Source organism: Canis lupus, chromosome 38 (assembly GCF_048164855.1).
Source record: "Canis lupus baileyi chromosome 38, mCanLup2.hap1, whole genome shotgun sequence".
In the NCBI taxonomy this organism is placed as follows: Eukaryota; Metazoa; Chordata; class Mammalia; order Carnivora; family Canidae; genus Canis; species Canis lupus.
In genome coordinates, this window is record NC_132875.1 from 15,378,751 (window position 1) to 15,955,466 (window position 576,716).

The 576,716-nt window shown below is 33.6% G+C and overlaps 1 protein-coding gene, 2 long non-coding RNA genes and 1 pseudogene across 6 annotated transcripts; 1 reads left to right on the forward strand and 3 right to left on the reverse strand.

Annotated features, from left to right (window-relative positions):
* Positions 1–28,122: 28,122 nt before the first annotated feature.
* BRINP3 (BMP/retinoic acid inducible neural specific 3) lies at positions 28,123–406,668 on the reverse strand. 4 transcript variants are annotated; one of them, XM_072814342.1, is made up of 9 exons: positions 402,737–403,230; positions 401,995–402,069; positions 381,216–381,501; positions 214,011–214,201; positions 200,384–200,574; positions 149,460–149,565; positions 144,419–144,655; positions 93,133–93,355; positions 28,123–29,502 (listed from the first exon to the last, which is right to left on the reverse strand). In XM_072814342.1, the coding sequence occupies exons 3-9, from the start codon at positions 381,449–381,451 to the stop codon at positions 28,386–28,388; spliced, it is 2,301 nt and encodes a 766-aa protein (XP_072670443.1). In that variant the 5' UTR covers positions 381,452–381,501; positions 401,995–402,069; positions 402,737–403,230; the 3' UTR covers positions 28,123–28,385. The 4 variants fall into 4 exon arrangements, with proteins under 4 accessions (XP_072670443.1, XP_072670442.1, XP_072670441.1 ...); XM_072814341.1 differs by lacking the exons at positions 401,995–402,069; positions 402,737–403,230 and adding an exon at positions 406,024–406,668; XM_072814340.1 differs by lacking the exons at positions 401,995–402,069; positions 402,737–403,230 and adding an exon at positions 404,255–404,640.
* Positions 406,669–406,776: 108 nt separating this feature from the next.
* On the forward strand, positions 406,777–409,312 carry LOC140626610 (uncharacterized). Its single transcript, XR_012025677.1, has 3 exons — positions 406,777–407,194; positions 407,637–407,726; positions 408,938–409,312. It is a non-coding gene; the product is annotated as an uncharacterized lncRNA (long non-coding RNA).
* Positions 409,313–411,197: 1,885 nt separating this feature from the next.
* LOC140626611 (uncharacterized) lies at positions 411,198–434,618 on the reverse strand. Its single transcript, XR_012025678.1, has 4 exons — positions 434,488–434,618; positions 433,616–433,685; positions 416,945–416,995; positions 411,198–411,506 (listed from the first exon to the last, which is right to left on the reverse strand). It is a non-coding gene; the product is annotated as an uncharacterized lncRNA (long non-coding RNA).
* An 8,830-nt stretch (positions 434,619–443,448) lies between these two features.
* LOC140626770 (glyceraldehyde-3-phosphate dehydrogenase-like) lies at positions 443,449–450,249 on the reverse strand (annotated as a pseudogene).
* Between the last annotated feature and the right edge of the window lie 126,467 nt (positions 450,250–576,716).

Sequence of the window (576,716 nt, forward strand, 5' to 3'; positions counted from 1 at the left end):
CTGTACTGATACTTCAAATTTGCTGAGAGTCGATCTCCAGTGTTCTAACCACCAAGAAAAAAAAGTAACTATGAGAACTGATGGACATGTTAATTAGCTTAATTGTGGTAATCATTTCATGATGTATACATAGATCAAACTTCATGTTCTACACCTTAAATACATACAGTGTTTAGTTGTTACATATGGCTCAATAAATCTGGATTAAAAAAAAGGACAGTCCTTAAAGTCTACACTAGCACTCTAATTTCTAAATGAGTCAGAAAGTTGACTTAATATTTAAAACTGTTACTTGTATCTAGGATGACACTAACGAATGTAGCAGGACAATATAATTTCCAGAAATTAAAAATGACTTTAATATTTCAAAAATATTATTCCTGTTTTAAGCATAAACTTCTATATGAGAGTGAACACAAACTTGGGAACTAACGTAATCTTTCAGTTCTTTCTCAAAATATAATCTTCTATTTCATGTTTATCAGAATGAACTTATTATGGGACAAATGCTTGGGTTGCATTTTTTTCTTTTCTTTCTTTTTTTTTTTCTGTTGGTTCTGTTCTTTTATGAGTATTCTAAGAATTAAATACAATACTTGTAAAGTAGTTAGGATACTGTGTGCCATGTAGTATGGACTCATTAAATATTGGCTATTTTTGTCTTTATTAAGATGAAAAGATGCTAATTTTTAAGATTGTCATTAAAGTAGGTAATTATTAAAACCTATTTTTATAAAGAAGTTACATGGACCCACCAACAAATTTGTGCAATTTGTGCAAATTTGAGAAAAACTAATATTCAGAAAGTTACCTTGTTCCAGAAATAGCTGACTAGCAAGAGTTGCTCCCTTTTCTATTGTGTACAGTCTTTTCTGGGAATTGGCTGCCCAGCCAAGGATTCCATATTCCAACTGCCCTATAGATTGAATGGCATTTTGTGACTATTTCTCACAAAACAACCAAAAAACAAAACATTAGTAGAAGTGATGTTACTACACATGTAAATGTGTAGTAAAGCATTTAATCTTGTTCTGGGTCACTGGGTGTCTCAGACAGTTAAGCATCTCACTCTTGATTTTGGCTCAGGTCATGATCTCAAGGTTGTAAGATCAAACCCTGAAAAAATCTCCCCACTGTTTGCTTCTCTCCCTCTTCCTCTGCCCTCTCTCTCACACTCATTTTCCCCTCTTTCTCTCTAAAATAAATAAATAAATCTTTACAAAATAAAATAATTTAACTTTGTTCAAAGAAAGATCTAGTCTTTGTACTTGCCTCCTGGGAGACCATCTCTAAACTCTTGGAATGTCATGCCTGATAATTGTTCTTTTGTTTACCTGAGTGCTTTGGGCTATAGCAGATAGTTTAGCGATGTGATTTAGGGTGGGTTAATTGGGTCATACTGTGTGAACTTGACCTCTGGAGTCGGGAAGCAGGTAGGGACTAGGTCAGCCATATAGGCAGTCAACCAAGTCTATGTAATAAGCCCGAATAAAGAGTCTAGACTCTAAGGTTTAGGTGAGCTACCCTGTTGGCAAAATACTCCATGCATATTGTCAACTTTCTTGCTGGGGAATTTAGCATTCTTCATGACTCTGTTGTTGGAAAAGGACAAGAAGCTAAGTACATAGAACTTGCCTAGATTCTACTTCATAGTGTCTTCCCTTAACTGTATTTAATCTTACCTTTTTCTTGTAATAATTATAACTTTGAATATCAAAGCTTTCCATTAGTTCTATAAATTTTTCTAGTGAGTTATCGAATCTGAGGGTGATCTGGTGGTCACCAAATTCTTCAGGTGTCCTCAGAAGTGAGACTGTACTATTTCCTAATTTCTAAATCAATTTCTGACTTTAGAATTCAAGAAGTGTGTGTACTTTCTCTAAGCTTAAAGAATATTTACAAACTTGATCCAAAATATTTTGAGCTCTTAGGTGCTAATGAGCTCTCAAAGAATCTGGTCCATGAACCAAGCTTGTGGCAACTTGTAGAAATGCTGTTCACTAACCAGGAACATCCACATGCCACTGATTCATGAACAAAAAGTAAATTTCTATTTATTTAAGTAACTGAAATTATAGTCAATATTATAACAGTGTTGCTATACCTAATATATTCCTTAGGAAAGTTTTAATCTTTCTTCTGTTGAGGCACATTCTTTGAAAAAATGACTTGTAAGTATAAACAAAAAATAAACAAGCTTGTTGTAGACACATCAAATAGTGTTTGTCACTATAATAAGCTGAATTTTGAACTCACATTTTCTGGACTATTTATATCTGCAGTTCTGGTAGATGCTATTAGGGCTACTTTGAGTATCAAAAATATTTTACTGGTAATGACTATTCCCACTCAAGTAAAAAATTATACCCTTTTTATCACTTATTTTTTCAATTATAAATGTGCTTCCACATTATAATATGAATGAGCAAAAGTTACTATGTCTAAATCCTCTACAAATTATTTCAAAATAATGTAATATTTTGAAATGTGTTTAAAGAAACCAAATCATCTATCTAAAAATAATTTAAGAATTTAGTTCTACTCAATTGTGTCATTCATTATTTCAACCAATATCATTTGCCATTTAATTTACCCTAGCTCTATTCTACTCTTATTCTTATTAGAATCCCCTTTGAAATTTCCTGGCCATTGAGACACAGCCTCAGGATTCCCTAACCAATAGTAATTCAGATGTCAATACTACAGACTTTGAAACATCAGTTTCATTAGCCTGAGAAATGTGATTTATTTAGTTTGCTTTCTAGCAACTTTAAACATTCAGTATGTGCTAAAAATCTGCAAACAACATAGTATACTTCTCTATGCTGACCTTTCAAATATTTTTTAACTGAATAAGGTTAAAAAGTAGCTTTCTCACACCATATTTCAAGCTTGTATAGGAAGTATCGGCTATTAGAAGACGATTAAAAAAAAGCAACAACAGAAGGAATTCTTTTCTATCTGTAGAGTTACGAATATGCTTTGATCATATGGCTTTATGTAAAAATCAGCTTAACGTTTTCAACAGATGTCCATCTATTTGATGGTATAACATTTTGCTTGGTTAAAAAAAAATAAACAATGAGTATCAATGAAAGTGAGCAATCTACTTTCTGTGGTTCCTTTTACAGTCGAGTTATTTAATAGAAAATTTAGAAACAAGTGAACTTAGGAAACAAAACTTTTGAAGTGAGTAACAAAAACATTTTTCATTTCCATATTTATTTGAACAGGACATACAACCCACACTGGGAATTTGGCGTTGGTTTTATGAAGACAAAATTTGTATTATGCCTCTGGGAAAACAAATGCAATCATTTTGTCCCAAACAGAATACTTTTGGAAATATACTATCATGAAATTTTTATTCATTAGGAAAGTCTTGTGCATTTTCATATTTTACCAAATCATTGATGAGTATCATATCAAAGATTGTGTAGGGCTTAAATCTGATTCAAGCTCTTCATTAATTCTTTTTGTTGCCTTGTAACTTTTCTCTCTTGCACCCAATCTGTTCATTTCAATGAGAAAAGATTTCCTTAGGATGGCCTGAAGCTTGTTGCATTCACAATCAAGTTAAGAATCACCTGAAATATGCTTTAATCACACACACACACACACACAAAAAGATTCTCCCAAATCCAACCCAGGCTTTTAACAATATTAATTCTGGATCAACACTTTTGTTCTCAGGATCATTCAGAATATTGCTCTATGTGTCCACTTACATTTTAATGATTTCCTTCATTCCTAATTTTATTATCTTGCACTTCAAAATTATGTTGCTGTCTTGTAATTAAACTGGCAATGTTTATATTTGCAATCTTAATTCCACCAAACTCTTAGTTTCCCTTTTCTTCATAGTATTCTCTCATTCTTGGTTCCTTATTTTAGCATATGCACATGACCGTGGGCTTTCCAGTCTAAACTACAACTGTGCAATAGCAGTTTTACCATGATCCTTCTCCTACTTATGGAACATTCCAATTCCTTCCTAAGGAGTCCTTGAGAATGAAATTTTCCCCTTATTCTGTGTTTTCAGTGTTTTCACAAAAGGCTGGAAAATAGGGAGACTGTGCCAGCAAAGCCAAAGACCAGGAAAGCATTATCATTGGTACAGAGTTAGGGTAATGGGTAACATGAATTAACTTATATTCGAAGATGTGTAGACAGTACATGTTTTATTTTGTGTCTTGCTCCAATTCTGCATTTATCAGGAATGTATTTCAAAGCATTTGCAGACTGTATTGAACACCTCTGACAACTCATGTGAAGACATTAGGAGGCTGGTATAGACTGCCAGTCCAGATAACAGGGCCACACTTCTTTAAGAAGAAATTAACAACACCTTCTAACCTTTACTTTCTCATTTCCCATCCCATTTGCAAATAAGAGCAACCTTCCATCAGATTATGCCTTGGAATTCCTCTAGTTAAGGTCATTAAGTATGGCAATCTTTGTTCTAGCAACTATCCATGGCCTATGACTCGATTGAGTATCTTCTTTTATTTGTTGATTTGTAGGAAGAAACCATGTTTTCCCATTTGTTACTACTTCTTTGTTCCCTCTACCAGCTTCTTTTCTTCTATGTATTTGTTGAGAGTTTCCACCTATGACACGTTTAAGACAATGCATATTCATCTTGTAATAGTTTGCGCTCCTTAGATAATTTCAACTGAAATTTCATAAGAATTTTAATATCAGTATGCCTAAACCAAATTCCTTTGCCTTTTTGCCGAACTTGCTTCTACAGCTAGATTGCCTATCTTATTGATACACATCCCTTTGATGAGACTAAGATAAACTGTTGGAATTAAATCTAAACTTTCAGTTTCTCATCACTAATTCAAAAGAGATTGCCCAATTCCACCAACTCTTATGCTTTTAACCTCTCCTTTGCTTCCTTGTTGATCTTTCTAAATCTGATCTCTTGGCTACTAATTATTTAATCATTTTATTTCTCTGCTTAAAATTTAACCACCTTTATAGATCCAAACTAATTTTGCTCCGCTTACTCACATGAATTACTTCTTTTTAAATGTCAACTGTAACTTGATGCTCATGATTATTTTCATATAGTAGGTCTTATATTATTTACTACTCACACAACTAGAAAATTTCTGTTGAGACTTCAAATCACAGGTCACAGGTTGGATATCTTCTTTTCTGAGACGCCTTGCTATTTAACCCTCCATTTTTTACTTATGATGCCACTATTCATCAAGTCTTTGTATCTATCATCACAGGTTACACTGTGTTACGGTTTGAGTTTATATTCATTTCTTTATTAGTTTTGGGGCCATGTGAGAGATAGAATTATGCCATTTCACCCTTGTGTCACTAATTTTAATCACAGGGTTTGACATACATAGACCTTTAAAAAAATTTGGGTAGTGACAGCATGATAGAATAGGTAACCCGACACCTTCCTTCTCCGTGGAGCCAAGGGCTTAACAACACATGGACCAACTGACTGGTGAAAAATCCAGAAAGCAGTTAATTTACCACGCCTCAAGTGAGGCACAGCCAAGAAGGTCTGCACTGAACCTAGTAGGAAACTTTGTGTTTACAGGCCACGTCCCTTTCTCCAGCACAGTAATGCACAATCAAGAGAAAACAATCAATTTCTGATTTCTCTCTGAAGAAAGAGAGGAATGGAACAGATATCTGATGTTCTTGTTTTTGTTTTTGTTTTTTTTTTTTTTTTTTGGCGGGGGGGGCTGCATGAGGGTTGGTTTCTGTCTTGCCTCAATCTAAATGCTGACAGGAATGGGCACCAGTTTGGAGGTCCCTACTAAGAAAGGATATTACCATGGCTTGGTCTAGCACCAGAGTGTTTGCAGAGAGTTACTACAGAGAGACACTAGAGGAAGTTCTAGGACCATGACTTGTTATAACACCGGAAATGCTTCAGTACTCTAGTACCCCAGGGAGTGGAAGGAGACACACCCGAGCAACTAGGAGATTACATGCCCAAGCCCAGAGAAAATGTGTCACTAGAATAGGCTTGAGAAGTCTCCAGAATTTCTAGCCAGGCTGATTGGTGATGACACACAGAGAAAACAATGTGGAATCAAAGACAGAGATTGGAGGGATGTTTCTAGGACCAAAAAATCACTGGCAACCACTATATGTTGGAAGAGATGAGGAATGGATTCTCCCCAAGAGTCTCCTCAGGGAGTATGGCCACACTAGCACCTTGATTTCAGCCCAGTAATACTGATTTCTTCTGGGCTTCAGAAATATAAGAAAATAAAGTTAAATTGTTTTAAGCCAAGCTGTTTGTGCGGTAATTTGTTACAGCAGCCACAGGAAAATAATACAATTACTAACTTCATATGGATATCAGTTGTGCTTTGAATGAAAACACACAAATAAAAGCCATGGAATGAATGAAGCCTACTGAGTTAAAAAAAAAAAAAAAAAGAACTGGGAAAGAAAGAAATTAAGAATTAAGGACTCAAGAGATATGGTTAGCATCTGAGAAAGTAATTTGGTTATAGTTTTAAGTGTACAGTAATTTGCATATGGCTAAAGGAAAATTAATTTCCAGGGTTTTTATACTGTCATGCGTAAACACTCAATTATTAAAAAAAAATCCATAAGTACAACACATGAAGTAATTGAAGTGAATGGATAATTAATACACTTTAAAAATTTACTAAAATTATTGTTATGTACCTAACAACATGAGTCATTTATGGTCTCTGAAGGTTTAATTTAATTAATTAATTAACTTGTTTGCTTATATTTGTTTTTGAAATGAAGAGACAGTATGAATGAAGTTGCTAAAAGGATGTCTATAAATACATATTACATATAATATTGCAATTTTTAAAAGAGATTAAAGTATAATACTTGAGAGCATAGGGTTTGGGACTAAAATGCCACTGTTTAAATCCTGGTTCCATTATTTATCAGTTAGGTGACCTTGGGTATATTATTTTACCTTTCTGTGTCATGATTATTCAGTCTGTAAACTAGTGACTCAAATAGTCTTCACTGGGTTGCTCTGTGAATTAAATGGATTGATATTTATGTATTATTTAGAACTGTGCCAGGCATTTAGTTCTTTTAAAATGCTTGATAATATGAGATGCCTGGTTAGCTCAGTCAGTAGAGCATGTAACTTTTGATCTTGGGGCTGCAAGTTCAAATCCCATGTAGGGTGCAGAGTTATTTTAAAAAATAAAATCTTCAAAAGTACTGATTTGAAGTACTCATCACTCTGGGCATAAGCTAAATTTATGATCCTTAAGATGTTGGTAATTTTAAGAAGTTTTGCCAATCTTATAATTGGCAGTCTGCTCAGACTATTACGACAAAAATACCATAGACTAGGTGGCTTAAACAATAAACATTTATTTCTCACAGATGTGGAAGCTAGGAAGTCAAAGATTGAGGTGCTAGAAGATTCAATGTCCTAGGAGAGTCTGTGTATTGGTGCCCTAGGCAACTATCTTCTTCTGTGTCCTCACATAGTAGAAGGGGTGAAGGAGCTCTTTAGAGTCTCACTTATAAGAGCACTAATCCCACTCATGGGTTTAGCTGTGAGTGGATAAGGTGCTCCACCCTCATGATCTAATTACCTAAAAGCAACATCTCCAAATACCGTCACATTGGCAATTAGGTTTCAACACACGAATTTTGAGGGACACAAACCTTTAGTCTATAGTAATAAAAAACTGCTAATTCTGGAAAACTAAAAGAAAAATAGGTACTACCATGTTAACAATTCCTATTGGGAGTGAGATGTTTCAAATGCATTAACATAGAAAACAAATATTTAAAAGAGGAAGGAGGAGTACCTGGCTGGCTCAGTCAGTAGAGCATACGAGACGATCTTGGGTCATAAGTTTGAGCTCCATTTTGGGAGTAGAAACCACTTAGAAATAAAATCTTTAAAAAATAATAAAAGAGGGGCATCCTGTGTGGCTCAGTGGTTCAGCGCCACCTTCAGCCCAGGGTCTGATCCTGGAGACCCAGGATAGAGTCCCACGTTGGGCTCCCTGCATGGAGCCTGCTTCTCCCTTCTGCCTATCTCTCTCTCTCTCTCTCTCTCTCTGTGTCTCTCATGAATAAATAAATAAAATCTTAACAAAATTTAAAAAAATAAAAAAATAATAAAAGAAACAGACATCAGGTTATGTATGCCTCTGAATGGTGTTGGAGAACAATGGCTGAATTATTCTGGAGGTCTCCTTTCTTTGAACTTCATAGACAGGGGCATCTGCGTGGCTCAGTCAGTTAAGCATCTGCCTTCAGCTCAGGCCATGATCTATTCTGGGATCAAGCCTTATGTAGGGCTCCTTGTTTAGCAGGGAGCCTACTTTTCCCTCTGCCCCTCTCTGTCTTTCTTCTGCCCCTCTTTTTGCTCCTGCATGTGCTATCTTTCAAATAAAATCTTTAGAATGTATATGGTCAACTTTACTTTTCTTGAGACATGTTATCTTTGTAAATGGCAAGGCACTGGAAGAGCTTACAGCTTTCTTTTACATCAGTCTATTTAGATGACTTTTTTTTACAACAAACATTTCTGAATAGACCATGGAATCTGTTATTTATTCATTTTAACAATTCTTCTTTTTGAAAAGTATCTTATCTCTAAATTTTATGTATACTTTTCTGTAATCCCTGTAATCAATATGACTAACAGAAATTTTCAAGAATTTGATTTATTGTACAAAGCGAATTAGTCTGATGAATCATTCATTGTATATTCTTTTTATTCCATCTCATCCTTTAGTCATCATTAAATGATAGACATTATGGTTTTAGCAACTGCTATATTGGCTAACTTAACTGTGGCTTTGTTACTGCAAATGCCAGATATGCCTGATTATGCACAGAAACTCTTGCCAATGAAAAGTGGCATTAATTTTTCAATCTCTGAACAACTAAGTAAATCACTGTGTTCAGTAATTAAAAAAAAAATGTTTACTCTTCCAAAATCAAAGGGTTTGGATCAAAAGTGAAAACTAAACATTCAAGTGATGAGAAACACATATATTCCTTGTTACCAGGACATGTATTTGCATTCCCAAATTAAATGCTATTTGCTTTATGTGGATTGTCCTCTCTCATTGCCTTAATTTACTAAGATCCTCCCTATATTTCAGGACTCAGCTAGCAGCCATCATCACCATCAATATTTTCCAATCACTTTCACTCAAAAGGAGCTTTATTATCTGAATCACTTGCACATGACATCACAGGAATTTTGAAGCTAAAACAGAACTTAAAAGCACATAGATATAACTTTATATGAGAAGAACCCAGGTCCCAGAGGGGGTAAGTAACCTCTCCATTACAACAATATGCTTAGCACACACACAAAAAAGTAAAATACCTGACTGTAATCTATTATTAAAATAGTAGTTTCTTCTTCAGAGCCCATGGAAATCAATCAGTTGCCACCACAGAGGTCAATGGTGTTTTTGAATGATCAGGGCCTAACCCTTCACCCCCACATGATACTTCAATCTAATTTCAACCAGTAGAGGGATCATTTTAAATTGTATTATATACATTTCTTTCATTTAGAAGAAATTTGTTTAAAAATAAACTGCAACATTAAAACTTTGCTCTTTCCATATATTTTTACATTGTTTTGCTATCTATTCATCTATCATCTCCATATCTATCCATCCATCCATATGAGTAGATCCTTGTTAACACAACTTTGATTTTATTGTCCTTGAAGGGGATAATTATACCTTATATAATCCCTGATCCCCCAGTTTATTCACAACTGCCTAAACTATGTATTCAGTATGATTTCTGATACTAATGATAATGAGAGTAATAAAGTCAGTTGAAGTGGAAATAGTATGTAATTTTATATGTATCAACAGTTTGACATAACTGACATCAACATTAATTAATGAAATTAATGATTCATTAAATGAAATAAAATATCAGAGAAACATGTTTTTATCCAGCAGGGTACAATGAACATACGCACAACCATATTAAAGCAGTTTAGGATCACATAAATAAATAACTTTCCAACAGTTTACCTATCCTGCTTTAATTTATATCTCTAGAAATTAAACATAATGATAATGAAAATTCAAATCTATGGGTATTGAAATAAAAGCAAATTTATAAGATAGCCTTTTAAAAAAAATGGAATATTTGGTATCTGACAATGTGCTATAGCAAAGGGACTAACAGTTGCAATAGCTTATACAAGATCTATGTGTTTATCTCATATGATAATGAAGAAATAGGTTATTAGTTCAGTGATAATGGGTAGCAGTTTCATTCTCCTCACATGACTTTTATCTCTGTATCCATGGCTCTTCCAGGTCCTGACATAATTTTTGTACCCCAGCAAGTGCAGAAGGGATAGCACAAGGCCTATTTAACCACGTTCCTCTAAGAGCATGTAGAATCAGATTCCAAAGCCTAGTCAGATTCCAAGGACCCCTTACTTAGAAGGCTCTCATGCTTGGTTTAATGCATTACTATCACCATCTTGAAACTCTTAATAATTTTTAGCAAGATCCCCGCATGTTCACTCTTCATTGAACCCTGCAAATTATGTAGCTGACCCTGAGAGAATGACCCAAACATACATTCCTTCTTTTCACCTTTTATTTGCCAGAATTTGGCTATATGACCATAACTTGTTATAAGAATACTAAGGAATGTAATATTTTGCTGGTAGCCAATGCCGGCTAAAACTCAGGAGTTCTAATATTAAAAGAAGGAAGTAAAGAGGGCATTTTGGTGGCTCAGTGGTTGAGCATCTTCCTTTGGCTCAGGTCATGATACTGGGGCCCTGGAATTGAGTCCCTCATGAGGTTCCCTGCAAGGAGCCTGCTTCTCCTTCTGCCTATATCTCTGCCTCTCTCTGTGTCTCTAATGAATAAATAAATAAAATCTTAAAAAAAAATGTAAAGAATATAAACTTAGGCACAATTTCCATGTTTTCCATTGTTTTATTCCCAGAACCTAGCAATACTATAGGCACATGGTGGATGCTTGGTATATTTTGTCGTGGTTGTTGTCAGCTAAATGAATATATATTTTAATAACTGAGTAAACAGAACTGAACAAACTAAAATCTTTCCATTTTAGGTAGATGTATGTCCCCAAAGCCATTAGGAAAATAAGACTGCACCAAACTGGTAATATTCAATATTAGGTAAGCATTTCCAAAGATTAGAAAACATTTAAAAAATCTTAGATACATGGGATGCCTGGGTGGCTCAACAGTTGAGCATCAGCCTTTGGCTCAGGGCATGACCCTGTAATCCCAGGATCGAGTTCTACATCAGGCTTCCTGCGTGGAGCCTGCTTCTCCCTCTGCCTTTGTCTCTGCCTCTCTCTCTCTCTCTCTCTGTCTCTCATAAATAAATAAATAAAATCTTTTAAAAAAGGTCCTTGATACACAATAGGCAAAATTAGGTTGGTAGTAGTCCTGCAGAATTCTATTTTCATGAATATAAATCATATTTGATCAAACCACACATTACAGAGGTACAAAATCTCATATTCTCCAATCACTGAGTGTATCAAATCACCCTTGGAAAACAGTCTTATTCAGGCACAGTTTGATGTCATAATTTACTTTCTGTAACCACTTTAACTAAGAGTAATATATTTTTTTTAAAAAACAGTGTTAGAACAGTTCCATGTAATACTATGTACCTGAATGATAGGCCAATTCTTGTGAAAGTAACATAAACACAAAATTATAGCAATATTGAATCCTTTAGTAGAGAGCAAAACAAGTTTACTGCCAAAATAATCACTATGTTTTATGTTATTACAACAGCATAAGGTAACTGATGGTCATTTTGATTACTCACCATACTTTTATAAGGAATTTTGAAAAAGCTCAATGAAAAGAATTACGGCAAAATAGTTTGAGGCCATAAAAGAGGTGGAAGGTTTGCATTTCTGGAAAATATTCTTGTAAATTCTAAAAGCATTTCTTATATTTTGTAAATTGTAAATTTTGTGCCATTACTATAAAAACACATTAGATATTCAACTGGAGGATCCATTGGAGAAAAAGTAATGCACAGACAGCATTATTGTAGTAAGATGAAGGCTGAGCAATAATTTTTAAAAGGCCTAAAATGGAATAACTCAAACAAGAGAGTAATTTATTTTTCTCTTCCATAATATATAGGATGGGTATATAGGACCTCATGGATATCATGGGTAAACATGGGATCTACTCAGAGTACTCATTTTAGGAATAGTGAGAGGCTTTGCTATCCTTGAAACATGATTTTCTAGGCAGCATCATTCATGGCCATTCATAGGCAGGGAGCAAAATAAGAATGAGCCCAGGCCAACTTTCTTTTAAGCAAGTGAGATAGGAGTTGCTGATATGATTTCCATTCACATTTCACCAGTTGAAAATTTAGATACATAGCTAGCCAGACTTTAAAAAAAAAAAAAAAAAGGAAAGAAAAGAAAGAAAGAAAAAAGAAAAGCAATCTAGCTAGGAAGATTTGTATTTAGGGAAAAAAAATATTAATTTGGGGTAATAAATAAGTATTGTAGCAACACTTCCTAGGAAATGTTATTTAAGAGTTGAGATTGTTGTTTGAAAATTATTTGTACTTATGAAATTTTGAGTAATACACTGAATGTCTTATGGGCTTATTTCTTAAACAGCTTTTACTTAAACAGATTTAGACTTATGGAATAATTATGAAGATAGTGTTCCTATATACTTCACTCCGTTTCCTGTATTATTAACACTTTGTACTAGTGTGGTACTTTGTTACAATTAATAAATATTATAACATTATTATTAACTAAAGTTTGTATTTTTTTTAAATAATAAATTTACTTTTTATTGGTATTTGCCAACATAAAGAATAACACCCAGTGCTCATCCCGTCAAGTGCCCCCCTCAGTGCCCATCACCCAGTCACCCCCAACCCCGCCCACCTCCCCTTCCACCAACCTTCGTTCGTTTCCCAGAGTTAGGAGTCTCTCATGTTCTGTCTCCCTTTCTGATATTTCCCACTCATTTTTCCTCCTTTCCCCTTTATTCCCTTTCACTATTTTTTATATTCCCCAAATGAATGAGACCATATAATGTTTGTCCTTCGATTGACTTACTTCACTCAGCATAATACCCTCCAGTTCCATCCACGTTGAAGCAAATGGTGGGTATTTGTCGATTCTAATGGCTGAGGAATATTCCATTGTATACATAGACCACAGCTTCTTTATCCATTCATCTTTCGATGGACACCGAGGCTCCTTCCACAGTTTGGCTATTGTGGACATTGCTGCTAGAAACATCGGGGTGCAGGTGTCCTGAAGTTTCATTGCATCTGAATCTTTGGGGTAAATCCCCAGCAGTGCAATTGCTGGGTCGTAGGGCAGATCTATTTTTAACTCTTTGAGGAACCTCCACACAGTTTTCCAGAGTGGCTGCCCCAGTTCACACTCCCACCAACATGTAAGAGGGTTCCCTTTTCTCCGCATCCTCTCCAACATTTGTGGTTTCCTGCCTTGTTAATTTTCCCCATTCTCACTGGTGTGAGGTGGTATCTCATTGTGGTTTTGATTTGTATTTCCCTGATGGCCAGTGATGCGGAGCATATTGCAGTCAGATTTCCTTAACGTCTACCAACCTTTGTTCATTGCTGGTAGATAAGAAAGAATTGACTGTTTTATAATAACCTTGTATGCTTGCTTTCTAAGTTGGTAAGACCTAGCCACAAGGACAACTCTGGGCCAATGAGCCCACCTTAGTACCTAGATCTTGATTGCCCATGCTATTCTCCAATAAAAGGAACTAGAGCTGCTTGGAGAAATAGCTAACTCTAGCACCAAGATAGGAAATATATGTGAGCTGGAAGCATCTTGTTAGTTACAGAATTAAAAGGTGCTCAAAAACCAAAACCACCATAATACTGACAGGTGAAAGACACACAGAGATCACCTTAAAGGACTTTTCATAATAAAACCTGAGGACACAAGAAGTAGTATCAGGCTGTAACCCAAAGTATAAAATAAATATCCATGATTCCATACTGATATGAACAGACAAGAGAGAGGAGACATTTCTCCCATGCAGAATTTCAATTAAATTTTGTAGCTCCTATGCTCTCAAGGAGGTTGAGCATGACTACACAGTCCTTAAGTGTGGGGCAAATAATAACTTTCTTCCAAAGGGTATAATATGGAAAGGGGAAAATAGGTTTACAGTGCACAACTGTTAATAGCACTATTTCAGCTAGGTCATCAAGGCCAACATCAACAGCAATAATTTGGGGCACCTGGGTGGCACAGTCAGTTAAGCATCCAACTCCGGCTTTCAGTGCAGGTCTTGATCTCAGGGTCCTGGGATGGATCCCTGAATCAGGCTCTGTGCCAGATGTAAGGTAGGATTGGCATTCTCTCTCTCCCTTTGCTCCTCCAGCTTATGCTCTGTCTCTCTCCCTTTTTCTTAAATAAATAAATAAAATAATTTTAAAAAGCAAAAAAATAATTTATGTGGATAGTTTGTACCTATTATATGATGTAACAAATTGCACTTTGTGGCCTTTTCTCAAAAATACAGAGACCAGTCTCATCGTGTTAAGAACGCGTATTCTGGTATTCTGGGCAGCCCCAGGGGCAAGGCGGTTTAACACCACCTGCGCCCCCGGGGCCTGATCCTGGAGACCCAGGATTGATCTATGTGGTGCTCCCTGCATGGGGCCTGCTTCTCCTTCTGCCTGTGTCTCTGCCTCTCTCTCTCTCTCTACCTCTATGAATAGATAAATAAAAAATAAAAATAATAATAATAAAAAAGAATTCATATTCCACTGTAGTTGAAGTGGAGTCCTCTATCTGTGTTGATTAGAACAATTGGATTGATAGTCCTACTTACGTCAGCTGCATTTTTATTAATTTTCTGTCTGCTCGATCTATTAAATACTGGAAGAGGAATGTTGAAGTCTCAAACTATAGCAGTAGATTGGTCTAGTTCTTTAAGTTCTATCAAGTGTTGCTCTATGTATTTTGATACTTTGTTCTCAGGTACATATATGCTGAGTCCTATTATATCTCCTTGGACAACTGACCACTTTTTTATTACGCAGTGCCCATGTGATCTGATAATTTTCCCTTTTCCAAAATTTGTTTCATCAGCAATTATAGCTACTCCAGCTTTCTTTTGACTGGTGTTAGCACGGTATAATTTTTTTTTATAACTTTTAAGCTATCTTAATTATTATATTTAAAATGGCTTCTTTTCAATAACATATTGTCTAATTGATTATGACAATCTGACATTTAATTGGTGTATTAAGACTATTCACTCTTAAATTGTTGTTACTGTATTTGTATTGAGGTCTATTATGTTTCTAATCATTTTATATTTAGATTCAGATTCATTTATTATTTAGAACATATCTATATTTAGATTCAGATTCATTTATCATTTAGAGCAAATAATTATATTCTTACTTGTTTCTGTTTTCTTGTATTGTTTCTGTCCTTTCTGGTTTTACCAGAATTTTGTTATTTGCTTTTATCTCCTTTCTTACTGTATCATATTTATACAATTTTTAAAATTTATATTTTGAGTGGTTGTTCTAAAGTGAGTAATATATATTTTCAACTTTTATTTCACACTTTAAACAACACTATACACTATCATGTTAATTAATTTGTGACAGAATATTTCCTTTGATCTCTTCTGATATTGCTGTCATTTATTTCACATATATATGCTCTAATTGCCTAACATATTGTTGCTTTTAATACTTTAAACAGTTGTTTTTTGGATCAACCAATAGGAAGAAAAAAAATTATTTACCTACATTTATTATTTTATCAATACTTTCTTTTCTTTACGTAGATCAAATTTCTGATCCATACAATTTTCCTTCTCTCTGAAGAACTTTTTTAAAACTTTTTTTTGTAGAAAAATGTCAAATTTGCTAGTAATTAATTCTCTCATTTTTTGTTGTTGTTGGGTGAAGGGGTTATTTTGTTATATGAGAATATTTCCCCTCTTAGATTTTTCCCTCATCATTTTTTAGGTGATAATGTAACTGGGAGTAAAATTTTCAGTTTTCTTCTTTTTTTTTTTTTTTTCAGAACTTAAATATTTTACTCCTCTTTCCTCTTGCTTAGATAGTTTCACACTGGAAGTCTAATTAATTCTTATCCTTGCTCCTCTTTCGTTAAAGTGATTATTTCCCCCTCTGTCTGCTTTTAAGATTTATCTTTCTCTTTGATTCTGCAGCTCAAATATGATTTGTCTAGGTTTAGAATTTTTTATATTTATCCCATTTGGTATTTTCTGAAGTGCATGGATCTGTGGTTTGTTGTTTATTGTTGATTTGGTGAGTTCTTTGCCATTACTGCTTCAAATAGTTTGTTGTTGTTTTGTGTTCTTCTGTTACTCTGATTATCTGTATGTTACTGCTTTTGGAATTGTTCCATAGTTGTGTTAGTTTGAGAGGGCTGCCAAAATAAAGTGTGATGGACTGGATGGCTTCAAGAACAGAAATTTCTTTTCTCACTACTCTGGAAGCTAGAAGTCTAAAATTAAGGTAACTGTATGAAAGGTTTCTTCTGAGGCCTTTCTCCTTGGCTGGGAGACTGCTTCAGCTCCCTGTGTCTTCACAAAGTCTTCATGCTGTGGGTGTTTGTGTTTTATTTAATTTTTTAATTTATTTTATTTATTTTATTTTTTGTGTGTGTTTTAATCTCTTATAAGAACATCAGTCATATTGGATTAGGTCTCATACTAATGATCCTCATTTTAGCTTAATTACTTCCTTAAAAATCCTGTCTCCAAAGACCATCACATTGTAAGATACTGCTGGTTAGGGCATCAAACCTATAAATTTTGAGGGTATACAATTCAGTTATTGGATGTTCAGTTGTGTTTTTATTTTATTTTATTTTTTCATTATTTTTTTTTCTCTTTGCTTTTCAGTTTGAGAAACTTCTATTGATATATCTTTGAACTCATGGATTCTTTGATTCTTTCAAGTGAGTACAATCTAATGATGAAATCACCAAACATTTTTTTCTTTCTGTTAGGATGTTTCTGTTTTCAACCATTTATATTTGATACTTTATTAGAATTTCTATCTCTCTGCTTACATTACCAATATGTTCTTGCATATTGTCTATTTTTTCCATTAGAGCTTTTAACATGTCTTTTAAATTCCCTGTTAGAAAGTTCCCATACCTTTTTTTTTTTTTTTCCTCTTTGGCATGCCTTGTAATTTTGTTGTTGTTGTTGTTGTTGTTGAAATGTAGACATGCTGTATTGGGTAACTAGAACTGAAATAAATGTCCCTCAGTGAGAAGTGGTGATGTTAATCTGGATGGTAGTTGGGCTGTTTTTAATGTCTTCTGTAGTTGTAGGTGCCAAAAGTTTTAAATTCTTTTAGTTATCTTGTTTTTGTCTCCCACATTCACTTTGTTCTCTTAGTATTCCCTCTCAGAGAGAATCTGCTGTTGCAGCTGTGATCCACACTATATTGGAACCCTTTGCTACAATAGTAAGATACGGGGACATGAGGGAAAGTATTTTATAATCTTTTTATTAAATAGTAGTCTTTTAGTAGCTCTCAGCCTCTGGCTGTGACCAAGTATTTTTCTCTCCTGATATTCCTTCCTTGTCACCCTTTTCTCAAGGTAAGAAGGCTAGTGGGAGTTAAAATAAGCAGAATGCCCTTATATCATGTGGGATAAACTCTAGAAAAGCTTTTTCTCTGGAAAGTAATCCTTTGTTATAGAGAAATCTCTGGGCATCTTTCACAATGGTTTTTCTCCCCTTCCCTCTGTTAGATCTGTGTGGTCATTCTTTTTGATCTTCACCCTGAAAATTAATTGGTGGTTCTAAAGGTAAAATTCACAAAGGAGATGGGGCGTGGGGCAGCTAAGAATGCCCCCAGGGGATTCTTAACTTTGTGCTGGACCAAAACCAACTTTCAGCAATTCATAAAAGTCACCATTTAGGTGTTCCCAGCTGCTTCTGTTACAAAGAAGCATATCTTGGCCTTCGTACTCTAGATTCACTTATTTCTCCAGACTCTGGGGTTGTGGTTTGATGGCAAACTCCATTCTCTAGTTCTCTAATCAGTTCAATAAAAGTCATTGATTTTCAGGACGTTTAGTTTTTCTTATATGGAGACAAGTGATGACTTGTCTTTCCATGTCACCATTGATATTGAAGTTAAATTATGATGTCTTATTTAGTATATTTAACACATTATATTTTATTGTATATAATTTTGCTATTAACAATGTATAAAATTTAATTACGAGCATATTTAATTGAAAGGATATTGCATGATTTTGTTTTTTTTAAATTTTTTTTTAAATTTTTATTTATTTATGATAGTAACAAGAGAGAGAGAGAGAGAGGCAGAGACACAGGCAGAGGGAGAAGCAGGCTCCATGCACCGGGAGCCCGACGTGGGATTTGATCCCGGGTCTCCAGGATCGCGCCCTGGGCCAAAGGCAGGCGCCAAACCGCTGCACCACCCAGGGATCCCTGATTTTGTTTTTAAATTTAGAAAATTCCATGAGCTTTCTGCATGAAATATTTATTATAGTCAAGTTCAATTATATAAACAGGATGAAAGCAAAATCAAAAATTAAATTTCTGAATTATTATCAATTTTATTAGTATATTTCCACTAACCCTTTCATTACAGATACACAAGTGAAAGAATAAAAGCCCTCTCTACCTCACCCTTTTTCTTATTTATTTAATTTCATTTTTTTGTTTATCATATTGAGGGCCTTAAGTGCAGTGATCACATTAAAAATCTTTGTAAGAGCAACACTCAGCATAGTCTATGATACATATTAGTGTTTATTTGATAAATGAATAAGTAATTGAGTAAATACTGATAGAAATGGAATGACTTGATTGAAAGGAAAAGTAAATAGTAAGCAATAATCTCGCATGTGATTGATCATGAGGGTCTGGCAGCTCTATATTAAACTAAATTAATTTTAAATAATTCAATTAAATTTTGAATAAGGAAGACATGTTAGAATTTTTTAAATTAAAAGCAAGCAACTAGTTTACAACTTGAAACTAAGTTAATGCTCTTAAAATTTGTTACAGAATCTTTCCAGAAAAAAATCACAGATGGTACTGAGGCAAACTGGAGAGTAGAAATGTGTTCTATCTATGTGTTCTATGTTTTCGCCCCCTTATTTTCTTTTTTCAACCCAGTTCAATATTAAATAGTAATAATGAGAACACAAAACCATACTTAAATTCATTTACTGGGACATCATTCTATAATCCACTTCTAGATCCTTCTGTCTCTTATATATTTCATTTCCTGGTGAAACCAGATATATTTGTGATTAGTACACATAATCTAAATTTTTGCTGTTTCAAAAGAAAATAATGATTAGATCTAATGCAAAATGTTGATGAGAACATTTTTATTAGAAAGGGAAATTTTTTGAACTGTGATTTTAACATAGAAGAAACAGACTTTCTGATAAGGTTGTTTTGGGGGGTCAGAGAACAATAAATTATTATATAATAGACATTATATAATGTATAGGTATTTTATAAATTATCTTTTTTCTTACTTAAATTTTCCTGGCCAAATGAAATAAGATAAAATGACACACTATTATAGCATTCTTCTAATCAAGAAGATTGTGATAGTTTTCATAAATATAACCGAAACAAGACATTTAATATACTCAATACTTCCTTATAAGTAATAAGTAGTAATTTTAATGAATTAATTTATCTCACATATTTACAACTATAATCTGCATTTAATTGGCTTAAGTATAATATTTTTCACTAGTTTTAATATTCAAAGAATATTATATATTATATTTATTGAAGCTATAATAATTATACAAATATTAGAGAGCATGAAAATCTAGAAAATTATTTGGCATGGCTAAATTTTACTTTTAAAAAATACAGAAGTGCAAAAGAAAATACAAAAGTGCTATTATGTTTTTTGAAGTATTGATCCTATTGCCCAGTCTTTTACCGTAGCAGCCTCAAAGTGGAGGATAGTTGTCATCTACAGGAAATAGTAAATATCAAACACTTAAGAGATTTATAAAATAATAATAATAAAAGAACTTAAGATAATTCTGATTTTCCACCAAATATGTTTTGTTTAAAGTAAGTAATTTTATTAGCTCTGTTGTATGAAAATCAACGATGTGAATTTTCTTGAGGGAGTTACTCTTTTTCCATGCTCTTCCTTTTTGTGTTGGTACTATAGATGGCTTGTTTGAAGAAAGACATCTAAATTTGTATTTGAAATAAATGTTTTAATCATCAATCTTTATTACATATTAAAAGATGATGTGTCTCAGGCAAATGATACCAAGCTCTGGCCGTGTAATCAGTCATATTTTGTTGATAAAATGATTGATGTTTAATTCTAGAAGAAAAAAAATAAAACTACTCATTTTATGCTGTTGAATCTTAGCTGTGATGATTTCAAATTTGGTATAATATAAGGGATGCACAAGGTTGAAATAGTTACTAATAACAATCTTCCAAGGAATCTTTATGGGATCATTCCATTCAGAAACCACCTTTCCATATTATTTATTCATGGATCCACCAGTTACTGGACTTACAAAGTGTGCTAGATACTAGAAACTTCGATTTCAGAATTATAAATAACTGTAAATATTAAATACTTTGAAAATATGAGTGTGCATAGTTTTTGCCTTCTAAAAATCTATGACTGAATGGGTCTATAAAAATTAATACTATAAAATACCAAAAAAAGTTAAAATATTTTACCTTGCTACAATTGGGATATAAAAGGGAATGATCCATCTTACTAATGGAAAGATGAAGAATAAATTCAAATATGAGAACATTTTTTCTCTGACCCATGAATGAGAATTATTATTATTATCTTGCTTTTTAGAAAGTAATCCGTGGTAGAGGTTAGAAGATGGAAGGCAGGATGCTGCATAAGAAAAAGTCTGGAAGCATGAATGAGTATGTGACTTTTGCATTGAAGGCATAATTTGATATGAAATAAATACTGTGAAAGAAGAGGATAGGGAAATAGCCAGGATCTAGAATAAGAAAGAAATTATATGCCAGCTAAAGAGTTAGATCTTTATTCTGCAGACAGATGTGTAACATTACCATTTTAAAAGGTTTGTAATATAAAAGTTCATGCTGGTGATGAGGCAGAGGATAGATTGGAAAAATACCAAAGGGAATTAGAATAAGAAGATGAATTGTGGATTTCCATCAATACAGCAGACTCAGCAATTTGAGGAGGGGGAAAAAAAAAAAAAGCTCCTTAACAAACATTTAAAATTGACCAATTAAAGAAACAACTCTTCAACTGTCCTTTTAAGCAGAGCTAACAGGTAAGAAAGCAAGAGAAATTGTCAAAATCCAAAAATTCAATGTAAGTTGAAAAACAGAGGCGATTATCAATCCTGGGATAAAGGAGGAAGTGTAGCTAGGGTAATGAGGAGCAACTAACTGGTGAGCAACTGGAGTCATGTTAATCAATTAGTTCCAATTTTAACCACTGTGTAAGAACATAGGAAAAGTCTTAAAAATATTTAAATAAGGATGCCTGGATGGCTCAGTGGTTGACCATCTGCCTTTGGTTCAGAGCATGATCCCAGGGTCCTGGGATCGAGTTCTGATTGGGCTCCCTGGGAGGGGCCTGCTTCTCCCTCTGCCTATGTTTCTGCCTCTCTCTCTGTGTCTCTCATAAACAAATAGATAAAACCTTAAAAAATTTAAAATAAAAAAATAAATGAATATAATGAATATATGTAAATAAAAACTTATAAAATTCAGAATCAACATGTCAGTATACTCTTCTACCTAGAAAAAGTCACTTCATAGATGAGGCTTCTTGGGCAAAAGAAGATGAATGAGGGTCATGTCCTGGAGCTGCACTGTCAAAACCGTATCCATTGACCACTTATGACTATTGAGCCCTAGAAATGTGGCTAGTCCAAACTGAGATATAAGGTAAAACATATACCAAATTTCTAAGAGAGTACCAAAACATAATACAAATATCCCACTGATAAAGTTTCTTGTTAATTACATTTGAAATTATGATATCTTAGATATACTGGCTTAATTAAAATATCTTAAAATTTATTTTTCTTTTCTTCTGCTTTTTAAAAAATATGGTTGTAAGAAAATTTTAAATTACATTCATAGATTGCATTTGGGGTTAAATTATCTTTCTATTGGACAGCTCTGTCCTAGGGAAGGACCTTTTAATATTAAGATCTCCCAGTGAGTAACTGCATTATTACTTGTTGATAGTGTTAACTCCCTAAGACACTAGAATTTAATGTGTCTTTTGCTTTTGCTTTAAGATATACATTTGATTAATGAATCCTCTTTTTAAATAGAAAATAAGATGTGGTTTATGTATACAATGGAATATTACTCAGCCATTAGAAACAACAAATACCCACCATGTGCTTCAACGTGGATGGAACTGGAGGGTATTATCCTGAGGGAAGTAAGTCAGTTGGAGAAGAACAAACATTATATGGTCTCATTCATTTGGGGAATATAAATAATAGTGAAAGGGAATATAAGGGAAAGGAGAAGAAATGTGTGGGAAATATCAGAAAGGGAGACAGAACATAAAGACTCCTAACTCTGGGAAACGAACTAGGGGTGGTGGAAGGGGAGGAGAGTGGGGGGTGGGGGTGAATGGGTGACGGGCACTGAGGGGGGCAATTGACGGGATGAGCAGTGTTATTCTGGATGTTGGTAAATTGAACACCAATAAAAAATAAATTTATTAAAAAAAAAAAGAAAAAAAAGAAAACCAAATGCCCTAGCCAGTATCAACCACCTTCCCCTTAACTATTGAAAATGACAATTTTGTCCACCTGGGAGGTTCAGTCTGTTGAATGTCCAACTCTTGATTTCCTCTTATTTCATGATCTCAGGGTCCTGAGATCGAGCTTTGAATCTGGCTCCATGCTTAGCATGGAGTCCGCTTAAAATTATCTCTCTCTCCCTCTGCCCTCCTCCCTTCTCTCTCTCCCTCTCTCTCAAATGAATAAACAAAATCTTTAAAAAATAAAATAAAATGACAATTTTCTCATAAATGCATTATGAGAAAATAATCTGCATCTGTTAAAATAACACCATTTCTTCACTACATTTTCCTACCACTTATACATTTTAATGTCTTTTGATGGAAGTTCCCATTGATTGATCTTCTTTTCATAATGATTTGTTTGCTCACAAACATTTCTTTCTCCAAACATATTTTTCAAATTATTGTTATGTATATAATAATAAAAAATTCCATTAAATCATGTTTAACTGGAAGTAAACTTAAACATTACTTTGGGATGCTGTTGACATCTCTTACACCAAGTTTAGTATAATTTTCTGATAGAATTATATGTCTTTCCCAAACTATCAGTTTCATTTTGTGTTTTTCTTTGGAATAACTTTTTAAGTTTATTTTTTATATTTATCTAGTTAAGCTTCTGTCCTTTACATTATAGTTTTTTCTTATGCTTTAAGACTTATCCAATTTATATTGAGAAATATTCAACTATATATTAGGAATAAGGGTCTAATTGCTTATTTTTGCTATAAAAAATAATTTTTGTTCTCATTACAAACTCATTGGTGGTTTAGTTAAAAGCATTCCAAAAATTTCTTATTCTTCTTTTCATAATAATTTTTGTGTTAATTGTCCTAGATCTCTTAAAGACTAAGTATAGAATCCACATAAATGTAGAGAGTATTCACTCCACAGAGGAGTTTTTACTTATTTTTTACCCTTATTTTCATGATTTGGACTTTGTATATTTTTAAAAATTTGCCCACATTACTATAAATGAAAAAAAACCTATATTTTTGATTTAAAAATCAAGAACGTATGGGATGCTTTTTCAAATACTTTTGTGTAAAATCTTGAAATTTATTTCAGTTTTCTGTTGTATATAATTAATTTTTAAACATGTTACTGTTGACAATTTGAGTTTCCTGTTCTGTATTATTGCTACAAATCCTTTTTATGGGCCAGTTTTTTCCCCATCCATTCATTATTGCACTTTTTTTTTTTTTCCATCTTTTGAAGATCCTTTCAGGACTTTTATATGCCCATAACAATGCTGGCTGGTGGGAGAGGCAGGTTAGATATCTGTGGTCAGGTCATTACCTTACCTCGAAATCCTTGTATTCACTCTACCCTCAGAGCAGTGCTTTTACTCATGGGTAGGTACTACATTGGTATTTAATTAATCCATTTTTATATAGGATAGTTATGTGATAGTTATACTATATAATCACATAATGAAATAGTACTTCAGTCATTAAATGGTTAGTCTGACCACCAGCACACGAGATAACTCTAAGTGTGGAATGTTTGTCTCAGATTGAATCTCATTTATGTGAACTAATTTACAACACTTGGCTGCATGTCCTCATATCAAATGATTTGACATGGATATTCCAATTCTTGAGTCACTTACGGTTCATTAAAATAGCTAATGTTACCTTCACGTTAAAGAAATGGAGATGTGTAAAAATCTCCAGTTAAGATATATTTAACAAATATTGGAATATTATGGAGTGGTTGAGTTATACTTCAGATTTCTATCTTTAGGAAACCTTGAAGGTAGAATTATAACTCTGATCATGTTGGTGGAGGAGAGGAAAGTGGAGTGTCAGTAGCAGTAGTATTGTAGTGAGTGTACATGGCAAAATATAAACTCTCAGATATTAAAAATTCAGTTGACTGCACAATTATGGACTATAAATACCACGTGTTTAACAAGTGTGATTTTGTAGTTGCGAATGATAAATACGATACTTATGACCCGAGGGAAAAATGGAATTTTGCTCAAGGATTATTCGAATCAAGTAATCTAGGCACCAAATAAGAATGAGATTGCGATCACAGTTTCTCTGAGCTACATATATTTAAGTTTCTTTTTTTCTTTCAACTATCACATTGATTTGAGAGGCTTTTATGAAGCTTTTTAAATTCTTGAGCACAATTTATTATTTAAAATTAAGTTATGTTTTCTACTAGGTTTCCAAAACATCTTAGCTTCTCTTTCAGTTGAATTTATTTATTAAATAATTTCCACTTTAGTAAATATACAGTTTTATTTTGTGCTTAAATTGTTTCAAATGCTTTATTTTCCTCAAATCAATAAATTTTAGGTCTGTTCAAACTGAAGAGGTCATTAATATCCTTCACAACAAAAAGAAAGAAGGCTCATTCACACACACAAAAAGACATACATGATTAGAAAGCAGTACTAGATCCTAGTTCTTTCCGAAACATTTCCTCCTATCTTGATAAGAATCAGATGAAGAAAGAGAGAGACAGTTAATTTTCCTGCATTATTTAAATGAATTTAGAGAAGGCCATCAGCTGTTTTAGCTTTTTTTGTGTGTGTGCTGACAGTGATCCTTCAAATATTGATTTAACTTGCTAAAAATCGATTTGAGATTCCAGGGATAGAGAGGCAAGTCAAAGTAGGATAGTCATCAAAAAAGCTAAAGCAATAGGAGACATTTCTGGTGAAGATGTATTTTTAGTGAGTTTCTGATTTTCAGAATTTCAAGCTTCATCACATGTATTAAATTCAATTAATCCCTAATTTAGAGACCTGAAGTAGAAATACTGCAAAAGAAAGCAAATACCTCACCTTTTAAAATATACTTTTGCAGACATACCTCTCGATCTTTTGCTCTAGATAAGATTTTGACAGTAAAGCTATTTTTATTACAATATTTCAAGTTTCTGAAGTAATAATGAGCAAAAAATGCTTGCATATAAGTCAGTTCAGGAAAAATGAAATGCTTGTGGGCTGCATTTTCCCACATACATTGGCAAGCACATGTTGTATTAAACTAGATTATACTGTCTGTTGCTTTCCTGGACACTATTTAATAGCTGGTAATATATCAGAAATATAAAAATGTATGTTATTTATCGTTTAACTCTATATAGCCCTCTAGAATTTGCTTGGTGTGTTCACTTATAGTGTATTTGTGTTATCTTAGACACAAGATTCAGAGAAAGGCATTCATATCACTTTTCCACTTTGACAGGGAACACTGACTCAAGATATAAAGAATTCAGTGTTACCATTTTAAAAGGAACTAAGATGATTTGATCATATCTGATGGGGCTTTTGTGTCAACACATACCAGGCACACGAACTCTCAGGACAAGGGCCTAGTTATGTGCTTTCTTACCTGTGACTGTAGAATCTTCTCTCTCCTAAATCAGCCAGGTCAGAGCAAGCTGAGCCATAAAAGAAGTAGCCTTACTGATAATTTCCTTAAGTTCCAGGGAGTGATTGCTGTTCAAGAGTCCTTTGGCATGTTGCTTGGTGGTTTGTAGGTCTCAGGGGCTCTGGACATCTGGACCTCCAAGACTCTTCTGGAAAAAGTCCTAGTGGCAATCCCAACTTTTACAGGGAATGTCTTTTGAAACATATTGTTTATATTTGATAAGCTTGGTCATACTGTGGATGATTGAGTTTGGATGATAAATTCCTGTTTTATTTAATTGTTCAAGTGTACTATGAATGTATGTGTTTTATAAAGATTTAGACCTCAATTTTGTAGGTGAGTCTTGTTTTGCCATAAGTCTTTGCATATGATGAAATTAAATACAGAAATAGGATGGTTCATTTAAAACTCAGTGATACAGTGGAAAGAGGACAGATCCATTCCAGAAAAGTCTGTGTTGGAATCTTGGTCTTTCAACTTCTTGGTTTGAGAACTTGGGGAATTTCACAAATAAGGCTGAGCCTGTTTTTTTATTTTTTTGTTTTTTTCCACCAAGAAAATGGGTATAATAATCTATAACCTAGTGTTGTTGTCAGAACTAAATGAAGAGGATATCTGTTATGATACCAGAAATATGGTATTTAATAATTGTATATATTTCTCTATTGAATGATCTACAATAGCAAAAAAAAATGAATGAAAAAAGAAAGAAAATCAGCTATTCAGATACTGGGTGGAAAAAAATGCCTTGCCTATGGTAAATTGAATAAGTATTTGTTGTTTGAACTACTTATTCTAAAACGCTTTTGGAATTGAAAACAAGCATCCCAAGAATCCAGAATGTCTGTGTAACGTTTTTGTCATCGGTCTTATTCTTTTAGTTCATGTCATGGGTTCCTTTCTCAGTGTCCTGAAAAATGACTCCATGACCTCAACAAGAAAGCTGGGCTGAAGAGTGCATTCGTTTCAATTACAAGAAAGGTTTATGAACTATTTAGACAAGAGTTGAGTGATAGATATCATAACCACACTTTACAGATACATTCACATATCTAAACAGAAATGGATTCTAAATTCCTAGAAAAAAAGAGTATAATTTATGTGTCTAATATTATGCCATGGGTAATGGAACTCACATTTCAAGCCAAAAATCTGAACTAAAATCAAGTTTTTGTTGAATGAATTTGGTCTTCAAACAATATTTTAGTAATAGCTTCTCTGAGAGAAAAAAAAAGTCTATTTACACTTGAATTACTTTGATTAATTATTTTATACTAACACATTACAACTTGTGAATTCTAGAAATGCTATTTTACTGACTTTGGCAAAGTGCCAAAATGACTAGGTTTTCAGTACTTGAAATGAAAATGATCGTGCAGAGTATGCTGATTATTGGTTATTAGAATTTAGAAAGAAAAGCGAGACAAAGCCAGTTGCTAAGGAAATAACGGGTTTACTTTCTCCATCATGGGCTTATAATCACAGTGGTTTTTCTGTATGTTTGCCAGAATGTTCTGATATTTAGTCGGGAAAATTTACCTGTTTACTTTAATAATGACAGTGTTTCTAGGAATGATTTATAAGCAGAGGTAATGAAGGTACCACTGCTTTTGTGCTGTTGACCGTAAAAATACAACTGAATACTAAAGATTCTAGCGAGTTGGGTTTTCTCTAAAGGCTATTGAAGGGGACCTTCAAATGTTTCCATTAAAAAACTCTTGGTGAATTTTCCCCAGGTTCTAACAAGCTATATCAAAATAAAACTCGTTTCATGGAAAAAAGGAATCCCACAGCACTTCTTTTTAATAACTGTTCAGCTACAAAATTTTATTGGTATCTTTTTATGTTCCCTCTAGAGGATGTAATGCACAAAAGCATTGCCACGGAACATATAAAATTACAAATGAAATTTATTGTAAAAAGTAGAATGTCTTCTAGACTGGTGTCAGTATTTATTTCATTCATAAACCAAAACTGCAGTATAATATATTCATTGTCAGCAAGTTCATGTGTGTAAATTGCCATCCAATGTTATTGACTGATATAAGACAGATATTGAAAAGACAATTTAAATGTACTCTTCCAAACATAAACTGTTCCACAAAAGCACTGTAAAAACTCCTTCAAGATTTTGGGTTGTGCTTGACATTTATGGTTAACTACATAATTTGGTCGTGTCATAATCCACTGTGTTTGGCAATTTGGCATTAAACGCCTGCAGAGCAGATTGGATCCTCACCACCTCACTAGTAGACAGCTTGAGTCTATGACGAAGCAAGCAAGAGAAAAGATCTAGACGACGCTGACCGGGTGGGGAGAGTTTATTTACACGGTCTCTGATCTCTAGAAGCTGCAAAAGTGCTGAGTCCTGGGATCCCTGAGTATAGGGGTAGTCCAGCTGCAAAATCAAGTCCCGGATTGCTTCAGGGTCAAAGTGCATGCTGTAACCAAACACTTGAATGTTATTGATTTTCATATAACCCAGGTTCCGGGAAGGGTCAATAAATTCGAGAGGTTCGTAGTAAATGCTCTCGTTGCCATTGGGGCCATTTGACTTGATGCGACTCCTCAGGTAGATGTGCACTGTCTCAAAAAACGTCTTCCACTTGTTGCCCAGAGTCAGCGACCAGTTGTAACACTGCAGCGGGAGGTCCAGCTTAGTCCGCTCCCAGTCTGGAAAGCTGTTTTCATTCACAGGCATGAACCAGCTCTCGGAGTGGCTGCCTCCGAAGGGATTGACGTAGACGGCCAACACTGGCTCCAACGTGCTGTTTTTAGTTAAGCAAATCTGCAAAGAGAGACCCAAGATCATGTGGACCAGACTCGACTTGTACTTGTTGCTCTTCAAGGTGAGGAGCATCCGCTTGCGCCAGGAGGGGTCAAACCAGCTGTTGAGGCGCATGTCGTTGCTGATGAAGATGGCATGGACTTCTATTCGCCTGTCCGTCTTCTGCAACAGGTATTTCATCTCGAGGTCTTGCAGGTCAGTCTCAAAGCCGATGTAGTGGTCCGTGGACTCGGCAACCTCGGGCTTGCAGAGCCCCTGGCTGAGCATGTAGCCGGTGTTGCAGGTGCCGCAGCGGGTGCGGTTGTCGGGGGCACAGGTCAGGCAGGCCGCGGCGTCGCCCACGGTGCAGGGCAGGAACGAGGTGCAGACCACCTGGTCATTCGGACACGTGCACGAGTGTGTCTCCTCCGAAAAGCTGCCCAGGAGGCCATTCTCATTGCAGTAGAGAAAAGACTGGATGCGAGTGAGCCAGTAGGTTGAGGTTCTAGAAACACAAAACAACACGAATCTGCATAAATACAAAGGCATTTTGGGTGTGTGTGTGTGTGTGTGTGTGTGTGTGTGTGTGAACCGTGAGGTCAACCTTAGCTGTGAAACCTTCACTATCATTTCTTAGCTTAGCTCCAGATATTTCACTGAGATAAATGATCCATATAGTTTATAATTGAAAACAGAGGCCTGTGTATATGATATTTATACACGTATTATGTGATTTTTGTTATTGGGTCTTTTTTTTTTTTTTTTTTTCATTTTCATTCTTCCTTGCACAAGGTTAGGTGTGGGTATATTGGATTCAAACTGGAATATTGCGGGGATTGCTTTCTGAAGAGATTGCATGTCATTTCGCTAGTGTACTCGGAAGCTGATTGTGAACATAATTGGGTCAGTTATTGTCTTGAAATGCTCTCCAGCAACGGGAAATAGATGTGGCATTATCATTAAATACCTAGAGTAGAATTAGAGCATATAAAGGGTGACTGCTCATTCATTCACTCTTAGCTGCATAAAGTACTAACGCTGCAGGAAGCTAAATAGAAAGTAAAATAAGAATGAAAGAAAAATAAACAACTCTAAGATGTCAATCAATGTATTTAAATTCTAGGGTTTTATCAATATTGACAGAACAAGTACCCACCGAGGAGGAAAATATTATTAAAACATGTTTGACTTTATTCTTAACAGGCTGCTCCAGAAAATTGTTGAAAATATCTCGTTAAAATCATCTACAAGTTGTTTTAATAAGGGTTAAGTGTGTCAGTTTAATGTGTTTGATTTGAATCATTACCATTTTTCCTTATTTATACCCAGAAATCAGGCTAATCATGATGCAAATGCAAGATTTTACTTTTCATGTTTTCCCCACATTATTCAAACTCCTTTGGTGTGTTTAAAACCTCAGTAAAATAATGAAGGAAAATTGTGTGGCCTGGAAATCAGATAATTCTTTTGTTTTCATCATAGCTGTGGGATCATGGAAGAATTGAACTGCGTCGATATCCTGCCATTCTCTCATGTGAAAAATGGGAATAGAGATATCTTCCATATTGAGTTCTTGTGAGAAATTCTTAGGCTCAGGTGGTATGCATGTGTTTAGAATATCACACAATGTATGTATTTTTTACATTCTTATGCCTTTCTGCTGGTCATTATTTAGTACCTATGAGATTTTCTGCAAAATAAATCTATTATACTCCATTCTTTAGACTTGTACACTGCTGCTGTTTCAAAGACTTTGTATATGCTGAATACTGGTAAAACACAGGTATTAATCTGTGTAAATAATTGATAAAGACAATGTCTTAGATATCCATAACAATATTTGAGCTATTTATATGACATGTTCATTCTTGTTCCCTGCCCACCCTCCCCTTGCAATGCAAAACATATATATTTTTTATTTTTTTATTTTCTTCCTTCTTTTCCCAAATAAATCAAATAACTCCTCTCATGGCACTTACTTATTTTTCCATGGTACCTTTTTCTCACTTAAAACTCTATATCACTGTGTACCTACTTGTTGGTACTCCATTTATCCTATTAAATATATTATTCAGCCTGCCAGAGGCATGGGTGACTGTTCAGTGCTGTATATCCAGTGTCAAGTGGAATATCAGGAGATCACAGCCCTTTTTTACTGAATCTTGAGTCAAATGCACTGATGAATTAGAAGACATTTTCTCAAAAAATGTAATTTTGAGTGAAATTTAAAGCCCTAAAATATAATATTTAATACAATGGTAAAGACCCAGCTCTCGAGTTGCAGGAAGTGGAGTTCCACAACATACACTTTGACATTTGCACAATTAAACATATAAAAAGCTTTTCTCTTCTACCTTCCCTAAATGTAACTTTTTGGTTTAGACCCAGAAGAAAAGAAAAACAAAAAAAACTAGATGAAACCCAACCAAAGCCTAAAACATCTTCCTCTTAATTATTTCTCACACTGAAAAACTCTGACTGGAAACCCAAACCTATTAAATTCAGTTCTTTCTCCAGATTCTTTAAAAGTTCTCAGATAAACTCTCCCAAGAGTACACCCAAAGGTGGCAAAATAGCAATGATGTGAGGCTCTTTGGCACTTTGTGAGCCCTGCATCTACATGAGGATCACTTGTTTTCTAGTCTGGTTCTTGTTTTCTCCTGCAGAATAAATGTGAAAAAAGCCTCCTTCTGTGGTGTTGTGAAAACACTTGCTTATTTCTGTATTCAGTCTAGATATATAGAAATGATTACTGATTTTTAATCTGCAGTTACTGATATATTTATTCCATCAGTTTTCTCTTTCACAGGCCATTAGCATCTGGCTTGGCTTCTTTCTCTTTTCTGTCCTTATTCCTTCCTCCTTCTCTCCCTCCCTTCTTTCTTTCCCTTCTTTCTTATTTTCTTCCTTTCTTCCCTTCTTTTCTATGTTCCCTTCTCCCCCCCCCTTTCTGTAATTCTATTTGAGTCTTTCTAATATAAAGAATATATAATATATAACCTATATGGATTGAAAATTATATTTTCTTCCCTGAAACCAAAGCATAAATTCCCTGAGCCAAATCATCTTTCACTGTAAGCTCTAATCATGTTTCCAAATCATAAGGACAAACAAAAAATGAAATAAATAGACCTAAGGCTAAAGACAGAGCTCACAAAACTAGGGCACTGAGAAAGAAGCATTTGGACACTTTAGAAAAGCAATGGCTTTTTCAGCTTTCAATCTCTTCCAATCCTTTTCACGTCCCTGCAGATGCATTACTGAAGGAATGTGTTTTGGCTTCGTGGGTTTCAGCTTGTCATGTATGAATATTGATAACTTGGCACACTGTCAAAGCTCCCGTATCCTGGGACGGAAAAGCTAGCGTGTGGATTTTCTTCTTTTCGGCTTCTTGTTCCTTTCTCGCCTACTACCTACCTTTTGGCATTTTTACTGTATTTCACAAGCAGAGAATAGATTTTTAAAGGAAAATATTTAATTTTCCTGAATAATCAGTCTTTTCTTTACTCCTTTTAAAATCTTGGCTAAAGCAGTAGTCAAAAATAGAGAAGGGAGCCACTTTGGGGTTTTCATTTACCCAAATAATCATGTAATTTTATTTTTCCCAACAAAGTAAAATTTAACTGCTTTTTTCTTTATTTTAAAGCATTTTAAACTTATCGTAGATAAGCTTAATTGCTAAGTAGCTTTAAAAATTAATTTAATGAAAACATAAACCAAAAGTAGGCTGTAGCAAGTATCTTCTTAACACTATTTCCTTTTCAATTTAAATATTTAAAGAAAGTAGTACTACATTTTTTTTTAATTCATCTATAGCTTTTATTTCCTCAAATTATTTGGTGTCTCCTGAGGCTAAGGCTAAAGGATGTAATGTCAAAAGATGCATTCCTGGCAGACAGATCTTCTGTTATTTGTTATCAATATGTGATGTGGTTTGTGACATGTATTTATTGTACTTCAATAAATATTTACTAAATAAAGGAAAGGGGAAAGGAGTAAGGAAGGAGGGAGAGACAGAAATTAGAGTGAAGGAACTATGGGTTATGGAGAACAGAAGACAGAAGACTGAAATTAAAATTTAATTTTAGGGGCAGCCTGGCTGGCTCAGCGGTTTAGCACTGCCTTCAGCTCAGGGCCTGATCCTGGAGACCCAGGATCAAGTCAAACGTCGGGCTCCCTGCATGGAGCCTGCTTCTCCCTCTGCCTGTGTCTCTGCCTCTCTGTCTCTCTCATGAATAAATAAATAATAATTAATTAATTAATTAATTATAAATAAAATAAAAATTTAATTAAATTAGAATTTAAAAAGCCATTGGCATGTGATAGTTACTATGATGTGGAACATTTTAGGAAGAGGAGGAGCTCCTTATCTATCAGGAATAGATCTTGCATTTTGGAAATAATTTCTACAATCGTAAGGCTCATATGGGATAGTACTAAAAAGAGAAAAATGCCTTCCAAAGTTAAGTTAAAATTTAAGTTAAAATTTAAGCTGAAAGCCTATAGCATGTTTATGTTTGAGGAATCACATGGCCTACTAATTTGAGAACTTTAGACAACTGTTTAACTTGTCTTGGTTCAATCTGTAATATTCTCCATGTATTTAAGATATTCTCTCCACCGGATAAGTGTCACATGAGCATCAGAAGAGCATTAGACTAGTAGATGAATACCTGATTTCTGGACTGTACTTTACCCAGTGACCTGGGACAGGTCACTTAGCTTCCTTAACCTTAACCAGAGCTCAAAAAAATATTGTTTCAAAGTTTGGTTCTGCATGACCCTGGGGAATAGAGAGAGCTTTCTGACCTGTGACTTGTTCCTGTAGACTTTGCTTGCCTATCTTTCGTCAGTGAAATAATGTAACATATAAACCCCATCATCACCATCTCACATGTGGTGGCTGCTCCTAATGCAACAATGTGAATGAAATGCTTATCCCTAAAATGTTCCTGTTATTAAGAATATCCACTAAGAAAAAAAAAAGAAGAATATCCACTAAGATATAGTATTATTCTTGCAGTTTTGAATGATGTTAAGTGTGATTGGTGAAACAGATTCCTGGGCCTCACTCCAGAGATCTTGGGTGAATTTCTAAGAGTAGGGCCCAGAAAGATGCAATCCCGGAGGACATTATGTACCCACTGGGGACAAGGTTCCTATGTAAGAAAATTAACAAACCAAATAGAGGCTAGGGGCTTTTTAAATACCATCTAGCCATTGGCATGAAAAAATATGTTCAAAGAGAGTAGAGAAAAGTTACGATTTCTGTGAAGAAGAGTCAGCATTAGATGGCTGTGAATTAGCATGTGGGTCTCTGCCACCACTGTGTACTCTACAGTGTGCAAACCCGACACTAGGAAATTTGTCACGTGCATTCACTGAAGAACAAAGCAAACACGAAAGCCTACCTTAATAAATGAATTCTCGTTTGTTATATTAATTATTTAGTGAATACCTCTCATGTCAAGGACCAGTTACTTTGTATTCATTATTAAAAATTCTTCACAGTAGCTTCCAAAGGTTAACCTCATTTTAAAATTTTAAAAATACCGAGGTTCATGGTTTTAATGATTTTCTGTTACATATCTTTTAAGTATGACAATGAAGACAGACTCAGAAGCAAATTTAATTTTTTAAAAAATATGGTTGAAAGTGTCTCATCCTTATTCTCACAGGATATGAGAAAAAGTACTTAACAAATGATCTCAGGAAAAATATCCATGTATTGGCTATAGCTGGACAGCATTGAAGATAAAATGACTTTTAAAGCATTTTTTAAAAATTTTTATTTATTTATGATAGTCACACACACAGAGAGAGAGAGGCAGAGACACAAGCAGAGGGAGAAGCAGGCTCCATGCACCGGGAGCCCAATGTGGGACTCGATCCTGGGTCTCCAGGATCCCGCCCTGGGCCAAAGGCAGGCGTCAAACCGCTGCGCCACCCAGGGATCCCATAAAATGACTTTTAACTTGATAAAATGACTGTTAATTATGATGAAAGTTTAATTTTTGAGTGACAGTAAACTCTATTGGCTTCAATCACATTTGGGGAGCCAAACTATCAACTTTGAATTTATTTTCATTTACGCCATATATAAATTGGGAATAAAGTAGAGGTTGTTGTTAAAAATGAAAGCACAATTTCAGGAAAAGCACTTAAAAGAGTGCTTATGCACAGATTAAATGGGAAATAAATGTAAATGCTTATTTTTATTATTACTGTTGTTACTACTCTTATCTTTTAAAGAAGTATCATTGTATGTACTTCCTTTAATGCAAATGCTTTTTTCTCCAGAAAATTGAAAATTTTATTGTATCTACAACAATTCTTGCATTGCATGCATAATATTACACTTATTTCTGCTATTTTCTATTTTTATCAAAATAGACACAGTTATTGATAACATGGTCAAGATTATATTTAAAAGTACATGTATAGCCTCTTTGCTATAGTTTTGAAGCTAAAATGTGTAAAGACAATATTGCTCAAATTCAGGACATATATTCTGATGTGTAATGGTTTGCACTGAGGTATTAGAACATATGTTGATACAAAAACAATTACCTCCTCTCACAGTTAAATCCTCTCTGAGCACTAATAATCTTATTTCAAAGGTCCCTTATTTCAACCTTCTAATCTTTTATTGCTCTCCAAATCTGTGCAATGTGGATCCAAATCTTAAAACCTAAACAATATAATTTCAGTTTCTTTTTGAAGTTAAATATCGCTCCTTTGAGTAGAGCATTTCATTTCAGCCTTCATAGATTTGTGTTTCTCATCTAATACTTTAAACTAAATATGAATTTGGGATTAAGTGCCCACAGCTATTTAAACAATCATAAGCTGATTATTAGCTCAGTCACAGAATGGATAATACCAAATAATATTCCATCACTTGCCCTCTTCCAATTCTGCTGCTCTGACCATCTCAGCCTTGGCAATGTGGCCTGGGGCTCATGTTGACTTTCCCAACACTTAATAGTCTCAGTCTTAGAAACAGTTTTACACCCCAAGAAAAAGAATGTCATTGTCAAAGGTCCCTCAGCCATGGTCTCCCAAGGAAGCATCTACATACCACATATGTATATGGGTACACATCTATAGACACATATATATACACATTTTAATTCAAGTATCTACTAATCAGTTTGGCTTGCAGAAAGACAATGAAAAAGAGAATGAAACAGTTGAAGATGTAGGTTTTATTTTAAGGAAATTATTACCTGGCCGTGACATCCATTGAGGTTTTACCAGGAGCACAGTACTTTAACAGGCATTATTTATTTACTCCGCCCAGTGCTCACTACTCCCTGGGTAAAGATGCTTGTTACCCCTACCTAAAGGCATGCCTTTTTTTTTTTTTTAATTTTTTAAATTTATTTATGATAGTCACACACAGAGAGAATGAGAGAGAGAGAGGCAGAGACACAGCCAGAGGGAGAAGCAGGCCCCATGCACCGGGAGCCCGACGTGGGATTCGATCCCGGGTCTCCAGGATCGCACCCTGGGCCAAAGGCAGGCGCCAAACCGCTGCGCCACCCAGGGATCCCAAGGCATGCCTTTTAAAGCTTAAGCGACTAGATCTTGTCCAAACTCCTACAGCTACTAAGTGGTAAAACTGAATGTACATCTCTGGTCTTTATTACTCCCAGTTATTTTTTTGGATATGACATCAAAAGCTCAAGCAACTGGGACGCCTGCGTGGCTCAGCGGTTGATCATCAGCCTTTGGCTCAGGGCATGATCCCAGAGTTTTGGGATCCAGTCCCACGGGGGGCCTGCTTCTCCCTCTGCCTATGTCTCTGCCTTCTCTCTGTATCTTTCTGAATAAATAAAAAATCTTAAAAAAAAAACAGCTCAAGGAACAAAAGCAGAAATTAATAAGTAAGACAACAATAAACAAAGGTTTCAGTCCAACTAATTTGTAACACATTTGGTTGAGCGGTATTCACAGATGAATCTGCTTACTTTTTAGAGAGCTACTGAAACATTTTGTCCCCAGAGATGCTATAAGATACTATAGTTCAAAAAAATCAAGAGACATGTTTGCTTCTACTTGTGGCAATAAAATATGAAAAGAAACAGGTCAACATTCAGGCTGTGAAATATGAGTCACACAAAAATGAACACAGTCATGTTACTGTAAGTAAAGAGAAGATATTATCAAAAGAACACCAGCATTTTCCTAATTTGAGTCCTATTTAATTTTCTTCCAAAGATTATCAAAAATTGAACTAAGTTGTCCCCAAGTACATTAGATATTAAGTTAAAAGTACTTAAAAAGTATTTGTTATATGTAACAAATGTAAATTCTTTACATATAACAAATTCTTTTCTAAAAAAGAAACAAATTTGTTAGTGTAATTGATGAATATTTTGCAACTGTTTTGCAAAATAGGTAAATCCGGTCTGTCCTAAGTACATGCATAACATCCTGGCTTTCATCCAACATTAATGTTCATTTCACCAAGTCATTATTACCAAATCATCTGTATTTCTCATTGTATTATATTTTCTGTGAAGAAAAATATATATTTTTTACTTCACTATTTTACTTTGACAACATACTTAATGTACAATGTTTATGCTTAAATTCCCCCCATTACAACCTTTTAAACTTTTATTAGTCTTAAATTTTGTGCATTATGGATCAAATTAAAAAAATCTAAATAATATTACTCAGGAATTTAAAATAAAATACTTATAATGAGGCCATTCCATTTCATCTTACATAGCCATATTCATTTCTGATCCTAATACTTCAAATTTAATATAAGTGAATAAATTAATGAACAAGAGTAGTTGAAAAAGCAAATTTAAGGCTAAATTGGAAATGTCCTTCATTGTTTTGTTGCTGTAGTTGTTAATATTTCATATGGCTTTCTTGATTTCCAGTAAGTGATGAATATTTTTAAAAATTGTCTTATTTTCACCAAATCTGTTTTTCAAAGTATGTTTCATGACCAATTTCTTATCAACTTAGAGAAGATCAATAAACTATTCTTAACACCATCATTTAAATAATTTAATCAATTTTAACCTTTTTCTAAAACTAGAAACTAATACTATTTACATTTAAAGGATATTTTCCAATTAAATAAAAAATATAACTTGCCTAAATCCAATGTCCATCTACTCATATACCTATGAACACAATTATGTCACAAACTGTCTATGATATCCCCAAGTTTGTCAGAGAAATATCCCTTCAAATAAATGTCTCCAAACTTACCATTTTCTTCTCTCATAATACAATCATCATTGTTTCCTATAACAGTGGATATCAACTTGTCCCTCTGTGCCTCATATAAAGCAAGAACGTACTAAACAGTCTTTTTTTGACAACCTCACTTACAAAAACTAAATTCCTTGAATGGGTGTATCAGTTAACTATATCATTATATTTGTAATTAAGCCATTTATAACCATGTATTACAGTTTAAGAGATTCTTATCTCATTGTTTCAACTGAAGTATACTATTCATGATAATATCTGTAATTTCCTACATGTTAGTTTACTTCATTGGAGTATAAGCTCCTTGGAAAAAAAGAAACTGACTGTAATTTCATTGGAATTCCTAGAGACCGGGACTCCCAGGTGACTCTGCAGTTAAGCATCTGTCTTCAGCCCACAGGGTGATCCTGGAGTCCTGGGATCGAGTCCCACATCGGGCTCCCTGCATGGAGCCTGCTTCTCCCTCTGCCTGTGTCTCTGCCTTTCTCTTTCTGTGTCTCTCATGAATGAATAAATAAAATCTTAAAAAAGAAAAAAAAGGAATTCCTAGAGACCAACAAAATGCCTTCCTGATCCCTCCAAACAAAACTGCTAAGTCAAAATTGAATTATGGACTTACGTTTGAGGGAAAATGTCAGAGAGAATACTCTTTAAAACTCCTCAATGCAAAATGCCTAATAATTCTGGCAATAACTATTTTAATGCATCATAATATGGAAAAAAAGATGTAGTAAACTTCACAGGCTAAAATTGAAGTAAAAGAACAGTATGAGGGAAGATGTACATGTGCTTGATCCTAAAGGATGGGATGGTTGTCTTAGGTATCAGAGACAAAGTAGGGTACACTTGACAAGCAGGAAGTTGAATTGTAGATCCACTATATTTGGGAAGACAGAAACTATGAAATTAAAGAAAGAGTCAACCTAAAAAAAAAACAACAGCAAAAGCTACCAACATTTAGCAAAGAAAGAGAGCAAAATGAGTGCCTGCCTTGGCATCATTGTTAGTGGAAAGAAAAAATACATAATCTATAAATTCAAAACCAGGAATGAAAATAATTATTTTAAAGTGCTCCCAAATTGTTGTAGTGTGGTAAAATTAAACATATACATTTTCTAGAGGCCTGTACATCCTGCAAAGGATTTGAAAAGTCAATATAGATAAAATTATTTTGACCATGAGCTCACAATCACAAAAAAACAAATGCACATGAGGATGTGGTATTTTTGTGATTGTTTTCACCCTTACACATTATTATTATTATCTTTTAAAGATTCATTTATTTATTCATGAGAAACACAGAGAGAGAGAGAGAGAGAGAAAGAGGCAGAGACATAGGCAGAGGGAGAAGCAGGCTCCTTGCAGGGGGCCCGAAGCGGGACTCAATCCCAGATCCTGGGATCATGACCTGGCCGAAGGCAGGCGTCCAACCACTGAGCCACCCAGGCATCCCACCCTTACACATTATTTTTACCCTTTTCCATGTTGGATGGAAAGGCCTATATTTTTAGACATATTTTCAACTCTCTGCTTCCATGTGGCAAGAACTTCACCCTGATGATCTTGATAATAAATGATAAAAAGCTGGAAAATCACATTTGTATGTATCACACAAGAAAATGTGAAAATCTGAAAGCACTACAATTTTAACTTGCAAGACATCAGTATTATGTATATTGTTTATACTTTTCAAATTAATGAACAACTGTGGGTAGTGTAAGAATAATTTTTATTCTGTAAGTGTGAACACCAGCGCTGTAGTCTGACCATAAATTTGCAAAGGTTTCATTGAATTTACTGCAGATTATAAATGTGATATTGCACAGGATTATTTTCAGACTGCTAATTTTATTATTATTAATTTATATATATATATATATATATAGACAGAGAGAGGAGTGGGTAGTGAGACAGAGAGAGAGAATATTAAGCAGGATCCATCTTCAGTGCAGAGCCCTACATGGTACTCCATCTCATGACCTGAGCTGAAATCAAGATTTGGATGCCTAACTGACTGAGAAATCCAAAAACTACTAATTTAATTATTAATCTGTACTATATAGATACTATAGATATGAAGTAATTTTGAAAAAAGAACAATAGATTATCTCCTTTTCAAAAAAAAAGATTTATTTATTTATTTATTTATTTATTTATTTATGAAAGACACACAGAGAGAGAGAGAAAGAGACATGATAGAGGGAGAAGCAGGCTCCTCACAGAGAGCCCAATGTGGGACTCTATGGTGGGATCTGGGATCATGCCCTGAGCTGAAGGTAGATGCTTCACCACTGAGCCACCCAGGCACCCCTCAGTAGAGTATCTCCTAAACCAGAAACTGGAACAAAAGAATGTAACTTCAGACTAATCAATGGCATTTATGTATTTATTTATCTAAATAAAGAGGATGGAAACTCAGAACAAAGAAAGCTGGGGATTCAGTATAGTGATATTTAGCAATGTTTATTTAGCATCCTATGGGCATGAGGTTGCCCTAACAAAATGGTGAGTGGTTTCTGACCTCTTAGCGAGATATTATTTGTGACCACGAATGTATCCATACTTGATCTTAGCCAAAAGTCCGAGAAGCGATCCACAAATGTAACCAGATATTAAAATGTAATGCTGTTTGGAAGAAAGTCAATCAACTAAAACACTTGCTCTTATTCCATGATCACTAAGAAGTTTTATGATAATAATTTGGATTCCCATTTAAGTTTCTTACAGGAACAAATCTGATTAACCAAATTAGGAGTTATGTGACAGCTAGTTCACTAAATAACAATATGGCATTCTGGATAATTTATTTTTTAAGAATTTGGTTGACTGGGCTATAGTCCCCAAACTGGTCATCTTCAAGGTGTTTATGTAAATGAAAATTCAGGAGTTTTATAGTTGACAGAAAGTTTACCATTGAAAGAAAAAAACACCAAAAAAACCCCCTCACCTTTCAGAGTTCCTTCATGTATCAAAAATGTCTTAAAGTCACATGCTCAGAGCAATGGCTTTATATGAATATTGCCAAGTGTTGAGGATAAAGTACTACTATACTCTGAACCATAAAGATGGTTAATGACTATGCCACAATCTCACCAGAAAAAAAAAATGGTGCTTATGGCCCTAAAAATGTCACCCTTTATAGGAATAAGGAAATGTTATGGTTTGTGTGCACATGTGTTAAATGTTGCAAAATTTGTACTATGATTAAAGGAATGACAATTTTAAAAGTTTGGCCTGCTTGGCTTGCTAATATAACAAAAACCTGCATCCCTATATCCCATAATTTTGTTCATCAGAAAGAAAGGTATGCAGGTATTATAATCGACTGAATGTTTATATCCACTCAATTTTATATGTTGAAATCCTTTTTCTTAATATAATATTTGGAGTTAGGGTCTTTGGGAGTAATTAGGTAATGAGCATGGAGCCATCATCAATGGAATTAGTGCCCTTAAAAAAGGGACCTGAGACAGCTATTTTTCCCTGTTTCCGCCATGTGAAGGCACAGTGAGAAGATGGCTATCTATAAAGGGGGAAGTGACCTCACACTAGACATCATCTTTCAATGCCTTGATCTTGGTCCTCCAACCTCCAGAATTGTAAGAAATACACATTTGTTATTCAAGTCGCCCAGTCTATGGTATTTTTGTGATAGCCACCCAAACTGACTAAGACAGGCATTATCTCTTAAATTTTCTGCCAACTTAATATTACATTTAAGTCTGTAGAAAATAAAAGTGAATCAAATGACCGTTTAGAAAAGAGAAGCAATTCAGTATGTCTAGCCTTCTCTGGCCTCATTATTTTTCAAAGGAGACTACAGGAAATGATGGATTACCTTAAATGACCATTCAACATCCATTCAGAAAACAAATAGTAAAGCAATCACTTTAATCCTTGGGTTCTCAAGCAGACTTACATTATGTAGAACATTCTCTTTCCTCAGTGCACAAGATGTTCCATTAACCAAAATATGATCTGATAGGGAAAAAAATGAGTCACTCTGGATGATATCAGCAGTGACACAAATCAAATCGGTATTCAAAATGTACCATACTCTCACTTGCAGGGTAAACCACAAAACAAATGGAAGCTTCTTATCAATTGGCAGAAAGATAGAAACTTGTGTCATTTCAAGAGCTTAATCTATTCTGTTGGCACGGGGGGAAATCCACAAATTTATTCCTTAGTGTTGCAGGTTTAGCCTTAATTTAATTTTTGAACAGTAAGTCCATTTTGAAATTATTTGAAAATTAGGTATTATTAGTTTGTTGCTTACAAATTAATTTTAATTTATCTTTGCTTTTCTTTTCATTTATTACTCTTGCCACTTACTATCTTTCAGTAATCAAACAATCCTTTGGAAGAAAGAACAAAAAAGATATTATATGCGAATGACTGCTGAAACCATGATGTAAAAAAATCAGAAAATTCCTTTTACATATTTATATGAGATGTATAATAAATGCCTATTGTAACACAAATAGTTGGACCTTATAAAATGATTTGTAATTTGCAAATCAACAGTTAACAAGGGCCATTCTAGAGATAGTTCACCACATCCATTGAATATATATATGAGAAGTCAAAACTATCTTCTCTCCAAACCTCAGAGTCACCAAAGTAATCACACACTCCTCAAGTGCGCCATTAAATAATAATCACAAATACATAAAGAGCACTTACTACGTGCCAGGGACTAGTTAAACATTTTACATATACACATATATATGTAAAATAAATATATATTATAAATATATAAATATATATATATATAATATATATTTAGCCCTTGCACAACTCTATGAAGTACTACCATTTTTCCACAAGGTGCCCCTTACGTGACAGCACAGACTGTCTATAAAAATGAGCCAGTGTCCATGCTCTTCAGAGTCCACTATATTATCTATGGTGTTACTGGCCCAATAAAGGCATATATGAGCAAATGTTGAGATAAGATATTTTTCTAGATAATTATGTTTTCAGCCCACCTCCCCAGGTGACAATTGTCTGAAATGCTTTGACAGCCCATATAAGCTTTGAACCAAATGTGAACTACTATACTGTATCTGGATTAACCAACACAAAGTGAGATGAAAATATAATTCACACCAACATCCTAATATCATCAGGGTGTTTAATAATCTAAAATCCCATATTGTATAGATTATGTTAAAGTCATATGACAGTGAAAAAGAATCATGTGGTACAAAGGCGATTCTAAAATAGCTCGGATCAGCGTGTCTCCAAGCCATCCTATCCCCTTAACTGAAAAAAGAGGAGGTCTACCTCAGTTTCTTTTTGGATCAATAATAAATAGATTTTTATGTCACATGTACCTTGCTTGAAAGTAAAACAACAGCACCTAAGTGGACACAGGGCTAAAACCAACTTGTCTTTGATTCTGGAAGTTTAATTATTATTATGTAAACATTTTTAGTCATGTTTCCTTATCCTTCTAGCATAGAATAAACCTGCTGGAAAATAATCATGAATTGTTTTCATTGAATGTTTCTTGTAGGGAAGGGGATTAGTTTGAACTTTATGATAATCACGTCCCTATGTAAACACAGGCAAGATTTCTTCTCATTCTGTTTTGACTTATGAAGTCATCCTAATATATATTAGTTGTTATAGTATCTGGTTGTATAAGAGGCAAAGGCAAGCTGAGATATGTGAGAAACAGCAATAGGGTTTGTAAATTAAGAATGAGTTTCATTTGTTATTAATTGCCTATCCAATATCCACAGGACCCTCATTCCTACAAACAGAAGCTTGATTTTGTTCAACACAATGTGCCAAACCAAACCAAACCAAACCAAACCAAACCAAACTACTTTCTCAGTTTTCCTTTAAGTTAGCACTAGATACAGTTCTGATAAAACAGAAGTCTGATGAGCAATGGTCTGGGATAGTCTCTTTTTTTCCTGAAAGAAGCTTGCTACATCTCTTCCTGTTACTTATCCTGAAAATGGTTCTGATTTCTGAAGCAAGAAGAGCCATCTCCTGAACTCAAGACAACAAACATGCAAGAAGAATTAAGGGAAAGGCAAGAAAAACAAAACCAACCAAACAAAAGCAGGCAAACTGTAGTTAAGAACCAACATCTAAATCAAGTTGCAGAGCCATTTGCCAAGTTACGTTCTACAGAACTCCTGTTACTTAAAAAAGAAAAATCCGTTTTTAGGGAGTCAATTCATCAAGTTTTCTTTACTTGTAGCAGAATATTGATTACTGGGAACAAGATAAAAGTTTCTGAGAAGCAGTCAAACTTTGAAACAAAATAGTCCCTTGATCTTGTGGTGGGTGGGGAGCAACCCACAGTGCTTGGGGATTGAGAGAAATCTCAGGGTGGACCAAATTGAGTTAATCTGCATACTAACTGTAACAAGGTTTCAGAAGGAAATTCTACAGAAAGTCACTTGTGTTTTTTTTGCAACTCAAATAAAAGCCAAGCAAGCCAAATTCTTGGAACTTTCTTGGAATTAAAATATATAAAGACTGACAATCTGAAACAGAAAATTACATCTATTGGCTTAATGGACAAGCGATTTTATGTCACTGAACAAAGAGGAAAAACACTTGACAATAAACAAAAGTATTAACAACTTAGGCAAGAATGTGGATTCTTCAGGCATTACTGAACACACTGGAAAGATTTTCAATGCTTGTTTAAAATAAAACCTGGAGGTGGAGGTATGTTTTAAAAAATAACAACTTAAAAAATTAAGAATATGTTTTTAGCCTCAGTTAGACATTTTCCTATAATGCAGTTATTTTTGAAACAATATCAAATTGATGTTGAGAATGAATTTCTTTTCTTGGTTCATGAGAATTTAGTAGAATTTCAAAAAGTAGATCATTAACTGAAATTATTGAAATCATTGGGTATTTCTATGTATTAGTATATTATGACTTCATTTATTATGCTGCCACATAAGCCAAGTTGAATGTTCTGTATATTTCAGAATGCCTTTTGTTTTTGCAATGAAAAGCTTAGAAAATCCATTTGCAGCTTCAGATTGGGAAACAAAGTCAGTAAACCAATAAATACATACTGATTTTTAAAAATCCAAGGTATACTTTTCCTCTTCCACTGAATCAAAAGTCTCTTTTTGGTGTCTTCCTAACAGTAAGTATTTGGACTCTTCCAAAAAATGTTTGACTTCTCACTTCAGTTTATTCCCACATATATCACTCCTATAAAAGATCTGAAGTACAACCTCTTCCTATTCCTCTAAATTGAAAGAAGCGTGTCACCATATATCACTGCCAGACTTGTTTTGTTGAGACTGTACTGAAGCACCACATTCCCCAGGAAAAAGACAGGATTAAACCAAACCTACAACTTTCATTTCAGTATTCAAGGCATAGTTTTTCAAATGAAAAGAAAATAACATAGTATGTTCTCTTCCTAAAGGTATTAAAAACAATTGTGTCAAATTCTTCCACTCCTCCTGCCACTGGTAAGTGCCTTACATTATATTATTTTTATCTAGAAAGCAGACAGGTTGAGGTGGCATCAACTCTGCCTATTAACATTAGGTTTTGCAATTCTTCTGTTCCCTTCTGATCACATTGTGATTCCAATACCTACACAGGATCATATCACTTCTCAGATAAAAACCTTCCAATCATTTCATTTAGCATAAAAGTCTTTAGAGTGACCTCTAAGATCCTTCATAACCACAGCGCCTATCATCGTCTAACCTCACAGGGATTTCTTTCCCACTCTCTCACTCCACACCAGCCTCATGGCCTCCTCCCTCCTCCAGAACATTCCTTTGCTCCTGCTTCTGGGCATTTACATTTGCTCTTTTGCCATCCTGGAACTCCCTTGGTCATTCATCTGTATGTTCTCCTACTTCATCTCCTTCAGATATTTAATCTTATATTTTCTTAGTTGAGGATGTCCATAGATATACTGTTTAAAATTGTTGGTCACTCCAGCCCCTTCCTAACTCTTCTCTGCTTTATTTTTCTTATAGCATTATGTTTTTTTTTCCCCATGTTGTTTTAAATGCCTCTCTTGGGGCTCTGGGATGGCAGAGTCAGTTGAAGATGGGGCTATTTTTTTATTAAAGATTTATTTATTTATTCATGAGAAACACACAGAAAGAGAGGCAGAGACATAGGCAGAGGGAGAAGCAGGCTCCATGCGGGGAGCCTGATGTGGGATTTGATCCTGGATCCCAGGATCAGGGATCACTCACTGAGCCAAGAGCAGATGCCCAACCGCTGAGCCACCCAGGCATCCCAACATGGGACTATTGATTTCAGCCCAAGTCATGATCTTGGGGTCATGAGATCAAGCCCCTTATGGGGCTCAGTGCTCAGCATGGAGTCTACTTGAGTTTCTCTCCCTCTGTCCCTCCCTCCATAGACACTCTCTTTCTTTCAAATAAATAAATGTTTTAAAAAAATAATAAATAAATATCTCTCTTCACCAGAATGTTAGCTTCAGTGAAGGTAGGAATTTTTATCTCACCTATTTACAGTTACATTCCCAGAAACATGTTCTGGCTCATAATATGCATTCAATAAATTATGTTGAAGAATAAACTAATTCATTAGAAAATTTATAAAGTGAGAGGCATATTTAGTATATACAAATAAGTATAGCTTGTTCAATTTGCCTATCTTCAATTTACAGAAGGTTCTCTTAGACATGGTACAAATGCTTCTCAGCAAAGTAGAAACACCTTGACTTGAAAATCAGTTACCCATTCCTTTTTCTTTTGCTTCCAACCCTGTTCTATGTTTCAACAATCAGACTCTCCTCCATTCAGTTTTCTTTTATCAAGCAGTGGGGTATTTGGAATAAAAATTCCACTTGGGGGAAGTTTTAGAATAAAGCAAAATTGAAGAGAGCAAAGAGAAAGGTCAATCCTCAAATCTATCTCTCATTTATAATTTGACAAATATTTCTAGATCCCAGCTTCTTATCCCATGCTCTAGAAAGCATCTGTCTACCTTTCCCCTAAATAGCAAATGAATGTTACTTCCATCCACATTAAAAAAAATCTCTTGTTCTACCATCAATATCTGAGTTTATTATTTTTCACAGTTTCTTAAAGAAGAACATGGGAAAGACATTTCTATGTTTTTATATATCAGCAATAGAGATCAAGGTGGAACAATTAAATCAATAATAGCTTAGGATGACTTAATAATCCCCTATGCTCAGTGCTTTCTGGACACAGAGAGATATGGAGATGTTCAGACTGAGAGAGAAGCCCTGTGTCAGTCACCAGTAGCGGTAGAAAAGAAAAGGTGGCAGATAATTATTTATTGTAATTTTAATATTGATTTAAGAATATTTTGCTTAATGCCTCTGATACACACAAAACACAGTAGATGAAATTGATTTTCTGAACGCGTTCTATTGCAGCTTTCTATCTGGCTTCCTTACACATTAACAGTGAAATGAGATTTGAAGTACATGTATATGTTTCTCTGAGGAATCCTCTGAGAAACAAAGCAACTGTATTGCCCCCAAAAGCTGACAGCCATTGGGGGAGTTTTTAATGCATGTTGACTTTGCTAATCCATTCCCTCTATTTCTATTCTTTTCATTTCATTCCACTAAGAGTAATCAACTTTCATTGCTTCCTGTGTAGTGTAAAATTAAAGGAAAATGAAGTTGCTTCTTAAAGCTGTGTACAGTACTGCCTAAACTTGCTAATGTTGATCTACATGAGTCTACATTAAAATGTAGACTTTCTCCTCAGAATAAACATCATGTTGCTCCTGAAAAATACTAATTGAAAGTATCTGCCTCTCACAAATGTAGGTAAAAGCTACCGTTAATAGCTGAAAATTGATTGAAGTGGACAACATCTGCTTTTAGAACCAAAGGCTCCAACAAATAACGTGTTATTCTGCCAAGTGGGAATACACACATTTCAGATATGCTATGGCATGTCCCATACACGAGCAAATTAGCTTTCAAAGTGGTATGTCAACATTAATTTTCATAGTTTTGTAATATCTCTAATCATAACCAATGGGGTTAGACAAAAACACCTGCTGTCCTTTCTGTTATTTGTTTGACAAATTAAATTTAAAGTAGCATGACTACCATATAACTGGATATCCACCCTGGGGTAAGTGTCGTCAAATGTTCTTGCAATGTCAGCAGTTGGTGTAAACATAACATTCTAAAGAGACTAAACACAATTTCAAATGAACATATTTCCATTACCGTTCTAAATAGATTTTCTGATTCAAAAATGGAATGAGATAAATATGAGTTTTTATTCACAGAGTAGTTACCTGAAGAGAATTGAAGGGATCAGTTGAAGCTATACTTAGCTATTTGCATATGAAATACTCAATGATAATTTTGTGCTCTTGTTTTGCTCAATGGATTTAAGGGCCTTATGTTTCTTGAAATTTCTGTACACAAGGACAGATTCCAGTTTTTCTGTATAATTGTAAAAAAAAAAAGATCCAGTGCTTTGAGTATAGGGACACCATAATCCTCACAGTTATTCTCCAACTTAAAAAGATTATTACCCCTTTAAATCAAGTTATAGTTGGTTAAAAGGGAACAATTACCACTACTTTGGGTATTTAAGTTCATACGCTATGCAAAATATACTTGACCTTCTCAATAGAATGCCTTTCCAAATATGGAAGTAATGCGTCTAAATCCTTTTGTAATCTTATTGTTCTATGTTAGAGCTAACTATCTCATTGTTATTCAGAGTAAATTAAGAAGAAACATCTTGTAAAAGGTTTTAAAATTGTAATACCAACCTTTAAACATTTATGTTTAACAAATTTCTACAAAAATTCTTGTGTTAGTATAAACTAAAATGTGCACATAACAATACATACAATTTAATAGCTATTTATTAAGCTCCTTACTCTATACATAATTTCTTAAAGCCTGGAAAGACATAATGGCTAATCTGAAAGAGACTACAATCAATTATTTTTATTAACTGTAAACAATTTGTTGGTCTGAAATTTTGAAAGACATACTACCAGTAGAAATTCCACCTGAGTTCCAGGTAGGTATTCATTAGCCAGCCTCAATCACTACCAACATTTTGTGTTTGTTTTATATGTTTTATATATTTTATCCACCTTTTCTCCTTTTCTGGAGGAGAGGTTGGGGTAGTTTAGAAAGTTTTAAAGCAAATTTCAGATCTTACATCATTTCACTCTTAAATATTCTGTATGCAATTCTATATGCATCTCAAAAATTAAAATGTTAGAAGAACATTAACTTGCATAATCACAATTACCATTATCACATAACAAAAATTAACCATAATTTATTGACAGTGACTAATATCCAGGCCATATTCAAATTTCTCTGAAAGACTGAAAATATATATTTTTTAGTTATTAAAAATCAGGATTCAAAGAGATTCTATTCATTTCACTGGGCAGTATGTCCCTTGAGTCTTTTCAGTCTTGCTTTCTTTGTTTCTCTTCATGCCACTGATTTTTGAGGAAATGAGATCAATTTTGTAAAATATTCCACTCTCTGGATTTGAATAATAGATTCCTCAGTGTCATTGAATAATAGATTCCTCGGTGTCATTTAATGGTGTCACTTTATCCCTAATCAGTAACCTGATTAGATGTTGGCATCCAATGTATGATTAGACTCAAGTACATTGTGTTTTGGGGCACAGGGTACAAAGAAATCTCAAAGTGATTCTTAATATTTACTACTTTTTATGTTTAAATTAATATTCTTCCCTCAATCATAAACACACACACACACAAACTCAGAGAGTATAAACAACTCAGATTTCAAACCAAGCTCTGTGACAATGTAAAAAATTTTGTTAAAAAATAGCCTGTAGAATGTAATTAAGCCAAATGCCAGACCATTCTAACCCTATACTTCTTCCCATGCAAATAAGAAATAAAATGTTGTATAGTAAAAATTACAACTGGAATTAGATGAAGAAATGGGTTTGTAATAGACACAGCTCTTCACAAAGGGCTTTCACATGGGATCTAAGAGAGAAGAGAAAGATATATAACTTTATTAAGTGGTTATGTTAGGCACTTTACCTAACATATTTATATAATTCTCACTACTCTGAGGTAAATGTTATTAACATTATTTTTTTTACAGCGCTGATTACAGAATGAGAGGTTGAATAATTTTCCTAAGGTTGTATAGATAATGAAGAAATGGGAGATCAGGGATTCGAGCAAAGATCTTCCTATTACCTAGCACAACCTTAGAAGTACATAGGTGAGTACAAGCATAGATATCCCTCTACTTTTGATGGAGTTATATCCTGATAAACTGCTGGTAAGTTGAAAATATCATAAGTCGAAAAAGTAGTTAACGCATCTGAGGTACCAAACATCATAGCTTAGCCTGGCCTACCTTACCATGCTCAGAACAATTAAATTAGCCTACAATTGGGCAAAATCATCTAACACAAAGCCTATTTTATAATAAGGTGTTGAATATCTCTATTAATTTTTTTGAATACTGTACTGATAGTGAAAAACAGAATGGTTATATGGATACAGAATGGTTGTAGTGGAAAAAAGATTAATCGTATGAGTACAAGATGGTTGTAAGTATATTGGTTGTTGACCCTCATGATCACATGGCTGACTGGGAGCTGCCCAGCATCCTGAGAGAATATCATACTTCATATGGCTGCTTGGGAAAAGATATCAATTCAAAATCTGAAGTATGATTTTTACTGAATGCTTATTGCTTTTGTGCCATCATAAAGTCAAAAAATCCTAAGTTGAACCTAAGTTGAACCATCATAAATCAGGATAACCTGCCCCAAATAAATTGCTTTATTGCTTGCAATTCTTTCATTATAAAATATATTCCCTTGCATCAAGAAAGAAGAAAGAAAAGAAAGAAAGAAAGAAAGAAAGAAAGAAAGAAAGAAAGAAAGAAAAAGAAAGAAAGAAAGGAAAGAAAGAGAGAGAGAGAGAGAGAGAGAGAGAGAGAAAAGAACTAGTAACTCAAAGTAATTAGGAAAATATAGTACCAAGGCTGCCTATTATAATAAAAAGTACTTGGTCATATACTCAGCTTAACTGCAAACTACTATTAAGTTTTCCTTCAGTGTTCACCTTAGAATAATTACTTTGGATATAAACAAAGATGTTGATTTATGAACTGATATTTATATTCTAATTTTGAAAGAGGTGAGTATTTTTATAAGTTTTTAATTTTACCATAGTGGCTAATATGCACTGCCTACTATGTTCCAGATACTTTTCTAAACATCTTACCTTTATTAACTCATTTAGACTCAACAGGAATACCTAAGATAGGTATTGAGATTTCCATTTTGCAGATGAGGAAAGTGAATTACAGTGAAGAGTGAAGTAATTTTGAACATGAACACTGAAATGGCTGAGCTGGGATTTAAACAGGTAATATGATACTCTCATGCACTACTTAATACTGCATTTCCATAAAACTAGCTTCTTTTTAAAGGCACAATAAAAGGTAATGGTATTTCCTTCAGGTAATTAAAACCTCAATCAATTCTAAGAGACTCATTGATACATGAAAGAAGTAAGAATGTATGCCAGTCCTGGAAGAGGAGATGGAGAGGAACATTTTTAAATAGAGAAATAGAGAAAAGCTAAATTATTCATTTATTTATTCATCCATGAATCACTTACTGAGCTGAGATTTTTTTTGTTTCTGGCATATTCATCAATTCAAAGCATCTTCCAACAGGTTATCTCATGTCCTTTCTGGTTTGCTTATCTGTGACAAAAGCCATGTTTCTACATTAATAATAAAGGTTAAAATCTGAACTTTTAAAATCTATTGAAATAGTATTTGAAATAAGAAGAGAAACAAAAGATAATTGCTGTTTAAACTTTTCTGATTTTTTTGGTGTGTAAACAAACAACAAAAATTCAACTAGATTCATTGCTATAGTATCATTATCAGAATATAAAGTTTACATCTTTTACACATCAGTTATTCCTGATAGTTTCTAAATTTTAAGATATTGCATTAGACTATTTTAGAAATCTTCTATTTTTTTTAGCCATTTATTACCCACAAAGTTCATTTATACTGCCTGGAGATGTCTATATCAGGTAACTTTCTTGTGCTTTGTTAAGGCATGTTATTGGGCTTAAATTTATGTGAGGGGCAGGGACAAGATTGAAGGTACCTTATTCTATTGATTAATGTCTTACATGCATCTTCTTATGCTATCAAATCTTCTAAATGGAAGCCCCATGATCTGGAATCAAATCAGTAGCACTGATGATGAACAACTCTTAGGCTGCCTATGGGCCATTTAGCTGGGGGCTCTCTGAGGGTCACTCTTCAGTTCTGGTGTCATCAGGACCAGCACCAGCCAGTATACTCAGGCTATTGAGTCTTAGAGAGCAGCCCTTTGTTTGCCCTATTACTTTGCAATAAACTAATGAGTCAATTTATGACTCCATCAAATCTATCAAGTAAATATTTCATTGCTGCATTTCCTTAACTTTTTCCTTCCGACTGTTAGATCTGTTGTTTTTATTTTATTTCATTTTCTTTACTTATTTTATCTTTGAAGGAAAAAGAGGTTAGTTAACTGCTTTCTCGGGCCATTATGAAAGGTGTATTTGAAAAAGCCTGAAGGCTAGTGATAAGAAGGTAGTGATTCTGAATTCTAACAATAGAAGATTCAGAAAAACCCAGTTCTCCCTCATCCTTCTTCAGCATTATTTTTTCTCTACTGAAACCTTATTTCACTGTAGTCAATGCACGATGAAGTATTTAATAATAAATTCTTACCACTTCATGAAAATAATGGGTTGCAGGGGATTTGTGTATTAGAAAATGCAACACATAACAAAAAAAAAAAAACACTTAGAAGGTTCTTCCCCTAGGACATATAAATACTGTCATTATAATTAATGTTGCTTATAATGACAAGCATTTAAATACATTTTTAAAACTCACCTTTTATTAAGTACAGAATTTTCCTAAAACTGGTTGTATACACAAGATAATTACCTTTTAAAAATAATACTTGAATGAGGTACATACAGTAGCCACAGATAACGCATCCCTAGGTCTGTAGACCAAAAATTGAACTATGGTATATAATGCAGAATTGAAATTAAACTAAGGAAAATGCAAACAAGAGGCCATTTATAGTATACTACACATTGTCAACTAAGATGAAAATGCCAGGAAATCAGATTAAATATGGAATGATAAATAGATCAGGCAAATTTGCAAAGCTGAAAAAAAGGCTTACAAGTAACCTCCTACTGAATCAGACATACAGTGTGCTGGGCTGGAACTCTAGTTTGCTTTGATTGTGGCACACTGTTACTAGTATAATCTCCAATAACATATAAAATGTGTTTTATTATGTGAGGATATGAAGATAATGAAAATGACATATTAATATTACAGATAAAACAAAAATGTTAAAAGTCAAAGCTGGATAAATATCAAATGCTGCTTAAAAACAATCTGCACAGAGAATGTTACTGAAATGTTCCCATATACATTTTTTACAACAAATAATATTTCTATAAATAAATGCTACAACTTGGTTAGTAAGCACTTACTAAGTTCTATTATGTGTCTAGCATCAATTTTAGATAATATCATGTGAGGAAAATGGGAATTAAAAATGTTTTTTGCATGTGAATTCCAAGTGCCTATTACACTAGAAATGCATACACATGTATAATAAATAAATAATCTAAATAAAAAGCAATTCATGTTGTGCTAATAAGTGTAGAAGTTATAAAAATACAACTCATGTGGATAAAAATAATCAAAGAAGAGATGGTCCCTGAATTGAGTTTTATAGAATGAATATGGTATGGATTAGTGAAGGGAAGACCAGGGGGATATTATTGTGGAGGATCATATATTACATGGGTTGTAAATTGTGGAGTGACAACACCCATGTTTTTTCCCACTAACAGTGGGTCTTCTCTACTGTAAGTCCCATTAATCAAGTTAAATCAGCATGTCTAGTATTGAATCCTCCTGTGTTATAATACTTTTATTTTCTTTACAGTTGGATCCATGTTCATCCAATTACATGGTCTTAAATTCATTTATTGTATTGATTCATATATATGTGTATATATACACATATGTATGCACTAGCTAGATATATAGATATTACACTGGTTGTATTAGTGTCCCTTAAAAATCATGTCCACCTGGGCCTGAGAATGAGACTATTGGAAATAAGGTCTTTACAATGTAATTAGTTAAACGCAGATGAGTCTACACTGGATTAGGGTAGGTTGAGCCTCAGAATGTGACTTTGGAAATAGGATCTTTAAATGTAATTAGTTAAACTCAGATGACTCTCTGTTGGATTCCAGTAGGCTCTAAATCCAAACACAAATGACCATTGTTGTTCAATGTTGTTCAACATGGGGGTTGAAGTGTTGATCCCCTACTTATTCAAAAACCTGCATATAACTCCCCAAAACATAACTACTAACAGCTGGTTAGCTGTTGATCAGAAACTTACTCATTACATAAACAGTCTATTAAAACATATTGTGTATATGAATTATATACTTTTTTCTTATAATAAAGTAAGCTAGAGAAAAGAAAATGTTATTAAGAACTCATAAAGAAGAGAAAATAAATTTATGGTACTGTACTGTATTTATTGAAAAAGTCCACATCTAAGTGGATCCACAGATTTCAAACTCACGTTGTTTGAGGGTCAACTGCACTAGTATCCTTATGGAAAGAGATGACATAGAGACACAGATACATAGAGGGAAGAAGGCCAGGTGACAATGGAGGCAGAGATTGGAGTGATATAATTCCAAGTCAAGGGTTGCCAATATGTTGGCGGAAGCTAGCAAGTGTCAAGGAAGGGTTCTTCAGAGCCAGAGAGATCATGGCCTGTGAACAACTTGATTTCAAATTTCTGACCTACAGAATGTTGAGAGAATAAATGTCCTTTTATTTTCCATTCACCCCATTTGTGGCAATGTTAAAGCAGCCCTATGGAATATATAGAGATAGAGCTATAGAGATAGGTACTAGATGATAAACAGATAGCTAACTAGCTAGCTACAGAGACAGATAGATACTGCTTGGTCTGGTGCCAGCCCCTGAGATTTATAAAATGAGTAAGTCTGAGGTCATCCTCTTCTGAAGCTAAAAGTCTAGGAGATTAGGGAATCAGTTTTGAAGTCTCCTTCTGTTCAAACTTAGTCACCCTGGGCCATGAACTTCCAAGCCCATTCATGTTAAGTGTGCCAGGCTACAAAGGTTAGCTGTCTGTCAGGAGACACTAAGCATTTCTGTAATGAGTCACAGAGGCAGCTAAGTAGATCCAGAAAACTACAGATGGTGACAATTTGTAACTGCCCCGTGGAAGGGGGCTAGCTTGCTTACCAATTATTATAATGCTTATTTGTTGCTCAAAAGGTTTTAAACCCTTGGTGCTGCATTTCTCAGCTGTGATGAAATCCCACCACACATAAAGCATCCATCTGGATCCATCACATCCTCTCTGTGTGAATTTCAGGCAAGGGGAACTGGTGCAATCATGCTGATGTTTACACTACTTTACTTTGCCATGAGTCATAAAGACTGATATAGGAGTCTTGCATCTTTTGCCAGCATCCATGAAAGATAACAGGCTAACAGAATAGCTTGCAAGCTTCATATGTAACTTCAGAATCTGGCACATTTCTTGACACTTCCTCTCTATTCACTTACTTACAAAATTGTATTGTTTCATCATTGTCACTGTCTCGTAGCCCTACTCATCATGTCACCAAATCTATTAATTGGATTCTAATTGCAAAGCTCTCAGTGCAGCAGTCTAGGTCCTTACAATCTGATCTCATTTAGTGCCTGGAATTTGTATTCACTCTTCATCTCTAAGCACTCTTTTTAAATATGCTCACTTCTACATCTTTGTTTAAATCGTCTCCCTGGTTTAGGTAGCTGCATCGAGACTTTGCTTCAAGTCTTGCTCTTATATTAATGGACAACACAGTAGAGTCTCCAAATTGTCTTCAGCTCCTCTACCCCTTGCTGATTCTGAAGTCACTTAAAGTATCTTTGTACTTATAGAGTGTACATCCTTATTAAGTCATCTAAATGGTGCTAAGCATTTGAGGGCTGATGGTAATACTTAGGTTTTTATCCTTGGACCTCACAAAAATGTACAATATTTGGAGCTGCTCAGTCAATATTTATTTACAACAAAAATAACAACATCACATATAAAAATGATGCATTATGATATTTAAACAAATCACTCTGATTTAAACAGTTTGAGTACTATTTTAGAAAGCTCATTTGTTTATGCTATGTATTTGAGAAATAGCTTTAAACACAAAGCATTGCATGTAACTGTGGGTATAAAAATTAATTTGACACCATTTCATAGCTTATCAGAAGAAGTAGAGATGTGCAAAATTGATGTAAGAAGACCTAAGAAAGGAGAGTAGTTGTCCTATGCAATTAGTGTGCATTATCATAAACTCAACTCTTTGCCAAAATTAGTGTTTGTATTTAACTGAAATCTTTACATATATACAAATCAACCTTTTGCACATCGTGAGAAAATATATTCCATTGAGTGTCATGAAGGTGACTAAGAAAATTAATTAGATCAGCATTCACAATGTACCATGAGTCAGAGAATCATGGAAATTAGAGCAGGATAGGACCTTGGAGATCACCTTGTCCAACACCTTCATTTGGCAGATGAGGAAATTGAAACTAGATTGGTAAGGATAATTTCCCAAGGTCGCACAGATAATTAGTAGCAGAACAAGGCTTCAAACATAAGTATTCAAGCTCCTAACTAGGGTCCTTTCAACTGAATAAAGGTCATGCTGTTCCAAAGCACTAAAAAATAAAATAGAACAAAGGGCTCCACTATCAAGCACCTTCTAAAGAAATAAAAGTTGAACAGATAAAAATATTCACATACGATACATTTTAGAAAGATACGTAGATAGGTACGTTCATTTTTGTTCTCTTTTAAAAAGTCTTTAAAATGCATCTTTGCTCTTCTTAAAGAATATGATGCACATTTTATTTTAACAATTATTAACATGAGGGCTTTGTTGATAATGATGAAAGCATAAGCAGTGAGAATGAGATAGCTATTCAGAATATGTAATTGATTTTCTGCACAGCTCATTTGATTATATCTTAAGGAATTTGCTGCATTTCCAGAAGTGAATCTAACACTTGAAAATTAAAATCACGATGGGATAATATGGCAGAGACTACAACTTGTTTCTTAATATTCATTCTTCCTTTCTTTGTGCAGTAATAAAATTTTTAGCGGACAACATGGCCACTCAGCCAAAGACCACATGTTCCAAATTTCCTACAGCTAAAGTGACCTAAGAATAAGTTCTGGCCTCTGGGTACTAACAAGGATGATATATAGAACTTTTGGGTCACTTCTTTCAAAGGAAAGAAGTCACGAAGTGTCTTATAGAGATGGCTAAAAGCTATCTTAAACCCTAAGATTAAAGCTGTATTTGTGGGTGATGGCAGGAGAAGAGCTAGAAAGTCCCTGGTTCCCTGATATTGCGAAGCCATTAGACCAGTCCTAAATGTCCTACACAGATACTTACAAAAGAAAGTAAGATCCTTGTAGACTTTGTCAACGACCATTTGGGTATTCCCTCTCACAGTTGCCTAGCAGATACTCCATTTGATACAAATGGAATTGATTTGACTGGGGAACTTAAGAGTTGGCATTAATAGAGAATGTTAGGATTCATTTTGATAGCAATTCTTTTTTTTTTTTTTAAGATTTTTACTTATTTATTTATGAGAGAGACAAAAAGAGAGGCAGAGATATAGGCAGAGGGAGAAGCAGGTTCCATGCAGGGAGCCCAATGTGGGACTCGATCCCAGGACCCTGGGATCACACCCTGAGCTGAAGGCAGATGCTCAACTGCTGAGCCACCCAGATTCTTACAACCTAAGAAGAATTTTAAAATATTATACATTTAATGATTTATTGCCCAGAAACATCATAGAAAAAAATAATTTTATTAAATTGTACTTCTGCATTTTCCATATATTAACCTTGGATTGAGAGGACTGGCTGCCTATTTTACAGAGAAGTCAATTCTACAATCCCATGTTGACTGCCTTTCCTCTTGCTTTTCTGGATATCCCAGAGGTATAGCCTGTTACTGTATCCATACCATAAAGTTTATCAACTGATATTATAATTGTTTACTTATCTGTGCTTTCCGTTGAAAGCAGGATACCACAGTGTTAGATCTTTAAAGTCCCAGCTTACAGACAATGCTGCATATCTTTGCATTTACTTCCTTGTCTCAGAACTGTATGGCTAAGCTCCTACTCCTTCCTTCTCGTCTTTGCTCAAACCTTACTTTGCAGAGACTCTACTATAGAAAATAATCCTTTCCTCCCTAGTCAATCATTATGACATCCACTTGTTTATTTCCTTCATAGATTTCAATCTTATCTGAAATTGTCTCATGTATTTATTTGTTTTTTGTTTATTACCTGTCTTTCCCTTGCCATCTAGTAGAATGTATATTACATAAGAAAAGAAGTGCTGAGATTCAGCGATCTCAAACGTGCACATTTTCTACCTTCATTGGATTTATAGGACAGTGGAGAAAATAAACTTTTAACAAATACTTACTAAGGTAATCACTAAGAAGACAGTGCTCTTATACGAACAAAGTATTAAATTTAATCAGAATCAGAATCCATTTGTTTCTTAAAAACATGAATCATAAGCTCACTGAATCTCAGCATTGTACACAGTATCACATAAAACTGCAAATGTACATAAATCAGTAACCAGCAGTATTATGAGTCTTTTCTAATAAGCTGCAATGTAAATTGATGCATTTTATATCTTTTGACAAATGAATTTATTTTTGTTCTTCAGCTGAAGGACTTCTAATATATTTGAATAACTACTCCAAGTTTAACCCTTGAAATTGGAATAACATTAATTATTTCTACGCTCACTTGCCTAAATAGAGAATATCTAATGAAAATATGTATGTGGTCAATAGTTTAATCTGAAATGTTAAAGTATTTAAAAATATTTTTAGTTTTTCATTCATATAAAATATAAATGATCAGGCTATTTAAAATATTTTGTAAAGTAAAGGATCAGTCTGTTCCTAAGTTATATAACCAAATGTCAGTACTACATGCATTTGGCTTTCATCCTGCCTTCTGCTTTTTACAACTCTGAACACACAGATTCTCTAAAAATTACACGATTTTGTTTTTGTGTACCACAAAATAGTGATTGAGTGACCAAGTATTTTAGCTAAGCCAACTGACACATAAAAGTAACCACCACAGTGGCCAAGTTAATTTCTTTACAAATGAAACGAGAATAAAAGTGATGTAAATGTCACTCCCAAAAGGAAGACCTAAACATGAGTGTATAGCTCAGTGTTGTATATCCTGGCTCAGCAATCAAGAAAGCTTGTGCCCAGATGGACTACCCATCAACCTGGGTACCTCAATAAGTACAACGAGCAGAGAGCCTGCTAACTCTTTTTGTACAGGTAGAGTGAATAAGAAACAATCTTTTGTTGTGTTACATCATCACTAATATTTAGAGTTTGCATGTAATGGCAGCATAACCTAGTCACCATGTCAACATGACGTCTCCAAGATCAGTAGAGTAGAAGAAAGCTGGAGGGTTATTCATTGACTTAAATTCTTTGGTTCAGAAGTGACACACACCATTGCTTCTCTCAATCCATTAGCTATAATTAGTCTTATGGTCTTATCTAACTACAATGGAGTCTGAAGAAGCAGATGGGGGCACAGGGATCCTTGGTAGTTAGTAAATGTTTCTATCTCATACTTCATCCTTAATAGTCATGTTAATTTTATATTTTACTTCTTTGAACTTTGTTTACAAAAATGGAGAAATAACTACTTTAAGTTACTATGGTAAGGATTTGAGTAGATGATAATTATATGGTAAATCCCCAGAAAGTATTAACTGCTTTTCTTTTAAGACTTGAGACTATAAAATGGCTTTTAACCATATTATTTTATAATTCAATAATTTAATTTGTTTATTCTACAAATATTTAGCAAGCAACTATTATGTGTTACATAACTGATGATTCAATTTTATCAGCCACAAACTGTTGAAGCTTCTCATTGAAAAACTGTTTTTTTTTCTATATCAATGGATAATAATTGATTTGTAGATAAAGGTAATCACTGTCTACTGATTTCTTAAAACTTAAATATCAATTTGGTCCTGAACTAAATGTCTTAGAAGATAAATCTGTCTCATATCTGCCTAAACAGAAAGAATAACTACAAGCATATATTGTTTGTTAATAAAGTAGTTTTCCAAAATTCTCTCATTTGATATTTGCCGTGGCTTACCAGTTTAGTAAATAAATACTGGAATACTTTTGCCAATGCCTTAAATATTAGATAATAGGGAGACAGACTAACTGACACAAACCAATTGTCTGACCTATATGGGTGAGGAGGATATTGGATAAACCATGAACATACTGCTAGTGTATGGAAAATCCTTGCTAAATCTGCTTAAATGTCAAGGCTTGACTTACACTAGATTTAAAAAAAAGGCTTTATGTCATTTCCAATTCTACAATAGAAAGTACAAGATGAAAAATAATTTAAACATTTTAAAAATGTGTCTGATTATCATTTCATTAGAATAAATACTTGAAAGTTCTGATCTGATTGGGTAAGTCTATTGTGTTTATAAATGGAAATAAGAATAGAATTTTTGCTATGCTTTCATTTATACATAGCTCAATTTCCTTCAAAATGTTAAAAAAAGTTAGATTCATTTTTATATGGTGATCTTACTTACTTACTTACTTACTTAACTGTCCTTTAAATAAGGGTCAAGACATGCGACAAAAGTGTTAGGTTAGTGACAAGCTCTTCTCTTTCATTCTTTTCTTTCTTACTTACTGATAGTTTTCCTCTATATAAATGAATTCTAAAATGTATCCAGCTCAGCCAATAATTAAAAGCAGAAGCATCTTTTAGAAGTGAAGTGCTAGTAATTTTATTGTCTAGCACATGAAGAACATGCAGAGAGACATATTTTTGGTCATCTACATGCAAAGAAGCATTGAACTATAATTTTAGTTTGTAGTGTTATATTATTTACCAGTGCTGGGGATACTTGTAATTCATGCAGTAGATAATTACAGCATTATGTTCTTTAAATACCATTAAAAAGAACAGGTGCAGTTTCTGAACACTAAGGATAATAAGCCAATCTGTGTTTCGAGCAGCATGCCTAATGCGAAGAATGAGAATGCTGTTGACATCACCAAGACTTTTAAACTGTAGATGACGTTAGCAAAGATTGTTCTTAGCTGCCTAGTTAGTAGTCTTTCTTATCCCTCTAGCATTTTCTTCCAAAAGCGACAGCAGAGGATATATAGAGAAATGGTTACATCAATTTCTTACACTGTAATGAATAATACAGCGAAGGCTATCCTTCTAAAATCAAGATTGAATAAGAGGTAAATAATGATGGCAAGCATATGAATAAGGCAGCCAGTCCTAAATTTAAAACGACATAGCAAACAAAATTTTGTTCTTTCGAGAAAAATCCTTTAAGATTTAGGCATCTATTTTGGAGGCGTGATTTTATCTTATGGACTTCTGAATACAAACCTCTGAATGGTTGGCTTCACAAATAGGAGTTGCCAAGCAAGGGAAAATGGTGCAGTAGCAAAGTATATCTTCAGGAAAGAATTCTGAAAGGCTGTCCAGATACCAGTTCTGCTTCTGCCATAAAGATTTTTGTCAGATTTTAGACATGTTACTTTATCTCTCTCTTTTTCAGGTGTGCCTGAGCAAATAAAAGAGTTGACTGACATCTTTGAGCTATTTGACTATATGTATGACTTTCTCCTTAAAAACAAAATCTTCCTTCAGTCTTTCCAGCCTTGTTGCATTGTCTTCCTGCTATCCTTTGAGCAATCAGGGTTCTAAACCAGCTAAACTCTTTGCTCTCTTTTTGGTTTGTTGGTTTGTTTTATTGAACTTGTCTTTCATCAAAACATTCTTGACTCTTTCTGATGAGGTAAGTAGTTGATTATCCATATTTAGTAGCTTCAAACCATCTTAACTGCTTTTATTTACCTTAAGCCTCATTTTAATCATCTCCTGAGACGAAAACCGTGCTGTGAAGATCCTGAGTATTGTTGCTCATAATATTTCCCTTCAACCTAATATTTGTTGAGCACTTACTGTATTTGAACACTTACTGTTCTTTTTTTTTTTTACAATTTGTTTTTTTAAGATTTATTTATTTATGGAGACACAGAGAGAGAGAGAGAGAGGCAGAGACACAGGCAGAGAGAGAAGCAGACTCCACGCAGGGAGCCTGATGCGGGACTCGATCCCGGGTCTCCAGGATCTGGCCCTGGACCGAAGGCGGTGCTAAACCCCTGAGCCACCCCGGCTGCCTGAACACTTACTATTCTAAGAGCACTATGCATATAATCTTAGTTAGCTTTCACAACAAAGTTGGTATGGTATTTTTGATGCATCACTAGGAAGTGGCTGCACAGCCAGGGATTATATTTCCCACTTGGCTTTGTATCCACATATGACCAAGTGACAAATTCTTGACAGGAAATAGGGATTGAAGAGATAACTGTTGAACTAAGCCCTTCAGAAGCAGGTGGTGCGTGCTTCTGCACACATTTCTGTCCCTTTTATTGGCCGGATGTTAATATCTGAGGTAAGTTTGGAAACTATTCATTGATAATGCAAAGCCTCCATAACTTGGTATCCCTGAATGAAGTACAGTAAACAAGTTCCCACAACAATACTGTTCCCCATTCTCTACCAACTTAGAACCATTTGGGATTCTTTTGATGAGGAAAACAAACTCCTGTTGTATTTATTCATTATACCTTATGGCTCTATGTATTCTATTAGGTAGCCTGACCTACCATTATTATCTCCTTTATGGGTGATGAAACTGAGACCAAAGGAGGCTAGGTTACTTGCCTCAAGTTGCACAGTAAAAGTGAGGAAGTTCTCTAACTCCAAAAGTTTGCTTCCAAAAACTGTGCAAAAACTTTCACTTACAGTGAAGTGAGTATGGGATATGACGATTCTACCCCTCACTGGAGATTTATGAAATAAAATGTTGACATTAGCTAAAAATGTATAATTTTCTCATTGAAGACCCCGAAATAGTAACAATAAAACAGAACACGCCATCAATTGCAACTACTATGACCATCCTAACTTGGTAAATAATATCTCTGTCAACTCAGATGCAGAGTTAGATGCTCATATCTTCCTAATAGCTTCTGACTCTCACATCCCTGCAAAACCTCAATCACCAAGGTCTTTCTATTCTATTCCTTTAATGTATCATATTTATCCTGTTATTCTGTGAAATTTTTGTCAATTTTTGCCTGGATGTCCCCTGACTTTCTTTCTTTCTTTCTTTCTTTCTTTCTTTCTTTCTTTCTTTCTTTCTTTCTTTCTTTCTTTTTTTCTTTCTTTCTTTCTCTTTCTTTCTTTCTTTCTTTCTTTCTTTCTTTCTTTCTTTCTTTCTTTCTTCTTTTTTTTAAAGATTTATTTATTTATTTTAGAGGGGGAGGAGGATGGAGACAGAGGGGGAAGGAGAGAGGATCCAAAGAAGACTCCATGCTCAGCACAGAGCCCAATGTGGGGTTAGATCCTACCATCCCAAGACCACAACCTAAGTGGGACCAAGAGTGAGACACCCAACAGACTGTGCCACCAAGGTGCCTCTCCCCTGACTTTGTTTCAACCTCTCTTACTGATTTTTATACTATCACCAAAGTGAATTATCTAATAAATAAGTCTGGTGGAATCATCCCCTTGTTCAAATAATCCACAGCTCTTTATATTATGGGGTAATAAAGCTTTGATCTTTCTCCTACCTGCAAGTTCATTTTCATTTACCCTGATTATTCATCTTGAATTTTATGGACTAGAAACTAAACTATTGTATATCTAGGGCATTATTGTATTTGGTTTGGTGTTTGGTGTAGTGGTCATTTACCATTGATCTTGGAGATGTATGACCTATTAGTCATTTGTAATAGAGATAGTAGTAACTGCAACACAGTGTTGCATGATGACTAAGAAAATGCATGCAAAATGTACAACAAAGGTCGAACTCTTAATCCTGGCTAATGTATAGAAGAAAACTTCCTGCCTAAAAAGAAAGCCTGTCAACTTTCTATATCAATTTGTGACATTATCTAATGAGAAAGTCATCAAGCACTTAGGACCTACAAGTTAAATTTGCCAATGGCTTATACTCATGGATTTCTGAACATACTTGTAGTGTTTGTGTTTCTGTATGTTGCATATGATGCCCTTTCTGCCTAGAACCTCCTAAAAATGGCAGGTGCCTACTCAATCACTCTTTAAATCTTAACCAAAATTATAATTTCACTGTGAAACTTTTATTTTATTACTTCAGTGAATTTTGCCTATGTTATGTGTTGTGCTATCACAAATTTTGTAATGTATCATATGGTGCCATGTAGGACTGTATTATCCCAGATAATTTGAATTATATTATGTTGGGTTGTAGTGGAATGTGTTTCAATGGACCTGTATTGAAATATATTTTAAGTTTTTTGCATCATATTTTCTTTTATCTGGTTTTAAGACTTTTCATGGTATCAATCCTGACTATTCATCTTACTCTCACCATTACTTAACAAAATGTTTAGCACACCATAGGTATTTAATGTTATTTACTGAATCAAAACCAAAAATAAGAAACATGCATTCATTTTGAGTTTACAAGATATAGCACTCTATTATAACCTATCAGTTTTGTGGTGATTTTGAAAAATGCCTACAATTCCTTGACACTCCTTTTATTAAAAAGTGGAATTTAATTCTCTTCTCCTTGAATGAGAGTTAGGTTGTATATAATAGATAGAAATGATGAAAAGGTAACTTCTGAGAATATGTCATAAAAAGCTATGTGTCTCCTTCTTACTCTTTCTTGGATCACTAACTCTGGGAGAAGCAAGCTAACATATCAAGAGGACATTCAACAAGAATTTTGACAGGTGCACCTGAGAACTTCTCCCAATGAACATGTCAGTAATCCAGCTTAGAAGTATAACTTCCAGCCCCAGTCAAGTCTGCAGATGACTGCAGATTACCCTTCAATGTCATGAGAGACTAAGAAAACCACATCCAACTAAGACACTCACCAAATCCTGACTCACAGAAATTAAGGTGGAATAAGCATTTGTTGTTTTAAGCTGTTAAATTTTAGAGTAACTTTTATGCAGCCATAGATAACTAATATTTTATAGTTTAAAAAAAGACTATAAACTTATTCTCTAAGAATCTGTGATATTTTTATGTGGGGTGTATATTATCCACATGACAAAAATGTAATTTAAGATAGTTTGTTACACAATACTAAAATAATTAATTCTATAAATATTTACTACGCAACTACTATGCCTTACTTTTTAAAGAAATATATATGTGTGTGCTATGGCTTACAATCTCACTCCCGAGTATACACCACAGAGAAATTTTCCTCAGATTAGAGGCAAAACATGGAACTGCATGTTCACTGTGGTATAGTGTATGGTGATGCGGGTTAGAGATAATTTGGGAATAAATCACTAAAAAAAATGTATGGAAAGTATAGTGGATGTCAATTTTCAAATATTATGCAACAATTAGAAGCCAAAAAATCTAAGTACAGAAAATCCATGGGTCTTTAACACATGTTGTGGGGGAAAAAAGTAACAAGATGCAAAATACAATAAGACAAAGTAAATATTCATATTTTTAATTATTATTACACACTTTAATGTGATACACTAACATTTCCAGACATATTTCAAGCCCAGTAGAGTGAGTATCCATTGGAATCGTAGTAGGGAAATAGAACAAATAAGTGCATAAACATATATACATAAAATGAGACAGGGTCCTAGCATAAAAAGAAAAATATGACTATGATATATACATATGATTAACTCAAATATCTGTACCTAAATTCAATAGAAACCCAACCAAACAGATAAAGCAAACAGACAAAAGAAACAGAAAACACCTATATTTCTTGTATCTGGGGATTAAGAATATAATAAAAAAAAAGAGACAGTCCCATTGTGGGTTTAATCTTCAGTAAATAAGTAAAACAATAAACAAGATAAGTGCTATGGAAAGATTTAAAGTGTAATGTATGTGATAGAGAATAATGCACAAGGGCTACTGTGGGAAGGGATCCTTGGGAAAACTTCCCTGTGGAGATGATATTTAAGGTGAGAGCTAAATGATCAGAATTCATTATCTTTGCAAAGCTGAGCAAAGGCTATGTATTCCAGGCAGAGTGCAGATGCTTTGACTTGGCATGAAAGGGATAACAAAGATCAGCGTGGCTTCAGCATCATGACTGAGTGGAGAGTGATAAAACGGGGGCCAGATCAAGTAGGATTACGATAGTTTTAGGAAGCAGACCTGAATTACAGCTTTAGAATAAAACGAAAAGAAAAAAGGACAAAAATTTTTGTTTTACAGAAACAGTATCCTGACTTCTGTGTGGAGGAGGAATTAAGAGGGGAGTACAGAAGTGGAACGAGGCCGACCCATTAGGGTGCCACAACCATAGTATAATGTCAGGAAGATATACTGGTAGCTCGGGCAATGGTGGAAGTAGTGGAACTAGAAAGACCTAGAGTACTGGAGTATAGACCTTTAGAAGTGAAAATAGCAGGACTGGTTGCTGGATGGCATAAACAGCACGAGGAGAGAAAAACCAGGGATGATGCCTGTGTGTTTTATTGGAGCAACGAGATGGAGGGGGACACTGCAGTACGAATAGGTAATAATATGGAAAGCTTGGTTTCCAAAAAATCTTTTCAGTGTTCAATCACTTATCTTAAATGAGACCTTGAAACCTGTATGTAATAGAGAGTTAACTGTAATAAACAAACAAACAAACAAACCCTGGAATTTCCTTTGTTAACCTGAATAGAGTCCTCAGTAAATTTACAATTGTTAAATATCAACCTCCCCCACCATCCACATCCGCCAGAGTTATAATACATAGTGTATGAGAACCCGAGCTGGAATGTTGCAGGGTTCTCACCAGCTCTGTCTTTTACTAGCTCTTGGATATTGGATAAGACACTTAACTTCTCCTTGACTTTCCTTTCTCAACTGCCAATGGAGATAATACATAACCCATGCAGATTATACAAGCTAAGGCGTGAAAAGAACTTTGCACAAGTGCTTGATGCATAGAAATTCCTCAGTAATGTGCCTCTCAGAAACAAAGTATAAAATCAAATAGGGTAATTTTCTCTTTCCCAAACAGTATAATTTCCTGGGTGAAATTGGCCTCATGTGCATGTCTGTTCCAGAAAGCATGCTAAACTTTGATGACCATGTTTATTGAGCCAAAAATATTGAGCCAAATAATAAATGGTCCTCACACGATTTCGAGACTACCATCTAATAGGGGGAAAAGATGCTAGTCAAATAGCCATATAAATCAGCTTACAATTACGATTGTGAAAAATGTAAAAAAGTACAGGGAGGCCATGTTGTGAGAGCTGAAAAAACAGCATTGGGGTCAATGTGCCAGGCTTAAGGAAAGACTTGGTGCTGTGCAAGCATGTGAAAGGAAGGCTGTAGCTAATGTGGGGGTGCAACAGTGTGGCCAAGGGGAAGCTTGCAACACAGGCAGGGTCAGAAAAACCAAAGGGCCTACATGAGGGGCTTCAATTTTATCCTGGAGCAAATGAGTGGGAATGGAATTACCTGATTTGATTTATAAAATTATAGCCTATATTCTAACCTATGCTTGTTGGGAGAAGTATTTAGTTTTCATAATGCTCATATATTAAATATATGAGTAAGGATGAAATGCCAATATTAAGACAACTGGACCTAGAGAGCTGGAGAATGAGCCTATAGGATTGAACAATCTTCTGGAGGGGGCTAGGAAAAGATCAGACCTTGAGTGTATCCCAGGTCTCCTTTACCACAAGTCTAGGGACATGGATCATATGCTTGAATCCACATGGAATCCAGGGAAGCTCTGACATCCAGAGTAGTAAATGTATATACTTCAATTAGCATCAGAAGTGGTTGCCAATGCCCAGGTTGATAAGACTCTGGCCTTGGTTAGAATGAAATCTTTCTAAGAAACAGGGATGGCCTCTCTTGAATGGATCTCCACAAAGCATTATATATAGCCTTTGCCATTAGAAATGCATAGAAAGAACTACCATGAAAAATTATTAATTGAAACTGAGAATTGGTAATGACACCATTATGGAATTTTTAAATGAAATGTTGTTAATGGTATATATTAAAAGCACTTTTATGAGAATGCTTCTAGGAATGTTCCCTGTTTAAATTATGCTCTGATGCTTTTTCATGTTTTGATTGAATTTAGAGTTCATTAGTTTTAATATTGTGAAGATACTTTCAAAGACACTTTCAAAGTTTTTGTTAATTTTAAATGCATGGCTATACTTAATTGTAGAGTGCATGCATATAAACGAGCAACAGAAACTACTTTTGGAAAACTAAGGTAACTAAGGTAACATGATAGGAATAACCAGAAATCATAATTATGTATACTTCATATTTCATGGAGATAGAAAATATCATGCCTATTACAAATATGTTTGCATTTAATAAAGTGACCAAAGATATTAGCATCTGACTCTTTGATTTTAGATTATAGCCCTAAGATAAACAAGAACATCAACGTATTCATCTCAAAACATGATTTTTGGAAAGGAAATAAACAAATAAACAATTGCTTCTGCTTTAGTTTTTATTATTCTTTTAATTTGAATATTTACATTGTTTATAATATAAGTGGAAACCCAGGATGTAATAGGCGTATGCCCTTATATCCTATTTTGTTAAAATGTCTGTATATTTCTCTAACTCCATTATCACTGAAATCAGTGTACAAATATTTTGAATAATATATATATGACTATATATCACTATTGCTATATATACTATAATAATACTCTATAGTATACTACTTAGTATACTATATACTGTCTATATTCAATAGTGTAGTAAATGCTACAGTGTACTAAATACTCTATTGTTATAGTACTATAGTAGCTACCTTCTTGCAGAACAAAATTACCATAAAATGTTATAAAAGTTAAGTCTAGAAACAAATATGCATGCACATGTGTGTGTGCTGTGTGTGCACGTATATGTGTAGAGGACATCTTCTATACAGTTACAAGAAGAGGCACGTGCCCTAGGTTCTTGTATTTTTTTAATAATGAGAAAATATTCTGCAATCACACTAAAATATAGTGTAGTATTATCCCAGATTGCCAGAATATTATATTACTATATTTCATTTTTTTAGCTCTTGTTTGAATAAAAATGCTACACAATTGATCTGACCTAAAGAAAGTTTTGAAATTGTTGACTTCATTAGCAATATCCTCAAAGGTCCAACAAGCATTGCTTAACAAAATCACCATTTTTTTGGATCTATATTCAGCCCCTATAACTTGTCATCTGAGTCCCTGTGAAGCAATTTTCTTTTTCCTTTCTTTTATTTTTTTAAGACTGTATTTATTTATTCATGAGAGACACAGAGAAAGAGGAAGAGACATTGTCAGAGGGAGAAGAAAGTTTCCTGCAGTGAGCCTGGTGAGGTACTCGATCCCAGGACCCCAGGATCATCGTGCGAGCCAAAGGCTGACACTCAACCATTGAGACACCCAGGCATCTCTCTCCCTTCTTTAATTTCAGACACCACTGAAGGAAGTCTGGGGGGAAAAATAGGCAAAAAGGGATAGTGAAAGCTTTTATCAATATGAGTTTTTCTTATAGCATTTGGGTGGTTCAGTAGGTGAAGCATCAAATTCTTAATTTCAGCTCAGGTCATGATCTTAGGGTTGTGGATTAGTGTGAAGTCTACTGGAGATTCTTTCTCTCTCCCTCTGTCCCTCCCTAATGTTCATGTGTGCTCTCTCTCTAAATAAATAAATAAAATCTTTAAAAACATACATGAGTTTTTCTTAATAAGCAATGAGGAATTACCAATGGGAAGGGAATAAATAAGGATGCCACATAATCAGTCTCATTTTTAAAAGAAAAATTACTTTGTTATGTTAAGGACATATTAAAGTGATCTGAGACTGGAAGTAGGGAGATATATCATAACTGGATTTGTGGATATTCACTTGATTGAGAACTATAGACTTGGAACCATGGGAAAATGAAGGCCTCACATGTTTAAACTGAGGAAGAAAAATCAAAAGAGGGGAAGAAGACGGAAAGACGGACTGAAAACCATTTTATAATGTGTAGAAGACTGGATGACAGGGAAGCAGATGGAAACTACTGGAAAGGGAAGAAAGGAAGTGAATGTTTATTGCATTTATTAATGATTTTTTGTGTGCTAGGTACTTAATATGTGTTATTTCTTACAACCTTCACATCTCTCTTGTTATCTTCTGATAGATGGTATAACCTTTCTTTATAGAAATAAAGAAAACACTTCACAGTTATGGATGGTAGATCCTATGCAACCCCAAACTACTCTCTTTATTAATATTCTGAGATCCCGTCTCTCAATGAAGTCCGCTAAATGGACTAAGGAGCAATGAGGCAAAGAAGAAGTTACTGCATAAGTTAAGAACCAAAGCATTAAATTATTGAAATCTCACTTTGAAACTCAAACAAGAAATATGGAGATGCAGGTGTGAATCAGAAAACAATTTGGTAGCCCATCCCAGAGAAGAAAATAGGAGTAAAACCCAGAGAGTTGATATGTTGGCCAGTTTTCATGCTTTGTGTTGAGCCTGAGTGTAAGTGGTATAGGCAAGAGAACTGTAATGGCACCCCTGTTAAGCTTAGGGATCGATGCGAAGGGAGTCAGCAAGCCACCTGCACACTTGCAGAAATCTGGCAGTGTGTAACCAGCAACAGAGAGAAAGATGTGCCTCTGAAGGATTGCAGAACATCCAATTCCTTCATTGGGTCCAGTGGTCAAAGGAAGGACAAAAAGATCTGAATGACTTGTATATAAAAAAGAGGAAGATAAAAAAAAAAAAAGAGGAAGATACAGGGGGCTGCGTAGATTTGTCAACCAGAACCTAAGTCAGAATCATATACGTTTCAAAGGAAATAAACAGGGGCAAGTAAACAGTTTGGAGTTCCACCAAAAGGCCATTCATATCTTAATGAGGCATAGGAAACCCATGTTAGGTTTAGAATCAATCCAAAGGTTAAAGAAGATTTTATAACTTTTTTTTTTAAGATTTTATAACTTAATGCAATGAAAATACACACAAGAGTTGACTGTTAGAAAGAATATACCTTAGTATGCTTAGATTAAATTTCTGCATTAGACATAATGCTAGATGGCTTGCTGTCAAAAGATTGCATCATATGGAACAAAAAGACACCTTTTTTTCACATCGGAAAATGTGACTCAAAATCACGCTATGTCTTATTTTGTTTATATTTGAAATATAAGGAAAAACATAGCAAATCTTCTGATGGTAAAGTATTATCAGGAAAGATGAGTAGGGTGGCTTGAGGGAAATGGTAAACATTTTGAGTCACTGGACACAGTGAGAGTGCTAATGGACTGCTGAGTGATACTTAGAGTCCGCTAATCTAGGCTGCAGCAATATAGCATATGAAATAAGTTCACACAATTAAGGTTTTCTCCAGGCAATGTGTAATGTTATCTATCTCTTTTTTTATACTTGATAGTGTATCTATATAATAAATGTGTACTTAGTGTTCATTATGTTAAACAAAAGGGCTTCATAATCAGTAAAACAATTCTTGTCTCTGAGGGGCTCCCTATCTGTTGGAAAAGACAGACTCATAGCAAATAAATATGATAAAAATGTGGTAAGTCCTAATTGATGGAGCACAATAAATTGATGGAGCAATTCCTAACTTGTTGGAGAGAAAGGTGGTTAAGAAAACTTTTCAAGAAAGGACGTAATATTTTAACAGAGTTTTGAAAAATATGTAGAAATTTACCAAGCAAATAGGGAAAAGAAATAGGGTAAAGCATAGGAAAAGAACATTTAAGTTGGGCTAACTTGAGTATTTTTTATTTTGTTCTTTGTGGCCATAAGTATTTCTCTACTTAAACTTTATTTCATTCAAATATTGTTGTATTTATATTGCCCTGTAGAGAGATTTTCACTAATATTCAAAACCATATTGATTTGTACTTTAAAATGTACTTGTATTAATCTAAAATCAAAATTCTTCTATAGATAAAAAGGTACAAAATCTACCCTTATATGTGATACTATCATCAATATTATATACCTATTTTTGGCATTGGGGTCATCTGCCATGAAAAAGTAATTTTTCTGTTTTCTTAATCACATCATAGAAAAATGTTCCAGACACAGGACTATATTTGTGTATATTATTAACTACTATTAACCACTGATCCCACCGCAGAGGTAAGAGTTAATTCTAGATTAAATAATGGGTTAATGTTATTTACTAAAACCAGAAATTTTAGGGCCAGATATAACCTAGTTTTGATATTTTCTCAACATCATAACAAACCTTTTACAAAATAAAATGCTGAAATTAAAGCTGAAGGATGTGTTTTCAAACTTGGTGAGATGAAGTGAACCGTATTTCAAAACAACACTTAAGCGTTGAGTTAGTCACACAATTCAGGGATAACAAAATTAGCATTCCAGGATTCATTTGCCAGAAAGTACTGGTTGCCTCTTTACCCACATACTGTAAAGCTATTCATACCAACAGCTTAAGACACTTAAGTCTGCCAACTTTCCCAGGTGCCTCCAGCAGAGAATGCCCCTACAGTCTGCCACTCCTCTCTTGCAGAAGAAAAATCTCTATTCACAAGAGAGAAAAACTTACAAACAGAGAAGCTATTTTTCAAAATCTTTGAAGCCAATTCAATTTGGAACTTGAGCAGTTGTACCTCCTCTTAACAACAGGTGCAGAATGATACACTGGCTCTCTTATAAATATTCTTGAAAGGCTCTCTTCGCTTTAGCATTTTAATTCTCTGTCTCTTTAAATGAGGCCTGCTTTTCATAAGTCTTTTAATTTAAATGCACCAACTCTTCATACTGTACCTAATTTATTTTACTAATAAAAAATATACCAAATGCCAATGGGTTTGTGTCTCTTGTGAAAATTTTGCCATTAAGACATTAACATATTTTTATAGATTTGATTATTCTTACATTAAAAAATCCCATTTCTTTGTCTATACTAAATTGCTATACCTCTTGGCTATTTTCCAGTAATGGAGATGATTTTTATATCTGGCATTTCAATCCACACTCTCTTGATTGAGACTCTAGTATTTGGAGATGTTTATCAGCAATGTGGAGAAAATTGCACCAGATGAGGGCTATTTTGGGCTTATCATTGCCATTTACTTAGAGTATACTCCTTTGAATGTCATTTAATATTTTAATCTTCATTTTTCTTATCAGTAAAATGGAATAATAAAGCCTTCTTTGTACATCTCAATGAGTTAATGGGAAGATCAGATGTGATATCAGTTGTGAAAAATATGTATTTAAGTAAAAAAAATGTAAGGAATGAATATAGAAAAGGTAAATTGAATATAAAATATGAATTCTTTTCTGAGAAAAAAAATTGAAAAAAATACTCTCAATCTTTTGATTGGCAAGGATTGCTGATGACTCAAAAGTGTTAATGACAACAGTGAATAATTGATAAGTGAGATTCCAAAAAAAATATTTTTAATCTATTCTTTGAAGGCCATGACTAAGAAAATGAATTGGTAACACATGTGTGGGGTGATTATATTTGTAATTCATCTATCTGAAAAAATCTTGGTATCAGAATATACAAAGTACTAATTTAATTCAATAAGAAAAATACAGTTCAATAAAAATGAACAAAATATTTGAATAGTCATGTCACAGAACATGATATATGAATAGCTAATAAGCATCTGAAATGATACTTAACACCATTAGTGTTGGGGAAAGCAAAGTTCAGTAACACTTCAGTCAGAAAAGAGAAAAGTGAGAATTTTTTTTGAAGTTTTGAGGGAGAGAGAGAGAGAACTTACAGTGGGGAGAGAGAGAGAGGGAGAGGTAGAGAGAGAATCCTCAAGCTGACTTACTGCTGAGCATGGAGACTAAGGTAGGGCTCAATCCCAGGACCCCAACATCATGACCTGAGCTGAAACCAAGGGTCAGACACCATCCCACTGAGCCACCCAGGCACTCCAGAAAAGTGAGAATTAAGATGCAGCTAAACTAAAAACAGAACTAATATTGAAAAAAAACTAATATTTTAATTTTTATTACTTGCTTTCAAAAAGAAATGATGAAATTTATACTACTGTTTTTCTTAGATTCTTTTTTTTTTCTTAGATTCTATTTTAACATTTATCTGTTGGTTTTTGTTTTCACAGATTTTATCTCACAAAGTACAGTGAACTTGGATGTTAATTTGAGTGAGTGTTTTTTGTATTAGTAGTGTTTAACAGTTTAATAGTTTTTGAGAGCATAGCTTCTTAAAAATACTTTTATGCTTAGGAAAATATAACTTCCAAATGGAAATTTTAAAATATGGAATCAAAATACTCTTGAGACGATTACATCTATCAAAATGCTCACTTTTTGTGTCAGAAATAAACTTTATTAGAGAAAAAAAAAGAAGAAGAAGAAAAAATGACCTTGGGACCCAAGAAAAAGGAAAGACTAGAAGTACATGTGAATGCCTGTTATCATAAAAGTTTTCCTCAAATCCTGGAAATAATTTTCTTTTTCTTTTTGAGACTTTAGAATTTTGGCTTGAAGATCTATGTTTTCTTTTTTTTTTTTTTTTAAGATCTATGTTTTCTAAGCAAAAAAATATACAGGAAGAGAGACTAGATACCCATTTCCTTGCTTAAAATAAAGGCAAGTTGCAAGAAGCTTTCAATAAACAATAAAATATTTTCAAATCTGTAAAGATTTCATGGAATTATGCTTTATCGTGGTATGGAGGAAGTAAAAGACTAGAAGCCTATGGATTATAACAGCTGGTTATATTTATAAAAGTTTTCAGCTCCTGGAGCACAGCCAGACTCAGTCCCATATCAGACTAAGATTGCCGAGTGAAATGAGATTGTCATCCCTCCAGGCCATGCGTCCACTCAGTGCAATGTAATTAAACCACAACAGATAATAAGACAGAGGGAAAGACAGAACCAGATTGAGACAATGAGATGCTTCCCAACACTTGAAAAAAAGAAAAACTGGCTTACCAATGGAATACTTAAAGTCTTTCAGCTGCCACCCATGTGATGGGCCCCTAAACCACCTAATTTTGAAAGGCAACGGGTTTGCTTCACGATTCTACAGGACTAGAGCAAATGATAAGCAGCTGTTAATGGTTGTACAAGCACTCATTTCAGTTATACTCCAGGGTTCAATGCAGAGGGAACAGGCCAAGAGTACCCACCTCCCAGTCTTTCCCTGGAAGAAGTCTGTGTGTTTTACAGCTGCTGCCTCACTGCCCAACTTCTAAATTGTGTTCATCTAAGTGCTTGCTGATTGCTATCCTCCCAAAATGGAGGATGGTGGTGGAAACAAGGTTCAGTATATACTAATCAATCCACTTGATTCACCATATTAACAAAAATGAAGGCTAAAAATCATGTGATCATTCTAGCTGATTGAAAAAAAAAAGCATTAGAGAAAATTCAACATCCTTTCATGATAAAAATACTCAACACATTGAGTATAGGAAGGAATGTACTTCAACATAATAAAGACCCTCTATGACAAATCCATAGCTAGCACCACACTCAACTCTGCAAAGCTAAAAGCTTTTCCTCTGAGGTCAAGAACAGAGCAAGAACCTCCACTCTCACCATTTTTATTCAACACAGTACTGGAAGTCTTAACTAGATCAATTAGTTGATAAAAACAAATAAAAAGCATCCAAATTCAAAAGGAAGAAGTAATATTATCTTTGTTTTCAAATGACACAATATCATATCTGGAAAAATCTGAAGATTTCACCCCCAAAAAATGTTAAAATGAATAAAGTACAGCTGCAGAATGCAAAATCAAGATATAATACCAGTTATATACTTATATACTAAAAATGAACTGTTAACGATATTAAGAACACGCACAAATACATACACACATCCTCCAATCCTTAAAACGTTCTAACTTCCATTCATTTATCTCCAGAGCACTCATCATCTTCTAAAGCAATATAATTTCCCTATTTATTTTCTTTCTCACTTGAACTAAAACATTAATTCTAAAGTTCCAGGACATATATATAATGAATATAGTATTTACATAGTGTTTAAATATATATAGTGTTAATATATAGTATTTACATACATAGTGTTAATATATATACGGTATTTATATATTATATATGTAATATTTATATACATTATATATTATGTATTATAATATATACAAATATAAAAATGTTTTTTAAAATTTTAGAGGCTGTGTACCTCCTGTGCCTATAAATGGCATTAAATATTTATTCACTGAATGAAAAAAATAAATGATTACAGGTCTAAGTAACATCAATTTTTAATTTTTTCTTCTTTAATATTTAAGGCATTTGCAACTCTAAATTTTACTTTGAGTCCAGAATTGTTATGTTCTAATAGATATTGCTATGAAGTCTTCTTTCTTTTATTACTGTCTTTAGAGTTAGATTTTTTTTCCTCCAAGGATTATCAGGGGTATATTTCTTAATTTCCAGTCAGGTAAGAATGTCATTTAAAACATTGCATTACAAAAATTTCACTTAAAATATTTAACCCTGTTAGATTATGAAAAAAATGACCTCATAAGTCTCTTCAAACAAATTTTTTTTTTTAAGATTTTGTTTATTTATTCATAGAGACACACACACACACAGAGGCAGAGACACAGGCAGAGGAGAAGCAAGCTCCATACAGGAAGCCCGATGTGGGACTCGATCCTGGGTCTCCAGGATCAACCCCAGGCTGCAGGCGGCGCTAAACCACTGCGCCACCGGGGCTGCCCCAAACAAATTTTAAGATCAGGAAATTAATTTAACATTACAGTAGGTTATGTTTGTATGTTCTGTCCTTACTAGGTCCACTTGGTTGACATAATGATTAACCAAATTGTTTTATAACTTGAATCTAATTTTGGACTTTGTAGACAGTCCATTACTGTAGAATCATCAAAATTACCATCACTAACATTATCAAAGAGATATTTTAATATTTAATAAATGCTGGGACTTTAAATATATAAGTCAGGTAATTCTCATACTTCTATAAGGTAGATACTGTTATTAATCACACATTATAATCAGGAAACTGAAAGAGAGAATTAATTTCCAGTTGCTACTCATCAGTGTACACAGAAAACCTCTAAAACACCATCCTACATTTTTTTTAGAATAGATTTTAACATTGCCTGATGTTGGGGTATTCTTATTATTTTCCTTTAAAATATTATTTACTACTTTTTCTAGCATTTTTTTCAGATAGATTTTGACTGATGCCACATTAAATTACATAATATTAATTTGAGGAAAATGATATCTTTATAAGGTTTCTTTCATTCAGAAATATGAACAAGTTCTTCATTTATTAAAAATTTCCCTTAATATCCTAAAGTTTTGTTTTAGTTTATTTCCTTAGTTATATTATGTATTTTGACATTTTTGTGAAGTCCAATATGTCACTTTTTGAATGTGAATCTCTTACTTGTTTTTGTTCATTTATCTGTAGATTATTGTCTATTTATTTTGTAACTAACAACTTCACTCAATTTTTATGTACATTGTTTAGATTTGATTTTGTTTTGTTTTAAAAAATATTTTTATTTATTTATTTTACAGAGAGAGAGAGCACAAGCAGAGAGAGTGGCAGGCAGGGGAAAACAGGCTGCCCACTGAGCAGGGAGCCAGACATGGGGTTTGATCCCAGGACTGAGATCATGACCTGAGCCAAAGGCAAATGCTTAACTGACTGAGCTACCTAGGTGCCCCTGGTTTTGTTTTCTATTCCAGCTGAATCTCTGGGGACTTATCAGATGAATAAGTATGTCATCTACAACTAATAATCATATCTTCTTTTAAATATTAATATGTCTATATTTGCTAATTCCATATTCAAGTTTTATTTTACTAGCAGAAGTTCCTAAGCAAGAGTAAATAATAAAAACAATAACAGACACTGTTTTCTTGGTCCTAGATCTAGTAATATAATACTAGTATTTCAGGAAAAAGCTCATATACCTTCTTGAATTGATTATTCTATTAATCTCTTGATTCAATAAATCCTAGTTTCAGAAGGAATAGTTGTAGATTATAATATGTCCGAGGCACTGCATATGTAAGAATGTCCTTTCGTCTTCCTCTTTTTTTTTAATTTTATTTAATTTTTTAAATTTTTAAATTTTTTTTGTCTTCCTCTTGATGTGGGGAAACAAAGGCAAAAGAAATGTAACTTAAATTAAAATCTCCTTACTGCTCGCAGCCCACTGATAGATTCCTGAAACATGCAGATTTTGACCTTCCTCCAAGAACTCGTGGCTGCATTCGTACCTTTATGTTGAAAAGTAACTTTATCTTGGCAGCAGCTGGCCCCTCGAGGTCCTGAAAACCTTGCTTCCATATTCCTTGGAGACTTGCACTATCCCTAACCTCCGCTAATTAAAAAGTATATAGCCACTCCTCACAATCCTAGTATAGCTCCTTCCACCTAGGAGTCCTGTCCCATGAAAAAGGGAAGGGAGGGGGTCAAGTATACGCAGGAGAGAGAGATAGGAGACCCCTGACTCCCGTCCCTGGGCTCTGAAACTCTTCCTGGCAGGTGAAGATGCTGAAATAGAGCACAAGAAGAAATAAAGGAACAAAGGAAGATGGCACAAGAATCTCAAAGCAACAAGCTACCCAGTCAGTTCTCAATAAAAAACTGCCAATTAAAGCCTTCTGTGGCAACCCATTCGGGACTTCTCACACTCTAGAGAGCTTTTTTTCTTTCCTTTCTGCTGTATTATTCACTTAATAAACTTTCACTTCACCCTTTTGCATCCCCCGATTCATTCTTTGACTCCATGAGACAAGAACCCTGCAATCGTGCAACACTCTTACATAGGAAATTACTTGACTCAGCATAAAATCATGGAGTCACTGTTTTTCCTCACATAACACCATTGAGTGACCTCACATACTCCAGTACTTAGTGCTATATATTAAAAAAAAAAATTGTTTGCATGTTCACTTGGTTATACACAACCTAGGAGTCAACTTCTTTCTTTGGGTTACAGATTGAACTGCTGTGTTTGGCTTTCATGTAGCTACTTGGTACCCTGCCAAGCTGCTCTGTTTCTCCAGTACTCCCTAGGGGAAGAAAGATACGAACGCAAACCGTCAGCCTGGAATCCAGGATGAGCCACTAGTTGTGTCTGCTTTAATCACTCCTGTCCAGAGAAGAAGTAGCCTGCATCGATGACAGACAAATGCCATAGTTGTTGAACGACCTCGGAGTCAGGCATGAGATGAAGGTGCTGGAATGCACACTTTTTGTATTTTCTTTTGTGTTCATGCACACAATAACTTGGCTTTAAAAATGTGCCAAATCTTTAAAATCCATGGTGAACTAGAGAAAACTGAAATGGGGTAGCTGAAAATGATGCACGTTAACTCAGAAACCACTTCACAATACAAACCATCGTTATAAATTTTGCTTGGTACTCTCGGACTTTTTTCATTCATATGGACTCAAGTTTTAAAAGAAAAGCTCTCTCTGTCTCCGTGTCTCTCATTCTTACTGATTCTTCTCAATCAGATATTGGTTTTTCTCCTTTTTGTATCTACTATTTATGTACTCCATGCCCTTCATGCGTTTTTCATTTTTTTAAATCAATTACATCTTTCCATTCTTCATTGATAGTACTGGATTAGTTTCTCAATATCTTATTCTAATAAACCAATTGTTTCCTCTAATAGTCCACTATTTTTATTTTTATTTTATATGTAAAGAAAATTTTTTTTATTTTCTTAAAACTTTCTTGTTTTCTGATTATTCCATTTCATGACTTCATGCTTTTGCATGAATTCAATATCCTCCAAAATACCTTAGCACGGAGGGGTTAGCAGGAGATGGGAACCCCATTGCTAACATAGCATGGGGCGGGGGGTTGCTTAGCAGGAGATGGGAGCCCCACTACTTACAACACTGCAAACCTGGGAAGCACTGTGGCATAGTGACTAAGAAACCAAGCTCTACAGCCAGACTGCATGCGTTGGATCCTAGCTCTGCCACCACTAGTTGAGTAATCTTCAGCAAATTTAGATTACATAAACTTAAATTTCCTTGATTGTGATCTTAGGGTAATAACACTATCTTGTAACATTGTATTAAATGAGCAACAACAGGTAATGCACTTGGAAGAGTTTGACAATAGTCTGTACTTAATACCTGTTAGTTAATAACTAGCTAATTATGATGGCTCTCATTAGCAAGTCAACCTCAGAACTGTCACCCTTTATCATAAAGTGTCTGTGGCTCTGTATTAAAGAGTATTGGTGGCTTCCTGTGAGCGTCTGCTTCTTAGGTTGCTATTTCACTTGGACGCGGTAATTTGCAAACTGATCAGCTTTGCCCTCATTCCTGTTTGTTTCCTGTAGTATATCTCGAAAATCTCTCCACATTCCTGCATATGAATTGTAAGATTCCGTAACTCAGATTGTGATTTTGTTCATTGTCAATGGTAATTTGGATGAGGTTATGAAACAAAAATCATGCATTTGATCATAATCATGTATTATCTTTTTGTTTTTAATTGAAGATGTGTGTGTGTGTGGGGGGGTGTTTGTGTGTGCACGTGCACGTGTGTGTGTTTAAGGCAATGTTAGGGATGATATGAGTATATATATATGTGTGTGTGTGTGTGTGTGTGTGTGTGTGTGTATATATATCCTTTAAATTAGCAGACTTTCATTATATTCTTACTACATTGTGTTTAGATTTGTCTCTAGCTAACTTTCCCTGCTTGTATGAAGTAATTTTACTTCAGCTCAATGCAAGGTACTACCTCAGACTTGATCTTTTTTGTTTCCTTTGAGAAACCTACATGAAGTCTTCCTGCTGGGTTTAATAGAACAAAGAACAACCACAACAAAATGACCTTCCTTTTCTCCTGTATTCTTTGTCACATCAATGTTCTTTTGTGTTGTTCTATTTGTTGCTGTGTGAAGTGTATCTGGGTTGTGAGATAGGGGATTTTGATTGCAATTGGCATTGATTTTTGAAATTTATTCACTCACTTTATAACTTGTAGTGGCTGCCTCAAATGAAGTGCTTCAAAGTTTTTTTGTTTTGTTTTTTCAGTTTTTTTTTCGGTGTTAGGGATTTAAGCTGGTTTATATCTTGGTAATATTTAGCTTTATTGAATCATAACACCATTTGCTTTTAGAAAATAGTATCCTACTTTAATGCTCAAAGAAAAGCACTCTAAAAAAAAAGCACTCTGTGTTTCAGTCATACACTATTTTAATAACTTGGTATATATGTGCATACTTGAATGTTTGTGTGTGTATGTGTGTATATGCCTACACATGTACATACATATGCATGCAAGGAATACGTGTAATGAAATAATAATGAAAGGATGTGAAGAAGGATATTTTTGTATTTAACATGAAGATTAGAAAACATAAATGAAGATTAAAGATTGCACACTGTCTCTACATGGAGCTACCAAATTAAGCATTAGATAAAATTTATAGTTAAAATGGTCCAAATGAGATTTTCCTTTGCCAAATTGAGCAAGTTTGATTGGAAAAAGACAATATTTGTAAGATGTACTTGATCTTTAGTCTTTAGTAAATAGTTTAGTATTTAGTTTAGTCTAATAAGCATCAAATTATTTTCTATGAGGTCCCTCATGTAAAGTAGAAAATAGTGTAAGACAAATACTATCTTAACCTACATATTTACAAGCGACAGTTTTAACATAACCAATTCTGTCTACACACATTGAAGCTTCTAATGTCATTTGTATGAAAACTGACATAAGACTTTCATGTAATATGAAAAAAAGCCGCTTTGAGTTATTCCTCTTTTATGTATATACTGTATTATTCTTTATAAAAAAAAGAGATTTGAAAATTCTGTGCTACTCTAAGTTAGATCACCCATACATCACGGTGTTTACCTCTGGTTCCAACATTTTAAAGGCGTAATATTCAGGGAGAAAGGCTCATGGATAACATAATAATTCTGATTTATAAGACAGGTTTCTGCTTTGAGATAATAAAACCACCACACTGTCCCAAAGGTGGATGATGTTCAGCTTCCTATTTATTTTGGTAAGTAAACATGTAAGTATCCATTTTTCCATAATAAGTAAAATTGCTTAGAAGTGACTCAAATAGAAATGAGACTGATTTTCAGCCCTGATTTAAATATATTTAAAAACTGAAAGTACATCCATTCTAAGTTTGATTGTCAATAACATTATAAGATTTATAAAAATATTAGTGTCTTGGGATCTGTATTCTCAGTTTGTGGCTCATGTACAAACCACTGACGGTTAATATGATATCAACAAATAATCAGCTTATTTTCTCATTTTCCATTACATTTTTCTCTCTGAGATATAATTTATATAACAATTCACCACCACAGGAAAGGTTGCATTTAATGGCACTCTCCACTTCATGCAAAATATTGGGATGAAAATCTCAGAGCTCTTTTTATTTTAAAAAAGAAATGTGACAAAAGTGTTTTAGTAAATGAATTAGCATTTAACTTGTAGGGCCATTTCAAATTATACCTGTATAGAGTTGACATAGTATAACTTCTAAGTCTTTCTGAGAAAGTATTTAAAATGATTATTTGCCAGAAACTGGCACCTGGTACCCAGAATACATCTGAGAAGTTGAGAAAACAAAAATCTAAAATCATTTTAAGTTCAAGGTAATTGTCAAATATTTAATGGTGATTGAAGTAAGTAAATAGCAATTGAAGGCAACTCTAGAATCTGTAAGAATTGTATTAAAAATGATGGCACAGTTTTTTCCAATTATATACTTTGAGGCTTTAGCAAGTATTTTAGGAGGTAAAAAAATTTTGTTCTGAGAAATCTTTGTTTAAACAAACCTATTTTGGGGCTTCTGCATGGCTCAGTTGGTCAAATGCCCAACCCTTGTTTATGGCTCAGGTCAGGATCTCATGGTCCTGCGATCAAGCATGAGCTCCATGTTCAGCAGGGAGTCAGCTCATCTCTCCCTCCTCCCCTGCTCCTCCCCACGCTCTTTCTTTCCCTCTCAAATAAATAAATAAATAATATCTTTAAAAAAGATCTATTTTAATTGTAGGACATTTTAGAGTATTTGACAGGCATATAGACATTGTAGATTTCCAAGTAGAATTTAAAATGATTACAGTCTCCAAATTTGCATAGCAGTGACTTCTTTTAAAAAAGTGTTTATGTATTTATTTAAGAAAACAAACAATAATGTCTCAAAAGATGCAAGCTTTTTGGTGAAACCCATGAAGGACTATTACCAACTCCTTAGTGAAGAGAAAATGAGGACTGATAGAAAAGCTCTTCAACCCCTCTTTGTGGCATTAACCGGTGGTTGGTGTCGAATAAGAAACTGATTCTGTTTGAACAAAGTGGTACTACTGCAAGTGGTGCTAGCAAAAGGGGCTTCTTCATCTTGGATATTACAGATCTTGCGACTTTATTTCCAAGATTTTCCTGATAGGACTCTTTCTTTCAAAGAAGTTAGTGTTAAGTGTTAAAAGTTCTCTGTCAATATAGCTGTCTACATTGTTACTGTTCAAAAATCTGATTATTTTAGCCAGCAATTCCACTGAGCTTCCAGGGGGGAAATGTGTTTGGGAATGACATTCTTAATCTTTCTTAGAAAGTGTTGTAATGTCAAGAAAATAGAGTAGGAGGTACTGAAATGGCATTTGCGAGGTGAACACCATGAAAAACAGAGAGGAATAAATCTTCTTTGGAATATATGTCATACTCAAGACGCTGTCCTTTGTTTCTTGGCTTCCTTTTCAGATGAGAATAAACTAACTTAAAGTCAACATGAGACAACAGTAGAAGATTTTTACTTAAAATGTAATGAACTGTCGACCTGTCATTTTGCACTATTCTCACACAAGTACTAATGCACACATTCACTTATGTCCACAGAATTTCCAAGAGCCAAGACCCTTGTTATTTTTAATTTTGTTAATATTTTCAAAAGCAGCTATGTAGAAAAACTGCCTCTTTGTCTTGAATTTGGACCTCATTCCAAAATTGTGGGTTGTAGGCAGTATATTCTCAACAAAATGTCAAGGTGACAAGATCTTTGATTGTTCCACATAACCTTTTATACATGAAAGACAGAAAAAGAGAAAGCCCAGCACTGTCATCTCACAGATATTCATTTTAATAATTGTTTTAACTCTACTTAAAGTGGTTCACCTGGGGTACTGTTATGGCTAGCAAATGACTGATTCGAAAAGTACAAATAATCTTTATATCTAAATATAACTTTGTTTTAAAATAATTATTTTCAGCTAGTATTTGTCCATATCTAATGAATTGAAAGATCATGAAATGATTTCTGAGCTGAAGGTCAAAGTAGGGGTGTTAAAGTGAAAATATAAGTACATTTTAGAGCCATGAGATCTGAAGTTTAAGCTACATCAAGAATTAAGTAAAAGGAAGTGGTTTGACTTGCAATGATGTGGGTGGAACGAGAGTGTTTTGTGCTTAACAAAATAAGCTAGTCAGAGAAAGACAAATACCATATGATTTCATTCATATGTGGAATTTAAGAAAACAGATGAACATAGAGGAAGAGGAAAAAAAAGATGAGGCAAATCATAAGAGGCTGTAGAGAAAAGCTGAGGGTTGCTGGAGGGGAAGGGGGCGGTGGTGGGCTAAATGAGGGATGGGCATTAAGGAGGGCACTCCTTGTGATCAGCACTGGGTATTAAACGAAAGTGACGAATCACTAGATTCTACACCTGAAACTAGAATTATACTGTATGTTAACTAACTGGAATTTAAACAAAAACTGGAAACAATTTTAAGGAAAGGGAGTGGCATGAGAGAAAACACAAATTTGCCAATTTTAAAATTGTGTAGAAGTGGCCCTCTACCAAGAAGGTGGAGCTTTCTCTCTCTCTTTTTCCCCACTTTTAATTCCCTCCTTGAAAACTAATATCCTTGGATTCCTTGAATCAGAATCCAGGCTACTTTGTGTTATTCTATACAAGTAACAATAAATGTGTTTCTTAGAGCATTTATATTATTATCTTTATGATGAATTTTATTTTGACTATGAAACACATGAAAGCACATTTTGAAGAAAAGTCATTAATATATTATAAACACCTACACCAAAGAAATAGTGTTTTCTGTTTGGGGAAAGTTAAATAATAATTATTTAAGCACTTTCCATGTGCTGAGTAATTTATAATTGTTATTTATATCTTTTACATTTCTCAGTCACACATTGAAGATATCCAAATATTGACTATTTAAATATACCTTCAAATATTGACTATTTAAATATACTACTTCATTATTACTTAGCATGTGCTTGTGAGTCATCATTTGGTGGCTGAAACACACCCAAAAAATACAAAATTCTTTTGTAACAGAAATGTAAGGAAAATTAATATCCTGACTTTCCCCTACAGTTTTATATAAAATTGTTCACAGCAAAAGTCTCTTGTATTAATCATATAAATGCCATTTTTAATTAAATCACAGATTCTGCAATATTGAAGGACTTGGAGGCCATTCAGTAAAGTCCTTTTATTATTAGAATGCAAGTTTGGCTGCAGTAGCATAAGCCAGATAATATTGGCTCAGAAAAAATGCAATTTTATTCCTTTCTCAATACCAGTACAAACATAAACAATCCATGACTGATTTGGTAGCTTCAGAAAAATTGGATTTTACTATCCTTAACACGTTTCTTTAAGTCATGATTTTTCATTCCAAGCCATCACATTTTAATTTTAGCCAGGGGAAGAAGAGAAGGTAGATAGCACATATTCCTCTTACTTTAAGGATCCAATTCAGAAGCTTCATGAATTGTGGAAGCTTCTTTCATGAATTGTGGAAGCTTCCTTCCACTTACATCTGTTTGACTAGAATTACCCATTCTAGGTTCAAAACCCATGAGGTGTGGTATAGCAAGAGTTTTGCTAAAATCAGGGGTTGTGTTAGTAGGTAAAGAGAAGTAAAGGAAGAAGACAAATAATCTCTATCAAAGGACCCACAATTTGTCTTCCAGGTCCTTAGGAGGAGTTGAAATTGATCTAGGGCAGCATTATAGGAGTGGTCCCCAGAGCTCTTGGTGTGGGTGAGTGGGCAGTGGGTAATTGGAAGCAAGATTCTATCAGCGGGTATACAAGGTGATAACATGTTCATAGATATACTAAGACATTATCTTTCTTTTGCATTATGCTGACATTTGCATTGATGCCAAAAGCAGTGGTGGGTAAACTACCGCTGGAGACTTAGCACAAAGCAAAGACTTGGAACCAAACTGCTGTACTAGTAGGCATATATTATTTTCTGCCACATACTTGTAGAACAAAAAGAAAGTAAGTTTCAGTTAAAAATGTTCTTGGTGAAGCTGTAAAAAAAAGTTTATTGTGTCTCAATTTTCAGTACAAATCCACATGTCAGAACAAAATGGGAATATGAATAAAGCATTTGTGTTACACACTGAACTATAATGGTTGCCTCGAGGCAAAACACCTGTGCAATTGTTTCCATTGCAAGCTGAGGTAAGCACTTTTTTCATGGCAAATCATTTTTACTTGAAAGAATAATTGACAGACAAACTAGTTTATTCAGACTTGGATACTTGGCAGATCTGTTATCAAAACTGAAAGAAACAAACCTATCACTTCTAGACAAACCACTGGCATATTTAATATCAATGTTAAAAGTACAGTTTTCAAGGGAAAATTAGAAATTTGGAAAAACTGTAACCACAATGAGATTAACAGCTCCCAATAAAGGTTTTCCTCACGAACCCAGTGATGATAGTAAGGAATGATTTGTTGTTGTTGTTATTTTATAATGCTACGTTGTCAGCATTTGGAAGATCTTCAAAACTAAGTGCATCGATATTTTCCAAATGACTGGCACATGATTTCATATGCATGATTAAAGATCCATTTTAAAGTTCAAGACAGACAAAATAATTTAATGTAAGATGTCAAAATGTTAATCACATGGTTTTAGATTCTACATTACATATAACTTTTTAAAATCTATCACTTGCTGAATTTTTGGTGCAGTACAAAAAAGTAATATACACAATTATTTGAAAAGGCCATTACAATAGTCACTTCTCTAATAAATCTATGTGAGATTACAAAATTACAATTTGTAACTGATGCATACACAGTCATGAAAATTCAGCTATTTTCTCTTAAGCCAAATATTAAGCAATTCTGCAGAAATCTTTCAAACTTAAGTGTTATATATATTAATCTGCAGTGATCATACTTACTGTTCCTTCTAATTGTATTAATAAATACATTTTAAATTTTGTTTTAAATTTTTTTGTTTTAATTTTTAATTAATAATTTCATTTTACTGTAGTAAGTACATATATATATATATATACATACATACATATATATATCTCATACAAAAAAGCTCTTTGTATTTTCCCATAATTTTTAAGACTGGAAAGGAGTCCTGGGACCAAATAGTTTGACATCTGGTGGTCAAAGTCATTATAGAAGATTTCAGCTAGAGGATTTTCCACTAAGATAACAGAAAAGCTACACTGAAGGCATATAAAGCAGAAGAATGTTTTATGTACATGTCACCTGAATATCATACCATACTTGGAAGTAAGAATACTTTGTCTCTCAATTTTGCTTTTCAGGGCACCTGAGTGGCTTGGTGGTTGAACATCTGCCTTTGGATCAGGTCCTGATTCTAGGGTCCTGGGATTGAGTCTCACATCAGGCTCCCTGCAGGGAGCCTGCTTCTTCCCATGCTTATGTCTCTGCCTCTTCCTGTGCCTCTCATGAGTAAATAAATAAAATCTTATTTTTTTGTTGTTGTTGTTGTTTTTCTTCTCTTGAGGATAAAGGTGGAACGGTGATAGGATAAAACATGTAAATAAAAGTGAAAATTGCCCTTGGAAAATTATAAAGACTTTTAATTCTGATTCTCCTCCTATTTTAAGCATTGTTAACCTGGGAGGGGTGTGGTCCAAATCAGTACATTGGTATACTATGAATAATGTAATTGAAATAATGAATTTGGATAAAATGTGTTCTTACATCATTGTTACTTTCTTTCTCCAAAGGCCAGTGCAAAGATGGCAAGGACATGGGGTGTTTCTCTTAACATACTAGCCATGGATTTTTATCTCAAGAAGTAGTGCATCACTAAATTTTCTATTTTTAATTTTTATAATGATATGGTTGATATTCCTACAGTCACAGTTTTGTAGTCCAAAATCAACTACAAACAATTGGCCAATTTAAGGATTTACATTACAGATCCATTCCTTATATATTACAGAATTATTGATAATTTGAAACCAACCAATTTTCTAAATTCTGTACCACCATTACCAATGCCTAGTTTAAAATCATAGTTTTCATTACACATTTGAAGTCATCAAGATAACACTTGAAAATATACATATACAAAAACTTAGTTCAAATTATTTATTGAATTTGATAACAAAATCCAAAAAAAATAGTAACCAGAAAAAGTAAATGGTTATGAAATAGATTTTAAGATAAATATCATGCAAAACTACATAGAGAAAAGAATTACTTGATTAAATAACATTTTAAAACAGAATTTTGTTTGTCTACTATAAAGTAATTAAATCTTACTTTTTTAGTAAATGTAGGCTTTTGGGAATAGTATTCACACTGTTGTGCATATAGCACAGTTAAAAAGAAACTATGAATCAGGTTCTCAGCTGGGGAGTAGGAGATGAGGGTAGAGTAGTGCATCGCTGGAATTTGAGCTCAAATAGCCACAAGTATGGCAGAAAGTAAATGGGAGGAGTCTTGAGAACTCAACTCTATATCTTCCAAACAAGAGAGGATTTTCTTAACTCATCCAATACTATGACTTTTCAAGATTGAAATAAAGGTCATTAAAGTGACCTAGATGAAATACACTTCCACCCCAGCCCTTCCTTTTTTAGTCAGGGTGTAGTACCTATAATCCTAGAATTATTCTTGTCCAAGCTGGCAGTAGTCTAAAAAATGCTTCTTATGTATAAATGTCTTTTCTAAGCATGTTTAATCTATTCTGTCTAGGAATAAATACTGTAACATCTTATATAAAATTATTTTACCTAACCAAAGTTTGCCTCTCTTCATTATTAAAGAAACATATTTTAATGAAAGATTACATTTTAACAAAGATTACATATTTTAATACAAGATAAGGATTGTAATATCTGATTGCTTTTATTGAATGCATGAAAATTACTTATAAAAATTTCCTGTAATGACTTAAAATTATTTTTGTTTCTATAATTCTACTGTTCACAAATCAGGAAGTTACAATTTATCTTCACATATTTCCATTTGGTTCCTGTGCCCAGTAAAATGTGATTTTTCCTCAATGTTTAATGGCTATATTACCTTATTCTTTTGCTTTTAATGTTATATATTTATTACTTTCTTTATTAGTTTTGTAGTGCACCATGAAGACTTGGAAACAACTTCCGCTTTTCCGTTGTCCCCATCCCTGAGCCAATATTCTTTTAAAATGCCTTTCTTAACATTGTGCAACAATAGTGCATTGGAAAATACCATAATAACACATGAGCTTTGACAAAATTAACTATCAAAACAACCAAAATCAAATACATTTATAGTACTAGCCTTTGAAGGTACTTCTCTATCTTGAATAAGCTTTATGGCAAGCAGAAGATATTTATTACCACAGGCAAATCACATTTTTATACTTCATTTTTACTGCCTTCAGGACATATTCAAAATGGATCCAGGTTTTTATTTGCTTTTATATCCACTAAAAATGTCCCCTATTATTATAAGTGAAAGAAACCAATTTGAATTAGTTGATGGTATAAGAGAAAATTACTGGAAGGATAAATCAGATATCTCATATGTTTGAAAGTATGAAAAAATAAAAAAAGAAAAAATCTGTTATATGTAATCCTCTAATGCATTAGAAAAGAAAGTTGGTCAAAGGTGCAGACGCATCATTTTGTAGATTAGCAAGAAGTCGTAAATTGATTTTCTAAGAGCACCAAATCACTCTGCATAACAAAAATATAGACAGATTTCAGTAAAAAAAGGGTTATATGAAGAAATGAGGGTCAATAAAGAGAGAGGATTAAAAGAAAAATATCTAGATATTCAGCAAAGGAGAAAGGGAAGTAGGGTGAAAAGAAAAGAAACTGAAGAGAAAACAAATATGAGGTAAAATATTTTTACACATTATTCTTGCATGTCAGTTATAAGTACCATTCTCATTTTCACTTTGAAAATATTAAAATTTATGTTTTTCTTGCCTGTGTTACAGAGTTGTAAATACTTGGTGACACATAAGGGACAGAAAAAATCATCTTTCAGTTAGAAATAAAAAAAAGATGGATAACAAAGCTTCAGAGAGAGAAATGCACTGGATGTAGGGGTCAAGAGAAAATAAGGGTTTGAATGATCGTGAATTCTCTGTCCCAGACTGGGTCTACAGCCAGCTTCATTGTCATCTACCGTAGACAGGATGTATGCAAAAGAGATGGTTAGCTACCCTTCTCACCCTCACATCTTAAGGTCTTACTGATAGGTAGAGACTGGCCCTTGACAGGTGTGGTCTAAATGCTGTGTTCCCTCAAAATTCACATGTTGGAATCTTAACCCCCAAAGATGATGGTATTAAGAGGTGGGCCCTTTGAAGGTGCTCAGTTCATGAGGATGGAGCCTTTGTGAATGGGATTAGTATTCTTAAAATCAAAACTCCAAGGAGATCTCTCACCCCTCCCACGGTATAAGGACATAGTAAGAGGTCAGCAGTTTGCTACATGACACAGTTCTTAGATAAGAATAACATAGACCTAAACTTATTCTTCCCTGTGACATGAGAGAAGGGATTTTATCATCTCACCTTTCATTATTAATGAAAAAGAGATAACTTCATAAAAATATTTTAATCAATTTTTAGTGGTTTGCTGCTGCCTGTATATACTGGCTCAGAAGAACCAATTTTGCATATCACAAGAATTGGAAAATGCTATAAATTAGGGTCCCCACCCAGGAAAGCTGGTTGTTAAACTTTTACCAACATACCTTAAATGTGAATAAAATATAATAGCACAAAATAGTGTAGCTGAGTTATTTTGTAGAAATTATGTATGAATATTTTAAAATAATTACTATAATTTTTGTCCTTTAATGAAATGAATATGTCATTGTTACTGACCTCAAAAGTTTTAGAATAGCAAAAAAGTTCACTACCTCAAAGAAGCCAGATTGTCACAGGCCTCACAATTTACTCAAGTCAGAATGAGGATTTTAACTCCGTATGAATTCATGAGCGCAACAGTGGTGACAATGTAAATTTGGTGAGATTACTCTGAGTATCCTGCTTTATCTCAAGGATGAGTTACACTATGTATTACAAGGAAAAACTTCAACCTATATGTCATTATATGAAAGTGTCAAGAAATCATCTTACTTGTCAGGGTTCATTTTGTCAATCTCATTTTGTTTGGTTTTGCTTATTTTTTTCACATTTTAGAGTAATAGACCAATACTAAGTGTAGGAAAAAAAAAAAAAAGCTGAGAAAAAAATTCCATAGAGGCAAGACAAAAAAATAAAATCTCAAATGGAAGTGAGTCACAGGTATTGCTTATCTACTTCTTCTTTCAGAAAATTTTGAAAACATACTTCACATACATACAACCTCTTTTTTTCACTATATCCTATAAAAAGATTGTAGTACATAGTTTGTTGTCATTTTTCCCTAATATCATTTTATTCTATTAAAATTGAAAAAAGCAAAACAAATAAATCTCATATTCCTTGTAAAAAATAGAGATGGAAAAAAATTCAAATTCAATAAAATTGTTTATGTAGCAAGCAGTCTGTGTGTGTGTGTCTGTGTGTGTGTGTGTGTGTGTGTGATGACTAATAACCAACTTGAGAATTATGCTAAATTTAAAAAGAAAGTCAAGAAAACCTCTGGTGATCTTTGATTTATTTAGTTTAAAAATTTAGAATGCAAATATTTATTTCTATAATTTATTAAATTTAGTTCCATGTATTTTCCATTAAATTTAGTTCCAAATAATACATCTTTACTTTATTCTTTTTAATCTTTATCATGCTTATTTATTCTGTACACATCCAATTGAATTGTGTCATATTTTCATACTTTTCTTACAAATCTTGTACCTTTATGACATATTTGTATGTTTAAATTTTATTTATTTTTACTAGAAATTAATGTAGCTCTCATGATATATTGGACCCCACTACCTGCTCATTTCCAGTTTTCATTTCTCCACTCACCCCTTAAATATATCTTTAGATTCTGTCTAAACACTTTCCTTTTTTTTTTAAGGTTTATTTATATATTTGAGAGAAAGAGAGAAAGAGTGAATGAGAGGAGGGGCTGAGAGAGAGGGAGAGAGAGAATCCCAAGCAAACTCTGGATTGAGCAAGGAGCCTAATGCAGGGCTCTCATTTGGATTACTATTTTGGAGAATGCAATTTATTATTTTTGAGACCTAAGAGAAAACGTTTTCAAATTATCTCTAATAATATAAATTATAACATAATGCTATGTATATTATCACATCCGCATTCAGAAAATAGATAGAGCTCACTATCAAAACAATGTCCTTAGTTGTCTATATTAGCATAAATGTCTTACCTTTGTCTTGGCAAACTGATGAGGGGTTGTTTATGACACCTCTTGCTAAGGCTAAAGAGCTTGTGTACAATTTTCTGCGCCTTCAGGAATAGCTGCTTCATGCTGTTCTCCAGTTGTTCGTAGCGGCGCTGAAAATTAGAATCCATTGTCCACAAATGCATTATGGTAGATGTGTTGAGGAAATAATTCATGGGTAGCCTTTTCATAAAGAACTTGAATTCATCTGGAAAAATGTTAAAATTCAATACTTTAATAAACCAACTATTTTCCCCTTTTCCAAAATAAATTTAATATGTTAATATTAAAAACAAATACTATTTATTATTTTATGTACAACAAATTAAAAGCAAATTGGAAATTTTTTTTGATGCTTTAGAATTGTTTTCTTTTTTGTTCCCCTTAAAGTAGAACTTTCATGGTAGAAGATAATGAAAATAATTTGTACTAAAACAAGTATTTGGCCAGAAAGTTTAAGCTGAATTTAATTTTTCAATGTTCTCCTTTGGAGGGTTTTTGAATGAACTTTCTCCCACAAGTAGTAGTCATTAATTCAGCTTTCATTTTTGGCATTAGTACTAATAATCCTTTCCAAATGTTTCATACGAAAGAAATAATTTCATTAACTCAGCATAGAAATACATATAATTATTATTAAATGAATATATTAATGCTCAAAGAAAAAGAGAAGACTTTTAAAATAGAAGATTATAATATTCAACTATGCATTCTGGTTATTCCCTTTAACTAACCATATTCTAACTTGTAGAGACAATGTAGTTTAAAACAAAGTGTATGCCAAAGAGAAAAATTTAAAAAGAATTTAAAGCTCTAATTCTGGCTTTTGTTTTTGTGCTGATCATTACCGTATCTGAAATTGTTTTCTTTTTAAATGTCTGATTAACCAACAGTAGAAACAAAACTTGATGCTATACTAAAATAAGCAATCACCGAAAGGTCTGTTAATGATCTTAACACAAAAGAGAGTTGAGACAATAGCCAAAAGATGGAAACAAACCAACTATCCATCCACAAATGAATATATATCTTAATTATGGTGTACATAGATATATATGAATATTATTGACCCATAAAAATATAATGAAGTTCTGACATATGTGGCAGCATGAATAAACTTTGAAAATATGTAAATGAAATAAGCCAGACTAAAACAAAAAGACAAATATTGTATGAGTCCACTTATATGAAATATCTAAAATAATCAAGTTCATTGGGATAGAAAATAGATTAGAATTTACCAAAGGGTGAGGGAAGAGGGAATGGAACATTATTGGATTATAGCTACAGAATTTCTGTTTGTGGTGATGAAAACTTTTTCAAAAAAAGATAGCAGTGATGGTTGTACATCATTAATGTAATTAATGTCACTGAATTGTATAGATAAAATGGGAAATTTTATGTTGTATGGTTTTATCACAGTAAAAACCAATAAAAAGAGATAGTATAGCCTTTCCTCCCATCTCTCCTTTTCTTCTAAAGTAAATATTATGAACTAGGAGTAAAAAAGAAACCCACAAAAAAAAAAAAACCTCTTTGTATCATTTTGCTATTTCTTTAAAATATCAGTGTTAAGAATATCATATTGCACCCATTTCACTGTAGTAGATGGCTGATTGCTCCTCCCCACAAACACAGGAACTCACCACAAGATGTTTTCAGTGGCTGAAGATGTAGTATTTGGCAAGTGAGGCAAATGATATTTTAGTTACTATAAATATAATATAATATAAATATAAATATAAATTTTAGTTATCCATCAAAAAGTACATGGTATGCATTAAACCTCAGCTTCTCTGTGCCTTCATTTCCTCCTTTGAAAATGAAATAGAACATTGTGGATGATCATAACCTTATTTCACTTTAAAATTCTATGATGTTATAAGCATTTCTTTAAATTACCTTTTAGCTAGTTATCCAATTCAAAAACAGTTGTTTTTCTAATGTTCAGTTGCAGCTATTTTTATTTAACTGGATTTGGACAAGGTGTGTCAATAGCCATTTCTTGATGTGGGCAGTGTGTCTAATGCACTATTTTAAAACCTCCAAATTATCATTTCTTAAATGATGCCATTCACTTGGGAAAAGTGTATTACATTAACACACACACACACACACACATACATATATATATTTAGAGCAATTAATTTATATTTATTTTATTAGTAGGGTTATTTTGATATTCCGACCCAAAGTCTTTCATCAATGCTGACAAATAAAACTTTTTGGCAATTAATAGAAAATTATATTCTGAATATTAGAGTTGTCATTTCTTCTGGAGCAAATGAACACAGAGTCCTGGTGTCTTTTGGACATTTATGGTCTAGACATTTACCACAAGAAGAAGGAAAAATAAAACAAAAGGAAAAATGATTTATGAAGGGAGATTTTGGAGAATGTATCCACTTGATATGCTTCAAATCATTTTTTAAGTAAGCGGGGTATAAATAAGAGATGCATTTTAAAATTCCAATTTCACAGTACCCTACATTTCATGTGGTCCCATATGTCTCTTTTGAGAAATTCCCTCTTTTGAATAAAGGAGTTGATGCATGGAAATTGGAAAGCATTTCTTGGATTATTCACAGAACAGATGCCACCTCTTTGAAAACTAATCATTCATTTCATTGTCATCTTTTACTTGAACACTTTTGATAAGACTTTATTGTTTCATGGCTTTGCATATTTTCATTGTTTGCTATAATACTCTTCTGAGAGTTTCTAAATTAGTAAATTTTATTCAAGATAAATAATATTTTAAAACAGGATGTATTTTGTATTACCAAAGTGTATGTAATAGTGTATGTCAGCTGAAAACTGTCACTATACTATTTCTAAGAAACATAGTTTTAACATGGCACTTGAATAATCACTTCATTATGAAGTCATTAAGAGTCAACACTGACAGTCACTCAAAACATTTATTGGACACCTGCTGTGCACAGAGCATACAGATGTTTCAGTCAGTCGATGAGAGCGACTATGGATAAACTTTCATCTTATTTTTTTCAATGGCAAATGACATGAGATAACTTCTAGTATTAAAATAACAACCTCAGTTTCTGAAATTCATTCTACTTAGAAGTCAAGAGAATCTCCAGAAATATTCCCATGGATAGCTTTTCCTTTGTGCTCGGCAATTAGTAAAATCCATATTTATAGAATGTGAACATGAAATTTGAATGATACAGTAGACTTATTATATAAATCCAAGGATTTATGTAACTACAAAGAGATAATACAATGATTAGGGGAGGCCAGATAACATTTTATCCTACAGTAGTTGCTAGAAGCCATGTTGAAAATAAAGCACTATTGCTTTTCAAATGACAAGTAAACAATGACTAGCCATATATTTGGGGGTGAATAAATTTGTAAAAGAAAACAAATTAATGTTGCATAAAAATAATCCAGAAAAACTAAATTTAGTATCTAGATTCCTAGACAGATATTAATCTGGAAACACCAGTTAAGTATGTACCAACTAAGTACTTTTGCTCGGTATGGAGGACAATAGAGAAACAAAATCATACAACAACAATGATAATGGTAATAAACATCCTCTTGCTCACAGGAATTTATAGTCAATCAGTCTTCTTAATAAAACTATTTCACATGAAGCAAAGAATAACACAGAGAAATGCATGATGTTAATTCTGTGGGGGCAAGGAGAATTAGGTTAAGTGACAACTTTCCAATAACTATAGAAGACTAGCAAGGCACCATGTTAACTTCCTATACTGTTACTACTTCTCCATTAAAAATGAAGTGTTTTTTAAAAAAATAGTTGAACAAAGTTTGTTCCTTTTTTCCCCCTTTCCCCTGATAGTAACTCTAGTTAATACTTGATATTTAATTAGCCAATTCTGGAACTAATTCATTCTCCCCCTCACCCCAACTCTGTGTCTCTCTCATTAGCTCTTACTTTGACAAGAACTGTTTTAAGTGCTTTAAATGCTAATATAATCCCTCCAATAATCCTTCATGTAAATTTTATTGGCATTTCTATGTGTGTAGAATACAGATAATCTTTACTTTCATAACTCTAATGTTAACAAAAATTTTTATTGACATTCCTGCATTTGCATATTGATCTAATGTATTTATATGCACTCTATTCTCATGCTTCACAATTGAATCAAATAGGTAAGAGTAGAAAAATGAAAAATTTTAGGGTGTAAAATAGCCAGTCATATGTAACCCTGATTTCTGTTTCTGACTATACTAATGAACATGATAATCACTGACCAGTATATCTTTGATTATGTATTTTTAAATATTCAGAATCTCTATTCAGAACTGATTTAGAATATATTTTCAAAGGTGCTCTAAAGCATTCTTCTTTCTCTTCTTCTTCTTCTTCTTCTTCTTCTTCTTCTTCTTCTTCTTCTTCTTCTCCTTCTTCTTCTTCTTTCTCTTCTTCTTCCTCTTTTTAAAGCAAGCCCAATACCCAGCATGGAGCTCAATACAGAGCTGAATTCATCACCCTGAGCTCAGATTGGGAGTCCTATGCTCAACCAACTGAGGCACCCAGGCACCCCCTAAGGCATGCTAAATTTTTTAGAGCTTTGAGAAAATATAATTTACTTCCTCAAAAGTGTAGAAGACTAATAAGGTATTTTTCATTATTATTCAGAAATTATTTCTTAAGTTCTAAATCCATGAGAATAATCCAAAACAGAAGCTGCTTACCATTAGAAAGTAAGACTATGGTTAGGAAGAACTGAGGGAGGAAACTGGTGCTTTTATGGTTTCTATGAATTCAGATGAACTTGCTTTTGGCTAAAATTTAAATAAATATTGTGAATCAATATAAAAAGACAGCCAAGGGACACCTGGGTGGCTCAGTGGTTGGACGTCTGCCCTTTGGCTCAGGGCGTGATCCCAGGATCTGGGATCGAGTCCCACATCCGGCTCCCTGCATGGAGCCTGCTTCTCCCTCTGCCTGTGTCTCTGCCTCTTTCTGTGTCTCTCATGAATAAGTAAATAAAATCTTTTAAAAAATCAATTTTTTAAAAATGACACATGAGATATACACATAGTATATTGACAATTCAATAGTATATTTTGGCTGTCTTGGTTTTTAAGATTTTATTTATTTGTTCATGAGAGACACAGAAAGAGGTAGATACACAGGCAGAGGGAGAAGCAAGCTTCCCACAGAGAATCTAATATGGGACTCGATCCCAGGACCCCAGGATCATGCCCAATCGCTGGGGCATGGGCATGATGCTCAATCGCTAAGCCACCTAGGCATCCCTTAAAAAGCGATCTTAATTAACTGCTTGTTAATATGAAAGTAAAAGTCTACTGGTTCACATTTCATGCATTTTTTTCTTAACATATTGAGACAATCAAAGTATCTTTTCAGTAGGATGATGAAAATTTTCAGTAGGATGATGAAAAATTTTAGGGTGTAAAATAGCCAGTCATATGTAACCCTGATTTCTGTTTCTGACTATACTAATGAACATGATAATCACTGACCAGTATATCTTTGATTATGTATTTTTAAATATTCAGAATCTTATTATTTATATTATTAATATAATTACCTATATATATATATATAATTACCTATATATATATAATTATTATATAATTATTATATAATTAATATAATTACCAATTAATATTACCTATATTAATTGCAAACCTTCACAGCACAGAAACTATGACCTTAAGTAGTAACATATAAGACTGAGACATAAGTGGATCCGGATGTGAGTAGGAAGAGGTCTGATGTGAAAATATGCTGAGAGAGAGAAAATTCAGGCAATCAGCGTCCTGAGTGGCAGAAAGTTACCAAGGACTGAAATGAAAATTTGACCCCTGAGAGAATGCAAGGAATACACAAATTTTGACCCACTTCATAATTCTGACTATAATTACTCAAGCTTTACTTTAAAAATTAAAAAAAAAATTCCTAGGGACTATTTGAATGATTTGTATCCGTTTAGTACTTTCCCAACTTCTACAGTAAATCACTGGCATGACTTTGAGTAGGTACATATTGGCACAAGCCTATTCATACCGTTCTATAAGTCACGGCTATAGAGTTTACACTGAAAATGACAAAATACTATAATGCTGCATAAAGTACATGGCAAGTCTGTTCCATAGCTTGTGAACTGGCCAATTTTATGAGGCTACAAAGTGATGGGTCGACAAAGGCATAAATCTAAAACTGATCCTAATTCCCCAGAAGCTGCCTAGAAATAAGCCATGTTTTTCCTGTTTTCTTTTTCTCTGAAAAATACAGCATACTTTTATATTAAAATGTTTATTACCATGAGCCAATTAATCTGTCCTTCATTGGATTGTCCAGTTTATGAACTCTTTATCAAATGTTTGAGAAGTTACCTAGACCTTTAAGGACAAAACCTGCAAGGCTCAGATCTTGACATTTCCAGTTCCCTTGTAGATACAGAGTGGGTGCATCATATAAGCTATAGGAATCTGGTGTACCCACCCAGCGTTTGAATCTTAAGCTGTTGATGCAATAGCAAAGAAGATGCCCAGAGCAATTCACTCTGGAAATGGTGTTTACAGCAGGAATGGTAGTGTTTAGGAGCAGTCTTGTATTTATTGCAGTTAGCAGCAATGACCTCAATAAATAAGTCTTAGGCAAGATTTTTAACTTTATGTTGACTATGCAGCACAAGCATACTTCTCTAGATTACCTGATTATTCCAAATGCTATACAATATCCTTTAATGAGTTCCTTATCAGATTAAGTTAGCTAGAGCCTGTTTTTCTTACTTCCAGCAAAGAATCTGGGCTAATCAAGTACTGGTACCCAAAGTGGTTTGGCAATAGCTCTTGTGGGCAATAGAGAAAACATATGCTTGGTGTCCAAGATTGATTGAGACAGAGGGTTTTTAAAACCATATGGTATTATGGGTGGAAATTTGACAATAGAAACACCACCTGTGCTCATCTAGAATGTACAGAAAGAATATTTGGGACTATGTGCCTGCATAGAACTGAATGAAGAACATGAAAAATTCAAAGACTGAGGGTGAGTTGGTTACTACAAATAGAGATGGCTTGCTTAAAGAGCTCAAATTCCTACACTTTCTTCTCAAAGAATAGAATGAATATTGGAGACTTTCAAAGACTGTGCTAAAGGACTCTTTTATCTCTTGCAGCTGTAGGGCTTCAAAACAAACTTTGATCCCAAGATTGAATTTAAATTTCCTGCCAGATCTGTTAAATTAAAGTTAGAAACAACACTAAGAAAGCATGGGAACATAGGAACTGGAAGGTAGATATACCAGAGGACTGAAATTAACTCAGAATAATTCAAAGCATTAATCATTAATACTTGTTTCCTTGATCCCAAGAAACAGCACCTTCTTTGTCTGATAGACTAATGCTGTCTTGCTTTCAGCCATTGTAATAATCTTGATCAAAACAGTGACCTGCACTGGAAAGCCGATGTTCTTCGTGACCCACTTCCATCACCCATCATTTTGTTGAAACTATTATAAGATTAATTTTCCAATAGGCTATCAAGAATTTGCTAATTTATATTGGAGCAAAAAAAAAAAAAACATTACATGCATTGGTATTGGTGCGTGGTGAAAAAGAATGCTTCATTGGTGAAAAGAATGCTTCATTGGTGAAAAGAATGCTGACATCTCTGATGAATACTGTGGCTGTTTTCTGTAGGCTGGCATGCCAGTTAGTGTGAAATTCTGTGTGAAATCAGAAAAATTTTTATTTCAATGAGGATATAATTAATACTCTCTGATTGAGGCCTAGTAGCAGCTATTAGTCATTAGAGGTATGATGAACATGGGTATTGTAACCTACAACAGGTTCAGGGTACTACTTAGAGAGGTCTAACTAGTAGGAATTATATAGTTTATTAATCAGCTCATCATGCCAAAGGATTTAAATATAGGACCAGTGCCCTGAGGTCCTTTTTGATTTGTATAATTGAAAAAAAAATTAAATCTGATGACTAAGTCCTGACTTGAGTCATCATGAGAGAGAAGAATGAGGCCCTATTGAATTCCCAACCCTGAATCATTTCAAAGACTTGGAACTGCTATAACATAGTTTAAGTAGGGCAAATCTTTCCTTTATGTTGTGAATTAATTCTTAGGTCTCCTGAATACCAGAATATTCCAGGAATCAGTGTGTAGTCTTATAGAATTAAGATAGTGTATTGGGTTTTCCCTAAATTCCCTTCAAATTAGGCCCAGTGGGACCTTACCTCATGCCATTTTTTATTTTCCCAGTCCCTAACTAAAGAATTAGAATAGGAGAATATTGGCTCCCTGATGTATTATGAAATAAGTCTATTAAGGTAAGAAGGATAAAATGAAGCTTCCCTTTCCTACCAAAAGACTAAATCCAAAATGATATTGCTCGTTTTCTAAGCTTGACACGATTGCAGGAATTAGAAATCCATTCAGTACTGAAAATTGTGAGGATAGTATTCATATTCCATCTCCAATTAACTCACCATGTTGGCTACAGCTTAATCATAGAGCAACTCTAATTAAAACTGCTATTCCAGATGTGGTAGCTTACTGGTGGCATGACTCCTGGCACTAGGGATAAAGCTTCTTCTTGGTACAAACTGTTTTCTCTATCATTGTAAACAGAGATATACCAGAAGCAGTTTCCTTTCATATGTCAGGTACAAGAGCTAAACATTCTCATTTTATTCTGGGGTTCAATCATTTCACAGCCTCTGTAGCACAATTTATTTCATAGGAACATAGATCATCTCATCATGCCATAGGACATATTTTGTTAATGACATCATACTGAAGAGACATGAAAAACACAAGTAGCAGGTATCCTGGCTGCTGGCCCATACCTTAGCTGTGTACAAGGACTGCAAATAAATCTTATGAAAACTGAAGCCCTCAACGCCTGGGTGAGATTTCTAAGTCAGTGGTCCTGGCATATTTCGATAGTATCTCCAAAATGAAGAACAGGTAACTGCTCCTTTAACGACCTTCATAACAAAGATGCACAAATATTGGAAGTTCATCAAATGAATTATCTAGCAACATTACTGATAATGATGAATTCAATCATCTGTATTGGGGTATTGGATGTGCCAGTTGCAGATTCTTTTGCTCCTTTATGTCCTCAAGTCTTCAAGGAATTGCTCTTTCTATGTGATTTAGGGAGTGTTCCTGGCATAGCCTCTGACCCAGAATCTCTAAGTCTTCCTGCTGATTCTGTGAACTAACCAATCCATATCTTTAAATAAATTCCTTTCCTGCTGTGGTCAGATTCTATTCTTGAAAGAATGTTGACTGATAGAGCTATTTGAGGCCTTAAAGGTAATTATAATGCAGAGTTTAACAAAAGTTCACAAGTATTTATTATCTACTGTGTGCCTATCACTGTGCTAGTTAAGTGGTAAAACTATAATAATAATCACTGTAGCTATAACAATTGTACTTTCTTCATGGGAGTTCTGTGTAAGTTAAATGATATAATTACCATGAAAACTTAATAAAATGTCTTTTACGTAATTAGTGATAAATGCTAGCCATTATTTTTCTTCTTATATTCAGTGTTTCTATGTGTGCTGTGCTGAGCACTTTACATGGATTATCTCATTTAATTCTTACAACAATCCTTAGAGATGGGTGCTATTATATTCTGCATTTTGCTGTTGAGGAAATGTACCTTAGCAAGGCTCAGCAAATTGTTCAAAGTGGCACAGTTATTAATTAGAGTTCAGAATAAACCAAGTCTGAAAAAAGCATGACTCCTACCTTAAGAAAAAACACAAGAGAGAGTTAACAGGGGAAAATGATACTATTCTCTATATTTAAAAAGTATTTTGTTTGGCAGATTTTACAAATGTTATTACATCCAACCTCATAACAGCACAGTAGGACAGGCCAGCTTTATTAAGATAAGATGTGAAACTAATTTGAATTATGGAATTATCATATAAAGCCAACTATGAGGGAAAAATTAGAACAATAATAGAGTCAAAAAACGTAAAAGGAGAGCTCATTTTATATTTCTCTGAGAGTTGGGGCAATATTTTACTTTTCTTTGTATTTTCCCTTTCTAAAAGCCTAAGAGTACATTATATATAGTATGAATTAAGTCTGTATTTCTTAAGTGGCTAAACCAATTGACAAGATCCAGAGAAATGCTTGAAGCTAAATATAAACATATACAGAATAATTCTTTTGGAAAAGTAGAGTTTGAGTTTAGTCATATAAAATATGAAGCTACAAGTTATTCATGTGGGAAAACAGAATTAAAAAAAAAATTGCATATTATAGTTCTAAGCCTGAATACTACTGTGGAAAAAGGGAATTCAGGTTGAAAGCAACAATGCAAAAACAAAAAATAGATGAATTTCTTAATTTACAGTTGAGAAACTGACAAATGAATTTCAGGTAGCGAAATGACAGACTAAGTATGTTTCAGAATATTGATAAATATTTGAAATATCTTCCAAAATTGTAACCATTGCTTAAAAGCAAAACTGAAAGTACATATTCTTGGTTGGGTAAGTAAAATGTACATTCAGTATCTTTTAAATATCAAGTGCTCCTCTAGGCACCTAATTCTCTTAATTCTACACTGTAATTACTGCTGTGTCCATGGTATATTTTTGAAAACCGTGATTTAGAGATGTTGAATTATACTCATCCAGCTATGAAGGCTTGTAAGTAATAGCTAGAGAGAAATTGTGGAACACACAAGCAATGAGATCGAGTTCATGAAAAATCATGTGCCTACTATTAGGCAGACAATCCCAGGTGAGGGTAACGGTGGTGAGAAGTAAGAGACTCTATATCATATGCCTTCAATAGCCAGCAATACACAAACGATACACGCCTTGTCTTGAAGTGGGAAAAGTGTGTCTGGTTCCACCCTCCCCTGTCCTTTTTTTGCAGCAGTTTTTATCCCTTTTCAAAAATGAGAGTAGAATCGAAAGAAGTTTAGTGCTTTCTCTATGAACATAGTTCTACAGAAATGTTGAGTTAGTACTTTAAGAACTTTCACCCAAAACTTGTATTTTATATACTATGTTCTTATGTTACATGTTATTAAAATATGTGAAAATATAATAATTATTGAAATAACATTAATTCGCATATTTATTATAAAGTGTCTTCAGGCAAGGTAATTTTAAAACTCTATAACAAAAATCATCATTTTTTAATAATGTTCAAGTTGGCAAATTTATAATTAAGTTACCAATAAGCTTAAAGAATATTAAGATATTCTTGGAGCCCCTAGGTGGTTCAGTGGTTGAGTGTCTGCCTTCTGCTCAGGTCCCGATCCTGGGGTGCTAGGGTCGAGTCTCACACTGGGCTCCTCACAGGGAGCCTGCTTCTCCCTCTGCCTATGTCTCTGCCTCTCTCTGTGTGTCTCTCCTGAATAAATAAATAAAATCTTTAAAAAAATAATATTAAGCTATTCTGATATAGTTTATTTCTAGCATAGTTTCAACAATAGGTAGGACTCCCAATACCCTATTGGAGAAATTATCTGAGTCCCTGGCTATTTGATAGAAGCTTAATACATTGTTTTAGAGCTTCAGAAAACCAAACTTCAACAAAGAGTAAACACACCTTTCAAATAGCGAAGTTTCTGAGAAAAAAAACAACAACCCAGATCTTGCACAGAAGCAGCAAGGAAACTATCAAGACAAGGAGGTTGTCTCCAGCAGATACATTGAATGTCTCTACATACAACTAAGAAGGATGGAGAAGGCAGGCTGTTATGTGGCTGTATGATATACACTTGAAATCTGCTTTTATTTTTCTTCCTTTCTTACAAAAGTCTTACATGTAATCGAGGTATCTACTAGCATAAAAGTATGATAAAATGTTCAGTAAGACAGAGTCATTGCCTGTGGTGACAAATAAATGCCTAAACATGTTTATAGGCATATGCATGTATAGAATTAATATATATAGGAATTATAATTGGTAATATAGTAACTCCTTCCTGAAATATTTATATATTCGTTTTTATGTAAAATTAAGAGATGTTATATTCTCTACTTTCATTAGGCATGAATTGAAAGTATTTCCTCATATGTTTTAATTTTTTAAGGCTTTTTTATCCAGATCCAATTAACCAAATATATTTTGTACTGTGTCCCTCCAATACATTTTCCATAATATTGTGTTTGTTAGGAACTTGAGATTTTTTTAAAAATTAAAACAATATGTGACTCTGCTAATTGTTCATGCTTATTCTATTTATTCCCAATTAAGGCATCTCAGACGTATTTACATGACACAAATTGTTGGCAGCTGTACTCAATTGTTACTCATCATCATCAGTCTGAAGCTGAGAAATCTTTCCCGAAATCCCCTTCCTTGAACACTTCCAGGTTAGTTTGTCAATCAGAGAGACTTGTGGAATGTGGAAGGCAGATAGGAAATGGTAACCATGATTTTCAGAAGTTTATTACAAGAAACTCATGACAGAAGCAGTCCTTCCCAAGATTCAGTAATATGGTGGCTTCTACAGATTTAGCAGTTGCCACAGAAATGGCAGCTTGCCCAGAAGCAGCAAGTTCCAAACACCTCTGCACAAGCTCCACCTTTCCAGTGGTTAGATGCATGCAGCCTCTTGGACCTGTCCATAGTTTTTCCATCTATTCCAGGGCTTCAAGACTAAGTAGATTTAGATGTTTTCCTAATTCTCTGTCCATCCCTTTGATTCTCTTCCCTTCCAAGTTCCTTCCTCATGGAAGTATTATCTCCCATTTCAAGCCCCTTGTTCCCATATGCCTTTCATAGCTTAATTTTACCAACTTCAGATGAAGAAAGAAGGTGAAGAGTTGTGGCTGGTTTCCTACCATATTCATTGCCTCTTACTGAACATTGATTTTATTGTTGACAGCAATGGGACAAATATAAAACAACTTGTAGCCTCTGGTGGATATATAACAACATTCCGACCAGTGTAACAAAAGCAGCAGTCTGTGGTAGGGGAATAGGGCAGGGGTATGAATAAAGTTTTGCTTTTCATATTTAGGTATTGCTCTTTTTCCTTTCAGGCCTTTCCTGAAGTGAAATGCAGACCTGAAGGTGGAGCAGGCATATTTTAAATATGAGAGAAAACCCAATGGCAAGGAGAGACTTTATTCTACATCTCCTCAATTCCATGAAGCAGTACAAACATTACTACCTCACTTCTGTAACACACAGATTTTTGCAACTGAGGATGGGCAAGAAAAAGTGTGGAATAATACTTTTGAAATTTCTTATCTTATGAGCTTCTTATATTCTTAGAAATTATTGAGAAGCCTACAGACTTTTGTTTATGTGGGACATTTTATAGGTATCTACCAAATTGAATTAAATATCTATTTAGTTGCTCATGTACAATAAGAGTAATTAACACTTTGCATATAATCAACATATTTTGAAAAATAACTGTATTTTGAAGACAAAATGTATTTTATAAAAGATTGGCATTATTTCACATTTTTGCAAATGTCTCTAATATCTTACTTAAGAGAAAATATCTGCATCTCATACCTGTTTCTGCATTCAATTTATTGCAATATCACACACCAGGAAGTTTCTAGACATCTCCACTATGCCTCATAAGACAATGGAAGTAAAAAAAGAAGCGATAATGTTTCAATAACATTATAATAAGAGGCTTGATCTTGTGGACCTCCTGACACTATCACAGGGACCACCAGGTTTCCCCTGACTATACTTTGAGATATGTTGCTCTGGAGAATAATATACATATAAACTGTCATAATCAAAGTTTATATATTATATAGTTATTGCATAGCTACATAAGTTTTTTTTAAAGATTTTAAAAATTTATTTATTCATGAGAGACAGAGAGAGAGAGAGAATGAAAGAGAGGCAGAGACATAGGCAGAGGAAGAAGCAGACTCCATGCAGGGAGTCTGACGTGGGACTCCATCCCGGGTCTCCAGGATCACTCCCTGGGCTGAAGGTGGTGCTAAACTGCTGATCCATCAGGGCTGCCCTTATATGTAATACATTAATAATATGTATTATATGTAATAACATTAATATAATAATAATGATAACAAATGGGACCAATTTCATAGTATGAAGCAATATCATATGTTATGCATTTATCAACAGAAGATAGTTATACTACTAATTTGAGGTAAAGGGGATTTATGATATTAATTTCCCAAGAATGGAACACAAAATGTTTCATTTTTCAAATAATCTAAGCATAATAATAAAAAGTAAAAATCATATGTCAGTTTAAATTTAACAGCTGCTTCATACTATTGATAATCTTGCCTTTTTTTTTTTTTTTAAATTGTAGATTATCTTGGAATTACCTGGGGCAGAAAAACAAAACTGACACAGCCATCATTTGATTTTTTTTCCCCCAAAAATGTACTGCCAAGTTTCAAAACTGGAGTATAATACTTGATATGATGTGGTGGTGACTTTCTATGATCATAGCTCTGAAAATCACCATTACTATTCTTTGTGGAGAAGAACCCTGAGAGCCAGTCATAAAAGATATAAATGATACCATATGGTTTGAGAGCCTGATGCTTTTGTAGAATCCTGGCATTGTGTATAAGAAAAGTGGTCTAATAATAAAATCATGGCAATATTACTTCTTCCTCACAACAATATTTTCAGTAGTAATCTAAGCAATAAAAGTAATAGCAGGTCTAACACCACTGGCAATATTAAATTGAAATAGCAAATTGCAAAGCTAGTAAAATTGTTATCAGAGGGATTGATCTACAATAGAACTGATATTTCAAGCTCCCAAATAAATGTTCAATAAAGTGATGCCTCACTATTGTGCAAACATTATGGTAGTAATTGACCAAAGATATATTACTTAAAAATATCTTGCCATCTTTCATATACTGGGTCAAAACACAAAGAACTAAAATGAAAATACATTTATTTTTATGTTCAAATGGATTTTAGTTGCTCACAACGTCTTACTTAATTTCACAGGATGTTTTTTGTATTGGAACCCATGGAAACATTAGACCTTGGCCAGAAATGTTTCTTCTTTGTACAAATAAATGCAGTCAATGTGATTATTCAAGAAAGGTTTGGAAACAACCGTTATATTTTGCAAATAAATTACACTTTCCTTTTTTTCTATTGTGTATTAAGTAAACAAAAAGTATAATTTTTACTTTTAATAGGACACTAAAAACATTAACAGAAATATATGTATTTATTCAGTATCAGCTATCTATCTTCACTTACATGTCTTTTGTCAGGAAAGGCTACATTTTACTTCTATAAAAATTTATCCCCCAAAACCTACATACTTAAAACTACAACAGTGCTTCTTTTTTGTTCATATTACAGGCCCAGTGGATCAGGAGTGGGGTTCTACTGGATCCTGGTCTCATCCATGGAGGCTCTACCTTCTAAATGCATACCCTGGAACATAAGGCCTTCTTGGTCTTCACAGTAGGAGAAAAGAAAGTAGTGTGTGTTTTGTTTTTACTGCCTTAGTCCATAAATTACACACTTTACTTGCACTGATACTGTTTGTTAAGACTTGTCACTTGTCCCATGTAACTGTAAGAGGACGAGGAAAAATAAGGGAGAAAATCGAGTATCAGCTAAGCATTACTATCTTGGTAGTCTACCCTGCTGTTCATCAAATATCCCTTCCTCTCTTCCTCCTACATATAGAATGTACTCTACTCTCCCCAGGGAAGATGACCCAAATATCTCATCACTGTTTCAAGTGCATAGGTCAAGTTATTTGAGAGATGTGGACTAATTTGTGAATCAATTTCAGATATGGATCCCAATGGTCTACAAGTTAAGCTAAAAAAGATGTGTTATTTATTTGCTTCTCATACCTACTATAAAAGGTATAAGCTACTATAAGCGGGACAAAATAAACACAATAAACACTACCATTTGTAAGGGGTGTGAATAGAAGACACAAAGGAGTCCCTGTTCATAGCCATCTTGAAACCTTCCAACATGCTCTATGGACTCTTTACCCTGGAGGTTGAAAGTGTTCCTTGATTAGGCCCTGGTTTTACTTTCTGGGAAGTTCTTCCTTCTATGATTCTTCTTTAGCAGTAACTGAACTCACAGTTCTTTTCCAGAGATCGTTCTTAGATCTGCTTCATCTCTTTACATTTTTGCCTTTCTGCCTGCCTTAGATTTAAAGGGGACTGACTACCTTGGAGGTATTAAGATTTTAACAGAAGACCACATCCTTATTCTGATCTTTACTGAACATGTGTCCCTTAGGCTTTCTCTTTCTTCACTTTGTAATTCTTGGACACTGGAAGCAGTTAGCTCTTTTAAGTTTGAAAGACTTAGAATTTCTGGACTTTGTCCCTTTCATGTTCCAAAAAAGAGCTTATTCTTTCCTGTCCTGAAGAGAGTTCATTTGTTTCTTTAACATATGGCCAAACACAGCCATTTGCAATCAACACATAACATGAAGTCTTTGTTTTTTAACTCCTTTCCCTAGAGCTATAATTGCATGAGACAGGAGGCCTCCACTGTAAATAGTTGCAGATGACAGCATTACTAAAAGATAACATGGGTGACATCTTTCCTTACTATCCATCCATTGACCACTAGACCAGTATCATCTTCATTTGTTTGTGATTTGTCATGGAAGTGGACCTCTCCCAATACACAACTTCTGTGGTAGTCAGGGCAGACAAGTTTGCCCATTGACAACAAACCCACACATAACTTAATAATATATGTGTCTTTGTAATTATTTTGGTACTCAATGTCAAGCTATTTGTTAGGGGAAAAAAATTCATGGTGTGCCTGGGTGGCTCAGGTGGTTAAGTTTCTGCCTTTGGCTCAGGTCATGATCCCAGGGTCCTGGGATCAAGCCCCGTATCAGGCTCCCTACTCAGCAGAGTCTGTTTCTCTTTTTCCCTCTGCTGGTCTGCCCTCTCCCCTGCTTGTGCTCTCTCTCTCAAATAAATAAATAAAATCTTAAATATATATATATATATATATATATATATATATATATATAATGTCAATGCATAATTCTAATAAAAATAAAATTACCAAATAACAGAAAAATAATATTTTGGCAATAATTCCCAGAAGCCCACGTTTATCATATTGAAACCCAAGAAGCTCTAAACATCAAACAAGAATTTGTAATTAATTTGATAACCAAGCCTGATCTTACTTACCTAAGTTCTTTTAGAAACAAATCTTTCCTGAAACAACATGAATCTATTCCACAGTCCCAAGCAAATGTTATGTAATAAGCAATTTTTAAAAATCATATTATTATTCTCAGGCACCGGGATGGTTCACTCGTTAAGTGTCTGTCTTAGGCTCAGGTCTTTATCCCCAGGTCCTGGGATGGAGCCCAGAATTATCTTCCCTGCCCATCCTGGAGTCTGCTTTTCCCTCTTCCTCAATCACTCTCCCAGCTCATGCCCTTTCTCTCTTTCAAATAAATAAAATCTTAAAAAAATTTGTGTTGTTATTCTAAAAGCTGAAATATCATAAATTCTGTAACACATATTCTCCGAAGGTTTTGTATGTAGTACTATGAACCTGTAATTTCTAAGTCATGTAGAACAGTGGGATATCACGTACTGCTTCTTGGACATAATAATCTGGTACACATTATGTTTCCCCATTTTTATTATATTTAGATTTGTGAATTTTCCTAAATTCAATTTGTGTACATTTTTCTTTCTGAAAATTATTGTGTATGCTGTCAGTACTGTTAGTGTTATAACCATATGAATTATACAGATATTCATTCAGAGTAATTGCATTTCATAAAAAACTAGTTGCAATATCAAACTTTTAAGAATGCCTTTTATCAATTAAGACTAATACTTTATTATTAAAAATCTCATATTTTATTATGATTTATGGCATTTAAGAAAGGGAGGAAAAGATATCTAAGGGATTAGGTTAAAATATTGATGGCAAAAATCTGAACACTGATTCTGTCTCTTTCTTGCTCGCTGATGAAGATTAATCACATCTCAGAACACCTCAGAGTGTTTTGCCAGCACGGTGACAGAGATTGAGTTTCATCTTCCTTACAGCCCTTACCTGTTACTCACATAGTGTCTATACAAGCACAGAAAACCACTACAGAGATGAAAGAAAAAAAGATTTGCTTCAAAGAAAAGGAATATTAAACAAATTGGGTGAATTAAATGATAAAACAATGCTTGAGTAATAAAAAAAAAGTCAAAGAAACTTGAAGAATTATAAGGAAGGTAATATATTTAAATTTAGTACGTTTTACTTCATACAAAATTGTTTGAAATAGTTCCATGATTGAAATTTGGTTATCAACTTTGCAGGAATAACAGTATCTGCCAAACCGAGCAGACATCAGTAAAATTAGATCATGCCTACCTTTCTTCTTTCTTTTATTACAATGTCAGCATAATATTTAAAATGTCTCAGCAAAGTCTTCCCTTCATGACTTTAATAAGTAGATTTGCCAGGTGCAGCACTGGCAGGAGGCTCATAATGTATTTAAGTTTGAAAATGAGGCAATTATAATTCAAAGTTCTGATTGGCTACATTTTAATTTCAGAACCACGAGATGAACGAGATGAACGGATTTAGCTGGTGGCTTTCTGGAGTAACCTCGCACATTTGCACCTGTGCATTTTATTAAAACAGAAACACCTTGCCAGGGTTGAGAAGAGGATGCTGGTCACACAAGCCATGACAGCTTGGTCCCTCTGCTCTTACTATTGATTACATTTCTTGACAGTCACATGGGAAGTTAATTACTAGTAGGCAATTAACACCCTTGCAAAATAATAAAGAAAACATAATTATATTGAAAACTCCCAGAGACTGTTTGTAATCTTAAATGTGATATTCCCAGGTCTCTGAATAGCTATGACAACCCAGGTCTTGACATTCCTTTTTGTCTACACTCCTAACCCAGTCCCTGTTCTTGACAAAAAGTGGGAATTACTAATACTCTTTTGCCCTATTTTAAATTATTAAAAAGAATCCAGAATTTTCATCAATCTAATTAAAGATTCCCCAAGGAATTGCTCAATGAAAACAAGATAACATTTGCTTTGCGTACAAAGTGAATCATCATTCTAGCAAAATAAGTCTACTGTGAGAAAGACGCAGGGCATCCTACCTAATATTAGTTTGTAATCATATTAAATAGCATTGTTGCTTTCTCCATCAGAAAAGCGGCTCAGTGAACACACTCTGGAAGAGTCTATTTAGGCTTTTGCTCCCTCACTGTCCTCTAGAGACCAGATGACCTTGGGGAAGGTTATTTAACATATCTGTGACACAGTTTTGTATTCTGTAAAGTGGAGGAATGTTGGGTTTGCAATATTCATTGCTGTTCATTTTATCCTGAGTGAGCACATGAGATGTTCTGGGTCAGAGACAGATTTCTTATGAAATACCCCATAGTAAATAATGATGTGTCTGCCCCCTTCATCCTAGTCCTTACCTCTGGAGTGGCATGATGAGGTGATAATGAAATTTTTTTCTTCACAAGTAGCCTGGCCAAGGTAAGGAAAATTTATCTTTTCTGTTCACATAGAGAAGGAGGCAGCTGTCCACTTCCCCACCTGAAAACATCTTGGAAGCGAACATGGCTGAATCTGAACTTCAACACTGGTGTGTAAGTAAAATCTCCCCATGAACCAGACAGCTCCACGTGTTTCAAATTTTACAGTATTGTCTGCAAATCTGGAATGTTCAGATGTAGGGAGATAGTCTCTTCTGGAACTTTGGGATGCAAGAAACCCAGTGTGGTTTATAACTAGTCAACCTTCTTGGGATGATAAAAGTTTATTAACTGTCCAGATCAGAGCAATTAGCTTCTGAAACAGGGAAACAGGTCTTAATTTTTATAGTATGTGAACATGTTTTTAAGAGACTAAGAATTTTTGTAGAACCAGGCAAGAAATCCAGGGAAGTTATGTATTCTCACAAGTAATAATAGTAGCACCCTATGAGGATTTGTGAGGTTTAAATGAGTTAGTGCAAGGAATTACTTAATAAATCACTTATAATTAGCTTGAAATTACCAAAGAGAGTCTAATTCTGACTGATTTTCCAAAGACTTTAGAAGTTAAGATATTAGCTAGCTGTGTTTTTAAAAGAGAAGGTAAACTTTACTTAACACACCATTATTTAGTGCTAAGCACCTTTTATTTAACTTTTTATCTCAAAATGAAAATTTGCAGGAGCTACAATAAATGGAGACAGAATCAGGGGTAGATTTGATTCCATTTCTCTTAATGAATATATTTTATACTAATACAGGGCAATATAAAAACTGAGAAATCAACAGTGGTACATTGCACATGTGTAGTTCTATGCTATTTTATCTTAAGAGTAGATGATTAATTCCCACAAAAATCAAGATACAGAACTTTATTCTCTTACTGCAAAGATATTCCTGCTTCTACTTCTTTGTAGTCAAACAATTCCTCTTCCTCTGACCATCCCTAACTCCTGGCAAACAGTAACCAATTTTGAACCTCCATAATTTTTCTATTTTAAAACTGTTATACAAATGGAGTTAGATAATATACGATCTACTGAGAGTGTTTGTCTTTTATTCATTCAATATAACGCCCTTGAGATTTATCCAATTTATTGTATTTACCAATACAATTGCTCATTCCTTGTTTATTGCTGAGTAGAATTGCATGGTAAAAGTACACTACAGTTTATTTAACCATTTACCTAATGGGAGACATTATGGTTGTTTACGTTTTTTTGCCAAATACAAGTAGGGTCAATCCTTTACATTTCATGAAACTATTGATGATATGTGAAGGCTACACCCGTCCATTGTACTTTTTCCTTTTTTGTTCCCTGTTCTTACTTTTCTTTCTTCTTCTACCTTTCTGTGCATTGCATGAACACTTCTTAGAATTTTTTTTAAGATTTTATTTATTTGTTCATGAGAGACACACAGAGAGAGAGGCAGAGACACAGGCAGAGGGAGAAGCAGGCTCCACACAGGGAGCTCGATGCAGGACTTCATCCTGGAAACCCTGGATCATGCCACAAGCCAAAGGCAGATGCCCAACCACTGAGCCACCCAGGCATCCAACTTCTTAGAATTTTATATATAGTATTTGAATTCATCCCTCTGTATAGGTCTGTTTTAAATGGTGGTGGTAGGCATACATCAACCACACATAACTTATCACAGTATACTAGTGCAGAGGTCTTGCCAGTTTGAATAAAGTACAGAAACACTATCCTATCTCCTCAAGTCCTTTTATTCTTCTCTTTTTGTCATAAAATTGCCTTAAATATTTTTCCGCATACATAGAGAACCACATCAGATGGTGGTATAGCTCCTCCCCCTCCTCTTTGGCTATAAAACATAGTTTAGAAAACTTGAGAGGCAAGTCTACTGAATCTGTATTTATCTGCATGTTTACTTGTTGCTCTTTCTTCCTTCTTGATATTCTGCTTCTTTATTATGCCCTTTCTGTTTAGAAAACTTCTTTAGTCATCACTTTAGGGTAGGTCTGTTGGTGAAAATGTATCTACATTTTTCTTCATCTGAGAATGTCTTAACATTTCCTTAATTCCTGAAAGATAGTATTCATGGATGTTGATTCCTGCTTAATATTTCCTTTCTATCAACACTAAAAAATATTGTGTCATTTCCTGTAGTCTCCATACTTATTAATAGAAGTCATGTATCCCTATAGGTAAAGTGTTATTTTGCATTATTTTCATACTTTTTATTTATCTGCATTTTTCAGAAACTTGACAATGATGTGTCTTTTCTCTATAGATTTCTTTGTGTCTCTTCTGTGTGAGGTTCTTTCATCTTCTTAAACTTGTAGGTTTTATGTGGTTTTGCCAAATTTAATTTTCAGCTATATGTCTTTGAAAAATTTTTGCCCTCTCCTTAGTCCTCTTCTTGCAAGATTCTGATGACAAGAAAGTTTGATCTTTTGTTAGAGTTCCACACACAGTTTCCCAGAGCTCTAGGGGTTTTGTTTGTTCATGCATTTGTTTGTGTTGTTTTATTTTTAGGTTTATTTGTCTCTGTTGTCCAGATTTGGTAATTTACATTGTTCTAGCTTCCAGTTCATTGATTCTGTTATTGAACCCGTCCACTGAGTGTTTTGTTTTAGTTATCATATTTTTCACATCCAAAATTTCCTTATGGAGCCCCTGGATGGCTCAGTAGGTGAAGCATCTGCCTTAGGTTAGATCCTGGAGTCCTGGGATAGAGCTCCACATCGAGCTCCCTGCTCAGCTGAGAATCTGCTTCTCCCTCGTCCTCTGCCTGCCTCTTCCTTGCTTATGTTGTCTCTCTCATCAAATAAATAAATAAAATCTTTAGTTTTTTTTTTAAATAAAAAAATAAAATTTCCATATGGTCTTCTCTATTACTTTTTTTGAAGAGTTTATAACAAAACATTTATCTTTGCTCTTTGCTCTCAGCTACTGGGAGGAAATCTTTGTTGTGCCTGATGGCAATGTCTTTCTTTGCCTTGGGGTCTTGAGTTATGTCACACAGTCTAGGTGTCATTTAGGGAGAGTGCTGGCCACACCAGATAATATTTAGGATGAGAGCTGACTATACCAGAATGACTGACAATGTGATGAAGTGTTGAAGCTTTGGGTCACACAGTATCAGGTGACCTGGGGACTGAGATCAATACATGTGCAATGAAACAATTATGCCTTTAAGATAAACCCCCAATAAGAACTATGGACACAGAGGCTTAGCTGAATTTCTCTCACTAGTAACAAACTACACGTATTGTCACAAATCAATGCCAGGAAACTAATGCATAATAACCCCATGTGGAGAAGAAAACAGAAATTCCAAGTCAAGTAATACCTTTGGACTCTGCCCTATTCACTTTTCTTCTGGCTGACTAATCTATATCATCTTCTTGTAATAAAGCATAACTATGAGTATAATAGCCTTCAGTGTTATCTGTGAGTCTTTCCAGCGAATTATCAAAACAGAGGGTGTTTTGGGAAAACTCCCAGCCTTGCAGTTGGTGTCAAAAATGAGGGCAGTCTTTTGAGAACTTATACCTCTATGTTAGCAGCTGGACTAACTTCACACTGAGATATTGTATTTTTTCATTTGTTGCAAGCATGCTCATAACTTCTCAGTGAAATATTTTTGCGTTAGTTTCTTTAAAATCCTTGTCAGGTAAATCTGTATCATCTTGCTGTTGCTATCTATTAATGGTCTCTTCTCATTCAAGTTGTGATTTTCCTGATCCTTCATATGATAAGTAGTTTCAATGGAAATGTGAATCTTTGGGGTATTATGTTAGAGACCACTGGGTCTCATTTAAATGTGTTTTAGCAGATCGCTTCTGACATTGCTCAAGCAGGGAAGAAGGGCATCACTTTGTTAATGCCAAATCAGGGGAAAAGTCCAAATTCCACTCTTGTCCATGAACCTCCTGGAGAGAAGGGCTTCTCATTACTGTAGAAGATCAGTTTTCTCATGGTTTCTCTGCTAATAGAATCCTGCTAGGAGGGATAGGTGTCTCATTACTGTTCTGCACATATTCTCCTCTGACACTGAGGGGTTTGGCTTATTGCTCCCTTGGTTGTGAAAGTCCCTTATGCCCCCTCTGATACCACAGGAAAGAGGGCAATCATTACCACCCAGCAGGATGAAAGTCTGTGCTTGTCGCTTGGTCTATTATGATGCCGCCATAGGGGGGGTTGGAAGAAGCTCATTATATAGCCTGGCAAGGTCAGAAATCTAGATTCCCAACTTAGCCTTTGTTGGCAGCGGTAGATTAGGGCTTCAGATTTTTCTGGGGTGTTCGGCTGGTGTAGGGAAGTTAGTGTCTAAAAATTTTCTCTTTCTAGGTGCCCCCCTTTCCTGGTCTTTTACCTACACAGAGCAGTCTTTCTTGGGATTGTTTTTGTCTGCTCACATTAATGTTTTTATATTTCTAGAGAGTTCATCATCTAGTTTTTGATATATAAGGTCATAAAAAAGAAAAAGAAAAACAGTGACAAAAACAAAATTATAAAACTCATGTCTGCATTATTCTCCATTCTCTGTGGTCCCTAGCCTGTCTGCTATCCCCCATACGTTTTTTTTTTTTTTTAGAGTCATATGTTTGTTTTATATACAATGTCCAGAGTTTTAGGTAAACTCTGAGATTTAGCAGGAGAAACAGAAAAAAGTACTTCTAAGCCCTTTTATATGTTCATTAATTATGACATAAAATCACCTTTCTGTTTAATATGGTTTGATCCCTGTACTTATAAAATAATTTGATCATCATCTAATTACAGTAAAACTACACTTTGCTCTCCACAAAGTTGTTGTCTTTAATAAAAAGAAAGAAGATCGAATGCCACAATTTTTCAAGTATTATCTTCAGTGGAAGATAATTTCTAAATGCAAATAGGAAATAGTTTAGGCATTATAAGCTAGTGATCTGTAAGCAAAGAGAAGATGTAGCTACTTTTAAGTTCAGCTGGGGAAATCAGAGCTAAAACATTTAAATGCATATACAAAACGGCATGCCGATTTCTAGAATTTAATCTCCCTGACTTGACAGTGAGAACTTATCAATCGTCAATCATTCAGGGCCAACAAGAACACATATTCCCCTAAGGTAGTGATTCTCTTCCCAAATTTTGCTACACATTAAGCATCACCAGGATCTTATAAAAACCCAATATCCAGTTGCATCTCATAATAATTAAAATATCTAGAGATGTAATACAGACATTCATATTTTATGTGATCTTCATAAGTTGTGAATGAAGCAAAGTTTGGGATCCAGTGTTTCTTTGTGTGAAGCGAATATTTAAGGGAAAAAATACATTTACAGATGAAGAATGTGTAGTATTTTAGTTAAATTAAATGGCCCAGTTAATATTTATCAAATTTCAGGATTTCTTTCTTTTTAGAGTTGTTATTGGTCAAATTGACTTCATTTTTCACTGCTTTACCACAAATTATTGTTACAAACTTCTCCTGAAACTGAGTTACAGAAATATGATCTCCAAGTGCTCTTATTATCTGATCTGCTATTCAAAACTTCACAGGAAATATTTATAAACATGGTGTAACACAACAGAGAGGCATTTTTTCTCTATGATTAAAAAAAAAGCATCAGCATGTTAAGACATTTTAAAGTGTAAATGAAAATAATCCTTAAACTGTTTTGTGTTTGATTTCAAATAACAGTTTTAGAACACCAGACTTTTGCTCTTTAAAAAAATCCATAGTGTTAAGTGTATTGAATCACTAAAGAACATTAAAAATGCTGAAATTTAAACAAGAAACAATGTTTCTAAAACAAAATTTAGTTGAAAAAAGTAAACATTTTATTTGGTGTGTGTGTGGTTTTTGTTTGTTTGTTTTTTTGTTTTGTTTTGTTTTTGCATCAACATTTACCAAAGTATTCCATTTGATATCAATTGCAGACAAGTTTCCTTTTCAGGAAGGGGTGTTATATGAGAGCCTGCTCCTAAAGATTCCAATTAGCATCAGCATAGCTTCCCAAAGGAGGGGAAGGCTTTCGGTAAGGGGAACTGTCAATTTCATTGGAGGTTGCCCAGAACCCTCCAAAACACTGACTTAATGGAGAAGAACTGATGAAATAGAATCAGTAGTGAATTTTCTGCAGGAAAATTAAAAAAAAAAAAGAACAATAAATAAATATTGGTTTCTAGAACCCCATTTGAGTAAGAGTAAATCAGAAGGATTTTGGCTTAGATGAGAAAGAACTGAAGCAAGATCATGACAACAGCCAAGAGCCAAGATTTTCAATGTTCTTCCGTTGTAACAATTCTGTGCTTAATTTGTTGTTTTATGCCTTACTTTAATTTCTAAAACTTTATTTTCATTTGGTAATTGGTAAAGTGACCTTTGTGCTCCTCAAAAAATATCTGCTTTATTCTGTAGTCAATATCATGACGTTTGTACAGAACGTAAAAATGAATGAAACCGTGAAAGCCCGAATGTTCTCATTGTTAATGTGCTTTACTGTTAAATTGTTTTAAATCTGGGAATCCCTTTACCTTTCTCGGAAACCTGAGTGAGCTGCCTTATGACTGACATGAAATGACTTAATGGACTTTCCTTGAAGAAAACTATCAGAAAGCAGGGAAAAGGGAGAGGCTCTAATATGATATAATGGAAAAATATAAAAACAATTTGAAAAAGAGTAAAAGGATGTTTGGGAAGAGACCAGAAGTAATGTGTGAGGCCTCAGCAGGAACTTCTACATATTAGTCCTGTGAGTGAGTGTTTCAAAGGGTGTTAGGACAATTTACTTGTTGCTTTCACTTCCAGATATATGAGTTCCCAAGAGTTTTAAAGAACCCTAACTATAAAAAGAGTTATCAATCCTACTCAGGGGCACCTGGGGTGGGGGACTCAGTGGTTAGGCATCTACCTTTGGCTCAGGTTGTGATCCTAGGGTCCTGGGATTGAGTCCCACATCAGGCTCCCTGCAGGGAGCCTGCTTCTCCCTCTGCCTATGTCTCTGGCTCTCTCTGTGTGTCTCAAGAAAAAACAAACAAACAAAAAATATCTTAAAAAAAAATCTTATTCATTGCTTCAGGGACTGTGGTAGAAAAATGAGCCCTTCAAAGATATCCATGTAGAAAAGATACCCAATTTCTGGAACCTGTAAATATTTTTTTTAGGTGGAAAAAGTATATATGCAAATATGATTAAGTAAAGAATCTTGACATTGACCAAGACAACCTTAAGGTTCCCCTCAGCCTCCTCAACTTCATACAGGTTTTATCCTGGATGCAGGCCCCTGATATGGTCTGAAAATTTGTGTTCTATATGAAATCCTAGCCCGCAAGTTCATTGTATTAGAAGTGGGGTTCCTACCATGACAAATACCTAAAAATGAGGAAGCGGGCCCTCACCAGGTGCCAAATACACTGGCACCTTGGTCTTAGACTTTTCAGCTTCCAGAACTGTGAGAAATAAACTTCTGCTGTGTACAGGTCACACAGTTTATGATATTTTTGCTATAGCAGTCCAAATAGACTAAGGCAGCCCCTGTCCTCTCTTTGTTTAGGTTTGCCATTATAAATTCTTCCTCTGTCTCTTTGAGATATAGATCTTATCATAGTCTTCAGATAGTTTTATGACCTAGGAATATCTTTCTCAGGAACCTGGGAGCCGTCCCTTTGAAATATAATCATTGGAAAAATAGGCACCTCTTTCTCATTCTCTGTGGGAGAGTAGGAGCCTAACTATAAGCAAGCACAGATGGCCCATTAACGTTGATTAACGTCCCCCCTGATTTGTTCTAGTACGTTTCCACCAGTTCACCCAGTATTTAAAAATTCTCCTACCCTTTATTAAAGGAGAATTGAGGTCCATCTCTCTCTTTCCTATTGTAGTATCTTTTTAAAATTTTTCTTGCTTTTTTCACTTGTCTGGTGTCACTTTTTCCTTTGATAACATGAGGTGATTAATCTGGATTTCTGACCTGGGTTCATATCATCTGTCATATCAAAGCAATAATATAATAGAGAGGCAGAGGGATATTGTATATACAGAAGAAGAGGAGTAAGAATGCTACCACAGAGATGGAGATTGGAGTGATGCAGCCACAAGTCTTTAAGAGAGGTGGCAGGAACCAAAACTGGGAATAAGCAAGGAAGTATTCTCCTCTAGATCATCCAGGGCATCTGACCCTCAGAATTAATTTATACCATTTTAAGCCAACAGTTTGTGGTACTTCGTTACAGTAACTCCAGAACATTAATAGAGTGATCAGAAAATATTCTTATTTAAATATATCTTTTAAAAATTAAACTATTGTAAAAACGTTCATTCCTCTTGAAACATTTTAGATTGATACCACTCTGATTAAGGCAATGCCATAAGAGTACCATATGTTGACAACTGTGTACTGTTTTTTATAACAAAAAGTAGTAGTAAATGAAAGCTATATTATTTTGTTTTCATGGAAAATGTGAATTTTTTTCCCCTAAGTACAATTGTTAAAATGATAGAATTGGGATAAGCCACTTAAGCACCTGGTTTTAAGGAGAATGTTGTTTAAATAGATTAATTCAGCTGGAGCCCTGGAGATACTAATGAAATTCACCAATTTAGGATAAACAGCTTCAGTACGGATTTTTGATAAGAAAACAGCTGCTCATCTAGAAGTAGTAGTAGCTAAAGTCTGAAGGCCATGAGATTTGTCTGTTCTGGAAGATATGATATGCAGAGAACAGATGGTTAGCATAAATAATTCAAAATAGCTCTCCAGTCACTTCTTTGGGTAAAAACAATATGTTGAACTATGTTTACAAGGTTACTCGGAACTCTGTATGTACAAACTATTTCTATTTCTTTTCCATGATTGCTTTCAGTTTAAAAAGAAGATAGGAATTTTCATTATTTAAGTGGTACTCTTCACACAGTCAAGGACATCGCATACATCATAGAAAAGCATTATATGTACATTGAATAGCCAATCCTGATTAAATACACCTAGGTGTCCAAAAGAACTTTTGTTGAGGCTGCAATGTTCATTAACCTCACATATAGATTCAATTACACCCTGAAACTAATATCAATATTTATAACTATCAAAAATAAATAAATAAAACTGCCTTTTGCATAGCGTTTTATAGTGTAAATTTTTCTTCATACTTTATCTAATTTTATTGTTTTATATATAAAATCTGAAGTCATTCCATAAGTTAAGAAAATATACTATTAGCACCATAGTTTTACAATCTTACTGGATACTTACATTTTATTGTAAAATTTTTATGTATCCCTTATTAATTATTGAAATTCCCATTCCTCTTCTTGAAAAAAAAGAATTAAAAATTAAATCATTTCTTTCCTTTGTACTTCAATTTTTCCTGTGTATTACAGATACGAAGAATTCTTTTTCTCTTGTCTCACAGGAAAAATAGTATATATTTTATATATTTTATATGTTTTAAATATATATTATATATTTGTATATATGTCATTATATATATATGTGTGTATGTGTATATATATATATATATATATATATATATATATATTCCTATGTCTTTCCATGGTCACAAGCAATCAAGTAAAACATGATTCATAATCCTCTTTCTCTTGGTTAATTACCATTCTTCTCTTCATCATTTCAGTCCTTTTAGGTGTGAGAACAGAACTCGTGACTCTTCTAATCAAATAATGTTAACCAACCTATTTATTTTCCTCAGTGCTTCACGCTAAGTTTTTCTCTTTTTTCATAATTAAAGTTCTTGGAAGAATGCATTTTCTGTGTCCACTTGTTTTCTACCCAATTATTCTTTCTTTATTTATTTTATTTATTTATTTTTTACCCAATTATTCTTAAGACCATGTTCTGTTACACATTACTAATAACTGTGTATTTGGCATACTTTCTCAGTTGGAAACATTTCATGTCAAATAACTATTGTTGACAGTTTCCAGAAAGATGGAAGCATGAGTTTTCTACTCTAGATCCTATGCAAGCTCTCATATCTCCTCTGGCATCTCTACTGTCTCTTCCTCTAACCAAGATTTATAAGTGCTAACAGTTCCTAACTCTAGAGAGCAGACATCACCATCAGTCACTAATGTATCATTCCAAGCCTGGTCTCCAAATTTCAGTCGTGCTTCGTTAAACAGTAGATTTCATTTGTTCAAGACTACTACATTTTCACTCACCCACCAATAGCACCCTGTCCTCGCCTATCAGCATGCTGTCATCAGGTAGGTATGTTACCAGCTGAAGCATATAAATTTAGCCCTATGTGCTATAAATCAAATAGTAGAATTGCTTTCCTAATACCAGAGAGCCATTAGCCATTGTGAGATTTAGTAACTTTTTGGAAATTCCATATGAGCCTTGAGAGGGCCTTGGAACTATAGCATACATCTTTTCCTCCCCATATTTTACACATGCATTTGCATTCCATAGACAACAGTAATAATAAAAGTTCCCTGAATCAGAAACCCAACAGAGAAGCACATACCTACATATTGATATTTAGACATTAAAAGGAAGCTACGGATATACGTCATTGGAACTGAGGTACTTCAGTTATTCTCTCTCCATGGCTCCACAATAGTTGGCACATTAAATGCTAGATTTATTTGTTTGTTTGTTTCTTTTCTGGAAATGTCTCACCTTTAGGAGAATTTTCAGGAAAAATTTACACTTTGTATTTCAGGACTAATTTAGTTTTTAGTCAACAGTCTTTCTAGAGACATACTTGACTCATTTAAAGAGGTTATTCTGTGAAAGGAATCTAATCACTGGGAAATTACCACGGGTATGCTTAACTTTGCAATTTCTCTTTTAAACAAATGCAAACAGGGTTAGGCCAAAAAAATCCCACTGTTGGAATAAACAGAACTATAAATTGTATGCTATCAAAAAAGCATCTCAATGCCTCATTATAGATCCATTTTCTTCTTTTTGTATTCCACTTTTCCTGGGGATGCAAAGGACTTGAGAAGAATCCTGATGGTATTTTACCCACCACAAAGCCTGAGGTCAAGGAAGAGGAGAAACACATGCTCTAGGTTTGGTAAAAACGCAACATTTCCCCCTAACTTCAAAACCTTTTCTGCAATGATAATTTCAGCATTATGCTTATGGCCCAAATCAGAATTGTAAGGCTCCAGTCCATTATCTTTTCTGGAACTTTTGGAAAAAATTCTTTCTCTCCTAGGGTAAGCTGGTAGGATAAAATTCTGATGATGCTGGTAGCCATTTTTGTCAATAGTTGGGGGAAAACTGACCAAGATGAATGTCAAAACAAAGAAAAGAAGATAATTAAAGTGACAGATTCCTGATAAATCCAATCTGCTCCTCTGCTCAAAACACATTCTAAGTGAAATTCTAGCCCTATTTCTCCTTCTCCTCCTCCATCTTCTTCTTCTCCTCCTCCGTCTTCTTCTTTTTCTTTTCTTCTTCTTCTTCTTTTCTTCTTCTTCTTCTTCTTCTTCTTCTTCTTCTTCTTCTTCTTCTTCTTTCTTCTTCTTCTTTCTTCTTCTTCTTCTCCTTCTCCTTCTCCTCCTCCTCCTCCTCCTCCTTCTCCTCCTCCTCCTCCTCCTCCTCCTCCTCCTTCTTCTTCTCCTCCTCCTCCTCCTCCTTCTAATTCTATTTCATTAATAATCAATGCAACATTTTTAGTACGGAAAAGAAAATATTTTTACCATGTGACAAATGGGTAAATTGCCTTGTTTTCTATCATTTTGTCTTTTAAATTATGAATGTGTATCCCTTGATCATCACAGAAGTTAGCCTGGCAAATAGCTACTTACTCTTTGAGGGGTAGCTAAAGTGTTCACTTCCCCAGAAGCTCACTTCACTTCATCTTCTCATCACACCAACCTTTATTTTTCTTCCTTGTACAAATATCACCTAGAGTATACCCGTGTCTCATTTATATTAGCATCAGCTATTAAAATCTATCTCCCCAAATAGATTTTGAATTCTTTGAGGACACAATCTTCATAATTTTCTCTCTTCTGCCTACTCAGTACCTATTCCTCATTCTGCATGGTTCCAAACACTATTCATTTCATCTTGAGACAATTTTAGACTTGGAATGAATTTAGAATTTAACTGGAATGGAATATACAGAACATGAACTCAGACATAACATGGTTCATATTTTTGTCTCTACCCAGAGAAAGCATACTGTGCAAATGGAGCACAGGTGTTGAATCACCTTCCTACGCATGTAGATTGCAGGAAACATTTACTTTTATACTTAGGTCTTAGCAAATTAGATACTTCTCTGAGACATTGACATGGTTCTGAAATCTTAAATTTTGATTAGTTAGTCATCTGAAAATGGTAGAAAAGTGTTATTAACTGTGAGAACAATCTGCTCACAAATAGTACCACTTATAAAATGCATAAGGAGGCCCACTACACTCAGGTACTATGATGGTAAATATGGCATAAACAACTACAATTTTTACAACCTTCCCAGGGGATTAGTGATTTCTGACATATGTGTTACCATATTGACTTGCACTTACTCCTCTTTGTGTACCAGGGTGATCTCTGTAAAATATAATTCTATTTGAATTATATATAATTCAAATTTATATATCATTATCTCTCAACAACAGTATTATTAGACTGGGCCAGGACTTTATTGCTGGTGTGAGATGAAGTTATCACTGCTATGTTATAGAAATAAATAGTACTTTTCAATGCTGTATAGCTCATTAAAGAAAATATATATTTATTCGACAATGTTTTGTTTAAAAAAACTGCATTGGATTTTCCAAAGAAATATTCATGGGGTGGTGTTAAGATAAAAAGAGAACAAAGAACATTTTTAAAAGATACATATTACAAATGTATTTCTCTTTTAAAAATCTATTTCTTAGAACTTCAACTAACTAGATTCCTCTACAGCTTTCCACCCTCCTGGGAAGGATTTTCACATCCTAGAATGTTATCATCAAAGTTGGCTTGGAATTTAAAAACGTTAAGAAGTTCAAGCATTGTCTTAAAAATTGTTGAACAGATGTAGTTTCTCCTTGGAGACCTTATTGATGGTAAATACCTTGTATTTCATCTGAGCACTTCAAAATACAAGTATGCATTTTTAGCAGAAAGTAAGATATCAGGAAGGAAAAAAATATCAAGGATGGAATCTAAGGACTTGTTGGTTTCTTACCTGTTCCTGCTCTTATTGCACAATTAGAAATACATTTCAAACTGAAACATTGGTGAATGTTTTTCACAGAAATAAGACTATCCAATCATAAGTAGCATAATATAATGTAAATTGGCATTTATAATAAATACTGGGCTTGAGGGCATTTAAATGCAATTGCTAATTACATTATATGAAAGTAATCTCTTTTTTTAATTAAACTGCTAAAATGCTTTGGTATACAGACATCATTTCAAATTTGGTATTAATTTGAAATAAAATGTGAATTAATTAAAGCAAATTGATATTGAGTAAAAGCTATTTGAATTTTGCCTTGATGAAAGAGACCTCATCAGGACTTACACTATCAGAAAAAAAAAAAAAAAAAAAAGACAAACTATCAGGAAACACTCTCTAGATAAGATCCCAGTTGATTTTTCCCATTCTGTGCAAAGTAGGTTATGCCTAAAGTGTATATAAAACAAACTTTAGGAGGAAAATTAAAAATTTAAAAAAATAGATATTGGAGTGCCTAGGTGGCTTAGTCAGTTAGGTGTCCAACTCTTGATGTCACTCAGGTCATGATCCCTGTGGTCAAGCCCTGTCAAGGGCTCCACCCCGGGAGTCGGCTTGAGATTCTCTCCCTCTTCCCCACCCACTGTTTCTGATCTCTTTCTCTCTCTCTCTCTCTAAAATAAGTAAATAAATCTTTAAAAAAATTATTAAGCAGTATAATGCAGAAATTTGAGGCTGCCATATAATGGAAAGAAATGCAGGGTAATAAATATTTAGCCTGTGAAAATAAGACTCAATGGTAATAAATCATTTTACTTCAAATAGTTCAAAATCTAAATGGAAAAGATACCAAGATTCATTAAGTGTAGCTCTGGAGGACAGAACTCATGTGAGTGGCTAGAAATGAAGGAGATATATACCGGTGGAATTTAATGAAAAAAAAAATGTAATGCTATCTAAAAGTTTAAATGGATATTTTCAAAGAGCATGAGTAATCTGATCACCTTAAGAAGCTCACCCATCAATGCCCAGATCTTATGTAGGAGGAATTCAAATACTGAATGTGTAGGACATACTATTTGATCTCTCATATATTTATCCACATTGAAAGATTGTGAAACTATGAGGAGATTTTAGAGTCTGTTTGCGAAATAACCCAACCTACCATCTATCTCACAGTTTGTGCTTTTCCTTGCATTAATTTATACAATCCACAATCTTAGTGCTTAGAGACTCTTTGAAATAAGTCGCCTCTCTTAAAAATGAAAAGAATTCTGGTAACACTTCAGAACTGTCAGTTATTAGACATTAAGCCTGGGTTGGTTAAGGTCAGTTGTCTTCCCTCTTGAACACTGATGCCAGCTGAATTTGATGCTGGTACTGTTCCTCTCTTTTTTTGACTGCCAGGACCAAGGGAAAAGTTTCCCTGTTCAAATGAGACTGTTTTGTCAGCTTGGGTCTCTGATGAAGCAGGAACAGAGGATAGCTGACTTTGAGCACACATGTAGTGCAAAGGATAAATAAATGCATGTTGTCGTAGAGGTCTGAGATTCTAATATCACTTGTTACTGTGCCTGTTCTTACTGATGTGAACTGGAGTTGGGTAAAAGAGTATTCTGGCCTTTATGCATTCAGAAGCAGACTATGTCCTTTGGTGGGGAGAAGAAATGATGAGTTTGAAGTTGGAGTATTGGTTATATAGATATTAACTTAAAAATATTATTTAAAAAGTCAGGTGTATGTTAACCATACTTAGAACAAGGCTTGCAAAGCTAAGAAAAGGATACATCCTTTCCCTCCAACTTCCATATATTTTGCTTCTTGACCGTTTGCTTCCAAACCTAGAACAGAATTTAATACTACAGTGACACCATGTACCTTTATCATGAGCCTTAAGGATTTATAGAAAGAATGGAATGCTAAGATCATATTTTTCTGTGGGAAAGTTTGCATTAAGGCAAATTATAATTAGATAACCACTGAGTGCAGAACAAGAGGGTAAGGAATGGCATCAGGCTAAAAAAATATCCTAAAATATTTGTTTATGTGGTTAAGTTTAACCATTGCTGAGAGCAGACCAGCCATAGCTTAAAATAATTTTGCAAGTGAGCCGTTTCCAAATTAGGGCTAAATTAGGGCACATTATTTTACTAAATGGGTTATATTTAAAAACACAGAAATCATGGAATGTTATTTTAGGCATATCAAGAACGAAGTATAAAAGGGCAATTCAAATTACAAAAATTAATATGGAACTATTCTCAAATTCCAGGGAAATCCTAGTGTGGTTTATGACAGGGTTCTGTATTTGACCTGTTGTGTTAAAACAAATGAACAATAGCCAATGATTAATAAGAAATCTTAAAAGACAATTTTAGTCCATGATGCAATCAAAATCCATTAGAGAACTCAAGGAGCACAACAATGACAGAAATGCTAAAACAAAGTGAAGTCCATCATTTATTTAAAAACAAAACAAAACAAACCTCTCCCTTTCTATGTATGTGTTCAAACAAAGAGAGGGGATCTGACTTATTAGAAGATTATTTGAAAAACACTTAGAAATTTTGTTCACTACTCAATGTGTGTGCTAAGTATGATATAGATGCCAAAAAGTTAACAGACTCTTAGTCTGCATATGTCCAGAATAAAAGAGGTAATTTTTTTTATTTATTTTATTTTACATTAATGAAACCACATTTATAGCACTGTGTTCAGTTCTGATTTCTACTGACGAACTGAAATAATCCCAAAAGGATTATGAGGATTGTTAATGATTTAGAAATAAAGAGTCATCTAAGAGATTTGGAATATTGATTTTGCGAGAACAGCTAACAAAGAGGATGTGATAGTTGTATGCAAACATCCAAAAGCAGTGACCTATGGAAGAGGGGGTGGACATTTGTACTACTACATGGAGGAGGACTAAGGCTTTTAGACAGAAGTAGAGTAACGTACATTTTGGCACACAGCAACATCATGCTATTTTTGCAGAAAACTGGGGAATAACTAAAACTTCAAAATAAATAAGTAATCTTATAATTAGAGCCGTTCAAACTCATGCTCTTCAGCTTTGGGATACATGAGCTCCCCATTACTGGACATAGAAGTTAAATAATCAACATTAAATTGTATGAGGCAGAGGATTTTTCATTAGGTAGAAGGTTTGACAAACTGGCCACTAAAGTACCTGTCAGTTTTAAGAGTTGAGGCATGTCTTTATGCTTCAAGTGTTGTTTGGGGAAATTTATCTTGTTATTCTCTGTGTGTTATCTTGCATAGCCAGTGCGACAAATTTGGTCAACCTTCCTAAGATGATACCTGCTCAGGGTTCACACAACACAGCTACCTGACAATCTGACATAACACCACACATTTGTTTTGCTGCCAATTAACTTCAAGATCTTTCCACTAACACTTTGTCAACTCCTTAAATGAAGCACTGACTTTTGCCAACAGAGGGTTATTTCTTCTTCACAGTTAGCTGTTAAGATCATACTAGCAAGATAACAAAATTAAATGAGACTCTCAGTGACAGGCCATTTAGCTGTGTGGCAGATGCTATGTGCACACTATAGGTGTCACTCTAAGAGAACAGAGAAGGTTGAAGGAACTACTGTTAATCCACAGGAGATATATCTCTTGCACACACATTTAATACTTGTTATGAGTAACCTGGCTATGCTCCACAAGTTTGCAATTATCAATGTATATAAAATCTTGAATTATCATAACAGTAATGAAAGAATTGATTTTTTTAGAAAAAGAGATACAAAACTACTCTCATAATAACTAGTGTTACAGCCTAGATTGCCACCTTTAAAAATAATTAGAGCCTTGCTGACATGTAGTTAGCAAATATTAACTTTGATTTCCATGGAATTCAACTCACTCTAAATAAAAATAGTATCTCTTCTGGCTCTAGAGTTTTCCATCATTCCATAGTGAAATAAGCAGATGATGACATATAAAATTCACTGTGAGCATTTAGGTGAATTTAAGACATGTGGACTTAGTTATCAACATCATATTTCATATATGCATATAAAACACAGTGACAATGCCATTTCCTGTGTCTATCTTAGGTATTGCCTATGTGTATTCAGTTTTGATTACAGGGGGCTTATTGCAACCTCTAGTTCATAGCTTGAATTCTTACTTTACCACGTATGAGATGTGTTGAACAAATGACAGCATGCGTTAGCCCTAGCTTTCTTATCTGGAAAGTGAAAGTGAAAGTAAAAATACAAGCATAATATTAGTACTTTGCAGGGTTATTTTAAAGAATAAAAGGCATAAAGTCTAAAGTGTGTCTAAACGGTCTATATACTTTCTATGAAACCCATTAAGTTATAAATTTGGAAAGTATAAGAAATGGTTATAATGATTTCTTAGAGGGAGCAATCAAACCGAAAATCTCATAATGTTACTTTTTAAAATTATGTAAATAAATCATAATACCAATCTCTATGTTTCTTTCACTAACAGTGAAATGCCAAGTATAGCCTATTCCTATATGTAAGTCAGCATAAGCTACGTTTTTCCAACATAACAAGCATACCAAAATATTGCTGGATTTCACAGAAAAGATACATTTCTTGCTCAGATCACATATCCACTACACGGTGGCTGGGTTTATATTGCCCACTGTCCCTTCAGTGACACAAACTGTCAGACTCTTTATCATCTGAAATATCATCAATTACTTTGGCAGAGGAAGCAAACCTAACAAATTGTGTCTGGCTTTGAAAGCTTCCTCTAGAGAATGACATTGTTTCCTCTTACATTTCCTTTATCAAAACAAGTTACCTGGCCACATCTAACTTCAAGGGTGATGCAAGGTCAATTTTTTTAGGTACCCATAAGGATGAGAGCCAGAAATAAGTTGCTGAAGAAGATGAACCACAGTTATATGCTACATATCAATTTCACTTGGCAATTTGGAAATTTTGCTATATACTTTAAATATCTAATTTTAAAGACTTGATGACCAAATAAAATTTTTATGGGATATACCTTGACTTTGTGTTGATTTCTGCTGTTCTACCATTGGATTATGAGCATGTATATAAAAATCCAGATTAAAATTCCATATACTGCTGTCTTCATTTATCAGTGAGGTAACTGATAAAGCATTTCATGTAAAAAACAATATTAACTCTCTACCTATATAGAGAGCTGATTCATTTGCTTTACCAAAATAATGAAATTTAAAAAAACATAGGGCAATATCTGAAAATGGATGAACAGAATTACTTGTTAGTTTGTCATATTAAGGGAATAATATCTAGACATATGTACACAATGAAATAGTTAATATGCAAAGTACTGTGTATACTACATTAGAGAGTTTAACAAAGTCTGTGTGACCATTATGTGGTCACTGTAGAAGGCATGAATGCACTGAGTGCTCAAAGCCTTTGTCCTGGTTTCCTAAAGTTTATAGGTGAAATGAATAACCATTTTTATCAAAATGATCCAAAAAGTAGCATTAAGTGCATGCAACCTTGGAAGGTCATCACTTATATTTTTATAAAACCAACCATACAGTAGCAATAAAAATTATCTGAACATAGAGTCTTATTTATTAATCTCTCTTTGCCACAGTCTATGTCTATATGAGAAAACAAACAATAAAACACTTAATGAAGTCACCACTTATTTTGCTTTTATGATATTGAATCCAAGCCTTGAATGATTTGTTTCAGGCTAAACCAGATAGATGACCAAATTATGAGTTCTAATAAATAATGACTATGATAGCTTTAGAACAAACACATGCATATCTTGAGAGATAATTCTTCATAACAAATAAATTCAAACTGATAGAAAAAGCATTACATCTTTGTGTTCTGGTGCATCTATATCATCTCTCATCTTATTATGAGGAGAAATACATGGCAGTTCATGCTCTTATTCAGATTTGAGTGAGAGAAAATAAGAAAAAAAATCCCTCAAAATACCTACATAAAAATATGAGGTAAAGTATTTTTGTTTTTTAGAATTTTTTTTTAGAGTGTACCTATTGAAAAGATGAATGATGTTATAGTCACTGTGACAGTCCAAGAGGCAGTGAATGAGGTAGATCGAAATTAATTCCTGGGCAGTGTCTGGCCACACATATTTTTGTTATCTCATTCATCAATCAATCAACATATACTGTGATGTACAGTGTGTCTACTAAATATAGCACATTTTACTAGTTTTTTGTGAAATGACAAAAAGAGATATGATGTTCTCTGCCCTCAAGAAACATTGAACTCTTTTTAGATAGTTGGGATGATGACACTGATCTAGGTATGGAAATACATCAGGCCAACTAGAACAGGTAGATTGTGTTTGGCAGAAAGCCTTGTGGGATCTAAATCAGGAATCGTTACATAAAACACCTGCTTGGCACTCTATAGCCATCTTATTTCAGATGATGTTAAAAAATTAATTGAAGTACAGAATAAAATTTGGTAATGGCAAAGGTGATATTCATAATATATTAAATATGATACAATCAGTCATTGATGAATCAGAGCAGAAATGCTGACCAATCAGGACAGCAGTGAAAACCAAATTGATTTTGCTATATCAGTATTGAAGCTGAATACTTTCTCTAGTGCTGAGGATATCTATAAGTTACAGTGTATCCAATAAAAGATTATCACAACAAATTAAAACATACATAGATATTATGAGAATCATAACTAAGACTTCATGTTATAAAAAACTTTTCTTTCCCTTACTCTTGTACTTCAATTACCAATATCTTGAAAACAAGTACATTATACATAAGCATATAATTGCCAAAAAGCTACCCATTAGAAGGCAATATTATTTGTGATAGTTAATTTAGAATTTTATATCTAGTTCCTTTCATCTAAATAAGGTAACTGAATGACAAACGAGGTAACCAAAATTTTAAGAGATTAAATGATTTGCTAATGATCATGCAACTTGTTACTGAAAAAGCTTGTTTGTTTATCTGATGTTGAGGTATTTAGTTTGGACAAAATGGCTGGTAAACAGTGGACTGAATGTGTCAAAGTTCACTTAATATCTCCTAATCCCTGACAAATACAAGAACTATAAAATTTCAGAAAGGAGCAAAACATATATTCCCACCTAAGATTATACAGTTAGGTGATATAGAATATGATTTTTTAGTTGTATCTGAAAAATCAACAGTGGCTGACATTTTGGGTATTCACAACTATTCTGGATCATTTTCTTATGTAGGCATATGGTAAAATGGCATTTCTTTGTTAGGCTTGGCTATGAAATGCGATCATAGGTAATGCGAATTTCTTCCCAGCAAATTCACATTAATTCCCAGCAAATTCACATTAATTCCCAGCAATTCACATAAGAGACAGTGACAATGTACTGTACTCCTTTCACCACCTGCATAAGCAAACGATTCCAGGTGGTCGCATGGCCTTTAGCCTCAATCTAGGAGTGAGGACAGTGCAGTGCAAAGACCAGCCAGCCTGGGTGGGCATGCAGGATAAGCGAGAGGTGAACTTTGTTTGTGGCTGACATTTCAGAGGTGTTTCTTATTGCAGTCTTCCCAAGCTGATGTTGACTTATACAGAAATGGGAACCGGAAATGGAACGCAGAGGCTGTGCTGGACAAAGCAAAAGCCTACAGTTGTGACACTGACTTAATGGATCATGAATGTGTCAAGAACACTTTATCAGAGCTGGACTAATGACAATCTCAGTTAAGCAGTGGGGAAATGCTAGTAAAACTGTTGCCTCTGGTAAGTGAGGATGAAGATCATGTACCTAATAAACTCAAAGTACCAGGGAAAATGTCAGAAAATAGAATGTTAGTTCTGTTGCCAATGACTGCTTCTGGTAAGGTATGGCAGGGTATTATCCCTTGTCACAGTGACACATTGCTCCAGGTGGAGGTTGTGGTGTCAGCCTAAGTCCTGGAGTAAAGAGACATAAAGAAGAATCTGTAAACCAACTTACACTGAACAAGTGGAGTGAGGAAAAAAATAAACTGGAATGTCATATTCAAAGCAAATTTTTGGTTGTGCATTTTTATTGCATTACCTAGGCTTTCTGTCTGGTGTACTATCTAAAACTTAGAAAAGAATAAGTGAGTTTGAAAGCAGAAATAAAAGGGACTAAAAGAGAAGTAATGAATGAGGTAGACTTGAAAGAGGCAACTGCTTCTCAATTCCCAATATTAAAACAATTGATTTAGTCACAGTGGCCAATTAGAAGTCAATCCCATAGCAATTACAAAATTTAGTGTGTGGCCTCCATGTTTTCATCATGATCACAAAATTGACTAATGAATCTTAGGGTGTAAATCCAAGTTTTAATACTCAGTAAATATTCTTAATTAGACAAGGCATAAATAAAGAAGTCTAATAAAATCCCTTGACTCAAATGAGAGATGTAGGTAGGGAAATAGGATGCAAAAGAAAAGAAATATAGCAAATATGGAAAACACCTTTAGGGAAAATTGTGAGTGTGACTATTGGCCCAATGAATTGATTGAACTCAAATGGATAAATGGTCAATAAATTTTTACATAAGTTGTACTTCTAAATAAACCCTGACTCCAGGTTTAAAAAACAAAACAAAACAAAACAAAACAAAACAAAACATGTTAAGTTTAAGGTTTAAAATGACCTTCGATTCTCCATGTTTGGGCAGAGAGCAGACTGAGAAAGCTGTTCCTTAGTCACATTTCCAATTCTCACCTCACATATGGCCAAGGGGGAAGTGGAATAGAAAGATCACACATATATTGAAAGTTGGAAATAGTAGATAAGAGAGCCACTCCCAGAGAGAAAAATTGAGAACAAATCAAGGAATAATCTCCACCCCCAGGTTAGAGGCCCTCAAAATGTCTTCCGAATAGAATTTCATAATTGCTACCAGCAAGTTTGCTTTGTGTTCTCTATTTTTCCGCTTTCTGGGTAGAAGAGCTTACTATAATTATCCCGGTTGATTCCACCCTGGTGTATGGCATGTCTAGGATACATAACTTGCTTTTTGGTTCATGTCTTTATAAAAAAAGGAAACCACATCTAGATTGGATTAAGACACTGCCGAGTTTCACCCATTGAGCTGGACCTAGTAATAGATAGGACTTATGTTCTGTCTTTCATGGGGATGGGGGAATGTTCTGCATCTGAGAAGAAGAGGAAATGCAATATCTAATGATCAAAATAGTGGAGTCATTACAGCTCTTATTTATTTTTAAATTTATTTTTTTTAGGATTTTATTTACTTATTCATGAAAGATACAGAGAGAGATCTGGACACTGGCAGAGGGAGAAACAGGCTCACTTTGGGAAGCCTGAGGGGGGACTCGATCCGAGGATACTGGGATCACAACTTGAGCCAAAGGCAGATGCTCAACCACTGAGCCACCCAGGTGCCCTCAGCTTTTTAAATAAATATTAAGGATTTCTTTTTAGAGAAAGGCCTTTTTTTGAGACAAGCCAGGATAACTCATTTTAGTCAATGAAATTTAGCATTTGTGTTTTATATCACTTTCTGGCTAAGCATTTCGACTTAGTATACACATAGCCTACCATATATTTTTTTTCCTTGTCCTTGGTGATCACTTTTCCACATGAGGCCTGGCTGGTCTGTCAGCCTGAGTCTTAGAATGAGGGGAGAGAGCAAAGTCCTTAGCAAACTTGCAATGGTTAAGTGAGGAGGAAATAAATTTTAATGTTAGAATCCAAAGATATTGTGGGCTTCTTTATTACTGCTTTATTATTAGCCTGTCCTATATGGCAGATCAACTATAATTGGCTGCAAAATGGAGGAAATTTATTGATTCATGTAACTGAAACTAAAGAAAATGTGAGCTTGTAGCAGGAGTGATTAAGCAGCAAAAAATGTAACCAAATAATTTTTTTTTTTTTTACCTTGCATGGCTCAAGCAACTCCTATCATTGCAAGATGGCTCTCTACTGTTCTTATGATTATGTTCTTCTTTCATATCTAAGAAGAAAAATTAATAGAATTCCCCATAGCTATGTGGAAAAATTAAGAATCTTTCATCTTCAAATGCTCTTAGGAAATATATTTCTGGGTCTCATTGACCCAATTATTCATGTGTCTTAAACTGACCTATGTACCTAGGGGAAATGGATTCTTGTGATTTGCTTGCATTAACCAGAGAGCAGTTCTGGATCTCACTATGAGCTAAGTACCACACACTGCAATTCTAAGAATGGAAATGGGGGTTCCTCAAAGGAAATTTGGGATACTTTAGTATCAGGGTGCAGGAATGATTACAGAGCAGCAAACAGTAAGATTTTATTAAAGATTATAACATGTAAACTGGACAGCTAGTTAAAATTCAAATTTTTTATTAAGATACTTATTTTCTCTGGAAAATATTCTTTTTCTATAAACTGATATTTAACTATCATCTGAGGGAGAAACTGTTTTGGGGAAAAATTAATAATTGTCTACATTTTTAAAAAGCCAAGAGGAAATAGATATTTATATTTTAACATTTCTAAATAGAGTTAACCTAACTTTTATAGTACATACATTTTGCCATGATAGCATTAGAAAGTTTATTCATTTTTCAGATGACGTGTCAAATGGGCAGTGTTTTCTAGAAGTAGACCTAGACAATATCTATTACAAGGTGGCCTCCAGCTGCTATTTTTTGGTTTATAAAATGAATATATTACATTTAATAGGACATGATTTTGATAAAAATTTATGTTGACAGCATACAATACACCTTAGATTGCCCACATACCAGGTGATAACAATATTTCCAAAGAGTAAAGATGCTATGTCAAAAAGATTCTATAAGATTTGTGCTCTATGCAAACCAAGCACTTTATTTTTTGTCAAGATTAATTATTACTTTAAAAAATTAGTTATTGGGCAGCCCGGGTGGCTCAGTGGCTTAGCACCACATTCAGCCCAGGGCATGATCCTGGAGACCCAATATAGTCTCCCACATCAGGCTCCCTGCATGGAGCCTGCTTCTCCTTCTGCCTGTGTCTGTCTCTCTCTCTCTCTCTCTCTCTGTCTCTCTCTCTGTCTCAAACAAATAAATAAATAAAATCTTTAAAAAAACTAGTTATTACTTGTAACATCATATTTCATAGTTATAGCTTAAATAATTAAGGTTTTTATTCATCCAAAGAAGAATTAAGGAAAATGTAGAATATTATATGGAAATGATTCTATATTTATATTTAGTTCTTTATTTTTCTAGCAACTTTAGTAAACAGTTGCATAATCCAAGTCAAAATAAATTTGACGTTTATTTATTTCAATCTCTCTGTAAAAATTTAAGGATTTCCAGTTTCTTTATTCCTGGATAGAACTGGTCTCTAAGTAATTGGCTACAAAGTTGTTTTTATCTAATTAAACAAAACACATAAATCAGTTTTGTTACTCTTCCTGTGTGTGTGTTTCATTTTTTTGTCGGCATCTAGATTTCCCTATATCTTTAACCTATATCCTTTCTTTCACTATAATCATTACATATATGCCACCATTATTTTTATTAAACAATGTTGATTTATTTCTGAAAACGTAAAGGTAGAGATTGAAAAGTTTTATTTGAATATAGTTCTTACAACCAAAATTCCCTCAGGTCACAAGATAAGAAAAAACAATAGATTCTATTTTGAAATTTTCTGACACTTTTTTGGCAAGCTGTAAGAAGTTTATTTTTCAGGACTTGTATTACAGAGCAAAATGAATCATATAATCAAATATAAAAATGGCTTAGCATTCTACACTTATCTGGCCTAATGATTTATTTTTATACTTAGTGATAATAGAAAATGTACAACAGATTGACCCAATAAAATCTGAAATTTATTTTCTTCCTTTTTGTGTGGTGATTGGTATTAGCATTCTATGTTGTTACTATATACTCTAATATACAGATTTTCACACTTCATGCTATATGTGTTTTGAAATTCAGATGCACATTCTAATCTGATAAAATAAATACAAACTGATTTTTTCTTCAGCTTTAATAAAAACATATTTTAGGTATAGTAATAGTTCGCATTAAAAAAGGTCAATTTCAGTTAAATTAAATATTTAAAAGTAACATAATCATCTTTCTTAATCATCAGGAAAGTTTAATAAATTGATGCATTTCCTTACAGACAAAGTAACCTAGAATAAAGTCTACCAACTTATAGAAGCCTGTGGGTGGTGAGAATATTTGAAAACTTTTCCCAATACAAAATCTGCCTCATGGCTACTACTTAAATGTGTTTATTTCTATGAGGCAAAAATAGAGGAAGTTTTATTTTTCAATAAAAGCTCTTCTCAAAGCTATCAAATGTGCCTTTGATACATTTTACAAGTGTTAAAAAGAGTTCAATAAAAACAATATTTTACCTGTTATTTAGTTCCAAGTGTGAGTAAGTGAATGTGGTTTTACTAAAGATGTAAATTAAGTGTGAATCAGCTAAATACACTACATACCAATTGTAACAGATAAATAGAAACAAAAAATTAAATAGAAATTTTTTCAATATTAGAAATTAGAAAAACCACATATAAGTACAATCAAACATTGTCACTCTCTGAAGAATAATAATTATTAATTTTCCTATAGTTAAGAGTCTCATGGTTTGTGTCACTCTCTGATTTCATCTTATTTTATTTTTCCCTCCCTTCCCCTACGTTTATCTGCTCTGTTTCTTAAATTTCACATATGAATGCAATCATATGATGTAGAAATTTTAAATTTCAGGATTTTTTCTTTATTTTACAGTCAGTATTTGAGATTCTATTCACAGCATTGTTTTTAGCTTGACTAAATTTTAAACAGGTTTCTTCTTGACTATAGGCACTTGATCTCCCTTTTCATCTGAAAACTTGCAGTTGCAAAATCTTTCTGTGTTCCTTTTAAGATGTAAATCTTTTATAAACCATAATGTCTTTCCCAAGGATCTGAGAGTCATCATTTTGAAATGTAATCATCTGAGAAAAAAGAGCTAGCACATCTATCTCCCAGTCTCTGTGGGAAAGTAGAAGACAAGCTTAACTAAGGGGCAATTAGCAAACACAGCTAGCCTGATCATGTTGACCAGTCTTCCTGCTCCTGTTGTCCAGTACTTTTCCATGAGCTAATCCTAGTGTTTTGAAAAGCCTTCTGCCTTTAGTTTCAGAGGATTTGAGTTAAATATCTTCCCTACTGTCTCTCTCCTTTATTGCAATAGTCTTAAATAAAGTCTACCTTGACCATTTAACTGGTAGGGTACAATTTTATTTTGTAGTTATATAAATTAATAATTATATATTCCTGTTGGATTGTCTATGTTATTGTCATAAAATATTTTTATTTCAACTAATATATCTTGCATAATAATTTAGTATTTTTTGACTAATGTTTACTTTACATATTTTTCTATCTTTGACCTCAATTTATCTATGGCCTTGGTATATCCTAGTAAGTAGCAGATAATATTTTATTGCTACTATTATTAGTTATTTTAATCATCCTGTGGTCTTTTATTTAGAATATTCGATGTAATTAAAAATAGAATGTCTAATATAATAACCATTGTAGTGTGTTCATATCTGAACCAACACAATTTATTGATAAGACAATCTAAATGTTTCCTTGTACACTGTATTTATCTATTTGTTCCTGAATATTTCTCTCCTGTTCTCTACTTTATTGTCCTTTTTGGGGGTAATCAAATAATTTTTATTTGATTTTCTTATTCTAGATTTCAATTAAACATTTTTTCTTATTTTAGAGTTATTCTAGAGATTATAATTGTATCCATTATGTTTTTGAATATTGTTTATGCCATTTTCCTATCTACTCCTCCTGTGTCTCAGATTCAAAAATATGTTAGACCTTTTATTAGTATATCATCTATGTACTTATCCAATATTTTGTTGTTGCTTTCTTTACTGCTTCCATTTTGTGTATTCTATTAACCTGTCTTCACATTCACTAGTTTCATCAATTGTGCGTAACTCTTATTAAAACAATATTTTGAGTTATTGATTTCAGGTATTGTATTTTTATGTTTTAGAATGTCCATTAGTCTACTTTCATATATTTCAAATCTCTGATGAACTTTCCAATGTCTTTATCCATATGATCATTTTTTTCCTTTAGTTTTTGAACATTTTAATAATAATTATCCCAAAATCTTTCCTATTAATTTCAATACCGGGATCTTCTTACATCTCTTGTCTAGTTTCTTTTCCCTTTGAAATTAGCTACATGGTCTTGTGTGCTCGTTGTAAATTGGGGTTTCAGGTCCATCAGGTATAAAAAGAACTGCAGAGGCTTTAGAAAACGTTTTCATCCTCAAGAGGTCACCCTCTTCATATTTAACAGACACTGTAGGGAGTTGATGCTGATAAGATTAACTCCTAAGATCAGGATTTAAACTATATTAGTGCTGGGTTATAATTGTATAGGAATCAATATACCTCTTATTCTCCCCTGTTGTTAAAGTGTGGTCTTTCCAAACTTTCAAGTATCCCCTTTTTGAGCATTTGCTTCCTCAGGTCTATAATATGGCAAAGATCTAATTTTATCACCCAGAGGTTTTAGTTTATCTCTTTAGTCATCTGCCACAGGTAGATTCAAAATAAGGCAAATGTCCTTAAAGAGGAGACTAGCCATGAATTTAAATACCTTCAAATAAGTCTCCAATATTCTCAATTTGATCTACTGTAACTGCCATATTTTCTTCTGGCTTCTCTTGTTCTGGAAGAGCAGCATTTTCCAGGAGCTAATCCTAGGTTCTCAGCTTCTAAATCTGCCTTGAACTGATAAATGTGCCCCAGGGAAAAGCAGTTGTAGAAACTGTGTCAATTAATCATTTTCTGTAGGGTTTTCCGTCCTTGCCAGTTTTATTTTCGAGCTCCTCCCTCTAGAGAGTTTTTGTCTAAGCTCTTGAAAGTCTGTGATAAACTTCATTCTGCTTTCAGAGACTTTTGAATAGTTCTGTAGCATCCACCACTATCTAAATTCAGTAAAGACTTTATATTAAAACTGAACTTCTTTAGACCCATCAAATCTAAATTTTGTCAGTCCAATCTCCACAACCACTAGAAGTTTTGCTGGTTTTTCTTTCTTCCTTCAGCTACTTTTTGTGTGGGGGAACACACAGTTCCTCAGCTTCTACTCTAAATCAAGAAATGTCAAATGTTTACAGAATTAAGCAAATGTTCACAAGAAGAAAGAAGAAAGAAAAAAGAAAGAAAGAAAAAAGAAAGAAAGAAAGAAAGAAAGAAAGAAAGAAAGAAAGAAAGAAAGAAAAGAAAAAAGAAAAGAAAGAAAAGAAAGAAGAGAAGAGAAGAGAAGAGAAGAGAAGAGAAGAGAAGAGAAGAGAAGAAAAGAAGAAAAGAAAAGAAGAAAAGAAAAAAGAAAAGAAGAAGGAAGGAAGGGAGGGAGGGAGGAAGGGAGACATAAAGGAGGGAAAGAAAAATGTGAATCCTCAGCTTACATCTCCTGTTAGGGATTTTATTCCATTTAGTTTGGTTGCTTCTGTGATCTATTATGTCTTTGAAAAACATAATTAAAAAAATTATCCATCTTTCTAGTTACTACCAATGAAAGTGCTGTCCTACTTCAATATACTACATTCTACCTGGAAACAAAATAAAGGCAAAGCAAAAGGGTAGCATTCTTGTATGATTCCACAAATATAGACAGGCTCTGAGAATTTTCTGGTCTACCTATCTATCATACACTGTGATATGAAATGGAAGTTGTTTTTTATTTTTAAATTTTTTTTAGAGATTATTTATTTGAGAGAGAGAGAGAGAGAGAGAGAGAGAGAGAAGGCACAGAAGGAGAAGATCTTTAAGTAGACTCCCCACAGAGAGCAGCGTTGGAAACAGGGCTCTATCCCAGGAACCTGAAATCAACACCTGAGCTGAAATCAAGAGTCAAATACTTAACTGAATAAGCTACTCAGACACCTCAGTTTGTTTTTTAAAATTTAACCTTAGGGAGACTACTGCATATTATAATTTATCTAAAAGTGTTGTATTCCATAATTATTTTTAAACATCAGGTAGTTTACAGGACTAAAACATGACAGATGTCTCATACGTGGCATCTTAGCATTCTTCTGGGAAAACTAGAAAGAAAAATTCACAATTAGAAATTCTTTAGGCTTATTCCTAGATATGTTATTGATTTTGCTGTAATTATAAATGGTATTGACTCCTTAATTTCTCTTTCTCCTGCTTCATTAGGGATGTATAGAAATGCAATCAATTTCTGTACATTGATTTTGTATTCTGTTGACTCTACTGAATTTATCAATTCTAGCAGTTTTTTGGTGGAATATTTTAGATTTGCTATGTAAAGTATCATGTCATCTGCAAATAGTGAAAGTCTTACTTCTTTCTTGCTGATTTGGATGTCCTTTGCACTGTTGGTGGGAATGAAAACTGGTACAGCCACTCCGAAAAACAGTATGGAGTTTCCTCAGAAAGTTAAAATAGAACTATCCTATGATCCAGCAAATTGTGCCATGAGGTATTTATCCAAAGAATAAAAAAATACTAATTCAAAAAGATATATGCATCCTAATGCTTGTAGCAGCATTACCCACAATAGCCAAGATATGAAAACAGCCCAAGTATCCATCAACTGATGACTGGATAGATTTGGAATATTATTCAGCCATAAAAAGAATGGAATCTTGCCATTTCAAATGACATGGATGTGCTAGAGAGCATTATGCAAGCAAAATAAGTCAGTTATAGACAGACAAATGCCATATGATTTCACTCATATGTGGAAGTTAAGTAGCAAAACAAAGGGGAAAAAAAGAGAAGGAGGAAAGCCAAGAAACAGACTCTTAACTGTCAAGAACAAACTGGGGATGCCTGGGTGACTCAGTTGGTTAATTGTCTGCCTTTGACTCAGGTCATGATCCAAGGGTCCTGGGATCCTGCCCTGTGTTGGACTCTCTGCTCATCCACGAACCTATTTCTCCCTTTCCCTTTGCCTGCTGTTCCCCTATCCTGAGCTCTCTCTCTCTCTGTTAAATAAATAAATAAAATCTTTAAATATAAAAAAAGAAGAAACTGATGGTTACCAGAGATGGAGTGATGGGTTAAATAGATGATGAGAATTAAATAGTGTACTTGTAATGAGCAGTGGGTGTTGTATGGAAATGTTGAATCACATATTGTACACATGAAACTAATACACTGTATGTTAACTGAGTGGAATTTAAGTAAAAACTTTAAAACTTAAAAAAAAATCCAATAATTCAAGGGGATAAGGATTTTTTATTCTAGACAGTTTTTCCTGTTTATATAAAATAGAAATATTACTAAAACTGAAAAGAATTATTTATTATGCACTATTTTTATCAAAATATGTTAAGAAATCATAAACTCATTGATCCTTCCTATATTATTTATCTACCCTTTTAGTTTATAATGTGGTAGTTCTACTCCACAAAAAGATGATGCTCTTTTTTAACAATCAATTGCATTATTTCTTATCAGATATTAGCTGTGGACTTGTCATATATGGTCTTTATTATGTTGAGATACGTGCCTTCCATGTCTAAATTGTTAAAGGAGTTTTTATCATGAATGAAGGTTGAATATTGTTGTCACTTTTAAGTGTGTTTGGTTAAATTAATCACCAGAAGAATTTTGATAATCGAGTGTTTAAGTCTGACCTTTTGGCAGTTAAAACCTCTTTTGCCCATTTGAAATTCACTCCAAAATTTTTGGCTAAATACTATATAATTATACTTACCACACTCTAAGGATTTTAGTTATTCTTTAATCATGTATTATTATATATATATTTATAATATTGTAGATTTCATGTTGAAATAGCTTTAATCTTTTATTAAAATTCAATGTTTTATGAAATGAAAGCTATTAACAGGTTATGTAATCAATAAGAAACAATATTGAAAATACATATATATATATACTCATAAAAATTCAGAAATAACAAAAACCTACACCCACCAACAAAATCATAACTGATCTAAATTTGATTAAAATATCAGTAGTTAAGTGAAAGTGTACTTTACTGAGACTCATGTTAATGTAAAGAAGGTATAGAACAAATGCTCTCTGCATTTTGCCTCACAAGTGAAACTCAAGGACAACTAGAAAAGTCTAGAAAGATATCAGAGAAATCAGATGATAAATTATTGTATTGAGAAAGGCAAAGACTTTCTTAAATGACTAATAATACATCAACTGAAGAGCAGTCTGGGTTCTAGTGATGATAATTCATAGCAATACACAAAGCACCATATATGCTTTCAGGAAAATACTGAAATCACTGGTAATAGAAGTAATGCAGATGTCTATTTGAAAGAATAATAATAAATAATAAATTAAATAGAGCCACTTGGGTGGCTCAGTCGGTTAAGAGGCTGCCTTTGGCTCAAATCATGATCCCAGAATCCTGGGATCCAACCCTGCTCAGCAGCATGTTTTCTTCTCCCATTCTTCTTTCTCCCTCTTCCCTCACCCAATCCCATGCTCTTTTTCTCTCTCTCAAATCAATAAATAAAATATTTTAAATTAAATAATTAAATTAAATTAAATTAAATTAAAAATAAATAAATAAAAGTCTTCCCAGTTATGTAATAATAGTTTCTTCCAAAAGAATTAACTAGTCATTTCAATATAGTATTTGTTTTGGCAAAGTTTAACTGCTACATTTAAATTTGTCCTACCTGATTCCTCAAAGTCACTGTTGTAGGCTTTCCAGGTTTCAGTTATTCGAAGAAGATTCTCTTCCATGGCTTGAATGTCCATGGAGGGGCAGTTGCATTCTGGAAATTTGGGACCACACTGACACCAGCAATCATTGTCCTTGCAGATAAACTCTCCCTCTGAATTGCAAGCAATGTAGCTCAAAGCTGCTTGTACAAAACGCTCCTGAAGATAATCTGGAAGGAGGACTTGTAGCCCTTAAAGAACAAAAAAAGCACATACTTTTTTTGAAAAAGAAAAAATATATATAACACAGTTTTAAAATATTCAGAAAGGCCAAAAATTTAATATACAAGTCATGGATTTAAAACTATCATTAGAAAATTATTTAAGCCAAAAGAAAAAAGAAAAAAAAGAAAATTATCTAAGCCAACAAAATTTCAACATAGGAGGGCTCTCCGCACTGTTCAAGAATCCTGGAAATTATAGATTATCTGATTTTTAATAATTTTTTTAATTGTTTTTTTCTTTATTTTTAAAAAATTACTTAAAGTTTCCCAGTTAATATACAGTATTATATTAGTTTCAAGTGTATGATATAGTAAATACAATTAGTAAAACATAGTAGAACAATTCCATACATCACCCAATACTTATCAGGGCAAGTGCACTCTTTAATTGCCATCAACTATTTAACCCAGCCCCCTCTGGTAAACATCCCTTTGTTCCCTATGATTAAGAATCTGTTTCTTCCTTTGTTTCTCTCTCTCTCTGTTTTTCCCCCTTTGCTCATTTGTTTTGTCTTTTCAATTCCACATATAAGTGAAATCATATGGTATCTGTCTTTCTTTTTGGTTGGCTCTTTCACTTAACTGTTTAGAATATTTGGATACTTTTACCAAGGAGATAGATCCTAAATTGTTTAGAATATTTGGATAAATCTAAATTGTTTAGAATATTTGGCTATTTTTACTATGGAGATTGATCCTATACCTTTAAAAAGAGGCAGGTATTTATTGCCACCATTTGATTTCAAATAGTTTTCAATACTTTCATTTTACTTTCAGATTATCAGCCCATATTTACACAGATATTGACGAGAGAACTGAAGGCAAGCTGAGGACAAAACAGAAGCTGAAGCCTTGTAACCCTCTGCCCCCAGGTGGGATTTGTGTGACATTCTTCCAGGAAGCTCCCAGCTATCTTAATGTTAGTACCTTGCTAGAGGGAAAAACAACCTTAACTTGACAATGACTAGGCCTCCAGTATCCTGTAGGTCCTCTTTAGCATGTGAAAATCCTTTTGAAATATCCCTTTTCCTTACTTCTCCTAACTCCCAAATATATAATCAGTCACCCCTCACAAGCCTGGAGCAGCTTCTTTTCCTGCCCACCCATCCTGTCCCCGTGCTTTAACAAAACCACCATGTTACAACAAAGACAGCTCAAAAATTCTTTCTTGGTCATAGGCTCCAGATCTCATCCAAGCAAACCCCACCTATATTCCAAAATTACATCAGATATTATGATACAATAAACTGTGGCATTGGTAAACCAGTTACAAAATATTGATGATAATGCTTACGTCATGTCATTAACAAAACATAACTTAAAGGACTCTATTGTTCAGGAATGATCTCTAAGACTGACTACAGGGAAGCAAATGGATTGCTTTCAGTTGTTTCACAGGTCATGTCCTTACCATTTATTAAGACAACCCCCGTTGATATGTTTCATTACTTTTCTACATGGAAGTTTAGTAAAGTTAATATCTCTTCAGAAAAAATTTAAAAATGAAGATAAGGCTACATGATTAATATTTAGGGTTCCCTAATGGTTTCATATTTATTCTGATATTTCAAGAAAATATAGTTTCAATCTCAGCATTTTTTTCTACATAGGAAAAATAAAAAAGCTAAATATTCAAAGTGATCAGTACCAAAAGTAAACAAAAAAGGAAAAATTTGGCCAATATCTAATTGCTATTTACTACAAAATTGGATATTTACAATTGTGTTTATCTCTGTATCTATCTCTAAAAGAAGAAAACTTACAATCTATAAAACCGCACTAAAAATAACTAAGGTTTTTTCGGGGGTGGGGGGAGAAGTCTAAAGACCAACCGCCCAAAACTTTGGTAATTTTTAACCAGACCAGTAACATAAACAATAATTGATACCTAGGGAGATAACTTCCATTGCCTTGATAGATAAGTCAGAATAATTGGAGGCTTTTCAAGGGATTTTTTTTTAATGTATAGAAACAATAGAGTAAAAATACCAATAAGATTGTTATTACAGGGGGCCCCTGGGTGGCTCAGTCAGTTAAGTGGCTGCCTTTGGTGTAAGTCATGATCTCAGTTCAGGGTCTAAGGTCCTAGACTCATCTTGATCCTCCCAGCTCCCTGCTTGTTTACTATAAGGCTATACATAATCCTTTGACTTCCTTGTGGCCTGTGAAACTAGTTTCTAATAAACTATTAAAAATATCAAAAGAAGAGAAAAGAAAAGAAAATTTATTCCATCAATGGATAAAATAGGACACAAAATTCTTTCATAAAGCAATATCATTTTATTTTTATTATAAGCAAAAAAAAAAACCAACAAAAACATAGTGAACTGTCATTAACAATTACTGTAAATCTTCTATTTGATAATAAACCAGCCCTTTGTCAATTTTGTTGAAATAAAACATTAGGAAGGAACTAATCTAGAAAAATATTTGTTGCTCAATCATATGAATCATTCACATCTCAGCTTCTGGGAATTTTACCAAAAAGTTATTATCAAGACTCAATAAATGACTTTTCATTATACCTTTACTCTTTCACTCAGAAGAACCTTGTTTCATATGTTAAATTCATAAGGGGTTGAAAACATTGGAATATTATTAACCTCAATACATATTTTCTAATACTTCCTTAAGGGTTACTTTTTGTCATATACCTTGCATATATAGTAACCAATATTCTGGAGTTGTAGATACAGCTTTTTCAATTTTTGAACTGTCATGTCTGTAATCTAGTTGGCTAAGCAGATCTCAGGGTCAAACAAACGTAAATCCCGCTTACTCACTGCCAAAAAACATTTGATTTCATTTTTTAAAGTCAGAATTAATGTACAATGTGCATCTTTTTGATATCTCACTTCTGAATGTTAATTCTAACATAGTTAAATCATGGAATTTTGTTCTGTTATTTGTTGCCTAATGCTTTCACCTTTAATAAATCTTATTGATGTTTTCCTTGCTCTGATGAAAGTCTACTTTGAGACTCCAGTGTTTCCAATTGCCACAGAATGACCTAAAATCTTTTATATCCTTCATGTGTCATGGTACCATCGATCGAGAATCTAATGCTTGGCATTTTTTTTAAGTGGAAAAGGGCTACTATTAAAAGAGTGGTTGAAAATTGAATCAACATAAATGTTTAGACCATAAATATAGATGAAGTTTGAGAAAGAACGCAAGGGAAGTTAAAGTCTCTAATACTGATTTCCTGAGATTATCTTTGGAGAAGTCTTTGAGCTACAGAGCAACAAATAAAGTTGTGATAGACCATTGAAAATATAGGCCTAGGAAACAGAGACAAAAAATAGAGATGCAGATCTCTGTGCTCCTCACATAAACTGGAAAAAAAAAAAAAACAGCTATTTAAAAGAGGAATGTTGCTTCACTTATTCCTGTGTTAATTTTTTTCAAGATACATAGGAAGTTGAGCTTTGCCTTTATAATATAATATTCTGAAAACTAAGCACAGTATTTCACACAAACAGCAAAAATTTAAAAATCAGGTTAATAAATATTAATGGGTCAATTAAATAAACATATTGGATATATATATATATTCCTTATTCTTTTTGATGAAACTTAATATTCTGCAGGCAAATTGATCCGTACATTTAAAAAGGAGTAAACAGAATTACAAGTAATATTGGTCGATTGTATTTGTTTAAATTAAAAAAATGTTTCAATAACTTAAAATCTAGGATTGATAATGAGAAATTCGATGGCATTTAAAGCTCAAATTTTTAAGTACCTTCTTTGCAATTTGTATACAATTCAAAATAGATGAGATTCATTTATTATTTACCATATATTGAAATAATGCAAAGCTGCTACATTTTCCAAAATTGAAAAGTTGAGGAAAAATGTCAGATTTTCTGGAACTTGTAAGCACTCTTATGTAAAACTGAATAATGTAAATGCAACTCTAACTTTTGTCATTAAAAAAAAAGTAGACGAGGGAAAAGGTAGACAAGGGAAGAATAACTCAAAATTATCCCTTTGATCAGTCAACTTAATTTAGACAATGTGTCATCAAAGACTTTTCTGAACTTCTTCAACTAGTATATATTTAAATATGTTTAAACATGAGTATTCATAGCTTTCCCTACGTATATGAATAAGTCCACACATCAATAGCCTATTTGGGAGAAGTATATATATCTGCTACAAGTTGTTTAATAATCCTCTATTAAACTATCTCACAAAATACAAGAATAGAAAAAAAGGTAAATTATTACCATTATCACATTATCCATCATTATAATGGAAATATAAATATTTTGTTAATATATTCCCAAATATGTTTCTATCTGTCAGAGGATAAATGCAGTTCTAGCTAGCATATTAGGTTATATTTAAAATATCAACAGTTCATGCTACTGTGTGCATAAATATTGTTACACCTTTTACTAGAATTTATGAGGAAAAGGTCAAAACACAGACAGACCTATGAAAGAATTACTGCATATAAAAACAAAAATTACTGTATGGAAGTAATATACTATCACAATGAATTCTCAATTATTATATATAGATTACCTAACTTAAGAAGCAAAGTGAATTTTTAACATTTTCTCCATTTGGTCTAGAATGTTAGTATCGGTTAGAAATTAGGAAATTAGCATTTTATGAAATTTTAACAGCCTATTTCTGCATATCCAGCTAGTATAAAAGAACAACAACAATGATAGCAACAGCAAAAAGAAGAAGAATGAAAACACAACTGGATAATTATTATCCAGACTGATAGAGAATTAATGAAATTTTAGCCACATACCTTGCAACTGAATCTTATTCTCAGGACTTTGAACCAGAACAGAACTGACTGAATCTAGGTTGTCATAGTTACTGCAGCCAAGAGGACCAGTCCGTGTTTCTGTTACCTGACAAACAAAACATCAACTTTATTATATAAATCAGAGTTTACCATGTTCTTCTGGCCCAATGTAGTTGTCACGCACTGATATTATACTCTGCTGGCAAACATCACTGAAAGGCCTAGGATCTGATACATACCAACAATACACACACCTAAGCACAGAGAAGACAAATAACTCCCTTTGTCTTCAATTCCATTTTCTTCCCTTTGGCCAGGCATAAATCTTCTAGGAGAATAACAGAAGCCCTCTTTGGTCAAAAGCATCACTCACCTCAGGTCATTGATTTTACCCAAGATATGACAAGGGCATGCTCCTTTAGATAGAGAGCAAGTTTTGACTCATATGAGGATTGTTTTTTGTTTGTTCATTTTTCCTCAATAAATCAGATCTATCTGTCAGGCTACTGTCTAAAAGCTTATTTTATTATTTTATTCTACTTAAAAATCTATAATTTTCCTGTCTTATATGGTGCCATCAAAGTCCAGACTCTTCTGCTTGGTTTCCATGTGTCCCATTTCCCCCCAACAGGCATAAATTGCTCTCCAGCAGGACATTCTTAAATCTGTCTTTGCTTATCCAATATCCTCCACCCTCACCCCTCTTGTCTCCTCTTTGACTAATTGAGTTTATCTATCCTCATGATTAAGTACATTTTCAAACACCCACACAAAGTATTCGTTAATGACTTCCACTTGTGTTTTTCCTCCTGTTTCTATTAAGTTGTGGTTTGCAGTGCTCAGCCTTGGGAATAATTATGGAATCACATATTGCCGACTGATTTTTCCATGGATGTCTCAGGATTTATTGCATCAGAAGATGAGGAGGAGTTTAGTCAATTATGGAAGACAAGAAGCGTATTCTCAGTATGATTAAAAAACCCCATATTTTAAAGCAGGGGAATACTGTAATGATCTTAGTATTTTAAAAAGATACTCTCCACTCGACAACAAGAATGGTTTGTAAAAAAATAATTCAGGTAATTTCATTTCACCATTCACAACTCCACAGCGTCTTCCATCTCACTGAGAGTAAAAACCAGAGCCCTTCCTAGAACTACAATATGTCATATTATTCTGTTATTCCTGTTATCTCTGTGAACTCATCCCTTCTCCTGTTTTCCTCATTTACTCTGCCCCAACTACACTGGCTCTTTGCTGTTGCTTGAACATATTCTTTATCTTCCTGCCTCAGACCTTCTTTCTCTTTCTTCTTTTTTAAAAAAAGATTTTATTTAATTATTTGACAGAGAGAGTGCGAGAGAGAGCAAGCAGAGAGACAGGCAGAGGGAGAGAGCATAAGCAAGAGGAGAGGCAGGCAGAGGGAGAGGGAGAAGCAGGTTCCCCACTGAGCAAGGAGCCCCACCCCAGGACCCTGGAATCATGACCTGAGCAGAAGGCAGATGCTTAATCAACTGAGCCACCCAGCGCCCCAACTTCAGGATTTCTGACATGCTATTCCTGTATCTGGAATGCTAGTCCTCAAAATATTTTTTAAGCTCACTGTTTCACTTCTTTCAAGTTTTGTTCAAATGTCACTCTCTCAGGACTATTTGGACTAACCTATTTTAAATGAATACACCTCCCGATGCTTCACTCTTTCAACCATTATTTCCTTTCTTCACCTTGTTCTACCTTTTCCACAGTAGTAATCAGCTTCTAACATGCTGTATAATTTGCTCATTTATTATGATTACTGCTGACACTTTTCATTGGAATGCAAGCTCCACAAGTACAGGAAATACTGCCTATTTTGTTCAGCATAGTGTCTACATCACATATTAGGTTGTAGTGTAAGCCCATGGACATTGATTAAGAGAAAGAGAAGGGGACAGTTTGAGGGGAAAATCATAACAAGGAAGACATTAAGACCATTATCTAGATGACAAAGACCTGAATGAAGCAGTGGCAAGAAGACTTATCTGAAGAAGATGGATTATGAAAAAGGTAGATCTGGCAAGATTATGAAATATTGAAAATATACACAATGGAGAGAGGGAAAGGCAACTGAGATTTCTAGCCTAAGCGATAACATTTAGATATGTTGCAAATAGTCTCCACTGTAGAGAACATGTAAGAGAGCATGGCTTGGAGCATTCTGACTCTGAAAGGCGTAACATTCTCCATTGGAAACATCCAATAAGAGTGACAGTGCAGATCTATTTTTTAGACATTTTGTCAAAGATAGGATTACTAACTGAGGAGTTCAAAACTTACAGGTAATAATCAAAGACAAAAGGATAGATATGTCAACTGAGATTCACTGAGTGAATGTACAATTTGTATCATGACAACTCTATATCATATTTTGTAAAGAACAAGTTCTTAAAAATAACAAATATTGACTATGAGTACATTGCAACAGTTGAGAATGCAGTTTATCATGGGGAAGATAATACTTTTTCCCCGAACATTGCACCAATTTTGGATACTCTCTACCACTGTTCTCTCATGGTGATACTGACCATCACTTATTTTGTTCAGGGTAATCATTTCTAACGTTGACATGTATAACATACATGTAAGTGTGTGTATATATAAATGATATTTAAATATAAATGATTATCAACAAAAGGGTAATAAGGGGATTAAAAGTACTAAAGGAAATACTTCGGGTTTAAGGTAATTTAAATCTTCATGTTGTCCTATCATGTAATTTTATTGTCCCTCAATACATGCAAACACACATACCCACCACAGTAATATAAACAAATTCCAATGCTTGTAATTTTAAGGAAATTTTTAAAATAAAATTGGCTTCAGGCACACATTGAAACATATGACATTGAATATGACATCTTGGAAGTTGGAAGACAATCTTGTAAACACTTAACTCCTGAAAGAGGATAAGTAGTATCACTCCATCTCTTTACAGACCATTCAGTTATATCAAGTTACTGTGTTCTTGAGAAAAATGCAGGAAATTTAAATAATGGTCTTATAAATTTGGGGGTTTGAATATATCTATGGATCTATAGATTGCTTTAATCTGTAACCTTTCATGATATACAATAATATATACAATAATAAAAATCTAGCATATCCTACATATAATTTTATTTTGTTCTTTATCATTCACCACTGAAATTACTGATAATTATCTGATTTAATATAAAAATCTACAAACCCTGGCACAGTCAATAATGCAAACTCCTTGTTTTCAATTGTTTTATATTTAAAACGCCTACATGTCTTACTAGTGTCAGCACTAATAAATGCATCCATGCTTATTTTGTTTTTTCAATACTAATGAAATAAATAAAAATGAAAAGAAAATTGTAAAAGCCCATTTTTTTTGTATAAACTCTTCAATAGACATATTAACTCTACCAAATTAAATTATGCAGTTGTGCCACAGACAGCTTGAACTTTTGTCATCAGCTAATAGATGAATATCTGATAGAGAGGTCTTCCTACATAATGTAAGAAATGAAGAATGACTTGACAGAGAAGCATAAAAATGAATAAGACTGACAGGATTCAGTATTTTAAGATTGATGTATCAAATGAGAAAACAATTTTTAGTTATTTATTTTATTCATCTGTTGAAAGGAAGATGTTGAAAGCAAGGGGATGTAGTCTTTCGGATCCAAAAATGATGCCTTTTCTGAGGTGTTACTGTAGTTTGTGGTTGTGACTGAGAACCATGAAGAAAGTTACATGTGCTTTGAGGGGCCTGGAAGGCTGAGAGACTGGTGTGGAGGACACAAACATTGAAGATATAACTCAACCAGCTGTAGAAAGTAAAATCGAATCTTCAAGATCAATTAAGGACAAGTTTGTCTTCAAAATATAAGAGATATGTCCTTTCCTTCTATAACTGACTTATGTAAATTGTGTTTTAAGTATATTGTTAAAATCAAGAAGATACAAGAGATCCTTTCAACTTTTCCTGTATTGTTTTTATATTGTTTCATTAAACTACTGCATGATATTTTCACAGTTGGAGAATTTTACAGGGTGCAAAACAAAAATACATAACCTTCCTAATGCAAAGAGATGCCTTGCAAGTAACTATATTAACAAATAGTATTGGTTCAAGTTTATTTGGATTAAAAGAAAATGATACAAATAATTCACTTGGAAATAAAAACCAATCCTTATGATTTTCTATCAAATTTACCTATAGTCTTACATATTCTAAAGATGATAATGCCCCAGTGATGCACTGGAATTATGAAATTAATTCAGTGAAAACTAGTTGAAGAAAAGCTCTCTGAAGCAAAAACAAGTTTTCATATATTAAAAAAGTGAAGAAAGAGGGACAAAGAAGAGTAAACAAACAGAAAAACATACTACTTTCTAAATGAAAATAGTACTATTAAAGAGTTCATAATCTTCAAACTCAGATATATATTTAAAATATTTGCAGTCAAAATCATAGTAATATTAACTAATTAGAGGAAAATACACTTTTTTTTTGAGGAAAATACACTTAAATGAACATTTTGGGGTCAACTATCCTAACTCCACCGCTTACTAAAGAGGAACCTATTCAAGTTTCAGGTTCTTTTGGGTGGAATAGCTAAAGTTTTCTTAACAGTTTCATGTGGTTGGGAAACAAAAATGAGGTAATCCATAAAAAGTGCTTACCAAGGGCCTGTCCTACAGTTATTATTTCAAGGTAAATGTAAAGAAAGTGTAAATGTTTACTATTAAAAAAGCAAAAGCACAATAATATCTCAACTCTTGGAAAGTTATTGGAATTATCTATACCCAACCTCTCAATCAAGATTATAAGATCCTAATACTTTTCCTGACTCCAGTGTGCTGAATGTTAATGCTTTTCTCTATAAGATAGTGTAAAGGGGCCCAAATTTTACAATACCTTAAATCAAACTCACCCATGAATGAGAGTATGTAGAAGTTTTGTACAAGATCATATGAATATGCAATTAGAGCATAATATTGTAAGAATAATCATGACAAGACTAAACTAGAAATATTGGCATGGGGAAAAAATAAGAAATTCAATTACAAAGAAAAGAATAACAGCAGCTACAGTGAAAATAGGGTAAGTTTTCTCATCTGAAGTATAGAAGACAAGGAGTCTCATATGATTATGAGAGAAAATTTTCGTCTATGTTAAGTGAAAAAAGTAAACCTTTTTTCATTCAGTTTCAGAATGAAACTGTATTTCATTCTGAAAAATGTAGAGCAACATCAGGTTCACAAAGCTATATATAGTGGATGTATATATACTTTGTAAAATTATACATATACATCCACTATATATAGCTTTGTGAATTTGATGTTGCTTTACATTTTTCAGAATGAAATAGAGTATTAGTTTATCATTTTGACTAAACTGATTACTGTTTATCAGCAAGTCGATAACATGCATGATCATATGAATAGTATATCCCTACTGAAAAAATCTATAAATGTAGTTTTTTTTTTTTTTTTTTTTTTTTTTTTTTTTAAAGACTGTAACCTTCCTGGAAACTTTTTTTTTTTTTTTCTTTCCTGGAAACTTTATCTGAAATCAATAGGAAGTCTGTCTCTCTGTCTTTCTTTTTTTCCTTCTTCCTTTCTTCCTTTCTTTTTTCTCTCTCTCTTAAGCTACAAAAAAAAAAAAAAAAAGGACAAGAATGTGTTTATTCTCCATTACAATGACTTCTCATCTGTGAAGTATTTATTGATCCTATGATAAGAAAAAAATATGGAATGGCAGTATCCTGTCCTAATGTGTCATTTTTAATGACAAAATTAATAAATGTTTATATTTGAAATTCAAGCAATGAAATAAAAACTGCTTTTCTCTGCTATCACATATTTACCCACTTCTGTTTACTAAACATGAAAAGTTGAAATGAGGAGCAACTGCTGTTCAAGACTATTTTTTTATTCATAGACCAAATTTTCATATACTTTACATTTTTATAGTTCTTTCCTCTTAACTTTTTAAAAGAATTAATTTGCTTCAAAGTTATATAAGAATATATTGAAATAGTTTATGAATAATTTTATATTACCATTGATTATGCATATGAAATAATAGAATATTGATAAGTACAGTGTAGCTCATTTATGAAGTTATGCCCAGAGTTATTTAAAAATCAAATTCAATCAATTTTTAACGATCTTAAAAGGTTGTATTTATTTTGTTTTCTTTCAAGGCTACAGTTATGACCATTCTATAATCTAAAAGGTAAACACATGATAAATCAATCTTCCACTAGGAACTAACTTAAGCATTCTTATTTTTATTTTGTTGAGTACTCAACATTCAAAAAACACATTAATTTCACACTTATTTATAAAAAGCAATTAGTCATTTCCTTATAAACTCATATATATGAGTAGCAAAAAAGAAAAGTGCTATTTCCCAAGGGTAGGAAATTATTTGAGGGAAAATATATACTAAGAATTAAATTATCTCCCTCAAGATATTTTAATATCTAATACTTTATCTTACCACAAAGTTTTCTTTATGTTGTATTATGGCATTTATAAAATCACACTCCTCTGTTTACATTACTTACTTACTAAACTATAAACTCCCTATTCATAATCATACACAGTACTTGATACAGGGTAGGGAATTCAATAATTGTGAACTAAGTTGGTGGTTAAATATTTTATTTTTTTGTTAGAAATAACAAAAGAATGCTTACGTTGATTTATTAAACTTTTCTGTGAACCTCTTGAAGAATATGCATCAGGGCCAACATATATAAAGTTTTAGAGCTATTGGGAGTCTTAGAAATCATCCAGCTGCAGCATCTCATTACACAAATGAGGTATCTGGAGCCCGGGGAGGTTATGGAGCTTGCTCACTATCATGTAAGTAAAATTAGAGCTGGAACTGGGTCTGAAACCTTCTGACTCATCAATCAAATACCCATTCTGAGCATTATACTGGCTTTCCAAGTTCTATACGTAAGTTTTTTAAGCTATGCTTACTTTGGTCAATCTAATTCCTTCCTCCTCTCCCTTTCTATCTCTCCCTCCCTCTCTCTAACAATAGTTTTACAATAAATAACTATTTAACTGGTCTAGATTGATGTGTAGGTCAATTAGAATGGTGTAGTATCTTGGGTCATTCTCATGAACAATAAATATTGCCATGAATGCGGTTAATGTAACTTTGATCTAAGGCCAAAGGAATTACCTTTTATTCTAAGTATTAATTTATTAATGACTTGAAATACAACTTCCAACATATGCTTATTCTACTCTACATTAGACTTTTGAATAGTAAAATACAAGTGTTGATTAATTTTTATTATGTTCTAATGTAGGATCTCTTATAGATGTATAGGGTTTAAGCTATCAAACTAATGAAAACCTTTAGAAAATGCTGATACTGAATGTGTGTGTGTGTGTATGTGTGTGTATATGAATATATGGTTGTAACCAATAATATATGATAATTATATCATGATAGGATACTAAAACATATATAATTTAATATTTGTAACTATATAAGTTTTGGGGTATTATTTGTTATGATTAAATATATATAATAATTTATCATGATACTAATAATTTATGGTATATAATTGTATGACATATATGATATTTGATTATAAATTATACATAAGAGTTAGCAATTACACGTATCATTTCTATTTTCTCAAAGGTGAATATTGAGTTTAAAGATATTTTTTTTTTTAATTTTTATTTATTTATGATAGTCACACAGAGAGAGAGAGGCAGAGACATAGGCAGAAGGAGAAGCAGGCTCCATGCACCGGGAGCCCGACGTGGGATTCGATCCCGGGTCTCCAGGATCGCGCCCTGGGCCAAAGGCAGGCGCCAAACCGCTGCGCCACCCAGGGATCCCGAGTTTAAAGATATTTTTACCATTTATTTTTTCCTTTGCAGTCATTGATTCTTATTTCTTCCTTTCACTGAACACTTAACATCAAACTGCCATTCAGTGAAGTCTTAGTTCTTTATCATGCTGCAATATTTGTGGGGCTTAATATTTAATTAGGAAATGAATTTTCAAACATATTGTTAATCACAAACAAGCATATGAAAATGTTCATATTTGAATAAAGATATTCTAGTAACGAGGACCTCCTTTATTTTTAAAATTGCTTTATTTTATACTAAGTTATTATTATTGCTTTATTTATACTAAGTTTTGTGGGAAAGTATAACTTCATATACAAAATACTATATGCCTTCAAGTGAAAAATACATGAGTATATCGATACTAAATTTCATCTTCTACAATAAAACCCATTACACTAAGTCCATGACACACAATTAATATCATTATTTAAAATACATTTGACATTGTCAATTTCATGAACGTGCTCTAACCATATAATAGAAGTTTAAAATAGTACATGATATATAACCAATGACTAGATGACTTATATCTTTACATTAAAAGCACAAACACGAATCCAATACAAATTAAATGTAAAGGAGCAAAAACTATTGTTGAATTATTTATCTATGCAAATGACTTTATGCTGAAAACTATTTATTTTAATTCTATTCCCCAGAATTTCAATAAATAACACACTTTTAAATATTAGAAGCATCCATTTTAGGGTTGCATTTTTAAAAGCTATCTAGAATTCATTCCCCAGGAGATATTTGAAACACAAAGATAAAATGTATGATTATAAACAATATTAGGTTACATATATTCATAAAGCATGTACAAGATAGACAATAAAACTATGAATTATAAAATGTAAGGAATGAGACATAATGTATATCAAATCATAGCATGAGAAATAAACTATTAAGGTGTGAAGAGAATAATATAAAAGACAGGGCACACATTTTATTTGGGGACAAAGCAGAGTATGTCTTCTTGGAGAGCAATTGCTTTAGTGCAGTGTTCGCTTATACTTGCCACCATGAGTCCAGGCAGTGCTATAATGACTGACCTATTTTTTTCATAGCCTATAAATTACCCTCCATCATAATACACAAGCGCCCACATATAAGCCTGTTGAGAGAGACTGTGTATGTCCTTTCAGTCCCCATTAAAATATAAAATTACACAGGAGGCTAGAAAAAAGAAATGTTCTCAGGTTCTAAAAGTATCTATTCAGTTTGATGTGGAATAAGGTAAACTGGGTACAATTTAGTCACAACAAGGTTGCCAAATAGCATCAGGACTCCTTTATGTTCAAACCATGGTTACCATGGAATTTCAATGTGTGGCACTTGATTGGTCTTGGAGAGGCCAAATCTATAAGCTCACTCCTACAGATGCTGTTTTGATTTATTTCTTAAACAATGCAGAGCTTAAAATCACAGCAATTGGAAGAAACTATATAGCAAAAAAATGTTTCATTGGGTTACTAACTACATATATATATATATGTGTGTGTGTATATATATATAATTTCTATATATACACACACACACACACTTAGAAAATTGACACTTTCTAAAAGAGTCTAAAAATGGACACTTTCCTAAAAGCTACATTTGTGGTAGCTATAACAATGATGTTACATAAATGGTAAATTTGTACTTCGTTATATGAAGTCTGAAGGAATATTATTACACTAGAGTTGGTTTACAGTTTGCTGAATTATTCAATATTAATACCAAAAAAAAAAAAAAAACCCAAAACAAATAAAGTTTCACTGCCACAGGGCAGTTACAAACAACAAACCAATTGTAACCTGGTCAGGGCCGTGGAATGCCGCCTGTGTTCCAGCAAGTGGCATTAGACTGGCAATGCAGGTGTTGATGCCACCCTGGACCTGACCACCACTCCCCCCAGAGCAGAGATATTACATCTGAGGGAACTCAGGAGGCAGAAATTCTTTTCTATTCCTTCACATAAGAATATATATATAATCCAAGGAAGCATTCTTTACATGTATTTTAGAAATGAAAGCTAACAAAAGTAAAATATTTCAAAATGATTTCATTTTGTTTATTCTATGAATTGCAATTTCATTGCCTTTTAGTTATTGAATCTATTTCAAATGACTACCAACTTTGAAACACAATACCAAACAACAACAACAACAATTTCTTAACCCAAGTTCAGAATACAAATATTTGGGGGGGGGGCGGCTAATGCAAATAAATAATCGTATAAAATGAACAGTGTTTTAGAATCATTTTCAACAACAATGTTATCAGTTATCCTTTTTAAAGTAAAAACACAAAACCAGGAGTTGCTACATTCAATATGACAAAGACATGGGATTAGGATAGGGTCCTCAGCCCATATTTCTTTTCCCTTGGAGATAGTCATCTTTAATTGCAAAAGAACATGCATGGGCTATTTCTTATGGCTTTTCTTATCCCGTTTCCAAATCCCTTCTGTATCTCTAGATTCAACCACTCCAAGATATGCCTCTATGTGTTCTCTCTTTGATGAAATAAGAAAAGAAACAGACAATATACTGAAGATGTTATCCACTCTAACCTACAATTGAGCAAATGCCACCAAGTTCACAATACCTGTTGCCATGATGAGTGAGCAAGGAATTAAACCAAACAGAGTCTTTCACTTAGTTTCTGTTTATAATTTTTAAAAAGATTTTATTTATTTATTCACGAGAGACACAGAGAGAGAGGCAGCGACATAGGCAGAGGGAGAAGCAGGCTCCTGGTAGGGAGCCCAACGCAGGACTCAATCCCAGGACCCTGGATGACGACCTGAGCTGAAGGCAGAAGCTCAACCACTGAGCCACCCAGGTGCCCATGTTTTACAATTTATTTTATCTGTCTATTTCTAATCTACCCATTCTGCCCATTTGGTATGCACCAAGCAGTTAATTATGAGCGGATGCTCCAGATATAAAAATTTATCAATTGAATGATCTATTTTGCTTCCCTTTGACAAAATAACTAAAACATGTGCAGATGCAAATGTCAAGTATCGGAATAAAAAACCCTAACACCACATTGGAGAATGACGGCAGGAGAATCAAGGGCACTGCCAATCCATCATGGCTAGTAGTGCACACAAAGCACAGCCTGGGACAATCTGTCACTGTCGAAATGCCAACCGCAAAATGCTCTGCCATTCTGGGATACTGAAGCAAGGCACCTTGTTAGACATAGCTTTCTTTTGTGTTTAAACATAATCAAACCATTTCATTATTTTTATTTTTTATGTTCTGTTTTACATCAGGAGTCAGTAGAATGCATGGTACCATTTCCCACAGCTCCTGCTGTTTTATTTCAAAAAATACCTTAGCAAATTTTTTTGTATTACTCTTCTAAAATTCCATGTTTAATATTACTTTTCTGAACTACTTATTAAAACATTTCTTATTGCTTATGATTAAAAATATAAAACTTTTTATTATAGCCTTTTGAAGTTTCAGCAGTATTGAATATTTCTGAATTCCTTAAGCATATCAAAAGCTCTGACTTCAGTTATCTTTTTTATGGTAGGACAACGAATGCCTGTGCACAGACTAGCTAAACTTTCATACTGAAACTGTCATATTCTTCCATTTGTCACCCAATTAAACAAGCGCCCGAGAGAACAGATAAGCGCAACACGCTAAAACTCAACAGTCTCAGGAGTAATTAGAAAGACAGAAGTGGATTTCTTGTTTCAACTGGCCATTACAGAAACAGTTCTGCTGTCATTTCTTTCTTTTTTTTTTCCCCCAAAAATAATTGGCTTTGCTCACACAGAAAAACTTTGGATAAACTCAAATTCTTTAACCACTGATTATCACTAAAAGTCAGCACTAGAATGACTTCAAACAAACAAAAATTATAAGAGAAAGAGGAATCTTATAATCCACATGAATTATATCCATATTATTAAAATTCTAAAAGCCGGGGGGGGGAACTACAATAAATTGGACAAATCTCTCAGCAATTTGCAAACACACTCTACAGTGCTGCCCTCCTCTACCTTTTTTTTTTAGGTTGAAACACAGCCTGGGGATTATAACTGATACAATTATTTATCACAAGAAGACAGTAAAAATGGAAAGGACAAAAAGTTTAATCATTTTTTAGAGTGTATATTTGTATATTTTTGGGATTAATTTAGAAATAAAATAAAAATCCAATGTGAACTCTCACTGCAATTTTTGCTTTCCTTTTCTATCTCCTTTTCTCCAAATCATAATCCTTATTATGTTATTTCTTCCTATTTATTACCTTCAGAGATCAGAATTCCAAAGGGATTTCTGTATCTCCATGGTACCTCTGGGACTTCATGGAGCTTTGTTGGCAGTAAGCATTTCCCAAAGTATAGTCCAAAGAACACATGCACCCATGGTTATAAAACACCAAGACTATTAACTTTGAATCTCTGGAGTTGCTCTTTAGCCAAACAACCAGGTGATTCTTAGCCAGAGTAAACACAGAAATCCAGCAAGCTAGTAAAGATAAATCTTAAAAGGAAGAAAAAAGATTCCTCAGTGGGAATATAATTTCAAATTATGTGTTTTCCTTTTTCCTTATGAAAGATTACAAGCGAAAATCCCTATTCGTTCATATCTCATTCATTTAACGTTGTTAGGGAAGAACTTTTATTTTATTTTATTTTATTTTATTTTATTTTATTTTTAGGGAAGAACTTTTAAAGGGATTCTTTCTGAACAATCCGCTAGACTACTTTATTTCCTTTATTTTTGAAGACTACTTTTTTCTATTAAAGGTTTTTTGTTTTACTAATTTCCTATGGAATATTTTTAAAATAAAAAATAAGCTACTCTGCCCTTTAAAATAATTAAAATTTCACCTTTTCTTGGTCTAGTTCATGTACAAATAACCTTTATAATATATTGAGTGTAAAGATATTTTCCCATGCATTACATGGGACCTGCTGGGAATGACTGAGCTATTATTTCAGATATATTTTATTGAGGTGTCACTTCAGCTGTTTAGGTTGGTTGCCCCCTCCCCTTATCTCACTGTAACCTTATCTATTGATATAACTACTATAATTTTGACTACCAGTCCTTCTTGCCAAGCTGAAAGTCTATTACTAAGACTTATCAGTGAGGAAATCAAATAAGCAAGCTGGGTAGATATGTTTCTGAATAGTTTCTAAGTGAAAACCTGGATTTAATATGATGACCTAATATAAAAAAAAAATGGACTTTAGGAATGAAAATTATAAAAGCTTTTCAGATTACTTAGGTATTTTCTCTACTTGCCTTTAAGTTTTCTGATGTATTATAGTTTAGGCTATTGAAAAATGACATTAAAATTTTCAGAGTTAGGGATGCCTGGGTGGCTCAGCAGTTTAGGCTGCCTTCAGCTCAGGGCGTGATCCCAGATCCCGGGATCGAGTCCCGCATTGGGTTCCCTGCATGGAGCCTGCTTCTTTGTCTGTGTCTCTGCCTTTTTCTGTGTGTGTGTCCCACATGAATAAATAAATAAAATCTTAAAAAAAAAATTAAAGGTAAAAAAATAAAAAAAATAAAAAAATAAAAATTTGAAAGGTGATATATTTCAAATTACAAATACCCATATTATGTTTAATTATATTGTGAGACTAGATTTTTCAAGCATAGAGAATGAAATAATTAGGTTACCGGAAAGAAAGACAAATTGTGGTTAGGAAATTGGTTTCTATTTCCAGTTTTGTCACTTGCTTACTGTGTAAATATCTCCATATTATATAAAAATAAAAATACCTGCATTACTTAGGGAAAAGATAGATAATAGATAGATATAGAAAAATTAGATCATAAATATACATATATGTGTATCTTAGTCAAGCTCTGATGCTCTGTTTTGATCACTATAGCTTTGTAGTATTTGAGACCAGGAAGCTTGACATCTCCAACTCTGTTCTTCTATCTCAAGATTGCTCTTTAGGATCTTTTGTGGTTCTATACAAATTTTAAAATTCTTTGTTCTAGTTCTGTGAAATATATCATTGGTATTTTGACGAGGATTGCATTGAATCTGTAGCTGGCTTTTGGAAGTACTGACATTTTAACAATATTAGTTCTTCTAACTCATAAGCACAGAATACTTTTTTTAAATTTATTCTTTTCATCAATGTCTTACAGCTTTCAGAGCACAGGACTTCAACCTCCTGGATTACAATTATTCTTAGATATATATTTTTTTATTCCTAGATAATTTTATGCAGTTTTAAATAGTATTAGTTTCTTGATTTCTCTTTCTGATAGTTCATTAATAGCATACCAAACTGCTATAAAATTATTTTATGTTACTTTTGCAGTCTGCAACTGTATTGAATTCATTATTAGTTCTAACAGTTTTTGGTGAATTCTTGAGGTTTCCATATATAATATCATGTCATCCACAAATAATAACAATTTAACTTCTTTTCCAATTTTGATGCTTTTTATTATTTTATCTTACCTAAGTACTGTGTCTAAGACTTCCAATACTATGTTGAATAAAAATAGTGAGAGTGGGCAACCTTGTCCTATTCTGGATCTTAAAAAAAAAAAAAAACTTTAAACTTCTCACATTAATTATGATATTAGCTATGCATTTGTCATATATAGTCATTAGTATGTTTAGGTTCATTCCTTCTATACCCACTTGGTTGAGACTTTTTATCATAAATATCTGTTAAATTTTGTCAAATCTTTTTTCTGCATATGATTTTTATCCCTGTTTTGTGAATGTGGTTATCATGTTGATTGATTTGCTGATGCTAAACCACCCTTAAATCTCTAAAATAAATCCCACTCAATTTTGGTATATGACCTTTTTAATATATTGTTAAAATCAATTTGCTAATATTTTGTTGAAAATTTTTATATCCATGTTCACCAGAGATATTGGCCAGTAATTTTCTTTGTGTCTGTGTGTGTGCACATGTGCTGTCAATGTCTCGTTTCAGTACCAGGGTAATTCTGGCCTTAAAAAATGATTTTGGAGACATTTTTGCTCTTCAATTTTGGGGAGTAGTTTGAAAAAGATCAGTCCTAACTTTTCTTTAAATGTTTGATTAAGGGGATTCCTGGGTGGCTCAGCGGTTTAGCGTCTGCCTTTGGCCGGGGGCACGATCCCGGGGTACCGGGATCGAGTCCCACATCGGGCTCCCGGCATTGGCCTGCTTCTCCCTCCTCCTGTGTCTCTGCCTCTCTCTGTCTCTATGTCTATCATTAATAAATAAATGTTTGATTAAATTCACTTGTGAATCTTATGGTCCTGGATGTTAATTTTGGGGGAGTTTTTAAATTATTGAATCAATTTCAATATTTGTAATCAATCTATTCAAATTTTCAATCTTGTGTTTAGTCTTGGAAAGTTGTGTGTTTCTAGTAATTTATCCATTTCTTCTAGGTTATCCAATATGTTGACATATAATTGTTCATATTCATCTCTTATCATCCTTTGTATTTCTGTGGTCAGTTGTAACTTCTCCTTTTGAAATAGGCCTGTATTAGCATGAACTTCCCACTTAGAACTATTTGAAAACTATAGGTTCTGAAAGTTGTGTTTCTATTTTCATTTATCTCTAGGTAATTTAATTTGCTCTCTTTGTTGTCCGAAAACTGGAAAGCCAAAAAAAAAAAAAAAAAGAAAAAAAAATTGGAAAGCCTCATGCAAAAGAATGAAAATGGACCACTACCTTACTCCATATGTGAAAATAAATTCAAAACTCATTAAAGACTTATATATTAGACCAGAAATTATAAAAAGCCTGAGAAAACATAGGCAGTAATAAGTTCTTTGATATTGGTCATAGCAATTTTTTTGAACCCAGACAAGGGCAATAAGAGCTAAAATAAACCAATGGGATTCTATTAAACTAAGAAGCCTCCACACAAGAAAGGAAACCATCAAGAAAAAAAAAACAAAAAGAAAAGCAACTGATTAAATAGGAGAAGACTCTGGCAAATCATATATCCAATCAAGAATTAATTAGAAAAAAGAAATTACACAAACTTAATGTAAAAAAAATGAGCAGATAAATTAAATAGACATTTTTTTTCCCAAAGAAAGCATACAGATAGTTAACAGGCACATTAAAAGATGCTCAACATCACTATCACAGAAATGCAACAAGCTCACAATGAGATATCATCTCAAACATGTCAGATTGGCTATTATCAAAAATAAAAAATGTTCACGAGGATATGGAGAATTCCTATGTCTATGGGAATGTACATTGATTTGGCCACCATGGAGAAGAGTATAGATATTCCTCAAAAAATAAAAATAGAAGTACACTACAATTCAGAGTTTCACTTTTGTGTAATTATCTGAAGAAAATGAAAGTAACAATTAAAAATTATATATACACCTCTATATTTACTGTAGCACTGTTTGTACTAGCTCAGTTATGGAAGCAATATAAATATCCAACCATAGATGAATGGAATGGAGAAAGATTAGACAGATAGATGATAGATAGATAGATAGATAGATAGAATGGAATATTACTCAACTATAAACAAGAATGAAATCTTGCCATTTGTGACAACATGCATGGACTTAGAGGGCATTATTTTAAAGGAAATAAATCAGACACAGAAAGAGAAATACTTCTCTTTCACTTGTATGTAAAATCTAAAAAAAAAATGGAAATAGACTCATAGATACAGGAAACAAACTGTTATCACAGGTGGGAGGGGGTTTTAGGGTGGGTGAAATAGATAAAAGAGATTAAGGAATACAAATTTTCAGTTATAAAAATAAATATCATCACAATGTAATGTACAGCATAGGAAATATAGTCAATAATATTGTAATAACTTTTTATGGTGACAGATGGTAACTAGACTTATCATGGGCATCATTTTGTAATGTATAAAAATATTGAATTATTATAATTTATACCTGAATAATAGGACATTGTATGTCAATTTTACTTCAATAAAAATAGTTAAATCTTATACAAATATGTTTTTGTTACAGAAAAGGGAACCACAGATTACAAAATGCCATTCTCCTATTAGTCCAGTTTTTATTAATGATGTGGCAAAGTTCCTAGTTATCAAAAATGATTCATTTTATCCATGCTGACAGATCTGGGATGAAGAACTGCACATAGGAACTACATAGGATATATGTGAGTACTTAATAAATAAGATTTTCTAAGAAGGACAAGCTATAGAGTTATAGATACATAGATGTATATAACTGAGTAGCCTCTTGAAATATAAATCAAATTAATAGATAATATTTACTTTTAAAGTGATATAGATTGAATTTAAAGTAAGCAAACACTAAAAAGATGAGTTATATGGAAATATCTGAGTAATATCTTATGATATAATTTTAAGACCTAATATGAACAGAAAGATATATGTTATTTTAAAGCATACATTTCTTTAATCCTGTAGACTTAAGTGACTTAAAATAAAAATGGTAATTAGTCCTGACTAATGTTTTCTTCCATCAATATTCCTTCAGCTTTAGAATCTAAAGAAAGAAAACTGAGTTTTAGTCCTAAATCTAGTTCTTCTCTTTTCTAGAAAAAATCATCCAAATGATTGGTCTTAACTTTCTTATGTATAGAAGGACATAATTTAAAGAAATGATCTCTAACTCCCTTTGATTATCTCTTCATCATGTTTTAAATGGTGATGGAGGAGGATGAAGAAACAAGTTGCACTTTTCTCCTTTTGGCTTTCTTTTTTCCTTAGTATAGTCCATTTTCTTTTTTTGCCCCCCATTGTGCCTCTCTACGAAACATTTTAAAAATCTATTTATGTGTATAAATTTTTGAGATAAAAATACATATATGTTAATACCTTTAATTTTTAAAAAATTGTTTTTTAGCTTAGCCATCCTTCAAGGAGTTAGTTACCTCCATATAGTTAGTGTTGGTAAATTCTTGATTTTGTATATTTATCTTCATCTAGACACTTTACTAAATTTTATTTATTTTATTCTCTCTCTCTCTGCTTATGTCATCAACAAAAATTTTAGATATGTATCCCTGCCCAGATTTCAATTTAATTAAATTTAGTTATATAATTTCTTTATTTAGAATATGGACTTCAACTTCTACTACACATTCAAATCACCTGAGTTGCTTTAATACTACCTTTAGAAATTTTGACACACTCTAATTGGAGCCTAGGCACTGGTGCTTTTTGAAAGCTATGTGGAGAATTTTATTTTTTTCTTACTTTTTAAAGTTTTTATTTAAGTTATCTGGAGAATTTTAATGTGCTGCTGCTGGTGTTGAGAACCACTTGTTTCAAAATACACTTGATGTTATTATTAGTCAAATGATTTTAATCAAATCGAGTTGGTTTTTTGTTTGGCTGCATTTTAGGTTTTAGTAGCATTGGCTACTAAACTTTATTGTATGCATACAGGTTTGAATTTTTCTTTATACTAGTCACTTTCTTATTTTCCTTTATTTTTTTCACCGTTTTTGCCTCATTCTTATTTGGCTAAGTTTTTATTTTTTTCCTCTTCTGGTTTAGAATATCTTGTTGCATCTCTGCCTTCTGTTAGTGTTTATCTTCTCTTTGTCAAAACTTATGACAACAAATATATAAAAGAGGAGGAGGAAAATGATAAAAGTTGCATGGGCAAAAAAGATTAGTTGCTCCCACTGACAGAAAGGGACTATTTAATTTATGAAATGTTTTACACAAACTTCATGGTAATCACAAGACAAAAATCTAGTGAAAAAACATAAAACATAACAAAAGGAGAAAATGAGCAAATCATTGTAGAAAACCACCAATTGTAAAAGGTACTAACAATAAGGAAAAGAAAAATGGAGATACAAACCGATTAGAAAAAAAAAAAAGATGACATGACAGCATTAAAATCCTCATATATCAACAATCACCTTAAATGTAAATGGATTGAGCACATCAATTAAAAAGCAGAGTGGGTGTACAGATTAAAAAACAAAACCCAACTAAATGTTACTTTTAGAAGACTCATTTCCACTCCAAAGAAAAACAGGCTCAGAGTGAAAGGGTGGAAGATGATACTTTAAGCAAAGAAAGCAAGTATAGTCATGCTTTTATCAGACAAAGAAGACTTCAAGTCAAAAATGGTAATAAGAAACAAAGAAAGTGATTATATAATGGTAAAGGGGTCAATACATTAAGAAGATATAACAATTATATATGGTTCCCAAATTTAGGCACCAAAATATATGAAACAAAAACTAACAGATCTTAAAAGAGAAAGAAACAATACAATAATAGGGGCTTCAGTACCCCATTGTCAGTAATAGATTATTCAGAAAGAAAATCATCACAGAAAGAAAATCATCACAGCACCTCTGGAATTGAGCTACACTTTATAACAAATGGATCTAATAGACATATATAGAACACTCCATCCACCAGCAGCAAAATACACGTTCTTGAGTGCATTTGAAACATTCTCCATGATAGACCATATGATAAAACATAAAAGTAACCTTGGCAAATTTTTTTAAAGATTTTATTTATTTATTCATGAGATACACACACACACACACACACACACACACACACACACACAGATGCAGAGACACAGGCAGAGTGAGAAGCAGGCTCCATACAGAGAGCCCGATGTGAGGCTCCATCCTGGGACACCAGGATCACACCCTCAGGCAAAGGCAGGTGCCAAACTGCTGAGCCACCAAGGGATCCCCTAATCTTGGCAAATTTAAGAAGACTGAAATCATACCAACCACCTTCTCTGACCACAATGGTGTAAAATTAGAAACTAACAACAAGAGGACAGTAAGTGGATCTTCAAATACATGGAAACTAAACAACACACTTCTAAATAACTAATGGATCAAAAAAGAATTTTAAAGGGAAATAAGAAAACATCTTGAAACAAATGAAAATGGAAATACAGCATATAGATTTTTGCAGGATGATGCAAAAATAGTTCTGAAGTTTACAGAAAAATATCCATATATTAAGAAATTATAAAGACCTCAAAAAATAACCTAAATTTACACCTTAACTGGAAAAAAGGAACAAATTAAAACCAAATATAGCGGAAGGAAATAATAAAAATCAGAGCAGAAATAAACAAACTAAAGATCAGACAAAAAATGGAAAAGATCAACAAAAATAAAAGCTGGTTCTCTGAAAATATTAACAAAGTTGACAAACCTTTAGCTAGAGTAAAGAGAAAAGAGAGAAAATTCAAATAAATAAAATTAGAAATGAAGAAGACATTACAACTGATACTACAGAAATATGGATAATTATGAGACTACAAAGAACAATTACATGCCAATAAATTATATACCTAGGAAAAATGGGTACATTACCAGAAATATACAATCTTCTGAAACTGAAACAGAAAAACCCCCCAAAATCTGACTAGATCAACAAGTCAAGAGATTGAGTCAGTAATCAAAATTTTCCAAAAAAGAAAACTTCAGTACCAGAGAGTTTCACTAGTGAATTATACCAAACATTTAAAGAATTAATATAAATCCTCTTTAAATCTTTTCCAAAATATTGATGAAGGGGGGAACACTTCCAAACAGTCTATGAAGCTAGTATTACCTTGCAACCAAAGCCAGAAAAAGGTATCACAAGAAAAAAACCAAAACAACAGCACTACAGACCAACACTCCTAATGAACATAGATGCAAAATTAAAAAAAAAATTGTTTATTCATGAAAGACAGAGAGAAAATGGCAGAGACACAGGGAAGGGGAAAGTAGGATCCTCACAGGAGCCCGATGGGGCACTCAATTCCCAGACCCAGGATTACAGCCTGAGCAGAAGGCAGACGCTCAATCACTGAGCCACCCAGGAGTCCCAGATGCAAACATTCTTAACAAAATATTAGCAAACCAACTTCAAGAACACATCAAAAGAATCATACAAATAGGATTTATCATGCAAGTAGGATTTATCCCTGGCATTTAACGATGATTCAACATACACACACAAATCAATAAATGTAATTCATCACATCACTAAAATAAAATAAAATCACATGATTATATCAATAAACATGCACAAAAGTCTTTGACAAAATACAATATCCTTTCATGATAAAAACTCTTAACAGATCAGTATAGAGGGAGCATACCTCAGTATGATAAAGGCAATATACAATAAAACCACTTCTGATATTATATGTAATTGAGAAAAATTGAAAAGATTTCCTCTGAGAACAGGTTGAAGATAAGGGTTGCATATTCTAGTCATTCCTATTCAATGTAGCATAGGAAGTCCTGGCTAGAGCAATTGGGCAAGTCAAAGAAATAGAAGGCATCTAAGTCGGGAAGGAAGGAATAAAATTTCCACGATTTGCTGAAAATATGATCTTATATATAGATAAAAGTCCCAAAGAATCAAGCAAAAATTATTGGGGAGTGCCTGGGTGGCTTAGTCGGTTAAGTGATCTTGATTTGCACTCTGGTCATGATCTTAGGGTTGTAGTATCAAACTCCCTGTTGGGCATGGAGCCTAACTGGGATTCCATCTTATCCTCTTCCTCTGCCCCTCTCCACCCTGCTCATGCTCTCTATCTCTCCCCGTCTCTCTCAAAAATAAACAAGATGAAACTGTTGGGATTAATGATTTCAGTGAAGAGCAGGTTATGAAATCAACTTATAGAAATCAGTGGGATTCCTTTACACTAATAAAACTTTGGAAAAGGAAATTAAAAAAAAAAAAAACTATCCCATTCACAATAGCATGAAAGGCAATGAAATACATAGGAATGAATGTAATCAAGGAAGTGAACTATACCTACAAGGAAAACTATAAAACTTTACTGGAAGAAATTGAAGAAGACACAAAGTAATGGAAAGACATCCTGTGTTCATGGGTCGAAGAATAAATGTTACCAAAGCCATGAAAGAACCATAAAATGGGCATAATCCCCAAAGCCATCTACAGATTCAATGGACTCCCCATCCAACCACCAAAACATTCTTCATAGGTACAAAAGAAACAATTAGGAAAATTTGTGTAAAAACACAAAAGACCCTAGATAACCAAAACAATCCTGAGAAAAAAGAACAAAGTTGGAGGTATCACATTCTGATTTCAAAAATGCTATAATATTGGCACAAAAATAGATACATACAATAAAAACAAAAAAAAAAAACAGAAAAAAATAGATACATACACCAATAAAACAGAATAGAGGGCACAGAAAAACACCAGAACCTTGAAAATGGACCCCTATCTTACAGCATTCACAAAAATTAACTCAAAATGGATCAAAGACTTATACAAAAGACTTGATATCACAAAACTACTAGAACAAAATGTAGGGAGGAAACTGATTGACACGACTCTTGACACTAATTCTTTTGGATATGATTCCAAAAGCACAAAAGCAAAAAATCAACGAGTGGGACTGTATCCAACTCAAAAGCTTCTGCACAGCAAAAGAAACAATCAACAAAATGAAACAGGGAGATGAATTTTGCAAGCCATACATTGGATAAGGGGTTAATATCCAAAATATATAAAGGACTAACAAAATTTATTTATTTATTTATTTAATGTGATAAATATTTTTTCGATGGCAATCATATCACAATGTGTAAATGTATTAAAGTATCATGCTGGGTACCTTTAATTTACAAATTGTGACATGTCGAATGTATCAAATAAAAAAAAGAACTGGGAAAGGCTAAAGACATGGTACAGAATTAGGAAAAAAATTTATGTATTTATGGCTTTGGTAAACAATGCTTTTCATAAATCAGTTGCAAAGTTCTACAGATAGACTGAAATTCTTCACTTCTCATTTTTACTTTTTAGCATGCCTCATTCTTTCACATTTCAAAGCATTTGTTTCTGTCTGGAATTTTCTTTCTATGTTACTACCCTACTATTTACCCTTCAAGACCCTGATTAGATTTTTCTGAGCATTCTTACCAGCTCCCCCAGGTAAGAATTAATGAGTGTCCTTGAAGTAAATTTATTTTTGCCATATTGCTTTTTATCTGTTTAGATATCTGCCTCTCCAGATTAAATATCTCAAGGCTAAAAATCCCATCATTTTCATTTATGTAGACCAAATACATAGCAGTGCTGAGTACATCACAGGTACTACATAAACACGCACTAAATAAGCACATTAATTGGGTTATTTGTAAACTTCCAGACAAAATTACTCTAAAGTAGGGCATTAAACATTGAATTATATCCAGCAATTAAGGGCCACATATTTTGTATTTATTTTGTTTTAATTCCCAATTTTACTAATTCAATGAAAAGTACTTAAATGTTTTTACTAATATTATTAAAGTCAAAATTTAACTTATCTGTAAGATGTTACAGATTTAAAAACTAGCAATTGATTTTCATCAAAATAAGCAGCAAGAAAAGTGAATTTGTTTTAATTTGGTAAAGATTGTATATCACACTTTTTTTTTTTTTTTAAAGAATGATCTTTAAATTTTTGTCTCCTTTCTAGGTCATAATTTTCTCTGGGCGTGATTCCATTTTAGATGAGATTTTTCAAACTTTAACTTGGACCAAAGGTGAACTTGTTTGAGAGTTTGAACTAAATTGCTTTAGCCATTCTTGAGTTATGTGAAGGTGAGAGTACATTTTTCATGCACCTAACTAAAATAGGCTCCAACCTTTTCTACTTGCGTAAGTCACAAATGACTAATGCTATATATTTTAAGCTTGACAGTATTATTATATTTCTCGAAGAAACCTCTAAATTTAAAAGAAAATATCTAATCATTTTTAAGATGACAAAATTTTCCATTTATGATCCAAAAAATTGCTAATAGACGACTGTAGTTTAAAAGTAAAGATAATACAATTAAGGTCAACTCAGATTTCTAGCTAGATTAGATAGAAAAAGGGATATAGGACAAATATCAAATTAGTGTACTGTTTCAGGGCAGAAATGTTAGGAAGCTAATGCACTTTAAAGTGCACTTTAAAATGTAAAAGTAATTTAACCTCAACCTTTTACAATCCAGCTGGAGGGAAAAGCAGCAATCTGAAATATGAATTCAATGCCCAGCACATCCTCTAGTGAGTTTTGATCACTTAAACTTTTAGCTCCTCTTTAAGCAGTACGATGGGAAAAATATCCATTATCAAGTGGCATAAAATAAATTTGGTATAATATATCATGTCATAAATTACTTTTTAAACTTAGCTGATTCTTAATTAATTCCCTGGGCAAAAGTGTTCAACTTTTAAGATGGAAGAATATAATATAATATATTATGTTATAATATGTTATTATATATTGACTGTTCAGAATGTTAAGAAAGATGCAGTATTGTTTTGTAACTTTACATTTATATCAATGTCATATTTTGCGTCCATTTAGATTCCAGCTAACTTGGATGGTTTTGGATCTCCATTCACTTCCTTTGCACTATCCATCAATTGATAACCCTGTCCTTTACATATCAATGTACACAAGTCAGTGATTAAATGGTTGCATAGGGAAGGGACAAGCATTGCATCATTCAATTTCAGAGATTATTTTCTGTGGACCATTATATGTAATAGGCAATAAGAAGCACTCTAAGTGTTAAGCAACTCTGTAGAAGAAGTTATTGTAGAGGGTTCATCTTGAGGTAGCATGCAGACTTCACTAGAAAGGTCATAAATGAAATAGGGGGAAGTAACTGGAAAGCTTTACAATGGGAAGTGTCTGATTTAGTTTCCTTTCAGGAATGGAAAACAGAAGGGATGGGGGCCAGAGACATCTGCAGAACCTGATTAGGGGAACATGAGAGAAAAACAAGTTTGAGGAGGAGGATGCAAGTGCATTTTTAGGAGTTGCCAACATAATGTTGACTTTTGATAAAATGGGTAGGAAATATCAGAAAGGGAGACAGAACATAAAGACTCCTAACTCTGGGAAACAAACTAGGGGTGGTGGAAGGGGAAGAGGGGGGGAGGTTAATGGGTGACGGGCACTGAGGGGGGCACTTGATGGGATGAGCACTGGGTGTTATTCTGTATGTTGGCAAATTGAACACCAATAACAAACAAATTTATTATTAAAAATATGAAATGCATAGAACAGATGTTCTTCTTTGACATAATTTCTTATATCTCAATAGTTACATTAATAAAAACTTATTTCAAAGGGACAGTTGTTTATTAGCAATGCCCTTCCTGTATGGAAATAAACTGAGAGTAACTAGTACAGGTATTTATTCCCTTATACCAAACTTTGTACCATATACTTTAACTTACAAATACATGTCAATAAAATTTTTATTTTGCAGATGAACTTTCCTAGAATTTTGCTTATTTTCTCAGTTAGAAATCGCTATTATTTAAGAGAGGTATATCAAGCTTTCTTCTGTCTCCTTTAGTCATGAAAAGCATGTGCTTTGTTGAAAAGATAAAAGGCAAGTCAAGAACATCTAGACCTAATAATACCATTATCCATAATTCATGATAACAACCAGGGCAAAATGGAATCTGACCATTCATAAAAAATAAGGTTGTTTAAATTTAGGATCCCTAAAATTCTTTTTAATCCCTGCAATTTGTAAAAGAAAATTTTGTAATGTTCTGAAACCTCTTTCCCCAACAGTCTTCTAGTGATCATGGGTGAAAATATGTAAATTCACCAGAACCTAGCCTCCATCTCAGGTTCCATAAGTTTTCTTAAATTTCAATAAATGGATTATTGTATCGTACCTTAGTTCTAATAAGTAATCTGCCCTTTTTAGTTTGGTTCCCTCTTTAATAACCAACTTCTTTTGTAAAGGGTAAAGAGATTATGGCTTATTTATCTCCTTTTACAAATTATTTTTTTCTGTACTAGAGCTTGTTTCTGAGCGCTTTGTTTATCTGTTTCATAAGCATAATTAATAAAGTTAACATTTAGGTAGCACTTAATATGTGCGAGACAATGTTCTAAGCACCTAAGTATATTAACTCTTTTAATCTTCATGACAACCATATAACATAAGTTCTATTATTATCTCCTTTTTAAAGATGATTAAACTGATAGAAAAAATAGTTAACTGGAGCAAGATCACTCAATCAATCAGTAGTGGAATTGGGACAACAGTCTATGGGCACGTGACTCCGGAATCAAAGCTTGTCACTGCTCTGCTCTCTTAGCTCTTTCTGACATTATGTGACATGTTGAAACAGGGGATATGTACAAATAAGGGAAATGAAAGTATTAAATCCTATCTCCAGAAATGCAGTAGAAGAATTTGAGAAAAACGTGCAATGTCTTACAATGGCTAGTTATAATCTGTTGACAAAAGATAAATCAATTTCAGAACGACAAGGGAGAGGAAGAAAGTAAAATTGTTTTTTTCTTTCATTTATATTGATATGCTATTTAGCAGTATCTTTTAAAAAATTATGGAGATTAAAAATATCTCATAAAATATCACTAAAAATGTCTAAAAATATCACTGGTTGCCAGTGGTCATGGGGAGCAGGAGAGAAGAGGTGAAGAGGCAAAACACATAGAATTTTGAAGGCAGTAAAAATTCTATGATACTATAAAAATGGGTAGATATTTTTGCACACTTATCGAACTCATAGAATGTGTAATACAAGAGCAAACTAAAATGTATTCTATATGCTTTGGTCCTTATGATGTGTCAGTGTATGTTCATCAACTCTAATAAAAGTACCACTCTGGTGGGGTTGCTAATAATGAGGGAGGCTATGCATGTGTGATTGCAGGGAGTATATGAGAAATTTCTGATTTTCTCCTTAATTGTATAGTAAATTTATAATTTCTATAAAAAATAAGTTCCTTATGAAACTCAAAACAAAGCACCCAACCCCCAAGTAACTCATGAACCATGCACATACATTCTGACAATTTCTTACTTTACTTTCCAGAGCTGTTATAAAAAGAAAGATAATCTAGTTTTTCTTTGCATTTAGACACTAATGATTAAAAAGACTAAAAGATAATTAACAAAAGAAATTGAATTTTTATTCACCCAATAAATGAGAGAACACAACTCTCTCAACTGAAGGGTTGTCAGATTTACTGTGAAACAAATTCAACAGATAGTCAATCTGTACAGAGTTTAAGAAGACATTTTTCCTTTCTAAGCACCTTTATTACAAGCAGCTGGTATTTCGCAAATTCAACAAAATACATTCAACAAATATCTGTTGAGTGTCATCGTGTACAATGCTGCATGTGTTCCATGCTTAGTGTGGCAGGAGTTTCTGCCAAAGAGTTTTACAGTTAGTTACACTGATGAGATTTCATAGTTGAGCTGTGCTGTGATCTTGATGATTTGGAGAACAGGAAGTGGAATACACAGAATTATTATAAAAGAGCAATTGTGTGTTCTTATTAAAAATAAGCACTTCCAAAAGATGGTTTTAAGTTCTCTTCCTGCCTATTAGAAAAGCTGTTACTCTGCTACTCAGAGGCAGGAGAAATATGAGGAGGTTGAAAGATAAAGGCCTATTGGGGATTCCTGTAAAACTTTTCAAAGCTGTCTCAGCATCCATACTATAGTTGCAACCACTCACCTAATTTTAGCAACGTGGAACTCTGGGGTTGCTGCAGTTTCTGATTGCTACAACATCATCAATTCTGCTCATGCTGAGTTGGGTTCATTTAATTCCAATTAGCATTTATTGAGCTCCTATCTTGTACTGAGCTCCGGGTGGAGAGATCAGAAGATAAATAAGCTACTCTGGGAATATAATAAGTGCTCAATAACTATATGTTAAATACTTATAGCTAACATTTTATAGCACTTTTTACATGCTAGGTATTGTTTTAAGAGCTTTTCAAATATTAACTCATTCAGTCCTCACAACAATTCTATACAATTCCTATTCTAGAGATGGTGAACCTAAGGGAAAAGTTGACTATTTTCATTTGTCCAGGTGTCACGACTAATGATCAACTGGGATTTGCATGCAGATAGATACTGTGATTCTAGAATTCATATGTTAAGTATTCAAATTAAGGAGTGAGTGGTTTAATGGATGAAGTATACATTTATTTTTAAAGATTTATTATTTATTCTTAGAAAGAAAGAGTGTGTGTGTGTGGTCGGCGGGGAGCAGAGGGAGAGGAAGAGAGAGAATCTCCAGGAGAGTCTCTGCTGAGGGGCAGAGCCCTCAGGGGCTCAGATTCATGGGGCTGGATCTCACAACCCCTGAGATCAGGACCTGAGTCAAAAAGCAAGAGTCAGAAACATAATTGACAGAGCCACCCAGGCACTGTGAATGTATACATATTTTAAATGACTAAATGAAAGATTTTGAATAGGGAGACCTTTGGGACATAGGTAAAATGTAAACAGTTTTAGATAGTATGGGAGAAGATCCCAGTAAGAAATAAAGTATGAATAGTGAAATTGGTTCTTTAGCCCTAGGTATTTACTAATAGAAATCTTGGTGGGTCATGAGAAAAAGAGACTGACAAACCAACAAAGATTATTTCTGACCACAAAGTTAAAAATAGAACTACCTTGGAGCACCTGGGTGGCTCAGTCAGTTAAGCATCTGCCTGCCATCAAGCACCATGTCAGGCTCCCTGCTCATTGGGGAGCCTGAGTCTCCCTCTCCCTCTGCCTCTCCACCTCCTCCAACCCCATTCACACTTGCTCACTCTCTCTCTCTCACTTGCTCTCTCTCTCAAATAAATAAATCAAATCTTAAAAAAAATAGAACTACCCAGCAATTGCACAACTAGGTATTTACCCAAAGGATGCAAAATACTGATTTGAAGGGATACATGCACTCTGATGTTTATAACAGCAGTATCAGTAATGGCCAAATTATGAAAAGAGCTCAAATGCCCATTGACTAATGAATGGAAAAAAGATGTGGTATATATCTATATCTCTCTATATATACATATCTTTCCATAATATATATATGTATATATACATATATGTGTGTGTATATACATATGCTTCGATTTTGGGATTCTTTGACGTTCCCAGTATTTGGAATGTGTCATTTTTTTAGTTCAACCTCTGGAATTGCATCAACAATAAAGTGGGGACAAATACGTAAAGAGACAAAATGCTGAATGTGAAAGGCATGAGGCCAGGTGAAAATAATGAGCGAATGGAATAAGGGCAGGCAGGATATATATATATATATATATATATATATATATATATATATATATATATATATAGAAGCACTAAGTTCTGAAAATAATATTATACTGTATGTTGACTAATTAGAATTCAAATAAAAACTTGACACTACAAAAAGAAAAATCTTGATCAGGTTTTTCCCTACTTTTCTAGACCAATATGCTTCTGAAGAGTCTGAAATTGGGGGTTGTCAAAATCAAAAAAGCTTCTAATGGTTGGTATGTTACATTCTTCCACAAATTATGATCTCACTGACTCTACTCTCCCATTCTGATTTCATCATTATTTTTACCCTGATATTTGGCATCTACTCTTATATAATTATAACAAATGGGATGTGTAAGTCTATTAAATTATAATTGTGTTCTAATATGGAAAACATCCCGCCTATTTTTTTATTTTTCCGCATACTATGAATAAAATTGAAAGTTCAGTTAATATAATGTAAATTTCCATTTGTTTCTAATTGCTAATAAAAGCCATTATATTCATGATGGGCATATTTTATAAAGACATCAATATGTTTTGTTCTTTCTTTCCTTTCTTCTTTCTTACTTTTCTAAAAGTTGCTTTACTAGTGTTTGAAAAGTTATTAAGGTGATGAATGGTATCTAAGTTCTTTCCTCTGTAGTGGCTCATATCTCTGGAATAGATGTTTTGTATCTTACTTTTAGCAAATCTATTTCATGTGGAATTACGTGAATATAAATGGATTTAGAAAGCCTCAGCCTGCAGTAGGAAACTATTTTTTTAAATTATCCAGGAATTTTCTGGAAATCTGTTTCCCAATCTATGTCTTAAATTCTATCACTTTAATATTTCTGGAAGCTAAAATGGTATCAAATGTTGGATTTGGTCATCAGAGGGAAAGAGGAGATCTTGAAAAAGTCTGTTTTTATGTATTATAAAATAATAAACTTAAAATATATTTTGCAGATCCTATTCTTAAGGTATTAGAATTTTTCACCAGTTCTTATAATAATTATTGAATAATTTTATAATTGTTATTAATTATAAAACTGGTAAATTTTAAAAATGTTTAGATTATTGAGGAATAGCACCTAGAGTTGCCATATATATTATTTAAAATGTTCACTTGCCAACAAAAATTGTGACATGCATAAAAATAAGAAGGAATGATGATATGTGGATATCTATATCTATCTATCTATCTATCTATCTATCTATCCTGGAAAAGAAGCAGGAAACAAATTGCTTGTGAGGGAAATCAGATATCAGATTCATCAGAAAAAGACTTCAAAATAGCCATTCTTAACCTTATAGAACTAAAAAAAATGACAACAAAAGTAAAGATAATATCATGTCAGACAATATAAATTTAAACGATGAAAGTTATAAATCAACCGATTGGAAATCCTAGAAATAAAAAGTATAATAAGTGAAATTTGAAAAAAGTTACTGGAAGGGCTCAACTATAGATTTGAACTGACAGACATAAGAAATAGCAAACTTGAAGACTGATCAAAAAAGATTATGCAAGCTGAGAAAAAAAATTAATATGAAAATCCTCAGAGAAATGTGGAACATTTAAAGTGTATCAAAATACGCATCTGGGAATACCAGAAGGGAGGAGAGAAAACAGCAAGAAGAAGAAAAAAAATATTGTAGAAATAATGGCAATAACTTCTGAGTAAAATAAACTCTGAGTAAAATAAACACAGAGATCCACATATTGATACATCATAATAAAAATACTTAAAGCAAAAGACAAGGAGAAATCTATAATTGTAAGTGCTTATATTAAGAAAGAAAACGGCACCTGGATAGTGGAGTCGGTTAAGTGCTCCACTATTAATTTCGGTTCAGGTCTTAATTCAGGGTCATTCAGTCAAACTCCCATTGGGCTCTGAGCTCAGCACAAGTCTGCTTGAGATTCTTTTTGTCCCTCTGCCCCCCATCTGTCTCTAAAGTGAATAAATCTTTAAGAAAAAAAAAAAGAAAGAAAGAAAACACAGAAAAAAGGAAGAACTAAACCTAAATGAAGCAGAGGAAAGGAAATAATAAATATTGGAATGAAGATGAATGAAATAGAAATTTTGAAAACCAACAAAGAAAATTAGTAAAGTCAAAAGCTTGTACTTTGAAAAAAAAATCAACAAAATTGACAAACATTTAGTTGGATTGAACAAGATAAAAAGAAAGAAGACTAATTGGAATCAAAACTAAACAAAGGAAATTACTATTGACATTACAGAAATGAAAAAATAAAAATTGTAAAGGATCACTATGAACAATTAAATACCAAGTTAGATAATTTAGAGGAAATGAAAACATTCTTACAAAAATACAAACTACCAAAACTGACTCAAAAATAGACACTCTGAATAAAACTTTAATAAGTGAAGAAAATAAAATAAAAATCAGAAAACTACCCACACGGAAAAGCCCCAACCTAAATGCCTCCACCACTGAATTCTACCAAACATTTAAAGAATAATCCATACCAATTTTTTTCAAATTCTTTCACAAAATAGAAGAGAAAGAGAACTTTCCTGGGACACCTGGGTGGCTCAGCTGTTGAGCATCTGCCTTTGGCTCAGGGCATGATCCCGGAGTCCCAGGATCAAGTCCCACATTGGGCTTCCTGCATGGATCCTGCTTTTCCCTCTGCCTATGTCTCTGCCTCTCTCTCTCTCTGTGTGTGTGTGTGTGTCTCTCATAAATAAATAAATAAAATCTTAAAAAAAAAAGAATACTTTCCAACTCCTTTTATAAGGCCAGTATTAGCCTGATATCAAAACTAAAGATATCACAAGAATACTATGGACTAATATTTCCTATAAATATGGGTGTAAGAATCCTCAACAAAATCCTAGCACCTCAAAACCAGCAGTAAAAAGAAACATCCATCACGACAAGTGGAATTTATGCCAAGAAAATGTTAGTTTGATTTAATATCTGAAAAATCAATTAATTTAATATATAATATAAATAGAATAAAAAAAATTAAGGAACATATGCTATCTCAATAAACACTGAAAAACATGTGAAAAAATCAACACCTTTGAATTATAAAAACACTCCTCAAACAAAATTGAAAGGAACTTTTTCCACATGTCAAGAACATCTATGGTAAAGTCACTGCTAACATCATACTTAATGGTGAAAGAAAGGATGATTTCTTGTTTAAATTAGGAATAAAACTCTATCCATCACTTTAAGACAGGTCCTAGCAAGGGTGATTAGGCAAGAAAAATAAATGCAAATCATGTTAATTGGATAGGAAGAAGTAAAATTCTTTCTGCAATGATGTGATCTTTTGTATAAAAAATACTAGAGAATCCACCAGCAAGTGAACTAATTAACAAATTCAGCCAAGTTTCAGCATGCAAAATCCATCGAAAATTCTACATTTGCTATACATTTGCTGTAATGTTAATTTTATGTGTCTCTTTGACTGTGATGTGTGGTGCACATATATTTGCCTGAACATTATTTCTGAATTTGTCTGTTTAGAGTGTTTTCAGATAAGATCATCATCTGCGTGAGTAAACTGGGTAGAAAACATAGCTGTCCCCATACCCAATGAATGTGTGCATCATTCAATCCATTGTGGGCCTGAATGGCCGGTGGGGAGGGGACAGAGAAAGGAAGAATTTGCTCTCTGCTTGACTGCTGAGCTGGAATACAGTCTTCTGCGCTTAGACTGGGATTTATATCATCAGCTTCTTTCCTTCGTTCATGGGCCTTTGAACTAAGACTGCAGCTTATGTCATTGAATCGCTGGGTCTCAGGCATTTGCGTTTTGCCTGGAACTGCTGGGTAGCAGCTAGACATAAGCAGTGGAAGGAATGCAGGGAGGAATGCCCCTGTGGTTAACAAAACCAGCCAGCTCTTCCACTGAAGGATGTCATATAGCCTACAGGGACTCTAAGGATACAAGTGCACAATCCAGAGAGAAGTTGTCCTCAGCTTGAGGACAACTATTGACATCTATTAACATAAATTAGCATTGCGGTTATAGCCACACCTGGCATGAGAAAAGGCTGCCAAGAGTTGTTCCAGTACAGATATGTGGAGTCAAAAACTCTCCTTCTCAATCTGTGGGAGGAGTCCTCAAATGATTAGAAGTAGCCTCCATTAGATACCACCCTGTCCATGACACAAGCTGGGTTCACAGTTCAGGACAGCTGCCACTTCCCGGCTTGCCCTCTCCCACCTCCAGTGTAATATTGCTTTAACAAAATTGTCTTCTGCTTTCACTTCGGGCACTGATCTCTAATTCTTTATTGCGTTGGTTCAGAGAGCCCAGACACAACACTTTTTGTGCTAACATACTACACCAGCAGTGGTCAGATAGTCTCAGTCTCCATATTCCACCAATTTCTTATAATCTCTTTCTCTCTCTTTCCATTCCCTCCCTCTGTCTCTCTAAAATCTCTTATTGGTTCTATTTCTCTGGAGAGCCTGGACTAATATACTTGTTATGAACAATCCAAAAATGAAATTAGAAAAAATTTCCAATTACAGTAGGATCAAAAAGAAAAAAAAAACAAATCTTAGAAATAAATATAATAGAAGAAGAATACAAAAATTTTATGTTGAAAATTACAAAATGTTGAAATAAATTGAGGGTCCACATAAATGAAAAATCATGCCTATGTACATTATGTCGACAGGAAGACTTAACATTGGTAACATGGTATTAGCCCCAAATTGATCTACAGAGTCAAAGAAATCCCTATCAGGATCCCAGGTTACTTTTTTGTAGAAATTGATAAGTCTAATTTAAAATTCATATGAGGGACATCTCAGTGGCTCAGGGGTTGAGTGTCTGCTTGCAGCTCAGGGCCTGATCCCAGTGTCCTGGGATCAAGTTCTACATCGGGCTCCCTGGGGAGTCTGCTTCTCCCTCTGCCTATGTCTCTGCCTCTCTCTGTCTCCCATAAATAAATAAGATCTTTAAAAATAAAAATAAAATAAATAAAATAAAATAAAATAAATAAGATTGATATGAAATAGTAAGAGACCCAGAAGAATGAAATCAATTCCAAAGAAGAACTAAGTAGGGGCACTCCTGTTTCTTTATATCAAAAATTATCACAAAGCAGTGGTAATCGAGACCCTGTGATATTAACACAAGGACAAACATAAGGATTAATGTAATAGAATTGAGAGTCTTAAAATAAATCCATACATCCATAGTCAACTAATTTTTGACAAGGATGCCAAAAACATTCAACAGGAAAAGAATAGTCTTTTCAAACAAAGATGCTGGGATGACTGGAAAGCCACATGCAAAAGAATGAAGTTGTACTCTTACTTCAGAAAAGAGGAGTAAATTTTTAAGGCTTTGCATTTGGCAGGGTAATTTTAGATATAATATCAGAAGCTTAAGCAACAAGAGAAAACAAAATAGATAAATTGGACTTCCTCAAAATTAAAACTTTTATTCTTCATCAAGAAAGTGAAAATGCCACCCAGAGAAAGGGAGAAAACATTTGCAAATTACATATCTCATGAGGGAATTCTCTAGAATACAAAGAGAACTCTTACAACTCAATGATAAAAAAGACGAAATCTCAGTTAAGAAATGAGCAAAGGCTCTGATTAGACATTTTTAAAGGAAAATATACAAGTGACCAACAGACACATGAAAAATGCTCAGTGATGTCATTAGGAAAATGCAAAGCAAAACCACAATGAGATACCATGTCATACCCACCAGCATGTGTAGAATCAAAGTCAGATCATACCAATTATTGGCAAGGTCATAGAGAAATCAGAGTCCTTGGATGTTTTAGTGTTAATGTAAAATTGTGCAGTAGTTTTGGAAACTATGAAAGTTCTTCAAATAGTTAAACAGAATTACCACATGACCTTAACAATTACACTCCAAGAGAGATAAAAACATATGCCCACACAAAAACTTATACACAAATGCGGATAGCAGCATTATTCATAGAAGACAAAAAGTAGAAAAAACTAAAATGTCAATCAACATATGAATAAATAAACCATGTGTTATGTCCATAGACTGGAATATTCTTCAGCCATGAAAAGGGAAAATGTTTATTCATGCAACATTTGGGGTGAACCTTGAAAACATTATGACATGTGAAGGAGGGTAGACATAAAAGTCCACATTTGTATGATGCTATTCAGATGAAAACCCAGAATAGGGAAATCTATAGAAACAGAAAATAGAATAATGTTTAGATAGAGCTCGGTTTGTGTGGGTAGGGCAGAGGGGGATAATAGCTATAGGCTCTTTTTCTTGTAAGGTGATAAAAATGTTTTACATTTCACTGTAGTGATGATTGTACATATCTACGAACATACTAAAAACACTGAAATGGACACTTTAAATATGTATGTTAAATGGCATAAAATTATATGTCAGTAAGACTTTTTTTAAAAATGAAGATTACATTCATATAAGATAGCACCTAGTATTATAATGTATATCATGTTGTTTTAGTGTAATGCACTAAATCAGGAAAAATTTCAAGGAACAGTTATAGCCTCTATTTGTTGAATGTGACCATGTTTTACTATCATTCACTTCCTCCTTTAAGAACAAAAACACATAAGAAATAAAATGACAGCTTGCTTTATGCAATCAACAAAATATTTGAGCTTGCTTAAGGCAAGTAAAACTTTTAAGAAGTTTTTTTCTTTTATACTTATTTTTAAAATGTTAATTTTTGGAGGAATATTCATATGTGCACTGTTTTTTTTTATTTTTATTTTTTAAAGATTTTATTTACTTATTCATGAGAGACACAGAGAGATAGGCAGAGACACAGGGAGGAGGAGGAACATGGTCCATGCAGGGAGCCCAATGTGGAACTCGATCCTGGGACTCTGGGATCAAGCCCTGAGCCAAAGGCAGACACTCAACTGTTGAGCCACCCAGGTGTCCCACACACTGATGTTTATTTCAGTATTCTAGGGCAGTTGGGGTTTTGCAGATCAGGTTAGTTTGACTGGTTGCAGGGAAACTGGAATCTGGGACAGCATTACTTAAGATTTAAGAGCTCTCTTAATAAATATCACGAAACACCACACACATTCAAATGGGAGAACACACATACACATACAAACAGAGTTAAGGCAAGATACAGGGAAAGGAGGGAACTCAAATAAATGCAGCATCCAAGTGATTTTTCGACCTATCTTTAGTTCCTTGTGATATTTGTCAGTGACCAGACTACACAAGAATCGTGGGCAGCCAAAACGGGCTTAGTGAAATAGAAGAACCCTTTACTTGTGGTATCACTTGACATTTGCTCTTTTGATATTCCTTTGGAAACTGTAAGTTGAATTTACATGTGAGAAGAAATAGAGTTCAAGAGTTTATTGATTTAAAGTATTGCTTGTGATAGTCTTTGTTCCAGATCATTGTTTCTAATAAACGAGTTCAGAGGTCTACTAGAAAGATATGACCCCTGACATAATGCTATTGACTTTTGCCTCCAATCTCTAAATAAAGGTTAAATGACAAACAAGATTTGCATAAATTTAGTGACCTAATATTGATAGCTATATTGAAACAAAACAAAAGAAAGCAAAATCAAAACAGCCTTGTTGGATGAAGCCAAGGTGATTGTGACCAGCATTTATTATGTTTCTAAAAATGTCACCTAATTGCTTTTCATGGAGGAAATAATGTACTATGTAATAATATAGACTTATTCACATGACAATATAGTAATACGAGAAGCGGTCACATGGTATATAGAGGACTACTTTGAGAACTTTGAAGCACTGGTCATAGTCAATCTGAGGAAGATATTTTAGAAGTTATTAGAGGAGAAAGTATACTTTATCGAATGTTTCCTTGACAAGAATTTTGTTAGGGTAGCAGCAAAATTCCCTCTTATAGCCCATCTTCCTCCGATACTCAGTATCTTCTGTCAGAGATAAAGAACACTTGATTAATAATAATGAAAAATGGGATTGCATGTGCTCAATTCTGCTCTTTCTGAAATACCACTTGGGTAGATCCATCAGAGAAAGTATACAATTTTTTCACAGATTATACTGATGGGAGCAGGTTCTGCCTTAAGGGAAAGTGATAGTTATTTAACTTTAATTGGATGACAACTGTTTGGAAGCTTGCTGCTGCTTCTTTTACATAATGACATGAAATAAAGCTTATATTTTAACTTCAATTTTGGTGATTTCTATACTTACTTCTTAATTGGTTCTAAAATTTCTAAGGGGGAAGAAAGGTGTACGACACTGGAGCCCATGCACTTCACCAGGAATTATGCTAGAAAGGTAATGGAGGACATAATAAAAAACTGAAGTGCCTTAGTATCTCCAGGAAGTCTCTTTGATTTCATATGAGTAAGAAGCTAACATAATAAAAAATAGTGTTTTGAAAAAAAAATATATGCTTATATATAATATGTTGTATATATACTTATTTATCATGGGATATAGGGAAATAGGAATAAAATAGCAAAAGCTAAAAGGAAGGACTTGCAATTTTATTTAAAATGTAGAAAGCCACAAGAGACTATCATTCTTAACCTAACAGTGAAAATAAGTCAGGTAAACTCAAATTCAAAGTTTTTATTTAAGTGTAGGAGAACACTGGATACTATAAAGGAACCGAAATTCAGAAAATCATTAACTCTTTCTGGAAGGAAAAGGAGACATGGCTGCTCTCATCACCAGGTGCAGTAGAGAAAGAAGAAGGTAAATTTACAGTTGATATGATAAAGGGAAGCTGGGAAAATGTTTAATTCTGTGTTTGTGATATGATGCATTATGGGGCACCTGGGTAGCTCAGTCGGTTATGTGTCCACCTTCAGCTCAGATCATGATCTCAGGGTCCTAGGATCCAGTCCCTGCTGGAAAAAATGTTTTAAAAAAAACATTTTTAAAAAAATTAAATGTTTAAAAAATTAAATAAAATATCAGAAAGCCCCAAAATGAGTGTACATACACACCCAGTAAAATGGCCATGAGCCCCCACTGAGTACATGGGGATGGTACATAGGTGATTCAATGCAAAGCAGCAGAACTGAGAAATATTCTTTGAAGCATACAGGCTTTCCCCAAGGATAAGTCCTCCCCGGTACTTTCAGTTTTCACCAAGTTCAGGGCCCAAAATGGGAAGAACTGATAATGATGCTTCCGAGGCCATTCCAGACTTTGACCAAGTACCAGGCATTGAACTTCTAAAATGGGGACAGGAGAGCAATAAGGAAAACCATCTTCCAGTAGGTATAAAGCCAAGACAAGCCTGGAGTGCAAAGATAATTTTGCAGAATCACAAGAGATTGGTAGTTAAATCTTAAAGCAAAAAAGTGACTCCCTATGATTCAGAAAGCTGGTAGATGAGTTGAAAAGAATCTCACTCTTGGGCAGATCCTAAGCTCTTCTAAATGTAAAGAACTGATGCTGCCTTCAGACTATGTTAAGCCAGGTGTCAGTAGATCAAGTTAAATTTTCAAGAAAACACAGGTCTACCCCAATTCCAAATTAGTCTGACTCAGCCACACATATTAGAAGCCTAATAGAAAAAGGGGTATGCTTATTTTCAGAGGAAATATTTACTTTAATTTTTTCTGTATTTGTGTGGGTTCTTTCTTGTTTTACAGACAATGGTAAATAACAATAATATGTGAAACGGCAAAAAAACATGAACTCAATGGGCAAGACAGGAAATAGTCAATGGAAGAAACTCAGATATGAATGAGAAGTAGAAATCCCCAGACAGGAACTTTAAAATAATGATAATGACTATGCTAACATAGCTAGTAGAAAAATTATACCCAATATGCAAAAGCAAGTAGACAAGTACAGCAGAGAGAGACTATAAAATAATAAACAAATATAAATGGTCAAAATGAAAAATATTACATCTTAAATGAAAAATTTAGGGGCAGCCCAGGTGGCTCAGCCTCTCTCTCTCTCTCTCTCTCTCTCTCTGTGTCTCTCATGAATAAATAAATAAAATCTTTAAACAAATTTTATTTGATTGGTTTTACATTAGACTAAGCAACTAAGGAGAAAAATGAATAAACTAGAGATAAGCCATTATAATTTAATCAAATTGGAAAACAAACAGAAAAAAGAATGGTAATATAAAACAGTACAAGATTGTAAGGACAATATCGAACAACCTACTCTCAAAGCCCCAGAGGAAAAGTCCTGGAAGGACAAATAGGAAAAAACAAAACAAAACAAACAAACAAACAAGGCATATTATAGTCAATCTTTTAAAAGTCCAAAATAAAAAGAAAATCTTAAAATCTGTCAGAGAGAGTGAAGCATTGCATTCACAATAAAAATTATAGTAATGATGACTAATTACTCATCAGGAAAAAATGGAGGGCGAAAGACAAGTATGACTGAGAACAAGAGACACACAAAGAGAAAGGACACTCTGAGGGATGGATATACCCCTATATGTATGGGTATACACACCTGTATGTGTGTGTGTTTGAAGTAGAATAGTGAAAATACTAAAATAATCATAACTAACTTTTAAGTATTTTTTTGGTTTTAGTATATAGGACTTTTAAATCTTTTATCAATTTTAATTTCAACTTCTGATTATATGTTGCTAGTAAATAGAAATACATGTGATTTATAATCACAAATTTGTTCACCCTCAATCCTTGTTAACATTTATAACTGTATTTTATAGTGATATATAGTTACTTCTCATTCCAGATATTGATAATTCGTCTATTCACTATTCTAATTCCTGATAATTCTGGCTAAATGTAAATCAGTTTTATTGATACACTCTTAAAAAAACAGTATTTGGTTTCATTTTTTTCTCTGTCATTTTTCTGTTTTCTACTTCATTGCTTTCAATTTTTTTTTTCATTCTTCTGATTACTTTGCATTTAATTGCTCATCTTTATATTCTTATGGAATGTTTGGTCATTATTTTATCACTTTTTTTTCCTGATAAAAATATTGCTTCTGGAAATATCCCCCATAGTACTACTTTACCAATATTTGATTGATTTTGATATGTTATATTTTCATTATTTTATTCAGTACAAAATAATTTCTCATATCCTTTTTGATTTTTTTCTGAGTCATGGGTTATTCAGAAATGTGTTATTTTAAAAAAAAAAGAAATGTGTTATTTAGCTTTTCAATATTTGAGTATTTTCCAGATAATTGTCTATTATTAATACATACTTTGCATTGCTTGAATGATAGTATTGTTTAAATTTACTATACCCTTACTGATTTTCTCTCTACTTGTTCTGTCAAAGATTGAAAGAAGGCTGTTAAAATCTCTGACTGTAATTATGGATTTCTTTACTACTTTTTTCTCTCCTATAATTTATTGTTTCTTGTGTTTTGAAGCTATGCTACTAGGGACTTAAATGTTTAGTATTATAATTTCCTCTGGATGACTGACTAGTTAGTTTATCACTATGAAATGATTTTGTCCCTAGTAATATTATTTTCTAAAACATATTTTTCTTATATTAAAATAGTCACTCCAGTGTTAACATCATTTTAGTTTTAACCTATTTTTAAATTACAGTGATTTTCTTATAGGTGTCATAAAATAGGATCTTCCTTTTTTTTTAATGCAATGTGATGATCTGTACCTTTTAACAGAAGAGTTTAGGCTGTTTTATGAGTTAAATCATATCAATATATAGTTAAAGTTTGTCTACTTGATATTTGTTTTCTATTTTTTTTTCCATCTGTTCTTTCTTACCTATTTCTTAATTTTCTGACTTCTTTTGAATTAATTTTTAAATAATTCAATTATGTCATTTCCTTGTCATATCAGCTCTATTGATTGTGATTTTAGTGGCTGCTTTAAGATTCCTAGTATACATTCTTATCATCAACCTTCAAATCATACTATACCATCCAACTGATAATACAAGAACCTCACAGTCATATACTTTCATTTTCCTCTACTGATCTTTATGGTACTGTTATCCTACTGTTTATTTCTACATATACTATAAACTTCAAAATACATTGTAATTTTCTTTGAAGTCTCTTTTAAAGAGACTTAAATAATAATAATAATAAAAGCATTACCCATGTTGTTGCTTCTACCACTTTTCTTCATTCCTCTGTGCAGATCCATTTTTTTTCTGACTGGCATCATTTTCCTTCTTAACTATATCATTTCCTTAGTTCAGGTCTGATGGCAAAATTCTTATAGACTTTCTAAAAGATTTCATTTATGTGTGTATTTTAGAGAGAGAGATTGAGAGCACAAGCAGGAGGAGCAGTGGGAGAGAGAGAGAATCTCAAGCAGACTAAGAACTGTGCACGGAGCCCATGTGGTCTGGAGATCATGATCTGAGCCAAAACCAAGAATCAGACCCTTAATCGACTACGACAGCTAGGTGCCCCAGAATTCTTAGAGATTTTATACATCCACAAATATATTTTCCTTTGTTTTTGAAACATTTTTGCTAGAAAATGAAATCTAAGTTGACAGGATTTTTAAAACATTTTAAAGATTGCACCTCCACTGTTTTCTCACTTGCATTGTTTCCAAGAAATTTGCTGTCATCCTCAGCATTGTTCCTCTGTACCTGATCCCCATACCTCATTAACTTACATCTAAGCACTTACAGTCTTAATAAGCTTTATATCTGAGTAGAGATGTCTTTATCCATGCAGGAACTCTTCAGATAACTCATGAAAATTAAGATATTCTCTTTAGTATTAGTTCTGTGTAACTTGAATAAGAAGTGCTTTGATTGTCATTTTCTTGAGGATTCTCACGTTTGGTGTTTCTTGAGTTTCTTGGATCTGAAGGATTAAATTCTGATCAACTTTGGAAATTGACCCTTAACTTTTCAATTTTTTTTTTTTCATTTTGTCTGTGGCTGACAGACTCTAAGGTGGCTCCCAAAACTCCTTCCGCCTAGTTTGCAGATTCTTCTGTAATCCTCTCCTACTGAGTATAGGTGGGAAATGTGACTTGTTTCTGAATAGAATATGGCAAAGGTGATAGAATATATGTGATTATGTAACTATATATCCATATTTACACAACATAACATTGTAATTCTGTATACTGACTCTCTTCCTTGCTGAAACTGAGTGAACAAATTAAGTTGTTGTGAGCTGGCATATAATATGAGTTCCTTGGCAAATAACTGAATGTCATCTCCCACCAAGAGCCAACAAGAAACTGAGACCCTCACACCTTGACCAGTAACTGAATGGTGTCAACAACCATATAAGCTTGAAAATGAATCCTCATCAAGTTGAGAATAAGGTGAAAATGTAGCTCTGGTGGACACCTTGGTTGGAGAAACTAGCTAATTCATTCCTGGGCCACTGAAAACCCCCACCTCCAACCCCACCCCTCAAAAATCAGAAAGATTCATTTCAGAAACATTTTAATATTCATATCTTCTAATTTTAATGTCCTTGTTCATTGTGAGTCTGCTTTAGTTGTCTGAATCCTATTCATTATTTGTGTTTTCCTGCTTCTTCATTGCCTGGAACTTTTGACTGATGAACATTATGAATCTCACTGTGTTGCATGTTGGGCGTATTTGTTTATATTCCTATAAGTGTTCTTGAGCTGTGTTCTGGAATGCAGTTCTTGAAGACAGTTTGATTGTTTTTGGCCTTATAATTTGTTAGTTAGGGCCCAGCGAATAATTCAGTCTAAGTGAAATTGCAGGTATACTTCATTTTATTGTGCTTCACAGATATTGTAGTTTTTATAAATTTAAAGTTTGTGGCAACACTTGTTGAGAGCAGGTGTTTGGCTGCCATTTTACCAACAGCATTTTTTCACTTTCTTTAAAGATTTTATTTATTTATTCATGTGAGACACAGACAGAGAGAGAGAGAGGCAGAGACACAGGCTGAGGGAGAAGCAGGCTCCATGCAGGGAGCCTGACGTGGGACTTGATCCCAGGTCTCCAGGATCAGGCCCTGGGCTGAAGGCGGCGCTAAACCACTGAGCCACCTGGGCTGCCCAGTTTTCTCACTTTGTGTCTCTGAGCCACATTCTGTTGATTCTCACAATATTTCATACTTTGTCATTATTATTATATTTGTTATGGTGATCTGTGATCAGTGATCTTTGATGTGGCTACTGTAATTGTTTTGGGGGGACCACAAACTGCACTCATGTAAGACGATGACCCTAATCGATAAGTGTGTATGTCCTGACTGCTCCACCAGCTGGCCGTTCCCCTGTCTCTTTCCCTCTCCTCAGTCCTCCTTATTTCCAGAAATACAACAAAATTGAAACTAGGCCAATTAATAACCCTGCAAGTGAAAGAAAGAATTACATGTCTTTCACTTGAAATAAAAAAGCAGAAATGATTAAGCTTAGTGAGAAAGGCATGCCAAAAACAAGATAAGCTGAAATCTAGTCTCTTACACTAAACAGCCAAGTTGGGAAGGCAAAGGAAAGGTTCTCAAAGGAAATTTACAGCAGTACTCAAATAAAGACACAAATACTTAAAGAAAAATAGCCTTATTGCTGATATGGAGAAAGTTTGAGTGGTTTGGATGGAAAGTCAAATCAGTGGCAACATTTCCTCAAGCCAAAGCCTAATCCAGAGCAAGGTCCTAACTCTCTTCAAATCTATGAAGGCTGAGAGAGTTGAGAACATTGCACAAGAAAAGTTAAAAGTTAGCAGAGATTGGTTCGTGAAGTTTAAGGAAACAAGTATCTGTATAAGGACAAGGTGAAGCAGCAAGTGCTGATGTCGAAGTTGCAAAAGCTATGCTGAAGATCTAGTTAAGGTACCTAATGAAGGTGACTACATTAAACGTCAGATTTTCTTTTTTTTTAAGATTTTTAAAAATTTATTCATGAGAGACAGAGAGAGAGAGAGAGAGAGAGAGAGAGAGAGGCAGAGACACAGGCTGAGGGAGAAGCAGGCTCCAAGCAGGGAACCTGATGTGGGACTCGATCCCTAGACTCCAGGATCACGCCTTGGGCTGAAGGCAGGTGCTAAACCGCTGAGCCACCCAGGTGCCCCAAAACATCAGATTTTCAATGCAGGTGAAACAGCCTTGAATCAGAAGATTTTATCTAGGACTTTCATAGCTAGGGAGGCAAATGGCCTGGCTTCACAGCTTCAAAAGACAGCTGACTCTCTTGTTAGGGGCTGAGGCAACTGGTGACTTTAAGTTGAAGCCAATGCTCATTTACTATTCTGAAAATCCTAGGGACCTTAAGGATTATGCTAAATCTGCTCTGCCTATGTTCTATAAATGGAACAACAAATCCTGGACAATAGTACATCTATTTGCAACATGGTTTACTGAATATTTTAAACCCACTGTTGACCTCATGCTCAGAAAAAAAAAAATTCCCTTTAAAATATTGCTCATTGACTATGCACCTGGCCACCCATGAACTTTGATGGAGATGTACAAGATTAATGGTTTCTTCCCAGATGTCAGGCAATTTCCTCATACGTATACACTCAAAAATATTCTGTTAAATACCCAAGGGCAGCTCTCTGCAGTTCTCTGGGCTTCTCTCTCTTCATTGCTTCCCCCTCTTTGGCATTCTATCCAAACAAACTAGAAAACACCTAGATCTCATCACACTCTGAGGTTTTCCCTCAACCTATGGAAACTTTTGGTCTGTTCTTGGATTTTCTTTCCCTGTACCACATCCTGGAAACTCAAGACAATAAGCTGGGGTGATCATAAAGCTCACATTAGTTTGATTTTCTCTCTCATGGATTACTGTACTTCTTTGCCTATTGTTCAGTGCCTTAAAATCCAGTATTTTTATATTTTTTATTTATTTTTTGGTATTGTAGTAACATGGATTCTGTCCCCCTGTTATTCCATCTTGGCTAGAAGCATATTTATTTAGAGATTTTAATTTTATTTAAGATTAAATTCATTTATTGATTTTATTTGTTCAGGCTTTTTCACTTTACATATTTTCTGTAAAAATGACAGAGATAATTTAGTCAGCACTCAGTTATAACATAAAGTATATAATTATAAATGATTTATGACAATAAATATAAACACAAGGTGGGTTTTGAGTGAAGATAATATGACAACTGAGATGTGAGGGAGCAGAAAACAAAAACAATATGTTGGGCTTAAGGAAAGTAGGTTCTTGCACAGGAAACAAAGCTTATATGAGGAACACGGCTGGAAAAGTGGAGCAGAATGAAACAGATGCAGAAAAATAGCACAAATAGAAGTTTTAAATTTTTCCCTGATTTATATAATTAAGATTTAATCTATGCTGAGTAATGTATAGAAATATTGAGTCATATATTGTACACCTGAAACTGCTATAACACTGTATGTTAATTATACTGTGATTAAGTCTTAAAAAATTTTTAAAAAGATTTAATCTAAATAGTCAAGTTTAATTTTCTTTTTCTAATTTACCTATAGCCAACATATATAAGCTATTTTGATTAGAAATAAAACAAAAATGTAAACATATTCTGCTTTTGCTCTCTAGCAAATTAGGACTTTGTTGAAAATAAAGAAAGCTCAACACAAAGAATAAAGGCTTATAAAAAAAGTAGAAAATTATTCTCAAGAATATGAAAGTTCTGAATATGTAAAAATATGAATATTATTCTGAAAAATTTGTTTTTTAATAAATTTAATCATGACATTAAATTTATATTAATTATTCTGGAATAATAATATATTATTCCTTTAGGCTTAAAAATATTACAGGTAAGTAAATATGTATACACAAAAAATATAGATACACTTTTTTGTGAATTTGAAAAAAGATGTCAAACTTGTTAAATGTACTAAGTTAAATGTACGACTTGTAACAAGATGTCTATGTTTGTGTGTAAATTAAAACTTTCTTTTAAAACCCTAAAAGAGTTTGCCAAGAGAATTCTTTCTGAAAATGAAACTAATACATTAAATCAACCTTTTATTGTTATGAATGGTTTACATGTAAATTTTCTTGTGTCTTCATAAAGTAAGCTTTTTGAACATGTAGAAATAAATTTAAATATTAGTTGTGAAGTTTTCTGATTTTATTCTCAAAGAGAAAATAAGTTACATATCAAAAATGCTTCTTAGAAATTCCTTTCAGGCTCAATTTTATAAAGGGCTTTATACATTTAAATTTAATGGATTTTATAATTTCAGAAATGTAGATCTAAAGTTATGGAGCTCCTTCTCAATATTACCTGCAACACTCTTAAGGAAACTAAGTGGCACTAAAACATGATTTGGATGTGGATTTTTGAAGTTGAGATGTTGAACTTCAAGGTAATTTTAATATATTATTTTGTTATTCCTAAATTTCTTGGAAAAAAATTGTAAACACTATAATTTTAAAAATCTATCTGATTTTTTTCTTGTACAGGAAATATGCCAGAAATACAATGAATTCATCAGTACTTATTTTGAGAAAATAATAACTTAGTTCTTTTAAAAGATTTAAGTGATAAAACATTTAATTTTACCTACTGCCTGTTACCTGATTTATAAAATTTAGATTATTAAGGAAGTTTTGGAAAACGCACATGCCACATCAAGTGATAGATTACATTTTCTCAAAATATATATTTTCATTGTCAATCGCATAAGATTAATTTATTAGACTACTTCATAATAAGCATAAAGAACATGTTAATGTGATCTTTTAGATAACTTGGGTCAATTGAATCGAATCTTCTGAAAATAATGGCCAATTCTAGAAATTATATTTGATATGTTATTCCATTAAAATAATATTGAGAGGGATGCCTGGGTAGCTCAGCAGTTTAGCGCCTGCCTTCAGCCCAGGGCGTGATCCTGGAGTCTCAGGATCGAGTCCCACATCAGGCTCCCTGCATGGAGCCTGCTTCTCCCTCTGCCTATGTCTCTGTGTCTCTCCCTCTGTCTTTCCTGAATAAATAAATAAAATCTTTAAATAATAATAATATTGAGCAATAATACTTGATATAAATGCTGTTAATTGGAATAATACGGCAGTTAAGCCACATAGGTGTTTGAGTCTCTTTTTTTATTTCCAGCTGTGCTAGTAAACTGCAGCCTACATTTATAAGATATAAAAACAACAAATTGTTGTATCCCATTTTCTAGAAATTGGCTCATAGTTAACACTATTTGTCCAACTGTTTTGCAAGAATTAGCATGATAAAAACAGAACTGATTTTGCAGATTTAATTATATTTTTGCTGTTATCTTATAATAATCTTTCTTGACTTTATTTTTTAACAATACTTTGTTTCCTAAATTCTGTAAATCAAGAGACAACTTCATATATTTGTTCAAGAGATTAAATGCCTACTTCATGGCACTTCAAACACAAAACATTTTGGCTTATCAAAGAAACTACAGATCTTGCTACCCTTCATTGAAAATTTTAAATATACAAACAATGCAATAAATCCCTTTAGGGATTTGGTAAAGGAGCTAAGATCTTGAGTTCAAATGAACTACAAAAACCCTTTGCATTGAACAGTGTATTCAAGTATGAAGGATTTCAGTAGTTGAATGCCCTTAGATTCCCCCTATACACCCCCACCCCATCCCCAACCTCAGTTCTTATTCTGTTAAATGACATCGAAGCAATTATAATCTTATAATTGAGGAGAGACACTTTTCATCTGTGTAGGGACATACTTGATAACTAATGAAAGTAAGATACTCTCCCCAGAAAAATGCACAGGCACATACAGTTGTGCATGGTATAAAGGAGCCTGTAGACCTCCTCAAGAGCTTTCCCTTAGGGCTTTTGCAGTAACCCAGACAGCAGCTGACCCTGCACCAGAAAATCACCAGTCACTTAAAACTACCAACTGCCTCAGAAGAGAACTCCATCCAGACCTAATTAAATCCTGCCTGCAAAGACTGATTGTCCTCCCCTCTGTCCCATGTAATTCTGAGACTCACCCTCATACTCCCAATGTAATTCTGTGACTATGTTCTTACTCCTATTGTTGCCACTGGAGTGACAATATCTCATTTCCATTTTTCCCTCAGTTACAGCACAAGATCTGTTTACTTCCCTTTACTATCGATTCCTGTATCATCCCCATAGTGTTCTCTGCTCCCTCTCCCTGATCTAAAGCCCCACTTCTCTTTTCCATCTGCAGCCACTCTATACACATTTTAAAATATGTCCATTGTGTGCTCTGGAGGACCTTTCCATGGTTAATGGATAATGAACATTCCCTGTAGCTCTAAAGGTGAGGTTGTTCACTCTTCCAAATTCCAGCTTACTCCTTCCTCTTGCTCTTAGATAACTTACTTATAAAAGTCACTTCTTAAGACATCTGGGTAGCTCAGTTGCTGAGGGTCTGCCTTTGGCTCAGGTCATGTTTCCAGGATCCTAGGATGTAGTCTCCCATCAGGCTTCCCGCAGGGAGCCTGCTTCTTCTTCTGCCTCTGTCTCTGCTTCTCTCTGTGTCTCTCATGAATAAATAAATAGAATCTTAAAAAGTAAAGTCATTTCTTTAAAGCTCATTTCTGGGATGCCTGGGTAGTTCAGCAGTTTAGCACCTGCCTTTGGCTCAGGCTGTGATCCTGGAGACCCAGAATCGAGTCCCATGTCAGGCTCCCTGCATGGAGCCTGCTTCTCCATGCTTCTCTATGTCTCTGCCTCTCTCTCTCTCTCTCTCTTTCTCTCTGTCTTTCATGAATAAACAAATAAAATCTTTAAAAAACATAAAGCTCATTTCTACCACACAGTTGTATCAGCAGAGTTGAATCACCACATTTGAAGAACAATATTGTGTGCAATACTTTACATCATTAAAACGTTGATTTTTCTGATACATACTTTGCTCGTGGGAGACCAGAATTACCTACAAAAATCCATTAAGTTTTCTTTTTCTTTTTTTTCCCAATCCCTAGGCACCCTGAACTGTTTCACACGTGGCTGGCATATACACCTCTTTATCCTGCCTGGGGCTGCCAGGCCTTCCAAATCTGTGAAGCTGGGGCCCAGCACCAAGCACCTGCATAGTCTTCAGTGAGGAGGGGGCCCACCCACCAAAAACCACCCTGAGGCTGCAGCTAAAGATTGGCAACAGTCTGTCCCAATTTGGACTTGCTGCTTGATGAAGACCAGGACATCTTCAGCAGTGAGAGGTCCCTCATGTCTCTTTAGATGCAACTCCATGCAGCCAGCAAGGCCCCATTCAATCCCAGCAGACCAGTATCCCCCAGCTCAGCCTTCAAGGGGATATGCACATTTGTGTAGCTAAGTGCTTAGAGATAAGCAGATGCCTTTGATCCCTAAGATCTTGTTCCTGTGACCAGACCTCTCCAGATCCAAGTCCTGCTCCAAGTCCTCAGTGACCCTGAATTAAGTTTCTACATAAACTGTGAATGAATATTTGTTACTGAGTGAAGTACAAACTCTATTGCATAATTCTACTTGAGGCTGAGAAAAAAAATCAATAGCCATATAATAAACATACTCACAATAATGATGTTTTCTATTAGAAAATACACTTTAGGTTACTGTTTATGTCATTGAAATTGAGTTCTGAAAAAGTCTATTTGTCCTCAGCAACCTCAAGCTAAATATTTCTAACAGTGTCCTATCTTACAATATTTTTGAATTAACTACAATATCTGCATTCAACCTGGCCACATTTTTATCTATACAACATAGATAGTGTTTATATATTTGATTATCCAATATAACAGAAGTCTTACAGTCAGAAGTAGACTAACTACAAATGTGTAATTTATATCTACGGAGATCTTTTCCACACTTTATCTATGAGCAATATTGAAGACAGCTGGTATTATTTGTGTAACCTATAAGCTAGAGATATTTCTGTACCACCTTTTATTCTTTCCTGTACATCTTGTACAGAATATATATTTTGGGCTAATTTTTCTTAGAATTCCCCAAATACTGAAGTATTACCCTTTGATTAACTTATAAAACACACATATTAATTTTAAAATCATAAAGCAATACAATAATACATTTAATGACTGCTTTTTACATGGATTATGAAATCTTACAGATAAAACACTAAGAAATGCTCTTTATATTTTAGTTTGCTCCTGCTAACTTTGTCCTGGATCACCCTATCACATGGTAATGACTCTTTATTTGGCAATGTCCATTGACTAAACACAATAACATATTGATTTAAACTGCCAGAGAGGGATCCCTGAGTGGCGCAGCGGTTTGGCGCCTGCCTTTGGCCCAGGGCGCGATCCTGGAGACCCGGGATCGAGTCCCACATCGGGCTCCCGGTGCATGGAGCCTGCTTCTCCCTCTGCCTGTGTCTCTGCCTCTCTCTCTCTCTGTGACTATCATAAATAAAAAAAAAAATTAAAAAAAAAAAAATAAAAAATAAACTGCCAGAGAAATGTGCCAAGAAGTCTAATGTTTTGGAAGCCACTGTCTGTCTCTTTCTCCCTCTATTTCTCTCTCCTCTATTTTTTTTTAATTAAAGGGACCTTATTCTTCCTTTGTCCCAGTTTTGGTAAAGCCAACCTTAGTATAGGCAGAGGGAAAGGATTCTAGTGAACACATGGAGTTTACACAGAAATCTAGACTATGCTGTGTCTTGACTGCCAGAAACTTATACCCAAATGCTTTTACTTCTTAATTATATTTTTAAAGTAATGGGAGAAAATATTCCTTCAATCAGGACTTCTCAATGACTCTTGTGTCACTGACCATTTTGAGGGTAACACTGCACCTTCTCAGCATGCTTTTAAATACATACTATAAAATATGAATATTCATAAAATAAATTAATGTTATTAAAATAAAGTTTTGTCCACCTACATGTCATGAGGGAGTCTGTCTACCTCTGTCTACTTACACAAGTCAAATGTATTTCAATTAACATTAGGGTATGAGATGCCTTGACCCAATTATTAAGCCACAAAGTTACATCAAGATACATACCATTTCACTGAAATCTATCACATAACTTACAAAAACTGGAAATGTTTAACCATTTTGTAGAATGTAGAATCAGTGGTACATGCAAATATATAGAGATGAGTTTTAGAACTAGGAAAAAAATAATGGTATGATATCATTTTAGGGTAAACCCATTCATACCTTAATGGCAGTGGATGCAATTTGAATGTGGTGAAGTCTCCGAAGAGTGCTGTCCCTGTCAATGAAATAGGAAGCAGCTAGTTGATGTAGCGTCTCCAGAGTGACCAAAGAGCTATTGGTGCTGGAATCACTTCCTTCAGATCTTTTGCTCAGCTTCCGCTTGTCCACAAAAATTGTGAGTGACTCCTCTCCTGCATTAACAATATTTATAATTATTCCATTTTCCACTTAAAACCAATTTTTCAAATTATCTGCAGGCGAGGAAGTATAGACTACAGACATAATGAAACAAAAGAGTGATAAGCAACAAAAGGACAAGTAACTTTTGTGTTGTTCATGATATTTCTCCTGTACTTAGAAAGATACTTGAGATATTGAAGGCTGTAAATGCTTATTTAGTAAATTTCGAATAGCTAGCATTTGTGGAACAATTTCTCTAAATTTTACTGACTTTCTGGGACACCTGGGTGGCTCAGCAGTTGAGCGTCTGTCTTTAGCTCAGGGCATGATCCTGGAGACCCGGGATTGAGTCCTGCATCAGGCTCCCTGCGTGAAGCTTCCCTCCCCCTCTGCCTATGTCTCTGCCTCTCTATCTCTCTTGTGTCTCTCATGAATAAATAAATAAAATCTTAAAAAAAAGATTTTATTGATTTCCTCATATACTTTACCTAACATCTTATGGCACAAAAGCAAATTAAGAAAGGAAAATATGTAAAATGAAGTTAAGTAGTGTTCATGATATAAGATTGCATTTACTCAGAAATGATTATTGCAGATCAGCATGTCTAATGGAAACATGACCGAACATATTACTAAACACTAGCCATTTTTTAAAAGATTTTATTTTTTAGTAATCTGTACACCCAACGTGGGGTTCAAACTTACAACCCTAAGATAAAGAGTAACAGGTTCTGCAGACTGAGCCAGCCAGGTGCCCCTAGCCATTTTTAATTAAATCTTGAAAATGCAGAGAAAACATACATATGCATATATAGTTACGTAAATATATGTGAATTAAATTCAGAGGTTTCCTACATGTGGCATTACATAAAAATATTATGTGTTAAATAAGCTCTACAGAAATCACTAACCTCCATGGAGACTTAGGTTTGATAATAGATTTTCAAAGATGAAATTTAAAGTATAATTAAACTGAAATTTTCAGTGTTCAGCTGTTGACAAAAAATATCGATGCTATTTAAATTTAATATTAAGAACTTGCCATCTTCAGATTTCCATATTCTTGGATATTTATCTAGTACAAAATTGTCAGACTTGTCATTCTTTCAGAAACACTCTGTTCTGGCTGCATTATGCCCACTTATGAACTGGCAAGCCAGTTTTGTAAAATACCAAGTAAATAAAATAATACTAATTTTTAAATGACATATCCTAGGTTATTATCCAATCATAAGTAACAGCTCGTAACAGTAGATAAAGCAAGAGATCGGGTCAACTGATTCCAGAAGTAACGTGTTAACAATGTTATTTCTGAAAGGTCACATTCTCAATTTGTATTTGGATCCCGATATGCATACTGGAAGTCAAACAGCCTAACTGGAACAGGTGAAAAAAAAAATCCCTCCAAAAATATGAGTAAGTGGGTTAAATTATCAAAAGCATTAGGTTATGTGATGATAAATAGCTTTCAGGTGGGAACATCTGAAAGAGAAAAGGGAAAACATATGTAAATTACTATAGCAACAAACAAAAAAAATCCCCAATGATTATTCATCCTCCAGGAAAAAAGGATAACTAGTATGGAGGTTTGAGTAACTATTATCTCAGAAAGACCAATTCCTCTGAGGAAAAAAAAATCCCCTATGAACCAACTTGTGAGGGAGTACCCAAACAAGCATCCTGTACACGGATGTACAAAGAACAGTTCTGTGGTAGTCTAAGAACTCCCGGGAGGATCTATCACCTATTCAAGTGCTATGCTCTGAATGTGTAGGTCCCCTCAAAACTTGTATGTGAAATCTTAACCCCCAAAGATAAAAGTATTAAGAAGTAGGGCTTTTGGGAAGTGCTTAGGGCATGATATCAGAGCTCACAAAAATGGAATTAGTGTCTTTATTAAAGAGACTCCAAGAGAGATCCCTTGCCCCTTTGCCATATGAAAATACAAAAAGTCTGCAACCCTAAAAAGGGCCCTAGCCCAACCCTGCTGGCACCTTGGTCTTGGATTTCTAGCTTCCAGAACAGTGAGCAATAAATTTCTGGTGTTTATAAGCTACCCCGTCTGTGGTGTTTTGTTAGCAGCCCAAATGGACGAATACAACAACAGACATGTCTTATTAAGCAAGGTTAAAAACCAAATGGCAAAGATCTTAGTAAATGTAAATAAAAAGGAAGCAAAGTTAACAGTCTTGATATGAGATATTGTACAATTTGGGCCAAAAATTATTAAATGGGAAAAAGAAGAACTTTGTATAATGAGTGCTAAAGACTCAAACTTGCCAAGTTGCTTTAATGGCAACACTTTTCATAAAGCAGAAAATACAGGAAATAAAGGTAAAAATAGTACAAGAAATGCAAATTAAAATATATTGATATATCACTTTGCAATTACAGAATTTGCCAAAATCCAAAAGTTTAACAACTTTGCCAAAGCTGTTGGCAAACTGGAAGGAAAGAGGCCCTCTGATGTATTGCTAGTAGTCATGCAAAATGATTTAACTATAGAGAAGAAATTTGGCAATAGTTAGCAATAATTGACTCAGCAATCTTACTTTTAAGAACCTATCCCCAAAAATACTGGCTAAATTATACAAAAGGCTTCTTACTGTGGCTTGCTTTGTAATATTGGTAGCAACACAGATACCTAATCATTAAGAATAAACTATTTTGCTTCTGTACAGTAGAATACAGTGCAGCCATAAGAAAGGAGTGAGAATGATTTAAAACATTTATTCACTGTGAAAGTTTAAAGTAATTAGTAAGTTAATAATTTTAATATTATGACTAAAATGTAATTCTGGATGACTTGGCAGTCTTCAGGTGATTCTATTTAGAAAATACATCCAAATATCCAAGTTTAGCCTCCTTGTATCCACAATGTTTTCTACAGATTTCTGTAGATAGAAGGAAGCTTACTTCTTTATTCTTTAAAACAATATCTAATCTCTTCTTCAATTCAGTAATATATGAAATTCAAAATATTAGTTCAATTGATTTATTGGAAATGAGTTTTGCCTTCTGAAGATTCAAGAAAGTCATTTAAATATGTGAAGAGTAATCTTCACTATGTCTCTTTTTGTATAGTAGTGAATTTACTTATCACTGGAGGTGCCCAACATGAATTGAAAAGCTATACATCATTGACAAGTGGAGATAATTAGACCACTACAATGGACTCTTTTACCAAAAATGAGTGGCTGGAAGAAGGACAAATATAGAATGACTTATTATAGTTTAGAGGTAAGTGTGCCAACTGCTAGTGCCAGATAGATTTGGGTTTTGATGCTTGTACTTGGTAACTGAATACTCTTGAATTGTATAACTTGACTCAGTTTCCTCTAGTATAAAATGAACATAGTATTCCTTCCTCAAAGAGTAGCCAGAAGCATGAAACATCTAATATCTGTAAAGGATTTAGAATACAACTAGACTACAGGAAGAATTCAAAAGTTGTTGGCATAGTATTATTCTCTTTTATTCACCACAATTCCTTAAAATTTAGGATAAAACAACTCATTTCATATATACACATTTCTACTAATTTTAGCTATTTTATTTGTGATGAACAGAAGCCTCCTTTTCTACTTCTTTTACAAATCCGTGAACCCTTGTCCTATAATCTATACCTATACATGATGAGTAAATAGTCCTCAAAACAATCCTTTAAATACTGTACCCCTCTATACATCTTCACTCTTCAGGTGAAAAGTCCTTAGTGGGACCTCAGTTGAGTCATCCATCACACAAAAAGAGAGGAGTAGCATAAACTTGTTTTAAAAGGCAAATTAAAATATTTGATTTAAGAATACTTTGCGAATGTTAGGCTGGCTTGTGATAATTTGGAAAATAACACATAACGAGAGCGAGGGGATTAAAATTTCAGAGTTGTCCTATGTTACAATTGAATGATAAATGCTAATATAGGTTTAAGTAATCAAAGCTGTACATAGAGAAACGATGGCCCATCATCATCATCATGAGTAATAATAACTTCCACTTTCTATCTACTGGAGAGTTAAAGAATATTTCCTTTGTTTTTCAGAGGCCACATTTGTTTGTAAGGTACAGATAAATGTGTTTTCCTCCTTTTATCCTGAGAGCAAAAAAATATATTATAGACAACAGAGAAAAATCAAAGGAGAAAAATATTGTAAATCTTTATACACTTTTATTATTAGTTTTACAGTACATGCTTCCTTGTTACTGTTTCAATTTGAAGGAAATATGAGGGATCCCTGGGTGGCGCAGCGGTTTAGCGCCTGCCTTTGGCCCAGGGCGCGATCCTGGAGACCCGGGATCGAATCCCACATCGGGCTCCCGGTGCATGGAGCCTGCTTCTCCTTCTGCTTATGTCTCTGCCTCTCTCTCTCTCTCTCTGTGACTATCATAAATAAATAAAAATTTAAAAAATGTTTAAAAAAATAAGCATTAAAAAATGAAGGAAATATGATATAATAAGAAAAAGGAAAATGTGAGTTTGGGAGTCAGGTGTATGTGAAGGTAAATCCTAACAGTTCATTGTCCTCTAGCAATGACTGCGTGGCTTTGGTAAAGTTGCACATGCCCTTAGCATCCCTGTCTCTAGAACAGAAGCAATATCTTACTCTCATCTGTTTGAAAAAACTAAGCAATGTAATTTCTCCATAGAACTTGGCAGAACACATATAATATGTACAATAAACGTTGGTTTCCTCTCTTTTTCCTTTTTTAATTAGGGCCTAACTGTAAATAAGGAGGTTTTAAATTTTTACAAGTTAACATTTCAGAGAGATTGAATTTCACCACGGGAACCTGGACTTAGTCAAACTTGTTTTCTAGTAGATCTTATAATCAAGATACATGGGATGATTAAAGATAGCAGTTGGTCATTCTTTCCAATAACCTGATAAAGAGAAACCACTCAAATTGCTGGCAGTTCTTCTCTACAGTAGGACATTAATCCATGTATATAGTAGCTTTCCCTGCAGTGAAGCATGTGAGGCAGTTAAAATTACCCTAATTGTTCTTATGAATACCATATTTTAAATCCTCATTTACAACAAACTAGACAACTATGTGATGTAAACTAGGTAGTTTATGCTAAATTTCAAGTGTTATAAATCATGGATTGTTAAATATCTAAGATATTTTGACAAGGCTACTCAATCTACATCACAAACAAGCCTATTAATTTCCTCTAAGAGATCTTTTTGTGTTTTTAAAATTATATATAACTACCATGTTTTTGTGATGTTTACGATCATAGTTTTAGAAACACTTAGGGTTTTAAGAGAAAAAGAATGCAAAACGAAAGAAGAATACATTCTTAACTTTAATTGTAACTCTTTCTCAACTATTCAATTATAAAAGTTCATCAGAATTCTACGTAACACACAATATTCACAATTGAAAACTGAGATATTATTCAATCAACTAAAATTCGTGTTGAAATTTCATTTTTATTCCTATTTTTTAAACCAGCTGTTGCCCATAAGCATGACATGAGTACCAAAGGACATCCACACATTTTGCAAAAACTAAATGTGATTCTGAAAACGATTCAACATTCTGAGTTTGTTAGAAAGTAAAAAGGATTAATGACTGTGGATATAAAAAGACGTGATTATTTCACACAGAAATCACGCAGCTGTGTCTTTTACTACTAAAAAACTCTGGTAGTTTATGGACATTAAAAGCACATATTGAAGGATGCTTTCGGAGAGAATGCAAAACAGAAGACAATAAAACAACATCAAAAAAATCATGACTTTAATGTTATGATCAGTTCATAAGAGGAGATTATGTACATTTGATATGCTATGGACCTCATAGTAATGTAGTTTTCGGTCCTGATTTTCAAATCACTTATGTCCACGAGGAAGAGAAATTTTAAAGAAATTTTGTGCTATTATATTTTCCTTGGATTTTATCAATTTGCATTCTCATATATACAGTTATCAAGGACTAATGTAATGCTCTCAAAAAGTTAGAAAAAGTCAAAAAACAATGGATAATAGAATGAGTAAAAGAATCCTAGGGATAAATCGTAATGAAGATGTGTCAAATTGCAATATTTTTTTAATTACTTTCTGCACTACTGTGGATCCAAATATGGATACATGGATTAATGGTCCATTATAGAGAAGAAGTATAAACAGTTTATGAGGGATTCCTTATAACCTGGCATTGGAAAGGAAAACATTTGGGTCATTGGAATACATGAAAGCCAGTATGCTATGATCTAGTACGAATTTTGAGAAGTACTGCAAAGTTACACAAATTATTTAGCCTTTTCCCTCTGCCAGGAGGTCTGCATGTTCAAAAGAGAAACTTCTTCAACTTGATTCTTGGAACAAAGTGACACCAGAGCAGACCACAGAGGATCCACACTCATAGCATACTAGATAGGCACAGCCACTGCAGTTAAAATCCACTTGAGGGGTTTTGTTTAGTTTTGTTTTTTATTTCTTTACTGTGATGAAAATAATGTTTATAGGTTGGCTGTATTTTATGTTATCATTACTCTGCCCTTGGGTTAGTCTACCGACCTATAATGTATACCATTTCATCCAGACGAAAGCAAAACAAAACAACTATACATTTATGGTACATTTATGGTAGATGTCCTCCTGGTCATTCAATTTCCTGACACTGGAAAATCTTATTGTGAATGTCGGTTTTGCTTTTGTGTGAGTTTTACTTGTAAAGAAATGCTATTTAGTAGAAATCTTTCCCATAGGAATGCCAATGCAAACATAGATTAAATGTAATTGCTCGTAGGTTTTACTTTGGATGTGTCATCTTAATCCAAAAATGTTATCTTACTTTTTGGTAATAAGAGATCATGCTATGTCTTGTGCTAAAGTCTTATAATATTTTGAGTATAGCTCTTCTTTTGAAATTATATTTCAGTTTTTACAGTGTACTTTGCGCTCACCACTGATGATCATCCTTTCTTAGCTTAACATGTTAAAAGGAAAACATACTGATGAAATACATCTTTCCACTATTATAGTGTTGCAGAAAAAAAGTGTTTTAGAAACAAGCAGACATAAAAAAAAAATCAATCTAAGGAAAATAGGCTTCTGACAAGAAGCAGAGCCAAATATCTAAACAGTAAAAACAGACATGTTGGCTTAACACCAATTGGCATCTGCAAGATATTATGGGAAGGAAATAACTAGTCTTATAGAGCTTTGACAAAGAAACATAATATGTTTTGCAAAATACTCCAAATGAAAGCATCTGACTTTATGATTATTAACAATTATCCCTCAAAAAGTCTGTAAATACCTTAAACAAAATTTCCCAGCTACCATAATGTTCTCTATAGAACAATGACATGAAAGAGGAGGAACTGGAAATAAAGAGTTTCCATGTCAGATGAAAGTGAATCTATCCTGAGTGAAACACAGTTAAGTCACCTCTCTTTTGAGTTGTTTACAGTGTTATAATGAACATTTTTGTTCCTTATATTATAGACTCCTGCTACTATTTTGGTAAGATTAATTTTCAGAAGTGAGATTTCTAGAATAGTTAAGAACACTCTAAATTTATATAGATACTCTAAACAGTTCAACCTTAATGTGCACATAAATCACCCAGAGATCTTGTTAACATGTAGATTCTAATTCATTAATCTGAGATGAAATCTGAGATTCTGCAGTTCTAACAAGCTCCAAGGTAATGCTGGTGCTGTTGGACCATGAACTACACTTGAGTAATGAGGCTCTAAACCACAGTAAAACTTATTATCAATTTAAATGTCTCTATTTGTCAGTCACCTATGTGTTCCCTTAAGGAAGGCGTTGGGTCTTTGCACTGTTACAGGTTAACTCAGTACATGCTTGTCAAACAATGGACAGATGATTTATCTACCTTGTCAAAGTGCTATAAGGTAAGGAGGAAAAAGAAAACATAATCAAATTTATAAAATACTAAAACAATATTTATCTTTTGACTTAGTTGCCAGGAATGTCATTATTAAAATCCATTGACATAGCAATTTTAATCCTAATTTCTTTTGTTTTATATTTATGACATTTATGTAAATAGTTTCAAATCCTTTTAGTAGATAACTGCCTTATAAAACATTAAAATTTAATTTACATTTCTGTTTTAAATTCTGTTTTTAAAAAATTTTATCAGAGAAACATGAGAGATCAGGAGAGAGGGAAAGAGATGAGAGACAGATGGAGACAGAAACGGAGAGGAATAGGTACAACTGACTAATCTTAAGGATTATATCTTTACTTTTAAAAAAGTGTGGCAATTTTTTTCCCTCTTCAATATCATTATTTTAATGATTCCCCGGGAAGAAGCATCAGAAAAATATTTCTTTGCTTTCAGTTCTTTTACTTAAACCAGCATATGCAATCTAATAGAGGAAATAATTCCATGCATTTTTAGTGAGTATTTCTATTTGCATATGTTTTTAGTAGATTTGCTTCTTTAATTATGTTACAGTTAAACTAAAGCAAAAGGAATTGGTATTTGCTAAGAAGAGATCAAATGAAAATGAGAAACACAGTCATTAATTAATTTTGAAAGAAGGTAGTGTTTGATATAGAATTTAAAACTATCTGTGGACACTTCATACAGAATGTAATTTACATAGACAAAGGTGAGAATTTAGTATTTCTGAAATTAGATAAGGATATTTGGAATCTTACACTCATGGGGACGCAAGACAATTTTTGAAAATTCAATTGTTATTCTATCTATAGTGTATCATACTGCCTGACTCCTGACCTCTGTTCTTTTTTTTTTTTTTTATTCATGAGAGACACATAGAGAGAGGCAGAGACATAGAAAGAGGGAGAAGCAGGCTCCATGCGGGGAGCCTGATGTGCGACTCGACCCCAGGACCAGGATCATGCCCTGAACTGAAGGCAGAGGCTCATCCACTGAGCCACCCAGGCGTCCCAGGCCTCTGTTCTTCTTGAAAGAGATACATATGCAAACAGTATATGGTAAAATTTGCAAGCTATTAAACTACTTTGCATCCATAGTGACTTATACACTATGTGGTTATTGAGGTAGTATTTATTATTTTAAATAACTATGCTGGTAAGGTAATGCTACTGAAGACTTCAATCATGTATTTTTACATTCTAATAGTAAATAAAATATTTTCTTTATATAAACAAAATTATATATCTGATAAAATTCTTAAGTTGAACAATATGCTAATAACAAGGTACATTCTCATAAGGAGCACTTTGAGGAAAAAATTTTAAAAAACTTACATATTAAAAAAAGTAACTATTTCCACCAAAAATTAAATTATCACTTTTAAAACTCTGTGCATTCAAAACCAGTAGTCAAACAGCATTTGTTTTTATGTTGCAGAGGGTGAAAAATATTTTCTAGAGATGCAAATAAACAAATCTTAAGGTATTATCTATTTGCTCCTAGAATGAATTTTTATTTCTTAAAAATATCTCTATCAAGAAAAGACTACTTTTTCCTATACTCCTTTCTGAGGGAAGGTATTTTGTCCAAACAAACCTTGTCCCTGCATTCCTGACTCTTCCCACAGAAGTGCAGTGAGTTAACAGAAAGGCTGGTGTAGGAAAAGGACTGACATGAGTAACCCTGCCTCTTCTTCTTCAAGATGTGCCTGTTTGGAGAGAGCACAATCTTTGGTTTGTTCTTCACTGTGTTAGGCTTTAGAGAACCTAGGTTGATATGGGAGCCACCCATATGCTCCTGTGACCATGGGTGGCTCAGGGCTATAATGATCGCTTAGACGAGTCTGTGTATTACTGGTCCCTAATCTAAAATTATTATAAATATTTTGCTACAACATCTTACAAAATTTTAAGTAAAGTATTGGTCTGAATCTTCCGTAGTCTTTTTGCCTTTTTCAATTGATCCAGAACCTGGGTTTGGTGCTTTATGCTGGGCACCCTCCCTCTCCCCAGTCAACCCAGTAGTTTTAAGGTCTTTGTATTTTTTTTCCTATTCAATCATTTTGTTGTTGTTGTTCTATATTCAGTACACAGACACTTTTTTTTTCAGTATTTGTCATATATTGTATTATAATGAAATATATTACAAAAACAGTCATGAAATATATTCCATAGCTAGAAATCAATATATCCCACTAGTGCAATCTTTTTCAAGATTGATTCTTCATATTGAGTAGCTTATTTTAGATATTTAAACAGTGATGGAGTTTAGATATCATTATCCAAATAGAAGCAAGCTGAATTACTATATTGATAAATAGTCTAGAAGCCATAAGATGAAATAAATGTGGAAAATGATATATATTGAAGAAAGTTTTTTATAATTTATTTTTCCCTATAGGGAGATAATTCAATCACTGGCTTTATATATCATAAAATATTCCATTAAAGGCTTCAAGTATGCTATCCAAAGTTTTATGTCTAAGTCAATAATATGATGTACTAAATAACTCAGGGAAAAAAGACACTTTTTATTTATTTATTTTCATCACTTTAATACTGAGAGCGTTTTACACAGCTCATTTTTTAAAATGTTTAAATTTAGTTGAAGATCATTACTTAGGAAACAAAAAATAACTGGCTTCTTAAGATGTTTGCTTATATACATGACATCCTCAGTGTGTTAGTATTAGAGTTATTACTTAGTTGATTAAGAAGAGAGCAAGAGAGAGAATTAACTCCAGTTATATACCACAAATCTTATTTTTTTAATGCAATGATACAATTTCATGTTCAGCCAGGTAAAACATATAAAGCTAAAGTATATTATAGCAACAAAAAATGATTTAGTATAATTACAACAGCAATATTTTTAAAATTGCCTGAGATCAACCTGATGTATATTTTAATTGGAAATAGTTTATATCCTTAAGCTACTTAATAATTTCAGGCATTTTAGTTAACTTATTAACATCACACAGCAGAGACTACTGAAAGAAACTATACGTAACATTTAGAGGGTAAAAAAAAAAAAAAAAAAAAGAATTTCAATAGAAAATACCAGGAATACTAGATGCGAGGAATATTCAGAAGTGAGGCGGCCAGGAAGCCTGGCAATTCCATTTCTTCGCCTCCCTTACCCAACTCCATGATGTGCCTTTAAGAAAATGTTTGAATAAGACTTTTAAATAATTGAAGTAAAATAATTCTGGGAGAGCATATTACTATCATTGACTAATCAACCTGAAGAAATGATTTAATTCCACAAAGGATTTTTAGACCATGCTTATACAAACAAAAGACATACACAACAAAAACTAATCTGAAGGCCAGAATGTTGCATCTACAATGCCAAAACAATCAAAAAGTCATTGTAATTTTAGTATAAGGAAAAATATATCCATGAAAATCATCTGTATTTTTTAATCTCTTTTGTCTTTTCTCTGTCACTTGCTTCCTTTCTTACTTGGAGAATGTATTTTATGTTCTGAGATTCTTCTGGGTATCAGACATTGTCGACACAAACATGATGAAGTACAAGACCACTGAACTTTTCAAAGGAAGTTAAGGTAATAATTTAATTTTCACTTTTACTTCAGATTTTTTTGCATTAATAATCATTGGCCTTACTAATCCATATAGACATAACTCACAGAATGAGTTTTTATAATTACTGGGATATTTTATAATTTTTCTATCCATAGTACTGTAATAACAATAACAATAACATAAATGCATTGCATATTTAATATTTTTTAAAGATTTTATTTATTTATTTATGAGAGGCACAGAGAGAGAGAGAGAGAAGGAGGCAGAGACACAGGCAGAGGGACAAGCAGGCTCCATGCAGGGAGCCTGATGTGGGACTCGATCCGGGGACTACAGGATCACACCCTGAGCTGAAAGCAGACGCTTAACTGCTCAGCCACTCAGGTGTCCCGCATTGCATATTTAAATGATGCCATACATTGTGCCAAAAACTATCTTCCTACATCAATTCCTAAATTGAGGACAAAGATAGGAAAAGTTCCTGTTTTTATGAAAACATGCAGAAATAACAAATAATAAGCCAAGAAACTAATAAATAAAATATTTCACATAAAAATTAATACTATGAAGAATCCAAAGACAATAATGAGGTAGTAGAGACTACTGGTGGACCACTGGGCACTATTCCTGGTAGAATGGACAGGAAAGCCCTCCATGGAAAGTAATATTTGAGCAGAAAAATTGACCTGAATCATTTGAAGGTCATTGTGGCTGAAAAATAAAGTATTCTTTATTTTCAAAAGTTGAGATCTGTGGCAAAAGCCAGTATCAAACCATTCATATAGTGCATTATAAACTATAGCAAGACATTTGGATTTTAAGTGGCTAGTTACAGGTTTTAATTGACACACAGAGTAATTTGACTTGATCCAAGTTTTTAAAAGATTTGTGTGGAGCATGGACCTGAGGCGTATTCTAGGAGAAACGATGATGACTTGGTCTAGGGATGTCTGGGTGGAAGTCAGAAAGCTTTGACATGGGATATATTTGGAAAAAAAAAATACTGGCATGACTTACTGACAGACTGGACTGGCAGGTAAAGGAGAGAAAAGAGCCATCTTCTAAGATAGGAAAAATGAAAGACTAGTGGCCTTTTATACCACCTCATCATTGGTATGACTCAGTGGCCTGTATTCAGTAAACTTACTGAGCAACTCACAAGGAAGCAAGTAGTCACTGTTTTCATGGTTTTCCTACCCAATTATATAATTTCGTATCCAATTATATTCAGTGCTCCTCATTATAAGAGTAACACCCATTTCTAAATAAAATAGCTGAACATTATTAAAAGTCCTACACAAAACTAAATATATGGAATTCTGGGATATTTATAGTTTAGGAAAATCCTATTTTTTTCTATTACTTTTCCTTCTCAAATATCATCTAAATGTATCCAAAATACTGAATTATATATCACCATGATAAAACATAATATTTAAAAATATTAAAACCACAGATTTATTTTTTACAAATTCATAAATTAAAGAAGTACATTATTAATCTCTACTTTTACATTATGGATCATAATTGATATTTATTGATCATTCTCTCTATATTATATATCAACCACAATCAGAAATACTAAAATAGTGCTAAAAAATGTAATTTTAGATCTTTCATGTTTACTCCAGGAAACTTTTCCTGCTCTCTGTAACCAGAAGTGATGACTTCCACCTGTGACATGACTGTTTATTATTCATTTTTTGGAACAAATTTTGGTACGTCACCTCACACTACAGAGTGCAATAGCTATGACTGTATTTAATGCATGCTATTATATTATAAATTGCCTTTAGGCAGGAACTAAGTAATAAACATTTACTTTACCATTGTGAACACCATAGAAGGTGTCTAGTAATAACTCAATAAATGTATTGAATATATTAGTGAAAAAATTCTAGACCTACACAAACTGAAGTCACCTGGATTAATCAACACGTTTTTACCTGATTTTTACATTTTATGCACAAGCACACATAGACACAAATATTTTCAAAGAATCGTACCTCCCAGAGTTGCAGATAGCAAGAAATGGGTCCCATATTTCTTGATAAGATTTTCTGTGATTTGCTGAAGAGTAGGTCGACGTCCCAGAAGTCTTATGTTGCGGAAGAATTCAGGAGCAAGAGGCAGAGGGGAGCCAAGGAAATTTCTTCTCTCAACTGCAAGATTATTTACTTTCCAGCGGCCAAACTCTCTGAAAAGCAAATTTATTTTTATTCATAAACACATAATCTATCTGAATATTTTCATTTGAAAAGTTCACTCGGTAGTTTTGCTGGGGTCACCACATTACGATGAGTCTGGCCTGTAATAATACATCATGTACTATGAGTAGGAGAAGAAACATTTATAATTTATGTAACTGGAGTGAATATTCTGAAACCAAATCATATAAAGGAAAAAATAAGCCACTTAAAAGAAATAGCTTCCACTGATTTTTTTCCCAATGAAAGATACACTCATAAACATGATTTTGTTATGCATAGAATATGAATGTAGAGCTATTTTTAAAAATCACTAAGGTAATACTTTGTTTTTTAAGGAAATTGAAAAAAAGAATCAATTTATTTTCATAACTCTAATGATTTTTTTCTCTATTCATTTTAGAGTGGGACCCTGTAAAACTTCAAGAATATCATGGAGCTGTAGAAGAATTAAAAAAAAAAAAAACATGATCAAAAGAGAAACACTTTTTTATAAGAGTAATTGTTTACAATCTATTTTGAAGCCTAAATTCAACTTGATTAGCAATTTCTCAAGATGCAAAATGACTTTTCAGATGGATTTGGCCAAATTGAAATGGAATATATAGTAATAAATGATTTATACATTTAAACAAAGATTTACCAACTTATATTGAGTTAAAATCAACTTAATAATACTTTAGCAAAGAACTATGGTGAACTGTATCCCCTGATTAACTGTTTAGATTTTTTTCTGATGAGTGGTTTGATAAAAACCTCAAATACCTTCTTTCTGAGGGAAGAATTCCCTCCACCAGGTCTAATACTCCCAGGTGTGTTATTTTACTCAATTACTCTCTAGCAAATAAAACATTGAATAAATATTGTATAAATATGTCCATATTTATTTATATTTTTCCTCCAAAAAAATGCCTGCAGTGTACCAATGAACAGTGAATGATAAGGATACATCAGTGGAGCTCACATTCTAGAGAAAGTTTTAAAAGTAAATACAACAAAGATATTAACTTAAATTTTAAACAAATGTCAGAGTATTTTAAGTGCTGAGAGCTACCCAGACAGCCTGCTTTGGTAAGCTATAGAGCTGTAGGCAGTGGGCCCTATGTTACTTTAAGTGGCCAGAGGAGGCAACTCTAGAGAGGTGATATTTAATATTTAAGCAGTCACTGAACGAAAGAAAAAAGTTGCTGAAGGAGGGAAGGCAGGGTAAAGATTTACACAGGATAATGAAGAACAATAAATAGTGGCAGGACAAAGACCCCTACCCTTGACAGAGTCTAAACTATGAATAGATTTCATTCATGTGACACACATTTGGCAGCCAAACAATCCACTCGGTCTTTTAGATATTAATTATGAGGTAAGGTTCATTCAAGAATCTAGGGAAGACTTCAGCGTGAGAATAAGTCAACCTAGTGTTTTGTTTCATTGAGAAGCTATTGCTGTATCCTCTATAAATCAGCTAATCTAAATGGTTTGGTTCTACCAATGGCTCTCAAACTTCAGCACCTATTAGAGTCACTTGGAAACTCCACCCCAGATTTTGTTTGCTTGTTTTTAAGATCTTATTTATTTATTTATTTATTTGAGAGACAGAGAGCAAGAGAGAAAGGGAGAGAGAGAGAGAACAAGCAGGGGAGAGGGAGAAGCAGGCCTCCCACCAAGGATACATGACAGGGAGCCAGATGTGGGGCTGGATCTCAGGACTCTGAGATCATGACCTGAGCAGAACTGCTTAACTGCTTAATGTACTGAGCCGTCCAGGCACCCCCACCCCAGAGTTTTCTGATTCATTAGGTTCGAAGTGGGTGCACTTTTAAACAGCAATGCTAATGTTGCTATTTGGAAAATAATCTGTTAATTAGATAATTTGATGTATTGTCTTTAGCATTTTCTCAAAGTGCTCTTTTTTCAATATATGAAGGGTTTTTGGAGATACATTGCTGGATTTATTAATTCATGCTTCCTCAGAAAAGGGTACAGATGTCTTTCATCTTTCAAAACCTGGGTTTATATTAATCATTTTTATGTCTCCTTTTATAAAAAAATTACATGAACTGATTATATATGATTATATATATGTATAATATATAACATTATACTATATATGCATTGTAATAATATATAACATTATATTATAAATATATAAAATATAATATATTTTGAAAGATACTAAACATACATGATATATGTATGTTACATATTACATATGTGTCAATTATATATTTATATACATATACATTTAATTACATACATAATGTATTATAATCATAATTAATTACCTATTACATATGATGTATGTAAGTATAATATACTTATATATCTCATTTATGTAAGTATATATTCAAAATTGTGAAGAAGGGCATTTAAATAAAACACTTAAGTTTTAATATTTTGTGATAGATCTAAAGGTACATAATCATATAATGCTTGTAAGAAATTATTTATTAAACCATGATCTAAATAATAGTTGCCCAATTCCAAACTTTGTAGGCTTACCCTCAAATATGTACTTTTTTTAATTGCTGAAAAAAGTTTATAATTTTGTCAAGGGAGTGACATAACTTGAACCTAAAATTAGAGTGTATCTTTTTCAATGGTTTAAAGTTCTAAATTTATAAACTCTTATGCATGTATCATAGACTAACATGTGGACTACTAAGAGAATAAACTAGACTTGGAATAACCAAGAAAACTGACTCAATTGTGATATTTTACATACCATATAAACTCTTTTTAAATCACGAAGTATTTCATGCTAGATGACTGTGAGTAATTACATATTTAAAGAGTGCAATTCTAGTTTTTCTTGTCTTTTTAACAATTTGTAAATATACAAATAAAAACCCATGATCTATTCTGACCTAATTTACTTTCTTTAGTTTGGTCCTCTTAAATTTGGCCAAAAAAATAGATAAAATATGAAAAAGCTATAGTAAATTTGTGTCATTTTCTGAAATCAGTTTTTAACACTAATTTAAGAAAATGTATTAATTGTTCACTATTATCACCATTATCAGAAATGTGTAAGTCTTGTAGATGAATGTAAGAAAAACCCTGAGCTCAAGGGCTTAAAGATTATATTAAGCAAGATAAACTATAAATGAATGCATTTTATTGAAGGACTTTAAAATATTTTTGGGGCAAAAATGCAACTGTGCAGTAGGTTATTTAGCATAATTGCTCTACCTTATTTATCACTATTCTTTAACATAAGTAATCTTACTTATTTTGAATATGTTTTCTCTTCCCCTAGGTTTTCAGACCATGTCAAGCTACGCAGAGCCTAAAACTGTGAACAACTTTCCAGGAAGCTCTTTTCAGCTATTAGGCGCTTTTTATTACCTTAATCTGTAAACCCCGATTAAGTTTATAATTTCAATTTACCTTCTAACATTTCAGTTGGACAAAACACTTTGCCATCCTATCTGATTACTCTGTCTGTCACACAACAACCAAAAGTAGAGGACAACTTTTTGAGAGTATTGCTACAGTAAGACTAATATTAATAGAAATTAACCAGACAACTAATTTAATTAATTAATTAATATTTAAAACCCCCATTGTTGTTAATAAATATAATGAATTATTTTCTTTTCTTGAGAGCTCTATCTGAAATTCTCCTACTTCCTCTGCCTGTGTCTCTGCCTCTCATGAATAAATAAATAAAATAAATGAAATTCTTCTCCTAGTTTTTCTGTTATATTTTATATGAAAAATGGAATAATATATTACACTTATATTGTGTATATCCAAAAAGTATAAATTTGTGTATGTAAAAAATATAAATGTTGATCTGAGATCACTCATTTCCACTCTCCACATTATTGGTTTGTATTATAATGATACATGATCACTATGATCGTCTCTACTGATTTTTGGTGAAAACCCAAAGAGAAAGAGAAATAATTCTGAGACGTGGTGGTAAGAAGCACTTTAAGTAAAGGATGTCAACTCTGGACAGTTAAGTACCACACTGTGAGTTATAAACATGTAGGTATGAATACAGATACTCAGTGTCTCTTCATCCTGGGCACAGGATAAGACTGCAGTTACAGGTCTCCTTTAAAATCAGTGTGGCCATGTGGCTTACTTTGACTTCTAAAGCATGCATGTGCATGGTTATGCTGGTCCATCAGCCTGGGATCCTAGTAAACGATGATGATTCAAATCCCCATCCCCCAATCCCAGTCCTGCAGCTTATTGGGATGAGCAAGCTCATGAACTAAAAAATATTTTTATGCAAAGATATCAAGATCATGGAGTTATTAGTTGGTTTACTTGCTTGTTTTCCAGTCATGTAATCTAGTACATCATAAGCAACATAGAGTATCTTGACTTCGGTATAGCTTGAGAAGGCAATAAGGAACTGGTTGTATATAAATTGGAAACTTATAGGTGCAGTCTTTGTTTTCCTTCCTGAAGATAAAATTCACCTCAGTTGCAACTAGACCAAGCATTCATTAAATTTTGGAAAAACAAAGCAATGGAATGCTGAATTAAAAACATGCTGTCGGGTATGATTATCATAATGAGAGCATTTTACCTAAAGGATCTAAGAATTCCATCCAGATTCATTATGTTTACATTAAATAAGAACACTGCTGCATCTAACTGAAGGCTCCATTCTACCTGAAGCCTTCACAGTACATAAATATCTTCCCATCATAACCTTTGGAAGTCTTTAAATGAAATAGGCACAATCATTAGAGCTTAATGTAACTCAGCCCCTTTAGAAGCAGCACTATTTTGTAGAACACACAAATGGGCTATAAACAGTTCAGCCAGAACATTACTTTGAAAATGTTTTTGTTGGCTCTAAGAAGCTATTAGTTGATTAAGTTGTATGTTTGCCTGCTAAAAATTCTGACTTGCAGGCATCTATTATTATGTATGTCTATGTAATGCTTACTTTTCTACAACAATATTTATTATAATTTTATCTGTACCCATCTCATATAAAAGGTTGGAAAACAAGAATGACATCAACAAATTCCATTTAAATAATGATTACATCATTGCCATATTGCTATAGGCCTTTCTTATTAGTATTTAAATTCTATGTGAATACATAAATGTACTCAGGTATTTAAAATATATTAACTACCGTAATTTCTTTTAAATTACACATAGATATATATCCAGTTCCTGAAAAATATAGAATCCACCACTGTTGATAATTCAATATCAGAGGAAAATCAGTATTAAAAACATTGACAAGGGTAGCCTGGGTAACTCAGCAGTTTAGTGCCGCCTTCAGCCCAGGGCGTGATCCTGGGAGACCTGGGATCGACTCCCATGTCACGCTCCCTGCATGGAGCCTGCTTCTCCCTCTGCCTGTGTCTCTGCCTCTCTCTCTCTCTCTCTGCGTGTCTCTATGAGTAAATAAATAAAATCTTAAAAAAATAAAAAATAAATAAAAACCTTGACAAAATCAGAAGATGCACCTGCTGAAAAGATTCACCCTTAACTACTAATTTACAATAAATAAAGTTGCTTCTCTAAGTCATAAGAGGCTATTATTATATTATTTTTCACAATACTATATTTGTTGGCTTGTAATTTTAATTCTTTCAATATTAATTAAATTTGTGTACACAACACAATATTAAACCAAAATATATTACCCAAGCACTAATCTATGGCAAATTCAGCATAAGAATCATAAATTGATTTGCCAATTTTTAGTAGCAATAACTTTCTAATTGCATCTGTAAGATCATACTGATCCTTAAAAATGCCACTAATAATCAATACTGGCTCTCCATAATTCTATTATGTATAACTGATACATATAAAAATGGTTCTTTGAACGTTCTTTCTTTTTTGCATCTCACAGAGATGCTGTTTTCCATTTGGCCAGTAAAAGGGAAATGTTCCTAATGGCCTGGATGACTGTAGCTCTGAAGCTAGTGTTTCTAAGGCAGCTGAATGCTAAGCAGTTGGCAGGGTAAAGAATCCACTTTCTTTAGTCCTCCTGCCCCTTGATACAAAACAACTTTAAAAAAAAAATTAGCAGTAGCGAGTTTTTAAAGCTTGCGTAGTATTTTTGGATGAGGCTACGGATTTAGCACAATGAACCTAAGCAAATAAAATACCGAAAGAAAAAGACCAATGAAAAATATGACTTATGTACAATAGGTACATGCAAGATTTTTTTTTCTCTTAGATTCCATTTACTTATCCACGAGAGACACAAAGAGAGAGGCAGAGACACAGGCAGAGGGAGAAGCAGGCTCCCTCTGGAAAGCGTGATGTGGAACCCGATCCCAGGACCCCAGGATTATGACCTGAGCCAAAGGCAGATGCCAAACCACTGAGCCACCCAGGTGCCCCTACATGCAGGATTTTAGGAAGCACCATTAATGAGGGTAGTATTTTGAAAGAGCTGACAACACATAGTAGATTAGAAAAGTCAAATCAGCAAGATTGAAACTAAATATTACCCCGACCCCTATAAAGCCACAAGGATTAATCGTAGGTATAGCTGCTTCTCTCTATCATTGAATTGAATAAAATGGAAGTGGGGTTATAGAAAATGTTGTAAAGAATGGTTGGTCGCTTATAATATATATTTCTAATTATTTTAAAAAATGCTAAATTTTCAGAGCTTTGAAATAACTGAAAATTAATTTTATCTTATATAGCTTTAAGCTATTTTCTGCAATTTAATAGATATGGTTGTATTAAATTTTTTTAAGATTTTATTTATTTATTTGAGAGAAAGAGAGAGCACGAGCAGGGGCATAAGGGAGAAACAGCCCCCCCCCCTTGTCCTGGGAGCCTGATGAGGGCCTTGATCCCAGGACCTCAATTCCTGAACCCTGGGATCATGACCTGAGCCAAGGCAGACACTTAACTGACTGAGCCACCCAGGCACCCGGTTTTATTAAAATTTTAAGGGAAATGCCACAAATTCAATTACTATAATAAACACCATTATTCCCAAAGGTAACTCATTTCATAGAAATATAAGGCTGCTACATGCTGTGCTTACACAGATATATACATAATATAGTAATTTATTATTTACATCTAAATTAAGCTACTCTTTTGAGCAGATTTTTTTCTGATATAAAACATATACATACATGCTGTCAATGAAGGACTTTCTAAGTTGAAGAAAAGGAATTAAGTAAAAGAAAAAGCTTTTCTAAATTTTGGGACTATAGTTGTAACAGTAACATCTGTTACAACTTATCACAATTCTTTATCAATCACATTAGAGAGATTTGGTAATTATTAAGCAGTGTAGACAAGCCAAGGGCAGATACAACTGAGCTAAAATAAAATACACTGACCCTCTCTGAAACAAGAAATAAACAAATATGAATGTCCCTTGTATTTATAATTTAAAAGGTGTTTATCTTGACTAATTAATGAAAATATTTGCATTTCACACGTTAATTAATATTTTAGGGAGGCCATGTTTTAATTTTTCAAAAGAGAATAGATTTAGGAGTCACCGGAAGTTTCAATTCCCACCCTCACCAATTCAATTCACAAATTTCTAAGTCCTGTGAATTTTGGCAAATTCTTAACCTTATTGACATAAAGTCATTTCACATAGGAGCATACATTTAATAGTACTGACTCTGTAGAGCTTTAAAGAAGCAGAATGTAACACTTAATCAAAATGGTACAGGGGACATAGTTTACCTCTTAAGCAAATTTTGATGTATGCTTGTGAAGTCATGAATTTTTATCCTAGGATGTCAATTTTTTAAATATTATAAACCTTGATCAAGGTAATAAGCCTTAGTGGAATTAATTAATCAGTAAAATTAACAAAATAATTTATAAATGAAGCCATACTCAAAGAATTTATTTTAAATTTTAAGGGATAGTAAAACGCCTAAGTGGCTCAGTTGGTTAAGTGCCTGACTTGATTGCAGCTCAGGTCATGATCTCAGGTTTGTGAGATGGAGCCTGGAGTCAGGCTCCTTGCTCAGTCCAGAGTCTGCTTGAGATTCTTTTTCTCCCTCTCCCTTTGCTCCTCCCCTTTCTCAGATACTTTCTCTCTCTCTTCTTTCTCAAATAAGTAAATAAAATCTTTTTTTTAAAAGAATCTACAAATTGCTTTCCTTTGTCCAGAAAAATCATTGCCAAAATAATAGTTACATGCTAATGAAAAATTAATCTGTTTTGTGGTAATGTCTTTAAACATTTAAGCAAAAACCTCATTAAGATTTCTTTATGGTGGTCCAGTCTCTACCTTAAATATTGGATCAAACATTCACAAACCATGGATTATGACAAGTAGCTAATCAATTAAATATTTGAACTTACAATAAGTTATAAATTCATATTCTGTTTCATTTCAAGTAACTCGAGGTAAAAACGTAAAATTAAAGGTCATTCTCTTTAGAGTAATTGCAATTTTTAGAGATAGTGAATATAAATTGTTAATCTATTTAATGAAATTTTTCAATAATAAAAATTAGTTTTAAATAGTAACTCAATTTAATAGAATATATATTTTTCCTGAAAAAAAAATTTAAAATGGGTTAAAGAAAACTCTTCTTAAAATGTTATGATTTTTCTTACATAGGTAAGGGAACTAAACTTGCTATTAATTTTATGTCTCATGCATCAACATGTGGAAGAGAGTCTGGATATGGCCTTTTATGACAAATTTTCACAACAAAACTGCACACTCTTAAATTTACAAGGTGTAAATTATTATTCCCCAAATTAAAACCTTTCAGCCTGAATTAGGCTTGAGTTGTCTGTCAAATATCATTTTATACAAAATAAAAAATAAAAACAACTTGTGAAACATAAACTGGCAATGTCACATTTCTCTGGATATTACCCTTAGAATTTATGGATTACAAAATGAAACCTATTATCTAACAAGCACTTAGTCTTTCTGTCTTTTAAGCCTGAGATTTCTATAAAATAAATTTGTTAACTATCACCCACTATACAGACTTCAAAGACACCAATATTAATCACACGGGGAAACTGCAGTCATATTTACCACACCAATCCAATCCTCAACTAGGGTTATATATACTTATAGTTGAATATTCTTTCCTTCCTAGAAATTAGTGTATTTATGGAGTTACTTGATTAATAGCTCCCTCTTTCTTTATGCAATAGGCTCAACATAGATGCTTTATTTTTATGGATATGTATTCCTAAGACTCAGATACATGACCCATAGTAATCACTCAATAAATCCACACTGAATCAACAAATGAGTAATGTTCTCTTTGAGCTAAAATGAAATGACTATATACGTAAGATAGAGGTGGAGTTTGTGACTTGCAAGCATACACCATGGCTACAATTCACAGAAAACCAAATCTACTGTAACAATGTGTTCCTCAATCATGCTTTTTGAATGTTCAAATGACTGAGGGAAGGTAGGAGTTAACTGCTCCTGCTAAATGGAGAATCATTAATGACTACGGAACAACTTACTTCTGCTAAATCTAATATATACAAACATTGAGTGGTGTCCCAGTGGCTCAGTGGGTTAAGTGTCTGCTTTCAGCTCAGGTCATGATCCCAGGGTCCTGGGGTAGAGCTCCCAGTCAGAGTCCCTGCTCAGTGCGAAGTCTGCTTCTCCCTCTCCCTCTGTGTGTGTGCAGTCTCTCTCTCACTCTCTCTTGGTCTCTTGCTGTCTTTCTCAAATAAATAAATTAAATCTTAAAAAATAAATATTGAGAAGAGTGTTACGATTGTCTGTGAGTGCAGTAAAATATATAGTGGGAGTGTTCATAGCCTCAGTTAGTTAATGCACTTTGAGGAGAGTAGTCCTGCTATTTCCACTATTAGAAGATGTTTAATTTTTCACATCTGTGTCACTGATATGGTAAGGGAAGAAGACTAATTTATATAAATTCAATTCCCATCTCACCAGGGAATAAATAAATACAGAATTACAGAATGTATAAGGTGATTAGCTTTCTCTTAACACCATTAAATACATATATATATATATATGTATATATATATATATGTATATATATATTTATATTTACCCATTAACAGGCAATAAGTTTAAAGTTAAAGTTTGGCAGGCAAAAAGCAAAATTTTCATACTAATGACAATTTAAATTTTTTTTTATTTTTTCAAAACTATCTTTCTTTTTATAAATTAATTTTTTATTGGTGTCAACTTTCCAACATATAGAATAACACCCAGTGCTCATCCCATCAAGTGCCCCCCCTCAGTGCCCATCACCCAGTCACCCCCAACCCCACCCACCTCCCCTTCCACCAACCCTAGTTCATTTCCCAGACTTAGGAGTCTCTCATGTTCTGTCTCCCTTTCTGATTATTTCCCACTCATTTTTCCTCCTTTCCCCTTTATTCCCTTTCACTATTTTTTTATATTCCCCAAATGAGTGAGACCATAAAATGTTTGTCCTTCTCTGACTGACTTTTTTCACTCAGCATAATACCCTCCAGTTCCATCCACTTGGAAGCAAATGGTGGGTATTTGTCGTTTCTAATGGCTGAGTAATATTCCAACAATTTAAAATTTTGACTGGCAAAGAACCTTTACCTTAATAAAACATTTGGAAAGATAATCTTGTGTTTAAAGCAAATACTCTGTGAGGTTTAAGCTATTGCACTGTGAAGTACATGCTCTTCTCACCTGCTTTCAGTGAGTGAGCAAACTTTGGTGGTAGTTATTCCCCCAACCTAACAAAAGGCTGAATGCAAGGGAATTTGACCCCAAAATCGATGCCCTTAACTTCTTTGTAGATTAACACCAACTGGAATTGAAAAGTGGATATTAACAGTAATGTATGATCTGTGTGTGTTTGTGTGTGTGTGTGTGTGTGTGTGTGTGTGTGTGTGTATGAGGGTGGGGGTCTGTGGAGAATATATGATGAAAGAAGGAAATAGAGATAAAAATATAGAAAGGAGGGGTAGGGGAAAAGTGAGGAGGAGTTTAGCAATCATATGGGGCATAATGTGAAAAATATTATTATAATGTTAACATAAATTAATATAAATATAATGGAAGGAACATGTCAATTATAGATTAATCCTGTATTATCCTAGCAGTTATCTGAGAAACACAGAGCTTAAATATCTGCTTGGTAGAAGGGGAGCTAAATAAACCTAGGGAGTAATTCATATTTCTTGGAAGAGGATGGTAAACTTGTAAGAACTGAGTAGTTAGAGAGTTTTATGATCAATTCCTTTTACAGGAGACACAGTAAATAGTACATAGTCCAAACTCCATATTCAAGAGCATAGAGAATGAAAGCTTCAGAGAGAGAAACACAGATGGTAAGAGGAGAAATACATTCTTAGATGGAATCATCAAGCAGTGTTGAGGATACTCAAGGATGAAATTGGGAAGCTGATGGGAAAATCTGTTATATCCAACAAGCACCAAGCTGAAGGATGCCAATAAGACTTGAGCCCATGAGAAGGGTCCTGGAGATGCATAATGTTCTGTAAATCCATAGGGAAACTTGAATTCTTTTTTTTTTAATGTTTATTTATTTATGATAGTCACAGAGAGAGAGAGAGAGAGAGAGAGAGAGGCAGAGACATAGGCAGAGGGAGAAGCAGGCTCCATGCACCAGGAGCCCAACATAGGACTTGATCCCGGGTCTCCAGGATCGCGCCCTGGGCCAAAGGCAGGCGCTAAACCGCTGCGCCACCCAGGGATCCCGGAAAGTTAAATTCTACAGTCAAAATTTAACTCTTCATAAAAGTAAACAGCGCACTATAAGAAAAAAAAAATCATGATTTCTACAAAGGGATAATATACCTGATCACTTTACTGTAATTAGTTTCAATGAAAAATAAGCATATAAAATTAATATAATCGATTGATTCTTTAAAAAAGTCTCCTTCTTAAAATTTGTTTTAAAAAAACAGGTGGCTAAAGTGTTTCATAGTTCAAAACACTTACATTTGGAAAAAAAATCCATCCAAATAATGGAGATATCTGGAAAGAAAGATTAACCACAACAACAAAAAAAATCAATCAGGTGTGCTACTTAATTAATATGCATTGTAAAGAGATAAGCTATATTCAACGAAAATGTGTTGTTGTACCTAGAAAAGGAAGAATAGTTCAGCTGGATACAAGGGGCAGACTTCTAAAAGAAAAAAAAAAAAAAAAAAAAAAGGATACCCCTGGAACCTCAGAAAGTTAAAACTGAGCATGCATAATATTTGGTTAAAAGAGAAGAAAGAAAAAAAAAAAAAAGAGAAGAAAGAGACTAATAAAGGATGTATCTGTGATGATAGTGGGAGACAGCACATTGATAAATATAGGAATCACTAAACACAGCTTTAGAGGTCTTTATTACTTCATTGTTGACCCTGAGAAGGAAATGGATCCATAAAATTAAAATACTGATGAACCTGAAAAAATGTATCACAGAAAGTCACTCTATGTGACAAAGGAAAATGGAAAATAAAATTATGAAATAATAATCAAAGAAGTATCCAAGGAAATTTTCCCAGAATGAAGGGAGATGGAGAAAGAGTGGGAAAGGGGTCAACCTTAGGACACTATGGGGAAAAAAGAGAGGAAACAAAAGGGAAAATAAAAAGAGATTTATACTATCTTAAAGGAAGTCAAAGTATTTTCTATACATTGTATTTATTTATTCATGAGAGATACAGAGAGAGAGAGGCAGAGACACAGGCAGAGGGATAAGCAGGCTCCATGCAAGGAGCTCGATGTGGGACTCCATCCTGGAACTCTGGGATCATGCCCTGAGCCAAAGGCAGACACTCAACTGCTGAGACACCCAGGTGGTCCCAAGAAGTCAAAGTATCCTCTAGATCCCACTTGAACATTACAGGATTGATAAAAACAAATGAAACTGCATATATAAAACTGATAGTTTCCAATTTCCATTGTTTGCCCAATCAAACCATTAGTTTGAGTTGTTTTGTTTTGTTTTTAGAGGGAGGGAGAGAGAGAGAGAGAGAGAGAGACCAGAGGCAGAGAGAGGCAGAGAGAATTTTAAGTAGCCTCCACACTCAGTGTGAAACCCAACACAGAGCTCTATCCTGTGACCCTGAGATCATGATCTGAGGTGAAATCAAGAGTTGGTCACTCAACTGATTGAGCCACCTAGGCTCCTGACTTTTCTTTTTATAGATTATTTCAAAATATCAATGACTTTAAAAAATAGTCAATATTCTGAATCACAAGTATAACGAAAATAGGAAAAGAATAAATTACTGATGAACATCACAAATAAAGGCAAGAAATTCATGATATTTCAATATATAGTTAACATTATATTTATATTCATGGACACTTTAGGTCCAATAGTGATTTCTATGATGAAAGATAAGAAGAAAAATAGCAGACATTTACTGAGAAATTTTTATATGATAAATGTTAAGTGCTGTTCTCTTACTTTCATATACAATCTTAGTATAAGTGTCAACTAAAAAGTCAAATGCCATACTGACACATGAAAATTTGGGGTAGGAAGATTTAGGGAAGAACACTTGCATGAACATAGAACTCTACTTTTCAATTGATTTGTTTTTCACCTAATCTCTGGTTACAGAGGGTCTCCACCTCCTGCAGAATAAATTCAGTTGCTAAACTTCAATTTGAGTAGTTGATGGTTTTGAAATGGGCAGCAGTTTCACTTCCAGGGTGATAGCTTTCCCAGAGCTCTTTCCTGTAAGTCCATAGACACAGCTCAATTGTCTAAGATTGTCTCCTGTCTTTAAGATAAATGGCTGCATTGGAAAGTTGATACCTAGAAAATTGGAGCACTTTTCATCTTGGCATGAGTTAATTCATTGATTAGATATTTATTGAACATCTATCATATTCCAGAACTGACTGTTGCTAGATACTACTGATGCACTTCTTACTAACAGAACAAAGAGGTGAGAAATTTTCAGTACTCTGGCATAGTGCTTATTTGATCTGGGTATTCTATGTACACCTAAGGTTTAAAAAAGAAAAAAAAAAAAGATTAATTATATACTTCAATTTCATACAATAATAGTAATCATCTGGTATAAATCACCTGGTATTCAATAAATACAACTTGTATGAATGAATGAATGAATGAATGAGTATTTGAACACAATTATTTTTTTTTATTTTTTTAAGATTTATTCATTTATTTGAGAGAGATAGAGAAAGCAAGCAGGGGGAGGGGGAAAGGGAGAGGGAGGGAAGCAGAATCCCAGCTGAGTGGGGAGCCCAACGCAGGGCTTGATTGCACAACCCTGAGATCATGACTTGAGCTGAAATTAAGAATCTGACTCTTAACCAACTGAGCCACCCAGGTGCCCTTAAGTAAAATTCTTAATATGATTAAGGTAACTGATATAACAATTTCTTATTAAATGTTTAATTATGTGATAATGGTAAGGTTCCAATTCACATGTAAAAAATAATAGAGAAATCATAGATTCTTTTCCAGTTTCCTCCAAAGGTTACATCTTACAACACTATTGTATAACATCACAACTAGGGTGTTGGCATTGGCATGGTCAAGATACAGTACATTCCCTTCTCCACAAGGATCCTTCATGTTGCCCTCTTTTAGATGCATACACTTTCCTCTTGACCCCCAAATTCCTTTCAAACACTAATCTCTTCTTGACTTCAATAATTCTATCATTCTAACAATGCTATATAAATGGAATCATACAGTGTGTAACCTACTGACATTGGCTTTTTATTACTCAGAATAATGCCCTGGAGATTAATTGAAGTTGTGGCTGGTATCAAAATTTGTTTGTTTTTGTTGCTGAGTAGTATTGCATGGTATAACTGCATCAATTTGTTTCACCATTCATCTATTGAGGGACCTCTAGGTTGTTTCCAGGTTTTGGCTACTACAAATAAAAATGTCATAAACATTTGTGTACAGGGTTTTGCATACCCTAAGTCTTAATTTCTTTGGGATAAATGCTCAGAAGTGAAATTGCTGGATTATATGATGACTATAGCATTTTACATTATCAGGGCCAATGTCTAAGTGAAGCTGTTTCTCCATGTCCTTTCTAGCATTTGTTGTATTTTCTTTTTATTTTAGCTGTTTTGATTGATATGTAGTTACATCGCATTGGAATCAATTGATTTTAATTTGCATCTTTTTAATAGCTAATGATAGATAGAACCCATGTGTTCATGGGTTCGTTTGCCATGTGTGTAATCCCCCTCACTAAATATCTAGTTATATACTTTGCAAATATTCTATCTGGATTTTTAATGATTAATTTTGATACAAATAGATAAATTGGTTAGATAGAAGACAGATGATAGATAATTATCTATTTATTAAATATGTGAGTTGCAAATATGTTATTCAGATATTGGTACATATGTAGTTTGTATTTTCATCATCTTAACAGGATCTGTCAAGTAGCAAACATTTTTAATATCGATGAGATAAAATTTATCATATTTTCCTTATATGAATCATGCTTTTGGTGTCAAATCTAAGAACTTTTTTTTTTTAAAGATTTTATTTATTTATTCATGAGAGACACAGAAAGAAAGAGAGGCAGAGACACAGGCAGATGGAGAAGCAAGCTCCATGCAGGGAGCCTGATGTGGGACTCGATCCCAGGTTTCCAGGATCATGTCCCAGGCTGAAGGCGGCGCTAAACCGCTGAGCCACCTGGACTGCCCAGAACTTTTTTTCTAACCCTAGATCTCAAAGATTTTTTCCTATGTCTTATTGTTATCTTTCCTTTTCCTGACATTGTCTTGCAGAGAAGAAGTTTTTGAGCTAAATGAAGCCCAGCTTATCAATTATTGCATTCACTAATTTTGTCTTTGGATGTTGTATCTAAAAAGTCATCACCACACCCAAGAACATCTAGGTTTTCTCCTTGTTGTCCTCTAGAAGTTTTAGAGTTTTGTGTTTAAAGTTAGGCCGTGATCCGTTTTGAGCTAATTTTTTTAAAGGTGTGAGGTCTCTGTCTGCATTCACTTTTTTTGCAGGTAAATGTCAAGTTATTCCAGCACAATTTGTTGGGAAAATTATCTGTGCTCCTTTGGATTGCTTTTGCTTCTTTGTCACTGATTGAGTTTCCCTTGCCTGTCTAGCCTCTTCTCCACAACTTTCAAAGTCTTCTTAGGTTTGTTTTATATATAATATCCAGGTTTTTTAGTTGTTCTTCGTAAGAAAAATCAAGAAAAGTATATTTAATTTAGTTTCCCAGAAGAAGATACTACTATAACAATGCTAATATTTTAAAATTGCTTTCATTTATTTAATAATGCATAGTAAATATGTAACTGCATTTTGAAATATGAAACACTGCTAAGAGGGTAATAATTCTATTAAATCATAAGAAATTACTAAACTTAACACTGGTGACTGAAAAACATTGAGTTAAAAATCTTTTTACCAATTTTATACATCTTTCTGAAGACATACAGAAAAAATAAAAAGTGTTAAAAAATCTTTTGGAGGGGCAGCCCAGGTGGCTCATTGGCTTAGCGCCGCCTTCAGCCCAGGGCCTGATCCTGGAGACCTGGGATCGAGTCCCACATCGGGCTCCCTGCATAGAGCCTGCTTCTCCCTCTGCCTGTGTCTCTGCCTCTCTCTCTCTCTCTTTCTCTGTGTCTCTCATGAATAAATAAAAAAATATTAAAAAAAAAACCTTTTGGAATTTTTGGAGACTATATGAGAGGTCGGTGAAAAAATGAAGTCAGGTAGAGAAACAGCCCTTTTGTAATTACATAGATAATTTAATTTAGGGGCACCTGAGTGGCTCAGTGGTTGAGCATCTGCTTTTGGCTCAGGTCGTGATCCCAGAGTCCTGGGTACCAGTCCTGCATTGGGCTCCCCAGAGGAAGCCTGCTTCTCCCTCTCCATCTGCCTATGTCTCTGTCTCTCTCTGTGTCTCTCATGTATAAATAAATAAAATCTTTAAAAATGATAACTTAGTAAAAGTATAATTGGAGTAATCTGAGGGACAATTTTATGTTTATTTAAGAACAAGAATTTGTAAGAATTTATTGACAGATCATGTGATTATAGAAAGCACTATTTGTTGATGTTAAAAATGGAACAGAAAACCAAGCATTTCCAAAAACATTTGTATGTAATTATGTATAATATAGATATTGATACATTAATATAGAACTCCATTTTTCTCCTATATACTTTTATATATACTATCTATATTTTTCTGTAAATATATTTCTATATGAAATTGCTTTTGCTGATATATGTATATAGGTGAAGTTTTTTTGGTGTTGTTTCTTATAATGAAAAGTTGTGGGGCATCTGAGTGGTTCAGTGGTTGAGTGTCTGCCTTTGGCTCAGGTCGTGATCCCTGGGTCCCAGGTCGAGTTGTGCATCAGGATCCCCCCACAGGGAGCCTGCTTCTCCTTATGCCTATATCTTTGCCTCTATCTCTGTGTCTCTCATGAGTAAATAAATAAAATATTTTTTTAAAAAATGTTGTGGTAGAGATCATCAAACACACTTTATAAAGGAAAAAAAAAATCACCCTGTAAATCTAAAAATGAAATCTGTAACAAAAACACAAACCAAAATCTATTACAACAACATCAAATTTTTGTATGATATATTATACCATAGTTTAGTTACTTAATTCTCACATTTTTAAAAACTTTTTTTAAAGATTTATTTATTTATCTGAGAGAAAGAGAGAGAAGCTCATAGAGGGTGAGGGAGAGAGAAAAGCAAAAGTGGACTTCCTGCTGAGTAGGGAGCCCAAGGAGGGGCTCCTTGCGGGGCTTGATCCCAGGACCCTAAGATCATGACCCAAGCCTCAAGACCCTAGCTGAAGGTAGACACTTGATCAACTGAGCCAGCCAGACTTCCCTACCTCTCACATTTTAAATATTCTTCATTCTTCTAATAGATTAGACTTACTCTTGCTGGTTTCTCAGGCCATAATTGTGAAAAGCAGGCAAGAATCACAGGACTATAAAGTTCCTCTAAATAAAAATATTTTTGAATAGTGAAATGTTGTATATCTTCAAATACAATGCATTTTTTTCTCAGACTGCAGGAAATATTCAGCTCTTCTCTGTTGAATATTATTATATGCCTAATAGAAAACAAAATTAACAATGACCATAAACTTTTGAATGTATAGATTTAGAATGGTGGTTTTTAATGCATCAACTTGAAGGAAATATAAATTTTAATTTTAACTGTTAATAAAAAATAACCAATTAATATCAAAATGGTATGGGGAAAATCTGAGGGATTATTTCTTTGTGGAAGACATAAAGATAACACAATTAGATAACATATTTTAATTTTCCAAGTTTGAGCATTAGCAGCAAATGGAAATTAGTTTTTTGTTAAATTTAATGGGAAGATTCATGGCAAGATGATTCCCAAGGAATAATTAAAAATAAATTTTGTAGAAACTTTAATATTTTGATGTTCCTAATAAACATAAGTTAAATGGTATAATGACTCTTCTGGTGGTAATTTAACTACAATATTGTATTTTTATTTTATTATTTTTTTAAAGATTTTATTTATTTATTCATGAGAGACACACACAGGGAGAGAGGCAGAGACACAGGCAGAGGGAGAAGCAGGCTCCATGTGGGGAGCCCGATGCAGGACTCGATCCTGGACTCCAGGGTCATGCCCAGGGCCCAGGGCTAAACCACTGAGCCACCCATGGATCCCTTAACTACAATATTTTAAAGGAAAGAAATATTTCAGATGGGATTAGGGTAGCTGTGAAGTTGAAGGTGACCATGCTTTTTATGAAGTAGATACACTGTAATCAGGTCTCCAACTAAGTGATACAGGAAAAAAAAAATTGTCAATAAAGACTGAAAAGGGGGAGATAAGAAAATTGGAATCAAATATGAGTAAATTAGGCTACATTGTTATGGAATTGCAAACTGACACAGAAAATAAACGAGTTTTTACTCCAAAGTCAGCAATTTATTTTGTTTATTCAATTTCGACTAAAATTGTAATTAATATTCTAGCAAGTGATCTTACTCTAGTTTGAGCTTGAATAACTATTTTATCAGTTAGGTATTAGGATTCTCCTGAAAGAACTAAATCAATTAAAAGTTAGTAAAGCCAGAAGTCCAGATGGTGCTGAATCTACTCAACTGAAGTTAACTACCATGGTTTGGCTCATATTTGAAAATATGGCAAATCAGAAAATTGCCGGTAATATGCCCCCATCAATGGAATATGACTCATTTCTCCTAATTACAGAGGTAGACCCAGTAAGTATCTTCTCTTTCCCACTAGGTATTTTAAAAAGTGACTGACTCTATTAGAAAAATTAACAATCAAAAGAAAATCACACATAATTTATTTTTCCCCATCAGTTAATAAATCAAGTAACCATTCATACAAAAGTTAGCAAATAGTCATCTAATAAAGAATACTCTGTATTAACTAAATTAATAAAGAGAAGGTTTAATAAAGACTTTATTGGTATAAAGAATAAAGATTAATAAAGAAACTTGAAAAGAGGAAGAATTCTATACTCCTATATTTTTGCACTAAATTGTTTTATGACCTTGAATAAATCACGTATCACTTAGATTCTTAATTTTCTATGCTAGAAATTAACCATATGGACTTAAAAAATTCAAGTGCCCTTTTACTAGATTTCTGATTTACTGCTTTAAGTTTATATGATTGTATGGACATTTTCACATTTAAACTTCTCAAGATAAAGCATATCTCTAAATAACTAGTATATGATTCACATTATTTTAAATGGATCATTATATCATACGTATATACTTTAGCAATAAAATGTTGCTCATTTGCTTGTTTTTTTTTTGTTTTTGTTTTTGTTTTGAGAATAACAGATCATCTGTGAAAGCAATGACAACTACAATCAACCATAACTTTCTGTTTCCTCTCTGAAGACTCATAGTAATCAGGAATGTATCATTATTATCACTACTTTATAAATGATGAAAATGAGACAAAGTCAAGTTAAAATACTTGCCCTATCTGAAACAGCTTATACATCAACAATGCCCAATCAACATATTTTGTGAGCCACAGACACTATTGATAGCATCTGAGCAGAAGTGACATAATCATAAGGGAAGTGAAAAGAAGGCTATTGTGCTGGGGCTGGAAAGGGATATCTGAATGTAAATGAGCCATTCTGAAGGTCACTGAAACATCCTGGTTCTGAAAAAAGTCTGGTCAAGGATCATGATGACAAGAATGACAAGAAAAGATAGAATTTGAGAAAAAACAAAAAGATACTATTTTAGCTTTTATTTGTAATATAATCCAGTGAAAAAGAGTATTACCTCTTCAAAATGATAAAATTCTTTTTGGATTAAAGCCAAAGCTGGATGGAAGAAGGTGTACTATTTTAGAAAAAAAATGGCTATGACCTTGGTCTAGTGGATCAAATCTGCAACATAGCAGACTCCTTAGTAATCTGTCTGGATAGGTGAATTGTGTTAATTTTTTATGCTAGAGCTCATTTATCTTGGCACAGATAATCAAGATTCATATTACAACAGTTATGGTTACAGTTAGACATAAGAATGAGACAAAGAAATCAGGTCAGGATAAATGGCTTCCATAAATGTTGCATCTCAAAGGCAGATGAGGTAATTCCTATGCATAAAATATAGAAAATATTTTAGGTTATTTAAATAAAAGATACTATTGTAAATAATATATTGTCTTCATATTTATGATTGCTCAAATTTTATAGATTCACTTAACAGTAAAAATTACAATTGGCTACTAATTTCCTAAATGATAAATCATTTCCATGAAATCATATGGCACTGAGGAGCACAGATTCTTTGAATCCTTGAGTATCTACTGAGTGCAAAATACTCTGTGTCTTATATAGCACATTTTGTCACTTTACAGTTTTGTAAACCAAGCTCTGAGTAAGCTTAAATGACTGGGAAACCTAAAGAGAAATAGTTCAGTAAAGAACTAAAAATTAAAACATAATTTATATTGAAAGTTTGAGGTTTTTTGTTTGTTTTAGATGCACTGTGATGAACTGAACTTCCTATTAATATCATTTTTAAGTACTCCCTACTAATGAGAAAAATTAGTTGAATTTAGGACAAATCTGAGTTATACACCAAAGAAAATGTTTTTTCAAGTGTGGACTTTACTCATCAATAATGCCAAGCATGGCTCATTTCTAAAAAAAGAAAAGAAAAAAAGAAAGAAAGAAAGAAAGAAAGAAAGAAAGAAAGAAAGAAAGAAAGAAAGAAAAAAGAAAGAAAGAAAGAAAGAAAGAAAGAAAGAAAGAAAGAAAGAAAGAAAGAAAGAAAAAGAAAGAAAGAAAGAAAGAAAGAAAGAAAGAAAGAAAGAAAGAAAGAAAGAAGAAAGAAAACAAAAAAAGGAGAAGCTTTTGTATTTAGAAATAGCCCCCCTTCTTATATCTATGCTTTGAAATATTAACAAAAATTTTAAAAATAATGAACAAGTTTTCATTTGTATGAGGATGGTTGATTATATCTATCTTGAAAACAATTAATAGACTAAAATAAATATTCTAAAATATGTTCAAGTGGCAAGAAAATTAGGATTATTCAGAATCAAAAATCTGAAAAGGCAAAAACATAGAAATGTATGAAAATAGAAATAAAAAGTATTTAGAACTTGACAACGTTGTGTTTTGACAACTGTTGTATATGGGTAGTTACAATCATGAAATTTATAATCTCAAATTCTTACATTGGAAACTCAAAAAGTCATAGAATTAGTTAGCTATATACCTGTAAAGAAAAAATAATGATAACAAACTAAAAGCGAGAAAGAAGAAAGAAAGGGACAAAATAGAGAAGAAAAAATAATATAGAGAAAGAGACAATAAATAGAATGAAAAGTTACAAAAGGTTGACATAGGCGACAAGAGTAAAAATAGCTAAACTTGATTAAGTCAAAATGAAAAACTTTTGTTCATCAAAGAACACAATCATCAGAGTGAAAGAGCAACTTCTAAAATGGGAGATAATTATCATGTATCTAATAAGTGGTTAATATCCAGCATATAAAGAATTCCTATAGCTTAACATTAAATCAGAAGGGAATTGAATAGACATTTCTCTTTAGAAGATATGCAAATGACCAACATACATATGAAAAGATGCTTATCCTCACTAATCACTAGAAAACTGCAAATTAAATCCACAAGATAGCACCTCCTACCTATTAGGATGGTTACTCTCAGAAAAAGAAAAGGAGGAAAGAAGTAAAAAAGGAAAGAAGAAATAAAGAAAAGGGAAAATGACAAGTGTTGGTGAGGATGGGGAAGAAGTTAGAAACTTTGTGCACTGTCAGTGGAGATGTGCAGCTAACAGCCATTGTGGAAATCAAGATTGTGGTTCCTCAAAAAATTGTAAAGAGAATTACAATATGGTCCAGCAATTCTACTTTTGGGTATGCACACAGAAGAATTAAAAGGAAGATCTGAAAGAAATGTAGGTTACACTCAAGTTTGCAGCAGCATTAGTTACAGTAGCTATAAGTGGAACTAAGCCAAAGGCCCATCAGACAGATGACTGGAAAGCAAAATGAGGTGTGAACAAACAATGGAGCATTATTTAAGCTTATAATGGAAGGAAATTTTTAAATATGCTTCAACATGAATAAACTTTGACATTATGCTAAGTATAATAAGCCAATATCACACACACAAAAATCCCATATACTATATGATTTTACTTATTTGAGGTACCTAAAGTAGTGGCACTGATAGAGATAGAAAGCAAAATAGTGCTTCCCATGGGCTGAGGAGAAGGGACAATGGAGAGTTATCATTTAATGAATACAAAGTTTCAGTGCCACAAGGTGGTGGATAGAGTTGTACGGTGGTGATGGAATCACAAAAATATGAATGTACTTAATCCACTGAACTGCACTTTTAAGAAAGGTCAAGATGGCAAATTTTATGTCATGTGTATTTCACAACAGTTTTTAAAAATCATTTTTTTTTAAAGTATGATCCAGGTGCATATCTTCAGGGAAGTGGGATATATTTTTCTTACAGTTAAAAAATAATTTTAGGAGACAATTTCAAATGATTGGCACGGCTGGTATTAAATTCATTGTTTGCGATTTTTATTGTACAAATCTTATTCTGATAGGATACTGAGGATACTGTAAATGGGATAAGAAAATTTTCTTGGGGATCCCTGGGTGGCTCAGTGGTTTGGCGCCTGCCTTCGGCCTGGGGCGTGATCCTGGAGTCCCGGAATCCAGTCCCACGTTGGGATCCTTGCATGGAGCCTGCTTCTCCCTCTGCCTGTGACTCTGCCTCTCCCTCTCTCTGTGAATAATAAATAAAATCTTAAAAAAAAAGAAGAAGAATTTTTTTTTTGCTTAAAATGGGATCTTATTGCTAAAGAATCATTTGAAGGGAAATCCATTTTCATTTTCCAGTTTTTTTTAATAATTCTTAGGTTGCTTCTATAAAGGTAAGTTACCCCATGTTCCTTAAAAAATTATTCCTGTGATAAGATCTATTCTCTTTATGATTTGCTAATCTGAAAATATTACTGTTAGTTAATCCTAGTTATGAATATAAAATTTAAATCTCAAAACAAGTCTTTAGAATAAAAATGAGATGCACACCTGAAGTTAATCTACTGTATTTTATGTTAATGTTCTAGTATAGTGAGTGTGAAACTCTGCCCAGTGTTATAGAAGCCCCTCCAGGAGCTGCAGCTAAACGACATGGAGTAGGCAATGGAACTGGTCTCTAGTTGTCTGCACATTTCTCATTATTTGTTGCTTTTGTTTGTTAGTATTTTGGGACTGGGACTCCATTTTGTTGTTGCTGCTGCTGCTGTTGTTGTTAAAACTATTCTTCTGACTGAATTGGTCCCTATTTTTTTTTTTTTAAGATTTTTTTTTCTATTTACTCATTTGTGAGAGACACAGAGAGGCAGAGACAGGCTCCTGCGGGGAGCCCTATGGGGCACCCCAGCCCAGAACTCTGGAATCATGCCCTGAGCTAAAGGCAGACGCTCACTCCACCGCTGAACCGCTGACCCCCCTACCCAGGGGTCTCAAATTGGTTCCTTATTTAAATTAACAGGAAGTAAAAAGCCCATAATGAAAAAGATTTATAAGGAAGAGAATGCTATATTGAACACGGAGCATTAGCAGTTGATTGCCCAGGAAGTTTTTTATTGTCTTTTGACCTTTGGTGCACCAATAAAAACTCTAATGTTTCATATTCATGTTTAGGTAAAGCATACAGGCTTTCTGAAAACGTTAACTTGTGATTAAGATAGTGATTCAAAGGCTAGTCAACTAAATGAATTTAGACACATTGTGTATTTTCAAAGCTGATATATTTTTATATGACTAAAAATAATTACAATATAATTCTGACATGTATTATCAAGCAAAATTCATTTTTGGAAGAAATATCATAGGGTCTGTAAAATGCCTAGCACTGAGCCTTGCATTGTGTAAATTGTGTAAATGAGCTCCTCTAAATGCCAAAATTATCTGTTACTGCCATTTAAAGCAGTGTCCTGAGCTTGTTATATGTAATCATCCTAACTTTTTCCCTTTCTTACTGTTTCTTCAGCCTTCTTTCCTTCCATAGCTTCTCTAACTCATTAATGGTACCATCACAGAACATCCTTCCTGAAAATATCTAAAGCCCCCACCTTCTCCCCCAGGACTACTTCTCGTTCATCTTCTCTCATTATTTATCCTATGCTTTTTCCCTTTCCAGGTCATCCAAAATGCACAGGGTGAGAATAAATTAAATTAATAGATTAGCCTATTATGCACTGTTAAATAGCTATTTAAATCTTTCAACACAAACAAATAATTCAAGTCAATAAACATTGAATAAATACTGGCTAATATATGAATTCCTTATCCTTGGTGGAAGATTCCAGTTTATAGGAGAGATACGGAGAGAACTACCCATTCTCCATGTCCCTCACATCTCTTTATCCACTTGGTGAATGCTTTTAATGCTAGAGCGGATCTAAAATCCTTACATCTTTCACTTCAAAATCTAAGCATTTTCTTTTTTTTTTAAAGTAAATATATCATCTGAATGCATTTGCATTCACAACATGGCATAGGATTTACGTGTATTGCCTGGCGTTTCAGTTACTGATTTTTACTTAGAGTTTCCACTTTATATTAACAAATAAGAGAATATCATTTTGAATGAGTATTACCTCAACAAAAGCTAGAGGCATCGGATAATAACATCGTATCGGTAATGTTAAATCTTTTAAAAATCACCTTTGCTTATTCAACTGTAAAATTTTCTGAATGCTTCCATACGTTTTGATATTTACCAATGAACATAAGCAAGCATTTTCTTTTATCCTGTATTTTTCTTCTTCATTCTAGGCTGGAATCTGAATTTTAGTGAGTTTCAATGAACTAAATCAATAAGTGCTAAGTCATAAATTTTTTTTTGGTTTGAAAATGTGGCACACTTATTTTAATGACGATAATCAGGGAAGGCTTCATGGAAGACACAGGATTTAAACTTTGCCTCGGAAACTGACAAGGATTTTCATATGTGAGAAATGAGAGAAAAGCATTCAAGGCTAGGAGAAAGACCTGAGAAGAAACATGGATAAACCAAAGTGCATTGAATATTGATGGAACAAAGGTTAATCCTAGGTGACTGAAAGGCAGACTGTGAAGAGGTATATAATGAAATCTGAAGCTAGTTTACAAAAAACAACTGTCAGCAAAGTGTGGTGATTAGGAGTGTGAGATTTAGAACCAAAAATAATAGGAATAAAATAGAAATAACAATGGTTTGTTTGCGGGGGGGGGGGGGGGGGGTTCAAAGCATAATGTTAATAATGACATCATTAGGTTTACCTGGGTGGTCCAGTCAGTTAAAGCTCTGCCTTCTGCTCGGGTCATGATCCCTGGGTCCTAGGATGAAGCCCCTTGTCTCCCTGCTCAGTGGGGAGTCTACTTCTCCCTCTGCTTCTATTCCTTCCTCCTGCTCTAGGTTTCTCAATCTCTCTCAACTAAATAAGTAAAATCTTAAAAAAAAAAAACAAAAAAAAAAAAAACCTCAGTCTTTAAATAATGATATCATCACAGGTCTAGAAAACGGTATTAACCAAATGCCACAATTAATTTTACTGTTGTCTTGAATAGATATAATATTGTTTTACTCTGTAAGAAAGCTTAAATTGTCCTACCTTTATTTAAAAAAAAAACCCATCTTATGCAAAAAGAAGTTGATTTGATCTATTAGGTAAAATAAGAACACTAAAAGTCAGTGACACTGAATATGTAGGTAGAAAAAGAGCTAAAGGAAGAGCTAGAGATATAGAGAAGCTGGAACTTAAGAGAGGGAAAGAAAAAAAAAAAAAAGAAATGTTAAGTCTATTTCCACAGATCCAAAACTGGTTATAGAGATTGAAAACAGAATGCCTGAGGAAAACAGTATAGCACCTGCCTTCCACTCAGGTCATGATCCAGGAGTCCTGGGATCAAGCCTTGCATCAGGCTCTGGGTTCAGCAGGGCATCTGCTTTTCCCTCAGTCCCTCCCCTCTGTGCACCACTGTATGCTCTCTCTCTCCTTCTTTCTCTCTCTAATAAATACATAAATCTAAAAAAAAAAAAAAAGAGTGAAAACCATAGAACTCACAAGTATGGTGTCAGTTGAATGAACAATCGTATGTGCCTAGAGGCCATGTTGATCATATTTCCTGACAGAAATTCAAGCATATGGTCTCTTAATTGGACAGAATATTTAAAATCAAGACTGTCCAGAAAAATCCAGGATGTATGTTAATTATGTCTAAGGTCACTTCGTTGATGAAAACACTTAATAATGGAAGCAGTTTTATGTTTAAGTAACTAACCACATTTGAAGTGGTGCCAAAACTTAATAGAAAATTATGATCTTTTATAAATTGTGTTATTGCAAATTTGAATATAATAGTCCAAAGAATTCCTGCATAGTTGAAAATGAGCTATAATTTAGAGATATCGTAAAAGGAAATGCTTATGTATTTCAAAAAGCTAAAATAAATCTTGAAATGGCTTAAAAACAAACACGAAGAGAAGTAAAAATATAGAATTTATAATAGTACATATATACATACTCCAGAGGTGTTTGGGGGGCTGGAAATGTTTCTCAGTGATATCCCAAATATATCTACTATACCACAGAGTCTGGAAATGAATACAGCAGGCTTTCCTATGGGTTCAAAATGCCTTAGTTGTGGGTCCACTCATAGCATAAGTTGCCATTATGTCTCCAAATAGGAAATGAAATAGACCTTAAAATGTGTTTTCAATATTCTCAGGCTTTCCTCTGAAAGGATTTTTTCAGAAGTAACAGAGAGCTTTCAAATGTGAGAGGTACAAAGGTTTAAAAGCAGAGCAAGATAAAATTTCTTAAATGAAAGCTCTGAAATACTGACCTCAAATCTTAAATTAAATCTCATTTTGTATCATCAGATAATAAAAGATAGCTAAGGATATGGGTGATATTTTGTGGGAAATGTCACATTCTGTGTGATGGATTATTTCTTTCATAGTCTCTAACATTTAATTGGAAATCTTTGCCAACTTGTAGATATAATAACCTATCCTTGGAATATTCGGCTTATTGCTTGAATAAGATTGGCATTGTATTTAATTTGAATTAAAATTTTCATTTCAAATTCACCAATATATTCTTGGAGTAATTACTATTGTTATCAACTACAAGCTTGTATTCTATGAGGATTTTTAATTTGCAAATTACTTTTAATGCGTATATTGTCAGGGTTAAGATGGGGGGGACATAGATTATAAGTAATTTGCAGCAATTTGAAAAAAAAAGTACAAATATAATTGGTTGGACCTATTTGGGTGCAGTGTAACTAAATCTGTTGATAAATTTATTATCTAGTCAATTAAGTACAGAAGATGGGTACTTCCAGAGGTTTTTTTGTTTTTGTTTTTTGAGTCTTCCTCAACAGAGGCTGTTGAGATGCTTTATAAATCAGAGGAACAACAAAAAAAAATTAAAAAAAAATCAGAGCAACAAATTTGGTAATGTCTTACACCTATGCATTTATATCAAGTCAATAGGTAAGATGAACATAAGAGCAAAGGTAAGACAGATGAATCAGAAACAAAAGCAGAAGTCAGGCTTGGGGCCTGGTGAAGAGGGAAACATGAGAGTAATAATAGTGGTAAAACAACAATAGGAACAATTTTTATTAAGTAGGGAAGGCTCTCTATGTAGGGAGAACTACAAAGAAAAATTCTGCCAAATATGTAATATATTTGAATAGTAACCATGTATAAAATATTCCTATTTGGTTTGACATGTGCAACTTTCTTAGTCTTACAATAACATCCTCAATAATATTATTGAGACCTAAATATGTTCCAAGCACTCTGATAAGTCCCATGTTTTACTTTATTCTCATAAAATGATTCAGGTAGATTGACCTCTTCCTATATGACAATGAGAAAACTGCGATTTAAGGAAGTAAATAACACAGACCCACACAAAGGCAGGAATCTAGTCCAGATTCAATTGACCTTGATGTCCTCTTAATGTTTGAGTTTTGTTCTTTGGTTATGCAGATACTTTGGAAATTAAATATATAAAATACTTTTCAACTCATATTATAAATTCAGAAAAAATATAGCTAAATACCTAAATGTCTTGGCTACCTTTTCCTCTGTCACACGCAATTTTATGACATTTTGATATTTAAAAAGAATATTTTAAACCTTGATTTCATCGGGGATCAAACTGCATCAAAAAGTATACTTTTTAATGGAGAATAAAAAGGCTTGGAAATGCATGCACAAAAGTATGCTGTGGAAATGTAGAGAAAGGTATAATTAATGGTAACGGAGGAAGTTAAATCTTAAGAAAGTAGGTTGTATTTCAATGTGTTAAAGGATTGTTAACATTTCAGGAAATAAAAAAATGGGAAAAGAGAATAAAGTTAAAAAATAAAGAACTTATAAAGTTTAACATTCAAAAAACAAATAATCCAATTAAAAATGGGCAAAAGGCATGAATAGACATTTTTCTGAAGAAGACATACAGATGGCAAATAGAAAATGAAAAGAAGCTCAACATCACTCATTATCAGGGCAATATAAATCGAAACTATAATGAGATATCACCTCAAATCTGTCAGGATGGCTAAAATCAACAACACAAGAAACAACAGGTGTTGGTGAGGATGTGGAGAAAGGAGAATATTCCTGCACTCCTGGTGGGAATGCAAACTGATAAACCACTATGGACAACACTATGGAGGTTCCTCACAAAGTTAAAAATAGAACTACCCTATGACCCAGCAATTTCACTACTAGATCTTTACCCATATCTAGTATTAGATATTACGATATCTAGTATTAGAATACAAAAAAATGCTATTCGAAGGACTACATGCACACTAATATTCATAGCAGCTTTATCAACAATAGCCAAATTATAGAGTCAGCCCCAGTATCCATGGACTGATGAATGAATAAAGAATATGTGATATATATGTATATACGTATATAATATTCCTTTATACGTATATGTGTGTGTGTATACATATATATATATATATATATAATATTATTCAGCCATAAAAAGAGTGAAATCTTACCATTTCCAATGATGTGGATGTAGCTATAGAGAGAAAGTCTTCATAGGTTTGGGCATCTGAGAAGAGGCTCAGTCTACAGTTTGTAAATATGGTAAGGAAAAATGGCAAGGCACAGGAATCCTCTTACTGTCAGATTTTTGTGGTGATATAATAATGGTCTGTATCCTATGTTAAAACAGGTAAGCTTAAAAGTTCTCCACAGGAATCAGAATGTTTCTTTCATGCTAGAACAACATGAATGTGTCTGTGTAAGCAGACAAGACCTAATGAAAGGGGAATGCCTTTCTCCTGGCTGAGAAAGGGAATATCATAGACTGAACTCTATCAATCAAGACAGATAAGGGGTGGTAAAGATATCTCAGATATCTAAATAGATATCTAAATAGATGGTGATCCTGACAACCAGAGTTAGTCCTCCCCATCATCAGCCACCAGGTGCCATGTTAATCTTCCCAATAGTCCCACGTCAAAGAAAGGAAGAAAGAACCCTGAACAGATTAAGTTTAAATTTCTGCCATCCAAGCTAATTGGAAACTCATATTAAATTTTGAGAATCTTCTAATAAAAATAAAGTTACACTTTTTAAACTTCTGTAAATGTGTGATTGTTAGCTGTAGTCATCAATCACCATCATCATCACCATGTCCTGAGTGCTCATGGTCATTAATTTTTCAAGCAGTAATGCTTCACATTAATCATTTTATTTAATCTGATGAACCCCTTTAAAGAATAGGTGACATAACTCACATTTGTCATATATATATATATCTATATATATTTTATATATAGATATACATATATATGTATATATCTCAGAAGAATTGAGTAACTTGACCAAATCATTATTTGAGGATCCAAGATCTTAACTAGGATTGTATTAATTTAAAGCATTAATAATGAATTAATAGTTTTTTATTTAAAATATTAATTAGTTCTTGGTGTCTAGATCAGCTACCAATTGAAGTACATAGATAGCATACCGTATGATAATTAAATCCTTTTACATACCTGTCCTATTCAGTGAGAATTCAATAAGGAGCAAAAGTAATGACAAAGCTATTTTCTGCCACAAATTTTACCTTCAGTTGGATTTTTAAAAATTTTTATCATTTTTTCTGTTAAGCATAACAACTAGATAAGTAATTGAAAGATATTAGGTCCCTTTTTTAGTCTCAAATGATGTTGGTTATTGAAATGATGGCTTAATTTTAAAATATAGTTGACATATTTAGTGCCCAAATGGGAGCAATGGAGATACTCATTAAGAACTATAACATTTACAAAAGGAAAAAAAAAAAAAAAAACCTCTAACTACTGCAAACCTTCTCTTGAGGAATGGAGTATGTTGTAGTAGTTTAATTTTTTTATTCTGATGAGATTTACCCAACTGAGTGAATAAAATAATAATAAATGATTTAATATTTAACAGATAACAAATTGTTTGTACTTCAGAGACATGCTTACAGGAATATGGAAAGTTTACACAAGAATTTTTTTTTTCTCATCTGCACGAAGACTGGTTATTCAACTATTCTGTGGAGCTGAATATTATAACTGATGTCACTGAGATTATACAAGAAAGCAAGGCAAACATGACAAGCATGACAGAATCATGAGACAGCTGCATAATTACCACAAATGAAAAGCTTTCCGTTACACACAAGAAATTGTAATAGGAAATCCCTTTGCAGCTTCACAGTTTAAGAGCATAAAAGTGTCAAGTAATAAATTCTTATCCTTTTTTTAAAGAAATATCTACAGTTACACAACCTGAGTCCTAGATAGATACATAGATAGATACGTAAATAAATGGATAGAGATAGATAGATAGATGATAGATGATAGATAGATAGATAGATAGATAGATAGATAGATAGATAGATGATAGATAGATTAAAATGTTAAATGAAGACAAATAGATTACTGGAAGAGCATGCTTCTGGCATTAAAAGGTAGCAACTTTCAATAAACAGTAAATAAATACAAATGATTATTTCATGACCTTCACTGGGTAAGAGCAATTAAAATTGTTTTAAGCATGTTTCACTAAGTTAAAAGTGGAAGGAACATATGGAAGACATTGCTACATCTAGTCAAACCATGTTTTCATTTTAATACAAGCTACTCTTAAAAGGTAATTTTCTAAGATCTTGGTGATAGACTTTGTGTGATGTATCACAACTAGAAGGCAGAATGAGAAAAATGACTTAAAAGAGGAGTTAAACAGGAACAGAGTGAAAAGTGATATGGCAGTTTCCAAAATTATGTTTTATGACAACTTTTGGAGATTGAAACTACACGTCTGTCTCCAACACATAATGAAGTTATATTCTAAAGCCAGTAACTTCACCACAACCCACCTAACACATTTTTTCCCCTAAGAGATTCTTGAATGTTATCTCTAATAAACAATAAGTTATTTGAGGAGGGGGATCTGGCTTTGATAAATAACTGAAAAGTGTTGTACTGCATTCTATTTCCATAATATGATAACAAATATTGCCTTGAAACATTTGTCAAAGTTTGATAAGCATTCTTCTTGATTTATTGTTTTGGGGGAAAAAAAGTGTTTAAATTGTTTCACCAATAATGTTTATTTTCACTAATTATCAAATTTCTAAAATATCATTTATAATACTTTAAAAATAGATATCAATGTTTATATAATTAGCTATACAAAAGACTTTGTAACCTCAAAGCAATTATTATCTTGATGATATTTTCTGTCATAAGTTTAGTGAAATAAATTACTTCTAACTAATTGGGGCTAGAAGAGAATCAAGGAAGCAGAAAAAAAATACCATTATTGATGGCTTTTTAATCATTGCAGTATCTTGGGTAATCCTAGAGGGAATAATCATTGGGTTTCCTAGAGGGAATAAGATTCAGAAATATGTGGAGCTCAATATACAAAAATATGATAACAAACTTTTTATAGAAGATGAAAACAATGTTATTACATTATGTTTTCTTCAGTGTGTTTGTATTTTAAAATAAAATGATTAAAATTAAGTACAAGGAACCTAAACAGAACAAATACAAGAAACTAAAAAATATCTAGCATTAATGTATGGAGGACTGATACCCAGGAAAAAGTTCATGTAAAATGTCAAAAGGAACAAAAATAAATTTTATAGCCCTCGTAAATTTGTAAATCAGAATGTAAACCAGTGGTTTAATTGTAAGAAAGGACCATTTACTAGGAACTGACATGAAATCTAGCCTACTCCAGAAAGCATTTCTGAGTTACTTGATAATACTCAAATAATTAAGCATTTATCTATTCATAAGCCAATTATATTCATGCTTTTGTAATGGGTAGACTCAAAAAGATAAGTCCTTCTGTGGATCTGACATTTTAAAAAATTTATTACACTTACATCCAAAAAGAATTGTATCATTTCTGCATATACACAAAAATTGTAATGAAATCAAATAAAAACTAAACTGTTTTATAAAACTCGACCCTGTGTGAGTTCCCTGAAGGTCGAAGAACTCATTACAAATAATGAGCTCTTCTTAATTGAATGATGTACGATCCCACGGACTTTTCTTACCTATTCATTATAACCACTTGAAAACATCTTAATTTAGCTATAAAAGCTTACTTCATCTAAATTTTATAAACTAAAGTTTGTTAGGATAATAGTTTACTGAGGACTCTTCATTATGCTTTTATAAGAAGTCTGATTATTATGTAGGTTATGGTAGACTGTTAAGTAGTCACACTAACACACACACACACACACACACACACACACACACACACACAACTATTTTCTGTTCCTTTTGGACATGTGCATAGCCTACCTGGCAGTTAGGGGTGGCTATGTGACTGACTTCTGCCATCAATTGTAAGCAGACATGATGTGTGGCCCCTTTCAGGCCTGGCCTGTGAAAACCTATCACTTGAATTTCCACATGCTGTTTTCCTTTTCATGCTAGCTGTAATGGCGTTAACCCCCAGGGCAAACATGGAAGCCATATATTGAAGATAGCAGATCACCCAGTAGTCCTATTATTTGCATGAAAAAATAAACCCTAATTATATTTGAATTATGAATTTGAGGCCTATTTGTTGCAGCAGTGAGGATATCATAGCTAACACACAAAGTTTAACAATGTCTAAACTGCTTCCATTATGTAGACAGGTTAATAACTTGAATTCCCATAATTCTAAGGAAAATCCTTTGTTATCAGTGCATCATTGATTTGATTATGACTATTAATTCTATTCTTACTCTTTGATAATAATTTTCTTTCCATGATCAGCATTTTTTAATAATTTGGTTAACTCAACTATTTATAATAACATCTTTACATCAACCCTATTTTGAACTATAATATACCAATTAACTAGATTTTATTTTATTTTTTATTTTTTAAAAAATATTTTATTTATTTATTCATGAGAGACAGAGAGAGAGAGAGAGGCAGAGACATAAGCAAAGAAAGAGGCAGGATCCATGTAGGGAGCCCAATGTGAGACTCCATCCCAGGACTCCAGGATCACGCCCTGGGCTGAAGGCAGAGGCTTAACCGCTGAGCCCCCCAGGCATCCTTATTTACTAGATTTTAAAGTGTACATGCATTTCTATTCACATGTTAAATATATATAAAATGAATGTATATATCAAAGAAGAATGTTTGCTATGCTAATGAAGAAGAATGCAAGAAGAAGAATGCAAAGAAGAATGTTTGCTATGCTAATGTCATCTCTACTTTATCTCAAGTGATTTTACTGCTGGAGGGTGGGGGTAATTATGATAGATGGGTGCCAAAGGGCAAATTACCCCAATTAAAGAGTCTATCATCAAATTCAATGGCCATTGCCAAAGAACTCATAGTTGACTATACCAACTAGTATACTGTTGGGTAACCATGACTTATTTCATACTGACCCCTGCATATGTCCACTGCATACACCACCAGTATGCGCTGACTGTGGATTTAAAACTACCTATTTAACTTTGCTAGCGTGCTCTCACCAGTGAGAAGAGTGGTCAAGTTTAGACTTGTGGCTATCAGCACTCAGTGATGTCTTCTGGCAGAATGTCACCAGGAGGACAGTCCTTCTGGAAATAAAACACCCTTCTATTTGTTTACATCTTTCATGTTTCCTTATTTGCAAACCCTGACTACCCAGAAATTTAGTCTACTATGATTTCTCCAAAAGCAGTTCATGAAAATGAACCGAATGATCCTTTTCCAAAGTATTTTCTCTGAATAAAGACACAAGGGAAACACAATAAAATATATGATCTTGATTTAACAAATCATTTAAATACAGCTATCATCAATCTGGGTGTGTTTCCTAGTGAGGGGTTCTCCAGTGATTTACTCTACTTTCTTTCTTTTACATTGACTCATGAACATCCATTTTTTAAACAAAGTTTATTTCACACCACTTTTGCACATAAAACTGTTTAAAATCTTAGATATAAAGTTGAAAAATATTCTTATCGTTAAGCAACTTTTAAGTACAGATAGTGAAAAATCATATTCTTATTAAGTAACTTTTAACTACAGGGAGTGATGATTATAATATCAATTATTACCAAATAATAGCTGTAATGAGAAGGTTATTACTAGCATTTTTCCAATGATTATTATAAGCCTGACCCCATGCTAATTGATTTGTAGAAACTATCTCATGTAATTGTTACAATGGCTAAGGTAAATGTTCTCCTGAAAGTTTCATAGATAAGAAAACCAAAGTACAAAAAAAATTTAAAACTATCCATAAGTACACAGCTTTTAAGTGATAAACTTGTGATTCAAGGACACATAATTTTTTCAAGACTTTCTTCTGCTGTAAAGGCCTGGGCAGAATAAGTTTGATGATATTTGTTAATGACCCTAAGCTTAGTGGAACAACTATGCAGTGGGTAGCCAAACCTTAATTTAAGATATCAAAAGAGTGAAGAATAAATAAATAACAGTATAATACAGATAAACAGCAAATTGCTTCATATGCACATTTTAAGAGAAAAATTGAACCAAATATACATTGCTAATGATCAAATCATGATATCAGTCTCTAAAGGCATTTTTAAAACTATTTTTTACTACTTTGTTTATGAAGTGCTTGCAAGATTAAAAATGAATTTAAGTTTTATCTTCCAAATTATTTTCTAAAATACAAATTAGCTTAACAGCATCCATAGCAATTGATCATCAGCGTCTACTTAAACATTTCCTGGGAAAAGATCAATTCCTCATAACAGAGCTCAATCTATATTGTGTGATCTTTCTAAAATCTATCCCACTTCTTTCTAACTTCAACTCATTGATCCCAGTTCTGTCCTCTGAAAAACACATAATTAATTTACTTACTGATTCTTCTTGGCAGCCTTCAAATATTTATAGGTTCCATAATTACCCCAGTGGGCTTCTCATTTCCAGATTAACTTCTTAGTTTAGATACATAGTATCATAATTAGTATAGTATTTTATAAGAACATCCTTCCTCTACTCTTACCTAACCCCCCGACCCCCCACCCCCACATGCACATGTTAGGACACCCCATCTTTGATTAAACAAATAATAAAAATGGAAATTAAAAAATATAAAAAGTTAAAAATCCTAGACACTTCGTTAGGTTCATATAAGGTCACTCTACAAATGAGGTGGAGTGGCTAATAAGTAACTTAATTTTGTCTCTCCTTTCCCTTTTCCCTTGATTTTTCCTGTTTTCTAAGGCCCTGCCCAAGCTGTTTTCAAGAGGGAACTCTTCTCATTTAAAGGTATGGTCAAAAAGATATAAACAATTACCATTATTTTTTGAATTTCCCCTAATGGGGGAAATCGGGATCTTTTCAAGTCTTTTCTAAATGAAATTGCATTGTGAAAATTTCTAATCCCATCACATTTGGTAGGTTTTATCATATTTTATGTATTGTATTGTATATACATATCATGCACCTATATACATGTATATATGATTTGGGGGAGAATAGAACTAGGCTGTATTTCTTTTTTTTTTTTTTTTTTTTGGAGTTGCATGACTTTTCTATCCTCGAATAAAGTGAGATTCTACTTACTATATATGTTACAGAAAGGAAAATGCTCTGAAATTTGAACATGACTCTTTCTGTACTTTATGTTGGAGCAAAATTCATCTCTAAGGTACATAGAATTTTATTTAGGTGGTGACTTTTCTAGATCTTTGATAACATATAATTAGGTCTCCGAAAGCTAGTTTAAAATGGGGAGCATAAAATAAAGGTCTCCAAATTGCTATGACTGTTTGATAATTTTAAATGCTTGTACTAGTAATCCATAAATGTGAACGGACATTTGATTTTATAGGGGCAGGCCCAGACAGGAAATTTCTTAAGGTTAGTAATATGTGAAAAAGAAGAAATAGTAGTCTATGAAGAAAAAGAGAAACATCAGAAAAAAGAAAGAGATGACCTCTTGAAAGAGACTTCCTATGTTGGATGTGCTGAGTGGGATTGATGAAGTTTTAGATTTAATATGCAATTTAAAGATATGTCCTCTTTTATATTCTAATTCTTCCCTATTATTTTTTTTTTAATTTTTATTTATTTATGATAGTCACACAGAGAGAGAGAGAGAGGCAGAGACAAAGGCAGAGGGAGAAGCAGGCTCCATGCACCAGGAGCCCGATGTGGGATTCGATCCCGGGTCTCCAGGATCGTGCCCTGGGCCAAAGGCAGGCGCTAAACTGCTGCGCCACCCAGGGATCCCTTCCCTATTATTTCTTTTGGTTTCTGTAGGTCTCCAAGAAAACTTAGTTAACCATAATTATCATTTAGTAGTAGGGAAAGAAGGGGAGACTAGGTGAAAGATTGGGGCAGAAAGATCTAGATCAAGATCTGGTCATGATAAAGTAGCTAGAAGAAAATCCAAGAGCAGAAATTAATAGAATAGGCTAATTATCTACAACTAGCACTGCTAAGCACTTCCCAGGCATATCTTAAGGTATTTATTTCATCATTCACATAAAAGATACACTAAAGTTACACTGTTTTACTACTCCCCTCAAAGGATAAGTAATTCCAGAGGAAGAAGACTTTTAGGTCCAAAGTTATGAATAATAGGATACTCTCTTTACCTTTTAAGTAATTTATCATAAACTAATAATAATAATCATAATAATATTTTAAAATTACCTATCATGATAGTTTTTTTAGCTAACATACAGATGTTTAAAATAAATGTTTATGCCTCAGCTTGTGAAAGAAGAGATTTTAGGTTGGATAACTATTTAATATGAAATGATATAAATATACTTCTTGTGTTCTAACACTTGTATGAAATCTTAGTCTCAAATACTTGAGTATTTCAAAGAATATGTGACTTAATTACACGTTAGTACAAATCTGAATTGAAATTACCAAATATTTTCAAAGCAAAATTAAGATATTTCAGGAAAATAATTTCAACAGTTGAAAAATATGACCTTATCTATGAGAAATCATTATCAGTGAGATCTAAAAATTATTATGGAGCCTCTTTCTCTAAACTTGTGTAATTCATCTGTATGAAGTATTTTGGCAATTAAGGGCTTTTTCTCCTTTGATATTTCAGTAGACAATCTCTAGGAACAGTGGGAGCTGAAAACTTTTCTTCCTTTGAGATGTGATATCTGGTAAGAAATAAAACTACTGGGCAGCCCCGGTGGCTCAGCGGATTAGCACTGTCTTTGGTCTGGGGATGAGATCCTGGAGATCCAGGATCAAGTCCCACGTTGGGCTCCATGCATGGAGCCTGCTTCTCCCTCTACCTCTCTCTCTCTCTCTCTCTCTCTCTCATGAATAAGTAAATAAAATCTTAAAAAAAATACTTGGTGATCCCCAGGAGTAAAAGAACTATATAATAATGTAGTAAGCTTATCATTGTGGGAAGTCTGGCATTTTGGAACCTGGCTAAGTGATATATATTAAGGCAAGTGACTTATTTTCTGTTCTCCAAAATTTCAATTAAATGGTAATCATTAAGATTCTTTCAAGTTATTATATTTACTGATTCCGTAATTACTTGCCTATCTTTGAATTGAAAGTTCTGTAACTCCAGGAGTATACAATTGCATAATAGTTCTATTGAACACTATACTTGCAGCTGTAGCCTTAGCTAACTAGTAGACTATCTAGGTAATACTGAGATCCTTTAGATGATAAAGAAGGGTTCCAAGCAAGGATTCCACATCTACTTTCTTTGAGTAATAGGTTTGAATGGTTACTCAGTTATTGTTTCTGTATTTTTAATAATAAAAATATGTTATAGGTTGAATACTTGCATGGATTCTGGAAGAAAGCCACATAGATCTACATTAACATCAAGGAAATTAAATATCACAAGGGAAAAATCCAAAGCAACATCGACTACACTGGTATAAAATGACTGTTCTCCACTCAAGAAAATGTAAATCATTTTGTAAATCAAGGCCATGCATATTTAATGAGATTGTTAGCTCAAGACAAATATCACTGTGTATGTAATTTACAAAGGAAACTAGTTTTTAGGAAGAAGCGTTCCTGAAAATGTGAGTATAAATTATAGCTGGTGTGGATAAAATCACATGTAAAAAGCCCTAACAAAATGTGCTTTTTCTGAAGCACATTCACAATGAATAATAAATAACATTCAACTAAATTGAAAAATAATTCATAGTCACCTTTCTTTCCCTTTCCCCTCTTCCTTTTCCCACTCTTTCTTTCATTTTCTGTAAATGGCTTTATCTAGGAAATTATCCACAGAAACCACAATGGATATTTGATGAAATAACTTTAGAATTCCAGGAATGTCAACAAAGAACAATAATGACATATGGTAATAAATTATAGTAATGATAACATCAGTCATCTTATAAGGAGAGAAAGATCTAATTGAGAAGTCAGTCTCTGCGAACCATATGTTTAATGTTGAAGACTGTATGCCTATGTGGCAGATTTTTTAAAAAACTTTTTTGACTTATTTCAAGTTTTTGTTTAAATTCTAGTTAGCTAACATATAGGTTAATATTGGTTTAAAGAGTAGAATTCAGTGATTCATCACTTACATACAACACCCAATGTTCATCATGAGTGCCCTTCTTAACACTCATCATTCATTTAGACCATCCCCTACCCACCTTGATCTGACATCCAGGAAAAGTATTGTAAATTTAAGTTTGACATATCAGTGATTTATTGAGGCAGCATTCAAGGACCCAATACAAACATCCAAATGCAGCAAGGACCACTCGTCTTCTTTTTCTATGGTACCTGAGTCTAGTAGAAAACTAGAAAGAATAGAATGTCTAAGACTAGCTCTAGAGGAAATGTGTTGTTTTGTTTAATTTTCAAAGGAGTTAAAGATTACTAAAGACAGATAGGATTTTATAGCTTAGATATTGAGAGGAATACAAATTTTATGTATGTTGACTATATAATTGAGGAGGCAAAATTTAAGAATACAGAGAGCTAACCCTTACTTATCCTGTCAGCTCTCAATGTCCGGGAGAGAAAATAATGTATTTATACCAAGCATTGCTACTGGTTGGGATATGATGCACATATATCTTAATAGCATATTTTCAGACCCAGACTGTGTGGAGAAAACAAAACATGAGCTATTTAATTGAAATATGCTGAAAATTTTTCAACGTATAACTTGTTTTTACCTATCAGTTTCTAGTACATTTGCAGTAGTGTTGTTTCCTCCTGGTGAGCTTTACCTTGCTGACTGTACTATCTTATAGATATTATCCAAGAACTCTGAGGAAATGGTGACAGTACATCAATTTTTAATGCATGGAAATGTAATTTTAGACTTACAAGTGGTTAGTCAGAAGCTTTTAAGTAAGAAGAATGGAACTGGGTAGCACCTCCATTTCACAAAGTGCTAACACAGAGTTAATAATATATTCTTGCCTATAAAAAGGAAGAGTTTTGTGCATAGTTTCAAGGTGTGATAGCTGGTTAAAGTAAGCAAATGATTTGTGTAGGCAAGTATACATTAGGAGGCATGTTAATTTTCCCTATCTATTTTCATCTTAGGGAGTAGAGTATGGCTGGTGTGTGAATGCAACGAAAAATGAAGATTTTTCTTCAGTTCTCAGTGCAGAAACTAGGCAGCATACGTCTAATCTTGAAAGGATGCTCAGCAACAAACCAATTTGCCTCACCTTCCTTAGGATAGTGGTCTTTCAAAAGCTTCACAAAAATGGTTAATCTGCTTTGTCCGTGTCGCTCTTAAAGCTTCACAGGACACTTGGTGAAGCAGCAGCTGCACTGCAGATACCCTACAGCATCATTAAACTTGAGAATATCTTAGGGGAAAAACTGTAATCTTAGACTGAAAAAAAAATCAAAATCGAATTCTTCCCTTTGTGTCTGGTAGAAACCCTGATAATACTAAAGACTCTCACACATCTTTTAATAATATTTGGACAAGTTGCACCAAAATCACATCTCAATTCATTGTGCTAGCAACCTATGAGAAAATAAGAAGATAGCTCAGGAATCAACTTGTAAATATGAAAGAAAGTCAGGCAAAGAAATGGATAATGTTAAAAGAGTAAATGAAAATCTGTGAGGAGTAGTGCCTCTTTTTCCATTCAAACAGCAACAAAGATGGAAATGTTTCTTGCGTAATGATTTCATTCAGAGCGGTTCATCCTGTGTTAGGTACTCATGTTGATCCTGTCTTATTACCCATCTGCAAGCGTCTTGCCTGTACTTTTGAAAAAAAAAATGAAAACTAACCAAACCCTTTGTCTAATAATATAATTCACTTAAGCATTTGTTCTATCAGCCTGTAGGTATATTTAAGTTCTTTATTTCTTATCTTCCAGAGTGAATATTTTTTACTTGGTTGAAGTATATTTTAGATCAATCCTTATAGGCACTGTTTTGATAATTTTTTTGTGAACTGTAGTTTAAGACAGCAAAAGACACTGGATTATTCTTCTGTGGAAAGACATATCTTTCATACTATATTTTTGTGTCCATTGGCCTAATTTACTAGACAGGTATTTTATAACAAAAAACCTAGGAAAATTTTCTGGCTCAACTCATGGAATAAAAATCCTTAGATTTAGAAATTTTTCTGTCTCAACTCACTGAATATCAACTTACTGAATATCAAAAATAAAAAGAGAGAGAAGTTAAAATGGTTATTCCTATAATCACATTGAAAAGTGACTCATTCTATTATTTTATACTTCGATTCTGTATAATGTGGGGAAATCAAAGGTAAACAAAATCCTTAGATAAGGAAAGCTCTCAGTACAATCTATTTTCAGAGTCCTGATTGACCTCTGAGTTAAGTTATATTCTGACAGCAAACAGGGAGAGGATTTATTAACTTGAAAGCAATAAAGGATCTGGAAAGTGGAGGACACTCCCCAAGGGACATTTGTCAAACCACATGAGGCTTTAGGGAGTCTTTTGTGCTGTCTGCCCAAGAGCCAAGGTTCTCCTTTCCATAATCAAGTATTTGAGGATTGTGCCCCCAAACACAATCTTTGAAGGCATTGCTTTTTTGCTTTAGCTCAACGATATTGCTTTTTGCTCTGCCTTTATATTGACGTGAGCTATCTGTCCATAGATTTATTACAAGTCTGTAAGAATGCAATGGGAACAAGCCTAAAAGCTCTGAGGTATCAACCACCTTTCTAATTTATCAGATTGGCCAATCAAGGCTAAATATTTCTGACATTCCAAAAATAGAAGTCTATTTACTTGAGATTCTGTGGTTATACTGGATAACATCATGCAAATTTTTATTCCTTTTTCCACACATGGGTACCAGAATAAAATCCTTCTATGAATAAGATTACAAATTCTTGTGGGCCATCTCAAAAAAGTTAATGTGGAAGTGTGGAATGCAGGGGGGATTGCTCTTCTCAATACCAGATTCATGATCCTCAGCTCACTCCCCAAAGTTATTCTCTAAGAGAAGGCCAAGAGTAAACTGGGCTCTGATATTGACACTCCAAGTGAGTAGACATGGATACAATATATGCTTCTGATTCTCATTCGTTACTTCAAAATTTATTTTTGAATGTCTTGCTCTGAAAATATATTAACGGGAAAAGAAAAAAAACCTTCTGCTCTCATGCAGTTATACTCTATTGAGCAGAACTTAGATTTGTGATATTAGAGACACAGAGAAACTAACACTTTTGGCTGCTTTATATGAGTTCTGGCTCCAGCAGTATACAGTAAAATCTGTGGTCCAACCATCTGAAACTTAGAAAACCAATTGCCATTACAGTCCAAGTGATCACCCACTGGGTGGGTAGTCATTATCGTTCTTCACTTTGGTTACTTGAACATGCCATCCTTTTTCATATTAACTCATGCAGGATGCTTTCATAATCTAATGCCAGACAACTTACACTCAAAACTTACTTCGACGTTGATGGAACAGGAGGGTATTATGCTGAGTGAAATAAGTCAATCAGAGAAGGACAAACATTATATGGTCTCATTCATTGGGGAATATAAAAAATAGTGAAGGGGAATAAAGGGGAAAGGAGGAAGAATGAGTGGGAAATATCAGAAAGGGAGACAGAACATGAGAGACTCCTAACTCTGGGAAACGAGCAAGGGGTGGTAGAAAGGGAGGTGGGTGGGGGGTGGGGGTGACTGGGTGATGAGCACTGAGGGGAGCACTTGATGGGATGAACACTGGGTGTTATTCTTTATGTTGGCAAATTGAACACCAATAAAAAATAAATTAAAAAAAAGAAGGTAACTATTATATTTGAGAAGTTTGTTAGACATCATGCCCATTGTTTTTGTGCATTAATTTATTTCTCCTATGATTTTACTTTAATATTCTCAAACTTGAGTTGGGACATCTGGGTGGCTCAGCGGTTGAGCGTCTGCCTTCTGCCCAGGGCATAATCAGAGTACCGGGATCAAGTCCCACATCAGGTTCCCTGCATGGAGCCTGCTTCTCCCTCTGCCTCTGCCTATGTCTCTGCCTTCTCTCTCTCTCTCTCTGTGTTTCTCATAAATAAATAAAATCCGAAAAAAAAAAAAAAAAAAAACTTGAGTAAACTGAAATGGAAAGACAATGAGTAATTTCTTTGAAGTCACACAGGAGGAAGGTGCTAAACCTAATTATTATCCAGGCAGCTTTACACTAGAAAGCTGATACCTCAGCTACTATTGATAATTGGAGCCACAGTACCATCTCAGAACCTTTGAGTGCAAATATAAGCAGCAAAGATTTGATTGTTTACTATGGCTATGGTTCAAATATTTGTGTCCTCCCAAAAATATTATGTTGATACTTAGTGCCTAATGTGAGGGTCCTGGGAGGTAGGGCCTTTGGGAGATGGTTAGGTCATGAAGGTTAAGCCTTTATGAATGAGATCAATGTCCTGAAAATAGAGGCCCAGACAAATCTCCCATCCCTTCTGCAAAGTGGCATAAAGTGAGAAGTCCACAACCTAGAGAAAGGCCCTCACCTGACTATTCGGGCATCCTGATCTCAAACTTCCAGCCTCCAGGACTATTACAAATAAATTTATGTTGTTTATAAACCACACACTTTGTAGTATTTTGTTGTGCAGTACAAACAGACTAATAAGTATTTTCAGTTCGTGATTTTTACTCAGTAGTTTTTTTAAATCACTTTCATTAGTAAAAAATAAAATTCAGCAATCATCATCCTTGCTATTTACCCAGAGCTGAAAATGTGTGTCTGCATAAAAACTTGCCCACAGATCTTTATAGCAGTTTTATTCATAATTATCAAAATCTGGAAAGCAACCAAAATGTCCTTTAGTAGATGAATGGATAAATAAAGAGAGGTACTTCCAGACAATGGAATATTATTCCGTGCTTAAAAAATGAGCTACCAAGCCATGAAAAGACATGGAGAAATCTTAAGTGCATATTACTAGGTTAAAGAAGCCAAACGAAAAGGCTACATACTATATGACTCCAGCTACATGGCACTCTGAAGCAGGCAAAACTATGGAGACAATTAAAGGATCAGTGGTTGCCAGGAGTGGGAGTGGGAAGAGACAATAGGCAAAGCACAGAGGATTTTAGGGCAGTGAAAATATTCTCAATGATTTACAATGACGGATATGTGTCATTATACATTTATTTAAATGCATAGAAGGGACAACACAAAGTGAACCCTAAGATTATATACAACTATTCAAACCCACAGAATGGAAAACAATAAGTGAACCCAAAAGCAAAATATGGATTTTATATTATAATACATCAAAGTAGCTTTACAATTGATAAAAAAATACATATGTATCATGCTGCTGAGTGATGTTGATGATGGGGGAAGGGTATGCATACATGTGTGGAGGCAAGGGTCTTATAGGAAATCTCTGTACTTCCCTCTCAAATTTTTTTAAACTGTTTTAAAAAAATACAATCTTAAAAAATGAGTATCATCTTCATGACATTCCTAGAGAACATTTTTCCTGATTTCCTCTCCCATGCATCTTGAAAAATCTACTAAGAATCAAACCACAAAGGAAAGAATGTTTATAATATCAAATGTTCATTGATGATCAATCATATATGAAACTCGTAGCAGTGAAGTAGTTGAAAAGTTTAACATAATAAATAATCTAGCTTAAAAATGATACCAATAGGCATAGTATTACATTGCTATTAGTCATAGATAAAGTTCAAATATTTGAATAATTTAGGACTATTTTAACCTATGCACCATCAATGACCTTCTGGCAGTAGAAATCCGAAAGAGACTATTGTGACAAGATGTTAAAGATGCACCAACTGAAAGCAAAAATGGTGAGCACTGTGAGAGTTACATAATTCCCTTTAATGTGATTATATTGAATATACATTACACATGCTTATAAAAATTGTCACAAATGAGGAATGATTTTTTTAAATCATGATAGGAATTTCAGATCCTTTTATTAAATCCATTAACCCACATGGTATGTTTTCATGATCTTAGTCCATTTATGTGAACATTCATTCAATGTCAGATTCACTTTCAAAGTTGTAAATATTTGGACTCACAGATCTGGAAGGGTCCTCAATGAGTCTACTTATCTCTCCACCACTCACAGACCAGTTGTGCACTTTAATCCTCACAGAAAAAGATATTTCGATTTTCTCTGGAGAAAGGATTTAAGAATTCCAAATCCAGACTATTTAAGCATTAAAAATTCAAAAAGTGCCAATTTACCCATGAAATAGAACAAGAGTTCACAGCTCAGAAAGAAAGTAAAATCAAGAGCTGGAAACAGAAATTGAGAAAATCTCTTATTTTTTAACTGTTTTTTTTTTTTTAAGATTTTATTTATTTATTCATGAGAGACACAGAGAGAGAGAGAAAGAGAGAGAGAGAGAGAGAGGCCAGAGACACAGGTAGAGGGAGAAGCAGGCGCCCTGCAGGGAGCCTGATGTGGGACTCGATCCCAGAACTCCATGATCACTGGAGCCAAAGGATCCTTTGGATCACCTGAGCCAAAGGCAGGAGCCAAACCGCTGAGCCACCCAGGGATCCCCAAGATTGAGGAAATCTTAAATGATTTCTTCCTCTCTCCTCTTTTATTTCCTTTTAGTCTTTGAATTCATTTTTGTTTGGAAATAGGATATCATTACTTGAGATATGTATATGTGCATACATATAGCTTTTATAGTTATATATATATGCACACACCCACACACATATATATATAGCTTTTTCATTTATATTATAAAGTGGCTTATTATAGGTGACTTAAAATAGAAAACGTTAATTTAGAATTAGAAAATATGAAAAAAATTATGCAAAATTTGCAAGTCAAATGGTTTAGAAGATTATTGATAAAACTAGGTAGCCTAATTTGGAGAATTTGTCATGAAAGGAATTAAATTACTAAATCAAGCCACAGAATATTCATCTACCCTCAGAAAAACAATAATTTTAAAATACATGAAGCTCTTTTTTTATCACCTGTCCCCTCAAAACAGTAAACAGTGAAAGGATAATTCATCAATTTGAATGAAGTAACATTAAAAAAAAATTCATTGGAAATCATTTCCAAATATCTTCTAGTTCTAAATTTAATTCTAAATGTGTAAATGCATATCTTCTCTGGAAATGATCAACATCAACAATAGCGGAAACAGCCAGCTTGCTTTAAAGAATGTCCATATTTAAATAAATTGTAATAATCATGCTTGCATAAGAAAAAACAGATAAAATGAAAAATGATAATATTTCAGAGCATCTGACACAGAACCATAAAACAGCTAAGAGAATGTGGCATTTTAGAAGATCTATCATCTTAACATGCTTTCAAAGACAAGAACAGATAGTCATATGTTGGCAAGAATAATCAACTGTACTGAAACAATTAGACATAAAACCTTTTTTGTATAGCCACATAAGGGAATATCCTGGAAAAAAAATCACAAATGCAGCATTTCAATCGAGGTATAAGGATATTGCCAAAATATATAATAAGAAAAATGTGCATATTTATTCACATGTATTGTATAACTACTCTAGGAAAATACTGTGAGCACCTATAAACTATTCTCATTGATGTCAGGGCCTCTGCTAAAATGTAGGTGATTATATGCAACATATCCTGAAACATTTTTTTTTTCTCTTTAGGTATTAATGTATTCCTTTTGATCTTTGATTTATTTTTATTATCTTCTTTGATCCCAAATAACTTCTCACTGAAAGTCTTTGGCCACAGGTGTTCCTATGCTAATTCAAAGCCCAAGAATACTCATTATTTGTCAATATCTATCTACTATAACTGGTTGGCTTAAATCTGAAAATTCTGACCAATATATCTTAATCTGGACATTCTGTTGTTTTGTTTTGTTTTGTTTTAAGATTTCTTTATTTATTTGAGAGAGAGAGAGCATGCACAAGGCAAGAGACTAGGACGCTCAACTGACTGAGCCACCCAGGCCTCCCTGAATCCAGATATACTTACAGGTTGTTTCCTCTTCCCAGAAGATTCCTTTTATTTATGTATGTATTTATTTTTAAAGATTTTATTCATTTATTTGAGAGGGAGAGACAGAGAGAGAGTGTGTGTGTACACATGAGCAGGAGGAAAGAGAAGCAGACTCCCTGTTGAGCAGGAAGCTGATGTGGAACTTGATCCCAAGACCATAAAATCATGACCTGAGCCGAAGGCAGACGTTGAACACACTGAGCCACCCAGGTGCCCCTAGAAGATCCCTTTTAATTGTTCCGCCATGTTCTGCTTGACAAACTCCACTTTAGTTTTGTGAATTCAGGGTGGAATTCATGCTCCCTAATAGCAAACTCTCCCATACCAAAGTCTACTTGATTATTTCTCCTTCGATAACAGAAAACTTTGTGCAAAATATGTTAGAACTTATTATAGTGTTTATCACACAGGTTATTGACTTGGAAATCTTTCCCCAAAGAAAATAAATAGCATGAAGATAAAAACAATTTTATGTGTTTGTTATATTCTCAGTTAACAAGCACACAGAGAGCTCTCAATAAATAAATGATTCATTAAATAAATTTTAAAATCAATCATTAATAAGAATAGTATATAAAAGACAGGAAAACACTTATATCCAACTCCATCAGGCCCTCCCATAAACACTCTACAAAGTCAGTAATAATTTTCATAACAGCTATTATTTCAGTGTTTGCTGTGTGTCAAAGCTCTATAGACACTGTAGTTTTTAATCCTCACAACCACTACCAAAATTAGAACTTTATATCTGAGAAGATGGCTTTAAGGGACAAGGTAATTGACCCAGGATCTAGAATCTCACTGCTGATTCCACCTTTTAGTCACTATGCTATACTTCTTTGACTTCCTATGTACTTTTGTTCATTTATTTAGAAGTAATGATTGAGTGCCCATTATGAATATACAACACATATTAAAATTATACATTTTCTCATGTCCTGCAAGCATGGAAGGAGAAACAAACAGACAAGGGAGGAGGGACGGCATAATAGTGGAAATGGAGGCCAATGTTGAGAGCATCTGTATCATAAGTTTAATGTAGCAAAAATTAGTACTATTTCTGTCAAAAATAAGAAATTATATGCAACAATTATCTAGAAAGGTAGAAAAAATAATAATTTCCCAGTCTGTTTGATCCTTCCCCAATGTGGGTGTTTGCAATTCACACATTTGTTAGAAATGCATATTTTGTTCCAGTTCTTTGGGAAAATTCTAATAAAGTCAAGATTTAAATTCAGCATTTTGAAACACATGGAAATCTAATATAAAAAATATATTAAAGCAGGCTCTTCTTTACTGCATACCAGATATTTCAGTTAAAATGCAATTAGCAAAAAAAGGGACACTTTCCATTTAGGTAATTTAAATCTTGTGCTTTATACAATTTTAAGTTGTTGAACTGTGTGTGTGTGGGGTGGTGGTGGTGGTGGTGGTAATTTCAAATTTGAAGCCTCCCACTCCCTGGTTTAATGAAGAAATCAATGAAAATCAACAAAATAGTTTTTAAAAAACAGATTATGGAAAATACCTTAGGATAAAACTGGTTGACAATTTGTTGTTAATGATAAGAATAAAACATGTTCATATCTCTATCTCCTACTCATGTATGAATTTCAGGAAAGACTATTTCTTTTAAATCTTTCACTTCTAGTTCCCATGTCTTAGCAAGAAATAGGCACTCAATACATATTTGCATAAAAGCAAATACCTACTTCTCCCCAATTTTGTAATTTACAGAAACTGGCATATAGAAATGTAAATTTCTCAATCTATTTGACAATGTTAGAATTCTTTTCCCCCAGTAACCTTAGGATTATCAAAGATGTGTGTTTATAACTCCTAAAATGACAACTAGGTGCCTGAAAATTGAGCTTGTTTAATTTCTTTCCTTTTGTTGAGAGCTTTGCAGTTACCAATGCAGGAACTGCATAAATGAAAAAAAAAAATGTTCCCTTCTCTTTTATAGTATGAGGCTAAGTATCTACATCACAAAGAAAGTACAGGATGAGATCATAAATTGAAGGCTTTCTATAGAAAATAGAAATGCAATCATAAGGAGAAGGATGAGTTGAAACAGTAATATTTTAATAAAGAAATGGAATAGACCAAATTGGAGATTTAACCTGGGAAGCTTATCCAAAATATTGCTGTTGCCACTCTGCCTTTATAGAAACTTCAATAAAATTCAAATAGACATGACAAGATTATATACAACAGAGAAATAAAATACAAGTAACCATTCAGATAGACTGAACTTAGGATAGAAATGGGACCTAGAATTTAGAATGTGGAAGAAAATTCAGGCTTTTTATTTTAAATTGAGGTATTATTGCCTTAGTCCTTTGTGACCTTGAGACCTTATAAATGTTTTGGTCATATGCTTCTAGTTCTGTAAATTGAGTAGAGTATTCTCTCTATGTGACTTCACTCAATAAATTCTATTCAGCCAACTCAAAACATTGGGCTAGGACCTAAGAAACCTGGAAAGAAACACAACATTTCAAAATAATTCAGTGCTGTGGTCAGAATCTTTTACCAGAAATAAATAAGAAGCACATAAGTCCTTAAATCCAGTCTATCTGTGACAGTGACTGTATGTTCAAAATTATCCTGACACACTCTGAATGGTTGTATAAGGAATTCTGGGAGCTGACTTCTTAATTTATCCACAAATTATTACTCCATTAGCATATCACTTATTGCTCCATATTTTTATGACCTAAATGACCCTACCAAATACTAAGCATTTCCATATCTCCCAAAGGCTCTACTATTTTCACTTGTACACACAAACTGTCTGATTGTAGGTCCACTTTAAGCTTCCACCTTCAAATTTAGGCTATTTGTGTGTATCCAAGATTAGTAGACATACCCCCTTTGGAGTTCATTTTTGCCTTATTTAACACAGTAACTTTGGTTGAACCATGTTTTAATTCAGGCTTTGTGTTCATTCACCTCCTACTTTAGAAGAAAAAAAGGTATTTACTTTACAACATATTGTAACTTGTCCTTCAAGAGATATCACATTATATTTTTTTTGGTTTACTCCGATTATATGGTAAGGTACATTAAACAAATAATAAGGAACTTAGAGGTTCAGCCCATAAAATATAAGAGATGAGCTTCTATAGGTATGATTTTTCCATGAAGCGTCATGTTGACAGGCCAGTACAAGGATACCCCAAAATTCAGCATTTTAAATTGGCCACTAAGAGATAGAAATTTGAAGAACAGCTGATTCCAGAAATGATTGCCATCCTAATCCAGGTTTTGAGATGGTTAAAATTCTTCCATTAAAAAAAAAAGCAAATAAAAATATGATTTTTCCCTTATTAATTTCAGAAGCGACTTATTCTCACCCATTTTTAAGTTTCTTGTAGGTCAAATAGTTGGCAGAGATTGTGAATGGGAGTTCAAGCACAATGTGGGTCAGCAAAAATATAAGAAGAGGAAATGAGAATTTAAAGATAATTTTGGGCATGTCTTAAGGTAAAGAACTTTAAATTCATAGGATAGAGAGATAATTCCAGAAAGAGAAAGGGTTAGATTTAAGAATATAAATCTCTATCTGCCTTGGTTAGTGTCATTAAGGAGATATCAAAGGTTTTTGGGGAATCTAGTCCCTTGGGAACTAAGGCCCATGTCTTATTATTTGAAATGTAAGGACTTCATGTTTTAGAAACATGTAAGGACTTCATGTTTTAGAAACATGCATATTTCAGGCTCCATAAAGGGAGACCAGGGAAAGAAAATGCTCATCATTTAGATGTTCTACACCTGAAGTTGATTTTTTTGTGGATGGCAAAATTGTGTTCTCTTCATGTGGACCCAACAGAAACTCTTCTTTATTTCCTTCTTGTTCTGCCATTACTTAGAGTAGAGAACAGAAACTCGTCTTTATTTCCTTCTTGTTCTGCCATTACTTAGAGTAGAGGTAAAATAAAATCAGATAGTCTTTGGGGCGGGGGGAGAATATAAGGAAAACACAGAAGGAAGAATTAATATCAGAACTGAATTGGAAACCAGAAGGTTTCCAGATTAAATGGGAAGCAGAAAGATAATAGAGTTATACTCGTAATCAGAAGCCCTGTGTTCACCAAACATTCAAGCCTGCAAGATCATTGCAACACAAACGAGGAGATGAAATAACATTATTAGCTTTATTCAACACGCTACAAGTTGCCTTAGATATGGAGCCACTGCTGTATTTTGGTGGCTGAATGTCCAGCAAAAACACATATTTCTTATCTGTAAGTTAAAGGTGGACTAAATATTGGCGGGCCTCCAGAAAGGCTCTTGAGAAAAGCAAACTGTTGGCAATGGCCCCTCTGTCCTCCTCACTTCCATCTTCTTGATGCCTGAAATAATGTCATAGTAGTCAGCACTCTCGTAGCACAATGGACAATAAGAGGACCTTGAAAGACGGACACCAAGTACCAGAATAAGAGAGGCAAAGTCAAAAGGAATTAAGTGACTAATGACCATGTATGCCCCTAGATTCCTAGCTTTACTAACAGCAAGAAAGAGAAACTCCCACTTTTTCAAATCACTGTGAAGCTTTTGTTTTTAACATAGCCATATCCAACTGAAATGAATTACTGGTCTGTCTTGACAGCTAAGAATATATGGCAGCATTTGAATCCATACTTGAAAGTGACACAGTGGGCAGGCTCCTGGTGACCCCCTGATAGCTACAGAAAGGATCCCCTTAGCCAAAATTATCTATTATTAATTAGGTTAAGGTTTGCCTATTTCAGCATTTCAATTTGTGCTGTAGCTACAAAGTAGGCAAACAATGCTACTTAGAGAATAAAAATCTTTTTCATTTTAGATTAAGAGAGAAAGAGAGGAGAGAGAGAAAGAGAGAGAACATTTCCGTTACTCATATTTCAGATATTTAATTCAAGCCATTGGACACACCATGCAGAACAATTTATATTGGAAATACTGCCAATATTGCCAAACCCTTATGACAGTTATTTTGCTTAAAATTTGAAAATATTTATCATTTTTGCAATAGTTTATCTACTTGACCAACAGCTATTATCAATAATTTATGAATATTCATAAAGTCGTAAAAATGAAATTCTAGCAAGACATATCAAGAACTACCTGTATAACATAAAGGTACTTTTTAGCATTTGCAAAATATATATATATTGGACACTACCAAAATATACTATCTGGCTGGAAAAAATGCAATTTCAAAGAAAATATATTTTTTGCCTTATTGAAAATAGCACTGAATTCCAGGCTTTTCAACATATAAAGCATCTATTACAAAAAAAAAGAAATAAGTTCTCTATTAATTTCTGGCTATTATTTGTGGGCTACCATAAATTCGAACAGCTTAGGTAAAATATTTTAGAGAAGTTCAGCTATTTCTTATGACAAAAATGCTATCTAAAGTGTGTGCTTTTTGTACTGATCCAATTTTCAACATTTCTCAGATAAGCATATTAGTGTAAGTAAATTACTTGTTTTAAAAAAAAATAAGCAATCATCTTTAATACATTCATGTGGTTGGAGCTCTCTACGAACCATGGTTTGAATATACCTTGAATAAACTAGATGTAAAGGTTCCTGACAATTTTAGATTTTTCATAGGAAATCTCCTTGCTTTTGATACATTTAATATAAATCTTTACTTTTATGCAATCAATAAGTAGTTTATGGTCAGCAATAAAACTCATTGCATTTTGCTCCAAATTTCAGGGATACCTTATCAGATGGTAACTGAAAAAGTGAAAAGAAAATTTTATATAGAAAAACATATTCATTGTGGAAAAAATAAAAGTTTAGATAATCAGAACACATATCTAATATGGCTCATACATTATTTGGTTAAAGAAAATTTGAATTAGACTTTCAAAAATATAGCCTAACACCATTTGCAGGATTCAGTAACTTTAATCTGTTTGGGTGACTATCCCATGGGGGGAAGCTTAAGAATTTAATTTATTTCACTCACTATTTTGAGTATCAGAAGTGGAACAGAATACTAGAAGTCAGTGGATGCTAAATATTCTGCAATGAAAGGGCTAGGTTCATACAAAGTAATTTTTCTTATTAAATATCCACAGTGTTCCTGCTGAGAAAACAATGATTGATCTAGATGTCAGATATAATAAGAATGGCTAAACTCAATGATAAAAAAATAGAGATTGAAGCTTTCACTCACACATACACACACACAAAATCTATTATATCTGTCCTTCTATTAGTGAAAGGAAAGTTGGTACAGAAATTTTTTAAATTCAAAAATATGTTTTATGTTTTATATGTTTTATGTTCTCAATGTTTCTAAACCTAATTTATACTCTCTGCCCCATTTAATATACCATTCTTCTATCCTTCTTTATTCTGATGTTTTTCTGCACCACCTCCCAGCACTCCAACAAAACTTATTCCTTTATTACCTTTGGGCTAAGATATAAATATTACAAAAATTTTCTTTTAAGGGCAGTTGCACTGTGAGAGATATTCTATCCACCTCCCTCACTTCTCACTTTCTCTCTCTCAATTTGAAACTTGAAAGTTATAATCCTCTGTTTAGAACACTTTCTGTGTTATAGGCTTTAGAGCAGACACATGTGGGGTTGCTACTCAGGAAATAGGCATTATCTTGGTTGTCCATAAAAAAATAAATTAAAAAAAACCCTTCATTTGCTAAACATTTTAACTAAAATGATATATGCAGTCTCTTAACAGAGAACATGTTTTGTATTAAATCTATTCCACATTTACACATTGCTGGGTTTTTCATAATAAGATACATTGCTTATTGGGCTAGGAAAGATGTAAGACAATGTAAGAATAAAAACTGCCTATAATTAGTAATACAAAATTCAAAAAATGAAGAGTCAAAAGGTTGCTGCCATTTAGTATTCTTCAGCATGATGTAAAATGTGGCCATGATAATATCATAAGCCAAAAATTCATCACTAATACCACCTTGATTAGTGGCTAAGTAAAACAACGGTTTTGGAAAGTGAGATGATGCTGGAAGCATGTCAGCAGCGTCACTTCACATTAAATGTTACAATTTGGTTTGATTAAAATTTGGCTATAGCTGGTACAGAGAATGAGCATGGTGACTTAACAAAATTAAACTCTGATTTTAAGCAGCTGTAACTGAAACATGAATATTACAGAAATAATTCAAATGAAATTGGTTCTTACAAGTTTTTTTGGTTCTTATTTGATGTTTATGTAGTTATATGTAGGTGTGTTACTGCCCATCATTATATTTCTTTCTTCTTCTTCTTCTTCTTCTTCTTCTTCTTCTTCTTCTTCTTCTTATTATTATTATTATTAAGGTAGGCTTCACATCCAGCGTGGAGCCCAATGCAGGGCTTAAACTCATAAGATCAGGACCTGAGCTGAGATCAAGAGGTGGATGTTTAACCCACTGAGCCATGCAAGTGCCCTGACATTTCTTTCTCTTTAAAAGAAAGTGTATTGCACATCACCAACTAATCAGTCACCCCATCCAGAAACCTCAACATTTCTCATCCTTCCACCATATCCATGCTGTCCAATTTGTCACCACATCCTCTGTATAATGACCCATATGACTGTTTCTGAAATGTGTCCCTATTTATTTGTCCCCACTGAAACTACCTTAGTTCAATGAGATCACATCTCTCCATTTGAACATCATTTAAATCATCTTGCCTTACTGTGCTTATCAGTTTATCCTCTTGCTCTTAGTTCTGTTTTCCAAAACATAAATCTGACCATATCATTCCCTTTCTTGGAAACCCTCAATGGCTTCTCACTGCCCTTACAACAATATCCAGATTTCTTAACATGCAGATTGCTTAAAGACTGGGCTGTGACCTACTGATCTGTCCCATTGTTCCATCCACATGTCCCCTCCTCTCACTGGAAACCCAAGTCCTCTGTGACACTCTGCTCCCACTTTGTCTAAGTTGCATGACCACTGTCTCATATAGACTTTATAAGTCTTGTTGGTCTTCTATTTATTTGTTCCTCCTAACACACTCCTAAAGGTGTGGTTCTCAACTGGGGATGATCTTGCCCCCAGAAAACATTTAGCAAGAGGTAATATTTCATTATTACATCTGAAAGTGGAGTGCTACTTGCTTCTAGGAGTAGAGTCCAAGGATGCTGCTAAATATTCTATAATTGGCAAGACAGCCCCTGAACAAAAGAATTATTCAACCCAAAATGTCATGGTGAGGAAGTAGAAAATCCTGTTTCAAGGCAAGAATGTCATCTTTTATGTTGAAATTTTTAGCACCTAACAGAGACCCTGACATTTAAAAGGTGTTTTTAAAAAGTGTACTAAATGAATGTATATGCAGTATAGTGTTTGGACTATGAAAATTAAATACTAAAATGGACTGTTTGGTTACAATTTTAAAAGTTAATTTTCCATAGTTTATCCCTTCCTCTGTTCCTAAGCACATATATCCTTTGTTTGAATACCTTGTCACTGACCACAAATTCCATCAAACATTTTGTTGTTCTACCTCTAAAATACATATCAGATAAGCACATTTCTGTCTCCATTGCCACCATCTTCCTTGAGGTCAAAGTCATTTTTCATTCTAAGTAGTCTTCTAAGTGTGCTTTTCTGTTGATGTATCCCTTTCATCTATTTGTATACAGAAGTCAGTGATCATTTAAAAAAATTAACTTGAAAAAAAATAAAAATAAAAAAATTAACTTGATCTTGTTACTCCTCTGCTTTAAATTTGGCAGTTTTCTCATTTATTTTAAGATAATAGTAATTTTTAAAAACCCTAATATGATATTCAAGACTCCATGTGTTCTGTTTTATGCTTAGTTCTTCCTTACCTAATTCAGCTACGTCTACACTAGTCTTTCTAATTTTAATTAGTCTTTCTAATTTTTTTGGATTTTGTGAACATTGAAATTAGAATTCCCAACTATGCTCTGGTGCCCTCAAAATCATAAATAATTATCTAATGTTCTTTATATTCTCCAGTCATTATTAATGGAAATGTAAAATATTTACTTAATAAAAATAAAATATTGGGTTTAATAATTACAAAGAGCTATAGCCTATAGTAAATATTCAAATAATGGAAAACACCACTGAACAGTACTGGGCAGCATTTGAATAACATAACATTCAGATATCCTAGCAAGGTTAAAAGCAATGCACAGCATCGCTTGTGAAATTGCCAAATTAAGGATTTATTTCATTTCTAGAACTTGACATTTCTTGGAACACTCATAGGATTTGTAAATAGTATGACATAAACTTCTTAACACATATTTTATTTTTAAGAAAAATTCTCCTTTAGCAGTATACAAACCCAAAACACATACTATATTGTGGGAGATAGTTAAAACCAAGACAGATGAAAGATTGTGACCAAGTCTTTTCTACTTGACATTGTCTGGTTCCTCAAAATATTAGCTTTAACCTTCCTTATGTACTTTGGAATTTTTCTAATTTCCCAACTGATTGTTCTCAGGACTAAGCTACAGAAAAACATTTCAATTTCTCAAGAAATACCAGGAAGGCATTTCCATATTGGAACACTATGTCACATAGTCATTCTCTCTGAAATTCATGGCCACCATGTTGCTCTCATAATTCAGAGTTTTTATTTCTGGTCCTTCTGCCTGGGATGCCCCTTCTTTCAGTCTTTATAGGACTCTCTTGAATCATTTCAGATTGTAGTGGGAAGGTCTTTTCTTCAAAGAGGTTATGCAGGACTGCCGTTCTAAGCCACATCCCCAGTTATTATCATTTCTGTGTCTCTATCTCTGTCTCTGTTTCTCTCTACCTAGCTAGGTGTGTTGCATCAAAATATAAAGGTAGTATGTATTACATTTGGTCCTGCATTTACTTGTTCAATATCTGTTCAGTAGGTGACAGCTATTCAGCACATTGACCAACAAAAATGATCCCCATTCTAGCTTTGGTTTATAAACAAAAACTTTCTCCAAACCATTTGGAATTTTCCCTGAAATTGTGTGTACTCTGTGAGGGATACACACCATGACCACTATGTTTAATTCTATCTTTAGGTTTAATCAGAGTCCCTGAAACTTGAGCAGTGTGTAAGTGTTCTTTAAATGAATGAATGGTAAATGCTTTCTCATCATCTTTTGCAATCTAGCTTTAACAAAAATAGAAAATCTAATATTGTCTTTTGCTGCCTACACCCTAATTAAAAGTTCAGGGCTTATTAGACTTTAGATAAGAGTTCTTCCATTCAGGCTCTGTGGCTAGGTATTAGAAAGGTAGATGAACAGCAGCAAATACCAAGTGTATTAGTTTCCTATTGCTACGGTAACAAATTACCAGAAACTTTGGCTTAAAATAACACAAATATATCATCCAAGAATTCTAGAGGTCAAAAGTCAAAAGTGGGTCAGCATGGCTGCATTCCTTCTGGGGTTCATTGTGGACAATCTTTTAAATTCCTTGCCTTTTCCAGCCTTTAGAGACTAATCGTATGCTGTGGCTCATGGCTCTTTCCTCCATCTTCAAAGCCAGGAGTGTAACATCTTCATATTTCTTTTCCTCTCTTACCTCTCACACTATGACCACATCTTGTTCTCTGAATCTGACTCTCCTACCTTTCCTCATAAAGATACTTGTAAATAGATGGGACCCATCCAGATAATCCAGGAGAATCTCTCTATCACAAGGTCCTCAACTGGATCACATCTGCAACGTCTCTTTTAATATGTAAGGCAGCACTCTTAGGTTTAGGAGATTAGGACATAAACAACTTTGGTGAGTCATTGTCCTGAATATCACACCAAATAATCCAGTTCTCCCATTTGAATGGAAGTAATCACTCATTAATTTATTCACTCAATATATATGCAGTTTACTCCAGGAACTGCAACTAGGCAAGATTTCTTCAGAACATTGGAAAGGGAAAGATGATAGGTTACATAGCTAGGTTAATAGCATACAGGTTGACAGAAAGAGAAATGTTTTTTTTATGGATCAATGGAAGGGGCTTCGGGAATGATCAACGCTACTTCTAGTAGTGTTTATTTATTTTTAAAGATTCATTTACTTATTTGAGAAAGAAAAATAGAGAGAGAGTGGTGTAGGGGTAGAAGGAGAGAGACTGAGAAAGAGACAGAGACAGAGAGAAGGGGGGAGATAGAGGAGAGAAAGAAGAGAGAGAATCTCAGGCAGACTCCTTGCATGTGGACTCTGACACAGGGCTGGATCCCAGGACCATGAGATCATGACCTGATCTGAAATCAAGAGAAGTATGCTTTGCCAACTGAGCCACTCAAGTGCCCCTCTGATAGTGTTTACAAAGACTTTTCCCCAATTCCTTCTCTCTCCCTTGTTTTGGCCCCTGAAATCATAATTTGTTTTCATGATCAGGCTTTTATTTTATATCCAAATGATTAGCACTGATAATTAAAAAAACTATCAGTTTAGAGAAAAAATAGTTGTAAAAAAAAAAAAAAATCCTGTGAGTCTTTTTAAAGATATTTTGAAACTGACCTCATTGAGTCTACTTTACCTAGATTTTAATTTGACTGATGACTGTGGTTATAAAGGTTTTATTTCTAAATAAATGGAGCTTTTAACATAATTTCCAAGGGTATTTTGATTGTAGTATTGTTTTACTAATGTTTTATTTTAACCTTCTATACTTAAATAGAGGTTTTTTTAGTCCTTTTAGTTTAAGATTTCCACACTTGGGATACTGAATGGTTTTGGAATATCTGTACTCAATGTAGTGTCTTTAAGAACACCAGAATGCAAAAACTCTATGTTTAGTAAAGATTTTAACCTTGTCCAAGAAGAGTTCTAGCCCTTTATTCTTGGCTCTGAAAGGTGATCATTGTCTGCCTTGGGCTAGCCAGGTATTAATAATGTGATTAAGAGTGAAGGGTGGCCACATCAGAAAGACCAGTGACGTCGATTAGTGTGGAGACTTTGGGTCACAAAGTATTAGTACATGTGGAGACTGGGAACCACTACATGAGCAATCAGTCAATCATGTCTACATAATGGGGCACCAGTAAAAACACTGAACACCAATGCTCATGTGAGCTTAGGAATATCCTGTATGTATTGTCACACACTGAAGTTAAGAAATAGCATGACTCCACAAGCATAAGACTATGGAAGCTCCACATTTGGTAGTTCCACAGATTCTGCCCTAAGCAGTTCTGCTTTTGGTTGATGTTAATCTGTATTTTTCCCTTTTGGTAAAGTGAGTACAATGGTTTTCAGTGAGTTTTTTGAGTTCTTCTAGTGAATCATTAAACATGACAATAGTTTTGGAACCCTAAGACTTGCAACTGGTGTCAGAAGTGAAGATGATCTTGGAGAGGACTATGCTTCTCCTGACTGAAGAGTCGACTAAAGTCTTCATACTTCCTGATATTTGTGTGAATAATATGCAAATCTACTTGGGCTAGGATATTAATGAGGCTTTTATCGTAAGGAAAGGAGACTTACTACAGGCCATAAAGCACTGATTTTTTTTTAAAGGTGGTAATCAGTTTGTTAGATTGTTGACTCTTTCCACAATATAAGTGGAAACTAAACAAAAAATTTGCTCTTCTTACTATTCAAACTCTTTTCAAAGGCACTCTGTTCTTTTAACAAATATGAAATAATCAGCAATATTCAAACCTTCTAAAGTGTTGTCCTTCAAAGTTTTATGTGACACTCTCATTAAACCAATAATGTTCCCTGTAATTAGGCCAACTGCATAATTATTGTCCAAACTACAATACTTTTGATACTGAAAGGGAATTCTATTAATAATTCCTATGTAAAACAGGCATAAAACAGGACTACTCAAATAAAAGATGATATATGATCACTGAACTTCTATCTTAGAATGGAGGCCGATTTGCCTAAGAAACTATAGTTAGACAAAATGCAAACAAAACAAGACTCAGAAACATCATGAGTAAATTTTATAAAGCATATCTAACATTGAACTTTAAAATTTGAGAATAAGATACATATGGATTATTTCATTGCTTTTAGATTATGCAAATTGCCTTTTTAAAATATGAATTTTTCAAAGAATCTTATTTTTCACATGTAATGAGACTATATCACCCACATGATAATCTTAAATGAGGAAAAGTCAAAAGGCGATGACACTGATTTTTTTTTCCTGGCTTCATCATTGCCTTGGTTGCAAACATGTGACTTGGGTTTCAGTCTATTCCCAGCTGTGTTTTTCCTGTTTTCAAAAACAACCATGCAGTGTGTCGAGCACTGCAGTTATAAAGAAAAATAATCTTTGGTTTACTTAGGGAACTTGCAATCTAGAAAAAGAGACAGGGAAGTAAACAAATCATTATAATTTAATGTGGCAAATGTTATATATCTACACAATATTAAAGAAGCATAAAGAAAAGCAAAACTAACTCCAGTAGTGCAGTCAGGGAAAGTGCCACCCAAGACTACGAATGAATTTGTTTAGTAGGTGGGAAGAGATGAGGAATATTTTAAGGAAGAGAAAGTGTGTGAAAAATCTTTAAAAGTACAAAGGCAAAACCTTGCTCAGAGAATAATGAGCAGCTACATTGGGCTAAAGTGCAGATGCCATGGTGAAGGGAAAAGGAAGAGAGGGCTATCTAAGACATAGAGGCCAGCCTACAGGAGGCTGGGCTGACACAAGCCATCAAAGATTTCACAGTAAAGAAATAAGATTAACCAAGGGATAATTAATGAAATAACTCTGGCATAATTGTAAAACTGGTGAGATGTTGAGGCATATACTAGTGTGCATCATATGGGCAAAACAGAATGGATACATGAACTAAGGAAAGGTAAGACCAGAAGTAAGAACCGCTCAGATATTGAGTCAACAGGACTTTGCAGGCCTCTGCTTGTGCAGGTTATGTACAAGGGTGCACATGTCAAGGCTTCCATTCACAAAGTAGACACTGTAGAATTTTAAAAATTGATATGCTTATGACACATGGTGGTAACATATTTAGTTTTAACAAAAACTCTAACAAAACTGTCATAATATTCTACAAAATAAAAGTGAAGAGTCCTGAGTGATGGGTACCACTTTCTACTTCTCACAGAGGTATCTCTTAAGCCTAACGAACTGAAAATTTGTGACAGAAGGAGGGATCAATACAGTTTCCAATTTCTGGTTTCTGAGGGTGTAGAGATAAACTCTATATTTCAAATCAAGAGGGAGGTAAATAAGATGGGTCTGATTTGAATATGTTTCACTTTGATATGCCTTGGGTTGCATACAATGATATCTGGTAGTTAGAAATAAAAAAAAAACTGGAATGTAGGAGAAAAAGGAAGGTTTAGAAACATAAATTATGCTAAGTAATAATTTTGGTCGTATGAGTGAAAAAGCAAAGACTACTTTGCAAATGAAGAGAAAAGAAACTGAGGGTACAATTCTTCAAATGTTCAATGACCAATAGTTAGAAGAAAGGAAGATAAGAAATTATATAATGAGAGGTCTTAATCAGGTAGCAGGTCATATATTCAAGAAAATGTGCTATTAAAGAAGACAAAGCAATGGACAGTTTCATGGAAGAAAGAGTGATCAAAATTATTAAAAATGCAGAATATCTCTTAAATATGTAGAAAGCCAAAATGACATAGTGCATTTAGAAATTAGATCAACTTTGGGGCAGCCTGGGTGGCTCAGCGGTTTAGCGCCGCCTTCAGCCCAGGGCAGGTTCCTGGAGACCTGGGATCGAGTCCCCCGACGGGCTCCCTGCATGGAGCCTGCTTCTTCCTCTGCCTGTGTCTCTGCCTCTCTCCCTGTGTGTGTCTCTCATGAATAAATAAATAAATAAAATCTTTAAAAAAATATATATCAACTTTAACTTTAACCAAATCAGTATCATGAGAGAGGTGAAAGCAAAAAGTTGACTTCAGCAACTTGAGTGAGGGGGATGAGAGGTGGAATAATGAAAAACTCTCCTTCAACAAATGTGATTAGAGAGAACTATCAGCATCTAAGAAAGATCTCTGGTCCTACTTTTTGATGGTAATCAACAGTTAGGCTCCCTTATTCAACATTCACCGAATGTTTACTGACAACCACTATGTGCTGAGCACTCTTTCAGGTAAAGAAAGAAACAATTCACACACCTTGCTTTCATGGAGTATACAGTGCAAACTTGCAGGGTTAAAGATACGAACTAATACAAAATGCTGAGAATATTAGGAAAAATATGATGAGCCTACCTTATCAAACAAGATAAAATTGAATAGAAGAGTTTGTCTTGGGAAGGAGCAAAACATTCCTCTTTGAGACAACTGGCTGAAAAAAGCAGAGGTGGCATACAGGTAAATTAAAAATAAGCTTTCTTAAAAAAGAGAGAGGGAAAGTAAAACTCATAAACAGAGTAGAAGTGATTGTCAGGGGTTGGGAGATGAGAGAAATAGGGAGAATTTGGTCAAAGGATACAAACTTTCAGGTATATGAAAAAATAAGGTTGAATGATCTAATGGTAACAAGATGATTACAGTTGGCTAACACTATGTTGTAAAACTGAAATTTGCTAAGAGAGTAGAATTTACCTGTTCTCACCACTGACCCCCAACCAAATAAAAGCACCATAAACTAAGAGAATAAGCTTTGGAGAAGACAGTATATGTCTTTCTCATTCTCTTTTAAAGTTATTTTTTTAGCACAATGTAATAATGAATAGTGACTATTCAACACATATTGTTAAATAGATAAATGAATATTTATACCTGATAATTCCATTTTAATCTCAAAATAAAGCAATATGTTATGCCTTGTGTTTTTAATAAATAAATAAAATTAAAAAAACAACAAAACAACAACAAAAATATATCTTAAAAATACAAACATGTACACATTATATAGTCACACAAACATACATCCTGAACTTTGGGAAAAAATAAGTCACATACAATCACTTATTTTTTTTTTAAATTTATTTTTGTTTATTTATGATAGTCATACAGAGAGAGAGAGAGGCAGAGACACAGGCAGAGGGAGAAGCAGGCTCCATGCACCGGGAGCCCGACGTGGGATTCGATCCCGGGTCTCCAGGATCGCGCCCTGGGCCAAAGGCAGGCGCCAAACCGCTGCGCCACCCAGGGATCCCCACATACAATCACTTATTATTTTTGCTCTTGTTGTAGTTCTTGCTGAGATAATTTACAAAATTTTTGTTCATGTCAAAAGATAGAGGTTTAAATAAATCCAGGAAAATAACTAGCCTTAGTAGTTAGGAAAAAGGAGAAACATACAGGCAATATATTCCATGTAAATGATTGATAATTTCAGGGCTATAATGGTTCATTCAAACTAACTGAATTGTTTCTCCAGCTACTTCTGTTAGAGTTGCAGGTTTTATTTATTTATTTTTATTTAAATTCAGTTTGCCAACATATATTATAACACCAAATACTTGGATGGGAGAGCTGCAGGCTTTAAAGGATTATTCATCTCCAGATGCTCAGAAAGGTCTATCAGAATACATTTAGGTTCTAGAAGATCTGTATAAGTCATGAGTAAGGAAAACATTCAAATAATTTTTAAAAGCAATACATTTAGCCCATTTAATAAAACTTGACTAATATTATAACCACATCAGGTAGAGCGATATTTAAAATAAGAAAATTGCCGCCTGTACTTGGAAGGAACACAGGATATAGTTTCACTCCTTCCATTTCCAAAGGTGGATTTATTTTTATAATTACATTGATAGTTTTAATTTTCCTTCAAAATGCATGTAACATATTTGACATTTAATATTATACACTAATATACAACGGTATGTGTATCTATGTGTTACTAAGAATATTTTCACATTTTTATATCTCTCTCGCTTTGTTTTGGCCAACTCATTCAAAGCAATAAACATTTTTCAGTATTTATTGTCTTTCAACAATCTGTTGGGTCCCAGGGACATGATGATGAATAAAACACAGACCTTTTCCTCAGAGATCGAATAGTATATGTGAAAGGGTTAGAGAATTAAGAAAACAAAGAATATAATAAAAATGTATTGTTTCTTTAAATTGATTTTTTACTTAATATTCTAACATGATTATTATCTGATGTTATTATTTTCTATAACATCATTTCAATTGATACATTATTTACTGTTGTTAATATATAATTAGCATGACCTATCCCCTATCATACAACATTTATGTCTTTCTATTTTGGATTTAGGCTATAATATTGCAATTAAAAGAAAGATATTTTTTCTGAGTATTTCTTTATCTCTCTGGACCTCAGGAGCCAGAGCAGGTTAAAGAATATTGATTTTATTTTTATATACTAATTAGTTAATGAAGTTGTATAATCAAAGCTGGACATTGAGGAATTAAATTATTTAGAAGGATATAAAACAATATTGTTGCATAAAAAGTGGTAACTAATTGGATAATAGAGGTTAAAAACAAAAGACATCAAATATGATGAGTTTGGCCTTATAAGACTAGTTCAGTTTAAAATATTATTGAATGGCTACTAGGCAATTGTATTACAAAGAGGAGGAAGTCACCATCCCTACCTGTTATGGACAGAATGTTTATGTTTCCTAAATTCATATATTGAAGCCCTAACCTCTAATGTGACTTTTACTGGGGACAGGTCCTTTATAAAAGTAATTAGGGTTAGATGAGATCATGAGGTTTGGTGTTCCCATGATGAGATTAGTGCCCCTGTTCCGAAGAGGCATCAGAGAGCTCGGTCTCTCGCTTTCTCTCTCTCCCTCTCCCCTTGCTCACACAGAAGAGGTCATGTGAACACATGGCATGATGGAGGCAACCTCCCACCCAGGAATAGAGACCTTTTCAGAAACTGACCGTGTTGGCAACCTTATCCAAAACTTCTGGTTTCCAGAATTCTGAAAACATAAATTCCTATAGTTGAAGCCACTGTCTATGGTATTTTGTTATGGTGACATAGTGACTAATAATCTACCCTTGGGAAACAAACCAATAAACACAATCTTAAGTGAATAGGACTCATATTGGAGACACACCCACATAGCACACTAGACAAAAAACCTAGCTGATGTGGTGAATTTAGGGGAAGTACATATTCTGTAGAAGCTTATGCCTCAAATGGTGAATCAAATTCAACCAGGACCACAGGCTAGGAAGGGATGTTTCATCTGAAGAAAAAGCATAAGCAGGAACGTGAATATTCACAGCAAATCCACACAGGTTGGTATTTGTGATGGCCAGAGTTGTAGGGCCACCTCTCTAAGACTTTCACTTCATTCTTTTGGTTCCAGAAAGAAATGTGAATATGAGGAGATAATCACTGCTATGACAAGGTTCTTAATTGACTTTGAGTTCATCTGGGCATATCTGATCTAAAGAAAGAAGCCCTTAGTAGGCTCTAGGGTCTTTCTGAAGAAAGAGAGATTGACACGTGAGAGAGCCTTGAAGGAGATCCCAGGGATGGGAACTGGGAAGAGCCTGAAAGAGTTCAGAGCCATCCCTGGCCAAGAGGTACCAAGAGAATGGAGAGCACAGCCCCACCACTGCAGGAGGATGAATACTGTCATCCACCTTGTGAGCAGGAAAAATGCATAGCCCAACCAACAACTCAATTTCAATCTTGTGACAATTTGAGCAGAGGACCCAGATTCCTGAACCACAGAAAGTAAGTCTCCCCTGTTTTAAGCAACTCACTTTGGTAGCTTGTTAGGTAGCAGTAGAAGCTACTACATTAGTAGAGACCGTAAAACATACAACTAAAAGAAGCTAGATCAGAGGAGAGGCAAATAGGATTTCATGAATCTTCTGAAGCTTTTTAAGGAAGCCTGGACTTTATTATGTGGATCATGGAGCTATCGCTGAGTGATTACAAGCAAGGGGGTGGGAGGTCAGATTTCATGTGTTCAAGCTTGCTCTGGCTGCAGTTTAGAGACAGATTTGTGTGGATTACTGCTGATCACATATAAGGCTGCTGTTCTCATCTGGGAAATATGTGAGGAGAGGCTGGGGAGAGCAAAAGTGGTCAGAGTGAAGTGAATGCATTACTCAAAATTAACAGGTGAAATGACAGGCATGGGTGTCATATAGATGTCAAAGATAAAAGGATAAAAAATTGTCTAGAATGACTCTGAGATTTCTACCATGTATGTCCAGGTGAATGGTGAGCTACAACCTTTCATGGAAATACAGGAGGAGGAGCAGAATTGACTTGGCGAATGTGACACAATGATGAATTAAATTTTAAAATACGGTATTTGGGGTGTCTACAGAAGAAAATGTGAAGAATAAATGATGTCCCAAATCTGTTGTTCCCTTTTGTGTGAAAAATTAATTCATAACCTTCTTCTTGGAAGAAATTAGCATTTCTGATAAAATGTTCAAGCAATTTCAAGATAAACTTTTAATGCCATTCAGACTGATTCTGGGAAATGAATCCCCCTCCCACTCAGTTGTCAATCAAAGAATCTAATGATTTAAGTTTTTTTTCCTGTTTTAATTTTGTATGGATATTCTATGATTCTCCCCCCACTTCTTTAGATGTCTCTCACAAGCATAAATCTTAACTTGCCTGTTTCAGGAATCAGCCCTTATATCAAGATTAAAATAATACTTGCATAGATGGTCCTATCCAAATAACCTGAAAATTTAATTTTAGACAATGATCTGTCTGCTAAGAAGTTAGTGATATGAGTCTCCATACTGTGCAAAAGACAGACTATGAGATAGAGCTGGTGGTGCCCAGGAAGGAGACAAAATGGGACAATGACAAAGCTGAGAACCAGAAACACAGAAGAGCCTTGCTGTGTGAAAACATGGATCAAAATTTAAATATTATAGTTTGTGGCAGTTATGATGGTAAATTATTACACATATTAAATACATCATATCTATATAAACAGTATAATTTGAATAATGCTTGAAAAACTGCATTTGCAAGCATATTTTATAGACAAGTTTAAAAGCTAGAATTGGGCTCCCAATCCAGCCAAATTAAAAAAAAAAAAAAAAATGAAAGAAGACCGAAAGGAAGAAATGACTGAGTTACTAGACTATCCAGAAAATTAATTCACCAGTGAAAAGAATCATGCAAGAAGAACTGGCTGAAGGCACTATGGGCTGATGATGCTCGAATTTAACCTCAAATCAGTTGGCCACAAGTACTTTCACTTGAATTAAAATCAAAGGTGACATGGGAAAACGGGTTGTTTACTTCACCAAAATCAAAGCTGCCCTGTGAGTCATTAAATCACCAGGAAATCCTAATCACAGAATCGTTTCTGATTTGGCTGGTTATCAACTTTGGTGAATATTAATTTATTAAGAAAGTCTCAAACCAGACTCCTGCCTGACTCCTGAGAATGAAGTAGCTCCATAATAAAACTGGAGGAGGCTCCGTTTCATAAAATCAGGCATGACCACTTTGGATGAAATGTCAATAATTGTGCAGAAAAGGTTTTGTGCTCATCCATCCACCTATCAATCTAATGTCCATTCATATATGCATTAATTGCTTGCCTTCTACGCCTTTTCTTAGGTGCTGAGGATACATAGTGAACTAACCAGAATCCCTGCCCTTGTGAAACTTACATTTTATCAGAGGAGATGGATTTTAAACAAATATTATAAAATTAATATTTCTAGTAAAAATATCATACATGCCACAAAGGGGACTATGAAAGAGAAAATAACAGGGACATATATGTATATATATCCTGTCAAAATTTGTGAGATGAAGGGAAGTTTCTTCAAAGAAATTTGAAGAACAAAGGAAAGGAACTAGAAAAAAAAAGGGATAAAATGCTTTCCAATGAATAAAAGAAGCATGAAGGCTCATGGCCAGTGTATCTTGCAAACTCCACATACTAAAACAGCCTGCAGAGAATCTGTGGGTATGATGTGAAAAAAGAAGAAAAAATAATTTGACACCTTTTGTTATTTGGTACTATGTCCCAAATCAACATTCTCATTTACAGAAATATGTACATTATTGATAAATAAGAAATATACATTTTTAAGATTTTATTTTTAAGTAATCTCTGCATCCAAAGCAGAGCTCGAACTACAACCTAGAAATCAAGAGTCATACACATCACCCGCTAAACAAGCCAGGGACTCCGAGAAATATGCATTTAAATATTCAATATATTGAGATTGATATATATTTTGTTGTTATGTTATCGTAATGGAGACGCCCAGGAAATAGTTCAGTGTCACAGGGTAATCTCTAAAGAATTGTGATAGAATTAGTGATAATATATTATTATCATGATACGCATAGCTTTTATCAACTATACAACAGCACACCATTTAAAATAAGTCCAAAGCTCAAATTTTCATTTTTTTAAATGAGAATTAATATCAAGTTTTAATAGTGATCACAGAAAGTATTTTGTAAGACAATGCTAATTTTTTTTAGATTACCAAAGTTTTCCAAATTAATACTAACTATACATTCTCTGTCTGACAAAAACACCCCGTTAGAAAGACAACTTTTTTAAAGATTTTATTTATTTGAGACAGAGACAGACAGCCTAGGCAGGAAGAAGGGCAGGGAGGGAAGGAGAAGCAAACTTCCCACTGAGTGGGGAACCTTATGTGGGGTTCAATCCCAGGACTCTGAGATCATGACCCTAGTGGAAGGCAAATGCTTAAACAACTGAGCCACCCAGACACCCTGACAACTTGTTTTCTAAAATGCTTTTAAATCAGCCACATTAGCTTGCATAGTCATTTTTGTAAACTATGTGCTTGTGATTTTAAAAGACATTGAACACCTTCTGTAACTAGCTTCCTTGAAAAATGTTTAGTCTAAGACAAGTTTTATATGAATTATGAACTTACTGACCTGAATATTTGAATAATTTTCAAATCCAAATTTCACCATAATGCTTCACATTATTAAATTTATTATGCTTTTATGACAGTGTTTGAATTAATAATTGACCTGCTAATCAACATTTAAAAAGAGCCTGAGTAAATGGACATTTGGAACTTTGTGAATAATCTGATTTATTAAACATTTTTAACTTTCCCTAGAGTTTATGGCTAAATCCCAAAGATTCCTTGGCTTACTTCACCCCTAATATTATCCTCCTAACCCTGCCAATATGTATGGCATTCCTTTGACCATCTTGGTGAATAGACTGGAAAAGAATAAGGTGAAAAGGAAGGAAGATACTGCAAGAATGATTCCAACCCATTCCCATCTCTTTAACATTTTCACAATAGTGTAACTAACATATACACATACAATAGTGTAACCTACATATACACACACTAACACATATATATTATATATTAGTATACACACACACACACACAGACACACACACTTGGCTTATGTGATTCTTTGAAAACAAACCAAAAAACCCCAAACAAACCATCAATTAATCTAATCAAGACACACAAAGTAAGTATAAGCAAGGAAATCACCATAGTTACATATTTTTTTAATTATAAGGGACCACTTTACACAACTCTGTACAAATAAATGTAAAAACCTAGATAAAATGAATAATTTTCTAGAAAAATCCAATTTACCAAATTTGACTCTAGAGCCTGCTATAATGCTAAACAAACCATGAAGAAAGCAGAAAATTTGGGAGTGAAAGGGAGCAATTCTAAAGGTACATATGACAGTGGACTCAGAGGAAAATACTATCAAATACACGTCTTTTCTAGATCTGTGCTTTTATAAAGCTCTCATAAAGCAAATTTGTGTTTTAAAATACCTAGGCTTATGGGGAAATAGGCTGGAGGATGCTGGGGGCAGTCAGAAAGCTGGCATTGCATAGTCAAGGTGGAGCTCTAGTTTGAGAGGCCTCTGTCACTTGACACAGAGCTGGGCCAGCCGCTGACCTGCCCAGGTGCACTGACCTTGAGAGCAACAATCAAGTGTCAGGGGATTGGGAGTCGGGGCTCAAGTCCTCAAGGCTTCCTGGGGATCTTGTGCCACTCAGGCATCATCGCCTTGGGATAATGGCTGTGCACGCCTAGTTCTCCCTGTCAGGGATCTGCATCAACTTAAACTTCAGCCCTTTACTTCAAGACCCCATGCAGAGGGCTCAAATGTCACAGACTGGAGATATGGCCACTGCTCCAGTCACTGCTGATTCTTCACAGCTCTGTGACCAGGAATGTGTTTTAGCAGCCTGGAGTGACAGAACTTGTCTGAGGCAAGAGGGGAAAGGTGAAAGACTTAAGTCATAAGGGGCTGAAAGGGGACACCCCAGGAGTCCAGACCCAGAAGGCATTTGGAAATCACCGAACTTGAGAGGGTGAAGAGAGTCAGGCACCATGCAGCCTGGTGTCTTGCACTCTGCCCAGCCCACACTGCCTCTGCAGCCCCTCTGACTCAGTTCAAGGGACTGTCATTTTCATGTGGGAAAGGTCAGACATTCTTCAGGAGGCTCTCTGACAGAAAGTCCTGCCTTCCCGTCCCAGGGTGCTCACTGACTGGAGGAGTACACATCAGCTGGCTGCTTAGAAACAGAAAGGGTAGCTTGGTGATGCTCAAGCCAAAGACCCACATAGTTCAGAAAAGGCTCTGGCTGTCACAAGATCAAGACCTGTAACAGCTGGAAGGCACTCAAGAAAGGATCTCTGTTACAAGAGGTGAATTCCGGCATCTGTGTTAATGCAATTTCCCTTCCTTTGTTGTTAATGTTATATACCCTAGATCCACTAAAAGGACTGTGCATGAACCAACGTGACTACTGCATTTTACTGTCATAATCCCCCCATTTACTAATTGTTTATGAGGTAATTTCAGTTTCGGAAACATGAATTACCCTAAAATAAACTGTTGTAAAGAGCAGATAATTCTATATGTCACTTAAAGTACTCCAGAGAATAGAATTCCTTTCAAATATTTCTATATGAAGCAAGTATCAATCCATAGGAAAAAGAAAACTCCAAAATATATTGCACAGAAACTGTACAAATATTTCACAAAACAATCTCATTTGTAATATCAATTAAAAATCTAAATAAAATACTAGAAAGCAAGTTCTAGGACCTCGCTTAAAGAATATTTTATTATGAGCAAGAAGAGTATTGTAAGAAGTCAGAGAGATAGGCAAAATATTAAGAAGTTTATTAATATAACTCGCGATATCAATATATCTGAGAAGAAAATTCAAATCATCTCCTCCTTGGTCACTGAAACGAAATTTGTCAAAAGGCAACACCAATTACTGGTTTAAAAAAACACTGAATAAAATAGAATAGACGAGTAATTCCTTAACATAACTTAAAAATGCATATGCCAACGATCCTGATTATTTGTCAACCATGTATCTGCAATTTCACCTACTGGCTAAGATCTATTTGTATCCCTCAATAAATATTTGGGGCTTTTTCACCATCATTGTAGGACATGTACACACACAGAGCAGTGAAAAATCTGAGCAATTCAAATGTGCACATCCTCTGTTCAGGTCCAGCAAGGTGCTGCTCCGCCTTCTGTTATCAGCTCTTCTACAGAGACGACCACGGGATGGAAACAGCAGGGGGCAGCACAATGTAATACAAGACACTGACTCTACTGGCCAGGTAGGGTTTGAATGTCAACTCTGGTACTGTTAGAGGGAGGGTCACTTCATACTTCTAAACCTAGTTTCTTTCTTTTGTAAAATAAAGCAAATACAATCTACCTTGATGAACTGTTTTAAGAATTAAGAATATATGTGAGATAAGTCTCTATCTGTACAAAAAAAAAAATACATGTATATACCCTAGAAGCAATGGCTCAGTATTTGTTAATTCAAAGTTTGTGGTGACTTTCTAAACCATTATTAGCAGAAAGAAGAAGAATTGAATATGTGTGTGTATTATACACACATATATATAAATATGAAATATATATGTGTATATATGCGCAGCTGGATATATTTTATATATCTGTGTGTATCATTTGTATGTGAAAAGCAGCACCATGTACATGGACTAATACTGAAAGCTTTATTGTTAATTCAAGAAGATGAAAGTACCATAATCAGCTTTACTGTCTAACACAGCAATAGATGTTCTCAGTGATGTAACTGGTCAAAAGAGAGAAATTAGAAGTATAAACACTGAAAAGAGAGCACTAAAAATATCAATATTTGTAGAGGATATGATTTAAACTCAGCAATCCCACTAGACTTAAGTGAAAAGATTCTACAAACAATAAAGTAATTCAGTTAGGTGGTGGGGTGTGAAATTAAAATACAGAAATCAATAGCCTTCATCTATACACACAATGACCAATTGAAGATATAAGGTAAAAGAAGACTTTATTTATATTTTCAATGAAAATAAAATTAAAAGTTTAGAAAATCACGAAAGAGGAGAAAAATCTACCTGCGAAAAATTTTGAACATTCTTCATCACAAACATAAAATAGAATAAATAGAAATATATACTATAAAAATATTTGACTTCATAAGGGCATCATAGACAGGCTATATGGTAAAATAAATAGGCATAAATATCCAAGAAAACTTTGGAAAGAAGGGTGACAAGGGTGACAAGAGTGACAAGATTAGGCCTATTGAAAACCAAAACTAATGGAGTGCCTGAGTGGCTCAGTCAGTTAAGCATCTGCCTTCAGCTCAGGTCATGATCTCAGTCAGGCTCCTTGCTCAGTGGTGTGTCTGCTTCTCCCTCTCTCTGCTCCTCCCCCCAACTTGTGCTTGCTCTCTCTTTCTCTGTATCAAACAAATAAATAAAGTCTTAAAACAACAACAAAATCAAATTTAAAATTAAAAATTGAGTTAGCAACTACTCATTAAACAGACCAACAAAATTAACTAACATGTCAAAAATAGACCTACCTATGTACAGAAATCTGCTATATCCTTGGAGGCACCTAAGTGGCACAGCTGATTAAGCATCTGATGCTTGATTTTGGCGGGATGGTAATCTCTGGGTAGTGAGATTGATCTTCATATCAGACTCTCACTTGGCTGAGAATATGCTTGAGATTCTCTCCCTCTCCTTTTTGCCCTGCCCCTTTGTGATCTCTCTCTCCCTTTCCAAAATAAATATATTTTTTTTAATTTAGAAAGAAATTTACTATATAGCAGAGGTAGCATTTCAAATAAACCAGAGATTCCTAGAATTTTAAATCAATAATTTTTGTGACAAACTGGGTAGTTATTTGAAAAATAGTGTTCAATTGATACTTCATTACACACTAAAATAAATCCAAATCAATTAAAGATATATACATTCACACATATGATTTCATACATATCTCCAACAAAAACATAGAATATATGATTAATTTATTTATGAATGTAGAATGTAGAAGGTTGTTTTAACTTACTTCAAAATAAAAAAAAATAAAATATCTGTTGCTGCTTGATATAAATAAGAATGTGTGCTTAGTCACGCCCCTCCATCACTATAAGCAAAGGCAAAGGTTGTAACAAGCTTTAAACAAAATTGGATTTTATAGTACATATTAAAAATACCTAATTTATAAAAAGCCTTATATATTAATAAGAAAAAACTCAATTCAATAGAAAATGGGCAAAACACATGAATAGGCAATAATATATATATTGAGCAATAAATTCATCACTTATATAGCTGGATTCTGAAGAAGCAGACTTGTTGCTAACCTATTTATATTTGTTCATATACATGTAAAGAAAATTCACTTTAAAAATTATCCCAGTTTTCATTTCCACAATGATCACAGAATAATTTCAAAAAGGCCCTCTAGGGTAGCCCCGGCGGCTCAGCAGTTTAGCGCCACCTTCAGCCCAGGGCCGCCTGATCCTGGACACCCAGGATCCAGTCCAACATCGGGCTCCTTGCATGGAGCCTGCTTCTCTCTCTGCCTGTCTCTCTCTCTCTCTCTCCATCTCTCTCATGAATAAATAAATAAAATCTAAAAACAAAACAAATACAAAGCACTCTAAAATATTTGATATCCAAAAATATTGCCGCTTTAAAGACAGAGAAGTAAATAATTTTTTTTTTCATTTTATATAATGAGAATTTTTAATTACTTTAGTTTCAAGTAAAATGTACTCTTCATTATAATAAAAATGAGAGTTTCAGCAAGTGGGATATCTTTCATAGATTTTTTCTGATGAAAAATTATCTTTGTAATTTAACCAAAAACACACCCTTCTGATGACTGTGGGCATCTTTAAATATTAAGGAAGTCAAAACTTTCCTAGACACAAAGTGTAATCACACAATTTTTTGTTCATTTTCATAACAATCCAAATGTTAAAAAATATCATATCCTCATTGTATTTATGAAGAAACAGAGTATTCCTTGCAGTGTTTAATACTTTATGTGTAATACTTTTGAACATGATTTCTTTTCATATAGTGGCAGCTCCTTAGAAACAAGATCTACACTGGCTAAGTAACTGCTTATCTCTGGGTGTTCTGCAGCTTTTTCATTTAGTAATTGTTTTGATTAAATGAAATGTAGAAATAGCATCAGATATAGAATGCTCAGAATACTCAAAGAAATACACCTTTAGGGCAGCCCTGGTGGCTCAGCAGTTTAGTGCCGCCTTCAGCCCAGGGTGTGGTCCTGGAGACCCAGGATCAAGTCCCATGTGGGGCTCCCTGCATGGAGCCTGCTTCTCCCTCTGCCTATGTCTCTGTCTCTGTCTGTCTGTCTGTCTCTCTCTCTCTCTCTCTCCTCTCTCTGTCTCAGGAGTAAATAAATAAAATCTGAAAAAAAAAAAAAGAAATGCACCTTTAATAAATCCATATTAAATCTGTTAATTTTACTCAGATTTTGAAGCAGGCATAATGAAATTAGAGCTGTATAATGAAATCATGTTATCTGCTCATCTATTTATAATGTTTTCATAAATATCTCTCTGTGATTCAGTAAGCCTCTCAGATGTGCTAGAAATTGTGTTATAAGTTTTATTTTCTTATTCTCATAATAATACAAGTAGTTAGAAATATCATATCCCCATAATATCTATGAAGAAACAGATGATTACAAATATTCATTAATCTGTTCTGAGGTAGAATACAAATAAGAATTCTGACATCATAGCATAATTTCTTAAACATTAGACCATATTGTCTGCCCCAAAATACTATCATGAATATTCATGTATAACGAATGTATTTTATTGAAATTCTGACATAAACAAATTCATCTAACTTGCATCAATGCTAATTGATTTAAGCATGTTACATTAAAAAAATAATTTTCTCTCTTTAAAGGCTAATGTTTATATTTATTTTTCTATTTAAACTCATTTTCGGAATCCCTGGGTGGCTCAGTGGTTTAGCGCCTGCCTTTGGCCCAGGGTGTGATCCTGGAGACCCAGGATGGAGTCCCACATCAGGTTCCCTGCATGGAGTCTGCTTCTCCCTCTGCCTGTGTCTCTGCGTCATGCTCTCTGTGTCTCTCATGAATAAATAAATAAAATTAGAAAAAAAAAAACTCATTTTCTATTTCTTAGCCATGAAAAGGGAAGAAAGGCAGAGACCAACACACAGGCAGGATTTAGGGCAGGACTGACAATAGAATTTTCTGCAATTAAGATTTTTTCTATATCTCCATTTTTTAATATGATAGCCACTAGCCACATAGGGAGAATGGCTGAAAATGGTCAAAGTGTATAAACTTCCAGTTATAAGATGAATAAATTATGAGGATATAAAGTACAGAATGGAGTCTACAGTTAACTATATTGTACTATATACTTGAGTTGCTAAGAGAATATATCTTAAATGCCTACACACACAGAAAAAAAGAAGGAAAGAAAGAAAATAAGAAAGGAAGAAAAAGGAAAATAAAACTATGTGAGGTAGTACATATGTTAACTAATCTTATTGTGGTAATTACTTCATAATATATGCATTCATCAAATTATGGAGCTGCAAACCTTAAACATATATAATGTTATTTATTAGTCATATCTCAGTAAAGATGGAAAAAAGTTTTAAATTTTGTTATAAATGAAAAATGTGATTAATACATATAAAGAGCTAGATTTTTACCTTCATTTAATTTTAATTAGTTATAAGTTTCAATAGCTACATGTGACTAATAGATGATATACTGGACAGTGGAGCTCTAATGTCTTTGCCACACGGCCACCCTGTAATGATAGAAGTCCTGTCATCCTACTTCCATATTCCTTAATCAGCCCACATTTTTTTCAACTGTTAAGCCACCTTAGCAGCAAACATTTCAATTTCTTTCGAATTAGTACACCTACTTCTACTCTTGGCAGTCCATTGTCTAGATAACAATAAAAGAAGTATTTAAAAAACTCAAATTAACATAACATAATACTTGATGGTGAAAGATTGAAAGCTTTTTCCCTAAGTTTGGGAACAAGACAAGGACGCCTGCATTCACCACTTCTATTTAATATAGTACTGGAAGTTCTAGACAGAGCACTTAGGCTTGAAAAAGAAACAAATGACATTTCAACTGGAAAGAAAGAAGTAAAACTATCTCTTATTTGTCAGTGAAATGATTTTACATAGAAAAAGGGCCTAAAGAATACACACATACACACATGCACAGTTAAAGCTAATAAACAAATTTAGCAAAGTACAAGACTCAAAATCAACACACAAAAATCAGTTGTATTTCTATACAGTGACAATGAACAATCCAAAAATAATATTAAGAATACAATTCCAAAAAAAAAATAAAAAATAAAAAATAAAAAAATTAAAAAAAAAGAATACAATTCCATTTACAATAGAATCAAAAAGAATAAAATACTTAGAGATTAAGTAAGGCGTCATAAGATTTATGCACTGGAAAGTATAGAACATTACTGAAAAAAATTAAAGAAGACCTAAATAAATGGAAAGGCATCTCATGTTTATGGATTGGAAGACTTAATATCATTAAGATGGCAATTCGACCACAGCTGTACACGGATGTAATGTATACCTATCAAATTCCAACAGCATATTTTCAGAAATGTAAAAACTCATTCTAAAATTCATATGTCATCTCCAGGGAGTTGAACAACCAAAACAGCCTTAAGAAAAAATAATAAAGTTGGAAGTCTCACTTCCTGACTTAAAAATGTATTATAAAACTATAATAATTAAAATAGTATGATACTAGCATGGGATAGTCAAGTTTACCAGTGGAATAAAATTGAGAGTCTAGAAATAAACTCTCAGAACTATGGTCAATTGATTTTCTTCAAGGGTTCTAGGACCACTCAATGGAGAAAGAACATTATTTTCAACAGATAATCCTGGGAAAATTGTATATCCACATACAAAAGAGTGAGGTTGCACCCTTACTCTACACCAGATACAGAAATTAACTCAAAATGTATCAAAGGCCTAAAGTTTAGAATACTATAAAACTCTAAGAAGAAAACTTAGGGGCAAATATGCATGACCTTGGATTTGGCAATAGTTTCTTAAATATGACTGCAAAGTACAGAACAAATGACAACTAGATAATTAGACTGCACTAAATTTAAGAACATTTGTACATCAAAAGATACAACCGAGAGTGAAGAATCAAACCACAAAACAGAAAAATGTTACTTAAGAATCATATTTCTGAAAAGGTTTTAATATTCCAAAATACTAAAAATTCCTACAATTCAACAGCAACAACAAAGCAAACAAACAATTTGAAAAAACAGCCAAGACGAGAATAGACATTTCTCCAAAGAAATGCACAAAAGACCAATACACACATGAAAGATACACAAAAGCATTGCCTATTTGGGAAATGCAAATCAAAATCACAATTCAATATTACTTCATACTTGCTAGAATGGTTATAATAAAAAAAAGGAAGGAAGGAAGGAAGGGGAGTGAACAAGGGAGAGAAAGAAACAAACAAGTGTTGGCAAACACATGGAAACATTGGAACTCTTTTGTAAAAATTTTATTTAGTTGAAAAACAAGAGGAAGAGGAGGAGGGGAGAGACAAACAGACTTCTCACTGGGTCAATCCCAGGACCCCAAGATCATAGCTGAAATCAATAGGTGCTCAACCAACTGAGCCACCCTAGTGCCCCAGAAAAATTGGAACTCTTGTACATTTCTGATGGGGCTGAAAATGATGCAGGTACTATAGAAAGAGGTTTCACAGTTCCTCAAAGCTGTATGCATTGAATTACCAAATGATTCAGCAATTCAGCTCCTAGGCATATTCCGAGAAGAATTGGAAGCAGAAACTCAAGCAGGTGATAGTGTACCAATGTTTACTGTAGCATCATTCACACTAGTCAAAGGGTGGCGACAACCCAAGTGTTCATCAAAAGATGAACAGATACACAAAATATATATACATATAGTGAACATTATCTAGTCATAAAAAGGAATGAAGTTCTGACACAGGCTACAGCATGGATGAATTTAAAAATACTTAAGTGAGATAAGCTAGACACAAAAAAAAAAATAAGTGTGTATGATTCATATAAAAATATTTATATGAAATATCTAAAATAAGCAAATTCATAGAGACAGGAAGTATAGTAGAGGTTACCAGGTTCTGGGAGGAGGGTGGAATTGGGAATTATCACTTAATGAGTACAGAGTTTCGTTTGGGTTGATAAAATGTTCAAAACCTATGGTAGTAGTAATGATTATTCAGTATTGTGAATTTAATTAATGTCACTGAATTTTATACTCAAACATTGTTAAGATAACAATTTTTGTTATGCATATATGTATTTTACCATAATTATCAAGATAGTAAAATAACAAGAAAACCTCAAAGTATGTTTTTAAAAAACAATATCATTCTATCATCAAAAAAGTCTCCCAAATAGATGCTTTTCATTTGAAATATAAAATCCAAATTTCCTTATCTAAGCTTCCAAGCCCTTGTGTATTTCAGCTCTTGTCTTCTTCAACCTTAAGCCATTAACTGCTCTTATATCCATTTCTTGAACATTTTAAGCTGATTGCCACTTTAAGATTTTTATCAGCTTTTTTGACAGTCTGCAAAGCTAGTGTATATTTATGCAATGAACAGATGTTGGCTTTTTCTATAAGCTTAATTCTATCACAGTTGGAAAGGTAATTGCAGAGTGTCATACTTTAAAACATGAATTCTGGAGCCAGACTACTAAGGTTTAAATCTAAGCCTCACAACATACTACCTGCATGACTTTGTAAGTTACTATGTCTCAATTTCCTTACATGTAGAATAAGAATAAAAATAAAACCTACCTAATGAGACCATTATGAGTATAACATAACATATGTTCTGGGTATAACATTAATTACTGTAATGTAGTCCTCAGACTGATGTCTGGCTCATGGTAAATGTTACTAAGTGTATTCCATTTATTATTATTATTAATTATTATTATTATTAATTAGTATTATATTTGCCTCAGAGTTATCTTACTTTCTTCCTCCTTCTTCCTGTTCCTTCCTTATCAAAAGAAAACAGTTTACATACGTAGCACACAGTAATCCTCTCAATGGAGAAAATCTTCACACCTAGTTTTAAAGGATGCATCTCCATTGAGCTAAATCCAACATAGGAATTCCCTTTCTGCTTGACAGTGTTCGGTCTAGATGTAAATACATAATCCAGTTCTGGCCAAGAAGTCTTACTAAGAAGTTTTCTGGTGGGACACCTGGGTGGCTCAGTGGTTGAGCAACTGCCTTTGGCTCAGATCGTGATCCTGGGGTCCTGGGATGGACTCCCACATCGGACTCCCTGCAGGGAGCCTGCTTCTTCCTCTGCCTATGTCTCTGCCTGTCTCTATGTTTCTCATGAATAAATAAACAAAATCTTAAAAAAAAAAAAAAAAAAAAAAAAAAAAAAAGAAATTTCTTGTCATCACTCCAGGAAAGACTTGCATCATTAATAGAAAAAAATATATAGTTACAGGGAAAAAAAAGGCTCTTTTTACATTGCTTTGTGTTTTCTGTCTTGAACAGAATTGTGGGGAGACATGATTTTGGAGTTTCAGCAACCCTCTTGCAACACCAGACCATTAGGAGGCAATTCTCCATGGTGCTTCTATTCTTACTGTGACAGCTTTTGTTTTAGACTATTTTTTTCAAGAATGTTTGCATGGCAAACAGTTTTGGAACTTACAAACAATATTTCCCTTGAATAAGAGGTCATATTTGTTTTCTGACAAGGATGATAAAGACAATGCCCTCCTTCAGTACAAAACTTGGGCATGTTTGCCAGCAGTCCACTTAGAAGATTTGGGACTTCCTACCTTGGGGCCACTCAGCTGTGGCACAACCTGAATGTGTGCAGAGCATCCCTCAGAGCTGCTCCAGAGAGGCCCTGGGGGGTTTGTAGGACAAAGAGAACTGGTGTGAACATGAAGTTCATGCCACCTCCTATGCTAACACTGATTAAGTCCTCTGTAGAGACAGAGGATCCAACATTTTTTACCATTTTTTTACATGAAGCTATGGCAGGATAACTACAGTTAACCCTTCAACAATGCAGGAGGTTGGGAGTGCTGACCTCTGTACAGTCAAAAATCCATGTATAACTTTTGACTCCCCCCAAAACTGAACTACTGGTGGCCTACCATTGGCCAAAGGTCTTACTGAAACATAAACCATTAACCCATATTTTGTATGTGATATATATTATATGCTATATTCTAACAATCGAGTAAGAGAAAAGAATTATTAATAATCACAAGGAAGAAAAAATACACTTATAGTACTGTATTCATTGAAAAAAATCCATATGTAAGTGGACCCACACAGTTTAAATCTGTGTTGTTCAAAGGTCAACTGTACCTACTTTGCTAGCAAGGTAACATTTCAGACCTTTCCTAGTTCCTGACAAACACAAGTTTAAGTATAAGAACCACCTTGCTGAAAACAGTAGAGAAAAATACAGGAAGGTCTTACTAAGCTACAGTACCAACCTTGGAGTATCTACCTCCAGGTTTATTACGTGATAAAAACACACCCACCCAAGAGGTACTTGGGTGGCTTAGTCAGTTAAGTGTCCCACACTTGTTTTCGGCTCAGGTCATGATCTCAGGGAGGTGAGATCAAGCCCCGTTGGGCTCTGTGTTCAGTGCAGGGTCTGCTTAAGACTCTCCCTCTCCCTCTGCACCTCCCTCCCCTCTAAAAAACAAACCCAAACATACACACACACACACACCTTAAAATATATCCCATTGATGAACACATCATATCTAAAATTATGAGAAATTTTTATGAGAGTCACTCATTGACATGAGGAAAGCAAATCATCATTTGCTTATTTGAGTACCAAGAAAAAAAAAGATTAGAATATCTATTTGAAGAGATGTTCTTTTACTTACCTTCTCATATTTCCTGTAAAATCTATTATAGCTCAAGTTCAACTCTCAGGCAATTAGGAAATTAAAAAAAAATCCTTGTCAAATATATTGAAGTACATCAGCAGAGGTTACCATACTTGAGAATATTTTTATTTTTAGTTTTTTTTTTAAAGAGTTTATTTATTTTTTCATGAGAGACACAGAGAGAAGCAGAGACATAGGCAGAGGGAGAAGCAGCCTCCACACAGGGAGCCCAATGCAGGACTAGATCCCAGGACCCCGGAATCACAACCTGAGCCAAAGGCAGACACTCACTCAACCACTGAGCCACCCAGGAGTCCTGAGAATATTTTTAGTTCTTGAGAAGCAAATTCCTCCTCTTGTTACTAAGTCCTGTGATGCTAACCACTTCTGACTTCTTGGAAGTACCACAAACCAACAGATGCTTGTCACCTTTACAAATATGAAAACTCTGTTTTCTGTTACTCTGATATTCTTACTCCACCTTGCTATCCCAAAGAAGTTCTTTCTCTTCTTTTAAGTCTTAGGTCAACCTATTCTCTTTGTTTTGTCAAATAATTCCCAGCCCGAATTATCTGCTTCTCCTGCTCCTTTTCACTGTTATTTCACACACACTCATGTTTTCATCCCATGTGTGTCACGTTGTAAGTTGTACATACACCTCTCTCCCCCATCACATTTTGCCTTGCTTTAGAATTTTGCCTGCGTTGTATACATTTGTCTACTCCCACTCATCTCTTCATTAAACAAATAGTTACTAAGGAACTGCTATGTGGTAGCCACTGTTTTTGCTATGGGAATATTGCTGTACAAAAGTCACATTGAGGCATTTCCTCTGTAGAAATAACCTTCTGGTGAGAGAGACAGAGTAAAAACAGTCAGTGGAGAAATACAAAAGCAAAATAAGCAGCTTCAGATTAGTGCACTGAAGAACAAATGCAAAATAATTTTGAAATAAAAAGTAATGAAAAAATCCAATTTAGATATAACAGCCAAGAAATGCTTTTTCTGAGAAAGTGACATTGCATTGCTGACTTGAAAGGTGAGAATGAGGTGGTCATGAGAAAGGCCAAGAAACATACTCCAAAAGAGATAAACAGCGGAAAGGCTTGGGAAGGGTGATAAAAAAAAGATCAGAGAGATGGAGAGACCAGCTTCATAAAGAAATATGTGTGTCACGGTAAGGGATTTAGAATTTGTTCCAAAAACAATGGAACAAAAATCGCTGAATATTTTTATTCAAAGGATTGATGTAATCTAATTTACATTGCTGAGAAATCTGGCTGACTACTGTGAGCGAATTTACTGAGCCCTGCTGGATGTGTGGAAAAATTGTTCAGATTAAATATTATGGTATCTTTGAAGAATGCTGAAGTATGGCATGCAGCAAGTGGATGGACTAGAAATTAAAAGTGTTAATGGACTGAATGTGGCTAATGAGGGGGGAAAGGGGTATTGGGAGTAATCCATAGGTTTTGAAATTGAGCAAGTAGCCAACTGATGGTGAGGAAATGGGAGGAAGCTGAATTTTTGGAGGAATATCAAGAACTCCATTTTCAACATGCTAATTTTGAGATAGCCATTTAATATCCAAAATTAGATGTCAAAAAAGTAGATGGATATTAGAATCCGGATGGATTTCTGAAGAGATTTGGACTGAAGACACAAATATTATGTATCTGTATCAGTAAATACTTGTGGATGGTACTGAATGAGATTCTTCGGAAAGAGGACAGAAATTTGAGGCAAGGAAACATTTAAATGAAGAGTATTAGATCATTTATGGTCAATTAAAACATCTCCAATAAAACCATATCAAGAAGCAATCTTATCAAGTAACATACACTAAAATCTTGAAGTAGGATGTGCTTCTAAGTTTTTGAATTCACCATTTCAAAGATGTTGACTTGACAATCCTTAAAAATTGTTGTTATAATTTACCTACTTACAGATAACAAAACTGATCATCATGGAGAAAAAACAACTCGTGCATGGTTGCATAATTAGTAAAGAAAACAAAGAAGCTGGGCATTAAAGTCTAAGCTTATTTTTTTCACATCACTCTATCATAAAAAATATATTTAATTTTCCTCATTATGATATTACAAGCCCACCAAGTTAGACTGGTAAGTCCAGTTATCCTCATTTTCTTATCAATGAAAAATATGAGTCTCAAAAATATTTGATAATTTGTTCAAAGTCACACTGATAATTAGTAGAGTCATGGCTAGAGTTCAAGTCTCAATTCTTACACTCTTCTTACACTCTTGGTCCCATTCTGAAAAGAATCTTTACATTTCTTCATTTACCTGTTTCTTTTTTCTTAAGCATTTATTTATTTATTGAGAGCAAGCAAAGCATGAGTGTGGGGAGGGGCAGAGGGAGAGGGAGATAATCTCAAGCAGACTCTGCAGGCATCACAGAGTCCTACATGGGGCTTGTCCTCACCAGCCTGAGACCAGGACCTTAGCCAAAATCAAGAATCGGATGCTTAATCAACTGAGCCACCCAGATGCCCCTAAATTTATTATTTAAAAAACTCTAAATATGTTAGTCTAAGTTCCTCATTTTGGCTATACTTTGCTTCCTTGACATTTTCTTCCACCAAGAAAGCATTGGCAATACACATAAAGCTCTCCCTATCTGTGGCAGTACAGGCTTTCAGGGAACCCAACAAGTTCGATGCAGGACTCGATCCCAGAACCTCAGGATCATGACCTGAGCTGAAGGCAGATGAGCAACCACTGAGTCACCCAGGTGATATGACTACTTTGGTTTTTTAAGGGGAAATAAAGTTGAAGGAAATAGAAGCATGTACCTGTGTTTCTTATCTCTATTTTTAAACTTTGAACTAACTTTACAGGATCTTTAAAATTTTAATTGGTAACACATGTATATCCTGATGACCTTGAATTTTCCTTTTAGCCCAAATCACATAAAAATATTCAAAAACTTCTACCAGAGATTCATTAATTATCAAATAATAATAATGTAAATGAATGGTAGTGAATAGCACATTTTTCATTAAATCTACTAACTAATTCTCATTCATGTTCCAACCCAATTTCATTCAACACACACTGATATTTTATTGGTCTTAGGCATTTGGATCAGTACTTATTTCCTAGACTATTTCAATATTCTTTTCCTTTTCATAAAGATAATTTGTGGAAATTAACTTTTCAGATTTTATATGGTAATTTCCTCGTTAAAAAGTTTTATATTAAGCTTAACTCCTCTGAGCAAAGCTTATGATGTGTAAATTTGAAAGTAAAAAGGCACAAATAATGAGTAGTTTCAGAAAATTATATGTGCACATGTAAAACATAGATGCACGTAAAGCATAAGGCCATTTATACCTTGTAGAGAACATGTGACAATTCTTTCTCTTTAGTATTATCTCTCTTGCTTTAAAATGTAATATTTTTGTCTGCTTCAGGAAATCTAAAAACATTCATTACCATGAACCTTCTAGTTCATTTTCACCTTTTAATTGACATGAAATATAAAACTGAAAAACAAAAACAAAAAAAAAATCCCAAGATGCATGTACATACTTCTAAAGAATCTTGAGGGTTTTTTTTAATCCTCTCAACTTTTCCTAATTACTTCATACTTAGAAATCCCGTCACATCTTTCCTTGTCTACACAACTGGGATTTACATTCTCCCTCTTAATACACCATCACAAATGAAAACATTGTTTTTGGTTCCAACTGCATATTCAATAGCTGCTGAGGAAATAAGAAATGTGTACTCATTTAATGAGTCTTCACACACTCAGACTTCAACTTGGTAGTGTAACAAACTGAAAAAAAAAAAAATCCCAAACTATAAAGTTCTACAAAAGATCACTCTGAGCCAAGAATGAATTTTTTTAGAGAAGAGGAGAGTAGGGCACTAATTCCTTAATCTTCCTGAGAAAATGACAGTCTAACTTCAGCAAATACTAAAGCAAAGTACATATTTATTAAACTTTTTGTCCTTTCGGAATATGCCATTCAAAGTTGTCCTTTGTCAATTCAAATGTCCTTCTGATGAATTTCATCTGCTCTCAAATATTAAAAATTCCCTTCTAGTATATATTTCCTTTAATTAATTTACCGGCCACTGAACTGGCCAGAGCACAGTTCTAAGAGGCCTGTTTAGGGTGTGAGATCCAAATAAAAGTGCCTAGTTATGGACCTTGGGGTTCAAGCCATGTAAATGAGTTACCCAATCCAATCTGGGAGGAGCAAATGCTGCAGTCATTTCAATTCACTGCGGTCATGTCGACCCAGCCTCATTCTAAATTTCCTCAAGTGCTTTCATCACATGGGTTTGGCGAATTGACAACTCAGAATAGATACAGTATTGATCTGTGTCTTCTCAGTGGTGCAGGTGGAACAAGGATATGAAAGGAGGCCCTTGAAGTTAGTATATTGGCACGCGTCCATTCCTGGATGTATTTTTTTCTTCTCTATTCATCTCAGGGAAATATCTAACTGGGTACTTTGTATGAGGTCATTCACAAAGTAATTCTCTGGTTGTTTTTTTTTTTTTTTTTTTTTTTTTTTTTTTTACATTTTTAGTGGGCCATTAGATTCAGGAGAATCTAAATTTCTTGTTCTTGTATTAAAATAACAATAAAACCTGATTTCTGATTCATGGAAGACATTATCTGTCACCTTTAGATTGTAATGCTGCAGGATTTGATAATTATGAGCACCTACAGAAATAAATGTCATGATTAAGTTCCAACATTAAATGTCCCTTGTAAAAGCATAGTAGTCAGTGTAAACATCTCCCACTTAACAAGAACTATTGTCTGACTTTTGGATATTTCGTCCTGACTCCTTAAAGATTTCCAGAAAATAATGAACTGTATGCCAATTATGTGAGATTCATGTCCATTGGTACTTTTAGCATGTATTTTATAGTATTAGAGAGTAATCATCTTTTGTTAGTGACCAAAATAAAGCATGAATAATGAAATTAATTTAAATCATAAGCCCTGGGAATAAGTCCTAGCTATGCCATTTTACAACCTATTCAACCTGGAAAAGTTACTCAGCATTTCCAGATCTTATTTTTCTTCACCTACACAGTGAGAAGAGCACTAACTTCAAAGGATTATGTAACACACTAATATTTGTGAAAAGTACTTAAATTATGAAATGTTAATAAAATATTAATTATTATTGATTCTTATAACAAGTGTTTTCACATTCTCCCAAATTATACAGACATTAAAAGTAATACTCCCTATGGATTATGAAGGGATTATTAGGAGCTGGTTGTTGTTATGAGCATGCTACATGTATTAACTCATGTAATCACTACAATAAGCTCGTGAAATAATTATTATAACTATTAAAAGTATCCAAATGAGAGTATTGAGGCACTGAGCAATTGAATAACATCACACATCTAGTAAATAATGAGATCAAGATTCAAATCTCAGGCAATCTACATGCAGGGTCTTTATTATTAATGTAATCATTGTCCTTCCATGCCTTTCCATTATATAATAATTTGCAAAATAAAATTACATTTCCTAAAATGAAAAATTTCTTTGCATTACTTCTCTTCTATATTTTGTTATATAAAAACACAACAAAATCTAAGGCCAAGCCCCTCATTGGTTAGCAATTCCAAGGTGCCAGGCAGCATTCCAACTATAATTAGGGTTTCAATATAGAATCGGTGTTATTATGTAGAAAAAGAAATTCATTTTCTAAAGTATGGTTATGATATGTGAAATAAAAGGTAAAGATTTCAAATAGCAAATGTTAAAAATATTTGTGTATCGGGGCGCTTGTGTGGTTCAGTAAGTTAAATCGCTGCCTTCAGCTCAAGGCATGATCCCAGTGTCCTGGGATCAAGCCTCACATCAGGCTCCCTGATCAGTTAGGAGTCTGCTTCTCCTCTCACTCTGCTGCTCCCCCCTCCCCCGCTTCTGCTATGTAGCTTGCACTCTCTCTCAAATAAAATAAATAAACAAATACATACATACACACATACATACATACAATTTTTTAAAAATGTGTTGTAAATGGCAAGATTTAAATCTTTTTTATGGCTGAGTAATATTCTAGTGTGTGTGTGTGTGTGTGTGTGTATAAATACCACATCGTCTATATCGATTCACATGAAGTCTTACTATTTGCAATGACAAGGATGGAGCTAGAGTACATTATGCTAACCAGAATTAGTCGGTCAGGAAAAAAAAAATGAATGTCATACGATTTCACTCGTGAAATTTAAGAAACAAAACAAATGAGCAGGGGAGGTAAAAGAGAGAGAGCGTGCGAGAGAGAGAGGCAAACCAGGAAACAGACTTTTAACTGTAGACAACTGATGGTTACCAGAGGGGATGGGGGTGAGAAGATCTTTTAAATAGTGATAGGGATTAAGAAGTACACTTGTGATGAGCATCATGTACGTATGGGTGTTGAATCACTAAATCATACACCTGAAACTAATACTATATTGTGTGTTAACTAACTGAAACTTAATACTTAAAAAATACTTGATAATTAAACAATGTTCAAAGTGAGGTTTCTGACAAAGAAGGAAGCACAATGTAAATTATCTAATCTATATCATTGGGAAATATCAGTATCAAGATTTTAGTCATTTTTGTTACATATATAATCCTCAGATAATGAAAAACACTTGTATGTAGCTACTCCTTTCCATACGTTGGCAAACGAAGATCATCCGAGTTCAACAGAAATCTCTAAGTGAATACATTTCCTTTAGGTTAATAGTGGAATGCTAGTTTGAAGGCAACATCTAACCTGCTCTTCCCCTTAAACTGATACATTACACATCAGTATTGGTTTGCTGGCCTCTAACTTTCTGGTAAATTAAACCCTTACTTCTTATATAATCAATCATAGAACTTTTCTGTTGGAGAGGCCTAGGAACATTGGTGTCTTTAACCAGTTTGGAGACTGTAAGAGTCAGGGACTCTCTTTAAACACAAGTAGCTACTTCAACACTGAAATGGTCACCTCATTAGCATATGAAAATGTGCAATATCATATCATTCCACATTATTTTACTGATGGAAAACTTTGGCTCTGAATTCCATTTGCATCACTTTACCATTACTTCCATTTGTGAACTTTTATTTTTGAGCATTTTATTAATATAGGATTATGTATATGTAGCCATCGAAGTTGAATCTTTAAAGAAACAACTATACCTAAGTTTTATATAAGATAGCAGGAAAAAACTTCATTTCTGCAAGAGTAAATCCTAGGACATAAATTAGTTATAGATCTTTTCTGGGAAAACCAAACTTTAAATGTTATTTCTTTCCTTAAGTAATGAAAAATGAAAACTCTGATATATATCAATGAAATTAAATGTGTTTTGCTATTGTAAAGTTTTAATGGGCTCTGGAGAGAAATTTCATATGTATATCAAACTATAAAAAACTATAAATATTTTAGGTATTACATTTCCTAAAATGAAAAATTTCTTTGCATTACTTCTCTTCTATATTTTGTTAGATAAAAACACAACAAAATCTAAGGCCAAACACTTTCGGGTGCACAGTCAATAGAAATGAGATCATTTGCACAAATATAAGTGTAAAAATACTAGCTCTTAGTTTTAAGACACTCTTCTAAGCTTTTTCTGACCCTCTTTTACTTTACCCAGTCCTCAACTCTGGGAAGCTGTATTGTCACTACTCCTTTAAAAATAAGCAACTGGAAGCTTTCAGGATCTAAGTAACTCACTTACCAAATCACTGTTCCATGGAGCACCCTGGATTAAAGTTTAGGGCACCACTATATATCATAGTGGCTATAATTTTATAATGGATATATTTATCAGCTTTGTTTAAAATATAAAAAATATTTAGAAAAAAGTTAAGAGTTTGATAAAATAATGACTTATCCTTTTTTTTTTTTTTTGACTTATCCTTTAAGTATAAATTATTCACTTAATTGTTGCTATGGGTCTATTCTCTTTGGCACGGGAATGTGTACAAGGTATTTTTAAATACTTTATTTATTTATTTATTTATTTATTTATTTATTTATTTATACATTTTTATTTATTTATCCAGAGAGAGAGGCAGAGACACAGGCTCCCCACAGGGAGCCTGACGTGGGACTCAATCCCAGGACCCTGGGATCACGACTTGAACAGAGGGCAGATGTGTAGCCACTGAGTCACCCAGCTGCCCAAGGTATGCTTTTAAGTAAAGAAAAAAGATCAAGGTTTAAAAGCATTTATGTAATAAGAATAAAGGGATTTTTTAATGTCTAAATAAAGATATATATTAAAAATTGAAAATATACAGCTAAAAATACTTAAAGTAATTTCATCTGGTGATGAGATTATGTATGGTTTCAGTTTTACATTGATCTCCTTAGACTGATTTGCAAGGAGACAATACAGCCTAGTAGATAGGTGAAGATGCTCTGGGGTCAGATGCCTTAGGTGACATATCAACTCTTTGAGTGTTGATGACTAGTTGAAGAATTACTATACTACCTTAAGCCTCAGTTTCCTTTTCTGTAAAATGGAGATGTTTAGTTTAGATCTATAGTTTAGTTTTACTCTGGGTTAAATGACTGACTATCCAAGTAAGGAGCTTACAACTCACATCAGCCCATATTTGCTCGCCATTTCTTAAATATGCTAATAGAAGAAAAAGATTTATTATGTCTTTATTCTCTAAGTATACCATAATTAACATTCTTACTCATTTAAGGTGAGAAAAAAATCAGAACTAATCATTATGAATTTGTAAGTGCTTTGCAAATACCAGCATCACCAACAAGAAATATCATCTCTTAGCATGAAGAATCACTAGTATTCTGTGTAGACATTTCTAATAGATAGGTACAGATAGATAGATAGAATTTATTCTGCTGTCAATAAATTACAGAAGACAATTAATGTATGCGTATCAGGTTTGGATATGACATCTAGTTTAAAACCACAACTGTTTTATTTGATTGCTGACTCAAGAATGAGAATAAATTGGGAAGTCAAAATCAGTTGAAACAAAATGATGATATTTAATAAGGACAAATGCAAATTTCTAAATAAAATTTCTGGGAATCAATAGTAAAAGTTAAAGGATGGAAGAAACTTGGCTTGAAAACAGTTCATATGCCAAGGATCTGGGGATTTTCAGTTAATCAAAGCAAATAATATGACAAGCTAGCAGAAGCTAATTTAATCCCAGGCAGCATTAATAGAGTTATAGTGCGCTTATCATGGGAATTGATAAGCTCACTATACTCTGCACTGTCAAAATGAATTTGGAACACTGTTTAATTTTGGATACTAAAATTTAAGAAGGGCAATGAAAATGAGAGACCATCCAGAAAGGTTAAAGATGAGGATGTCTGTAATTGAAATTGTATGAGAATTCTTGAAGAAACTACAATGTGGAGAGTGAGTTTGACTTGCAGGACACCATATTTTCCTTGTTACCCTCCTTACTGGCTGCTTGTTCTTTGTCTCATTCATTAGTCTCATTGGTTTGCTTGTTCTCATCCCACAATCTCTAAGCGATGCAATGCTTCAAGCTTAGCCTTCACCTTTTTTTTTTTTTTTTCTGTTGACATTAACCTCCTTGATACTCCATCCAGCTTCACAGCTTTAAATGCCACTATTTATGATAACTCACAGGTTGGTATCTTCAGCCTAGATTTCTTTGCTGAACTTTATGCTACAATACTTAAACTATCTTCTGGACATTGTTACTTGGCAGTCTACTAAATCTTAAACTCAATAAATTCAAAACTAAACTCTAGATTTTCTTGCCCCAAACATAATTATTCTAAATAATAATTTCCCCTCTTCCTAATAAATGACAACTTCATCATTGCTGTGGCTTAAACAAAGTAGTGTCATCCTTGACAATTCTCTCTTTCTAACATTACCTCTAATTCATCAACACCTTCACAGTTGTATGCATGAGGTAGTCACTTCTCACCATTTCCAAGATATACCTTGGTACAAATCACCTTCATCTTTCATATGGATAAATACAAGAGTCTGAACTTCTTGATTTGACCTCTGCACACTGAAGTCACTTCTCAACACAATGGTCAAAGTAGTACTTTAAAATAAAATAATATATATATATATATATATATATATATATATATATATGTGTGTGTGTGTGTGTGTATGTTTACACTTACATGCTGGTGCATTAATTATATGCATATAATTAACAGCTGACTGACAAGTAAATATGAAATAAACATTCCCTAAGTAAAAAATTCTCCTTAACCATAAATGTGCAAATATAGTCCAAATAAACATACTTTAACATAAATCATAAATGAATTATTTCTTTAAGTTGCCATTAAAAACAAATAATAAAATATCTTCCCTTTATGAAACATTGTAATATTTCAGGTGATGTAGTAAGTGACCACATACTTCAGTATTCATGAAGGATGGAAGACTTATTCCATTTGTTAGTTGACAATATATTCTGAGTTCCTGTTATATTCTAGACACTATAGGGTATTCTGTTGATTTATATTCCCTAAAATTATATGTCTAAGTCCTAGCCACTAGGACCTGTGAATGAAACCTTATTTGAAAATAGTCTTTGGAGGGCAGCCCGGGTAGCTCAGCTGTTTAGTGCCACATTCAGCCCAGGGCCTGATCCTGGAGTCCTGGGATCGAGTCCCACATCAGGCTCCCTGAATGGAGCCTGCTTCTCCCTCTGCCTGTGTCTCTGCCTCTCTCTCTCTGTGTCTCTCATGAATAAATAAATAAGAATCTTAAAAAAAAAAGAAAATAGTCTTTGGAAATGATATTATACTAGATTAGTTGAGTCCAAGGATTGGTATCCTCATAAAAGAACTTAGAAACAAAGACATGTAGGGAAATTGCCATGTGATGAGAGAAGTAGAGATACACCTACAAGCCAAGGTACGTCAAAGATTGCCGGCAACTACCAGAAGCTATGAAGAGATAAGTAAAGGTCTCCTCCTCAGGTCTCCTCCTCAGTGAGCATGGGCCTACTGATATCTTGATTTTGGACTTCTACTCTTGAGAACTGTAAGTCCATGAATTTCAATTTTTTATGTCACCCAGTTTGTGATAACTTGTTACAATAGCCCTAGGAAACTAATATGACTATGTACTGCTAAGAATGGCAAGAAATCAGAATCACTATGCTTTATAAATAAGTTTATATATAGACTGTAGTCTAGCGGGAAAATCCATTGAAGATTCACATTACAATCATGCAACAGTTCTATGAAGATATACAGGATGTTATGAGATTATATGTCTAGAAGGTAGTAGGAAAGGCTTTCCTGAAATGAACATTCTAAGCAGGCTGTATATTATTTATTAAATGTAGCAGGGTACTAGGCACAGAAGTCAATGTTGAACGAATGCTTGAATGGATAATGAATGAATGTGTTAATGTATAAAGTAGAAATAAGGAAAAGTGGGTCTAAAAGAATATTTGAGACAAAAAGAACATTGTGTACCAGGCAAAATTCTGTTTGGCACAAAACAAAAAGGAAAAAAATTAAATACAAAATGAAACGTTATAATAAATATTTCATCATATTTTCCTCAATTATGAGGTTGTATGAGTAGCCAAGATCTGACATGCTTGTACATGATACAATCCTCACCAAAAAAAGCAAAAATAAATTTAAAACTACATGTGGAGATCACTCCTTCCTGTCCATTCCCTTTATTCCCCCATGTCTTCTTCCTAACAGAATCCTAATTTTCATCAAATATCCAACCATATATTGTATGGTTCATGAATCTTAAAAAAAATTCCTATCCTTAAGAATAGATTTTGATAAACCGACACCGTTATTATACCTTGCAAATAACTGGGTTAAGAACCAAGGTTTTAGGCTAGCTGGTGGCCAACATGTCAAAATTACTATCATCAAGGGAAATTACATAGCACTTAATTTGACCCAATCATATGGATGTGAAGGACTTTATTTTATGAATTGGAAGAGATATTTTCCTTTCTTCTGGGAAAATAAAACTGCAAGCTTAAATCATACCATTTCATCTTGATCATTTCCTTTTCTTTGAAGCATTAATAAGGCTTCAATAAATGGAAAAATATATTATTTTATAATGTAATATATATTATTCTTATTTACCACATAATACATAATATACACTATAACTGAAATGAACCGATTGACCATTAATTTCAGGAATGTGGAAATTCTTGGAGAACTTGATAAGATCACTCAATGGTACATTAAGTCAAACTCTAATCTGGATGGATGCAAGAAAAAAAGAAAAAGAAATACTGGCAAAAAAATGTATATAAATTTCTTTTGATGAGTTTTACTATTTAAAAGTGTAGAAAAGGGGGATCCCTGGGTGGCGCAGCGGTTTGGCGCCTGTCTTTGGCCTAGGGCGCGATCCTGGAGACCCAGGATCGATTCCCACATCGGGCTCCCGGTGCATGGAGCCTGCTTCTCCCTCTGCCTGTGTCTCTGCCTCTCCTTCTCTCTCTGTGACTATCATAAATAAATAAAAATTTAAAAAAAAAAAATAAAAAAATAAAAAAAAAAAAATAAAAGTGTAGAAAAGGGATCCCTGGGTGGCGCAGTGGTTTGGCGCCTGCCTTTGGCCCGGGGCGCGATCCTGGAGACTTGGGATGGAATCCCACATCGGGCTCCCTGCATGGAGTCTGCTTCTCCCTCTGCCTGTGTCTCTGCCTCTCTGTCTCTCTCTGTGTAACTATCATGAATAAATAAATAAAATCTAAAAAAAAAAAAAAAAAAAAAGATTTAAAAGTGTAGAAAAATACTCATGAGTCAAGAGTCAAGAATTTTTGTTGTTGTTGTTGTTAATTGATAGAGGTGATAATAGCTTGCTGAAACACTGATAAAAATGTTCCTGTAGAGATGAGAAAGACTTCTTGAAACAATTTTTTCAAAGGAAGGGGATATGGATTATTCATTTCTAAAACTGTATTGCCTCACAGTAGTGTCTCAAAATAGATACCTAATAAACTGTATGTTGCATTCCATTTGCTGATACATAATTGTTAGTCTATACTCAATATGATTAGCATTTCAATTTGAATTAGAAAGAGCATTTATATTATGTTGACAGTACTATGATAGCAACTTGTCATCATGATAAATAGCTAGTCTTAGATTAGCCATTAGAAAACAAACAATTTTATATTATATAGAACAATAAATTTTAAAATAGCTCTATTTAAATAGAAACTTGAAAGGAGTAAATTGACTTTTTAAAAACCTTATAGGTTTCTTAGGGAGTATAAGAAATAGAAATGTTCCTTTTAGTCACTTTTTCTCCAGGAACTAAGGCTTCCTGTGGTGATCTACAGGTAGGAAATGATTGAGCTGTAACTTAAATTTAATCTACTAATGTTAGATAACACCGTTTGCCAGATTCTTAGGGTCAACGATAGAGACCAAAACATGTCTATCTTCATCACTTTAAGCATTAAAGACAGTTAACTTTATCACTTTACACTACTACATACTTGAAGTAGGACAGACACTACTAATTAATTTTCAGAAGCCATCCCCTTCCGTTGTACAATATTTCACTGGGAATGGTAATGTGTGCATAACCCTAATCTTCAATGCACTGCCATTTTACTTGGTTAGCACAGCAGATGTTATGAAGTTAAAAACAGAATAAGAGATTAGTTTGGTCAAACATCCTAAACTTTGTAATTAAAAAGACTCTTCAGGAGATTAGCCTCAAAAATCTTTTGGTGCCAGATGATTAATACGCCTCTTAAAGTGGGCTTTAAAGTTATATTGTGTTCTGCACACTTTCATAATATAAAGATGAGATTAAAATAATAATATCTTAATAAATAACAAACTGGACTCTACAGTCATAATCATTGCAATAGTATTGGTGATGATAATAAAATTAATAATAATAATAATAATAATAATAATGTCTAAAACACTCAGTCTCCTTACTATAGGCTAGGGGACCAGGAACACAGTGACACATGCAGAGCTTATGTGAGGTAGATGCTATTATTATTATCAATTTGATGATGCAAAAGGCTCAAATTTTAAAGAGTGAGGTAACTGAGTAAGGTTACCCAGCTCAAAAATAGTAGGATTGGAATTCTCAAGCAGTCTGTCTCTTGCGCATATTGCATTATATTGTGGTGCAGGTAAGGGCAGCACATATTTAAAAGGATTTCCCTGAAAAGCTCACTTTTGATCCTTCCCAATACAAATGTTTCTTAAAAGAAAAGTAAGATCCCTCAATTTATACCTTACATTTACTTGGCACTTGCAAATATTTTGTCAGACTAAGAATGAAAAATTTCAAATCTCCATCTCCAATAGAGTCATACCTATACCCAGTTCCATTGCTATACCATACCTGGATACATTGTAGAGAAAAAAAAAAAATCTCACTTCTCATAGAAAAAAAGAAAGAGAAAGAAAGAAAGAGGGTAATTTGGGAATCAGAAAAACAAAGTAATTAATATTTTCTTTGACCTAAGTTTTATGACTTTTAAATTGTTTGTATTGTCTTAAAAATGCTCTTAATGTAATGAAATGCTTGTGTTAGATTTAATTACTTTGAGTTTCTTACTGTATCCCTACTGTATATTGTTTGTAGTTGTGAACAGGCTGAAATCACAGGATTGGGAATGGAACATGTCTAAATAAAAAATTACCCAGGGTGCCTGGGTGGCTCAGTCAGTTGAGCAACCAACTCTTCATTTCAGCTTAGGTTATGATCTCAGGGTCCTGAGATCAAGCCCAGCATCAGACTCTGCACTCAGCACAGTCTGCTTGAGTTTCTCTCCCTCTCCTGCTGCCCCTCCCCCTGCTCATGCTCTCTCTTTCTCTCAAATAAATGAAGTCTTCTAAAAAATTATCCATGTTCATAGTATCTAGTTTTCAAGAGCTGAAATCGCTTTGATTATAATATTAGGATAATATTGTAGTTAATATATGGTTCTAATTTTGTTTTATTTTCCTTGAACATTAACTGAGGGGCTCTAGAAAACATTCTATGAGCACGAGTATTTTAAACACATATATATGCATATATGTGTATGCATTTATATAATATTCATACATATTGTGTGTGTCAAAGGACCAGTAAGTGTGATTAGGATGACTACAAAATTCTCCTAAGATCAGGGTAGGAAGGGGTATTACTTAAGTCAACCCAAGTTATCAATTGATGATGGCCTTCTGACTTAGGTGCAATTCTAAGGATAATAAGGAGACTAGGTCTGATGGAAAAGAGAGACCTTCCTGGGGACAAAAGGGAACACAGTAGCACATATGAATAAGCCCAAAATTTTTATTCTTTCAGACTTAGCACAAAGCCTTGCTAATATTTTTAATAAAGCAATAGGCATTAAGAAAATTCTAGGCATATAAAGTCACATCCTTCTGTATTCCCTTCTAATTATCTAGTAAAATCATATTCTTAAAGGAGGAATTCAAAATATACTATAGATTAATTTTCTTATATATATAGTTCACATCTCAGAACTATTAAATCTAAAAGCATGTTGAAAAACCTTGAGTGCATGTATTACTCTGAAAATGGTTGCTAAAATTTGCATTTGATTATGCTAAAATGGATGTTATGGCTAGTTTTGTGCACTCACTGCAGAATTTCAGTTTTAAGAAGTCTTTTAATGTATCTACATGCCCTAGAGCTAAGCCAAGGGAATACGAAATAAATAGAGAAACATTGTTTCAGTATTTTATTTTAAAATTTCCCTCTACATTAAAACTAATATTTTTGCTTGTGAAATTACTAAATGGCCAGTATTCCATTCTTTTTAACTCAAGCTTAATCCATACAAAATATTTAACATCAATTCTGTTGTATTTTGAATTTCTTATCAGTTAGGCAAGTGAAGTATTGTAGGTAAATTGCTCATCATAATTTGGTACTTGATTCAAAGAAACAAATTAAGCCAAGAAACATGCACGTGATTTAAACAAGTGTCAAGCCTTTCACATCTATAACATTTTATAATACTTTAAAATATTTCCCTCTCTCTTTACTTAAGATTATTTAGTCTTATTATTATGGAGTATTTAATGAGTTCTCTGAGCAAAATATAATTTTCTTTTTAATAAAAATGGAATTTTTAAATAGAGTAGCACAATTAAAATGTCATTATTTCCAGTAACACTGATTTCAGCTGGCAATGGGTTCCTTGTACTCTTTTTAAAATTCCTAATTCTCTTTTCTATAGAGAATATGCCCATAAAAAGCAAAATCCCTAAATTTATATTATTGCAAACTATGCTGGTTTCTTTAATCAGAATATTTCAAATAGTAATCTCAGAGGCCCTATTCTTCTCTTAAATTAGGTAGTTAAAATATCATAGGTCTCTTATTATAGAAAGAGATATGAAAACTAAAATAGCAAAAAAAATTAAGAAACACATTTTAATTAAAGGTAAGAAGAAACTGTTGTTACCCATATTTCTTTTTTCAAATATTATATTCTGTGTTCGCTATAAATGTTTACAATTTTGTGTAAATTATATTCATTCAAATATTTATTTTATACAAAGATTCATATACTTAGAAAATATATGCTATGGGCATACACCTGAGTTACAGGGTTAAATGATGGGATAGTGGAGAGCCTCTCCTGAAAAACCTTTCAGCTTTTGGAAAGGGAAAGGCACCTGAATGAATGCAGAATTACACCGTTGCAAAGAGAGGTCTTTATAGCATGTTTGTTTTTATTTTTTTAAGATGTTATTTATTTATTTGAAAGAGAATGAGTGAGAGAGAGCAGGAGCAAGGGGAGGGGCAAAGGGAGAAGCAGACTACCAGGGGAAGCAGGGAGCCAGAGGTAGGACTGGATCCCAGGACCCTGGGAACATGACCTGAATGGAAGGCAGAGACTTAACTGAGCCACTCAGGAGCTCCTGCATGTTTAGAATGTGTTACTTTTAAAGCAGAGATTTACTGGGGCGCCCAGGTGACTCAGTTGAGTGTCAGACTCGGTTTTGGCTAAGGTCTGGATCTTGGGATCTCCAGATTCAGCCCCTCCTGGGGCGCTGAGCTCAGCAGGATATCTGCTTCCTCCTACTACCTCTCCCTTTGCCCCTCTCTCTGTTTCCCCTTTTTCTCTCTCCCTCTCTCTCTAACATAAGTACATAAATAAATCTTTAAAAGCAGAGATTTATCAAAACCACTGGACAAGATTTTGTAAAATCAAAGTATACTGTGATGTTTGTAGTAATCTTGTATATCAATGGCTTACAAGCATTTACTTATTTTTCTTGTAATTTGTCAGAAATTGCTATGTGTTACCATGAGTAAAAATTAATCAAAATTATACTCTGAATTCTACATGCATGCATTATTAGGCTATCACTGAGAATAGAGTAAGATGTGGCCTTCTCTATGTGTGATTTTTTCTAAATCTAATTGCTTAATGTAAGGAAAAACATGTATTGGGAGTCTGCTATTTGTCATATATTATGGTTTGAAAATAGCAGTTTACATAGTATGGCTCACAAAAGGAAAAAAATAATTTCAACAGAAAATAAAACTTCCATTTAATTGTGCTTTTTAAACAATTCAATTATTTATTGAAACTATTAAATTGTTTATCCAATTTTTCTGATATATTTCAATTAAATACACCATTGCTTTCATTCTCAGTGCTTAGCCTTTGCTCCTAGTAAACGCTTAAAAAATATGTCAAATTAAGACAAGAATAATGTTGCATGTAAGTGATGAATCACAAAATTCTACTACCGAAACTAATATTGCACTATATGTTACCTAACTAGAATTTAAATAAAAACATAAAAAAGAAAAAAACTAAAAATTTGAAGGAGAAATAAATTAAAACTTAAGAAATACATATTTATAATATATACTTGTTCTATATGGTACTATATATAGTCCTTTTCAGTATTTAAACATTTCTCTTTAAATATATCTCCTGATTCTGTAGGCACAAAGGTTTCACTTTTGCTTTTCTTTTAATCCCCTTCAAAACAAAGAGGCTGTATGACTTTCATAACCAGTTGGAGGCAGAGGATAGATGAAGGTTCAATATGCAGCAGCTGCTGTGTTTGCCACTAGGAACTAAAGTTCAGGTGCTCCTTCTCCTTGGAGAACATGGTCTTTATCTTCTACCTTTGGACTCTAAATTTAGATCCATTTTGGCTTTTTCATTTGAGTCTGACCTTCTGACATTCCACTTCTCATCCCTCTGCAGCCCCTTAACATGACAAGCGGTACTTACCAATTGCAAGCCATGGGGAGCCAAGAACAATACCCCAGGTTCATCTAAGCATATTCCTCTTCTACTGTCACCCAGACACCCACGTCATGTTGGAATTGTTCTTTGATAGGCTTCCAGCCCTCCCCAGAAACCAGTGAAGTGAATTCTAGCTCTCTCCCTCCCCATTTTCTCATCTCCCCATACATTTGGATTTAGGCATTGGGCTTATCCACCCCACCCTTAATTACCCCTACCAATAGGCTGGAAACAATGAGTTTGCCATGTTTCATTTCCTTCATGCCATATCCTAATTCTCTCTACACTCAGAATACAATGAAACTATCTGATCTAATTATAATCTAAATATTGTATTCCCTGAGTCAGCAAGTTTGGAACCCCACTGAATATCTGTTTGGAGTTTGAATATAAGGATTGAATTAAGGCAATAATTAATTATCTGTGTGAGTAATCTATAACTGAATTTAATTATTAAAATTCTCCCCACAATTTTCTAAGAAAATTGTCTCATGAAAAGGAAGAGGGAAATACTATTTTAATAATGAATAATGATACATCAAAAATAATTTACTACATTTTCAGAATCATTCTTTTAATAGATGAGATGATTTTTATAACTTTTTCCAAGAAGAGAAAATGAATATATGAATCTGTCAAATTTTGCTGAAATGACACTACAGTATGGGATTAATATCTTGTTCAGTGCAGATTTTATTTTTTAGAGAAAATTTGCCTGGGACCTATGTTAAAAGGAGGTATGGCTTTTATTTAGTTACAAAAACAAATTTGACTTCATTTTGAAATATTCATATCAATCAAACCACAGTTTTAAAAATATCACATAAATTCAAACAACCAAAAGTCATGTATTTTTTTTCTCAGTGAAAAATTTTAGAGGATAGACAAATCATCCTATAATTAACACTCCACTTAAGTTCACATTAACATTTGAGTGAGAGAGAGAGAGAGATAGAAGGAGAGAGGGAGAGAAAGAGAGATCCAATTTGTGTTAATAAAGAGGCTAACTAAAAAGCATAATTTTATTTAAAATAATATTTTTCCGTTAATTTTCTGAAATACAGTTAAGTCTAAATGGAAAAACAGTTCACACTTATTGGACACCTACAGTATGCTCTGCACAGAGTTTTACATTTACATTTTATTCTAATTTCATAACACTTCTGCAGTAGATATTATTAACATTGTAATAGCAGGTGAGGAAATTAACGTGAGCATATATATATAGGATGCTGTTTCCTTCCTGGTATGCCTGCCTCTGCTGCCAAATTCTCCACCATTCTCACTGAGCTAAAAATCTACCTCCTTTAAAACTTAAACTCATACCAGAAAATTACATGATGCATCTCTTCCCAGTGCCTGTCCTCAGATTACATCTGTTAAAGAGAGCAGTCGTGGCCAACAATACATGAAAAGATGTTCAACATCACTAATCATCAGAAAAATGCAAATGAAAACCACAATAAGATATCACCTTACGCTTGTCAGAATGACTAAAGTAAAAAAGACAAGAAATAGCAAGAGTTACCAAGGATGTGGAGAAAAAGGAACCCTTGTATATCACTGGTGGTAATGTAAATTGTACAGGTACTGTTGAAAATAGTTTGAAGTTTCCTCAAAAATTAAAAATAGAAATACCATATGACCCTGTAATTCTACCACTGGGTATTTATCCAGAGAAAGCAAAAGCACTAATTCAAAAAGATACATGCACTCTTACGTTTACTGGAGCATTATTTACAATAGACAAGATATGAAAGCAACCCAAATGCCCAGTGACAGATGCCCATTGATAGATTAATGTATAAATATTTTAGATATATATTATATAAATCTATCTATCTATCTATCTATATCATACAATATATATACACACCCTAATAAAAAAAAAGGTTGAGAGATGCCTGGGTAGCTCAGGATTAAGCATCTGCCTTTGGCTCAGGACATGATCCTGGAATTCCAGGATCGGGTCTCGCATCGGGCTCCCTGCTTGGAGCCTGCTTCTCCCTCTGTCTGTGTCTCTGTCTCTCTCTCTCTCTGTCTCTCATAAATACATAAATAAAATCTTTTAAAAAAGACTTATTAAATTAAATTAAATTAAAATTTAAAAAAGGGTTGAGATCTTGACATTTGGTGCAACATGGATGGGCCAAAAGCATATTAATCTAAGTGAAATAAGTCTGACTGAGAAAACAAATACCATCTGGCTTCACTCATATGTGGATCCCGATACACAAAACAATTGGATAGACAAATAAAAAGCAGAATCAAACTTGTAACTACAGAGAACAAACTGATGATTGCCAGAGAGAAGGGAGATGGGGGGCAGGGAAGATGGGCGAAATGAGTGAAGAAGAGTGAGAGATACAGACTTCCAGTTAGTTATAGAATGAATAAGTCACAGGAATAAAAGGTACAACCTAGGGAATGCAGTCAATGACATAGTAATAGTGTTGTATGGTGACAGATGGTAGCTATGCTTGTGGTAAGCATAGCATAACATATAGAGAATCTGAATTACTCTGTTGTACACCTGAAACTAATGTACCATCATATGTCAACTATATTCAACTTTTAAAAATTTAAAAACTAAAAAACAAAACAAAAAATAAAAATAAAGAGTAGTCTGTCATCACTGGACAGGTTTAGTGTTAATGTCTCTTTTTACATCTGTTTCTTCTAGAGATTATGAATTCTTTGTGGATAAGAATTTGTCTTAATTTTTCTTGGTGATATGTGATATGTTTTGAGCCTAACAGAGCGAACACTTCAGGTACAAACTAAATTCTGAAACCCTCGTAAGTCATACAGATTTATGTGAATCAAGATGACTAACTTTTGGCCTTCAGCTCAGAGGAACAAAGGTACAATGTCTTTAGTCTTCCTCAATCCAAGCTCATCTGACACCAGTCACCTCTACCACACTCCCTAAGTTTGACTCTAAGATCAAAGTTGTATACCGGAAATGCACTAGTTGGGAAATAGGTGCCACAACTACCCTGGCCTGAAAGATTGGCCCCTTGAGTCTGTCTCCAAAAAGGGTTGATTATGACATTTCCAAGGCAACCAGTGATTGGAAGCATCGGAAGATTAGTATGAAACTGACCAGTCAGAACAGACAGGCCCAGATTGAAGTGGTACTTTCTGCCTCTGCCCTGATTATGAAAGCCCTCAAAGAACCTCCAAGAGACAGGAAGAAGCAGAAAAACATAAAGCACGGTGGAAATATCACTTTTGACGAAATTGTCAACATTGCCCAACAGATGCGATGCTGATTTTTAGCCAGAGCATTCTCTGGGAGAATTAAAGAGATCCTGGCTGGAAGCTGCCCAATCTGTGTGCTGCAGTGTTGATGCTGCCACCCTCATGACATCATAGATGAAATCAATAGTGGTGCAGTGGAATGCTCAGCTAGTTAAGAACTACAAAGGAAAATATTTCAGTAAAGGATCATCTGACAACCAGTGGGGAAAAATGGTTGACTTAGTATGTTTTATTAAAAACACACATCTGCATGAAAACAAAAATCTATTCGTCCAAACAATGAACAAAAAACACCAGTAGTACCCTTAGAAAGGAAAGACAGAAAATATTACCAAAAATTCTGATTTTTTTTTTTTTTAATTACAGACATCCCTGACTAAAAAGAGAAAATCTCAGGGGAGCTAATTTGTGATCCCATGTGTCTCTTCATCAGGTTACAATGGTTTCAAGCTAAAAATAAAAGTGACACTACTTGGGCATGAAATTGAAGTATAGTTTTATAAAGTACAATAAATAGTTCTCATTTATAATTTCCCAGGGGTTTTACAGATAGAAAATTTTAAAGAAGTATATTGTGCTCTTCTGTTCATTACCAGTCTCTTTGTATCTATAGGTATAAGTGAAACAGAAAAAGAAACATGTATCACACAGTATTCCCTATGTTGAGTATCACATACTGAAACTAGGATAGAAATGTTCTCCTATATAGGAAAATGATTCTTAAAGATTCTCTGACTAAAAACAAAACCAAACGCCCTCCCCTCTTGGATTGTCTACCAAGTCAAATATTCTATTAGATCATCTGCCATAAAGAAAAAAGCCACAATTAGGGTCATTCACTTTGAGAACTGTAAAGCACATGTGAGGTCACCTATACTCCGCTGCTCCCTATCTTACAGATGAATATAATACTGAATCCCAAGTGTATTTAAGTGGAGAATATAAATACTTACATCCTGATGATAGTAGTCTGATCACTTTCAATCCATTGCTCCTTGTACCTACCACTAGTTCTTTCTTCTTTCACTATATATTGACTCACATAACAAACATTTATGGATTTCCCAGAATGGTTGACATCTAAATCCTAAAAGTTTGAGATGTAAGATACCGTTGGGTGAAGATAACTCAAATCCATGTAAAGATATGACTAAAACATCTGGTATGATGTAGAAAAGAGAACTAAAAAAAATACTTTGTTTATGTGAATTTGTAACAGATCTCCAATATCAGGCATTGCAGATTCCTAGAATATCAACTCTGAAAGGATTCTCAGAGATTATTACGGAAATTAAATAATTACTAGTTATGTAGGTTAAATTAGAAATATAATTAAGTTATACAATTTAATTTAGAAAAATCCCAAGACAACATCAAATACAAACACACAATCTCAAAAACTGTTAGCACTAATAAATTCATTCAGAAAGTTTCAGGATACAGGATCAATAGACAAAATTTTATCATATTTCTATATACAAATAACAAATTCAGAGAAATTAAGAAAATAATCCTATTTATGATTGCAACAAAAAGAATAAAGTAGGAATAAATTTAGCCACAGACATGAAAGACCTACATATGAATGAAAACTATGCTATTAATGAAAGAAATTGAAGAAGCCACAGATGAATGAAAAGATAACTCACATACATGAACTGGAAAAAGTAATATTGTTAAAATGTTCAAGCTACCCAAAGCAATCTACAGATTATATTCAATCTTTGTTAAAATTCAAGCATTTCTTATAAAACTAGAAGAAATGGCCCCGAATATCCAAAGCCATCTTAAGAAGAAGAATAAAACTAAGGGTATCACACTCCCTTATTTCAAAGTATATTAGAAAACTATAGCAACCAAAACAGTATGATATTGGCATAAAAAAGACACATAGACCAATGAAACAGAATACAGAGCTAAGGAATAAACCCATACATATACAGTCCAATTAATTTATGACAAAGGACCAAGAATATATAATGAGGAAAAGACCAGTCTCTTCAATAAATGGAGTTGAAAAACCTGGAAAGTTTATGTAAAAGAATGAAACTAGACCACTGTCTTACACCAAACACAAAAACTAACTCATAATAAATTAAAGACTTGAATGTAAGACCCAAACCACAAAACTCCTAGGAAAAAATTGTCACCTTCAGTCTTCACATCGATTTCCTCAATTTGACACCAAAAGCAAAGAGAACAAAAGTAAAACCAAACAAGTGGAACTATATCAATCTAAAAAGTTTCTTCATAGCAAAGGGAACCATAAACCAAATGAAAAAAATTGATTGAATGGGAGCAAACTTTTGCAAATTATGTATCTGATAAGGGGCTGATTTTCAAAACATATTAACTTATACAACTCAATAGCAGCAAAAAAAAAAAAAACAAATAAAACCAAAACAAACAATTAAAAAATGGGCAGATGATCCAAATAGCCATTCTTTGAAAGAAGATATGCAGATAGCTAATAGGCACTTGAAAAAATGCTCAACAGCATTAACCATCATGGAAAAATGGATTAAAACCACAATGAGATATCACCTCACACCCATTAGAATGATTTTTATAAAAAAGACAAGAAAGAGGCGCCTGGGTGGTTCAGTCAGTTGAGTGTCCAACCCTTGACTTCAGCTCAGGTCATGATCTCAGGTCATGAGACATGAGACCAAGCCCCGCATCAAGGTCCACATGTAGATCCTGCTTACAATCATTTCTCACTTCTTTCCCTCTGCTTCTCTCTCCTCAAAAAAAAAAAAAAAAAGACAAGGAATAACAAATTTTGTTGCAGATGTGGAGAAAAGAGAACCCTTGTGCCTATTGGTGGGAAATGTAAATTGGAACAACCATTGTGGAAAGCAGTATGGATATTCCACAAAACAGTGGAATATGATCCGGGAATTCCACTACCAGGTATTTATCTCAAGAAAATAAAAATACTAATTCAAAAAAGATATATGTACCTTCATGTTCATTTAGGCATTTTTTACATATATATAGCCACAGCATGGAAACAGCCTAAGTGTTTACCAATGAATGAATAAAGAAATATATATAGAATATTATATATATACATATATAATGAGATATTAATTATTCAGCCATAGAAAATAATGAAATCATGTCACTTGTGACAATAGGAGTGGAACTAAAGGGCATTATGTTAAGTGAAATCTATGAGAGAAAGACAAATACACGTACATGTGAAAAAAAAAAAAAGTGAAGCTCATAGGTACAAAGAATAAATTAGTGGTTCTGATAGGAAGAGAGTGGAGGGAAAGTCATACACAAAATGGGTGAAAGTGGTCAGGAGGTATAACACTTCCAGTAATAAAATAAATAACTCCTGAGGATATAATGTATTAACTACAGTTAATAATACTGTATTGTATATCTAGAGATGAGATCTTAAACATTCTTATCTTAAGAAAAAATAATTTGTAACCATGTAGTTAGAGATGTTAAGTGGACTTACTATGGTGATGATTTTGTAATATATACAAATATAGAATTATTATGTTCTAAACCTGAAACTAATTTAGTATTAGAAAATAATATGCTGATTATACCAATTTTTTAAAAAAATTGGAATATAAATATATCAAATAATTTAATTTTGAAAGAACACCGGACAGCCTAAAAAAATGTTATGTCTTAAAAATGCTTAAGAGACAAAATCAGTTCTACTGATTAGTTAAAGTAGTAAAGAAAAAAAAAATCCTACTGGATATGGTGCACTGAACAACTATAAAAAAGAAAGTTTAGTGAAAATTTTATGTATTTTAAAAACAAGACAGCTAAAGATTTATTTTACCAATCAGATGTGATTGGTCACATCTACTTTCTTCCATTTTTTATGGATGGATTTGCGTATAAACACATGTTGGGCAGTATTTGAAAGTGAGAGTAGTGTTTGCTAGTAATGGCCAATCAGTGCCATCCACTTCCTTCCACCATCATAAGAGAACACTCATTTTGTTCAATGGTATTTCCCATTCAGTGCAGCCCCGAGAACTTAGAAAAGCAGATCTTACTCATAGCTCTATACATGAGCCTGATTAGTATGAGCCAGTCAAGATAATCCTAACCTCCTTGCCAGTAATAGTGCAGAAATACTGACATAAATCAAGCAGATCATGTAATTCCCTGGCAACTTTTATTTGTTCAGAGTTAGATGCATAACCTATGTTGGTCTAATCAGTTCTAACAAAAGACCTTATATTCCAATGATTCCAGAAAACCTTTCTCTCTGTTTTGCTGGATGTGAATAAAGAAGCTTTCTGCCTCAGTTGCTTTCTGCAGTTATACTATAGCCCTGAGGAAACCCTGACTGAGAACAAATCTAACATGTGTTGGTGTATCACAGAGTAGAGAAAAACAAGGAAAATACAAACAAACTAACCTGGGGCTCAATTATGTCTTGGAGTGTGACCAACCTTCAGACTGTTTAACATGTCTTTTTGTTTAAGCCAGAGCTGTTTTAGTGTGGTCCATGGCTAGCAAGATCAGCATCACCTGAGAAATTAATAAAAATGTAAATTCTGTGTCCCATCCCAGACCAACTGATTCAGAAATTGAGAGTATTGTCTTTAGATTTGTGTGGGCTGAACAGGATCTCCATGAATTTTCAGATGCATCAAAGTTTGATAAGCATTAAGGTGAACAGAAACCATTTTTGAGTCAGTATTTCTATTTATTATAGTCAAATGTATCCAAACTAACAAAAAGATACCAATTATTTCTATCAAACCAAAGGTACCACTTGTACAGATCTAGTTGCCAAAATAATGCTATATTCTTAAATAAAATTTTTCTTTTATAAATTTTCATTAATTTTAGTGGAAACATTTAAAATCACAAAGTTATGTTATACACCTATATTTTCAATCAACCAATATTCCTTTTATTTAATGAAAAAAAGGAAAGACACAGGGGTGCCTGGTTGGCTCAGTAGGCTGAGCATTGGACTCTCGATTTCTGCTCAGGTCATGATCTCAGGGTCCTGGTATCAGTCAGCATTGGGCCCTGCACTCAGTGGGGAGTCTGCTTGAAGATTTTTCTCCCTCTACCTTAGTTGCTTGCCCCTCCCCCTGCTCACATGCTCTCTCTTTCTCTCTCTCTCACTCTCGCTCTTGCTCTTAAATAAATAAATAAATAAATAAATAAATAAATAAATCTTTAAAAAAAAAGGAATACACATATATTTGCCATACATACTACACTAAATTATAGTAGGTAAGAAATAAAAATTGGTCTATGCTCCTGGTACCTAATACAGAATTCCTAAAACCAATGGAAACTCCTGAGTGATAGGGCTGCTGAGAGCATCTTTTTTCTAAGAAAATGTTAGGTACACACCTGTAAGAGGGTTGGTTACAAGAAAAATCAAGCCCTAATTAGAAGCTTGAAACTTTCAATCCCAAGTCTATCCTCTAGAGAGGCAAGAGGGGTTGGTGATTGAGTACGTGATGAAGTCTCCATAAAAATCCATGAACTATGAGATTCAGAGAGGTTCTGGCTTGGTGAATATATCTATGTGTGAAGAGGATGGTGCATCCCAACTTATCAAAGACAGAGGCCCCTGGCTTGGAATCATTTTGGACCTTGCCTTGTTCTGGCTATTCATCTGTATTCTTTTTAATATCCTTTATCATAATCTGGGGAAATGTAAGTAATTTCCCTGAGTCCTGCGAGCCACTACAGCAAATTATCCAACCTGAAGAGAGACTCTAGGGAAACCCCAAAATTTAGTCAACAAGTTATGAGTAACTGGGGAATCCACTCCTCATGACTGGTATCTAAAATGGGACACCATCTTATGGGACAGAGCCCTTAACCTATGGGGTCTATCCAAACTTGGTATAGTGTCATAATTGAATTGTAGCAGCCCAGAAGGTGTCTGGAAAGATGGAGAATTTGTTGGTATAAGAAAAAAACCGGGGGTCCCTGGGTGGCTCAGCGATTTAGCGCTGGCCTTCAGCCCAGGGTGTGATCCTGAAGTCCTGGGATCGAGTCCCACATCCAGCTCCCTGCATGGAGCCTGCTTCTCTCTCTGCCTGTCTCTGCCGCCCCCTCCCACCCCCCGTCTCTCATGAATAAACAAAGAAAATATTTTAAAAAGAAAGAAAAGAAAAAACCTACATATTTTGTGTCAGAAATGTTGTGGTACAAGTAAAGAGAAATCATAGCTTACTTTTAAGAAGAAACATGCTTGTTTCTTACTAGCCTATTATGCACAATCTAAATCTAATAGTTGATAGTAAAAATGCATTATCACAATCATCGTTAGAATAACGGTCTTGAGAATAAATCCACATGAAACAATCTTATATGGACACTGATGTCATGTGTGGAGGTATGCAGTTTTTTCTCAGAAGGGGACTTCAACTTAACTAAATTGAAGTAATATATTTTTATATTTAAAAAATTGCATCGTTGATTATAGTTTCATTCGTGAAATTATAGACCATTTCAAAAATTATAGAAATATATGAAATTAATATATTCATATACTCAACTGGAAGACTTTTAAACTCATGAACATTCAAATGTTAATGTTCTGTAATAGCTCCTTCTTATTATAAATTAAAATTAGTTACATCATCTTTATACTTAATAGCAACTATCAATTTTAGAAATTCAATTTACTTAAGAAAATCCTTTCAGACTCTATGCTAAAATCTCTTTGAAGGTGTCTCCAGAGGAGGTTGCTTTGCCATTAGAACTCCCTAATTTATTCACAGAACAGATGAAAGAGTCCTAGGTTCATATATTGATGCTGAACTTATTAGAAAATTAGAATAAAGCTTTACACTCATCATAGCATAGAGTTTAATGTTCAAGTTTGACCATTCTATAAATCAAGCCAAATTAAAATTTTTGAAGCCTCTATTAAAAAAAAAAAAAGGAGAAAGAGGCAGTATATTTACAAAGTGATATGGTAAACTTTCCTACCATGACTTCTTTAAAAGTGTTATTACATTTAATTGTTTTGAAATATTAGATTTTTCTTATTATTAAAACATTTCTCATACTGTCCTGAATGCATAATCTTCTGAATTAATAAATTATACATTCAAATTATCTGAAACTTGTTCAATACTGATTGATACTAAGGAAGTATGAACATGAAGAAATGAAGTGAACAGCCTATAATCTAACTTGATACATGTTAAATAATGGTATTCTGGCTAAAAGGGAAAGATTTATTAAATTTGTATTCAGTTACTCCATTAAGTTCTGCTGGGTAAATCACTTGAATTCTTTGGGCAAAGCTGCATAGCCTCAAGTCTGGTTCTAGTTTTCTAACAGGATGAAAAGAGAGTGAGTACAATCAAAATTCCTGACAAAACCATACATGGAGAAAAGAGAAGTTATAGTCATGATCAAATTAACAGGTATGAGCCAATTGTCTTCACTGCCTAATACAGAACAAGGCTTGTAGTGACTTCACTAACTTGGGTGCATGCACACGAGTATATGAATGATCTAATAATTGCAGAAGGAATTAATCAACACATCAGTGGATCACAGTATGAATAAGAAATGCACTCTCTGAGGGAAATTATGAACTATAGGGTGATTCTGTAGATAAATTGAAAAGTATTGAGCTTTTTCTATGTTTTAGAGCTTGATTTCTTTAAATTCTCTGGATCTTTAATACTAATTCTCTTTAATGTAACCCTTCTTATCACTACATATACTGATTTTAAATCATCATTCCCATCCCCAATGGTAATTTGCTATTTCCATGCCAAAGTATAAGTCAAGGGGAGAAGTCTTGGCTCAGAAAACAATGTGCAGATTTTCTTAAAAGGAATATGTGAAATGTTTCTGAAATCATTTGCAATCTACAATGTACCAGATAAAGTACCTACCTTATCTCATTTAATACTAAAAAAAAAAGCCCTAGGAGGTTTTGATACTTACTCCATGCAATTTTACAAACAACCAAATCTGAACAGAAGAAAAAGTAAATAAATTATAATTAAACCCTTGACTATCAATACCATAACCCATGCTCTTTAAATCAAATTACTGGTTATACTGCAGTCTTATTTTCTATGGTTTTGTTATTTGCAAATAATAATTCTAAAATAACAAACATCAAAAAAGTCTGTCCATAGGAAACCAAAATTAATAACAGTACTATGTCATTGTGCACAATCTACACATTTGAAAGTTTCTTACAGAAAGAAGGAAAATGAATTCACCGAAGAAGTCTTGTGGCCCAAAACTGAAATTCAATAAAAGCTATATGGTATTTCTAGAATAATTTTGTTTGATTAACAGATGGAATCATGCTAAAGACAGGTGGTTGCCTTTTCTTAATGAAGTTACAAAGCTCACAACTTCATAAAACATGCTATTACTTATTAATGTATTTATTTCCTTTTTGTGGAGAAGAATGGGAATTACTAAAAATGTTTTCATATTTGCATAGTGACAAAGATAGAATATAGTTAACCAATGGAAAAATACTATCATCAGTGAAAAACAATTAATGATAATATTACCTTAAATTTATAAAGCACTTTAGAGTTTTTAAGGCTCTTTCATACACATTATGTCATTTGGCTCTTCAAGAGCCCTGCGAGATTGCCAGGGAAGATAAATTATTAACCCAATTTTATGGGTGAGCAAATTGAGGCTCAGAAAGATTAAGTGTTTTACCTAATAATACACATAGTTTTATGGTGGTATTTAATTATTACTATTAAAACAAGTTTCTTTCTGGAACAGCAGTGTCCTTTCTTTCAACAGCAATGATTTTACTATTTGGGATAGAATTTTACAAATGTTTCCCCAGTTTTCAAGATGGTTTTAATCTAAAAATTATAACTGGATAGTTGCCATGAAAAAAATAACCATAAAGCCCCATAAACATGGCTTTTAAAAATCCTGCAGTGAAATTAGTTAGTATATTTGTAATACAGAAAACCAAGTGCATAAACAAATGAACCAAAAAGGAAGCAATTGTTCTTCAATTTATTGAAATAAAAAGGACATCCATGCCCTGCATCAACAGTTCCTGAATTTTAGGATTAACAATAACCACATCTTCTTAGTTTGTAGTAATAAAAAATATTTACCAAGAATCATCGACATGCCACATTCTTTCTTAGCATGAATAATGATGAACATTTTCGAGCTCTAATGATACTGCGGGATCACAGGGAATGCAGCTTGGAGGCTTACCATATAAATTAGTGCAGTATCACATTAGCAAGCAAGACACAATCAGAGAAACTAATAAAACTGAAGGAAAGAATTGCCAGATGTAATACTCTGAAATAAAGCAAAACATGCAATAATATTGTTTTGCTTTTCAACTTCAGCTTCCTGAATTACAAAAGTGGATTTGGGGATTTCATTTGCAATCATCCTTTACCATGCTAGATAGGCTGCCATCACTGAAAAGGAACAAAACAGTAACAAAATTAATCCAAATATATTTGGGTAACAGGCCTGAAGACTAATCAGCCAGGTCAATGTGTCCTTTTCACCATTACTTAGGTGGTACAGTGTGCCTACTAAGAATGAACAAACACCTGATGATTTGTGGTATTGAGACAACCTGATTTTGCCCATTCCTTTATTTGTATATTTTATATATATTTTTGATTTGACTTCCAAGTTGTCTTGAGTACTACAAAATTGTTAGTTGTTCATACTACATATAGTTGCAGAAGTAAAAATGTAGAAATGGTTATAGAATATTGTATTAAACTCAGCTCTACCACTAAATCTTTGTGCCAACAGCTTTTAGACACAACTACTGTACTGGCTGCTTCCTTTCATCTTTCTGAAAAATCAGCAAGAATAATAGAAGAGGTTTCACACTAGTCACCTATCCATGATTATCCTTTAATACACTATGGACCATGTTATATAAGCTTAATACAAATCACATTATACTACTATGTCTGCTAGACCTAGATTTTCATACCACTACAAAAGTCAGAACTATCTGAATGAATCTCCTGACAGATCAGATTTCAATCTCTAGTGATTTAAAATGCAATGCATTTTAGTTTGGCTTTTTCCTCACTTCTTTTGCGATAGCTTTGAATTGAACTAGGATACATGCAGCCCGGCTGTGACATACACCTGGTTAATTTAAAATGGGTAAGCATCGTATATGCTGAAAAGTTTTATCATCATGAGTCAGGAGTTTCCTCAGAAAAGCTTTTGAATCTCTTGTCTAATTTCTGCTGGGCAGGGGTTGGGGAAACTACCAAAAATAAATTTAAAAAAATAATAATAAAGTTCAAATGAAAATGACAAAAAACAGTTTCACCTACTAATTAATTTAGTTACCTTTTATAGCTAATTCACTTTCCTTGAAACCTTGAAAGTGAAGGGAAATCAATACAGAATCAAAGGTTTCACATGAATATTATTGAGGTTTTTCTTTGGTCAAATTAGATGCCAGATTACAGCCAATCTTAAAATATTTCAGTCTAAAGTATGGTCAGCCATGTTCCTTGATCTGAATCTCTTTGATCGTTATAGGACATGTTTTGTAGCAGCAGCAAATCAATTTCTTGAGTAAAAAAAAAAAACATGCATACTGCTTGAATTTTGCCAGCAACTCTGAGGACCACACCCACACCCACAAAAGATGGCGGTTCTTCCAATTAAAATTTGACACACTTCTGGTTTACCACCTTACATAATGGATTAACAAACCCACCTATGGAGTCTAAAACATTTGAATCTCTCCATATTCAAGATGAATATTGGCTTGTAGAGATCTCTCCAGAAAGTGTAAACTTAAAGGCATTGCTTTTATTCAGTTCTTTGGTAAATCCTGGCAGAAAGAAGCAGTGTTCAAGAAAAGAAAACTTATGCATCATACAATTTATTCATTCAACACATTCAAACTCTAATTTATATCAAGTTTGATAACTAGAAATAAGAATATATTAACATCATTACTTTAGCTTTTTAACCAAACAAGTTATGTTTTAAATGTTATGCCTTTTGTTTTTATCCAGAGCAAATGTTGTGCATAATAAAATGAAAAATATTTAGTACATGTAACAAATTGGTTAGTAAGAGCCAAAAAGCTGGTATCACTTGAAAAATTGATGTCCTTTCTATTAGATGAAAGTTATTACTTTAACTGAGAGGAATTTCTAAACTAAATTAAAAGTTCACTCACAACAATTATGTTAGCCCTTGATATAGTTCCATCCTCCTCAAAACACGTTTATGTGTTTTGTTTACATTTTTGCTATTTTTTGAATAAAAGTATCTTCTTTCAATCATATAGATAAAAAACATCTTAAGAAACCATTCTCCATATGATCTTGTATAAACACTTTATTGTAGTTGCTTCAATTTCTTAACCTATCAAGAGAGAGCTGAACTATATATCTTCCTTAAGATCATTTCCATTCTAAAAGGCTCTTATTTAAAGATCTGAAAATTTTAATTAATAGAAAAGATTGATATTATTGATGAATTCAGAGCACATGGGTCAGTGAAATTTATTTGCTCTTACTTTTTATTTATAAGAACAACATATGTAAACTCTTTTCTATCATACATACTAGATCATTGGTTCTCAGGTGAGGGTGATTTTGCCATCCAGAGGATATTCAACAGTGTCTGCAGACAGTTTGGTTGTCAAAACAGCATCAAGTTTAAGCTATCAACTTCCAAGTGTTATCCACATGGGTAAGAATGAGATAATATTGCTGGTGAAGAAGACCTTAAGACTATTTAAATTAAACCCATAGTTCTGGAGAATGCGGGGATTTCATCCCCACAGTACATTTGGCAGTGTCTGAAGAAAGTTTTGGTTTCATTACTTGGCATAGGAGTTACTAATGGCATTGGTGGTAGAAGCCAAAAATGGTGATAAGCATCTGGCAATGAACAGAATAGCCATTCACAACAAAGAATTACCTAACCAAAAATAACAACAGGGCAGTGCTGAGGTTGAGAAACCATGCACCAGGTGGAAAAGGTCTCTCTTTCCTTAGTTCCTCTATAGATAAGTATAAATATCTCTATACTAAAAAAAATATAGCTATGAACACAACCTACTTTAGAAAAAAAAACACAAACTCAGTTTTTTATTTAATATATCGTCATCTCTTTTTATTTATTTTTATTCATGTCTTTTTAAATTATAGGTTAATATTTTAGCTCCTTTTTTCTTAACCTAGTAGTGAAAGATATTTTACGTTTCTCATGTGTTAAAAAATAAAACCTAAAGATTTTTTTTAAGAGGGTGCAACTGATGTTCTATTTTACAAACTGATAATTCTTTGGCAGAGGTTTCAAGTAATTTCCCTTTAAGCATCTTCTAAAGATAATTGATGTGAATATCTCACTTTGGAAGATAGAAACTGGGAATTACACTGAATATCATTCATGCAATCCATGTTTATTGAGTACCTGTTGCATGCCAGGGTGATGTGAAGGAGCAGACCATATGAAACACTGGAGAAATAAAATTGAAAATGCCTCTGTAATAGCCCCAAAATGAGTAAACTGGATGTATTAAGGGGGAAAAAAATCTAGGCCTTTGGGGATGGGGAATAATGAGTGAAAGAGAATGAAAAACAAAAAGAATGAATCCAGAGAGGTAGACAAGAGTAAAAAATCACATGAGACATGGAAGGCTATGTAAGAGAAGATTTTTTAAAAATATTTTATTTATTTATTTGAGAGAGAAAGCGAGAGAGTGCAAGCATGAGCAGGAGGAGGAGCAGTGGGAGGAGCAAGAGGAGAGACAAGTAGATCCCCCACTGAGCAGGGACAACCCCCACCAACTAGAGCTTCATCCCAGGAGCCTGAGATCATGACCTGAGCCACCAAGTTGTTCCTTAATGGAAGAATCTTTTAAACAGGAAAATGACAAGAATTGGTCCCTTCCTTTCCAATCCCTTCTCTTCTCTTCCATCCATCCTTCCTTCCTTTCTTCTTTCATTCATTCTTTCTTTTTTTCTTTCAGATTTCCCTGGCTCTTAAGAAAATAGGCTGAAGAAGTGAGAAATGATAATGACTTGGACTAGGTTAGTAGTGTTAGAAATGGGGGAAAAAACGTGGTTGAGTGCTGGATATAGAAACTTGTAAGATCTGCTAGTGGATCAGACATGAGGTCAAGAGAGTATGCCTCCAAAATTTTTGGTTTGAACAAGTAGATAAATAGTATTGATTGTCACTAATGTAAGAGACTGAAGACTGTGTGAGCTATTTTTGTCATTTGCTTGCTTGTTTTGGTTGGGGGTGAAAATAGGTATTCTGTATGGAGCATGTCAAGTTGAGAGTGTCCTCACACATATAAATAAAAATATAAGAAAATATTTAAGACTTATGGGCAAGTTCAGGGTTGAGTTATAAATATGATGCCACCAGCACATAGGACGATACAGGTAGTATTTAAATTGTATAAAACCATCTATAGAGATGTAAAAACATAAGAGGGAAAGAGAAATAGGATACCATACATAGCATTTGAAGACTTAGTGGTTAGGAAGAGGATACCGAATCAGAAAGGAGAAAAAAGAGGAACACAGTTTTCGAAAAGAAACCAATAAACGTTGTCCTTAAAGACAAGTGAAGCAATGTTTCAAGAAAGAGGATGTGGTAAGAGTCTAATGCTGCTGGAGGTAAAGTAAAAGGAGGACAGAGAATCAGCTATTGGATATAGTAAGAGAAAATTTCCTAGTTTTAACCAGAATTATTTCAGTGAAAAGAAACCAATAAACATTGTCCTTAAAGACAAGTGAAGCAATGTTTCAAGAAAGAGGATGTGGTAAGAGTCTAATGCTGCTGGAGGTAAAGTAAAAGGAGGACAGAGAATCAGCTATTGGATATAGTAAGAGAAAATTTCCTAGTTTTAACCAGAATTATTTCAGTGAAGTGCCTGGGCAAAAGTCTGATTGGAGTGGGTAAAAAAAGATGGAGATTTTTGGAAATATGATCTTTTGAACAAATACGTTCCTCCCTACTGAAGTTTTGCTAAAAGGACAGTAAGAATTTTTAAAAGATATAAATTTATAAGGTGGAAGACTAAAGACAGAGTAAAATAATACCAGGTCAGGTCTTAAAACAAATTTTGAAATTTGGAAAGCAGATAGATTTAAAACCAGTTTAAGTGTGAAGAAACTAAAACCTAAGTGCTTGGAGGGATAAATGTAGAAAAAGCAAATCCATTTGCTCCCAGAATCACCCAATATGTGAGAAATAGAGCTGGGAAAGGCATATGGTCACAAGCTTGTTTATATCTCAGGCCATCTTTCTACCACTAGCCCCAGGCCACTACCTCCTCTACCTTATGGTCTGCATATTCCCCTCATGTCCTTATTCTCTCCTGGGCATCTGGATTGACTTGGCTAAAATAACACTGACAACATTCCTGAGTTTGTGATACCTGAAACTGCAGAATTCATGAAAAAACAACAAAGATCAAGAAAAAGTTAATAAGGATTAGAGAAGAACGAAGGGAAGAGATTAGGTTTGTTTATATTATTGATTAACCTAATACCTAAAAATGTGACAGATTTTAATTGTAATATTAAATATATATGGGTATTTCTTCAATCTTGTGGTAAAGGAAATGAAAAAAAAATTAGTATGCTATAAATAAAACCACAATTAACAATGGTAAACAACAAACTAGGAAAATATAATATATAACCAAAAGATGGTTAATAACCATATTGCAAGTAATCTTGAAACTTTAAAGTAAGAAAAGCTGCATAGTGAAAGGAGCAAAGGATGTATATAAGTAATTTACGTAAGAACTATATTCACCTTAAGTGAAAAAAAAATTGAATGAAATATTTGCTCCAGTAGATTAACAAAAATTTAAAAGATTAATTCTACCCACTACTGTATGTGCAGTAATAATTTTTTGAAGGGTTTTTTGATAACATATTTTGGCATTCTGATTTTCAAATCCGAATGTGATAAGCCAATTTTCAGATCCTTTAATTTAGCATAAAGAAAGAAGTAGATACATATGTATGCTATTTTTATTGTTATTTCATTAACTCAAAAAATCAAAGAAACTTAAATGTCTATCCAAGGGAACAGATAAAATTAGGTACCATATATACACACACAATCCTAATCCCTGGAACCTGTTAAAGGTTCTTTATAAGGAAAAGTGTTTTTGCAATGCATTTAAGGATCTTGACTTAGACGGATTTTGCTGGATTCTGTAGGTGGGCTACAAATTCAATTACAAGTGTCCATATAAAAGAGAGACAGACAGCAGAGGAGAAGGCAATGGTACCTCCAAAGCAGAGATGGGGTGATGTGGCTACAAAGCCAGCCACCAAAAGCTGGAAGCAGCATGGAGTAGATTCTCCTCTAGAGCCTACAGAGGTAGCACAACTCTGCCAACACTCTGATTTGGGTCCAGGGATACTGAATTTTAGAGGCTGGCCCCCAGTACTGTGAGAGACTAAATCCCTATTGTTTGAAGTCATCAGGATCATGGAAGTATGTTACAGCAGCACAGGAAACTAATACATTACTTCAATAGAAGAACTCATATTTTTTTCCTTCCTGAGTAAGGAAAAATCCAGTCCTTTCCTACTGTGTGTTTCTCTCCTGTGAGTCTCCTTGACTACTCACACAACCTTTCATTTTTGACACTTCCAGTCACCAAGTATGGGGAGGTTTTTCCCCACACCAACAACTGATTCTGGGACACCAACAGGGTGTTCAAGAATTCAACTTAATGCTGACATTATTAGCCAGAGAGGGCTCAGTTCCATGGGATTACTTCCCACCCCACTTCAGATGCCAGTCAAAAACCCAGGTTGTCGAGGCACCTGGGTGGATCAGTGGTTGAGTGTCTACCTTTGGCTCAGGTCGTGATCCTGGAATCCTGGGAGCCCGCTTCTCTCTCTGCCTATGTCTCTGCCTCTTTCTCAGTGTCTTTCATGAATAAATAAATAAAATCTTTCAAAAAAAAAAAAAAGCAAGAAAAGATAGGATATTGCAGGCTCATGTAGCAGCTCTAGAAGTCATCAGGGGCACAGAAATCTTCTTTTTATTCTGCCATAATTTGCGTGTGGTTTTCCACCCAAAGACATTAGGCCGTAAGATAGCTGTTGGACCAACATTTTTGGAGAATGGAAAGGGTTAAAGAGGAAGACAGTCTCACTGAACCTCTGCTTTTTTAGGAGCTATGGCTACTGATACCCCAATTTGCAGCAAAGCAGCAAACTACAGTCTTATCGATGGGCACACTGTTACTAAGGCAGAAGGAAGAATGGATATTGGTTTGACCACTGGTAGTGTCTTCTGTATCTATGGCACTAACAACTAAAGATGTCACCAAGAAGCATTCAAATCATGATCCAAGAGGAGCCACTGATGTGATTTGTTGCCAACCATCTCTTTATGAAAAACTAGATAGTAAGACTGTTTAGCCTTGAAACTAAACAGAGTTCCTGTTACTTTCTCTTTCTTGCCCAACATAGACTATAAGTAGACTAATTTCCTATTTTAAGTGCTTGGTTCAAAAGTACTCAGTTTGTTTTACTTACATAGGTGAGTTAGGAATGATTGGATACATATTTTAAATTCTTAATTCCAAATTCATCTTTCTTTGTGATAATATAAGAAAACTGCCCGCCAAGAATCAGTAAGACCCTGCATCCTTCGTTTGTATCGACTGGTTAAGCAGTTCTTCTCTAACACAGTATTAACTAGAGGATAAGATTGTTTATTAAGTGAATCTGCTTGATAACGTGCCTGTCTGCTTAAATTACTACCAAATGGGATATGAAATCAAAATACAGTCTCTAAATAAAGTGACCACACATTCAAGAAACATAACAAAGCACAGATAACTTCTGTTGACCGAAGCTATCAATTTTTAACTCCTCAATTTCTATATTACAAACATCATGGTTAATATTTAATTGCACCAGTTCTAGTGAATCATGGTAGCAAAATAGAGCAAAATGAAACAGACAAAGCACAAATAAACACTAAACAAAAGACTAGTGAGCATTTTTTATCTAAACATAACTTGACTTTTTACATTAAAAGATTTGTCAACAAATGAACATGAGCACAATATAATAGAATCTAAATATAAAATGATTCAGGGAAGCTAGGTGGCTCAGGTCATGATCCCAGGGTCCTGGGATTGATCCTACATCTGGCTCTCTGCTCAGCAGGGAGTCTGCCCTTCCCCCCTACTCTTGCTCATTAAATAAAATAAAAAATAATAATAAATATAAAATGATTCAAGATAAAAAAGTTTTAAATGTGCTTTTTCATACACATCATCTATGTTTATTGTACATGCTTTTATTCTACTGTGTTTCAGTCACATTCAGTATATTCCCAAAGTTGAACTCAGTTGTGGTTCTCTTTCAATGTCTTTTAAGTTGACTTCCAGAGAAAACAATATAAAATCTTGATTAAATAATGCACAACTCAATACACAAATCTGTAAAGCTGTTTAAAGAACTATGACACTCTTAAAAAAATATCTCTATATATGTGTGTTTGTATTACCTTTACATCCATGGTAGGTGAATATTTATATAAATATATAAAGGTAAGTCATAGGGCTAAGTTCTGCTGTAAATATACACAAATTCCTTTCTCTGTATTTTTAACTTGCCCACTTTTCAATCTCTTACCTAATTAGTAAACATCCACAGGATGCTAAAACTATTTATATGCTCCTAGCCACCTCTTACCCAGGAGCATTATTAAGAGAAGGAATTTTTTATTCCAGACATGACCGCTGCCCCATATAAGAATATCTGGCACATTGTGTGTGCTTAAGAAATTCCCTGGACTCATAGCATCTGTCCATCTATGTCTGGCTTATTTCATTTAGCATAGTGTCCTTCAGGTTTATCCATGTTGTTGCAAATGGCAGGATTTTAAAAGCCACAGTCCTAAGATCTATTAGGGAAGGCCCCACCCTATTCTGCATGACTGCACTTATATGAAGTATCTAAAATAGTCAAACCCATAGAAACAGAGTGCAGAAAGTTGTATGTCAGTGGCTGGCAGTGACAGGGGGATAGGGTAGTTGGATGGGAAGTTGTTATTCAATGGGTATAAAGTTTCAGTTTTGAAAAATGAGTAAGTTCTAGAGATTGCTGTACAATGTTGTTCTAACAGCAACACAAGATTGTATACTTTAAGAGGATAGATCTCATTTTAAATATTCTTACCATAAAAAATAAAGATAAATAATAAAAAAGATAAATAATAAATATTCTTAACAAAATAAAAACAAGTATAATTGAAGACCAAAATATGCTTGATGAGTGAATATAAAAGAACAAATACACAAACACATTTTAAAAAAAAGTAAAAATAAACAACAAATAATAATCTGGAGTTCATTTCAAAAACAGTGAATATAGATCTACATAAGCATAATATTTGAAAGATGTTTGTATTGAGTTATGTATCTACCAATGCTCATGGCTTTCATGTGAATCTGAAGAAAGTAATAATGACACAAATATTAATTCCCCACTAAATATACTCCAGTCTTTGCACATACCTTATAATCACTATCCTATGTAATCTAAACATTATTATTATTACTATAATCTTTCATTTACCAGTAAGGAAACTAAGTCTTAGGGAGTATATATTTGTTTTGTCCAAGCTTTTACAGTTATTGCTACAGGGTCTTACTCCATATATGGAATATTTAGCCACTGGTTCACAACCTGAACTTAGGAACATGGAACACCTCAGTAAGTAGAGACATCTGCAGGATTTTTTCCACATCAAAACCATATAGGATTATCTTTGTCTCTAGATTTATAACTGTCCCTAAATTAGAAGAAATTATACATAGGAGATTAAGCACAAAGTAAAGTTAATTTCATCTTCCCATCTTTCATGTTGCTAAGAAAGTAATACTTCAGAATTGTGTAAATTGCCCCCAAATTCTAGTGAACAAAGACAATTATCTGAAATACAGTGAAAAATCTATTGAAATAGAATCACAACTTAAGGTAAATAAAACTCATGTAACAAGTGTTTGTTTTTAGATTTTATTTATTTACTAGAGAGTGAGTGAGAGTGAGAGAGAGAGAGTGTGTATGAACTGAGGGAGGGGTGGAAGGAGAGAGAGAAGCAGGCTCCACGCTGAGCAGGGAGCCTGGTGAGGGGCTAGATCCCGGACCCTGAGATCATGACCTGAGCTGAAGGCAGATGCTTAACCAACTAAGCCACCCAGACACCCAAACAGATGTTTTTAAAAAAGTATTAGACACATGTATTTATTGACTCAAAATATAATTTGCTATGAGTCTACAAGACTAAATCATTCTCAAAAAAATAGAGTATAGGATTATACATTTTGTACACGTTTTAAGAGTATATATTAAAAGGCTTGGGATCCCTGGGTTTTGGCGCCTGCCTTTGGCCCAGGGCGCGATCCTGGAGACCTGGGATCGAATCCCACGTCGGGCTCCCGGTGCATGGAGCCTGCTTCTCCCTCTGCCTGTGTCTCTGCGCCTCTCTCTCTCTCTGTGACTATCATAAATAAATAAAAATTAAAAAAAAAAAAGGCTTGGTAGAACTCATTGTACTTTAAGTATATTTGATTAACATAATATGCCTATTGCCTTTTAACATTTTTTTAAAAACCCTATTCAGCAAAATATAGGTATTTCAGCATAAATGCTACTCAATAGTGACACTTCTGTTGTAGTAATGCTTCTAGGAAGTCATCTATCAAAAATTTAAATATGTCTTATTTCTTAATATAAGCATATTTGGCCTTTCTTTTAAAAATATTTAGTCATGAAAGAGAGAAAGAGAGAGGAAGAGTGTCTGAGGGGTGGCAGAGGGAGAGGGAGAAACAGACTTCTCACTGAGCAGGGAGACGGACATGAGGTTGCATCCCAGGACCCTGAGATCATAACCTAAGCCTAAGGCAGACATTTAACCAACTGAGCCACCCAGGAGTTTTTTGGGTTTATTTGTCTGAGTTTTATTTTAGTGCTATATAATTAACCCTTCCCTAAAGTTAAAACAGAAGGATTTGAATAGCAAACAATGCGAAACATAAAACATTCAAAAAAGATAACTTATAAATACAGGTTATTTCAATATGAGATATGAGACACCTCATATCTCTAAACAATAAAAAAGAAATGTCGTATTTGATGACATGAAGATGATGTGAGGGGTAAGTGGGAGAAATATCGAGAAGTATGACTGAGCCATTCTTTATAATAACAAAAAATAATTGTCTCCTTTCAGAAAACAAGATGACAGCTATTATTCAACTTGGTTCTGACCCACTGAAAAACAATCAGATAAAATAAATAGCATAAACACAGAAGTCTCCTATCTGAATCTAGAAAATTAATTATTGAGTGCACCAGCTTTGGAAAAAAGCAGAATTTTAGTCCTTCATCAAGCATCCAGTTCTAAGGTTAAGTATACTTAATTCCTAAATGATATCAGCATGTGACTCATCATATTAGCTCTTATTATTCTTGATCCAAAATCTTCAACATTGTTGATCTCATCCTATCTGAAAGTCACTGTTTAGTTTTCTTCCTTCTCCTTAACTAACTAGCAATCACTAGCGGTCACCCTAATAGAGATTCTACATCACCTTGTGCTTGGACTATAATTTCTTTCCCTTCAAAATCACCATTTAATGTCTTCTTGATTTTCTGTCCTCCCTAAATAGTGCAGAGTATGAAAACATCATATTGGATATATTAAAGTCTTCAAAATTAAATGTAACTCTCTCACCCAACATTCATTGCTTATGGACTCAGTGTCTGTGTGAATGAGTGTGCAAGATATTAATTAGATTGAAAATTTCTTGACTTAAGGCTTGAATAGGAGCTGCAATAAATAACTTTGTCCATAATGAAATTTTTAAATGTACAACTACTTATCTTAAATATGATAGTATAAGTAAAATTACTTATCCTTAAATATGATAGGTATTTACTGGGGGGGGGGGGGGGACGGGACTAAATAAAACCTGACTGAATAAGATAAAAGAGAACGAGAATACAAAACTTCTTTTCATGCTCTTATTCACAATTATTGTCTCATTTTTTTAAATTTAAAATTAAAATGTCAGGCAGCCCGGGTGGCTCAGCAGTTTAGCGCCGCCTTCAGCCGAGGGTGTGATCCAGGATCGAGTCTCGCGTCAGGCTCCCTGCATGGAGCTTGCTTCTCCCTCTGCCTGTGTCTCTGCCTCTCTCTCTCTCCTCTCCCTGTTTCTCATGAATAAATAAAAAAAAGGATATCTAAAATTAAAATATCACGTAACATTATTTTTGTTTGTGACCCAGTATAACTCACATTTTCTACCCTATTTGTTTAAATCTCCTTTCCATAGTTTGTATTTTTGCCATTTGCTTTTCTTTCTTAAGTGAATTTTTATTTTCCTTCTCATCGCAGATTTATCTGAACATGTTAAATATTCTACTATGATCTTTATGATAAAAATAGCCCCAAAATACAGTATTTGCAACATTTGTCATTCTGTTTCTTTCATATAGCATAATGTCTTCCAGGTTCATCCACATTGCCATAGATGGCAGGATTTTCTTCTTTTTTAAAGTTGAATAATACTCCATTGTGTGTGTGTGTGTGTGTGTGTGTGTATAAATGTGGTGTGTGTGTGTATAAATGTAGTGTATATGTATCTCTATATATCTCTATATAGCTGTATCTATCTATCATCTATCTATCTATCATCTATCTATCATATATATATATATCATATATATAAGATAGTTCACATTTTCTTTATTCATTCATCTGCCAATGAGCATTGGATTGGTTCCATCTCTTGAGTATTGTGAATAATGTTACAATGGACATGAATATACAGATATCTCTTTGAGATCTTGATTTCATCTCCTTTGGGTATAAAACTAAAAGTGGGATTGTTGGATCCAAGGGCAGTCCTATTTTTAATTTTCTTGAGGAATCTTCATAAAATGCTGTAGCACCGTTTTACATTTCCACTAACATTGTACAAGACTTTCAATTTCTCCAAATCTTCAGCAACACTTGTTATTATTATCATTTTTTGATGAGTTATCCTAATAGGTATGAAGTAAAATATCATTCTGAATTCTATTCCCTTATAATTAATGATGGTAAATGTTTTTTCATATAACCCTTTGAATGAAACTAGTCAATTTTAAATCTTTGAAAATTAAACCCTTTAAGATACAATCTATCCCAAAATTAAATATATCTCTGCTTTTCCTACATAAATACCTGCAAAACAGAAAAACAATATAGCAATAACTGAACTTGTTTATTTTCTTTAGTGGGTCAGAACCAAGAATGCTATGTACATCTTTGTCTGGAATCTGTTTGAGAGGTGTTGTGAAAAATATGGATGGAATAGTCCTCAGCAGCTGAGTAGACACTGTTAAGAATTAGACTTATTGTGAGCCCCTCTAAGGCTCCCATCTGCCTTCCGCCTGCCTGCCTCATCTTCTGCTGCTTTAACTTGTGGGCCTCAGACCTAATACAAGGTTCAGGCTCTTTATGACCCTCCAAATCCTATGGCTTCGAAAACCTAGCTATGACTGGGGCCCCTGGGTGGCTCCATCAATTAAGCATCTGACACTTGATGTTGACCCAGGTCATGATCTCAGGGTCCTGGCATGGAGCCCATCATGGGACTCTATGCTAGGTGTGGAGTCTACTTGGGATTCTCTCTCCCTCTGCCCCTCCTCTTTTCCCCTCCCATTCCTGGCTCCAGTTCTATCTCTAAATAAATAAATAAACACCTGGTTCTCTGATTAAAAAACAAACAGTGCCTTCAGCCTATTCATTATATTGCTGTCCAACCTAAAGCAATGCATAATGGATCCCTATTGAAAATGTACCTTTAAGAGTTTATTTTTTCTAAAATAATCAAATCTTACTGATGAGGGAGCAGGGCTAGCTGAGGACAAAGCACAGCTGATATCCCACAAACAACCCTCACCTAGGGTGGGATATGTGTGACATTCCTCAGGAAGCTTCCAGTTGTCTAATGTTAATGCCTTGCTAGAGAAAAAAAACAATCTTTAACTTGACAATGGTAAGACGTTCCATATCTCATAGGTCCTCCTTAGCATATGAAAATCCTTTAGGATCTTTTTGCTTACTTCCTCCAACTCCTGGGTATATAATCAACCACCCCTCACAGGCTCTGAACAGCTGCTCTTCCTGCCCACGTGTCCTGTCCCTGTGCTTTAATAAAATCACCATTTTGCACCAAAGACGTCTCAAAAATTCTTTCTTGATCATTGGCTTCAGATGTCCCCCCGCTAAACCTCATCTGTATTCCCAAACTTCATCACTATGGCCTCTCCTCCCACCATTCTATATCTCTCCCTCAAATAAATAAGTAAATCTTTGAAGCACCTGGTGGCTCAAGGGGTTAAGCATGAGACTCTTGGTTTTTGCTCAGGTCCATGCTCAGTCTCATGACCCTGAGATTACGACCTGAGCAAAAACTAAGAGTCTCATGCTTGCATGGAGTCTGCTCAAGATTCTCTCTCCTTCTTTCCCCTCTGCCCCTCCTCCCAACCTCAGACACTACCAAGTCATAGACTCTCTCTCAAGTAAATAAACAGTATTTTTAAAAAAATAAATCATATGAATTTTTTGCCATATAAACCATCCTTTCTAAAGTTTATGTGCCCCTGATATTAAACAACTTCCATGGAAAATTAGAATAACTTTATATTTTCCATATGAGTACCCACTTATAGGCTAGAGGCTGTTTAGCCTAAGAGAAACAGTGAATCTTAAAATCAATATTCATTCCTTAGTTAAACTTCAAATATTAAAGAACTCTAATTACATGGGTTCCTTTGTGATCAAAAGGGAAAATGAAAAACTGAGTACTTTGACAGCATTACATTTAGAAAACTTAAAATTAATCTCAGAACTCTGAAACCAATTTTCAAAAACAAAAATTCAGTTGTTGCATGCTCATCAATTTCATATTGAATTAATAGGGCTAAGAAAAGTAAATCCAGCATATTTCTTTTCATTATCTTTGTTACACAAGGACAAAATGCAAAATCTAGATGAATTTTAAGTGTAAATCATTGCTCACTCTTATAAACAATTCCGTTCAGTAATACTTATAATTGAGTTTGAAGACAAATAATGAGTATTTATCCCATGAGTATTCCATCTAAACTTAGTTCTAAAAATATTTTATTAAGATAAATGGATAGTTTAAACTATATGTAGGGGATCCCTGAGTGGCTCATGAGTTTGGCGCCTGCCTTTGGCCCAGGGCGTGATCCTGGAGTCCTAGGATCGGGTCCACATTGGGCTCCTTACATGGAGCCTGCTTCTCCCTTTGCCCGTGTCTCTGTCTCTGCCTCTCTCCCTCTCTCTGTCTGTGTCTCTCATGAATAAATGAATAAAATCTTTATATATATATATATATATGTAGCTTATGTCAAGCTTTGGTATCTGATGCCAAGTAAACAAAAATGGCAAACCCTATGCCCTCTCCTAGTTTTTCATATGTTTTCTTTGTAAGGCTCCTAGTCTTAAAGACTATTTGTATACATACATTTACACACACACACGCACACACACACTCACAAATTTTAGGTTCCTAAGTAACTATAAAAGGAATAATGGTTATAAGAAACAGAAGGTTTTTTGTTTTTTGTTTTTTGTTTTTTAAGAAACAGAAGGTTAATGTAACTTACTGGTATATAGGCCTTTGACAACTATAAGAAAAATACATTCCTATTTAGAAAAAAAAATAATAAATTTCCAGGTCAATATGCAAATATCATTTGAAAGCAATCTGTTTTTTTTAAATAAGTTGTTTCTCTTGAGTGGTTTCACAAATATCAGCTGTGTTGGTATAATGTGTTTGCAAGCAAACCAAATTTGGGGAGCAAAGTAGATTTTTAAAATAAATCTATATATGAATCTTAAATAAGATTCAATAAGCACACAGATGGTTCTGCAGGTGGTAATGTCTCAACAACTGAAGCTCTTCAAGAAGGAGTATGTGTGACTATCTTGAATTAACAATGGACACACACAACCACTCCAATTCTCCAGTCCATTGAGTTGACATCTATTTGATCACCGTTATGTCTCCAGTTGCCTCAATATGTCACACTCTCTCAACAGTCATGTGTTACCGTCCCTGAAAGTAGATCCTGAACAGGTGTACATGACATGTGTGAAAAAGATTGGAGATTGTCTCACCTAGAAAGGATGTAAAAACTGATTACCCACAAATATAAAGGAAAACTCTAGTAGTAAATGCAGTTAGATCAGACTTCCCACTTTCATCATAAGAACAGAATAAAATCAAATATTTAACAATTTGTATTTGCAACCCTGAATTAGCCAAATTGACTGATTCTTTCATCTTTAAAAAATATCACATTTTATACATTCAAGTTACAGTATCAGGACTAGACTATATTGGAATTAACATATGAATTGTTCACATAACTTTAGGTTAGGTTTTGATAAATTTCTGTTTAGAAAAATGAGTGTAGTCCTCTGACTTTAGAAAATGTCATCAAACCATCATCATTGGCAAAAATCTTCTTATTCTTTGAAAGTGAAACCTCCCAAATCCTGTCACTTATCGGGTAACTATCTTGTTCAAAGATCCAGCAAAGATAGCTGAGATTTTATAGATTACTGAGTCTGACTGAGGATGTGAGCAAAAGACGGTGCTTCCAGTGAGATTTCGGCCCTTCCAACCATCTAAAGGTTTCTATTTTAGTTACCAGAAAGAGGTCAGCTTGTTCATTGAAACCTCTTGAGTGCAGAGGTGTTAGTTTCCTGCCCTTATGACTTCAGCAAATATAATAGTTGCATGATTCACACTTAGTATGAAAAGAATGACACAAATATAATCTTGATACTGGCTGTTCTACTGACAAGTTCACAAACCTTTAACCTAACACTAATTGTAATTAGAAATAAAGTTATTCATACTGTAATCCAATACCTTGCTAATCACTAGATTTTTCACATATATTCCCTATAATTGCCTTTTTTTTTTAAATCACAAATGTCTTATTTTGTGTACTAGAAACAATTAAAATGTAATGATGCCTAGATGGTTCAAGAATAGTAGGAGATACTTGAACAAAATATTTTTCTATTACTATTATTTGAAGTGGTATAAAAGATAACTAGGTTTTTAGGGAAACCCTGCCTTTTAGCAGGTTATGTGGTCCATCTGTGACTCATGAACTATTGAAGATGTAATCTTTAAAAAAATGATACTGATGATGAACCTCTACATTATTTTATTCAACCCTATGTAGAAATCTATCACAATACATAAGTCGGACTAAAGGAGATTCTCCAGCCCTGATAAAGCATAGTCATAAGATATATTTTACAAAAAAATAAGTGACATAAATATTAGCTCCATTTCTTGAAATTACTTATATATGTGATCACGTACATAGATATCATCTTCTTCTATCTAGACTCTATGCAACATAAAGGGCATATATAAATGATTATGATTTAAGAGACCTGAAATTATTCTGCCCATAATCTGTAATCTATATAATTTTTTTCTCTCTAAACTTTCTAATATTTTCAATTGATCTGCACATAAAACTTTCTTCATCCCATTTATGATTCTCAGAGCCTTTTCTGTATCATTTGATGTTTCCATACATTGTGCCTATCACAACTCCATACAATGTTTTCATAATTTTTAAAATATGGTTGATTAATTTTTAACTTTATTTTCAAAATTCTTAGGTGAAATGACTAGAATTTTAATGTTTTCCTGATGTCATTCCTATAAAAATAATGGGTCAGAATCCTTGGAAAAAAATCTGTAATGATACACTTAGGTAAAGAAATTTCTAAGCAGAATCAACCTTTAGAATGAACATTATGTAGGCATTCTTGGTAAGGCTAAATTTTTACATTTGATAGATTATTACGGATTGTTGGATTAATAAAAGTAATTTTCAGAAAGTTCACTATGGAATTTCTCTGAAGAACAGATTGGAGGTATGATATAAAATATCTTTGGAAAAAGATAAAAATAAAAAAACTTTTTTGGCTTCTATATGACCTTTTGATTTTTTTCTTTTTTCCAGCTATCCGTTTAACTTTCAAAGCCTGCCTCCATCACACAAATGCATACACACCCTATCCATCTTCCTACAGTTTTTTTTTTCTTCACAATACCTATCACCATACAACACATGTACATAGCCATTCACTTATTTAATATATAACCTCAATTATATCATAGGTTCCATAAGGCAAGACATTTTTGTTTTTATTGTTTCCTACTGTGAGAATCCCAGAAACCAGAATATTCTCTAGTAAACAGTAAAACACAATTAATAGCAGTCAAATAACAATAAGCATGAATTAATGGTTCAAGATAGAAATATTCAAATGTTTTATTAAAAAAGAAAGTGTAATAACTATATCCCAAATATGATCTAAGAAAATATATAATTATATTTAAGAATATCAATGTTTATAATAAGGAGGATTTTTTAACCCTTTGAGAGGTATATTTATTTATGTGTAGGGGCCGTAAAATACATATTTATACTGAGTTAAACCTGAACTCTGAGCAGGAAGATATTCAGTTTTATAAATAGCTATAAATAACAAAATAAAATTTAGTGTTTAAATTCTGTTTTTTTCTTCTTTTGAGTAATAATACATGTTAATACTATTGGAACTTACAAAAGTGTTAATACATAGGAATATAATCCCACATTACTCCACAGATTAAAATACATTTTAGCACATGCATTCAGGCCTTTAAAAATAATTTTGAAAATATAGTTGTAATCTAACAACATTAACAATGTCATTATATTTATTTTTTCTTTTACATATATTATTTATGTAGCATTACATATCATTAGCATTTCATAAATCATTTAAAATTCGGCATTTCTATTTAATTCTATTCTTTATATTGTCCAAAAATTAGTGTAGTTTCTTTTGAATGTTAGTAAGTTCCAAAGTTCAAAGTTTCTTCAAGCTACTCATTCAGTCAAAGTTGTGGAAAATATTTTTGCAACTTCTACTATGTGCCAAACACTCCGCTGTGGTGGTAACTGAACAAAAAAAAGCATGAGTTGTGCACACATAGAGCATGTTTTCTTATGAAAAGGGAGCAGACATTAAACAGTAAACAATGAAAAAACAGATTATGATTATTTCTATGAAGGACAGAAATAGGCCCATGAGGTTATAACTGGGAGCCATATTACATGCCCTTGTAAATATAGATTTTATAATAAAAGTAAAGAAGTTTCCAATATACATATATGCTTATTTATAGAAATTTATATATTTTGTTATTTGCTACTTAAGAACTTAAAGTATGGACATGTGGTTATGTGAACAGCATTTTAAGACCATTAATAATATGTATTAAAAATTATTAGATCCTACAATGTTAGGAAAAATGATAATTTATGGTGAACATCATGAGCATTTTAAAGGAAAATTGTGCTTCAACAAGAATTTTCTTAATGTGTAATTTGGGTGTTTTGTACTCATATCTATCTTCTTGTCAAAGGTAACACTTTTTAGAATATTCACATACAAATTTTGCATAATAATATGATTCTAAGACTTATGATTCTAAGACTTATTTTTCAAAATGTGCACATTTTTATCATTTCTTCAGGTACAACTCTTTATTTAAATTATTTCATTTAGAGAAAACATATTGCTGGCAACAACATTTATCTTTTTTTTTAAACAACATTTATCTTAATAGCTGTTAAGTTTTAAGTCTTGCCTATATGATTTAGTAACACAGGAAGACTTCAAACACATGTGTGTGTGCACATGCATGTGTGAATATAGTGAACACATATTTCCTGAATACAAGCATGATAAGGTTAATGTATATGGAACCCACAAATTGGAGGCCACCCCCAGTAACCCTGCCTATGTTCCAAACTTAAACTTAAGTTAACTTGCATTAATGGAAAAAAAAAAAAAAAAAAAAAAAAACTTGCATTAATGGGAAACCTTCACTGTTAAAGAAACCTAACACCTATCACATAGTCCTTCAACTCAGCTTTAGCTAGTTTACTGTACCCTAGAAAATAGGACCTGCTAGCCTAAATGCCCAATCTCCCAGCTAATCATGTTTTATTTCTGTTTTGCCTTTCTAATATTTTATAAAATTGCTCTTGCCCCAAATCCCCAAGGAACAGTGTCCTACTGCTTTTGAGGCACTGTATTCCCCCATCCATGGATTATTTTCTGCAGAATAAAAGACATCAAATCCATTATTATATTATTTTAGCTTTGTCATTTGATATGCCTAATTTGTCTCTTGTTTTGGCTTATGTATTCAAAATGATACAGATAATTATCAATTTTCATAATTGGAGAAAAAATCTAAACATTTAGTTTTCTCATTTATTCAATGTTTTTCAAGTTTGATCCATCTAAAGTATTGAGGAAAGTAAAATCTCTTTAGGAGATAATAATAAATATGACTGTTTTATTTAAATTAATGTCTGCTTTGGTATCTTAAATATTACACAAGTTACTACTAATAATAATAGAGAAAATTCCACTTTTCAGTAACCAAAATAAGAATATAATATTACCAAAAAAAAAGAATATAATATTACCATATAATAGATGTATCTATTTTGTTTAAATGTAATAAACTATTGAATTGCATTAGAAAGTGTGATATTATGATTAATAATACAATTATATATTCAGTCTTTGTCCTGGTTCTAGCACAGAGCTCCAAAAACCTTTGGAATTTCTGAGTGATAAAAGTGAATTCTGTTATGTCAATAAGGTGACTTTTGGAAAGCCCCTAGATAGCCAAAAGATGGACTGGTTGCCAGAGGCCCCAACCACGTGTTCAATTCCACACTCTTCTGTTCCAACTCCAGAAAGGAAAGAAGGTCTAGAGATGGATAAATAGCCAATGGCCAGTGATTTAAGCAATCATGCTTATGTATTGAAGCCTTCATAAAAACCCATAAAAGCACTGGACCTTTCCCCACACTTTACTCTATTTATTTCTCCCATCTGGCTGTTCCTGAGTTATACATCCTTTGTAATAAACCAATAACCTGGTAAGTAAAATGTTTCTCTGAGTTCTGTGAACCCCTCTAGCAAATTATTCAAACCCAAGGCGGAGGATGTGAAAACCTCAATCTATAGCCAGTTGGTAAGAAGCACTGGTGACAACCTGCAATTATGCCTGAAGCAGGGAGGGGCAGTCATGTAGGAATGAAGGCTGTGACACTATTTCCAGGTAGAGAGTGTTAGAATTGAGTTGAATTATAGGACACTCAGATGGTTTCTGAGAACTGCTTGGTGGATGATGGGGAAACCACTTCCTCCACCCACACCTGTCAGAATTGGTTCTAGAATCATTGAGAAGACAAATGACAATCATTCAAGAAAAAAAAAAAAAAAGTTTGTTCAAAGGACAAAAAAAAATAGTCATTTTAACAGTTGTTTCTAATACCTTAGCAAACATTTAGATGTCATTTATGTGCATAAAGTCCTTAATTAAGGTGAATTTTCAAACACACATAGAATTAAATTAGTTGCAAGAGAAAATGTGATGTCACTATAATTATAAGCATCCAGTCTGGGCCCAAAGTCACAAAGTTTTTAAAAAGAGTTAATTAGAAGACATATTTCTCTAATGCTCACAAACAAGTGGTGGACTCCTTTCTCTCTCTCTCTCTCTCTCTCTCTCTTTCTCTCCCTCTCTCTCTTTTTAGAAAATGTCATTATAAATTTCTGAGAACTTTTTATAGACATAGTCTAACATAACGTATAATGTTACTCCCATTCACTTGTTCTGGCTCCTTGGACATATTATTTAGCTTCATTGAACTGCAGCTTTCTCATCTCAAAAACTTACTCGTTACAGTTCGTGAAAGAGTCAAATGTTGTCATGAGTGTGTAGTGCTTGGCATAATGTCCACTATGCTGCCAAACTCCCCATTACTACTTTTACTATTCATATGTATTGTTTTCTGAATGTTTTTTACATTATTTTCATTTCCCTTGCTATTTTTAAACCACTTTACCCTTTCCTAGCTATTCAACGAATTGTCCACTGATCACTCGTCTAGAAAGTGTTCCCTTCCTACACATGTTTCCCAAAATGACCCTACATATCTCATCAAATGATTGACACTTAATACTTGTATGGCCTCGGGTGAATTACTTAACTTTTTACATCTAGGCCTTCTTCTCTGTAGATGGAAAAAAAACATAGTGTGATGCTTAACTGACAGTGTACTTTGAGGGTTATGTAAGAAAATGTATGAAGCATTTAGAACTATGTCTATAACCCTTAACTGTGACCAATGGGATATAAATGAATGTGTGTTCTTGCTCTCTTTAAATCTGGTTGACAAATCATTTCTAGGATAGAGCTGAGCAATATATTTTGATTATATTAAATAATCTAGAACTGGAGAGATCATATTACTCAGATTCTCTGTGAACTCAGAAAAGATGCCAGAAAATTGTATCCTATATCATTAAATTATTTAAACGTTCAAAAATCATAAAAGTAACTGTCAATGAAAAATGACACCTGCTATAGGGCAAGTCAACATGAGAAATGACACATTCAAGACATATGCTGCAAATTCATTACAAAATTCTCTGATGTGATAGGTAACTACACACATACTGATAACCTAAGCTGCTGCAGGATTCCTAGATTTATAAATGAATTATTTCCCCCATAAATATCATTTATTCTCAGTCATATTTCCTAAAATAAAAGCCAAAGTCCAGATTTTGGGGAGTGGATTGGAAGGAAGGAGTGAATTTAAAATCTTGAATCTCATTCAAAAACTAAAGATGAAGCTGAGTATTTTTAGTATTAAGCATTTATTTTAAGTTTACAATTTTTGGCTGAATTAAAGCACTTTTTCTATATAAAAGATCTTTTGACATATCATTTGTAAAAACTAGTAACTTTAACAGAAAATTTAAAATGCTAGGCTATTATTACCCTGTTTCAATTTCTTATTATCTATATTGAAAGCAGTCTTTGAAATATTAGAAACTTTTAATCTGATTTTTGAAGGGTGCCAATTTTCATTTGTGGCCCAGGCAGGCAGCAAGCTCATTGATCTTTCTCATTTGAGAGGGAGGGAGAAGTTTCTAGACCCTCATCCCCTTCATACTGGTTTTATATATGAGCATTTCTTTATGTTTAGGCCAGTTTCAGCTTCCTATAAGGAGACAGGGAACTTCTGAGGCATATATTCCCCTCCCTGGGGCGTCATTATAGCAAGAACTCTTGTCATGAAGGATTCGATTGGTTCCACACCTTTTTATGAGGGTTTTCCTTTTCATTTCTGAAAGCTGTACATCTATTTCCCTTTCTTGGCTGTAAGTTTCAATTCACGGACAAACAATACCAAAAAATTATCCCACATTTTTGTACTTTAGGAGCACAACAGAGTCCTTCTAGGGCAGCCCAAACCACTATATTGACTTGAATTCCCTGTTTGTTTATTTAGCACAAAGTTACAGTATTGACCAGATATGATAAATGTTTAAAATAGACTCATATGATAGTGTAAAAGTTTTCTTCCATATATATTGTAACCTGACAGCAGACAGATCAATTATTTTTACCATGTGAAAAATTATTGTTATCTTTACATATTTGGCAATTGACAAGAAAAATATTGCCAATCCTTTTAACTTAAGTTATACTTTATATTATATTTATGCTTCCAAATACACCATAATTTAAAACATTTTTAAGATTAAATCATTACAAAAGAATGAAATATTGTCTTTTGATATTTCCCATTTACAAATGAATTTGTCAAACTTTTGACTTCACACATTTCTTTCAAGTCTTCCACCCCGAAACATAGCATATGTACATACACTTCCCGTCATTGGTGCTAGACATAAGAATTTTATCTTTGATTATTATTATGGCAGCTTTTATTTTTCTCTCAAAGGGATTTTATAATTTTATATCACCAAAACCTAATTTTGAACAATGTGAGGTAAATTTATGCTAACCTAGTTTCAGTGTTGCTCACAACCTGTTCTTTTATAGGCTTTGCATCCTGAATATTAAATTACATTTCATTTATTCGTTGGTAAGAGTTCCATAAATACATAGAGTTGCTTTTTTTTTAAAGTAGGTATATGTGCAATCTATTTTCAGATTTGTTCCAACTTATTACAGACTTTAAAATATAGTTCTCCTGCCTCTTTCCATGAAAGAACTTGTGTGTGTATAAATTCTTTTTTGTGTGTGTGTGTATAAATTCTTGAGTCTTACCCTTTCCTCTAAATTTTGCTGCTCTTCTGTTTTATTCTTAATTTTACTTCACTGTTTTCTGATATATGTTGTTACACAGCCAAAGGATTAAAGCCAGCATAACACATATTAGTGGTTACTGCCTTATAGTCACTCAAAATTCTAAGTACTGACCCTTCTCAGTCTTTTTTATTCTCATTCAGACATATTCAAGTCTCAAAACAACAACAACAAAAACTTGATGTTGATAGAGGGGCATTTTAAAACAGGAAGTAGAGTCTGTATGAAAGCAATACAGTCAGGGAGAGTAGGGGAATTAATATTGTTAGAAGTATATTATTACAGGTCTTACAGTCTTGACTGTACTTGACTTACAGTCAAGTCTTTAATCAATTTAGTTTTATGTGGCTTTAATTCATGTTACTTTTGTGTGGCTTTTTTTTTAATGTGGCTGTCCAGTTTTTCCAGCACCATTTATCAAAGAGCTGGTCTTTTCCCCATTGTCCTAAGTATCCATTGACAGATGAATGGATAAAGAAGACATAGTACGCTATTCAGAAATAAAAAAGAATAAAATCTTGCCATTTGCATCAACATGGATGGAACTTAAGGGCATCATGCTAAGTGAAATAAATCAGACAGAGAAAGACAAAACCATATTATCTCACTCGTATGTAGAATCTAAGAAACACAAAAAACAAGCTCATAGATACAGAGAACACCTGGTGGTTGTGCAATGGAGGATGGAGCAAAATGGGTTCAGGAGATCAAAAGGTACAAACTTCCAGTTATACAATAAACAAGTCATAGGAATATAATGTACAACATGGTGACTATAATTAATACTATTCTATTGCATATTTGATAGTTGCTAAGAGGGTAGACCTTATCACAAGAAAAAAAAAGATTAAAAACATTTAAAGCTATGAATAGTGATGTTAACTAGTCTTATTGAAATCATTTTACAATATATACAAATGATGAATCACTGTGTTTTATACCTGAAACTAAAATGCTTCAAAAAAAAAAAAGATTTATAGATGACCCTTGAAAAATATGGAATTAGGGGAGCAAATCCCCTATATCCATGTATAACTTTTGACTGCCCCAAAACTTAAATACTAAATAAGTCAAAAGCCTTACCAATAACATACACTGTCGATTAACACGTTTTGTATGCTGTATGTATTATATACTTCATTTTTATAATAAAGAACACTAGAGAAAAAGATGTTACTAAGAAAACCACAAGGAAGAGAAAATACATTTACAAAATTTGCTGTATGTATCAAAAAATGTATTAAGTGGGCCAACATAATTCAAGAGTCAACTGTGTATTATTATAGGGACTTCACATATTCATACTTTCTTCAATTCAGGTTGTCAAGGTACCATAGAATAGCTTATTATAATATTCCAACTCCACAGCACTAAGAAATTCCCAATAGAAACTTTGGTTTAGAAACTGCCCAACAGATTACCTTCCTGTTGTACATGTGAAAAAAGAGTGGTTATAGCAAATATAGTAGAGATATCTCTAAGCACTGAATCTTTTTACAGCTTAAAGATTGGGTCATGTTACTATAGAGGAGCTCTAAAAAACACCATGAATAAAGAAAACTAAATCTAGAAATCTCAGGAATATTAGCTATATAAAGCCATCGGTAGAAAGGATGTCTTTTCCCACAGCAGAAGGAAATGCCAGTGCTGTACCAATGTACACAAAGAAGCACGCAAGACGACTTGGCCTCTTTAAAAGAGCACATCTGGAGGTGAGGAAGCCAGAGAGAAAACAGATGTGATTAAAGGGAAGATGAATGAGATACGGGAGGACTTCAAGGACTAGAATTGCAATAATAAAATAAAAATCAGATAAGAAGCAAACTCAAAGGGAACTGACACTTCAAAAAGCTGTACAAATAAATGGAAAAAAATATCGAGAAATTTATGCTAGAATGGAAAGGAAAAATTTTTTAAAAGTTTAAAATAGTGAGAAGCAAGGTGATACTCAAGGGACCAAAAACAAATATGAAACCTATGAATTAGGTGTCCTGTAGAGCAATTTACAAACATGGAGAATAATAAATAATTAGATGGGAAAAATTTTTAATGAGTTGAAAGGAGATCTACTCTTGTAGACTGAGATGATTTAACAATTTCAAGGTGACACCAATGACTTAAAAACAGATAGATGTTGGCAAATACATATGTACTGTCTCAAAATAAGCATGGCCAAACTAAATAAAAAAGAACAATGCATCTTCAACCAGTCTCCAGCAACCAATTTATTTCAACAATGGAGAAAACAAAATGTGTTAGAACACAGTGAGTTCCAAATTACTTATTTCAAAGAAATTTGGATTTTTAACTTGCAAATAATAGCAATTCCTTCTACTATAAGTCACCGGCATCATACTTAACCAGGCAAACTACATGTTATGAAAAAGGCTAATGTTTTACTCCTTGTCCTAGAAATACAAACTATAAGCCAAATAAAGTAAAATGGATCCTATGAAAGAGGCTTATGCACTGTGTAATGTTATACAACAGCTAACTTGGCAAAACCTTTGCTTGACCTTAAAGAACTATACTTGTTAGAATTATTTCCAAATCAATAACCATTAGACCCAAACAATGTTGATTTGTGCCTTTCTGAAAGGTAAATGGCTCAAACAGAATCATTGCAATAAAATCTTCCCCTCTAACAGTATTCATTTCAACAGGAAGCCAATAAATCTGACTTTCATGAAAAGCCAATAAATAATGAAAAGCCCAGCATTTTATTTTTAATCAGCAAAAATTTAAATATATTGGCATATACAATGTCAGGATTGCAAAAAAGTTTCACAATTATATATTGATATGTATAATACGCAGCTTCAAAAGTGAAGAAGCATGCATTTTTTCAATATTGCAATATAACTTAAGCAATGTAAGTTTATATGTATCTTTTAGTTTAGAAATGTGTAATGGAAATATTTACCTAAATCCAGAGGATAATTTTCAGGATCATTTCTCTTTTCTTAAAAAAGATTTTATTTATTTATTCATGAGAGACACAGAGAGAGAGAGAGAGAGGCAGAGACACACAGGCAGAGGGAGAAGCAGGCTCCATGCGGGAAGCCCGATGTGGGACTCGATCCCAGGTCTCCAGGATCACACCCTGGACTGTATACAGCACTAAACTGCTGAGCCACCCAGGCTGCCCCTCAGGATCATTTCTGAGGGAACAAGTAAACTATACCCATTTTCTTCACACCCTCCAAGCCCTTTATAAAATGAAAATAATACAACAGAATTGTTGTATGACGACATTGAATGTCTAATATAATTGGCATGATTTTATTTAATATAGTTTAATTTCTAACATTCTACCTTGGTATACCTTACAGAAGAGCATGTGACCTAGTGAAATCGGAAGTATTTATTAAAATATAATGTCTATAAAGAATGCACCAACAGAAGTGTTTATATTATAAAATTTAGGAAAAATTAAGATTAAAAAGTGTGTAATCTCAATTGTGTAAAGTATGTCTAGAAAAAATAGTAGAAGGAAATAAACTAAAGGTTAAATTTGGTTGCCTCTGGGTTGTAGGCTTATAGAATTAATTTAGATATTTATACCAAGCACTGTTCTAGACAAATCAATCAAATCATTCCTTTTTCTTCATAGTTTTCTTTAGTTTATAATTATCTCATGCTCTTTTCAGCAGCATATATACAATTATCTCTATAATACCAATTAATTAATTAATCAAAAAATAGAAAACTGTGGTATAACAAATATAATGTTGAATTCTGAATTAAGACAGCATTATATTGTAAGCAAATTCCTAAGTTTCTCTTATGCTTCTTTTGGTAAGGTCTAAATAAAAGTTATTTCAAGAATTAGTATGAGAACTAAAATGGACAATGAATACAAACTATCCAGTATACTATCTGGAATCTCAGACACTCTATAAACATTGAATTTTCTGTCATTTATTTCTCTAATTTTTACGCTTGATCTTCTGTTTAGAATGTTACTATCTTAAAATCAAAGATTTGTTGGTTTATTCCATAAAATAAAATTTTCAGATGAGCTTTGAAAACACTTTTATGCCTCTCAGCTACATGTGTGGGGAAAAGACATTCTTATAACCAGCGTTAGCCAAAGGAATATTGTGTTATCTTCTGTTTAAACAATGTGCTTTTGAGGGATCTCCGGGAGGCTCATAAGTTTAGCCCCACCTTCGGCCCAGGGCGTGATCCTGGAGGCCTAGGATAGAGTCCCACGTTGGGCTCCCTGCGTGGAGCCTGCTTCTCCCTCTGCCTGTGTCTCTGCCTCTCTTTCTGTCTGTGTCTCTCATGAATAAATAAAATCCTAAAAAATATATGCTTTTGTTTTTCAACTTTCTATAGGTAGAAAAATATACAAGCAATTACATCTTCTTTAAAAAAAAAATGTTCCCCTAAATTTCAAGTTATTTAAAATACTTTGTGTCTATATACGCTCACTTAGAATTAATGCAGAATATTAAAAATAAGGCTCATTGAAGAATTACATGTACAAATGAGAAATAAATCATATAGGCGAAATCAATTTCGAAACCTTCCTTCAACAAGAATCATTCTCTATGAAGTACAAAAACTGCTTGAATTTTAGATCACGTTAATAAAATAATTTTAATTATTTTTAAATATACAGAATAACTGACCTCTAGAATTATAAGACAAGAAATTGTAATGCTTTAAGCCACCAAGTTTGTGGTAATTTGTTACAGCAACAATAAAAAATGAGTATGTCTATTGATACTAAAATATATTATGAATAGAAATGTTTGTGGTTTTAATTCAGGAAAAGGAGGTTTCTAATTCCACCTCTTCCTCTCTATTAATACCTCACAACCAAATTATGCTTCTACTAAAATTAAAAAAAAAAAATCTGTGCTCAAACTTGCCTCACTGCCTTTTCTTCTTAACAATTCAGAGCTTTTTGTAAATGTTGTTTGAAATCTCTTTATTTCCACTCATTTTTTTTAAAAACCCAGCTTACAGAGATAGCACTGATATCACTGATATACTAAGAATTGCATATATTTAATATGTGCATTTGATGAGTTTGGATATATACATATACCCATGATACCATAATCACCATGAAAGTAATAGCCATATCCAACACACCCCAATGTTTGCTATATTCTTTAATTTGTTATTGTTTGGTTTTGTTTCCTTTTTTTTTTTTGTAGTAAGAACAGTTAACAGGAAATCTATCCTTTTAACAAATTTTGAGGTGCACATAATTGCATCAACTATAGGCACTATGCTGTATAATAAGTTCTCTAGAATTTATTCATCTTGCGTAACCAAAACTTCGTGCACACTGAATAGCAACTCACATTTCTCCCATCACCCAACCCCTGGCAATCTTCTCTCCTATCAGTATGACTATTTTAGATACATCATAATAGTGAAATAATGCAGTATTCTGTAACTGACCTATTTAATGTAACATTATGTTGTGTTGTCATAATGTCATGTCAAAATCTTCTAATGGGAAGATTTTCTTCTTGGTTAAAGCTGAATACTCCATTGTGTGTATATACCATATTTTCTTCATCCATTCATCTGTCAACATACATTTGTGTTATTTCCATATCATGGTTATTATAAATAGTGCTGGAATGAATATGGGAAGTACATACATGTTGTTATTTTCTGCACAATATATCCTTGAATTTTTTAACTTTGGCATAGTTGACAGAAGGGTTTCTTAAAATTACTGTTAAAATTACTGTTGAAGTAATTTTAATCAAAGTGATAACATGATCAGAACTGTGACTAAGATTCATATCATATCTAATATGATAGTCTCCAAAATAGGAGCATTCATTAAATAGAAAAAAAAATAGGGAAAAAAAGCAAGACGTTCTAAGTGTTATCAAAAAAAAAAAAAAAAAACAGGAGGAGGGCCAAGTGCCTACAACTACACACTAAAGGAAAAAAACTAGTTTAATCCTTGAGGTGTGGTCAAGAGGAACATATGATACGTTGACAAGATGCCAATAATAATCATAATTATAGCAACATGACTTACTTTATGCCAGGCACTAGACTAAGTGATTTCCTGACATGCATTATTTAGCTGAATCCTCATATAAAACCTGTAAAGTAAATACTATCATTATCTTCATTTTACAGATGATGATACAGATAATTAGAGAGTTTAAGTGACTTGTTCAAGGTTACGAGTTATTGAATTGACAAGACCATAATTCAAACCTAGGCCATGCTTTTTAATTATTATTCTACTTAGTTACTCCCATACTGTCACCAAATTGAGAAGAGTTCATTGGATCTAGTAATTACAAGATCACTCTTTTTGAATTAAAGCCAATGGATTTTGTGAAGAGCGAGAGGACAAAATATCAAATCTATTTCCCTCTCTAAGGTATTTTCATGAAAATACTTCTTTTCATGATTTTTATCTTGTATATAATATTACTTCAGTTTCATAATGTCACTTTTACTTCTTTAAACATGAAAGTTAAGCAAAGATAGGGAAGAGTCAAAAGTCATGAACAGATGGACAAGAAAACAAATTATAAGATTTGTAAGCTCACTCAAAATAGAGACAAACAAGTTAAACACCAACATATCACTTTAACCTATCAGGTCATTGGAAGCAATAGCAAAATTTTACATATATATAGCTTTTCATTGAACAATGCCATTTATAAGCATTTGTTCTACAGATATACTGATGCATGTGAACAAAGATATATTTTATTTCAGTATAGATTTTAAAACTCTTGATACATAAGACTCTAGAATTTTTTTTTGTCTATAGGTACTTTCTTACAGTCTGGAGGATTTAAGATCATTTCTAATAAAATTGGAGTCCCTTTAATCCTGATCTCTTCTATTTTTCTTTATAATTATGTCAGCATTGATCACCAAATATAGATGTTTACCTTAAATTTGACTTTGATCAGAGATTAGATGAATCTTAGGAAGAAAAGATTTTTTAAACATCTCAGTCAGTTTTGCTTTTTTTTCTTCCAAGTTTCTAATAAATTCCAGTTAGTTACCATGCAGTGTAATATTAGTTGAGGTGTAGGATTTATGATTCCTCACTTACATACAACACCCAGTGCTCATCACAAGTGCCCTCCTTCATACCCATCACCCATTTAACCCATCCCCTGCCCATGTCCCCTCCAGCAACCTTCAGTTTGTTCTCTATAGTTAAGAGTCTGTTTCTTGGTTTGCCTCTTTCTTTTTTTTACCCACTATGTTCATCTGTTTTGTTTCTTAAATTCCACATATGAGGGATCCCTTGGTGGCTCAGCAGTTTAGCGCCTGCCTTTGGCCCAGGGTGCAATCCTGGAGACCCGGGATCGAGTCCCACGTTGGGCTCCCTGCCTGGAGCCTGCTTGTCCCTCTGCCTATGTCTCTGCCTCTCTCTCTCTGTCTATCATAAATAAATAAATCTTTAAAAAATAATAATTTTAAAAATTCCACATATGAATGAAATCGTTATTAGTCACTTTGCCAGCAGTCATATTTAAGAGAGAGAAATATTAATGCTGTGACCTAAACAGAAAACCATGGCAAAAAGTAGTACTAGTACTACTATATTAGTTATTATTACTTTAAAAAAGTAGAATCCTGTCACCAGAATCTGAATATGTGTAGCTCAAGATGAACTATAAAAATATAGGGTAAAGGTTCAGTACTACAATGTAGAGCTACAGCCATCTATATATATATATATGTATTGTTTTTTTGATTGGTCTAAGATTTATACAAGGGCCTGACTGTGCCTACTCCAGATAAAGATCAAAGGGCCCCAATTTTGGGGAAAGGAGAAATGTATAAATAGGAAATAAGTCAGAACTTCATAGTTAAGTTGCATAATGAAAATATATTTTAATTTTATATGTGAGTTTCTCTTATCTAGACTTACCAACTTCAACCATTATGAGGGATAATTTCCAATTCTCAATAACATTTAAAGATCATCAGATACAAATGAGGCTATGATGGCATAGCACATTTTCTCCTTAGTGTGGAATGCTGAAGTATTGACAAAAAGCCATAATTTAGTTTTATGAAGCAAGGAATTCAATTGTTGTGGTTCTCGCTGTTGGAGGCAATCTATAAAATGAAACAGTTCAATCCCATTGTATAATTTATAAGAAATCAAATTAATGGTGCTGTAAACTACTCAAATATGTTTATCCTATTCAAATGGTAATCGTAGGAGATTTCTTCTCAGAAAACTTATTCCTGAGTAATATGTCTGATAGAATTACAGGATAATGAGGTAATTACTAGAAGGTCTCAGGAAACAGAAAATTTGTGACATTATGTATATGTGTACTTCCCTTTAGCTAAAATGTTAGTTTGAAAAGCCATGTCTAAAAGTACAGTACATTTCTGAATTCTCATAACATTATTACATTTAAATTTAAATACATTTAGAATCTTATTAGAAATTTTGTTTGATACATTCCACGTGGTTCTTGTTTAGTTAATTAATTTTAAATACATTTGATATTCTATGTGCAAAAGTTGCACTCACATATTCACATGCAAGCTTAAGAGACTATTTCATACAGAAATTTTATTTTGGAAATTTTACTACTTTTTACTCAAAAATGACTATTTTCAGGGTGCCTAGGTGGCTCAATTGGTTAAGCATTTGCCTTCAGCTCAGGTCATGATCTCAGGGTCCTGGAATCAAACCCTGAGTTGGGCTCCCTGCTCAATGGGGACTGTTTCTCCCTCTATTTCTACCCCCCACCTTACTCATGCCTTCTCTGTCTCAAATAAAAAAAAATCTTTAAAAGATGATTATGATTTTCATAAATTATTAAACTGAAAAAGATGAGGATTTCATTTTCAATGAAAAAAATCTCATGGGAAAATGAATGCACTCATACTCATAAATTTGGCACATAAACCACAATTTCTTTCAATAATTTCCTACTGCATAACTGTATTTAGTTTTCCCGTCAGATACTGCAAATTAAATGAATAATAATCTACAATATAAGGCATTTTCTTCTGAAATGTCATTCAAAAGCTTATCTGCATTGCTGAAAGAATTGAGAAAACAGTAATAATTTTCACATAAACTCATGAGCCCTAATGGGCATTCATTTTTAGCAAAAATAAGAACCAAATAATGGTATTAAGAGGAATGTACTGAAGGTAATAGGAGTACACAGTAACAAAGTATATTCATTCATACACAAATGTACGTACAAATGGAAAGAGTGACATACTAGAAATAATCAATACTGAAAATCACAAATAAATCCTGGCAGTTTCCTGTGAAACAGAGCCTCTCTATCCATATCTTATTACTGCTCTTATTCACGTGAAAGTTAAATTATGACCTATTAACAATCTTTCTTAGAAGGCCTATGATCCTGTGACCTTCTTAGATAAAAGATTACCAGTACCATGTGGGAGAAACTCACTCAAACTAAATTATCATACTTGAAAAAAATAGGAGATCCAAATTTGCCTCTTAACAACTCTGAATTATAAATGACAAATATATGACACATAATAGTGCTGTATAATTCATTGAAAATTATGTTCTTAAATAAAATTCTTTCTCAATAAAATTATCTGCATAACTCATCTCATGAAATAACAAAGAACTTAATATAGAAAAATATATTTGATTGAAAAATCATATCAAACAAACAGAATCATGACACCCAGCTGGCTCAATTGTCTTCCATGGCTGAAAATAAGCAAGTGCTTTCGTGTGAACTACAGACATTCAGCGTCAGCTGGTGGAGCCTTCTATTGTACTGTTATTGTTGTTTCTTGAGCATATATTATGTGCAAGACTTTGTACTACATGAGGGAGTTAAAATAATAAATAAGATACTATGTTTTCTCCCAGGAAACTGATACTCTCAGGTAACTGTCAGGTAATTAAGTAATTACAATACAGTAAGTGTAAGTCTTACCAAATCTACCCTTTTAATGAAGAAAAACTTCACCTAAGTGAGAACTGATCAAAGTATTTCGTATAATTAGTATTATTTAAAGTGGCTATTATTTTTTGTAAAGTTTTTCATATTCTCAAAATTTACTAAAAAAAAAAAAGTGAGTGACGTCATCGGATTTCTTCAACAAAATGCCAAGATAGCATATTATATGTCAAAATACTTACACTCTATTCCTGTTACCCACCAAATAGATAAAAAACTTTATCTTTCTAGACTTTCTTTTGGCCATGTCCAATAAAACCAAAGATTTCTGAGATGGAACCATCTCTAAGTGGTTCACTGTCTATGTGAAAATCCTCATCAACAGAAAATTCTTACCCAGAAAGGTAAATTTCAAATAACATTATTGTTCATTCCAGAATTTTCCTGCAAGACTTATGGACTCTTCAAAACAAAGCAGGCAATAGTTGATTGCCAATAGCCTTTGAACCCTTGGCCTCAAAATCCATCTTTTGCTCTGTCTAGAAGTCCTAAACTATTATATCCAGGGTCCTTATCCAATCCTACCTAATCAAGCTTCATACTACTCATATTGATAGACCCACATAAGCAAAATTGTAAACTCTCACTAATATTCTAACTTTACCTTCTCCTCTCTGAGACACTTTTGGGTGTTTGTTGTGTTAACAGTGGCAATGAGAATAAAATCAGCTTTTTCTTATTAATAGGTTATTTTGATAATATTTTGGGAAGCTAGGATTCAACAATGTTATTATCTAAGTAATTTTTTTAATTTTTATTTATTTATGATAGTCACAGAGAGAGAGAGAGAGAGAGAGAGAGAGGCAGAGACACAGGCAGAGGAAGAAGCAGGCTCCCTGCACCGGAAGCCTGACGTGGGATTCGATCCCGGGTCTCCAGGATCGCGCCCTGGGCCAAAGGCAGGCACTAAACCACTGCGCCACCCAGGGATCCCTCTAAGTAATTTTTATAATAATTTTTAAAATGTTTAATGACTTCTTGGTATTTTACAATAGTTACAATTTATTTAAAAATTATGTGGAAATATAACTAACCCATTTAATTTTACAATAATGGCATTGTAGGCAATAAAATATATTCAGGATAAATGAATACTTTAAAAAATAATGTTCCACAGGGTTTTGTTATAAATTTTTCCTTGTAAGATGTATAATGAAACTATAAAAGTAATGCTAAAATAAATATTAGGAGGGGGTCACATTTATATAAAGGTTATTTTGCAAAAGCATATTCTTCATTCCTCAAGATTTCACAGTAAAAACAAAACTGTAAAAGGAAGAACTTCCAATTCAATAATCCCTAAGATCTCTTCCAAGTCCAAGAGTTTTTGTTGAATCACTCTTTAATCATTGTATATTATTAAACACAACCTTTAAATGTTCTGACAAAAAATTATGAAAGTAACTAAAATATTGTGATTTTGTTATAAACATTAGAGAAGAGAATGCTAAGCATTATTTCTAAAACATCTATTTATTTTTTTAAACACCAGATGACCCCCTATGAACAGCTCACTTGCTCACTTTCTCTCTCTCTTCCTCTAACTTATCACTCCTCTCTGTATGTGAACTTTGCCAAAATCAAGACCACACAAATATTTTTTTCTGTATTAACAAGATTTTCAGAATTACCTTGTCAAAAAGACATACTTCTTGACTTTGGGAACAAACTTACATTTTACTAATAGAGCAATATTTTTAGATTAAACTTTTAACCTATGTTGAGGTTGAGGGCTTTTTACATGAAATCCCATAAGCATCTTAACATTTGAAGATACTGTACGGATTTTCAGAAAGGTTCCACATTTAGAAAATACTGGTATATATTAAATCCAATTCTATAAATGATTTTTGAGTAGCGATTTTGTTTGAGCTATGACCTTGGTCAAAGATCCACTGACAAGCAGGGCACTGGGCAGCCCAGGTGGCTCAGCGGTTTAGCATCGCCTTCAGCCCAGGGCGTGATCCTGGAGACCCGGATCGAGTCCGGCATTGGGCTCCCTGCATGGAGCCTGCCTCTCCCTCTGCCTGTGTCTCTGCCTCTCTCTCTCTCTCTCTGTCTCTCATGAATAAATAAACAAAATCTTAAAAGAAAAAAGCAGGGCACTAACCAAAGAAGAGGAAATGTTTTCTCTTAAGATATCCTAAAAATGAAGCACTTTCAGTTATCAAAGCAGGTAAAACAGTAGCAAAGGACAAGTTAATACCAGCCCTGTGGTGGGAGTTCCTTGTTCCTCTTCACAGGATCTACCAAAACCAGATACCAGAGAGCAATTCTGAGTTTTATCTATATTCATTTTTGCTCCTGGTTGCTTAGGGCAGAGTAGAAACTGACCAGGTCTTTTCTGATTTGATATTACTCCTTCTATCTACTCTGGTTTTTTTTCTTCCAATTTTTTATTTAAATTCCAGGTAGTTAACATATAGTGTATTAGTAGTTTCAGATGTAGGATTTAGTGATTCATCACGTATACACAACATCCAGTGTTTATCACTGCAAGTGCGCTGCTTAATACCCATCATCTATTTAACCCATCCTCCACGGCCCCCAAGAAACCCTCAGTTTGTTCTTTGTAGTTAAGAGTCTGTTTCTTGGTTTGCCTTTCTTTTCCCCCTCTATGTTCATTTGTTTCTTAAATTCCATATGAATGAAATCATATGGTACTTGTCTTTCTCTAATTTATTTGACTTAGTATAATACTCTCTAGCTCCATCTACCTACTCTGTTTAATGATATCATTTTCAGAATTGTGTGTATGTGTGGGAGATGGCACAGAGGGGAAGGAAATGCAAGTGAATATGTTTCTTCCCTTTTGGCTCTGAAATAATTCAGGGCAACAGACATAAAGGTGAAAGTGAATTACCCTATATTCTACCTTCCATTATTCCTAGGAGTTGAAAAATGTGTTGCTCATAAGTAGGCATAATGCTCACATGAAGATCAAATAAGGAAGAAATGAAGAGTATCTCAACTTAAATTGAATATCAATTGAATATATTAACATAAAATGTTTTTATATAATCCTAGTACCCAAAGGTGGTTTGAGTTTCCCATTTTAATTTATTTTGAACTTTAAAATAGCACAAGCTAAGTGTGCTTAAGGCATAAGACTGTTTCATATTTAACCAAACAAGGCAAGTGTTAAAAAAAAAAAAAAAACAAACAGGTCAAGAGCAATGTACAGTATGGTGACTATGGTTAATATTGCATATGTGGAGGTTCTGAGAGGGTGGATCTTGAGAGTTCCTATCACAAGAAAATAATTTTGTGACCATGTATGGTGACAGATGTTGACTAGACTTGCGGTGATCATTTTGCTATGCATACAAATATTGAACCATTATGCTGTACACCTGAAACTAATATAATGTCATTATACTTTATTTTTTTAAGGTTTATTTTAAGGCAGGAAGAATATCAGTTCATTATTATTTTTTATAAGAAGGTCTGTTTGTGGGTGTGTGTTTTGAATAAATTAGTGGTAGGAAGATGTTGAACTGTGTGATGATCTATTTTAGGAGTATTACTAAGGCCAGAAACAGAAGGGAGATAACTCGATAAACCTAAGGCCAAAATAGTAAAGCTCAACAGTGAACAGTGCCAATGAAAAGACTCAAGTAGGAGCATGTTAAGATGCCAGAAATAGAGGTAGAGAATCTCAGTCTTTATGAAATATAATAATAACTTCATATCATATCAACAATGATCCTGTTTCCTCTAATAAGGCAACTGGAGATAAGGGCAAAAACAGGGCTCAAAATGTTAAGTTGCTGAGTCGTGGGCACATTTTTAAAAATTTTCTTTTTGATTATTTTTCCACTGGTGAAAAAGAAGGAATACTCACAGTGTCCTATATTTTTTTCAGAAAAATATTTTGAATAACTGCTTTAATCTAAAATGTACTAATATAACATTAAAGAATCTTACTAGGTTATATTTCTTCAGGCAGATATCAAGCATCATGTTTTTGAAAGCTACGATATAGTATAAAATTCATTTAGTGAAACTTAGAGTTTGATTACAGGAAGCAACTATCTGGAATTTTTATAAAATAAAAAAATCTATTCATGTGACCTTCTAAAACTAAATTATTATGACAAAGTCAACAGTGAAAGTTTCTTGCCAGATTTAATTCTTATTCATGTATCCTACATTCCTTAAGTATCATTTTCCTTTTAGAAGCAACCAAGATTAACATTGCTTATCTTGAGGGCGGCCTGGGTGGCTCAGTGGTTTAGTTCTGCCTTCAGCCCAGGGCATGATCCTGGGGTCTCAGGATCAAGTCCCACATCAGGCTCCCTGCATGGAGCCTGCTTCTCCCTCTGCCTGTGTCTCTGCCTCTCTCTTTCTGTCTCTCATGAATAAATAAATAAAATCATTAAAAAAGATTGCTTACCTTGAAAAATTATACATGAATTTTAGAAATTATTTTCTAGAAAAATCAGAGATCTTTGTATTCAAACATGGCATTCACTAAGTAAAATTCTTTAAGTCATAAAATATTCAAAACAAATTCAAATATTAATCCTAAAGAAAAAAATATGCAGCCAGTTCCATGACATATTATATACATTTACATTTAATTTCTAAATGTGGTGATAATATCCCAAATAATTATTAACATTATAAAATAGCTTCTGTCAGAAAGATGACAGGTGAGAACTTTGCTTCAATTGAATCTCAAAGTGAGAAATAAACTTAGAGAATTTCCTCCCATCCCCATTTATGAGATGAGGACTCAGAGGAGCAGATGGATGATATAATTTTACTGATTTACACAAAAAGAATATGATAAAGGTAGGCCTCAAATTTAGTTCTATAATTCCAATTCATCTTCTATTTTCTAGAGAGAGTTGCCTTTATCTTTCCATTCATTTAGTGGGCTTAAATTAATACAATGCCAAAAATAAGTAATTTAACTCCTTCATTAAGGATCAACTAAAAAAAACAGACTTAAAAACTTTTCAAGAGAGTATAAGAATTACAAGGTCACGGGATAAAAATAATAATTTATGAGTATAATTTCAATATTTAAAATGAAAAAGGAGAGTCCTATTTAATTATGTGTATAGGTAAGAATAGAAAAAAATGTATTTAATTTTCTCCTTAAATGGGATTGTTAACCTAATAGATCAACAAACCAGTTGGTATACTATGAAACTTCTAAGGGTTATCAGGAGATGTGTTGAGAACTGGTGTTTACGTGATATGTGGCATGAGCCAGACTTTTCTACAGATGAGTCTGGGCACTAGGGCTCTCTGGCACTGGTGGGGAGCAGGGGATATGTGTGCAAGCATAGAAGTATGTTTCATCACAGGAGGATTCTGCTGGTCCCCTATAACTCCTAAGATCCCTAGAGATAGGGCTTCTCTGGGAAGAGTGATCTTAGCATCAGTGTCTCCTACCTGATTCTCCTGTTCTCTGAGCCACTCCTGAAAGCTCATCCTAGCCTATTCTCTCCTTGGCTTTCCACTTGGACCTGCAAGCACTCCCCACCATACACCTGAGACAACAAAACACACTTTGTGGGATCCAACTGTGCTGTTTGCATCTAACATGGTAAAAATATTAACCTAATGCAGAAGCTGGAGAAAAGCTTGGAGGTTAACACAGATCCAAAGTGCTCTATCTGAAGCTTTGGGGTTAAACGCATCTGAATTCAGAGATTTTCAGATTTTAGAAGAAACATAAGGTAGACATTGTCTATCTCTGGTAATATCTTCAGTGGATAAGAGCATCAACCCATAATCAAATTAATCAATATCTCTGCAATGAAACATATGAATATTTGCATTAAGTACAAAAATAAGAACTATAAATAGTTTCACATCTGCCCAGGTCAGGGCAGGTTTTCAAGTCATATGTGCTAAGAGAGAAGGCTCATTTTTAGAGCTTTGAGATTTTGAAATTGTTGATAAAGGACTTTGAACATTTACAAAATTTGAAATGTATCTAGTTGTGAAAGGGTTTCTCATGATGTGCCTGAGAAATCTAGTTTTACTTTAATTCAGCTAAAATTATCAGTAATGAAAATGTATAGGAGACATTCCTTTGAAATGTGCAGATTTGAAAAAAAACAAGATGTCAGATTACAATGTTCAAAAAGAAAATTCTTTACAGATTTGTCAAATGACTAAAAATGCTTTTATATTCCATTATATGAGATATGAACACATATGTCAAACAATGATGTAACAAACAGCATGCAATAGAACCAAAATGATTTGAGTAGATGGGTCTTAAGGGCATTTTTAAACATTAGATTTTTTTTTAACATTAGAATTTTTAATTCTATGTTAAAAATGAAAAATTATCTGAAAAGATAATCCCCAAAATTATCTCTTTGTTTTTTATAACAAACAAGGCAAAGTATTTTTATGTGTGATGAATTGATAACTGTGAAAAATCTTCATATAATTGTTAACCTTTTCAAAATTATATTTTGTGAGGAAATACGTTCTACATTTTAATTGAGTGTGTTTATTTAAATCTAATTTTCTATTATGTTTTGGGATGATAGTAGACCATGTCTTTAAGAAAACACAACACACAAGGCTGCAGCAAAACAGAGCCTCTGCTAATTTCAGGCTGATAGGAGAGTTAGTTTAATTAGTTAGCTACTAATATCTATTTAAGTGAACAGCCTGAGAAATGTCTGCTAGGAAAAGGACATGCAAATGCATTGTAAGGCCATTCTCTTTGCCTCTTTTCAATTGTAACAAAAAGGAAGAGAACAGGTAGCCTGCAGGTATGTGGAAAGAGGAAGAAATTACTTTAAGAAAGGGAAGATCAACACAAAAAGTAATCATACGTCTGCAGAGTGTGTGCATATATATGTGTATATATACATACATACATACATACATAATTGACCCTAGAACAAGGGGCTAGTTAGAGGCATTGACCCCCTGCACAGCTGAGAATCTGTGCATAACTTTTGGCTTCTCCAGAACTTAGCCTACTCTTGGCTGGAAGCCTTATGGATAACATAAACAGGTGATTAACAAATATTTTGTATACATATAATATATAGTATTCTTATAATAAAATAAGCTAGAAAAAAGAAAATGTTAAGAAAATCATAAGAGAAAATGCATTTATAATACTTCACTGTAATTATTGAAAAAAATCTGCATACACTTAAACTGAAATAGTATATTCACATTTTCCTATTTATTGACATAATAAATCATATATTTTTATGTTGCCTTTTGCCTTTGTTTACTAGAATATTTAGAGAAATAGAAGAAAGAGAGGTTAAGAATATATGGGTAGGGGGGCTGAATAGGCATTTTTCCAAAGAAGACATACACATGGCCAAGAGAAAATGAAAAGATGCTCAGCATCACTAATCATTGGAGAAATGCAGATCAAAATCACAATGAGCTATCACCTCATACCACTCAGAATAGATAGTATCACAAAGGAAAAAAAAATAGTAAGTTTTGGCAAAGATATGGGCACCACCAAAGTGGTGCAGACACTGGAAAACAGTATGGAGTTTCTTCAAAAAATTAAAAATAGAACTACCATATGACCCAGTAATTCCACTTCTGGGTATTTACACAAAGAAAATAAAAACACTAATTCAAAAAGACATATACACCTCTATTTTTATTGCAGGATTACTTACAATAGTCAAGATATGGAAGCAACTGAAGTGTCCATCAAGAGATGAATGGATAAAGATGTGGCATAATTATAAAATGGAATATTAGCCATAAAAATGAAATCTTCCCATTTGTGACAACATGGATGGAGCTAGAGGGCATTATGCTAATTAAAATAAGTCTGACAGAAAAAAAAGCAAATATATATATATAATATAAATTATATACCATATAATTTCACTTAAATGTGGAATCTAAAAATCAAAACAAACAAGCCAACAAAGACATACTCTGTATGGTGACAGTTGGTAACTACATTTACTGTAGTGAGCATTTCATAATGAGATTTGTAGAAATCACTATTTCCACACATGAAATATAATATTGTATGTCAACTACACTTCAATAAAAAGTATATATATGAACATCCTTCGTGTAATTCTTTTTAACCACATTTATTGAACATCTACATATTATTATATGTCATTTCAGTCTGAGAGGCAGATTTCTTGGTTAAATATTACTAATTAATTGATGGTAAGGCTCTTCTTTCAACTGAATGAACTTTATAGATAATTCTTACTTCCTAAGGCAGATTATGGAATTGTGATTCTAACTGAAAATAATGGGAAAAATAAGCAATTTATAGAAAAAGTAATCTCCCAAAATTTTAAATGTGCTACTTCTATAAAAGAATAGCCTACTTATAGATATTAATTAAATAAAACCTATTACAAACAATGAGTACTCAGTACAAATTTTAGCTTTAACTTTTGCAAAGTACAATTTGAAGGTGAGGATCTAATCTTCTACTATGATTCACATTACATGCTTATTAAAGTAAAAGAGATAATATCATAATCTTAATCTTTTCACTAACATTTTAAAAGTTGGATTTCCCAATATTATAATTAAATAGCAATTACCTTAATTACTTTATATTAAGGCAGAAAAAGGCATAATAAATGTTATTTAAGACCTTTTCATACTTACAATGAGAAATATAATGCAAGTGATTTTTTAAAGTAACAGTCCATTGTAAGTAGGCATAAAAAAGCCTAGAAAAAGGATTATTCAGGTTTTTCCCCCTCAATTTTTAAACCTTGTATTTTTGAAATTATGCTTGATTTTAAAAAATACATATTAACAATACAAAAGCCCCCAAACAGTGATACCAAAAGAAAACAATACTGATAATTTTGGTGATTTCATTGGAAGATGACCACAGAGATAATGACCACTGAAGTCTTCAGTAAGGTGGAACTAGAGAGGGCAAAATCATAAATTCTTTGTTTGAATGCCAAAAAATCATCATTGTTATTTCCTGTTCTGTAAATAATTGTGTAAACTGGCAGTCCTATTCATTTGCTCATTTTAATAGCAACAAACATGAATGCACTATTAGACTAAAAATCATTACTTAAAAATTACAGAAATTATGACAAAGCATGCCTTTTATTTATAATCACTAGATTATATGCAGTCTCCTTTAGGAACTGGCTTTTCGGAACATCAATTATAATTCCTAAGCCTTCAAGTTAATATTTCTATCTTATTTCTTACTAAAATTTTCCCAATGACAGCTAAAGGAGAGATAAAGTAGAAATTCATATGTATAGTTGTGAATTATAATTAAATAATAAAATTTTAAATTTATTATATGATTTAATCTCAAAATTAGAGATGTAACTAAATAGAGTTGTTGATAAATATCAAAAGCAAATAAATTTAGGTTATTTATGTATAAAATCACTATCTAGAACACTCTCCCTAATTTGTCACTGCACTGTAAAGTGTGCTGCCAGATTAGTGCAAAGATTTGTAGAAAGTCAAGCAACTAGGAAAAATAGCTTCCTTCCATTACAGTTTCAGTAGAACATATGGGAAATAGAAAAGAATTTGAGTGGTATGTGTGGGGGAATTATTACAAAATTGCTATTTAAGTATGCATAAACAGAGTAATATGAAAGATTCTCAGATACATTCCTTAAAAAGTATCTATAAACGACTAAAAGACGGAATAATACACTTAGCAGAATTAACCATAGTTGATTTTTTAATTTAATGCTTAACTCTGTGTTCTGATAATTTTCCCATTTCACTTTTAGATTACAAGCATAAAACTTTATAACTCAAAGGATCTTTAGATATCTAGTGCACCCTTAACTATACTAAAAAAGGATACTGAAGTCTGAGAAATTAATTTATAAATCTGAGGTAGCACCGTTGGTTAGTAACAAAGATAGAAAACAATTCATATCTCCCTACTTACAGTCAAGAGGGGATCTTTTCAATGGCATGAGCATTGATTTTGAAACCAAGCAGTCCCAAATGTAAAGCTGACGTCTTTGATGGGTGTACAACTGGCTTGATCCAGGAATATAAACATAAATAAAAATATAAAAATAGAATAATATAGATATAATAATAATAATAATAATAATAATAATAATAATAATATAGAAATAAATCAGAAAGATGAAAAAGGCCTGCATTGAAGGCATTTACAGTTCAAGGAGTCAACACGTGATTTTAGTGTAGTAGCATAAGTACAATGAAAGAGACATTTAGGAATACTATGAGTAAACTGAAGGACAACAGTTTTGTTTTTATTTGTTAAGCTGTAAAATGGGAATCATTATATGAGGGTTATTTGGAGGATTAAATGAAGTCACATATGAAAGTACAATCACATAATGAAAACACAATATTTATTTCCATTAAATATTCTTCTTTTCTTATTCTTATTCTTTTCCTTATTCCATTAAACACTGCTGACTTATTTTATAGTTCTTTATGATATAAAGTTTTATTATAATTACTTCAAAAAGAAGTGTAAAGACTCAAAAACTCAAAGAGTTTTCCCCTTTTAAACTTTATTTTTAACTTTTATCTAAATAATCCTAGTAAATTCTCATAATTTCATCGTTAATTATTTGGAAGTCATTTTTCAAGTATGTCTCACTTAATATTTTAATGGCATTAAGTAACTTGTCTGATCATAGAATCAGACATACTTATTAAAGAAAAATGAAAAAAAAAATCTATAGAACTTTCCAACCAGAAGTAAAGCAAACACTTTGATAAATTTGCCTGTAGTCTCTATACTCCACAGGTTTCTATTTTAAAAAAGTAAAATTACAGAGAAATCATTTGAGCTCTACTTTCTATTTTGGAGTTTTAGAGCTGAGTTTTTTGTTTGTTTTATTTAACTTTGTATCTGAAAAAAGTATGAGAGAATTTCTCACAATATTAAATATATTTTAAAATAAAATCATCTTTATTGTCATTAATTCTCTGAATTTTAAATTTTATGACCAAATAGTTAAAAGAATTTCTCTAAATGTATATTCAAAATAACTAGTCTTAAGGCTATGTGGTAAGACTTAAAAAACTCTAAAATGTAGGGAGATACATTGTGTTTAAAATTTTTGTGTGGATAAAATAAATAAAATTTCATAAATATCTCATATATGTGTTTAAGAAGTATATCACATGTTTAGCATTACATGTTCATTATGTACAATTCTATATTGCACTCTATACAATTGCACTAGATTCAATACTCAAGTTATCTGCTTTTTCCCACTCTTATACTGATTTTTTTGGTGTGGTAATCTATTTCATCTATGAAGAATAAATATAGTAGATTAAAATTTCATGTGACAGTTAACGTTTTTTAACTTCCTTTAGAAGGTCTAGTATAATATATTATTTATTAGGTACTATTATAAGAGAATTAATTGATCATCTGTTTGGCTTTTATGTTAGGGTTAATTTTGTTTTAGGCAACTGCTGTAAGTAGCATATTCAAAAAATCTAAATACAGTCTTAATGTTTAGACCTTGAAATATATACATTCATTACACTAATCATATGTTTAGTTTTTCTGCAATCACCTTGCCTTAAGTTATATTTATCATTGTCTTCTTTTTACTTTTTATATGTAGCAGTAAGTTTTAAGATATGTATGATGCTTTTTGTGTCTACCACTTGCTACCCTTAAGGTTTGTAATGACATTGAAACTTATTCTTTCCAGTTTCTATTTTCATAATTGAAATAAATATAAATTTTGATTCTTTACTTAAAAAGGTTTTTTTTTAAGATTTTGCTCTATTTTTAACATGGCCTTTCTTCTAGGTATTTATTTCTATAATTGAGCTTATAGACTTAAATGATTTAATCATGATATCTCATGTTAAATATTGCATCCTCCAAGAATTATATTTTAATATTTCCATGCAATCTCATGACCATCCTCTCAATTCTTACACTTACTGTGAGTAATGGTCTTTAATGTGGCTTTATGCTTATTGCTGCATTTGATTTACCTGCATTATTATGCTACCTTACCCAATACCCTTTTCTTTTCAGATTATTTTTTCCTAACCATCTCTTCTGTTTTGTAGATTTCACGGTTTCTTACAACCTACAGAGAAGATAAAGTGTACATGTATGCAATACTTGCATATGTGTGTACTGAGGGGGAAATCATAAGGAGGTCATCTCTTCCACTGAATTCTTATGGTAATTTTTTTATTACTTTTGTTCTGCAGGTTTTTTTATTTGTTCCTTTCTTCATTCTGTGAGCATAGTCTCCCTACAATGTGGCAGGCACTCTGTCATGCACTGCAAACCCAAAGGTGCTATTACTGTCTTATTTCATTTATCTGACATAGAATGGAGAGCTCTATCAATACACAGATTTTGTTAAAAGACAACATGCGAGTCACTTTTTCACACTCAATCTTAGGTTACTAGAGAATGCACTGGTGTATAGTTGTCTTCATCTAATGCAGGAGTTCCCCTGACATTAATTTCTCTGATAGGGTGAACAAGAAAAGTACATGAGAGACTCTATTAACTACATTCAGAGGTTTTTTTTTTTCTCTTTTTATTTCTAATTTACTTCTGAGAGTCCTTGTCATTGATACATAATCTGAATGTCAGTAAGCATCTCTTTTCCTCATAAAGTTACCAGCTAGAGCAAAAAAAAATTACAACCAGTTAAATTCTAATTTAAATAACCAGCAAATGGATTTTTTAGTGTAAGTATGTCCCACATAATATATGGGTCGTATTTAACTTGCACATCTCTATCTATCATATTATTTTGGGGAACTACCATTTCCAAACATGGTAAGAAAAGAGAAATCATGTAAGTATTGAATCACTAAATTCTATATCTGAAACTAATATTACACTGAATGATAACTAACTGAAATTTAAATAACAGTTTAAAAAAAGAGATAAAAAAGCAGGAACCATCTATTTGCTGTCTACAAGAGACTCATTTTAGACAGAAGGACACCTACAGCCTGAAAATAAAAGGCTGGAGAACCATTTACCATTCAAATGGTCCTCAAAAGAAAGCGGGGGTAGCCATCCTTATATCAGATAAACTAAAATTTACCCCGAAGACTGTAGTGAGAGATGAAGAGGAACACTATATCATGCTTAAAGGATCTATCCAACAAGAGGACTTAACAATCATCAATATATATGCCCTGAATGTGGGAGCTGCAAATATATCAATCAATTAATAACCAAAATTAAGACATACTTAGATAATAATACACTTATACTTGGTGACTTCAATCTAGCGCTTTCTACACTTGATAGGTCTTCTAAACACAACATCTCCAAAGAAACAAGAGCTTTAAATGATACACTGGACCAGATGGACTTCACAGATATCTACAGAACTTTACATCCAAACTCAACTGAATACACATTCTTCTCAAGTGCACATGGAACTTTCTCCAGAATAGACCACATACTAGGTCACAAATCGGGTCTTAACCGATACCAAAAGATTGGGATCGTCCCCTGCATATTCTCAGACCATAATGCCTTGAAATTAGAACTAAATCACAGCAAGAAGTTTGGAAGGTCTTCAAACACATGGAGGTTTAAGGACCATCTTGTTAAAAGATGAAACGGTCAACCAGGAAATTAAGGAAGAATTAAAAAATTCATGGAAACTAATGAGAATGAAGATACAACTGTTCAAAATCTTTGGGATACAGCAAAAGCAGTCCTGAGGGGGAAATACATCACAATACAAGCATCCATCCAAAAACTGGAAAGAACTCAAATACAAAAGCTAACCTTACACATAAAGGAGCTAGAGAAAAAACAGCAAATAGATCCTACACCCAGGAGAAGAAGAGAGTTAATAAAGATTCGAGCAGAACTCAAAGAAATCGAGACCAGAAGAACTATGGAACAGATCAACAGAACCAGGAGTTGGTTCTTTGAAAGAATTAATAAGATAGATAAACCATTAGCCAGCCTTATTAAAAAGAAGAGAGAGAAGACTCGAATTAATAAAATCATGAATGAGAAAGGAGAGATCACTACCAACACCAAGGAAATACAAACGATTTTAAAAACATATTATGAACAGCTATACGCCAATAAATTAGGCAATCTAGAAGAAATGGACACATTTTTAGAAAGCCACAAATTACCAAAACTGGATCAGGAAGAAATAGAAAACCTGAACAGGCCAATAACCAGGGAGGAAATTGAAGCAGTCATCAAAAATCTCCCAAGACACAAGAGTCCAGGGCCAGATGGCTTCCCTGGGGAATTCTATCAAACTTTTAAAGAAGAAACCATACCTATTCTACTAAAGCTGTTTGGAACGATAGAAAGAGATGGAGTACTTCCAAATTCATCCTATGAGGCCAGCATCACCTTAATTCCAAAACCAGAAAAAAGAGAGATCAATTATTTATACTCTGTTTACATCACAAAGCAGGGTCTTTGCAACAGAGAGGGCTGCACAGTTTTTACTATGTGCCAACTCTGGGTTTCTCAGCAGGTAGCTGATAATGATGTAGGACCTAACTAGATTTAAGGTTAAGTATGACATTAGTCAAAACTATTTGGCTTCCTCGATCTTAAGCATTTAAATGTGTTTGCTAATCACTGATTCTCCTAACTACTGAAATGCCTTTCATTGGCAGAAAATTGTGTATCAACTTTATAGTTGTTCTTGCATTGATATGAGTTTTCATCTTCCTCCCAACCTCATCTCCTTCCATGAATTCCTCATAATTTAGTGGGAAATTTAAAGTGATTGTGTCAGGAATTGCTATTTGGAAGACATTTTTAGCCAGAATTCTTAGTCTTTATTTTTAAAATGTGTGCATTCTTAAATAAAGCAGCTTTTTATAATAAATGTTATCTTTACCATTTTATATGATTTATGATGTCATTAATAAATACCTGTCTAATTTATATTCCTGATGAAGAATACTTTCATCAATTACATGTGGTACATGGAAAGGTTCACCAAATGTAGAGGCTTAAAACAAGTTGTTTTTGTTTTGTTTTGCTTGTTTTGATGATTCTGTAAATGAATGAGCAATAAATGTCTGAGCCCAGCAAAATGGTTCTATTCCTATGACTAGGTTACACATGTATTTTCAGGTTTCTGGTAGAAATATTCAGCTTGAGCTGAATATTTTTAAATGGCCTTATTACTTGTCCAGTGATTGTTTCTATCTGATACCTATCAGGTCCAGAGAACATCAACTGGTTCGGTTCTTCTCTGCTCCATGTAGCCTTGGCTCCTCTATTGGTCTAGAGGAAAATTCATCACAGAGTAATTTCAGATAAGATTCAGGGCAAGCCCAGGACACAAGCACTTCATAAGATTTTGCCTGCATTGTATTTGCTGATGTCACATCAACTGATGCAACATGGGTGGACAAGCTCAAAGTTAGTGAGGGAGATAATACAGAAGGTGGTTGAGATGGGAAGGCTAGATACATTGGGAACCTTACATGCAGAACCTTACATGGCTAATCTTACACAATTTTATTAGGTCTCTGGCAACAGAATACATGTTAGACAGAAGGATATATTTATTGAGCAAAACTGTTTAATACATGCAAACATAGAAACAAGAGTGGTACAATGATTTCGGGTTTTGACTATCAAAAAGATTTAGCCCATTATCTGAGGACTTATTTTTGTTTCTGTTTTTTAATTCTAGTAAAATGGTCATTGACTTTGAATCAGAAATATAAGTTTTTAATATTTGTTGATGTAGATATATTATTTAAAATCTCTGAATGTTATCATTTTGAAATTGCTATAATAATGCCATCAATGAGGGGTGCCTGGGTGGCTTAGTCCATTAAGCATCTGCTTTTGGCTCAGGTCATGATCTCACAGTCCTGGATTGAGCCCTGAGTCAAGACCTAGAATAGAGTCCTAAGTCCCCAAATCAGGATCCCTGCTCAGTGGGAAGTCCACTTCTCTGTCTTCCCATCCCTTCAACTTGTGCACTCATTTGCTCTCTCTCTTTCTCAAATAAATAAATAAAATCTGTAAAAAATAATAATGCCATTCACTGAAACGCTATAGAAAAAAAAATAACATATAAAAATATGGAAGGTCTTTGTAAACAATAAACAATAAAAAATTTTACTTTACATGAATGAATACATATAAAGATATGAAACTATAATGGAGCATCTATTGTTCTTATAACTAAACATTTCTATAAAATTTATTGGAGTTTAATAAGTTTTAATAATAAATACTGAATTTGAGAACAATTCAAAGGAAAGAGTTAATTTACTTAATTTGAGGATTTCAATTTTTCAATTCAAGGTTAACACAATATTTACTTACATTTAAAATTTTTTGTATTGTGAAATATAAAATAATAACTGTCTAAAACAAGTATTTAGAATCTAAAGAACACCAGTATAATGATCACCCACTTTAAGAAATTCAGTATTGTCATTACTTTAGAAATCCCTCATGTTCTACAATAAAAATCCTATCCCTCTTACCTCACCATGGAGATAATCGTTATCTTGATTTTTGTTATAGTCTTTTCCTTGCTTTTCTTTAGGTTTATCAATCATTTTTGCATATGTATTTCTAAATAATATAATTTAGTTTAGTGAATTTCTTATAGTAGGGTCATATCGTGTGCAAATTTTCCTGTGTTGTTTCTTTCACTTAACATTTTGATTTGGAGATTCATCCATGCTGCTACTGGTGGCTTTGTTCCTGTTACTGTATATATGTTAACATACCTAAATTGATCAGTATTTTTTTAGGTTTAATGGCTGGTATTTTAAGAAATTCTTATATATCCCAATATCATGAAAGTATTTTCTTCTGTTATCTCCTAGAAACAACATTTTTGCTTCTCTTATGTAGATCTTTATTCCAATATAAAGTAGATTTATATATATGGTATGAGGAAGTGATCTGATTTCTGCTTTCCTCACATGGCTACCTAAATTGCACACCATTTATTAAGAAACTCACCCTTTCCCATACATTATTTCATATACCCCTGTCATATATGAAATGTCCATACATTTGTTTATCTTTCGAGACTATCTTGTCCTTTGCAAGCCATTTTTAAATATATTTTTTTTCAGAGAACATAACCATGAAGACCAATAAGGCACAGCATTTATTTCAATTGTGTCTTATTCTCACTTAAATTTGGTTTTGAAAAATTACTTCGAGGAAGTAACTAAGTTGTAGTAATATGAGTAATATGACATTTTTATTTTATCTTGGAAGATTATAAGAAAAGCATCATCATTTTTCCTATGAATCACTTGCACATGTGCTTAAACAAAGAATAGTAGAAGTTTGGCAAAGAAAAAAAGGCTTTTATTTTGTATCACCATATTTGAAGATCTACATATGTAAAATGTTTCCTTTACAGAAATAAAAATCACCTCATACGACCATAGAATTTATAGCTGTGATTTAAGATAACCCTGTTTGAGTTACTAAAAGTGAGTCCCTTTTCCAGAGCTCTTATAATTTATTAAATGAATGAGAATCTCCAGGCCTGGAAGAAACTATGCATTTGCTGGTGGCCATATTGCCTAAGGGTTATTTCTAGAACATAATAACCAATGACATGGCTCCAAGTTATTAAGGATCTAGGTGTGCTGCTATTCTAGAATTTCTACTGGACAAACTTTCTCCAAGCATAGCCCATTTTCTAAAAGTTAGAGTACTTAAAATGCCTATGCTTAGGTTCTATTATCAATCTTCAGCTAAGAGGGAAAGATGGCTAAAAACCCAACTTTTAGGGTTAACAAATAACAAGTGTTAGCAGAGTCATTCTAGATCCTTCAATTCAATAATCTACTCATAAAATAATCATTTCTTAAGTCATAGTGTTGTTTCAGAACAAAAATCTAAAAATTCTTTATAATTATAACATTCTAATTTAAAAATACAAATATAAGGGTAGCCCTGGTGGCCCAGTGGTTTAGCGCCCCCTTCAGCCCAGGGTGTGATCCTGGAAACCCGGGATCCAGTCCCACATGGGCTCCCTGCATGGAACCTGTTTCTCCCTCTGCCTGTGTCTCTGTCTCTGCCTCTCTCTCTCTCTCTCTCTTTCTCTCTCTGTGGGTGTCTCTCATGAATAAATAAATAAAATCTTAAAAAATACAAATATAAGCCCTGTTAATTGCCTAAAATGCACTTTGTCATGAAAATAATGGCACTTTTTCCCTCAAAGCCTTGACTATGATCCTAGTAAAAATGTTCAGTGGGTTATGATCTTACTATTGTATATTTGAGGTGAAAAGAAAAATATGTTGCAGGAGGCGATAAAATGAAGACAACTGAAAGAGATCTGACCTAATTATTTCAACAGGCTTAATATGTTTTACATGTAGAACTAGTGCCTTTCAGAAACTATATCAATGCAACACCCCTCATGAAGGAGCTTATGACAGTAATGGTAAACACTAGTAGAATTTGGCTGATCACTTTTTGAATTTATGTGGTCTTTCAAAACGATTAATCTAGTGCTTAATATGGAAAAAATATTGATTTTCCAGCTATAGAATACTTCAATGCAAATTCTATCTTTCAGGGCAAACATTGATAAAAGATAAATTCTCTAATAATTATTGTTTAAGACAAGTATTTTTTAAAGTAAAGCAACAACAATCAAAAGCTATTCTTATCCTTGGATTTGAGATTCTCTAACAGCTCAGAAACAAAGTTAACTTCACCAGAAAAAATACTGATCCATTATATTGGATGCATAGGTGAGCAGAATTCTTTGAAATTTAGGTAAGTACTAGTTGAATAGATGAAATATCTTACCGTTCTGACACAAAGAAATCCTCATAAATATAGTGGTCATCGTATAGCAACCATCAACGAATATAGCACCATTAAGTAAAGTTTCAAAGGTAACATTAGTTAAAGACTGCTCTGGACACGGGGGGAAGGATGCGATGTTCCACTGTTTATAAACAGACAAGTCCCATACGTGTTTATCCAAACCACAAAGGCAAAGAGATAGGAAGGATGAGAAATATAGGGCTAATGAAGATCTTTAAGAATATAGTGCCATACAGACTAAAGGGAATATATGAGCTAGGCAACATCCCAAGGCATTATTTTTCATTACCTTTCACTATGGTGATCCAAATAATGTCTCTTTGATTCAACTTAGAACCTCTAAAGACATGTCAAGCCATGTTTTCAACTCACAGCTCACTGACCAATAAGCTGAACCAAATAATTACACGCCATACAACACCTCATAACTCCCAATAGAGATGCCAATAGATCCTGGAGACATGCTCTGGATTAAATTGTTTGACAGACTGAAAAAAAACCTTTTGCAGAATGCTGAAACTAATTAGACATTCTTACAATCTTAAATTCAAGTAGCTCCACATAATTTGTAAAGGAATCTGGCAAAACCAACAAACACATGTAAAACGGAATAAAGCTAGAATCATCTTATATTGACTGTTTCCTTCTGCATCTCAGAAAGAAAATCTTTAATATTTGTCATGTCATTTTTAAAAAATTAAGGTAAGTCTTTCTATAGACTTGTGACTGTGCTCTGGCTTCTTAGACTAAGGGAGTTCTTATTAAACACACGCATACACACGCACACATAGAGCAGTGAGATTTCATGGAACTTGTTCAGTACCTTCAGTCTGTTCTGTAAATATGCATTGCTGATAGGACTTAACAAATTTCTCACAATGCTGTGTAAAAGACTACATACAGACCAGAAGCACAGTGCCCTCTGCTGCACATACAACATAAAATAAAATACTTATGTAACAGTATCTACATAGATACAGACACAAAAATACAATGCTAAGTTTTGTTTCTACATAAATGCTAAACCAACTGCTGGGAATTGTGAATTCCTATCATGCAGAAACAAACCAGACTGATAACTTTACATAAAACATTCTTTATGGCAAGGATCAATACAATCTAATCCAGTCAGGCAACCATTTGTACACTCCTCTCTTTAATGGATTTGCTGGGCTGGGGAGAAGCAGGCAGTCTGTTGGATTTAATATATGACTCCTTTTGTGTAACTTATTTATATTCAAATATATAAGAACAGTAAAAGTTAAAGGCCATATATCTCAATCCCCTCCTTTTTCTTGGCCTTTGCTATCATGTCACATTTATCTGCTACTTCTTTTTAATCCATTGCCATTTTCTCCAGCTTCTGAACGTACAATTACCTCTAAGGGGAAAAAGAATGAGGTGACTCAACTTCTCAGTGACTAGTACAAGATACCATTTCCATTTAAGCTTAAAAAAAAAAAAAAAGACAACACAGCATGATATAAGGTAGAAAAGAATCTCAAGAAAATTCATTTAAAAATTTAGCTATTTAAAATTATACACTCAGCCTCACAGTTAATTGGAATTTACTTTAAGAAATGTGACACTCCTACAATTTGAGAGTGATGCACAACTGGTCACCATTACTACTTTTTGGTTTTGTTTTGTTTTTAATAGTTTGTTACATCTATAAGAAATACTCTTAAATAGCAAGAAAACAGTACTACTGTGAATGGTAAATAATAACCCTTCTGGTAATAACCCTTTCCCATCTGAAGCTTTCCCTTAGAGAAACTTATTTACACACAACCTTCAAGGAAGATATCTCTATAATTGCTTTCCCTTTGCTTCATACCTGTATATCTTGTATCTTGTGCTAAATCCCTGCCGGCTTCTGTCCACAAAATCTGTGTATTCCTGTGAACGATGGAAGGGTCCCTTATCAGAGAGGAGCCAGTCGAAGGGGCTTGTGGCATGCTGATCCGAAACAGCAGCAACCGCTAAAACCCAGCATTGAAGACTCAGGGCTATCCACTCCCATAGAGCCATCAGAGAGAACAATTCAGCACCAGCTCTGCTCCGCCATATCATGCTTCCACTGGGGATTTAGAGCCTTCATTCTCTTAGCTTTCCCTCAACACCTAGACAAAATACACAGGCAATTAGTTAGCCCCTAGAAGATTCTTTTCTAGCAATTAAGGTGCTGAGGTGGCAAATTCCTTTCTTTTTAAATCTAGTATCATTTGTGTTAAATTAGATGATAGCAAAAGTGAATAATCAGTAAAACAAAATAATTTCATTTTTTGAAAGCTCTATGTTCCTTTTTTATTCATTGGAAAATAGGTCACTGAGTCATAACAGACTTTGTCATAACAGTGTCGTACAACCACAATTGGTTTTGACGAATACTTCTTCTTTTTTGCTTAGATGTTTATAACATTGGACACTTTCAAAATAAATATTGTATATGTTTATTTATTTCATGAATTGTGTAATACATTGTAATATAAGTGTATTTTATTGTTTACTTGAATTGTTCTAGAAAAAATGCTTTAAAATGAAGCAAAGATATTCAGGTAGTCATTTCCATAATATGAGACCAAAATGGAATAAAATTAAGGGCTTAATAATACATAAATAAATTATTGTGTTTATGTATGTGTGTCTATCTATCTACCTACCATCTATATATATAGATAGATGGATGGATGGATGTGTGGGGGTGATGAGTGGGAGGGAAGGTCTATGTGTTTTCTCAGATATTTTTTTCCATTATTCATCTATTAGGGACAAACTTCCCAGATTTTTAAAGCAGAATAATAATAAACTATTTCTAGGACCTTTAAAAAACTTTAATGTGCATCCATGTCATATTCATGAGATAAATAGGCATACCTACAAAATTCAAATACACACAAAAACTAAGACAATGCAGATTATGCATAAGCTATGAAACCACATACATTAATTTCATAAGCATTCAGAAATAAAGTACCAAGAAATGAAATCCCAATGTGGTATAATATAAACGATTTTACACAGAGCAGATGATGCAGTATCTATATACTACACAAAATATTCTACAAATATTTGAATTCAATTTTACTTTCCATCTTCACCAATCTTTTCGATTATCATTATTTATAGCACATAGAACTGTATAGTATATAAACTCTGACTAATAAAAAAGTATGATTGTGAGAGTTTTTAGTCAGTAAAATCTCTTTAGAAAGGAATCAAAATGCACGTATTAAGTAAAATATCTTAATTATAATGGTTGCCATATTTGGTGTTTGGATAGGGCGATTGACATTTTTAATCTGCTTTCTAGTTATAATCCTATAATGCATAATTTAATCCTAAACTATTTATATAGGAAAGACATACAGCAATACTTTTACAACTATAAAATATCTCAACCAATGATACAATATGACTGACCTAGGTCATCAGATCCAGTCCTGGACACTACACAATTAGAAGAACTAATGTCCACATACTGTATGAGTTGCCCCAATCATGAAAGTTGCTCTATTGTGATGATTAAACAATGGCCTCTTTTGTAAACAACATAGGAAGTCTTACAAGTCAAGACACTTTAAAAATTCATAAATTATAACATCATATAATAGATTTTGGAATATCAGTTGGGAGTTTCCAGGCCTCCATCAATTACTTGTATAGGGATCCCTGGGTGGCGCAGCGGTTTGGCGCCTGCCTTTGGCCCAGGGCGCGATCCTGGAGACCCGGGATCGAATCCCACGTCGGGCTCCCGGTGCATGGAGCCTGCTTCTCCCTCTGCCTGTGTCTCTGCCTCTCTCTCTCTCTGTGACTATCATAAATAAATAAAAATTTTAAAAAAAAATTTAAAAAAAAATTACTTGTATAAATATGGCATTGTCAGATGATTCAATTCAGAATTTCTAATGCTGATAAAGAAAATATATACTTTTATATTTTGTTTCTTGTGTGGGAACTATACCACTTATCTTAAAATTATTATATTTCACTTATATTCATAAACAGTTATTACTATGTTTAATTGTATGGTATAGTCCACTTGTGACTAATAAATATTTACCTTTGTTAAACACATTTTTTCTGTTGATCAAATATATTCAAACCAGAAACATTTAATCATTATTGCAAAAAGGCTATATTTTCTTATGTAGGCACTTAGAACAGCGACTAGAATGTTGGAAGAACATTAGGAATGCTTCAAAGTATATTCCATACTGATATCAAATCATATAATTATATACTATAAAATTAAAACTAGCTCTTTCTGCTGCAGCTCATGATTTTGTAAGATACACAGCATTAAGAAAGTAGTATACAAATGACGTTTGGTGGCATTTTTCAGTATACTGCCCAGAATCATTGTATTTATTTTCTTTACCAAATGTGCTAAAGAAGTTTCATGGTTAGCATATTTTCTAATCTTAACACAGAGGAAAATGGAAAGATTTTATGTTATGTGTGGGGGAACTACCTAAAAATACTGGAATTAGGTTTTAATTATTTCTGTTTCTTCTACTTCTAATTTGGGTGCATGCTCCTACTTCTGTTCAGCCGTGGGTTTCCCTGAAAGAAAGTTTATTAGCAATGAGATTATGAGAATTTCATCCTGCCCAAATTTACACTAATTTGGGGGATCTCTTGGAAATCATTACAATTATAAGGTCTTTTAAAAGACAGGAACAATAATCAAACTACACTACTAGACATTTCAACTCAAGCCATCTTAAAGACACTGCCTTTAAGAATTACAAAACAGGGAGAAAAGTAGAGTTAGAATACATTAAGGCCAGAATGTATGCTTTCAAAATCCTTAGGACAAATGGCCATTAGATTCAATGTTCACAAAAAAAAAAAAAAAAAAAGACTCCATTCATCTAGTTTGTTATGAAAGTAGGCAAATGTACATTTGTAAATGAGTAGTAAATTTTAAAATATTACTGAACCACCTGAATTGGTTCCTTTATTTGGTTTGAAATAATAACAGTTTTTGTCCTCGGGTGAGAGATGAGTTTATGATATAGATTGCCAATTTCAAAAGTAGTGAATAAGGTCCCTTTGAGAAATCTCACAGGTCGCTACTGAGATAACCAGCTACATGTAGAGATATTACTAAAGAAGGGAAATCATGAGGTCCAATGAATGAAAGTAAGAATCATTAAACTAATAAGTGAATTCACCAATTTCACTACCTGGAGTATAAGGAAATGGCAAAATAATCTTGAATTTACTATTTCTAAGTTCCTAAGAGGCCAACTAAGGAAACTACAATGTCATGCACAGTATATTCTGAAATATGTAAAGGTGTATTTTATGAATAACAAAAAAACCACAACAAAAACATTTTAAAAGCAAAAAATTAAGGTCATATTTAAAAAGCAACATTTAATTAAAAAGCATTATTTAATTAAAAATATTGATCAAATTTTTCTTTTCCAAAAATTAAGAGGAAGAAAATATCACATTGTTTATATGATGGATATTTGGTACATGGCCTTTTCTTATAACAAATTCTCACCAAATAAAGTTCCGTGAGAACATTATCAACTCACACAACTTTATTACTTGCAAATACCCAAAAATGTCAGGAAGAAAAAAACACAACAAAATATTTCTCTTCATTGACTCTCCTTTATCCTATTCCAGAGGACAGTACGTTATTTTTACGTAAAATATTAACTTATCATATGTATTTGAAATTCATGAAATATTGGAACTTAGAAAATATTTTCTATAATATTACAAATGAATTTCTAGTATAACTGAAATTACAAAGATAAGAAAATTATGAATTATTGACTTCAACTTAATACCTTTTAGATTGGTGTGTCATGTCATAGAGGTTCATCTTTTAGACTACTATCTAGTTGAATATTCAATACTAATTATTACTATTTGTTGAACAATTAATTTTGCATACTATATGATTTCTTCTTTTAGATTGGTATTTGAATTGATTTTTGCTGCTAACATGTTCAAAATAGTTTCTTAAGGAAATCCATTTAAAATCTTAAATATGCAAAGAAGCTTCATAAAATAGTTGTATCAAAGAGATGTATTTTCCCTTAATTTTAAAAATTTAAAACCCACAGAAAAGTTGAGAGGCTTGTACAGTAAACACATATATCCTTCAGCTACCAATTATTTACATTTTACCACATTTTATACTCTCACTATTTCTCAATCCTTATTTTATTCTTTTTTTGTGTAGAAAAAGCATCTAAGGAAAATTGACTTTTTGCTCCAGGTCATACATTCATTTTCCAAATTCCTCATCTTCAGAGATTGCTACATTGCTCTATGGAATAGCTCTTTAATATTCATGATCACTAATATTGGAGTTTGTAAATATAAATAATCCTCAAAAAAATCCTCAAACAAAAAATAAATAAATAAATAAATAAATGTCCTCAAAATAAAGTCTCCTTTTCCCAAAATGATTGTATTTATTAAAAGGCAACATTCTTCCTTAATAGTTTAATGGAATATATATTATTCTACAAAACATAAATTATTGCAATCATTTTATTATTATAAAATAAATATATTTGTATTACATACTCTCAGAATCTATTAAAATATATAGCATATTATTATTATATTACCATATATCAAATAATATATATTAGAATAACTATTAGCTTAACTATTAGCTTTGAAGTAAATATCTGCTAAATAAACTGTATAAGTAAATGAATGGAGAGTTAAAATATATTTCTAGCAGTAAATTTTCAATAGTTTTCCCAAGTAGTAATTGTTTATATATATATATTTTTTTGGTAGAACTACTAATAAAGAAAACCACAATAAAAAGGTAAATATTAGTTATCATTACAATGTGCAAAATACCCTGATATATTTTGATATGAAGCAGGATGACAGGTATCATTAAAAAATCTTGCTTTTGAGGGGCACCTGTGTGTCTAGGTCAGTTAAGGGCCTACTCTTGGTTTTGACTCAGGTCATGTCTCGTGGTTGTGGGATGGAACCTCATGAATGGGCTCTATAGTCAAGCAAGGAGTCTGCTAAATCTTCTCTCCACCTCCCTCTGTCCCCCTCCCATACCTCCCGCTCATGTGTACTTGTGTACGTGCTCTCTTTCCTCTAAAATAAATGAATAAATCCTAAAAAGATAACAAAATAAAATAAAAATGGAAATAAAAATACTGCTTTGATCCTCAGAAACTTACGATCAAGTGATGGCTTTATATAAGGCAGAACACATGGCCTATGGGAATCCTTGTTAGAAACCAATTCTTTTTCAACTAAAAAATCAACATTCTCTATTTTTTTCTCTTTCTGATTTTCTTATCTCATACATGACATATATTCAAATTTGTAAGCCAAATCTTTTTTATTTAAATTCAATTAATTAACATTGAGTATATTATTAGTTTCAGAGGTAGAGGTCAATGATTCATCAGTCTTATATAGTACCCAGTGCTCGTTACATAACATACCCTCTTTAACGTCCATCACTCAGTTTTCCCATCTCCCCACCCCTTCCCCTCCAGCAACCCTCATTTTGTTTCCTATGATTAAGAGTCTCTTATGGGTTGTCTTCCTCTCTCGTTTTGTTTTATTTTTCCTTCTTCCACTATGATCCTGTTTTGTTTCTTAAATTTCACATATGAGTGAGATCATATGATAATTATCCTTTTCTGATTGGCTTATTTTGCTTAGCATAATACTTCTAGTTCCATTCATATCAAATGGAAAGATTTCAATTTTTTGTTGACTGAGTAGTATTCCTTTGTATATGCATACCACATCTTCTTTATCCATTCATCTGTTAATGGACATCTGGGCTGTCTACACAGTTTGGATATTGTGGACATTACTGCAATAAACATGGCAGTGCATGTGCATCTTTGGATCACTACATTTGTATCTTTGGGGTAATTATCCAGAAGTGCGATTGCTGGATCAAAGGGTATAATTTTCCACTTTTTGAGGAACCTCCATACTGTCTTCCAGAGTTTTATTTTTTTTAAGATTTTATTTATTTATTCATGAGAGACACAGAGAGAGAGAGAGGCAGAGATACAGACAGAGCGAGAAGCAGGCCCCATGCAGGGAGCCAGATGCCAGACTCTATCCCGGCTCTCCAGGATCACAGCTTGGGCTGAAGGCAGGTGCTAAACTGCTGAGCATCCAGGGATCCCCATGTCTTCCAGAGTTTTAGGCCAAAATCTTCCTTTCCTCTACCTTCTCTCATTGCATATATCAAATCAATCCCCAAGATCCTCCCAAGAATCAAATCTATCATTTCTTTTCACACCCACTTTACTTGAGTGGGTCATTACATACCCCCAACACTACCACCATAGCCTCTATTCTAGATTGCTGCAATAGCTTCAAAATAGGTCTTCCTAACACCCATGTGGCTCTCCCCAATTTTTTGTTTTTGTTTTTGTTTGTTTTTTACTACAGTTATCTCACTATAAAGTGAATTTTGAACATTTAACTCTTTTACCCCAACTTATGACTTTGTGTCATTTGCCCTCTGGATAACATCCAAACTCCTTAAGATAATGTATAAAATTATCTTCACTTACAGAATTCTTTATTTTAATCTTTCTGCTGCATATGCCACAACAATTTTCAACCAAACATCAACTATGCTTTGGTCATAATTTTATTCTTCAAAATCATCTCACTTTCTCCCTTTCTTCAGTGTCTTTCCATATGCAACTTATTCTACCTGAAGTACTATTTCAATTGGATTCCTTTACCTGCCCAACCTTTACCTACTTTGAACTTCAGACTAAACTGTCATTTCACCACAAAGCTTTCTGTGACCCTTTGAGATTGGGTCAAATTTAAGATCCCTTTACTTCATCAATTATAGCCCATTTATATTGTTTATTTATGTATAGATAATGACTTTTTCATATTCCCCCTGCCTCCAATTAGACTTAGTTTTAGAAGGACAATAATTGTTCTTATTTTAATGACAACTAGATAGAGTTAGCAAAGTACCTGAAATAAAGTTGCTTAATAAGTAGTGGTTGAGTGAATGAAAAAATGATAATTAAGTACTAAATTGAGGTGTAATTAATGTGATATGGATGGCAAGATTAAGAAAATTCCTTCTATGTGGAAAGAAGAAAGCTTTACAAAAGACTGTATCTGAGCTATACCTCAAGATGACAATAGCTCTTAGAGTTGAGAAAGGAGGGAAATAGAGTCCTGAGATAATGATTTGGTGTCCAAATCATGAACATAAATGACATGTTCAAGTAGTATCAAAGCAGAGCATTCTTAATATTCAAAAACCTTTACAAGTAAGTATATAAAAGCATCAATTATTAGCTTGAAGTCAATTATAAGGAATTATCATGATCATGCATATAATTGTGGAAAATTCAGGATCTTTTTATTTATGATCCCTTATTCATAGTTTCTAAAGAAAGACCAAACAAATACGAGTTCAAAGGAAAGTACAACATAAATTCTCTTCTCACTAATAAGCACGGTATATGTTTTACTATGTTGTCACTCTTGAATTTACAGAATAATAATATATAAAGAGCAGTTGAACAACTTACCCCTCTCCCTTTGAAAGGTTCTATACTAGGGGTAACTTTAACTGAAACCCTTCTAAATTTTATCAGAGAAAAAAAAAGACAGTAATGATGAATATGATATGCTCTTTTCATTTTCTTTCCAACAAAATTAGCTTTATCAAGCTCCTTTGATATGCCAAGCATTTTACCAATATTTCCTTATTGCATTTCCTAGCAATACAGTACAGTATATATTATTATCACCATTAGCTTGTTTAGATGATGGAGGTTCAAGGTAAATAAATAGGCAGCAAAGCAAGGACTGAATGGCAACAGTTTTGAAACCAAATTGAAACCATGCTCCCCCTATTACACCATACTGTAACCTAATAAGAACTGACTGCAGATCAAAGTTATTAGGATTTTTGCTGCCATTTAATTAAATGCTCTTGAACAAACTAAAATTTTAAAATTGAGAATAAGGGCACCTGGGTGGCTAAGTTTGTTAAGCATCTGACTCTGGATTTCGGCTTAGATTGTGATCTCAGAGTCCTGGAATTGAGGCCCTCATCTGGCTTCACACCAACTTGAAACCTACTTAAGAGTCTCTCTCTTCCTCTCTTCTGCCCCTCCCTTTCCCACCTTAAAAAACATTAACAAATATATAATAAAATAAAGTGGAAAATATAAATAATAGAAAATTAAAATAAAAGTTAAAATAGGAAGTTTTATCTCAGTCTATTATATGCAAGTTATCTGAGTATTATGGGGCTTCATAATATAAGTTTTCATATTAAAGATTTTCAAAGCCTATCTGCTTCATCTAATTTAATTTTTTAAAGATTTTATTTATTTATTCATAGAGACACAGATGGGGGGGCACAGAGAGGGGGGCAGAGGAAAAGGCAGAGGGAGAAGCAGGCTTCATGCAGGGAGCCCGATGTTGGACTGGATCCAGGGTCCCCAGGATCACACCTCAGGCTGCAGGCGGCGCTAAACCGCTGCGCCACAGGGGCTGCCCCTAATTTAATTTTTCAATGAAGGTTATAATTTAATCAACTAAATGTGATTCATCTTCATGTATTTAAAAATATGTACCTTTAAACAAAAAAATCAGAAAACAACTTTTTCCAGATTATATGTATTATTTAATGGGTTAAGAAGTATAATCATGGTCAGTGATTTAATTTACCTATGTGCTCTTCAGAGAAATTACAAAATTAATCCAATAGGCTTAATGACTCAATCTTATTATAAATTGCTTTATAGTATTACAAAAGAAAAAAATATATCCAAAACACGTAAAACCGAATTGGTTCTCAAAATATGAAACATAACAAAATTTCCATAGAATGAGATGATTTCAATATTTTGCTGAAATGCAATCATAAATTTTTAATTAACGTCAGTTTTCTTATGTTCTCAAAAATCCAGATAATGACAAGAATATGAAGATCATTATTATCAAGTGGCATTTTAAGAAATAATAGTGTGAAAATTCAAGACTACAACAAAATATATATATTTTATAGTATTATTTGGCAGAAAAAATCCCTAGATATGAGGAAAGTCATTTTAAAGGCATTGCTTTTCTAAAGTAGCAAATTTAAGTATTAATTTGGTGTACATATTTTAAGATATATGGATAATGTAATCATTATCTTACTATATACATATAAATTTGGATTATCTTTGAATATTCATGACCTATATATTGTATATAGTCAGTTTAATAAAAGAATAAGAGCTCCATTATGCAAAGATTTACATCATTGCTTTAGTAATGACGTATTAATTTATGGCATTAGTTAAATAGCACTTATATTCTAGAATTCTAGACTTCAAATGACCTTAAATTGTTCTCACTTAATCTAGATATTGTTTATTTAAAGGTAATGAATTTTTAAATAGCCTAACAGAGTAGAATTAGGCATTTTATTAAATAAAATGTCAAGAAATTCATCAAGATATAAAATCTTGTATATGTTATATAATGTGTGCCATTTTCTATATAAGTAAGCAGAATTTTGCCATTCTTTCTTCTGTACTCCACCAGAAGCATAGAGAAATGATTGCTTTACCTTTGTGCACCTGTTGAAATGAACAGTAATGTGCAGAAATGAGGAAAAAAGTCATTCTGACTTTTAGCCATGCAATTTGTCACTGGGCATATTTGGAAATTATACCAAAAGTTTTTTTTTTTCTTATGCACTGATAATTATTTCAATTTTCCTCAAAAACCGAAAACAAATTTATAAAAAGACAAAAAATGTTTTGATAATCCCTAAAGTAGAAGAAATACCATATAACTCTAGGCATTACAGAAACCTGAGATTATCCAATCGGGAACTAAAAAAAAGATTGGAATACATTCTTGTTTGAAACAGCAATTCCTCTTGAACTTTAAAATGTCCTGGTGGGTTAATAACTACCCTAAATCCTTTTGAATATGTTAGTTTGAAAATTATTAAAATAACTATCAACCCGATTGATTTCCACAATATGCTACTATTATCCTTTTTAACCCCTTTGTTCATAGGACCAGCTTATAAAGGACTTCCTGGCAGGAATTATGTTTTAGTAATCCCTGTGGCCCCATATTTAACAAACTGTCATGTAGATGGTAAATTTTTGAAACATGCACTGAATTGAATTTCCTTTTTTTTTTTTCTTTCATTCATGGACTATTTCATTATGTCTGCCTAAACTAGCAAGAGATTGCCATTATATTCATCTGTTAGGAGTGTTTTATTATTATACTTTTTCACTTTTCTGCATTGTTGTTTCTTTTTCTATTTTTTTAATAACTGAGCTTATTTGTTTTACTTTTTAATTTTTTTAAAAAGATTTAATTTATTTATTCATGAGAGACACAAGAGAGAGAGGCCCAGACACAGGCAGAGGGAGAAGCAGGATCCATGCAGGGAGCCTGACATGGGACTGGATCCCGGGTCTCCAGGATCACACCCTGGACTGAGGGTAGCGCTAAACCGCTGAGCCACTGAGGCTGCCCAAGCTTATTTGTTTTAAATCATGTTGTATAAGTTAAGATTGTATAAGTTAAGATTATCCTGAGAAGTAAATTTTTCCAGTGATTTAACTCTGCTAAACCTATATTCCAGAGGGTCTTTCTCATTATTTATTTTAGCTGATCAGGCAATACAGTGCCTGTGAATTACAGCTTTAAGTGTTTTCCATCTTAATGAGGGTCAGTATTCCTCTGAGGAGTATATACTGCAGAGGGAACTAATCTCCTGCTTGATCCTGTCAATACAATCTTGTCCTACCAATAAAGAAGAAGTTAAATGCTACTACCTAATGGTAGAGCTGATTAGAAAAAATGAAGACAAAATGAGTTCCAGTCCTTAATTCTGTCCAGCATATAGGGGATATCATTCTTAAAAGTCCAAAGTTCAAGAGTCGCTTGGGTTATCTTTATATTTTAAACATAAAATATCTTGGTGTTCCAACATAAGTGATTATCTACCAAAATATTTTGGTAAGATTCAGATTGTACTTAATTTTAATTCATAAGGAAAGTAGAAAGTAAAGAATAAAGTTCAGATGCAAGATATTTAGAATAGCATATTTAGATTGCAAAATCTAATTTTAAAGTTAAGTATGAGAAATGCTTCTGAAAATGTATTATAATCAGTATCTTTGATTACCAAAACAGCAAAACAGAAGACAGTTTAAAGATATTTTTTTCCAAAAAAGACATACAGATGGCCAACATATACATGAAAAGATGTTCAACATCACTAATCATCAGGGAAATGAAAATCAAACCCACAATTAGATAGTACCTCATATTTGTCAGAATAGCTAGACTCAAGAAGATAAGAAATAACAAGTGATGGCTAGAAAATGGAAAAAAAGGAACTCTTGCACTGTTGATGAGAATGCAAATTGGTGCAGTCATTGTGGAAAACAGTATGGAAACTCCACAAAAGTTTAAAAATAGAAATACCATATGGTCCAGTAATTCCACTACAGAGTATTTACCCAAAGAAAATAAGAGCACTCATTTGAAAATATATATGCATCCTATGTCTATTACAACATTATATTTTTAAATATTTTACTTATTTATTTGAGAGAGAGATAACATAGGAGAAGGGGGTAGCAGTGGGAGAGGGAGAAGCAGACTCTCGCCTGAGCAAGGAGGCCAATGGGGGGCTTGATCCAAGACCCTGGGGTTATGACCTGAGCCAAAGGCAAATGCTTAAGTAACAGAGCTACCCAGGAGCCCCTACTGCAGCATTATTTACAATAACCAGATATGCGAGCAAGCCAAGTGCCCATCAGTAGATGAATGGATAAAGAAAACAATGGACTATTAAAGCCAAGTGTCCATCAGTAGATGAATGGATAAAGAAAACAATGGACTATTACAGAGTCATAAAAAGAACAATATCTTCCCATTTATGGCAATGTGGATGGACCTAGAGGATATTATGCTGAATGAAAGAAGTCAGACTGAGAAAGACAAATATCATAGTATTTCACTTATATGCAGAACCTTAAAAAGGTTTCAAACAAAAGGGCAGAAACACTTCCACAAATACAGAAAACTGATAATTGAGGTGGGAGTGGGCGATGGGTGAAACAGAGGAGATATAGGCTTCAGACTATGGAATGAATAAGTCTCAGGGATGAAGAGAACAGCATAGGGGATATAGTCGATGGTAAAATAAATAAATAATTTGAAAATAAAGAACAAATAATCTACATCTACATACAGTACTGGAATGAAAATAATGGTTACAGACATCTGTATTTAATATGGTCACTATAGCTAGGAATAAGATTCTGCTTTTTCTGGTATAGTCTGATAATAAAAGCATCCTGGTTTGTAGGAGAAAAAAACAATTCTTGTCAGTAAAAGAATTTTGTCACATACATGCAAATTTAAAGAGAATTTGAGGAAATAATTTTTTAAAAAGGACAACATGCAAGTACTAGGCAAATAAAAAGACAATAAACATTTGGCACCTTCCTTTATGGATAATGACTTCAGTCACAATTTTGCAAAGTTTTAGAAATGCTTTAAATTTTTTTTTTCTTGGGGACTCCCAGGTGGCTCAGCGGTTTAGCACCTGCCTTCATTCAGCCCAGGGCGTGATCCTGGAGTCGTGGGATCAGGTCCCACATCGGGCTCCCTGCATGGAGCCTGCTTCTCCCTCTGCACCTCTCTCTATATATCTCTCATGAATAAATAAAAAAAATCTTTAAAGAAAAAAAATTTCTTAATAATGATCCTGGGTGAAAGCTAAAACTATAATACTAACTTATTCAGTAAAGTCATTTATACTGATGTAAAGACTAATATATTTTAAGAATTAGACATAATGCTGGGCTGAAGTGTAGAAATGCCTGAGTTTGGAAACAAATGGACAATAAATCTCTTGTTCTATATAGGACCAAAACTTACCTTGGAGTTTACTAGGACTACAAGGTGAAAAGGGCTATTTAATTAGAAGTTATTATATGGGGAAATACAAATAGGAGTGTACTTTCTAAAGTCACAGATAAAGTCCAGTAAAACTATTAAAGTTTTTTTTTTTTTTAAGGTCCTGATTGTTAGGCTACAGGAATTTTTTTTTTTAATTTCAAAATAATAATCTCCAGGTATTTTCATTCATTTGTAAGGAAATAAAAGTGTTCAAATGTTCTTAACCTAGGAGTGTATGGTTATAAATATTGTCAGCAGACTCCTAAACTTGTCTTCTAATCTTGATTACAGGTATCATTAAATTCACAGGCTAATCCTGGTAATTATTTGATAGTTCCTATGATAATGTAATAATCACTGCAATTCCAGTACAAGCAACACGAGGCAGGGGTTTTTATCTGTTTTATTCACTAATGCATCTATAGCACTAACAAAATAATCAGGCACAGACAAGGCCCTAATAATAAGATAATTACATTTGTAAATTATTTTAATGTTAACCTTTTTTGTTGTTGTTCCTTTTAATTACTAAAAACAAAATATATAACCCATTGGAAATGTTTCCATTAAAAATAAACTAGCATTTAAGGGCAGCCCGGTGGCTCAGTGGTTTAGCACCGCCTTCAGCCCAGGGCCTGATCCTGGAGACCCGAGATCAAGTCCCATGTCGGGCTCCTTGCATGGAGCCTACTTCTTCCTCCGCCTGTGTCTCTGCCTCTCTCTCTCTCTCTGTCTCTCATGAATAAATAAAATCTTTTAAAAAATAAAAATAAAAAAACAAACATTTAAAAACACAACAAAAATAAATAAATCATGATAAAATGTCAACTAAGTCATTACCCTGAAAATTTTTATGGTTTTATTTGCACAACTGTCCTGGTTCCTACATTCCTCATTAATAAATATCCTCTAAAACTCTGGATAGAAAATTAATTCTTTATTTGACCTATCTGTATGCTGAGGAATATGACAGCCTTTTTCTCTCAAAGAGAATTATATTTGTAGTATCAAAATAATTGGACATGTGTGAAAATAAAATCAGTGGCCAAGCGTTAAATTTGCCTTGATGGATTAATTAAAACAAAATGTACTACAAACAGCAAAATACTATAAGCCTCTTATGCACAATTGTTATATCTTTTCATTGTTATATTGCCAAGGTTTACCCCAGTGCACACCACTGATTATACATACATTCAATAAATACTTTTTAAAAAGAACCAAAGGTAACAACAAAAAGAGGTGATTAACAATAAGCAAACCAATTCAGCATCAAATAGTTAAATTCTTATCTACTGTTCTCCAGTGCCCTCTGAACCATATCTAAGAAAGCATGTCACAACTCTCCATTTTCTAATGGAAGAATGCACATCTTACCCATTTGCCAAAGATGCAGGGATGGACAATGTTTTCACATGGTAGGTAGCCTTGTATTGCCTGATATTGGTAATATATTCTAGCTAACCTAAGCTCTTCTCTAACAATATTTTATTTTTCCCCAACATACAATTTTGAAAACATCTAATATTCTCAAGGACCATTCTTGTCATTATATTACTTTAACTTTCAAAATAGCTCAAATTGTCTTCAAACTTAGAAAGTTATAATGAATTTAAGATACTAAATTTCAAAAGAAAAGCAAAGTAAGGGGAGCCTGGGTGGCTCGGTTAGTTGGATGTCTGACTTCTGATATTGACTCAGGTTGTGATATGCGGGGGTCTTGAGATGGAGCCCCATGTCAGGCTCTGTGCTGAGTGGGGAACCTGCTTCAGAATCCCTCTCTCCCTCTCTCTCTACATCTTCCTCTGTTCATGCTCTCTCTCTGTCTCTCTAAAATAAATAAACAAATCTTTAAATATAAATAAATCTACATGAAAAATAATTTAGCTTCTTGAAGAGAGTTTTTATATTTTAAAAAAGCCAGATTTTAAAGGATATTATAAGCAAGCATACATGAGACATCTCTATGTCTCACATATAGACACTATTGAGTGTTAGCTAGACCCAGCATATCACGTACACACTATCAGTAATTTTTAAAATCATGTTGTTTGAACTTGTCAGGAATTGCCTTCTAAATAATAATCATATGAATCAATGTTATGGGAATTACCCAAGACCAAAATTTGGTAATAAATAAATGTTAATGAACAGTTAATAGTTGTCTAGTTTCAAATCCCGAGTAAATACATGGTCATCTTCAGTTTAGACCTCTACAGATCTGTATCTAAAATAGGGTAAAGCATGGTAAGTTTTTATCACTTTTCTGACAAAAGAATACTGTAGAGCTGGATAAAACTCTTGTTTACCTCGCTGACTCAATGTTATTGATGAGAAAGAAATATTTTTAATAGTTAATCACGGCTATTTATATGAAGGTGCTGATTCTTACCCTAAATCAGAATTGATCTTCTTAAATAGTAGTTGTCAAGGATAGGCCTAAAAAGTAATAATGACATGAGTGATCTTTCATATTCATCCTGACCTATCTTTGTAAAATATCTGCATTTCATGGATGGATGACAGATACAAATGAAAACCTGCCAGAGTTCCGAGAGGAAACGTGGATGCCTGGTTACTTTTCCCATGGTTTTGTCACTATTCAAAAATAGACAAAATATAAAGATAGCTATACATTTAAAATGTCAAGGGGCCCCTGGGTGGCTCAGTCAGTTGATTGCCATACTCTTGATTTTGCTCAGGTCATGATCTCAGAGTGGTAGGATCAAGCCCTGTGAGGGGCTCTGCAACCAGCAAGGCATCTGCTTGGCATTTTCTCTCTCCTTTTTTAAAACAATAATGATAATGATAATAATAATAATAATAGTAATAATAAAGTAAAAAAATAAAGTGTCAATAATCTGTCTTTGATCTAAAAGTTCTCAAATAAGGAGTGATATATTACAAAAATCTGTGTGTTGGGGGAAAAGAGGCTTATAAATCCATAAGCTACATCTCCACTCAAAGGGGAGAAAGATGCTTAAAACAAGTATGTTAATCAAAAAAGAAGTTTTAAATTTAATTTTACAAGATATGTGGAGTGCCCCTTAAGAAATTGCTCAGGAGTCCCTTTTCCTTAGCTGTAAATTTTAAGTTTCAATTCACTTCTCTTAAGTCACAATGTAAAAATGATAATGTTTTGGGGTAATTGTTGAAACTTCCTAAGTATGAAAGAGTACATCTTACAAATTGGAAAACACATATCCTATAATAATTGCTTTTTTCAAGAAAATTTTTGAATTAAAATTAACAAGTTTTTTTAAAAACTCCATTTGGAGTGAAATTAGTAAAAAGGAACAACAACAAAAATACTTTCTAGTTGTTACTGTTATTGATTGGTAGTTGGCAGATTCTTTTTATTCTATTTTGGAAACTTTTAGTCTGCCACATTATTCCATAGGATAATCTCCCAAACACTGCTTACCACATTTAAAAAATGTACTTCACTTTGTATATTAGTGACAGGTCTGAATGAATAATCAAGATTTCAATTACTGTAAACTTGAGTCACTCAATGTAAATGTTTTGTGTAAGCTACGCTTAGTCTATTTATTAATCTTTGGTATTTTATAAGAAAGTGTTGAGAAAAGCATGAGTTAATTACCTATCACTTTTTACAACTTTGTTGCAATATTTATTTCACCACTAATGATTTTCTTCTAAATATTTAAATTGTGTTTATTATTATTTAACAGGTGTTGACTTCTGAAAAATACTGTTCTATCATCTATGTACATATAAAGGGCTGATTTTTCAAACCATCTGAAATGTTACCATACTAAAGACATGAAAGACACTTAAATGTATTGTCTACTGTAGGACTTCCTGATTGAATTAGTTTTGTTCTATATTTACTTTACAACAGAAGAAGCTTCTGCACACAGCATTAAATTCCATATCTGAAGCAGTTAAGAAAACCTTGTTTCTTAAAAGGATATGCCTATCAAAGATATTATAGGTTACAAAGAACACATTATATATAACATATGTGATTCTGTAATATGATACTTGATTGAACCTATGCTTCAATTTTTAAATTTATATGCTGGTTTAATTTAATCATTTTCCCAAACTTTTGCATTTGTGGACATCATCTGGAATGTTTTAAAGAAAATGTTTTCCAGTTGTGAGGATGAGTGTTGAATGAATCTGTAAAGTAGCACTGTGCTTATATTCTGGCCACTATTTGACACTGGAAATCTAAAATGCATGCCTACTCAGTTCTGCTCTTCCCAAGGCAAAATTGTTTTTTAATAGTACAATATTCTAGAGATAGCTTTTAAAATTAACAAAATGCAAGACTCCAGAAAAGTTAATAAAAAACAGCTCAATCCTGATGAGGTTGGCTGATATTCACAGAAATCAGGAAGACTATCTATAAGTATTCTTTCACAATAATTCTATAATGGAATTTAAATGAAACACACCATTATGAGACAATAATTCTTATATAGCAGAGAGCTACAATACATTTGAATGTAATGTTCACATATTTATTAATTTAATCAATAAATGAGTATTTTATAAATCTAATTTGCTGGAACTATAACATGGTAACTTCTTTATTAGCTGTTAAAGGAAATTTGTTATGCTTTGGGTGCTTTCAAAGACATATACATCTGAGTAAATTAGGTATAAGCATTAAAACAAACACTCCTAAAATATTAATTATAAATAAAAATAGGTCACACTGAGGATAAACACCAATTTAACTGTAAATTTAAGAACAAATAAATATTGTGAGAAATTGTAAATTGTGTTTAAGAGACAACAAGGAATATGGAAAATTAAGAATCTATAAGACTTTTTAATTTTTTAGGACGCATGTCATCTTTCCACACCTGAACTTATTCTTTCTTGGTTAAAAATAAACATTTTAAAAATCAACACATCTGTTTGTTTCATGATAACTACCTAGGAATCCGGTCAACTCATTAAAAATATGTTAAGTTTATCTATCAATATTAGGGGAAAAGAAATTGGTTAGAGATTCGTAATTGGGTTTATTTCAATTATAGAGCATCAACTAGTTATTCATGATTTGTTATTTCGAATACAAAATTGAGAAATAGCCCAGAACTGTATGCATGAATACTTTATTTCATATATTAAGTACCGAAGAGTGGATTCATAGTTTATGAAATCATTATCTATGAAGACTTATCAAATATGTCCCGAAATGATAGTAATGAAAGCTTTAAAATGGTATTGATAAGGATATTTGATGATCAGTAAAAAATGGTTTGAGTGGCCATTTGATGTCACTTAAAAAAAAATAAAAAGAAAGACAGGGAAGGAAGAAAAAAAGAAATTAAGAATAACTTCCAGATATATTTTCAGTAGAAATGTCATTAGTGTTCATGATAGAATTTATTTTAGAGAATCCTTTTTTTCTACACTAGAATAAACGTTATTATCCTATCCCCTTCTTTTAACAATCCATTAGCAATCAATAATATTCAAACAAATTATTTTTCTTTTGTTTTGCTTTAGAACTTACAAATTGTAGATATTAACATCACAAAACCACATAGCCTTGAATGGAGTAACTGCTCAGTTACATTCCTAAATGCCTAGATGAAAATATCCAAGTAGTTGCTAAATTAAAACACCAACAAAGCCGGATGTTTCCTAATTAATTCTGGTAAACTTAATATTAGTTTATAAATGATGTTTGAAATTAAAACTGGTATTTTTTTAGTTTCTCCATTTTTTGAAGTTGCTACACGGGAATATTTTTATCTTGTTTCAATTAAACTGACAGGAATCATCAGGTTAATAATATAAATGTGCTAAGAAACCATACTTTCCTTTCACTAAATGACCCGAAAAGTTAATCAAGAATAAATCTTTTTGTTAATGTGACTTGTGTCAGAAGTACATTAAAGCCAAAGTAAACATAATGTAATTAAAAACTAATGTGCCTCAAGGAATGTATTCTTGAACTTTTGTTTTTTTAGGTACACAATATCAAAACAAAAAGAAAATATGATTTATACTCATTAGACACCATGGCACCATAAACCAAAAATATTTGATACTAATATTTTTTTAAAAAGTTGTCAACATCCTTACTTTTTCATGGAAAGAGAACTTTATCAAAAACAAAGCAAAAAAAAAAGTAAATGTATTTTTCAAAATACATTTTGTCTTCATTGCATGTTTGTCTGTTTAAAGCATCATCTCTTATTATCTATGACAACACTATTAAGCAGAATTATTTTCCCCACGTGAGAGTTAAGGAAAATAAATGAAGAGTGGTCAAGAAATTTCAATAGGATTGTATTTAGGAGATAGAACTAGAAGTGACATTGAGGAAGGAATCCTAAACCCATCTTACTCTATGTTTCACGATAGCCCACTACTGGGGATAAAGAGAAAAATGTTAAGAATCTTAGAAGTCTATCTCATTAGTCATAAGTCATAATCATAATACCAAATAGCTTTTGTGATATTTTTTCATGAAAGATAAATTTGTGCTCAACATGCCACAGATTGGTGTTATGTTCCTGTTTGTATCTGAACTTCAAACTCGTACTCAATTTTCTAGATTACAAAAATTGTAGACACTTATTCAAGTCTGTAACTGCTCATTTTAGAGGTAATATGAAAAAAAGTCAAAATAACAGGGAATATAGGGAACTAAAGCATAGGTTGATAACAAGGTATCAAAGTTTTGAAGTCCTACCAGTTAAGTTCTTTGCACTTGTAGAGAAACACACAGAGGCACTATTCTGAAAAGACATTCCATTTTTATTTAAAGAACATACAAATCTAGTAGTAAGGTTAATTTTATATATGCATGTGTATATATAGTATACACACACACACACACACACACACTCACTAACACACTTTAAGAATCCGAAAGGTTTCTTCCTACTTAGGTTTGATTTACTTAATTATGATATATCAATCATTTTGCATGAAGAAAATCAAGATATACTGTATTTTATTTAAAAAATTTACATTTCCATTATAATGTTGAGTTTAGGAAAATATTTCATGAGAGGCTAGAATTACATATTATCTGATTAAATGATAAATGAAATCAATCATATATGCATCGTGTCTATTTCATTTGGAAAACATTACTAAAGCAATGTAGATTAAATAAATACTTTCTCCACCCAACTAAAAGTGGGTGCGCGTGCACACACACACACACACAAACACACACACATAAAATGAGCATGTTCACTACAATAACATTCCAGAAGGTAAGATGCAAAAGAATTGAGGAATTGACACTCATTGACAAATTACTTTCTCCAGTGGAGTAAAAACTACCTCTTGCCTCAAACTCCTTTTAAGAAAAGCACTGTAACTTCACGATTTTATGACCCAAAGTTTCAATTATCTTTCTTATATCTTCAAGATGTTATCAGTGAGCCTTACAAGCAGAAAAATTATTGATCAGGGATCCACATCAATAAATGTAAGTACTAAAAATATTTCCCAGAGAAAATCGTAAAGAATACAATTTCTTAGAGAAGAGAAAGTGTTAGAAATAAATGAAAATGTTTTAGGATCATGTTTTATTAAATTTTTGCTTCATTACATGGGGACTCCAGACTCCTTCAATATGTAGGCAAAACATAACAAAACATTATCAATAATAATAATAATAATAATAATAAAACTTCACATACTCACGATGTGTGTTGTCATTTTAATTGAGTTTTTTGTTTAACAGAAGAAATCTATTGGCTGGTACTATCATACATCTACAAAATTTAGAATTTAAAATAGCTTTAATTATGAGAGATTTACTTTAATTTTCTAAATTTATTTTTTCAGTTTCCAACTGGTTTTCCAAGCCCAAAGATTTCTCTACTGGGGTCCTACATAACGTTGCCTTAGGGCAAGCTCTTTTCTTATCCTTTTTGAAAACCCAACCAACCCCCACCTCAAGAATTTTTTTTTTTGAAATTGGAAAATAATATGGCTATAACCCACTCAGCATTTTTCCCAAGTAGTCAGAATTAAATTTCTAGTTCAAAATGCCTTTTATAGTTCTCCAATTGTTCTTATATTAAGGTCTGTGACCTTAAGAAGAAGCACTATTTCAAGGCATTCCTCCAACTACTATTTTACATACTTCATTAGGGTTATGCATCCTTTCCTCCAACTCCGGACCCTCCCCATTTCCTCCTCTCACCTCTACCCAGTTTATGATTTTTGTAACATTGTTAAATCATTCAAATGAATGCAAGTTAAACGTTTAAATGGATTTAAAGGTTTCACAAACGTGAATACTAAGAAGTTATGCATCCTAGCAGAACCATCTGAAAAGACACATATCCCATCGCTTGAAGCAGGGAAAAATTACCACAAGATGGGTCAAATACAGGTTATATGACTGTCAATAAAATATAGACATTCAATCCTTACCTGCTTAACTGCATGATGACAAACAAATCTAAACAGCATGCACAAAAGTCTCAAAATTCTGAATCATCTGTCTTCGAAGCTGCTGAGTTTAATACCCTGATGCTTTCTTCTTTGCTTCCATACATTTGACTGGCTAGAATATTTGTAAGCAATAGTAGGGTTATTCTGCAACCCCTGTCACCTCCTCTTCTCTTCAAGCCACTGGTGTGCATCTCACACAGCTCCAAGCAGGCATCTCATCTTCGGAGGGAGAGCCTCCCCAGCGTTTCCCGTACACATTCCCATTAGAAAGAGGTCCCTGCTCTAAAGGGCTGGTCACGTTCTCGACCTGGTGCAGAGTAAAACACTCTCGGGTTCAACTCCTGGGGACTAGGAGCACAGCCCTCAGAGACACCAACTCTCTGCCGCTGCCTGGCTGCAGAACCAGCAGAAATCAGCGGCCAAGAAGCACCACCCCCTCTCGGGTGGACTCCGAGGGGAGCGCTCCCAGTCCCAGATCCTCCTACTTCCCACCCCACCTCCAGAAAAAAAAAAAAAAAAAAAGGGAAAACGGAAAAATGAAAAGCCCAACTTGCAAGTGGGTCTCATAGAAGCCACACGGCTCCCAACCTCATTCTTTAAGCTTTAACTTCAACCTGACAGTCTCAGCTCCAGCTCCAAGTTGAAATCCAACTCTCGCCCCCCCCAAGCCCCCCCCCCCCCGCCAGATTCCCGCGAGTCACTGAAGGCAGACAGGGAGCCACGGTCAGTAATACTTGAACCCAGAGCCTGAGCAGTCCCTTAGCAGGTGTGAGCCCAACTAAGCAGGGGCGGCGGGAGGGGGGGCTGGTGGGGGGGGATGAAGAGGGCGATTATGGCTTTTTATATAAAGCGGGCATGCTGAAAAGCCCTCATGCATTCGTCTGAGGTGCAGCTCATTAAAAAGAATAAATAAATAAATAAATAAATAAATAAATAAATAAATAGATGCAAATATGCAAAAGGGCGTTGATAAGACTCTAGAGCTCCCAAGCCCATCCTCTCGGACAGAATGAGGGGTTTTGCTCAAGTTTGGCCTGAGGCAGGCTGGAAATGGTGCGTCGGGCACGGCTGCACCCCCAGCCCAGCCCAGCCCCCCAGCCCGGCGCGCCCCGCGCTCCCGGGGCTGCCGCTGCCCGCACCGAGCGGCGGGCGCTGCAGGGGCCGAGCGCGGGGCGGGCAGGGAGCGGGCAGGGAGCGGGCAGGGAGCGAGCAGGGAGCAGGCGGGGAGCGGGCGGGGAGCGGGACAGGCCCCCCCAGGCCGCCCCCGCCCCGCCCCGCACCCAGCCCGCGGCCCCGCTGCAACCCCGCACCTCGCGGGCCGCGCTCCGGGCGCCCAGGTGGCTTAGGCGTTGCCGGGAGCTGCGGAGAAACCCCCAGGCACAGTCGCCTGTTGCTGGCCCTCAGCTTGCAGCGTCCTTGGCGGCGGAGCTCTCAGACGTAAATGTCCCCCTGCCACCAGCTGGAGTTTCAGGCTAGAATACAGCAAAACGCACTTACCTAAGCACCGTGCGTCTGTGCTTTGCTGGAGTAGACTGGGTCCAGAGGAGAAGACCCGACTGCACTGAAAGTTGCGGGTTTTTTTTTTGCTCTTGCTTTTGGGGTTTTATCTCCCCCACCCCCTCCTTCCCCCCTTGCGCAACAGCAGCAGTCCTCCAAAGAGGGTGTTTGAATTGAATTCTGCTAAGCCCTCGCTCCTGCAACTAAAGTCACGGCGGCTGATGGCACTTGTCAGCCAGGACGACCAGACGAGGAAGGAGACCAGGTAGAAAGTAGTGGCGGGCGAGGGGCGCCCAGCGGTGCGCACCGCAGGCTCAGCCCCGTTCCCCCGGGCTGGGGGTGGGAGCCGAGGGGGGAAGCCCTTGCATCCTGAGCCGGGGGTGGGGTGGCGCTGCAGCTGGAGTACTTTCATGTCTGGAAGCTAAAAGGGCTTTTGAATTTTAAAAAGCATTGCTTGGGTCTTCAAGTCAGCCCATCAGTAAGCACAGGGATAGTTCTTTCCCAGAAATTTAGAAAGAGAGAGCAGGAAAGGAAAAAAGGAAAAAAAAAAATGAAGGAAGAAAAGACTGAAGAAAGAAAGCAAAAAAGAAAGAAAGAGCTTAAAACAATAGGTCTCACCTCCATCCATCCCAATAAAGAGAAATGTTGTAGAAACCAGGAACTTGTGCTGATGGGGGCTGGGCGGGGGGGGGGGGGGGGCGGGTGTCACAGAGAAAAACCTGAGTATGCATTAGAGATTACACTACACGCAGGCTTGACATTTAATTTATACCGTGTCCTTGTCCATATGTGAAGTAAAAGCTAAGATTTAAATGTTCCTCAACATACCTACAGTTAAAGGGGAAGTGATGATCATAACTGTCAGTGAAGCCCATAAAAATGTTCATAAAAGCAAAAAAAAAAAAAAAACCACTGAGTTATTAACATACTCATTAAGTAAGAATTGAGTCTGGGGGTCGAACAAGTGTGAAGAGTGAGGCAATTACATTTTTGCATATAAAGTCTGTCCCTGATTTTCAGTTTATTAGAACCAAGATCATCAGTGCTTTTTTCGGATAGCTCTCCGCCTCTGAAATGAGCACTCTGTGTCCAATTAGCTGCTCACCAACTAAATTCACAAAATCAGAAATGTACTAAATAAGATGCCTGGATTGAAACACAATGCCCAAAATAACGTGTTCGTGTGTGATTTGGGATGTTGTAAGAAAAAAATGGTGCACTTAAAACTCCCACTCTTCTTCTTCCCATAGAGTGGTTTTTAGTGCTTACCGTCCTGCTAAATCCATTAAAAATACACTTTACAAAAGTCCTCCTTCAGTCATGTAATTGCTTGCAATGAACAAATGCTGACCTGAACAACCTTCTGAAGATCAGGGACTAGTGAACTTTCTCAGACCCTGAAATTGTCAGAAGGTTTCTTTTAAGCTCACTCTTAGATAAACATATAAAATTTGACCTTTCAAATAGCACAAGAATGTGTGCCAAGAAGCATTAATGGGGGGGGGGATGGTTAATGTTTCCTATAACCTGTAATATAAATGAGGATAGACATAAATAATGTAAAAGGTGATGGGCTAATTCATTACATGGGCTATATCTTAGTAGCACGATTGCAACTAATATACTAATTAATGAACAGTCACACAGATCTTCGATGTCTGAAAGTAACAAAAATATCCTTAAAAATGAGATATCGCTCAAACACACAAAGCTTATTAAAAATGACACTAGCAATAAGTTTGCAATATAATATAAGGAGAAAAACTTACCAGAGGACATTTCAGGAAGCAAGATGACCGTGAGAAAAATATATCCAGGATTCAAACAGATATTCCATGATCTTCCAAATCAAGGTAGTGATGAGCTGCAGGGTGGTGGAACTTTGAAAAAAATCAGCAGTTCCTGGTGGCGTGTAACCAACTAAAAAGCAGCTACACAGAAAGCCACGAACCCCCCCACCCCCACCCAAGGAAAAGAAACAAAATGTGAAAAGAGGTGCCTTTTATTGGGGAGGGTGGGACGAGGGGGGGCTTATTTGTAATGATCCTTAGGCAGACAAAGTGAACATTTACTGACTGTCCATGCCCATACAGTGGGAGAAAATAGAAGCCGTGTGACCCCAGAGAACAGGAGGTGAAATACAGATAAATCTGCAAAGAGAAGTAAAAGGATGTGTTGAAGACAAGAGATAAAGAGAGAACTAGTGAGCGAGGCTGTAGTCATCGTGATAGATACAGCAGCAGGAATGATTTAGGCTGCTGGGAAGGATCCAATGAGAATTCAAGAGGGCACTGCTTCGGAAATCCTGCTCCCTTCTCCCCACTCGCAGTTCAAGAGTCACCTGCGTTGAGAACATTCTGATTAGGATTAATAGTATTCCATCAGTGCATTTCACTAGGATTTCCCTTGAACTCTCACTCGCAGCAACTGAGGGAGGCGCAGTAAGGAAGCCCATACGACCCCCCCCCGACACACACACCCCACCACCCCCAAATAAGCCACTGTGGTCACTTTAGGATGAGCAGACCAGCAGCGATTTGCACTGGGGGTGGAGACCGGAGGGCCGAAGAGGGGCCGAGGCCGCGTCGCCGGGCGCTTTCGGGGGCGCAGCGCGGAGGCTTAGGCTGGGGGGCCCGGCGCCCGCCCGGGTGATGGGCTGCGGCGGCGGCAGGAGCCTCCCGGAGCCCGGCTTCCCGCAGAATTCTGCAGCCCGCGCCTCGAGGCCATCACTTCCCCCCGAGAGCTCAGCTCCCAACGCCTTGCTTTAGAAGCTGGAGCTCTGGGGGACCTGGGGACCGTCCCCGGGGGAGCGGCGGCCGCGTCCCCCCGCGCTCCTGCACGGTCACCCGGGGAGAGAACCAGAAAAGGCTTTGCTGCCGAATGCATTCCCTTGTCGTGTTCGTGTCCCGACACGGCACACGCGATCGCCTGATGGATCGGGTAAGATGAGCTTTATTCCTTCTCCTGTTTCCCCTCCACGGTCCCATCCCGTCTCCCAAGCCCAAACCCGAAACCCTAATCCCCGGGTCTCCCTCTCCCTCTCCACCCCTCTCCCCCCACCCCCCCTTCTCATTCAATTGGAGAACTTCCCTTTCCTCTTTGAAATCGACTTCCCCCAGGGAACTGCCTGTGCGACCGAGGGGCTGGTAATTCTCTTTTTAGATGATTTATATTTTGGCAGTGGAATGATTCCCCCCTCGCCACCCTCGGGACCCTCCTTAGGGGGGACCCCCCCCTCCCCGTGGGTTCACCCTCCGAGCTCGGATCTGGATGAAGAGCGCTGTGGGAGTCTTTTGCCCTCTGCTCTCTCTTCCTCCGGACCCTGAAGCTGGAGCATTATCCGCCTCCCTCTCTCTCTCTCTCTCTCTCTTTTTACAAATAGGAGGGAAAGGCAGAGTGGAAATTGATTTCTTGCAGAGACTGAGGCGCCGAATGATGGAATAAACATTTGCCCTGGATAAAAATGTTCTTGGTAAGTAATCTTATTTTCTACGGTTTTAAAGGAAACACATTGCTTCGCATCGCCCCATCCCCCACTCCATTCATTTATTTGCTCTCTGTATGTAAATCACGAGCTGGGTCAGTGGAAATTTTCTTTTCCTCTTTCCTGGGAGAATAGCAGCATGTAAGGGTGAATTTGAACTAGGGGGCTTTTAAGAAGAAAATATGAAGGCTTTAAGGCTCTTCATTTCTTACATTCAAAACCTACACACAGGTAAAGCTGATTCCTGCTTGCATGCTGGAAGAGTATTTAAATACCTCCTTTATTTCCTAGTGTCTTTTCTTTCTCTCTGAAAATAGAATGACTTCGGGTAGTAGCCCCATGTCCAAGGTTTTCATATACCTTGGTCATGTTCTAAAATTCCATTGCAGAGATGAGACTGTGTATTAAGCTAAAGCTTAATGAGTAAGCTTTAAACTAAAGGCAAGTTAGAGCCATGGTACCCCTTACCGATGTGTACATCTTTGTCCCAATTCTTGTACCAGATACAAATTATCAGCTTCCAAGATAGCCATTTGCATGTTGTGGTGAGACCTATAAATTCAGAAAGCCCTCTGGTTTTCATGAGTCTATAGCACCCCCAGCCTGCATTTGCTTATTATGTGACGAGTGTAAAAGTGGGAGGAAGCCAAACAGCCCTGGATTGTGCTTACATCATATGTCACTAAGTGTACAGAATAATACATCTTGCAAATTGTGTGAAATTGGTTTATTAAGCGTCAGCTGACCGTTTTGGATACAAAGAACTAAAGGAGACTTGCTTGAAGAGACATCATTGCAATTTTGAGTCATAGAATATATTTTATGGGTGTAATATCTGTATTATTTTTTCCTCCATTGTTGTTATACCTTATACTGTACACCCCTTATGCCCAACTTTAATGATAAAGAAAAAGCTAACTTGAACAAAATTTATTCCTGATACAAATAGGATGGCCTTAACTTCATCCAAAACATCTATTAAAATTCCATTGATAAGAATAGAGTTCATTTCAGATCATCAATTTTCTAGAATTCTATTAGGAAATCCCAGAAGACAGATAGCCAAGTGTAATATTTCAACAGCAAGGCAAATTGTGCATGTGCTCAATCAAGTATCCATAGTCTTTATTACTATCAAAATTGTCCAGGGAAAAAATTTCATGTGTGTTTAACTTTTTTTTTTTTCTTTCTCTCCTTAGGCTGTGTTCCAACCCTAATAAGGACCTACAGCAGAAGTTTTTCTTCAGTCATCTAATGTTACCCAAAAGATTACTTGTGTGTTATATCTCTTTTTACACAGGCTGACAAATGTTGGTAGGGGGATCTGAGATCCACACAAGGAGGATGAATGCCCTGAATTACATTTGTTACAAATTCAACCTTAACAATTGTGATATACAGATATACAATCTTCCTAAGCTGCCTAAACCTACTTACCTAAATTACTATTCAAAGAAATACAGTTATTTGTTGAAGACCCAACCTAAGTTAGAAAATGTAACATTTGTGAAATAAATGTAAGGTTGTTGTTCTTTTAAATATTTGAAGAATAAAAAGCTCAGGATGATACTGACTTTGTGACCCATGGTTCCCTAACTTTAACATATTTTATAGCACTTAAAATTTGTTAAACTCTGTAAGTATCTGAGCATTATATTAAATCATATGATAAAATTTGATGAACCTCAAAATAGAACCATAGGTTTTTATATCTCTTACTTAGCTCCTACCTGGTTTGTACTTAGACCCATCTCAAAAATTACACATTTCATTTTATACTGAGTCTGTCCTTTACTGAATAATCTCAAGGTACATCTACAGTTGGTATTTTAGCACATTTTATATTACTGGTAAGGTCTTTGGTTTGCCTTCCTGGCTCCTTCTTGTGGGTATATAGGAACCACTTAATATATTTCTTACCTATTAATTCACTAACATGTCTAATCCAAAACCAATGTCCAAGGCATTTGTATTTGAGAAATTGTGAATCTATTTGTGACTAAAAATGACAATGTGCTTTAGGTTGTCTTAACCTCAAATTTATACTATATATAAATATGTAATTTATATCAATTACATTTATGTTAAATTACATTTTTAAAAAATTAATTAAATATCAAATACATTTATATTAACTAAAAAGTAATCTAACGTATTACTATAAAAATGTAGTAATAAGAGTAAATTAAAACTTTCTTGCATACAAAGTGAATCAGTCATACATCGTACACATGTGATGCATATATAGTTTCCCTCATTAGAATATTGAAATTTATTCATTTTAGTATCTGCTATATGTTTATTTTGGCTTTATATAGATATTTCTCTTTGAAAACGTCTTAAATGTCTTAAATATTTAAGTGTGAAAACATTTTCATGTCTCACTCCATAATACGAATATGCTGCTAAATAAACTGAGCCAATATATTTGAATCTCAAAATAATTATAGTAGTCCCCTGCCTTATCCACAGAGGATACAGTCCAAGACCCCCAGAAGATGCCTAAAACTACGGGTTTAGAAGAACCCTAAATATACTGTTTTTTCCAAAACATACATACTTTAATTTATATATTAGGCACAGTAAAATTTTAACAATATCAAAAAATAGAACAATTATAAAAATATGCTGTAATAAAGTTATGTGAACGTGTCTCTCTCAAAATACTTATTGGACCATACTCAACTTTTTTTTCTTCTCATGTTGATGTGAGATAATAAAATGAAATGGATGAGATGAAATGAGGGAATGACATAGGCATCAGTGACAGAGCTTTAGACTATTACTGACCTTCGGACTCCTTATCAGAAAGGGATCACCTGTTTCCAGAAACTGAAGCTGTTGGTAGGTTAACTGAAACCGGGGAACCAGAGACAGAGGGGACTACTGTATGTTGGAACTTGAAGGAACTTTAATGGCCATTGAGTCTAACTCTTCATTATGATGAAGAAATTGAGAATCTAAGTGGCTAAGTGATTACTGTAATCATGTACTAACTGGTAATCCAAGAAACTTTAAATTGAGTCTTCTTAACTTCTTAGCTAGTATTCATTGTAAATCAATTAAATTCTATCACTAGCTGTTAAAGCAGATATTGAGATTGGGACAAGGAATAGATGAAAGAGAAGGTAGTACAAAGATTAATAAATTGCATCCTTCTTGTAGCTTATTTTGTTGACAACTAATACTCTCCATTGTAGGTAATTTTTATTTCCCCATTACTTTTTATACTCCCAGCTCCCTGCTATCTTTGCCCTCAATAATAGGGGATCATTTCTTAGTGTAATTTTCCTTTCTCAGGAAAGATTCTCAGTGTGTTTTTACTTCACTGGGTTGCTCCCTAGACTATTACACACACACACACCCATTCAGTCTTAAAGGGTGGATCATTCCAATACCTACAGTATCACACTCCATTATGTCACCTGCAGTTCTATTTTTTAAATTCCCTACCAACATAAAAAATAGAACTATATCAAGAAGAAAGCCATCATCTCAAAATAAGAAGGTTAATTAGACTTACATCTAAAACCACACACACACACAATATGAAGTAAATGCAGAAACTAAGAATACATTGTGATGAAAATATTATGCAAAAAAAATGCATGTTCCATAAACAAAGGGCTTTCTTAATAGGAGAAAAGCTATAAAACTTCAGTCATTTAGGAACGTTCAGTTTTCTGGAGTGATTGAAGCCATTTTTCATTCTTTCACAGAGATCAAAATTTGAGTATTACATGAAATACTTTTCTTGGAAATGACAACCTGAAAGACAAATACAACATTGAAATATATTGGCAGCTATTATTTCAAAGGGGTTATTATTGGATTTAACAAAAATAGAAGAAAATCTGAACATTTTTAGGTCTGTATAACATGCTCTTATGAAATTAAATTTTTACACTAATTTGAAATATTGCAAAAGATGAAATACATGTGAAAAATAATTTATATTGGTTATTTTCTGTTTTGAGAATTGAAAACAAAATCCATACTTATTTAAAATCTACCCATTGTTGAATAAAATTTCTAATTGCTAAAGAGAAATTCATAGGATTTTTTTTTAAGATTTTTATCTGAGAAGGAGGGAGGGAGTAGCATGAGTGGGGGGAGGGGCAGAGGGAAGGAATCCCAAGCAGACCCCTCACTGAGCACAAACAGAGTCTGACATTGAGCTCCCATAATCTCACAACTCTGAGATCATGACCTGGACCAAAATCAAGAGTTGGCCGTTTAACCAGCTGAACCACCCAGGTGCCCCAATTCATAGAATTTTTTGAAGAACATACTGTAGGCCTGTATTCTTAAATAGATTATCTCAATATGAGCTGTGCATTTTGGTTATGAACATCTCATATATGAAGCAACAATCTCAAAGAACTTCATTAATTTGCCCAAAGTCACAAACTAAGTAGAAGGTTCAGAATTATAAATCAGTTTTTATGACTGCAAAGTCTGGGTGGATTCCCATTGTACTTTTCTATCATATATAAAATACTGGGATTATAGAAGCATTCTGGAAGCATTTAAGTAGCATTTGTATTGTTCTAAGTGTTCTTGTGTGATTAATAATATCTTCGAAAGTGTGCAATAGAATTTAGAGCCTAATCTATTTCAAAGAACATGTTGCCTAGTATCAGTTTCATGGAGAAACCATGATTGTGTTTTTCATATTTATTTTCGACTCCTTTGCTTTGTATCTGCACCATCCAGTAGAAGACCTTACATAGAGAAGGAGCTCAAGAAGTATTTATTTAATGGATGAAATTAAGTACTTAACTGAACCTTCCATCTTTCATATCCCTACAAGGGCTTACTGTATTTAATTTTTACTTAACATTTAGAAATACTATTACTAAGTGGCAGCATTTTTCAAAATATTTTCAGAATATTTTACATATCTGTGGCCTTAGTAAACCATGTTTAGATTTATCCCTGGGACACAAGGCTGGTTCAACACCCGTAAAACAATCAATGTGATTCATCATATCAGCAAGAGAAAAACCAAGAACCATATGATCCTCTCATTAGATGCAGAGAAAGCATTTGACAAAATACAGCATCCATTTCTGATCAAAACTCTTCAGAGTGTCGGGATAGAGGGAACATTCCTCGACATTTTAAAAGCCATCTATGAAAAGCCCACAACAAATATCATTCTCAATGGGGAAGCACTGGGAGCCTTTCCCCTAAGATCAGGAACAAGACAGGGATGTCCACTCTCACCACTGCTGTTCAACATAGTACTGGAAGTCCTAGCCTCAGCAATCAGGCAACAAAAAGACATTAAAGGCATTCAAATTGGCAAAGAAGAAGTCAAACTCTCCCTCTTCGCCGATGACATGATACTCTACATAGAAAACCCAAAAGTCTCCACCCCAAGATTGCTAGAACTCATACAGCAATTCGGTAGCGTGGCAGGATACAAAATCAATGCCCAGAAATCAGTGGCATTTCTATACACTAACAATGAGACTGAAGAAAGAGAAATTAAGGAGTCAATCCCATTTACAATTGCACCCAAAAGCATAAGATACCTAGGAATAAACCTAACCAAAGATGTAAAGGATCTATACCCTCAAAACTATAGAACACTTCTGAAAGAAATTGAGGAAGACACAAAGAGATGGAAAAATATTCCATGCTCATGGATTGGCAGAATTAATATTGTGAAAATGTCAATGTTACCCAGGGCAATATACACGTTTAATGCAATCCCTATCAAAATACCATGGACTTTCTTCAGAGAGTTAGAACAAATTATTTTAAGATTTGTGTGGAATCAGAAAAGACCCTGAATAGCCAGGGGAATTTTAAAAAAGAAAACCATAGCTGGGGGCATCACAATGCCAGATTTCAGGTTGTACTACAAAGCTGTGGTCATCAAGACAGTGTGGTACTGGCACAAAAACAGACACATAGATCAGTGGAACAGAATAGAGAACCCAGAAGTGGACCCTGAACTTTATGGTCAACTAATATTTGATAAAGGAGGAAAGACTATCCATTGGAAGAAAGACAGTCTCTTCAATAAATGGTGCTGGGAAAATTGGACATCCACATGCAGAAGAATGAAACTAGACCACTCTCTTTCACCAGACACAAAGATAAACTCAAAATGGATGAAAGATCTAAATGTGAGACAAGATTCCATCAAAATCCTAGAGGAGAACACAGGCAACACCCTTTTTGAACTCGGCCACAGTAACTTCTTGCAAGATACATCCACGAAGGCAAAAGAAACAAAAGCAAAAATGAACTATTGGGACTTCATCAAGATAAGAAGCTTTTGCACAGCAAAGGATACAGTCAACAAAACTAAAAGACAACCTACAGAATGGGAGGAGATATTTGCAAATGACATATCAGATAAAGGGCTAGTTTCCAAGATCTATAAAGAATTTATTAAACTCAACACCAAAGAAACAAACAATCCAATCATGAAATGGGCAAAAGACATGAAGAGAAATCTCACAGAGGAAGACATAGACATGGCCAACATGCATATGAGAAAATGCTCTGCATCACTTGCCATCAGGGAAATACAAATCAAAACCACAATGAGATACCACCTCACACCGGTGAGAATGGGGCAAATTAACAAGGCAGGAAACAACAAATGTTGGAGGGGATGCAGAGAAAAGGGAACCCTCTTACACTGTTGGTGGGAATGTGAACTGGGGCAGCCACTCTGGAAAACTGTGTGGAGGTTCCTCAAACAGTTAAAAATAGACCTGCCCTATGACCCAGCAATTGCACTGTTGGGGATTTACCCCAAAGATACAGATACAGTGAAACACCGGGACACCTGCACCCCGATGTTTATAGCAGCAATGGCCACGATAGCCAAACTGTGGAAGGAGCCTCGGTGTCCAACGAAAGATGAATGGATAAAAAAGATGTGGTTTATGTATACAATGGAATATTACTCAGCTATTAGAAATGACAAATACCCACCATTTGCTTCAACGTGGATGGAACTGGAGGGTATTATGCTGAGTGAAGTCAGTCAGTCGGAGAAGGACAAACATTATATGTTCTCATTCATTTGGGGAATATAAATAATAGTGAAAGGGAATATAAGGGAAGGGAGAAGAAATGTGTGGGAAATATCAGAAAGGGAGACAGAACGTAAAGACTGCTAACTCTGGGAAACGAACTAGGGGGTGGTAGAAGGGGAGGAGGGCGGGGGGTGGTAGTGAATGGGTGACGGGCACTGGGGGTTATTCTGTATGTTAGTAAATTGAACACCAATAAAAAATAAATTAAAAAAAATAAAATAAACCATGTTTAAACAATCACAACCCTTTGTTATTGCTCAGGATTTTTATTTTTATAATACCTTACTATCCACCATACCAATTTAATCCTCTCACTATGCTGTAAATTAAAACATTTTGTTTATTTGAAAATAAGGGGAAATAAGTATGAAGAAATTAAAGCAGTTATTGATTACTAAAAGAAATAATTAAGCTGTTTCTATTCGTTATATTTCCTAACTTGTTGAAGGGAAGAAGAAATGTAATGGAAGTATCAAATTATTTGTTACTTTTATTAACAAACTATGTAGATGTAAATTCTTCATCTGTCAACTTTTGCAAGCAAAATATATTCATAGAAGAGAGAAATGTTTCTAATTTTGTGAGTTTAATTATAAAACTATCAGTTTATATAACATTTTACTAGTCAGGCTTATCAGAATTAAGATTTTTTTTTTTACATTAACAAAATGATTACTTTCTAGATTATTTGTACTGCCAAAATCTATTCATGAGTGCAGTGACCAAAATATGTTCAATGGCATAGTGATTATATGGATTAATGCATTATCAACTGACATGAATAAACTTGCACAATTTTTGAAGTGACCTAAAAATAACAATTTTGGAAACATTCAAGGAAATGATCAGATACAACCTCTTTATAATTCTCCCTTTTATCTGGATTTCAATGATTATTCAGTGTGGTAATAAGACTAAAATTTCCCCAAATACCCACATTCTAATTCCCAGGGTGTGGGACTAGGTTACAATGTATAGCACAGAGATTTTGTAAACTTCATAAAGTTAAAGACCTTGTGACACAGAGAGCAGCCTAGATTAGTTGTGTTTCCCTAAAATAATCACAAGCATCCTTACCAGAGAAAAGTAAAAGGATGGAGCCAGAGAAAGAATTCTGATGAGAGAAGTAGATGGAGTGATGAGGGACCATTAGCCAAGGAATGCATGCAAGACATCCTAAGTAGCTGGAAAAGGGAAGGAAACAGATGGTTCCCTAGAGCTTTCAGAAGAAATTAAGTCCTACTGATCAAATTTAGACTTCTGACCTACAGAATTGTTAATAATTTGCGTTGTTTTAAGATGCTATATATTTGCGGTAATTTATAAAAGCAGCAATAGGAAACTAATAGAGCCAGTCATGCACAGAGTTCAAAAATATGTAGTATGTTCTTTCCTTTCTAGGAACTTTAAGAATTAACAGCAAACTCTGGCTTCATGGCCATTTCATTCCTCTAGGTATTGAACAAACCAGTGTCTTTCATCAGGCAGAAACTCGATTTCCTCAAGAACCAGGTTGATTCACTCGACTTGGTTACATAAAGAGTGAAAAGGAACCAGGGTAGGGGCAATCAGATAATAGCACTAGTCTCCAGAAATAAACTAACCATTTAATAACATAATATTGCACAGCTTTATTCACTTAGCGTAGAGTCTTACACAATATTAGCATCCAATTCATGCTGATTTAGTTGTAACAAATATTGATAGATGTTTAAGAAAAGAAATGATAATCATGACATTTGATTGTATGAAAATTAGATGGTATGAAGAGAAGACACTAAGCACAGTAACAATAAGGTCAGAAGCTGAAGAAAATTAGCAAAATATTAAAAGAAACGTGAGATCAAAATGAGACTACAAGAGATGGACTGACAAGGAGTGAGAGGATTTTTATTTTCATGGAAAGATGGATATGAAGCAATTCAATCATTTTCTCCTTATATTTTGTACAGTACTTCAATCAGGAAAGGAACCCAAACGTTTACTTAATTAGGATGCATCATTAATTTTAGTGTCTCCTGAACTCCTAAGGCCTTTCACCCCATGTAGAAATAAAAGAAACTAAGCTATTTGATTGCTAATTCTCTTGGTGTCTCTAAATCTCTGTAATGTGTGTACTTCCTATTCTGAAGAAATACATACCTTGTAGGAGGAAGAAAAACAATCCTTCACATTGATCATGGAGTTTTGCCTCTGAGGAGAAAATATGAATTTACAGACAAAAGCAATTTTAAAAGACTATATAAAATGAATTCATTTCATATTTATGGAAGGAGCCCAAGCCTAAAAGTCAATTCAACAAATATTTATTGAGCATTTATTCAACAATCATTTATTGATAGTATTATATGTAAGAAGCAAGGTTCTAAATGTTATAAGGACATAAAAATAAATAAGTTACAGTCTTTATGTCCTAGTAGGAGGATAGGGGGAGTATACTGATAAATATAAAGGTACTTTTGACTCTATCCCACATTCTATTCACATCATCAATCATCCTTTTATTAGAAAGAAAAATAAATTTATCGTCATCTGTGATCCAAGCACTTCTTAGAATAATAAGCTGAATAAGATAACCAAAGTCATGGACATCAAGTATCTTACAAATATTGACAAAATCCTAACAACAACACAGAAGAAAATAATAAACCTAGATCTGAATAATTGCCAGTGTCTTTAGCTTAGGCATAAGATCTCTTCAGCAAGACATATATCATGCTTCACTTACATTACTTACTAGCTTCTGAAAGCACGTGTCTTTACCTGTTGCCTGTACTTATTGGCAGAAGTTTGCTTAGAGTTTTAAAAGGCAACAGTTTCAGCAGACAGGGTGAATTTTTTTTTTTTTTTTTTTGGCAGAAGTCTAAAATTAACAACTCCAATGTCTTTAGTTCAACTACAATTTTTTTTTTTTTTTGTGCTAATGCACAGTTCAGTTTAGCAGGCAGGAAGATGTGGTAATCTGATACACAACAACTCAAGGACCCAGACCCCTTCCATCCTAAGACCTAATGTTCCATTAGGTGTCTAGAAAGAAGAAAAGAACATAACAATATGCTGCACTGATATTCTCAAATCAAAGTATTCTTTGGTTGTATATTTAGTTCAGGACAAATTTTAACTTTGCTTGCGAGAAGGAATTAGAGGAAGGAATTTGATGGGTGGTGCGTTGCTAGATAATAGAAGAAATTCCAGTCCCTGCCAGCATCGAGTGGGCTCTACAAAGAGTTGATCCTTAATAAATATTTGTTAGTGAATGAATACTTATGGCCTTGGGTATTCCCATATAACATCCCTGTGCCTGAACCTGGCACTCAATTGTATATCTACAGACCTTATACTTTTTACAAAAAAACTTGAAACAGATCTCAGACCTGAATGCAAAATACAGAATATAAAGCTCCTAGAAGATAATAGAAGGAAATCCAGGTAACCTTGAGTTTGGAAACGACCTTTTAGATGTGACATCAAAAATACAATTCATGAAACTAAAAAAAAAAAAAAAAAGAGAGAGAGATAAGTTGACTTAATTATAATTAAAAACTTTTGCTCTGCAAAAGACATTGTTAAGAGAATGAAACAATAAGCCACAGACTGGGACAAAATACTTGCAAAACATGTATCTGATGAAGGATTGATATCCAAAATACACAAAGAACTCTTGAAACTCAACAATAAGAAAAAATTATAAAAATAGAGCATAAGATCTGAACAGAGACCTCACCAATGGATATATACAGACGGTAATTGGGCATACAAAAAGATGCTCGACATCATGTATCCTTAGGAAAATGCAAATTACAACAAAATACCTGCTATAAATGGTTAAAATAAAAAAAAAACGGACAATAGCAAATTGTTAGAGGATGTGGAGCAATAGAAACTCTCATTCATTTCTGGTGGGAATGCAGAATGGTACAGTCATTTTGGAAGCAAGTTTAGCAGTTACTTACAAAGGTAAACAGTCTTATATGACTCATCAACTGCACTTCTTATTTACCAAAATGAGTCAAAAATATATGTCCACAGAAATACCTGCAACTTTATTTTTAATTGTTCCAATTGGAAGCAAGCAGATTATCCTTCAAAAAGGTAATTGGCTAAACAAACTGTCGTGCATCCATGCAATACAGAATTATCACTGATTTTAAAAAGTGTACTATCTGAGCCACAAAAAAAGACATGAATAAACCTGAAATGCATATTATTTAGTGAAATAAGCCAATCTGAGAAATCTCTGTACATTATAATTTCAACTATATGAAAGTCCAGAAAACGTAAAGCTATAGCGAGAATAAAAAGATTAGTGATTAATCAGTAGCTGTGTTCTGTGGATGGGAATGGTAGGAAGAAAACAGGATTAATAGTTGGAACATAGGTGTTGTCTAACCTAAGTCAATGGTCAATTTTTGGTTTACAACTTCTTTGACTAATAAATAGCATTTTGCACAATACTCTTCTTTGAAATAGTTGGTATATTTGCATCCAACACAAAACAGTAATTGATCTCCTTTCTATATCTCTGGTTTCTGCCTCTCAATTATTTTTTCTAGTTTATTCTCATCATCATGAACTCTTGAAGTTGATATTCACTAAGATCCTGTCCCTTAACTTCTTTATATCTACACTCAAGGTCTTGGAAAATACATTAATTTCTACGGCATCCAACATCATCTGTGTACTGATTACTCCCAAATTTATATTTTCAGGGTGATAATCCCTTGTACACTTTCCAGAATCTATAGAATTACTATTTTTCAGTTTCACTTGGAAGTGTAATAACTATTCTAATTTTAACATGTTCAAAATTCATCTGCTTATAACTCCAATGCTTTTCAAACCTGTTCCACCTACATTCTTCCTCAACTCAATTAACAACACTCCATCCTTGAATATAGTCAGGAAAAAACTAAAGGAATCTTTAACTTTTCTCTTTTTCTCAGAGGTCATACACACGTAATCAACAAATCATTTGATCCTACCTTCACAATACAACCAACATCTGACTAATTGTCCTTTTTATGCTAACATACCAAGTCAAGCCACCATAATCTCTAACCTGATTTACTGCAACAATATCTTCTTTGTTTTGATTTCTCCATTGCCATTTTTTCTAACACAGTAAATATTATAATCCTGTTAAAATAGACATTTCTTGGAATGCCTGCGTGGCTCAGTCGGTTGGGCATCTGACTCTTGGTTTCACCTCAGGTTTGATTTTTATGGTCGTGGGATTGAGCCCTATGTCAGGCTCTGCACTCAGAGCAGAGTCGGCTTGAGATTTTCTCTCTCTACACCCCCACCCCCACCCATGCTCTCTCTCTCTCTATATCAAATAAATAAAATCTTAAAAAATTTCTCATATATAAGTCTTCTGTTAAAAACGTGCAATGGATTCCTATTTATCTAGAATAAACACCAAAATCATTACCATAGCTCCCAAGATCCTGAAATTTTTAATCTTCCTTTTATCCTCTAGTCTGTTACTACTATATCTGTAATCACTCTCATCTAGTCTTGATTGGCTTCTGCAGAAATTTCCATTCATGCTCCTTCTTAGGCCATGCTATTGAGAGGAATTCCCATTTTATACTTATATAATCATAATCCCAGGCCTCACTGGATCCAGAAGCAGGTTCAGAACAATCTCCCTCTTGAAAATTTGGATATTCTCCATCACACACACATAGCCCATGAGAAACAAGGTGGTACTATTTCAGGATCCTTTTCTTTCTAAAATGCCACAATGTCATCTTTACTGTACTGTGGACAACACCCACTGAAAGTTGTCTTACAAAATTTTAGGAGGAAAGTGGAGTAAAAATCTCTGTCTCTGAGATTTCTAATTATCTCTATTCATACTCATCCTGTATCATGCTCCCCCTTTCCTCTCCTTCTCTGCACTGGCCAAGAGAACTTTTGTTAACTTTCTGTATGTAAGAGAACTGCCCTTGTATGTAGTGCTCTAAATTAGAGTAAAAATTCTCTATATTAAAATTTTTTTACTAGAGTAAAAAAATTATGCAATGAGTCCTCTGAGATCTGGTTCTCAAAGGGAAGTTTATAAAATTCATTTTATTTAACGTTTAGCTCTCACAAACAGAAAGCATCTTGGTTTTATACCATATAGTCAGTTGAGACTGAAAACAATACAAAACAGAACATTCAGCACTTTGATATTATTTTCTCCTTAGGGGAGGAAATAGCAAACAACTCCTAAATTAAAATATCCACATATTACCCCATTGCATTAGACCAAAAATGGAAATTTGTAAAACTTTTGTAAGAGAAACATGGAGTGATGATTTGAATTCATCTACATGTAAGAATATGCTTTTCTTTTAGTATAAATATCTGTTCTTGGTCTTCTTTGTGATGCTTTCCAGTATACTGTCTAATGTGTCAGAACAGTGCTAAATATTTGACTCAGGTCAATTTCTGCTCTCAAAAGCCAGATACCTTCACTCTCATTGCTTTCAAAATATTGATTCAACCAAATGCCTGTTTTTTTAATGTGCAACTTTAAAGATTGAATCTCAAATTGGGTCTGAATTGTGGGACCTAGGTCACATGACTGTACTGCACTCTACAAAAATGGCAAGAAGAATGGAAGTGTGAAGCTGAAATTCTCCCAAAAGGGTGCATAGAAAACACAAGAAAGTCACCATGCATTGCAAATATCCGTCAATTTGTATATAGTTCCTATAGTTAAAAGATGATGGCTTTCACAATTTAGTAAGGGGAGAATAAGGCAAAATAAGGACTATTGAAAATTGAAATTTAATTGAGAAAATATTATAAATTGTGTCTAGAGTCATAGGATGTTACTCATTGATTAAAATCATCACACAGATATATTTAAAAGAGGTTTGAAATATAATCATGTTCTCTTTCTCATTAAAATTGTATCCTTTCAGGAGCCTTCCTTTAATACTCAAAACTGAATATTCAGTTCAGAAAAATCCACAAATATTGTCCAGTCAATTTCTTTTTGATAAATTCTAATTGAGTTCCAGGAAGAATTGTATGGAACTAATGTAGCAGTTCATGCTTTTACCTATACTATCGCCTAAGACATTAATACATATAATTAAACAATTGAGATTATTAATTATAGGAAAAATACTTTTAATATAGATTGTAAAAGGAAATAATTATTTAAAATTATAAAGAGAATTAATTTCTAGAAATATTATAATTATGAATGTACAATAATATTGAGATAACGATGTTTAAAATCAATTTGCACATATGTGCTATAGAGTCCTAAGTCAATTTTCTATCTTTTCCTGCATCAACTGATGATATTCCTCAGGGACAAGATAAACATATTTTCAAAAAAAATTTTTTTAAATTTATTTATGATAGTCACAGAGAGAGAGAGAGAGGCAGAGACACAGGCAGAGGGAGAAGCAGGCTCCATGCACCGGGAGCCCGACATGGGATTTGATCCCGAGTCTCCAGGATTGCGCCCTGGGCCAAAGGCAGGCGCCAAACCGCTGTGCCACCCAGGGATCCCCAAGATAAACATATTTTAGAATAAATATTGTTATATAGACAATATTAAAGGCTCTAAAATTTTCTTAAATAAAATATACACTCAATTTCTTCTAGACTTAATTATATTTTAATTATATGACATGGGAGGAAAAGTATATAATCAATTTAAAAGCTGAGAGGGGAATGATTAGGAATGAAAGGTACAGATTTTGGTCATAGATAAAATAAATTAATATTTATGGTAAATTTTCTTCTAACAATTACTGCTAAATTCCCTTGATAAGGTCTTAATTTGCTTTGAGAAGTCCATAAAAAAACCTCATTCACTCCTAGAAAATAGTGCAGTATTTGTTGTTAAGCCTGAGTAATTAATAGATTTTTGAAAGTCACCATTTTCCTAAATAAGTATAAAAAATGTACAACTTTTCAACGGACTAATATATATTTGCAAATAAATAGATATATAATATAAAATAATGTAAACTCTTAGGGCACCTGGGTGGCTCAGTTGTTTAGCAGCTGACTTGATTTTGGTTCAGGCCATGATCTCGCGGTGCTTATATCAAGCCCTGCATCAGGCTCTGTGCTCAGCACAGAGTCTGTTTTCCTCTCTCCCTCATTTCTGCTTTTTTTTCTTTTTTTTTTTTTTAGTTCAGATATTCTTTTCCTAACCTTTGTATCCATCTTTATTTATTTATTTATTGTTTATAGCAGCAATGTCCACAATAGCCAAACTGTGGAAGGCACCTCGGTGTCCATCAAAAGATGAATGAATAAAGAAGATGTGGTCTATGAATACAATGGAATATTCCTCAGCCATTAGAAACAACAAATACCCACCATTTGCTTCAACGTGGATGGAACTGGAGGGTATTATGCTGAGTGAAGTAAGTCAATCGGAGAAGGACAAACAGTGTATGTTCTCATTTCTGCTTTTACTTCGATTCCCTTGCACTCTTTCTCTCTCTCTCAAATGAATAAATAAACAAACAAATAAATAAATAGATTATAAACCCTTACTATATTCATCACACTGCATATCTTATACATGGATACTAGCAAGTTTTAATACATTTGGTTGATTTTATTATGAATATTTATTTATTTATTTATTTATTTATTTATGATTTTATTTATTTATTCATGAGAAACAGAGAGGGAGAGGTAGAGACACAGGCAGATGGAGAAGCAGGCAGAGGGAGAAGCAGGCTCTATGCAGGGAGCCTGATGTGGGACTCGATCCTGGGACTCCAGAATCACACCCTGAGCCAAAGACAGGCGCTAAACTGCTGAGCCACCCGGGGATCCCTATTTATTTATTTTTTAAAGTGAGAGAGAGAAGAGAGGGCAGAGAGAGGTGGAGGGAGAGAGAGAGAATCTTAACCCTAACGCTGAGCTGAATGTGGGGCTCCATCTCACAAACCCGAGAACATGACCTAAGCAAGAATCAAGAGTTGGATGCTTAACCTACTGAGCCATCCAAGTGCCCCAACATATACTTATAGAAACAAGGTCTTAGTAAAAATTCTCATTAATAAATGCTAATATATAAATCGTTGGTTTACTTATAATAGTGTATAAAATTTGTTGTTGCAGTAGAATTCAGAAAAATGAATTTATTTATATATAAGTATATATGACTTGTTTAATACAATCATTTTTATTCTATAGCTTCATAGAAAATTCTTCAAATATTATCATGATATCATATATAATTAATAATGTGATAGCTCTCCATCATTCAATCAGGGTTGGAATATGCCAGTCTTATTATTTTCCTTAAACCACAGGAAGTACAAAATCAATAAAAGGTAAATAGTGTTTTAGACTTATCAGGGTCCATAAAAAAATACCATAAACTGATATGCTTAAACAACAGAAATGTATTTTTTAGTTTTTGAAGCTGGAAATTCCAAGATCAAGGTATCAGCATGTTTGGTTTCTTCTGAGAGCACTTTTCCTGCTTGTACACATGGCTGCCTGCTCACTGTGTTCTCACATTGCGAAGAGAAAGCTTTGCTTTCTTCCTCTTCTGATGTACTATTATATCAGCACATCACCTTTATGACCTCATTAACCTAAACTATCTCCTTAAAGGCCCTATTTCCAGTGCAGTTACATGGAAGGGAGGTACTCTTAGGACTTCAAAATCTGAATTTGGGAGGGGATCCAATTTAGTCTATAGCAGATAGACTGTGCCAAAAAATGGTGATTCACCTCAATACGAATTCACCTTTAAAGTCACTTTTTTTTTTTTTAAATTTTAACCATCAATCTAAACCAGCAATAATTGCATCCCTTTCTTCCTGCCTTATTCGAGGTGATAAGGCTTAGATGCAGAGTATCATTTAAAGAGAGGACTGGTGAGCCTAACCGCTTGTTGTTATGCATAATTCCTTACTATATTTTAGCATAAAAGCAATAATGAGGGGAACCCCGGGTGGCTCAGCAGTTTAGCGCCCCCTTCAGCCCAGGGCCTGATCCTAGAGACCTGGGATCAAGTCCCACATCTGGCTCCCTGCATGGAGCCTGCTTATCCCTCTGCCTGGGTCTCTGCCTCTCTCTTTCTCTGGTCTCTCATGAATAAATAAATAAATAAAATTTTAAAAAAAAGCAATAATGAGAGGGTAAACTCAGGATATTAAGCCAATCAAATAAACACACAAGGATGTATGGAGACAAAAATTAAGGAAAAGTCACAATGAAATCTTTCTGAGACATTTTCAGCTATATAGGGATAATTAAGTAGCTGAATTTCTAAATGGAAGTATTTTCATTTTCTTAACTATATGGTCTCCCTAAGAGATCTCTTAAAAACTATTGTGTAGCATAATACTTGGACTGGATTTGACTGGATTGGATATTTGTCATAATATTACTTGCTGATTGTCTGAAAGCCATTCCTATGAGTGAAGAATTCTCCACTGAATGAGACCAGTTGGGACTCAGAGAAGCCACAAGGATGCACTTTTCCAGCACAAGCATATGTTCTAGGTTGGATAATCAGATGCACATGCCTAGCAATTTAAATCTCCAACTAGGAAGACAAATCATCACAAACAGTAAGAAATTGATTTTCATGTTAGCAGCAGGAGCAACAGCAGCTTCACCTTTGCAGTTCCAATAGCAGCAGCGGTACCCACAATGCCTGCAGCAATATCCAATATCCTGTGGCACAAAGGAGTAGGAGGTGTGGGAGACGAGGGGGTATCAATAATGTCACCAGATGGGCTCAGTGGTGTGATTTTTGCTTGGATTTGGCCACCATACATTCTTTGCTCTTAATTGTTTTCTGAGCCCATTTTGTGGCGGTATTTGAAAACCCTTGAGCTAATAAAAATCCTTCCAATAAACACACACTTCTGCTTAAATGATCCGAAGATGTTTCTATTGCCTATTTATGGGAAACCTATTTGCAAATAAATGGAAGATGTATACTATCATTCCACACTTCTCTGCAGGGCTTCTGATTGATGTGTATAACCGACCATAAAATATCTCCTATTAGATGAATGTCACAAAGCATTCCAAATCAATGAACTCAAAAGTGAACTCACCATCTTTTTCATCAAACTCTACTCTTTTTCCACTATTCTCAAACTTCATGAATGGTACCACAATCCAACCAACTGTTTAAGCCATTCTTGAATTGCTTTCTTATACTTCCTCCATATTCAATCATCAGCAAGCACATGCAACACAGTAAATGACTTTATTCTGATCAGTTTTCTCAGACTGTACCACCATAATCTTTGCCCAAGATAGCATTATTTCTCATTTAGATTACTGAAAGCACTACCTAACTGGATCTAATCTGAATTCTCTATAACATGTCAGGACATTTTTTCAAAACTCATATAACCGTATCATTCTCCCAGTTATGATTTTTTGTTCTTAAAAATGTTCTTAGGATCAATGAACAATTCCCCAGTTTGGTTTATAAGCCACATGACCTAGCCCCAAACAAATTCTCCAACTGTAGATTGTACAAAACTTTTTTTTACCCACTTTGATCAAAACACTGTTTCATTCTCTTCTATCTGATATGTTTCCACTTGCTTTATGTCCTTTATACTTGCTGTTTGCCTACTTGGAGTAAGATTCCTTTTCATCTCTCCTTGCTCATTTTCTACTCAACTGTCATATCACAAATTAGATGTCATTCTCTGGTAGGCTTTTGACATCTCCAACTAATCAAAATCCCTACTACATGCTTAACATTGGTAGTTGTGTAGTCATGTTGCAGATAGCAATCACTAATTATTGTATAAGAAAATGAATTTGGTTTTCAACTCTGTGTAAACCTGTAATTGAGTTAGCTTGCCTTGGATAATGATATTCTAACAGTAGACCGGTATACCCATGATAAAGGATAATATCATCAAATAATCTTATCAGCTTCTTTTCTTATTTTTTATGAAATAAGAATTAGATGCCTAGATGCCTTACAAATATCTATAAATATGAAGAGGAAAAGGAATAGCAAGACACAATATAATATGGCTGTATAGGTAATTCTAAGGGACCAAAGTAATCTAAAACAAAAAAATAATAAAACAAACAAAAAACTCTTGTTTTTCTCAAAGAACATGACATAGCTTATCCTTAAACTTGACTGTGGAGAAAACTGTACCACAAACAAGAGCAAATGGTCAAGTGCACAAATACCAGGAATGTTGAAAGTATGGTTATTGGGAAAACTTACAGAGATAGGAGTGGCTGCAGGTGTGTGGATCCTCATATCCTAGTACATACTCAGAAGTCTAGCAAGGGGCAGCCAGGGTGGCTTGGCAGGTTAGTGCTGCCTTCAGCCCAGGGCCTGATCCTGGAGACCCGGGGAAGGAGCCCGCGTCGGGCTCCCTGCATGGAGCCTGCTTCACCCTCTGCCTGTGTCTCAGCCTCTCTGTGTGTGTGTGTCTCTCATGAATAAATAAAATCTTAAAAAAAAAAAGAAGAAGAAGAAGAAGAAGTCTAGCAGGGCACATGGTCACACTCCAGGAGAGGAATGCTGATCCTTGGATCTCTTAAGCTGCATGAGTAATAAAGTATCCTCTCATAGTGGGATCTGGGTCAGGACACAATAGCAATGCAACAGGGTAGAATTTTGGCTTCAGTCCTATCCTTCCAGTCCAGTATTTGTGGATGGAAAAGCACAAGCTTTACATTGGCAAGATCAGAGGCCCAGGCCCCAGTCTTGCTCTAGACCAGAAATGATTGCCTAACCACTAGACTGTGACAGCTTTCTATGAGGCTCTGCTTGAGCCATCTTCTTTCCTGGTAGGTCAGCTTCTAGGAGTTCAGTTTTATCAAGTAAACATTAACCTTTTACATAACTAATTAAAATGATGAAGTTTGAAATAATTCTAATTACTGTAATAATCCTTAAATATTTTCAATATTTTTTATAATGTTAATGAACCTGATGTAGTAATATTTTCTCTCAGGCTCCTTATATTTCCCTCTCCATTATTCTCATAGTTTCCTGAATTTCCTTTCCTATTAATATCTAACCTTCTGTAAAATATCTGAGGTTGAATACGATTTAAATTCCTCACCAATCTTTTTTTTGTGTTTTTTGTTTTTGTTTTTAGATTTTATTTATTTATGAAAAACACAGAGAAAGAGGCAGAGACACAGGCATGAAGCAGTCTTCATGCAGGAAGCCTGACGTGGGACTCGATCTGGGTCACCAGGATCACACGCTGGGCTGAAGGGAGCGCTAAACCGCCGAGCCACCCAGACTGCCCACCAATCTGTTTTTCAAATGGACATTTTCCTTATTTGTTTTCTTTAGAATCCCACATTTTGAATATATAAATTATGTGTCTTCACATCTGCCCTGAGAATGTGAAGATTATGTTACCATTTGTCTAAAGAAATATGCATATTCCCCTCTGGACTATGTTTTTTGAAAATATATAATGCCATATTTTAAAAGCAAATTCATACTCTAGTTATAGATATTTACATATATATTTTTTCAATAACATATTATTTACATTTTTCTACCAACTATACTTAAAGGCATAAATATCAACGTTTTGGTGCTTAATGCTAGATTCCCATTTAATTGCAAGTAGAATAAAAAATTTAAAATTCTCAATTGTACATGATTAGATTTGGAAGTAATTAACAATTTCTGTCATAGTTTTGAATTTTGAATTCAAATTTCAAGTTACTATTACGATTCAAATTTTTATTAGAAACTAGTTATCATTTTAAACTGAGAAGGAAGCAAAATTAAAATCATTTTTCATACAGATTCTGAGTAAATTATCTGTTAAAAAGATTTTAAGTAACATGAAAATGTCAAATCCTTCTGATATTTATCAGTCACTTAATGATCAAGAATAATGTAATTCATAATAGAAAAAAGAAAGCTGAAAATGTGATGTTATATAAACTGAAAATTTTATATTATATATGCTTATATATTGTATATATCATACATGACTATATAATCATGTACAATCATACATAACTACATAAAGTACTACATTATATACATTGTTTATATCAAAATGAAAATTACCTTTATAATTATGTAAAATTAACAGCTTGCTTCACGATAGGGTGAACAATATACCAAAATATAAAAACAAAAAGATAGAGTCTGTATGTGTGATGATTAAATCTAAATAAACATTACTTTGATAACTCATTAAACGTTAAAAATATTTACAGAAACTTTTCAAGTAAAGATATTATTCATTTATTGATTTTATGGATTCAAGACTTCTGTATGTAAAGTTTATATTGCTTTATCTTCTCAAATATCTTAGTGTGATGCTGACATTTTGGATAGGTTTTAACGGGAAAAAAAGAATTTCAGAAGTATAGTTGTAAATCATTTGAAAAGATAATTTGTGATACAATTTATAAAAGAGTGATAATAATGCTTGGAACTGTATGTTTTTTATTATGAACCCTCAAAAAATCATAAGCGCCAAAGACTATTCCCATAAAGTCCAAAGGAAGGGGTGGTGAATATTACCTTGATTTGGAGGGTAATATGACGTGTGGAAGCTCTTGAACACAGAAGGAAGAGGAAAAAGCCCAAACATTAGAATAAGAAAATTACTAAAATAAATAAAACAGGCGGTGAGAGATATGGTTATACAAAATCTGCTGACTCTGGGTGTAACTCCTGCTCTGGTGGGAAAACCTGCTCTATTATAAGAAAGCTGAGAACATGGGCCTTTTTTCCTTCCTTCCTCCTTCTCTCTGCCATTCCCTTCCTCCCCTCTCTTCTTCCTTCTTTTATTCTCACCCTCTCTTTCTTCCTCTTATTCTTGTCATTTATTCTTTATTTCCTTATTTTCTTTCTTTTTTTATTATTAACATTTTAGACTCAGAAAGGGGCACTGACTTTCAAAATGCATCATCACTAACATTGCAGAACAGAACAGAATTGATGAGCACGTATGGTTCCCAAGATAAAAAGTGCCTCAAGGTTCCATCATGCCCTTTGAAGTGACAGGTTACGTGACTATTAAAGTCAGTTAGTGAGCACATCAGATGGTTCAATGGGATGGGGAAACAAAACAAAACAAAGCAAAACACTTGTAAAGAACTACTGAAGGTCTGACTGACCAGGTCAAGAATTCACTGAGAGTCACAGGGAGTCCTCAGGGGGGAAATAACCTGTGAATCCTTACTTAGGAATCCTGACTATGGAAGAAACAGTTCCAAATATTGGAAACGGATTCAGAGCATATGAAGCCTTCTGGAGAACTTGGCTTCAAATCTGCAAGTTGCTGCCACCCAACTGGTGCTATAATTGAGTCTTCAAAAGGCCATTCTAGCATCCTAGCAAACCATCTGCTTAAGAATGCTAAAGAACATGGTAAAACCATTAAATTCCATGAGGCTCACTGTATTTGCTGTGAAATAATGATCAGAAGCAATGCTATGTGGAATACCATGATGGTGGATGAGGAATTCTGGAAGTCCTTGGATGATATTTTTGGCAGAAACATTGGGTGGGTGCAGGGAAGGCAAATCTATATTCAGACTGTCTACTTAAATGAGATCAGAACACTTCCCCTTCTAATATGGAAGCAATCCAATGTAATCAACATGCTACCAGGTAGCTGGCTTATCAACCGAGGGAATCATGCCATATGTGAAACTCAGTGCTCATGTCTGTTGCTTTGTATTGAGTGGTAGCCATTGTCAGATTGGCTTTAGTGAGTAGAAGTCCATGGTGCTGAGCCTATGCATAACCTATAACACTGCCAACAAGGCTGCTGGGCGATTACCGGGTGGCTGGGGAAAGAGGTTGATTGACAACCACAAAACAGGTCATCATTCTGTTATTTTGATTATTAAAATCCTCCCTTGTTGAGATCACCTTGTGATGAGCATTTTCATGGGACACAAATAACTTCTTTTTTTTTTTTTTTGCAAATTCAGAGGCATCTATACATGAAACTCTTCAAGTTTCCTTGTCATCAATTTTCAAATTATGTTTCTTTTCTTTTCTTTTTTTTTTTTCAAATTATGTTTCTACCATCTCTCTGACCGTCCAGTCAATCCATTGGCTAAACCCCATGAACTGGCATATAATTACACATCTGATCTTCTCTCCTTCCAAAAATAGGATATTATTTGGCAATAAAAATGAATGGAAGAAACTTGAAAACATAATACTGCATGAAATGAAGTGCATCACAAAAAATGCATACTATATGATTTCATTTATGTGAAATGTCTAGCATTGGCAAATTCATAGAGACACAAAGTAGACTGGTGTTACCAAGTGTTTGAAGGGAGAGGGGAGTAAGTGTAACTACTAATGAGCGTTGTTTTCTTTTCGAAGCCGTGAAGTCTTTAGAATTAGTGATGTTTGTACAACTCTGTAAGTGTACTTAAAACACTGAATTGTGCACTTTTAAGGGATTAGTTGTATAGTATTTGAAATAGATAAACTCAATACTATTATTGTATGTATTTTTTAATGGAAAAACATGGAAAAGAAAAAGAACATCTCCCATGATTTTTTTTTTTTTTTAAAGGTGTGTAGGGTGGAGCAGAGGGAGGAGACAAAGTGCGTTTTGAGGGGAAAGAAAATACTGGTAAAATTTAGCTTCTATCCCATTTCCTCCTTGGCTTTTCTATGATGAGTCAATTATCTTGAATTTTTAATCTCAGCTGTTTTAAGGCCCTGAATCCACTATGGAGCATTGCAAGGTGAAATATCTTCACTACTCCCTAGCTGTGAAATGCAAGGCATCTCTTGGATCTTTTCAGTTTCTGTTTCATAATGTGAAAAATAAACAACACCACCTACTTCAGGGATATTTTGAGGAATAAGGGAGATTGCATTCTTAATGGTTCAACAACAACAAAAAAATGTTCTAGGTGCGTCAACTGTGACTTACAATGATTTCTTTTGTAAATTGAAAAACCATTTTTTGTAGCATAAACAATCTTCCTAATATTATCCATTTTGTAAATTCATATTTTTATTTATTTTAATATATATGTTTGCATATAATCTTGTTACCAAATTTCCTGGTCTGGCTATTCTGTTTTGAGCTTTTCTTTTACTGTTGCTTTGCCCACCAAATTAAGGTTTTAGTTTTCATTATGATTTGACACATTGAACAGCCATCTCCTTTGGTAACCCTACAATTCTGGAATATTGATCTTACTAATATAATACATAAATACAAAATAAAAGTGGAGACTTAAAATTCAGGTTTTCTGAAAGTTATTAAATGTGAATTTAGTCAATTTAGAATAATAGGAAATATTTTTTATCCTATGTACCTAAAATCTAGTGTTGTGCCATGTAGATGACACAGCATAAGATTAACTTGTTGAATTAATGCATTTGACATTGAATTAATGCATTTGACTCTTTTTACATTTGTTTTTTTCTCTTTCTCATACTCTATGGATTTAAAAATATTTAACCTGATATTTTATCCTGTTTATTTTATGTAGCACTATATCAAGAGTGTCTTCTCATGTTTTGAAATATTCTTTGTAATAATTAATTTCTTATGAGAGTGTAAAATTTCATTGGATTATTTTAATCAATTCATTTAAATGTAATTTGCATATATTTAAATAACTCACTGAAACCTGTATGTAAAAACGTTTTAACAAATTTATACACCTGTATAACCACTTCACAATCAAATTATAGAACTTTTCTCATCCCCTTAATAATTTCCAAAGTGGTTTTACCATTTTAATATTCCCATCAGCATAATGAATATCTCAGTTGATTGACACCCTTACCTACATATGGTATTGTTAGTCTTTTTAATTTTAGTTCTTACTGGGCATTTCATTGTGTATTTAGTTTTCTTTTCCTGGATGAATAATCACAAACACTTTATCAACTGTGAATTGGCCATTTGTCTATCTTGTATCTGTACTATCTTTTTAAGTAATTTGACCATTTAAAAATCTCTTTGTCATCTTTGTTGTTTTTATTATTAAGTTGTAAAAGGTTATTTCAGAACTGTCAGCACAAATTATTTCATCAAATTGTATGTCTAGCTTCACACATACACATACATGCACACACACACATAGTTTTAAAAGGAAGATTTAATTTTGATAAAGTCCAATCTATGATTTTTTCTTTTTATAATTTATGCATTCCATATATAAGATAAGACATTTTTATATGTTCAAAGTAGCAAAAAGTTTCCCCTGTGTTTTCTCTAAAAGTTTTGTAAATTTAGTTCTTAGAATCTATCATCCATTTCCATTTAATTTTTGTGTATAGCTTAAGGTAAGCATTGAGGTCTAGTTTTTTTCATATGAATATTTCATTTTTCCAACACTATTTGTTGGAAGGATTACACATTGCTGATTGAGTGTTGTGGTGCCTGTATTGAAAATCAATTGGCCATGTATGTGTGGCACTCTTTCTGGACTCTACTCCATTGCCTTCCTCTATATCTGTCCTTTAACCAATACAAAATTGTCTTAATTCTATAGTCTCATATTAATCTGTTGTTAAATTTATCCCCAAATATATCTATATGCCACTTTATTTTTTTTAAAGATTTTATTTATCTATTCATGACAGACACAGAGAGAGGCAGAGACACAGGCAGAGGGAGAAGCAGGCTTCTTGTGGGGAGTCTGATTCATGACTTGATTCTAGGACCCTGGGATCTCAACCTGAGCCAAAGGCAGATGCTCAACCACTGAGCCACCCAGGTGCCACTTGATGTCACTGTAAATGGCTCACTTCTCATACATTAAGACTTCTATAAATTATTTTCAAACTAGGTCACTCAATAACATATATTGTTTTTGTCTTTAATTTCTCTAATGATGTCTTACCTTATGTTGATGTCCTTCTGTCATTCACAAGAAACTGAGATCTTCAAGAGCATAGGATAGATCCTACTCACTGTTGTGTAAGCAGCAGAGAAAGAAGATGGTATCAATTATGAATAAACGACTTGGGTCAGGTCCTAATCTCATAGTCATTAGTTGGAGACCTACTTTGTGCTCTGCACTGGTTGTGGAGTGTACTTCAAAAAAAATTATAAGAAATACCAAAGTTTGTTTGGCAGACAAATATGGAACATCCACTAATATGACTTCAGGATGTTAAATGATTCTAATATAAATTATTTCTGTATTTCATATAAATGTGAAATGATACTTAAAAATTATTTGATCCATGCATCTGCAAATTGCTTTTTGGAACAAAAATGTTTTCTCAGAGATTTCAGAATCTAAAATAATTTTCTTTTATTACAAACTATAGGGTTTTAAGTCTGAAGATGTTTCTGCAAAGCTATTTAGAATCACAATATTTTTAAAGATATACTTGTGATTTATCATTGCTCTTATTCTACTTATATCTTAATTATATCTTATATCTTAATTATTAATTCCATGTTTAAAATCTGATGATAATTTCATGATTCAAAACTGAGTTGAAGATTCAGATTTATTTATATATCTCATGTAATACTATCTGTAGTTATTTAATGTGTTTTTTATTACAATCATAAAAATTTTTCTGTTACCGACTTTAATATACTTGCCATTTATCTTCTTAAAACTATGGGAAGCTTAACTCTAAAACACGATTAAAGTATTTTTCCACCTACAGTGTCCCTGATTTTTTCTTTTTTTCCTTTTTGCTATATGTTTCATAAAATATATTCTGACGCTTGTGCATGTAACAAAATGTGACTTACTGATTGCCAACCCCAGAGTTTTCTGTCAGTCTTGATTTTGCTCAATTTAACAGTGGCCTTGCACACAGTCGATCACAACGTTCTTATCATTTGACTTCATGGGGTAGAAGTGATTTCTCATCTTGCATCTTATCTTTCCAATCATTCTTTTTGCCTGTGTCACAAAGACACTTCCTAAGATTCCTAATATGCCACTTAGAGTATATAATTAATGATGAAGGTTGGTTGAAGCGCCATGGGGGCTCCTCACTCTCTGCTGTGTGTCCTGAACTCACAGTCTATACAGGGCTCTAAGAGTAATAGATGCACAGGGAGCACTATATAGAGAAAGAATGTGTTATTTAATCGTAATATGTTTCTTCATAAATATTCCATGTTCAGAATTCTGGATTTTTGTTGCAGAAGCGAGGGGTTTCTATTGCAGATAAAAACCTCTCTATATCTTTTTAAAAGGAAAGACTAGACTTTCCTTCAATCGGCAAAGCTTTTAAAGCAAATACATATCAGATATTAACAAATTTAATATGATTAGTGCATTGATCTTGTATATGACAAGGCAGCCACTATTATACACTTACTTGGGATCACATTCTGGCTATTAGAAATAGCTGAAGGGAAGCATTTCTGGAGGAAAAAAAAAAAACAGAGCACAGAGTAAGCTTTATATACAAAAACAATTCTTGCCCATGTGCACTAGTAGACATTCACAAAATATTTAGAGTAACACTCTTTGCAGTAGCAAATACTTTAAAAGCTTTTTGCCAGAACAACTGAAAAATAAAGAGTGGGAAAATACATGGTGAAAATTAATGAACCCTAAGATGGCTGAATCTTATTAAGGTAATATTGCAAGTAGCAAAGGATCTCTTTCACCATGGCAGGCTAGGTAATTCATACCAATGCTTCTACTGAAAAAAAAAAAAAAAGAGAGAGAGAGAGAGAGAGAGAGAGAAAAGCTGAGTAAAGAATAATAATCATCTGTTGAGAACATCTGAGAGCAAACAACGCAGTACAAGTTATAGGGACAACAGCCATAAAAATGGAGAAAACAACAACAACAACAACAACAACAACAAAATCCCCAAAACTAGAGAGGCCAGTCTATCATTGGAGATCTTTTTTTCTATAAGAGCATCTGCCAATTCTGGAACTTTGGGAGGCTGAGAAAATGAGAAACTACTTAGGGATTTTTTATGTACTTTAAATTACACTAAATTAAATTAAACATGGAGTTTAGAGCCTACCAAAAAAGAAGAGAAAGGGAGAGATTGAGGAAGACAGAGAAACAGAAATAAGCAGAGACACAGAGAGACATTGAGAGATGCTGGTTAAATTTCAAAACTAGAAACACATGGTCACTCACAACATATGAACATATGCCAACTTACGAATCTATATCTAATTGAAGATACACTTCAAACATACATGAAATGAACATTTGACCAGCAGACACTCTGAAGTGTCCCTTACTAGTAGAAGGAAATTGACAACAGATTCAGATTTGAAAATGTAGATAGAAATGAAAAAGAATGGAAAATATGAATAGGTAGACAAACCTAAATATATGGGTAGGTAAAATAAAAACATATGATACTTTATTCTGAATATGTGTGTGTATATATATATATATATATATATATATATATATATAATAAAACAACAAGAATGCATAAACTGTGAGGGGAATGAATGTGAGTTAACATTCTAAGGTATTTACATTGGCTAGGGAGAAGTAAGATGTCAATTTTTGGTAAATCAAATATGTACATTGTAATTTCCGGGATAACCACTAAGGAGAGAGCAGAAGAATGATTGCCATCATAAATTTTTCTAAAAAATAAGAAATGCATAAATAACCAAAATAAAGCAATCTCAAATGTAAGCTGCTTAGAAGAAACATAGCTGAAATATACAGCTTCAAAAAGGTGGAAAATAAAACAATGAAAAAAAGATATACTATATAATATATGAACCAAAAGAGAGTTAATATAACTATGTTACTATCAAGCAGGACAGAATTTAAATTAATATAAAAATAAAATATTAGAATAAAATAATTTATAGAGATATAATTTAATTCAAAAGTAATATATAGAAGTGTACATTTATATGCTTTACAAAATGAATGAAGAGGAATGATGAAAATTGTTAAAAGTATATTAGCAAGATAGGTTAATAGATAAGTAAATGTTTAAAAAATAGAATTTTCAAAATATCAAATATGAGGAAATAATTATAGTGCTTGTTTGTAAATTAAAAGTCCTCATTTAAGACATTGATTCACATAGTATATTGTTATAATTAAAATATGCCTTTAGTAGTATGATGTCTTATAAAGCATGAAAACACAGACAAAAACTCACAAGAATATTTGTACATTGATAATTATCATTCTATGTAATGGATATAGATTATCAATGTCTATAAAGTACATTAACTGAAGAGAATTAAAAATGCAATATCCATACAATTATATCTCACTTCTCTAGATCTAACTCTATTTTATTATTTCTCAAGGAACTAGCATAATGTCAAATATAGTTTATTACATTTTTTTATTTTAGATTTTAAAAATCTTTTAAAGAACCAACTAAATCTTGTTAAAGACAACAAAATATCAACTTCGTAACCTAAAATTATTTTAGCATTTTCTTTTTAAATTATTCAAAATATGAAATAAAAAAGATAAAAATGAAAAAAAATATGTGGAATAATTTAAAACAATTCTATCATATAAACATAAGCTCATTTTTTGCATAGTACTTTGGTATTTTTTTCTAAACACCAAAAACCCCCCCTTCATCATCATACCATTTGATACACTGCATTTCTCCTTAGTATTATTTTATGAAATAGTATTTCAGTGTATTATTACTAATTATTATTTTAACAAATATTGTTCATTTGATATATAGTAACTCAATAAGCATATCCAATATTATTGCATATTTGAATATATGTATAAATAATTTATAATTTAACATATTTTATATGTGCTTTTTAATTCTGAGGACTTTTTTTTTCCTAAGGAAAATCCATAGGCATAGGATTATTGGTTTATAGACTCAATATAAATATGATTGTTATTATTGTTTAATTTTCCATAAAGAGTAACAATATGTTCTTCCATAATAAGTGAGCTGATATTTGATCTAACAAGCACCTATTGAGTATCTAATGTATAGAATGAAAGAAAAATATCCTGGTATAGGAAAGAAAGAAAACATACAGTTACTGCTCTTGAAGAATTTATAACTTATTTAGCAGGCTAGAATGTTACAGTTCAAAGAAGGAACAAAGTCTCTGTTTTGCCTAAGTGCCTAAGTCCATGACAATTTCTGCTATTATCTACTTGCTACTAAATTAATAGCAAACTTTTACATTTTTATATAACATGTTTCTTGGAATATTTATGTTTTGACATTGTAGATTTTTTAACTCTTTATCTTACTTTGCTCTATTAGTAACTTAAGACATATGACAATTATAAGATAGTACCAGAATTTCTGCTATGTATGGGTTCCTGAAAACCCTCTTGTGCAAAAATCATACACTAAAAATAATAGGGCTATGAGAATAATAGAGTTGTTACCAATCACTCAAAACCCAGTACCTTATGATCAGAGCCTTAATAAAAACGATAACAATCCTAATAAAAATATTAGTATAGCTAAATCTCTTCTGGAATTTGCACCTGGAATGACAATCTTTCATACCATTAAACATGAGAATAGTGCTTCCTGTGACTTCCAGAAGACTTCCAGAAGACACTTTTTTTTCAAATACGGAACAAATGCATCAAAATTAGCAAACACTTTTCAGGAGTAGCCATTTTTATTAATCATTATTTTAAAACAAAAGGCAAGACTAATAATGTACTCTATGTTGACTAATCGAATTTAAATTATAAATAAATAAATATAATTATTAAAGCAATAAAATAAATAAAATAAAAGGTAATATGCCCTTAAGCTTCCCTTCTATAGGTGAACAATCCTAAGATAGTTTAGTATATTGAAAGGTTTTAGCAGTTTAAAGGCTATCAATTATCACCTAACACCTAAAGAAAGGTGCTTCTGTGGGGTTTTCAGTATTTTTACCAATTGCTACAAAATATTAATCTGCTGGGGAAAATTGCATATAAAGAAGCATGTGTTTAGTAATGTCATTCTCCTATTTACTCAACATATATATGCTAATTCATATTAAAAAACAAGTATGTTACAGAACAGAATACATAACAACCATTCCTTTTCTACACGGGAGCTTTATCAAAATTGTTTTCTATTGTATACTTTTCAAGGTCCCTTTTACTTGAAAATTTGGAGCTAATAAACTCTCTTTAATCTTAGTTGTTTAAACCTCTCACATATTTTCATATTTAATTATCAAAATTAATGTTTGCTTATATTATATCATACTCTTTACTGTTCACTTTTTAAACCTTATAATTAATAAGGAGCTTATATTTAATACCTCCACTCTATATCTCTATAGCTGCATAAAGTCTTCCAACTCATATTCCATTGTTTTCCATTATGTGGAATGAATAATAAATTTTTGACATGTAGATTTGATTTGCCCATGAATGGCTATATAAAATGATTTCCTTCAAAATTTGTGAAGCAAACTATACACTTTATTGATCAATTGCATTAAAAATGTAATATTCAGGGACCCTTGGGTGGCTCAGCGGTTGAGTGCCTGGATGATCAGGGCGTGATCCTGGAGTCCTGGGATTGAGCCCCACATTAGGGTCCCTGCATGGAGCCTGCTTCTCCCTCTGCCTATGTCTCTGCCTCTCCCTCTCTCTCTCTCTGTCTCTCATGAATAAATAAATAAAATAAAATCTTAAAAAAAGTAATATTCAATAAGCACCTAATTCCAATATCTTAGTAAATTAGCACACACAGTTTATTTCACATCAGTAATAGATCATTTCTACTTTTTAATTCTATAAATAACATTCTAATATTTAAGATGTAATGATAATGTTAGATGAAGTAGATAATAGATGCATAGTACCTGCTCTAAATTCTTACATAATCAAGTAGTTTAGCACATATTGCAAGAGCAGAATGTTAGTTTGTAGATTACAAAGTAATTCCAACTCTGAACTAAATCACAAAGATGACTTCTGGTCTCTCTTTTTTATTAATTCCTAGCTCTTCACTTTGCTTTTTTCCCCCTATTATCCAGTTTCCTTTCCATTGTACAATAAATGAAATAAGACAGAATTCAGATGGATGATGCTTGGAAACCAATGGTTTTATTTAATCAGAATAACAGGAACCTTAACAATACAGGGATACTGAGAGAATTCAAACCATTTCAGACTGCTCTATAATCAAGTTTCTATGAACAAAGCTCAAAATTAAAGGAAGAAGTGTAGGAAAAAATCTCTTTCAACTTACATTAGTCTCTTCATCTCTGGTTTTAAGGATTGAATTTAATATTAAGATAGTTAATTGCTGTTGCTTGAAAGATCTATTAGAAAACTTAAACTGCAATTGTAAATATGACAAAATAATGTTCCATTAAAGCAAATTTTTCAATCCATTTATTCAGTCTTCATGTACTCAGTTTTTATTTTATGGCAGTAGAATAAGAAAAGAGAAAAATAATAAATAGAAAATAATACAGATAGATGTAAGCTGCAGAAATCCTTACATTCTGGTTGGTGTAAGAGAATCTTAGAAAAGGACTAAAGAGGAGATATCCAAAAAAGATAAGCAGTGTCTGAGAAACTGAAGAAAATCAGGATCATAAAGGAGGAAGTTTTCAAGATTATTAAGTATCACATAAATATCAATTAAATATGGATTGATAAGTTTTTGTCCATTGCATCTGTTCCTACCCAGAGAAGGTAGGGATGACCTTCTCTAGAGGAATTAATAACACATAAGGATAGATGTCAGATCGCTATTGCATTAAAAGTGAATGTGTAAAAAAAAAAAAAAAAAGTGAATGTGTAAAATGAAGACGTAGAAATTGATGAAATATGAATTAGGCCTTTTTTCCAGGTAATAGCATTGCAGCAATGTAAATTTTATTTTATTTTATTTTTTTTAATTTGCGCATTGATTTATTATGCCTTTCATGAATGATTTCTTTATATCATACAATCCTTTTTTTTTCATGCAATCCATTTTGATAGCATTTTAGCCACAGTAGAATTTCTCTCATAAGTAGAGTCAATCCTCTCAAACCCTATTATTGTTCTATCAACTAAATTTATGTAATATTCTAAATGCTTTGTTATCACTTCAACAATCTTTATAGTAACTTCACCAAGAGATTGATAGATTCCATCTCAAGGTACCACTATGTTTGTTCATTGAGAATCAATTCCTCATCCATTAAATTTTTATCATGAGATTAAAGCAATTCAGTTGCATCTTCAGACTCCACTTCCAGTTCTCTTGCTATTTCCACTACATCTGCAGTTTCTTCCTGCATTAGAGTCATAAACCTCAACCCTTCAAAATCATCCAAGGGTTTGAATTAACTTCTTTCAAACTTTTGTAAATGTTGATATTCTGGCCACTTTCCATGAATTAAGAATGCACCTTAATTGCACATCTAGGATGATAAATCCTTTCCAGAAGGTTTTCAGTTGTCTTTGCCCAGATCTATCACAGGAATCACTATCTATGGAAGTGTAGAACCTTACAAACTTTATTTTTATTTTTTATTTTATTTTATTTTATTTTATTTTTTATTTTTATTTTATTTATTTATTTTTTAATTTATTTTTTTTTTGGTGTTCAATTTACTAACATACAGAATAACCCCCAGTGCCCGTCACCCAATCACTCCCACCCCCCACCCTCCTCCCCTTCCACCACCCCTAGTTCGTTTCCCAGCGTTAGCAGTCTTTATGTTCTGTCTCCCTTTCTGATATTTCCCACACATTTCTTCTCCCTTCCCCTATATTCCCTTTCACTATTATTTATATTCCCCAAATGAATGAGAACATATAATGTTTGTCCTTCTCCGACTGACTGACTTCACTCAGCATAATACCCTCCAGTTCCATCCACGTTGAAGCAAATGGTGGGTATTTGTCATTTCTAATAGCTGAGTAATATTCCATTGTATACATAAACCACATCTTCTTTATCCATTCATCTTTCGTTGGACACCGAGGCTCCTTCCACAGTTTGGCTATCGTGGCCATTGCTGCTAGAAACATCGGGGTGCAGGTGTCCCGGCGTTTCATTGCATTTGTATCTTTGGGGTAAATCCCCAACAGTGCAATTGCTGGGTCGTAGGGCAGGTCTATTTTTAACTGTTTGAGGAACCTCCACACAGTTTTCCAGAGTGGCTGCACCAGTTCACATTCCCACCAACAGTGTAAGAGGGTTCCCTTTTATAGACTCACAGGACACTACAAAAAAATACTATACAGATTCCTATATGGTCTTCACACAACTTGTCTCTAAAACATTATATAACCAGAAAATTTTATTTCAAAATAAAAAGTGTAAAAATACCAAGAATGTCCAATTTAGGTACATTTGAACCCAACATTTTGATTCTATGTTCTCAGTGGAAAGAGAGAAATATAAACAAACTTGAATTCTATTTTATATTTAATGGTTGTTTTCAGTAGTGTTATTGATATAGAAATTCTATAATCATACAGGCATACTGTAAGATTGAGCTAATGAGTAAATATATTGATGGTGTTGGGAGTCAGAATACTCACTATACAACAAAGGAATAAAAATTGTGGAATAAAAAAAAGGCAAGAATGGATTCTGTGGTGTTAGATAACAATTAGAAATATCAGTATAAAAAAAGAAATATCAGCATAAATTCATGATTTCAACGTATTTTACCGTGTTATAATGATATTTATCTATACATAGTTCAATGTGTAGCTTATTTTTATAGCTAATATGTATATGTTATATGCAAGAAGGAAGATGAAAATATGGATTGAGTGGGGGTGCCTCAGATGGTTAAGCATCTGATTCTTGGTTTCAGCTCAGGTCATATCTCAGGGTCTTGAGATTGGGCTCCACACTCAGCTTGGAGTCTGCTCAAGATTCTCCTTCTCCCTTTCTTTGCCTTTCTGTCCCCATGCCTTCCTCCCAGTTGCTTGTGCATGCTCTCTCGCTAAAACAAATAAATAAAATCTAAAAAATATATAGTACAGGATAAGTCATGGGAGATTCCTAACTTTCTGATTTTGTAAAAGACTGGATGTACTCATTACTACTGGAGAATAATTGTTCCAAGTCTCATTCAGTGGGCAAAGGCATGGAATAAAAAGGTCAATCTTATCCCATTATGCCAACTATAAATAGAGTGTGCGATCATGCAAAAGTTGGTAAAAAATGCTCAGGTGTGTGTGTGTGTATGTGTGTGTGTCTGTGTTACAAAAGAGAACACATATTGGGATCCCTGGGTGGCTCAGCGGTTTAGCACCTGCCTTTGGCCCAGGGCACGATCCTGGAGTCCAGGGATCGAGTCCCGCATCAGACTCCCTGAGTGGAGCCTGCTTCTCCCTCTGCCTGTGTCTCTGCTTCTCTCTCTCTCTCTCTCTCTGTGTGTGTGTCTCTCATGAATAAATAAAAAAAATCTTAAAAAAAAAGAGAACACATATTAAAGTAAATGTAGCAAAATATTAACAACTGGTAAATCTGAGTAGTAGATGCACAAATGTTATTAGTGATACACTTGACATTCTTCTCGAAGTTTGGAATTATTGCAAAATTAGTATTAAGAAAGATCAAATTTCATTTTTCTTGGTTGGGTACAGTATACTTTATTGATGATATATGGCAAGGTAGGGCTCCCCCCAGCTCCTCCTCTTCCTCCAGGTCTGGGATGTAAATTGGAGGTCAGGAGATTCTTGGTGTATTGGGGGATTAAGTTGGGTTAGGGACTCCCCAGCAGCTGAGGGCTCTATCTTCCTCTTGTTCTTGCTGGGGCTGGTGGTCCAGGAGGCTCTTACTCCTTGGAGGCCATGTGGACCATGAGGTCCAACACCTGGTTGCTCTAGCAGAATTCATTGCCATACCAGGAAATGAGCTTGACGAAGTAGTCATTGAGGGCAATGCCAGGCCCGTCCTCGAAGGTGGAAGAGTAGGTGTCACTGTCGAAGTTGCAGGAGACAACCTGGTCCTCAGTGTAGCCCAGGATTCCCTTTAGGGGGCTCTCCAATGCCTGCTTCACCATCTTCTTGATGTCCTCATATTTGGCAGCTTTCTCCAGGTGGCAGGTCATATCCACAACTGACATGTTGGACATGGGGACTCAGAAGGCTATGCCAGTGGGCTTCCCATTCAGCTCAGGGATGACCTTGCCCACTGCCTTGGCAGTGCCTGTGGAAGCAGGAATGATGTTCTGGGAAGCCCCTAGTCTGTCACTCCAAAGCTTCCCTGAGGGGCCGTCCACAGTCTTCTGGATGGCAGTGATGGCATGGACAGTGGTCATGAGGCCCTCCATGATGCCGAAGTGATTATGGATGACTTTGGCCAGAGGAGCCAAGCAGTTGGTGGTGCAGGATGCATTGCTGACAATCTTGCTGGACAATCTGGATCACCCCACTTGTTGTTGGCAGGATCTTGCTCCTGGAAGGTGGATCTGGACTTCCCATTGATGACAAGTGTCCCATTCTCAGCCTTGACCATGCCGTGGAATTTGCTGTGGGTATAATCATACTGGAACATGTACACCATGTAGTTGAAGTCAATGAAGGCGTCATTGATGGCGGCAATATCTACTTTGCCAGAGTTAAAAGCAGCCCTGGTGACCAGGTGCCCAATACAGCCAAATCGTTCACTCTGACCTTCACCATCATGTGTCGGGGTCGCAGCTGGCACTGCACTAGAAGACGTGGCTGTCTGTTGACGAGGGAGGAACAGAGAGCCGAAAGACCAAATTTCAGATTAATAAGTAGAAATGGTAAGTATAAACTAATAATTTTAAAAACTCGTTTTTGAAAAAAAATTAAATGATCATTAAATAAAAATGGAAATAATAATTGAAAAATAGTAGCATTCAATCATTTTTAATATTTACTACCTGTCATGCATTTTCAAAATGCATTTTATGTATTCTTCATTCATTTAACCCATGCAAAGTCTTGTGGTGGTAGATTGTTTTCCCAGCTTTACAGAGGAGGAAACTAAGGCACAGGGATTTTTAATTAGCCTAGGAAAGTGACTCAGATGATAGTTGGAAAACTGGTTCAAATAGAAGCAGTCCAATTCTACAACCAGTGAGATCAACCGTTGCAGTTGGTGAAGTCAACATCTTCTTATAGCTATGAGAAGAACTCAATGTGTAACAAGGCAGTGAAGCCACAAAGGATAGTTCTCCACCATAGGAGAGAATGGATTTCAAATTACATGTGGAAAGGTTGGCCTCAAGTAACATAAAGATTACTTCTCCTGTGGTATCAGGGATTTGCTTTGGCAATTGAACAGAGTGATTAAGATAGTTATTGAGATAATTTGTGTAAAATCTATTTATAAATTTAGATGGAGTCATATTACTTATCTACTTGAAAAGTCATTTTATTGGTGAAGACCAGAAATTTCAGTCTACTTAATAGGAAAAGACCGAAATTAAAAATCCCTTTATAAGCAGCTGGCTGCTTTTCATGTTTACTGCAATAATTTCTTGAGTTAAAAAAAAAAAAAAAAAAAAAAAAATAATTTCTTGAGTTGAAACATAGCATCTAATGTAATACTATCTGACTGGAAGTATGGCATTTATGTAAAAAATATGGCATTTCATTATTTTTAAATTGACTGTAGAAATAATTTGATGCAAGTAGAATAATATAGGTATGTGGATAATCTAATTCAATTAGTTATACATATTTTGGATAATTGCTGAGAAGCAGACCTATTAATTCTTTGAAAAAGTTGCTATGAGGGCAGCCTGGGTGGCTCAGCGGTCTTAGAGCTGCCTTAGGCCCAGGGTGTGATCCTGGAGTCCCAGGGTCCAGTCCCACATCAGCTCCCTGCATAGAATCTGCTTCTCCTCTGCCTGTGTCTCTGCCTCTCTGTCTCTCTCTGTGTCTCTCATGAATAAATAAATAAAATCCTAAAAAAAAAGGATACTATGAGATCATAATGATATGTGTTCATACTTATGAGATGAGCAGGTAATTTCTTATATTAAAATATATGTATAAATGTAAAGGTGTGTGATATAGAACATGTGCCATCTTTAGCAAAGATGCACAGATTAAACAATTAACAAATTAAAATTATTTCCACCAAATGCTGATTTTCAAGCCTACTAATATTGTGACATACTTTTGATTATTATTCTGGCTCCTTATTTTCTGTTTTCTTGCACATTTCAAAACCAGTTTCAGAAAAAAATACTTGTTTTGTTTTTTTCTGAGCCACTTAGGTAACAACACAATCACGACATCTCTCTGCTTGAATCTTAATCATCCACTTTACCTATAGAGTTTTATATAAAGTCCTTGAACACACTCACAGTGACATTTTTGATCTACACTTCCCTTGACAGCATGCCACCTCATATCCAGTCAGTCCCAGTACTGATTTTGTCTGCATCCTCTGTATTTTATAGACATTCTAATGTAGAATATATATATCACACATATGACACTGCAATAACTGCTAGTAGTGTCCTTCCCTACATTGTGCGTGATGAGAAGCCTTGAAAATTAAAAAAAAAAAAAATGTGGACCATAGCATTTTTATGGAGTTTTCAAAGGTACATAGAGGTAACTAAAATTTCTTTTTAAGACATTAAATATTAATTTTCCTAATATACTATAAGATACATTTCCTACAAGAGGGATACATGGAGCACTCTGAGAAAATACAGTAGTGTGGAAGAGTTTGGTCACTTACTCAAATCTATAGCAGGACAGAGAATCAACACAGATAAGGCTAATAGGGATTGAAAGGAGGTAAGGCGTATGTTGAGAGAAGTTTTTTTTAAATCTTTTTAAAAGATATTTATTTATTTATGATAGACATAGAGAGAGAGAGAGAGAGGCAGAGACACAGGAGGAGGGAGAAGCAGGCTCCATGCCAGGAGCCTGACGTAGGACTGATCCCGAGACTCCCGGATCACGTCCTGGGCCAAAGGCAGGCACTAAACCACTGAGCCACCCAGGGATCCCCTGTTGAGAGAAGCTTCATGTGAAGCCTTGGCAAGTCAATCAGGGGTACATAAACCATAATGCTGGGCAGCCAAGAGGATGATGCATCATGTACCCCTTTGGTTTGAGTGGTCAGAAGATTGAAGGAGAGAAAATCTAAAGAAAAAAATGGTCTTTGAAGGCATAGGGAATTCTCCACAGGTTACAGATCATTCAGATTTGAACTTCGTAACTGCTACCCATTCCAAGTTTTCAAAATACAAGTCTAAATTCAATCTATTCTCAATTGCAAAGTGCTTATTTTTTAACAGAACTGAGTATAGAGTTTGTGGGTTCCTAAATCTTTCTGCTTCCTTCTTTTCCCATCTGATGCTCAGGGATGGCTTCCTTGTATCACTATGATAGGCATTACATTTTGGTTTATATTATATATTAAAAAGGGACAGATCCCTGTCACTAGAGGAATAAACTAAAGCTCTTATATTGGTATTTGGAACCCAAGTGGACCCCAACTATCCCTGCCCCCAAAAAACAGAAAAGGAGAGGAAAGGAAAGGAAAAACAAATTCAAGGTCTAATACCTCCCAAACACATTTATAAATAAAACCACATGCACACATTTTGATATAAAATACAGTATTTGTACAATTGCAACAAGTACATTCTAAGTGACATTTTTCAGGTCACAATATAGCTACCATGTCATAAATGGCCATTAAAATCGGACCCCAGTCATTGTGTTCAGCCCAGTTGCAGTAAGAGCAACTGGGCTGGTTGCAAAAACATCTTGATAGTTTTCATGATCGATTTTTGACATGTGAAAGAGGGGAAGAATTGTTAAAATTCAGAGATTCTATCCCAGCCACCTCTTTGACTTTGTTTGCACAATCAGAGCATGAAGTTATTGCCTTCTAGATTTGGCATCTGTGCTTCTATGTATAATGGATTCTTGCCACTATTTAGGGGAACAAATACCCCCAGGATGCTGAATGTGGTGAGAGTATGTGAATGTGTTAGCTGATGAAGGTTTCTGCAAATCTTCCTCTCCAAGAGACCTTCATCGTTTCTCAGAACTTTCTTGAAGTCATAAATACAGAACTGTAAGAATCCTTGTTTCCTGAAAAATGACACAAAACAAAACAAAAACAAAGGAAACACAAAATACCAAAACTACTCTACAAAACAAACAAACAAACAAAAAACACCTCTGTTTCCTCTGTTTTCTGAAATATGGTGGTTGCTGGAACAAGATGAACAAGTACAGAGACTTGATTATAGGTTCAGACATGAATTCTAAAATTATGGACTGGTCTGTCTAAATCTAGTGGCTTTTCCATCCATTATTTTTTGATAATCTGCATGATTGCCCAGCTAAGAATCATTCAAAAAACTCACCTAGCAATTGTGGTCACTCATAGTTTGAAATCTTCAGAAATAATGAGGGTCTGAAGCTAATTTAAACAAAACAAAACAAAACAAAAACAAAATAGCACAAATTGTGAGCTATATGATAAGCTAACTCACATGCTGTTTCTAAGTGGTTAGTTTTTTATTCCCCTGGGAAAAATAAGGGAAAATAACCCAATTTTATTTCCTTTCCTCATAAACCTTAGGGTTATTTTGATACTTAAGAAATTGGAGAATAAATAAATGGATTATTGCAAATGCCAGAGCAGTACTTCTGTGCCTGGCAGGGGCTTAAGTTTACAGTAATACATATTTGATAATAGCACACAACCAGGGAGATCATAGGAAATTTGAAGAACAAGTGAGTATAGATTAATATAAGTATATCTTTATTGAGTAAAATATAACCATCAAGATTATATTTTATACAAAAGAGAGATGGGAAATGATGACGGCTGTGAACTGTATAACAAAAAGCAGAACGAAACACAGAAAAGTAAGGAACCTAGGGAGATGCGCTAAGCATTTCTAAAATGATTGGCTTCAGTAAAGCATGAAAACTACCCTTCTAGTGCTCTTCTTTCTTTTTTTTTTTAAGTTCTGAGATAGGGCTGCTTTGCTGTATCTAGTTCTAATTGACACTTCCCCCAAATTCCTTACCAGTTTTGTAATTGTTTTCTTTCTGTAAGAATATTTGTGGAATTGTAAACTAATGGTTTTTCAATAAGAAACTCATATGCCTTTAAAAAAAATCTAACTTTTATTTGGCTTGACACACTTTACTTATATACCTTTAAAGGGTGAACTGAACAAACCTATTTAACTGGTTGTGGAACTTCTTTAGTATATGCAATATTTTTAGAAAATAATTGAAGTTTATTTTGTCATAATTAAATTCATTTTATACCTTGTACATCTGATGCTTGATGCACACTGACATAAAAACTCGATCATTTCTAGGTAAGTTGGTAATTTTCAGATATTTCTCAGTTATATCAAATTGTAGCTTCTATGATATTCAGTATTATTTTCATTTTATACTTTCAGCCCTTCTGAATTTCATGCTAAGTGTCAAGTGGCTTCTGGAAATATCAGTCACATTTGTGGGGAGGAGAATATAGAAGACTATTGGTTTTTCTTGATGTTATATTAATAGCATTTTTTTAAGATTGTATTTATTTATTCATGAGAGACACACAGAGAGAGGCAGAGGCATATGCAGAGGGAGAAATAGGCTCCCTTCAGGGAGCCTGATGCTGGATTCCGTCCTGGGATCCCAGGATCATACCCTAAGCTAAAGGTAGATGCTCAACCACTGAAACACCCAGGGGACCCATATAGTAGCATTTGAGATAAAATCAGTTTCATTTGATCCTTAGGCATTTTCTCGTCCTCACTGAAATATTCCAGGATGTAATCTTGCTTCCTTCAAACCCAGGTGGATAGTTCACCTTATACCTTTTGCTATGTGGACACCTGTCTACGTAGCTGCAAACTTTGCCATAGGTCTATCAGTTCTTTTCTACTAGCTTTATGACTTTATCTATTAGATAATATGGATTAAACTCTTCTCTTGCATTTTTCCTTGACCAAGGGTGGTTGGTGGACACTTACTCTGCCCTTTGTTAAATTAATTCAACAAGGAAGCCATTAGATTGAGGTGACTCTAATGTTGTGAGTGCCCATGTAAACAAACAAATATCAAAGCCTGTAAATGCTTCAATAATGCCCATTCTTTGCTCCCATGCCTCCTCTATCTTAAGTTCCCCGCCCCCCCCAGCTCCTGTGCGCCAGTGTACTCCTAACCACTGGGGGTTTGGCACTGATTCAAATTGATTTTTGTTCCAAAAAACTCTTTAAAACATGCTTCATTTTACATTTTAAAACTCTAAAACACCCTATAAGACTTATTCCAAGTATGTCTCTGATTCTTTATCCCATTTTGTTTGTCACTGCCTCTACTCCTTCCCATCAAAAGGTGGAAGCTATTTCCATAACCCTCTGATTTCATCTGCCTCTGTGACTTGCTATGGTAACTAGAATGTTGTAGAAATGAAGATGTATTGATTCTGGCCTAGATTTCAGGAAGCTTTCTATGTTTACCATTTTTTTTTTCCAGATCTAGATAAACAACACATGAATGATTCCAGGAGAGTCTGCTGGAAGAAAGGCATTACATGGCCCATCCATACTAACCAAGGACACCCTGACCAGGCAGGCTGCTGCACAGTCAATCGGTGGAGCCATGTACTCCTATCACAGCTGCTTATAGCTGCAAAGGTAAATGTAGCCAGGACCAGAAGAAACACTCAGCAAATGTATAGCCTTATGAACAATGATAAATGCTCATGAACTTAAGTCACTAAGTTTTGGTGTGGTTTGTTATATAAGGAGAGTTAACTGAGAAAGCTTCCTTACAGCTCTCAGCTCTGTTGCCCCAATGTCACTTTGTGGGCATGAGAACCATTTTTTTTTTTTTTTTCCTGGATAAATCTGTTTCCACAGGAATGGTAGAACATATCTGTGGGTTTTATTTTGGTCTCTATCCTTTCCAAACTCCTATTTATTAGCTATGATGGTTCAAAAAAATCAAAACGTATGTATGGGGTCTAGGAATTACAACTTCATTGCCAACACTGACAATAGAGAACTAGTTAGCTTAGAAGGCCAATCAACTAGAAACAGAGCCAATTGGCTTCATTCCTAATTTGTAAAACTGGAGTCTATTATCAACATACTTAATAAAAGAAAACTCTTATTCTTATTGGTTCTTAGCCTTCTCCACCCCCTCATTTTTGTTGACATATTTTATTTGTAAAAGTCCTTCTTCATCTGCTGTTATTCTGAATTAAGAACCTTCTTTAGTTTCACCTTTACTCTTGTTATGGATAAAGATGATTTGAATTCCCTTGATTTTCTCATACTTGTACAGCACATAAAAAATTGGCTAGCTTTATTTTATATCAACCGTACTTTCTTATGATAATGACATGCTTATCAGACTTTCTGTAACACACACTGAATCCTTTTTCCGTATGACCCAAGACTGAAGGTCAGTAACCACTAATCAACCAAATGAAAATATCTTTGGCTTTTTCAACTTACTTGTAAATGCTTCTTTCATCTCCTTGTCTTAACTAAGTGTGGCAGTGTTTTGAGCATACTGCTTTTCCAGTCTTTTTAATTATTAACTGAATGTATTTATCCAAACAACTTTGTAAGCTCTAGAGTTAAGAGGTATGGCAATATTCTAGTAGCCCACAACCCTCCTTTAGGAGTAAACATACTTTTTGGGGGGCTCATACAACCATAACAGAAACTTGTCTTTGCAGTGATTACTCTGGTTGATCATGCTTTAAAGACAGTTACTTGACTTTATCTTTCTCTCTACTACAAGACCAGCTATCAGTCCTATAGGCTGGTTCCATAATAACAAGAATCAAAACCATGGACTCAGTTTCCGGCGCTCCCCAGATTCAGTGACTTATCTCATCACTTTCCTCAGTGTAATAGGGATCTCCAGAGACACAAAGATAATAGGGGATTTAATAGCCAATTCTAGAAGCCCCAGAACTAATCTGGAAAGCTTATTCTTAAAATTGCCATCTTCTAAAACTGCTCTTAATATCTAAATATTATTAGTCAGGATTCTCCAGAGAAACAAGGGCCATACTTTATAATCCCATGATTATGGAGGCAGACAAGTCCCATGAGATGTCATCTGCAAACTTGAGAGACAAGAAAGCCAGTGGTGTATTTTGATGACCAGAGAGCCCTGAATTCTTACCACAGATGAATGCTCAAACTTACTCAGTTAAGCAGAAAGATAGTGAATCGTCTCTTCCTTTACTTTCTGTTCTATTCAGGCCACAATGGATTGGATTATACCCACCCACTTGAAAAAGGTCAGCTACTTTATTTGGTTCACCAATTCAAATGCTAATCTTTTCAGGAGACTCTTGTGTACAGTGGGGTGGAGGTGCAGGTCCTAGCAAGAATAAAAACCTGAAAAGAAGAGCAAAGGAAAAATTTTTTAAAAGTGGGGGAGTTGTTTTTAAAGGTCCCTTCAGTTTCCCTGACTCACCTGAGTGTTTTTTTCCTGGATAGACCATAAGTTAATACTGTTATGTAAAATTAACAATACTTAAAGACTATGATATAAAGTCAACATATCATATGTTATAAGATAAAGGAATAAGAGATGAAAGAAAACAAAGACATTTGCATACACAACTATCTATCTATCTATCTATCTATCTATCTATCTATCTATCTATCCACAGTTGACCTTTGAACATTACAGATTTGAACTGGCCACTTACACATGGATTTTTTTAAAGATTATTTATTTATTTATTCATAGAGACACAAAGAGAGAGAGAGAGGCAGAGACACAGGCAGAGGGAGAAGCAGGCTCCATGCAGAGAGCCCGACATGAGACTCCATCCAGGGTCTCCAGGATCACGCCCCAGGCTGCAGGTGGCGCTAAACCGCTGCGCCACCAGGGCTGCCCCACGGATTTTTTTTTTTTTTAATGAAAACGATATAACACAATAAATATATTTTCTCTCCCTTATGATTTTCTCAATAACATTTTCTTTTTTACTGTTTACTTTATTGTGAAAGTACACAATATGTGTTCATCAACTGTTTATGTTAAGTTTGGAGAAGGGAAAAAATTATATGACAATTTTTGACTGTGTGGGAGGGAGGTCAATATCCCTAACCCTTGTATTGTTCAAGGGTCAACTCTATTATGTTTTTTCTACCATTATCCCATCTCCTTAGTATCTATTTCCACATATGTTCTCCAGATTTATGTTGGTATAAATTAGAATACTCAAGTAGTTCTTTTAGAGTGTAACTCATATCCTATGGGTTATATGTTATGTCTCACTTTTAGGGAGCCCCTGAGACTACAGTCTAGTTTGGGTCAGAAGCCAAGACTACAGGTGTGGGTAGTGCTAAAGAGAGTATTATATCACAAGGCAACTGCATCAGTGAAAGCCCTTACAGTTCCCTCAAAAAATGCAGAATATGCTGTTACTCTTATTATACAAAGATGATAAGGCTTACACTACTGTGGATAGAAACCCCTGATACCACTGGTGGTATGGAAGCTACTTTCATTGGGGATGGGAGACCTTTCCTAATTGCAAAAAGAAAAACAAAACAAAACAAAACAGAGCACATGGCTGGGTCAGTCTGTAGAACATATGACTCCTGATCTTAGGGTTGTGAGTTCAAGCCCAACATTGAGTGTGAAGCTTATTTAATAATATATATATATATATATTTTATACATATAAAATTATATATAAAATTATAAATATAAATAATATAAAATTATATTATTATGTTATATATTATATATTTAAGAATATATTATATAATCTTATATATTTTATATATTTATATATAAATATATATTAATATAATATATAATATATACAAAATATAAATATATAAAAAATATATATATATTTAAATTTGAATCTGTATATCAACATGAGGAAATTGACATATTAAAGTCTTCCAATCCAAAAAGGAAAGGAAAGGAAAGGAAAGGAAAGGAAGGAAGGAAGGAAGGAAGGAAGGAGGGAGAGGGGTAAGGAAGGAAGGAAGAGAAAAAAAAGCATCAGAATTTAGGAGCTCCATGTCCCTAGATTCATCAGTCTTTCCACACATTCCCATTTCAAATTGTATGATCTCATTCTTCTTCAGTCAATGCCCTCATTTTAACAGTAGGTATCCTGTGTGGCTGGGAGTTCAACATGCTCTGTAGTTCAGCCAGACATAGGATGAGATTCTGTGTTGATTTTCAGCAATTTCATCTTTGCATCTGTGAGAGATAAGAGTCTACCTCAGGGACACAGAGAAGCCTTCAGGTAATTTACACTGTGCTTGAGCTGGGAATTTAAATCCCTGAGTCCATTCTTTTCATTTATCACTTTGTCCAGGGACATTGGGTACAAGCAGCCAAGCTTACTTTATTTGTTAGTTTTTCAAAAATGTTCCAAAGTATTATATACTCTGTCACCCAGCTCTTTGCTTCTTATAAATATTTGGTTAGGAGTAATAATGCACATATTTACATATCTCTATTGCTGTGTCACATCATAGACACTACAGACTGTCAGTGCTCTTTGCTACTGTAAATAAAATTAACTGTACCTTTCAGTTTAATCAAATTGGAGAGATAATTCCAGAAACCCCAGAAGTAATTTGGAAAATCATCTTTAAAATTCTGCTCCTCTAGATCTACTCTTTTTTTTTTAATTTTTATTTATTTATGATAGTCACAGAGAGAGAGAGAGAGGCAGAGACATAGGCAGAGGGAGAAGCAGGCTCCATGCACCAGGAGCCCGACGTGGGATTCGATCCTGGGTCTCTAGGATTGCGCCTTGGGCCAAAGGCAGGCACTAAACCGCTGTGCTACCCAGGGATCCCTAGATCTACTCTTAATATCAAAATCTGTATTAGAGAACAGAACCCCGATTATATACATGCATATATATGTATGTCATATATATATATATATATATATATATATATATATATATATATATATAATTTATTATAAGGTGTTGGCTCATGCAATTATGAAGGCTAAGCCCCATGGTCTGCCATCTGGAAACCAGAGACCCAGAAATATCAGTGGTGAAGTTTAAAGTCCCAAGAGCCAAAGAGAAGATGATGTAGATTCTAGTCAAGATCTGAAGGCCTGAGGACCGGGGGTACTCATGTCAGAAGACCCATTTTCTAGCACATGTAGTCAGAGAGAGAAATTAATCTTCCTTTTTATTTTTGTTCTATTAAGGTCCTCAAGGGATTAGATGATGCCCATGCTCATTGGGAAAGCCATCTGCTTGACTCAGTTCACCAATTCAATTGTTAAACTCTTCCAGAAACACCCTCATATACAAACCCCCAAAACAAAGTTTAATCAGGTATCTGGACATCTTTTGGTCCAATCAAGTTGACACATAGAGTAAATCATCACATTCAGTCTTTTGCATCTGTGGCCACACCTACTGACATCCTTTTGAGGTGTCCATTTCATTCTTTTTTCCTTTCCTTTGCCATAAGAAGTCTATTTTTTCTTTCCTTCCTTACTTCAAAACTGAATGCTCACTGACAAAATTTCCAATTATGTTTTGTTTAAAAATCTGTTTATAGATTATATGATTGCCCTTTTCTGGACCATTAGGCACTGTTAACCACTACCCATTTCCTCAAATTGCTTTCTTTTCTTGCATCTTTGTGGCATCTAATTTTACAAAATTTTAGTGGCCCTTATTTCTCATTCTCCTTTATTGCTTTTTCTACTATTCTCTTTCCTTTAATGTTGACATTTTTCTTTTTTCTTTTTTTTTTTTTAATGTTGACATTTTTCAGACTTTGTCCTTTATCCTGAGCATATTCTAAGAGAATCTTTAATAGATTTTTTTTTATGGCCTAACACCAATCTTTTAACACTCTGCTTTACATACAATCTTTCCAAGGTTTTCTAATACTGTAACCTTATTAAGAGAAAATAATAAAATATAACTGTAGAGCATATTAAAATCTTTAAGAGCCTATTATAACAATCCCCTAAATAACATGTCCTATTTTGTTTATAAGTCTTTGCAATGTACATCCTAATAGTAATATACAAATATTTTGTAATCTTATATGCTAGTCACTTTCACTTTCCATTATAGAAATTTAACAATCAATATCCATAAAACTTTCAATTAACATAAAAATAGACATGAATTCTTACATCCTACTTTATATGCCATTATAGGCCTAGATTCTATTAACAGATACTGTCTTTGTAAATAATAGGCTGCATATTTATTTACTGTGTACTGTTGAAGTAAGGTATGTAGTATCTCAAGTGTGTTAATAGTAATTTTATAAACTTTACTAAACTAAATATAAAACTAAATAGTAGTTTTATAAACTTTACTAAACAAATCTGAGAGTGTAACAGCAATGAGAGAAGAAATTATATTTGCTGATAAGAAAATATTCCTTTAGCAAATATACGTGTTACCATGTACTCACAACTTTAGTGTAATTTTAAATTAAGTGAATGAAAAAAGTTATGAGTTGATAGAAAGATGGTGCCATTGAAGAGAGCATCAATATCTGTATCTTTTTAAAATTTTTTCATTTAGACTCCATTAGTTAACATACAGTGATTAGTTTTAGGCTTACAATATAGTTAATCAATACTTCCACACAACAGCCAGTGCTCATCAGGACAATTATACTCCTTATTCTCCAATATCTATTTAACCCAACCTCCCATGTACCTCCTCTCTGGTAACTATCTCTTTGTTCTCAATAGTTAAGAGTGTATTCTTTTGGTTTGTCTCTCTGTCTCTCTGTCTTTCTTCCCTCTGCTCATTTGTTTTGTTTCTTAAATTCCAAATGAATGAAATCATATGGTATTTGTTGATCTCTGACTTATTTTGTGTTTTCTTCAATAATATTTTTAATTGAAAACCTTGGCAATTATTAGAAATTATTATTTTATAATTATAAATAATAAAATAGACTATAAATTATATATTCATTTAAAATGAATATGGAGGGCAGCTCTGGTGGCTCAGCGGTTTAGCACCGCCTTCAGCCCAGGGCTTGATCCTAGAGACCCGGGATCTAGTTCCATGTCAGGCTCCCTGCATGGAGCCTGCTTCTCCTTCTGCCTGTGTCTCTGCCTCTCTCTCTCTGTGTCTCTCATGAATAAATAAATAAAATCTTAAAAAAGAAAAGAATATGGATGCTCTGAAAATAGATGCTGTATTAAGAAGAATAGTGGAAATGTGGTGGATTTTAACTAACCTGAAATTATATCAAATCTTTGTTATTTTAGGAAAAAATTTCAAAGTATCTTCAATTTGCATTTATTTTTGGCATACAATCTTACTTTCAGTTGATTTAACTATACTATATGTTTGAACCCATGTAGGATGGGATACTGCTAAATATTGTCTATGTCATTAATTTTACAGTGTGTGTACTATTCTTTCCAAAATGTGTGCAGTTGTCACTAAGGTAGCTCTAAAATATTGCCTAAAGCCAATAGCTAAGAAAGAATGACTGGAATAGAATTAAGATAACATAGGAATATAAGAACAAATGAGAGAGGTTTTTGTGGGGCACATGTTTTTGTTTCTGTTTTTGTTTTGCACATGGTTATCATTAGTGATGGAGATAGAGTTTCCGTCTAAATTAAAGTTTGAAGATCTTACCTAAAATATCTCTATAGTAAAATATAAATAAACACGTTGTTTTGTTAAAGAATAGATTTAAGTTTCACAGATTTCCTTGTAAATCCTTTGAAATGTTCTGATCACACTTCTATAGGCATTATGTTAAAATGATATTTGTTAGATAAAATGAATTAATCACTGGAGAAATTATTTAAGGTATTTGAGATCTGATTGAATAACATTCTAGGGAGATGGTATTAAAGTGGGTGAAGCATACTAAAAGGACGTGTTGTTATTTAGTGAGACAATTTCAAAGGAAACTATTTTAAGCTTAGTTTGCTAAAGATTTGAAACTATTTTCAGTGGCTTGATGATTTGAAATGTTGATTGCTAGCCAACTAATAGATTAAATCCTTTAGGAACATAGATGAGTCAGTTGTGCAGTAATAAGCATAATAATACTTAGCACTTTAAATCTTCAAAACATTTTATAAGCATTATCTAATTAATCTTTATATCAATCCCATGAGACAGATGAATATCATTCTCATTTTACTGATGGTAAAGCAAAGAATACTATGTGCAAATGCCAAGTCACAGAGTACAAAATGTTAGTATGATTTCTTACACACATATGCAAATGTGAATTTCTAAAGGTGATTAAGTTTATTTTTAGACATTAAGCATACAATTCCTAAAAGGTGGGGGTACACTGTCATTAGCATTATATAAATATTTTAAGTATAAATCTAATTGTTTTTCTTTTAGTGGTAAAAGTCATTTCACTCTTATTCTTTCAAATTACCAAGATTCTGAATTATCTTTTTTTAAATATTTTGTGTTTTACTATATTTTTTGTTCAACTATAATTGTGGATGAGTGTATTTAAACCTTCTTCAAACTCAACCTATTTGATTATTCCAAAGTTACAAAAAAAATATAATCTCACAATAATAAATCACACTATGAAAACTAGCAATGAAGTTTCTATTTCAAACTTGTCATCCATAGACCTGTGCCAGCAATATTGGTAGCTTGGTCATATGTGTCCTTCCACTCCTTTCTCCTTGGTCATACAAAGATAAAATTTTTTGTATGGATTTTTGTAAGGATTCCATTTTTTTTCCTGCATATTTTTATATGGAAATAGTAGCATATTTTATACTTTGCTTTGTCACTTGTTTTTTTTCACTTAATAAACCACACCCTGCAAAATAGTCCAAGGACTTACATTTGAAGTCCCTCCATACCCCACATTTCCACACATGCCTGCCTGTCTTCTCTCATCTCAGTTCTCACATCTTGTTTGGTGCATGATCTCTCCCATCACACCAGTCTCCTTGGAAATCATGTAGCTCACTGACACTTCCAGGCCTTCAACTTATATATTTACTGCCCTCTTTATGAAAGATTCACACGCAGGTATGTATTTTTTTTTTTTTAAACAACCAAAATTGTAATGATGATGTATTTGGCCTACAGAGAAACAAAGAACCATACTTCTTTCTTGACAAAAGCAAGAGTAATTTAAACTTTTACCAAAGAAGTGTTGTTTAAGCACACTAAATGTACAGGGTATAAGTGAAGAAATGTTTCATTAGCTAACCTCATAATTTTGATGGAGTCCTGAAGGTTAATTTCTTCTCTTCTCATTAGGTTGTCACAAGTGGCCAGATCCCAGCATCCCAGTGTTTCAGTACCAACCTCACTTCTTACTGATTGGATATCTTGTCTGAAAATGAAGACAAAACAAATCACTCCTCTCTCCACCATCACTGTACCCTTATTGTGACTTATTCCTAACTTAGCACTTATCAAAAACTGAGAGATAGTATTTATTGATTTGTTCATTATCTTTAATCATAATTCTCTTAATATCAACCAATTAATGAGTGTAGATATTTTGGGAAACTTTACATTTCATTGGCTATTAGTAAATTAGAGATTATTTCCATACCTGTATTGCCAATAAGCATTTTATCTGTGATTTTTTTTTTTACATTTTGTCAATTTTTCAAAAAGCTTTCATTTTAGTTTTAACCATATTGTTTTGCAAATATTAGCTTTTTGTCTGCATTGGGCTTTATTGTTTTTTTTTTTTTTGGTCACAAAAACTTTTAATTTTTAATGTGGCAAAATACACCTAGGGATGCCAGGGTGGTTCAGTGGTTGAGCGTCTACCTTTGGCTCAGGGTGTGATATCAGAGTTCTGGGAGTTCTGGGATCGAGTCCCACATCAGGCTTCCTGCATGGAGCCTGCTTCCCCCTCTGCCTATGTTTCTGTCTTTCTCTATCTCTGTGTCTCTCATGAATAAATAAATAAAATCTTTAAAAACAAACAAAATAAACCTATTTTTTTTGCTAGTTGTTTATAAGATAGGAAGATCTTCTTTATCCCCATAGTGTATATGTAACCTCCTATCTAGTAAGCTGTTAAAATTAATATCTTAAATCATTTTGGTATTTATTTAAAACTTTACTGTGAAATAGAAGCTTGCCCTTATTTTCCTCTTCATTGGCACTCTGCAATACCATTGCATTTCTCAGTCAAAACATCTTTTTATTTCACTTACATAAAATGCCTTGTTTATCATACATTTATATGTACTGATATATATATAAATATTTCTAGATTATTAATAATAATTTTATGTCTGTACTAAAAATAATTATTTGACTGTAGTTGTTTATACATATGGTTTAAGTGTCTTTTCACTCATTTCTTGGCTATTCTTGAATATTGAATTATCTATATTATTAAATAAAAAGTTTGGGATTATAAGTTTGAATGCATTAAATTATCTTTCACATTTTCTTTCTTTCTGTTATTTTTTAAGTATCTGATGACTTCCCCTGAGTCCTCTATGTAACAGAGCCTGAAAAAAAGAATCAAAGAATGGATATTTTATTTAGGAGGTGCAAATATAAGGCAATAAGGGTGGGAAGAAAAAAAAGAAGAGAAGGTAAGATGAAATGGGAAAGATGGGTAAGATGAAATGGGAAAAGCATTGTCATGTTAGCTACTGACTTAAAACAAGCCTAAGAAAAACTGAATAGACTACTCTAGAAGATTTTGCTGAACCCTTAAGGACTTCTCCTAAAGAGCTTCCTAGAGAAATTCTTGATGCAACCCAAGAGAGGGGAATAAGTTTTACTCCAGAAGTGATTAATTCCACTGTCTTCTCAGGTTGTCTATCTAGTCACTTCCGTGGGCATTTGGGATCATAGACTCTCATGTCCTGTAGTGTGGTGCTGCCTCCAAGTCGTCAGTGGCAGATGAGCCATAAATGCTAGGCATATAACTGATTGGCCCAGCTATGAACTGTTGGTAAAGGAGGAGAACCTGATCCTCATCTCCCAAGTGATACATTTTATTTTTTTAAGTGCAGATAGAACACAGTGAGAAAATCAGCTACATTCAGTCTTTAAAAAATAATAATAATTTGATGGGGCACCTGGGGGGCTCAGCGGTTGAGCATCTGCCTTCAGCCCAGGGCATGATCCTGGGGTCCCAGAATGGAGTCCACATCAGGTCCCTGCATGGAGCCTGCTTCTCTCTCTGCCTATGTCTCTGTCTCTCTCTCTCTGTGTGTCTCTCATGAATAAATAAATAAAATCTTTAAAAAAATAATTTGAGTATTGTGGATGTACAATGTTACATTAGTTTCAGGTATACAAAGTAGTGATTCAACTTTTATTCAGAATCTCTTAAATAGGTGTTTATTTTCCATCTTATCTCCCTGCATTGGTCTCAAAGTTTTGTATCCCTTCTTGTTAATAGACATTTTTACTAAGAAACCATTACTTTCCTCAGCTCTTACACATTAATTGGTAAGCAGTGTATTCCTAGACTCATTTGTCTCTTCTCTATTTATGTTTGTCTTATTTCTCACTCCCATTCCTTTCCCTTTTGATTTCTCTGCTTTTCTTGTTATATAAGTTTTGTCTGTTTTGTGGTTCTTTTCAAAAAGAATCAGCTTTGGATTATTTATCTTTGATTTTTCTTGTTTTGTTTTGTTTTGTTTTGTTTTTTTCAATTAATACTGTTAGCTTTTACTCCAACATTTTTTAGTTTGTTGTTTTTATATTGATTTATACATGAAAGTAATTCAAATATAGTCTTATTTGAAGAAAGTAACATATATAGAATAATATCTTAACAGCTTAATGAGCTTAGAAATGTAATGAGTGGGCAGCCCTGGTGGCGCAGAGGTTTAGCACTACCTGCGGCCCAGGGCATGATCCTGGAGACCTGGGATCGAGTCCCACGTCGGGCTCCCTGTGTGGACCCTGCTTCTCCCTCTGCCTGTGTCTCGGCCTCTCTCTCTCTCTGTGTCTCTATGAATGAATAAATAAAATCTTTTAAAAAAATGTAATGAGTTATCAATTCAAAGTAATGTTATAACCACCTAAAGAATGACTACAGATGATTATATTAACAGTAAAAATTAAATTTACTTCCAGACATTGAAGAAATTTCAGTGAAAGATTTGTGTTCATTTTGAAAGTTAGAATATTACTAATTTAATAAGTATATATTAAAATGCCTAATCATCTTAGTGTTTCAAAGAAAAATAATGGATAGATATTATCTAGAATTTTAAACCACTAATTTATCACTATTTCTGGTAATTGTTCCCAAAACTGTCTTTACTCTAATAATTTCTTAATAATATTGCTTCAAATGTGACAGCATAACAATGGAGATGAACACAGAATTTATACTATTCATGGTCTATTTATTTTAAAATATTAAGTATATTTTAAAATTCAATTTCCACAATACACTTCTGTGAAGTATTTTGTTCACCCACAGGCTCTTCTGTGCTGTTTCTATCAGCTGAGCTCTGGAATGTTATATGAATTTCCTCCGTGATTTTAGTATAATTTCATTCTTTTACTCTACAGATCCTTCATATAGTACATCTATTGTGATAAATCAAGTGTTACCGTTACTATACTTTCTCCAGTCAATTTGCTTGAATATTCACTTTATTTCAGACATGGACTAGAATAACTATATCTTTGATTCATCTATCATCCCAAATCTCAAATTCTGAGTACTTTCTGATTAAAATGTATTTACTTCTACATCTCTCATTCACTCACTCTTACAGACTTTCACATGAGTATTATTTTCTTGACCTTTCCATATTCTCCAAATCTATTATAAGTCTTCATAGTCATTTTTATGCTAATATTGAACTCTATTACCATTTTTTCACTTTCAAATCTGTGATGATGAATTTCATTAGAAAAATAAATAAAATTATGTCTCACTCTACATTTAATTTTAGCCTTAACTTGGTGGTCATCCATAAACTTTTTTTTTTTTTTTTTCATGCCCTATGTATCATCTGATACACCTTTTCATGGCTTTACTTATCCTTTTTCATGATCTACAAACGTTCAATTCCATAATTCCTAACAAAATTTCTGGCTTCATCTTCTGAAACAAAGACCATTAGGCGTCAATTCTTTCAAATTTTTATTCCTGTAGCTTAAAAATATTATTGCTTCATTATCTGTTTTATTTTTGGACCTCGATCTTGATCAAGGTAAAAATGCTTGTTTTCTTTTTCCTAAGATCTTTCTCTTTCTTTCTCTCTTACTTTGAAACACTTTTCCCTTGTGTAGGTATTACGTTAGCAATCATATGCCTTCTACTTGCATTTCAATTGTCTCCGAAGCTACTTTCTAGTCAAAACACTTATCAGAAGGACTATCATCAAAATGACAAGAAATAATGAGTGTTGGCAAGGATGTAGAGAAAAGGGAGCCCTTGTGCACTGTTGGGAATGGAAATTGATTTAGCCACTGTAGAAAACAGTATGAAGGTTCCTCAAAAATTTATAGTGTACTATCATGTGATCCAGTAATTTCACTTCTGAGGATATACCTGAAAGAAATAAAAACAGGATCTAGATGAGATATCTGCACTCTCATGTTCATTCCAGCAATATTTACAATAGCCAAGATATGTAAACAACCCAAGTGCTCATCAACAGATGAATGGATTAAGAAAATATGGTAAACATATACAATAGAATATTATTCAGCTACAAAAGAGAAGAAAATCCTGTCATTTGTGACAACATAGATGGACATTGAGGGTACTGTACTAAGTGAAATAAATCAGACAAAGAAGGTCTTATGATCTTACTTATATGTGGGATCTAAAAAAGCCCAAAACCACAGAAACCAGGAATAGATTGATGGTTGCCAGCAGGAGGTGTGGTGGAGGGGAGTATGGGAGAGATTGTTTGAAAGTGGTCAAAAAGCACAAGATTTCAGTTATAAGAAAAATAATTTCTGGAAATGTTATGTACAGCATAGTGACTGTAGTTAACAATATTACACTATATACTTAAAAGTTGCTAAAAGAGTAGATATTGGAAGTTCTTATCACAAGAAAAAAATGTAACTACATGAAGTAATGACTATTAACTAAGCTTATTGTGGTAATAATTTTTAAATAGGTACATATATCAAAACATTATGTTGTGCACCATAAGTTAATACAATATTATATATCTATCAAAATTCAATAAAATTTGAAACAATTTTGCTCACAGTCTCCCAAACAAAAAACATACCAATAATCTTCATAATTCTCTAAGCTGGGTTTATATTTCTCTTTCATTAAAAACACAAACTTCTAACATCTATATACATCTGTTTCATCCTTGTCTTATTTGGAGAGGTTGCCCAGATAATTCAGAGCTAGAAATCTGGATAATAATTCAAGTTCTGTCACTTGGCTGCAAATATATAATATTTGGAAGACGAGTGAGGAGTAGGGATTTTTTTACATAATTTACATTCCCCCCCCCCTTTTCTTCTTTGTTTCTCTTTTCTTTACTTTCCCCCTTTCCTACATTTAGAAGCAAGTCATAGAGTGACTATCTGTGGTGTCATTTCAGGGTCTTTCCTTCAGCTTATTGGGTGTTGAGAGGCAGTTCTACGATGACATGATGGCAGAAATATCTTTTAATCTCTGAGAGGCAGGTGTGATTTTGCATTTACAGATCTAGCGTCATCCTCAGATGCAGTGGCTCTTCTTTTGATAGTTCTGTGTTTTTCTGCCAATCACTTCTGAAGATCCATCCTAGAATGCATTTGTTCAGCAATTATGAGAGTTTTATTAATACTTATTTCCTTATATTATTCTTTTACCAACTTGAAAGTGACTTCATTTACTATCACAAGTTTGATTTTTGTCTCTTTGGTAGATGACTCAAAAATCAACATATTTTACATCATCAGTATACTAGAAATGGAAATCGGTTGAAAGCTGCTGTTTTTGGAACTTCAGACAAAAATCAATTATTACTTTGAGTTTAAAGCTTCTCTGATTGCTGGGGAGGCTCAGTCAGTTAAGTTTTTGTCTTCAGCTCAGGTTCTGATCCCAAGGTCCTAGGATTGAGCCCATAGCTCAGCATCAGTCTCTGTGCTCAGTGGGAAGCCTGCTTCTCCCTTTCCCTCTGTCCCTCCCCTTGCTGGTATATGCTCTCCTCTCTCAAATAAATATATTTTTTTTAAAGTTTCTCAATGCTATAAATAAAATAATGATACTTATCTCATATAGCTAGAGAATAAATGGGATTATGTATACGGAAGCATCTAGAATTGTTCCGGAAAAAAAAATATATATTTTAAAGATTTTATTTATTTATTCATGAGAGAATCAGAGACATAGGCAGAGGGAGAAGCAGGTTCCCAGTGGAGAGCCCAATGTGGGACTTGATCCCAGGACCCCGGGATCATGACCTGAGCCAAAGGCAGATGCCCAGCCACTGAGCCACCCAGGCATCCCATTTCTGACATATAGTATTTGTTCAATTTTAAATATATTTTTCCCTTTCTCTTTTAGAAATTTTCCCATACTTTTAATCTTTCATTGTGTATATATTGATATCTAAGAGTCATCTCAGATATATAATACCTAAAATATAGGTAATTTTTTTAAATTTATTTATTTTTGATAGTTACAGAGAGAGAAAGAGAGAGGCAGAGACACAGGCAGAGGGAGAAGCAGGCTCCATGCACCGGGAGCCCGATGTGGGATTCGATCCCGGGTACCAAGATCGCGCCCTGGGCCAAAGGCAGGCGCCAAACCGCTGCGCCACCGAGGGATCCCAAAATATAGGTAATTTTTAATAACCCCGTTTTTCTTAACTTTTTCTGCACTGAAATTCTTTAACATTATTTCCTCATATTTGATGTCCCCTATGAGCCTATTCATATTTGCATAAATTTCTATCTTGCCCAATCCATGACAAATTCCTATTCAGGATATTATTAAAATGTTTCTAACTATACATTTCTTTCTATGACTGCAGTTATTATTCCAATTCAGTGCATCATTTCTTTCTAGAAAGTTTTAAATAGATTCTTACTTGTTTTGTGCTCTAGCCACTCCTTGCTTCCTACCACAGTAACTATCCATTTTGTAGACAGTGTGGATGGAAGGAGACGAACATATCAAAATATCAAAATATTGTATTAGTGGTGCCATTGTTCTTACAAGGAACTTTGAATTGCTTTCTGTATTGTACATACATTTCATCCTACATCTCTCTTTCCTAAATTCTAGTTGAATTGAACTCTTGGTATTTGTTTACTAGACATTTCCTTCTACTTGACCATTGCCCATAGTATCTTTCTGCCTGCAATTTTGTTACACCCAGCTGCTTCCTTCTTCTGAAAAAAAAAAAAAAATATATATATATATATATATATATATATTTTTTTTTTTAGTTTCTTCTATGAAAAATATGATGGACTTTTTTCAGTTTCTTTCTTAAAGGACAAATTAACACTTTTGCAACATTAGAAAGTTGGCTTTTATTCATAAATCTCATTGATAGATGAATCTGCCTACTTGTTTCTTAACTCTTCAGGATAGGGGTTTTACACTGTTTTCTATCTCCGTGTCTTTAACGGAGTGAATAATCAGAGAATAATTGGTGAAGTATTATTTTTATTTTTTTATGATTATTCATTATATACATATATGAATATATATATGGCATACTGTAATAAAGGTCTCTAATAATTAGGAAACACAAAAAGAAGAAACGTCTCTCCACATTGTCTTTAATGGTATCTCCACACCTAAGCCATTGTAGGAACTCTGTAAATATCAGAACTATTACTTTTTGTTTTGACTGACACCTCTTTCATGGGCTTCAATTTTAGTTGATTTTATGGTATTTAAATAGCTTTACTATAATAGTCTAAGTGCCTCTAGAATAAGGAATTTTCACTTTCAATTAGAAACATTTACTGAAAATACATTGTGTGTATATTTATAAGAAATGGAATAAAAAAAAGAAATGGAATAGATAGGAAAGAAGAACCAAACACAGAATATTCACACCTGTTAAAATTTATACAGTTCGTGTAATTTGAGAATTATTTCAAATAGACTTCAATCTTCTAACTAAAGATGAGAGCCAGAATTTTCTCTTCTATTTGTTTTTTAAAAGTTTTACAAGACTATACTTTTTAAAACATACTTTCTAAAATGTACTCTACCTACAAAGTTCTTAATGATTAGACATGGAAATTAGGAAATATATTTCAACTTTGATGTGTGTGTGGGAGTGTGGATGTAGGTATGTGGATATAAGTGTGTGTGTGGTGGAAAGAAAAAGGGACGCTGTAGAATTGTGAAATCTGACTTATTTTTCTCCTGTAGCCTAATATTTAACTTTATTTGGAGAACTTCGTTGAAGTTTTTGTAAAAATCCCATTATGTGTTTTATAAAAGCAATCTTCAGATGTGATCTATCTTAACCATCAGGAAAAAAATTATCTTTATGTTTCTAAAAAGTTTTAAAGATACTTGAAATATAAATATATATTTTTAAAGATTTATTTATTTATGATAGACGTAGAGAGAGAGAGAGGCAGAGACACAGGAGGAGGGAGAAGCAGGCTCCATGCGGGGAGCCTGACGTGGGACTCGATCCCAGGACTCCAGGATCGCACCCTGGGCCAAAGGCAGGCGCTAAACCGCTGCGCCACCCAGGGATCCCCTATAAATATATTTTTTAAGTAAAAATATCACTGTAGTGTTGGGAGCACTAATTAACTTACTATCTGATATGTTAACCCTAACATTATTACATGGATACATTATTTATAATTATTTTAGTAGTTCTACTTTTTATAAAATTTTGTAAGCCACTTCAAGTACATTTTGAATTACCTAATATAAGAACCAAAAGTTTACATGTAAATAGGTCACTGAAAGCTCATCGAGATTTGTATTTCTCTTCTAGCAGAAAGAACTAAAGAAATATTTAAATATATATGTCTAATTTTTGAACTTTGTCTTATAAATTTTTTATTATGAAATTTTTTCAGTATCTTACCTCCAGAGCCCCTCTTCTCTTAAATTATATATTTGAGGCAATTCTATACACCTGTGGTAAAGCTGCAAACACCTCAATTTTGGTATGTTCCTGATTAGATTACACATAGTAAAAATGAAGACATATTTTTATTTCTGATCATCTTAAACTTGGTAATATATACTAAGCTAAATCTTTATTTCCCTAATATTTGTTTATAATCTTTTCCATGTGCTATGGGTTTAACTGAGGAGAAGGTCATAGTAATGAAATGCTGAGTGACAGATTAAGAAGATGGAAAAGAGAGTTAAATTAGAATCCAGATTTAAAAGATCTTGTGGAAACACTAGTTAATTCAGAACTTCAACAACATCAGAGTCAATGACTTAATTTGAAGAAGTAGAATTTCATGCAGTGATCTTAAGGATATGAGATAGAAATGAGTCAAGCTGCATTCAAATTTGTAAGGCAAACACATAACTATAATCACTTTCTTATACAGACTATACAGATTTTGTTCCAAAAAGGATTTAAAGTTGCACATGAATAAAAACTAATTTTAGTCATCTTCTTTTTTTAGAGATAATTATTATATAAGAAAAGAGTTTTTCATAAGTGCTATGAGAGTCTGAGAGCACAAATCATTGTACCTCAAATATTGAATATGATGGGCTTTATCAATAAATTTTCATGAGAGAAAGGTGCCAGGAAGATGTTTAAGGGGTAGTGATATGGTCCAATCAGTAAAGAAAACCCTCTCTGTCATGACCAAATACAGAAAATAACTTCATTTAAAAAGAGATTTACAACTGTCCTACACTGGTAATTAGAAGGCAAAGTAATAGTAGTAAAGAAGTATCTTAAAAGGGGAGGGGAACAGAGACTTGTTCTAGTTAGAGAGTTAAAGAAATGAAATGTGGTAGTCATCTTGCAACCCACTAGAAGGCAGAAAACACTTGTTATAATACAGTGGATGTACAAAACAAGGACTTTGTACTTAAAGACAATACTTGGAGCAAATAGATAAGCAGAGATCCAAAACTCTATGATTAAGTTATTAAGGTACCTGAAGGGAGAAGCAGACACCCAGCATGTGAACACAGGCAAAGTCAGGTTTACAGGAAAAGGTGAAATTTAGATGAAAGCTCTACATGTTCTTGAAGTACCTGGTTTTGGGTGATCCATAGACTCTAGGTGAGTTGAATTGAAGTTTATCCAACATCCAGTGCAAATAAATTATATATGATTATTTATCAATGCCTGCTTCTCTAAGTTTTATTTAAAAAAAAAAAAACATGCTCAGAGATGCAGATAAATGTGCATGTGATTTACAGAGGAGTGCTCCTAGGAAAAACTGGTAGGGATGTAGGACAAGCTGGACAAGAAAGAAAAAGGCACACAAGTGCTTGGTTTCCAACCAACACTCCTTACCCTGAGGAGGATTTCTAAAGTGTAAGGGAGTCCTTTATTAAAAACTGCCTCTGGGTAACTAAAATCCCGAGGCACCTTAGAACCCAAGCACAGGTCTCTGAAAATGTTCAGTTATTGGCTATTGGAAGCAAAAGTACACAAAAGCAGAGGAAGAGGTGCCCCAAAACATAAAGGGGATTGCTGAGGATCTGGATGGAACACTAACAATGTCTTTTGTCAACAATTTATAGCTATTTATGTTGCTCATAGTAATAATATTCTATGTTATACTGAATTTTATTGTTGGCAATAAAAATGAAAAAAATTCATGTTCTGGAGTTTATAATTTTCAGTAATTCTATTGTCTTCTTTACATAGTTCCTTGTTCTGGATTTGGGTTCTGGGAACCCAAAAGATTTGAGAAATATAGATTGTTGATTATATACAGATAATTATTTTCAGCGATGGGTAATATAGGTAAACATCTTTCTTTAATAATTGGGCTTAACAAGGCATATTATCTGTCTAAATACATTAGAAGCTATACTATAAATCTGTTAGAGATTGATTACTAAAATTTGGATGACCTTTACTTTAGAGTCTATTAGGAATTGGAAGCAAAATGATTGTTGCTCTTCTGTTTGTGTCTAATTATAATTAAGGACTGTAACCTTAGTTTGTACTTCCTTTCACCTTTTGCCATCTAGAGACAACCCAGGAGTGAGCAGCAGCAGTAAAACAGCACTATCTAAATGCTATTTATCTGAGAGGATCTTGAAAAACAGGATCTTTCCTTGGTGAGGAATGAACAGGGACAATGGTACTAGATAGCAGTGGTGGGTAGATATTTATAGGTTTCAAGCTTCAGAGATGCTACAATTTACTAAGACTCTTGGCCTTTTAGAGAGTTCTAGTTAATTGATAGTGTTTCTTTGATATAAAACTAGTGTAACCAATCACTCTGAAAAAGAGAATAGATGTTTGGAAACCATAAACTTTGGTCTCTGAAATTCATTAGACTGGTTCCAAAGTTCAAAATTTTTATTGAGAGAAAAACTTTCATTAGCCAGTGGAATTGAATTTAATTAATACTAGGAATCTATTAGGTATCAATATGTTCCTGCTATAGGGATTCACCAGACATAATTAACTTTTTTTTTTAACTGAGCAAGACAAACTAGTTCAGTGTTAGATATTGAGATAGTAGGTGGTTGTTAGAAATTGTTACCAAAAAAAAAAAAAAAAAAAAATGTGTGAGATGTTTGTCTCTGTTCTCAAGGAAACTATGGCCCATTCTGAAAAAGAAAACTAAAATATTTTAAACGTGAAAATACTGTTTGATTCAACATAAATTAAATGCAGAATTGTGTTCAAACTGTAGGAGTTAGAAAAGGATGGAGTGCACATTTTGCTTTTTAAAGAAATTGCTGGGGCATACAAAGCACTGATTATATAGTTAAGAATTCAAAAGCATGTTAAGCCATTCTCTATGAAGTGGTTTATTTACAGATAGTTTCTTTGGAAATTATCTTAACAATTAAAACACACCAATGATTTGTCACTACCACAGTAAATGAGCAGAGAGAAGCAATTAAGTAAGGATGAAATTGGCAGGGACAATAAGAAATGTCTAATAATGGTTTGTGTGATTCAAGAAAAATAAATAAAACACTAGTGAAAAAAAGCATAAGAAGATAAAGAATTATACATCTCTGGTGCCAAGCAAGGCAGAAATTTCCACAGTCCCAAGAGGCATCGTGTGAAGTCGAGGTGTTCCCTTACGACAGTATATAGCAGGTCATAAAAGTATGTAACACTTGGCAATGAATGGTTCCAGAAGTTGAGGAGTCTGACAACAGCAAAAGATCAATATAGAAGACTCAGAAATAATCAAGGAATCAAGGTGTACAGAGGCATCCAAGGTCAGAGGTTTTGCTAGCTACCGTGGTGAAGAGTACCAAATGTATACACATCCCCAAGATGTGGTCAGAAGGGTTATAGTGCCAGGCTAAAGGTAGAATTAGAGCTATATCTTTCTGGGAGGTGAGAGATGCTAAGCACGAGAAAAGAAAAACCAGTGACCAAGGTTTCTAAGAGTGAAAAGGTCAAGTGGTTTTGTATATCTCAGGGTAATTTAGATTATTGTCAAAACTAAATCCATTGATTCATTTCTTTAATTTCCCTTTTTTATTCTCCCTATTTATTTATATTATCATCATTATACTCACATAAAATAATATATGGGAGACAATTACAGTTCAAAAATAATAAACACAATAACATAAATAATATAAATACATTAATATATTCAAAATCACTGAAACATGTCTCCTTCATCATTTCCCTCTCTTTTCCTAAGATATAACTACCATTGGATTTTTTTTCTTTAAGATTTTATTTATTTATTCATGACAGACAGAGAGAGAGAGAGAGAGAGGCAGAGACACAGGCAGAGGAGGAAGCAGGCTCCATGTAGGGAGCCCAACGTGGGACTCGATCCTGGGACTTCAGGATCACACCCTGGGCCAAATGCAGATGCTAACCCACTGAGCCACCCAGGGATCCTGGATTTTGGTTTTGGATTTTGGTTTTATTATTCCACTTTTCTTTCCCATTGTGATATATGTATAATATATATTATACATTACTATATGTAATTTTCCTGGAAATCATAATTTTACTTTTGCTTATTTTTCATCATTTTCTATATTTTATTCAGTCTTTGAGATCTATTATAGGGAATTATAATTGAGGTATTTGTGCATATATATATGTATATACACATTTATGTAGTGTATTTATGCTGTATAACATTCCATTTTATGAATAAACCACTTTTATTTCTCATGTCTGTTATTGATGGACATATGGTTTGTTTCAGTATTTTGTTATTATAAACCAATGGCTATGAATTTTCTTGTATGTACTACACATATACAGAAGTTTCTTATATTATATGTGAATATTATATGTGAATATTTGGCATTGTCAGAATATGGGGTATACATATATAATATATAACTTATGTGATAAATATGAATTATATATTGTAATATATATAAAATAATATATGTATACATGTGCATTTATATGTGTGTAGATATATGTTTTTATACATACACACATTTGTGGGCAAATGATTGGTGATATTTCCCTGATTAGTGTTATGGCTAATTGTGTCTTCATCCTACTTATCCTGTTCATAATGGATTTTCTCTTTAATTAATTAATCAATCAATTAATTAATTAATTATTGTAAGCTCTACACCCAACATGGGGCTTGAACTATGACTCTGAGATCAAGAGTAGCATGCCCCACTGACTGAGCCAGCCAATCACTCTGCTTCTCCTTTTGTAAAATGCCCGTTGATATCCTTTGCCAATTTTTCTCAGTTTTTTTAATCTTTTTCTTATATATTTTTAGTAGGTACAGTCCCTGAGATCGATCATTTGTCACTTATTATATGTTGCAGATTCTTGTGCAAGTTTGTTGCTTGACTGTTTTCTTTATGGTATTTTTGCATTAGAAAAAAATTGTCTTTTTACCATAGTTCTATTTATAAGTATGTTCTTTCTAGTATGTGGTTTTCCATATAGTTTTGAGAAATCTTTGCCTATGCCAAGGTCATAAGATCCTTTTTGTAGATATTTAAACAAGTTATATAATGTTACTATTCACATTTGAGTATTTCATTATCTGAGATTGATATATACATATTTTTTGTGAGGAAGTTATCTGTAATAATTTTTGTTTGTAGGAGTATGTAATGGTCCTAGCCCCACTTATTTTATTTTATTTATTTTATTTTTTTATTTTTTAGCCCCATTTATTTTAGAAGTCTTTCCCATCCCCAGAGATCTACCTGCCACCCCTCTCAGGTCTTTATATATGTACATGTGTCTTATTCTGTGTTGTCTATTGTATTTCAAAGACTGTCCTTCTCCTTTGAAATCCAACTGGTATAATTAACTATTGTTAACTTTTTCTGACAGTTTACTCTTAATTGTAAATGATTGCTTAAGAATTAATTTGACCATTTTATATTGTCTTTTGTTTTCTCCCAGAAAGGGCCTAAAAATGAGTGATCTAGGTGGGTATTTGGACTAGTTAAAATAACATTTTTTTCACCACTTGGGCAAGACCTGACATTTTATTGTTTTTTGTTTTGTTTTAGGGAAAGAGAGAAAGAGTGCAAGTGGGGCAGTGGAGGGGTGGACAGAAGGAGAGGGAAAGAGAATTTTAAGCAGGCTCCAGGCCCAGCACAGAGCCTGACACAGGGCTCTCTCTCACAACCCTGAGATCATGACCTGAGCTGAAATCAAGAGTTGGATTCTAAACCAACTGAGCCACCCAAGGGGCCCCTGACATTTTATTGTTTAGGTAATTCAAAAAGGTGTTTCTATTTTTTTCCTAATGGATTACTAATACTTATTGTTGACTTGAGTTGCTGCCACTTGAATCTGTTACATATATGCTAACATAAACTAAAAGAAAATTATTTTTTTAAGTTATTTTGGAAAATTCTTAAAGGTCTATTTCTATAGGGAACAAGGTAACTTTAAAACCCTTATAGTTAATCTTCATCAATATATAGCAATCTAGAATGTGATTTTAAAAAAGAAAATACATATGAATATGTATCTAAATTAAGAGTGACTCCACCAGGAATTGTATGGAAGTGTTAAATTACCATATTGGTATGGAAGTGTTAAATCACCATATTGTGCTCTAGAAACTAATATTACACTGTTTATTAACCAACTGGGATTTAAATAAACACTTAAAGAAAAAGAGTGACTGAATTCCTCATGATGACATACAATAACACTCTCCTGGTTAGACATTTTGTGAGTATTTTCCTGCCTCACATGTATGTTCCTCCTTTTTTTCACCCTGCTGGTTATTACAGCTTGATTGAATTCTAGCCCATCAGGAATCACAGTTATATTCTTCTTTTAATTAAAACTATTTAAACAAGCTGTTCTTCCTTCACTTGAGCAAAGCTATAGCCTCCTAGTTACCTCTGCTCAGCATCTTCTTCCAATTAAATGTAATCTCCATTGTCATAATTCTCTCAAATATGGCAACTTTAAAAAAATCTTTGATTTAGGGACTTTTTTGCCACTTAATGGGAACTTGGCAACCATGTTTAGTCTGATTCTCCGCTTTGAATATCCTCTTTTTTTCTTGGAGCTTCTGTTCATATGCTGCTTGATGTAACACAGTGTGAGTAAATTTAATCACCAATACACATATTTCTCTCTATTGAAGTTCTGAGATTATTTTCTCATGACTGAAACAGATAAATATACATAATATATAATATCTGTTCTTATAAATCTAGTTTATTCCCCAACAGTTTTTCACTTTCAGAAAGAAGTATTTTTTCTTTGAATTATACATATTCAATAACAATTATTTAATCATAGCTATAGTATGTAATTGTGCCATATTCAAGTACATAAGGTTAACATAGTTTTGATTAATAGTATAATAGTATGTAAACATTCAATTCATAGATAACACTCCACTTACATGGTGTGTTATCAGAGCTAAGAGCTGTTTTAGATATATTTATAAACAGCTACTTCGGTAGCTGGTAGTTTAGTTTGTGAAGTCAGAGGGAAAGAACCTGTGGATAATTGATTAACTGATTTCCAATTCAATAGTCGTACAAAGCCTCCACAGAGATTTTTATCAAGGGTTTCAAGGAAAACTAAAAGAATTGTATTTGCTTTCAGTTTTATGGCTTTTTAACTCTGTAATTGTCAACTTAAAACAGTGAAAAGGCTCAAAAGCAGATAGCTCTGAAGACTTTCATTACTGGTGGCATGAAGAGGTTGGTGACTTTCCACTGGAAAAGTTGTCTAAAACTGGACAAAATTATAAAAACAATCATTTTGAGGCATTGCAACATTGATTGACCAATCTTCAAGGCAGATAACAAATTGAGAAACATTTCTTCTTAAAATAATGTTGGAGTTTTTGGAGAATGATGGGAGTCTGAGACCATTCCTCTCCCTCTCTTTCTAGCTCTTTTGTAACCTCTTTTTCTTTCCAGCCTGAGGATAGTCCTTCTACAGGGAAGCAGGCTTCATTTGGGTTGAGGAGGGGAAGCCCACAGCTTTGCCAGCTGAAAGTGGCAGTCATTTTGAAAAGGATGAAGTAAACTTAGGGATTTTCTTGCTAAAGTTTATGGTGCTACTTTATGGCAATCGATAGACCAGGCAAAAGCTTTAACAGAAGATCCTAGAAAAGAGCGCTATATAAAAGCCGAGGAAAGCTCTCCATACGTTTCTGGCAGACTAGGAAACTGTCCATGAACAGCTGAGACCCTAAGGAAGATCATGAAAAATGAAAGCCAAAAAAAATCTCAAGAGCTGGCTATAGCTTTGAATGTCTTCCCTGGCTCCAAAACTGATTAGCAAAGGTTGAAGACTTCTGGGCTTAAGATGTGTTAAGCATAATTCCTGTCCAAAACATTGGCTGACTAATTAGGTATGCAGATACAGTGGCAACCTTTACATAGATAGGCTGAAAAATAGAGTAGGTTTACAAAAATCTAAGTAGTTAAGTGAATATGTGAGCATAATGGGAGAGGTCAATTCTAGTTTAAGTGCAAGCAAGTTACTTTTCGGAAAAAAAAAAAAAAAAACTTTCACAAAAACAACTATTTTAAAAAATCCTGACTTGCTACAGTATGTTATCTAAAATACTCCTTTTTTAACTTAAACTTCCTAGACACATAAAGAAACAGGAAAATGTGACCCGCATTTCACTACAAGAAGTTTGAAAGGAGCTGATCAGGAAGGATTCAGAGTGTTCGCTTTTGCAAAGACTTCAAAGCAGTTGTTATAAATGTGTTCATAGAGTAAATAAACGATGTTAACAATGAGGCAACATATAGAGAGACTCAGAATAAAATACAAACTGTAAAAAGAGAATGACACTGAATTCTGCAGATAAAAAATACAGTGATTTAAATGAAAATTCATCAGGTATACTTAACCACAGATTTGAAATGACTTAAGAAATGATCAATGAACTAGAAGTCAGTGGCAAATGTCCAAACCAAAGAAGATAGAAAAAAAAGTTTAGAGAGTGATGAAAAGAGGTTAGCTGACCTATGGAGTCAATCAAGCAAGCATTCTGACATAAATTTAATGTGAGTATCAGAAAAAAAAGAAATATTAAAAATTGCAGAAATATTACTTGATAAAATAATAGCTTAAAACTTCTGATATTTGATAAAACATTAATCTACTGATGCAATGTGCTCAGAAAACACGAAAAGGATCACACCAAGACACATAATAATCAAACAGCTGAAAGCCAAAAACAAAGAGAAATCAGCAAAAGACTATAAATCCTAATGTACAGAGAATAACAATGTGATTAAAAACAGCTGGCTTCTCAGGAAAAAAAAAAGAAGGAAAGCAGTGGAATAACATATTTAAAATGCTGAAAGAAAAAAAGACCTATCAACCAAGAACTCTAACCAATTGCAGCAGAATGCATTTTTCTTATCAAGTGCATATGGCATATTCTCCAGGATAAACCAAATGCTAAATCATAAAACATATCATATGGTATTTAAAATTATTAAAATTATGCAAAATATATTCTCCCATCTCAATAGGTTTAAATCAAAGTCAGTAGCAGAAAGAACTCTGGAAAATTTCCAAGTATCTGGAAATTAAATAACTCAGTCCTAAATAGCCTAGTGGAAGTCACAAAGGAAATCAGAAAACATTATGATTTGAATGAAAATGAAAAATCACAATGTATTGATGTCTATGCAATATAGGTAAAGTAGTGCTTAGAGGAAGATTTGCAACTTTTGGCACCTACATTAAAAAGGAAGATCTATAATTATTAAACTAAGCTTCTTTCTTATGTATCTTGAAAGTAAAAAGGAAATCAGATCCAACATAAATAGTATCTGGGGAAATGTAAAAGTAAAAATCAGTGAAATAAAATATAAAGTAGAAGAACAACAATAAAACCAATATTTGTTATTTGAAAGGATTAACAAAATTGTTAAATCATTAGACTGGAAAAGAAGGACAGATACAGAAAGAGGAGAGAGAAAGAAGAGAGATAGGCAATAAGAGAGTGAGAGACAGACAAACACAAATTACTAAAATCAAGAATAAAAAAGAGTTCATCAATACAGATCCTAGAGCATTTAAAGGATTAAACGGCGCTATTATAAATAACTTTATGTCAACAAATATAATGAAGTGGACAAATTCCTAAAAAGAAAAAATAATCCTTATAGATTTAGCAGATTAATGAAAGTCTTCTTAAGCTTATATTAAAAAAAAATAAGTCAATTTAATGCAGAAAAGTCTTCCCATAAAGAAATGCCCAGATCTAAGAATTCTATATAAACACAGAAAATGGAGGAAGAGGAAATACATCCCTCCTCATCTTATAAGACTTATGTTACCTGGACAACCAACCAGAAAAAGACATAACAAGAGAAGGAAACTACAAACCAGCATATCTCTGAACATGAATGCAAAATATCTCTAATTAAATATTAGAATTTCAGCAAAACATAAAAGTTATTATGTATCATAAACAAATGGTGTTTATCCCAGAAATTCAAAGTTGTTTCAATGTTCAAAACACCATAGTACATCACAGTAAAAGAATAACAGACAAAATCCTTAAGTACATTTCGATAGAGGTAGAAAAGTATTTGATGATATTTAACATCCATTCTTAATTTTATTTTTTTTTCATTCATAATTTTAAAAATCTATCAGGACACCTGGGTGGCTCAGTCAGTTAAGGGCATGATATGATTTCGGCTCAGGTCATGATCTCAAGGCAGTGGAGTCAAGCCCTGTACTAAGCATGAAAGTCTGCTTGTCCCTTTACCCTCTTTTCCTCCTCTTCTCCCCTCCTCATACTTGCTCTAAGATAAAAAAATAAAATATTTTTAAAAATGTATCAACAACCTAGGAATTGAAGGGACTTTTGTCCTAATATAGAGCTTCTATGAAAAACACAACCAACATCACACCTAATGGTGAAGGTGTGAATGCTTTCCTTTTAAGATTGGGAAAAGAGTTAAGGATGTTCACTCTTGCCAGTTCTAATCCCCTTGGTTAAAGATGACAAGGAATCTTTAACCCCGCTCTAAAAGGGATCTTTTGGAGTGAAGGGAATGATCTAACACTGGATTGTGGTGATGGCCATGCGACTTTGTAAGTGTATCATGCCTCATTGAAATGGAAAGTTAAAATAAGTGAAATCTGTGAAATGTAAACTTTGCCACAGTCCAATTATTTTTAAAAGAGGAAAGGAGCTATATGAATATAAATAAAAATATTATCTGAAACAAATGGCTGAAGGAAAAAAGAGATAACAATACTGAAGATTTCCCAAATGTGACATTGAAAATGTTGAAACAAACAAAACGCCTATATATGTCATATTCAGATACAGTTTGAAAATATGTCTATAGATTGAAAAAATAAAATTATGAAATTATTTTTTAAATTACTACATTAAAATTTTAGAAGTGCAAGGACATTAGTTCTCTTGACAGATATTTTATTCTATACTTATTCCAAGGTCTGAAGCACATGAGGTCAGTAAATAAATTTTGATTGAATAAATGAAGAAAAATGATTTGCTACTTCTACTTAAGTCTCTAGTGATTTAATTTGGACTTTTATCTAACTCCTTATTATATATTTCCATGCATTTGTTAGAAATATGAGATGATTTTGAATACAACAGTAATATCAGCATTAATCATAGATTAAAGTGTAAATATATTTTGTTTGCTGTTATGTTTTCATTACATCTGAAGTGGATTAATAAATCAAAACAAATTAATTGCTTTGCTTGCTTGCATGAAAAGATATGCTCTAGAAAACCACTAGGATTGTGAATAAGAACTGCTTAATTTAAGCATTATGCATTGTGTGATATATATTGCCAAATAAGAAAGAAATGTTACATTATTTTATTTTATTTTTTAAAAGATTTTATTTATTTATTTATGTATGTATGTATGTATGTATGTATGTATGTATTTATTTATTTATTCATGAGAGACACAGAGAGAGAGAGGCAGAGAGACACAGGCAGAGGGAGAAGCAGGCTCCATGCAGGGAACCCAACATGGGACTCGATCCTGGGACTCCCAGATCATGCCCTGGGTGAAAGACAGGTGCTAAACCACTGAACCACCCAGGGATTCCTGTTACATTATTTTAAATTAAACATTTTATTTATAACTATAGGTACCCCTGACAATGATTTAATTGAAATTTTTATTAGAAAAATATATTCTTTCTAAGTTTTGATAAAAAGGAATTTCTCTTAAGTTGGACATTTATATAATCTGCACACGTAAAGCCATCTTATACTTTGGACAATTCTAATAAACACATAAAATCCAGATCATACTTTCCTTTTGTTTCCAAAGAACATTGAAAATTTGTACTTGGCACGTTCGTTAGAAGTAGTATGTGAAAAATTTAAAAATACTACATAAAAAGATATCCTTTCTCACCATTTTCTTGAAAAGATTTCATATTCAACAGTTTGAGATATGCTCTCGGTGTCTTACTTCCTGATTTATAATAAACACGATTAAACATTCTTTCTTTGACATCGTTAAGAAAGATGGGCTTTGTCCCAACCACCTCTTGGCTAAGCCTGAAGACTCAGGGATTCAAACAGTTCAAAATACTGATTCTAGGATAAAGACTTTGACACTTTGTTTTCATCTCTGTAAGTACTGCATATTATTAAAATGTTTTTACTAACTTTTAAATAATAAGTATAGGCTAATATATAATGGTAGTAAAGAGCACTTTGTTTTGTTTATAAAATGAAATAATTTTTCAATGAGAAATTCTTAAAAATTTAATAGTTTCTTTGTATGCCCCTGAATTTGAGGTATAAAAAAATAATCCTGATAAAGTATCATGTTAACAGTTATAATTCTAAAATTAGAGTTAAAATTAAAGATCTCTTCCTTTGACACCATTTTTAATTAATGGCAATAGCATTTCCTGGGGTCATCAGTTTCCCTCCCTAATCTCTGAGGACAATGATCTACTATGACTTTGTAATTAACCTGTTTTTATTCATTGACCCATGTTCATATTTAGTAATTGATATATATATATGTGTGTGTGTGTATATATATGTTTTATGTATATATAAATAAAACAAGATGATAATGATCTTTTAAAGAACCTTCTAGACATTCATGAGGTCAAAATCTTGAAGAAACAGAAGAGTGACCACTACAATGGTCTGAGTGCCCTTGCCTTCTGAATGAAGTCTTCTGGACTAAACTTTACAATTGATAGTGTACATGTCCAATTTCTCTCTTTTTTTAAGATTATTAAAATTTATTTATTCTTGAGGAACACAGAGAGAGGCAGAAACATATGCAGAGGGAGAAGCAGGCTCCCTGCAGGGAGCCCAATGCAGGACTTGATCCCAGGACCCTGTGAATCATGACCTGAGCTGAAGACAGATGCTCAACTACTGAGCCACTCAGGCATCCTGCCTTTGTGGTCAAACTTACATATCTCCCACCCTTACCTTCTACTCAGTTATCTATGTATTCTTACGTCTCTCAAGGACTGTATTTCTCCTGGCCTATACTTTAGTTGTCTGGATTTATATTTGTTTTCTTACATTTATTTGTGTGATTTTATCATAGCAATTCCATGAATATTATAAGTAGCAATATCATTGTGTTCCTGGAGAATATTGACGTTGATGGGAAGAAAATTTGGTTCTGTTATAAATAGATTACTTAGAGATGGTCCTATAGTTTTCTTTTAATGATGAAGAATATTTCAAACCCTCTTTGGGCACTGTGAAATACATGAAGCCTGGGATTTTAATACTAGTGCTAATCTCTTCCTTAGTATTTCACCACTCGTGTACTCCATAAGAATCTCTTGGAAACTCAACAGTAAACATACACATCCCTGTAAATAATAATTATATAGTTATTAAATTTTAAGCTAAAATAAAATTCATTTGTGGAGGTAAATATTTTAAGTATATATTACCAGACTCCTATTCAAAACAATATGAATCATTTTAAATATAGCTGCCTGGTATCCCACAGACATGGACTTTAATACAGGAAGACTAACTGTTAAGTAGCTCAGACTTACCCAAAATACAAGGAAAGTTTTGTGCTACATAAATATATTTTGGATGTTTCTCAGAAAAGAATTATGAATGAATACCATCAATAAATACAACATTTTAAGTATCTGTCCCATTAAAGTTTTCCAGCATATGATGTAATGGATTAAATTCTTTGCAATTTTACTTGTTAAACAAATATAAATTTCATTGACTCTCTGTAAAAATACTTTCATTCTTTGAATTCACTTTCTAGTGTTCACTTTGGCTTATTTTATTCACTGGTAAAGGGCAGCTTAGCTTTATAGCACCTGTCAGCATTGTGGGTGATATGTTTCTTTCAGTACATTTGGATAGCAGTGCGTGGAACAGTTGGTAGGTGATATTGGTGCATTGTATAGCCAGTCATCCTTTTGCCCAGAAACTTACTAAATCCTTTTTATAACACACTTCATCATTCACATCCACAGGCCTGATATCTAAAGTCTGTTGCACTAAAATGGTATAGTTCAGCTTTCAAGCAGGCTTTATCCCAAACAGAACTAAAATGTGAGTTCGGTAGAAGATGGCTAGGTAATAAAAATCTGTAGTCATTCCTATTATTTATTTAAATGTTACATTTGTTTAAATGAGTTTTCATATATAATACAGTTGTACACATCTATAATCATGTTTATGTGTGGGTGTAGGTGTGTGAGTTAAGGGTATGGTGGCAAAATAAAAATTTGGAGAGTCAAATATTGCCAACTATGATATATTTACATGTATCTTTTATACGTTATATAAAGATTGTAAATGTTGTATATATTGTATACTTGAGTTTTTTATTGATATGTGTAATATTAGTAAATATAAAGCATTTGGAAGTTACATTCAGAGAGATTTGGGACTACCAAATGCAAACCATCAAATTAAATTTCACAAACCTAAAAAAATATTCTAATGAAGTTATCTGACTTAAAGTAGGAAAAGAAGTTTGTAGAAGTTACTTATGAGCAAATAAAATATGGAAAATAGGAAAGAAAAGAGGGAATAAAGTCCAAAATCCTTCTCTTAGCTTATATATCCCTTTATAATTTGCCGTCTGTCTAATTTTCTGATGGCAACTCCTGCTAGTGTCTCCTTTATTTCTGAGTCTCCAATTACATTGGCCTCTTAATTCTTAAACATCTAAGTGTATCTTACCTTACAGCTCTTAGACTTACTGTTTACTCTTTCTAAAAGACTCTCTCTTTAGATCTTTATAAAGTCTTTGCTTTACTTAACATAATTGGGCATGTTAAAACCATTTTAAAAATTAAGTTCTGTGTGTGTGTGTCTGTGTGTGTGTGTGTGACTCTCTCTTTCTCTCTTCCTTTCTCTCTCCAGATAGTCTAGTCTAAATCCATAAATTCTGGGGGGAGACAGAGCAGTGCAATCTCCACCAAATACTTGCTTTCCTAAATTTTCAGCTTAATTATCATCACATGATATAGAGGCCAATGAAATGCCATGGAAAATTTATTCTGTTGTTTGAAAAGGCTAATTTCTACAGCAACTCCAAAATTTCTATAGTTTAATAAAGTCAATTTTGAGTTATTTTTATATTTATTTATTTATTTTTAAAGATTTTCTTTATTCATGAGAGACACAGAGAGGGAGAGAGGCAGAGACACAGGCACAGGGAGAAGCAGGTTCCATGGAGGGAGCCTGACGTGGGACTCGATCCCGGGTCTCCAGGATCACGCCTTGGGGCTGAAGGGGATGCTAAACCACTGAGCCACCTGGGCTGCCCAATAAGCTAATTTTTAAAATTTCTACAAAACCCAATCAGTATGTAGTCTTCTTTATGGTTTTTCCAATCCCAAGTTCCCTCCACCTTATTGCTACACTACTCATGACTTGAAATCCTCCTAAATTAGAAATATAATGAAGGAGGGTGTCTGGGTGGCTCAGCTGGTTAAGCTCCCAACTCTTTTCAGCTCAGGTCATAATCTTTGCATCCTGGGATTGGGCCCAACACCTGGCTCTAAGCTCAGCACAGATTCTGCTTGTTCCTCTCCCTCTGCTCCTCTCCTTACTCACTCTTTCTCTCTTTCTTAAATAAATAAATAAATAAAAATTTAAAATTGAAACAAGAAAAATAAATATAATGGAGAACAATCTGTGGAGGAGATGCATACTTCTTTTGTATGCATTCACTTAGCTATAACACAGTGGCATGGTTCGGTCAATGTAAAGAGAGCTGATAAATACTCTTGTGTGCAAAAGAAAAGGAGGGAAAAAGTTTAGTGAGCAAATATAATATTTATATACATATTTAGAGAACAGGTGGCCATCTATCAAAATTTAATTATGTACACAATTTATACTACAATCTCATTTCTAAAAAATATGTCTTCTAGAAATATAGTGACACTCTATACAAACACAATAAATGGTACCCCAAAATGCCAATGACGAGGAGTAGCTTAGTTGTGTGGCTAATGAAATGACCAGGATAAACATGCCCAGCAAGCTGGCCAATAGTTCCAGTGAATGAGCTACCTAATCTAAATCCATCTGAGTCATAGCTATGATTTAGCAGGTGTCGTCCAGTAGTAATAGTCAATTCTAGTTTAAAAATTGATGAAGAAATTTCTGGAATTTTCAGCCAAGATTTCCAAACAGTGGAGCCTATATAGGTATATCCCTAGTAACTAACACACAGTTTGTAAATCCATTCCCAACAAAATATTTGGACCAGAGAGTATTGTAGCCCTCTAGCCCAGTTCAAGAATGAAAAAGGGTTGGGATCCATTTTCCGACTCTATTATATTCAAAGTCACATTGCTCAGTGTAGTCTGTTACAATGTTTTTGGTCTACTCACAGATGTGTGTAATACTATTTGTATAATACATTTATTGCCTTGATTGTAATCAAATGAAAATAATGTATTTATTAAGGTATTTTTTGTATATCGTAAAATAAAAATAGTAGTTAAAAAGTAAACAGGATCAATAGATGTTGACTTTAAAAGGATGCCATCAGTTTATGACTGAGAAAGAGTTACTCACATACCAAAGTATATGAAATGATATTGGGAAAAAAGGGAAAATATGTATAGAAATATTTACAGCGTTTTGTAGTTTTTCCTTTTGTTGTTATCATGGAATGATGTTGATGTTTTATTATAAACACACTTATTTTTTCCCTTTCTCTATACCTTAAGTTTTGCTTATGTTCATGTGCTTCATATTTTTTAAAACAATAACTTTTATTGTTATATCATTTCTGTCTCTCATTACACCTTTCACATTCATGATGATTATTCTCAAACTAGGGACAGGAGCATAAAGCAAAATGTGGAGGGGGAGAATAGTTGTATTTTTATTTTTTGTTTGTTTATTTTAAAACCTTGGGCTGCTTTGGCCATGGGCAGAAATTTGGTAGAGAAAAAAATCTGGTAGGATACATAGAGAGAAGCAAAACTTTTTCATATCCCTCACCCAACCCCACCAACTCATAAACATATTGGAAAGAGAGCTGGTTGTGCACTGACACGTATATCTCTGCTTTTGCCTGATACTTGAACTCTAAACCTCCCAGAAATGCACAGCAGAATGCTTAGAAACATGTTGCAATCTGAGAGCAGAAGAGACCTACGATCTGTTTTCCATGGAAGCAGCAAGATCCTACAGGGATAGCTGTGTGGTACATTTAGACTGACAATGCCTGATGTAGCACTGTGTGATGGAGATATACTGCAAGTCACAGTATTTACAAGTCATGGTTGAAAAGTTTAAAGTTTAGTGACCACACTTATAAAGGTAGAAAGAACTGAGGAAAAGTAATTTTAACAATAGATTTTATTGAATCCAATATAACCAAATATGATCATTGCACCAAGCAATCAATCTAAAAGTCACTAATAAAATATTTTACCTTTTTTTCCATGTTAAGTCTTCAAAATCCTGCATGTATTTTATACTTGTAGCACAGTTAAAATCCAACTAGGCACATTACGAGTGCTCCATGGCTACATGTGGTGAGTGACTCTTATACCAACAGCATAGTGTTAGGTCTTAGGGTATACCTGTGTCCCAGTGTGGCATAGGGAGACAACATGGCACCCATGCATCCAGTGGCATCATGAAATTGAAGGACAAGAAACAGGAGACCTATTGGGAGTGAGAACAAGAGGGTGAAGTGGGTGTGTCTTGATGGAACTTTGCTACAGCATTAGCCCAAGAATTTTGCCTGAAACTAGAAACTGACTAAAACTAAAGTCTCACTAGTCCTGCAAACTTAGGGTTTGTGATAGACATTCCTTAGTTGTGGCAAAATAAAACAAGTTATGATTCCTGGCTTGAGATTTATAATATACAATCAAATACAATCAGTTAAACAAAGAAGAAAATCTAAAAGTATAACACAAACTATTAATTGAATAGGTTGGTTCAGGAAGAGAAGACATTTGGTTTTTACTTTTGTTTTATGCTGTATAATGTAAGCATCTCAGAGAAAGTTGTGGGGAATAAATCATTTTACTTTATTTTCTTGAGAAAAGTATATTTTTTAGTGTGTTTCTGGCTGATAACAACTGATATAATTCTACTTTTCTGTTGATAACTTGACCTGAAAATTTTAGGGATAGTGTTGTTAAGTAGATTTTTTATTTAATTAACATAAATTTAAAAACATAACCTATACTTTTACATTCTTCTATCAGCAATTGAGTATAAGCAGAATATTAAATGCAAAGGACTCATATTTTATTCAGAATTATTTTTATTTATTTTTAAATTTTGTTTTCTTTTTAAATAACATAAAATAATAGAGTAAATGCATATATATATAACTTAGATATTTTTCAGTCTTTTGAGTTATTGATCTTAATAAAAATAACTGTTCAGCCACAGACTTCAAGTTACTTCTCAAGAGAATAAAATTGGAGCAATTCAAATTGGCAAATAATTAACTCTGTATTATTGACTATCATATAAATAAATAGTCCTGGTTATAGTAGTATCATGTAGAAGATATCCATCCTCAACATGCAAATAAAAAGTAGGTCACTAGTTTTTCTTTTAATAAATCAAACGCCCCAGGATGTAAAATTTATTTTGTATATCCTCACATGGATAAAAAAAAAAAATCGGTCTGACTGTTCACTTATAGTTATTTGTTTAGTTGTTTTTATCAAAGTCAAAGTTGTATAGATAAATTGTTTTGTTCTACAGTTAGGATACAGAATATTTTTCCCTAAGCAGAAAAAATAAATGTAAAACTGTGACAGGGTTTCAAAGATTGGGAATTATTGGAGAAGTCTATGAGATATCTTGTCTATGCTATACAATATAATCACATTGGCCATATGTGGCTATTTAAATTTAAATTACCTAAATATAAATTTAAAAATCCAGGTCCTAAGTTGTGCCGTCCAAATTTCAAGTGCTTAGTAGCCAACTATGGGTAATGGCTCCATATTAAATGCTGCAGATTAGAAACATTTCCATCATTGCCAATAATTTTATTGGACACCATTGATGGATCTCTAGTCTAACAATGCATTAAATACTGTTCATCATTTTACTGGGAAAATATTAATCCTTTAATAAAGGACTAGACATCATGCATATTTATTTTCATGGATAATGTTCAAATACGGTATTTCATGAAATCCATAATTGCAGTGTTACTAATAACAAATGTAAGAGAACAAAACCTTTTTATATTAGTTAAGTGGTAGAAACAATGGGAGGGAATGTCTGTTTCCTCAATATTGCTCCAAGCATATAAATCTTGTTTTAGGAATATTATAAGCTTTTATTGTTGTTTAATATATTGGTATGTCAGTCATCTTACAAAAGTGAGGCTTTTCCATTTCTGGGGGCATTTTTCTAGAACTGTTGAAGCCTTACGTGAAAAAAAAAAAAAAAGAATGAATTTGAGAGAAAGGCTGTTGTATCTATAAATCAATGGGATAAGATATTTTCTCATCATTTAAACAGTGAACAGATAAGTGCTAAAGAACATTTTGGATAAAGTTGATATTCACTACTAGGAGCTAGGATGAAAACTGGAAAGTGAAGGATCACCATATATATATTTTTGTTGTTGTTTGTTTGTTTTGTTTTGTTTTGTTTTGTTTTGTTTTCCTGGGATCTCATGTAGAATGGGCCACAAAGCCTTGGAAGATTTTTTTTTTTCCTGACTCAATTAAAACTTCTCTTTTTTGTAAGTCAGTCTACTTACATTCTTGGTATTCTACTTTCATTCCAAATTGTTGAAAAGATTTTTGAAATTTGTGTCTAGTGCAGCTGTACCAAGGGTACCAAGGGTATAAAAATCTGGACTTTGTTCATATTTAAGCAAGACTTCCAATGTTGAAGTTTATCAAAGTCCAAGAATGAAAATACCTTGCCCTCACTCCCATGGACATTGCTGTACCCACAAACAGAAATACTCTTTCCTCTAGTAAAACTTACAGATTTGTGTGCTTTATTTTACAAAGGAAATTCATTTTTAGAAAAATAGCCTTTGAAATTAGATCATTTACTTTTCTTGTGACTTTCCTTGCATGCAACAATTATCTGATAAGACAAATTCTACAAGAAAATAATTAAACGTAAATTGAAACAGAATATCTGTGATGATATCTTAGAAATATAAAGCAATTTCTTTTATCCTCACACAAGCCATTTATATTATTTCTCATATTAATTTGATTTAATAGCATCTTTTCCATTTCTAACAATCATAAACATCTGAAGAAACCAATGTGCTCTGCATCATGTACTTTCTCTCTTAAAGTCATATTATTCCCTGAATCATCAGTTACTTCATAAAGTCAATCACATATTTACCTTAGAAGATGCTAACACTTAGGATCACTTTGAACAAAGTTTACTAGTACTACAGGAATGCTGCATAATTGTGGAAGTTTTTAAAGAAGGATTCATTTAAGAATAGGTAATTATGGAAACAAATATTTGTACTTTAAACAGAGATTAATTTTGTTTGTCTCACTACCGTCTTATTTTCCCTAAAAGTTTAATTATTAAATGTATCATTTTTGTTTAATTTTGACCAATGAATGGTATTTAACAAAATTTTTTTTCCATAACAATGCTATAATTTATTGTGTTTGCAGATTCCCCCCTCAATTTTCTACTTAATTAAGTTCCAATCTAATGTTACTTCTAGTAAAAACAGAATAAATAATTTCAGTGGGAATAGCAATTGTCAAAAGCATTTACTCAGTTTCTTGAGTTTCCTCTAATCGTTTTTAAAAGGGTAACATCACACTGAAATGTAAAATACATAATTGGCTTTGTGCTATTTTGACTTTTCTCATGTAATTGAATTCGCCAATGCTACCACAACATAGGCATTATGATGCTCTTTTACAAATGTAGAAAACTGGTTAAAGATATTAAATAGAATTTCTCAGTTAATGACTTCAATATTCATATTCTTTATGCTCTTCCAGATGATAACTTGTAGGGAAGCATCTGAATTCCAAACATAGGTAGGAGCTAATTGTAAATGGTGAAACATACTGAAGTATCTAGGAACCTGTTTTTCTATCATTTCCACTACAATAATTCAAAAATAAAAACAGAGTGGATTGCATCCACATGTTCCATCCCTTTAGGGTTTAATATTAAAATAAGGCATTCTTTATTTACAAGATTAATTAAATAGCATTGTCTCTTGAAATCTTAAAATTATATACAATCATGGTTCTATAAAATGAGACTGAATGGTAATTTTGAATACTGTCAAAGAATAATTTGACCTGACAAGTGAAACAGGCCTGGAGGCTTGACTCAAGACTATCACAGTAGGGGAGAGAGATTGAACTCAACTCCCATGAAACAAAAGGTGGGGGAGTTTCAAAGCATGGGATGAGCTGGTGGAAAAGTTCAGGAAGACTCTAGTGGCAGGTTGGGGAGTGCGATTCAATATCCTGTCCTTGTTCATTGTTCCCTAGGGAAGTCAGGTTCTTACTCAACCACAGTGCTTGGGACATAGGAGAGATATCTTGAGGTTTACATTTCAAAGGGACAACTCCCAGGTCCTTAGAAAGACATTCTTGGGGCAGCCCGGGTGGCTCATCTGTTTAGTGCCACCTTCAGCTCAGGGCCTGATCCTGGAGACTCAGGATCGAATCCCATGTCGGGCTCCCTGTATGGAGCCTGCTTCTCCCTCTGCCTGTGTGTCTCTCGTGAATAAATAAAATCTTAAAAAAAAAAAAAAAGAAAAAAAGAAACACATTCTTGGATTATAAAACTGGCAAGAGGTGGAGACAATTTGCTCTGTCTCAAAGAGACAGAGCAAGAATTTACAATAGAATATTTGCTGAAGTAAATGCTCTTAGAAAAAAAGGAGGCCAGGGCCTAGAGTCTGAAAGTAGCCTGTTTAAAGTTCAAGCTGAGGGAAATGTTAAGACCACTTTGGTTAATATTAGATATCCACTGTTGCAGTTTTTCTTTTCCTCTTCAACATTTTATTTTGATATAACTTCAGGTTCCCTCTGCAAAATGTGCATACATTGGACAGAGACTTCCCAGCCATTTTTTTTCCCAATTTTTCTTACTATTATTCACACGCTACTATTAACTACGTGACATATTTGAATTTCACCAGTTGTCCCACTAACATTTTTTTGGGGGGGTCTAGTTTCCCATTTAGTTGTCACATCTCCTTAGTCTCTATCACTCTGTGACAACTTGTCAATCTCTGTGTATCTTTGATGACCTTCAGACTTTTGAAAAACAGTAATCAAGGTTTTTTTTTTTTTTCTTCCTCTCTCAGTTTGGGATTGTCTAATGTTTTCAGATGATTAGATTGAGTTTGTGCAATTTGTCCAAGGTTGTCACTGAAATTATATTGTTCCCTTCTCCATGCATCATATCAGGGTGTACATGATGTCAATATCTCTTATTACTGGTGTTGACAATTTGTTCACTTGACTAAAGTGGTGTTTGCCAGATTTCTTCACTGTAGTTGGTTCCTCCCCCCGCCTTTTTTTTTTTTGGTTTTTCCCTTTATAACAAATTGAAATCTTCTAAGAATTTACTTTGAGACTATGCAAATATTTTGCCCACTAATTTTAGCAACCACTGGTGGTTCTTGACTATAAAGGTTACTATTTATTATTAAGTGATTTTCATTTTCCAGTATTCCTCTTCCATTTACGTATTGAAATTCTATAAGGAAGAATTTTCCTCTTCTCTCAGCACCTTCTGTTTTTCATTACTCATAGTGCTATAAAAGATGGACTTGTGGATACTTATTTTATTCTATGGATTAGAACCCAATAATATCCCTATTTATTTTGTTGGTTATACTGCTGTATCCTTCAGCAGTCGTTCCACTGTGGGAGACTTAGGCTTGAGGGGGCTGAGAGGAATACAGGAAACTTTCTACCCTGTGTTGACCCTGTATTCATTGAATGCCTTTACTGCTCTAACAAAGGTAGAAGTTTGTATCTGATGTAACGATACAGATTTAGGCTCTCCATGACTGGCAAGTGTCTCTTCCATCTTCAACACATGGCTTCTGCTTGTGGATCTGTGAGAGTTCTACTCCCCACTCATCTTTCTACTAGTAGAAAGAAGGAAAACACCAGGAAAGTGAAGGTCAAATTGTTTTCAGGACAATTTGCTCTCAAGTCTCATCAGCTGGAACTGGAAATATACCTGCATTTCTCTGCAATTATTGCTAGGAAAATTAGCCTAATCAGGAAATATAACTCCAGCATATGTAGAGTGAAAACTCTATCATAATGGAAGAAAGGAAAAGAAAACTCATATCAGAGGACAACTGATTGTCTTCCATAGGCGACATGAAGCACAATAATGAAGTCACCAAATGTACCGTCATTCCGGACGGCAATTCCTTGTGATTTGATTCAGTATCGTGAGTTAATGGATACTTGGAGAGATATGTCAATCACATATTCATTGTCTGATTACAACCGCATGAGAGATTTCAAGTTGGAACTGCCCAGCTGAACCCTTCCCAAATTCCTTACTTCTAGAAACTATGAGACATAATAAAATGTTTGCTGTTTTAAGCTACTAAATTAAATACCAAACACAATGTAACATGCCATATATTTTACATGTTTTTTTCTTGTTCTTAGCTTATCTCCATTAAAATGTAAACTCTTTTTGGATGTAGGCAATGATTTGGGACCAATCTGTTTACTACTGTGTCCCAATGCCTGGAAGTGTATCCAGCACTTGGGGACCATGGAATAAAGATTTGTTGACTGAATAACTGAAAGCAATGAGTAAGGGAGGAAATGGAGAGAGGAAAGAAAAATTGATAGCTGCATGTAGATAGACTAAATGAATAATAATGACATCATTAAAGAATACATGGTATAGATAACCACACATTCATGTGTTCCATAAGGCTTGACTATTTCTTTAAGCCCATCCAAATCTAATCATCTATTTGGCTTAAGTTTGTTTTCTTTATTGCCTAAGAGATTAAGGAAGTTCTTGACAGAATAAATTATTCTTTCTGTAAGAACTAAAATAAAACAAAATAAGAAACTACTTCATTGTATTTAATGGAAAAATGATAAAAATTGATAATAATAAATTTGCTTTCCTAGTCTCAAAATGGTGTTATAATTGTGGGTTTTATCCTTGTTATTTTCACAAAACATATGGGCATGATGTCTTAGCTTAGTGTATGCTTTACTAAAAAATGTTTTTTTCCTTTAATTTGATTAATGCTAGCAGGACAAAATGGTGATGGTGAATTTTCCCAGACCTAACACAAGTGTAGTTATTACTGGACATGGAGATTCTCCAAGGTTTTAGTATGCTTCAGGACGCTTTATTCATGAAAAGGGAAGACTTCATAATGGTCATACAGTGCATCTGTATTTTTATTATTTGTCTGAAGCCTGCCAAAGGTTTTTGCTTTCCAAAAATGCATGATCTCCTTTTAAATGGTTGTCAACAATTTTACCTTTCTAACAATAGGAAATGCCTACTAGTTTCTTCCTCATAAATGCTACAAACTGCCCAGAACAATTATAGTATAACTGCCAAAAGAAAGAGCTGTTAAAAAAATGTCAAACATGGATTTTTTAATTTTATCCTATCATATCCTAACTTTTCTCCACAGTACCTCGTTGAATTAAAAATGTTGAAAATAATTTGGAGATTATTATTTTACACTTAAAAATTAAGTCCGTAGACTTTTTTTTTTCTAACTTTAACACAGAAATAAATAATTGAGTTTATTAGTATTAGTATCTATTTTTTTTGCAGGCTACCAATATCATGTATATATAATGTAAATTCAAACACAATCCAATCTGAAGTCCATCTAATTTTCCACAATTTTAAAGATTTGTAATTTTATGGACTCAATATTTGATTTGTTTATTTAATGCATTTTGTCTATTTCTCTGTACCACAGGTGACATCCCTGCCAAAACTGAATACATTATAGTTTCTATATAAATGTGATCTATTTCTCAGATGATCATGGGTGACCCTGTAGGTAATATAGACCAGTAAGTAACTACCTTACTTGGGATTTAAAGACACTCATGAAACTCCTTCAGTGTTAAATCATTGTTGTTACTTAAACCTGGAATTCTTTATTACCCGTCTATATCGGGATGCTTCTACAGGTCTGTAGTTGATTTGTTCAGTTAGCTTCTACTTTTTGTGCATGTTTAAAAAAAAACCTGTCAAATAAAGGAGACAAATTTTTATTCAAGCAGACATTATTGAGTTTGTTATATTAAGGTCTTCTGTGAAGGAAAAGATTTTGTGTGAAAACATTTACTGTAAAAATAATCCAAAAACTCTTAGTTGCTAAATAGTTACATTTTTATTTTACTTATCTCATTCTAGTATAAAAATATAGACTTTCTTTAAAATATTCTCATACCCCTTCCTACATGTAGTACAAAGGGTCAGCTCTGCAATTTAGGAACCAGGATTAGGTTTTAAACACAAAGAAAAGCTTCTCACAGAAGGATATTTCTTTCTTTCTTTCTTTCTTTCTTTCTTTCTTTCTTTCTTTCTTTCTTTCTTTCTTTCTCTTTCTTTCTTTCTTTCTTTCTTCTTTCTTTCTTTCTTCTTTCTTCTTTCTTTCTTTCTTTCTTTCTTTCTTTCTTTCTTTCTTTCTTTCAAACCTATTTCACAAATGTTAAAATTGACTATATTTTTCCATATAAGAGATCTTGAATGAATTCAGTATTTATGATCTTAATTTTGAAATAGCTAATGTGTTTTTATTTTAAAATTATTATTATTTTATTCAAAATATATAGAATAAGAAGTTTGTCCTCTGGATTTTGAGAAGCATTTGCAAGTAAGATGCTATGAAATTAAATACTTTACTAGTTTAGGTACTATGGGGTATGCAAATGAGTGCTAGAGCTGAATTCATGACTTTATTATTATTCATTTTCTCCCCAAAAATCTGTACTTTACCTTGAGAATATTTACAATAAGATGATGCTATACTAATTACCTTTTCATATCTTACCAACATAAATAAAATATAAAATCCATCTCCTTAAAGCTATTTACTAAATATTTCTGTGTATGTATTAGTTTCCCATTGCTGCTGTTACAAATTACTACATTTGGTGGCTTAAAATACAAATTCATTATCTCATAGTTCTGAAGGTCAGAGGTCTGAAATGAGTTTCACTGAGTTAAAACCAGAGTGTTGGCCGGTGGCATTCCTTTCTGGAACCCATTTTTTTTGCTTTTTTTTGCTGGCATTCCTTAGTTTTTAACCAACTTCCATTTTTCAAAAACAGTAATGGCAGGGGGAGTCTTTCTGGAAAGACTGGTGGAATCTTCCTCACATCACAATCCATCACTCTGACACCAGCTCTTCTGTCTCTCTTTCATATGTAAAAAGCCTTGTGATTACACTGGATGCCCACAGATACTCCAGGATAATTTCCCTATTTTAAAGTCAGCTGATTAACAACCTAATTTCATCTGCTATTTTAGTTTCTTTTACTACATAATGTAACCATTTCACAGGGTCCAGAGATCAGGATGTTGGGCACATTTGGGAGTCCATTATTTTGACTGACACAATATATTTTAATCAAAGTAATAGTTTGAAGATTACATTTATAAAGAATTGGTTGCTGTTAAATTATTTTACAAATGCTCTAATTTAAAGAATTAGAATGCAATTAAATTCATATTTTTATAACCCCCTTCATGGCTTCAGATTCCTTTCTCAGAACATTTTATTTACTGGCATATGTAAAATGTAGTACCTACTCCATTACATCATATTACAAGAGAGAACTTAGGTGGGATTTAGCTTATGTATAAATTCATTTTACTTGCCAAAACAGAGAATAACTAAAATGTTCACTTTACAGCATATATAATTGACTTTAAATAATTTGAAAACAGTATAAGAATTGAACAAAATTGCTAGAATTAATTTTACATGTTTGCATGCACATTTTTATTTCTGGTGAATATTCAGGACAGTTTGAGGTTGCATTACTGCCTACTTTTCTTTCTATAGTTTTTTCCCACAAGTCAGCAATCAATCTATTCTTTCAAATTAATGTTACTTCTAACAAGAGACCAAATCAAACAATGGCTAAGTTCCAGGAATCTGATTTCCTGTTTTTATATACCGTATTGAAATTTATGTACAGCTATTACATGCTGATGGCAGTAAATCTGCTTATTCAGAAAAAAAAAAAATAATGGATGTTGTGTAAATACAAACAGTTATGGAAAGTGTTATGAGAATACAATTTCTGCTGTGATCTTCAAGGTGAAATATTAATGGACATGTTTTTCTAATAATGTTGCTCATTGAAAAAGTAATTAGAATAAAATTCTAACACTTTATCAAGTGTTTATAGTTGTTTGAGAGTTATGTTAATCTGAGTTCCCAGTGTGCTAATTTCATACTGCTTTTTATACAATAAGGAAGATTAAAGGAAAGTATTGTTCCTTTATTATAGTTCACATAGATCAAAAGAATCATCTGATTACTTGCTTCAGAGACACCTTGTTGCCTGAATGTCCTGACTTATGAATATTTTCATGACATTATTTAATCCAGCTTTTTAGCCTTATTGTTTTAATGACAAAATAGATAAGTCAGGACAGATGTTATTTTTTAAATTATGAAGAAGTTCAAGTGATTGCAATGTTTGAACTTTAAAAATTTATTTTCTAAAAATGATTTGTTGGGGCACCTGGGTGGTTCAGCTAGTGACGGATCTGACTCCTGATCTCAGGGTTGTGAGACAGAGCCCTGTGTCTGGCTTTGCACTAAGTGTGGGTCCTGATTGAGCCCTCTCTCTGCGCGCCCCCCCTCCCCCCAGCTCTCTCTTTGCTCTCTCTCAAGAAAGTAATTAACATAAATTAAAAAAAAAAACTTAAAATGATTTCAATTCCTTTTTATAGTGGACTTTATAGATAAGAACTTTGCCAAAACAATCAATTAAATGCACAAAAATAAACTCAGAAAGTTAGAAAGAATTTCTTTATTATTTTAGTATTATTATATTCTTAGTATTATATAATAATAATAATGATGATAATAATAAAGGAGAAATGGCAAACATTTTAAGTTCAAAAGACACAGGTAAACCCAAGAATCTATGAATCAGTCCTGAAAAAAAATCAAACTTCCCTGTATATTCACCCGAAGTGAAAATGTGCATGTAAACATGTAAAATTAATTTTTATTTGCACAAAAATGTAAGTGTATAGGTAGGTAGTGCATCACACTTTAACTGGTTAAATTAAACAAACAACAAACATGATTTGGATGTTTTTACATGACTAATATTGGACCAAACTTCTTGCCATTTTGGCCCTCTTACAATTCATATGACATGCAATATGGATGACATACAGGAATGGAAATATTTAAAATACAGAAATCAGATAATTTCTGCACCGGTGTTTTGAATTTTCCATTGAACTTAGCATAAATTTAAGTCTTAGGATATTGTTACTTGTAAAAGTGTGGGCTCCTACCCCCACCTCCCCAGTACTTCCTTTACTGCCATCATGACAATCATTTTTACTCTGGAAAAGGTTTCTTTTTTTTTTTTAATGATTTTATTTATTTACACATGAGAGACACAGAAAGAGAGGCAGAGACACAGGCAGAGGGAGGAGAAGCAGGCTCCATGCAAGGAATCTGATGAGGGACTTAATCCTGGAAATCCGGGAGCCAAAGGCAGGATCTCAACCACTGAGCCACCCAGGTGTCCCTGGAAAAAATTTCTTCTAACTCAAGATTTTTATTCTGTTTCTTTCCTTCTCTAATTCTTTTGTTGATTGGCTTCTCTCATTTTACATATCTGAACTCATATATCTATGTCCTGGAAAGGCCTTCCTTAATCATCCTTTCTGAAGTAGTTATTTTGCCCCAGAACTTTGTATCAGATAAACCTGCTTATTTCCTAGCACCATCCACTCTGAATTTATTTTTTTCTACTTGTTCACTTGTTTAACATATATTTCGCCCCCTGGAATATGAGTGTTAGGATAAAACAGAACATACCTGTGTTTACACCTGTGTCTCTAATGACCATATGATGTCAGGATAATGGTATGGAATCCTATAAATAACTTTTGAAAATATAATAGAAATTATAGCTTATAATCATGAAATCTAAAAACAGCCCGTAAAGCATTATGTGCAGCCATGGATACAGTTGGTACCTGAACAACACGGGTTTGAAAAACGTGAGTCCATGTATATATCGACTTTTTTCTATAAGTATAGTACTTCTGTATAATTTTTATTTTTTTCTTTATAACTTATTTTTATTTTTATATATTTTTTAATTTTTATTTATTTATGATAGTCACACAGAGAGAGATAGGGAGGCAGAGACACAGGCAGAGGGAGAAGCAGGCTCCATGCACCGGGAGCCTGATGTGGGATTCGATCCCGGGTCTCCAGGATCACGCCCTGGGCCAAAGGCAGGCGCCAAACCGCTGCGCCACCCAGGGATCCCTCTTTATAATTTTTAAATAAGTTTTCCTTTCTCTAGCTTTATTGTAAGAACAGAGTATATAATATAGGTAACATATATGTTTTAATCAGTTGTTTATGCTATTAGTAAGGCTTTCAGTCAACAGCTATTAGTAGTTAAGTTTTGGGAAAGTCGGAAGTTATACATATAATTTTAAGTATGTGGGGGTTGACACCTCTAACACATTGTCTAAGGAACAACTGCATTCATTCATGCAAATGAATACATTAAATGAATGTACCATTCATTTAATGGTAGGCACTATGGATTATGGAAAGGAAAAGCACACACATACAAATAATAAAAAATACTATTATCTTCTATATGAAATTAACTTATATGACAAGTATAAATGATAGTTGCATATAGATAAATGTATTTATGTTGCTCATGTTTGTGTCTAGGAAACACGTAGGCCTATGTGTTCTTTGAAATAAATAAAAAGAATGACATGCTCAATCGTTTTTTTTTTTTTTTTAAGATTTTATTTATTCATTCGAGAGAAGAGATAGAGCACAAACATGGGAACAGGTAGAGGAAGAGAGAGCTGGAAGCCCAATGCGGGGATCCACCCAAGGACCCCGGGATCATAATCAGAGCCAAAGGCAGACACATCTGACCTATCCAGGTGCCCAGACATGCTCAATCTTGTTGAAATTACAATGCTTTAAGTTTTCTGTTTTATTTGCATTTAAATTAGCAGTATTCTCTTCCCTCCCTTGTCAATATTCTTAGTGTATTACCTAAAATACGAAGAATTTACATTTAATTTTTTGTTAAATATAATTTGGGTTGAAAAACTCCATTCAAAGAAATCTATTTCAAAGCAATTTTTAAAATGATCTAACTACTACTATAAGCATACTCAGTTACATATCTATAGAGAACCCTTTCATGTAAAATAAATATGAGATCTTCCCTAATAAAAGTAATAAAATGGAACTAAATACATATCCATCAACAATTTTTCTGAATGTAAATAGACTAAACACTTCAATCAAAAGAGAGTATCAGAATGGTTTAAAAAACAAGACCTATCTATATGCTGCTTACAAGAGACTCATTTTGGACTGAAAGACATCTACAGATTGAAAGTGAGGCGGTGGAGAAACATTTAACATGCAAATGAATATCAAAAGAAAGAAGTAACAATACTTATCCATTCATCAGACAAGATAGAGTTTTTGTTCTTGTATTGTTTCTATCCAGCTTTGTGATCAGGATAGTACTGGCCTCCTGGAATGATAGTCTTTCCATGTCATTGATTATTTTTTAAAAAATGTTTGGTAGAATTCACTAATGGAACCATGTGGTCGTGAATTTTTTTGTGCTGGGAGATTTTTAATTCCTAATTCAACTTGCATTCTTGTTGTTGACCTAAGATTTCTTACTTCTTGGACTCAAGATTTATGATTTAATATTGGTAACTTTTGTGTTTTTAGGCATTATCTGGTTTTCTTTCTAAGTTATCTAATTTGTTAGTTTATAATTATTATTATATTTGTTAGTTTATTATTATTATAATTATTATTTCTGTGGTTACCTGTTCTTTGTCTTCTCTCCCATTTCTCATTTTGTTTTTTGAGACCTCTCTTTTTCTTTTTAGTTAACGTGACTAAAGCATTGCCAATTTTATTTATTTATTTTTTTGGGGAAAACTGGTCATTATTTTCAATGTTGTTTATTCTGGTCTCTAGTTTATCTATTTCTGATTTTCCTTAGTTATTTCTTCATCTACTAAACTTCAGTTAAATTTCTTTTTCTAGTTCCTTGTGATATAATGTTAACTTCTTTATTTGAACTTTTTTTTCTTAAAACAAACATTTATAGCATGCATTTAACTCTAACTCTAATATTTGCTTTTGCTACCTCCCATAGGTTTCGGAATATTGTGCTTTATTTTTTTTCTTTTTTTCTGTTTTGAGACATATTTTCATTTGCTATTTGATTTTTTTTTTTTTTTTTTAAGAGAGAGAGACCACATGCATGTGAGAGCGTGGATAGGGGAGGTGGATGGTGAGAAGGAGAGAATCTTGAGCAGGCTTTATGCCTAGCACAGAGCCTAACACCGGGCTTGATCTCATGACCTCGAGATTTTGACCTTAGCTGAAATGAAGAATCAGATTTTTTACCAACTGAACCACCCAGATGACCTAAGCCATTTGATTTCTTTTTTGGCCCATTGCTTGTGCAGTAGTGTGTTCTTTATTATTCACATATTAAATATTTAATATTTACATTGTAGATTTCAGCTTTGTTTTATTGTTGATCTTTTGTCTTGTTCCATTGTGGTTAGAAAATATACTTGATATGATTTTGGTCTTTTTAAGTTTGTAATATTTATTATGTTTCTTTTTTATATGATTTAACCATAAAGTCTTCTTTGTGTATTTAAAGAAAATATGTATTCTATTTTTCTTGGATGGAATGTTTCATATACATATATGTGTGTGTGTATATATATATATATATATATATACACACACAAAGATATATATACATTATATATAATATATAATATTAATTATATATAATATATTATATTACATATAATTATAATTATTATGTTATAATATAATATATAATATATAATGTGTATATATATACATTATATATACAATGTATATAAAAATATATATATATATCTTTTAGAACCATGCATTCTGAAGTATGCCTCAAGTAAAAAATGTTCTTGTTGGAAAAAGTAACTTTAACTGAGAGTACTTATTTACAATAAAGCATGTCAGAAGGAAAGTGGTGGGGGGATGAGTGAAACAGGTGCAGGGGGTTAAGAGTACACTTATCACAATAAGCCCTGGGTAATATTGTATAGAATTGTTGAATCGCTGTATTGTACTTCTGAAACTAATATAATACTGTACATTAGCTATACTGGAATTAAAATTAAAAACATTAAAAATAATAAAGATAATAAGATACTATATGGAACCACAGTAAAAATGTGAAATTTATTTTAATTATATGCAAAATACCTACTAGGAAGTAAAAGGATTATTTTACTTTTAAGATGTCAAAACAAATCAAAGTAATATTAACAAACTGAGTCTTTGGGAACACCATACATTGTAATAGATCATAATTAGTACTATTATTTCTTTGGCATAACATTTTTTTTAAAGATATCTTTGTTTGAAAAAGAGACCGAGTTTACTTTAGTCAGTGGGGTCATGGGCAGAGGGAGAGAGAATCCCAAAACAGACTCCACCCTGAGTGCAGAGCTGGATGCGAGGCATGATCCCAGGAACTTGAGAACATGACCTGAGTCAAAATCAAGAGTCAGCCACTTAGCTGACTGAGACACCCAGGCACCCCATAGTATAGCATTTAGAAAAGTAAAGTAGATTAACCTCCATATTGGATAATCCAATTAAAAAACGGGCAGAAGCCATGAGTAGATGTTATTCCAAAAGAGACATACAGACGGCTAACAGACATGAAAAGATGCTCAACATCACTCATTGTCAGGGAAATACAAAACAAAATCACAATGAGATATGACCTCACATCAGTCAGAATGACTAAAATTACCATAAATAACAATAGGTGTTGGAAAGGATGAAGAGAAAGGGAAACTCTCTTACACTGTTGGTAAAAATGCAAACTGGTGCAGCCACTTGGTAAAACAATATGGAGGTTCCTCAAAAAGTTTTGAAGAGATATGTACACCCCAATGTTTATAGTAGTATTATCAGCAATAGCCAAATTATGGAAAGAGTCCAAATGTCCATCAACTGATGAATGGATAAAGAAGATGTGGGTGTAGTATATATAATGGAATATTACTCAGCCATAAAAATATTAAATCTTTCCATTTGCAATGATATGGATAGAGCTAGAAAGTATTATGCTAAGAAAATAAGTCATAGAATAAAAAATACCATATGATTTCACTTCTATATGGAATTTAAGAAACAAAGCAAATGAACATATGGAAAAGAGAGAGAGAGGGAGGGAGGGAGGGAGGGAGGGAGGGAGGGAGAGGCAAACCAGGAAACAGACTCTTAACCATAAAGAACAACCTGAGGGTTACTGGAGGGCAGGTGTGCAGGAGGATGGGTTACATGGGTGATGAGCTAAGAAGGCACTAGTAGTGATTAGCCCAGGGTGTTGTGTGTAAGTGATGAATCACTAAATTCTACACATGAAACTAACATCATACTGTATGTTAACCAACTGAAATTTAAATAAAAACTTCTTTTAAAAAGGAAGGCTATAGGGATCCCTGGGTGGCACAGCGGTTTAGCGCCTGCCTTTGGCCCAGGGCGCAATCCTGGAGACCCAGGATCGAGTCCCACGTCGGCTCCCGCTGCATGGAGCCTGCTTCTCCCTCTGCCTGTGTCTCTGCCTCTCTCTCTCTCTGTGTGACTATCATAAATAAATACAAATTAAAAAAAAAAAAAGGAAGGCTATAGGAAAAGAAAATGAAAGTGCGTGACTTTTCATTCAGAAGACACAATGAGAGAAAACAAAATACTTAAAACACAGACTAAGCTAGAATTAGGGAAAAAATTAGGGAGTGCACTAAAGGGTTATGGTAAACATGCATCCTCATTTTATAAAAAAGAAATACTTTGGCATAAGACTTATGCAGAAAGAATGTATTTATGTTTACAGGCATTTTGCATTTTTAGTATTACTCCCCAATATATTTCTGCTCCAGGAAGCAACATTCCAATATGTAGTTGTTCATACGCATGAGTACAGGTTAAAGGAAACTCTGATGTGAATGAAACAGTAGATAAATACACTAAAATTTATGGGACTCTCTATAATGCAGAAGAAAAGGCAAAGGCCCTGTGGTTTGGATACTAGCTCTGCAATTTCAAATCAAATTAATCTATCAAAGATGTGCAGGATGTCAGTACAGTTGGGACATGCAGCTTGGCAAAGTCTGGATGTAAAAAAAAAAAAAATTAAATGAGAATATCTCTGAAATTTAAGGTCTCCACATTTAATTTTGTCAGTACATTCCAAACTTAGGAAATATCCGAAATATCCAAAGGAACTTACATTTAAGGAATCATTAGAATAATGAATTGTGTAATTGTGTAAGATACCTATAAAGTGAGGTGGTCAGCAACTTGATCCACAAACATATTTAGAGCAAACAGATGATAGATGATGATGGTAGATAGATAGCCGTATAGTCTATAGATATAATTAAAAGATAATTTCATTGATGCTCTGAAAATGCATTTGAATAACTGTCATATGAGAAAACAGTTTAATAACTACCATATCCAGATTAGTTCCTTCAGTGTCTTTTTTTTTTTTTTTCTTATCTCAATCATAGAAAAACATTCTCAAACACCTAGAATAAGCTTGGGTTTCCCTTTCCTAGCGTGCTATGGGCTTCTGTTATCATCTTTATTCCTTGGATAGGAATTCATTGAATTGACTAAAATGGTTTTGCCCATATTCAATATGAAAGGGAGAATTCTTGCCAACCATGGGAATTTCCACATTCTTCAGTCTCTTTAAAGTCTTTTACATAGATTAGTTCTACATATGGCTCAACTTTTGTGGAAGTAATTTGCTATAATTTGCTTTATACTGTTACCTAATGCTTTTCCCTGCTTATTTTGAAAAAATTCTATGAGCATAAAAGGTATGGCTTGTGAAAAAGTTTTAATACTTTAAGTCTAACCTGTAAAAGAGGCATATGCTAAATATTTCAGAAGGGTGAATTTTCTCAACAAAACAATAGTTTCACTAAATCTAGTGTGAAGCATTTAAATATTGGAAAGACCCACATCTTAAATATGCTGCCATGCCCAGGAAAAAGACTAGTATATCCAGACTTTGTTAAGGAATGCTGATTAATACTCAAAATCATATGGACTATGGATCCTACAAAGCAATCCATACTGAATGCTGTACTTCATATTTCTAATATCCTTTCCAGTTAGAAAATACATTCTTACATATTATTTTATTTAAATCACAAAAATATTATGGCATATATAAGCTAATAAAAATAAAACTACTACTACTAATAATAACATATTATTCTTGCTGTAATCCTCAAGTTATCTTAATTTGCTATTAAAAATACCAAAATATATTAATTGACTATCCTATATTATTAGATTAATAAGAAAGATAGGAACATAATTTTGTTATTCTAAAATTTGTATTTTGACCATATAATGTGCCTTTATTTTAACTACATATGAGAAAAAAACCCTCTAGATATATTATTTAAGTAATGTAAATAGTATAGTAATAATGTTAGTTGGGGTCTGTTATTAGAAATATGCACATAAAACAATCTCACGGGGCAGCTCGGGTGGCTCAGCGGTTTAGTGCTGCCTTCAGCCCAGGGTGTGATCCTGGAGACCCAGGATCGAGTCCCAAGTTGGGCTCCTTTCATGGAGCCTGCTTCTCCCTCCGCCTCTCTCTCTCTCTCTCATGAATAAATCAATAAAATCTTTTAAAAAAATTAGTGTCCTTGCCTCAAGAATTAAAAAAAAAAAAAAACAATCCCACCTTTATTTTTTATCTTATCGATATTTGTATTTCATCAATCAGTTGGTCATTCAACAAAAAACTACCACAAATTAAGATCAGATAAAAGAATATATGCACTGAAATAAAATGAGGAAAACATCCTGTGACTTTACCAGCCATTTAATTTTCAAAAATAGTACAGCATTTTTTTCATCCTTGAAAGAAACATTAAATAAAAAGAAATTATATAAAGTGTTCTGTTCTGAATATAGGTGTGGATGTACGTGTGTGTTTATGGGTTTCATTTAGAGAGTTTTTCTCTAAGTCTATAATAAATAAACAAGACATAAATTAGTAAATTAAAATTTAAACATCTACTGAAAGAGAGTTTTATCTCTGAGAAAACATGCTCCTGTTGAAATATAGATTGTATATATACCTATAAGGAAATCATCTCTGTGAATTTACTTCAGTGTTTCAGTGGAATGTTTAATTTGACTTTAATAAAAATCTGAGTTAGATTAAACTTTGAGGAATATTTAATATATTTGACTATGCTTCTCTACAATAGAAACAACATACAATAGAGTCATTATTAAATTAATTCTGAAAATATCATTAATAAGCATTTAACTGAAGCTCTTAAAGATGAGAAAACTGATGAAGAGTATTATTTCAGGATCAGTAGAAAAGTCTAAAATATGACATTTATAACCTGCAAGCATAAATTATTATTTTTTAAAGATTTTATTTATTTATTCATGACAGATACAGAGAGAGAGAGAGAAAGAGAGAGAGGCAGAGACACAGGCAGAGGGAGAAGCAGGATCCATGCAGGGAACCCAATGTGGGACTTGATTCTCTGTCCCCAGGATTACACCCTGGGCCCAAGGCGGCGCCAAACTGTGGAGCCACTGGAGCTGCCCACATAAATTATTCTTATTTCAAAATGCATAATCTCTTATATTTCAAAATAAGGAAGATCTCATAATTGTTTTTTACCAGAATGTGCTATACTAATCCCAGGTGTTTTTGTTCTATCTAAATTCTGTTAATTTTTTATTTACGAATACTGTAATGATGCTCTGGAATAGGAGTTTACAATGATACAGTACTGCATTTTAAAAGGTGATTTTCTGTTTCTTATTGCTTGAAAAGAAAGCATTTAATCAAATTTTTAGTGGTGAAATATTTCTCTTTATGTCAAAATAATGATTTAAAAATATTAACTTTGGGGATTAAATATTCACTCAGTTTTATTTTCTGTTGTGATATATTTTTAACCTGATAATTATGCAAAACCAGGTCAGATGGAAAATAATAATACCACAATATTTTTGTGTATTGATATTAAAATATATTCCCTTTTTTAAAATTTTATTTATTTATTTATGAGAGACACAGAGAGAAGAGCGCAGAGACTTAGGCAGAGGGAGAAGCAGGCTCCATGCAGGGAGCCTGATGTGCGACTCAATCCTCGAAGTCCAGGATCATGTCCAGGGCTGAAAGGAAGTCGTTCAACCGCTCAGCCACCCAGGTGTCCTTTTTTTTTTTTTTTTTAATGTTTATTTATTTATGATAGTCACAGAGAGAGAAAGAGAGAGAGGCAGAGACACAGGCAGAGGGAGAAGCAGGCTCCATGCCCCGGGAGCCCGATGTGGGACTCGATCCCGGGTCTCCAGGATCGCGCCCTCGGCCAAAGGCAGGGACCAAACCCCTGCGCCACCCAGGGATCCCATACCCAGGTGTCCTTAAATATATATTTCATCCACATCATGGAAAATGTAAAACAATTGTAATAAAGACTCATGGGCATATATTTAAAGAAATTTTGTACGTTTATAAGAGATATGAAACCATTAAATATTATGTTTACTCAATTACTATCAATGATTGTCTCTGAGTAATGAGATTATGTTCAGTATTACTTAATACTATTTTTTATATACTGTTATATATTATTCTTCTCTTTGTACACTATTCTTTAATGCTTCAAAACATACTTTTCCTTTATTAAGTCACGTAAAATTAATAACCAAAGAGTAGTTGCTTGACATTATTCATGACCTTTAACCAGCATATTGGCAGTATTTATTCCTCACAGCAACTTTGTGGAGAATTTAGGATGTGACATACAATTTAGTACATCCCAAAAGACACTGAAATCTAAACTTCTCTTCTAAAGGCAAAACATTAAACTTCTCTTCTAAAGGCAAAACATTTCCTATTTTCCCTGTTAAAAATATACTTCTTCAATGTGGAGGGAAAGCAGTGTTTTGTCTCTATAACATCTCTGAAGGTAAACATAACTTCTTTTAAAGGACATAAAATGATTTGTGAGGTTTGTTTGTTTGTTTTTTTTTTTTTTTGGAAAATTTTAGGCATCAATTGACCCCAAATTGAAATGTATTATATTTTCTTAGGTCTACATTTTTTTTTCCACTTATCACTTATATCTCAGTAATCAGCAGGAGACAAGATAACTTTCCTTTCCTTCTGGAGCTTTATTTAATGGGGGAAAAGGGGTCGGAAGGAGCAGGGGAATTAAGCAGACAATAAACAGATACAGAAAGCAATGTGACAGTGGACATTGACAAATCCCTGGGAGGAAAATTCATCTGGGTTCTATAAGAACAAAAGGGTTCTTACAGAAAGACCATTGGGAAAGGCCTCTCAGGTATAACTTGAGCAGAGGCCTAGATTGTGATGAGGTTGCAAGTGCAGTAACATCCACTGGAGGAGTGCTCCTGACCAAGGCACAGGCATGTGAGTCATGTTACGCCACACAAAGGAAGCTGTTGTTGCTGAGACAAAGGGTGACAGCAGTAGGATTTGAGGTCAGACAGGTGAGCAGGGTATGACTGGTAATTTCGGTTATATTCCTAATGAGAAGAGAAGCTCTTAAAAGATTTTCAGAAGGGGATGAAATAATCAAAGTTGGAGAACAAATTGGTGAGTGTGGGGACCAGGATCCAAGGGAAATCAGTAGGGAAGCTTTTACTAAGTCCAGGTAGAGCCTGATGTAGACCAGGTTTCAAAGAAGTATGACAGTAGATATGGAGAGAAATAGTGAGAATTGAGACATATAATTATGGTTTTATGCTGATGGGTTAAATGTTGAGTATGTGAGAAAGACACAAGTCAACAAGGTTTCCAAGTTCGAGGCCTGGCCGACTAGATGAATGATACCACCAGCTTCAGAGATATGAGGTACTAGGAAAGAAATAGACTGGTGGAGTAAATCAATGCTAAATGAATAAGATATCTAGTAGATATGAAAATAGTCAACCCAAACATCCATTTGAATATACACTTCCAGATTTAAGGATAGAAGGCTGAGTTGGATAAATTAACTGACAGTCATGTGGGTGAACTTGGAAAAAGTGGAAAACTGGAGGTTGGTTTTACATTTTCATTTGAGAACTTCTAAATACTTAAAGTGATATAATTCAGAAGTATTTCTTATAATTTATCAGTTTGCATATGAAGACTTAATTACAAATTTTTATGGGAGATTTGGCAATCAGTAAACCCGTGCATTTTTTTATGCTGAATTTTAACAGCATATAGTCTCTCATAATCCAACAATCATCACCCTTTCCACTGCTACTATCAAAGTTCAAAGAGATAATAGCTCTCACTGGTCTGACTTCTCTGTCCTCCTTGCTGTTCTTTGAATATATTGAGCACATTTCTTTCCCAGACCTTTGCTCTGGCTGGCATCTCTACTTGGAATGCCTTCTCTTGCCTTCCAGGAGTCTCTGTTAAAATGTTGCCTCTTCTGAAAAGCCTCCTTTGACTATTCTACACAAAATAACATCCTCTCACTCTTTCTTCCTTGCCCTGCTTTATTTTTCTATATTTTCACCAATGGTATGTTGTATATTTGTTCAGCCTTTTTTTTTTTTTTTTTGTCTTGCTAGAATGTTAGCTCTATGCTTACATATTTTGTATCTATTGTATCATCAGAGCTTAAAGAGTGCTTAACACATACTAGGTATCCTGATCTATGAATATTGTTGAACATGCACCAGTTAATCATAATGAGGTCAGTAATGAGCTCAACTATCCTTTGCAAGCATAGTTAAATTACAGCATGTTCATACCACACATTAAATAAAACATTCTTATTAAAATAACATTTATTATCTCCAAGTTGTGAGATAATAGACTTTGGAATTATTAAAATTGATCTTTCAATATCATAGGAATAGACTGAGCAAACAGAAAAACAGAAATTCTGCTTTATAATGGAAAGAAATAGAGAAAGTTTAGATTCACATACAAAGATGATTGGTGTATAAATATTTGCTAACCTTCTTTCTTATTTATCTAAACAACTTTGACTTTCATTTAGGGTTTTGCATTCTCAAATGCACTTTAATATTCAAAGTTTCTTGCTCCTGAAGCTTAAAACTCCTCTTCTAAGTTTAATTTTAATCAAGCTATCTTGAAAATAGTTAATTGTATGTGTACCAACCTCTATTATAAGTCATATTGTGTATATTCTGAGAAAAATGTTATCAAGAAAACAAAACACCATAACATAGTGTATCCACTTCATGATATATTATTATCACTAAATTATCTTTCCTTTTCCTTACTCTAGGAAGTTAGATATTCGTATTGTCAACAAATTTCTCATTAAACTCCTTTTCATAGATAGTAAGATATGTTATATAATTATTCTTCTCAATCGTTATCACCATGAAGTATATTAGGGACAGCAGGTTTATACTGATATTAAATTAAAACCTAACTTCCTAATATTAGTTTCAGAAAAGAGAGTTACAAAACTGCCATGAAATGGCAAAAAGCGTGACATGTCAATTACAATTCCCTTGTTAAACTTTCTGATGAGTCTGTTGTTTTACTTGCATCAATGTCACAATTGGCTTTCCTCACAATTGAATATGTGAAAAATATAACTGCTATGAGAATATACTTTAGTTGTATGGAGAGCTGTCTATTACTAAGCCATATTACATAATTTATTGAAGTTATTATTGTGTCTGTTTACTATGGATTGAGCTTAATTAATTCATCATTCATATAAATGTTTTGATCTTTCCTATTTTGCAAAAATGTTGATCCCTTTTTCATTGGAGTAAGAATCTAACACAGTGATTTCAGTTTTGAACAATGACAAATGCATCTCAAATTTTTTACATTTTCTCTACATTGACTATGGTACATAAGTAGAATGAAGAAAAAAATGATGATTACTTTACCAGGGCACATCAACTCTTGCACAGTCTATTTCAGAAGGAATTTAAATGTATGGATTAATCCTAAGACTTGTATTTATTGAAGCTGTGAAGAGGTTCAAATTTGAAGCACCTGAAGAAAAATGTATTTGCTTGTATCTTTGTTTCTTTTAAAGGGGGCAATCCCTTTTGGAAATAAAGATAAAAAGCAGTCAGGACTGTGCAGACTCTATTTCCTTGTTTGGCTATTTCATTTAAAGTAACAAATCCTTAAAATGCTAGTATGATACTTGATAAGCAGCTTGAAACATTTCATTGTTTCCACCAAACTACATTTTAAACTGCTGTTTAATTTCTTGTCTATTTGGAACCATTTTACATAATTTTTCTTCCTTAGAGTGGAATGGCTATATTTCCCTGAATGTCCTGTATTACATAACATATATTTTAGAACCAACTAAAAGTTGTACGTGGCTTATGTGCACTTGTTGGTATTGGAAATTTCTACCATCATCTTTGAATATAGGTTTGTAACTCATAAAGTTCTTTCCCAAAGGTCACATATAAGACATTATACAATACATGAAAATGTTCCTCCTTAACATTTTCATTACAATGTGCTTAAGATTCAGAAATCATTTTTTCTTAATTTTTCCTTAAATTCCTCAGTGAGCTGAATGAAAATATTTGTAACCTTGGAATTATAAATTTATTCAATCTAGGACTATCTATAGACCTGCTAAGTCAATTAGTGAATTATTAAGATGTATGAAACAACAGGATCAACCTAAAAAATAAATCTAACCACTTATATGTGTAGCACATTAGATGTTTTGTCTCCTATTTCTTGTAATAAAAGCAAAATTATCTAGTTGTAATCTCCTCAGCCACTCATTGCTCCCAGAAAAACACATTCTTAATAAGAATGTCTCTCTTTCTTACTCTTACAATGTGTTTTGAGCCTCCTGGCTTATGCCAGGTCTTATGCAGATTGACAATAAATTTTTTGCAGTAGTAAAGTTTATTATAATTAAATAAGGATTAGGTACTGTTTCTACAGAGAAATAGATACCTATTTCCAGTCTAATTAACCATATTTTCCTTAGATTCACTTACATTTATTTACTAAATGCATAAATATCCATGATGTATATCTTTTGGATAGAAAGTAATAAACTCATTTTTTTATGGGTAATTGAAGAAAAATTTTCCCGTCTATTCTCACAAATCTTCCCTTCTGGCACTCATTTCATAGGAGTACTCATGTCTCTGCTTGACTACCAATCACCTAAAGACAGACCTTCATTACAGAATTCTCACTACTTGGTCCATTTGTTGTGCATTACAGTCCATGAACTAATTGCCACAACGCACTGTATGATGACCACTTTTTTGTCATCTGTAAGGAAAACCAGGCAGTTTCAGGGTCAATGATGGACGGAGAAGTTATCACTCTTATTTTTCTCCTCTACTATTTTAAGTATTACCAAAATAGAATTTCTGGAAAACGCCTTTGTATTTTACATACCATTGGAAATGGAGATGACTTACTCTTTGCATTATTAATTTATTTTAAATGTTACATTTTTAATATTTTGAAATCTATTATAATTTTTAAGATTTATCTAAGGAATTGGGCATTTAGATAGGATGGGGAAAATATCTGTATTTTTCTTAACATATTCAGTAAACATTCCCTAATCATCTGAATGTGTCATAACTATTTGAGATCACTGTGTTTATCAGAGAATTCATATGACTTGGTGATATAAAAAACAAGGAAGAGACAAATATGACTCTGATGTTTGAAATGTACTGACAGACATAATGTTGGGGATATTGAGGAAAACAGCTTGCTTGATTGAGGGAAACAAAGAAACCATGTTTAGTTTTGAAATTTATTTTAGAATGGCAGAAAGACACATATTTGGAAATGGACCTTAAGTAAATGATTGGTGGCAGTTACATTATTTGTGACTCATCACAGTAGCATAACGGAATTACTTTTATTGAGTATATTCCCAACAGCATTCACATCTCCTCACCTCCATTAACTACTTCAGTGTTCACCAAAATCCTCTGGGATAGATATCATTGTTAACTCAATTTTCCAATTGAGACAGAGATTGCACCAATTCCTCAAGTTCATGCAGCTAATATGTGTTAGTCTGGAATTTGAACTTAGAAAATCCAGATCCTGAGCTTATAATCCTACCTAAACCAACACATTAACTCTTTTGATCAAGAACAAATTGTTTTAAAAGTTCTACTCTTCATAGAATATAGGCTTTATACATTTTGTTTGAATTTTAAAGGAAAGAGTCTCAGGTTGCTTATTGACATAGTGGTGAGAAGGCTACCTGGATGAATCACAGGGGCCTGGTTTATGTGAGTATATAGGACAAGGCTAACCTCAAAAGGCTAGAACTCTTGAGAGTAATACTTCTATTTATAAAATGATAGAAGGAGATTTGCAATAGTTCATGGCATAGAAGTATCCATACCAGTTTTGCTTTTCTCTCAAATTGTAGAGAACATGATAAAACACAATCAGAGGCCAAGTATGAAAGTAATTACACAGACTGCTCTTGGCTTCAGACTCAGTGTAAGGATCTATTACTTGTGTGTGATGAAATATATCCAGCATTATTAGCCAAAATGGCCATGGGATGCTGAAAGCACTGCAATAAGGATCTATATGTACCAAAATGTCATGTTCTGAGATTCTTTGATAATGTTGAGAAGACTTTGAGTATTAACACAGATGATCAGTTAAAGAAGAAATGTATACATTTCTAATATTTAATGCTTTTATGCATTGTGCCAGCCAATAAATTATTAATAAACAATGAATAATTTGTAAAATATTTTTATTTATTTATTTGTTTGTTTGTTTGTTTGTTTATTTATTTATTTATTTATTTATTTATTTATTTATTTATGAGTTAATGTGTGTGTGCAAGTATGTGTGGAAAGAGGGGTAAAGGGAGAGGGAGAGAGAATGTTAATTAGGCTCAGTACTGAGCAAGAAGCCTGACTTGGGACTCAATCTCACAATCCTGAGATCACAACCTGAGCTGAAACGAAGAGTTGGACATTTAACCAATTGCACCATCCAGGTGCCCCCAGAATGAACTTTATTTTAAATGGCAATCAATCTGATTTTTTTTTTAAAGATTTTATTTATTTATTCTTGAGAGATACAGAGAAAGAGGCAGAGACACAGGAAGAGGGAGAATCAGGCTCCTTGCAGTGAGCCTTATGCCAGATTGAATCCCAGGTCCCCGGGATCGCGACCGTAGCTGAAGGTAGATGCTCAGCCAGTGAGCCACCCAGGCGTCCCAATCAATCTGATTTTAAATTCATGAGGACATAGATTATTTTGTTTATCTATATATAATCCGAGTTTACTTCTACAAATGTTTTTGAGAGTATATAAAGATTATTTAATGAGTATATAGTCAGAAATAAAAATAGATACTAAAATCATATGCAAAAATGATGTAAACAAAACATTTAAGTTGAAAAATGGGACTAAAATAAATGAAATGTGAAGATAATAGTTAACTATATAAAATTTGAAACTCAGGAGCAAATATTAAAACAGGTACAGTAGAAATTTTGAGAAATGAAAGTAATTTCTATTGGAAAAGATTTGAAAAGAGAGTCACATGAAAGAAAAAAAGCTTAACTTATTTTTTATATTCAAAATACTTGTTATTTTTTCAATAATTTTAGTTATTAAAATTATACACTTTTTCCTTTTCAGTCAGTCTAAATATCCAGATTGATCTAATCTTATGGATGGTTTTAGTAATTTTTATCAGGAAGTAGCAATAGATTAATTTTATACAGATATAAAATAAAGAATAAAGTAAAATAGTACTATTTTCTTATATATTTTCACAAATTTCTTCTCAAATTATAATTATGATCTTGATTAAATTCATATTAAATTATCCATAACTATCTGCAATCACAAATTTTAGTTTTTTTTTTTAACAATGATGGAGTGGTTATATATTTAGGAGAAATAAACTGGATCTAAAAAATATCTTCAAATTCATTGTGTAAAGAGGAAGTACAGATTAGTTATATAGTGAAATACTTTTATAATAAAAAGCAATAATATACAATGTTTCAGAGCTTAGAAAATATCTTTGTTTTTGTGGTAAGAATAAGTCTGATTTAGCAATATCAGTTGGAATTTTCTGTAAAAAAAACAGCAAAAAAGCATTATTAATGCAAAATTGTTTTCCAAAACTACTAATTTCCTACAAATAGTGGGATCAAATCTTTGAAAATGACTGTACCTGCAATCAGTACTATTCCAAAAATATATCAACATAAAATGATTGTTTGAACTGTTTTGAAATTCCATGTTTTTTTCTGAATATAGGTAATCAAACACATAAAATACTAATATGTGATTAGATGATACTCAGATACCAATGTTCTGAATATTTCACAGAATCATTCATGAAATTCTTATAGGAACAGAATGGGATATGATTAATTTTTATAATCTAAAATGTAATTGATTAAGTGGTAACATGATGGAAAATTAGTGTTTTTATACTACTAAACCTATATTCCAGTCATTAGCCAATCTTTATTCTTAATAACTTATTACATTTTTGAAGTCTTTGAATTTTTTTAAAAATTTATTTATTTATGATAGTTACAGAGAGAGAGAGAGAGGCAGAGACACAGGCAGAGGGAGAAGCAGGCTCCATGCACGGGAGCCGATGTGGGATTCAATCCCAGGTCTCCAGGATTGCGCCCTGGGCCAAAGGCAGGCGCCAAACCGCTGTGCCACCCAGGGATCCCAAGTCTTTGAATTTTGGATATAGATTACAGTGTAGAGACCATCTGTTAATAAAGCAGATATATTTGAAAAAATATATTTGAAAAAATATACTTGAAAAATATCATATTTCAAGAAATGAAAGATAAATTTATGAAATTTAAGATTCAATAGACAAACTATCACACTAAGGAGAACTTTCCGGGGCATGTGATATGGTATCCTGTATGGGATACTAAAACAGGAAAATAGTGTTGAGTAAAACCTAAGGAGTTCTGAGTAAAACAATAGACTTTTGTTAGTAATAATCTATCAAAATCAACTCATGTGTGGCAAATGCACTGCACTACTATAAAATGTTAATGATATGGAAATATATAGAAACTGCAATTTTCTATAAATTGAAAGCCATTCAAAAATATTTATTTAAAAATGTCTTCTCAGAAATAAAAATATCCTTAATGACAAGTAAATTAGACGAATTACATAGTACTTAATTGAAACATAATTAGTTAAGATGTAGCTAATAATAATAGATCTGAAGACAGATTTGGGGGATTTACAGAAGATAGAGATGAAAAAATTAAAAATATAATATTAGGGATACAGTACAAGATTATTATGTGAATTAACTTCATTTTTAACTAAAAGTCATTGTTTCAGGAAACTAATATTTTCTCAGTACTTTTTTATAGGCACATACAATATAAAGTGAAAAATAAAATGATTGTCTTCTATAGGCCACTCTGAACAAAATTGTGAAGCTAAAATAGAAATACTCAATCCATTTAATAAAATATTTAATAAAATTATTATTATGTGTCTGTGAGGTGCCTAGGTGGCTCAGTTGGTTAAGTGTCAGACTCTTGATTTCAGCTCAGGTCATGATCTCAGACTGGTGAGATTGGCCCAGCATAGAGCTCTATATTGGGCATGTAGCCTGCTTGGGATTCTCTCTCTCTCTTGCTCTCTCATCCCTAGCCCATCCCACTCCCTACGTGTGCACACATGTACACATGCTCTCTCTCTCTCAAATAATAAAAAAATAATAATATATTTTATGTGATAGATTTAAACTAAAGCATTTAAAAAACATATTTGAAAATGTCCTATTTGATCTAATGCCTTTAGTACATGTTAGTGCCAGATCTTTTTATAGAGATCGCTCATTTTTTAAAGATATGTTGTCTTTGTCTCATAATTTCTTTTATAAAATGATCCTAATGACTTGATTAACTTAACACAGTTCATTTTCAGACATGAATAATTTATAGCTATTTCACTGACTGGATAGAGTTCATTAAATTCTATTGATCCTGTGGTATAATTGTATATGAAATGATTAATACATGAAGTTCAATTATCAGTTATTAAACAAAGACCACTGTCATACATGTATTTCATAATTAAGAGACTATTCTAGCACATGATGTGGGTTTAAGTAATGAGAATAACCAGGTAATTGAGAGCAAGCTATTATTAGAAGCTGTCCAGTAATAGAAAGTTCATCATTCAATGAATGATTGTTTCCAACTATAGTCTCATTTCTATTTTGTTTCCATCTCTTGCCCAGCTCATCTGACTTTGCGCTAGTTGATTTGAAAGGAATGCTGGATTTGAAATTGGTTTGATAAGGCACGAGAAGAAAGAGAAACAGAGCCCTGGTGATTATTTATCCAAATGGAAACAACATAGTCACGTGGCATAGTCTCATATATAATGCCACCTAGTGAGAAATATTTTTCTTTTTTTAATATTTGTTTCAGGTAAGGATGTATGCTTGCAAAACAGAGAAAAATGAGGAAGTTGAAGAAGACGCATTTCCTATTACAAAAAGGAATGTGTTATTTGTTATTATGAGGAAAATGTGATCAAATAAGGCATTGCTAATAAATTGTCTCTTATTCTAAAAAAAATATTGTTGTGCTGCTCTTCCTATTATTCCCACATTCTAACTCTAAATTACTTGATGTAAAGTTGAAAACTTACATTTATTTTTGTATCCTCCTAAGCTAAGAAAACGTGCCTTTCACAAAGTTAGCAATCAGTTAACAATTTGAATAAAAGAAGAAAACAGCAAAGGGAAGAATGAACAAATAAACAAATAACATGTAAATTATGATTTGGGGCTTAAATGAATAAATTGTAATAGGTTTAGATACATGGAATGATTTATTCCACAAAGTAATTTTTTTTTCAAAATAGACCAAATATGAAAAAATCAAGATTTCAAACCTGAAATAGCAATAACATCATTCATAACTAACATTTATTGAATGCTTGCTACATCCCATTTACACATCTAAAGGCCATGCACAGTTTCATTCTAGACATAAATCTATGCATAAAATACTAATTTAATTTATACTTACACTATTATTAAATTTTGTAGATTCTTCCTACACACATCTAGGTTTGTGTATACCTCTTTCACTTTAGGGAGAATTCAGTTACTCTGCCAATAATATGTCACTATAGCCATCTAGTACTCTATAGCTATCCTGTAATTATTTTAGTGGATATTGTGAAGATATTAAGTAGAAAGAACAGCTACCATCTGCCATCCAATGTAAATAAACATTTACCTTAAGCTTAAGGATTGGGTATAAGGAATGTTTTACTTTAGATAATAAGATAGCAATAAGCTCCTTTCTCTTTCTTTCTTTCTTTCTTTCTTTCTTTCTTTCTTTCTTTCTTTCTTTCTTTCTTTCTTTCTTCTTCTTCTTCTTCTTCTTCTTCTTCTTCTTCTTCTTCTTCTTCTTCTTTCTCTTTCTTTCTTTCTTTCTTTCTTTCTTTCTTTCTTTCTTTCTTTTCTTTCTTTCTTTTTCTTTCTTTCTTTCTTTCTTTCTTTCTTTCTTTCTTTCTTTCTCTTTCTTTCTTTCTTTCTTTCTTTCTTTCTTTCTTTCTTTCTTTCTTTCTTCTTTTTTTCTTTCTTCTTTCTTTCTTTCTTTCTTTCTTTCTTTCTTTCTTTCTTTCTTCTTTCTTTCTTTCTTTCTTTCTTTTTCTTCTTTCTTTCTTTTTTCTTTCTTTCTTCTTTCTTCTTTCTTTCTTCTTTCTCTTTTTTAATTTATTTCTTTTCTTCTTTATTTCATACTTAAGCAAAAACAAAATATATATGTCAGAATTTTTTCTACTTAAAAGACTTTCTAAACAGTCTTACATTTATAGAAACATTTGTATGTTTGACTTGAAATCATTCAGAGCAATTTATTTTATTTCGTGGACATTTTTTTCAGTTTGAGCAGGACATTCTGGGCTTTGCTCAACACATTACTCTTCCAAGCTCTTCTTTGCCAGGGTGATAGAATTGATTAATTCTCTATTGTAGAAGATGTGTGTTAAAGGTGTCTTGTGGTTATATATCCTTGGCTCAGCTCGTGAAAGGTAAAGCGAGTTTTAGTCTGTGTCTGGATATTTTTTTATGGAATATTGTTTCATCTTTTCTCCACCTACACTGGAAAAGAAAGTATATGTCTTACTAGTGTTCACTGTTCAGAAAGTAAATATATAGTGTTCTAAAATTACAAAGAAAATGTCATGAGTTTGTACCAGGCAGAATGATTTTTCCTTATTTTAAATACTGTATTTTCTGGTATTGCCTATTTTCTTTCCCAGGTAAGATAAGATAGTTTAGCTGATGAAAAAGAAGCAATCCCCTGCATCTCATGAAATAACTTAGGGGAATAATGCTGGAGGAGATGGAGATAGCATGTGTACTTGTATAATGGATAGAGCTGAGAGAGACTCTTAAGAATGTCTTAAGACATTCATAAGAATGCTGGTAGCAACGCTAAGTACAGGGAGCTTCTATGTTTGCTTAGCTGATGTTTTGAGACCCAGCCTTCAATCCTATTATACATCTCATGTAATAATCAAAAAAGAAAAATAAAAAATGCCTGTAAAGAGTAAATTCTGAGTCCAAAGGAGTCATTTTGTTTAATTCTTATCAGCTATATTCATGCTGTTGAAGCCTGCGCAGTTTGAAGCCATTCTATTCTCAAATAAAAGAATGGGGTTTGTTTCTGTTTGTAAGCATCTGGCATGAATAAAAGCTTTATGTAATTGAACTATATTTAAAAAAGACATAAAATTAAAATTGGTTGAAATTAAAGATTTAAATTAATCCAGAAGCTACCTACAACTTCTATGTGTGTGTGTATGTATATATATCTCATTGGCATATGCATCTATATATACACCTAACTCAGTATTTCCATACAGCTCTCATTCAATCAGTCTATTAAATTATCTACCTATTGCCATGGCTTTTATATGGGAAAATCCACTGTAAATTTTCTTAACCATTCACATTATAATTAGGCCAAGATATTTAGTTACTTTGGAAGAGCCTGAAATAATGGCGTATCCAAATATTTATTTAGTAAGTTCAATTTAACCAGAGCAGAACTCAAAATACTTGGTTAGTGTTCTATAATTATCAAATACCTACATATTGGCAATCCTATGTTTTAATAATTTAGTGTTTTGATTATTTAATGTTCTCAATGACTCTGTTAATCTATCAAAATGGCATTAGCTGAGCTTGACGAAGTAATATATCACTCTCTCATATTTATCCTTTGTCTCCTTGGCAAATTGTCTTTCACTATGATATTGAGTATATTAAATATTGCTTTAAATATTACCCAGGCAATAAAATAAAGAAAGAAATAAAAACACCAGGCACAGCATGGATCTTTTAGTCTCATTCAGCTTTTTGGTCTTTGATCTTATTCAGTTCTTGTGGAATTAGAGACTACTTTGTGGAAATTGAAGCCTTAGGTTATTCAAACAAACATCCACACAGGTTACTAAATTTAATTTGCTTAAGCTAGTGTGTTTTATGATATTTTCAGAATGGAAGCTATTTCAACACGAATTATTATTATTTCTAAATAATAACCAACACAATGATTAACATATATTAGAATGGACAATCACAAGCAGCCACGATTTGCAGATGTGTCAGGCATTTTTTCTAGTGATAGTGAATACACGAGGAAAGGCCTGTGTCTACTCTGTACATGTTTTACAGCTTTTTTAAAAAAGATTTATTTATTTATTTTAGAAAGAAGAGACCAGGAGCAGAAGGGGCAAATGGAGAAGGAGAGAGAATCTCAAGCAGAGTCCACAGTGAGTGTGGACATAGGGCTCCATCTCAATACCCTGAGACTGGGATCTGATCTCTAGTGCAAATGCACATGCAGTTTCTTTGCATTTTCTGGGTTCTTCAAGTTTTTATATTTTGATCCCTCTAAAAATTAAGTTTAAAAGAGATTTTAGTTAGACACTTCACATGCTCAAGGGACAGATTAACTATTAATCTAATGAAGCTTAATCTTCAAACCTCCTAATTTTCAAGGCTCCCTTCCAGAACCCTACACATGGCCCTACCAAAGTGTTCATATAGTTGTATGTTTTTGTAAAACATCCACTCTGATATTCATTCCATCACAATGTCATTCCCAGTGGATGGATTCTGGGAAAGCTGTCCATAGATTGTTGAGTTTACATTTGAGTGAGGGGCATATATATATATATGTGTGTGTTCCTCAGTATTTTTTAACAGATAGGAGTTAAGTTGCTACTTGCCCTAGTGTAGAGTCTGCTTCAGGGAATATTTCAGTTGATCATAATTCAGTTCCTATCATTGCATAATAATAATAGAAGTGCTAAAGATTGGGGGGGTGTGGAGAGAGACACAGAGAGAGACAGAGAAACACAAAGAACAACGAAAAACTATGCTCTTTCTTTCTCTTCTTTCTTTCTTTCTTTCTTTCTTTCTTTCTTTCTTTCTTTCTTTCTTTCTTTTCTTTCTTTCTTTCCTTCTTTTCTTTCTTTCTTCTGATAGAAATTGTGGTGGCGGTAAGAACATGCCTCTCAGATCTCCAGGGAGCATAACTCACTAAAGACTCCGTGTGAAATCCACCCCAGCATTGGCAGCAAGGCCCTGATTTCCTCATCCTGCTCCCTGCAGATGACAGTGTGGCAGGGATGTTCAGGCAGGTACATTCCTGGAAGACACAGAACTCCTCTGACAAACAGCTTTGGCTTTTTGACTTCTTGTCAGCCTTGTGCACCTAAAAGGCTTCTATTCCACTTCCCTTTCTTCTGGCTTTCTCTCCCTCCCTGGTGATCAGACTTGCATCATTGTCTGAAATGGACTGCCTCCTTATTTCTTCTCACAGGCATTTTCATAGTAAGTTTCTTCCACATTTATCCTGTCTTGGCCTCTGCTTCTCAGAGCACCTGGATTAACACAAGAATTATATGAAATATAATTTAAGAGATTTTTTTTTTTAGTTTGAGGGGACAAAGCAAAAGTGTCTAAAATATTAGGATGTCTAAAACTGCTTCAACAAAAAACACATTTTATAGCATTTTATAGAATTTTTTTCCCAAATTTGACAGTAGCCTTAAATTTTCTATCAGTGCAGTCTGATTATCCTGAAAAAAAGATTCTGAACTATTAGAAATAAAAAAAATGTTGATCCATAATGCCAGAAGGAGAGACTGATTGTCCATTCTCTCTTTATGAAATCATTATCATGAGATATATTTAAGGGATTTTATGTCCAAATTGTATGTGTGTACAGGGGTATATGATAAAGACTTGTCAGACATTTAGTTAACAAAATTATATTGCATTATTGGATTTTTTAACTGTGTTGCCTATTAGCTTTTATAATTTTGCAATAATTTTCTGAGCCTATAAAGTACTATTACATCTAGTATTTTATTCCTAGGTGTGTATTATTTTTCCTTTTTTTAAGCTTTTATTCATTCTTTGAGGAAGAGAAAGAGCACATGTGCACGTGCACATGAGTTGGGGCATGGAGAAGCAGGGGCAGAGGGCCAGGAGAGGCAGGCAGACATCCTGTCCAGTGTGGAGCTGGGGCCAGACTCCATCCCAGAACCATGAGATCATGTGACCTGAGCAGAAACTAAGAGTGGGCCGCTCAACTGACTGAGCCACCCAGGAGCCCCTAGATTTGTGTTTCTTTTCTTAAAAAGGATCCCCTAAATTATATAATCTTCAGATGCTACCAAATGTCCATCTCACTCACTTCTACATCCAGAGAAGCAAGGCAGGTGGAGTAGCATTAAGCAATCATTGTTCCCACCCCAAATTAAACAGATGGGTCTCTGTGCCATTTTGAGGAAGAATAAAGGAAAAGGGAAAATAATGCTCTCTGCTATTGTTCCTAATTTCCTTAGTGGTGACTACCAAGAGATTGTTTTCTTAGAGTTCATTCTCATCTATTTAGACAAGGGATTTTTTTTTTTTTTTTTTACTTTGGTACTAAGGATGCTGTATTAGAGTTTAATTTTCAGATCATATATGCTCTTCTTTCTTAAGCATTCTCATATTTTTATTTCTAGATTTAAGATAATTATAAATTACAATAATATTTTCCTGAATAAAGTGTGATGTGACATGAAAAAGTAACATTTTTCCATAGAAATGCTATGGTTTCATTAACACATCATATGATGGATTTATTTGATTACCTTTGTGTCCAGTTTGAAATGATGCTTCCTGTCCTTTATTTTGAATTTCTCCTTTTCTTTTTTCAACTTTTCTCCATTCAAACCCCTACTTCCTTTTTTCCCTTTATTATATGTATTTTTATACAATTTTTCCTCTGTTAACTCCTGTCATATCTCTTCCCTCTGCTTCATTATTGAAGTAAATGTATATCATCTGGATCTATTTCTTATGAACTCAAGAATTCTCAAGTCAAGGGGCATCTGGGTGGCTCAGCAGTTGAGCATCTGCCTTGGGCTCAGGGTGTGATCCTCGGGTCCTGGGATTGAGTCCCTCATTGGGCTCCCTGCATGGAACCTGCTTCTCCCTCTGCTTGTGTCTCTGCCTCTCTCTGTGTATCTCTCATGAATAAATAATAAAAGATTAAAAAGAAAGAATCCCCAAGTCTAGTCTACACAGTAGCATTTTATGTAAATGTACTTCTTTTCATATCCAATTTCCATGTGGGAAATTTGTACATTTTACCCCCTCACCCTGAATTACTGATTGCTTAATGTCAACCACAATATGCCTATTTATATGCACAGGAGCTGGTTGGATATTTATTCTCTGATATTTATGTCTATCTTATTTGTCTTATATTTTTTACCAGATACAGAAAATGCAATTCATATTTCTGTCCTATTGCTAATATTTTCCCTTTATTTCCTTATTCTAGCTAAAGATACCAACATATTCATGGAAAAGGTTTCCAGCCTTCTTGATGGAAGTCTAACCTGAATAAAGCAGTGTTTTCAACCTGACAACATTGAGATGAAATATGTGAAAAGAGAAAGACAATAAAAGGCTGACAGCTGATATTGGTCATAGTGAGCAGTTGCTCACAAGAACTGAACTCCTTCAAATTAGACGCCTTTTTTTCAGCAGATCTTAAATAGTAGTGCTTTGCAAACGTCATCTAAAAATTCCCATGCTGTTTTTACTTTGCCCATGGGAAAGAAACAAGTCTAGAAAAATAAATATGAAGTTATATTTTGCAAAAAGAGCGAGGAAAAACTGAGTTGCAGCCTATTGAGTTCTTTTGAAATTACCTTCTCTATTTATCAGTGCCTTGCAGTTGTCACCGTATAAAACTGTGTCATAAAATCAACTCCTGCTCCCTTAAACCATAATGTCATGTAAGTTTGTATTTTTAATACCAACAACTAAATGTATTTATAGGATCATTTGCACATAGTATTATACAAGATTCTATAAGAAAACTATAGAAATATAGTTTATCAAAAATGAGACTTTATGTTCTTCAGAGATCAAAATAAAGAGAAAATAAACTTGGATTTATAACTAAATACATCATTTTTTGGTGCCATTATAAAAGGTGTTTTTTAAAATTTTGAATGCCAATTATACATTGCTAATATGTAGAAGTACAATTGATTTTGTATGTTGACTGCACACTGCAATTCTCTTAAGCTCATTTATTAATTTTAGGAAACTTTTTATAGATTCTTTAGATTTTCCTACATAAACAATTATGCCATCTATGAACAAAGACACATTTCTTCTTTTTCATTATGTGCCTCTTCCCTTCTTTTATTTGTTTTTTGTTTTTTGTCTTTTTTTGTTTGTTTGTTTTGTTTTTTGGTCTTGTTGCAGTGGATAGGAGTACTACAGTAAATAGGAATAATCAGTAATTAGAATGGACATCTTTGCCTTGTCCTCAGTCATGTTGAAGTGGATAGTGTTTATGCAAAGAAATAAGCACATTCCTTTCTTTCTGCTACGACTTTTCAGTGGTAGGGGTGCAGTTTGTCTACTTAGAAGTTGAACTTATTTTGGGATTAACTGTTGTTTCACTGTAATGCAGGCTCTGAATTCCTAATGAGCTACCCTCTATTTAGAGTAGGTGTTTCATTTACCTCAGTAACTGTTTGATTCTAAATTTTAGGTCTTCCCTTTGTGCTGTACCCCAGGCAAGCCTTTTTAATCCCCTTTTCTTCTCATCCCCCACCACCAGAAGTTTCACTTTAGCTTGTTGCATGAGTTTGTAAAAAAAATAAAAAAATTAAAAAAAATATTTATTAATTCATGAGAGTTGCAGTGAGAGAGAGGCAGAGACATAGGCAGAGGGAGAAGCAGGTTCCCTGCAGTGAGCCTGATGTGAGACAATCCCAGGAGCTGCATCATGACCTGAGCTAACGTCAACTGCTCAACCACTGAGCAACCCAGATGTCCTAACCTGCTTAATCTTAGACAGAAGAGAATAGGCGAGTAAGCCATATAATACTTTAAAAATTATTTTTAGCCAACAAATAAGATTAATTAGCTCTAAGAGTGAGGAACGGAATTGAGCTCATGACTAGGATTAGGTCTTACATTGAACTAAACACCAGAGGCTGTGTCCTCCTTGAGTGAGCACCACTGAAAGCAGATGCATGCAGTAAAGCCATAGGCTGGGGAAAGACCCATCAAGTTTCTGAATTTTTTTATGCAGACAGGAACAAGACTTCAGATTACCTGGGATATTATGATTCACCCACCCTTGTTCTTATTATACTGGCTACTGATTCTAGACTCAATTCTGTGTTCTCAGAGTTAAGGTTATGTTTCCTCCTTCTTCTAAACTACTCACTTGAAGTTTATCTCAAACAACATACATGTCTTTTCTGAAAAGTGTGTAGGAAGCACAAATTTAGAAATAATTCTAATTCTAGATTCTTTGCGGAAAATCTGATTTTACAAATTTAAACTAAATTTAATCGAGGAGAAAAAAACAAGCTAAGAGAGCCATTTAACAATTCTTCAACTGATAAAATTATTAGAAAAAAAAGGAAGAAACATGGGCCTGAGGGATTTTTATAACAATAATTTGCAGCTGCATTTGTCCTAAAGAAACTGAAATGAAAAAGTAAGTGATTGGCTTCCTAGTGAGAACTTACTTCCTCGTAAGTTCAAATTCATGCTTCCATGTGAAGGAAATATATGTGCCCTTTAAACCCAAGACAGACTTCTCATATTCCCCAGTTCCCTACCCACAGTCTAACAAGGAGTTGCCCTTCCAGATCCATTATTGTTCTCTCTGTCCCAGGAAACAAATCTCCAGGAACTGTATCATTCAGAATGTTTTCGTTTCTAGTTTTCATTTTGCTTTGACTGATGCAAATCGCTGATTGGAGATTAGAAGATGGAGAGACATCAATATGGCTACCTATTTGCCCAATCTTCCTTGCTTGGCTGTTGCTCTGGCTCTTCTGGGGTACTTCCTTGTGACATCCCTAGTCTTCATTGGGTTCTGGTAACATTCAACAGAGGATCCTTCACTGTTGTCTTTAGGCTTATGGTGACAACTACTTTCCATTTTTCTTACCCAGGGGTCCCTTGCCACCTTTGTTGGTTAACCTTGTCTTTATTTCTGAAAATTGGCCCTTTAAAAATGAATATTGTCTTCAATGAAACACTTTTTGGGCAATGTTTAATTTCTTTTGTTTCAATGTGTGTTTTTCCTCTCATATATTTATCACTTAGTTTTTCAGAGTACTTCCTACGTGTATATACATACATATATAATGTAAGCGCTACTTGATGCTATAGTTCTCTATCTCTTTATCTCACCTCAGAAGTCTGTATCTGTGTTATCACCAGAGCCAGTTCACTCTGGAGATGGGAGTGTCATTTTAAAATCCTTTTAAATGTAGGAATAAATTTCCTTCCAGAAGCATAAATGAGAATGTACTTTCTGTTATATGCTAGGTAACACTCTTTCGTATTCCCTGGAAGCAACAGCTCAGAGTTTTTAACCAGTAGGCTACAGTATCATGAAAAGCCTTTACAGTTAGCTTTAAACAACATTTGTTCTTTATCTAACAAGTATATTTTTAGCTCTCTGCTCATAACTCAGAAAGAGGAGTTAAATATCTACTTTAGAATCCCCAGTAGTAAATTTGAGCACACTAAACTTTCTATGACACCTCTGATTTTTATGTCATCATTATCTTTATATAGCCTGGCCTTTGAAGGGACTGGTAATTCTAAAAGACTTTGTCCTCTTTTGCCATAACATTTAAAGAGATAAAATTGTGCTTAAAAATAAATATACAATATTAAAGATATTTTTGATATGAACTGTACCATAATTTAAAATGTTTAAATTCATATTTAAATAAATAAATCTATCTATCATCAATCTATCTATCATCTCTCTCTCTCTCTCTCTCTCTCTCTCTCTATATATATATATATATATATATATATATATATATATATATTACAGAGTACTCTTTAAAATTGACAAAGCAGGGATCCCTGGGTGGCGCAGCGGTTTGGCGCCTGCCTTTGGCCCAAGGCGCGACCCTGGAGACCCGGGATCGAATCCCACGTCGGGCTGCCGGGGCATGGAGACTGCTTCTCCCTCTGCCTGTGTCTCTGCCTCTCTCTCTCTCTCTCTCTCTCTCTCTGTGACTATCATAAATAAAACATACATAAATAAATAAATAAATAAATAAATAAATAAATAAATAAATAAATTTGACAAAGCAGCCAGCCAATATAGTAAGGTTAAAAAATATGCTCTATACTGTATAGTAAGGTTAAAAAATACAGTACGGTTAAAAATATTGTAAGTGAAAAAAAATATTGTAAATGAGTAAGTTTGCAGTTTGAGTGTTACTAAATGTTATTAGTTCCATGAGACTAGGAATATCTAGATCATGTCATAACCATCATATCTAGCAATGGTGCAGAAAATATTAGATAATAGCCGAAAAGAATAAATTGTAAATTTATTATGTCTGCTCATATATTCTTGCCATCTTTAGGTTTCAAGACTAAGGCTGGCCTTTTTAGTTTACCCTCAGTGCCAAATACTCTATATGTAGTCCTGCATTTTGTAGGATTGAGCAGAATGCAGGACCTTGAGAAGGCCTTTTAAATGTTATCATAATTTTATTTCATTTTTAATATCACTTGGTTATAAGTAAAATCTGATGATGTCTTAAGCTGTGACTATTCAGATTCTAATCTCTTTACCACTGCTATAGATTTATTGACGGAAAAAAAGGATTTATTGACGGGAGGGCATGTGCTAACAATGGGATGATTACAATTTTTAAAAGATATAAAAAGTTCTTTTCTTAATGAATTCATTTGAACTACCTAAGAACATAATAAGCTGAATGTTACACAACAAAATTTAAGTTGTTTTCTAGAATTTTAGTAACAGTATTCCAACAAGCATTTCTTCCCTAAAACAAACAAACAAACAAACAAACAAACAAAAAATCAGTGCAATTAAATTAGAATCAGGCTAGAAAGTGTATATTTTTGCCATTGTATATTTTTGTTGTTGCTATATAGGATTTATTTCATAGATAACAAATTTGGGAGTATTTTGAATTAGAGGTCAACTTGAATAATTTCACATTGTTTCCTGTGTATATTAAGGAAATACAATTTTTTGTTTATTTAAAATCCAACTGGATTTAAGTTACATATAAAAGTTTCTCCATAATTTAGAATATCTCATTTCATAAACATATTCCCCAATATTACTGTCTGGAATTAGAAAGTCTAAAGCACTTCTGATTTTTATGTTTCCAGGCTACAGTTATTGTAATCATAGAAAGTACTTATGCTTGCAAAATAACACTTAACCATTACTGAGATGTGGGATGTATTTATAAATTCTGCAATTAAGCTGAATCTAAGCTTGAGATTTGACCCCCACCCTGGCTCATAGCATAGTGCTATGATCATATGCACAAAATTGTGACATGAGATTACATGCATATGTGTTTGTGTGTGTGAGAGAGAAAGACAGACAGAAAAAAGAGAGGGAAGGGTGGGGGAAAAGAAAGAAAGATAACTTAATTCCCAGAGAAACGGTAGAAATAATACAAGATGGGAGACTAAAGTTGAATTAACTGGTTTCAGAAGTCTCATCAGATAACAAGAAAAAGAGAGTGATCATGCCAGATTCAGATCTATACCTGCCATTGTCTCTATTATTTCAATATAGCACTTGTAACTTAAGCTTTTTGCCTATGATTCATAAAAAAGCATTTTGTTCAAACACAAACCACAATTACTGTACAGTTTTCATGATTTTTAAAATAGGAAGCATTTTTAATAATCTCATAGATTGTATTAAAAATATTTTAAACTATGAACCTTGACTATTTTAAGTACTTATTGAGCCCATTTTTATTCATAGAGGACATTATTATTTTAGTTTTAAAGACTGTATTTATTGAATTGAAAACTGCCATGTTGTGATATATACTATGAAGTTAATTACTAATGAAATATTTATAAACATCTCCAAAATCATTATTATTATTATTTAATGCTGATTTACACTACATAAAATGTCCCATATATTGTTATGTACTCATTACAGCAATCGTGTTAGTTATTCACAATAGAGAGGCAGTCATTAGGAGGTTCACTGAGTGGTTAAGGGTCTCACAGATGCAGGAAGATTAGGCCATAACCCTGGCCTCTGTCACCAACTTCAATGGCCCTTGATGGGAATCTCACACAGGATGATAAAACTAGTGACAGTAACACTAAGCATATAATAACACAAAATATTACAAACATAATAGTGTTTATTGGCTAAAAGCAAATCTGATAAATCTACAAAGAAAACAGGAATGATTTCAGGTATAAATTTATTTCCATAATTTATTCATTCAGAAAATATTTATGAAGCAACAAGTATAGGCTAGGTACAATTTTAGGTAATGGAAATTCTGTAGAAACAAATAAGACACAAAAACCTTCACCTCATAGAGTATGTATTCCAGTGGAGAAATCAGACACAAGAAAAATCAGTTAAACATCTATTATGGAGGATAATGATAGGTGATTAAAATTAATAATAGGAAAAATAATAACAATAATAAAGTAGGAAAGGGGAAGCTTAAACAGATGAAACAGTGACCAAGACTTTAATGAAAGGTGTAGTGAAAGGAATGATATTTATGTATTCAAACAAAGAGAGAAAGAGCCAATAGGAGATGTGTATTAAGATATTTACTGCAAGGGACTGGTTTATGTGATTGTGGGGGCTGGCTCAGGAAAGCTGAAAACAAGAGGGAAGACAATTAATAAAGGACAGTGGAACTTTTGTGTGTGAGTTGAAGTTGCTATCCATGGGGAGAATGTCTTCTTCCTTTGGGTTGTCTTAACTTATTGACTCAGGCCTACTTATATTATCTGGAATAATCTCCCTTAATAAAAGTCAGTTGACTCTGGACTTCAATCTTATCTACAAAAAATCACAACTCTCTTAGATTAGTGTTTGATTAGCTAAGGGCGTCTGTAGCCTTACCAATTGGATATATAATACTGACCATGACCCTGGAATAGAATTCAAGGCAGAGGGACAAGTCAGTAACAACGACTTGGAAGAGCACACCTAGCCTGTTACAAGAATAGCAAGAAAGCCATTGCATCTTGTGTGGAGTGTATGGGACCAACAACTACAGGAGATGAGAAGTCAGAGGGAGAACTAGCAAGACAGATTTCTGTTGTGTTTTGTAAGTTATGGTAAAAAGCTTTACTTTTAGTGAGATGATAAGACATTTCAGGATGCTAAGCATAATTGAGAGGATCTGAGCTATACTTTATGCCATTGCTCTGGGTTGCTCTGTTCAGATTAGACTAATAAGAACAAGAGTGAAATCAGTGGGAGGCTCAACAATAATCCATGGTGGTTGGAGAACAGTGTGAGTTTTTATATTTTCATTACATGTCGAAAACAGACCCATGAACATTTGCTGATGGGCTGGACAAAACACTGATCCTGTTATTTTGGCTAAAGCAACTGGAAGAAGAGTGGACACTGATTAAGAAGTTCAAGACTATAGGAGCCTTATAGAAGAGGTATCAAAAGTTCAGTTTGCATGTATTGCATATCAGATGACTACTAAGTATTCAGAATGAGCAATCAACTTTGTAGTTTGGAGTCCAGAGAACGGATGTAAGTTGAGATTCATCAGCCCCTGGACGGTACTGAAAGCTCTAAATCTGAATCAGAAAATGGTAAGGAAATTAAAGCATTGATTTAGGTTTTTTTAGGTTTTGCATCTTTTTCATTGTTTTTCAACTTCTTTTAACTTTTGACTGTTTTTCAAGGAATTACACACTCATGAGATGTTCCATAATGTATAAAGTGACATAAAAATCACTCAGAATCCCACCACTTAGTGGTGAATGATATTATATTTTGTATACTTTTTTCTCAGATTGTTCCTATACATTTTGTTTCTTCAATTCCTTGAAATCACAGAATATATTTTCTATGTTACTTCAAATTACATTTAAACATTTTCTTTAATGACTACTGTATATAATATTCTACTGTATATAATGCATAACTCTTCAGCTAATGTTTTCATTTATTTTTCTCTACTCTGTTAAAAACACTGTAGCAATGATCTTCCTTATGTATTGTTTTGATGGTAATTATTATCATACACATTTACATAAATTTAGTTATAATTTTCACATACTCAATAATTGACAGAGCAGTTTGAAACTGTGTTTTATGGTATTGTTGTCCTGAAATGCTAGTTTATAAATAAAGATCAATATTTTGAAGAGTGTCTTAAGTAATAAAAACATACAGACCAGAAATGGTGTGTTGTAAATGAAAAGAAATCATCTCTTTTCAGCAAACTTAGGCAATCAGGGATGATTAAAATAGCCTGTTTACTGCTGCAGAAAGATACAGTCGCTGTGCAATTTAGAAGACCTACTTCCTAGAAATAAATGAGAAAAGCTGCTTAAATATGTGTGTCACCTAAGATAGAGAAAATGAGGTTTAGAAACTTTTTTATCTTCCTATTTCATGAGAAGAAAAGTTCTCAGACATCCTCAAAGTTATTCTCGCAAGACATGCATCAAAGGCCTAATTCTCAACACACCAATTTCTGAGCTTTAACTTACCAAAGACTCTTCCATCCCTAGTGAGCAATTTCTACTTTTGCAAAATGGCAGAAAATGTCACATTTGACAACTACCCACAGAAATCAGTTTCACTCAAAAGAGGCTATTTGTGAAAGAAATTCATACACATACTGAGTCCTATAGAAATCTAAAGTGAGATTAAAAACAAACCTTCTTGAGTTCTCTTAGACCTTTTCACTCCATTGCCCTTTGGTTTTCTACATCATTAGTGTTCTGGTTTTGCTGGATTTCCTCACTCTCCTAGCCGCTGGTTATGGCCGCTTTGATCCTTGCATGAAAGTGTCCAGTCTGTAATGAGTCAATTTAATTTGGTAGCTCATCTAGGAAATCCTTTTTTTCAAAATTCAAATGAATATTTTAGATCCTTATTAGTACTGAGGCATTGATGCTCTTTCACCAACCAGTGGAACTGCTTTAATGAGATTGTTGCTAAATGAGTCCTGGATGAGCAAAAGATTGCATCTAAAATAATTTGTTTCCTATAATCCACCGGTGTTAAAAAAAGGGGGGGGGGCGTTATATATCCTTGAAGATATCAACAGTACTGAATGAAGAACAAATGCAAACTTTATTAATATTTAATTGCAAATGGAAATCTACCGATTGAAACTACAAGAAAATTACTTTAGTGTAAATATAACTAAAGCTGAAAATCAAACTCATACATTTAAATAAGCAATCAGTTTAAATAGATATAAATTCTCCAGTAAAATTTTGTTCAGGAGAAATAAAATAAATATGTTAGTTATTATCTGTATATGTTAGATCTGTGTTAGTTTATCTACCTTGTTAATGTTTGCTACAATGATATAACACAATATGTTATCTAGATTAAAGTCAGGAAGGTATACAAAATTATAGTTCCATTAAGTATGTGTGCAAATAAAACATCTCAAACAATAAGCTGAAGCTGAACTAATTTCAAAAAGTTAAATGTAAAAACAGGAACAATCAAAATGAGTAAAATTACCCCAGCAACCAAAGGGGGCATACAGATTAATTAATTTTTTCTTAGGCTCATATGATAGTCGTTTATTAGTTATTAGTATATTTCAATTCCTCTAGCAGTTTACTATTTGGAACTCACATTTTTTATTTTTATAGGACAAACTCATAATGTTGTGCTTTTAGGCAAAATAATTTTAATTTCAAAATGAAAACATTTATTTTCTTTTATTCAAAAAGCTTGCCCCTTTTTAAGGGGCATAACTTCAACAGGAGAAAGCCTGTAGAGTTTGTTATCAATATTACTAAAAGCAAAGCATGGAATGAGTTTAACAAGAGAGACAGAGAATGGTAAAGAGAAGGATACAGAAGTTTGGAGAATCTGAGTTCAGTTTGTGAACTGACCTCAGAAAGTCAAATTTACAACATCTGTAAAAGAGGGAATTGGACTCAAACCTGCTAAGTCTCTTTCCAGCTATCAGGTTTAATAATGCTATGAAAATGATGAAGCTCTTTTCATTCAAAATTCAACAGTGATGGCCCTAGATAAGGACGGTGGTGGAGACCCACGAACTGGGCAGTAGGTCATGTGGCAGTGTCCTCCTGTGGAATCTGCCTTGGTGTTTCGCAAGGTGGTATTGGGGCTTAAGCAAGATAATCTGTGTCAGTATTTTGGATACTGTAGCCTCCTATAGGAATACAGGGTATTAGCAGAGCAATTAATCATCTTTGGAGTCTAAAATCATATTTTTATTACTCCTAAAACCAGCATTACACAATAGGTTAACTAACTAGAATGTAAATAAAATTTTGAAAAAAAAAATAAAAATTTACAGCAACATTTAAAGAACAATAAAATAAAATAAGATTTTTATTGCTTAAAAATGTGTTATAATTACTCTTGCAGGGTTATTTAGCCACCTAGTATTGTAGCCCTGGAAAAAAAGTCAGGAACTTCAATGTAGAGACCAGATAAAGATGAATAAAACAATTGAATTTTGAGTACTGATTTTGGCAATTGGTAGCCATAAAATCTTGAGCAAATTACTTTCTCTTTCCAGACCTCAATATACTCACCTATAAAGTGAGGATAATGAGATCTGCATCATAAAGGCACTGTGAAACTCACATGAAATAATGCATGCAAAAACATCTGCATACGTTTTATAGGTGGATGTTTCTTAAATTTTATTGAATTCTCAACCTCTTTCTCATCCTCACATCTTATCCATTTGTCATAGAAATCTGTTAAATCTAGTTCATAAATATCCCTCAAAATTCACCTTCTTCTTCATTTCTATTGTGAATAGTTTAGTTGGGGTCTTTATTATCTATTTTATAAACGGATAAACTCCTAACGTTTACCTTCAGTGTTTCCATCTTGTAATATATTCTCAACTTGGCTATCAAAATTGCCTTTCTAAACTGTGTATATGATCATTTCATTCCTTTGCTTAAAACCTTTGGATTGGGAAAAATGTAGAATATGGATCCTCCCTCCTCTTCCCTTGATACTCTCTTCAAATGTACTTCCATGTAATTCATCCATTAGTCAAATTCATTACCCTTAGCTGTGTTAAGATTTTTCATATTTGGCACCTGGTTATCTTTCCAACTTTCATATTGCTACCTTAGTTTCCAGGCAGCATTCCACCCAATTTGTATTCTACAAGTATCCTCTGCTCTTTCATATAAACATATCTCTGCTGCCATTATTTCTACTAGGGATATCCTTTATATTCTCTCTACAGCACAAAGTTTCTATTCCTTCAAGAATATGCCTCCATTGTTATACTGCCTCTGTTGCTGAACCTTGGCCTAAACTCCAAGAAAAATTCAAAGCACTTTAAAAAAACGCAATATGATGTCATTGGTTGCTTAGTTTATAGTGCAATTTTTGATTTACATGTTTGTTTGTCTGTTTTCTTCCAGGGATCTCTGAGCTTCTAAGAGTAAGAGCAATTTGATATGCTTCTTTATAGTCCCAGCTGCTCCCTATGCCAGTTGTTGCACTGTAGTATCAGAGACCTGAAACATTTGTCTAAAAGGATGAATTAATTCTGTGAAACTTGTTTATGGCCTGTGATTTTCTCTTATAATTTAGGAATTCAAGTGGTAAGCTGTAAGGACAGTTTGTTTTGTTTAACTAAGAATTTAAGAGTTAGGAATTTATGGGGGAGAGGATAAGGCATTTTAAGTCTGATCAAATATTCAAATAAGGTATCAGTTTTATGAATTGAAGAAAGACTGTATACTGGAAAATCCTCAAGGCATAGCATAATGTTTGATTAACTTCACTAAACAAAACAAAAGAGACAGCAAAGCTAAAATATCTAAAAACCTCTCTTAAAAACCATTTACTACTTCTGTTTTTCTTCATGCCTTCCCATTCACTAGTCAGCCACCACAGTTTAGTTTTGGCTATAAACTCATCGTCTTCTAATAGTTAAAATTTTTCATATAGTAAACACAGGGTATTTTCATCCTTACTCCATGTAATTGAATACTTTCACTATCTTATCTTATCTTATCTCAAAAAGGTTTCCCTTTTTTTTTTTTTTGTCTTTTCTGACATCACATTCTTCTGTATTTCTTTTCACCTCTCCACTAATATTTCTAAAATTGTTTGTTGACGTCCTCTGTATGTTGGTCTAAGTAAGGGGTCAAACAGTCTCATTAAAAAAAAAAAAAAAAGTCTTATAAAGGGATTACCATTTCACATTTTTACATACCACTCATAAGTAGATGATTGACAAAGTCTTATATTTTTCTATAGCTTTTCTTCTACATTTCATTCTAGAATATTCTAACTGGTTATCTCTTAAATATTTCAAAAAATAATATGTCGAAAAGATGAACCCTCGGTCCCCCCACCCCAAATCTATCTCTATCACCTAAGCTGGTCCTCCACATCTCATTGGTGTCATCACTATGTATTACTTACCAGGAGTGAAAAGTTATTTATGTTTTTCCTTTATCTCATCTTGCCTCCTTTAAAAATAAAGAACAATGACCCTAAATTGTGTGTTCTCTCAACCTTCAGAGTCAATCCTGGGATTTGCCATAGACTTCTAACCAGATCCTGGAATCCAATCTTTATTCCTTTCCACAATAGTGAGAGTGACATTGTTAAGTAAATATCACTTAAATGTCTCTACATCTTCAGAAAATCTCCATTTAATTACGAATAATATTTTTTTTGGTCATAGTCCATAAGGTCTTCGGTAATCTAATACTTTCTCAGCTCTCCAGTCTTTAATGTTGCTTCCTTCTCAACTAATTATCCTTGAATGTTTTCTTGCCCCAGGGCCTTTGCACATAATCTTCCTTCTGTGTACTTCTATTGAAGCTAGCTCCAGTCATCTTTCAGATCTCCATTTAAATGACACTAACAAAAGAAACATTCATTGACTATCTTAAGCATAACAGCCTGCCTTCCTCGTTCTGTAACTTAGCAATAGTCACACACTAATCATAATTTTAATTAGTTATTCTATAAATGTCTATAAATTTATATTCAATAAAAAGTCTCTACTCAGGGATGCCTGGGTGGCTTAGCGGTTGAGCGTCTGCCTTCGGCTCAAGGCGTGATGCTGGAGTCCCGGGATCAAGTCCCACATCGGGCTCCCTGCATGGAGCCTGCTTCTCCCTCTGCCTGTATCTCTGCCTCTCTCTGTCTCTGTGTCTCTCAGGAATAAATAAATAAATCTTTAAAAAAAATCTCTACTCATTCTTTAGGATGTAGGCCACAAGAAATCATGTAAGCCACACGAAGTCCACAGTGCCTAGAGAGTGAGACCTAAATATAGTATGCATTCAACAACAATTTTGGGATAAATAAAGAAGGGCAATTATAAATATGCCTATATATGCTTGGCTGACATTTTCCTAATTTTGCACAGTTTATACCTGCAAAAGTCCTCTTACATTGTAGTGGGTGAAGAGGAAAGAACTGTAGAACATGAATATATATACTCATAGAAACTTTGTGAAGTAGGTGTTATTTCTATAGAGACTTGTGGAAAATTTCTATAGAGATTTGTGGAAAATTGTGGACAGAAAGATTATGCAATACACTCTTTGTCCTTTGGATTATAGTAGCCACAAAAGTCTACATCACAAATTCTGAACTGTCATGTTACACGACCTTTGGACAGGTCTATGATCCCCTTAACTAATTTCAGCTGAATTTCAGGTAATGGAGGTTCCCTGTCACTGTCACTGCAGGATCAAGATTTCATATGAAAAATAGCTCACTGTTAAAATGTTTTGGTGATATTTAATGTTAGAGAAGGAAACATCTTAGAAAGTGTAGGCTTTTTGCCTCTACTAGTTACTTGTAAGTATTTGCCAAATTCTCAAAACGATAGAGTCTCCCTTTTTATAGAGTAAAACTTTTATTTAACTACTTACTAGTGATTTTCGAGTTTCTGTTACTTTCCATACAACTTACATGTACAGTTGTCAGATGTGTAAAGCAATGGAACTTAAATTGATGAGACTTTAAAAACATCTGAACATGCTGACTAGTGTGGTTATTTAATATGAAAAGAACAAGAAATAAATCTGCCCAATCTAGTTGAAGGAGAGAGGAAAGCAAACAGTAAAAAGATATTTTTTATATTTCTCCAAAATAATGAGAGTGAAAATGAACTCTTTACTTCAAAACAAGGATATATGTATATTGGGTATATATATATATATATATATATACCCACACATATATATTTAAATTAAACCTTATCTCTTCAGCATAACCATATTGGCTACTGACATTACAGCAAGCATTTTATTTGTACATAAGAGCTGTAATGTGAATGAAAGATAAGAAAAAAGTTTGAAGACATATTAATAATCATAAGCTCTGCATTCTCTGAAGGTTTAGCCAGGACCCAGTAGGATATGGAGATACTTATAAATATAGTCTTTATTGTTAAATCATAAGAAAACTGTAACAAAAAGGTTAAATTAAAGATTTTCTCCAGAAAATATTTAGATTAAATGTGCAGTATAGATTCACTTCGTGTAAATAAAGCTATATATATTTATATATTTAAACACCACATTACTCTAATCAGGAAGAGAAAATGCAAAACCAAGTTGGGATTTCAGATTAAGTTCCAGGCTCAACTGAACCCCCAGGAAGTTCTGGAGAGTAAACTACACCCCACAGTTTATCTGTCTAGAGGCAAAGGAGCTGGATTTTACAATTCCAAATCTGTCAGTGTTTGGTTACAACCACTCTGGGGGGATGAAGATGGGTTAAAAAAAAAATCCCAATTATTTCTGGCTTTTCATCCACAGGCAGCTCCAGTGCTCAAGGGCATTCGTGTGAAGAAATTTACAAGTGCAAACTTAACTGCAAAGCCCACAGATGCTGGTGGAGGAGCTCTGACTTGGGAGAGAGATCCAAGGGGATGGGATGGGTGCAGGCGGCCACCAATATTGTAAACAGTACAAATGTTCTATTAAAATAATAACTTTTTATTGTTTTCTATAACAAATCCACACACTGCTAATTATAAGATGCATTTTAATATGGGATACAAATGTTGGAGGAGTGATTTAAAAGAGCATTTTAAAATACTGCAGTGGGAGAAAAAAATACTAAACCCACATAAAGACTGAATACCCTCCATAACCTGGAATTGAGATATACATTATTTACATACCTAAAGTCCAAATTCTATCAATGAAGTGTCTGGATATTGTATAATATAGATTGAATTAAACAACTCCTAGAAAACCATTGAAGATGGTTAATTTGTAAAGGATCTATGTGGTATTGCTAATAAGACCATTTAGAGTTTTCTCAGAGGGACTATGTTTAAGGTTACTGGAATACTCTGTATTATTAATATATATATATATTCTTCTAATCAGCAGAACTGTGGGGTGTTTTTACATTTTAATAAAAAATATCAGTTTTTCAAAGTTGTTTTTTTTCATTTTTTAAAGTTTTTATTTAAATTCCAGTGGTTAACATATAGCATGGATGTACAGTATAATAATTCAGCACCTGGTGCTCATCACAAGTGCCCTCCTTCATCCCTGTCACCTATTTAACCCATCCCCATCCTCTACCTCCCCCCTGGTAACTATCAGTTTGTTCTCTACAGTTAAGAGTCTGCTTCTTGGTTTGCCTCTCTCTCTTTTCCCTTCCCTTTGACCATCTGTATTGCTTCTTAAATTCACACATGAGTGAAATCATATGGTATTTTTCTTTCTCTGACTGACTTATTTCACTTAGCATAATACTCTCCAGCTCCATCTATGTCATGGCAAATGGCAAGATTTCATTATTTTTTACAACTGAATAATAACTATTTTATAATAATAAAGAATATATTATACACACATACATATCACATCTTTTTTATCTATTCATCAGTCATTAGACACGGGTTGCCTCCATAATTTGGTTACTGTAGTTAATGCTGTTATAAACACCAGAGTGTATGTGTATTTTTGAATTAGTACTTTTGTAATCCTTGGGAAAATACCCAGTAGTTCAATTGCTGGATTATAGGGTAGTTCTATTTTTAACTTTAACTTTATGAAGAACCTCCATACTGTTTTCCAGAGTGGCTGCACCAGTTATTATTCAACAAATAATAAGTGCTAACTGTGTGTTATGCAATGTACTAGGTCATAGAAACACATAGATTAATGAGAACTATATTCTTCCCTCATGGAGTTCACAGTTCTTATGATGATCATTATCGCATTCTGTAATTTAGCATATTGAAATATGTAATCAAATTCCTGGAAGTCATTGGTTTTATGTTGAACTATGTGTTATTTACAAAAAAATTCCCCTGAGGTTTTCTACAAAATAACCATATGAAGATATATATATATAGCATTATATGTAATGCTAAGTTTCTGCTAAGGTGAATTATGTTACATTCAAGCAGAAATAAGTCATGTTAAAGAAAACTTTATAAAAGAGCTACTTTTGACACTGGAAGCCATGATTTTTCACACAATATGTCCAATCTGTGAAATTTTTCAATAATAATAATAATAACGAGACATTGTTTCAGCAAAGAATTTATAATAAAATGAAGAATTTACACTGTAAGAATATAAGATGTAAAAATGACAGAAGAAATACTATAAAATGAAAAAAAGTTATTTAGTATAGAACTAAGTTTATTTTAACTCTTGCAAAGTGGATCTGCTATGCAAAACAAATTAGAAAAGACAGAGATAAATACAAAGAAAAGAAGTAAAATAAATAAAAATAATTTCATCACCAGAGATAAATAAGTTTAGGCTTCTGGTAAAGAATGTTTTTAGACTTCTCTGTATATGCATATATTTTTCCCACAAAACTGGGATTATACTATGTCCACTGTTTACTAGAATGTAATTTTTATTAAGCTGTATAATGTAAAAATGCTCTTTATCTTTAAAGCTAGTTCCTCATAATCATTTTCAAAGACAGATTACCATTCCATTTCAGGAGTAAGTCGCAATTTTTAAAAGCAATTGGTCTGTTAGAGTTCTAAGGTTTTTTGTATATTTAGGTTATAAACATGTTGCCAAAATGCTCCTTATCAAGTTTTTCATAACTGGTACTTCTCTCAGTACTATTGAGTTGTAGCTATGCCTTCACACTCTTATAGTTCTGTGTTTCGATAATACTTTTATCTTAGCTTTGTGTGTGTGCAAATGTATTTGTGCAATACACTGACATATGAGCTGTAGATAATGTTATTTAACAGGATTTGTATTGTACATGACATTTAATTTTAATATATTCTTAAAATTATCAATTTTGTGTATTCTTAGTTTACACTTTCAGCATTACTCTTAGGAGGTCACTTACTAGATCAAGATTATATAAACATGAACCTCTATTTTTACTAAAATATATGATTTTATATAGTTTTTTGATGTTTTTCGTTATAGTAAATTAGTAGTTGCATCAACATTGTTTACGAAACATCTACTCTTTCTACTCAAATAAAATAACTTCTTGTACCAGCATCATACTGCTTGAAGTCTGTAGCTTTTATTATCTGTTTTATTTGAAGTGAATCAATTCTGCCCCTTTGTGTAATTTATAAATCTTGATTCTATGTAGATGCATTTATTCTTATGGATTAATTTAGAATCATTTCATTAAGTACTCAGAAAATCTCTTGGGAGTTTTGATTGGAATTAAATTATATTTATAGAATAAAAATAAAAAATAAACTCCTTTAGGGGCACCTGGGTAGCTCAGTCAGTTACGCTTCTGACTTGATTCTTGAGTTCAGCTCAGGTCATTACTCAGGGTTGTGAGATGAGCCCCACATAGGCCTCTGTGCTCAGCAAGGAGTCGGCTTGGTATTCTCTCTCTCCCTCTTCCGCTCCTCCTCCCCTTGTTCAAATACAGGCTCTCTCTCTTTCTAAATAAATAAAAATCTTAAAAAAAAATAGAGTCCTTTAAAATATTGTTTTCCCATTCAGGGACATGGCATAAAGGTCACTAGAGTTTTAAAGTTGTTTTCACATGTTTTATAAACATCACTTTTAGGTTTATGCTGACTAAATTTAATGATGCTCTTTTTTTTTAAGATTTTATTTATTTATTCATAGACACACAGATTGAGAGAGAGAGAGAGGCAGAGACACAGGCAGAGGGAGAAGCAGGCTCCATGCAGGGAGCCCGACGTGGAACTTGATTCCGGGTGTTCAGGATCACACCCCAGGCTTCAGGCAGCGCTAACCGCTGAGCCACGGGGGCTGCCCAATGATGCTCCTTTGAATGGCGGAGTTTCCCATTCTGTTCTGCTACTTGGATATTCTTTGAATATATGAAACTTTTTAAAAAAGATTTTATTTATCTATTTAGAGAGAGAGAGTGAGTGAGTAGATGTAGGGGCAGAGGGGAGGAAGAGAGAAAGTATCAATCAGACTCCTTGCTGGGCACAGAGCCCTACATGGGCCCAATCCCATAGCCCCAAGATCATGACCTGAGCTGAAATCAAGTCAGTTGCTCAATGGACTGAGTCACCCAGGCACCCCGTAAACTTTATTTTTATAACTTGTAATTAATCATTTTATTTTATTGACTTATTACATTTTTTCTTTCTCATTTTCCAGCTATTTTTGTTTTATTTATTTTAGATGAATGATTGATCACATGATCTATAACAGTTTTTTGTTTTTTTCTCCAATATGTACTTCCTCCTTCCTCCTTGCATTATTTATTTCAGGATCAAGATTTTTTTTTTTAAATAAATGTTGAATAGGGGCAGCCTGGGCGGCTCAGTGGTTTAGTGCTGCCTTCAGCCCAGAAAATGATCCTGCAGACCCGGGATTGAGTCCCAGTTCTGGCTTCCTGCATGGAGCCTGCTTCTCCCTCTGCCTGTGTCTCTGCCTCTCTCTCTCTGTGTCTCTCATGAATAAATAAATAAAATATTAAAAAAAAAAAGTTGAATAGTCACATTAACAAGCATTTTAATAGTCTTACTGATTTAAGGAAAATACCTCAAACTTTTCATCATTAATTAATGTGCTTGTTAATTTCAGATTATTATGTAATTATAACTGGAGCGTGATTGAATAGCCAGTTAACTATAAATACTACAACTAGTGTTCTGATACAAGTTTTCAGTTCTCCATTTTAAGTAATAACAAGCACGGTTAACATTTGCTAAATGCTTGCTATGTTTGAGGCATAGTTACAAGCACTTATATACATTTATATTTAATTTCTGTAGTAAAATTAGTAAGTAGATAAAACAGATGAAAGGCATAGAATCTGGGATTTGAATTCAGGTTGTCTAGGTTTAGGGTCCTTTCTATAAAAATGATATGCTGAGTGTCAGTAACTGGTGAAAATCTAACTAATCTGTAAAGAAATAGAAAAACTCTCCCATGTTCGCATCAATATTCCTAATGAGGACTTTAAGGGGAAAATAAATTAAATTTCAGATGTGCTGAATGTGAGCATCTCTGGGATATGGAAGTGAAGACTCTGGTAAACAGCAATATATACTGATTTGATATTCAGGAGAAAAAGCTCAGATGTTATTAGTCAGGGCTCAGTCATTTCCCAAGTTGAGTTATACTGTAATTGTTCCCTAGTTATAGGTCTGGGGGCCTGCTGAGGAAGCAGAGGCAAATGTTAAGGAGGACAAGTAATGTCCTATAAGATACCAGCCATATCTAAACATTTTTTTAAGCTTCAAGTAAGAGAGAAGGCTTCATATTTAACAAACAGGGAGGGGATTGGGAACTAGATCATTTCTTCACGCACAGAGTTCAAGGGAATATGGATCTTCAAATTCTCAAGTTAATGTTCACATCCTAAATGTGAGGGTTTCCTTGGAAATAAATTCCCTGAAAAAGTTTTTGAAGCTCTTAATATTTATTTTGAGTCAAGTCCACATGCCAATAACCACTTTGATGACACAGTTCCCCACAACTTTAATTGTCTCCTTTTTAAACCCTATATCTCTTTATTTCAACTTAAATGCAACTTGCTTTTGACTGTATGGAACAATAGACGGTGCAGTTATACCCTTATCGTATCATTAACAAGAAAAATTTTAGTGTGTCTTTATTGATCAAAGTCTTTTAAATTCCATTTCTTACTGTTGGAATCTAGCAGTAGTCTGCTTTCACAATTCTGTGAGGTCACTTTCATTTCTGTCTTGGAACCCAGCCAACTTTTCCTCTGTCAAGTCTTTCTTGTAATAATTTGTTAAAAACAGGCATCCCCAACCACCACACTCTATGAATATTTTTTTAACCCTTTCCTCTATGGAGCTACAAGTTTAGCAGGTGGAATTTTGCCTGCAAACTCATTATAAGTAGTACTTTACCAGTTGGCTTTTGGTGGCATGTATCAGATCTCCATTTGTCCAGCTTCAGAGGTCACTATTTATTACCTTTGCCATTCCCCTTATTATCCACTAGTGGTCACCACACCAATATGACAGAATTAGGGATTATTTTGACTGTTGTTTTTCTTTTTCTTTTTCTTTTTTTTTTTTTTTTGACTGTTGTTTTTATAACAATAATCCACTAAGGATAGACATTTCTGTACTTGTTCTTATAGAAAAGGCTGTGCTGGTAGCATGAAGTCTTAAGATGTCAGTGACTTAGCATGATAATGATTTATGTCTTGTTTTATCACAAGCAGATGTTATTCAAGTGCTTTCCTGCCATCTCAAAGCTCTGAAACTTGGTACATAGGACTTTCAAGACTGTTGTGGCAGAAAAAGAAAGAAAGAGGAAAGCCATGTTGGTTTTATTAGATAGAACTAGTCAGATGGCATCAAACTAAACCTGAAGCTCTGAAATAGAAGAATATGAACATTAGGTGAGGGTTAACTATCTGTGCCACAAATCTCTCTCTCTTTTTCTTTCTCTCTCTCTCTTTTTTCCTGTCTCCTGCAATTAACACCAGTTCAAAGCCAGAGAACGAATTTTCAGAAATATCTAAATAGTTTCCTTTCCCTGATGCACAATGTCCTTTAAGTGATTATGATTCTTTTTGGGGTAAGCTGCAAAAAAAAGATTTATAGATTAACATTTTAGTAGTCTTCTAGAATCCTTACTCAGGGAGCTGGGCCACCCTGATTTGCAGGCTGCCTGGGAATGAAAAGTAGATCAAATCAGAGCCTGGTTGAGAGGCTCAGAGTCTTCACTGTAATGATACAATGCAAGTCTTCGTTTATAAGATGTAGATATAGGTGTAGATGTATATATTAGAGCTTTAGTGAGCTGTCAATCTATTTAAGACTAAGGTCAATCACAATCCATGAGATTGTTAAAAAGTCTTCAAACAAGGAAGGGCTAACTTTCTCAAACTGTTTCTGCTTGCCAAAAAGCTCAGGGGCATTTGTGAACTCAAGGTACCTAGAATCCACCAAAGACCACATTTTTATTATGAGATTCCCTATTCCACCGGTCCTCTAATTTTTACAAAAATGATCTAATAATGATGAGAATTCAATTTATATTATAACCTGCATGTAATATGTATCTATAGAATACAATTTGCAGGATTGAAATATGCATCTCATATTTTGTTATATGAGGTTTATAAAGATAAAAATAGATAAGAACTTACATCAAATCTCCATCACTAAAGGCATATTCCTTAGAACTACTCTTGGTAAGAAAATGCTGCATAATCAGTTTAGAATTGAGAAGAGATGCCACGCTATATATTTCCATCAGAAAGAAATACAATAGAGGAAACAGAGTGCTTACTAAATTGCGGGAGGGGCTGACGGAAGAGAAGTTGGATTGGCCTGCCAGTAGATCTTTAACTCATGCCACTGCAATTTGCATGCATGATATCAGGAAGTGGCTGCTGACACCTAGACTTTAGAAGGCCGCAAAAAATATCTGCTGCAGTACAGCCTTTACACAACCCTACAACTGCTGACAGGCAGAGGAACCTGGAGTCTGTTTGGTCTCTGCCAATACCCATAGTTGCCAAAAACCCATGCCTCTGCTGCTGCCACTGCCAGAGGCAGAAACTCATCTTGCTTCTGATTTCTAAACTCATGTAAGTACTTCTCACTGGCAGACTGTAAATAACATCCAAAAATCCAAGCAGTACTGTAGACTGGAATAAATCCAGATTACAAGTAAACGCCAACCAGCAAAGCATCAGCATACTTTAGAGAAGTCAAAGAGTTAGAAGATTTCTTTGTGGCTATAAATGTAGTACCAGGCGCATTGGTGACACTTGCCAGAACAATTTCTGTGGGTGGGCGAGTGAGAAAACTAAGGCTCAATAGTGATCTGGAGGTGATCGAGGACTCTGAAAAGATGATTACTTCAAGACACTTTCCTTTGATCAGAAAGAGAGAAAAAAAATAATAGTACAAATGGGACATGCAATTGACTAAAGGTTTTTTTGGGGACCCTACTTTGTTCAGTCTTTTTCCCTATCCATCCCCTCTCTTCTCTTCTCTACACCTTATAAGCTAGGAAGGACATTTGAAAATATTTATTATGAGGTAAAAGACCTAGTAATCTAATGGGTAAGGACAGAGGTTCCAGATACTCTGGAAGGAAGGGATAATTGCTAATCAGTGTCTCTGAGAAATTCAGTAGGTAAAAATGAGATAGTGAAGCTAGAAGAGAAAAACTTTGCTTTGCTTCTTCTCTGAGCAATGCTGCTAACCTCTGCCATCTTTTTTTCTCCAAGCATTGTTTCTCTGGCTTGAGTTCTGTTAGTAGACAAAGCTCTGGCTCCTTTTAGCATAGGTTTTTCTTGTACATTCCCTAAACCTATTAAAAATCAATGAATCAGAAAATTTAGAAGTCTGATTTTATAATTAAACTAAAACAGTATCTGAAACTAATTTTTCTCTTCATCTTATTAAAAAAACATGATATAAACACTAATGAATACCTGCTGGTAGTTTATGTTTTTATGAACTTTAGACTTTTATTCCTACATAGTCTTTTCCCAATGTCACAATTCTCTGAAATGTTAACATACCTATGGTTTCTTAATAAAAATAATATTCTGGAGTTGGGAAAAGCCATCTGGGCCAGCATCGGGGACCTTTTGGCTGTACCCATAACTAGTTCTGTTACCTCAACCATATTATTTCTCTGGAGTTCAGTTTCCCAATCTTTAAATGATAATTGTATTTACTTGATCTTTCTTACAGGGAGGTTATTGGTGTGGATAGTAAAATAAATTTGTGATCCAGGTTTCTAGACAAAAGCAGTGTCAATTCAGTCCATGTAAAGGAAAATCAAACCAGCGGGATGTCATGGGCTAAAAGAAGATGTCTTTGTGGGTTACTGAAAAGATGGAGACACAGATATTATCTTGTGACACCTGGAGACTGACTGCTTCCTCTCTCTTGTTGAGAATGTGGCCTTGTTGATATTACGTTGGTTTCAAATACAGGAATACCTGATGTTCATAACGACTGAAGTGAAAGGAACATGCACTATGAATGTCATTTCTTCATATGTAATGTTCTAAGACGTGAGGATAGAGTGTAACAAAAGTTATGTTGTTTTGTCAATTCTGGCAAGTTCTCTCTGTAGAGATCAGCAACAGCTGTGCACATACTTAGGGGATGTGGCTGCCAGGGAGAAGCAGCTTCAATTATTAATAAATCTTTTCTATGTCATCACCACACCACCGTTATTTATTTTTTAATCCTTGGCTAAATAAATTGGCTAAAGCTGTGTTTGTTTTCTTCCTGCCAAAGCATAACTTACTTAAAATGCTGCAGTCGGAAGTGATCTAATAGGGACATAATAGAAATAGAGTTTGAACAATTAAAAAATATTGTATATATTCAAGACAAACCATAGATTTGTGGGCTGAATGATATCTAAAAAGAATCCAGAAGTCAATCTTTTAGTATCTTTGTATGCCACTGATTTTTTAAAAATTCATTTAGGTATGCTGTATTTTGAAAAAATAAATGCATTTATTGTCCCAATCATGAAGAAAAAATAATACGCAAGGAAAAATGTTTTAAATTGAGATTCATTCAAAATAGAAAAGTCCCATGATACAATAAGGGAAATCAAGGAGATGTACAAACGTAAAGCAAAGAGTGCTTTATGACAATTATGAATCTTTGTTTCTCACTTATTGAATGAATAGCTCAGGAGATGTGATCTATAATATCTTTTTTGGATGCATATCTTGAGAAATAATGATGTAAAAGTGGGACAGTGGCTTGGATTTGCTCATTTTTATGGAGACAAATTCAGGATTCAGTCCTTGGAGGCCTCAGGATAGATCCTTAGGGATGTAATGCATTACCTTCTAGTTCTCTATATTTTTCTACTTATCTTTTTTTCTTGGGAGATCCCAAAGATTTCAGGGTGTTAGAAAAATTAACATGCTTCACTAGTACCTTAGATTCAGAGTCACTGAAAATGTTGAAAATCAACATTAAATCAATATATTTTTTGGCAATGATATGCCTTAATATTGCAATGAACTTATGAATTAAGTCAAGATATTTTACACATATTAATTAAATGCTATACCAGTTTTATGCTATTCCTTTTAATAGATGCCCAAACACAAGAAAAAATGTATTAGGTGAATTTTAAGAGGAATGCCGTATTGATTTTTAATCAGGGGATGAAGCTATTTCAGAATTTTTAATATTAGTTTCTTTAGACTGAACATTGGAGAAACTTTTTCTTCCTTTTCTCAAAATATTTTTCTTGAGTTTTCTGAGCACATTGCTATTTTAAATTTATTTTTAGATATGACATTTGTTTAGAAGTACTTGAGAAATCACACAATACTTACAGACAGATTAGTATTTATAAGAATGTATGGTCCATGATCATAGAGTGCATGTGCTTAAATCGTGTCTTTGATCTTGGATACACTACTTAAACTGTCTCCATTTTCTCCATGAATTTGGGATAATCATATCCACATCATGGTATTTTTGTGTAAATTTATCTAATCCCTAAGAAAGTTTTTAGCACAGTTTTTAGTTTATAGTTAAGATTTAAAGAAACATTACTCAAAATCAGTTAGAGTTTGTGGCATGTAGTTCTTATTTGGTACTACCTGTAGAAGAATATTAACAAAGTATAATTATAGTGAAGTTTTTATTTTTTAATTTTTTTAATTTTTTTAATTTTTTTAAATTTTTATTTATTTATGATAGTTACACAGAGAGAAAGAGGCAGAGACATAGGCAGAGGGAGAAGCAGGCTCCATGCACCTGGAGCCCGATGTGGGATTCGATCTCGGGTCTCTAGGATTGCGCCCTGGGACAAAGGCTGGCGCCAAACTGCTGCACCACCCAGGGATCCCATAGTGAAGTTTTTAAAGATTTATTTATTCATTTGAGAGAGAGAGAGAGGGAGAAACTGTTGGGGGAGGGGGCAGAGGGAGACACAGCGAGAGAATTTCAAGCAGACCTTGGCTGAGTATAGAGCCTGACTGGGGTCTTGATGCCAAAACACTGCGATCATGACCTGAGCTGAAACTTAGAGTCAGAAACTTAACTGGCTGATCCACCTAGGTGCCCTGATTATTTTAAGCTATTCCACAACATAGATGTTTTGTAGAATAATAGGTAAATAATACCTAATTGTATCTATTGAACATTACATTTCATGATAAATTCAACTTTATTATTCATGTCTTAAGTTCTTATTAGAAATATAAACATAAGCATGAACAAAAATCTTTGTTATAGACTAAATGGCACTGATTGTTCATCTGTCCTTGCATCCATATCTTTGTTTGTGTGTGTATGTATGTCTGTGAAAATTTCCCTGCCTTTATTTTAGTTATTTCTGTCAAGCTTTATTAAGATCTAATTGGTATACAACATTGTGTAAGTTAGAGATATACAATATGCTAATTTGATGGATTTATATATTTTAAAATGACTAACACCAGGCATTAGCTAACACCTGCATTATGTCACATAATTACTGTTTCCTTTTTTTTTGTGTGGTGAGAACATTTAAGATCTTCTCTCTTAGCAACTTTCAGGTATATAACTTTCAAGTATATAACTATAATCACTATACTGTACATGAGATGTCCAGAACTTATTCATCTTATAACTAGAATTTTGTACCATTTGATCAATATCTTATTATCTGCCACCCCTCCAACCCCCGGCCCACTGCCTGGTAACCATTGTTCTACACTTTGTTTTTATGAGTTTGATTTTTTTAGATCCCACCTGTAGGTGATATCAGACAGCATTTGTTTTTCTCTATCTGACTTATTTTATTTACAATCCCCTCAAGGTCCTCCCATGTTGCTGCAAATTGAAAGATGTCCATTCTCCTGATTGAATTATTTTACATTGTAGGTAGATACCTTCTTTATCCACTTATCCATTAATGGACACTTGAGTTGTTTCCATATCTTGGCTACTGCCTGCATCCATATCTCTGCTATGTCCTCATAATGGATGTATCGTAACTACCTTTGACATATGGCTTGACATGTGGTGTGATTTCGAGAACATCATGTGGTGAATAAGAGTAGGTCTCAAGTCTTAGGTGTTTTAGTTTGCCATAAAATAAAAGCATGGCCTGAGTAGCCTGCTCACCTATATCAAGAAAAGGACTTTGAAGCACAGAAGCCCTGGCTGCTCCTCTAACCTGGAAAGAATAGTAGATCCACACCAACTTTTGTGGCCTGAAGGAGAGTCACTCCAGAATCCAGCCTGTATTAGCTGATCTCCAGCTGACCCAAGATTCATTAAAAGAAACTTTAAAACTTCGAAAAAAAAAAAATCACTGAGCTTTGGGGCACCTGGGTGGTTCAGTCAATTAAGTGTCTGCCTTTGGCTTAGGTTATGATCCTGAGGTCCTGGGATTGACCCCATGGACAGGACAGGCTCCCTGCTCAGCGAGGAGTCTGCTTTTCCCCCTCTCTCTGCCCCTACCCCCCTGCTCATGCTGTGTTCATACTCTCTCTCAAATAAATAAATAAGAAATCTTTTTTAAAAAATCACTTAGCTTAGCTTTGAGGTTTTTTTCTTTCTTGATGTTAATAAATATTCTCTAAAGCTTCTGTTCATACTATAAAAATATTTTTTCTTTTCAATACTTTAAATTCCCAACAACATTAAAAAGAGAAAATACATAAAAATGAGAAGTCATAATAATCTATGGAAATATAAACAATTAAAGGTAACGACTTGTATTTTAAAATAAATTTACTTGTCATGAATGAATAATTTTTTTCCCCTGTGGCCAAAATTTAGCAGATAAGCACTTTCAGATTATCTTCACATATCGAATATCTAGATGGAATTAATGGCACATTTGGTGGAACATGAACTGCTTTAAAATATGGTAAGAGTTCAGGGGCTCCCTGAGAGACCTTCAAGAGTATCAAGTAGAAAACTCAGGCCTGGGTAAGGTAAACAAAGATAAGCTTCACTGGGAAAGTGATACTGAAATTTGATGTTCAGATATAGCAATTGGTGCTTTTTCAAAAAGAAGATGAAATGAGGTGCTTAATTGTTTAAAGAAGTGAAAATAAATGATCTACTTCACCCTCTCCTTCACATCTATGGAGTTGGATAGGATCTTCCCTTCTGACCCTAGAAAAGATAAGGTAGTTTCTTAGACTTAAGTGGTAATGGTTTATAAAAAATCTAAATCTGGAATGTTACAAGAGTTTAGGGATCTTAGATTAGACTCAGAGTCATTAGATTTAGAGTCATTTTTTTGGTACCTATATTTCTGTCTTACTTTCCTAGCTGGTAAAAGAAAGCATGGAAAGGCCATTGACAGTTTAATATACTTCAGCTTGAATGTCTGCCTTGACCATTTTAAGGGATTATTGTGAGAAACAAAGAAGTTCATGTTTGGGAAATTTCTTTAAAATCTGTAAAGTACTGCCTGATATAAGTTATGAACTATTAAAAAATCACATCTAGCAATTGAAGTATAGGTAGTTTTCTAGTTTACATTATGTGGTCATATATTATTCAGGTTGAATTGTATACTTTTAAGAAACTAAATATTAAGACAACATTTAAAATCGATTATCTTGATTTTATTTTGAAAAACAGGATCTAGGTTTTTAATAGTTTTTTAAAAATTATCCATTTCATAAAAGTACTTTTAATGATTATTGAAATCAAGAACAGCTAAAGTTTTCTTAGCTAGAATTATTAATATATATGCTATGCACTTGAATACAAGTGTAGGCAAGTAAGTCCTATGTGAGTTATAACTTATAGATCATCATAGGTAGCAGGCATTCTCTGCTACTGTTACTAATAATAACTTCCATCTTTGTAGCAATTTTTTCCAGGTAAGTTTTCTCAGAAAATGTCATAGAAATATTTCTGCCTTATTACTATATAAACAGATTTAAATGAAGGAAGATTTCTTCAATTGGACAAGATGAAATTTTCATCAAAACAAAACATTTCGTCTTGAAAACTCTTCAGGTAGAAGAGAAAAATGTTAAGGGCACCTGGGTTGCTCAGGTGGTTTTGTCTGACTCTTGGTTTTAGCTCAGGTCCTGATCTCAGGGTCATGGGATCAAGTTCTGCACTGTGAGTGGAATTTGCTTGAGATTCTTTCCCTTTCCTTCTCCCTCGGCCCCTCCCACTGCACTCTTTCTCTCAAATGAATAAATAAATCTTAGGAAAAAAAGATAAATGTTATATTTATGGCCATCTTAACCTAAACAATTTGTTGAACTACTCTGTGTGTGTTTACTATATAGTGCATATACTCGATAACGTTAGATTAGGAAGATAATAAGTGACTAATTTATTTTTTTCAGTGCCCTAGGATGTCTTTTCTTTGCATAAAGATTTCTTTCTTTTAAATATTATCTATTTATTTACGTATTTGTGAGAGATGCAGAGAGAGAGGCAGAGACATAACAGAGAGAGAAGCAGGCTCCCTGTGGTGAGCCTGATGTGGGACTTGACAGTTATCTTTTATTATATCACAGTGTTTACTCAAAATCTTTTTTTTTTTTTTGTTTACTCAAATTCTTACAATGAAATGAACAAATTTATTTTCTTAAAAAGTGAAAGTTGTATATACTGTTGTAATGTGTAAAGAGTGATCTCAGCAGAGAAAGGAAGCCGTGTGGTAGGTCTTGGGCAGGACAGCGCTGGAATCCTGTTTCTGGTCCACTGCTTTTCTCTCCATGATCCTGGCATAGTAACTGAGGAATTTTTATCTTTAAAAGACACAAGAATTTAATTACTTCATATGGATATAATGACTAGGGGAGGTCATTTGAATTAAAATTTAACATTGCTTGGGATGCCTGGGTGACAATAGTTGAGCGTCTGCCTTTGGCCCAGGGTGTGATCCTGGAGTTCCAGGATTGACTCCCACATCGGGCTCCCTGCATGAAGCCCGCTTCTCCCTCTGCCTATGTCTCTGCAACTCTCTATGTCTCTCATGAATAAATAAATAAATAAAAATCTAAAAAATAAATAAAATAAAGTTTAACATTGCTTTAAGAAGTGTTATGGTATTTTTTTAAAATGAACACCAATACAAGATCAAAATGCTTGCAAATCTCTGTAAATATATGTGGTAGAAGCTATTTGGGGTCTCAGGGCTTGGTACTTCCCATTTCCCCAGATAATCACATGGCTTCCTACTTTTTTATCAGTCAAGCTTCTGTTTGATAGATTGTTTTCCTGTCTTCAAGGTAGCTTCCCCTTCCTCAAAGTCAGTTTCCCCTTCCTCAAAGTCTTTCTCTAGTTCACTGTCTCCTTCCACTTTCATCCTAGAATGGATCACCATGGAAAAAAATCACCTTGGTTGTGTTCATTTTCTTTCCCTTTAGGGGCAAGTAGCTATTCTTGTTTATTTGCTGAAGCTTCAGCGCCTACAGAGGATCTGAATAAACATTGAGAATAAATCAAGGAACAATTAATGATCATAGATAAGGTTAGTGTGTGTATATATATATATACAGATATACACATACATTATATATTTTACATATATACACATATAAATATATATATATTTACATCAGTATATAACTGATTTCTCACTAACACAACACTTTAAGAATTCTTTTTGCATAAAATTAGATAAAGAAGATCAAAGTATTACATGAAATTGTTTTAACTTAAGGCACACTATTTTAACAAGACTTTTTCTTCTTAATATTTTATTTATTCATGAGAGACACACAAAGAGAGAGGCAGAGACTCAGCAGAAGGAGAAGCAGGCTACCTGCAGGAAGGCCCATGTGGGATGCGATCCCGATTCGGAAAGCCTGGGGTCACGCCCTGAGCGAAAGACGCTCAACCGCTAAGCCACGATGCTAAGCATTGTCCCAATATGATTTTTGTATAAGATTTTCTTAGTTGGCTTGTTTTGTCACAACAAAATACTATTGACTGTGATATATTTTGGGTGGATTAAACAAGATTTTTTTTCTCATAGTTTTAGAGAATGGGAAGTCTAAGGTCAAGGTGTCAGCTGATTTGGCTCCTGGTGAGAGCTCTCTTCCTGGCTTGTAGACAGAAACTTCTTATGCCCCCTCATTGTCACAGGGCCTTTTCTCAGTGCTGTGTGCAGAAGGAGTGAAAGATCTTTCTCTTCCTTTTCTAAGATCATCAGTCTCATCATGAGGACCTCAGCTTCATGACCTAATCTAAACCTAATTATTTCCCAAAGGCCAAATTTCCAAATAGCCTTACATTGAGTAATAAGACTTCGACATAGAATTTGTAGCAGGGGAGCACAAACATTCAGTCCATAACAAAGACTTACATATTTTCACAAGTCTTTTGTATAAAGTAAAAATACCTTCACAAGCTTTTTGTGTAAAAACTTGGTAACCGGCATATATTGTAAATTATTACTTTAATTTCTACTATTATATATTATATTTTTCAATGCCCATGATTTTGCCAACTATTAACTCTCAGGTTTTAATTGAAAGCACATTTAAAACATTAAAATAATTAAAATTTTATTTTTATTGCATTGGCATTTCCTGGATGGTAATAATTTTATGTTTTAAAATTTGGGAGGAACTATTTATTATAAAGCTGACAGTCCACAGGTGGGTAATTCACAAGAATTATAAAAGACTAGACTATCTACTTGATTTATTTTATTCTTAAACACTTAATCAGACTTTCATAACCAGAATAAACTGCTAAGGAAAATTAAACTCCATTAATTCTTTCAAGGCCAATTTAGTGATCACTTCTACAAAGGAATTATCTAAGGAACATATGAAAAATTCAGATAGATATAATTCAAATTTTCTATTACGTTGATCTGGAGATAACCATATTTCAAAATAAAAAACAAACTATAATTTATATACTATACTTATAAAATAAAATTCTATATATATCAGTAAAAAGCTCATTTGAGTCAAGAATTGATATTAGCATTCCCAATATTCTGTTAGCCTGAAATTCCATTTGTTCTTAACATTTCATATTTTAGCAAATTCTTAAGGAAACTAAATTGCAATTGTAAAGATCATAACATGCAATGACAAAATTATACAATGGGAAATTACTTAAATAATGGAGTTTATGACACATTCTAGCTATATCAAACATGTGAGAGCCACTATCATTTTCAAGGAATAATCTTCAGAAGAGATTATTGTACTAAGGAGATAAAATAAGTTTTAGATTTCATGTAAAATCTAATTAAACAAAGCAAAGTGATTCATTTTCTATCTAAAATCATTGGGATCATAAGATTGTTACATATTTTGAATGTTGAATTCAAATATTTTGACTTGAATGAATGAGAGAAAAGAAAATGAATCTTGAATTTTTTTCTTCTCGATACTTGAGGTATAATCAAGTCTAACACATTCATTTAGAGAGAAGGATTTAAAATATCAAGGATGCTGCATAATCCCTCCATAATCAACAGCTAATGCTAATCTTTTGCATTAAACTTCTCAGGAAAAATCTCAGCCGAGTTCAGGAGAAGTAATTTTGCTTATCTAGACCTAATTTCCTGTTACGTAAAATCAGACAGTTGTTCGATGTCTCTTTCAGCTTTAACATTCTGTAGTTTAAAATAAAGCAAAATTCAGATAAAGTATCCAAATTAATTGAGTACATAGAGAATTAAATAGGAAATAGATTAGTCATTAGAGGAGAAAAATTTCAAAACCCTTATGCTTTCAGCTTTAAAAAAAAAATTGAATGATATAAATAACATTTAAAAATGTACCCTGGATCAATTTTATCTTTTTTATAATCACCAAAAAGAGCTATTTCCTCATAATCCTATGTCTCATATAAATATTCAAGGCATATTTTTTAAAGTTTTATTTGGAAATAATTATAAATGTACAGAAAATGGCAGGAAGACAATCATACAAAGGCCCTTGTGTGCCCTTCACTCATATTTATCAACTGTTAGCATTGGTTCTATTTGATAATATTTTATTTGTGCTCACTCTTTTTCTGTCCTGGAATGTATCTCTTTTTGTTTCTCTTTGTCCAAAATGAACTTGTTAGAAATTATATTTCAATAATAAAAAATTATACTTATTTCCACCCCTCCAATCCCACTGTTTATGATATTTCAATTTGCTTCCTAACAATTTCTTAGAGAAAAATTCAGATTTAGTAAGGTATGTTAAATTGAATGTACATAAAACTGAATCTACATTCCCAATAGCTAGCCCATCTAATTCTAGAATTAACATTGAGTAGTAGAAATGGAATAAGATTTCATCAATAGCAAGGGAATATTGGTTTGGTAATTTGGAATAATTGAAAACATTGATTTAATAAAAACAATGAATGAATAAATTTACAAATTACTTTAAAAATACTTTTAAATGACTTAAATTAAGAAAAGTAAGATAAACTATAGAGTTTAATAATTCCTGGTTCACTTAATTTTTTATGAAACTATTGGAATTGTAGAAAGCAAAAAACTTTATTGTTCTAAGAATTACCATTGTTTTTTTCCAACTGAGAAAAAAAGTATTGCACATACTGATTTCCTTTTTTTAATTCTAAATTTATTTTATTTTTATGTTATTTTTATTTCTGCATCAAGGTAACATTAGATTTGCAAAAGTGAATTAAACATTTTCCTTTTTTTTTTTTTATCTGTCCTAAAAGAAATAAAACAGCACATGGATTAGAAAATAAATGACCTGAGTATCCACCCGAACATTTTATGTGTCTGTACTTTAATGCTTAATGGGAATTTAGGAGAGGCCTTATTGAGAGCTGCTAATTGAATTTTATTTTGAAATACATTCACTTCCTTTAGTTACATAAGTAAATGAAAATATTTTATGGAGTATGTTTAGCAATTACATTCTGTTTTTGTGTCATGTAAAATGGTCTGCTTTTTTTTATAGTCCATCATTTGTAAAGTCATTTATGAGATGGAATGAAGAATAATTTTATTTGAATACATGATCATAATTAGAAATTATTAACTGATTTCCACTTATTTTACTTTCAAAATATTCTTTTTACATATGTTTAACAAGAGCAGAAATTTTTCTTACACTTAGAAGCATGGCAAGGAGAATGTCAAAACATCTAAAAATACTTTATTTTTGTGGAACTTAAAGCAAATATTCAAGTGCTTTTCTTCATGTTTGAAAGAAACCCATTATCCAAATCCATTATTATTTCTGCAGATCTGTTTTACTGAATGTAAAATAATCAGAACAAAAAAGTCAACACTCTTTCAGTAGTTTGTTTTAAATTTATGATAAACTGTGAATCTTCTTTCAATAATTTTGATTAATTTTTTCTATTTATTATATCATAAATTACATATTTGCAGGCAATAACCATTTCAAATTCAATGTAATTATCATATACATTCGTTACCATAGGCAACGGCCATTTTAATATCCTATTGCTGTATTGTTGTCAATTACAAAATCAACTCCTACAATGATATTTGGAAGTAAAATAACTATAAAATTCTAAAACCTCATTAGAGGTCTTAACTATTTTATGCCAAGGAGTAGTAATCATATCACACAAAGACCTAATGATTTAATTTATTTTGCTTTACTCATGAAAATGATATATTTCATACACACATGAAATTGTTACTTAGATATTTAAAATATTTCTACAAGAGCATATTACAAAGTGTGTACAGTTTCAAAAATACTAATATAGGTGCTTTTTGCTACAGAGGAAAGGAATACAATATTAAGTTTGGAGGTAATAACCCCATAAACCCCACAACTCAAGCTTAAATTGTGCCTTATTTTAATTAAGACAAAATTGATTGTTTTGTATCATTTTATTTGTAAGTGTGTTCAATCAAGTAATTTTGCTTAAAAATTGTTAACATAACTTTTATACAGCTATATCAGTAAAATTAGTTCTGTTTGCATGAAGGGTAAGCTTGGTCAAAATGAGAAAAAGCACTGATAGGTATCTGGATGGTTTTAAACACAAAGTCTCTTGCTAGTATATAACTTTTCTTCTATATTTAAGTCTGCAGTTTAACTGTGCGTACCTGTAGCACTTCTATATAGATAGTATCTTCCCAGAGTTCTTTTATTTATTTATTTATTTTTATTTTTTTTATTTTTCCCAGAGTTCTTTTAAAAGAAACAAACTTCCTCTCTTATCTTATCATTTTGCCAAAGTTGTTTGTCTTCACCTCTTCATTTATTTTAGAAAATTGTATATTTGCTCTTACTTTAATGACTTCATATAAATTATCCATTAGATGATTTTAAAGGGAAAAGTCAGTTCCTGTATTCCGCTTTTTTTTCTTGTCCAGTCAACTGTAGGCATAACAAGATCTTACAAGCTTAACAACTTAAATCTTCTCCTCTAAATACCTTATTTCTCCCCCAATCCTTACTACTGTTTCCTAAGGATGCGTGATTACCCTTGTTATGAATAGAACATGACATCATTCTGAAGTTAGTCTCTATGTTTATAGAAATCTGGTCTATCTGTGGAGTTTCTCTTCTGATTAAATAATTGAACACCAGTACATTATTAAATCCTGATTTAATAGTTTCTTTTTGATGTGGTTTCCCCTCACAATGAAGAATAGCTCTACTAAATTCAATTTGGTCTGTATACCAATTTCTACCACTTATACATTTTTCAAATGTCTGCTAAAAATATTTCTGTCTTGTGGGGGTTTCTTTTGTCACTTTGATTTCTGCTAAGCCAGAGCCAATTCTTTCTCCCTTCTGCTTTTCTTTTCACATCAATAACCTCTCTTTTCAAACTTAACTAGCCAGCTGCTTTAAAATGGACTCATTACAAAGCACTTTCTCATAACATATGAATTCATACAGCTAAAATGTAAACTGTAGTTCATTTATGACCATGTGAAATTTGTTTACCATTATTCATATCTGTTAGTTGATAACAAAGCATGTCAGAAGTTAGCATTTCCCTTTGAAAGTTTGGTTCAATTTAAATTATTGTTCTTGTTTAAACTTAATAAATTTAAATAGACTGAAAATTCTTTAACAGTTATGTTTAATTGGATATTTTGTTTGTCAGTATCCATAATTGAGTTATGGGCTCTTGTCATGCTACTTGCATAGATTTTAAGGGATGTTATTGAAAGAAGAGCTATTATATGTGTACAAAAATTCAAGATATTAATCTCATCTTTTATGTATAAGAATCAAATGTTCATACCTTCTAGGAGTCCTAAATAAAGAGTTATAGCATAAAAACATTGCCTTTAAACTACCTCATCGGCAATTTTACCTATATACTTCAAGATTGCTAGAAAAGCTTTGGTCTGAGTCTCTGGGGTCTCACATTGTTCATATTGTCTGAAGACTTTCTAGAAATAATTTTTGTCCTTTTTTTTCCTTTAAAAAATGTTTTAAAATGTTCAGAGGGTACTGTTACACGCTCTGAAACTAATAATACACTATATGTTAATTAATTGAATTTAAATAAAAATAAAAAAGTGTACTGTTAAAAATAGAGTGAAGATACAAACTGATGGACTATTTATGCTGTCATGGTTAACTTTAACCAAGAAATGTCTAACATTTTATTTGGGCTTTGTGAGTCATAGTCTACCCAATGGAAATCTTACATTCTTTTAAAAATTTAAATGAAAAGCAGCTTGACTCAGATGAAAGTAAATAGGGTCTGCAGTTGCTCCTAAAGGAACTTCATGGAATTCCTAGGAATACCAGAGGTAGATTTGGACAACCACTACTAGAGATGACATTATTTTGCCAATAAAACAGACTTCATCTCAACAAAATAATTTCAAAGCTAAGCTTTTGCTAAATTTCTTGATTTTGTCAACTTTTAAATAGTTAGGAAACAGCTTTCATTGTCATTTTCATTTTTAGCAACTGAAATAACGTAATTTCTCACAGCAAATGCAGTGCATATAGTTTTTAAAATAATAAAATATTGAGGCTCATGTAAATTCAGCTTAAAAATGGAAATATATTTACTAGACTCAATATATCAAATATTTGAGTATTAGCTATTATAGAGAACTCTTAAGTTTGTTTTCCATTTTCCATTTTGGAAGAAGGTAAGGTGAATGAGTAGGCACAGGATAAATGAGGCTCAATTTCTATACTTCAGAATTGTTCAAAAGTGGAAGTCATTCCTTATGGGAATCTAGAAAGTCTTCTTTTTATTTTTTATTATTTATTTATTTATTTATTTATTTATTTATTTATTTATTTTAAAGATTTTATTTATTTATTCATGAGAGACACAGAGAGAGAGACACAGGGAGAGGCAGAAGCAGGCTCCATGTAGGGAGCCTGATGTGGAACTATATCCGGAGATTCCAGGATCATGCCCTGGGCTAAAGGCAGCGCTAAGCCTCTGAGCCACCCGGGGTTCCCCAGAAAGTCTTTTTCTAGGCTATGGGATTTAACTGCCCTTTGAGCTCTGGAAGAATTTCAACAAATGTACATTATGGGAATAGCTCCCCAGAGACAAGGAGGGGCCAAATGAATAAAGGGGTAGATGGAATGGTAAAGAAGGGGCTTAGGACAAGAAAGTGGATGAATGTACCTGGATTTCTGTTCTTTCTGGAATAGTAGAGCTGAGTAGCTAAACACTTGGGGAGGGTAAAGGTCAGATTGCAGATTAATTGAATGCCAGGCTGACTTTGAAATGTTGGGAGTAAATGACAGAACAAAATAATTGGTTCAAGGGCAGGGAATGGTCAATGCTGAGGTTTATTTCTATTATTCCTACAGGAACATATTCAGTGGATAGGAAAGAAAAAGTACTAAATTATGAGAAAAGTCAAAATTATCACTGGAAGCAAATACTGTGTGTTTGAAATTCAACTCTGGTGAATGATACTTCTGACACTCAGCACTTTGCCACCTTTTCTCTTCAGAGCATTGCTGTGCTATACAGTTATAAAATCTGCCTTAAAACATAACTGGTTTCAAAGCCTAGGTCTTCCTATCTGACTTAACGCCTTCATGTTATTTAATCAGTCATATTTCACATAATTAGTAGGAGAAATACAATTTTCTCTTCATCAATCTAAAAACACAAAATTCTAAACTTTATGATTACTGTAAAGATTGTGGAAATAGTTATATTGTGTCTAACAAGCAATTAGCATTCAAAGGTATTTGACTCTTGCTTTTCATATAAAGTGCGTGGAAGTTTCATCCATAGTATGAGGAGGAGTATCACATAGGCCTCTTTGGAAATAGTAATACGCAGGAGAAAAGAAGTAAGTAAGTAAGAAAAGAAGTAAGAATTACATTTAGTTTTATATTTATTTAGTGTTATTTTTATGTTTATTACCTTTCATTATCTTATAACAGTTATACCAAGGGAAAAGTAGATTTCATTTGCTCTAGTTACATTTTTAGCGTGTAACCTTGTAACAGTACAAAAGGGAATTTGCAAACTCAAAGGTGTATTCACAATTGGCTTTTCCACCTAGTCACATATTGTTCTTCCCCAGATTTTATTTTCCTGACTATGGTTCACTTTTTTTTCCCTAATAAATAATTATTTTGTTGCTAGAATCTATACAGAATTGCGCTTATCACTACACATACTAAAAAAAAAAAAAAATGAAGCTGCACGTCTGTATGGTGACAGAAAGTGGCTCAAAGCAGAGTAAATATTTAATAGAATAAAAAGCAACTACACTTTTCTACTAATTGTCACTAAAACGTAACTTTTACTGACACTTCTTTCAGCTTTCTTTATTTCTCAAATAAATAATTTGAGATCCCAGAAGCAAATGTATTCAATCAAGGAAGGACTTTATTTCATCTTGATGGATCTTTGTCAACTTTGGTGTCTGTGAAGAATATATTAATTTTTATACTATCCTTTTATACTCTCCTTTTACCTTATTTGTCATTCTTTTTGATGGCTACCATTAGGATCTGCTGGTATTTCTTTCCTAATTTTAATTCCTTATATTTATTTAAACCTATTTGTAAGCAAAGGAAAATGAAACTTGCTGACAGTTGACATTGTATGTAGAAGTATCTAACGCCTTGACTCCACGGCTAGCATATAGATAGAACAACAACAAAAATCCCACATCCTCTTTTTTGACCCCGTTTTTTTTTTTCCTCCCACCAGTCCCATTAATGGAAGTAAAAAGAAAACAAAATTATTGCCTGTTATAGTTTGAGTGTAGTTCCTTTTTAAATAAGCAACAACAACAGAAAAATAGGACCATGTACATGGGAGATATTTACGTATATGCAAGAAAATCTTTCAAGCAAAATAATGCAAAGTAAAACCAAGTCAAACATTTATATTCTATAATTAAAGTTACAAAGTGCTTATCCTATGGTATGAATTGTGTCATAAGATGTTATAACTTATGAGATGTAAGAAATTTTATAAGGTATAAGAAGTTTTATCATACCATTCTAAGAATTCCCAAATCATTAGTTGAGTTTTAGAAAATGTTTGTGTAATCTCTCTGATACTGCCACCATTGGATGTGTTATGACCTTTCTTAGGTATGACTTGACACAGGGCAATATATCCACTTCTTCTGAAAACTACTTAATCCGTAGTGTTTTGTTCCAACAGGAGGGTGGCTAAATTATACTATAGCCTGACACACCTGAAGGTCTGTATTTCTCACATTGCAATGAAAGTTTTTATCAAGGATGCCACTAAATTGCCTTCCCAGTCACTTGCTCTCCTTTCTCATCAGGACAAGGCCACTCTAGAGCAGTGGGAAGTCCCTATATGTAGGCCATCACTGCCTGTTACTGCGTTGTCTCCTCAATGACCTCCAAGGTCAACCTCAACTGTGCTAGTACTGCTCCCATACACAGTAGTTATCTCTGAGGTTAAAACAAAAGTGAATTATTAGATGACTTGTAACTTCAGTAAATGGATACATTTATGTACATCAATTTTTTCCTTAATGATCCAATCTTATTCCTGGATGGATAAACTAAAATAAAGTACATTAAAATATTTTCTAATTCTTAAAATTCTCTAAAGTGTTTATAATTATCTCTACCATCAAATAAATCTATCGTATGGTATACTAGGAAGCCATTTACTAAGGTTGCCCTAGCATTTTGTGACTCCAACTAATGTCTTTGGATTAGAACATATATTATTATTTTTTTAATATTTTATTTATTTATTCATGAGAGAAACTGAGAGAGAGAGAGAGGCAGAGACACAGGCAGAGGGAGAAGCAGGCCCCATGCAGGGAGCCCGACGTGGGACACGATCCCGGGACTCCAGGATCAGGCCCTGGGCGCTGAGCCACCCGGCTGCCCAAGAACATATACTATTAATTAATTTTATATTTTATTAAGGTTATTAACAAATATTTGCAAAGAGTATAAAATTACTTAAAGATTTCGATATTAAACCAATTTGTTTCGTAGCTATTTTCAAACTAGTGGCTGAATATAAGCTTGTATGTATGTAAGAAAAATATGAAATAGGGGCGTCTATGTGGTTCAGTGGGTTAAGCAGGCAACTCTGGATTTTGGCTCAGGTTGTGATATCAAGGTTGTGAAATCGAGCCCTGCTTTGAACTCTGTGCTGGGCAGGGTATCTGTTTGAGATTATCTTTCTCCCTCTGCCCTTCCATCAAATCCTTGGCTTGAGCTCTCTGTGTCTCTAACTAAGTAAATAAATAAATCTCTAAAAAAAAATAATAAAACAAGAAAGGAAAACATGAAATAAAGGGGCATCCAGAACTGAATAAGTAGAGAAGTAAAATGGTAAGCAACTATTTTATGAGTAAATAATGTTTAAGCAATTGCCTTTAAATCTGTGTTCATGATGAAGAAAACTATAATTTGGGTATGTTTATCAGATTACTTGTCCTTTGCACAAAATGCAATTGGAATAAACACATCATTTGTAAAAGCTGAAACATTTTTATATAATTTAATAACAAACTTATCTATTTGTAAAGAATAATTTGCAGTAGTAGAAGATTTTATTTATTTATATATAAGCTTTTTATTTAAATCCCAATTAACATACAGTGTAATATTAATTTCAGGTGTATAATATCATGATTCAACACTTCCACACAACAGTGAGTACTCATCATAAATGTACTCCTTAATTCCCACCACCTATTTGACTCATTTCCCCTCACCCACCTGCCTTCTGGTAACCAGCCATTTATGTTCTATAGTTAAGAGTCTGTTTCTTGGTTTGCCTCTCTCACTCTCTCTCTCTTTTTTTTTTTTCTTTTGCTCATTTGTTTTGTTTCTGAAATTCCACATATGAATGAAATCATAGGGTATTTGTCTTTCTCTGGTTGACTTATTTTACTTAGCATAACACTGTTTGGCTCCATCCATGTCATTGAAAACAGCAAGATTTCATTCTTTTTTTTTATGACTAATATTCTATCGTGTGTGTGTACACAAACAAATACCACCTCTTCTTTATTCATCCATCAGCTGATGGACACTGAGGCTATTTCCATAATTGGCTATTGTAGATAATGCTTCTATAAATATCGGGGTGCATGTATCCCTTTGAATTAGCATTTTTGTATTCCTTCAGTAAATACCTAATTTACCAGTGCAGTTGCTGGATTGTAGGGTAGGTCTATTTTTAACTTTCAGGGGGAACCTCTGTACTCTTTTTCCACCAGGTTGCTTTCTAATCAATAGTGCAAGAGGGTTCCCCTTTCTCCATATCCTTTGCAACATTTGTTATTTCTTGTGTTGCTGATTTTAGCCATCCTGAGTAATGAGAGGTAATATTTCATTGTTGTTTTGATTTGTATTTCCCTGATGATGAGTGAGCATCTTTTCACGTGCCTGTTGACCATCTGTATGTCTTCTTTGGAAAAATGTCTATTATGTCTTCTGCCCATTTTTTAACTCGATTATCTGTTTTGAGTGTTGAGTTTTATAAGTTCTTTATATATTTTGGATACTAACCCTTTATCAGATATTTCATGTGCAAATGTCTTCTTCCATTCCATAATTTGCCTTTTAATTTTGTTGATTGTTTCCTTCTCTGTGATAAAGTTCCAATAGTTTATTTTTGCTTTTGTTTCCCTTACCTCAGGACACATATCTAGAAAGAAGTTGATTCAGTCTATGTTCAAAGGTTACTCCCTGTGTTCCCCTCTTGGATTTTTATGGTTTCAGGTCTCATGATTAGGTCTTTAATCCACTTTGAATTTATTTTTGTGTTTGGTGTAAAAAATCTTTTGCATGTTGCTGTCCAGTTTACCAAACACTATTTGTTGAAGAGACTTTTATCCATTAGATAATCTTTTTTTTTTTTTTTTTGCTTTGTCGAAAATTAAGTGGCCATACAATTATGGGTTCATTTCTAAGTTTTCTATTCTGTTCTATGTGTCTATGTTTGTGCTAGTACCATACTGTCTTGTTCACTACAGTTTTGTAATATAACTGGAAGTCTGGAATTATGATGCCTCCAGCTTTTCTTTTTTTTTCTTTTTCAGGGTGCTTCAGCTATCAGGGGTATTTTGTCATTCTATACAAATTTTAGCATTATTTGTTCTAGCTCTATGAGAAATATGTTGATATGTTGATGGAGATTGCAAGAAATGTATATGTTGACTGCTTTGGATAGTACAGACATTTCAATTATATTTGTTCTTCCAATCAATAGCATGGGATGTTTTCCATCTCTTTGTGTCATCTTCAACGTCTTTCATTATTGTTTTATAGTTTTCAGAGTACAGATCTTTCACCCCTTTGGTTAGATTTGTGCCTAGGCATCTTATGGATTTTAGTGCAATTGTAAATTAGATTGATTCCTTAACTTCCCTTTCTGATGCTTCATTATTGGTGTATAGAAATGCAACAGATTTCTGTATTTTGATTCTGTATGTTGTATCCTGTGACTTTACTGAATTTGTTAATCCATTCTGGCAGTCTTTTGGATTTTCTATATAGAATATCATATCACCTGCAAACAATGATTGTTGATCGGCTTTCCTTGCCGATTTGGATGACTTTTTTTTCTTTGTATTGTCTGATTGCTGTGGCTATGACTTCCAGTACCCCCTTAAATAACAGTGGTAAGAGTGACCATCTTTGTCTTATTCATGACCATAGGGGAAAAGCTCTGTTTTCCCCCTTGAGGATGGTATTAGCTGTGGGTTGTTCATAATGACCTGTATTATGTTGAAGTATGTTCCCTGTAAACTTACTTTGTTGACTTTTTTTTTATGAAGGGATGTTGCACTTTTTCAAATGCTTTTTCTGTCTCTCTTGAAATGATCATATGGTTCTTATCCTTTCTTTTTATTAACATGGTATATCATGGTGATTGATCTGTGAATATTGAACCACTCTTGCAGCCCAGAAATAAATCCTACTTGATTGTTGTAAATTATTTTTTTAACATATACTTTGGTTTGCTAGTAGTTTATTGAGAATTTTTGCATTTAGGCTTATCAGGAATTTAATTTAAAATACTCTATGTCGTTTATGGGATGAACAAGAGTTTAGGTATCCTTGTAGTTCTTTTTTATTTGTTTTTAATTTTTTTTTTAGAACCTAAAAATTATGTATCTGTATGTCTTACTAAATGCATTCTTCCCAGTATCTTATTTGTTTCCCTCATTGGGACTTTTAATGCTAAATGTCCAGTTCTCAGATAAAAGTATTCTTAAATGAACTACCTATTTAGAACTACATAATTTAGCTGCCTTTGTTTTGCATTCCATGTAATTTTCCTCCTGAAAAAATGCAAGAGGTTTCAACTGAAGCTATAATTGAAGACATACTTATTAATATAAAGTCTAGAAATGTCTGAGAAATTAATAATTGTTTTGATTAAACTATATTCATGTAGATGAATAAATGAATAATTTCAGAGTTAATCAATCAACCCACACAAAACATTATTATAATAACACTTTAAAGTCACATATACCACAGATGATTTCTAGAAAAAAGTTCTATTCTCAAAAATAAATTTCTTTTCTTTTGAACTTATAATATCAATGAAATCTTGTTAGAAACACTTTGTCAAATTACATAATACTATTCTAAGATTGCCTGGTTTGACAGCACATAATTAAATAAAAGGAACTCAATGTGATATTTTCCTTCAAAAATGGGGCAGTATACTTGCCAGGGAATCTTTTTAGCAATACATTGACTAAATAAAGTATATGCAATAAAAATAATGTTAATTACTGCCGGAATACTTGACTGAAATTTTATTTTTTTAATATAGGGTTTTGTTTACTAGATAAGTAACATTAAACCACTAAAGGTGTTTATAGTAATCTGTTATCATACTATGTATTTCTGTGGTTATCTATTGTATTGTTTTCTGAGTCTTCCCTCTTCCCTCCCCCCCCCCCCCACTTAGGAAATGTAGTTAGACCACTGCCAATTTTGTTTAATTTTGTTTTAAACTACTCATTACTTTCAATTTTATGTTATTGTTTATTCTGCTCTCTATTTTATTTCTGATTTTTCTTTGTTATTTCTGTACTCTACTAAAATTTAGTAGTAGTAGAAAGAATTCCTTTTCTAGTTCATTGCAGTGTAATGTAAGTTGCTTATTTAAACTTTTTTCTTAATACAAGCATTTACAGCATAAATTTCACCCAGCATCTGTTTTTGCTGCATCCCATAGGTTTTGGAACATTTCCTTTTGTTTTGAGACAGATTTTGATTTGCCATCGGATTTCTTATTGTCCCATTGCTCATTGCTTGTGCAGTAGTGTATTATTTAATATTTACATGTTAAATATTGAACATTTACATTGTAGATTCCAACTTTGTTTTATTGTTGATCTTTAATTTTATACCATTGTGGTTAGAAAAACTATTTGATATGATTTAAATCTTTTAAAAAGGAACAAAACTAAAATAGAAATGAGATACTTATCAATCATTTGTCTGAGTCAAATTGTGGAAGAGTAACAAGCAGGCAAACAGATTTAAAAAAAAAAAAAAAGCCTAACTTTTAGGGGATGATATTGTGATTGAAATTAATCATGACTCAAACCAGTGGTTAGCTCACTCATTATGATAAGACTGGCTGCATGGTAGAAAATGACTTCTTCTACATTTTAAAAAATATGTTACTGTAGTAAGTTACATTGCCTGCTACTCTATGAGGCAGTGAAGATCAATTTAAATGTCCTCACAGTTAGCCACATGAAAACAAGCTCTCTTTGTATGTCTGGTATATAATATCAAATTCTATTTCCTAAAATTGAAGCACTGTTTCTCAAAACAAGGATTTTTATATAAGAGTAGTAGAAACATAGCCTCAGATAGGCCCTTTTTCAAATTTTAAAGATCATTTTTTCCCTAAAAGGTTTGAATTGGTTTGTGTGAATAAAAATTTCTGCGACCAAAGACATCTGAGAAATGGCATAGATATTGCTTTGGAAATTTGTATTGCATATTATTGTATAAAATTACATAGAAATCCTATAGTGAAGAAATATTTTAACTTTAATCTATTGATTCTAAATTTGTGTATCATATGTAAAAGAATTTCAATATAAAATGGCACTGAAGGATATAAAAAGGAAATTCTCCTGCATGTGCCTTCAGGAAAATAAAGCTTAAGGACTAAGGAACTGATTTCCCATAAATGATTGATTTACAGCAAATTGATGATATTGGAATTTTCTTAAATAATAGCTCTTCAGGGGTTGCCCCTTTTCCACCTTGAGAAGGTTTACTTATGATTTCCAGAGACAGGAACAAGAAATTACCTATGTCAGGCTGGTCTCACAAAATAAGCTGAATGAGCTTTGTTTGTGTGATTGGATTGCTTTTTGTCTGCTCAGGGGATTTTCAAAGCTGGTTTCCCTTTGTTTTTGATTTTAATGGATTGTAACTGAATTCTCCTCTCTTTGCATTTCTTACCCATAAATACAGCTACCCCAAGTCCTCAGTGAAGTCACCTTTACCTTGCTACAGTGTGTGTTCCAAATTGCATTCCTCTGCTATTCTCAAATAACCTCATCATTTTGACAATTTCAGGCTTGCCTCAGTTTATCTCTTTATATTCAGGATGACATATGATTAAAAATAAAAACCCTCATTGTACATAGTCACCATCCACACAAATATTTTCTCACAACTTTCAGATTAAAAGAATACATATACAATCAATAAAACATTAGGATTAAATGTCCCAAATTTTCAAAAAAAAAATCCCATAATTTCCTCTTCCTTCCTACTTTTCTTTCTCTCAATTTTTCTTTCTTTCTTTCTTTCTTTCTTTCTTTCTTTCTTTCTTTCTTTCTTTCTTTCTTCTTCTTTCTTTCTTTCTTTTCTTTCTTCTTTCTTTCCTTTCTTTCTTCTTTCTTCTTTCTTTCCTTTCTTTCTTTTCCTTTCTTCCTCTTTCAGTGGTGTATAAACAAGCCTAAAACCTTATTAACATTAGTACACTAATAAATTATAAATGAGATATAATTGCTTGTATCTGAAAAAACTATAATAAATTGGAAAAGTAGTTAACACAAGCAGAAAAAGCTGAAGTATTATTTGTATGCAATGGTTTAGAAGACAAAACATCTAATAATTATTTAATATATTGCTTAACTCTTCAGAAATCTTTAACATTTTCTCAGAAGAAAGATCTATTTTCATGTTCTTAAGAACTGTGTTTATTTGAATTATATAAATTAACAGCATAATTAAAAGTTCTAATCTTAAGCATCTAGATGAAAATAATACTACTTATTAGTAAGAGCATAGTTGAAATCCATATCTGAATTTTCATAGTCTTCCTAGACTAGAAGGCTAGCTTTCAGTTTATCTCCACTTTCAACATGCCTTCATCACTAAAATTAATAATACCTAACTTTTGATTTAAAGTGAGAGAAAGTGACTTCCTTTCCCTCGAACATTTAGAGGCCACAGTAGGGTTATTAATTGGTCTAATTTCAATATTGGTATATTTCAGGCCTGGGGGAGTGGAAAAAGATGGCAGGGAGATAGCCAGTATGTGGAACAGTCAAAGCAGGTGCAACGTTTTCTAATTAATTTTGCTATCTTATACGGGCGTGGTTCATGATGCTCCAAAATAAATACAAGTATTAATGTCAAAGATCACTGATCACAGATCACCATAACAAATGTAATAGTTTAATAATAATAACGTTTGAAATGTTATGAGATTTACCAAAATGTGACTCAGAGATATGAAGTGAGAACATGCTGCTAGGAAAATGGCATTGATAGACTTGTTCAACTCAAGGTTGCCCGAAAATTTCAATTTGTAAAAAAAATAAAAATAAGTATAAAAAAATCACATAATATCTGTGGAGCACAGTAAAGCAAGACACAATAAAGCAAGGTGTTTAATAATTTAGAAAATTCTGAGGAGCCCATCAACCAAAAAAACCTACAAGAGTAGCAAGGTCATGAGATACAAGATCAAATACATAAATCAATTGTATTTCTATACACCGACAATAAAAAAATCTAAAAATAAATGTACTAAAAATTTCTAGTTACAATAGCATCAAAAGGAATATAACATTTAAGAATAAAATTAAAGAAAGTGCAAAACTTATACACTGAAGTCTACAAAATATTGCTGATAGAAACTAAAGACCTAATAAATAGAAAGATACCTCATGTTCATAGATTGTAAGACTTAATGTTATTAAGACGGGGATATGCTCCAAATTTATCTATACATTCCTATCAAAATCCTGATGGCTTCTTTTCAGAAATTGACAAACTCCTGCTAAAATTCATAGGAAATATCAAGAGAGCCAGGAAAATCAAAACAATTTTGTAAAATAACAAAGTTGGAGTACTTATACCTCTCAATTTTAAAACTTACTTCCAAGCTATGATTTCAACACAGATTAGTACTGGAATAACGATAGACATATAGATAGACTAGATATGAAATTCTAAAAATAAACTCATACATTAACAATCAACTGAAATTCAACAAGGGTGACTTTACCATTCAATGGGGAAAGAATAGACTGTTTAACAACTGGTACCGGAACAATTGGATATCAACACTCAAAAGAATAAAGTTGAACCTCATACCAGATACAAAAATCAACTCAAAAAATAAATACAAAGATACAAAAATAAATACAAAAAATAAATCGAAGAACTACATATGAGATCTAAAACTATAAGACTCTTAGAAGAAAATATAAGTATAAATCATCGGGTCCTTGATTAAGCAGTGGTTTCTTGGCTGTGACACTTAAAGCATAATTAGTCAAAGAAAAAAATAGATAAATTGGACTTCATCAAAATTATAACTTTTGTGTTTCACAGGTCAGTCTCAAGAAAGTTAAAAGACAACCCATAGATTAGGTTGAATATTTGAAAAATTTTAAAAATTATATATTTGGTAAGAGTCTAGTATCAGAATATAGAAAGTGCTATTACAGCTCAAAAATAAAAAGACAAATAACTCAGTTAAAAATTGGCAAATGATTTGAATAGATATTACTCCAAAGAAAATACATGAATTGCCATTAAACACACAAAACATGTTCTACATCATTAGTCGTTAGAGAAATGCAAATCAAAATGATAATGAAATACCATTTCATACTCATGAGGATGGCAATAATGAAAAAAGATGGACAAAGGCAAGTGTTAATTATAATGCTGAGAAACTGGAACCCTCATACATTGCTGGTATGAATGAATGTAATACATTACAGTCACTTTGGAAAACATCTTTGCAATTCTTTAGAACATTCCAGAGAGTCACCATTTGACCCAGAAATTTCTGTTCAAAGTTATATATCCAAGAGAATAGACAACCTATGTTCACACAAAAAACTATACAGAATTGTTCATTTTATTGATAATAGCCAGAGTGAAAACACCTCAAATGCCCATCAACGGATGAATGGATAAACAAAAAGTGGAATATTGACATGAGAGAAAAATAATCAGCCACAAAAAGCAATGAAGTACTGATCCCTGCTACAAATTGAATGAACTATGAAAAGATATGCAAAATGAAAGAAAAAAAAAAGACACAGAAAGCCACTTATTGTAGATTCCATCCATGTGAAATTTTCTGAATATCCAGTCCATACAAATAAATTAAATTAGTGTTTCCCAGGAAGGTTCCTTCTGGAGAGTGGGGATTTCATTTTGGGTGATGAAAATATTCTGGAATTAGATAGTGTAATGTTTGTGAAGCCTTGTGAACTTATTAAAGCCTCTGAGTTTTAAACTTTAAGTACATGGGTTTTACGGTATGTGGATTACGTTTCTATTAAAGAATATGAGAGGAGTATCTGAACCAAGCAAAATTGACATGAAAATCCATAATGCTGCTTCAGGGTAGTTCATGGATCAGAGAAAATGGAAAGTGTTAAGGTTTTGCAAAAGTGTGAAAATATCAGCAAATATTAGCCTTGAAAAGGAATGGACTCCATCCTGAATGGGGATCAAAGCAAGTAAGTCTAAGAACGAATAGAAGAGGATTGAGCACAGACGAGATAGGGGAAAAGGACATTGGACATTCTGTGGCAAAAGAGGTGGCCAAATTCTTGTCTTGAAAGCTTCATTCATTAATAAATTACCTGTCACTAATACAGATAAACCCTTGACTAAGAAACTGGGCAAATAGCCTTTACCTGTATCACTAACCAGTAGCCTCCTCTACCAATAGCTGGCTTATGAAAATCCAACTTTTTTTAAAATTTTTATTTATTATTTATGATAGTCACACACAGAGAGAGAGAGGCAGAGACACAGGCAGAGGGAGAAGCAGGCTCCATGCACCGGGAGCCCGACGTGGGATTCGATCCTGGGTCTCCAGGATCGCGCCCTGGGCCAAAGGCAAGTGCCAAACCGCTGCGCCACCCAGGGATCCCAAAATCCAACTTTTTATAAATGAATTCTGTCATCAAACTAATCTATAAAAAATAAGTACAGATCATTGATCAGTAAAGAGAAAGAAGCAAAATAAAGAGTTGATATTATGACAAAATTTTAAACATAAAATACATATTTTTTAAAGCCAGAAATAGGAGTTGACTGCCAAGCAGCAGGAAAGTGTGAAACTGCAATAAAATGTTTCAGTTAATGTGGCAGATTATGTTCTTCAAGTAGGGCTACAACACTATGCCCTGTCCCATATGCTCTTCTAGAACCATGACATTCCTCCTTTATAGAATAAAGTCTACGTTCTTCCATTTGAGTCTTGACAAGCTCTTATAACCACATCCAGTACTAGCATATAGCAGAAGTGAAAACATTCAACTTCTGAGGAAAGTTGTAGAAGGCAATATGATCTCTGTCATTACCTCAAATTTTGATTTCTGGAATGATTGCTTTTGCAAAGCAGGTACCTTGCTGTGAGGAAGCCCAATTGAGATAGAGAGGTCCACATGGAAAGCATCACTCAGATGTCAGCTACGAGTAAGCCATCTTTCAAGAGGATCTTCCAGCCCTAGGCAAACCTGTCAAATCAATGCCAAGGAAGTGGAGACATACATTTTCTCCAAGCCCTTCTGAAGCAACAGAGTTGAAGCAAAATAAGTGAGTATTTTGTATTCTCAATGTTCCAAGATTGAGGATAGTTTATTATGTAGTAATAGATAATTAAGAAGGTAAAGAAGAAAAGGGAAAACCTCATTTCAGAAAAGAAAAAAATATAAAAATAACAGGCAAGAAGATACACCATTGAAAGAATATGAAGGGTCATAACAGATAGTAATAAGAAAAGCCAAGAAAATGAAAATGAAATAAAGTGGTAAGTAGGAGCAGAGAGGATGTGGTAGGTATAGAAGAAAAGCTAAGATAAAATGTATGTGTGACTGGGATACATAAAAAGAAGGAAAACAAAAAATGAAGCAGAACAAAGTTTCATACTATGTACCTGTGAGTGTCAATAAAGAAAAGTCAACAATGAGATACAGCATCATAGATGTGATGGAGTTTAAAGATAAAAAGAGATCTTTTAAACAATATTTTATTTATTTATTCATGATTGACAGAGAGAGAGGCAGAGGGAGAAGCAGGCTCCATGCAGGGAGCCAGACTTGGGACTTGATCCCGGGTCTCCAGGATCATGCCCTGGACTGAAGGTGGCGCTGAACCGCTGAGCCAACTGGGCTGCCCAAGAGATCTTTTATATATCATGCAGAGATCAACTTATTAAAATGGGAAGAAAATCATGTTAGCATCAGAGTTTTACTTTAATAATCGATAAGCAAAAACATCTGTGAGAAATTCAAAGAAAAAAATCTGAGCCAAGGAGAATTTCAATTATTACGGCAATAGACATATAATTTTGAAAGTGTAACTTCTCAGGAAATACTGTTCCCAGAAACTCTTCCTGAAAGTCTTGCAGAGTAAAAGTTCCATATGACTGGAGAAGCCTCGGAAAAATTATTGAGTACATTTAACCTTTGAACTCTTAAGACAGAGGCAGAAATATGAATGATAGGCCAACAATCTGGCAGTTAAAGAGTGTCAGGTCATGTCACAAGTCCTATTATCTTGTTCAAAGACAAGGTACATGGTGGGACGCCTGGGTGGCTCAGGGGTTGAGCGTCTGCCTTTGACTCAGGGAATGATCCCAGGATCCTGGATCAAGTTTCACATCAGGCTTCCGCAGAGAGCCTCCCTCTCCCTCTGGCTATATCTCTGCCTCTCTCTCTCCGTTTCTCATAAATAAATAAATAAAATCTTAAAAAACAAAACAAAACAAAACAACAACAACAGCAAAGACAAGGCACATGGTGAAGAGTTAACATTTGCATCCACAACTTCAATGCAGAGTTAAAGAAAAATGCTAATTAGAATAGGGCTTGCTCCTAAGCCTCCTCCAGTGATATGTTGCTTGGAGGAAGACTCAAACAGATTCTACAGAACTGCCTGTCTTAGATAGTAAATTTGATAGATTTATTGGAAGTTATTTTCTAGCATAATTTGATAGAACAGAACAGGAAGTCATGAAGAGACTGGAACAGGGTAGTATCTTCAGGAAACATCAGAAAAGCTACACTCTCTCTCCCTGCCACAGCCATTACCAGACATCAGATTCAGCTTGAGCACAAATGAGTGAAAGAGAGAAGCACCAGAAATATGTGGTGGTCTAAGTCATATTCCCCTTATGCAGTATGCACTCCCTCACCACCAAAATTCTGAGATTTCACCATGATGTCCTTGGGTCATATGTGGAACTTCTACTTGAGAAATATTCCCCAGCTTCTCATTCGTATCCAAGTCAATTTTCTTTCTTTTTTAAAAGTTTATTTATTCATGAGAGACACACAGAGAGAGGCAGAGGCATAGGCAGAGGGAGAAGCAGGCTCCTTGTAGGGAGCCGGATGTGGGACTTGATCCTGGACCCAGGGATCATGACCTGAGCCAAAGGCAGATGCTCAACCACTGAGCCACCCAAGTGCCACTTCAAGTCAATTTTCTTAGTTAGAACTTGGGAATTGCCTTGACTCCAATCTACTATCCTATCTTCACAACCATTTATTAGTTGTAGGACCTTTAATTATAGTCATTCCAGAATGAAGATAGCCATACGCATGCATAGCCTGTTTTATCAACTGGAAAGCAAAATACACACAATAGGCAAAGGCAATGGAAGTGGCTTTTACTGGTTTGGTCAACAATAGGAAATCAGAAGGTAGTAGGGCCTCCATCTGGTCTTCCACCACTTTTGGGCTTCAGTTCAGACTTCTCAAGAGCTCAAAAGAGTCAAGAAAGGGGGCAAAAGAGTGACACAAGTGGGGACACCTTGGCTTGTATCCTTGTATACTTCAGAAGTAGTATTCCAGACACTGATCTATTATTTGATTCCCTGATCCCTACTATATGGGCTGAAAGTATCCATTCAAGGGATAGATAGCTGTAGGAAATGTGTAGCATTAGGAATCTGTCAACTGGGCAGCCCCGGTGGCTCCGTGGTTTAGCGCCACCTTCAGTCCAGGGCGTGATCCTGGAGACCTGGGACGGAGTCCCCCGTGGGGCTCCCTGCATGGAGCCTGCTTCTCCCTTTGCCTGTGTCTCTGCTTCTCTCTCTCTCTCTGTCTCTCATGAATAAATAAATAAAATCTTTGAAAAAAATAAAAGATTCTGTCAACTCTGTGAGTAGGTGGTTAGTGCTAGTCTTGTATAATTTATCTTTCAGGCAGATCTACCTGCTTTCTAAAGGGGATGGTGGGTGCCACTGGCAAGCAATCAAAGGCATATGACCAAGAAGCACGAAAACTAAGGACGATTTTACTGGGAGAAATTTGCAGAGAGAGAAGAAATGCAGGTGCTGGATGCTGTCTGCGGTGGGGTAGTGCTCAGTGACATATCAGGGCCAGACTTCAGACAATGAGGTTAGAACCTCCTCACATAATCTAGGATGTAAACACTGCACAGCTGGAAAAACATTACCTCATCCCCTAGCAGCATTGGGGATAAATTCAACCCTTTAACCTTCAGCTTAATTATGCAGCAGAACCATGGCTTCCAATCTTGTCCTTCCACTTCACCCTTCGTGGTAAAAGAGCACCATAATTGTCTAATGTGTCCATGGATGGGACTCCAGAGTTGTTGTTGCAGCTATCTGACACAATGACCCTGATCAAATCTTTGATTTAGAAGCATCCATTGCCTTGACACTAGGTACAGTAGGATTACATTAAGCAATTTTCAGTTCCCAAACATCCCCACTATGAAGTATCTTGGCTTTCACTTTGAAAGGACTTCCTGAAGAATATTAGTCTTTGCTTAGTTAATTTTTGCCTCTTGAAACAGCAAAAGTGATATTAAGAAAGACAAATACTTTTACCATAGCAAGTCTTCATTCTTGCTAAAATTACAGATTCAACGTATCACTGGGGGGGCTTTATTGATTGTAGCTCTTCCATGACTCAGGCTGATGGAGACTCAACATGGAGCTTCAGTGGCATAATGAATCAAAAAAAGTCTTCAAATTCTGTTGGGAATTTATGCATATCATTTCTGCTCTTATTTCATCAGAAAAGTCAAGTCACAGGCTTAGGCCAAACTTAAATAAAAACAAAGATTTCCCTGATAATAGTAAAGAATAATAATATCTCAGAGTAGTTTTAATTTTCTGATTTCCAAAGAGGTTCAGTATACTTCCACATTTCTCTTGGTCATTTGGATATGCTATTTTGTAGGTAGCTTTTTTTTTTTTTAAGATTTTATTTATTTATTCATGAAAGAGAAAGAAAGAGAGAGAGAGGCAGAGACACAGGCAGAGGGAGAAGCAGGCTCCATGCAGGGAGCCCAACATGGGACTCATCCCAGGACTGCAGGATCAGGTCCTGAGCCGAGGGCAGACACTAAACTGCTGAGCCACCCAGGGATTCCCTGTAAGTAGCTTTTTAATTCTCTTGCTCATTTGTCTATTAATTTATCTGCCATTATCTCCTCTTTTTCTGACTTGTAGGATCTATCTATCCATCTACATATCAATCAATTATCTACATATAGAGAGATTATAACTCCATTGTTGATTATAAGTCCTGCAAATGTTTTTTTTTAATAGACAGGAATTCTTAATTTAATGAAATACAATGTATTAACTTTTGACAGGTTTCTTTCTAGTAGTGCATTTTTATTTCTCTTACAAATCAAGAAGTAGAAATTAAGTGTATTTAAGAGCCAACAAAATATATTAAAATAGACCACTAACATTGATTTCTATTGGAAGAATTTGAGGGGAGAAGGGAATAAAAATTTCTAAGCCAAATTTTGTACTTATAAAAAGGAACCAATACACACAGAAAAGGAGGGGACATAAGGTTTTATACTAAGCTATAGGTATAAAGGTTACCATAAGAGTAAAAATGTTTTCCTAAATATCAGAGGATATTTACATAGAATGAAATGCATTTATATTTATACTTGCATGTTTTACATGTAAAGTATACTACACAAAAAGAGTAAAGGTGAATTAATATGACAAAAAGGAGTCCAAACATGTTATTTATGTCAATAAAAAAAATTAGCTTACCTCTCTTACAAGAGAAAATTATTTTCAGATTGAGGTATAGATAAAATCTCACTAAATGCTCCATACCAGAGACACACCTAAAGTTAATTTATTAGGAGGCTTGACAATAAAAAGACAAAGTTATATACATGCAAAAAGGAAAAGTAAATAGAATGCTCTAATATTAGATATGAAGAAAGAAGAATAAAATGTGTTGAACAAAACAACACACATAACTTTTAATATTAAAGACTATTACTCACTATGAAGATGCTATCGTTATATTTTTGAACTACTTACATAGCAGTGAATTTCATATAATATAAATGACAAGAATTCAGTTATAGCTAGTTAGAAACACATTGGTAACAGGTGACTTTCATATAACTTTCTTAGTTTTAGCAGATAAAATATCAAAAATAAAATATGCAGAGAAAAACCTAAATATCATAACCAATAAGGTAAACTTTCAAGGTATGTAATAAATTCTGTGTTACAGTAAAGTTCTTCATGTATTTATTGAAAATTTACAAATGTGACCCAGTATTATTATGCCACAAATAAAGTTTATGATACTTGTAACGTGCAACTTGATTTCTTATTGTGTTTCACATTGTCTCATCTCTGGTTCTGGAAAGTCGCTTTTGATAAAAGATACAGTTTAAATGTTCATTATTGAAAGCTTATCACAATTCTAAATAATAGTGAAGACAGAAAAGCAAGTATAACGTATCTTTTTAATGAAAAACCAGAATGTTTTGAAAGAACAGTTGGTGTGAATTCATTACTGATAAATAATTAATGAGGTCTGAGAGCATTTTAATGGTAGATGACTTTGCTTTAGGCTGGGGAAAAAAGAAAAAAAATTGGTCCTTAGTTAGCAAATTAT

Excerpts from the sequence above, each read along its gene's own strand:
- BRINP3 (XM_072814341.1), bottom strand. The coding sequence starts at position 381,451 with ATGATATGGCGGAGCAGAGCTGGTGCTGAATTGTTCTCTCTGATGGCT. Across the intron at positions 149,566-200,383 it reads TTGCATCCACTGCCATTAAG|GTAACAGAAACACGGACTGG; the intron begins GTATGAATGGGT and ends TTTGTTTGTCAG. Across the intron at positions 93,356-144,418 it reads CAGTGACTTTGAGGAATCAG|ATGAATTCAAGTTCTTTATG; the intron begins GTAGGACAAATT and ends ACATTTTTCCAG.